Source organism: Podarcis muralis, chromosome 5 (assembly GCF_964188315.1).
Source record: "Podarcis muralis chromosome 5, rPodMur119.hap1.1, whole genome shotgun sequence".
Lineage (NCBI taxonomy): Eukaryota > Metazoa > Chordata > Lepidosauria > Squamata > Lacertidae > Podarcis > Podarcis muralis.
The window spans coordinates 39,868,114-40,352,926 of record NC_135659.1 but is presented as its reverse complement, the minus strand read 5'-3'; the positions used below and the strand labels follow the sequence as shown (position 1 = coordinate 40,352,926).

The 484,813-nt window shown below is 40.9% G+C and overlaps 4 protein-coding genes and 1 long non-coding RNA gene across 29 annotated transcripts; 4 read left to right on the top strand and 1 right to left on the bottom strand.

Moving 5' to 3' along the window:
• The first annotated feature begins 634 nt into the window (after window positions 1-634).
• On the top strand, window positions 635-59,093 carry LEPR (leptin receptor). The gene is made up of 19 exons (XM_028733181.2): window positions 635-860; window positions 17,650-17,708; window positions 19,855-20,163; window positions 20,960-21,083; window positions 28,328-28,533; window positions 32,576-32,721; window positions 33,558-33,702; window positions 38,287-38,580; window positions 38,667-38,784; window positions 45,835-46,034; window positions 48,187-48,335; window positions 49,201-49,360; window positions 49,477-49,559; window positions 50,667-50,883; window positions 51,348-51,530; window positions 52,176-52,271; window positions 52,756-52,858; window positions 53,306-53,381; window positions 54,491-59,093. The coding sequence occupies exons 2-19, from the start codon at window positions 17,669-17,671 to the stop codon at window positions 54,506-54,508; spliced, it is 2,667 nt and encodes an 888-aa protein (XP_028589014.2). The 5' UTR covers window positions 635-860; window positions 17,650-17,668; the 3' UTR covers window positions 54,509-59,093.
• Window positions 35,444-87,261, bottom strand: LOC114598886 (uncharacterized). 3 transcript variants are annotated; one of them, XR_013392901.1, is made up of 6 exons: window positions 87,122-87,261; window positions 86,255-86,322; window positions 84,524-84,632; window positions 73,732-73,899; window positions 67,437-67,478; window positions 35,444-36,114 (listed from the first exon to the last, which is right to left on the bottom strand). It is a non-coding gene; the product is annotated as an uncharacterized LOC114598886 (long non-coding RNA). The 3 variants fall into 3 exon arrangements; XR_013392903.1 differs by lacking the exon at window positions 87,122-87,261 and adding an exon at window positions 87,003-87,114; XR_013392902.1 differs by lacking the exon at window positions 35,444-36,114 and adding an exon at window positions 66,731-67,081.
• Window positions 58,242-60,271, top strand: LOC144327710 (leptin receptor-like). Its single transcript, XM_077928099.1, has 2 exons — window positions 58,242-58,277; window positions 59,107-60,271. Exons 1-2 carry the CDS (start codon window positions 58,242-58,244, stop codon window positions 59,920-59,922), a joined length of 852 nt encoding a protein of 283 aa, XP_077784225.1. The 3' UTR covers window positions 59,923-60,271.
• A 7-nt stretch (window positions 87,262-87,268) lies between the features above and the next one.
• Window positions 87,269-340,845, top strand: PDE4B (phosphodiesterase 4B). 4 transcript variants are annotated; one of them, XM_028733175.2, is made up of 17 exons: window positions 87,269-87,489; window positions 128,168-128,281; window positions 132,090-132,319; window positions 281,814-282,008; window positions 285,309-285,345; window positions 285,978-286,048; window positions 287,650-287,699; window positions 311,781-311,893; window positions 328,502-328,595; window positions 330,566-330,741; window positions 331,437-331,535; window positions 331,687-331,851; window positions 332,690-332,789; window positions 333,045-333,199; window positions 333,320-333,442; window positions 336,967-337,149; window positions 338,825-340,845. In XM_028733175.2, the coding sequence occupies exons 2-17, from the start codon at window positions 128,240-128,242 to the stop codon at window positions 339,188-339,190; spliced, it is 2,199 nt and encodes a 732-aa protein (XP_028589008.1). In that variant the 5' UTR covers window positions 87,269-87,489; window positions 128,168-128,239; the 3' UTR covers window positions 339,191-340,845. The 4 variants fall into 4 exon arrangements, with proteins under 4 accessions (XP_028589008.1, XP_028589010.1, XP_028589011.1 ...); XM_028733177.2 differs by lacking the exons at window positions 87,269-87,489; window positions 128,168-128,281; window positions 132,090-132,319 and adding an exon at window positions 162,530-163,158; XM_028733178.2 differs by lacking the exons at window positions 87,269-87,489; window positions 128,168-128,281; window positions 132,090-132,319; ... (2 more) ...; window positions 285,978-286,048; window positions 287,650-287,699 and adding an exon at window positions 297,834-298,037.
• Window positions 340,846-346,739: 5,894 nt separating this feature from the next.
• On the top strand, window positions 346,740-484,211 carry SGIP1 (SH3GL interacting endocytic adaptor 1). Of its 20 annotated transcripts, none has more exons than XM_077928612.1 (29): window positions 346,740-347,036; window positions 349,559-349,619; window positions 350,987-351,017; window positions 354,921-354,989; window positions 356,728-356,841; window positions 369,885-369,929; window positions 401,892-401,955; window positions 407,346-407,370; window positions 411,109-411,186; window positions 413,164-413,220; window positions 417,223-417,277; window positions 418,459-418,634; window positions 430,925-430,949; window positions 431,647-431,698; window positions 432,116-432,201; window positions 433,321-433,413; window positions 434,440-434,514; window positions 437,020-437,475; window positions 441,755-441,879; window positions 443,289-443,415; window positions 448,998-449,057; window positions 450,320-450,379; window positions 468,300-468,411; window positions 469,616-469,771; window positions 470,962-471,094; window positions 471,364-471,566; window positions 472,356-472,420; window positions 473,248-473,412; window positions 475,028-484,211. In XM_077928612.1, exons 6-29 carry the CDS (start codon window positions 369,920-369,922, stop codon window positions 475,048-475,050), a joined length of 2,481 nt encoding a protein of 826 aa, XP_077784738.1. In that variant the 5' UTR covers window positions 346,740-347,036; window positions 349,559-349,619; window positions 350,987-351,017; window positions 354,921-354,989; window positions 356,728-356,841; window positions 369,885-369,919; the 3' UTR covers window positions 475,051-484,211. The 20 variants fall into 20 exon arrangements, with proteins under 20 accessions (XP_077784738.1, XP_077784742.1, XP_077784741.1 ...); XM_077928615.1 differs by lacking the exon at window positions 346,740-347,036 and adding an exon at window positions 347,093-347,311; XM_077928617.1 differs by lacking the exon at window positions 346,740-347,036 and adding an exon at window positions 348,137-348,887.
• Window positions 484,212-484,813: the final 602 nt, after the last annotated feature.

The following is a 484,813-nucleotide window of genomic DNA, read 5'->3' as shown; positions in this document are numbered from 1 at the left end:
TATGTGGTGAAACCTATAGTGGACATTTGTCCTCAGTGCGAAATTTCTAAGAAATAAAATACCCAGGTCCCCCAAGAATAGAACCAAACTGCTCATGTCCATTCCTCCCTTATGCTCCTAAGTATTGTGCAATTTAACTTCGTATTATGTGTACTTAATTTATGCCCTGGAAAACGACAACAACTTTTTTGAAAGCTTAGTGCGGAGCCCTGGCTGCTCTCCACCGAATAAAACTTGGGCTGCTGTCACGAGCATATAGTGCCCAAGTGGCGGGAAAGGTCAGAGGCGTTGGGTGGCGCTGAAACCGCGCAGGTGTTGACGGCAGGTGCCAGTGGTGGGGTGGCCAAAGCCCTCCCTGGAGACGCCGAGCAAGGTTCCCACGACCAGCACCAACGGCCGAAGGAGCGCGTTATAAGTCCTGGTAGCGAGAGACCCGGGCGCCACGTGACGCTGGCCCCAGCCTCTGGCCAGCCGGCGCTTCCCGCGTCCCCAGCAGGGAGTGCTAGTAGCCGCACAGGTAGCGAGCGAGAAGCTGCAGCATTTTCCCGCCCGCTGCTTGTCCTCACCAGCGCCGCGCGCCCGCCAGCCTCAAGGCTCCTCTGCAGACGGCGCCGACGCCGAGCTGACCGGCTGGCTGGCTGGCTGGGATAAAGGCCGAAGGGGGCTGGGGGGCGGGGAGAGGGAGAGGGAGCTATGGTTCCACTGCCAGCCGGGTGAAGAGCGTGGGGCTTGAGGGGAAAGGGCGCGCGCCTCACAGGAGCAGGAGGAGCAGGAGCAGTTCCTCCTTCTTCCTCCCCCCTTCTCTCTTCCCCCCTGCGTGAGAAGAGCGGCCGAGATTCCAGCTGGTCGCCACAGCAAAGGTACGTGTTTTCCTTTTCTTCTTCTTCTTCTTCTGCCTGGCTAGCTCTGGCTGAGGGTCTTTTGGCACCGACTGCGTTGGGGAGCGCGACCGTCAGTGGGCGCCTTGGTGCGCCACACCGCTATAACCACCACAGCTCGCAGGAGCTTTAATCGTTAGTATTATTAGTAGTATTGGTATTAATATGGTGTTCCTATTTTGGTCGGGTAGGGCTACTTTCAGTTAACTTTGGGTGCCTCCTGGGTGCTTGGGACGGCAGGTTGGCCAGAGAGTAAGTCTCGTTGAAGCCAGGGAGGGCTTACTTCGGAGTAAACATGGCCAGGACTGCACTGCATAAAGGATGCTGCAGGAAGGACCTGCTGAAGTTTGCGCAGAGAGGGGAAAGCGCAGAGCGTGCGAGGTGTTGCGACTGGCTGGGAGACGATTTGCCAGGCGATAGAGGCAGGCTTGTGTTTGCGCTGCCGCGGACCAGACTGCGCATCCGCGTCAGTCTTGTTGTCCTCGTCGTCTGACAAATGGGACGTGCAACAGTTTTAGCGGAACCACCGAGGACAGGAGGAACTCGCTCGGAGTTGACATTTACAGCTGCAAGTTGTAATCGTTGTAGAGTTTCCTAGGTTATGTTTCAGATCTCTTCAGTCTATAAGTCAGTGAAGCTCCTTTTGTCCTTTGGAAAAAGAGAGGCAACGATGCTTTCAGCTCCTTGGTAGTTTGGCCACCTTAAACGAGCTATTTGTCTTGTTCTCTCAAAAGTTTTCATGACAAGGACTGCAAACAAAAACAAAAAGCCTGGGGGAAAAAATAAATCGAAGAGAAGCTTGTAATGAAAGCTGGTAAGGTTTTCTTTTGCAAATCTCACCAGAGCTGTAACCTACAACTCTCTTAGTGATCTGGCACCAATGGCATTTTTGCACATCATGTTTACCATAGTTCCTGTAATGCAGTTGGAAGACCCAACATCTACCACATTTTCATCCTAGCCTTCCTCCAAGGAACTCCTGGTGGCATAGGCAGGGCTTATTCCATTTTTATCATCACAACAAGCTACCAAGGTAGGTTGGTGTATGCGATGCCATACCCTAGGCCACTGCTGCAAGTTTGATCATGGCTGTGCAGGGATTTGCATTCATGAGTTGCTGCTCCAAGTCCAAATTCTAAAAAGCTTTTGGTACAAAGTACTGTTGATTTCAGATTGTCAATTTGGGTCAGAGCGATAGTGTGACACAGTTTGGGGAGAAACAAAGCCACAAGTGCTGGTTCCTATATCACGGTAAACCAAGGCTCATGGTTTGTTCCTCCTGGCTCCAGGGAGGGAGGAACAAAGGTAGGAGCAGTTCAGCAGTGTGCGCTAGCATGCTGCTCATTCACAGCAAGTCATGGCTTATGGCTTACCACAATGTGTCAATGTGTATTTACATCAGTTGGAATTGGTTCCAGAAATAGGTTCAAAAATGGTGGGAAATGTTAGATTTTGTACAGCCAAAATCTGCTGGTTGATACTAATAAAAGTCTTGCCCAACTGTGGGGTTTCCCCCCTTTCATTTTCTTATGAACTAACATGGACCCATTGCGCGCGCACACACACACACACCAGTTTTATTGATTTGAAACACATTCCTAACTTATCTATTCTTTTGCTTGAAATTACACAAGCAATGTGTTGTTGGCATTAACTTTGTAACAGTCATGTAAAGATGCAGTAGCTGTTAAAAGATAACATAATTAAGGGTTATGCAATGGGACTGTTTAGGACTGAAGTGTTTTCATTGGCACTTGTTTTGTTTCCTAGTGTAATAATGTTCCACTCATTTTCAACCCTTGTGGGATTTGCACGACACAGAACAGGGTGAAGAGTCATTTTATTGAGACCTTTGGTTGTTTGCTTAATAAATACAGTTTTAAATTATTTTGAAATATTAGCTGTCCTAATATTTTGGAGAGCAAATGCAAACTGCTCTGTGGCTTGTGTATAGGTGTACATAATGAGAGAGAGAGGGAACTCTTCATGTGGCTATCTGAATTTACTATTTATTATCTACACAGATGAAATCCAAGCAGCTTCCTAGAGTTTCTGCTCACCCAGTGGATTTTAAAAATCCATTTTTATAGGAGAGCTGACCCCTATGCCACATCACAAACTGCTTTTGAAAGTCCTCCTACAAAGCAAGCCCATGTAGTTTTACTCAGAATTTGCACTGTGTCCAGAACAGCTTACTCACAGTGTGCATAAAATTATGAGAGGTGCTGCTTGAAAAAAAATATCTCCAAAGACTTGCTCCATTTGTTTCACATCTTTTTGGATCCTGACTGCAGCGCCTACAAGTACAATTAAGACTAGACAAGATTTCTTCCTGTAGCAAATCTGTATAGCAGAGAGTTAATTTGTAAACATTTGAGAGAAAATAATTAATAAAAGTAGGTTAAAAATTAGGAAACAAATAACAAATAACAATAGGGTTGCCATATTTTGAAGAGCAAAAAAGAGGATGCCATGATGACTCTAATTTTAAATACCCTAAATATATGCTGGCTATAGAAGCTGTGATATATTGCTGAGGGAGGCAGAAGAAGAGAAGCAGAAAGCAAGTCTTCAGCCACTAGTTATGTCTATGTCTCATCCAGAAAGTATAGTCAGAGACATTTTGGCAAATTTTAAAAATCTGCCCATACAGAAATTTTACCCCTGAAAAAGAGGACATGTCCTGGAAAAAGAGGACACCTGGCAACCCTAAACAATAACAAATACCAGCAAATAGTGAATTCCAGATATTTGAAAGTTATGAGGGGCAGAAGCCCTGCATGGCGTGGGGAAGAATGTGTGACAGAGGCACGGGCGCATGCATTCTACCCCTAATTTGCCCTGTGCCGTGCTGAAAAGGAAGTATTTAAATAACCATGTTGGAAATATCTGCATAGTTCTAACAATGTTCAGCTGAACACAGTTATAAGGTCCCTTTCAGACATTTATGGGGAATGCTTGCACATGAGACATGGTGGCTTTCATCACACATTCACTTTGAATGCCTTGAGATCACAGCAAATAGGGCAAGAACCGACCTTGCATCAAACTAAGAGACATTGACCATAGTACCATATAACTAGTTCTGCACAGCTAAGGAACCTTTGGGCTATGTCCCCTGCCCCCTGACAACATAATCCTGTGTCACATGGTGAACTACGTTTGAAAATCAGGGTAGTTTGAAAAGTAGGGCCTTCTTGGTAGTAGCACCTACCCTGTGGAACGCCCTCCCATCAGATGTCAAGGAGCTAAGCAGCTATCTTATTTTTAAAAGACATCTGAAGGAAGCCCTGTTTAGAGAAGTTTTTAATATTTAATGCTATATGGTTTTTAACACTCGATTGGGAGCCGCCCAGAGTGGCTGGGGAAACTCAGCCAGATGGGCGGGGTATGTATGTATGTATGTATGTATGTATGTATAAATAAATAAATAAATAAATGTTGCAAGCAGTTTTCTATGGCATGGAGGTCTGCTATTCAAAGAAAAAGGTTTTTGAAAAACCTTATTCTGCATGCTAAGCCATTGGATTCTTGCCTTGAATTAAAAGAATGAGATTTAGTGTAGAGATCAATTGAATAAAGATAAAAATTGTCTTCTGCAGGAATTTTTATACAGAACTTTCAATTTTTGATTTAAGTTTATTTTGTATAAGTTTCACAAGATGATTATATCCTTCAACGATAACAAATGCAGCACCAAAAAGTATGACAGCGTGAAACAGGGCTGTGCTCTTGCCCCCAACTCTCTTTGGCAAATTCTTCTCCCCAGTGCTCTCAGCTCAACTGAAGATGGTGGGGTCTCCTTACATTCGAGGAGCGACAAGGGTCTGTTCGACCTGGTATGGTCTCTGCACCAAGACAAAAGTGCAGTGGATCCTTATCCAAGAGATGTTGTTTCCAGATAATGCAGCCTTGACAGCACACTCTGTGGAAGCTCTGCAGAGACTCATCAACTGTTTTGTCCAAGCCTGCAAGGAGTTTAGCCTTTCCATCAGCCTGATGAAGACCAACTTCCTGGGTCAGGATGTTGCCAGCACTCCAAGCATCAGCAGTGATGACTACATGCTTGAGGTGGTAGATGATTTTGTCTACCTGGGTTCCACCATAACCAGCAACCTCCTCATTGATGCTGAGCTGAACACATGTATTTATTGGCAAGGCAGCTACAGCAATGGCTCGCCTCTCCAAAAGGGTATGGGGAAATGTCCAATACCAAGCTGGAGATCTACCAGGCTTGTGTATTGTGTATCCTTTATAGAAGTGAGTCATGGGCAACTTACAACCGCCAGGAACAATGCCCCAATGCCTTCCACATGCACTGTGTCAGGAAGATTTTGGGCATCACATTGCAGGACAGAGTCTCAAACAAAGATGTGCTCTCTGAAGCCCATATTCTTAGCATGCTCACATTCTTGTCTCAGGGACAGCTACGGTGGCTTGGTCATGTCCACAGAATAAAAGATGTTAGGATCAGGTTCCCCAAGGATGTGCTCTACAGGGAACAGGCTTCAGGCACCAGGCCCTTTGACAGACTAACTCTGTGTTACAAAGATGTCTGCAAGTGTGACATGAAGGCTGGCAATATCAGTCTTGCTGTGTGGGAAATCCTTTGCAGATGACTGCAGTGCCTTGAGACAGTCAAGTCGTGCATCTGTAGCAGTGACCCTAGAAGGAATGACTGTTGGGAGGAGTGCAGAGAGAAGAAACACCCTGGTGCATCTGCAGCAGCACAACTGGATGTCTTCATCTGCCCCAGTTGCAGTAAAACATGCCTCTCCCATATCAGTCTCTACAGCTACCATCAGGCGCTGTAACTCTCCAGTAGTTTGACTTCACCCCTAAAGGCACACTCTTCCATTGTCTTCTGAGACAGATGGATGCCAACCACAAGCCGTAAAGTAATGTCCACAATTGCAAATAACAATTATGATTTAAAATTCTATGTAAAACAAATTTACTTTCAGTATAATATTGGCATCATGTTAAAAATTATCACTAAGGTCGACTATGAAGCCAATTATGTATGTCAAGAAAACTTTGATTACCTTTTGTCTGCAATCAATTGCTTCTCAGTCTTTTGACTAAGATCAAGTGTAGTGTGTTGTGTTTAATGTAAATGCAACTTAATGGTGGTGGTAGACTGACATAGTGAAGTTGTGGGTTTTTTGTACTTTGTGTATTCTCTGCTTAGTGCCAGAAGATACTTCTTAAGGAAGCAAATGACCTGAAAGTGAGGAGCTTTTTCATAGTTGTCAGACCAATTCTAGAAGCTTGCCAAAATGGAACGTTTATATGCTCCATCAACTTCTTCCCTGTAGACAGCTGGAAAACTGAAATGTCTATACAGAAAATAAATATTCAGCCAGCAGTACCTTCTTAATCTGTAGAGTTTTATAAGTGTTTTGTTTTGCAGGGTGGGAGTGGGGGAGTGACCTTGCCCTTTCTTGATTGTCTTTTTGTGTCTACAAAACCTACTCAGCTAAAAATATTTATGTCTAAATGTGATATACAGCCTGTTCCTCTGTGACTCACTGTCTTTGTTTAAAGGCATTATGATATGTGATGATCTATTAAATATATATGAAGTGCTTCTACTAGTGCAAGGATTTCTGCTCGCACAATGGAACTTCCCCTCTTTCTCCCTATGTACCTCCTGTCCCCACACGCTCTCAAAATCTGCTCTGGAGGGTTGAGGGAAACCCTAGAACAAATTGGGGTTGCAGGAAGAGGAGAAGGAGGGGAAGTTCTATTGCACAACCTTGTGTTGTCAGAACTACTTCATTGGGTATGGCCCATAGTATCAAAATAACCCGTGGTGAGACTTAATATGCTGATTATTTATACATGTATTCATGATGGCTTCACTGAAATAATTGATTCAAATCAGGATTTGAATCACTAGGAATGAAAAAAATCAGTTTGAATAAGTTATTTGAAGAATCAAATCTCTCTTTTTGTAATCTGTGTTATTTCCTGACAAGCTTGCATAGTAATTTGTTGCCATAAAGAATTAAACATATTGCAGCACAAGCCTGGATTTGCCACCAAGCAACGAACTTGGTTTAAGACTGATTTTTGTTTGTTAGGGAGAAATAAATCACAACCCTGGGTTTGGTAATCCTGGGTTTATTAATCTATTTGCTTCTCAAAGAGGGATGAGCAAAGCAAAAGTGATCAGGATACATGCACCAGAACATAACTCACAGTTTGGTTTCTTAAGCTAAGGTTTTTGTCTTACTGTTACATGCAAACATGACCATGTGGAATCCAAATCATTCCACACTTGTTGCACCCAACAAGTCATGAGCATGAACTGTGGATTGGAAAATACCTAAAAACTAGGATTGCAAATCAGAATCAAACAATGATTTCTCCTACTAGTTTGGAGGAGTCATACAAACCACAGTTTTCTGGTTTGTCTGCACCTAGTGGTAAACCACATTTTACACAAAAATGGAAATAATGGATTAAAACATAGTACAGTGGTGCCTCGCAAGACAAAATTAATTCGTTCTGCGAGTTTTGTCGTCTTGCGATTTTTTCCGTCTTGCGAAGCACAGTGTCGGGAAAGTTTTAGAAAAGCTTCAGAAATCACCAAAGTCTTTAAAAACCTCAAAAAAGGCTACCACACCGCGTTCTATGAGTTGCTCCTCGAAGTCAAGTCGCAACTGTATTAACGGTGTTAAGAAAAAGGAAACAAACTTGCAAGACGTTTCCGTCTTGCGAAGCAAGCCCATAGGGGAAATCGTCTTGCGAAGCAGCTCAAAAAACAAAAAACCCTTTCGTCTAGCGAGTTTTTTGTCTTGCGAGGCATTCGTCTTGCGAGGTACCCTCGCACCAGATGTCAAAGAGAACAACTACCAGGCTTTTAGAAGACATCTGAAGGCAGCCCTGTTTCGGGAAGCTTTTAATGTTTGATGTATTATAGTATTTTGATATTCTTTTGGAAGCCGCCCAGAGTGGCTGGGGAAGCCCAGCCAGATGGGCGGGGTATAAATAATAAATTATTATTATTATTATTATTATTATTATTATTATTATTATTATTATTATTACCACTGTATGCAGGTGGAAGAGGAAGTGCTGAAGTTTTCTCTCAGCCTGCCAACCCTGAGCACAGAGCCTGTTGATGCTAAGCCATGTTTCGATGTTAAATGTGAAGCAATCCTCCAAATTACTTTAGCATGGGGTGCTTCCAGTCTGTTGCTAATTTGTGGATGGGATTCAAGTGCATATCAGTAAGTTCAAGTTGTACATTTAAAGTGGTTATGGTGCTCTTCCGCAATGAAGCCACTTCAGAAAGGGGGGGAAATACAAGTCTTTTTTATCACAAGTGATGGGAAAATGCACTGTAAAATGTGGAATAACAATTGTTTGACCTGATGTTGCATAACATCCCCACAAACAAATAAGAACAAATGATCAATAAAGGGTGTACATCATGTAATCTCGCACAAACTTTGTGGAAACCAGTTGGGATGAATGCACACCTTATCTGGAAGCAACCATGGAAGTTTCATGGACTACTTATGTAACATGAAAATAGTTGTTTCTTGGTAAGTGGGTGGCAACTCTGTAATCATGTATGTGTGACAAACCTGTGAATCGATTACTCCAATCCCAGGGATGTGGCTCCCTTGTTTCACAGTTTACAGAATTTCTCTATCTACCTTAGTCTATCCAAGGCTGGCCTGCTATTGGTGTTGGATAATACTTATTGATAGAAGGCTGTTATGCTGAAAACTAGGGAGTAATTCCTGCTGAAAACAATGGAATATGCTTCTGAGTAAACACGTATAGCATTTTGCGGTATGTTACTCCTTCACTTTTATTGGTGCAACCCCGAGGTATCTTGAATGTATATTTGCTTTGTTTGTATTATTATTATTTTAACTTGTATGCTACTTTTCCTCCTAAACGTGGCACAACAGCAAAAATACATACCACTACATGTTCACAATAAATACTAATACCCTGCAGCAGATGATTTTTAACAAGCCCCACTCTCACTCTCGTATTCTTGTGCAGTTCTTAAAGCAACAGAATGGGGAACTCGGTGTTCTGCTGAGCTTGTAGAGAATAATTGGGGAAATTACATAGCTTTCTAAAGTTAAGGGTGCAGTCATCCATACTTGTCTTGAGTGAGTCCCATTTAATATTGTGGGATTTGTTTCCGGGGGGGGGGGGAGGATCAAGCTACAAACAGAAATCCTGCTTTGTTTTTAAGGCCTTTACTTCTTTCAGAACACTTTTTTTTGTAATATACAGCCACATTTCAAATTAAGAGAAAGCTATTTATATGGAGGACCCAATTTTTAGGAGTGTGGAGTGACTTCTAGCTCTCAAAGAAATTAATAGGAGATGCATGTAGTTAGTTATGAAAATCAGAACACATAGCCATGTGCACTATATCCATACGCATTATTAGTAGGATGTTATGCTTTGGAGGCATTTATTTAATATTCAAAACCAGCTGTTTATTTTTAAAGATAGTTTGGGTGTCCCATTTCATGTTAACTAACAGCTGTTGATGTTTTTATTTCACAAGTTTTTTGTCCTGTTAATAGATAAATTGAAGAAAACCCAGCTAGATGGGTGGGGTATAAACAAACAAACAAACAAACAAAGTTTATGATTTCACTTGCCATTTAGCGCCAGAACTACTGGATGTGTTCCCACTCTTGTATGCTTTGCATTTGATCATTGGTGACTAATTTGATGTTTGAACTATTGCTGAAAGACCCACTTATATTTTAGTGCTGTTTCTTCTATGGTGGTTCTGAAATAGAGTATAACTTCTTCACTCACCCATTGATTTCAGTGGGTCTGCTCTGAGTATGACTTAGTTGGATGCCACCCCATATCTTCAAATTCAGCATAGGAATGGACTGGATTTTGAAACATAATTAATCAAAAGTTTCCAGTTCCTGTTGATGTTAAAAAAATGCTACATACATGCTGATGTGTCATTAATGGTTGTTGGGTTGTTTTTTTTTATAAAAAAAGTTTGTTGGGAAATATCAATCAGAATATTGATAATGAAAAACAAATTAGCATACAGTATCTATGGTTCATGTCAGATCCACTGTGAAGGGATATCATCTTCTCTGTGGTGGTATCTCATCTGTGGAATGTCTTCCCTTCAGAGGTACAGTTGCTTCCATTTCCATCTCTCTATTCATTCACAGCAAACTATGGCAAGTTCTTAAAAAAATGGGAGGGCCCGATCACCTCACCTGTCTCCTGAGAAATCTCTATGTGGGATAAGAAGCTACAGTTAGAACTGGATATGGAACAATTGATTGGTTCAAAATTGGGAAAGGAGTACGACAAGGCTGTATATTGTTTCCCTGCTTATTTAACTTATATGCAGAATTCATCATGCGAAAGGCTGGGCTGAATGAAACCAAACCGGAATTAAGATTACTGGAAGAAACATCAAGAACCTCAGATATACAGATGACACAACTTTGATGGCAGAAAGTGAGGAGGAGGAATTAAAGAACCTCTTAATGAGGGTGAAAGAGGAGAGAGCAAAATACAGGTTACAAGCTAGTAAAGCACAGCAGAGCATGACAGTGCACGAGCAGACTTAGCTAAGAGGTTGATGCAGCATTTGACATGCCCCCGTGCTCCCGTTTTGAAGAGCAGGGCAGGCATAGCTATTTGTGCAGTGGATGTCCCAAGCCTCAGGTCTGGATAAATAAATGGGTAGTCCTACATCAAGGCTGGGCATGTATGGCTTGTTTGCGGTGTCACCTCCATGTCCTTGGAGATGGAAGTGATACTGATGGAGCTAACTTGCTGTCAGACTTAGCACCAGGTGCCTCCCCAGAAGGTATTTCACTGACATGGAAAGGTGCCAGTTGGCTTAGTGGCCTGTGACATTGCGCTTGGGGTGTCCTGTGTTGCAGGGGCAGGCTGTTCTCTTGCTACCTCCCTAGGCCTCTTCCTTGCTTCTGGATTTCCACCTTCCAAGCTGTTGGGACTCTCTCCTGGGCCAGAGTCCTTCTAGGGTCCCATATTTCCATCCCCCAACCAGCTAGGACCTTTCCTGAAGTCAGACTTCTCTGAGCATCTCCCACTCCTTCTTGTCACCCCAACTGCCCTCTTTAAGGCATCACCATGGAACTCATGACAGCAACTTTCTCAAGCAGACTATTGCTACCATCCTGTGATTCAGAGGGTGGGTCCTCTGCAGTACTCCTCACAGAACTCAAAAGCTACAAAATAAGGCAAGGGCTGTTTGGCTGACCAGCCAGCTGGTCATATTCTTGTAAAGAAGCTGGTAAAATGCGGACTTGACTATGCTACCACTCAGTGGATTTGTAACTGGCTGACTGACCGAACCCAAAGGGTGCTCATCAATGGTTCCTCTTCATCCGGGAGAAGAGTGACTAGTGGGGTGCCACAGGGTTCTGTCTTGGGCCCGGTCTTATTCAACATCTTTATCAATGACTTGGATGATGGACTCAAGGGCATCCTGATCAAATTTGCAGATGACACCAAACTGGGAGGGGTGGCTAACTCCCCAGAGGACAGGATCACACTTCAAAACGACCTTGACAGATTAGAGAACTGGGCCAAAACAAACAAGATGAACTTTAACAGGGAGAAATGTAAAGTATTGCACTTGGGCAAAAAAAATGAGAGGCACAAATACAAGATGGGTGACACCTGGGTTGAGAGCAGTACATGTGAAAAGGATCTAGGAGTCTTGGTTGACCACAAACTTGACATGAGCCAACAGTGTGATGCGGCAGCTAAAAAAGCCAATGCAATTCTGGGCTGCATCAATAGGAGTATAGCATCTAGATCAAGGGAAGTAATAGTGCCACTGGTCAGACCTCACCTGGAGTACTGTGTCCAGTTCTGGGCACCACAGTTCAAGAAGGACACTGATAAACTGGAACGTGTCCAGAGGAGGGCAACCAAAATGGTCAAAGGCCTGGAAACGATGCCTTATGAGGAACAGCTAAGGGAACTGGAGAAGAGGAGGTTAAGGGGTGATATGATAGCCATGTTCAAATATATAAAAGGATGTCATATAGAGGAGAGAGAAAGGTTGTTTTCTGCTGCTCCAGAGAAGCGGACACGGAGCAATGGATCCAAACTACAAGAAAGAAGATTCCACCTAAACATTAGGAAGAACTTCCTGACAGTAAGAGCTGTTCGACAGTGGAATTTGCTGCCAAGGAGTGTGGTGGAGTCTCCTTCTTTGGAGGTCTTTAAGCAGAGGCTTGACAACCATATGTCAGGAGTGCTCTGATGGTGTTTCCTGCTTGGCAGGGGGTTGGACTCGATGGCCCTTGTGGTCTATTCCAACTCTATGATTCTATGATTCCTGAAGCAGAGCTTACAGCACTTCCGGTCTGGTTAGGCTACATAACACTTTAGTTAACACTTACTCCCTGCAGTTGTAGCATCTCCTGTGGCTGGTTTAGCAGGGCCATTTAGAGCTGTCCAAGGTCCTGTCTTCTTGACTGTCTTCCCTTGTGAGTCTTCAAGCTCACATGTTGCTGGGCACATGCATTTTCTAATGCATTTTTGCTAGCTCAAAATGTATCCAAGTTTTGCAATTTTGATTCTGTCAAAAGTTCAGGGATATTGCAGAGGACCTATCTTTTCTGATTTGTTCGGGGGAGGGGGGATGCTGCATATCCCTAAAATTATGTTTCAAATTTCCTGTTTTGATCAGTCATTTAGCTAAATGCAAATTGTTCAGCACATGAACAATTGGAGAGAATGTAACAATTTTTACAGCCAGTGTCACCATATCCATGGTAACACTGCCAACAAACACCAGTTATGGTGCAGCATGGCAACAACAGCCTTATGGCTACAGCCTGTAGACAAAGTAGATTGGGGCTGAAAGAGTACAGGAAAGTGTGGATACATGGAGACAAAGTTGTTACACTGATGAAACTTTGGAAATTGAATTGTGGGGGAAAAACATCATAGCTATTACTTCATGCACAAGTGAAATAAAAACACAACTGAGAATGTGCCCAACTGTCCCTCTGGCTCGGCAATTGAGGGGGAATGTTGGTATTAGTGGATGAACTGTTTCTTTCCAGCAACTTGTTCACCATTGGTGAGCTTCCTCATTACAGAACGTTGGACAAGCAGGAAGTCTGTATGAGAGCTATTAAGAGAACATCTCATCCTCTGAATTTTAGAGATAGTATGCATGGCTATTATTTTCACTGTTCTTGCACCCTGCTTCTCTGGGTCCTCTATTTTTTATTCTAGCATTGAATGAGAAGAAGGGGGGCATCTGCTTTATTTATTCTTTCAAGACAGATGCTTGCAATATGTTTGCTTTAGACTGGGCAGTGTGCAGCGTTTGACTGCTTACTTTGTACCCCTACTGAGAATCGCAACATTTTTTGAACTGAGCACATACAATTTTGCATTCAACCTGGCTAATTAGAAGTGTGTGCTATGTAATTCAGATTATCCAAGTAGAGATTGCACATAATGCAATGTGTATTACTGCACTGAAGCTTTTGCAGACTTTACCTATTATTTCAAATTGCTTGGCTAAATCCATAAAATAGTTTGACAGATTCCATTCCTTCAAAGTAGTAAATAAAACTAAAACTGGTTTGGTAAGCAAATAACATTCCTCCAATTCAGAAAAATAACATAGCACACATCTCTTGGGCCTGTGCCTTGGCTTCCTGTTTGGTCTCTTGGTGCTAATGTCTTCAATATGTCACTGGCAGCCATGACTGATGGGACATTTGTGACTTGCCATGTCCAAGTGAAACTCTAGGGAATGGAAAAGAACAATTTTTCTTATTTTTATCTTATTTTATAAGCAATAAAATGTGTTTTCACAGTGGGCAGCCCTTTTTATTTCATTTTTAGCTTAGTTGTTGTGAATATGAATAATGAATTTCAATTTAATTTCCTGATTTAAAGTGATGGACTTCATTACACGGAGGCTGCATCACATTAAATTTGAATTCCTTCCTAAATAATGTTACAGACCTCGTAAGCAGCTCCCGTTTAAGACTGATCTTGCATTCGTTGTTGGAATGCTGTTGAAAGTGGCATTCAAGTAGTGAATGCTATACATACCACATTTAAAATTAGAAGTTCTTGCCTTGTGGATAGGAGCCCACACATTGTGAGCATCCCCACTGCCATCTGCAGCTTCCAGAGTTGGGAAATGGTTGCTGGTGGTATCGGCACGCATGCAAAATAATAGCTGCCTTCCACAGGGCAATCCTTTAACATTGCAATGGGATGGGACTATGTGTGTGTCCATATACCATTTATGAATCAAAGTCTGCAGCTGACACCTGCAATCTGCCTTTCCTATCCTCCCTCTGTCAGTGACATAATGCTAATTCAGTTTTAAATGCTTGAAAGCATCTTCCTCTTTCTGTGAGACCAGATGTGGCATGCACCAAAGCACCCAGTACTTACGGTAGCTAAAACTCCCAACTTTGATCTGCATCAGGGACAGTGGGAAATCTTCCCTGGCCAAAGTCCACCCCATCTAGATGCGATTGCTTCTGCAGGAAATTTCAAAGTCAGCTTCCACATTGACCAGAGAGTTTCCAGTATGAGGTAGGTTTTTGTGTGTGCCAGACACAGCCAGCTTGTCTTCAATTTGAAAATGCCTTGAGCAACAAATGAACTTTGGGAATCAAATAAGTTTAAAGGACCCTGTCTAGATTAATACATTGTCTGACAATGAAGTAAAGAGCTTAAGATACAGTGGATGAGATTCAGAGATGCTTTTCTGCAAATAGACCTTTTCCACAAGCAGAAGAGCATTTCCTGACCTCACACATGTGAAAAATAAACTGAGGAAATCAATGTAGCACTATGGCAATTGTCCCATCGGTGCAAGCATTTTTGCTTGCCAGATGGAACGATTCCCTACTCTTCCACCCTTGTGCTATTCTGGGGGTTCTCTTGACCTCCCCAGAGCCAATGTTGGGGGCATGCGGGACTTGCTAGTTGAATCTGGCCCTGAAAGAGCGTAGTGTGTGAGGTCTTCCACTGGCTCTTGTGCAACAGTTTACAGAACAATAGCATTGCCAGTATTTCTTCTTCTGGAATACATCTGGATCCAACTCTCTCTCTCTCTGTGTTTGTGTGTGTTTGTGATGCCAATTTTAGAAGTTCCTCCCTTCCCTTATTTTCAGTGTTGTCAAACCCTTGATTTCCCTAAATAAATTCAACATTACTATTTAGTTGTAACCATGTGGCATGGATATTTCATGCTCAGTTCACCTATGCTGGTGTTCTAGCAATATACTGCTTGGAGTTTTGGCTCTTATATAAGTATATCCAGGCATATTTAGTGCCACATTTCTTGTGGAAGCCCAGAAAAGAACTGGGGAGTTAAGCAGGATGTTAAGGAATCACTCTGCACCCCCAGTTTGCCACAGTGGCTTGCTGCCTCAACACTCACTTTCTGTGTCTTTATGGGAGCAGATATTGAGAGAGAAGTGAATGTACATGCACAGTAATTTGTGGCATGAGCATTGGAAATATTTCCGTGTTGACTGAAAACAGTGTTGCTGTTCACCCAGGCTTTTATGGGGATTGATTTGTGTGATCTGAGAGCTTATGATTTTTTGGACTGCTAAAGGATTAAAGCTCCCTATCCTATCATTGTCCAGATCTGACTTAGCACCAGTTCACTTGCTGTTTACTAAATAGAACCCACCCAACCCCCCGGACAAATTTTTAACAAATGGCCACATCTAGTTTGGACTGGTGCATATTCAGTGAATATGGAATCTTCCCTTATTTGTAACAGAGTGGGTTTGCAGAATCCATTTGGGTTACTTTAATTAATTGTTTGCTATGGATCTGAGGTAGCTAAATTTTTCATTTCCTTAGAAGGAGTATCTTCTAAGGTTATTGTAAGATGCATCATAATTATGGTTTACTAATAGTGAAAGAGAATATGAAGCAAGGATCCCTGGACGGCACTTTGAGGTCCCAACAATCAGCTGATTATCATGGCATCAAAGCACTCTTTGCAAGAAGCTTCTAAAAAGCCCTTCATGGTGTTCTGAAGCTCAGATGAGCAAGAATTGAAAGCTCTGCACAAGGCTCTTTGGAAGCCCTTTGTAAAGAGCCCTGCACTGTGCTTTGATGCACCGGGTGCACCAACCTGGCCACCTTTTTACCTGCCTACACCTGATGTCATGTATGAGGTCGAGTGATTGGTAGGTGGATGTAGCTTAGCCAAAATGGCCTGATGTGCAAAATGTGGAGGCCTTGTGGGCCTAGTTAGACCATGGGTCAGAGGTTCCCTACCCCTGATGTATGGGAAGGAGAGTCTATTAACTCTTGAAGCTGACTTTAACTGGTTGCAGCTGCTGTTGTGCTTATAACTCAAACAGTAGTTTTCCTATAAAGGTACATCACATTCTGGCTTTGGCTTTTAAGCAGACAAAGCTATTTCGGTTTAGTAAATGTTGATAATATATACTACAGGCTGCAGAAGAAATGGATACTGTTTATTTTTACAGAAGAGGTTGAGATATACAGTGGTACCTCTGGTTACAAACTTAATTTGTTCTGGCAGTCCATTATTAAGCTGAAACTGTTCTTATCCTGAGGTGCGCTTTCGCTAATGGCGCCTCCCACTGCATGCGTGCCTGCTGCTCACATCCTGGGGCAAAGTTCACAACCAGGTGCAACTACTTCCAGGTTAGCGGAACTCATAACCAAAGTGTGCGTAACCAGAAGCGTTCGTTACCGTAGGACTGGGAAAGAGCACCTTCAAATCCTACAATGGTCTGACAGAGTAGAAGGCAGCTTCCTATGTTCCTTATTCTGGTGCAAAGACAATTCTACCCATATTCTGTTTTATTTTCTTTGTTTCACGTGCCATTAAATAACTGGAGCATTATATAAAATGTAGACTTCTAATGGGGGGGGACTCTTGCACAATGTATGGTGTTTTTCATTTACTTAAATGGAAAGAGCAGATCTGTGCTTCATAAAAGAATGTGCAGATAGCTCTGCTCTCTCTCAACTGAAATGAATGGTGGGTGTCTAGTCAGTGCTGTGTGTGCGTTGGGGCTCTCAAGGCCATAGAAAAATGAATAGACAGGCTAAATGTATGTGAGTTCTGTTGACTTTTTCTAAGACGCATTGCTTGTGTTTTTCTTCTATATCATTGGCAGCATGTTATAACCACAATGGCTTCTATATTGGTGTTATTCTCAAATGCACAATAGCAGTTATAACCACTCCTTTTAAATTGCTGTAATGCTTGACCATGTAAACTTCCTTGTTGGGAGAAGAACCAAACTTGTTACAGTTCAAATACAGAACTGTTGTTATCGTAGCTGAAAGCATCAGTTCCTCTAACAAAATGCCTTTGAATTCTAGCTTTCTTTATTTTTCCACAAATGTACAGGATCTCTAAGAACTGCAATTTTAGTAACACAGAAATCCTAATTAGGCAGTGGGGGTGGGAGAATAGATAAGTGGCAAGTCAATCCATGACTTCCAAAGTGCTGCTGGTTCACTTTGGGAGGGAGGTGTATTTTATTTTTATTCATTTATTTTTTAAAAAACCCACATTTCATTGCTTTCAGTGGGAGGGGGAATTCCTATAAGTATAGGAGCTCAGAACTGGCAAGCAATGGACTTTGGATCTAGCAGATCCAAAGCTGTCCTTCTCAGTCAGCCTTAAATAGGAGTTGGTTTGCTGTGTCGTAAATATTCTTTATTCTTCTATAAATGCCAGTGTGACATTATTTCCCCCAATTGTTTTTGCCCTCAGATCTGCTATTTAGACCAAGATGAACTGGTATAATATTTTGACTGGATTTCTACAGCTGAGTAAGTTGTCGGCTACTCTTTCTAAACAACAGCATAAGAAAAAAATCTTAGAAGATGCTAGTCCGCTATTTGGTGCACTTCTTTCTTGGCCAGTGTCCCTGAATTTCTTTGTATCTTTGAGGGATTTGATGCTAGAATTAGTAACAGATTGGCAGACGAATATTATAGCTCAAATCATATCAGAGGAAACATTTTTGTGATGAAATTGTTCTAGATATTGTAATAGTATAGCAAGCCAAGCATACTGTTGCAATCAAAATTATTCAAAAAAACCCCACCCCGTTGCAAATTGGGTTTGTTACCAAAATTTAAAGGCTTTCAGCTGTTTGCAATGAGCAAATCAAACAAAAGCAATTGAAATAGCTCAACACAACAGATGCTTCAAGTAGTTTCCCCAATTAGCAACTTACACTGTAAATTTTGATAATAACCCTATTTGTTTTATAATTTGACCACATACACAGGTGCATGTTCAAAAGATAGGGAACACTATATATTATCTCAACATTAACAACATGATTCTGTTCTGTTGATTTCTTACAAAATATACATAATATATGGTCAGAATTGCCATCTTAAAGTTAATAGCCGCTAGGCTTTTATATATCGCCTTCACATGTCGAACCAATGTGTGGGGCTGTGCTGGCCAACACCACCAACAATGTTGCATGTGCTCACTAGCAGTTGTTGCTGTCATCCATACATGCCTCTGCAGCAGGGAGCATTTGTGTGTTCAGCTGTGTGGATGAAGGCTTCCACATGATCTGGAATCCTGTGAAACATGTGGTAATGATTTAGTTGTTTAATTAAAAGCATTTCTAAACTGTTCAATATTTAAAGATATCTGCGTGGTGGACAGAATTACAACATGAAAACAACAAAACAGTATCATAAAAACAGTGATACAACATAGAGAGCAGGAATTCAGTGACTGCGGGGTCCAGTCTTCTGGGGCAAGGCTTAGGCATAAAAGATATTTAGAAGATGAATGATGCTTTGTGTACTGCAAGAGGAAAGGGCACTTAACTGTGCAGGGGGTTCCAGGTCACATGGAAGGCCCCCTCCCTGCACATATTTGTGCTGTCCCCTTGAGCTCCAGGGGGAAGGGCTGCACATTGCCTGTAATGTTGTGGGTGGGGCTAATAGTTGTCTCTCCTCATACACTGATCTACTGCATGAGGCCTTTGTATGTACAGAGACATACTTTTGCATAGTAAGTACAAGTGGTTTTAGGCAGTGGGGGTGACCAGTATCAAGACAAAAAACACCAGTTGCAAAATTTAAAAACTCTACAATATAAAGCGATGTAAATAATAATAATAATAATAATAATAATTTGTACTCCTGAATTTTGTAACTAAATTTTACTAAATATAAATATGCTGTTCTATAATACATTCATTTATAATATATACCCTTCCTTGCTGAAAGATGAAGGCAATTTTGGAGTGCTTCTCAGGGGATGGAACTGTGGCTGAACTGCTTCACATCAGTGTACATAAGTTATTTTATATCCATGTGAATCTAGTTCTTGATGTTTTGTTCATGAGTAATGACAAAATAGGGACACGGGTGGTGCTGTGGGTAAAACCTCAGTGCCTAGGACTTGCCGATCGCATGGTCGGCGGTTCGAATCCCCGCGGCGGGGTGAGCTCCCGTCGTTCGGTCCCAGCTCCTGCCCACCTAGCAGTTCGAAAGCACCCTTAAGTGCAAGTAGATAAATAGGTACCGTTTTATAGCAGGAAGGTAAACGGCGTTTCCGTGTGCGGCACTGGTGCTGGCTCGCCAGTGCAGCTTCGTCACGCTGGCCACGTGACCCGGAAGTGTCTCCGGACAGCGCCGGCTCCCGGCCTCTTGAGCGAGATGAGCACGCAACCCTAGAGTCGGTCACGACTGGCCCGTACGGGCAGGGGTACCTTTAATGACAAAATAAAAGAATGGGGGTGGTGGGGAACCCGGAATTAAGCTGATGGCCAAAAAATTATTTAGGTATCAGTGAATGTATTTCTGTGATTTTATGCATGTCTTTGGAAGTGTGCGTTCAGTAATTTTGCCCAGAATTTGTTTTATCTTGTGCTAATAAATGTTCTAGCTCTCAGTTATATGAGGTATTCAGACTAATCCTTTCCCCCCCCTGTACCCTCAGATTTTCTTCGAATGGTAATTTCCTATTGCATGGTATATCAGATTCCTCCACAGAGCTTTCAGCTACCATGTGTGCCATCAGAGAAGACTTCTAACATTTCTTTGCCCACTGGAATTGCAGAGAATGGTCCTAGCATAAATGAGGAACATGGTACAATTAAAGCCAATGCCACATCACTGGTGACTGAAGATCATTTCCTATGTTGCCAGTGGAGTGATACACATATTAACTGTTTTGTATATACTTCAGAAATGGAAATCAAGGCATTTACGTACTCAGAAAGCGGTGCTTTTACATCTCAACAAATAGGTATGCTTGGGGAAGGTACAATCATTATTATTGTTGTAGAAAATCATTGTTATTATTGTTGTTGTTTTGTATACAGCCCTTCTTCCATAGATCTTCCATGGCAGTTCAAAACATAAAAATACAAGATAAAAACCACAAAATACATAATAAAAGCAAACAAACTAATAACCTCCACCCCTTCTCACAAACACATTTAAAAGGGTATAGGACAGGGGTAGGCAACCTAAGGCCCATGTGCTGGATGCGGTCTAATCACCTTCTCAATCCGGCCCACGGACTGTCCGGGAATCAGCGTGTTTTTACATGAGTAGAATGTGTCTTTTTATTTAAAATGCATCTCTGGGTTATTTGTGGGGCATAGGAATTTGTTCATCCCCCCCCCCCCAATATAGTCCGGCCCACCACATGGTCTGAGGGACGGTAGACCACCCATGGCTGAGAAAGGTTGCTGACCCCTGGTATAGGATGTTAATCAGCCAAAGGCCTAGTTGAAGAGTAACATTTTTGCCTGGCACCTGAAGGTGTGTAGGTGTGTAATTGAAGGTACCAACCCGCACCCCCCCCCCGCAAGAACATTCCACAAACAGGGAGCAACTGCAGAAAATGTAAGAGGATGTTTTGAATTTATTGGTATTGGTACCAGTAAAAGAATTAATATCACCCCATAATTTAAGAACACTTGATTTTTTATTTGGGATTGGAAACTTTCTTAGAAATGTGTTCTCTCCAGTACATGGTATTTCAGTGGTTTTGGCTTGCAATGAAGTTCTGAAAAATATGTAAATTTTCCATTTAGATTCAATATGGAATCTACAGTTTTGGTCTAAAGAAAGCACAGAGGAGTTATTTTGTCTTGTGGAATTATCTACTAAGTCACCATACCTGGATGAAGACCTTTCAGTGAATCTGTTGTACACATTGTAAGTATAATCTATGTCAAATGTGAAATTTATGTAGTTTACAATTTTCAGGATATTATTATTTTTAATTCTGCTTTACGTTTTCTAATACTAGTGGTGGTAAGGGGTTTGGGAGAAGAATATAGGAAATATAGGGAATATAGGAAATTATATAATTGTTAACATTGGGATTTCCCCCTGCCCTGCTCCATCTTTGTCCTTTTATGAAACTGCTACTAACATGAGTTTGACCAAACTGTGGGAAGCAGCGGAAGACAGGAGTGCCTGGCATGCTCTGGTCCATGGGGTCACAAAGAGTCAGACACGACTAAATGACTAAACAACAACAAAGCATTTTATTTAGATCAGAGGTCTCTTCTGTCAATATACTTATTATGCAATATTTCATGGTTTGGCCATAAAGGATGAACTTAGTCTGCCTCATCATGTTGACATCAGATACTTTATATTTCTTCAGTTACTATTGGCATGTTTTCCAGCAGTACCCTTCACGCGGCCCCTTTGGAATTTTTTATTGCTGTTCCATGTGTTCTTTTGAATAGCTAGATGTTTTGCTTACATGACCTGGTGTCCTTTATGTTAAATGCAAAATTTAGTCATAAAAGTGTATTTTTGGTTAACTTTGATGATAGCATTGATCTAAGCATGTTGCTTTTCATATGAATGGTACACATTTCTGTTAGGACTTGTAGAAGGACTATGTTCTTCTCAGCTACAAACACAACATCAGACACTCATGATACTATAGTAAATCTTTGTCTCCTATAATGTAAACCTACTGTGCAAAAACATATAACAGAGGATCCAGCATGTTTCCAGTCTTTCCCAATCTCCTATCGTAAGAATACTACAATTGTTGATATGGGCTGCCCATATTTTATGAAAGCACTGGCTTCTCTGTAAATATGTAATAGCTATTACAGCCTTGGACATTCACCTCTGTGGGGAACAGTGAGTTGAGTGTATTCTACTGAAGGCTGCAAGCCTAGACCTATTGATCTCAGTGGAACTTATTTCTGAGTTAGAATAGAACTGGCTGCAAATGTATCAGCATAGAATTAGGCTGCAAATGTATCAGCAAGTAGATTCAAACATCATATCCCACATCATATTTATAGAATACAACATGCTCTCTCAAACATTGCTATGTTAACTGCAGACAAAAATAATAATAATGTGCCCCCTTTTTAAACAGAGTGACTCTAACTTTCTTGTGCCACAACAAGGGTTCTAAAATCAGTCTGTCAAACCAAGGGGAACCAAGGATTATTTCTTGGAATTTGGTGGTGGAATTAGGCTGCATGCAGAGTGAGGAGTTCTTGTTCCGGAGTCTTTTGGGTATCTGAATGTTGACTGCAATGAGTCAAGCAGTGTAAGAATTTATTGGGATATAAATCTACTGAGAAAAATAGCTGCATTAATTTTGCTCAAACTTTTGAATAGCTGTCCATGATTTATGATATCTCTTAACAGACAGCTTAACAGACATATATAGCCAGGATGCAGTCACAAGTACCCTCATAACCACCAAATATGCAGATGCAGCCAGGCAGTTTCTAACTCTGGCCAAGAACATCTCCTTCGCTGTTCAGTAGGATGAGCTGGAATTGACCTGCATATTTCCTCCAGTGGAACAGATTCCCTAAACAACCAATTCAGATAATGAACTTTTCTTAAGAAATTTGATATCTAACTCTCACTTCTACCTTTTGGCAATATGAACATATGTCTTCTTACATTGATCTCTATGGTAGCTGAAAATAAATTACTGAAAGGCTCCCAATATACCCAGTTATTTCAAATTCTTCCTTTAAAAAAAATACTCAAAACATATTTTCCACAGATGATTTTAGAGTACAATTTCTTTTGCAAAACTCTAATATGAATAATAGGCAACAATGAAAGCTTGCCAAATGCTTTTTTTAAAACAACAACAACATTTTTCTTGAGTGCTTCAAAGAATTTTCCATCACATTACAATGCAACTGTAACATATAAAAAAGAGAGAATACAGAACAGTGGCCAATGAATACCACAGCTGGTTTCTCTTATAACTACAGAAGGAAACGGTGGCAAGTGGAACAATGCTGACTTTCCACTTTCAAGTAGTGTAGTGTAAGCTGAAGCCAAACCGTAAAGAGTATATATTTTTTCACTCTGTTTATCCGAAGTCTGGTCCAGGAAAACATTAATTTTACAACTTTAAAAATAAAGTTCTGCAGTTTCATGCCAGTTTCAAGAACTAACCTTTCATGTTGCAAAACTAAGGGAAGTATTCTTTGCTGCTGTGAGCTTTTGTCATTATCTCTTCATGTTAGTTCTTCATGGTTTGTGAACTGTAAGCACCACCCGAAAAGACCAATAAAGTTTGTGATTGTCTCATAGTAAGCTTGCAAGAAGATCAAACCTATCCATTCTTAAGGAAATCAACCCTGAGTGCTCGCTGGAAGGACAGATCCTGAAGCTGAGACTCCAATACTTCGGCCGCCTCATGAGAAGAGAAGACTCCCTGGAAAAGACCCTGATGTTGGGAAAGATGGAGGGCACAAGGAGAAGGGGACGACAGAGGATGAGATGGTTGGATAGTGTTCTTGAAGCTACCAGCATGAGTTTGACCAAACTGCGGGAGGCAGTGGAAGACAGGAGTGCCTGGCGTGCTCTGGTCCATGGGGTCATGAAGAGTCAGACACGACTAAATGACTAAACAACAACAACAAAGCTTGCATTCCCTTTCCCCAGACTGCCTTTTAGTGCTTTAGAAGAAACTATCATTTGGGGGCTCAGTGGATTATTTGGAAGGCTGGCCTTCTCTCATATTTCTGAACTTATTCGCACTGTGCACAATTGTCATTTTTTTGTTATTAACTTCCTTATCCTAATTTTAATATCCCCCCTCAAGACTGGGAGAAAAGGCAACTTGTGTCTACTGCATTCAGTATTGCAGGAACTGAAAGGATTTACCGTATTTTTCGCTCTATAAGACGCACCAGACCACAAGACACACCTAGTTTTTGGAGGAGGAAAACAAGAAAAAATATATCCTGAATCTCAGAAGCCAGAACAGCAAGAGGGATCGCTGCTCAGTGAAAGCAGCAATCCCTCTTGCTGTTCCGGCTTCTGTGATAGCTGCCCAGCCTACATTCGCTCCATAAGACGCACACACATTTCCCCTTACTTTTTAGGAGGGAAAAAGTGAGTCTTATAAAGCAAAAAATACGGTAAATTGGGAATGGTGTGAGATGCGTGAACCCAGTACTTCTGGTACATTGCTGATCTATGTGCTCATCTGTCACATAGGCTGTGCTTACTTGAGCTGTAACTAAGTTGTAAGTGTCAAACATGCAGTGTATGACTCTCCCGCAGCACATTGACACATATCTGACCAGTCTCAAAAGGGGCTGTGCATTTGTGCTACTTTTCAGCAAGCACCGAAAAGAGTACAGTGAAGGCGCCTGCTTGATCTCAACAGGCAAGGAGTTCCAAAGTGCAGATGCTGCCACAACTAAATGACCGAGCTCTTATAAATGTGGAATGGGTATGATGTGGCACCTGTCGTAGTGCCAGTTGCACTGATCAAAGTGGTCCAGTGGGCACATGGACTCAGTATTTACTTAATGGCAGTGGTGGCTGATGCATGTTGGAACTGGTAGGGTGGAAGACAAGGAGACCAACAGAAGGTAGAGCCATAACCAATAATAAAGGTAAAAGGGTAAAGGTACCCCTGCCTGTACGGGCCAGTTGTGTCCGACTCTAGGGTTGTGTGCTCATCTCGCTCTAGAGGCCGTGAGCTGGCGCCGTCCGAAGACACTTCCGGGTCACGTGGCCAGCGTGACGTAGCTCCAGCTGGCGAGCCAGCACCAGTGCCACACACGGAAACGCCGTTTACCTTCCCGCTATAAAGCGGTACCTATTTATCTACTTGCACTTGAGAGTGCTTTCGAACTGCTAGGTGGGCAGGGACCGAACGACGGGAGCTCACCCTGTCGTGGGGATTCAAACCGCCGACCATATGATTGGCAAGTCCTAGGCACTGAGGTTTTACCCACACCGCCACCCCAATGATACGTAGCATCAATGGATCCGAATTTTTGTCCCACCCTCCTCCCTGCTGAGTTCTACAAGGGCAGCTCTTGAGACTGAAGAGTATGCTGTTTGCCATTCCATCTCCTGGACTACTTCTAAGAGAGAAGGCAGGCAAGTGGGGGCTGGCTGATGCAGACAGGTTGGTGGGGCAGTGCCCCATTTGCCTCAGTGCACCATCCTCTACTGCGTGTCACTTTTTCACGAATTTCAGGATGTTCCACATTCACTTAGATTTGTGGGTCATCATCCAAAGAAGTGTTCCGCATGTGCAGAAGAAAGCAAGGCTACAGCTGGAGGCTTTGTTTCCCCCTTGACACTGGGAACATCTGTAGCAAAATAACAACAAATGACCTGGCTGCATATCTGAGTCCTGGCCGCAGAGTATCCTCAACAGTGTTTTCTGCAGATTGGGAGGTCCTTTATCTCAGTTAATAGCCATACTATCACCAAGGCTCAGCACAAGTGACAGAAGTTTAAGATAGAAAGCATAGAAACATCTATGTTTACATTTCATACGCTGATGAATTAATTTAAATTAAAAAAACCTGTGTTTCAAAATAGGGGTCATTTGGCTGGGCTGCTGTGTGTGAGGCAAGCTAAAACCACTATTTGGTGTGTGGAGTTAATTACACAGTTCTCTGGATGGTCTAATGTGAGACTGGTGCCACACTTGCATTAACTATTACAGACAATTAAATGAAGGATTGATTTTTCTGCAGCTGGTCTTTAATACACATTAAACTTACATACTTCATATTGTAGTGTTTGTGGTTTACATTTTGGATAGCTCAGTTAAATAGTACATTTTTTCAATAAGAGCTTTGCTTGAGTCTATGGGAGTTTTCCAATATATTAAAAAATGCATAAAACCAAATTTATTTGGGGAGGTCAACCAAAGATATTTTGGGCTTATTTGAGTTTTGCAGAAGGAACAAAACAGAATGCTAAAAAGCCAGAATATGAATACTTTCCATGGTTTATTCCAAAGCAATAGCAGGAGCGATTGGGTTTAAATGAGTCTCCTTCTTCTTCTTCTTCTTCTTCTTCTTCTTCTTCTTCTTCTTCTTCTTCTTCTTCATGGAATTGGACAAGCAAATTATCCAAAAACAGAACATGAACCCCCCCCTCAAATTCTGTGAAATTAACATTAGAGGATTACTTGAGGCTAATGAATTTTGAAGTATGCTTTGCGTGGAAACTATGCTATTGTCTCAATATAAACAGCTTTCAACAAATTTCTGCTGAAAACAGATGTAACACTGTAAGAGTGAGAAGGCAGTTTGATAGTGCCATTTATACCTATAATGTAAACTTATTTCCCCCCCTGACCTGATGTGTACACTGTTCAGACTTGTTTTGTGTGAGGTTCAAGCTAAACTGAGAAAACACCATTCCTCCACCCCAGAAAGGAGACAAAGGGTTGTATCCAATGTTAGTAGAGAAGACCCACTGAATTAATGGACAGGACTAGGTCTATTAATTTCAGCTGATTCTACTCTGAGTAGAATTTAGTTGGCTACAACCCAAAGGCTGTCATTTGCATCACAGCTATGGTTATCTATTGGCCAGTTTGTAACATCAGTCCCTTCAGTCTGTATCTTCCATTCTCCAGCCCCAGATTTGTTTTGAAATTATGTTTAAAAGTTTAAGACTTTTTATTGCATTTGTGTTTATTATTATTTTTAAAGTTGTTTTTTTTTTAAATTTTGCAAGTTTATCTACTTGTTCCAAGGCTTTAATCTCACAGTTTGAAAATTAATTTCTTATTGCCTTTCAAAGCATATTCCAGTGAGTAAAAATGTGTTCTTGCTTTCTGGCACTGTACTTAACATTTTAGGGTATGTTTTAAAATACGTAATGAGGCTTTTTTCTTGCACAAAGACCATCCTTTAATCCCCACAGCAGGATTTCCAACTATGTGACATTTGCTGGCATAGCCAGTTTTTAAGGCTGGATTGAGGGTAGAGCCATACCCAAACATATGTGGGAAATCACTTGGAAAATGTTAAGTTTATATGCAGTGTGTAGGTTGTTCCTAAGAAAAGACTAAATGTTGCTATATGGTTTTTTCCTTAGAATTTTGGATAAATAAAAGCTGCACAGTCAAGCTACAAATCCCCTCCACTTCCCAGTGGGGAGGAGTTGCAGTGGACCACATGGCCATCCACTTCCCTCTGGGGCCGGGGGACAAAGTCCTGTGTCACCTGGAGGTTCCTGGTCACGTCATTTGCCAACCAGCCAATCTGCTGTCTGGGGGCGTGGCCAGGCCCCATTTAAACTGAGCTGCGAGCCAGAGAGCTTCCTCTTTACTCGCTTCCTTGATCTCCTACCCTCCCTCCCTATTTTTCAGGTTTCGATTTTGGCCTTGCTATGGACCTCGGTTGGTCACCCTTGAGGGGCCTGGTAGGAATTTTTCCACTTGGCAAATTAGCATGGCCCATTTCGCTTTCACCTACCTCATAGCAGTCGTCACAACTTTGTAAGGATTGGTGGTTAGGCATTGGTTGATCTTATGATGGGGGAGGGGAGGTGTGGCCATCACCTGCCCCTCCAAGCTTAAGGGTATTCCGTTAAAGGAATCTGGGGGTGTTGATCTTGTCCAAAGCCTGGGGCTGGGCTAGGGCCATGCCACGACCCCGTTGGGAACCCAGGGGCAGCTCGAGTTGGTTTTCATCGACGGGGCTCCCCCTACCGGTGGTTGACCCTTACTGGACTCCCTGTGTGACAGGCAGGAATCAGATATAGTTGGGTCAGTTCCAATGCCTAAGCCAATACAGCTCACATTCTGTAACCAAGAAAGTTGTGGCCTAAATTTGCCCAATAACATTAACCTAATATCCGTGTCCTTGTGTCTTATTCATCAATGAGGGGGTGGTCTCAGGGTCTTGACACGCAATGGCATTAACTGCAGTACTCTTGCTTTTTTGTTTGATTAATATGACTAGGCATTGGGAAAAATTTAAACAAAATGATCACAACCTTTCTTTTGTCATTCTATGGGTAAAAGTGGCATTCTGGTATGTTCAGCCTAGTCTTTCTAGAGGGTTTTGATCTAAAATAATTAACCCATCTTAAAAACAACATCTAGTAAAATGCTTTAGACATGCTACTTCATACAAAATATTCACAATTGATGGGTTTCTTTTTCTTTTACAATACAGAACAGATGTATCATTGGGAAGTACCTCTACACGTTCCCTAAAGGACAATGTCACGGTCACTCACTGCAATGCTGTGAAAAACCAAAAATACAAATGTCAGATATCTTCAGCAAAGTTCAAGCATATTTACATTATGTGGCTCAAGATCACAGATGGAATAACATTGCTTCAGTCACCACTAATGTTAGTCAAACCTACAGATATTGGTAAGTTTCAGTTTATTGGCCAAAGTGTTAAAATCAGAATAACAATAAGAGTCTGAGGAAGCTTCCAAAATGATGATTCCAGAATATACACTGAATATACACTGTGACAGAACTTAATTCTATGGAAAACACCCTCCCTCAAAGCAACACACAAATACATAAGCTAGCGTAGAATAAAATGTTGGTATTGCAAGCCCTTTTTTGCTTTTCCCAACATTCTTTAGTTGTATAGCAAAATACAGTAAGTAAAATCAGTGGTGTAAGTCCTGAATGAATTCCCTAAGATACGTGAAATCTCATCCTATTGTAATTCCAGCAATGTTAAGCTTGTTCTTAAAGCTGCCATAATTCATAACAATAACGACATAATTCTTTTCCCACATGAAACTGATGGTGGAAACGGTTCAGGATCTTAGGGCTCATCCAGACTTCCATTTGTACCACTGCTTTCCCTTGGGAAAACTTGATTTTTATTGCTGAATCAGAGCAGATGTCAGTCAGGATTTTCATGGATTTATGTTTGCTACAACTCAGTGCTGAAGAGCGGGTTTTCCAGGGGAATGTAGCGGAGCATACAGAAAACCACTTGGACCTTATGGCTAGAAAGCATGGGACAAGTGGGAAACCTGCTTTTTCTAGGCTCGGGATAAATGTAAGCCTGGACACGCCCTTGGTATTTTCAGTTTTTATGCAGCATTTACTTTTTCTACAAAGTAAATGAAGAGCAATGTTTATTAGCTCATGGTGTCCTTAAGATTTAATCATACTGTCATTTCTGAAGTAAGAAAAATTTTGGCACAGTAACTTTGATCCCTTCGGTTCTGTTCATTGCATGGCTGGCATTGGAAGCCTGAATGAGAGGAGTTTCTAATGAATTGAAATGAATTATCCTGCACAGTTCTTAACCATACCTGCAAAATCCTTTTCATTTTATTTTTTAAAATGTGGTTGTTGTGGCACAGGGCAGAACTACGCAAGATGGTGACAAGTTCTGTGTGTATGCATATTGAACTGCCTCAGTCACACAGAAAAAGAGGGAAGTAAGGCTCCAAAAGCAAAAGTGTCATTTGGATAAATAGTGCAGAACTCTCCCTACACTGCAGCTCCTCTTATGTTGCTTCTGGTACTGGAGCTCATCTGAGGAGAAGAGTTCATGGGGGAAAGAATTCCCTAAGAGACATGTAGGGAATCTGCAGGCAGGAGGAGTGTCCTGCTTGCATTCCTCCCAGGTGAGTCTTCTCCCATTCTTATAATTGAATGGATGCTCTCCCTCTTTCTGCATGGCTGGGGCAGTGTAAACATAGAACAGCCACTGTCAAATCTAATGTGGCAATAGTTAAGATCCTAGAACCTGCTTCACAGAAACAAAAACCAGCTTTCCCCCCTAATGGTTGAAGGTGTACTGCCGGCACAAAGTTAAGAATGGGCTTTAAGTTTTGCATGGAGGAAATGTTCATAGAATCATAGAATCATAGAGTTGGAATAGACCACAAGGGCCATCGAGTCCAAACCCCTGCCAAGCATCATCTGAAAGCAGGTAAAATTGCCAAAATTACTAGCTTGAAGAAAACAGCCATTTGACATGTTTTCCATAAATAATCATTTTTGTACCCAGGACTCCTTCCTGAAATCCATGGAATTTTTAAATGCCTAACTCTGGCTGGATCGTGCATACTATGTGCAAAGAAATATTCATTTATTGGAATCGTTAAACTGTTGCATCTTCACAGCACAATGTGGATTTGAAAAAAATAAATATATATACATTAACTCAAATGAACTGCCTGGATTCTTGAGGGTGACATCGCTGTCAAAAATTGTTGGAAAATCTCATTCCAACCCCTAGAACCTTCTTCATTCCAGCTCAATGAAAAAAGACAAGAGGGAAAAAGGGTTTCTAGTACATTCAGAAGATGCTGAGACTCAATAAAGTTCTAAAGGGTTACTTATTAATGGGTGTTTTAAAATCAAGGTACAGATTCTTTTAAAATTAGAATTTTAGCATTTAAAAAGGTGAAAGCTTTGCTTCCGCTTTTTAATCAAGTCATGGGAAATGGTACAATCAGATGGCGGATGCTTTTAATGTTTTGTTGCTTTCTGGCTGAAGAAGCAGCTCCTTATGAACATTTGACCATTTATGAACTGTTTAGTGTTTTAACATTCTCACCATAATGAAAAGAACATTTCAGTAGCCTATTTTTCTTAGTATCTTTTTTGTAATTAATTGAAACCTTTTAGAATGACCATTTCATGTTGCTTACAAATTAGGTTAATGCTTTTGAAAGATGATGGGATTATAGGAATAATGCCACAGTGATTCTTTCAAATCATGTCACTGAGTGGCCTGCTACTTTAAAACTGTACTATCTAGCTTAATTATATCTAGAATTAAAAATGGCACTAGGTGGAGTTCATTTCACATCAAATCCTCTGTAAGGCCTTGAAGGAATATACTCTTGTATGTACAATCAGTCCTCTGGACCACAGCCATTGACTACATCCAGTTAAGGTTGCAACCCTGCATCCATATATAGTACCTAGGAGTAACTCCCATTGAGCTCAGGGGGACATAGTTTTAAATAAACATGTATAGGACTGTGCTTTCAGTAAATGCTTGAATTGTACTTTAAGTCCCAATAGCAACTTTTAATTGTTTTCTTAGATGTATTTATTCACTGTTTATCATTTCATAATACCCAACCAATATACAAGGCTAGAACCATAAAGAGATAAAAATCACTGAACAGAAAATACCAGTAGGTATGGCTGGAATCACTCATCTGAAAGGGACTGCCTGAACAAAACATCTTGAAGAAGTTTCAGAAGCCTAGCATTGCCAGCATTCCTCTAACATCAAAATGGAAATCCAGAGGGTTGGTGCTAGAACACTAAAGGTGACCATGGAAACAGATACAGGAGCATATGGTACCTCTACGAATGGCCCTCCTGAGGATTATAGAGACTGCACTGGTCCATGGAGGAAGTTAGACGGTCTCTCAGAAAACCAGGACCCATATTTACGGATTAGCCTGGCAGCACATTGGCAGTCAGTGCAGTGCAACATGCTGTTGGTAGGTCTCTTACCAGTGCATAGACCACTGTCCCCAAGCTATCCCTAACCAGAATGGCCATAGCTGCTGTACCAGCCAAAGTTGATAAAAGGCATTCCTAGCCACTGAGGCCACCTGTACTCGAGTAACAAAGATGGAACTAGGAGGATGCCCAGACTATGCACAGGTTTCCTTCAAAGGGAGTGCAAGTCCATCCAGCAGAGGCTACTGACCTTTCCAGGACATGGTAAACACTTGGCCACAGCACCCACCCTAAGGGTCTCTGCTTATGGAATTTTGCATTCAAGAGAGGATTGACTAAGGACCAAATGCATGTTTGCATTTAACATACGTGGCTTGCGTTTTTGTTTTTTTAAATTAACGACTGTTTGTGGATTGACAATTAAGTCCCCAACAACATCCCCTATGGCTTTTGTACAATTAAGGGAATGCTGTTAGTCACCCTGAGAATTAGAAAACATTATGTCATCCTTTTGCACTGTGGTTTTTCATCACTGAAAGAAGCTCCTCACTTTTATTGCTTCACCACTACAACTGTAGGCTGAGGTTCCTTTTCATCGTTACATCCCAGCTATGAAGCCTCTCTTCCAAGCCTTCAAATGCTGAATGATAGAGGGATTTTGAATTAATTGTTTTTTCTTCTTTTGGAAACTGAACTAGCTGCCTCCGCAGCTCTTCCAGACCACAACCGCAACTCAGGAAAGCATTTATGAATATGTTGAAATACTTTCAGTGAACTGGGGCATGAGGCAGTGGGTTATTCTTCATAGCTTAAAGCCACATAAGGTTAAAAAGCATGCTCCAGTTACTGTGTCACTTTGAAAGAGGTTTTGCATCATTGTGTGTATGCATGTTAATGTATAATATGCATATATTATGAAAAATGAATATAAAATAAAAATGGGAATATAAGTGGCTATTCAGAGTAACCAGCATGCTTAAACTACCTTGTTGATTATAATGTTTTACAGTAAAGCCTGAACCTCCATCACATCTGCATATAGATATGACAGACGAAGGACAGTTAAAGATATCTTGGTCTCGCCCAGCATCAATATCATATCCACTTCAGTATGAAATAAAATGCTTTGCAAATTCAACTGAAAATGTTTGGCAGGTGATGCTTTTCTTGTTCCTAAATTCACTCTATGAAATAAGCAAGCCAAAGAATGAAAGTTAAGTTCTGATCTAGGAAATCCTTGTCTTAATATTAATAGCCCTGAACATTTCATTTGTGAGAATTTTGTAAAAATAATAATAGAATAGAATAGAACCATAGTCTTTTTCATGTAACTAATACAAACAATGATAGCTTCATATCATGGCATGGTCCAGTAAGCATTGCTGCCAAAGTACTATTGAAATCAATTGAATTAAAGTGATCAAAGGGATTAAAACTCATGACTTGAGTTTTACTGGCTGTATGGGCACTGATGCACAAAATTATTACTGGGGTTTGGTTTTTTTATATATATAAAAAGTGAGATTAAGGCAAAATTCACCTTTAATGGGACCACATAACATTGGCCTAGCTCAAGCTACTTGTAAAAACTCACTCTCTGAATACATTTTGAACTCTCATGCTAAGCAAGCACAGTTTGGGCCAGAAACCAAACAGATGTGTGAGCAAATAGAAACCACTTCTGTGTGAACACATTAGGGTTGGCAATTCCACCTAATGATGTTCCCCATGTACATCAATCCAAAAACTACTTGGGGGGGGGTGACTTGAAAAGGAGATCTGGAAGAACCTCTAGGTGTACATGGAACTGCTACATGCAGTTCTTTGCATTGTGGCCATAATAAGCCCACATCATATCTGGATGTAAACCGCCGCCCCGCCCCCCAGAGGGGAGCTTTTCTCTAATTAATGTATGTCTTGGCTTCAAGTTAAAGTGGTGCAAGAGTGGCATTAATAGTGTTGTTCTGCTTGTTTTTGACATAATTTAATAGGTGGTTGAGAAGACCATGGAAACGTCATTGATCATAAGCAATACACTATTTGATTCTTCATATGTAGTTCAAGTCCGATGCAAAAGCCTTTATGGACCAGTCCTTTGGAGTGATTGGAGCACACCTTATAACTTGAATCTACAAGGTTTGTCCCCGGTGGAGATCTGATTTGCTAGTACTGTGGAATGCAAAGAATGGACTAGGTGACCCTTGGGGTCCTGTCCAAGCCTACAACCCTATGAATCTCAACATAGGATCATTATCTGTTTTGAAAAACATATCCCTATTTATAAGGCGTGATGTATGAATACATGTTATAGGAATAATATATGTGTGTGGACTTTCTTCACCAGGCCAGGCTGGGTGGAACGGTTCTGCATCTGGGAACCACAAAACAAGTCATACTTTCAAAGAGCAAAATGGTCAAAGAGTTCCTGGACATTTCTTATGTCCAGGAGCATGTCTTATGCCTGGAGAAGAGGAGGTTAAGGGGTGATATGATAGCCATGTTCAAATATATAAAAGGATGTCATATAGAGGAGGGAGAAAGGTTGTTTTCTGCTGCTCCAGAGAAGCGGACACGGAGCAATGGATCCAAACTACAAGAAAGCAGATTCCACCTAAACATTAGGAAGAACTTCCTGACAGTAAGAGCTGTTCGACAGTGGAATTTGCTGCCAAGGAGTGTGGTGGGGTCTCCTTCTTTGGAGGTCTTTAAGCAGAGGCTTGACAACCATATGTCAGGAGTGCTCTGATGGTGTTTCCTGCTTGGCAGGGGGTTGGACTAGATGGCCCTTGTGGTCTATTCCAACTCTATGATTCTATGATTCTATGATTCTTACTTATCCAGTCACTATGCGAAACTGCTTTATGCACATACATTCCCCCCACCTCCAAGCTCAGATTCTAGTTCTCTGAGGACAAAGCCCAGTTATAGGCACTGTGACCACTGAGTGGGAGAATGATACAAAGGATCCTTTTTTTAATGGGATATTCCCCCATGAGTTCCTTATCCCACTGAGAAGATGGGAAACTCTCCCACAAGTCTGGATGCTTCCAGGGAATCTACAGTATTATTATTATTATTAGTAGTAGTAGTATTACAGTGGTACCTCAAGTTAAGTACTTAATTCGTTCCAGAGGTCCGTGCTTAACCTGAAACTGTTCTTAACTTGAAGCACCACTTTAGCTAATAGGGCCTCCTGCTGCCGCCGCGCCGCCGAAGCATGATTTCTGTTCTCATCCTGAAGCAAAGTTCTTAACCTGAAGCACTATTTCTGGGTTAGCGGAGTCTGTAACCTGAAGCGTATGTAACCTGAAGTACCACTGTATTAATAATAATAATAATAATAATAATAATAATAATAATATAATATAATAATATATACTGCCGTATATCCACTAGTCTCAGAGCAGTCTAGCCTGGAGAAGAGGAGGTTAAGGGGTGATATGATAGCCATGTTCAAATATATAAAAGGATGTCATATAGAGGAGGGAGAAAGTTTGTTTTCTGCTGCTCCAAAGAAGCGGACACGGAGCAATGGATCCAAACTACAAGAAAGAAGATTCCACTTAAACATTAGGAAGAACTTCCTGACAGTAAGAGCTGTTCGACAGTGGAATTTGCTGCCAAGGAGTGTGGTGGAGTCTCCTTCTTTGGAGGTCTTTAAGCAGAGGCTTGACAACCATATGTCAGGAGTGCTCTGATGGTGTTTCCTGCTTGGCAGGGGGTTGGACTCGATGGCCCTTGTGGTCTATTCCAACTCTATGATTCTATGATTCTACAGAATAAAAAAAAAATATAAAACCACAAAATCCATAATTAAAATAAAAACAATAACAACCCAATAACCCCCCCCCCCATTTAAAAAGGGCATAGGAAAGAAGGAGGCCAATTTTACTTTCCCCTCTATGAGCAAATAGCCATCCATTATTATGGTGGGGGGAAAGCACTTGGAGAACACCGTTTTTTATAGAAACAGAAAGTGCTTAACTTCTCCACCGGTGAGTGGGCCAACCCCACTGACAGGCATCAGTGTGCATAGTGTGTCTGAAAGACGTGTCTCTTTCCCATTTTATAAGGAAAGGAAAACTTTTAGGGTGATGGAAGGATGGGCTGTAATTTTTTCATGCATTAGTTCTGGCATCAGGTTCAGGTGTGAGGAAGGAGAAAACACAATTCCTGTGCTTGTGAATAGGAAAGCATTTTTCAGTTTCTTTACAAGGTCTCAAGGTTATGTTCAGTTTGGATGTGCAGTCAAGGAAAAATAGTCCTGGACCCACTCCTTTGTCTGCCTCTAGCAATTGGCTTTCCGGACTCCATCCCATTTGCCAGTATATTGTAAGAAACAGTTTCTGGCAATGCACACAGAATGCATGGGAAACAATGTAGTAAAGGATTATAAGTCTCTAATGCATAAGATGAAATATTAATATTCAGCAAACATGTGCTTTACTGGTCACATACCATGTTGTGATGAGCATGACGAGAACCTTAGGAAGGGTAATATCTTCCCTGCAGGGAACTCAGATAGGGCTATTCTCTCAATGGCTAATTCTAGTGTTAAACAAATAGAAAAAGAATTAACCCATTAATGAAGTTGTGGCAGCAAAGAAGCTGTTTTGTATTCACCTCAGTGCATTAACACCAGAAGTACAAAATGCTGGAACTAAACAATTATATATTTATGTATTTAATTAGAATTATGTTCAGACCTATATTTAACACTGAAGGCTGTACTTAGTGTAAATTGGTAATGCTGCATATTGCAGAGCCTGGTTTGTGGGAACTCCCTCTGAACTGCACTGCACTGGAAGTCTATTCTTTCATTAAAGAGTTACTATGCAGGAGTCAGCAAGCTAACCCTTTATAGTGAAACACTTCATTGTAGTATTTTGCCAATTAGTGATCAAATTGGGTTACTCTGGCTGTGTTTTGTCACCCACCAAAGGATTAGGACCAGTGCTATTTTTCCACAAGAAGAGGTGCCAGAACTCACCATGAACACCTCCATCATTCGCTTAGAATGGCAATGGCACCCACCTGGGAAGTGCCAGGACTAAGTTCCAAAAAATAAACCCTGATTAGGACACTAGGGACACCTGTGCCTCATTACAATTATGTAACTGTTTTTCGGTGTGACATGCACCCTAACCTGGGAGTACTAGAATCTGAGCTTGGAGCATATGGACATTTAACATAAATGTTTCCACACTATGATCACTTATAGTGATCGCTTGTATTATGATGTCCTATATCTGCGCTGTCTTTATGTTTGTTTTGGAGTCCTCTTGAAGAATATTATGTGCATAGCTGAGGACACCAAAAGCGGCACTGAGTTGCTAAAACCTTATCTATCATCTATCTATCTATCATCTATCTATCTATCATCTATCTATCTATCTATCTATCTATCTATCTATCATCTATCATCTATCTATCTATCTATCTATCTATCTATCTATCTATCTATCTATCATCTATCTATATCTATCTATCTATCTATCTATCTATCTATCATCTATCTATCTATCTATCCATCTATCTATCATCTATCTATCTATCATCTTTCTATCTATCTATCCAGTGCTTTTTTCTGGGGGGACGCAGGGGTATGCATACCCCTAAACATTTTGTGAATCTAAGTTTGGCCTCATTGAGGGGCAGTATTTCAATAGGAGTAGGAAAATGAGAGTACCCCTAAACATTTTTAAAAGAAAACAGCGCTCTCTCTATCTATCTATTTCATGTACACCCCAACTTTTCCCCAAGGATCTCAAAGTGGTGTACATCGTTCCCTGCCTCCCCATTTTATAACAACACTGTGAGATACATTAGGTTGAGAGTGAGTGAATAGCCTCTGGTCACCCAGTGAGCTTCATGGCAGAGTGGGAATTTGAACCCAGGTTTCCTAGGTCCTAGTCTGACACCCTTGCCACTACACCACACTGGTTCTCTTAAACTGACAAAATGGTTTCTCCTTTATAGAGTGGTATACATACAGAAAAACTCTGAGCCCTTTTTTCAATGTATGACTCCTTTTCCAGCACATGTACATGCCATTTCTTGTTTGCTGTTCTCTGTATCTTATGTATGCTTTCACTGAATACTTAAATTGACTGAACCTTCCACCTGTAGCTAAACATTTTATACACACACAGTGTTTTTTTCTATAAAAAATGTTGAGGGAATACTCTCATTTTGACTCAAGAAAACAACCATTTTATAGTTCAAATCGGGGAAAGTAAATACAGTAAATGGACGAAAGGACAAAGAGTCACAAAATGTTTAGGGTATGCATCCCCCTGCATCCCCCAGAAAAAAATCACTGTATATATAGATATATTCATTTCTTTAACAAAATTTATATACGATTTGATTGTAATAAAACCTCGAAGTGGTCTACAAAATAAAACATTGAAATTATCAATAAAAGACAGTTAAAGAAAGATGATTTGACAACAAATTTCATTTCAAAAACAGATGAAAATCAACAATAAGCTAAAAACAGACTAAAATACATGTGACAGGTTGGATAAGTAATCTTAAACACTACAATTAATAAGAAAAGGGATATTCATTTTTTTCTATTGTAAATTGTCATTAGCACTCATTATATATATATTTTGAGAGTTTACTGCACTGCATACATTTTGGTATGTGATTGTTTTCTTCCAATTTATAATGTTTGTCTCTATTGTCTTTTCTCCACTTTGTTTCTTGTAATAGAAGTCATGTATTTCCCTTCAAGAATCCTAGCAAGTGTTGGAACAAATGTTTCCTTTTATTGTATTTACAAAACCAAAGATAAAGTAATCTCATCGGAGAAGATAGTCTGGTGGTTAAATTTAGCAAAAGAAATCCCTAGGCATCAGTACACACTTGTGAATGACTACATTGGCAAAGTAACACTTGTCAACTTAAATGCTATGAAGCCTGGAGGGAATTTCCTCTTTAATGCCTTATACTGTTGTAATGAAAACAAGGAATGTAATCACCGTTATGCTGAATTATATATAATAGGTAAGATTCCTGCTTATTTTTAAATTAACGTTGGTAAATCCATTTTTTCTTAGATTTTCTGTTGATTAAGTCTGTCTTTCAAATAGATGTTAATATCAGCATCACATGTGAAACATACGGCAACTTGCAAAAAATGACTTGCAGATGGTCCACCAACTCAGACCCACTGCTTTTGGAGAGCACTTTGCTTTTGAGATACTACAGGTACATGTTCATTTTAATCTGATGTTTTGTGAAAAGGTGCCACATTGGAAATGGTGGTGGATAAAAGCATGAAGCAAATAAATGCAGTTGAGCCTAGGACAGTCAAGCATCAGGTCTGAGGCCCACTTTTGGTAGACCAAAGAGGAAAGCCTGAGGTGGAAAGTCTTATAATCAGGAAGATTAGTTTGGGAATTATTTTTTTATAAGTTGTTCCCCTGTTTCCAGTCTGGTTTGATCTTAATGGCAATGTTCAGGCTAAATGTTTACCTCATATACTGAGGTCCCAGGTTTGAGATTCACTAGTAGGGTTGCCATATTTCAAAAAGTAAAAACCAGGACACCCCAAATGTTGTTGAGCTTTTTTTTTTTTAAGGAATTGACCAGTAATATCATAGAAAATCCGGACGTATGGCAGCCGTATTCACTAGAGGCTTCATTCCTGATACTGCTGAGCACGCTTACTCATTGTGAATATATTATTGGCTCTATCACATCAGACTTTGCTTGGAGGAGGGGACTAAATCCAGGCATTCCCATGCTCCATTATCACTTGCATCAAGTGATCAGCTCTCCGATAGGACATTGCTAACTCTGTGTTCAGGGGTCAGTAAAAGGATTTAATCCAGCTAAAATTATTGCTAAGTCCTATTAAAATGAGACGTAAATTAGTTGCTACTCACTCCTTCCATTGCTTATAGTAGGACTTAAGCCATTGTCTTCTGAAGATTGAGTAACTGACAATTTTCATTGTCAAGATTGCATCAGCTAGACTCCTGAAAATGTCTGACAGAAGGTCTTGAATAATATCTATTCTTTAGAAGCTAAAGTGGTTACTGATTTTGTTTTGGGGATCAGTTCAAAACAGATGGTGTTCAGTTTAAAAATCCAAAATGACCAGTGTTGAAGGAACACTTCAACCCATATACTCCCTATTGTGCCTTGAGGGGGCCTGGTTTATTATCTCCTTTTTTCAGGAGGCACATTTACAAGTAACAAGTTCTTGGGCCTTCTCTAAGTAGCATGTCACCTCTGGAATTCTCTACAAGAGTTGTGTAAGTAGTTGTCTCTAAGTCATAGTTTTAGTGTTCTGTCAAATCTGGGCCACTGTTTTTATCTCATGCGTCAATTTCACCAATGAGAACAACTTTAAACTATGCTTAGTTCAAATAAGCTAGAATCAAGCCATGGTGTATGATTCTGGCTTCTTCACTAATCATTATATCAACTAACGACAGTCATCCAAGTCCGGACATAACATGGAGCTGTGGTTAGTTTAAGACTGATCTCACAGCCGTGGCAGGATAGAAGGGGAGTAGAGCATATCTCTCTGGTAGCACATAGGCTGGTGTAGGCAATACTGAACTAGTTGCACCAATGGTACAATTTAGTATAAAGCAGTTTCATATGTTCCTATGTGCCTAAGACTCATCCATGCATGTTTAGGTAACATGAAGCCATGCTAGAATTATGCCTGAACTGGCCCATAGTTTCTAAATCACCATAATCTTGTATCACTGCAACACTGCACATAGTTCAGATAGAGACAATGTGTAGCAAACAAAGCAAATCCCTTGATCTTTACACTGATTGAAATTTTGCAGGTGGAATTCTGCAATGCTTTTCCAATGGGAGGTCAGTCATGATTCGATGTTTATTCTTCCCTTGATGCTGGTAGTTGAAATATACTTTTCATTAAAAAAAATAAAAAATCCTGTGCTAAATCTTCAGAGAGAATTGTACTGATTTAATCTGCATTTGTTTGTCTGACATTAAGAGGGAAAATACAGCTAAATATGCCACTGAGGGGCCAATTAAATAAGCAATTTCCTTTCTGGCTGCCTGCTTGAAAGGTTTATGTGCCACAGGTATGTCTGGTCATTCTAATAATATAGAATATACTTTCAGTACTTTAAAAAAACAACAACCAATCTGCCAATTTAAGACTCACCCATATACAGTGCTTCTGTCAAAGCAACTCCCTAGTTCCATTCCTCCAGGTTGAATACAATAACCACCATGCATATTTCTCCTTTTACTAACCACGGTGCTACTTATGCCCATGCATACTTGGTTGGTAGTGGGTTAAAGGTTAAGAACCAGTGGCCCAGCTCACACATCACATTAAACTATAGTTTGTTTTTAACTATGGTTTAATGTGAATGAGCACCAGGATAGTACACTTGGTCAGACAGTCTCACTCCACTCCTCTCTGCTCTTGCTCCAGGAAACAAGCCAGAGTGTAGCTTATAATGATAACTGAACCTGGGCTCATGGTTTGTTTCACCCAAGAACAAATTTTGTTTATGTAGTTGTTGACGTTCATCTGTCGCGGAAGATAATGGAAAAGTACACCTTCAGGTGTAAAGTAGAATCGTTGGAGAATTTCAGTGTTTGTGGCTGTGAAGACCAATACAGAAGAGACATATTGTATTGCAGGTGTAGTAGATGAAGATATCTAGTTTTGCTGCTACAGGTTCAACATGGCGTTTCTTCTCTCTGTGTTTCTTCCAACAGTCATTCGTCCTGTGGTCACTGTTGTGAATGTACAAAATTGTCTGTCTCCAGACACTGCAATAAGATTCCTGTATGGCGAGGTTAATGTTGCCAGCCATGTCATGTTTGCAGGCATCTTTGTAACACAGAGTTGGTCTGCTAACAGCCCTAATGTGGAAGCCAGCTGCTCTCCCTTGGGGATTGTGCCATCTTCCATTCTGTGGATATGACCAAGCCATAGTAGATGTCGCTGAGAACATGCTGGAAATGAGGTCTTAGGAGAGCACACATTTGTTTAAGACTCCACCCTACCATGTGATGCCCAAAATCTTCCTGACACAGAGATATGGAAGGCATTGAGACATTGATCCTGGTGGGTGTAAGTTGCCCACGACCCACTTCCATAAAGCAGCATGCTCAAAACGCAAGCCTGGTAGACCTTTGCCTTGCTATGTATAATTAAACCAACCAACCACAAGTTCAGGTTCAAAGGTCCCAGCAAGCCAAAGCTTGCATTGTTTCATGGCAGCAACAGGGCCAGATAACTGTTCAGTAATATGCACATTAAACCATAGTTTCTTTTTATCTATTTTTTAAATGTGACATTCAAAGCAGATGTTTGCAGAAGGATTCCAGAGACCCATATGAACTTACCTATTATGTTCCCAGTTGGACATTTTATACCACTGAGTGCCAACTCCTCTTAGTTGGAATTGTGGCCACAGTGATTTGGATTGCTAATTTTTATTTGAACAGAAGTGGGTGAGCCTGCTAGGTGGGTTGAAAACACTTGCAGGGCACAATGGACATATTTCTAACCAGAGGCAAGCAGTATGAAATAGACTAATGTTTATCAAAGCATGAGCTGGGTCATTCTAAGGGAGCACATATACTTGCTGCCAAAGTGGAGTGAGTAAGAAGGAGCTCACAAAGTGTTTTGTTTTTGAATAAGCTATGACTGTACTGAGAGGCAAAGCAGAGCCATGTGAGTGTGAGACGAAGTGGGACGTCTAGACAGCTACTCAGCTTCACTGGGTGTATGCTAAGGAACTGTGCTTTTATAATATCAAAGACCAATATGGAGCTTGTTGGGGGACAGTCATATCCAGAGATGTCTATGTGCATGTGCAAAGCACTTCACCTTGCACTGGGGTTGGTGGGGAAGATTCCTCACCCCACCCCACCCCACAACTCCATTCTCTCATGCCTCTTGGTGTGCTGCTCTGGAATAGCCTCTGACCTTTTGAGAACAGAAAAGTAATGCCACTAGAAGATGCAGAAAACCATTTGCAGTGCTTTGGATGCCTGCTTATGAGTCAATATGTTTTTAACTGTGGTACATTTGGAGACAAAGCATGGCGTTTAGCAGTGACAATCTATGGCATAGTGAGCTGGGAAGCCGCCAGGTAAACCTGCCTATCAAAATACAAACCTGACAGTGTTTACATTCCTACTTCTAAGCGTACTGTCAAAATGCAGGCCAAATGTGTCTTTATAGTAGAACCTCTACTTATGACCGCCTCTACTTGGGCTTGATCCAAGTTGCGACCGTGGCAAACTCGGAAGTAAATACTGGGTTTGCCGTGATTTGCCCATGCACAGAAGCGGCTGCCGCCATCTGCACATGCGCAGAAGTGTGCTGCCGCCAAATGCTCCTGTGCACAACAGCGCTTCTACCACTGACCCGGATCGACTTACAGACGGACCTCTGGAACTGATTACGTCCATAAGTAGAGGTTCCACTGTATATCCTAGTCATTCATTCACCGGGCATTTCTCAAATTACAGTGGTGTTCTACCCCAAAAACACATACTGTACTTGGGAAGCATGTGAGACTTGATTTAATGAAGCTATAACATCAGACTGCTAACATTTCACAAAGATCCACTGCAATTAGCATACTGTTACCATTTGTTATGAGCTGAGAATTTGTCAAATAGAACCAGTGTGGTGCAGTGCTTAGAGTATTGGGCTCATATGTGAGAAAACCCGTCCAAATCCCTTCTTATGGGAAATCTGGGCAAGCCTCTCAGCCTAACTTACTCTCAAGTTTATTCTGAGGTTGCAGACCCAGATCTGAGCATCTCCTAGAATTGAAGGGATACATATGTCATTCAGCCCAGACACAGATATCCGGCACTGACAGCCTTCTGGCTGTTCCCACACTGCAAGAAGTGAAGCTACAGGGAACCAGGCAGAGGGCCATCTCGGTAGTTGCACCCACCTCGTGGAATGCCCTCAGATGTTAAGGAAATGAATAATTATATAACATTTAGGAAACACCTGAAGGCCGCCCTGTATAGGGAAGCTTTTTAAGGTTTAATGTTTTACTGTGTTTTATATAAGCTGGAAGCCAGTCAGAGTGGTTGAGGCAACCAAGCCAGATGGGCGGAGTACAAATTAGTAGCAGCAGCAGCAGCAGCAGCAGCAGCAGCATGTCAATTCTGAGGTTTCCTGCCAGGGAAAGGAGTATTAGATTTGGCTCAAAGCTGCTGGGCTGTGGGATCTCTGGGTAGGCTCTCTCAGAACCTTAGTTCCCCACCTTCAAAATGAAATTATTATTTACCTACTTCACAGTAATTGTGAAGAAGAATAAGACAAAGGATTGTGAAGTATTCTGTGTGCGAGAAAAGCTTTATAAAAATAAATACAAGTTTTATTTAAAAATTGAGGGTAACATATAGCCCTGAATAATTTTTGTTCATGAGTGCACACACAAATGAAAATATGCTACCATTGAGTGAGAAGGAAATTATGAAACTTGTCTCTTCCCCACTTTCCACAGCTTGCAAAAAAGTGTACAAAGAGAATAGTATACTGAATCATGTTTTATAAAAAATTACTCAAGAATCTGTATTTTGAGCTATCCATCTACCTTGAGAGATTCCAGAAGATAGAATTGGTAGTTTTGATTCTTTACAGCAGGAATGGGGAACCTGGGATCCCCCAAGTATTCATGGGTTACAGCTCCCATCATTCCTGACCATTGACCATGCTGGCTCAGCTGATGGGAACTGAAGTCCAACATCATCTGGAAGGCCTCAGATTACCCACCCCTGCTTTCCAATACGCTCTTAGGCCAGTATTAGAATAATTCATTCATATTCCTAACAGGATGTACATTAGAGCCAGTTATTATTACTTTTTGTGTGGCAGGGTTCCCAGTGACTTAAATAAGCTGCAAGGCATGCTCTTTTTCTAGTGAAATTGCCAATACATTGCCCATTGTTGAATGACTAATGTGAAACTGAATAGGAGCTGGGCACATCTTAATTTCAGAAAGACTTCAAACTCTTGGCTTGGTCAAGTGGGGCAAATCACATCTGTGATGTAAAACATTAATGTAGGGAATGTTTGTACAGGCGTCTGCTTGCGAGACGGATATGGATCTGTCACAAGGTCTGTGCATTTACATCTATCTTGTAATAGGTACATTAAGAACCTTTTTTAATGATTGTTTGAGTCGCCATGACCTAAAATGGAAATGGAGAGCAGCCTTGCTTAGCCTAAAGTACAATGACCAAGGTTGCAAACTGATGTGTTCCTGCAAAATTTGCCCGGCTCAGGTTGAATGTTTTGTTTGTTAGTTCCTTAGACTACAGCCCAATAGTGCTTAATTTCTAAAATGAGAGGTACTGAGATCCAAATAGACTTACCAAAGGGATAGTCAATGTGGTACCCACCAGATGTTGTTGGACTACAGTTCCCATAATCCCCATGAGGCAGTTCAAAGTGAATGAATACACATTACCATCGGAAGAGGGGATCCCTGTAAGAGTATTAAACCTGGAGATTAAAATTACCTAAATGCACCACTGGCTTCAGGCAGTGTGGGACAAGGCAGTGATGCAGAGAACAGGTAAAAGAACATGGTAGGGATAGCAATGGCTTCAGTCTAGGCCCAAGCCTTGGAGCATGTTGATATGAGGGTGCCATTTCAATGCAAAGAATAACACACAGCTATGTCAGTATAAGCTCATTACCTTTCTGAGGTTCCATTCATTGGCCTGGAAGGCTGTAACATCCCTCCCCCCCCCCCCCGCCATGGAAAGTGGTTATAGGTAGCCAGTGGGGAGATATAAACATTCACTTGCTTCATCTATTTTGCATTCAAACTATCACAAGAATTTCCCTTGGATAAGCCCGACTTCTGTTTTGCAAGAGAATTCAGTCCCGCTTGCAAATCTAGCACCATGATACCTTTCATAAGCAAAAATATGTTGGTGAAAAAGATAATTTAACAGCAAAGAATAATTATATGTATGAGTTGTTAATCCCTTTTCAGTGTTCACAGGGATTGTTTTGGTTTTGGGAACCATTTTTAAATGACTGATTCTGAAAGAGATATTTAGTCCATTTCAGCTGAGTAGGCAGAGAGAAATTCTTAAAAACAATTTTTGTTAAATTGATGGGTAAAAAACATGGTGTTTGAGGGCTTTCTCATCTGTATTAGGTTTTTTTTACAGCATATACAAATGACAGTTTCGCATTGTTAATCTCCAGATGCATATAATCTCATAGCTAAACTGAAAACAATGTTTTCATGTCTTTTTAAGGAGTGATGTGTATTGTACAGAGTCTCCAAGTATGCGTTCTGATTCGGAGGTAAAAGAATGCACTTCACAGAGGAATAATTCTTACGAGTGCATCTTTCAGCCTTTTTATCTCCTGTCTGGATACACAATGTGGATAGAGATTAAGCACTCACTGGGGACAGTGACATCACCACCAGTGTGTATCCTTCCAAAAGAAGTAGGTAAGTGAAAAAAATTTCTGAGAATGGATCATTGATAAGTTTGGGCCTCCCAAGGTCTCCTAGCCCAGGGCCTCCAGCTGCTTAAATCTGGGCCTGCCCCGGACCTTCTGCGTGCAGGATAGATGACTTTACCCACCACTCAGCTATCGCCATCCCCCTTGGTGCTTTTGTATCTACAGGTTGCAGTATATTGCCTTTCTCAAGGGACTTGGGCATGCTATCCAATTCATTAGGAGTTTCTTTCAAATGATGTTGCCAAGGAAAAGTAGTTTATAAAGTAGCTTTTCACTTTTGTAGTATACCAATAGGTTTTAAGAGGAGGGGGGGATTCTGGACCCTAGCCACACTTTCAAGATGCATATAATATGGAAAATCCCAGCTACCCCACAGTAATTCAGACATTAATTTGCAAACTGTAAATTACAGAACTATAATATGCTTCCTCCTCGCATAAGTGCCTTTGTGCCTGCCCCCTCCAGTTCCTTATCTCCCCCACCCCATACACACACACTATGGTCTCTTCTCTAAGCAATTGTTTTTCTTATGGTATTTAAATTATCCAGTCAATGATGGTGAGCTTGTGTGATGGCCAGTGACAGCTGGTTTTATTAAAACTGAAAGAAAATTAAGTGTATGAATTACCACGACATGCAATAAGTAGGTATTTCCAACAATGGCTTTAATTTTCATTACTCTCATCTCCTTTTCCATTTTACATCACTTCCTTGTTACTTTCCCCGTGTTATAATTTGTCTCCAACTAAACATATACATTCATAGGGAGTACCATATATCCCCAAACTACACCCAGTTCATATAGATTCTCAGCTCCTTGGTGATGATATGCTTAGTATCATACCCAACGTTTCAGATGGCATGTGGAATAGAACTTAAAGAATTATGAACATTTTGAAAAGAAAAGCTGTTAATAACTATGAAGTGTTCATGGCTTTAAACTGGGGTGCTACCACCCTAGTTATGGAATATGCCCTCCACAGTGAGGCTCACTTGCTACCTATTTTAAGATATTTTTTATACCAAATGAAGACCTTTTTATTCTCCCTGTGTTTTTACATTTTAGAGTTCCGCTTCAGTAGATTTTTTTATTGAGATTGAGATTGTTTTATTGAGATTGTTTTATTGAGAGAAGACCCACTGAAATTAATGGGCCTAACTTATTTATGTCCATTAGTTTCAATGGATTTGTTCTGTGTAAAACTTAGTTGAATGCCACACAGTATATTTTAGCCCTTGAAACAATAGTTTAGTCCCATTGTATTTCTCTCTCTCTCTCTCTCTCTCTCTCTCTCTCTCTCTCTCTCTCACACACACACACACACACACACACACACACACACCCCGGCCATCCTTGTGCTTGCTTTTTTTTAAACTGGTATTGAAAAACACATCAAAATTACTGAAGTACATACAAAACAGTTCTTGCATGAAGGAGTGCCTCTCCTCATACATCAGCCATCCCTACATCAGGCTCTCTTAAGATCTTCAGAGGAGGCTCTTTTCTATGTTCCATTGCCGGTGCAAGTTATTAATGTTGTGGTGAGGAAGACAGCCTCTCTTTTGTGATGGCACCACAGCTGCGGAAAGTTCTCCTCATAGAAGCATAACTGGTGCCAGTGTTGCACTGATTCTGGCTCCTAGTTATCTATCTACCCAGGCATCTTAATGTCTTATACTTGTGATTGTTGAAGTACTCTGCTGATTTGGCTGTCCCTGTTTCTTTCTATGTTATTTGCTTTGCTGCATTATTTTGGCCTGTCCCATTTTGTTCCATGTCTCTGTATAGCAAGCTGGCATCAGAATGAGCCAACATGGTGTCCTTCAGATGTTTATGGACCACACTGACACCATCCCTGATCACAGGCCTTGCCGCCTAAGGATGATGAGAGCTGGAGTCCAACAACACTTGTAGGGCACCATTTTGGGTACCAGTGTATGGATGATGGTCAAGCTATAAATATTTTTAACAAAATGTAATAAATGAATTATTAAGAAGATAGGATATAGCTATAATGAATATAAGAAAAATACATTGCTGTAATGCCAGTTTAGTAAGGAAGAGCTGACACACAGCTTTATAGGATTCTATTAGAGACCTCATAAACCAGTCAAATTTATTTTGTTTAACTTTCTAGTGAAGCCGTTTTCTCCCTCCAGTGTCAAAGCAGAAATTACAGGGGAAGCGGGACTGCTGAATGTGAGCTGGAAAAACCCAGAACTTCCAAAGAATGATCTCCAGTTTCAGATTCGGTATGCTGTCAATGGAACAGAAATTGCCTGGGAGGTATGGCCACACTTAATCTAAATTAGCCTGTGCATCATGAGATGCAAGGGTGCAATGGTGTTTTGCTGCTAGTTTGTAAAAATGTGTGGATTCCAGCATTTGGTTTGTCTAGCAAAATAAACATTTGTGACATGCCTATCTTCAGTAGATTAACTTTTATCCATTGTGTGTGAGGGAGGGGGAAATTGGGGTGTATTTTCCATGCCAATGAGATTTCCACTATATGATGGGTTATTTTCAATTATGAACAATTACAAACAAAAACTATATTTTAAAGTAAAATGTAATGAAAATATTGTAATCTTTCTTTAAGAAAAACCCACAACTTTATTACAACTGAGAACCAATGCTAATAGTTTTGTGGGGTGTTTTTTCTAACTCCTGCTAGAAAATTGCCCTTGATTAGACAAATTATGGTTAGATAAACTTCATGACCTTGGTTAGATAAACTTCATGACCTTTCTTGACCTTCTTCTGCCTATTTGTCTATGAAAAAATGATGGGATGTTTTACTACACCAATCTGTTAACATTGGCTGGCTTAGTAAACACACACAAAAGACAAAATTCATTGCATTTCTGGTGCAGTCCCCCCTCCCCCACCAGAAGGAAAATGGAAAGTGGTAACTGGCTGAAATTTGGGCACATTTTACAGGTGACAATTTGTGACAGTGTCCAGGGAGAACTGTTCTTCAGGTCAGCTTACGTGTGACTTGCACAATGAAAAATGCACTGGGGAGTGCTTTGGCCCCTACAGATTGGATGAAGATTAAGTAGCAGTTAGCCTATTGAAGATTTAAGATCTCGGCCTGTCACTCAGAAATGATTTTGTTTGTTACTAGTTTAAACATCCTTTTTTGTTGCAGGTGCAGGAGGTTTCTGATCCATTAGTTAGCTCTGCCAGCACAAAGGTGCAGGATCCCTGCGCAGTATACGTCGTTCAGGTGCGCTGCAGTGTGATTGATGGAGTGGGCTACTGGAGTGATTGGAGCAGACCCGCCTACACAGTTGTTAAGGATATCAAAGGTCAGTCAGTGTCTTACCTGTAAGCTTTCAGTTTGTTGGGGTTGGTGTTTTTTGTTTTTTACTAGATTTATAACCAAATAGGCTGTTGTTTGCTTCTTACTGTCGTCCCCCCCCAGCTCCCTTGAGAGGACCTGAATTCTGGAGAACCATTAATGAAGATTCAATAAGGAACCAGAAAAATGTTACTCTTTTTTGGAAGGTAAATCAATGGAGGAGGGTAAATGATATATTTGAAATCTATTTCAGGTTTGTTTTTTTGTGTGATATTCATGATATATATTGTGGGTGTTGGCTGGCTTTGAAGGATACCAGACCTAAGACATTGGTAATTTCTGTTAGCAAAACTAGTGAAACATAGGTTTACAATAGAGCTCTGTGACAGATCAGAATATGATGTTTGGTGTGGGGCAGGTGGTAATGGCTTGGAGAAAATGGCCTTGCAAGCCAAATTAGGATTGTTGTCTGTCTAATTAGGCTTGTACGTCAGAGTTTACCATGAAGATCATCCCATGATGATGACCCGCCACTCAGAAAGTTTTCCATTAGGCACAGGGAAAAGATCTCTGAAAAGGAAAAGAGCCTCTTGAATCTCCAAGTGCCACCTTTTTAATAAACAGAAACATTTTCTCATGAAGAATGAGAGAATCTGTTTTTGGACATGGTCCAATCCTTGTTGGCCAAAGCTATCAGGGGCCTGGCAAGTAAGAACTATTCATAGATTATTATTCAAAAGGGGAAATTGAATTAAGTTAATAGCATTTCAAGCACCCTTACTGCGCAGCCTGCCAGGATGTCAGGCATTCCCTTAACAATTCACAGGTCACTCATTTTTGTTAACATCACTTATCAAATAGGAAGAAAGGAGGATGATTTGGTAGGTGTCTAATTCTGAATGACAAGCATTAATTCACAAAGGAAAAGGCTGTTTAAAATGAGGTTTCTTATGTAAAATTTATTTCACCAATTAAAAACCCAGATACTTCTCTTTGTGCTACACTACACTTCATACTATAAAACCTAAGTTTGATTATTTTAAACCCAACTTTGCTTGCCCGGCAAACTGTGTTAAATATTTTAATTTACATTTATTGGTATTAGAAGTAATCGAAGGTGACAGAAGTTGTGGACTGTTATAGGCAGTTATGGACAGATGCATGGTAATTATTATAAACTGTAGCTTTTAGTCTTGCTAACATAAAAACAAGATACCAACCCTCAATTGCTCCTTAAAAAAAACATACACCTCTGCCCAAACCAGCCTCAATCCACAATTGAACTGCCTAATGTATCTGAATTTTTCTTACAGCCACTGATGAAGAATCTTTCCTTATGCAGTGTGCTAGACTATGTGGTTGAGCATAATACTTCAGAAAACATTACTTGGTCTGACTATGTAGAAAATGATACTGCCTACACATTTTCATGGACGGAGGATGTACATGCCATTAAGGTTCTAGCTGTCAACTCAATTGGAACTTCCTCAGTCAATTTCATTTTAACTCTATCACAACAAATCAGCACAGGTAAGAAAAACATTTTTTGATAGCTTCAAGTATTGTTAACTCAGTAATCTAGTTTATAATAAACCGTTCTCATTTTGTAATGTGTTCGTGTTTAGAAAAGTAGTTATTTGAGTGGTGAGGCCATGTTATTGCTCTTCTACCTATTTAATCATATGAGTTTTTGCTGCCAGCAGAAAATTAGGAGGCACATGGCCACATGGTTCCTGCCACCTGGGCAGGAATTTGGGTTGGGGGTGGGGAATGCAACTTTCATCAGGTGCCTCCACATGCCTAAAAAAGAAGGGATCTTCATGGTGTGCCAGTTTCTTTCCTTGTGAGCTTTTCCAAATTTTTAACCTGCAGGCTAAAAGCAGCAGTTGAAATATACTTCATCGTTCTCTGTAGCATCTGATGAGTTCTCTCCTAATTTGTAAGGGATAATGAATGTACCTGATGACCAACATACTGTTTTCCTGTTTTGTCAGTAAACATTGTGAAGTCTCTCAGTGCCTACCCAGTGAACAGCAGTTGTGTCATTGTGTCCTGGACACTTTCGCCTGTGGCTTATATAATTACATCTTTTGTAATTGAATGGACAAACTTAAACGAAGAAGAGCAGATTAAATGGATTATGATTCCCTCAAATGTTAGGAAGTACCACATTTTTGGTGAGTTTGTACTTAAAAATCTATTACTGCTTCTCTTGTGTTTCAATATCTTCCACCAGTATTTGATTATAGATAAAGATTTACTGCAAAACTGTAGAGGCTAGCAACTATTGTACATTTAACATAAATTCCAAAAGGACTCCACAATAGCCTTTTATTTAACATTGGAGTACAGGTTTCCTTTCCCTTCCCTGTGATAAATGGTATACTTGGTTTCTTATAGTGCAATTTGCTCTGTTAGAAATGGTGTTTCCCAGCTCATCTTTGAAATTTATTGTGGATTATCCTTCTTAAGACAAGACTGATACAGTAACTGAATGGTCTCTGTGTGAGATGAACAGTTACAGAGGATTGTTATGTGTAGTGACTTTTTATTCTTTCCTAATTTCTAAAGGCTGTAAAGCAGGGATGGATAACCCATGGCCCTGCAGTTGGGTAACTGCTCCCACTATGCCTAAACAATGGACTTGCTGGATGGGAGCAACATATGAAGGAACACATTAACCCTAATGATAGAGATCAAGAGAGATGCCCATCTTTCAGCGTTGCAAGGCCCACACTGTTTGACGGATTTTATAGATTAGGAATTGTTAAGAAGATTTAGTATGCCCAAATTAAAAATGTGGTATGTTGTCTTTGTTCCAGATAATTTCATTCTTATTGAGAAATACAAATTTAGTTTGTTCCCAATAATTCCTGAAGGAGTAACAAAGCCCACAGTGACATATGGATTCTCCAAAGGTGAGCAACTGGCATTTTTAGTAGACTTTTCCTTCAAACCAAGATTTCTTACTCTAACTTTTAATGAGAAAAATATATATCACATAATACGTTGGGAATGGCATGGCACATCTCGAATCTTGATTATGCCAGGAAAATTCAATAATTTTTAAATGATCTGTAAGCAATTCCAATCTCTCTACTTAAAGCATACAAGAGCATTTCATTATTTTTACTTAATTGCATGGTTTCAAGAGAAGAGAAAGGGAAAGTCCCATTGCATGAGCAGAATGCCACTCACACAACATTGGATACAACTTTATATATCCAAGTTTCATGTAACTTTATGAAATAACAAATCAAGTTCAACTGTACGAGCTGATGCAAACAACCAAGTCTGCAATCTTAAATTCACTTAATTGGGAGTAAGGTTCATTCTGTAGGATTACATTGTGAATATTCTCTGTAATGATAGCTGTTTTAAACTGCTGGGTCTTATTTTCAGCTGGAATTGAAAAACAGAATGATGTGAACTTCTATGTGATTCTACCCCTAGTTATTTCATGCTCCGTTTTGCTGCTTGGAGGTCTCTTGATCTTGCACCAAAGGTAAACCTTTCCTGTATTGAATCTGTTCACAAGTTTAGATTGAGATGAATAATTTGAAAGGTGTTATAGATTAATCCCTGGAAAGGCAATTTCCAGTAGCAGACAGCAGGGGCGGGGGACGACGACGACGACAGTGGCGCTTACTTGACCTCCCGCAAGTGTGCCACTGCTGCTTACTGGGAAGGAGAGTGAAAGGAGCAAGGAAACAGGAATATCTGTGTTTTGCAAGAACATTAGCAGGTGTGCCATAATGGCTATGCCATTAGGTAATTTTTGAAATTAGGTAATTTTTAAATTCAGTTGTCATTTTAAAAGCATCTGTAGGTGCTATTGGTTTCAAGATGGCTTCTAAAAAGAATAAATCCTTATTTGTGAAATACGTATTCAGAGTGAAAAGTGATTATATTCTTCACTGTGCCAAATCAATATCTTATCGGCATATTTCAGAATGAAGAAATTATTCTGGGATGATGTTCCAAACCCCAAGAATTGCTCTTGGGCACAGGGAGTTAACTTCCAAAAGGTATGGGTTCCCACTTAAATACATTTCAGTGATTTGTGAGCTTTATTTGCTTTTAACTAATTTATTTACTCATCAAGTTTTTTAACAACCCTGTAAATAATGGCCATGAATAAAGAAATGAAACTTAATCATGTGCCTGCAACTCTCATGCAAACTTAAATACTAGAATGAACGGGGCTTTCTGGAAATGAAAGCCAATGCCTACTATTAAATTGATGAAATTGGGTTCTACATGGGTTCCACAGGTACACATCCAACAAAAAAAAAAAAAAATATGCCCTAATCCAGGGATCTTTTATGTGAACTGGAGACTCCAGTGTATGGAAAACTGTTCTCCTTCAAGGCTTTTACTTCATCACAGGAAGCAACCTCTAATGCTCACAGAAATATGTGCATGGCTCTCCTCTCTCCTTTGAATATAATAGGGTAGCCCATGTGAAGAGAATATTCTGCATGCAGTTGGTGCATAGGAAGCTCTTAGAATGAGTCAGACCATTTCTCTCAGTATCTAACTTCCCCCAACTTGGTTCCCTTTCAGATGTTGCTTGACTCAAATATCCCATCAGCCCCAGCCAGCATAGGCAATGGTTGGGAATGATAGGAGTTGGTTGGGAATGGTTGGGAATGATAGAAGTCCAACAACATCTAGAGGGCACTAGGTTGGGTAAGGCTAGTCTACACTAACTGGTAGGAGCTTTCCAGGGTTTTCACAGTAACCTTTCCAAATCCTACTGGGAAATGCCAGGATTCAACCTAGGACCTTCTGAATGCAAAACAGGTGCACTCCCATAGTGAATGGGTACAATCCACCAGCCATTTCTATAGGATTTTGGTGCATTTATTGGTAAACTGGACTCTGATTCTTTGGTGGCACAAACTAGTGCAGCTGCTGTAGCTTAAATGACAATGTTTACCATTAGATAATTTTACCTTGGAATCACAAATGTTATATTAAAAATTGAGGTGGGCACAAGAAATATACTAATGATTAAGGAGAATGCTTGCTTATTAGGTTTTTTCCCCATTATAAGTTATTTCAGTTTTCATTCCCAGTGAAATATTTATTTTCTCATCTTTATTGTTAATTTTATTTCATTTCATTTAAACAGAGAATGGACATTCTTTGAAGTCTAATCATGATCACTGCCCGCTGAACCAATGTGACAGCTCCCAGACTTCCTATACAGAGTTGTTAGAAGAATTATCTATTTGAATTCAGAAGACAGAATTACTTACATATCATTTCATTATTCTGCTGATTTTGTTCATACATAATAGTGTTGGAAATGATTTTGTTTAAAAGTTGCACTACTGGTAAACAATTTTGAGAACACTTTCCATATTTCAGACCAGGTAAAGGGTTTGCTGGGTTTAAAAGGAGCATACATATCAAGATAGAAGTTAGGAGGACATGCTACACTATGATTTAATAACATGGGAACAAGCCTACACTTGAGAGCAACCCTCATCCCTTTCTTTCTCTTGCTTGGCTGGGAGGAGGAATTTGGACACCTTTAGCTCAGCTTTTTGTTTATTGCAGTTTGTCATGTCATCCAGACCAGCAACTTTGGTTAACGTGGGCTAAGTTTAGTTAGAAACAAACTTACTTCAAACTGCAGTTTCTGAAGCAGGCTTGTTTAAACTAACCATAGTTAACGTTGATGACCAGTCCATAACTGAATGACATGGCAAACTCTTGCTGTTTGCTGGCATCCGTCTGGTGAAGCAAAATTGAAACTTCTGCCACACAGGAGCATATGAGCTCAAGAAGATGCTTGGCTTGTTCCTTAATAAACTGTAAGTGAGCATAATGTGTGAATGCAACCAATGTGTGCCATGCTACTCTCACTTTACTCTCCAAGACTCCTGTTAACCAGCCTTAACTGACATGAATGCATAGAGAGAACATCAGTAGTATATGGCTGACTAAATGAGGGGTGGCGTAATGGGAAGGGAACCTGATTTTGCATTTAAGCCTGATATTTCCCATCCTTGGTTTACAACAATAGCAATAGGAGTCCAGAATGCCATGGCCTTAGAAACATCAATCTTTCTGCCATATTTCCATTTATTTATAAATGGTCTTTTAAAATGCTTTGCTAGTTGAACCGACACTTCACAGTATGTGCTGCTGAGTGTGTTGACCACCTAGAACGTGATTATTCTGCGGCTTCAATAGAGCTCTACGTATGTACAGTGGTACTTCGAGTTACAAACGCCTCCGGTTACAAATGCTTCAGGTTACAAACTCCGCTAACCTGGAAGTTACCTCAAGTTGAGAACTTTGCCCCAAGATGAGAACGGAAATTGTGTTCCGGCGGCGAAGCAGCAGCAAGAGGCCCCATTAGCGAAAGCATGCCTCTAGTTAAGAACAGTTTCAGGTTAAGAACGGACCTCCGGAACGAATTAAGTTTGTAACTAGATGTACCACTGTAGCTGAGTAGCATAGTCAGTAGAGGCACAGCCCTGAACTCCTCCCAGTTACTCTAATATTTCCTATAAATTGAACAGGAAGCAAGAAGAGACTGTCATGAATAAGTAACCACATCTAAAACAGTTTTATTCAGGAAGAAACCTTCTCTCCTTAGTTTGATTAGTAAGAAAAGTACCCAATTACTCTGACATTATGGCTTTTAAACTTTTGACTGACTTTGAGGTTATCAGTTGGAATATGAAATAGGAACTTCCTTAGAAACTGAACTTCCAGTTCAAAATCCTTCAAAATAGGGCACTCTGGAGCTTTGTGTTAATGAGAAGCTATTAGATTCTATGGGTCTGTGATCTTCATTGTATGAAGAGACTTTTCTTAAAGAAAAGAGATGCCTGACAACACTATTACCGAAGTACATGTGATTTCTGTTCATGTCCATCAGAGTACTGAATGTCACACAACAAGATATATGGAAAATCCCACTTGTTTGTTTAGCTATGCACATCTACTCCACTTTAATTTCGTTTCATAGATGTATACATCTCCAAATTGCCTTTGAAATGAACATAATTCTTAAAACCTTCTTAATTCTCTGACTGGGTCCTCTGTGGTTATGCATATTACAGTTTCTAGTTAGTCTATTAAACTCATTTTTCTTTCTTTATTGTATTTACTTGACTATATCAATAGCGTATTAGCATTTTAAAAAGCAATGACAATATATGTAACAGAGGATGAGTTCTGAAAGCAACAGGATTTTCCATGCCCTCCCTCCAATTTCTGTTTACCTCAGTGCACTTGGTGTAGAAGTTCAGTTTTAGAAGAAGCTCCTAAAAATATTGAACATGTTTGAACAAAAAGTTTATTATTGGAAACACTAAGGGGGCTATACTTCCTAGTGTAAGTATAGCACTTGTGTACAGGGCATTGTCCTTTGGCTCAATGGAGGCCTTTTTCTACTTTCACCTCTTGAAATGCATGCAGAGGTGAGAACACAGGCATCACACCAGGGTATTGCAGGGGACAGGAGGTATTTGAACACCTACCATCCAGCCATTCTTAATTACTTAGGCATGGGGAACTGGGGATAGGGAGCAGGAAGAGAGGGAAGACAGAGAAATAAGGTTCTGCCCACACCAGAAAGGACGCCCTAAGAGAAATACCAAAATGTAATTGAGATTTTCTACAAAAGAAAAATGCAACATAAACAAAGGGCATGCAGTAAAAATTAAATTAGTCATCTTCATTAACCTTAGCTGGTGTACTCTTGAGTAGGACTAATGTTTCAGACAACCTCATGTCTACAGAATATTGAAAAATCATTATTTTTTGCAGCCACACTCCAATCCTTCAAAACTACCAAGTTACAGTTTCCCCAGTGAAGTCAGTGGGATCACTTTTTCATATCGTGAATACAAATAAATTGCATCTAGGACTTTAAGTGACTGTATTTTGCACTCTCTCGTTATCTTGCAGTTGAATCCAAACTAAATTTTATGACAGCTACTGAAGTTATGAATGCTCCCTTCGTGTTACTTTTCACAGGCTTAAATTGCTGTAAAAATGTTTTCCTGGCACTCCCATTTGATGCATATATCCAAGAGCAAATATTTAACAGCCAAATGCTTAAGCAATTTACTCTGCATTTAACTATTTTATCACTGTAGCATTGTGGGGTGTTTTTTCCCAGGAAACAGTACCTACAACATCTAACTCATATTAACTCATATTAATTCATATTCTAATTCATATTCATTCATGCTAACATATGGCTTATTTGATTTATGCAATCTGTGTCCTTGATTTGACTCTGTAGGTCAAGTATCAGAGCTGCATTAGAAAGCTGTAGTGGTAAACTCAAGCCCTATCACTGTGTGATCTGTGGGAGCCTGATAGGTCTCTCTGTACAGAAAATCTCTATAGCACCCAAGGGACCCCTGTGTTATACAAGCAGTCTCTCTTCTCCTATTTTAGCTACTGCAATTTTTTGTATTTTGATAGTCATATAGATTTATAAGCCACTTTTCTTTAGTTTCTTCTCTGTTGGGCTTATAAAAACTGCCTACCTGAGCAGGGTAAGAGGAGAAGCTATGCAACTGGAATGCATCGCCTTATCCCATGACTCTAGAACTAGCCCTGGGTAGCTAGTAGGTAGGAAGGAAGCAAAATGGCATTACATTTTAATCAATATCTGATTGGAGTATGGGTTTAGTACCACTGGATACAAATTTGCAGGAAATGGTTTTGATTTTTCAAGAAGCCAGAATAATTCCCCATGCAGACTTAACAGATACCAGAAAACTTCTCTTCAGAGTAGGGAGCAACTTGACCAGATATCAGGATACAGTAGCCTGTTAGGTATGGTACTTGACTAAATTCTTGAAGTTTATAAGGACTGGCTGCTCTTGATAAACACTTGTACCAATGACATGTATATCCATCATTATTTCTACCGGATTGGAGAAGTAAGGGGTGCAGATAGACCGCATCATTTCTTCCATATACTATAGGCTATAAAACTTGTGAACCTTAATTACCCAGGCTGGATGGCTTTGGGTGGACTTTAATAATTTGCAGAGACTGTAATTGTTGACCATAGCCAATTTTGCTTGTCAGCTTGTGGGTTTTAAGTGCTGCAAAACTTTGCCCTCCCCATTATTCTCATAATTCCTCCTAACTGACAAGAATGAAAAACTGGCTCAGAGCAATTGCTTTAACAAATTTTGAGGCCCTTTTCCCTGAAGTGGGTGGGTGCTCATTGTGCTAGTTGTATGAACCAGTTTGCTGCCCAAGTGCACTATAGCCCAGCCCTTCGAAGTGGAAATGGGTAGGAACTTTTTCCTACCAGTCTACTCCAAAGGCATAAATAGGGAGCAAGACTCAGGGCTTTAGCACTGCCAATGTAATGCATGCATACTTTCTCTTCATTGACAAGAATGATAATCTGGTTCAGAACAATTATTTTTCCCTTTGTTATATAAGCTCATCAGAGACTGACCTGAAATGGAACCTTCAGTATTATCCAAACTCCAATGGTATCATAAATGTAAATGTGTTACAAATTTCTGGCACTAATCTCTCTTTTGTTATAATGCTTATGCACACTACTTAAAATAAAGCATACAACTTCATGAAATGTGAATGCCATTACATTCATCAGGCTTTGAAAGTTGTGCCAAATTAAGAATAATAAAATTGAAGTGTTTAATGTATTTCCTTTCCCCCACCTTTCTTTTCTGTTCATTTCAAGTCATTAATTAATAAATGAGCATTAAAATGTATCTTGTCTTCTAGCCTGAAACCTTTGAACATCTCTTTCTCAAGCATCCTGAAGCACTGTCATTTGGTCCTCTTCTTCTGGAGTCAGAAATAGTGTTGGAAGATATCAGTATTGAGAAAGCAATGAAAGACGAAGACAAACAAGATTTACTAGCTATTGACTCTCTGTTTGCAACCACACAAGACTTGGAGCATGACTCAGCTTGCTCTAGTGGCCATTTCAATAGTGATAGTCTCTCTGAGAATGTCCATGATGCTGAAACCCGTGGCGGAATGACAGGACAATCTAATATAAAATATGCGACTATTTTAACCAACTCCATGTCAAGTGGGCTTTATGAGCCAACAAAGGATGTAAGCAGTTCTTTTGGAAGAGGTTTTCTAGGCCATGATTCCTTAGTTCCAACATCTTTCTCTGGTGGTTCTTGGGCAGTGGGAAATCAATCATTTCTGCTATTGCCTGATTGCGATGAACACCTGTCCCCTCAAAAGCTCTCTCTCTCTGTTGTTTCATCTGAGGGCTTCTCAGAACCTTCAGAGCAGGATAGAACTTTCAGTGAGGAAGACAGTCCAAAGAGAAGCATGTTCTACTTAGGAATGAGCTCACTCAAAAGTGAAAATGACATCTTTTTAACAGAAAGTTCAAATGGGGTTTGTCACTTTCACACCAATGCTTTAGTTGGAGGCATGCAGTTTCCTCAAGATATAACCAGTGATCTAAATCCCTTTATCAACAAGTGTGAAACTCCTGTTCAAGCTTTCATACCATACATGCCACAGTTCCAGACAACGGCAATTAAATTGCATGAGACAGCCAGTGGTAAAGGCTAAGCTGTCACCAATTGAAGTTTACTCTTGATGTACTCTTGATTAAGGCCTCTTTTCTCTCCTCGAGATTCGCATTTTTCCGCAATGAACAGGCCCATATTTATTTATTTTTTAACTCATAGCCCACATATTTTATTCAACGTTGCACTTCTGTTGCAAGAATATTGCATTTTCTCCAGGTACAACAACCAAACAGCATTAGGTACCTGGCAAAATGTGTTTGCTGCCCTCCCCCGGCTGATAATTCCATTGTAACTTTTATGTGAAATGTGGCTGAATCCAAATCTTTTGGATGCCATAGTGGCCTTACTAAATCCAAAAGGAACAAATCCTTTCCTCCCCTGTCCCCCATCTGCTCCATGACTGCATCATTCTGAGAACTTTCAAAACCATAAAAGAACTCTCTTGCTGTATGGAGCTACTGCAAAAACAAACAAACAAACAAACAAACAACCCTTTAAAAAACAACCTCGCTGAGCCTTGTATTATATCACCCCATATTCCCCCCACCATTTTATGAACATTTTTAAAAGACCGTTTAATGTGTGTGCTTTCCCCTATTCACATTTTTAGAAACTTGGGAGAGAAGAGCAAGCCTATCTGTTATCGGAAAGGCAGATACATGCGCTCGCACACAGCATGTGTTATGTGGGAGCATATAGTGAGCAACTGAAACTGGATGGGTGACTGGGAGCATGGGGAATAAAGTGAGGGCTGGATACTGCTTGATCTAGTGAAGAGACCCTTAAAATGTCCACCTATATTAGATATATTGATTTATACTGAGTTTAGGATGTTTTATGTATTTTTAGTACCAAACTAAGTGCTTTGCTGCATAGTAGACTCAGAACTTACCCACCCTTCTGCTTGTCCTGTGGCTAGAAAACAGCTTTTTGCTTGTCCTGTGCTTTCTAAGCATGGGTCTAAGCAGTTTTGCCTTTGCTCCACCACCTCCCCCTGGAAAACACACTCTTCAGCTATAAACTGGAACAAACAGCAATTTGTGGAAAACTCGGTTGCTATTGGCTCCAAATCAGCACTAAACCATGGGCTTTTCTGGGGAAAAGCAGCTGGGCAAATGCCGGTTGTCCTGAAACACATTATCTGCAAAGCAACTAGTAATAGCTCTCCTCCAAAGAGCACTGTTGTCAAGGGTATTTTCATACAATTTTCTAGCCAGGACTTTAATAGAAGGTGGCAGGGGCAGCCCAGACTGTTTTGCCACCTGAAGCAAAACGGGAAGGGGCCACCTCACCTGGCAGCTGCTGCCTCTGCTGCGCGTCCTCAAAGTCGGAGTCACGCGCCTTACTGTTTGGTGCGTCAGCTTCCAGCAGTGAGGAGAGGTGGTAGTGGCTTCTCCTCACTTCTATGCTGGGAGGCAACTGCGGTGGCATCAGAGGAGACGCGGCAGCAGCAGTGAGATCTGGCCAACCCAACTGCCACTGCTTCTCCAGCAGTGGGGGGGGGGGCGGGGAGCACACAGTGTCAGGGGGTGCTGCCTAAGGCATCTGCCTCCTTTTGCCTCATGGGTGGGCCAGCCTGGAACATGTGAAAAAAATGTTGAATAGGTATGGGGGGGGGTCGTGTGTGTGTGTGTGTGTGTGTGTGTGTGTGTGTGTGTGTGTGCTGTCTTAAACAACTAGATGTGGCATTGTGCAAGCATATTCCTAAAATATAATCTCTCGACACTAAAGATTAGTATAAAAGCTTGTCCTGTCTTTTGGGATCAGTGCCAATCTGTTAACATGGATATGCTTGAGCAACACCTGTAATCATGATGACTCGGACCACATTGCATGGAGGGGATGCCTGAAGAGTATATGAGTGCCAACACTTGCATATGCCCAGTCTCTGATTAAAATCTTCAAAGATATTTTTCATCCATTTACCCAGTGTAACAGGGACAGGGCTATCAAGTTCTAACATTGTTTTGTTTTTTAAGTGGATTTGTCAGTGAGTAAGACACTGTTGCCTTCAGCAATGGATCTTCAAACACCAGCATGCCTTCCTTCATAATTTGGATAGAAAATTGACAGCGCAAGCCTAAGTTTGTGTGTGCTCAAAGGTTAAGTCTCAGTGTGCCCAATGAGACTCACTCACTAGTAATGAGTTTAGAATTGGAGCTGATACAAAGGTAGCATAGGCTGTGTTCCAATTCCAATGTTGCTCTTCAGCAGAGAATTTTAGAGAAGTGATGCATCTCTGCCCACGCAAAGCAGGGTGGGAACAAATGCTCTAGGTATTGTTCTAGGTGGGCAGATAACTCATTGGAATTGGCTTAGAAGAGTCATGCTTCTTCCATGGATTTTGGTGGACTGAATTGGTCTCACAAATGTCCAGGTCTCCAATATCCCAGGTCAACAGGGGTTTTCAAAGCTTTCATTTGATTGTGGCAAGTTACAATTTTGCCACAACCACAAAAGTGTTCCCACTTTCCAAAACAGCCGAAAAACCCATTTATATGACAGCACTGTGAACAGGCATTCAAAGAGATAGCAAATTTATTGACTTTTACCATAGCTACCCCAACCAGTCATCATTTGTGTGTGTGTTTTTAAATATATATTTAATTAATTGATGCTAGCAACCCTAGTCCATTTCAAAGATTCTGGTAACAGGACCAAGCCACAGCTTTCCAAGTAAGAAAAAGCAATAATTTGTAACTATTTCACCATTCAGCTTAACTTTAGGTATCAAAAGCACTGCAGACTGAAATCTATTACATAATTTCTGAAGCTGAACCCACAGTTGCTACCTGTCTAATGAATGTACATGGAACAAAATCAGCCCTGGAGGAATTGTGTGTTGGGTTTTATCAGTGGCCTGCTGGTGTATTTGAATGTACGGGAAAACTCTTGTTGGTTTTGTAAGCAAGAAGCATTACCACAATGAGTTAGCAAGGCAAAAAACAAACAAAACAAACAAAACAAACAAACACTCAGCTCTTTCACCATAGCTCTAATCTTGATTAGCACCTTAACTTTTCTATTTGCTGTGCCTCTGAACTCTGAATGCTGTGCCTTACTGTTTGTTCATACTGCTTAGCTAATTGTCGTACTCTGAAATCCAGGTTAGGAGGATGTAGTGACCCACTTCTAAGTATACACACAATTCTAGGCAAAATCACGGGTAGTTGCTGCTCTTTAAGTAGTTATAAAAAAATAGGTTCATGTTTTTAACTGCAACTAACGAAGAGAAATTTCCCAAGTTTTCAGGAGCTTTATTCTTTGTCTTAGTTTCAGTGACATAGACAAGCAGAGTGCATATATATACTATCAAGAATTGCTATTAAAATCTCAAAATGACATTCAGTCTTGCACTCCTATAAACTCCTATAAAAGAGGCAACATCTGCATATTCTGCATCTACCATCTGCTCTGTTCTATCTATGCCCCAGCCTAATCTTTAGTAATTACTGTAGCTAACACTAATGATGCCTAGGAATAAGGCCTTCGACAGTGAAGATTAGAAGCCTGGGCAACTCTTATATAATGCTTCATTTTACGATTGCTTTTTGTGATTCTTCAATCTATGGCCTGTTTTCTCAGCATTTCCATTACTTTAGAGCACTGTAATGAGACTTGTAAAATCTCAGTGTTCAAATTGCCTGGAGAGCGGTGGAGGTGAATAACAAAATACAGCCTCACCAGTCGGAATTGCCCTGGGACATTCAAGAGGACATGAAAATAAACAGTTCCAATAAATATGAATACTTTTTACCTTCATGGACCAATATAAAAAGACAAGGAATTTGCATCATGCAAGTTTTTATCATTATCCTAGTCCACTTATTGTAGAATATCTGGAAATTCTAAGAACTAGAATGTATGTAGGTCACCAGTAAAATGTTCCTCTAGGTCCCAAGAGGGAGATACAATTAGGTAGGCAGAACCAAATTTGCTTTGGCTGATGTACATGTATTGATGCTCACAGTAAATTTGGTCAAGATGCACAGCTTTTTGCCCAAATTCTTTCCTGTTATATAAACACTGGACATATGATTAGAAGTGTTATCTGAACACGTCCTCCCTTGATATTCCCCTGTTTATCCATACAAAGATGAAAAAGACACCGGAGGGGTGGGGTTGGGGAATTTTAAGCATTATACTGATGCTATTTCTACTTTACACTGTTCTGCCAAAATATAAGGGTCTATATTATATGTTCATGTCATTGATTCATTTAGCCCAGGGCTGCCTATTCTGGCAGGCAGCACCTTTCATGGTTTTGAGCAAAAGCCTTTATTGATCTGTTACATGAAGCTGTTTTAGCCAGGCTATGCTAGGAATAGAAAACGAGGCCTTATACACAATCCCAGCACTGGTCCTTTCTCATTGTAAACAGAACATCACTGGCAGATTCTCCACAGCACTATTCCCCCTCGCCGCAACTAAGCTTAGGGAAAATGTTTGGGATCTACATAATAGGAAGAATGCAAAGATATCCATGACAAAGTCCTGTCCTGAAAAAGCAGAGGACATCCTGACCCAAAGACAATCACTTGCAGTCTTTGTATGCTACCTCCTCACCCCCCACCCCCAATACTCTCATGTTTCTGGTTACTGCTCTTGCATGCACTACATGTTGCACTCTGATGTCATAAAGACAATTGCAGGTACTCAGGCAGCCAAAATTGGCCCACTTCGTAACCACCATAGGTGAACCACTTTGCTAACCACCATAGGTGAAGCATAGTTTCCACCCAGTCCTCAGTGGAAGTGAGCTGGGGAGAAGGAGTGCCCTCACCCATAGCTAATAGCCATAGCTGGTTTGTTTTAGTCAATGACAGCTATTTCCTCATCAGGTACCTCTGCTCTGTGCATCACCCTTGCTTACTGCATACCATTGTGGATTGCTCTAGCAGCAGAGCTGGTAAGAGGACGTTTCGTACATTTTGCTGTCAAAATGATCCCAGTTGCGGTCAAAATGATCCTAGCTCCTACAACCTGCTAAATGCCACACTGTGAGCAAAGCCCATGCAGGTCTATCTATACAGGTATTATCCTTTGATTCTTACTCTTGTCATTTAAATTGGTGGAACACTGGCCCTGGAGAGCAACATATGAATAGCTTCCCAGTACTTTCAACAACAGTGTGTGTGATGCGCACATTGTGTATCAGATATGTATTAGAGGAGTGATATGTTTATATGAACGTGGAGCATAGCTTACAACACTTTTTCAGGTGATAAAGTAGCAAGCTGTATTAGCTGATTACTTATAAAACCTGAAACAGCAGGCCTGTTCATTAGCACATGGTGCTGTAGGAACAGAGGGATGTGAAGGTAAAGTCAGAAGGAGTAACATACCTTCTGTTGACAAGGAGAACCCCATCAGAATTAGTGGCTCCTGCCCACAGACTCTATAGCATAGTGCATGCTGACACATGTTATTGGGTAGTACTGTGCCCAAATTGCACATAAACCTGCACTTATAGCTTTTGTTCAGGAAGAATCCAGGACAGGTGCTAATGGTAGTTTTTAACCAACACCTTCCTATCAATATACCTCAGCCACTGCTAAGTGCAAAACAGGGTTGATTCTTACAACTTTGGTAGTATAGTTTTAAGTTTTGCTGAGTGATAAATTATTTATCCAGGTTACACTTGAATACACATCCAGGTGGAACATCCATACATCCATGAGTCATTTCTGTTAACCTTCAAGAAAATAAATCAGATTGAATTCACATATGCTATTCACTATTACGGGTCATTTGCAGCTAGATATGATTATATGATAGATAATCTAACTATATTTTTCAAATTGTGGCCTGTGAGTGGCATAAGTACCACATTGCTTTTGTATGTCTGTAGAATTATGGTTTGTTAACCTCTCACGCCATTCTGTCTGACTATCCTTGGTATTTGAGTGTAAAAATGTTATGGGTTTTTGTTCCTGCCGAAACTGTGGCTTGAATTGGGCTTTGAACCACGATTTCTTAGTTGTGGGGTATCTCTTGAGCTCATGCTTTAAAATACTTGCCAGAGTACTTTTGTATTTATTTTTGTGAATAAAATGTTTACTGTTGAGGTTGTATTTTAATAACATCCTTGTACTCTTCTGTGTGTAGAATCTTTGTTTAACTTTTGGGATGCAAAGCGTCTGGAGAGTTGCAAAATGGAGCCCAGTGAAGAAATTCAGTGACCACAATATGGGGCAAGAGCAGTGATGCCCAAGCTTGCAGCAATTAGAAGGTTTCAAGCGGCTACATATTTACGATCTTATGTAGAACATATTTACATATTTTTGCCACATGTCACTTGCCTTTCGGTGAACCCCACATCCACCAACAGCACAATGGTGACATTCCCAATACACTTATAGTAGTTGATCAGACATTTCTAAGACAGGACGCTTGCTGCATAGTATCAGATTCTAATGCTTCTGTTACCATGGGGTACCCAGTGGTAGCAGAGAGCAACAGCTATAGAATGCAACTGACTAAAGACATTGGGAGCAATCCAGAAACCATTTACCTTCTTAAATGCCACTGAAATCCTCAACTCTTTGAATTGATGGGGAACCTCAGATCTGGGTGCCAAGTTGGCCCTCTGATCCTCTCCATCTTACCTTCAGAACTCGCGCCAGGCTACATTCATTTTCATGCATCCTTTTTGGGTGTTTGTGCCTGGCTGGCATGTCGTCCATAATTCTGTTAATGCTTTACAGAGATGGGTATGTGAGTGTGTGTAGAAATTAGCCAAGCTAAAATTCACATTACTTGCTCTATCCACTTTCTCTCTCTCTCGCCCTACTCACCAGTGGCATGTGCCTGCCCCCCACCCCCGCCATATTGCCCAGAAATCAACAAAAATAGTGGCTGGAAAATGCTTTCCTATCCCTCCACTAGAGCTGTTAATTGAGTGCATAAGGCCCCTTGATTTGCGATAAATTCATATGCACCTGTTTTTCATTAGCTCTAGCCTCTTTTCCAACACCATAAGGTAAATGCAAGCTCAGAATGCATTAGGGTTAAATTCCAGCAATTATACGTGTTCTTTAATTAAAGGTGTGTTCCCAAAAAGAGAGGAACAGTTTCAGCCTCTTTCAGAGCTCGCAAAAGTCAGGCATTCATTCATCAGGTGAAGTCTTTCCTCACTCAGGCAGAGTTGTGGCATGAGAAGCTGCACACCTGAGAAATGTGAACCTCTTTTTAGTGCCCTAGTTAGAAAAACAACAACAACAGAAACAGAAAGGCTACCTCTTTTCAAACAATGTAACTTAGCAACTTAGCTTTAAAGGTTAAAATATCATCCAAATATCTGCAGAAAGAGTGGGTGGGTGGGTGGGCTCAGCCTGCCTTGACAGCAAAACTCCCACCCATGGTTCCAGCTCTCAGCTGCGAGAAAGATGATGGCAAATTTAACAATCTGAGTGCTTTTGTTTTATAGCAGCAAAGCCATTCTCTGTATAACGAATTACAAGAAAACTTCAGCACTTTTCGAATGCATGGAAAAGCAAATAGAAAGCCAAACTGAAATGGTTAATAATGATTTGAAATGGATGTTCAGATTACCTTTTGAAGAAGGCAGAGTCTTCTTTCCTTAATGCTTGAGTCCTGCGAATAATGACAAGTAGGCCTGTCAGTCAACAAAGGTACCTGTGGGATTTTCTGCCTCGGGTGCTAAAATAACATGGCTGTTGTTAGATACTGTGCCCACTGGCTTGCAGGGGAGGGATTTCCACTTGCTTTTCCTCCTTAGGTAATCACACATATATGTTTGGTGACTGCAGCGTTTAGTGGTGGGCTGGATATACTACACTACCAGCACAAATAAAACTCCACCAACAGCCCTTTGGGTGAACTCTCAGGCAGATCACTTTTCAGCAGAAGGTTCACACACATTTAGCTACTTAATGAGGAAGTGATGAGACATTTAGTGATGTACACATATCTATTAAGATCAATGTACCTGACAATATGCTAAGAGGTACTATTAAGCATTAAAATCAATATGTGTGCAACTTGTCCAGAGCCACTAATTGTTCCACTCAGTTGTGTGCAACTAGAGCTGGATGAGACTCAGGGTCTCCAAATCCTGATTTCATAAACAACTGTTTTCACCCAAATCTATATGCATAAAAATAAAGGGCAGCCAATTTTCTTTCCAGACTGATTCTTTGCATCTAATCTTCCCCCTCAAAGAAGTTTCTATTTGTGTAAAAACTATGGTTATCAGGATGAAACCTCCTGTGTGCTGCTGCCAACATGATCAACTTTTGCAGGTCGTGCTGCTATAGTTGTGCCACTAAGTAGTTCAGGGTCAGGACCTCCCTCACTGGCACACCATGTGTTTGTTGGTTTCTATTTCCCTCACTGAGCAGCAACTGCAGTCACAAGACATTGCTTTGCATTCTACAGTCAGAGTTACTGTTGGATTCCCACGGGAATGGGAGACTGGATGTGACGTACACTGGTTCCCTGTTTTTCAGTTTTCTCTCGGTGTTCTTTGTGTCGAGAGGGGGTTGCTTCTCTGCTCTCACAGAGGCAAGATGCATGTTTGCATTCTCTCAGCACAGAGTGGAAATAAAGTTAAGAATGTGGCACATACTGCTTATCCTTCTGCTGTGTGGACTACTCTGCTTGGGCTCAAGATAAGACGAGCCTGTATCAGCTTCAGATGGGCCGAAGCTGGTCAAAATCTCACAGTGTTCATGCATTTTGTCTTCCGCAGATCAAAATAGCAGAGGCCAAAAGCATTAACAGAGCCATCAGTGTTATTTATCCAAGAAATGGCTTCAAAAAGAGTGGTCTAATGTTGATTGCTTTCTGTGAAGGACATTTCAGGATTTTTATTCTGATGCTTCATTGGCACCCTTTTGGTACCTTCTCACCCACGGCTGGAAAGAGCTTATTGGGTAGAGAACATTTGTGCCCTCACCCTGGGCCATGCAAAGCTGGTAACAGGCCCAGGCCAGATGGGAAATAAAGGCCCCATTTCTGCTTTTACTTATCTATATTTTATCTTGTATTAATGTTTTATGTATCTTCTTTAAAATATTAATATGTTGTACCTTGACTCTCTTTACAATATCCTACCAGAGGGACTCAGAGTAGGCCTCCTGAAAATCATAGGCCCATGCCAATTGGCTCCCCTACCCGCTGCCTCTGTTCGGGCCTGCTCACCCCCATGCCCTTTCAAAAGGCTTGTTCATTGGGTTTTGTGTCAGGCACCATGCAAAACCTGATACTATATTTGGGGGTCAGAAACAGCGAAATCTCACCAGCTTAGTTAGATAGACTAGCTGGCATGGTTACTTCAACCACCCCCTGCTACAATATATGTTTTTAACTCTCTTTATGGTAGCTTAATGCATAATTAGTAAAACTGACAGGTGACAGAACTCAGGTTTGCTTAGTCATTACACAGTCTGTCATGTACTCACAAGAAGGAAGGTTTTCCGGTTCATTCAATAGTGAGGAAAAACAATATGAACATGAGTCTGTATTTTTCCCTCATATGTTTTGAAGCTAAGCCCTGGACATTGAAAACAATTTATGAGAATTAGCCCCTTGGCTCAAGGCTAAGCCATGTCCCCCCCCCCCCCCCCCGGTAAGACACTGAAATGAATTTACACTTGAAGTGACTCATTACATTCAAAATTGAAATGCAGTTGTTATGAAGTAGGGATGAAGTAAAAGATTAGCACCTTGATGGGAGATTCTGGTTTGGAAGTATCTTAATTTCCCGGAGCTTTGTTATGAATGCAAGGTTTTACATGAGCAGCAGGTATAAGTCTTCTATTGTTTGTCCATGTGCAAATACAGCAAGGGGCACATTTATGTGTGTGTGTGTGTGTGCACCCTCCTCCCTAACATGATGTAACATGACTACATCCCCAAAGGCGTACTCCTCCATTGTCTCCCAAGACAGACAGATGCCAACAACGACCAGGGCAAGTTTGTATGTATATTATGGACAATTCCTGTGATTGTTTCATGCCTTTCTTGAACTGGAAGGATTGCAGCAATCTATGTACATGTCTCTCCCCCACCCACCATCACAATGCACACTTAGTGGTGGTGTGGCACGTGGTTTCTCTGTCCTTGCATACACACAGACCGTGAACTGCCTTGAAGGCCTATTGACCCAGTTGGGTTGTCCTGCGATGCTAACCTCCAAGCTCATTAAAAACCTCTGGCTTCCTTACATATTTCAGGAGCAAATATATGTTTCAAAGGAGCCAAATGGGAATTGTCAGCCCCTGCCAAGATCAGTGGTTCTTGACTCTTTATCAATTCTTGGCAAAAAGAATAATAATAAAGATCTTTCAAACCATAACATAGCGGTTAGTTTTAGAGGGCAAAGTTCACAAAGACTTGCAAATGACCCAACATGGTGAAAAGGGGTGTGTGCCAAAGATAATTTGCAGACATTACAGAAGCAATGCCAGCTAGATGTGCAGTTTCTCATACACAGACCAGCAGTGCCTATTTGTAAGATCTGAAGTGAAACTTGCAGGAAGATACATGACTGCTGTAGATGTGCGTCTCCTGCCATGCCAAGAGACAAAATACCTGCACTTGAGCTTTATTGGGCTCATTTGCGCTGAATGAGATCATTTGAATGTTAGAGAAAAACACCACCCAGTTGTACCTTACATCTCCAGACACTCTTTCCAGTGATCCGCTTACATGTCAAGAGGCCACATGTGAAGACCTTACTGTGAAAGTCAGCCTCCTGCCAGATTCAGTACATTCTCTGAACCTTTTATTGAAAGATTCGGGACAGACAAATTCATGGCTTTGTTCTATCTCCATTCTCAAAGATATGCTTCTCAATACCAGTGGCTGGAAGCCTCAGGAGAGTGCTGTTGAATTCAGGTCCTGTTTCCTGGATTCCCATAGGTTGGCCACTGTGAGAACAGGATGCTGGACTAAGATGGGCCACTGGCCTTATCCAGCAGGCTCTTCTTATATTCTGAATGTCATCTGGATTTAGGGCACAGTTAAACCATGGAATTCACTGCCACAAGATGCAGTGAGGGCCACCAACTTAAATGGCTTTTAGAAGAGCTTAGATAAATTCATGGAGGATAAAGAAATCAGTGACTGCAATAGTTATACAATGTCTCTGAGGCAGTGGGCCTCTGAATACCAGTTGCAGGGAAATGCAAACAGGAGAGGGCTTTTGCATTCATGCCCTGTTTGTGGGTTTCCCATAGCCTTTCCCACTTGGCCACAACGGAAACAGAATTCTGGACTAATTGGACCTTTGTTCTGATCCAACAGGGATCCTGTAGTCTTATGTTCAACTACCTAGGCTACAAAAAGGACTTAGTTGATGGTGTGTATTTTAACCTTCTCTTCTGGCATGTGTGCTGTTCCTTTGGCCATTCCTTGCTCCCATCCCCCCCCCCCCAAAGTTCTTTAAGGAAGTGGTGACATTTCTGTAATGGCATAGCTCATACTAACAGCAGGTATTAGATACAGTGCTCAGGACAAAAAGCAAAATGTGTTTTATCTCTCAGCTGGAGCTTTACATTCTTTTTAAAAAGAATACCTTGGTCGAATGATAGAAGGCTTCCTTCCAATACAAAAGTCACTTAAGAATTTTTTTAAAATCTGAAGTAGCATTTATCTTGCCTCTGAATTTCAAACTAAAAAGCTTCTCTCCCCCTGCCCGTTAAGCTCAAAGGTTTATGCTGCAGTAGCCTGCCATCTTGTGGACTCTAAAGCAAGTTTGAATTTCTACTTGCCTTCATTTAGTAAGGAAACCCATTATATTTAGATGATAATGGAAACAACTTCAGTTTTTTAAATAAGGCACAGGAAAAAGAGAATTAATGTTTGTGTGAAACTACAGTATATGCACTGGCTGATTAAGGCTGCAATTCTGTACCCACTTACCTGGATAAGCCCCATGAACTTATTTCTGCATAGAAATGTATTGGACTGCAGTGTTGGGCATCCCTATTAGTGTGTTGCAGACTACAGCAGGGAACTTGCATATCATAATGTTCCTTCAAACACACAAATGGTATATATTTTTAAATCCCTAAACACACACATATACATACACAAAAAGAGAAAGGTTTTAGCCCAGCAGGTTTTCTATTTAAAGGATTGTTTTTGCGGGAGGTGGGGGGGGGGAATGTCCCATAGAACTGATACAGTTGAGACACAGGTTTACAACTGGGAGAAAAGGAGGCTTTAATTTTCTAAAGAACATAAATATCTTAAGGCACAATACTATGCATGTTTACTCAGAATGTTATGTGGCTTACTCCCAAAATATAGGATTATACCCTTAATAGTCTATTTTTAAGAAAATTTACCTTCCATAGAGATCACAGTTTGTCTTCCTCCCTTCGTTTTTTGTTTGTTTGTTTGTTTTGTAGACAGTATCCCTTAGGGCTATAGTGCTGAGCATTCATACTTGGAAGTAAGTAGTTTTTAAAATCATGCAGTTTGCTTAAAGAGTATGCATTGTCAGAACAGGTCTACTAGCTTGTGACGTTTCATGGAACTATTCATAACATTTTCAGGTATGCTTTTGTTCAATAAATTGTAAGCAAAACTGTTATACCATTGTTAGGTCACATACATATACAGTAAGGTATATGCCTAGCCAGCTAAAATCAGTAGGCTGGCAAGCTTGATTCGGTACTAAATGTTCATATTTAAACTTTTATTTACTCCAGTGTAAAGTTGCATACATGCACAGGGTGGCCATATGCATATCCCTCAAACGTCCAGTTTTAAGTGAGAAACCCCAGAATTACAGAAGCCATCGTGATTTCTGATTCTATCCCAGAATGCCCTCTTTTTGGTCCAACGCTCTCACTTGAGTTATCTAGCTCCTGCGAGAACTCAGGGGCAAAAAAGAAGCATCCCTATTTTGATCAGTTGGAGGGTATGTGCATGTATCACAAAAAAGGGAAAAGGAATGGAAAACACCACCCACAAAAGGTCAAAAGATGCATACATGAACAGCATAAGGGGGCACAAATAACGAGAGATTTCATCCCAGGCCTGCTTAAGCAATACGTAATATACTCTATCTGGCATTTCATATTTACGTGGTTAAGTAGAGCTCACATAAAATGTGTGCATGAATATAACAGAGAGAAGGAGACTTCAGAGGGAGGAAGAGAGCAATTATTAGAAAATGATACTTCATGTAGGTTCCCTTCGTTAAAATAGTGTTAGGATGAGATACGAAGCATGTTGCAAGTAGTTGGAGTATCAAACTTCAAACTGGGTGAACCTGGACTACCTCATCTAAATAAAAGGCGAGCAGAGAACCCTCACATAATATTCATCCATCACCATCACCTCTGCTATTATAGCTCAAAAAGTTTATTAAGAACATAGAAAATTGCCTTATACTGAGTCAGATCTATCTCATTGTTGCTGACACTGATTGGCAGCAGCTGCTCTCCAGGGTTTCAGTCAGGGGACATTTCCAGCCCACATACCAAGAAGGCGGCAGCATTTCTTGAACAACCAGCCCTGTGAAGTCTCAGCCTAGATTAGCAATTTGTTTTGTAACCCACTCATATACGCCTTAAAATGTAAGAAGGCTTAGTATCAACACTTACCCAGCCTCCTCCTCTGCATCAACTGCTGAAAGCAGCTCCTTGGGAAACCTTGATCTGCCTGACTCATTAACCTGCTTTTAATTTCCATAGGAAGACACTATTGAGAAAGACCAGCCCAGATCAAATACTCCACTATTCAGAAGGCATCAAAATGTCTTTGTGATGAGTGATACTTAGGAAGATGCTTTATGCTGAGTCATGTCACTGGTCCACCTAGCTCAGTACTGCGCCTGTTGACTAACAGGACTCTTCAGAATGGAACATACCTGGACACGATGGGGATTGAACTTAGGACTTTTTGCATGCAAAGTACATGCACTACCGCTTGAAGGCAGAAAGGCTGATGGCTCAATTTTGCTAGATGTTCATTCTTGATAGCAACCCCAGAGGTGAAGAGCCTGGTTCATCTTTCAAGTATGAAAGACAGAAGGGCTCTGTAAGAGAGAGGAGGGACAGAACAAAATTACCGGTGAATGTCTTACGTACTTGTTGCGAGAGTCAGTGTGCCTTGATGTTATGATTCATCTCAAATTATAAAGTGACTATTGCTCAGTAACACAAGGCAAGGTTCTCAGAGTGAATGGCTCTATATGGCCAGCATAGGCCACTTCTTGATACCTGCCATGAATCCGAGTGCCCATGACTCACTATGTGGAGGCACCTTAATAAAGAACACGATGTGTCTGCACAGTTCCTTGAGGGAAAGGGAGATTTACGCCCTCATTTTCCCACTGCATTGTGACGAGGGCAACTTCCACAGGGTTCAGTCTGCTTTGGCAATATTGGCAGTGGAAGTAACAAGATCAGCCATCCAACCCATGTGATTCACGGATGAGACCACATCATGTATCTGTTTGAACATAATGCTAAACCACAATTTAGTGTAGTGGTGCAGAACCTCTGGCCTAATCAGGCCTGCAAATCCATTTTTAGCAAGCCATACCCACATGATGTCAGACATGGGAAAGTTCAAGACAGGGTGGCTGTAAAAAGGAAGAATCAGAAGTATACTCTAAGGGCTCATGCAGACTTCCTTTTGCGACATGCTTTCCAGGCACAGGCCCGTGCTTTAAAGCTCCATGTCTGAGCAGTTCTTGTTTCTCGTCCTAGTGCTTTCCCTGGAAAAACCCACATTTTACCACTGAATCAGAGCAAATGGCAATCCTTGGAAAACCCGACTGCGCTTGGCTCCAATTCAATGGTAAAACACAGGCTTTCCTGGGGAAAGTGTCATGACAAAAAACAAGAAAGAAAACTCTTAGACACGGAGCTTGAAAACGTGGACCTGTGCCTAGAAACACAGCACGAAAGGAAGTCTAGATGAGCCCATAATCTTCCTTTGCAGGCAAAATCCAAATGCATCCGTTTTTTTATACCACCCTGAACAACTTGGAGAGAAACCTTGAGTCCTTCCTTCGCAGCCACAAATTGAAGTTACAACCAGATGATGCCGGATGAACTGGGAACCAAGGTACACCTTAAATCCAAATGATCCAATTCAAACCAGTTATCCAAATAGCATAATGACTTCCGATAACAATGCTAAATGTGGAGCATAATGCTATAATGGATTCAATTTGTTGCTCACCCTTCCCCTCGCCCCACTTAAAGAGCCATGGGTGCTTTGGAAGCAATTTTCCACCTTCTTTTTAATCTAAGCAGTTACATAATGGTTTAAATTGTCAACTGCTTCTTTAAAAATATGGGGGGGCCTATAAGCAATTGCTGAAGGAGAGATTTCTCCCTCCGCTAAATCCATCTTCCCATTCAGTGGTTGGCTCAGAGTTGGAGATCCCCCACAACCTACAGGGCATGAAGAGACCACTTTTGTACAAGTGCAAGACTTAAGGGTACGGTACTCTTCTCAAATAAGAAAATATTTTAAAATAAAGGAGGAAATTCAACACCGTGCTATGTTAAACGTTCCATCAGTAAGACCTTTTCAGCTTGCCAGATTGAATAATTCCTTCTCTCCTGCCCCCATGTGCTGTTCTGGAGGTTCTCCTGAACCCCCTCAAACCAATTTGGGGGGCCAGGGGATGGGAAAGGAGGGGAGGAAGTCCCACTGTGCAACAGGGAGTCCTTGCACAGGGCATCTACTGAAGTGAATCTCACCCTCAGAGTTTTTTTCAGTGCAGTACCAACTTGGACTAGCTCAGTAGCAGCTCCTCAATGTGGCCAGCAAGTTTGGAATTAAAACAAGTACAGTGGTACCTCGGGTTACATACACTTCAGGTTCCAGACTCTGCTAACCCAGAAATAGTGCTTCAGGTTAAGAACTTTGCTTTAGGATGAGAACAGAAACCCTGCTCCGGCGGCGCGGCAGGCCCCATTAGCTAAAGTGGTACCTCAGGTTAAGAACAGTTTCAGGTTAAGAACAGACCTCCAGAATGAATTAAGTACTTAACCCGAGGTACCACTGTATGGGAGAACGTGCAGTACTGTATATCCCTTCTTCCCCCTTGCTTCCCCCAACCCAGGACAAAAGGGGATTCTGGTCAGAATTCCCATCCATTCCACCCTCCCAGTAAACGCCAATAGCAGCAGAGTTCAAGAGAGTTCTATCGCCTCAATTTGTTTAGGTGCCCGAGAGAGCAGAGAATTGAATCTGCACCCCACATTAAATGTGAAGAGTTAATAGGGGTTGGTGCTGCCAGGGAGGGGGGGGGGGAATGGAGAGCTACGGATCGCCACCACAAGAGTTCGGAACAAAACGTAACACTTTTGAGGCACTGAAACAAAGATTCTAAATTGCTAATGAAGCTTCCTTAAGTAAAGAAGAGCAACACTGTCATCCCCTTTCTATTGTGCCCTACTCTGTGGTGCTGTTGAGTAATTTGTAGGCCCAGACTTTACAGCTGTCCCTGTGTTTTACTTCACTTCCATCAGAATGGGGGTTCAGTAGGCCCTGTTGCAATTGCTGTTGATTCTGCTGTGTGAGTCCCTTGACTTCTGCTCCAGAGTGCTGTCCTGACAGCACCATTGACTCAAATTACTAGCTCTTCACATTACTAGCTTGAAATGGGAGTTTGCTGCTTTCTCTCTCTCTCTCTTTCTCTTTTTTCTGCCCAAATCCGAACAGCTGGCTTTCAGTCAGAACAGTTTCCTTCCCTGCAACATTGGGCCTACCATGTGGTCACTCCCCTCCACTGCTAGAACTCTTACATGTACCACCATGGCTACACACACTACACATTTAAAGCACACAAACAGCCTACTGGAGTCCTGGGAACTGGAAATTATAGCTGGGTTATTATTATTTTTGAAAAAGGGTGAAGGATTTTGAGTGTGGATGGGGACCCTATGTGACCCCGCAGATTCCCTCGGTTTTGCACCCTCAGAAACCACGCACACCCTCTGAAGGTTACAAATATATGTAATATATCCTGCTTTGCTAGCGCAGTCTCTGACAACTAACATTTTTCAGACTTCATCAATGGCAGGAGCCTGTCTAAAAGAACATTATGAAAAACCCTTGAAGCTATCCTGGTCCAAACATCTGTTCTTGCAAGGTTGCATTAGCAGGGCCATAACTGCATTAGAGTGGAGCTACAAATTCAATACAGTTGGAGATAATGGTGGTATAAGTGTTTCTTCATAGATGATAGTCTAGTGGAGGCGAAATCCGGGAATCAACAGTTTTAAAAAACACAAAAAGCCAGGCTACTTTCAATGCCTTTAATGCACAAGGCACCAAAAGTATTGCAGAAACAATAAAAAGTCCTGTAGGACAGAACTGTTGTCCATTTGTGTTGCAGCAGAATAACATGGATGCTCTTCTGGAATTCGTTGCCATCAAAAATATTTCAATATAGGGGTGAAATGCAAGCCAGAATTTGAAGCACTTCTCAGTTTCAAATATTTGCCTTAAAAATGAAATAATTCTAATTGCAATGAAAGATTGAACAATACCTTATTTACAAGCAAGTAGCATTAACAACAGGTTTAGTGCTGTCACAGTTAGTGATGGAAGGATCGGTTGATTTTGGTTACCTCAGTTTCTACAGTCTTAAATCTAATTCTCCACATTTCTGCAGCAATTTGTGATTTATTTATTTATTAAAAAAACCTTATGAAAATTCATTGCATTTTAATGAGCTCTTCCCCTCATAAAGACATTTTCCATGCAATTTTAACCAATGTACAGATTTGTGCAGGGAATTTCTCCAATATAATGTATTTTTGTATATTATTTTGACTAATATATTTATTTTTACACACACTTCCTCCTGATATGTGCATAATTCTAAACACTGTTTGTATGAGAACTGTATCATGAAATTTGGATATGTGAATTTTGAAGGATAGCTGTGCTTTGGTTCAAATATTTCAGAAAGTGTGAATTTGATAAATTCACCTTTGAATGTGAACTGAATCAAATTTCTTCTGCATCCTTAGTTGTTTACTTATGGAGTTCAGTGGAACTTATTTTCAGGTAAATGTGTATAGGACTGAGATGTTGAAAATACTGACATTTTTCACAGGTACTTCCCATACTCCTGACTGGTTGCACTGTAATTACATCCCAGTAATATAAAATGGTGTCCTATAAATAAGAAACAAATAGATTGCAGACAAATGTGATGTCCTTAGTATCATTACAGTATCTTTGATAATTAACAGGTGATTGAATACGTATCAGTTTTTAAGAGGACAACCCAAAAATAAGGTAAATGTTTCTACATATTAATAGGAGCCCCTCAGAATGTAGTTGTATATAAGTTTGTAAAGAAATTTATCTAGAGGAACTAAACAGGGATGCCCTTTATACCCTCTGCTCTTTGCTACTGTCATTTATCCGTAAAGGTAAAGGTACCCCTGACTGTCAGGTCCAGTCACGGACGACTCTGGGGTTGCGCACTCATCTCGCTCTATAGGCCAAGGGAGCCGGAGTTTGTCCACGTACAGCTTCCAGGTCATGTGGCCAGCATGACTAAGCCGCTTCTGGCGAACCAGAGTAGCACACAGAAACGGCGTTTACCTTCCCGCTGGAGTGGTACCTATTTATTTACATGCACTTTGACGTGCTTTCGAACTGCTAGGTGGGCAGGAGCAGGGACCGAACAACGGGAGCTCACCCTGTTGCGGGGATTCAAACCGCAGACCTTCTGATCATTTAACCTTGGGCTATCGCAATAACAGAAAACATACACATTCATAGGATCCAATATGGCTCTTTGGATACTAATATAATCCCTGTGTCTCACTCCCAGAAATCTTATAAATAAGTCATAAGGTTATTATCTAGTTACAGTGAAATATCAGGCTATAAAATAAATTATAAGATAGCACAGTGGCTACGTTATAATGTTTCGAATGAAAATTTAAAAGATGTTCAAGGAATAACCAAAACACCATGGAGAAATGAACAAAGAATTAGATATTTGGGAATATGAGTTACAAATAAATGGGAAGATAGAGTAAATGATTGATTGATTAATTAATTAATTAATTAATTACCGAAAGCTATTTCATGAGTAGGAGAAAGAACTGGAATTTTGGAATTTCTTCTCTCTCTCATGGTATGGGAGAAAATCTACTGTAAAATAAATATCTTGCCCATAATTTTGTTTATTATACTCCTAAACATTCCATTAGTTACTCCATCTGAAATACTGTCAAAATGGCAGAGACTGAAAGTTTTATATGAAACAACACACACACACACACACACACGCACACACACACGAGGTAGCTGCCAAAATTCTATTAAAAACCAAGCAGCAGAAGTATGGCAGTACGTAGCATAAAGTTGTTATTAAAAAACAAAATTGGCAGGCAAGCCCCACCTACAATATACTGTCGGCCCTGGACATTGCCCAGACCTAGAGGGTACATAACTGCCCAATCACAGGCATACTAAATTCCTGGGTTTTTCTGCTGTTTTCTATAAGCAACAGCTCTAAGTCCTCTATCGCAGAGAGGAAAAAAGGTGTCTAAAATAACTAGATTTCGGAAAGCCTGTGTGAGTCTATCAGTTAATGCTATGGTTGCAAGCAGGTGAGAGAGGAACGAAATTTTCTCCTCTCTGAGGAGTCACTCAACAATTCTTAGCACCCTCCATAAACTATAGTTATCAGGATTCTTTGGGATAAAGCATGACTGTTGAAGAGTGCTCTAGATATATGGAGGAAGAGGGGAAAGAATGAATTGACCTCATGCCTCTTACAGTTTATAAGGGTATCCAGAAAGCGAATGGGAATTAGGGCTAGCAAAACAAATCCTGTGATATTTTAAAAAATTGTCCTTCTTACATTTTGGAAGTGGTGAATCTTTCATTTTTACTAGCTTATGCACTTTTAAGCAGTTATATCCTAGCACAGGGTGGTTCCATGTCAAAGCACTCTTGAAGCCCACTTGGTATGAAAAGTTGGACCACCCTACATGAGCATATGCAAGTTATACCCTGGCTGGAGAAGAGCCTTGCGAAATTCAGAGAAGTGACAATTTAGAAGAATGGCTTCAATTGGCAGAGTTTCAGAAAATGGAAATTAAGTATTTTACCATGTGTGGTGGGATTGTAGTAAAATTAAAAAAATATGGGAAATGATATACAATGAGTTGAAGAAAATGTTCCAATTAACATTTGTAAAAAAGCCTGAAGCGTTTTTGTTAGGGATTGTAGGAAAAGACCTGCCAAGGAAATTGAAAAACATCTTCATGTACGTGACAACGGTGGCAAGAGTCTTAATAGCACAAGGATGGAAGAACGAAGAAATCCTGACCAAAGAACTGTGGCAAGAGAAACTGATGGACTGTGCGGAATTGGCAAAATTGACACGCAAACTATGTGATAAGGACAACTGTGACTTTAAAGAAGAATGGGAACCTTTTACAAAGCACTTAAAGAAACAACAAAATGAACTGGACTCCTTGGCAGGTTTTGAATAAACATACACAAACTTTTTATTGGTAACATATAGATAGATCAATTAAAGATCTTTACAATTTTATAATATGCAGAGAATAACATGTGCTGAAAAACCAGAGAGAGGAGCTGAGGAAAGTCTGGGGTGGGGTGGGAAAGTTGGTTTTTTTTTTTCTTGGGGAGGGAAAAACGGGGGGGGGGGGATGAGGATGATGAGTTTTTGATAAATTGCTATGTTGAAATTCTTAATTAAAAATATTCAAAAAAGAAAAAAAGAAAATGTAAATTAAGTAGGTTTGCCTTTAAATGCATACAGAATTGAAAATTCTCCCGCATACCTACTTGCGGTAAAGCGGGATGTTTCAGGAGAGAAGAACGGAGAAGAGGAAGAACTCTTCCCATCAAGCCCATGCAAAGGGGCGGGGGGCAGCTGGGTACACTTGTCCCAGGCCTCGGAAGGCTAAGCTAATAGGGGGACCCTGCTAGAGACTGTTTGAGTTTATAACTTCATTCTAACAAGACTCCCACCCTGGGCCTCAGACAAGCTCTGCATGGGCCTGCTTCCCATCATTCTCCAGACACGTACCTTACCCCACTGTCATTCACAGGAAAACCTCTCTTCTGAAGAAGCCAGAACAGCAGGAAAGCCTCTTGCCTGAGGCCACCTGGACTCCTGAACAGCAGCACGCTGTGCATGGATTGGGGTTACACTGCAAAGATTCTGCTGTAGTACTGCAAAGATTCACTTGTACTGAAAAACAGAGCCCGTCTTAATATGCTCCTTTCAGTCATTTACTTCTAAATAAAAATCCTTTTTATTTAGACATGCATTTTGAATCACAACATCTGAGACAATCCAAGTTTTAGGTTTCTACAAACAGCATAACAAAGAAGTTCTGGGCTAGGTTTGTACTACAAAGGAATTACCATCAATAAAACTATAAATATTCAGGTCTGTTCACATTAAAGAAAATGCATTGGCAGTGAAGAGAGCACAGCCTGTGTTGCATGATTATTATTTTTTCATGTTGCCAAAATAAATAATTATAACTAGGCCTGAAATGCAACATTCAGCTTCCAGTTTTAATTTCCAGCTTCTGTAGTTGAACTTGATGTTGAATTGTGTGTGTCTATCAATTTGCAGAACAATATTTTTTTTACCCCTAAATCCTCTTTTGATCAGATTTCCTTATTTTATTTTAAACTATTTATCTGATGTAGGGCACATAGCAAAGACAATGAAAAGCCCTTCGGTCACGGCATTTTCTGTCACTTGATATGAAATTGATTTCATGTCGATATTTTAAAAACAAGTTTAAAAGGGGGAACGAGTAATAGTTCCAGAGCCCAGCACCAAAGATGAGGCCACATCCTCATAATACATTTTAAGCATGTGATGTCTCACAGTCCCACAAAGAATCTTAGTAACTGTAGTTTACTCCCCAAAGAACTCTAATTTCCAGCAACCTTAACAAACTACACAGTTCAGGATGCTTGAGGGGCCAGCCATGCGCCTAAAATGTATTGCATGGACATAGCCTAGGACTCAGACCTCTGCCAATGATACCTCTGCTTTTCTCCAAATTCAGAAGTCCTTTTTTTGTTTCTCCACCCCCTCTGCAGTTGGAGGGCCTTTTTTGGCAGTGAAGCAGCATGCCTCTTTGCAGAAGCAATTAAGATCCTTCTTCTACAAGACTGATTTTTTTCCACATGCTTAATCATTCCAGCTTTAATAACACTTCCTACCAACTCTTTGAGAATATCAGCACACATGTGGGTGGCAGAAACGCAATGGATATTACATTGATTAAAGTCACTTTACAAAAACTACTGAGTAATAGAAATTTTCTGAGCACCTGTATACCAGGATCAGTGACATTCAATTTCCCCCCATAAAAGATCCAGTAAAAGAAAAGGGTAGTAAGATATCTCCAAGTTGTTCAGAGTCAAAAATTACTTAACTATACATAGCTTGCTGTTTGTTCTTACATTCACTAAAAATACTGAATCCCACTCTAGATGTGGAGACTTCACCTTAGCATTGCTCACAGACTTTAATCTCTTCTTCGTGGCTTAAAAACTTGTTTTGTATAATTATGAAAGCTGGGATTGTCAGAATGGAGGGTTTTGCCCCTCCATTCTGTGGTGGAATATATGTACAGTCCTCCAATTCTAATGGGTGCAGTCTACTTAGGGATACACACACACACACACACACACACACACACACACACGGATAAAATCCCGTTTGCAAAAATGCTACAAAAAACTACATCAACTGAAATTCTGAGATTAGAGAGCCCATTACTTAAACAAAAAAAAAATCATCCCTAATGCCTATTTACCAATATATAAGCACATTTCCCCCATAAACAACACTAATTGACACTAACCCAAATGAGCACAAAATGCTCTCTGTAGCATGACTTCCTGGATTGTAATGATGATTCAAGCTTGTTTGTTTATTCACTAATGTGCATAATCTGAAAATCCACAGCAGGGTTCCTAATTAATATGGGAGAATTAGCAAGAGTCTGCTTTGTAGCTTCCAATTAAACTTCTGCAGAGGCAGAAGAGGTGTTTTGTGCCCTGATGACAAGTTGCTTCTGTGGCATTGCCATCACCCTACCTGCTTTGTGTTTTTTTTAATCTACGGCAGTTCACATCAACATAATTGCTTCAGTCTTCATCAGAATATTTCATGTCATATTAATTATGCATTTATTTATTTTTTAATGAACGCAGGACCTGCTACTTTAATTATTTTTCAAGCATCACTGTTCTGGCCTGTCCACCATCCTCATTCTCCAATACTGAGCAGCACTTTATTGTTGAGCATGCCCAGCCACCCAACCCTGGGTGTAAATATTTTTTTCAAAATAATAAGAGAGAGAACTCTTCCCACCGCCACCTGCTAAGCAGAGTGGGAGCAAAGTCACCAGTGTTGCAGTGGAGAAAGTAGCACCAGGAACACAGCAGGGGGGCAGAGGACACTTTGACCAGGGCCCTCTCAGACTTGGTAGCATCATCTGTCCTTTTCAGAGTGGTGTAGCCTGAGCAAACATAGGATATGATGGATGTTCCATCAGTGTGCAGAAAGGATGGTTGCTTTTTGCTCTTGCTGGCAAGTGATTGCTCTGGGAGTATCCACAGGAGCGGTGTTTTAAAATAATTTCCCAAATAACATTTTATTCTCCTTATTCAGGATACTAGCAGCCTCAAACCCAGCGTTACTCAGAATTCTAAGGTGGGGAAAATCAGTGGTTAAAGTCGGTGCAGTTTTTAAGTTTCAGTCCACCACCTTAATTCAAAATGGTGTCCAATTGTATCAAAACATAGACGAAACCCTGTTTCTTGACTTTAGGAATTGTTATGCATGGTTTCATTATGATATCTTAAGAGCTGCTGAAATGCAGAGCAAAAAAATAACAGCTTTCAAAAATTAATAGGAGATTCTCAGATCCCTCTTCATGCTAGCAATTAAGGACTTCTTTCTTATACAAGCGGCAACCATTTTGCACAGGGGTTCCATTCCTGATCCCTGTGTGTTTCAGCGAAGCGTAGTAATAATAATAATAATAATAATAATAATAATAATAATAATAATAATTTATTTATACACCGCCCATCTGGCTGGGCTTCCCCAGCCACTCTTGGGCAGCTTCCAACAAAATATTAAAATATCGTAATACATCAAACATTAAAAGTGTCCCTAAACAGGGCTGCCTTCAGATGTCTTTTAAAAGTCTGGTAGTTGTTGTTCTCTTTGACATCTGGTGGGAGGGTGTACATAAGCCTTCCCTGTTCAGCCCTGGCCCTGTTTTCGGGCAACTTCTGCATCAGCAACAAGTGTGTAACTGCGCATCAATTTTGGACGCACATAGAATGGTTGCTATTGGACTACTATTGGAAGTTAAATTTGACTTGTGTGGGGTTGGTTTGATGAGTATGAGAGGGTATATTAACTACAATTTATCTCTTCAGTCTCCCATGTGCGTAAGTTAAAGAGGGTTTTAAAATCTCATCCTGGGCAGCAAAATAGAAGCTTTGGGAATTAGGCTGCAAAACCTGCCTTTTGAGCAGGTCCAGCTAACGAAGTAAGCTGGCTTTCCCCTTCTTACCTCACTTAACAAAACAACAACAACAACAACAACAACTTGTAAAGTAAGTTTAAAATATGATTTACTTACTCAATAGTCTTGCATTGGTTCCCAGCAAAGGCAGCAGTAAAAACTATACAGGCAAAATACTTATATTTGGAGCCTGGAGCTGGAGCAAGAAGAGACATGTCTGCTTTCGCTGTTGGTTGAAGAAGAGAGCAAAGAGAGAGAGGGCAACAAGAAGGAGAAGGGTTTGTATCTCTTGCTTCTTCCTGCCATATAAATATGCTTAAAGTGGCTTACAGCAGAAATGCAAATCAATACAACATTACAATATCAAATATAAGTAAATCAATAAATAACTCAAGTTAAATAAATAACACTTAAAATCATCATAAAACAAACTGTCCTTCAGTTAAAACATATCAATTAATAACAAATATAATGATCATCCTAATGTAATCTCATGACAACAATAATATATCTAACAGCCACTGCATGGCAGTACTATACCAAATTGTACAAAAATTAACAAATTTTCATAGGGGCTAAAAGAACTGTGCTCATAGTTCCTTGAAGCTTGATCATACATTGTAAAATAAATAGCAATTAATACTACTGTGCTATAAGGTGCATAAGAACTTAAAGTGGCAAAAAATTTCATAGCATGTTTCACAGCAGTTTGATTGTATAAACTCCTAAAAACAACACCTCTTCATCAATCCTCGCTGGGAGGCACTCTTCTGTCAACAACAAACAGATGGCTTTGATCACCTTTGCTTAGGACTCTCACCACAGTTTCCCATTAAAGACATCAGATAATCCCCAATCCACAGCTCAGATAGAGAATTCTATATTTGTAATTATTCCTCTATATTCCACGGACAAGGCCCTTTAGGATTTTTTTCTGTGAATATCACTTGAAAGTTGCAATCATATTGTCTTTCAGTGAAGTAGGTCCTTGTAGAATCTCATGCCTTGCTTCACTGACATCATGGCAGGCTCAGTCCACAGACCTCGCAACATCTTTTGCCACAGTGGTTTAACAATCAATCCCTCTTCCCAGGGAATCCTGGGAATTATAACTCTCTGAGGGGACTAGGGGTGTCCAAACAACCCTCAGCACCCCTAACAAACAACAGTTCCTAGGAAGCCGTGACTATTTAAAGTGGTATGGTACTGCTTTAAATGTACACTGTGGCTGGATTCTGAGACAATGGATGAGGAAGCTGACAAACAGCTCCATCACCCAGATTTGTTGTAAGTCTGGAAGCTGGCTGAAGGTGGACTGAGGTTGGTGGGGCAGTACCCTGTTTCCCCCACTGAACCAGCCTTTATCAATGCTTACCCACCACTGTTGCTATCAGTGGCTACCAACTCTTGCTCCCACAGGCAGTGCTGCAGCCGCAGAACTGCCAGTGATTCACCCACTCACCCTGAATGAGCTTACTTGATGGCACCGGAGCTTTTGCGATGAGTGCCAAGGGCTCACTCAGCTCCAGTCTGCACCAGCCATGTTTTGGGTGATATAACATGGCATACCCTGGCCTCCACCCTCAAAACAGTATAAGGTAATCCCGTCCAGGATAGGCTGAGTAACTGGCAACTGCAGCACTACTAAGGAGCAGAACTGGTGGTGGTAGTGCCTGATGGAGGCCCAGGTCAGCATGTGTGGTGGCCACCAGTGGCCCTATGCAGAGGGCCTGCTCAAGCCTTGCCAGTTGTGCAAACAGCCCCTCTTCCTCCCTTGCGGAAATGGTTTATAAAAGTAGCATTCTTGGAGGAGTGGAAGGAGATTGGACCTATGCAGCTTTGCCTTACCTCTTTTACTGCTAGCTGGAATACATGTTCATTCAGTTTCTGTCTCATATCAGTATAAATCCTGGGAACTGTAGTCACACAAAGGGACAAAGAATATCCAGTTAAGAATTGTTGCATACTGTACAAAACTGCGGGGCTTTTGGGGCGAGATAAGGAAATCAATCTGGTTTCAAACCTTTAGTACATATGTGCATGCAAAACAATTTCTGTGTGGCAAGAAACGACTGTGCAAATGTGTGCTATGCAAAATACTGTACTATGTAAAGCAAATACAGGCTATTCCAGGTTTGGGCAAACAGAGAAACCTCCTCTCTTTCACAAGACCACCTCCTTGTGGGAAACTGCAGGTGGAAATGGGTAATGTTCAAATAATGACGGTGTGCAAATTTTATGAGAAAAACACAGGAGTGTCATGTGCCGTGAAGTATCAGTTTGGGCAAATATGGCCACAGAGAAGCACTTCTTATCTGAGAAACTTCTAAGCAGCTTGTAAGGACTGAAGTATTGAAGTCTGACAAAGCGGCGCAGACTACATTGCGATATATAACATCCCGTGTAGGCCCCATTTTATGACTTCCCTTGCCTGACGGCTAGTATGCCCCTTGCTCATTAAAGAAGGGGTGGAGGATCATTTGTGCCCCCACGGATCTCTGAAGCTAATCTTTCAGCCTCCTGCCCGAGATTTAATCTTTCTTTCCCCCACCCCTTCCTCCCAAAGCCACGCGAGCTCTCTGCCGTCCCCACTGACCAGGGCGCAACTGGTGTTTGCGTGCTTGGAGAGGGTCTGTCAGCGCCTGGAGCTGCCTGGCTGAGCAGAGCAGCCTCGACAAGTGGTGTCCCGCCCTCTCCCCTCCTTCACACACACACCAACTGTGTTACGTTGCCGTTCAGCGCGCTGCTTCGGGCAGCCTGGCAGAGCTGTAAGGCAGCCTTAGGTGCCGCTGTTGCCGCTGCTGCTCACGAAGAGGCGCCGCCGAGGAGAGACCGAGGCTGCTGCTGCTGCTGCTGCTGCTGCTGCTGCTGGGCGCTGCTGGGGGAGCATCAGGTGGAGGAGCAACAACGAGCGCTAGTCGGGAGGCGCAGAAAAGAAAGCGCCTTTTCGCCTCTCCGGCGGAAGCAGCGAGGGAGCCTCGTTTCAGGGCGCGCGGGGCGGGCAGGCGGAGAGGGAGCGCGCGCCGCCGCCGCCGCCGCCGCCGCCGCCACTGCCGCCTCCGCTAGGAAGGATAGCGGCAAAGGTAAGATACTCCCGGGCGGGGGGGGGGGGGAGGCGAGTAGCCAAGGGACGCCGAGGTGGTGCAGCAACGCTTTTGGCCCCTCAGCCCTTACCAAAAAAAACCCGTGGGAACTGGCGTGGGTTGTTTACCTAGGCGGTGCGGGGAGGTGGGCAGCACACTCGCTTTCCCGTCAGAGGGGTACCAAAAGATGACCTGGGTGGCGGTGGGGAGACGGGCGGAGGAGGAATTTAGGGGTTTTTTATATAAAAATATTATTAAAATTAGTTTAAGCCACCCAAAAGGGAGACCAAAATGCCTCCCCGCCTGCCTGCCGACGGTGTTCTGGCTTCTGGAACGTGCTGCACATATGCAAGGCTCTCTGGCTCGCGCTGGCGAGGACAAACTCCTGGCGCCTTTTCGCCGCCAGAGCACCCACAGGAAGAACAGCACCGGTGAACTTTGGGGTGCCAAGGTGCCTGTCGAGGAGACTTCTCGGGGGCGACAGGTTAAGACTAGCCTGCCTGTTCCCTGTGCTGACAGCTGAGGCGAAGCACCCGACGGTTGGAGGTTGGGGGGCGGGCGGGTGATCCTCTGAACTTGCACCAAACAATCTCTGGAACAAAAACTCTGCCCAAACCGTGAAGTGAGTGTGTGGTATCATAACGGAGGGTTAACAGTTCAGTGGAAAGCAGGGCAATTTGCACTGTTTTGCTTATAGCTGCGCTGTGATTATTTCCTTGCTTTTCTTTTTGACCTACTTTCTGGGGGGTGGCTGGGTGGGGGGATGGATAAATGGGTTGCAGAACTGTGGGAGATATTTGAACGGTTGTGACAACACTAGTTCATGCCTTCTACTTACGGTTGTATCCCTTAGTCTGCTTTTGATCTTTAATACGATGCATCAAGGAAAATTAGTTTTACCTTAGCATACTCGTTCACCAGTGATATACATACATGGTGGATGTGTTCAGGTTACACTCACATCTCTTTGGCCATAATATTTACACATTATACAGTAGATCTAATTAGGACTGCATCATTTCTGAATTTTACTGCTGCATTTATATAAGATTGAGACATGTGAAAAAATGGGTATCCTCACTAATAAGCAAAGTGTGTGTGTGCACGCTTCATCCATTTTTTTCCCTTTTGAAAAGTAATTTCAGTTATTAATCCTTAAGTTCTCAGCTCTTTCTAACCTGTTGCTATCACATTCATAAGATTTGTAATGGAATGGCAGGACACTGGCCCACACATTTTGGTATTTTTGCCTTCTATCATATATTATGTTTAGAAAAACAAAATGAATCAGTCTAAGTTTATCTCTGTTCAATGTTTTTTCTTGTAATAACAATAATTGTGTGGTCCATTTTCTTTCCTTTATTTTACATCTTTTTATATAAGTTAATGTTTTTCTTTTATGTAGTGTGATGTGGAGGGACTTGTGGGTATAGGAAGACCTTGAGAACTGTCCCTCCATTTTTGATTTACATATTGTTTGGAGGACATATTTGTGTTTTTAGGTGGTTGGTTCACAGTGAGGGTAACAGGTGACATGGAATTGATGGAGCATTGTATGTATTTCCTGAACAAGAAAAAGAGAGCAATCAATTCAGTTGCTGTGCAGGGACACTCATGGAGAGTCCCATAAAGTAACTGTCTTGAAGATTAACCATAAGATTTACAGAAAAGGCTAGAGAATCCTGAATTAGAAGGTTGTATTATTTTACGTTCATTGTCAGCAGCTGTATATATTTCAAGGTGTCATTATCTACATGGAAGAAGAAAATCCTTTTATTGGAACTATACTATTTAGGAGCCAATATACCTAATATGTTGGTTGGGTAACAGTGGGTTTTTAAAACATATACAGTATTAAGAAATCTTTTTTAATTTTTTTTTTAAAATTCCAAGATTTTTTAGAAAAATAACAACATTTCCCCATTCATCTTAACACCAAATTCATCTTGTTTGACCGCCACCCCCCGGTTTCCAATTTTTTTCATTTCTTCCCCTTGCATATAATTACTTTTCCAATTAATTTTCGCTTCTTCATATTTAACTAAAATATCAAATTAGTTCATAAATGCTACACCAATCCTGCTAATATTTTGACATATTTACAGTGGTCTTTAACATAGTCTATAATTTTTTTCCAATCTCTCTCGAATTATTTCTTGTCTTGGTGTCTGATTTTCACAGTAAGTTTTTCATTTCGGCATAGTCCATCATCTTAATTATCAATTCTTTCTTCGTTGGTACACCCTCCTCTTCCCACTTTTAAGCAAATAGCATTCTAGCAGCCATTGTAGCATACATAAATAGTCTCTTTACATTCTTTAGTATTTCTTCCCCCATTATTCCAAGCAAAAAAGGCTTCTGGTTTTTTATGAAAAGTTTTCTTAAACATCTTTTTTAATTCATTATATATCATTTCCCAGAAGTCTTTTGCCTTTTTACAGGTCCACCACATATGCAAAAACGTACCTTCATTATCTTTACATTTCCAGCATATTTTAGAGGATTTTTTTTACATTTTCGCAATCTTTACTGGGGTCACATATCTAAAGAAATCAATACTGTACTTCATATTTAAATAATGATGTTAGTTTTGGTTATACATGCAACTGAAAACAAAAAACAAAAATTTTCTCCCTTCCTCTTTCATTTTGTTACCTGCAAGATTTGTGTTATGTATATTTAGTTTGAAAGGGTAGTTAAGTATGTAGAAGCAGAAAATTACCCATTACATCTTAAGGCCAAATGTATTTGTTATTACAAGAACTTTAGTAACAGTACTTTGCTATTTACATCCAACTCCTGCAAACACACTCAAGAGTTGCGTCCAACAAAGGAAAGATAAACACAACCATCAGATAAAGTTAAAAATATTACAAATTAAAAGTTATTGCAAGCCAAAACTTTTTTATCTGAAGCTATATACTAATATTTACTTGATCAACTTTGTGCATAATATATCTGCATTACAGACCAGATACTGGGGACCAAGGTAATAATTCGAAGAATGCAAAGGAGAGAAAGAGTTCTTAGGGAGATCATGTTTTAGAAACAAAACAAAACAACACCACATACACTTGCCAATGTTGTTCTTTAAATTAAGGCTATAGAATGTTAGGATGCTCTGACTTAAGGAGTTATGTCTTGCTTCTAGTGTGACCAGTGGGGTGTCGTGACTGGATGATCTCTCAATTGGAAATATTTCTAAGTCTGAAAGGTAGTATCTACGTTGAAAATGCTTTTCTATCAGTTATTCAAGTTCTTTTGTTGTGATGGGTGACCTGCCATTTCTGAAATGGGTGCAAAATTATGTAGTCTTTCCAACACATTGCATGTGGCATTGACACCTGCCTTCTATAACATACAACGTTCTCCTGAATTTCTTGCCAGTCATTCTGCTTTTGAAAGCAACAATTTCTTCAAGATGAGCACAGGTATTTCAATGACTGGATTCACAGTGATATGACCCTGGGTTGATGGCAGACATTTGGAGACTTGTGGAATGAAAGAAGGCTTTCTGTTAGCTTTTTCAAGGTATTGTGAAGTGGCTGGCAAGGGGTTTACTTAGGAGATAGTAGATTAAAAGTATGCCACCCACGTCTTAGGGTGCTCCTTCTTAGTATCTTCTTCATCTTAACAGTAGATGGATTGTTTGGATAGACAGATGCTTTGTGGCTTTTATGGATAATGGCATATTCTGAGTACCTTCTTTTTAATATTTGTGAGCACTTGATTTGTTTTTGGATGGCAGGAATCCCAGTTTCAGCAGATATGAATATCAGTGTATAGCTATCTTGTTTTGTTTGGTGAGGAGAACCCTGATGAAAGACATGTGTGCATTTTTCAGTACAGTGGTACCTTGGTTTACAACCATAATCTGTTCTGGAGGTCCGGTTGTAAACCAAAACAGGTTGTAACCCAAGGCTCGCTTTCGCCAATGGGGCAAAACCAAAATTGGTTGTAATCCAAAAAAAAGGAACACTTCTGGGTTTGACATGGTTGTAATCCAAAACGGTTGTAATCCAAAGCGGTTGCAAACCAAGGTACCACTGTAGTGCTATTGCATAAAAAATTGATTCCTGGATAAACAGAACTGATACAGTTCCTGAATTGTCACACACTTTCCATGCCACTGGTCCGTACTGCAAATATATACTTAGTGTATCATCTTCGTTGGCAAGTTCCTTAAAGATGGCTTGTTCCAGTTTACCCATGGATAATATGGCGTTAAAAAGGAGCCAAGTGGGTAGCATAGGTGGACCTTGTATGTCTAAGTGCTGTTTATCATTGAAAGTGAAGTTGTTGCTAAAGTGGTGCACCCTTTAGGAGGTTAATTAGAAGGTCTTCTGTTTAGAAAATCTTAAATGATTTTAATTCATCTCCATTTCATCAACCACTTTATAAAGATTTTATTGTTAGCTTCACTCTGCTTGGAAGCTATTCAGCATAGTTGTTTTTATGATAATCTACACAACTAATAAAGTACACAAATGCATATTTTCTTAAAATTTTAGCGAGATAATCTCAGGGTGAGCTCAGATACGTGTTTTTCATCCCTTGATTATTTGTATAATGTTAAACAGCCGTTTCAGGTCAAAGAACATGGGTTGAAGTTTCATATTTGCTGATGTTGCCTCAAACACAATACAGTACTCTTTCAATGAGACCATTCACATATTCACCTAACACACACTGAGTGATGATGAGTATATATATTAGTCCTCAGATTTTTTAGCATGGTGAGGAAAAAAAGCTATAATGGCTGTAGGTTGTCCTGTTCAAGAATATGTTGGGTAAAATAAAACTTGTGCATAAAAATGGTAGCAGTGTGGCACACTGCTGCAAGAATTGGTTAACTGGATGAAAATATTGTGGAAAAGTTGTTTTCACTTGAAGATGATCTGAATTCTCAGGGTATATTGATTAGTACATTTTGTTATTGTATATTTTGTTCTTAAGGATTATCCACTATACTGTAATCTAAAAAGCCCTTTACTTTTATTACTAGGGCTTTGAAGCAAACTCATATGAGGTTTTGGTGGGTTTTTTTTACAAAGGGGAAAAATTAATTCTGTTTTCCTCGTGATTTCTCCTTAGAAACTCCTTAGAAACTTGCGACTGAAAATCAAGCTGTTTTCCGATGTCAGGGGTACAAATTTTTGCAGGCAAATGGAGGCAAACATGGCACTGAAATGAAACAGGGTGCATTTATGCCCTTTTAAATTCCAGCCTAAGATTACAACCCACTTTTACTTACTTGTCAATTACAGCCCAGTTAATGTAATGTTTATGAATGTGTATGCTTAGGGTTCAGGTAAAAGGCTGCATGGAAAGCATCAATTAGCTGTAGTATATAATGCAGTCAAGAACACCTAATTCTAAATGTCTTTACCTGAAAGAAATCCTCAGTGGAACATAGTATTATGTGTGTGTCCTCAAGGCTTCAACTTAGGAATTAATTCAGTCCTTTGTATACCTTTTTACCTTTATTACACAGTCTTCTACCCAACTATCCCTCAGAATGCATATGTGGGAAGCACTCATTGATTGCATCCTCAAGTCACCATCTCCATGCATGTGAAAAAGTTGTTGCTGGCATCCATGTGTCTCCAGAGACAATGGAATGTGCCTCTGGGGGTGAAGTCAAACCACCGCATTAGCAGTACCGAAATTACCTCCCCAGGGTGCAAACCTGGGAAGTGTCTATGGAGATCCTAGGCTGTCCAGATGACAAGACCTCCCTCTCAGCCTTGCAGATATGGTCCAAAGGAAAGCAGAGCAATACTTTGGTACCAGCTGGGTTGCATGAGTTGCTGCAAGGAGGCGTACAAGGTGCCATCCAACTCTCTTAGGGACTCCACTCTGTATTTGTGTAGGGTTTACTCCTTAGCCTTTTCTTTTCCTGTAGATATCCCGCAAGGCAGCAGAGGTTTAGGATCAGAATTTTCCCCCTCCTAGATGAATTAACTTTCTAGGTTGATGAGCCCCATCTCCCCCTCACTTCCCTCTACAGCACCTGCAGAAACCACCTTTTTGACCATTGGACCCACTATTGGTCTCATCCCTTCACCAGAGCCTGTCTTCGCATGCAGGGCGAAGTCCCTAACAAACCAAGGGGTTGAGATCCAGCCAGTTATCCTCACCTGGTCAGTTGAAGCCGTTTCCCAGAATGTGACCACTGTCACATGCTGACAGCTTCTAGGAGCCACAGGTGAGAGCTGAGTGCAGGGTGGGCAAACTACACCAGAAGGAGCATGGTGTGTCCCCCACCAGAGGTACTACCCCTCACTTAACATCTGAGCAAAAAGGCTCTGAGTTATGAAATCTTATGTATATTTAGGAAAAGAGCTGTTAGTACCTGTGCAACTGTTCTAAATCTGGCAATAGTCATGATGTGTAGGAGGGAGTGATATCATCCCACCATAGGCTGATTGTCACCATATTTAGAACATCTGCATAAGGCTGCTGCTTCCCCCCTGCCACTTCCTTTTTTTGCAGTTAGACTGTCAGCACTGTTGCCCATTGTCTATCTAATATTTGAAAAGTGTGCTTTGATTTTCATTCCAGCTTTTGCCATTAGTACCCTAACATTTATACATCCTGTAACGTTTTAGCGTTATAAATGTAGTTCTGAAGTGGAATCAGTTCAGATGGGGTACAAGGCCAGCCCAAGGCATTCGGGTGCTTCAGCCACATTTCCATGTTCATAAGCTGATCAGTCTGGTAGCCGAATCTCACTTCTACAGTAGCAGTGGAACAGTGTTGAAGCTAGGGTTGAACACTAGCCATGAAACAACACTTGAGGACAGGAGGCTAGTTTATTGGTCAAAAGGCAGGTTGTGCAGCATACACAGCTGTCTTCCAATCTCTCACTGCCACTCTCTGCCCCCTGCATCTGCTACCTGAGATCAGTGGCTAAGCCGCATGCTCCGCTACCGGGGTCGGAGAGCAGGCGGGGGCGTGGCTGGCGCCCCCCAGGGGTGTGACGCACATCCTGGGGGCGTGGTAGACCACCCAGGAGGGTGCCGCCCACAGGGGTGTGGCGCATGTTCTGGGGGCGTGATGTGCCGACTGTGGGGGCACGGCAACCGGGGTGTGTGTGGCAGCTGTCTGGGGGGGCTGCCACAATGGCATCCTACCAGAATAGTGGTGCCGGAGGCAGTCCGCTCCCTCCGCACCCCCGTTCCTCCACTAGTGTCTGAGATGGCTGCTTCACTTTGTCTAATGATAGGGACAGCCCTGGGTATTGTTGAACAGTTCGTTCATTCCAAGTTCCACCACTACTGTGTCCCTGTACATGTCTGTAGTACAGCCTAAAGCTGCAGTGTTGGGCTGCTATAGATCAGTTCATATATTGTGTGCTATATTTGGTGTTCAGTTCTGCGTTGAAGGACCTCCCAAATGCTTTCTAGGTTCTGTTTTGCATTTAAAGCTTGAAATGAATTGTTTCTTATTTGCGCAAACAAAATTAATGAGGCACTTTTCTCTGATGCCATCAGATCTGTGTGTTTTCAGGAGACTGTGTGTCTCTTTGAAGACAAGACAATTTGACATGAGGTAAGCCATGTTACTTTTCTGGCTAGAATACTGCAAACATCTGAATTAATTGGCTATATCTCACAATTTGGATCCTATAGGTTGATGTAAGAAAATGAGTAAAAAATCACTTTTCATGCAATATAGACATGGACCTTTAGAGGCATAGAGCATTTTCCAGAAGCAATTCAGTTAACTTAATTCATATTGGAATATATATTTTGATTTTGAAATTGGTCCTTTGCAGATAATGAACCAGGGGTAGCCAACATGCCTGTTTTTGGACTCCAACTTGTATCAGCTGCAGCCAATGGTAAAGAATAAAAGGAGTTGTAGTCCAGCAACATCTGAAGGGCATCATGTTGACTATCTCTTTAATTAACAATACCGTCCATAGAAAGACTCAGAATTGTTAGAAAACACAGGAGAGAGATGGAATCACATGTTTGTTTGCCTGTGTTGCAAATTATTGAATGGTGATAAATACAGGCAAATATGGCACCAAATGGGAGTGGATTTATAGTCTATCCAGATCTTTCACTGCTGTTAAGCAAATCTCTGATTCTGCTGCAGTAGCTGGAGTGACTTCCTTTCATAAGCAAGTTATGAAAACTACACAAGACAATGAAAGTAAGTTTCAAATAATGCACACTGGGGCAAAATAATAATTAAAAAATCCTAACGTTACAAATTCACTGATGGGACCTGAACTGATGGTGACTTACCTGGAAAGAGATCTTGGGTCAGTGGTGGAAAACTCAATGAAAGTGTTGACCCAGCAAACAACAGCTATGAGAAACTCAAATTCCATGCTGGGAATCATTAAGAAAGGCACAGAAAGGAAAAACTCACAATATTGTACTTGTCAATGCCTTTATCTGTGGTGCAGTCACACGTGGGATATTGCACACCATTCTGGCCTTGTTATCTCAAAAAGGATATTGTTGAGATCAAGAAGATGCAGAAAAGAACAGCCAACGTGATCACTGGGCTGTAGCAACTCCCTTATGAGGAAACATCCCAACTTTGGGGACTTTATAGTTTGATGTCATGCCCCTGCTGGAGGAATCCTCTTTGCAGAGTGACCTGAAGCTCCTAAAGACAAACATCATGGAGAAGCTGCCCATATCAAGGGACTTCAGAGATCTGGCAGGAAATGGTGCTCTCAAGGAACATGGCAGCCGAATCTTCTCCTCAAGGCACAGCCCCATCACAGTATCGGAGGTGGAAGCTGAGTGGACATGTGAGTCCTAGGGAGTGCAGGTTCCTGAAGGTGAAAGCTCAGTCGACCACTGGATGTTGGAGTGCCCACTTAAGGAACAAGGACTCCTCAGAAGAAAATGAGATACTCATGAATAAGGCAGTCCTGGTGAGCTGACCAAATCCTCAGGTGACTCCCATGTCCTGCAGCTGTGCTCTGGGTGGGACTCTGAAGGCTCAGGCTTAAGAGCCTTAGGTTTCAAGCACAGAATGTGAGAATTACATATGTGCAGCCCTGACAAGTCATTGGACTCCCTGTGTCTGGGCCCCCATTTCTTGTGCTGTCTCTGCGCTTTTGACTACCTTTGAAGTTGGTTCTGGTACAGTTGACACTCAGCTGCTTTTCCTGTGCAGCAGGGCATTTAAGAAAAAGTGAGTAACAGGGTGATCATAGATGTGCACAGAATTATTCATGGCAAAGTGAACTTTGACAGGAGGAGGTATTTGTCTAGACTAGAAATTGTTCAATGAAGCTGAATGCTAGAAGATTCAGGGCACACTTCTCCACACAGTACATAGTTAAACTGTGGACTTTAAAGGGGATTTGAAGATTTCATGAAGAATAAAACTATCAATGACTTTGTCACGATGGCTATGTATTGCCACCAGAATAAGAGGCCACATGCCTTTGAATACCAGAAGAACAGCAGCAGAGGACTATTGCTCTTCCCTGCCTATGGGCTTCTCGTAGGCATCTAGTTGGAAACTTCAGGAAATGGGAAGTTGGGATTAGATAGGCTTTTGGTCTAATTCAGCAGGTCTCTTTTATGTTTCTTGTAACAAACCCTATAAATAAGGAGGCAACGTCCTATTTTTTTACCACCATCCCTGAAAATGCATGCACATAGAAACAAGGTTGAGGAAAAGTTGGGTAAGTCAATTGCTTTCAGTGTTTTCGCATGGCCCTTTACTATCTAAATTTTCACTGTGGAACCCACACAAGCACGGAGGAAGATGGTGATCAATAGTATTACTGCATATACAGTTAATGTATCCCATGACAGCAGAAAAGAAAATTATCTCCCCCTCATGTCAATGGAACAAGAAGGTGAAGACACATTTCTTGGTGTCTTAATAAGTGATTACATAGTAGTCCCTTTTCTCCAGACATGAAATACATGCCTGTCTGAGGTTTGACCTGTAGTAGGTTTGGGTCCCTCTCTGGGGGGGAAATCTACGCATAAATTGTCTTCAGCCTTAATGAGCAGTAGAACCATGCTCTTTTTTTGTATTGTAGTCATTTTAGTAATGAGAAAAGTTGCGTGGAAACAGATCCTTTATTATATCTGCTGAATTGGTAATATACTTTGTAAGGTTAAAGTTTAAGTATTCAAAGGAGATGTCTCAAAAAGAACATCACAACATTTCCAAGTTTGTTTCCAAGCTGATTTAAAACAAAAGTGATTAAATGAACTGTTAGGACTATATGGAGAAGGGAGAGGGAAAGGATCTGGTATAATAATGTACAGGAATTAGAAAAGAACGGTTATCATTTAAGATAGCAAAATGTTTCTCTTTTTTTTTTTTAAAAAAAGAAGAAACTACTAAAATCAGCTACTGAGAAAAATGCTGGAAGAAATAAAAAGTGAAATGGTGAAATGGCATGTTTGTCTTTGATATGTGTGCATCTATAATCAGTGTCCCACAGGAATGGGTTGGGTGGTGAAGTGAATGGATTTAAAACAGGCCACAACATTGTTGAATAAGCTACAGCTTGTGAAACCCAGTAAAAAAACTTATTTTAAAATATTGCAATAACTAAATATTGCCAGAAGAGCCCTTATTGCCTATGTCCCTGAGGCTTGCCATGACTGCCTTGCCATTTGACCCCAGAGGCCATCTGACTTCTGAGCTGTTCCAGATTAAGCTGTCTTGCTTTTTGGTCAAGGAAGGGGGACCAGCTGGTCCACCTGTCACAGTACTTGTGCACCTGCCAGAGACAGGGCTTCTTTTGCTTGGCTTCCGCCCCCCATCTCCAAACCAGAACTCAAAACACAGCAAGAACCCCAACATAGATCCCACAAGAACTCAATATAAACAATGAAAGAGGACATGCTATCAAATGATATTTGAGGAAAATGTCTCATCCCTAGTCAGAAAGATGGATTTGAAAGAAAGAAGGAAAGGTGAATTTCATCACACCAGTAAAGTGGTTGTTCCTACGTAACTTCTTGTTGTTGTTTGGACACCCATCACCACTAAGAAACTGCATTGGCAATTTCAGAATTTGATTTAAGTGAAGCTCTCTTCTTGGCCGTAGGATATCTTGCCCACATCCCTGGCGTGCTCCCCATTTCCATGATCCTTGCCATGATCTCAAGACAAAGTCAAAGCTTCAGTATCTCAGTCATTCCCAATCACTTTTGAGAGGCAGTAAATCAATTGAGACTGAACCCAAGTCATTATTTCCCAAATTAATCACCAGTTACATAAGCAGGGGCTCAGGACTTCAAAGTGCCCATCAACTCAGGGGACAAAGAAGCCATAGCATCTCTCAGGTTCTAAACCATTTGATATGAGTCATTCTGCTAAAGTTCCAAGCAGCAATATGCCTTGTTATCCAGTGCAAGAAGTAGCTATTCTCAATGACCCACATATTTTGGGGGAAGAAGGCTGCAAAAGTAGAGAGAAAGAAAAACCCAGGCTTAGCAGCCAAAGCTACCTGCATTCCTAGCTTCCCAAGCCTGTCCAATATAGGACCAATATGTCCTTGAATGCCATCGCTACTAAATCCTATTGATACAGCCATCATGACTGCCCTTATGCAAAAAGAACAGAAAACATTACCACCACCACCAGCCAAATAGCAATCACTATAATTGCATAGAAAAGTCATAGAAAAAGTTAACTCTTCCGCACTTCTTTTACCACTGAACATCTGAACTTCCTAGTTTTCCTTAAGATGGTAAATAGCAGCTGGGAGTAGTGATTTTTTTTTTTTAAAGAATGTGACTATAAGGGAAAGGATTATAAATTTGTCTCCCAGTGCCATGGTGCCAATCCAGGCTGAACTTTTCAGAAGGCTATTTGCTAAAACTGAAAGAGACGATCTATTGTTGCATTTAATCATTGTTGCGTTTAATTTGACCCTGTACTGATGCGGGGGGTGTCTTTCCATTTGAAATATAGTTAATCGTTAGGCAGTTGATTAGTTTGGTCTGAATGCATTATGGATGTGCTTTATTGCTGTTTCGTCAGCATGGAAATCTCACATCTGAAAATGCATGGCATGTTACAAAAGAAACTGGAAGCAGCAGCATCCGTTCTCAACTGGATAACAATTTGCAAAGCACTTGTCAAGAATATGACAGACTGTACTGATAAAGAGCTATACGTGATGGCCATGTTTCTAAGGGTCCCTATAAATAGCAAAGAGCTGTGGGATATGAAAAGTATAAGTGGCAGAGCTATCCATTTCTGAACAAAATGTTTTAAGAGGCAATCTAACAAAGCAACTATGTAAAATGACACATAAACCAAGCACAGGGTGCACTGTAACAAAGACAGGTGAAGTAATTTTGCCAATTGAGGCAGAAAATTCCACAAGTCTCTCCCTGCTTCAATCCTTGGCAATAAAAATACAACATTAAATTAAATACTATAACAGCTGACTGCTCTTTCTTGATACTCAAAATCAGCTGCATTACTCTGCCTTATTTATTTTTAAAGCATTTCTAAGCTGCCTACATTTTTTAAAAAAATCTCTTTTAAGTGGTATGCACTATGTACCATATAAAACAAAACAAAAATGCAATTTGAAACAATATTAGACATCTATAAAAAACAAGTAAAACAGAGATTTGGGGGATTCAGGGACATAGATTGGGGTCCAGTCTTACGGCTCAGGGATAACTTGGACAAAAAGATCAGCTTTTAGAAGATGGTTGCCGCTTCACATGGCAGAGGGAGGGACCATGGACAAATGCCTGGTTTGGAGTCATTGGCCTATGATATTCTGTAGGATGTGATGCCATGATCGAAATGATCTTACAGGCCTATAGAGAGGCTGGCGTTCTTTTAGTTCTGATAGTAGGGCTAGTCTTTTAAGATAATCCAAATCAGTAAAGTGTTTCTATAACGCTTACTGTTAGATAATCCTTTAATCCTTAGGATGTCAACATGGCAAAAAGGCACAATTTGGGACACCCCCCCCTCCGGCAAAGCCTCTGAGCATCCCCCCCACATTCATTGTACCGTTAGGTGAGATGTAGTGAGGGTGGTTAGCTACCCCCCCCCAAATACTACAGAATTGAATGAGGAAGCTGAAAGAACAATATTTTCTCTCACAACTTTATGTGCTTTTCAAGGCTCAGATGGGCAACCTGAGCGGTTGAACAGAAAGTTGAAGGAAAGGGGAGCGATCTTGGGGGATGGGGAAGGGAAAAATGGGAAGAGAGAAAGTAAGGAGCTTCAGAGTCAGACGGGAGTGAAGAAGAAGAAGAGTTTAGATTTGATATCCCACTTTATCACTACCCGAAGGAGTCTCAAAGCGGCTAACAATCACCTTTCCCTTCCTCCCCCACAACAAACACTCTGTGAGATGAGTGGGGCTGAGAGACTTCAGAGAAGTGTGACTAGCCCAAGGTCACCCAGCAGCTGCATGTGGAGAAGCGGAGACGCAAACCCGGTTCACCAGATTACGAGACTACTACTGTTAATCACAACACCACACTGGCTTTTAACAACTACACCACACTGAGTGAAAGGAGACAGCCCACCATTGGCCATCAAGGTACAGTGGTGCCCCGCAAGACGAACGCCTCGCAAGACGGAAAACCCGCTAGACGAAAGGGTTTTCCGTTTTGGAGGTGCTTCGCAAAACGAATTTCCCTATGGGCTTCCTTCGCAAGACGAAAGCCCATAGGGAAATCTCCGGGACAGCGGGGAAACGCAGCGCGTCTTCCCCACTGTCCTCGGACCTCCTCCGAAGGCTGGCGGCGGGAGGAGGTCTCTCCGCCCCTCCGCCAGGCTTCGGAAGGCTGCTCCGAAGCCTGGCGGGGGGGGGGGCGGAGAGACCTTCTCCCGCCGCCAGGCTTCGAAAGGCTGCTCCGAAGCCTGGCGGGGGGAAGGGGCGGAGAGACCTTCTCCCGCCGCCAGGCTTCGGAAGGCTGCTCCGAAGCCTGGCGGGGGGGCGGAGAGACCTTCTCCCTCCGCCAGGCTTCGGAAGGATGCTCCGAAGCCTGGTGGGAGGGCGGAGAGACCTTCTCCCTCCGCCAGGCTTCGGAAGGATGCTCCAAAGCCTGGCGGCGGGGCGGAGAGACCTTCTCCCCGCGCCAGCCTTCGGATGGCTGTCCTGAAGACCTGGGGTGGGAGAAGGGTTTTCCTTCCCACCGCCAACATTCAGAATGCTGTTCTGAATGTTGGCGGTGGGGAGGAAAAACCCTCCTCCCACCGCAAGCCCTGGGAACAGAGGAAAAGCACTGCGCGCCTTCCCCTCTGTTCCCGTACCTGTCCTGAAGGCTTGCGGTGGGGAGAAAAGCCCTTCTCCGCACCGCCAGCCTGGCAAGCGGTTTCCATAGGAACGCATTAATTGATTTTCAATGCATTCCTATGGGAAACCGTGCTTCGCAAGATGAAAAACTCGCAAGAAGAAAAAACTTGCGGAACGAATTAATTTAGTCTTGCGAGGCACCACTGTACAGGTCACATCTGTCCCCAGTGACAGAAATAATGGCTCTTGTGCTTTTTCAGCACTGCCATTGTGCAAAAACATGGATCTAAGGCACAGATAGGGACGCGGGTGGCGCTGTGGGTAAAACCTCAGTGCCTAGGACTTGCCGATCGTATGGTTGGCGGTTCGAATCCCCGCGGCGGGGTGAGCTCCCATTTTCGGTCCCAGCTCCTGCCCACCTAGCAGTTCAAAAGCACCCTTAAGTGCAAGTAGATAAATAGGTACCGCTTTATAGCGGGAAGGTAACGGTGTTTCCACGCGCTGCGCTGGTGCTGGCTCGCCAGAGCAGCTTCGTCACGCTGGCCACGTGACCCGGAAGTGTCTTTGGACAGCGCTGGCTCCCGGCCTCTTAAGCGAGATGAGCACACAACCCCAGAGTCGGTCACGACTGGCCCATACGGGCAGGGGTACCTTTACCTTTTAAGGCACAGATCCTTAGGGACCTCAATTTTTTGTTTTGTTTTGTTAATGAGATCCCTGCAAAACCACCATCAAATCATAGGCCACCTGGATATGCTCTGTGATTTGTTGGTGGTTTCACTGACATCCTATGTAAAAAAAAACCCATGAAGATCCGTAAGGATCCATGCCTAGAAAAATGTGATTTTTTTACTGCACACTCTACCAATGTGAATATTAATTTGATATTTTTTTTTTTTTAAAGACCCTGTAAAATTGTGCAAATTAAAGAGAATCAGTTTAAATCCTACTGGATCCATCTTTGAGGCAGTGTCTATACGTGCACACTCAGATGGTTTCTGCCTGAGGGAGAAGTGACTGGGGGTTTCCACAACACCCTCTCAGAATTCCAAACGTGCTGATTGGCCCAAATAGGTTGGTGACCCCTGCAGTTTATCCTATAGCTATATGAACATAATTATTTGTGTTTTTTTAACCATGTGAACTGCCTTGGGAACCACTCCTATTCAGTTTGCATAACCGGAATACTTAAATTGTACTCTGCACAGTCTATGCTGGATTTGTTATTGAAAGCATCACTCAAAGTCTCTCTGCATTTTCTCTCTCTTGTGGCTGTGAATGGCTCAATGGAAATGTCTTATGGTAGTTCTATATTTAAGAAAGTCTTTTAGATCATAGATGTATGCTCACTTCTTTATAGACAACAGCATTTTCTCATAAAATAAAAAGAAGGCAACAACCAATTCACAATAAACAGCAATCTAAATTCAACAGAGTAAAAACAATGCTTTATGGCTCAGTGAATACTTAAGTTATATTTTTCCTGCTTGTGTCTATAGGAAAACAAATGTACAACTATGTAAATGCCTGATTTTTAAAGTACGGCAAATAAAAAGCTTTTTAGATGCCTAGTGTAAGGATAAGGTCCGTATAGTTAAAGCAACGGTTTTCCCAGTAGTGATGTATGGAAGTGAGAGCTGGACCATAAAGAAGTCTGATTGCCGAAGAATTGATGCTTTTGAATTATGGTGCTGGAGGAGACTCTTGAGAGTCCCATGGACTGCAAGAAGATCAAACGCATCCATTCTTAAGGAAATCAGACCTGAGTGCTCACTGGAAGGACAGATCGTGAAGTTGAGGCTCCAATACTTTGGCCACCTCATGAGAAGAGAAGACTCCCTGGAAAAGACCCTGATGTTGGGAAAGATGGAGGGCACAAGGAGAAGGGGACGACAGAGGATGAGATGGTTGGATAGTGTTCTCGAAGCTACAAACATGAGCCTAACCAAACTGCGGGAGGCGGTGGAAGACAGGAGTGCCTGGCGTGCTCTGGTCCATGGGGTCACGAAGAGTCGGACACGACTAAACGACTAAACAAGTGTAAGGATTTCACCCCCTTTATAGCAGGGATGGGGAACCTATGCCTTTATGGTGTTGGACCTTCCATAGCCTGAGAAAGCATAGTCAATGGTCAGGGATGATGAGAGTTGTAGTCAGGAGGGGTTTCCCACCCCTGCTTTATCTTTTCCTTGAGTTATAACTGATGCATGGAGCATAATACTATACTGGTTGAAAACTTCGTATTGCAGTGCACACACTGAGAAGGGGAGACATCCTTCCAGGACTGAGAATCTGCCTCTTTATCTATGGCCTAGCTAATACTTCATGGATTGCATGGCTTCTTCCCTGCCATCTGTCTCGCCATGTTACCTTTTCGTTTCCATAGCTATTGAGCTGTTGAGTGAGCATAGTGTTACAGCACTGTTAGGTCTGGCATTGCATGCGCTGAAACAGGGGCACTGTATGGTTAGGCTGAGTTGTCAAACAGTAGGAGTATATTATCTAAGTTCATGGCAATTTCTGTGAGTATCAGCTTGCAGCCATTAGAACTCTAAATGTGCTTGAAAGGCTGTGATACTGTATTCTACAGAGGTTCCAAGAAAACAATATGTGAGTTTGAAATTGACTGACTAAAGACACCCCACAGACAAATAATGCATTATGTTGATAGAAACTTGGATGTTTCAACTTTAAACCAACCTGGTTTACTAACCTAGTGGTTCCAAAGTATTAAAAACTTTGTTGGATCAATCCCGCCTCCTTGGAGTTTCTGAATATTTGCCTGCCATCAGGGAGGCCAGGCTAGGGCTAGTTCTTGAAGTAATTCTCAATGGCCTGAAATAATTGTTGTAGCAACCCCATCCCTCCCTCCCTGGACCTACTTAAAAAAGGCCTGTGTGCCCTGACAGAAGGCAAAAGTGAGGCTGTGTCTGGCTAGGAACCTACCACCATCCATTCCTGGTGGTTAAAATGCCATGTTCAAATAGATGTTATTACCAGATCAACATGAAACTGAAAAGTAGAAGGAGGGGTCCTGTACGCATCTGTCCCCGATGCTTGTCAACATTTTTATCAAAGCAGATAAGCTGATGTTTGCTTCATTAAATATATTAATATCATGCTAATAATCAGGCTAATAATAATAATAATAATAATAATAATTGGGACGCGGGTGGCGCTGTGGGTAAAAGCCTCAGCGCCTAGGGCTTGCCAATCGAAAGGTCGGCGGTTCGAATCCCCGCGGCGGGGTGCACTCCCGTTGTTCGGTCCCAGCGCCTGCCAACCTAGCAGTTCGAAAGCACTCCCAGGCGTTTCCGTGTGCGGCTCTGGCTCGCCAGAGCAGCGTTGTCACGATGGCCACTTGACCCGGAAGTTTCTCCAGACAGCGCTGGTCCCCGGCCTCTAGAGTGAGATGGGCGCACAACCCTAGAGTCTGTCAAGACTGGCCCGTACGGGCAGGGGTACCTTTACCTTAATAATCAGGCTACATTGGACCAGGAGAAAAGTCTTCATAGATACAGATTCCAATTTTGTGAGAAGTATTATCCATATGAAAAGAGAATAAATACACAAGTTTAAAGGGGGAAATGATCAGAACCAAGAGAAACTTAATTCACATAGGACGGAAGTACTGTAGGCTGATGGTCCATCTGCATTGGGATGAGATGTGCAGCCCATTTCTGAATGGGGCTACCCTTCAATTGAAAGGTCAGGCTTATAGTGTATGGGTGCCTTTTCATTTGTTGCTACTTTTTGGAAGATCAGCAGATGGTAGTGACTACCTTTTAACATTCTATGCCCTTCCTGGAGAAGTCAGACGTGTCATGCTCTAGTCATCTCAGTTGGTAGAGCATGAGACTCTTAATCTCAGGGTTGTGGGTTCTAGCCCCACGTTGGACAAATGCAGGGGGTTGGACTAGATGACCCTTGTGGTCCCTTCCAACTTTACAAGTCTATGAGTTTGTGATTCTACCTCCAGGCTCAACTACTGTAACACACTATATGTGAGGCTGCCCTTGAATAAGCGTCTGGGCACTGGTACCATGCCATGGTACACATGAGTGTACCATATCAGTACACTCATATTCAGTTTAGCTGGGTCAACTGTTTGTCTCTAGTATCAATTTAAGGTACTGGTTTTAATCTTAATATTGGAGGCCTTGTTCCAGGTGAGGAGCAGGGCATTTTCAATTATGGTACCAACTTTGTGGTACCAACTTTGTGGAATACCCTCCTCAGAAAGGCCTATACCTACAGTATATGGTCACTAAACTGTTTCAGATATTGGGCCAAATCCCAACTCTCTGAGTCAAATTTAAAACTGTTTGATTGTTGTTGTTGTTGTTTCAGTTCTGTTGGGTTGTTTGCTTGGATTATTATATATTGTTATTAATTTATGCTGTTTTTTAATTGCTGCTGTAGCTCTTGCTTTTCCTTTTCCCCCTCTATATATTGTTTCCCTGTTGATTTATGTCTTTCATTGTTCCAGTGATTCTATAGCGTTAGCCATTTTGGGTTGCCTTTTGACAAGATAAGGCAGGATATATTTTTTTTGAAAAAAATAGTAAAGTGGCTAGGCTATTCAGAAGGACATGGATATTTTAATGAAGCACAAATTGATCACACGTCTTCAATGACTTGCTGATGTATTAGGATAATTGTAACCTAACAAAAACATTTAATCCAGTACTTTGAAAAGAGTAGTACAGATGTGCTTGCTTCTTTTGCAATAGGTTGCGGTTTTTAATATAATTCTTAAAATTACTGAAAATGCAAGACATGTTGGAGGATGCTTGGTCTAAAGAATAAAGTGTTAAGACAATGTGATTATGGGAGTTGAATAAGGAGGTAGAACACATGATACTTGCTGCTGATGTTGAGATAAGAGATGATGTGAAAGAGATTTAAGCAAGGATAAAATTCCTAACTTTTCAGGAAGAAATTCTCTGGCAAACTGCAGAATTGGCTTCACTAGATATTTTGAAGTGGAAATGGTTAAGAAACCATCTGAAATTATTTGGTCTTGGAGATCCTACCCCCTTTCTAGTACATTTAGTTTTTTTCTGTCCATTTTTTATTAAGTGCAGTTTATTGTTAAGTCCAAATCCAGACAAACCGTGGATAAGCTTAAGTATGATTTTGGGAAATGAGTCAGGCTTGAAAACCACAATCTTACGTTGCCTTGTTTCCTTAAACCAGGGATGAGAAACTTCCTTACCTTGACAGTTTTGTTGATCTCTAATTATCATCAGCGGTAGCCATCATGGCCAGTGATCATGGGAGTTGTAGTCCAACACCATCTGGAGGCTCACAGGCTTTCTCATCCCTGCCTTATACCAGAGTTAATCACAGTTAATTTAAAATGGAAGGAAAAGTCTCTGGTTTTCTCCTAGTGGCTGTGCCAAGGGAGATGCTACATGTTCAAAGGCACAAACTAAAGACCTATCTCTGCTCATCTGCACCTGGTACAAATATAGACCAGCTTGTTTTACATTCACTTTGGAATGCAAAAGAGTTACTTTAAAATTCTTATGAAAATGACGAGGCTGATTGCATAAGGCACAATGTGGTTAAGGTTTTCATGAGCTACCTAGCCTTGCTCACAAAATTGTGCCTTAATCCTCCCTGCCTATGTTCCTCAACTGTGCTTTCCAGAGCAGGGAATGGTGATGGTTATGCGATATTATCACAGAGAATGTGGAGAATGTTCATTATGAAAAATCTTACAATAGTTTATGACGGTGCATCATTTATGAGCCACTTTTCACATTTGAACCTTTATCAGTAGAGACTAGTATGCTAACATGTTACTCCTGGTAGAAAACAGACAGATTTATTGTAGTCACACACAGCAAAAATCCGCCTACAGGAATATGTGCATGAGTGTGCAACATGCGTTAAAGGCCACATAGAGATTTCATTGAACATCTATTACTCATGCAAAATGAAATTCTTTTCTTGAATGTGACTAATCTGTACTGCAGATGACAAGCAAAATTGAGGGAGATGCTAAATGTCCAAAAATGAAAAGAGTGCTTTATTTTATTGCTGGTGAGAAAACATGGCGTTGGGGCATAAAGAGAAATTACTCACTTAAAAACAAAACCCAACACCTCTCTGAGTGGCCCTTTTGCACAACACCCCAGTTGCACACTTTTCTCTAATGCAGTAGGTCCACAACTTATGTGGGGGTTACATTCTGGGGATCATAAAAAGGTAAAGCCAAAATTGTGTACAATCAAAACCCATTGGATTCAATGGCGGATGGGATTCCCAAAGTCATTTCCCCTGGAACCCTGCCCACCTTTTAATATTTTTGTCGCATGTGCAAAAGCTAAATGCATGCAAATTGCAGGCTTACTGTACTAATAATCCAGACTTCCCTAACCTTCTGCCCTCCAAGTGTTTTGAATTACCATCATCCCCCAGGAAGTACAGCTGGTCCAATACATTTGGTGAGCACCAAGTTGGGTTGGGGCTGTTATAATGTATTGGCTTACAAATCATGGTTATCTCATTTTCTCAATGGTAATATACATAAAATTTAAAATGCTGTAAGCATATCATGGGATCCTGCTGTGCAGAATATATATCTATTACACTTTTAACATGTGCTTCCTCCAAAGAGTGGTTATATATGCTCCCTAGTCAGTTGATCATCATCCATGCAGCTTTCAGGGCCAGAGATGCTTCGTCTCATCCCTAGAAAAGTGTTGGCTGCCTTCAGACCATTTCTTGGAAACAACCTTTAAGCAATTTGACATTTTCCCAGGATAAAAATTGATACTGTGTTTCATGAACTCACACTACAATGTATATATGAACAGCAGAAGTAGTCAATAGCATTTAAAAGAGTGTATCACTTTGAAGGTCAATATGCAGAACACTTAATTTGTGTGTTTCAGGTTTGTGTCTCTAAGTAAGCAGAACTTACTTTTCTAGGAATGCTTCTGGCAGGAATACCTGGGCCAGCTTCTTTTGATGTGTGATTCCTTAATGAGTCCTACTGTGACTTATGGATTATTTAGCTGACACTGTTGCCTCACTGTAGGGTGCTGTGCATCTAAAGGTTTTTAATTCACCATAACAGAAATAATACGTAGTTTTCAATAAGCTAACCTTTAAAATCCAGCAGTTTAAAGAAAATTGTTCTGTTTGAGAAACAAAAGGTCTTGAGTTGCTATGTTTGTGTTGCAGCTATAATATAAGTTACTTTTAGATGTAGTTTCCTTGTTTAAATGTATAACTGTGTTCTGCAATATTTTTAAACAATTGCCTTGAAAGACTTCCAGAGGATATACAACCAAGGAATATCCCCAGTTCACACCAGTATCTCCAAACATTTAAACATTTAAAATTAAAAAGCGGCTTCTATATCTCAAAGCATTTTTTGTTTTGTTTTGTTCCTAAGGACAGCTTGGTATGGCTGTCATTCAGCTCTGATTAAATTCTAAGTATTTTCCATACCATCTGGTCCATTGCTGTGATGTGACTAATGCATCTGATTTAACACAGGCTCTTAACAAAAGCAGTTTATCCTAAACTGCCTCCATTATATCCGCATTGTGTTGTCCGGCAGAGTTTTTCGAGGTAGTGTGGATCCTTTTATAGTTTGGCCCCAAGACTTATAAAGCCTTAACAGCTCAGGACCTCAAGGACTGTATTTACCCATATGAACCAACCCAGACCCTGCAATCATCACCCGAGGCCCTTCTTTGTGTGCCTCCTATGGGAGAGGTCCAGGGTGTGGCGAACAGGCCTTTTCTGTGGTGGCTCCCCGTTTGTGGAATGCTCTCCCCAGGAAGACTCACCTGGTGCCTTTATTGCATATCTTTAGGAGTCAGGCAAAACCATTTTTCTAAAACCAAGCCTTTGGCCATTTAAACATTCTAGGGCCTTTTAAATGTGTTTTGTTTTATTATGTATTATGTATTCTCATTTTGTATTTTTATGTTGTGAACTGCCCTGTAATCTTTGGACAAAGGGCATGATGCAAATTTAATAAACAGTAGAAATAATAAATATCCCTTGGCTCATTTTAATAGGGAAAGGTGATCCCAAACCTGAGTTGAGTGGAGCATAGTCATTTAGGTGCAGGAGGGGGGGAGGCATAAGAGGAAGCACATTTATACTCACATCTGGTTTCACTCGTTCTGTTCTGAGTAGCTTTACATTTTCACTGTGCTTTAGAGAATGGGATATAAATGCAGGTTTTTGATGATACAATACCAACCGATGTGATTTATTGTCTGAAAGGATTTTAATAAGAGTCTTTCATGATTTTACATTGAAAGTTCCTAGAATCCCAGTAGGAGTAGCTTACCTGGTCTGAATTGTATAGCACACGTGGCAGTCTTTATCCTGCCCTGCTATTCACATAACTTCGTGGGGGGAGATCAGAGAATTCTTTATTTCTCCTCCCACTCCCAGAGCTTAAGAAGCAAATAGATTGGCACTGCAAGTTTGTCATATTTAATGCTGGTCCCTTTCTGAAGTATTTCGTGTCTTGGCTTGTGCATGATAGTTTCTGGATAACATTTCTTTGCATCTGAAATACAGTGGTGCCCCGCAAGACGAATGCCTCACAAGACGGAAAACCCGCTAGACAAAAGGGTTTTCCGTTTCTGAGTTGCTTCGCAAGACAATTTTCCCTATGGGCTTGCTTTGCAAGACGAAACGTCTTGCTAGTCTTGCGTTTCCCCCCCGCTTTCCTCCCCCTTTTTCTAAGCCGCTAAGCCGCTAATAGCCTTTTAGCAGCTTAGCTGCTAATCCTTTAATAGCCGCTAAGCCGCTAAACCGCTAATAGCGCTAAGCCGCTTAGCCGCTAATAGGGTTGCTTCGCAAGACGAAAAAACCGCTAGACGAAGAGAATCGCGGAACGGATTCTTTTCGTCTTGCGAGGCACCACTGTATTAATTGAAGATTCTGTACTGAGCTGCAATAGCTAGCTTTCTTGAGCAGCGTTTCATTCCTTGCAGTTTGAAAAACAAGATAACATTGTATACCAATTGGTAGCAGGGGGAGAATAAATTCTGGAGTGTATCCCCCCCCCCCACCAAATAAGGAAACACCCTAGAACAGGATTGGGGAATTCATGACGCCCTTGATCAGAGTTTCCCAAACTTGGGTCTCCAGCTGGTTTTGCATCATCCCTAACCACTGGTCCTGCTAGCTAGGGATGGTGGGAGTTGTAATCCAAGTTGTTTCCCAAGTTTGGGAAACCCTGCTCTAGATATGTTCAACTCCAACTCTATCCTGGCCCAGCCATCATAGCTGGTAGTCTGGGATGATGGGAATTGCAGTCCAGCAACATCTGGAGGACCAGATGTTCCCCCATCACTGTTCTAGAGACCTCTAACATCCAGAGAACCCATACTCTCATAGTAATTTGAGCGTGGCAAGCACACAGTTGGGGGCGCAGGTGTTCTTATAACATTAAACTTCTTCTCAAGCCCTGCCTGCTACAAATGTAATTGCTGCTTAAAGTATTTACATAACAAATAAACATTTATAAAGTTTTTAATGGGTTTACAGATTTTTTATTTTTTTTTTGCATGTATGTTACTATATGCAGCTCCTCTCCTGTTAAAGTCAGCATCAAAACTCCTGTTGTTCTTTCTAGATGTTCAATAATAAGATCATAATGCTCTGAACAACAGTTGCATGAATATAAGTTTTGGGGAGATTGTTTACTACGGTATTTAGTTGTTGCCAGACCATGCAGCTATTAAAGAGTTGGGGTTTTTTTGTAGGCTGTCAAGATGGTTTAGGGCTTATCTGAGGTAAAAAGATGACCGAATTATAAGGCAGAAAAATATGCTATCTGGTACTAATTTTGTAGTGGCTACATAATTATATATGGGGAATAGTTTATTGAAATAGGACTTGGTGCATGATATTGTACATGGAAGTGAAGGCAATTTGTTTGAAAAGGATTTTAGTAGAGAGTAAATTCCTCCACAACCTAAGTCTCAAAGTAATTCAAGGCTTGATCCTTGAGTAAGAGAAGATTATCTGCAAATACTAAAGAGTCTGTGATGGATTAATCTGGGACACAAACTAACTAACTTGTTGCCTGGAGCCCCTGTAAAATGTATTTGTTTATATATAGCACTTGTACACCATGCTATAACGTAAAGTTCGCTGAGAGACTTAAAATAAGTAAAAAAAAAAATAATTTAATACAAAGTAAGACATAAAATCAATATACATACAACAAAAGCAAAACTCATGGCACCTTCTAAAGTCAAAACACAGATTTTAAAAAAGAAACTCAGACTACATAAGATGTTTAAAAGACCTGATTGAACTGGGTGCCAAAATCCCATAAAGATGGCATCCGTCGAGAATTCCTTTGAAGACTGTTCCATAACTGGGGTGCTACTACTACTCCTTCATGGATCACTGCCTTGCCGTGGCGAAGGGGCTTGAATAACTCAGAGAAGCTATGAGCTATGCCGTGCAGGGCCACCCAAGATGGACAGGTCATAGTGGAGAGTTTTGACCAAACGTGATCCACCTGGAGCAGGAACTGGCAAGCCACTCCAGTATCCCTGCCAAGAAAACTCCATGGACAAAGACAACAGGCATATAAAAGTTATGACGCTGGAAGATGAGCCCCTCAGGTCGGAAGGTGTCCAACATGCTACTGGGGAAGAGCGGAGGACAAGTACAAGTAGATCCAGAGCTGATGAAGCGGCTGGGCCAAAGCCGAAAGGACGCTCAGTTGCGGATATGCATGGAAGCGAAAGGAAAGTCCAATGCTGTAAAGAAAAATATTGCATAGGAACCTGGAATGTAAGAACCATGAACCTGGGTAAGTTGGATGTGGTCAAAAATGAGATGGCAAGAATAAATATTGACATCTTGGGCATCAGTGAACTAAAATGGACGGGAATGGGCGAATTCAGTTCGGATGACTATCATATCTACTACTGTGGTCAAGAAACCCGTAAAAGAAATGGAGTGGCCTTCATAGTCAACAAAAGAGTGGTGAAAGCTGTACTGGGATGCAATCTCAAAAATGATAGAATGATCTCGATACGAATCCAAGGCAGACCTTTTAACATCACAGTAATCCAAGTTTATGCACCAACTACTGGTGCTGAAGAAACTGAAATTGACCAATTCTATGAAGACTTACAAGACCTTATAGAAATGACACCAAAGAAGGATGTTCTGCTCATAATAGGGGATTGGAATGCTAAAGTAGGGAATCAAGAGATAAAAGGAACAACTGGCAAGTTTGGCCTTGGAGTTCAAAACGAAGCAGGGCAAAGGCTAATAGAGTTCTGTCAAGAGAACAAGCTGGTCATCACAAACACGCTTTTCCAACAACACAAGAGACGACTCTACACATGGACATCACCAGATGGGCAGCATCGAAATCAGATTGATTATATTCTCTGCAGCCAAAGATGGAGAAGCTCTATACAGTCAGCAAAAACAAGACCTGGAGCTGACTGTGGCTCAGATCATCAGCTTCTTATAGCAAAATTCAAGCTTAAACTGAAGAAAGTAGGAAAAACCACTGGGCCGGTAAGATACAATCTAAGTCAAATCCCTTATGAATACACAGTGGAAGTGAGGAACAGGTTTAAGGATTTAGATTTGGTGGACAGAGTGCCTGAAGAACTATGGATGGAGGCTCGTAACATTATACAAGAGGCAGCAACTAAAACCATCCCAATGAAAAGGAAATGCAAGAAAGCAAAGTGGCTGTCCAACGAGGCCTTACAAATAGCGGGGGAGAGAAGGCAAGCAAAATGCGAGGGAGATAGTGAAAGATACAGGAAATTGAATGCAGATTTCCAAAAAATAGCAAGGAGAGACAAGAAGGCCTTCTTAAATGAGCAATGCAAAGAAATAGAGGAAAACAATAGAATGGGAAGAACCAGAGATCTGTTCAAGAAAATTGGAGATATGAAAGGAACATTTTGTACAAAGATTTCCATAATAAAAGACAAAAGTGGAAAGGACCTAACAGAAGCAGAAGACATCAAGAAGAGGTGGCAAGAATACACAGAGGAACTATACCAGAAAGAAATTGATGTCTCGTATACCCCAGGTAGTGTGGTTGCTGACCTTGAGCCAGACATCCTGGAAAGTGAAGTCAAATGGGCCTTAGAAAGCATCGCTAATAACAAGGCCAGTGGAAGTGATGATATTCCAGCTGAATTATTTAAAATTTTAAAAGATGATGCTGTTAAGGTGCTACACTCAATATGCCAGCAAATTTGGAAAACTCAGCAGTGGCCAGAAGATTGGAGAAGATCAGTCTACATCCCAATCCCAAAGAAGGGAAGTGCCAAAGAATGCTCCAACTACCGCACAATTGCACTTATTTCACACGCTAGCAAGGTTATGCTTAAAATTCTACAAGGCAGGCTTAAGCAGTATGTGGACCGAGAACTCCCAGAAGTGCAAGCTGGATTTAGAAGAGGCAGAGGAACCAGAGACCAAATTGCAAACATGCGCTGGATTATGGAGAAAGCTAGAGAGTTCCAGAAAGACATCTACTTCTGCTTCATTGACTATGCAAAAGCCTTTGACTGTGTTGACCACAGCAAACTATGGCAAGTTCTTAAAGAAATGGGAGTGCCTGATCACCTCATCTGTCTCCTGAGAAATCTCTATGTGGGACAAGAAGCTACAGTTAGAACTGGATATGGAACAACTGATTGGTTCAAAATTGGGAAAGGAGTACGACAAGGCTGTATATTGTCCCCCTGCTTATTTAACTTATATGCAGAATTCATCATGCGAAAGGCTGGGCTGGATGAATCCCAAGCCGGAATTAAGATCGCCGGAAGAAATATCAACAACCTCAGATATGCAGATGACACAACCTTGATGGCAGAAAGTGAGGAGGAATTAAAGAACCTCTTAATGAGGGTGAAAGAGGAGAGCGCAAAATATGGTCTGAAGCTCAACATCAAAAAAACGAAGATCATGGCCACTGGTCCCATCACCTCCTGGCAAATAGAAGGGGAAGAAATGGAGGCAGTGAGAGATTTTATTTTCTTGGGCTCCATGATCACTGCAGATGGTGACAGCAGTCACGAAATTAAAAGACGCCTGCTCCTTGGGAGAAAGGCGATGGCAAATCTAGACAACATCTTAAAAAGTAGAGACATCACCTTACCAACAAAGGTCCGTATAGTTAAAGCCATGGTTTTCCCAGTAGTGATGTATGGAAGTGAGAGCTGGACCATAAAGAAGGCTGATCGCCGAAGAATTGATGCTTTTGAATTATGGTGCTGGAGGAGACTCTTGAGAGTCCCATGGACTGCAAGAAGATCAAACGCATCCATTCTTAAGGAAATCAGACCTGAGTGCTCACTGGAAGGACAGATCGTGAAGTTGAGGCTCCAGTACTTTGGCCACCTCATGAGAAGAGAAGACTCCCTGGAAAAGACCCTGATGTTGGGAAAGATGGAGGGCACAAGGAGAAGGGGACAACAGAGGATGAGATGGTTGGACAGTGTTCTCGAAGCTACAAACATGAGCCTGACCAAACTGCGGGAGGCGGTGTGCCTGGAGTGCCTGGCGTGCTCTGGTCCATGGGGTCACGAAGAGTCGGACACGACTAAACGACTAAACAACAACAACAACAACTACCAAAAAGGCCTTCTCTGTGATAGCTTACCCACCTGGAGTAGGTCAAACTAATATATATATATATATTTAAATTCTATTTTGTTTTTAAAAGTTGTAACCGCACACAGGATGTCCTTGTGCTTATTTGAATGCTTGGTCTTTGAAAATTTATCTTTTCTTCGCTTCCTTAAAAAGGATATAAAGCTAGAGAAGGTTCAGAAATTTGCCTCTGCCATAAAAAAATATGCCTTGTAGAGTACAGTCATACCTCGGGTTGAATATGCTTCATTTTGAGCGTGTTTAAGTTGCGCTCCGCGGCAACCCGGAAGTAACGGAATATGTTACTGCCGGGTTTCACCACTAGTGCATGAGCAGACGCTCAAAATGACATCACGCGCATGCGCAGAAGTGGCAAAATGCAACGCGTGTGCGCGCAGACGTGCCGTTGCTAGTTACATTTGCTTCTGGATGCGAACAGGGCTCCGGAACGGATCCCATTCGCATCCCGAGGTACCACTGTAATTCAAATTCTTTTCTTGCCTCTCTCTCTCTCTCTCTCTCTCTCTCTGTGTGTGTGTGTGTTTTGGTTTGAGGAGGGTATCCTACCACCTCGGCCTTCCCAGCCTCACACCAACTACTGCCTGTGGATTGATGCCCTTGTCGCCTCTCTCCTTCTGCCTGAGGAATGTTGGAGTGGGTAGGGCTGCTGGCCATGTGATTGCCACTGGAGGCAGTCACTGGGAAAACCCCAAATGGGGCATTCCAACAATATATTTGATCCCTAGTTGGCCCTGCTGCTTTCAAGTAACGACAGCAGAGGCCCAGTCATTGCACCAGCTTCAGGCTGCCCCTCACCTTCTGCCTCATCACCATACACAACAGGCCTGTGTTGGTGGCTCCATTCAGCCTCACTGGGAGGGGATCAGGATTCCCCCACTCAAGATCAGGAAAGGGCATTGTTAGAAATATTTTTTTCTGTGGGGAAAGGCTTACAAGTCAGGTACTTTTAGTTAAGGGTGGGGGAAAGATTCTTAATGGCAGAGCATGCTGGAGTGTTGATGGAGATATAAGGGTAAGCACTGGAAATGCAAAGCCCTTGTTTTTATCTGATGCTTCTAGAATTATTTGCCCAGTTCATTGTGTGCATATTCATCGGTGCACCCATTGCTGTACTTCCCATTCCTTGCTGCAGTGTGACCTTAAGTGCTTTCCTGTACAGCCCCATTCATATGCAAAGGTGTTTTTTTATTATTATTTAAGAATATTGAATGGAAGAAATTGGAGCAGAGGTCTGCAAAAGCATATAAATAATACACCTACAAAATAACAGTGTGAAGCAGCAAGACAAAACTGATAGTTTTGTAGACAAAGGTAACTTTAGAAATGTCCTATATTTATATCACTTAAGGATGCTGCTGATTATAAGCTACCATCTGGCTTGTTTCACACGCAGTACAAGAGTAAAAGAGATGTCATGTCCAGACCTTTATTGCTATGAAGGAGCATTTGTGAGAGATCGGGATGCTATTCCTGTGCCAAACCTTTTTGGGAGGAGGGGAGAAACGGTATCCTTTGCAGATCAAACACAATAGATATCATCTATGGATATGCATAGAATTTTTGAAAACCAGAGAACTTTTCAATTGCCCGCTCGTAGACTGATCAGGACTATTACACAAAATATTGCTTCCCAGGTGTTCTGAGGATGCATGCCATGGGATGTTCTCAACATCTCCCTAATACAATATTTTTTAAAATAGTGTTCTCCCTTCTTTAAAAAACGAATATGAAGAAAACCAGCTCTTCTGAACATGGTTTTCATATCTTCCGGTGAATGTTGTGTATTCTAAGCAGACAGATAGACAGATAGATGGGTAGAGATAATTTCTGAATGCGTTCTTATATTTGCATATTTCTGGTGGGCATTTTTATTTATTTATTGGTAATAGCCTCCGATTTATTTATTTATTCTTTAATGAGCATTTCTGAAGCCGGTATTGGCAGTTTGATCTCTATATAGTTCTTCACTGGCACAGTCCCTGTTGGGGTTGTTGGCGTGTGACCTTGGGCAAGTTCCTTAATCTCTTTCTGCCCTAATTCCCCTTATCTGTAAAATGTAGATGATTTGTGCTTTGAAATCCATTAGAAGCAATGTGAGTTGGGGGTGCCTTTTTTTATAATCTGCTTGTTAAAAGTAACCAGCCAGCTTGTGTAACCAGTCTTTTGACCCGAGAGATCACACTGTAGCTGTACAAATACAAGAAGCTGTTTTATATTGTTTCAAACCACTCATCCATCTAGTTAAGTGCTGTTTGTGGCTTTACAGGATATTGGGTTAATATCCTTCGTAGAGTCTACCTGAGTTACTGGTTTTAGTGGAAATGCAAAAGATTGAACCTAGAACCTTCTGCTGCATGCAAAAAATGTGCCCTGTTGGTGAGGTTCAGAGAGTGACAACATGAGAACAGTGACAACAGTTCTCATGACAACATGGGAACAGTGATCTCCTGCTTGTGGAATGCTCTCCTCTTGATGCCATCTTTATCTAGTTTTAGGTCTGTCTCCCCTCCGCTCCCTTTGTGTGCTTTTGGTCTTCAGGTGCTAGACGAAAATGTTCACTTCGACCAGGCCTTTGGCTGATTGGCATCCGGTCCTCTTTTAAATGTGTTTTGGGAAAGGGGGTTATTGGTTTGTTGTTGTTCTTATTTTTACTATGTATTTTGTGGTTTTTATATTGCAGTTTTATGTTCTGAACCACCCTGAGATCTATGGATTTAATAACTTAATAAACAACAGCAGCAGCAGCAGCAGCAGCAACAACAACAACAATTAACAACAGTCAATACTTTCCCCTTCAGATTGCTACTGAGTGGGAAAAGAACCAACAACAATTGCAATAGGTATCTAGGGCTCCCAGTATCAGGGTAGGGTCTATGTTCAGCTTTGGAGTAGTAAATTCCTCTCAGCCACACTCCCCTAAGAAATAAAAACAAAAGCTCTGCTTTCTTGGTGCTGAATGAGACTGGTAGGGCAGAAAACAGGGAGGCCAACAGTAGATAGAACTCCATTTTCATTCTGCTCTGTCACTGAGCTAGGCTGCTGCCTGAGAAATCTAGAGGTCCCGAAGACTCCCAACTAAGTTCCGTGACTTAAAGCTGCTAATCGCTATACGTATTTGGGAGAAGTTATATTTTGTAAAGGTCACAGTTCATCTGCTGCCATCTTGTTTAAGTTGCGAACAGAAAGATGCAGCATGAGGTAGGCCTACACAGTGAAACTTTGCTGGAAAATGAGAGCTGTGTCCAGAGTGAGGCTTGAAGCTGTTTGCCAGGAAACAGCTCTCCCCACCCCTAGGAATACAGTGTCCTTTTCCGTTCAATTAACGGTGTCACACAGTCTCTAACTAGCCTGTCAAGACTCCCAGCAAGTCTATAGATCACTCACAGGGAGGAATGGTGGTTTATTTTTTTGTATAAGATACATCTGCAGGTTTTTATAGTTTTGTCAGTCCCAGCCATAGATTGCCACATTTTCTTTCTTTTCAGAAATAGCTTTGTAATTTGTTCTCATGAGTCACTTCAGTGCAGGAATGTTTAGCGCTGAGGGTTATCTGTATAAAAGAATAATTGACTTCCTGTTGGTGAATAGAAATAGCAGGTAGGTGGTGTGATGAATGGTAGCTATTTGCCACTGATTTTTTTTTGGGGGGGGGGGTATTGCTTTATCTCTGTGATTGGCTTTTTTTTTTTTTTAAGAGCGTCATCTTCATTCCTGTCCTTCATGAAACCTGAAAGTTGGCATATGGGAGTCTCTAATAACTCAATGCTATTTCAACAGTTTCCTTTACTTTGCCAATTAAAGACTCTCCTCCCTGGAAGAGAGGGGAGTGGTTGTGGGCGGGAGCCCGAGCTCCGCCCCTAGCAGGGGGCGTTAGCCCCCTGCCTCCCCCACTCACCTGGCTGGCACCCACGCCCATCGGCAGGCACCCAACCAGGTGCCTCCAAGGGGGCGTTTACAGCAGCCTACATGCTGCAGCGCCAGCCCCTCCTCGGCCTCACTCTCCGTCGTCCTGTCGCGAGTCACCCACCCTCCACTCCCTTTGAGCTCAGGGTTTTTAGTTTTCCTTGGCCTTGCTATGGACCTTAGGTTGGTCGCCCTGGTTGTCCGGGGGGCCTGGTAGGAATTTTTCCATTTGGCATTAGGCTTTTTGGTTTTTTCGCCTACCTCGTAGCAATCGTCACAACTTTCGTGGTATTGGTGGGTAGGTTAGGCATTGGAATAATGTGTTGTGGTGTGTCGAAGGGCTAGGTGTGGCCATCGCCTATGCCTTCAATTTTTGGGTATTCCGTTAAAGGAATCTGGCGGTCGTGTATTCTGTCCGATGCCTGCTTGGCGGGAGGCCATGGCACGACCCTTGGTGACATCAGGGGAGAGCCTATAGTTGGATTAGCATCAACAGGCTCCACCTACTGGTGAATAAACCCCCTTGTTTTAAACATCCAATGCCTAAGCCAATACCTTTTTCACTGCTGTAATCAATAAAGTTGTGGCCTTTTCTTGCCCATTAACCTTATATCACGTGTGTATTCATTCCACATTGCAGGGGTCGGGTCCTCAAACCACAAGTTACTCCTGCATCATGAATTTAAAGATCCATGCCTCATGAAATTGCCAAGACACAGATATAGACACTACTATGCAGTTTTGCACTGAATTCCTGGTCGATAAAGAGCAAATAGGCTCTACTATAGGCACCCTTACACTTTCCAAGCTATCATTTGTGTCGTCTTTGGAACTGGGACAGAAAGAGAAAACCTGAGAGTACCGTGGTTTGAAAAATAAGTCAAAACATTGGTTGAGAGAAGGAGAGAAAAAACTAAGGGAACTTGAGTTGGCCAGGACTGCTAAGAAAAGTCATTGCAGCAAAGAGGAGGAGAGGAAACAGTAAATAGGCTTTATTTCCTCTCAGGAGAAGAGGGGATGTGACCTAACTGAGCCTACTGAAGCACTTAAAACTCTGTTGTCCTTAATCCTTTCATATACTAACAAGCAAACATGATTTGTTATGTTTTACTGTTGAAATCTCCCACAGCGACATCCTGTTTCCTCATGTGACGTCCAGTTAGTTACACGGGCAGCACCCACAGCTTGTGTGAGTGACCATGGCAGTGTACCACGAACCATCAGCTTGTTCCCAGCAAATTGCTTTTAGTCTTAGCATATTTGCTGCTGTCATTGGTGGGGAAACTGATGTAGGGAAGTGCCCTAAATAAACATTGGGAGGTGGGTGGGAGAAAAGCAACAAATCCTCCTAAAATAGATGCTATTTCATAATTTATCCTTCTTGGCACAAATTGCTTTGTCTGTCATCATATCTGTAGCTACTAATAGGATTTGGTTGCCGGAACATCTACATGCTCCTTTTGAAATTTATTAAATGGCACTCCAGTTACCCTTTACTCAACACCCTTCACTGTAACTTGCATGTCAGAATGAGGAAAGGATATTCTGGAAATCGAAGGTAGTTTTTCTTATTTCTGTGTGATAATTGTGCAGTGTCCTGAAATGGTGACTATTAATATGCATGCACTCATTGGGACTTGGTCTTGGGGGCATGTCTGGGTATAGCAGGAAAAAGTAATGGTTTAAAAGCTGTGGAGAGCAAGCTCCAAATGTTTTATACCCAGCTTGATAGAAATTGCCAGTGCACAATGTTGGAATTTGCAATTCTTATTATTATAACCAGCAACTTTCCATTTACACATTCAGGTCCAAATGCAACAATGCTGCATCCCCCCCCCCCCCATTCCAAAGCTAGTTTTAGCAAACCATTCTTCCTTCCTTCCTTCCTATATACATGAAAATGTAAGGCTGTCATCATGTAGCCCCATTGGAGGAATTATAGCCCTGCATCGCAGCCCTGGATTTGCATGAAATCAGGGTGAGGAGAAAAAGAGAAAGCAGGCTGCACCGCAGTAGAGGAAAACAGTGGTTCTAAACAACACAGAGGTTTGAATAAAGTAGAGATGGAGCAAAACGGAGGGAAAAAATGGGCATGAATTTAGCAAATGAGAGAAATGCAAGAAGCAGAGGCTGCGGGGAAGAGGAGGAGGGAGGGAGGAAAGTTTTGACTTGACTGCCCAACATAACAGCCTGCTGCACTGCGTCCAGTTTCAGAATGACATATAATTTGGGATTGGATTATTTTCCTAATTCAGGTCATCTCATGAAATGGCACATTAGAATTTACTGTTGAAAAGAAGTGAGGCGGGTGCTGATTGAGGTGAAGTCATGTGGATCAAGGCACATAAGAGGAGCTACTAATCCACAGTATCAATGGGGTAAATGAGTCCTCAGTATCCCAACCTTCGAGTGGTTCTTTAAAGGCACATTTTAAAGTCCTTTTCCTGCAGAACGAAAGAGAAAACAATACTCCCCTCATGGTTCTCTGGGTTGAAGCCACTGGCCTTTGGCATTCTTAGAATGGAGAGCATTTAAATCGCTAATCATACACATTTCTAGTCCATAAATAACACAATACTCAAAAACTATATAGTTTGTAAAAAATACCTTTTATCTCTTAGACATGCATTTTAACTCATTGACAAGTAAATGTTTTTTAAAAAATCTCGTTGGTAGAGTTATGCTTTCATTGTCAGAATACTGAAAGAATTACTTGCACTTTCAGTTTAGCTCTGCACAAAAATTTAAACCTTGTGTCAAGAAGCAATGTAACACGTTTAAATTAGTATAGATTTTCCCATCATGTTTGGAGAAAATGAAAACCAATGGCAGTATAATTGTACCTTCTCTGACAGATCGAAAGAGTTACTGGAATTTCTAAAGGAGACTAAATATGTTATACTCATTTTTAATGATTTGATTCCGGCGGCAGGGGGGAGATTTATCTATACAGTCCTCTAACCATTGTGACATCAAAGTAGGAGACTCCCTATTGGAAGCTGATTGTGTGTGTGAGACAGAGAAAAGCCATAGATATGAAGTAGTAGTTGTAGTAGTAGTAGTAGTAGTAGTAGTAGTAGTTACCACTGTCCTTCATCCAAGGATCTCAGGGTGGTTTACAATCTAAAAACAGAAAAATGCACAACATAGTAACAAACAAAAGCAATACCCCCCCCCCCAGTTTAAAAGACCATTGTTGTTGTTGTTTAGTTGTTTAGTCGTGTCTGACTCTTCTCTTCATGACCCCATGGACCAGAGCACGCCAGACACTCCTGTCTTCCACTGCCTTCCGCAGTTTGCTCTAACGCATGTTGGTATCTTTGAGAACATTGTCCAGCCATTAAAAGGCCACAGATGGTTTAATTAGCTAAAGGCCTACAAGAGGAGGAACATTTTCACCTGGCACTGGAATAAGACCATTGTTTCCTGCAATAGCAATGCATCACATGACTTGCCTGGCTAATGAAACGGGCCTGTCGTACTATGTAGGCTTGTCAATGGTGTAAGATCTTTGTTTCCAAATGTGTTGACCTGTCCTCTTAACAATTGGGTCAGACTGAGGAAAATAAGCAAATCTGGGAGCTTTGTACTAAATTGCAACACCATGTTGGTCGTCTAGCATAATGAAATGAGGATTATGTGCTGTTTTGAGACTGTGTCCTAACTGAAACTGCCTGCTGTTGCCCCTCCCCAGTGAACAGCTACTACCCTGCAGGGAACCTATGTCTAATTCACAACTTTCCCTATTTGAGCTATTGAGCAAATTTATAATTGTTCAAACCTTTAAAACTATGAATAGAATTAAAGAAACAAGTGTTTGTTTATATAAAAAAAGTTTGAAATAACTTTGGATGTACTTTAGTTTTAAAATTTTCAGCAATTTTACATGAAGGCAGAGTTTCGGAGAACCATGATCACTGAAGAATCTGCTTCTTCCATGTGTGCAAAGCAGGTGATTTTAGATTTTCAATGAAAGTGAAACCTGGACTATACTACCCGTTTTCTTTGTTAAAAGTTGCTAGCAGATCCTAAGGTGCTGCTGATCGCTCAGGAAATTGGATGGTTTCAGTGTGATCCCAGCTGACAAGTGATATAATTACATCTGTGTGACTGGATAATCTCTTTCATCCATTTGTTGCTTCCTAAAAGCTTTTCCTCTTAATTCACTCTTAGGACTCTGCTTTTTATCCCTGAATCATCTGTTTTGGTTTGTCTGTCAGTGTTTGTTACAGTGATCAGTATCATTTCCTTCTAAAAGCATATTTTTTCTCACCATCATTTATTTTTTAAAGTTGAATGGCCTCCAAAACCCCCCAGAACTCTCTTCTCTAACCTATTGAATAGGCAGTAGTCTCCCCCTCCCCCCACCGAAAAGATAGGAATCTTTATAGGATCAGAAATACAGTTTGGTCTTTGTAATTACAAACCTGTCATCCTGTATCTGCTTCAGACAAAATCCAAACAAAACAATTATGACTGCAGTAAATTGGTCCTTCAGAACATGCTGTCCATAATTTAGAGGTGATAATAATCTTACTTTAAAACTAGGTGTGGATAATAGTCTCTCTCTGTTGGAATTAATGAAATTTGACATGTTGAAAAGGAGGTAGGTAACGAACATTGAGTCATCTTGTTCTGAGTACTGACCTCTAGCAACAGAAAACTATGATTATTATTTTTTTAACAAACACTAAAAAGACAGTGTTGCACTCTTGTTTTCATCAGCTGGTTATGTTGCTGTTTTCTAAAATCAAATTGAGTTAAGAAATTACCATACTTTCTGTTTTTAAGTGTAGACTGATCAGGTTTTTTAAAAGAGTGCTTAAATAACTAATATGAACTGTCAAATATTTTGGAGTTTCTAGATAGCATACAAGGACCCTTGTTTTATCTGAATGGCTGAAATACATTTTCTTCAATAACTGAGATTTGGGGATTTATATCCCCAAGTACACAAGATGTGGAGCATAAATTTGATGGTGATGTCACACACCAAAGATGGTGCCTTAAACCTTGAGTGCTGCTCTCTGTAAGTTGCTAGTAAGTAAGCCATGAAGAAATTATTTGGCATTAGATGTAGCTGCCAGACCTAAAAATAGGTCAGTCTTGCAATGAGAGAAATGAAAAGGTTACTCTGGATCACATGATCAGGTAGCACAATAGGAATGGTCACTGCCCATGTGGGCCCAGTCATAGAATTTGAATAATGTGAGCAATTAAGCCAAATAGGCAGTTATTACAGTTAAAATATCAGATAATGATCTCAAGCTTAATATGGAAGATTGGGAGAACTACTCATGCCATTTTAATATCTGGGCTTCATTGGTTCCTGGGGAAAACATAATGGTATGAACACAATCTCTTATGGTGACCCAGATCCCTGACTTGATGTTCCAGGTTGCTCCAGCAGAAATAGAGAGAGTACATGAGTTGCCCATCTCTCAAATGCTAAATGGATCCAGAGTTGTCTTCATATGTGCTAACTTCCAGCTAATGGAGAAAAATGCCAAATTGCCGAAGATCAGTGTGTCCATTTGCCATTGATGAAGCTCAGATCTTCATCAAGATTTCTAAGTTGTGATCTTAGATGTACCCAGGAATTTAAGTGCTTCAAGCACAATCTTTGAGAAACTGGTGTGTAATGCAACTAGGGTTTTCTTTTGAAATTTATAGTTCATAATCAATGGCAAACTTGAACAGCCTCTAATCAACAAAAAGAGCACTCTTTACTCAGCTAGACCTCAAGGCTCCAAATGCCAATGTTTGGAGCCTTGAGGTCTAGCTGAGTAAAGAGTGCTCTTTTTGTTGATTAGAGGCTGTTCAAGTAAGGGAATTCTGTGTGCACAGCAGAACTTCCTCTTCCTCTTCCTCTCCCCCTCCAGCCCCTGCATGCCCCCAGAGTCAGCTCCAGAGAGTTGGAACCCCACTGGTACAGCATTGGGTACAACCCATAAATTCTAGTTCTCAGCCACAGGAAAATGGCTGGACTATGAAAGAGACTGAAAATACAGGAAGTCACTTTCTTCAGTTAGTTAAAAGAGCGGTCTCTTCTGGATATGAAATTTACTTGCATTTAATTGGATTGCTTCTGTTTTTATACATCGTTTAAAGTCAGGGTTTCATATGTGAGGGAAGAGCACGCATGGCATTCTGCAGTGTGCTGAGAAGTGACCGTTGCTTATTCTCTGACAAGAGGACTTGATATAAGGCTATTGGTTGGTTGGTGTTCAAAATCTGATTAGTCACTGCGGTTTGTTTAAAAATTGTCTTGTAGCTTGGTTTTCCTCTTAGTGTCTCTGGAGATGCTGAGTGTCAGTGTGTTTTTTGTTTTTGTTTTTGTTTACTGAACTCTTTGTTAGAGGTGTGTATGGGGGAATCCAAAGGATGTATATTCATATCTTGAAGGAATTATGTAAGCATTGAGCTACATTGCATTGATTTGTTAGATCAGTGTTTCCCAACCTTGGGCCTCCAGCTGTTTTTGAACTACAATTCCCATCATCCCTGACCACTGGTCTTGCTAGCTAGGGATGATGGGAGTTGTAGTCCAAAAACAGCTGGAGGCCCAAGGTTGGGAAACACTGTGTTAGATCAAAGGGCCTCTGTGGAATATTGCTGTTGGGCACACATAGCCCACGTTTGCCTCAGCACAGATATCCAATAATGGGATTCATATTCATTTCTTCAATCAGTTTTATATGTTATGTGTAGAGAGTCAAGAGGGACCACACTGTTGTTTCACTGCACATTGCTTCTAGAAGAAAGAGATGTTCTGCAGGGTATTTATGGAGAAATGTATGTTCCTGCTGCACCGGTTCTCATGAGAAATGGTGTTGCAAACACCACCACAATCTTCAAGTGGTACGATATCCTAGGAGTTCCAGCACTTGCCCAGTGTTCATGTTTTCTTTTGGGAATGACGCACAGCGGAGACTGTGGTGTCTTTATGATATATGGTTTGGGTTTTTTACACATACGTACAACCTGAGCCTATGATGGAGGGGTTCATAGCATTAACACCAAAAGGGTATTGCTTCTTCCACAGCCACAGTCTTGGATTCAAAGAGAAATTGAACATTGCTCTCAGATATTGCTCTGATTCTCTCTCCAGCTTGCTGCTTTACTTCTAGATCATATCACTGCCACTCAACTCTCATTCTGGCTTCGTCCTTTTAACTAAACATGAGCTGGGGCAGGGGACCCACCCATTTGCTGTCTCCCACAGAGCCTCTTTCCTTTGTTTTCCTTAATGGCCCATCACCCAGACAATCACTTCAACAGGAAGCTAGCCCAGCTTATATTTCTGCCTACAGCCTACTTCCTCCCCGTCAAACTCATAACACTAGAAGGACTTGAGGTCTACAGATTTTCTATCTTTTAGAAAACTTTTTGACTTTCTGTTTCTTTGTACAGTTGTGAAACCCAGGAACTCTCAAAAGAGTCAACTTTATCAGTTACCAGTTTCCAAGTTCACCCCATCGTGGGGATTCGAACCGCCGACCTTCCGATCAGCAAGCCCAAGAGGCTCAGTGGTTTAGACCACAGCGCCACCTGTGCCCCAGCTCTGTCCCAGCTCCTGCCAATCGCAGTTCGAAAGCATGCCAGTGCAAGTAGATAAATAGGTACCGCTGCGGCAGGAAGGTAAATGGTGTTTTCCGTGCGCTCTGGCATTCGTCATGGTCCTCCATGTGCCAGTAGCAGTTTAGTCATGCTGGCCACATAACCCAGGAAACTGTCTGTGGACAAACGCCGGCTCCCTTGCCTAAAAGTGAGATGAGCGCCGCAACCCCATAGTCGCCTTTGACTGGACTTAACCATCCAGGGGTCCTTTACCTTTTACCTTTTTACCTGTTTTATAGTGCTCGTACAAATTGAAGGCACTATTCAGTTCCTATCCTGCAAAGAGCTGGAACTTTCAGGTGGTCCATTGATAATGAAGCTGACTTATGCTGTATCACACTATTGGTCTTTCTTACCCAGTACTGCTTGCTCTGTCAACAGGTTTCCAAGGACTCAGCAGATCTTTCCCACCACAGCTAGCTTTTAACTTGAAATGCCAGGAATTGAAACCTAGAGCCATTTGTGTGCAAGGCATGTGCCTTATTGTGGTGCTATAAGTTCTTCCTATTGTGTGAATTAATCTTTCTGTGATTGTCCTAAAATGACATGGCTTGGCATGGCTTCAGGAAATGATTAAAGTGAGAAATGGATTGTTTCTAAGCACCATCCTTCTATACAGGGGGAATCATGGTGATTGACCTGTAAAGATTATTTAGGCCCGTAGTATTTTTACAGTCACTCTAGAGAAGTGATAAATACATACATGGTTTCCTTGCTTTAGCTGAATAAATATAGATTAATGGTGTAATGATCAATTAAGAACTTATAATCCATCTGCTTCTTTTTAATCTAAAATGTACCGATGCATTCTGGAGCTGGGATGTTGGCTGGTGGTGGGGGAAGTTGTTGCTGTTGGTGTTTTTTTTTTTTTTTTTTTAGATTTTGTTGTGATTGAAGTGGAAATTGTTTAGTTTGGTTTTGTATTTTTTATGTTTTATTTATTGTTTATGAGTACTTTTGCTATGTTGTAGTTATGTATTCCTTTTCATTTTGTAAGCTGTCTTGAGCATGGCTTGAACTGTGGAAAGGTGGCATACACATAAAAGTATGTATGTATGTATATATGTATGTATGTATGAATGAATGAATGAATGTATCTTCCCAAAACTGAACTCAATTATTATTTTGCAAAATAATTATATTTATGGAGTTCTACTGTGTCCAAGTATTTTCATGACAAATCCACATATGAAGGCCGAGTCAATTGTGGAAAAAATGTGTGATTGATCCTTCAGCACGGACCGAGAATATGATTATCTTCTCTTTTGCTAGGTTTATTCGTCTGGCGGAAAACACCACTGAGAAGAGTGCTTGACATAACTGGGACAATTTTCGATCGCTATCATGAAGAAAAGCAGGAGTGTGATGACAGTCACCACAGATGGTGTAAGTGTGTGTTTTATATATGTACAGGGGGCTACCTTCACCTAGTTAATTCGCATTCCAGTTGACACAGTCGTTTTTATATTCATTACTTTGCCTCCTATTTAAAAGACTTCTTATTCACAACAGATACAGGCACTTACATTAAGGCATTTCTTTGAGAACATCAGCCAGTCACACACTTCCTGCTGCTTTAAATATATATTAGCAAGAAGTGCCAGTGTCCTTTGTGACACATGATTTATGATTTTGCAGAAAAATGGTATATTGGTCTGCATAGAGAACTGAAAGTTGGCTTGCTCATAGCTGAGATAAAGCTAGATCCATTGGGTACAGAATTTGCTCCCACTTAAGAGGAAAATGGCATTGGTACAAAGGCAGGCCCAGTAGCATCATGGAGCATCTTTGGTCTCCATGCCCATTGCTGTGTTGGCACCTTCCCTGAGTCTCCTGTGCCAGCAGGCTTGTACCTACTGTTTTAATTCCCCCCAAAGCCTCTAAGGCAAGCATAGGCAAAGTCGGCCTTCCAGATGATTTGGGACTACAACTCCCATCATCCCTGACCACTGGTCCTGTTAGCTAGGGCTGATGGGAGTTGTAGTCCCAAAAAACATCTGGAGGGCCGAGTTTGCCTATGCCTGCTTTAAGGCTATCAATGGCTACTAGCCACGATAACTATATACAGTGGTACCTCGGGTTAAGAACTTAATTCATTCTGGAGGTCTGTTCTTAATCTGAGATACCAGTTTAGCTAATGGGGCCTCCCGCTGCCGCCGCGCCACCACCGCACGATTTCTGTTCTCATCCTGAAGCAAAGTTCTTAACCTGAGGTACTATTTCTGGGTTAGCTGCGTCTGTAACCTGAAGCATCTGTAACTTGAGGTACCACTGTATTATATTTAGTATTACAGCCAGGATGCCTATGAATACCAACTTATGGGTGACATGAGAGGAAGAGTACTATTGCCCTCATGTTCTCTTTGTGGGTGTTGATCTGTTTCAGAAGAGAGCTCTTCTTATGTTCTTAGTGTCCAGTATGTCCAGTATACCTGAAGGAGCGTCTCCACCCCCATCGTTCAGCCCGGACACTGAGATCCAGCACCGAGGGCCTTCTGGCGGTTCCCTCATTGTGAGAAGTAAGGTTACAGGGAACCAGGCAGAGGGCCTTTTCGGTAGTGGCGCCTGCCCTGTGGAACACCCTCCCAGCAGATGTCAAAGCAATAAACAACTATTTTACTTTTAAAAGTCATCTGAAGGCAGCCCTCTTTAGGGAAGTTTTTAATATTTGATGCTGTACTGTTTTTAATATTCAGTTGGAAGCCGCCCAGAGTGGCTGGGGAAACCCAGCCAGATGGGCGGGGTATAAATAATAAATTATTATTATTATTATTATTATTATTATTATTATTATTATTATTATTATTATTATAGTGTTGCTCCAGAGAAGTGTGGGAACTTCAAACCACATCTCAAAGCTTTCTGGTGCTGATCGCAGTGCCGCTGCCGCCACCACCAGACTGGCAATGCTGGAGGGCCCCACCCAGGACTCTGCTGAGTTCTGTCTCAAACCTCAAACATTGAGCATATCTATTTCCTTATGAAACTAAGTTCTTCCCTGGGAGGAAATGGGGGCATGGAAGGTGAGATACCTTACCCTGCAAAAATCCTGTTTGAACCCCCCCCCCCCCCCGATATTCTTAATGTTCAAAAGGTCCACATGAATTTCTCATGCTCTGATGTGCTCTTTTTTCCACATTTGTTCTGGACTAGATTTAAAGTATGAGGGGTTGGAGAGAAAAATTATTTAACTAGGCTGCTAAATTCCCCTCTCCCCCTCTTTACTTTGGTGTAGATTGCAACCCTTTAAAAAAGGGAAGTAGCAAAGCTATATAAGGTTGTTAGCTACAAGAATGTGCCATGTTAGTGACAAGAAAGAAGTTACTACTCAATATTTTTAGTCAACTATTGACCTTTCCCCAATTGTTTAAACTATTGTGATGGAACTAAGATTGCTTTCAGAAGCCCTTGTATTACCAAATTGGCCTGAATGTAAGCCACAGTTTCCCCCCCCCAAAAAAAATTCTGCCAGGGCTTCAAGTTCAAGTGCGGCTTATATTTGTGACCTTACGCCACCAGCAAAGGTCCCCCAAACCCAGGAAGCAGCCCAGGAGAGTGGGGCAATGGCACGCAGCCTGCCTGCTGCTCCCAAGCCTCCCCCGAGTCGTTGGGGTGGGAGGCCGCCGGCAAAGTGGCACGACTCCCCCACCCAGAGAACTGCCAGGAGTGCGGGGCAATGGCGCACAGCCTGCCCGCTGCTCCCAAGCCTCCCCTGAGCCTCTGGAAAGAAGGGGGAAGGGAGGAGGAGACCACCGGCAGGAAGCAGCCCAGGGGTTTTCTTTTTTTCTCTCCTCCCCCTTCAATTTTAAAGGTGCGGCATATTTGTGGGTACGGGTTATATTTGGACCAATATGGTATTCTGGTCTGTTGTTTGGCTTCACAAATTGTGCAATTGGTCAAGCCTTTTCTTCACTAAGCACGACCTGTAACAAGGTTTGTTCTTGGTTACACCCCATGGTTAATTTGGAAAGAGCTTACGAACAAGCCTGGGTTTGGATGACACACCAAGTCAAGAGTGGGGAACTTTTCTGGCTCCATGGGCCTAGATCATTATCAGGATCAGTCTCACAGGCCATATTTAACAGGTTGATAGCCACTGACCTGTCAATTACCCGGTGGCACAATGATGTCAGGTGCTGCTGAAACGAAGGGGTTTGTTGTTTTTTAAGCAGGCTCTGTTTTGTCATTGGATGAGCAGGGGTTAAATCCTGCTGCTTTGGTTGTGCACCCCGTTCCCTTCTGGGAACAGGAGCATGCAGTTAACACAGAATTCTACCTTGCCCACCTGATAACCTCATAATTCATATCAGTTAGTGGACAGGTAGGTATGGTTTTGGGAAAACGGACTTATGGGCCAGCTTGGACCTCCTGACATGCCCAAACTGGCCCATGGACCAAAGGTTCGTCACCTCTGTACTAAGCAAAACCTTGGCTTGGTTCATGGCAACAAAGCAGCAAATAGGACCAGAGGTGTGTGGCAAAGCGACTGCATTCTGCCCTCTGGAAGCCTGCATATCTATGCGAAGTTAAACTTTGGCTTGGCACGACACATGAATCAGGCCATTATGCCCCTTTGATTTCAGGGGCATGGAAAAAGTTCAGCATGTGCTTAAGTTACCTGTTTAGGCTGATGGGTGAATTGCACCCAACGCCATTTTGAACTGACTTCTTACTCATTTACAGCTATTTTGTAATTTCACTGTTGTAGTCACAAGCTGGAAGCCAATCACACAGCTTGCCAAAATATATTAGTGCAGAATTGAATATGCTTAGTTATCTGTATTTATACATGTTATCAAAACACACACACACACTATATGTTAAAAAACTATTTTACAGTGGTACCTCAGGTTACATACGCTTCAGGTTACAGACTCCGCTAACCCAGAAATAGTACCTCGGGTTAAGAACTTTGCTTCAGGATGAGAACAGAAATCGTGCTTCGGCAGCGCAGCGGCAGCGGGAGGCCCCATTAGCTAAAGTGTTGTTTCAGGTTAAGAACAGTTTCAGGTTAAGAACGGACCTCCAGAACGAATTAAGTACTTAACCCGAGGTACCACTGTATATGTTCTTCATGTGAATGAACAGTGTACATTTCCATTTTGTATTTGTAAGCATTATTGATATTCTAATTCATGAAATGGAATCCCTGTATAAATAAAATCTCTAATTTTTTTAAACAATTTTTTTACAGAATGTGAAAGATTACTTAGAATGCGGCCTGAGCAAGTCTTATAGCGCATCTAGTAACACCCTTGGCATAGATCTCTGGAGAGGAAGAAGATGCTGCTCTGGTAATTTGCAGTTGCCACCACTGTCACAAAGGCAGAGTGAAAGAGCAAGAACACCAGATAACATTTCTAGACCCACGACTTTGCCCCTACTGAACCTTCCCAGCATTGCCATTACCACTTACCAGGATAGGTAAGTTTCTCGAAGAGAGATTACATCTGGGAAGTTTGTTATGTATTATCTTGAGTTCTTCAGGCCTTTCTTTTGTTAGAAAGACTGTTTCATAACAAGAAATGCCCGTGTTTCAAAACCAGATTTCCATGGCATGTGCATTTTATAAAAACCATTAAGAGGTGAAGTAGTTTACCACACACTCTTCTGGAATTTTAAACAAAGTTGCTATTTTAGGAAACTTTATTCCTTGATCCTTTGACCATGTTAAGTGTACACCAAGAGCCAAGGAATGCTGAAAAGATGAGGGCAAAAGAGAACTGAGGAGTAATGAGGGTGAATTGGCTTTCTAGAGCTTCTAACAGTTTACCTGTATCCCTGAACAGGAGCACTCCGGGAGGCGGATATACTGCAGTATTTTGTTGCAGGTCCTACTTGTTCAATTTAATTTGTAAAATATTTTTCTAGTATAAAGATGCAATATATATGCTTAAAAATTTAATGCTAATTTAATTACTGCATTACTGTATTTTGCCTTTATAATGTCTTCAAAAGGTTTTAAGAGTAACAGTCCATATTCTCAAGGAAACTTTATCTGCAAACTTTCCAGAGACTATTAGAATATATTTGAGGGCATGAGCAGAATGTGTATCTTTCAGCAAGAGCTACTTAATGAATTCTGTTGGATGTTAGTGATGCCTTGTTCAACAAAAATTCATGGGGGGCGTGAAGCCCTTTCTTTTCACAAATCCAAAATGAATAGCAAAGAAAAGGCATGTGTCTTTTCTTAGGATACCCAATGCATTATGTTTGAACAGCTTGTCTCCTTTAGCCTTTAATCTGTATAGCTTTCTATTACTTTAGAAAGATGAAACATTCTTTGATCTTACTACCTTTGCATACATTCATTTAAAAAACTTAAAACTTTTCCAACCTGTATATGTTGCAAGATCCCAACACTATTAATGAACAAGTTCAGTCTAAAGTATGTTGCGTGTCGAGGTCCCCAGGTCCACCCAAATAACTCACACATCACACAGAAATTTTTGTTTAAGATTTTTGGCATAATTTTGGCCACAACTTTATTAAAATACAAATTTGTGAGTGGTTGCGTAGGCATTGGTTGCGACTATCTGCCCCCACCATGGGGAACAGACTGACATTCCGCACGATGCGAAAGTCAGAATGGGGGAATACACTTGGGGGTTACGCGGAGCAGGGAACCTGCCCTCACCCCAAATGCAACCAGGAGCTCTAGGCTGCGCCCCTGCACGGGCCGGGCGAGCCCCCCTGCGGCTGGGCGCACTTCGGAGAGGCCTAGTGCCTCTGAACGTTAAGGTAAGCTACAGTGGGGGGGGGAGGGGGATAGGGGAAAATTAAAAGACTGGGGGGTGGGGTGGGAATGAAGGGTAAAAATTTTAGAAGGAGAGAGGGAAAATTAAAATAAAATTAATAATTATTACACAGAGAGGAAACTTAATCAAAGGGCAAAATTAAGAATTAAATAGAGCTAACACAATTAAAGCAGGCCAAAGACACAAGGATAATGGGTAATTAGTAGAAAAAATACAACCGTCTCCCTTCACTGTGATCAATCCGATGCACGTGCGAAAAGAGGAAGCCCTAGCCTCGTGCAAGGAGTTTTACTATTTCTGGCTGTCAATCAATAAATGGCAACATTAACTTCTTCCCAACAACAATGGAAGCCCCAATTGCATCAGTGGCCAACGATCAATTAGCCCGCCCCCCAACTTTGGAGTGTCCTGGCGGCCCCCACCGCAACACGTGCTCTCCATGAAGGAGAACACGCTTTACTTAAAGTCTTAAACGGCTCAGGACTGCAATACATCAAGGACAGCCTCTCCCCTTATGAACCAACCCAGACCCTGCAACAATCATCTGAGGCCCTTATTCATGCGCCTCCTTTATGAGAAGTTTGGAGGGTGGCAACATAAGAATGGGCTTTTTCTGCCTTGCTTGCGGGATATTCTTCCCAGGGAGGTTTGGCCGGCACCTTTAGATGCCAGGCAAAAAACACCTATCTGCTCCCAGACCTTTGACTAGTTAAACATTTATGGCCTCACTTCATTCATGGGAGTAAGAAGCATCCATCAGTAATCCTGTCACCCTGAATGATTATGTTATTGCTCTTCCTCTGAAAAAGAGAGAGAGGCCTAGAGTTGTGTTTCCCCCATCAGCTGTATGGATCACCAGCAGACTACAGTGGTATCTCAGGTTAAGTACTTAATTCATTCCAGAGGTCCGTTCTTAACCTGAAACTGTTCTTAACCTGAAGCACCACTTTAGCTAATGGGGCCTCCTGCAGCTGCCGCACCTCCGGAGCAAGATTTCTGTTCTCATCCTGAAGCAAAGTTCTTAACCTGAAGCACTATTTCTGGGTTAGCGGAGTCTGTAACCTGAAGCATATGTAACCTGAAGCGTATGTAACCCGAGGTACCACTGTATGATCATTTCAACAGTTTGATAGTGCTGTCTACTCTCTTCCCAGCTGAAAAACCTTTCCACAGCCTCATATTTGCTAACAGACTCACACCCTGCCCACAAAAATACCCCTCTCACTTTTGAACAGTTGGTCATAAATATTCCATACAAACTGAGGAGCTGAGCCAAGGGTGTTCAGGTTTTTCCTTTGGTTGCATTTATTTGATTTGAAGGGAAAGTGTATATTGACAAGACCAGTCTTGGTCTGAATATCTAGCTGATTTCTGCTTATATTTGATTTCTCATTCATCTCCTTACAGTGATAGTAAAGGACTTTTAAATGCTTATCCAAAGCTGGCTTTGGCAGCCTGAATAAGTATATAGATTGCCATGAATATGTGGTATGTGGGATTGGATGAAAGATAAAACGCAGGTGTTCTGCTCTTTCCGAATTTGTTACATGTTCTACTTAACTATTTCCATCCTTAAAATATACTATTTCCAGAAAGAGCAAGCCCCATATGGTTGTCCTTCTATGCACTTATGATTATAGATTTGGCACAGTTTTAACACTTTCTCCTTTAAAAGATGTAATAAACAGAATTCATGTACATGTGTCTTAAAAACAGGTTCTCATTTAGTTTTAGCTAAATACAACCAGAAATTACTGGTTCGTGATTAGTTTCTTTACAACACAAGAGGGCATTGCTGCACCTCTTTTCTGATACAGTATGCATTTAATAAAATATCTTCAAACTGGTTACAGCCATCATGGATGAAATACGGTATCTCCTAATTTGTGTTTTAAAAGTATTCTTGAATTAGCACTGGCTTGTTTTTTGGGGGGATTTTAAGTTTCTGATATACAGCAGTATAGGTCATGTCTGATTTAATAGGCATTGTGCAGCAGAATCCTAAACCTAAGTGTCATTACAGAATGCCTGCTGTAGTGTCACAAATACCTTTTCCAGTAAAATACTGCACAGTTACCTTGGAGCAGTGAGCCAAACCCTCTTCACTCTTCTCATTCCCAAGCGTCCGCACCTGTTTACATGATGGGTGTTGGAGATGCAATGCTTACCCCTTCATTTGTCTGTGATTACATAAGTGCACACCCCCAAGTGTTTTTTAAGTTGTTTGTGCACTGGTTGGAATGACAAGCACCTGCAAAGGATGGATGTAGTGAAGGGAAACTGCACCTGAGGAAGAGCTTGGACATTTTGAGATATGTGTGGGATAACTTACACAATTTCTTTTCGACTCCCCATGCAGATTCATAAACTCTATTTCTTGATGCCACTGCATTTTGAAAGGGAAGGCTCTTCTGTTTACCTATGCTTTAATTATGCTAAACAATGTGAAATGAAATAAAATTGGAATAGAGGCATGTGGGTACAGCTAGAAAATTGTGGCATCCTTGCCTCACAATAGACACCTCTTCATGCTGTGATGCAGTCCACTTACTCCATAGCCAAAGTGAAAAATAAGATTGGACTGCCTATGCATATCAAGACTCTTGTTGTTATTGGCACCTGTCTGTCTCAAGGGACAGTGGAGTGTACCTCTGGGGGTGAAGCCAAACTGCTGGAGAATCACAGCACCTGCCGGGGCTGCAGAGACTGGTAACTCGTAGCTGCTGCTGCCGCCTCTCACATTGTTTTTTGCCGCATTAGCAGCACCAAAGTGACCTCTTCAGGGTGCAAGCCTGGGCAGTGTGTATGGAAGTCCTGGGCTGCCCAGATTAGAAGACCCCTCTCTTGGCATGGCTGATGTGGTCCAAAGGAAAGCAGAGCAATACCTTTGGCACCAGCTAAGCTGCAGGAGTTGCTAGAAGGAAGCAGCTGTTTTAGGATTTGTGTAAGGTTTACACCTTAGCCTTTTCTTCTCCTGAAGATGTCCCTCAAGGCATTGGGTACAGATTTTTCCTCAGGGCTTACTCCCAAAGCCTATCTCATGAAATGGGTATAGCCTCAAGGCAGCGAATGTTTAGGATCAGAGCTTTTCTTCTCCTAGATGGGCTACCATCCCAGGTTGAAGAGCCCCATCTGCCCCTCATTTCCCTGTAACTATCTTCTTGACTGTTGGACCCATTGTTGGTCTTGTCCACTCAATCTGCCAGATGAAGGTTTGAGACCCATTGGCTACACTCCCCTGGTTTAACAGGCTGGTGGAAGCCATTTCCCGCGTGTGGCCACTGTCACTTGTTGACAGCTTCTAGGAGCCATAGGTGAGAGCTGAGTGTAAGGTAGGGGCCAATGTTGGACCAGCTACTCCAGAAGGAGCATGGTGTGTCCCCCACAAGAGGTGCTACCCCCTCCCTTAACACCCCCTCCCCAAATACTCAAGTATGTTGAAGGAAAGAGTGTGGAAAAGCTTTCTTGTGCATATTGTCTGCAACATTAGCATTTCTTGGAACTGACATTCACATTTTATATTGATTGGGTTTTTAAAAAGTTACATCAAAGTGACTCATTAATCATTGACATCTTCAGAAAATCTCTTGGCAATTAGTCATGTTTTTAATCATTCTGGCAAGCTTTCTGGCATGTGACATCTGATACTGCAGGTCAATTTTTATCCTGTTATGTGTTGGTATTAAAATACCTTCTAGTCACCAGTACACTTGCATGAATTTATGTATTATCATTATCAAAACATATTTTTTTACAAATTGTGCAAAACATATATACTTATTTCTCTCATGTAGACAAATTGGAGCTAACAAAATATATTTCCCTATGCTTGAATTGGTAGTCTGTGTATATTCTATGCATTGGCTATGAAAGAAAACAGTGTGAAAGGAGCAACATCTCATTCTAGATGGCTAACTTAGTTGCCGTTACTTTACATAAGAATGCATGTGCTGCTAGGTAACTCACTTTAGATGGTGTATCAAACATAATACAGGGTCCCTGCCTCTTTAAGAAGATGCTGAAGTGAGCTTCGGAGTTTCTCACCTTAACAAAATATAAGTCTATTACTCTATGAGGCTCCTCCCTCACTTTCACTCCCCCAGTTATCACTCATTAACTAGGCACCGTGGACCATACTTGCACTTCTCAATCACATCCACAACTTCTTCGTTGTGGAGTCTGCCAGGCTTCTGTCAGTTTACCTCCCCACTGTTTTCGCAAAAAAGGTTGCTTCAAAAGCAACTGTGCTGAAATTTAACTACAACTCTCTTATCAACCATTGGATAGTCTCCAGTTGATCTGCTGTATCTTCCCTCAAAAGTACAGGACAGTTTAGATACAGTTCACCCTTTGCATTCAGCTTTGAATTCTGTTTTCAGTTGAAGGTGCTGGTGCTTACCTGTAAAGTCTTAAAGGGCTTGGGGCCCAATACCTAAAGGAGTACCTCTTCCTATACCAGTCTGCCAAGGTCTTAAGATCACCAGCAGTGGCCTGCTTTAGTTACCTCTTTTGCAGATGTACATTGTTTTTCCTTAATGGAGAGGGTTGTTTCACCCCCACCCCCACCCCTACCCCGTTGAAGTCATGACTTTGGGATTCCCTTTCCAAGGAGCACATCTGGCAATGACATTACAGGCTTTTAAACACAAGGTGCTTAAAACAGGTGCTTCCTGTTTGGGAAGCTTAGATAATTTTTGGAATTCTGTCTTACTCTGCTGTCTGCTTGTTTCTTTCTGTTTTGCTTCTTCTCTTACTGTATTTGTTAAATTTATTTGCTGGTTTTAAATTGTCTTTCTATGTTGTGTGAATTAGTTTGATTCATCACCCTGGAACCTTTTGATGAATAGCAGTAGGGTATTTATTTATTTTAAAATATTTCTTACATTATGAAAGATTGAGATGATCTTCTATTGGGAAGTATGTAACTCTCTGCTAAAGGGAGTTTATAAGGGCCTAATCTGGCATTCTGGGTCAATCCAAAATTGGATGAAGTTTGGTATTTGCAATAATTTTTTTTAGTGTTGCTAAACATAAAATATTTCATTTTTAAAAATGGCATTTGCCTTTTTTGTGGGTTCATTTATTGTCATACATTGCTGTTAGGCAATAAACCGTGTTTGTCAAAATAAATAATAACAAAGGACTAGGAGGTAATTAATCCTGACTTTCAATAAAACAAGGAATCTGGTTTGGGTATATGGGGTTGTTTCAGAGAAAGCTCCAACAGGAATGAGTCCATGTGTAGGAGCTTCACCCATGCTGTTCAGTGGCCATACCTATCCTGTCTCCAGGACATCCAGGCATGAATGATAGCATTTGGAAAGATGCTATGTAGCAGAACTCAAAATGTTTGCTCCCAGTTTATGTGCTCATTTTTCATATTTTCAAGGGCCATTTATGACACGTATCAGACCCAACAAGTATCAGGTTTCATATACCCGCTGCTATGCAAAACTAACATCTAACACATGGTTGCCTGACACTGGCAGAGTGAACTGGACCACACTTATTTCTTGCACAGCAGTTACCTGTATCCAGCATGATCTGAAGGAATCCCCAAGTTTCAAGGTCATTTTGTGTACTGTTTAGAATTGAAACTGATACGATTCCAGTAAAGAAGAGTTCACATATTTGGCTTTTTAAATTAATAGAAGTGCAGTAGGGACCAAAAGTATTGTGGTAGTAACCAATTAATTTAGTCACCCAGAGTGTAAAGGGTTAGGAGCCTCTCAAAGATCCAGACAAAGGTTGCTTTGGCTTTCTAGAATTAGACTGCAAGTAAGGTTACCTGTTGCTCCTGCCTCCTGCCAGCAAGGTTCCTCGGTGGGTATTTTTTGTTAGGATTGAGCTTGTTATGATCCTCTCACTTCAAGAATCTCTGTTAAAGGTGCAGCAGTTGCCCATATAAAATCGAGGACTTCATGGGGCAGAAGTTGTTTTTATCCTTGCTTTTTCTGGTTAGCCTATGGAACATGAGGGATGAGCAGCAGCAAGCTTTGGTTAATTATTACATGTGCAAGAATTGTAGTAAGCAAACACAAGAGTTCTGGATTTAAACAGTAGTTATAGCTTCCTTCCTTACCCCAGTTCTTTGTAGAAATCGAAGAAGTTGGAACAGAATTCAGTGATGAAAAAATGTTAGGGGTGGGTTAAAATGAGCAAAATGCTGGAGTATAAAGAACAAAATATATAGAGTACAGTGGTACCTCAGGATGCGAACGGGATCCGTTCTGGAGCCCTGTTCATAACCTGAATAGAACGTAAGATGCGGCGGCGCATCTGCACGTCATGTTTTGCCGCTTCCGCTCATGCGCGTGACATCATTTTGAGCGTCTGCGCATGCGCGAGTGGCGAAACCCAGAAGTAATGCTCTCCATTACTTCTGGGTTGCCGCGGAGCGCAACCTGAAAGCGTTCAACCTGAATCACATTCAACCCGAGGTATGACTGTATGTCAGCTGCTTACCAACATTTGAACTCCTAAGAAGGCTATTAGCATTATGTTATATAAGTCAGGGGTGTGTGGAACTCATTTATATGCTGCCATATAAATATAGCATAGGTTTTTAAATACTGACAAATATTTTCCTAATACCAGTTCAGTGATATTGTCCATACAGATTAGTTAATGTTTTAGTCTTGATCTATGCTTGTTTGGTAAGGTTTAGAGAAGCCTTCCCCAACCTGGTGCCCTCCAGATGTTTGGGGCATGTGGGGTGGGGAGAGCACTGTTGTGCTCAGGTCCTGCATTTGGGCTTCCCATAGGCATCTGGTTTTGCTGCTGTGGGAACAGAATGCTGGTTTAGATGAGCCACTCATCTGATCCAGCAAGCCCTTCTCATGGACATGCTAACAAGGGCTGATGGAAGTTGTAGTCCAAAATATCTGGAGGGAACCAGATTGGGAAAAGGCTGGTTTTGGATGACAGGGAAGCTTATTTTTCATTTTGCACATATCTGCGCGCGCGCGCGCACACACACACACACACACACACACACACACCATTTTGTCCTTCAATGCCTGCCATGTTTTTCTTTAGAACAAGGTGACATTTCTTACAAAGAAAAAAATAGATCATGTGCTGTTTGTAACATCTAATGTACTCTATAGGAAAATGGTTTTTAATTACAATCTACTGTTTCTGGACAATATAAATGATAGCTTAGTTTGGAAAAGAGAATTACTATGATTATCGCAAGTTTCCTTGACAACCAAGTAGATATCGTGAATGTTGAATTGTTTTAGAGCTGGATATAGACTTGAAGACTTCATCTAGGAAAAAATATTTCGGTGTGCTTTGGGGGCTTCTTTTCTTAAAATGGAGATTATCCTGAAGCCTTGCCCCAAATAGTTAGGAATCTTATTGGTTTCAGCATAGACCTTGATAGGTGTTGAACACAATTACTCTCTCTTGTCATTTATGCCTTCTTTTTTTAAAAAAAATCTGAAAGGCATGTCCACTGAACTATGGAAATATGCCAACAAATTGGGAAAGTATTCCTTACATATTGAAGTGAAAGGTTATATGCCTTTTGGTCATGTTTAATGCTATTTAGCTTGGCATAGTTCACCGCAATAACATATTTCTATTCTATGAAAGTGTTCAGAATAAATATTTGTGATACATTTCTTGCCATGACTGTGCTTTTTGTAAAGCCAACAGACCAAAACAGGAATTATTTTCTTGGACGAGAGAGAACTTGAATTTAATAATGCCAGGCAGGAAATAAATGAGTTAGATCTAGCATCTGTGGCTCAGCCAAATATTAGGACAGGCTATTGGACACACTGCTTTGTGCTTTCTTGCAATATAAGTTTTGTTCACATTATCTATGTTGTTTTCCCATAACTGTTGGTCTTTAACTGTGAGTACCCGTGCAAAGTATGATCAAGAAAATTCAAAACCTTAAGCCACCATTTGAGCCAAGGTAAGTTAAATCAAAGGTGGGAAGGTGGGAAATAAAGATGAAAGGATGTAAAAGTCCTGCCCACAGGTGAGAGCTAATATGGTCGGTTTTCATCTGCACATTTTTGAGCACATTGCAGTTTGAAGTGGAAAAATCTGCCTGTCCACTCAGACTAGCGTCTTATTGTGATTGAAAACAATATAGAAGCTTTTATTATATCTATGATACATTTCATAGATACATCATAAACTGAATTTTGGATAGCCCATTTCTAAATTGTAAGGTTCAATAAAGAGTAGAGATGGATGAAAAATTCAGTTCAGTTTACACTTCAATGCAAAAATTTCTGATTTGCACTCCTGAATGAATATGTGAACCAAAGTGCAGTTATCCTTTAAAATTCTCATACTTTGAAATTTCCAGTGTAGTTCTCCAACCTCATAATATGTAGCAAGATGTGCATATTAGGGGAAGGTGTTCATAAAAATGCATATACTGGTGAAAATAACATACAAAACTCATTATATTAGGGAAATTTGCTTGCGAAGATACGTATATCGAGAGCAATTCGCAAAATGCTGATGAATTTTTGCGAAAATGTTTTTTTTTAAGTGCCAACTTAAATGTAGAATTGTGGAGAACTGAGAATGGAAAAATGAGAAATTGAGAGAAACTAAAGATCACAGAAAATTTTAATGGAAATCAAAAACAACTAAAGATCCTGGGAAGGGTGTCCTTTAGAAATTGACTGAAGTCCTGGTTTTCAGCCATTTTCTTTTCAGAATTTCTTAGCTGTGCTTAAATCTAGTGCATGTTGCAGGTACTGTAGCATATATCAAGAGACAAATTGCCAAAGAGTTAATTTGTGCTGTCTGTGGTTTATCAGTAAAGTCATTTTAACTGAAAATATACAGAGAAGTGTTTTGGCTGTCTATATTTAGCTTTCATCTGTTGCTGTCACAGATGAATATCTTGGATCTTTCAGCTCAGCAGGAATATTCTCTGTTTAGGGTAGCTGCATGAGTATGGTATGATTATTATGGTTTAGCGTGACGATAACCCCCTTATATAATCACATGAAAAACTTGTGGGATTATTTACTACAGGTTGTGGTTTAAAATGTGAATAGATGATTCTGTTTGTTTGGACAAAGGCAGCTATGTCTTCGTTGGCAATGAAATTTATTGTTTGGGTACGCAATAGGCTCGTTATTGCTGCGGAAAATCATTCCAAGATGCAGTGCAGGTATCTGAAAATACAGAAAGCTCTGGATACAGGTAGCTGCACAAGCAGAGGAAGAGAATATGTTTTAATGATTCTCTTACAGTAATGTACTCCCAGCAAAAGTAAAGTGGGACAGCTCGAAATGTATCTAAAACTGGGAGAGCTGTTTCAGCAGGACCAATTAGCAAAAGAATTGAGCTGCTGAAAAAAATCAGTGCTTAGATGCAGCCCACAAAATCCTAAAATAGTAATAACCATATTTAGGGGGAAATGCTTTAAAAAGAGAGGAAAAAAGAATGTGATAGAAATGAAATTTCTTGAGCTGAAATGAGGACAGTGGAAACATTTTATAACATTGCAAGTTTGAATCATGGGATAGTTTTCTAGGGAACGAACTGTTGTGAGCCTAAAACATCTGGTGCATATAACAATTTACAGAGAAGTCACTAACATGTATTTATTAACTTGTATCCTCATCCAAAAACTGGTTGAAGTGGAACATTTAAATTAAGCCATTATAGTCAAATGCAAGAAAATAGGGTTATATCTGTGTGAACCAACATACTGTGGCTTGTTTGGGTTGGGATTGTGTATTAGCCACATTAATTGGCATATATACCATCAATTTGCAATGTGTCCATGAGAAATGTTCTTCTACATATTCATACCAAAGTGTATGTGGGAAATTATCTTCTATCTTGTCATAGCTACATGACAATCTTATGTTAATGATGAGAAAAAACAGCAATTCCCACTATTTTAGAATTGGATGCTAAATTGTATGAATATGCAGTAATGGTCAAGTTAGCAAAATTACTATAAGTTTTATCACAATTGGAAATCTTTGTTTTGTTTTGTTTGTTTTTTGCAGAATAAGGCTAACACTCCTGAAATGTAAATAATTTATTTTAGTGGTTGTGACTCAAAATATGTTTACATAGATATGAGATATGCACACTTTGTACCTTTTCTAATTTTAAGTTAGAAACAAAATTACACAGATACAAAATACACGTCAGTAGTTCTCTACTCTTGAGATGTTCTGTTCCGTGGGTTCAAATACAGGCTGGGGAGAAGGATTGACTGATGCCCCAAAGAACCTAGTTGCAGGGATTCCAAAGAAAGATGCACAAAATTCTAGAGTGTTTAGTTCTAGAGCTTTATTATAGAGATCTATCAAGAGACACATAGCAATGCAGTGCGGGGTTCCTGGCCACTGCCTCAGGACGGACGCTGAAGCAGCAAGCACTATGACTTTGTCTGTGAGGGGCTAGTCATGTATGGGTTACTTATACGAAAAGCTGCAACGATAGCCCAATTAACCACTCCTGGTTTAGAGGCTCGTTCCCCACTGCCATTCCCTCTCCCAGCTTACTAAACCAGAAGCTAAGGCTTGAAAGCAAGCAGATAAGCATATAGGATCTCCTTTTACAGGTTGCACCGATGATTCCCCTGACTATCAAGATGGTGTTTATAGGCCTTCCAGGACATTTGAACCATTTGGTTCTATTCACGAGGTTGCAAACATGTGGACAGTCCTAGCATTCTGGGAGAAATCAATTAATACTAAAAAACCCAAAAAAACTTTTACACCTCATTTAAGATGTAATTATCTTGGCCTGAAGAAAAAGTCCATGAGCCCATATGCTCCCTTCTCCTTCTCTTCTTACCATTCTTCCTAGCCTGGCTTGTTAAAACCACCGCTTCCCGTGATCATAGAATTGTAGAGTTGGAAGGGACTCTGTGGATCACCCAGTCCAACCCCCTGCAATGCAGGAATATGCAGCTGTCCCATATGGGGTTCGAGCCTATGACCTTGGTATTATCAGCACCACACCCTAACCAACTGAGCTGTCTGCCGGCAGCGTAGTTTAAGCACTGCTTACAAACCAGGATATGAAACATGGACATACCACAGTTTATCAGCCCAAGATTGTTGTGTCTGAACCATGTCTTAGTCACTCACAATTGCCTTCTGCATATCAACAAATAGCATAAAGTCCTGGAGAGGCCCTAGATGCACATTTGGTCAGATAAATACAGGCTAATGACATCAATGTATTTCAACTTCTTTTGGAACTCCAGCCCTGCCTACCCCCCAGCCATAACTTGTGTCTAGCCTGGGTTTAGTCTTTTTGTATTCCTAATCTAGCAGGCACGGGACGTGGGTGGCGCTGTGGGTTAAACCACAGAGCCTAGGACTTGCCGATCAGAAGGTTGGCGGTTCGAATCCCCATGACGGGGTGAGCCCCCGTTGCTCGGTCCCTGCTCCTGCCAACCTAGCAGTTCAAAAGCACTTCAAAGTGCAAGTAGATAAATAGGTACTGCTCCGGCAGGAAGGTAAATGGCATTTCCGTGCACTGCTCTGGTTCGCCAGAAGCGGCTTAGTCATGCTGGCCACATAACCCGGAAGCTGTACGCCGGCTCCTTCGGCCAGTAAAGCGAGATGAGCGCCGCAACCCCAGAGTCGGTCACGACTGGACCTAATGGTCAGGGGTCCCTTTACCTTTACCTTAATCTAGCAGGCAGCCACCCTCAAACACTAGTTAATTATTGAGACGACTTGTCCTGTGTCTCTCCCCCCCCCCCAAATAGCTATGGCCAGAAATTTCAGCCACCATCATATGAACATCGTCAAATGCCACTGCCTTGACTGATATTTTGTTCCCACATTCTCATTTCAAAATATACTTTCAAATCTAAACACTTAAAAGAGCTTATTTTCAGTTGCGATTCATTTTATGGTCTAGTTCTAGCTTCCTTACATTGCTTTTTATTTTTAAGGCCTATGGCCCTACATGCCCTATCTATATTCCTGTTTTCAGCTTCCATCTGGATTCTGTCATTACAAGCATGTAATTCTAGTTTGAATCTTTATTTGAACCTTCTTACTGCAAACAGTCTCCAAGTGGTCCCTTTCAGCAAGTCTGTTCATGGTTCTAACAGAATTTAAAGCTTGCAGAATTTAGGAATGTAAGGCTGCGGAGGAGATGGTGATGCCTAAAAGCATTGCTGCATTGCACTACTTATGCATTTGAACTATATATAGCAGAATTTAAACAGAAAATGAAGGAACCCTGATGTGCTTCTCTTTCCAGTACATTAGGAATAGAATACTTTTGAAAAATAATGAGTCAGACAGATTTTCTAGCAGTCGTATTTGAAACAAACATTAGCCTTTCTTTCTACTTTTTAGCCCATTCCCCCAAATGAATCTGTAGGGTGCTTCTATGCCTTTTATGTAATACATGCCTGGAGGTACATAGCAGTTCTGTACTTCATCTGCTCTTCCTATAATCTGGAATTGTACAGCTGAAGATAATGCTAGACAACACTCTGTTCTACATGAAGAAGAGTTCTGCATAACTTAAGCTGCTATACCAGAAGTATTTGGTCATATATATATATATATATATATATATATATATATATATATATTCATAGTTGGAAGAGACCACAAGGGCCATCGAGTCCAACCCCCTGCCAAGCAGGAAACACCATCAGAGCACTCCTGACATATGGTTGTCAAGCCTCTGCTTAAAGACCTCCAAAGACGGAGACTCCACCACACTCCTTGGCAGCAAATTCCACTGTCGAACAGCTCTTACTGTCAGGAAGTTCTTCCTAATGTTTAGGTGGAATCTTCTTTCTTGTAGTTTGGATCCATTGCTCCGTGTCCGCTTCTCTGGAGCAGCAGAAAACAACCTTTCTCCCTCCTATATGTGACATCCTTTTATATATTTAAACATGGCTATCATACCACCCCTTAACCTCCTCTTCTCCAGGCTAAACATGCTCAGCTCCCTTAGCTGTTCCTCATAAGGCATTGTTTCCAGGCCTTTGACCATTTTGGTTGCCCTCCTCTGGACACATTCTAGTTTGTCAGTGTCCTTCTTGAACTGTGGTGCCCAGAACTGGACACAGTACTCCAGGTGAGGTCTGACCAGAGCAGAATACAGTGGCACTATTACTTCCCTTGATCTAGATGCTATACTCCTATTGATGCAGCCCAGAATTGCATTGGCTTTTTTAGCTGCCGCATCACACTGTTGGCTCATGTCAAGTTTGTGGTCAACCAAGACTCCTAGATCCTTTTCACATGTACTGCTCTCAAGCCAGGTGTCCCCCATCTTGTATTTGTGCCTCTCATTTTTTTTGCCCAAGTGCAATACTTTACATTTCTCCCTGTTAAAGTTCATCTTGTTTGTTTTGGCCCAGTTCTCTCATATATATATATATATATATATTTGCTTTCGTAGATTTTCACGGGTACAGGAATGCAGGTTTTGGTGTTCTCGGGTGTCTTCCCGTGTAAAAGTTGGGGTGTCTAGGCGACGTTTCGACGAGGTCTCACTCGTCATCTTCAGGCTGGTGCTTTCGGCTTCTTGTTACTGGAACAGAGCAGGATCTCAGTGTTTGAGTTCCTATAAATACTGTAGAGGAGGTGTGGTGTATAGCCTCCAATGTTCTGGGCAGAGAGGAAGTTCCCAGGCTAGTGTGCCTTTTCTTCTTTTGTTCCTTAATTGCTTGAGGGATATCTTGAGTGATTTCTTGAGTGATATCCTGAGTACCACTTAGGTGGGTCATTAGGTGTGGATTAGTTGCTAAAGCCTTTGTGTCTTGACCTCTTGAACTTTGTGAAGAGTTTTTCTGAGAAGATGGCTGTACTGCACCTGGTTGTGCTCTGGCTTGGCTTCGTGTATAGGGGCGAGCTGTGGTTTTGTGGCCTGTGCCAGCCAGATCTGTGTAGGGATTGCAGGGGGGTGCAGCATCCGGAGGTGCCACCATGGTTTGGCTACTGGATGGTGTCTGTAATTTCTCTGTGGGGAGGGTCTGGGTTTGGGTCTGGTGTGGTTGATTGGTGATGGCGTTCTGTGTGCCTCTGGATTTGGTGTCTGTTTTTGTGGGGAGGGCTAATTTCCAGATGTCTGGCAAGCGGGATGTGTCGTCGCGCTTGTTCATGTTGTGAGGGTGTTTCTCTATCTCGATGGCTTCCATGATTATTCTCTTGTGGTGATGTTCCATGTTAGAGAGCAATTTGGAATCTGCAAAATTAATTTCGTGTCCTGTTTCTTTCATGTGTTGGAAAAGAGAGGAAGTTTTTTCTTCTTTTTTGACGGCATTCTTGTGTTCTGCGATACGTGCATTTATTCGTCTGTTTGTTTGTCCAATGTACGTGGCTGGGCAGACTTTGCAGGGTATTTCATAGACCCCTTGGTTTTCCAACTGGATTTTATCCTTGGGGTTTCTGAACTATCCCTAATCAGGAACGAACTACACAAGAAAAGATACCTACTAAACCAAACCAACAAAGATCTGCTCACTCTTCACCTCAAACTCTGTAACAAAATCCACCCTGCACTCTGGGACAAATGCAAACAACTAGCCGTCTGGAGAGCTGAAACGGAGACCTCACATAAGACAGATACACACACCAACAAACTCCACAAACTAGAGAAACGCCAGAAGCCCAGCCACCCTCCACAACAACCCATGAAACAAACAGTACATAACATATCAGACAGGATCCTCACCTCAACTGAAACCAAAGTACTCTCCAAAGGTTTCAACTTTGCAGTCGCCCCGAGACGCATCCCCACGGAAAACATCATATGCGGAGTCGAAGCTAGCCTAACCAAAATCAACCCAGATGAAGCCAATAAAATCAGACTTGAAGTCACCAACATCCTCTGCTCCAGCAAACCACCCAGAAGCAATTTACACAAAGAAGAACAGAAAGCACTCACCAACCTGAGGAAAGACAACAACATAATCATTCTCCCAGCAGACAAAGGTAATGCCACTGTTGTGATGAACACATCGGACTACCAAGCAAAACTATCAAATCTACTCCAAGACCCTACCTACCAACCTATAAAAACAGATCCCACCACCTATCTGGAAAAAACCACCAAATCCAAAATAAAAGCCTCTCCTATCAGTGAAGAAATCCAGCTAAGAATCATCCCCAGAGAAAAATCATCCAGATGCCCCAAACTCTACGGCCTCCCCAAGATACACAAAGAAGGAACACCACTCAGACCAATAGTCAGCTCCATAGGCTCACCTCTACAAAATCTCGCTAAATTTCTCGCCAAGCAACTTCAGCCCTATGCAGAATCCATCTCTTCACACGTTCCAAACTCCTTCCAGTTCATAGAAACAATAAAGAAGCAAAACCTACATCCCAATGACCTACTTGTGAGCTTCGATGTTGTATCTCTCTTCACACAAGTGCCCATTAATGAAGCCTTGACAGCCATTCAAAACAAATACAATCCCCCCGAATACATCTTGGACCTGACCAACCACTGCCTAACCAACACGTACTTCATCCACAATGGACAAAGATACAAACAGATAGAAGGAGCACCTATGGGATCACCCCTATCACCGGTCATCGCAAACCTGTACATGGAACACTTTGAAACCAATGCTTTAGACAAGTCAGAACACAAACCCAAACTTTGGCTCAGATATGTTGACGACACCTTTGTAATTTGGCCACACGGGAAGGAAAAACTGGACAGTTTCCTCACACATCTCAACAGCCTACACCCCAAAATACAATTCACTATGGAAATAGAAGCCAACAACCAACTTCCCTTCCTTGACGTCCTAATCTACAAAAAACCTGATGGCTCCCTAGGACACACTATCTACCGGAAAAAAACACACACCAACCGCTACTTACATGCACAATCACACCACCACCCTGCACAAATAAACTCCGTAGCCAAGACTCTCATCTCCAGAACCAAACGCCTGGCTGACAAAGACCACTTGACAACTGAGTTACAGAATCTCTCAAATGTGTTAATTGCCAATGGATACCAGCAAAACAGGGTTACGAAGCTAATCCAAAAAGAAACACCCCCCAAAAACCAAGACACAGAAGAAAACAATGGCATGGCCCTCCTTCCTTATATCAAGGGCACTACAGATAAAATTAGCAAAATCCTCCATAAACACAATATCAAAACAGCCTTTTGCGCCAACCAAAAAATAGCCAATATCCTCAGAAACCCCAAGGATAAAATCCAGTTGGAAAACCAAGGGGTCTATGAAATACCCTGCAAAGTCTGCCCAGCCACGTACATTGGACAAACAAACAGACGAATAAATGCACGTATCGCAGAACACAAGAATGCCGTCAAAAAAGAAGAAAAAACTTCCTCTCTTTTCCAACACATGAAAGAAACAGGACACGAAATTAATTTTGCAGATTCCAAATTGCTCTCTAACATGGAACATCACCACAAGAGAATAATCATGGAAGCCATCGAGATAGAGAAACACCCTCACAACATGAACAAGCGCGACGACACATCCCGCTTGCCAGACATCTGGAAATTAGCCCTCCCCACAAAAACAGACACCAAATCCAGAGGCACACAGAACGCCATCACCAATCAACCACACCAGACCCAAACCCAGACCCTCCCCACAGAGAAATTACAGACACCATCCAGTAGCCAAACCATGGTGGCACCTCCGGATGCTGCACCCCCCTGCAATCCCTACACAGATCTGGCTGGCACAGGCCACAAAACCACAGCTCGCCCCTATACACGAAGCCAAGCCAGAGCACAACCAGGTGCAGTACAGCCATCTTCTCAGAAAAACTCTTCACAAAGTTCAAGAGGTCAAGACACAAAGGCTTTAGCAACTAATCCACACCTATGACCCACCTAAGTGGTACTCAGGATATCACTCAAGAAATCACTCAAGATATCCCTCAAGCAATTAAAGAACAAAAGAAGAAAAGGCACACTAGCCTGGGAACTTCCTCTCTGCCCAGAACATTGGAGGCTATACACCACACCTCCCCACAGTATTTATAGGAACTCAAACACTGAGATCCTGCTCTGTTCCAGTAACAAGAAGCCGAAAGCACCAGCCTGAAGATGACGAGTGAGACCTCGTCGAAACGTCGCCTAGACACCCCAACTTTTACACGGGAAGACACCCGAGGACACCAAAACCTGCATTCCTGTACCCGTGAAAATCTACGAAAGCATATATATATATATATATATATATATATATATATATATATATATATATTGCAGTAGGTGCCCTTTCCTCATCTGTCTGCCTTACCTGAGATGTCGGTAAAAACCCAATTAACATTTCTAAAAGCCCACGGCTGAACATTTATCCCAACAAACTCAACTACGTTACAATAGACTGTATTGGGTATTTGTGGTTCAGCTTCTTCTAGGATGTTAGTTGAAACACACATATGTGGTCATAGTGATCAGAAGCCACTAACACTTGAGAGTTGTTTAGTGGCAGGAACTATTGCACTTTAGATACGTAATGGATATGTATCTGTCAAAGTTGCTGTTTCATTTGTTTCTCATTATTGGATGACAATCACAGGAGAGTTGCTTGGAATGGTCAAGTTAAGGGATGGAAACAGCAGTCAAAATTGACACATCAATGTATGCAAACCGCTTTCTGCTTGCTCCCCGGTGCTGCATCAGAATCTCCAATTATTGAAGTGTGTCTGCATGTATATATTTTTCTCTGTGGAAAGCTTGCTTGGATTTTGAATTCATTAGTAAAAAATACATCTGTGCACTTCAGAAGAGAATCCCCAAAGCAGCCCACATCACATCCTGCCAACTGTGATTACCCATTATGAATAATAGAGCAGACGGTTAAATATTCTTTGATAAATATTCTAAACCAACTAGATTCAAACTTGCTGAGGAAGTTCTCATTGAGAGAACACCAGCTACAATTACATTAGCTCCTGCCTGCTTTATACTTCAAATAGTAATTTACATACACACACACCCCACCACCACATGCATATGTTTTTGCCATACAGAAGAATATTCTTGGTGCAATAATAGCATTTAGTATTAGTTTCTGTTCCATGGCCTGAGGTTGGTTGTTGGGGAGTGGTGTGCATGTGTACTTTGTGGCACACCATGTCAGCATGCCAGATATTTAAGCCCATTATCTTCTCCATCTTCTGCTTTTTTTAGGAAGTAAAATGAGAGGAAGCCAGGGAGAAGCCTGGACTTCTTGATATCGCTAAGGAAGCCCTCTAAGTGCAAGTGATGGGCAAGAACTACAGTGGATCCCTTTGGATAGCTACCCAGAATTTATATGTCACTTGATGAGATGTGGCTGGTTATGACAATGGCTGGCATACACAACCATAGAAGTAAAGCTAGCTATCTGAGATAACTGAGCAAGGAATATGAAACCATGTAGGAAGACTGACCGCAGGAACTAGGCCAGAGGAGGAAGGATCCAGAGTCCTTTGCTCAAGGTTTCCTGCAAGAGTTGCAGACTCCCCTCCTCCATTCTAAGGTTGCAAAGGGGAGCACTGAGGAAAGAAAAGGATACCGTTATGGGTGCACTGATTTACTTCAGATCATTCCACAAACAGGAATCCACACATGAATAATTTTTATGTCAAAACCATATTAAATTGAACACGGTGAGCGTAATTCACTGCAAACTTCTTCTACCCTTCCCTGTTTCAGCCAATGGAAATTACAGTACATGATCAACTTCCATTCAGGTCTGAATGGGAGAAGTTCTGGGGGATGGTGGAATTTCAGACGAACGTTCTCCAGTTGTCAGAAATGGCTGGGGCCAAGAAACAAGGTCTGTGTGAGTGACATGGACCCTTTAGTGCAGTTGAGGTATTATTATTCTGCAACCATTTGGAAGTGCAGTTATAACTTGGTTCCATACAGCACATAATATACTGTCATTTTTACCATTACACTCAATAAATTACATTCATATTTGCTGTTTACCTATTTATTATTTGTACTTATAACCATGGGTTGGTTTTTTAAAAATTAAAATCCCAAACAACTAATGCAAAATAACAAAACAGAATCTCAGATCCATGCTTGTCAACAACGGGAATGATGGAAGCCATTTTTTACTTAGAAGTAACTCCCTACTTTCTAGAAAGTATATTTGGAACTATTTCCTTTAATCACCAATTATCTCCCTGGTGGTTGGAGTTTAACACTCCTTATGTAGCTAAAATTGCCTTTCCTTTCCTTTTAAGCCCCTGCTCTCAGTTGTTTAAGGATTGTCAATCCCCACCATTTTTCTCATCCTCATTTATTTATTTTCATACTTTTGTAAAACCAAGTAATAAAAATTATCGCTAGCCATTGTGCCCCTGCTGTTCCCTTCCTCAGTAGCAGCAAATTGTAGCAGTTAAGGGGAGTTGGTGCCAACACTATTCATGCTTCTGGGTAGCATGGTTCAGCCCCTAAGGATTCCCAGTTTTCCTCATGTGGAACCTTGTGTATAAATGAAACTGAACATTTTGGTTTCCTCCAGCAGCTAACTGCGCAGTCCCTTTCTCTTCTACCCCTTCTTGCACTGCTCCAAGCAATGGTATGCATGTCTGTCATTTTACCTGTCCACAGTGTACAGCTGGTTTTGCAGTTGTGTTGTAGATTCTAAAAAGTCACCACAAATCAGCTCTGAAAAGACATGCAAGTATTTGACAGTGATGTGGCCTGGATATTCTGTAGAAAGGGAATCAATAAAGGATGGCAATTCTACACAAAACAAAAGGGTAAATTAAATCCAGGATTAGGGGTCAGATGGATTCTTGAGATGGGATGTGGTATGTTTTTATGTCTTGGTCATTTTGTTCCCCCTGGCCTGGAAGGACTATCAAGCTTTCCAGCTCAAGCTGAATCTTTACCACTCAGCTGTATCTGACTTGCTTCAAAACTTAATTTTTTACTTCAGTTTCCTGACTCCTCATACAGCAGCTGCCTAAGGGGCAGAGCATTGATCATTCTCATGATTCATGAAATCTAAAAGACTCATGCTTTAATTAAAAGTAACTTCAGTTTATCATAAGAAGGGAGTAGATAGAACAAATGGATTTTCTGGTTAACTACCTGATTTTGGCATGCATCTTATCAGCAACAACCTGTTCTTAGAAGATGTCCACTAAAAGAGTGATGCATCTTCATGGTTGTTAAAATAAACCTGAAGTTTTGTCCAGCCATCAGAGACACTTCAAAGACTTGAGTGGGATTAGTTATGTGGGATGGGTACTTTAATCAACTTGAAATCCCAGTTCTGTGGTGGGCTAATGTTTGCTGTGGGGAATAATAATTTGCATTCTTATGGATTGATAATTTCTCCCTTTTGAGCAATCAAACCTTGTTTTCACTGAATCATACAGTTTATAACTATTCATGTACTGCAGTTTTTGGTTAGCCCACCATCTTGGAAATGTCAAGCAAAAGATGAGGAAGGTCCTCAAAATATGTTGCCTGTTTTTAAAAGAGCTTTTCAGAGGCTGGCTTCTGGAAGCATTCAGCTGTGAAGTAGCAGATGTTGCAAACAAGCTGTGGGATGAGGAGAGTGGGAGAATTCTTTCTCACAAAATACAAGAAAATGGGTTCCGCTTGTTCTACAAATAGTCCTCCTTCACCCAAAATCTATTTGCATCAGGATAATATTGCTCATAGTCCCCCCCCCCCCCGTCCTCAGCACCAACCCCTTTTTCTTACTCTGAGTTAAACATTCTGCAGGAAATATTTCAGGTACACCAAAAAGATTTTGTGGTACAACTTTTTGTCTAATTAACAAGGCTCTCCTAGTTATTTCTATCTTCCCTGGACCCAGAGCATTGTAGCAGAGCATGGTTGACATCCTGCACATTTTAGAAAAGGGTCGATCATCATGTTTATGTGAGGTACTCATATATGACAGCACAGACACTTGCAAAGCTTTGTGAAATAATGCAGGGTGATTTACCACACTCTGCTGATTACAAAGAAATAAACGGGCTGCCAGCCAATATACATGCTTCTGTGAAGGTTGTCTCCAAAGTGTGCAGTAAGCCTTTATAACTGCAGAAGCATTTGTAGCTGCCTTACTCCTTATTCTCCTCCTGGAATTAGTACTGTTTCACTTCTGTAGTGTCAGCACACACAGTTCTGAAATTTAACTACGGCATATTTCTTTTCCTCTTGATTGCACATAATGACGCTCCAAGCTGAGAAAACCGTGTTTTTCTTCATTCACTTGGTAAATATTTTTGATATGTCCTCAATGCCAAGCAAGCCATACATGCACAGTTCTGGATTGGTAATTTCCATCTACTAATACTCCCTCTGATTTATGCTGGCATCCTTTAAGGAATAATATTGTAGCTGATGGATGCAGAGATTTCTTTGCATTTTCTTTGTTTCAAGTTTGCATTATCAGGTTTTTCCCCAACTGCTAGATTGTCACAGGTAACTGCTTATCTTCCTTTTCATCAGAAATAATAAAAGACCTTCTATATATAATTGTCTACCATGGTACCCAAGACACTCTAGTTGTCATCCCAGTGTTTGAACAAGAAACTGATTGAAGTGCAGGGCAATTTTTTATGCTGCCTTAGAAGGGACAGAATCTGATTCACTTAACCTTAATTGCATAGGCTCTGCTGGGCTAGTGAAAGTAAACAGCAGCTAAATGTAATTTTGGCTATCGCCGCAGGCAGATATTATTCCACATACTGTATACCCAGAAGAAATCTACTGAGCAGAGAGATGCTGTCGGTGGGTTCCTCCTGCCCACACAGCTAGGTAGGTTCTCCACCTATAAACATAATTATAAGTAGCATCTATTCAGAACAGATAGTGTATAAGATGGCAGTAATGATAATTATAACTCTGCAAACTGCCTCACAGTCTTTCTCATCTTCACCATAGACTTTTGAGAAGTGTAACTGGGTGTGAGCTGACTTGCTGAACACCGCCCAGATACTGGACCCAATCCGTGTAGGTTGAATTCCAGCCATATTTTCTCTCAGCGTTCATTGCAAGCAATTGCTTGTACTAAAAGCTGGCATTGCTTTGCAAAATAGAAACATCATTTGAATGGAATTTTCCAAAGTTTCCTTTCTGGTTTTGGGTGAGGTGGGGGAGCTAGTGTTATCTTATCTATAATTTGTTTGAAATCACCCCTTTTTTTAGTTGACAGGGTTAGCATTATCTTTTGGCTTTTAGAGAACATTGTGCTAAGAAGATTCCTAGCAGCTGTTATATGAAGTTTTCCTTTCTTTTGGTTTGACTCATTGTTGCTAATTCCTTTTAGATGGTACAATGACCTAAGTGACAGAAAGAGGAGCCTTGTAACTAATTTTATCCAAATAATGTGCTTTCATGGAATGTACCTTCTGGGAGAAGCACCCAATTACTCTGCCATCAGTATTGTAAAGAGTCAATGAAACCTCCCATCTTTCCCCAGCAAGGCATACAAAATGCCACACCAATATAGCATGATACTTTTGACTTATAACTATGCAGATAGTGAGAGAGCTTTTAATGTTGAGAATCTTAAGTAGAATTCATAGTTTTTGATAATTCTATGGAGATAATAACCAAAATATGAAAATCTAATTGGATCAAATTTTATTGTGAAATTTGCTGGTTGCTTTTGAAGATGTGAATCCTGTGAAATATCGAAAGGATAATTGCAGTGGTTTCCCCCCACAATGGATAGCTTGTTATAGTTTTAGGATGGATGAAAATGGACTTATTCTAGGCTATGTATACACTAATTAATTGTCAGCACAAAAAGGTAGTTTTCTTTAATTTGGCATCGTTCATTCTTGTCCTCAACATGCTTCTTTCAGTCTAGATTTATTTTATCATCCACAAGGGTTGAAGTGGATACCTGAAAAGCCTCTCATTGATTAGGTTATGCAGACTTTTTCCTTCTTCACGTGCCCTTGGTTAATGAAGAATGAGGTGGCATTGCGGACTTGGTGTATGGCCACCCACAATGTAATTAGGAAGGTGTAGATACGCATACATTTGCCATCATCAAGACTGCTTACATCCGTTTTCATCTGTTTCACAATAAGATATTGTTTTTTTGGAGTGAAACCAGTTTCTCAAGAAGCAGTTGGGGAGGGGAGAGAAATGTGCAATAGATCTAGATTGTGTGCAGACTAGGGAGGAAAAAAACAAGTCCTCCTTATCCATTGGTTCTAGGATAAAATGTTGTGTTTACACAGCTGAAGTGTTTTGCGGGCAGTCGGCCTGAAAATTGCAGACACGAGAGAGAGGTACCACTGGGCAATAGACCTGCTAAATTGTAAATAAGTAGGTCCTGAGGCTTTTGTGTGAGGCACCTTTAAAGTAGTTAGGGTGTGTGTAGGATGGGAATTTGCCTTCCATGTAAAATAATTCCTTTTGATTATAAGTTGGAGCTGTCATGTACAAAGGAGATCCTCCCTCCCTCCCTGCCACTCCTGGGATGGGGAGTGTCTTGGCATAAGCTTAGAACAGAAGTTTCACTCTTGCAGAACTCCCCCCTCATCCCAAAGCACTGGGATTGGGGAATACTGGTAAAAACGTTCCACCTGGGCTCTTCCTCTGCACCCCCTCTCCACTCTGATGTTTGCTCTCTTTTCCACCATCATCTCAGCCTGGCATCAGGGTAAGCTTACAGATGTTATTTTCCTTGCAGAAGATACTTATCTGCAGTATTGTTTTTCTTTTTGGATTACAGAGGCACTACAAACCACTTCTAGTTGTTTCTGTATCTACTTGTGCTTCCTTGTAGCGATCCCTCTGACAAACCCAAAATACAGAGGAGGGATCTCACTTCACCTTGTGATTCAGGATGAGTCCAAATCTGATTGGCATTCCTACTTTTGCCTATAATTCCATTCCATTCCACATTAATCTGCAAAATTAAATCTTCTCAAAAAATATTTCTCGGGCTGCATGTTTCCTTGATTGTTTTAAATTGCTGATACCTGCGTTGCACCATTTGGAGAAGTGAATAAGCCAGTCCTAATCCACCCTTTAATTTCGATCTATGTGGTTCATGCTATTTATAAAGGAATTTGAGAATATCATATTCCTGAAACATCTCCAAAGAGGATACCATTTTCCTGCTTCCATTATCTGAGTACTATTTAAAAACAGATTCCAGTTTCTGAGCAAGAAGAAACTATTCTGCTTTCATTGTGGAAAAAAATGTATTATGAGCTAGTTACTTGTTTTCTTTTCCTTATGGATTCTTTCATCAGTAAAATTAGGAGGTGGCATTATTAAGGCCTTACCATGGAGCCTTTCTGCTGAGTAGCATTAACAGTTGTAAACCTAATTAATTTGTTCCTTTTCAAGGCATGGCAATGCTTTCCTTATCTGCAAAACAGATAAGCCACCAACTCACACATTATGACATAGGTGTTTGTTTTCTCTCTCGATACAAGCTTTAATGCCCATTTCTGAAAAAGTAACAAGCTGGGAATATAATAGCTTTTTCAACATGATCTGAACGACTGAGGGAACTAAAAACCGTGACAGTCACCACTATATAGAGAAGCGCCAGAAAGATATGCAAAATTAGGTGTTTGCTTCTAAATTGAAACACAGCCCTGAAATGAGATTACACTGATTATAAGAGTTAAATGGATAGATCAGAAGCCTGGTGGGAATGGTATCCTAGTTCTGCTATGTCTGAGATGTAGCTCATATGTGGGAATGAAGGTCTTGTGTGTATTATAGCCTCAGCACTCTAAACACAATTAATCCCTCTCTCCTCCCTACCCTGCACTTTAAGGTAGGACTGGTGAACTGCTGGCCCTCCCAACCAAAGCTTTTGAAAAGGGCTACCCTTCTTCCTAAGAGGGACGCGGGTGGCGCTGTCGGTTAAACCACAGCCCAGGACTTGCTGATCAGAAGGTTGGCGGTTCGAAGGGTGAGCTCCCATTGTTCGGTCCCTGCTCCTGCCAACCTAGCAGTTCGAAAGCACGTCAAAGTGCAAGTAGATAAATAGGTACCGCTCCGGCGGGAAGGTAAACGGCGTTTCTGTGTGCTGCTCTGGTTTGCCAGAAGCGGCTTAGTCATGCTGGCCACATGATCTGGAAGCTGTCTGTGGACAAACGCCGGCTCCCTCGGCCTATAGAGCGAGATGAGTGCCGCAACCCCATAGTCGGCCACGACTGGACCTAATGGTCAGGGGTCCCTTTACCTTTACCCTTCTTCCTATTTTGCCAGCAGTGGTGAGTAATTGGAGAGGGCATGGTTTTCTTCAGCTGATTCTCTTACACCCTCTGAGCTTCGCAATTGTGTTCTTCTACTTCCTCCCCTGACTTCTGAGACCCTGTGACATGGTGCTTACTGCAGATCTTCCAAATTCTCCCAAAGCAATTTTTTTTTTTTTTTTTGCAATGCTGTTCTTATGTGGTTTGGGAAGAAGAGGTGAAATGTAAGGGGAGGTTGGTTGAGATAAGTATTTCCTCCCTCCCCCTGCCACATGTTTAACCCCTTATTTGCAAATCACAAATGAAAGAGGAAGCACTGCTTCCTGCTTGGTCTGGCTCAGATATATGGGAGAAAGTCAGTGTGTGTGGAATGCAGGTTGGCTGGGGTGGGTGAATGAGAGTGAGGGGCAGCATCCTGCTCAGCCCTTTAAGCTGAGCTGCCTGGAGATGAGTCCAAGAAAGGCGCTCCCTTCCTATCCTAGGACTCACCGCATGATCAATCTGCAGCCTTGGGGAATGATTTTTTTTTTATTAAAAAAATGTTTAAGTAAGGGCTGGAAGGAGAGCGATGAGCATCTCCTGTGACTCATGGATGGTTTCATTGTAATGGCCAAAGAAGGTCTCCTCGTCACTTTATCTGATTTCAAATACCACTAGTAGTGATTAGTGGTGGCATCTTTGCAAAATCCCCCATTGGAGGCAGCAGTGGGGAATTTGGGACACTGCTCCATTGTGTCTAGACTGAATGTAGAGCAGTCATGAATGTAGGCCATGCCTTAAGAATGTGGGTTAAATCACAGACCCTAGGGCTTGCCAATCAGAAGGTTGGCGGTTCAAATCCCTGTGATGGGGTGAGCTCCTATTGCTCGGTCCCAGCTCCTGCCAACCTAGCAGTTCGAAAGCACGTCAATGTGCAAGTAGGTACCGCTCTGGTGGGAAAGTAAATGGCATTTCCGTGCGCTGCTCTGGTTCGCCAGAAGCGCCTTAGTCATGGTGGCCACATGACCCGGAAGCTGTACACCGGCTCCCTTGGCCAATAACACGAGATGAGCACCGCAACCCCAGAGTCACCTAATGGTGAGGGGTCCCTTTACCTTTACCTAAGAATTTTATAGTACAGGATTTTGTCTTGGTTTGAAAATGCTATTCTTCTGTCAGATGTGTATTAGGCGTAGAACGTTAGTATTACTCTCTCTAAGTGTAATATATTTCACAATACATTAAATAACTACACCCCCCCCCCAGCTTTATTCAAATTTAGCGCATTTGTCCTTCATTGGCTATCAGTGGAGGCAGAAGGAAGAGAATAATGTAAATGTTTGTCTATTGATCCACATATGGCGTTTTCAACAAGCTAAAAAGCTACTCATTTTCCATTGGTGTAAAAAATGCATTGATAATGCAAAAGATACCCCCTGTGAGAAACCTTTTGCTGGTGAAAAGATACATGTTTTTTATTTTCTTCATTGAACTCAAATTTTGATTTTTGATGTTTATTTTACAATTTTTGTGGTTACTAATGTAGCATTATTATAATATAGGCTGAGGAGTATGGATCTCTCGTTACAAAGTATGTCATTCCCTTTTTTTTTTTGCGCAGTGTAATGTTTGGGGAGGGGAATGGAATTAGATACAGATACAGAAAAAGATGGTGCTACTCATCTTTGTCTTGGGTTGTCCTTGTGGGAGGTATTTGGAAACAGAGGAGTGGAGAACTTGTCCATCTGCGATTAGACTCCAACTCCCATCAGCCCCAACCAACATGCCCAATGGGCAGGGTTGGTGGGAATTGTAGTGTAGGAGGCCATTTCTGTCATAGAGACCAACAGCAAGAGGAAAAGTTGCTGACACCATCGAACCGACATCTAAGACACTCCCTCCAGTGACTGACTATGAGAGCTGCTCTATATTCTGTCAGGCTCTAACTGTTGTAGCATCATTTGCAGCACTGCCTAGTTTGTTTTTGTTGGGCTGTGCTTTAGGAATGAGTGAAGTCTGTATAACGCTATGTGAAGTTTGAGCAAAAACTTCATACAGTTTTTGCTTTGTTGTTGTTTAGTTATTTAGTCATGTCCGACTCTTCGTGACCCCATGGACCAGAGCATGCCAGGCACTCCTGTCTTCCACTGCCTCCAACAGTTTGGTCAAACTCATGTTAGTAGCTTTGAGAACACTGTCCAACCATCTTGTCCTCTGTCGTCCCCTTCTTCTTGTGCCCTCCATCTCTCCCAACATCAGGGTCTTTTCCAGGGAGTCTTCTCTTCTCATGAGGTGGCCAAAGTATTGGAGCCTCAGCTTCGCGATCTGTCCTTCCAGCGAGCACTCAGGGCTGATTTCCTTCAGAATGGATAGGTTTGATCTTCTTGCACTAGTAGCTGGCAACTACCAACAGCCGGATAGCGTGTTTGAAAGATAGGGTGTGACATCCATACACATACACCCACACCCACCCACATCAGGCCTTAACGGATATGGTAATATTCAGTAACGTGTCTTTCACAGTGTAGGGGGAGGGGAAACTTTCTGCGGGGTGATTAGAACACTGATTGTAATGTTGTTTTAATTAAAAAGTGTACAACAAGAAGGTGTACATCCAAGGAAAGCATTTGATGGCAAGAACAACACAAACTGCATAAAAAGTACAAAACAATGAAATAACCTGTGTGAACAGCAAGCATCCCACCCAACTGTCTGCGCCCTACGGTGCTTCTTTTGCAAGAAAATGTGCTCGCTAATAGAATCAAAGGTACAATAGAATGGGCATAGATAAGGGTCTAAACTCTAAAAGGGTCTAAAGAAGAGAATGAGGTTGACCAGGACCGTCAGCATACCACATGTGCTCCTATTGCAATAGAAATACCAGATTTAAGAAGCTGCAGAATCGGCTGGGCACTCGCCTTTCCTTTCACCTGTCTGAAGTTCTCCTCTAATAATTTTTAAAGCTATGTAGCCTTTTCAACTTACCTCTGCCAGATTTTATTTCGTTCTGTATTGCTGTATACTGCCCCAATGTTTTATGAGAGGGCAGTATTTAAATACTTCTATAAATAGATAATTTAAGAAGCAGTGGCATTAGCGCCTTCTTCCTAAACAGTTCTTAGTGACTATTTAACTCTCGTTTTTGTTTGAGGGCTCAGGTGCGATTTCACCATAAAGCAACAGTGAGCGTGATCTTACCTTGCTGCTCTTGCTTTCCACAATAGCAGTGATTGCCACTTCCCAGGAAGCTCTTAAACTTTTATAGAAAATAAGATTGAGCAAAACGCTACTTATTTAGTTGCTTTTGCTTCCCCCCACCCCATTGCGGGTTTAAAAAATGTTTTAATTTGCCGTCTATTGACTGTAGAGCCTTTGGATGGAGATCTTTATTTTTACATTCTGCTAATAATATGGTCAATTCTAGCCTTGCCTTTGTTTAGAGATCATGAGCTGGAGGCTCTTGGTGTGAGCAGAAGATATCTTCTGAAGCAGTCCGACTGATAAAGTGCCGTGGCACCCTTTATGTATAGAATAAGGAAGGGCAAACTTGCATCCACTTGTCAAAATAAGTTGAACCAATAAGCATGTTGTAGGTGGAGCAACTGCCGTGTGGGCTGTGAGCAAATAATTCTGAATGAAAACCCTTTAAAATAAAACATGCTGGATTTCAAACAGCCATCCTGTAACAAACAGGAAAATAAACTGTGTCGTTTTTCAGAAATGGGGGGAGGGAAGCAAAGTTTGTGTTGATCAGGTATTTTAAACCTAACATAATGTGGGAAAGGACTGATGGGGAGTCCTTATGCATTTTTCATGAGCTGGTATATGCAGCTGAATGAATTCAGCGAGTGTCACACCATGTAGCTTGCAGACAAACCACATCCACAAGGAGGCTACTGACACAGAAAGCACTCTGGCGCATTTTCAGAGGGAAAGCCAGGACTGATCAAGCTCTTTTCTGAAGGGATTGACTTATCTGTTCTTCGATTATGCTGCTGTTGCTTTAGGCAGCCTTTTCATTCAGACCTCAGCTGGCTGAATGACTGGCACGGAGGTTCTCGATTTATCAGCATTTGAATCTGCAGCAATGTCTCTGGGCTGTGCTATTGTTGTGTTTTCTGAATGGTGAAAGCTAACACAACATCCAAGCTATGACAGCAAAAGATTCTTCTAAGGAACTTGCTGCTCCAGAGACGGAGATTTACATAAAGACTTTCAAAGAACAAATGCATTTGGAACTCGAGCTTCCCAGAGTGCCGGGGAACAGACCCACCTCTCCAAAAATCTCCCCCCGCAGCTCTCCAAGGAACTCTCCATGCTTTTTCAGAAAGTTGCTGGTGAATAAAAGCATCCGTCAACGGCGACGTTTTACAGTGGCACATACGTGGTAAGGCTACCTTGATATTAATATCTATTTAAAAGGGTGTTTGTGGCTTTGCTTTCTACACTTTTTTTTTTTAAAAAAGGAAGCCTGTTATCTGTTTACAGTACCTGCTTCAATAGTTAAATCATGTATATTTACATTATTTCTGCAACTGTCCTTCACGTCATGTTTTTCAAAGCAAAGAATATGTTGCTCATAAGGATTTTAGTTAAGCTTTGCTAAATGTGACTTTCAAAATATATCTTTTCCAAGCAGTCTGCCCCAGTGTTGGGAATCTTATCCTGCGATGGATTGTTTTTGGAACCTTACGCTCCAATGTAAAAGACTGTGATGTGCTAGAATTTTGACATGACTGTCATTTGACTGTAGGGCAAAAATCTCCCTCTCACAAAGCATCTTCAAGAAAGGTCTAGCTGGCAGCCAGGTTTCTTAAACTGACAGTTTTTGGTTTTTCAGCCCTTTGTGTGGTGATGTAGCTGACGCTCTGATCTGGAATTTCCTATCACAGAAAATAAGTAGGAAATTGTTCTGTTGATCATGGTATAGAAAATAATAAAGGATTAGGAACCTGATTAGATTTGATTAATCTGTGCTGTGGCTTTTCTCTTCCTGACATGAACTCTGGATATGTTTCATGTATATGCACCTAGTTCCCGCATTTTTAGGTATATGTTTGATTAACATTCCCAAGTATGTTGTAACTTGATTGTGTGGTTTTTGTAAATAAAAATATATAAACCTTTCTCATGTTTATAAACATATTTGTTTATACCTAATTTATAAACTAAGGCGGGATGAGGGTTAGGTGGTGACAAAAATTGTATGTGCTATGTAAGTATGTATACATATATGAAATACACCTTTTCCCTTTGATAATTCATCTACTTACAGTGCAGGGGGGGAAATCATTTAAAATATTTTAGTTTATATTTGTGTTAGGAAAATGCTTACTGATGCATTAAAACAATAACTTTCTAAAAAGGCGGTTTCCTTCTCTTTTTGGCATTTGTTTATAGCAAATGAACAGCTGTAGCAGCTGTTTTGAACATTGACCAATGCAAGTACATTGGGAGAAGGAAGCCTGATGCCACATGACCACAGATTGAAGCCAATATATTCATAATAGACGATACTATAGGGAAAAGCAATGGGAGTGCATTTCAGGCAGCATGTTATTATAAATCAAATTATCTTGGAATGTATCCTTCTTTGGGGCTTACCATACCAAAAAGAAATGTCATAGAATTCAATTTTCTCATGGTTCGAAATTAACTGCACGAGTCAGTTCTGTATAGTTCACTGTCCTAATATCTTAGCTATCCGTTTGCCAGTGCTGCAATTGGAGTATGGTTTGTTTCACTTGGTCTGAAGACAGTATCCGGCTTAGAGACAGTACAAATGGGTTATTGGAAGGATGATGAGAAAGAGGTCAGTCAAATACGTCAGCAGATATATGGGCAGCTGGGCATTTAATAGCACTGTAGATAGATTCTGGGAAAAGATTTCCACTTGTTTTCTCTTCAGATTGTTAAACAGCGACAGAGTGATAAAAATAAAGATGGTACACTCTTCATCTCTCTGTATCTGGCAGAAGTAGCAGAGCACCTGGTAGTGTTCCTTATTTTTATTACATCTGATATATGTTGGCCGCAAAGAAGGCACAGTTGTGTTGTAATGCCAATGGGAAACAACGCTGCTTGACCAGTATTGTTGGAATCCCAGGTGACAGCTGTGCCAAGAGCACTTTTGATTGGTTCCAGCTGATTCACTGGCTATGCCTGGTGCTGGAAAATAGAGATCAGGCTGCTGTCATAAAAGTTTTGGTGGTTTCTAGGTGAGACGGTGGTAACACACTTCATGTGAAGCTGCCCTTGAAGACAGTTCAGAAACTTTAGCTAGAGCAAAATGTGCTGACCCAGCTATTTATCCAGTATAGACCAAGACTCTCACAGTGCATAATTCATAGTGCTAGTTCTTAACTTTGAAGCTCTAAAGTCCTGATTACCTCATCAGATGTCTCCTTCCATATGAGCCCATGCAGCAGTTACTCTCTGACATGACTCTTCTGAGGATTTCATCTCGTGGAATCGAAATGGCCTTCCTTCAGGGAGTGTGAGCTGTTCTGCACTAAGCAACCCTACAGAACTCTATGCAGCCCTATGGCAGTTGTGGACCTCTCTCGTCTGAAGGATGTTTGTAAAGCCCCTGTCCTGCTGGCTTTGTACGAACAAATGCAAAGTGGGTTGCATTTTCCATTTTCCATTGGTCTTTTGCATTACTTATACTCGTTCCCTACCTATGAACCAATCTTCATTCAATATGGGAGGTTGTCATGATTAGATTGTTGGGCACTGGCACCCTTGGGCCTTCAACTGCTGTGTTGTTGCAAGACCTATGAAGCCATTTCAGGTTCCTCTCCAGTTTCTGTAGTGCAGCCTCCTAAGCAGAAGAACCTCAGTAAAGGTGAAATACTTGCCTTTCTGCTGTTGCTGTGATCCCCATGCACAACCCTTTTCCTGTCCATATCCTTTGTGGGGTCCAAGCAGAGCAGCTTATGTATGCAGGCTAACAGAGGGCCAAACATCTGGACGCTTTCCGGGTGTGGCAAGCCTTCTATGGAAGCTCCATATCTGGTATAGAGTTCTATGACTGGGACAGCCATGGTATAGTTCAAGAGACTTGGTGCAGGTACTGGTTGTGTGCAGTGAGGCTTATGTGCACTGCCTTTTACACATGGGCCAGGGTAGGAAGCTGTGTTGAACCTAATATTTAATGATATGAGTTACTTTTCTTGTTCTTAAAATGTGGTCCTAACCTACTGGATAAATAAATTTGTTAATAAACTTATTTCTTATTCTGGACTGCCCAACTGTTTCCTGCTGCTTCTTTTGGCTACTTAAAGGATTTTGGTTATAGTTGATGGCATATTTTAATGTTGCATAAGCTGTAGCACTGCAATAGCTTTCACAGAAACATTTCCATTAACCTCCTGATAATTACTCAGGAGTGTGCTTATGCAGGTTTGCAGCTGCTTTATAAAGAGATGGCAGTAACTTTAAACACTTAAATGTCTTTTTTGTTTTACATGTGTTTATATTGTGAGAGGAGAATGTAAACATGTGTAAATCGTGTACTTGCAAATTACATTATCCTTGTCCCTGCTTTCAGAGGCAGACATTCGGAACATAACATAATACCTTTTAAAATGGACAAATGCTGTGTTTTTGTCTTTCATTTTGGATGGGTCTGAGTGTCTTGCTTGATGGTTAATTAGCACGGTTGCTGTATTTTGATAGTATTAGCATTCTTTGCAAGCCTAGTGAACGCTGAATTTGTATGTACACAAATGATGACATTTATTAATCTGCCAAACAATCTGTAGTACTACTTGTATTTGCAAATAAGAGAATTCTACCTACTCACCCACTTGAACAAATGGTTTGGAAGTTGTTTTGTGAAGCTTGTAGAATCACAGGAATCCAGATTTTTACATTAAATTTCAGCCTCATGGCTGCATCAGCCTCTAACATGGCTTTCAGTGTTTTATTTTTACGATGTCTTTCAGCTCTAATGATCCGAGGACAGCTAACAAAGTACTGTATAAGAGCAGAAAAGTTTTAATATGAAGTATTAAAACAATAAATTCAAGTAATCACAACAATAGTGGCAGAAACAGTGGAAGCAAAACATTAAAAATTATAGCAGTAAAGTAAAATAAAACCAGATTCAAGTCCCCGAGGTTTTAAAAGCTCTGGCAAAATAAGGTTTTAAAATACATGAGATGAGCTTCCCTGGGGAAGACATCCAACAGATGTCACCGTCAAGAAGAGCCTCTGCTTGATGATAGCCATTGTGAGCTTAAAGTATCTCCCTTGAAGAGACCCTTAAAATACAGCAGGTTCATTTGGGAGAAAGTGATCCACTAAGCGACACATACTGATGTTGCCAAAGTTCGTCATTCCCTGGCTCAGACTGCAGATTTGCCCAGCCCATAATGCTTGAATGTATTGCAAAACAAAACCACTTAGAATCATAGAGTTGGAAGAGACCACAAGGGCCATCGAGTCCAACCCCCTGCCAAGCAGGAAACACCATCAGAGCACTCCTGACATATGGTTGTCAAGCCTCTGCTTAAAGACCTCCAAAGAAGGAGACTCCACCACACTCCTTGGCAGCAAATTCCACTGTCGAACAGCTCTTACTGTCAGGAAGTTCTTCCTAATGTTTAGGTGGAATCTTCTTTCTTGTAGTTTGGATCCATCGCTCCGTGTCCGCTTCTCTGGAGCAGCAGAAAACAACCTTTCTCCCTCCTCTATGTGACATCCTTTTATATATTTGAACATGGCTATCATATCACCCCTTAACCTCCTCTTCTCCAGGCTAAACATGCCCAGCTCCCTTAGCCGTTCCTCATAAGGCATCGTTTCCAGGCCTTTGACCATTTTGGTTGCCCTCCTCTGGACACGTTCCAGTTTGTCAGTGTCCTTCTTGAACTGTGGTGCCCACTTTCCTGAGAAGTTTTTCTTTGCACAGAACTAGGATCTCCGCACTAACTAAAGGGAAGCCAAGTGAAGGTGTGAACTATTGTGAGCCAGGTTCCACTTGCACTCTCAGAAACAGCCCATCCTGCCAATAGTACATCCAACTAAAAAGCAATAGATAATACTGAGTCATCTCAGGCTTTGTCATGTAACACCGCAAGAGACAGAAGAACATCAGATGAAATGATCTGCCTACAGTCGCTTGTCATTCATTGGAATGTTGGTTGCCTTTAATCATCATGTTGCTGTTTGTGTAAGATTTCCCCCCTCCAAGGATCCCCCATTTTTATTAACAATGTAAATAATTACTTATATTGATATGCAGTGGACTCATGGCAATGTATTTATTATTTGAACCCCCTTTTTCTTTTTCTCTTTTTTTGAAATCTGGAGGAATATATGCCAGGATGTTAGTAGTTATGGGGTATGGTTGATGTGCCAATCATATATGTGCATATACCCATTAAAATATAACAATATATCATTGTTTGGGCAGCTGTGATAATACAGTGCGAGGAGGATCTACAGACCTTTGTAGATCTGTACACTTATTCCACAAAGCATCAAAATCCTTTAAGTTAGGCTGTGTTCCTTCTGCTGCTCAAATTTATATCCAGGTGTGCTACAACAATAATTGCTTTGCTTTAGTTTATTGCTTGCTGTCGTGAGTTTTATGGCAAGACAAAGTGGTCATTTTGTGTTGGTCAAAAAAATCCAAAAAACAAGCTACTAGTGCTGCTAGAACAGTGTTTCTCCAGCTTTTTTCTCTGGACAACACTTTCAGAATAAACATTTGCTCACCCCACACCTATTTTTTTTAATTGATAAGAAATTCATTGGAAAACAAAAAGAAGCAACTCTTGGCGGTGCTTAATTTATAACACAAAACACAAGTACTTTATAATACGATCGTGGGTCATCCAGAAAGTGTGAAACGATGCAGCTACATAAGAGCAGGAATCATTCCCAAAATATAGTACCGGTAATAAATGACTCTTCCATATATGTGCCTTAAATATGTATACAAGCTCAATGAGCGGCATGAGCTTGCTTTTGCCAGGTAATCTCATATATATTAGGTCTAATTTGAGACAAACAAACTCTCATCTCCTCTCATCTACAAAAATAAGCCTTTTTGTTTTCTGAACTTTCATATTTGTAAGACTTGACAGAGTTGCTTGGGCCTGTTGCTGGTCTCAAATTGAATGAGTGTTCTCCAGCATTCTGTTCTAACAGCATTTTCTGGATCGCAACTAGGACTGTCCTCAGTATCACATGAAGCTCTTGCTCTCATCTTGAAAATTTATCTATCCAAATTCTGCAAATAATAACAACAATAATAAATTGATACTACACCACACCACACCACTACACTACACTGAGATGTTTAAATGTTTCTTTGATTGTCCTTGAATATTCCCACCACACATGCCATCCTCTCCTGTTACACCAGTGTGGCACATCACACCCTTTGGAAACCACTGCTAGAAGCTAGTTTGAACATTTCACTAGTAGCGCTTAAATCATTTGTGGACCTGGTTTGACCAGGGACCATGAATGCGTTCGGAGTGGACAATGACCATTCCACTTCTCTGAAAACTGATCATCTATGCAAAGCTGCTGAGAAAAGATACTTCCAGACGGGTTGTTTTATCTTTATTCCCTACCCACCACAGTAAAGTACAGTATTCATTCAAAACTTCATGCTGCTTAGTTCTGAAGAGCAATAGTCTAAGTCAAATTACAAACAGCCTATATGCTCTCATTAGTTGCTTATGCTCAAAGTATTTAAGAAATTAGTAGGTTTAATGAAATATGGTTAGTCTTACGTTTTTCATTAGTTTTTCATTCAGCATATGACTCCCAATCAAATCCACTTGTACCTTCATTCTAATTATTCTTTTTCATGCCTGATCTCTCTTGAGACTTAAAGATGTGTTTACTGGGTCAGCTCTCTAACTCAGTGGAACTTATTGCTTGGTATAGATGTGCTTAGGATTACAGCCTAAGGCAGAATTAAGTTGGATCTCCTGCTCAGATACCAGATCCTGTTGACATGAAGCCTATAAGGATAGTTTCTTTGCAAAGGGACATGAACAAGGATAGTAGTATCCTGTTGGTTTTGGAAGCTGTGCTATACGATTTGTTTGCCTGCCTATGACAGTTATTCCAGTTAAAACGTCTAAAGAGTTTTCTCCACTATTCTTCTGCTGTCACTGAGCATGACTGGAGCTGAACACTGAAAATATGAGCATTTTTCTGAACGTTATGCCTTCCTGCTTAAAAGTGTTGCACAAAAAGTGAAGCACAAAAATCGAAGCTAGCTTTGATTTAAGAATTTAGGAGCAATCTAATGTTGTCAAAGCAAGGTTGAAGGAGAGGGGCTCCTCATCTCTGGTGCCCCAGGCGTGGAAGTCCATTCCCAAACAGCCTCACCTGAGCTTGCTCTGTTACCCTTTAGGTATCTGTCAGGTTAAGACGTTTTCGTTCTCGGGCATTTTAATGGTTTTGTATTTTAAGTATTGGAAGTATGCTGTGTTTTAAACACCAGAAATGAAGTTTTCACTCTGCTGCTTTAATGGACATTTAATTGTTGTTGTACATTTTAATTATTTTGTTTTGTATGCCTTGCTGTTTGCTGCTGTTCTGCACTATGAAGTGTCCTGGGAGAAATATTAGTGAAGGGTTGTCTATAAATGCCTTAAATAAAAATAAATAAATGCCTAAAATAAATAAATAATTCCAGCACCCTGTTTCCAACAGCTGAAAGGCAGAAGGGGCAGGGAAGTATCCAAACAGGGAGTGGAGGCAATGGACCTGTTTGTATTGCTTGTATTCAGTGTTTGACATTCAGAGGCTCATGCCTCCAAACATGGGTGCTCATAAACATGGATGCTTTCAATTTTCCTATTGTGGCTGAATTTTGCATAGCTGCATATTTATACAATTTGTCTACTGAAAGCTGTTGTATCACAGCATAATTGTGGATGCAATTAAAGGTAAGCTTAGGGCTTCAGTAAAAAGAAATCAGTTTGAAAAGTAGGTGAAGGATGTTCAGGAATAAATAGAATGTGATAGTGCTTGTCTTGAAGAGGTCTTCAACGCCTTTTCATTCAAGTATCCTTAGAGTGCTGTTATAATATTCATTTCCTAAATTTCAAAATAAATGCTGCTAAAGTGCTGCTGATCCAAAATCCATTTAATTCATCTCCAAATTACTTGCTATTTATAAAAAAATAAAATTGAAATTTAATGCTTGGACCAGTACTGTCTACAAAATGTGCATTTATAGACCATTGAGACAAGTCTCAAGCCTCCTTTACACTAGCCCTGTTCAGGCATTGTTCAGGCACAGAGAAGAAGGCCGAAGAACCATACTGCCAATCCTGCCTTCAGCCTCTTGTGTGTGCCCTGCAAGAAGTCAGAAGAAAATCAACTGGCACAGTCCCACTGCTTCCTTTTGCAGTAGAAATGTTCTGTCTATGTTCTATGTATGGGAAATGCCTGAACAGGATTACTGCTATGAGATTCATTTTCAAACTGTGGATCTTTATCCAACCAAAATGGAACCATTTAAGCACACACACGAGGGAGTCTTGGAGCAGCAGTCTTGGAGTCCCAAGAAATAGATTTTTAAAAAAACAACAATAAAAATACACTGAACTCCAAACAACTTTATTTTGTTTGGTGGGCCCAAGATGCTAACTGTTTATTCGAGTGGGAGAAAAATATGGAAATGGTCAATGAATGGAGTAGCCTGAAAAGGGGCATTCCTTCCTGGAACCCTTAACAGGAGTGATCCACACTGCAATATTTTATTGCAGACCCCACTTGTACTCAGCTTTATATCAACTGTGCACAATTGACAGCGAACAGACAGATGAATCAGAAAACCATACTGATTTCAAAGCAAGACAATAAAGTGATAAAATAGGACGTACCACCCCTGATCTCAGGATTCCAAAACTTACAACTGTCAGTTCTGAGGGAAGGCAGGCAAGCACCCGTAGCCCAGATGGGGCTTGTTAGCTTGGGGAGGGTGTGTGTGATTCCTCAGCTGGAGAAAGCTCAGGACAGGTGAAGCTCACATGACTTATCAACCCCAGCAGCTATAACAGGCCTGCGTCCTGGCCAGGCTATAGCTCTCCTGATAGATTATTTGGTGCGCAGCCACAGTGTGGAAACCAGTGATGAGATACCAAGCAATCTACTGTTCAAATTAGGCCCCAATGTTTTCATTACTCAATAATGGAGTAGTACAGAGTTCAGCTGGCTGTCACAGGAGCTAGCATGGAATCAGGAAGCCTTGATGGCTATTTACCGTGCAGGGCTGAGTGAAAGCCTGCTGGGTGAGTTGGCAAGAATGGACTCACCCAGTTCCCTGGAGGCGTTGATGCAACACCATTATCCAAGAGGCTGGGTTTTATTGGAATAAAAAAGGACGGTAAGAAACTTTTCCTTGTCTTTATACTTTCCTGGGCAACCAGTCGGGAGCGGCTGACAGCATCCTGACAAAGATCTATGCTGGGAACCAAAAGACTGTGTGCAGTCTATCATGGTTGCCTGAATGCATTTCACTTCCTGCTTTCTACTGCCGTCTCCCTGATGTCCCTGAAAAGCTGTTCACTAATGTTGAGGGACTCTTCAGACAGGAATCTATGAGGCCATGAAAATGCCATTGGAAGGGGAAACAATTAAATCCCAATGCATGCACAAAACCACAAATCATAGCATCCAATTTTTAAACACATTTAAAACAAACGTAATGTTTGAAAATGTGTTCCTAATAACCCTTACATACTTCCACCCATTAATCTTAACTCCTTGAAATGAACTTTGCATTGCCTTAGAAGATGGATAGGGAACATTTTTAAGCCTAAGGGCCATATTCCTTTTTGGGCAGCCTTTTGGGGGCCAGTGATGGGTGGGATCAGAGGCAAAAGTGGGCAGAGAAATGAATGTAAATTTGACCTTTGTATTGTAAAGTAGCTTCTACACAAACACTTCCAGACAAGCAAGAGCCATTATTAAGAGTTTAAGAGGCACATTCCACCCAGGCAAAAACAAACAAACAAAAAACAAAAAAACACCACAAAGGAGGTTGTGAAGCAAGGCCAGGGAAGGTTGTGGGTGAGTCCCGTGGGACAGAGAGGTTATATTTGTCTCCAGGCCTGAGGTTCACCTCTGTTTTAGATGATGTATAATTTCTGATTTTGGAAAATTATGAGAGGAAGACTGTGCATAGGCTTTTCCTTTACATGCCAGTCAAAAACTGTTATACAGGTTGTGTGCTTAAAGAATAGAATATATTTGTTCAGTAAGTAGTTCAGTAAGCTAATAAATTCTGTGGAAGGTATGTCATTGTGCTTAGGTTCAAAACCCTCCCATTGGTAATTTGTTGGTAGTGCTGAAGCTTCACAGAGTGCAGATAAAATGAGCAAATTGCGACCTCTTAAAATTCAGTACAAGGTAAGTGTCAGATCCTTATTTAGGCATGTGGATAAATGGGTCAGACTTACATGCTGAGTACTAGACAGCACCTAGGGATACTTTGCTGGATAATAGTCAAAGCGTCTCTATCAAACCATGCCTTGCATTCAGCTTTTCACTACAGCGTCTAAGCTCTGATGCGCATTAGTGCAGAATACATATTTAATTGCTGTAGGTGGCTCTAAAGTTGAGAATTTTTCTTGATATATTTTCAAAATCCAATCTTACAATTGCTACATGACGGAAACCAATATTGCAAGTATAACCCCATAGCAGTAATTAATTTATAAACTCTGTTTCTGGAGAATGAATGCAGATTTTTGTGTGTGTTAACTCTAAGTCTTCTGTGATGTAAACTGATTTCCTTGTAATTGTGATCCATAAACAAGTGGTGGTGGTTAATCCTTATGAACAAATTAAAATATAGCTTTAGTAATCTTCATGGACTTTGCTGATAGTGATGCAAAGTTAAAATGGCATTTCTGGCAGCAAATAATACACTGCATATATTATTTTTTATTTTCCAGAGATAATAAGCTTAGATATGTTCAGGATTTCAATAATGCTGTTCCTTCACATAGGCATTCAATCTGAAATCCTCTGGAAGCTTTCTGGAAACAGAAAAAAACCTGTATACTGGTAACTCATAAGTTACACACATTTAACTTACGTGTGTTCAGCTTTATAAACTTGGCAATTAAAAAAAACACCTGTTCAGAAGGTCCTCCAACCTTCTGGAGTAGACTTTAGGAGGATACACAGGCATACCCTCCAACATTTATCCGATGAAACTAGGGATGTCCTATTCCATAATGATGATTTTACGATTTATACCCCACACATCTTATTCGGTTGCCCCAGCCACTCTGGGCACCTTCCAACATATATAAAAACATAACAAAACATTAAACATTAAAAAAACTTCCCTATACAGGATTACCTTCAGACGGCTCAGGGATCAGATAACTCCATACCCTTCAACATTTCTCCAATGAAAATTGTGACATCCTACCACACCCTTCAACATTTCTCCAATGAAAATAGGGACGTTCTAAGGAACAATGGGACATTCTGGGATCAAATCAGAAACCGGGACAGCTTCTCTAAATCAGGGACTTCCCTGGAAAATAGGGACACTTGGAGGGTCTACACAGGGAGAGGAAGTTCTGTTTCACAAACGGGAATCTTCGCTCTAACAGAACTTATTTGGAGACTACTATGCTTAGGCGCCAGCATTGCATTGTCTTGAGTCTCTTTGGTTTGTAAAACTGTGGCATTTAGGCTAAAGCAGCGCTATGATCATATGAACCCAGCAGGAAGTTCTAGACTTCTCTGTAGACATTTTTCAGGAGCAAATGCTGTGCAGTTCACACACAGGCTTTATGTTCAGGAATATATTCCCATAAGAACTGTGCATAAACCTGATTCAGAGGAAGATCAAACACTGTTTTGATATGCTGTTCCTACACACTGTGGGGAAATTTATGCAATGAGATAAGGCCAGTGTTTGTTTTTTAAAAAGATACAAACCTGAGATCTCTTAAAAGATTCTGAATTGTGTCTTATTATGAATCTCTGGATTTGTTAGGACTAGGAACACTAAGTTTAGCAAAATGCTCCCAAGATGTATCACTGGAGAATTGCACATTGCAATTCAGCTAAGTCTATTTTTATTTATTTTGTTTAAAACATGAAGAACCCACTTAATCTTTTTTTTAAAAAAAACCTTTTATGTTGTTTTTGATAAGTAGTATATTTTCACTGCAGTATTTCCTGTCATTTGTTTAAGCTGAAAAGACTAATGAATTGCAAATCTACTCTTACTACACATTTTTATTAACACAGAACTGTATAAAATATTGAATGAAGTGCTTGCTCCTTACACAGTTGCATCATGATTGTACCATAATTAAAACCATTCCACAGCTATGCTGGCATACAAAAGAGACCCATCAAAATTCCCTAAAGGTCAGTCACCACACTTAATCATGCAAGAAGATAATAAATGAGAATAGGAGTGACTAAGCTGAAAGAGAGTAACTGAGAATAAAACCACAGTTGTTTAGTAACTGAGCGTGATAAAATACATTTGATGCATGCTGCATGAGGGAGGGTTGTGATGTGGCACAGAGCAGCCTTCCCCAACACAGTGCCCTCCTCCAACTTGGTGTTTTTGACTACAACTCCCATCAGCCACTGCCAGTGGAAGTGGTAGTCCGAAAGATCAAGGGGCAGCAGGCTGGAGAAGGCTGGAGGGTGAAGGAAAAGGGGACAGTATTGTCTTCCCTGGTTCTATCCCCCAGCCCAGCCTGTCACACTATGGCTATTGGTTATCTCTGTGTGGTGTAGTGGTTAAGAGCGATAGACTCATAATCTGGGGAACCGGGTTCGCGTCTCCGTTCCTCCACATGCAGCTGCTGGGTGACCTTGGGCTAGTCACACTTCCTTGAAGTCTCTCAGCCCCACTCACCTCACAAAGTGTTTGTTGTGGGGGAGGAAGGGAAAGGAGAATGTTAGCCGCTTTGAGACTCCTTTGGGTAGTTATAAAGCGGGATATCAAATCCAAACCACCACCACCACCTCCTCCTCCTCTTCCTATGGCCCAACTATCATTGTTTCTAAGATCAGGCCTAGATCTTTGCCTAGGTAACAGTGACAGATGGAAGAATCTGTCCGTTTCCATTCTCTCCATTTTTCATTGTTCCGATCTTAGATTCAGTTACACATATTTTGCAGCAATTTGCAGTATATTTATTTATTTTCAAAAGTCCTGGCGAGGAAACACATTTTAATATGCAGCTTTAACTAATGTGTACATTTCTGCAAGAAAAATTTTCCCTGGTAGAATGCATCTTTGTATGTTATTTGCACTACTACCCTCTATTTTCTTTTTGCATACTTCCTATTAATATATGCATTTTTGTAAACATTGTTTGGTTGGAGAACTATGTTGCAAAATTTGGATATGTGTGAATTTTGAAAGATGGTTGCATCTTGGTTCACATATTGTTTTGAAAAGTGTGAATTTGATAAGGTAAAGGTAAAGGGACCCCTGACCATTAGGTCCAGTTGTGACCGACTCTGGGGTTGTGGCGCTCATCTTGCTCTATGGGCCATGGGAGCCGGCGTTTGTCCGCAGACAGCTTCCGGGTCATGTGGCCAGCATGACTAAGCCGCTTCTGGCGAACCAGAGCAGCGCATGGAAACGCCGTTTACCTTCCCGCCGGAGCGGTACCTATTTATCTACTTGCACTTTGACATGCTTTTGAACTGCTAGGTTGGCAGGAGCTGGGACCGATTTTGATAGTCAGCTTTAAATGCGTCTCTCACCCCCTCTCCTTTTTAGAAATAAATCTCTCCCCCCCCATCCAACTCTAATAACAACTAGATTGTGTCCTTGGTGGTTCTGTTTTGTAGTTCTTGGGTTTTTTAGTCCAAGAGTTGTGTTTTTTCCTGCTCCCCTCTCCTCTTTGGATTTTGATCTGGTCCTGGGATTGACTTGCTTCCTTCTGTGATAGGTTCAGGTAGTCTCACTTCCAAAATTCTGCCTAGGTGTCTTTGGGATCTGCCTCAGCATGCCATGGTTCTCAGCTCCCAATCCATGCATCCAACTGCTTACAAGGAGCACTAACATATAACGTAAACTGCATTTTTCTGTTAAAATATTGCAAATTGCTAATCTTGTTTTCAACTGCACGTTATATACATTTTTATTGCATGTTGACTTTGCCTGAAACCTCAGTTTTGCATGATTTAAAGCTGGTTTTTCTCTTTTTACAATATAAGCACAGTCGGTAGAGCATGAGACTCTTAATCTCAGGGTCGTAGACGTGAGCCCCACGTTGCACTAGATGACCCTTGTGGTCCCTTCCAACTCTACAGCTCTACGATTCTGTGCATGTATATGTTTCCCATACCTCCCAAGATTTTTTCATCTTGTTTTTCTTTATTGTTGGCACATGTTTCCCTCCCTCCCTCCTTGAAAATCTCTAAATAACCTTTTTGTATTTCTTGCAAGCTTGTTTTTTTTTTTTTAAAAAAAAACCATTATTTCAGGTAACCCTTTGCTAAACTGCTAGAATTGAGCTGGGCAGATGGATTCGCCATGTTTGGGCTCTGTGCTGCTATTCTCAGAATCACCTGTATATACAGAGAGAGATAATCCCCTGGACATCATTGACTTTACCTCTTCTGAGGTTATACTAATGCAAGATTTCTTGGCTGAATTTTGACTCTTTCCCACTATGTGTCTTAACAAATACAGAGAAATAGTATCTCTAAACACAATACCCAAGTAGCTGGCTTTGGATTCCCTATTCTATTTTTTTTATTATTTCACAGTAGCCATTTGTGAGACTGCGCAAGAAAGAAGGTATCAAAAGTTGAATAAAATATTTCTCCCTGTCTGTCCAGGCAGCCATAGTTCCCCCTTCAACTTGACAGGTTTCTTACTTGTAGCCCAAGGTCATTGTTATGGTGTTTGTGTGAGCCTTCTGCTTCAAGAAACCAGCACTGCAGGTAATTCTACATGCTAGCCTTTGCTAAGCAAGCAGCATCATTCACAGGAAACTCACACATGGGCTGTGCCTTAACTTGCATATATGAGCCCCATTCTATGCTTAGGAATGGTAAAACAGGCAGGGGTGTGTGTGAGCATGGAATGGAATGAAAAGAGATGAATAATACTACTTTAAATAATTATATATGCACTATAGTCATACCTCGGGTTGAAGTAGCTTCGGGTTGCACATTTTTGGCTTTTGCCGCTTGCGCATGCGCAGACGCTCAAAATGATGTCACATGCATGCGTGGAAGCGGCGAATCGCGACACACGCACGCGCAGACGCGGGTTGCGTTCGCTGCAGGATGCGAACAGGGCTCCAGAATGGATCCCGTTCGCATCCAGAGGTACCACTGTATCTCATAAACCACCTGTAAGGAAAAAATATGCTTCTAATATGGCAAGGGATTTATTGCAGCAAGAATGAAATAAAAAGTCCAAGTTTTAAAATAAATCTATTGCTTTCAGTGTTATCTGACTTTTACTGTATATGTTAACTGATAAAGTTAACTGGTGGTGTTCAAGGAAGTGACCGTCCAGTGCCGGCTTGTGCTGGCCTGAGTGCGGAGGAGAAAACAATATTGTTCATTTTATTTTATTTTTTGGTCAGGTAGCTTTCCCCCTTGATACTAGGAGGCTGGAATTAACTAACTCAGGTACAAGCTTGCCATAGTTGGAAACTTGCTTTTGGGATCCCTGAGAAGAATGGAGGAGCTTTGGATTAAAGGTGAGCAGATTGTTATCAGACAGCTTTTACACACACACACACACACACACACACACACACACACATACAGCAGCAGGGGTGTGATTTCCTTCTGGTGGCAACCTCACACACCAATGAGATTCTACTGCAGTGGAGGACCACTTCGAAGCATTTGAGGGTACAGGGAAGGCTGCTACTGGGCAGGCTGTTTCTTAAAAAATATATCCATGTAAAAACAGAATACCATGCTTTATAACTCAAAATTCAGCCATTATATCTTTAAGCCTTTTCCCACACTAACTATTTCTCAGTTTTCCTTTCCTTCACACACTGATTTGCTGTGAGACAAACTGAGATAGAATCCTACTAAGAAATCCTACTGCATATTATTCACCTGTTATCATCAGTGCAATGCAAGCTATATTTTTGTTAGATTCCACTCTTTTAGTGAAAGGCATTGAGGCATTATTTTCCCCCTTCTTCATAGAAAAAGAAACAAATGCTAAATGTGTTAATTGTAAGATTTCTAATGCTTCTGAATGTGCCAGAGGTGGGGAAACAAAAGCCACAGGTATCGTCAGTTAATCCCATGTGCATTTTGAGCTGGGACTCTTTTATCAGAGGCAGAATAAAATCTGAGAAAAGCTTTCATTCATAAATAAACGCAGCCTTTTCTATTCTAGCCAAAGAAGTGCCTACTAACAGATCATAGACTAAAGATCTGGATAGATTTGGAAATTAATTATGTAGCATCTGGTTCTAATAAAATAAAGGATGTGGCTATGATAATTAGGGATAATTGTTACTTAGTTATAGAGGGGGAAACTGATAGAGAAGGGAGATTAATTTTTAACTGAGCATATGCTGTGAAGCCACAAGAGTGTACATAAAGGAAAAAATGTTCTATTGAAGAAAGAAATGCCAAAGGTCCATTTCAGACACAATTATTTTCAATTCCTCTCCTAAACATAACTAATATGTTTGGATGTGAGAATTCCATCTGCCAGGTAGGATTGAGACAGGATAGATCTAGAAAACCTTCCAAAGGCCAGGTGTTTCATGGAAAGCTGTTGTCACCTGAAGAAAATCTATACAACATTTGCAGAATCCCGACCTTCTCAGTATGCTAATAAAACTTAGTTTTGGCCATTTTCTGATTAACCTTTTAACATGCTTGACAATGTAAATACTTGCATAGTCCTAGCATCCGTCTATGTGCTCAGGTCATGCTACATGATGAGGCCACAGCTATACTGGCAACAAACAAGAGCACCATACAATTTTCACAGTTTAGCACCTATATGATATTGCAGAGTAGAGCTGAGTTGATTATCTGCTTGTGAATGAAGCTTTTAAAGAGTACAAACAAAATGGATCTGCATACCTGCTTTTGCACTTTCCTATTAAATACAAATCTCAGTCCAGATTTGCCTTGGTATTGTAAAGTAGAAGTTTTATAAAATGTCCAGGTGCTTTTGATACTGCCACTTCATGCTCAGAACTTGAACTGTTAGCTGTGTCTGTACGTTACAAAGTCAGTGCAGCCTCCCAACATTGGCCTCCAGATCTACATGTTCAAAGCAGGTAAAGCATGTCAGAGTACTAGGCTAGGCTAGGCCTAGCAAAGCCTTTGATCATTCCTCCAGCACTTCTGAAGAGCGGAGTGGGCACAGCTGCTTTGCGTGACTGTTGTCCTGAGATCTGGGACCAGGCAAACAAATAGAAACTTCTCCATAGAGGCTGGGCATTCATGATCCGCTTGTGCAAATGGCATTGTCGCCTCCACATCCTTGAAGATAGAAGTGGAGTAGACATAGCCATCTCACAATTGGTCTTCTGCACAGGTGTCTCCACTGAAGGGGGAGGATCTTCACTGACAGGTATCCGGTTGGCCATTGTAAGAACAGGATGCTTAACTAGATGGGTCATTGGCCTGTACCAGCAAGCTCTTCTTATGTTCTTACAGGCCAAGAGGGAAAGGAGATAAAATTTCTCATGGGATGTAACCCCCTAACTTCTTAATTAATTTGAGATTGGGTGGGTAGGCTTGCTGCTGGTCCTCAGTTTTACTGCTGGTGGAAGGTTCTTGACCAGATTATGCCAAAACATACATGGCATTTCACCTTGGCTCTGGTATTTGAGTTTGGAATTAACTGTTTCAGGGAGCAGCTGCCTGCTTGAGGTGAGGATTTCTCTTTGCTCTCACTTTCTCCAATGCTTCCTCAGCCCACCACAATAGCCCTCTAGACTACTCTTAGAGTAAAAGCAAAAACCGCAGATCAAGGTATGTGAAGAGTTCTAGCTGAACCAAGTTTCTTAGTATACAATAGGTTGTCAACAAATTCTGGAGTTTGGGAAAGGCAGAACTCACACTGAATATCTGAAGTGATTTACTGGAATTCACTATGACCTTCTTTTTCTCTCTCAACTTTATCAAAGTCTGAAAGAGATTAGTAAGTGTCCCCAAATTATGCCCACAATGTGTCTGTCTAATGAGGTGGGTGAGACTGCTCATCTTCAATAATTCATATTGTTTTGTTTCTAGCATCAAAGAATGCATGCCCAAAGCAAGCCAGTAAACAAAGGTTATTTTTTATTCGCACATTCCTTCTATAGATGAGTCTTGAATTATTCTTCTTTGGCAATCACTCGTAGCCGAGTAAGATTGTCTTCCATAAACACGGTTTTAACAATGAGTCCGTAAGTGACTGTGGAGGCCAATTCTGCATCCACATGTCTTTCCACAGTGGGGACATTGGTCTCAGGGTGGGAGTTGACCACAGTGTGGATTTGCCAAGTGTGCCTTCCTCTTAGCATGTTTCTCCCTTGCGTCCTGAGTTCAAGTGTCTTCAAAGCCCATGACACCTTTGGTAAAGGCTGTTCTCCAACTGGAGCGCTCACAGGCCAGTGTTTCCCAGTTGTCAGTGTTTATGCTACATTTTTTAAGATTTGCCTTGAGACAGTCCTTAAACCTCTTTTGTTGACCACCAGCATTACGCTTTCCATTTTTAAGTTCGGAATAGAATAGTTTCTTTGGAAGACGATATTCAGGCATCCGCACAACATGACCAGTCCAACGAAGTTGATGTTGAAGAATCATTGCTTCAACACTGGTGATCTATGCTTCTTCCAGTACACTTGTATTAGTTTGCCTGTCTTCCCAAGTGATGCGTAAAAATTTTCAGAGACACCATTGATGGAATCTTTTGAGGAGTTGGAGATGGAGTTTGTAAGTGGTCCATGTTTCACAAACATACTGTAAGGTTGGTAGTACAATAGCTTTGTAAACAAGCATTTTGGTTTCCCTGCGAATGTCCCAGTCCTCAAAAAACTCTGCACTTCAATCGGGAGAAAGCTGCACTTGCAGAGCTCAAGCGGTGCTGGATTTCAGCATCAGTATTGGCCCTTGTGGAAAGAACTGCCCAGGTAGGAGAAATGATCAACATTTTCCAACGTTACACCATTGAGTTGGATTTGTGGCGCTGCAGAGGGGTTATTTTGTACTTGTTTGTGCAGCACTTTGTTTTTTTGGATGTTGAGCAATAGGCCAAACTTTTCATAAGCCTCTTCAAAGATAATTAGGATGGAGGTCATCCTCTGAGCATGCATACACTACGTTGTCATCAGCATACTGAAGCTCTATGACGGAAGTTACGGTAACCTTACTCTTTGCTTTCAGCCTGCTCAGATTGAAGAGCTTTCCATCTGTTCAATATATGATTTCTACTCCGGTGGGGAGTTTCCCTTTGACAAAGTGTAGGATCATGACAATGAAAATAATGAATAGAGTTGGGGCAATAACACAAAGTCTTGAATTATGAAATGCTTCTTCATATATCATACAAAGTAAACAAGTGTTCCAGGGTCATGTGGTAAAATATTTATATCATACCTGCCCTATTCAGTGACAACATCATCAAATAAGCTGAAATTGGGGAGGAAGTGACTATAATGAGGGGAGCTTTCTATATGCAATTACTTGTAGGTCTGCTGTGTTCAAATATCGTTCTACCTTTGCCCATTTCACTAATCAACAGCCAGGAAAAGCGATAACCCATCTTTTTGTGTGTGTGCTAATGGGGTAATAAGTCAGTATGAAGTCTGGCTCCCTCTGCTTAAAATGGACTTATCAGTTGGTTGGTAATGGGCCTATGTTTTTGTTGGCTTATTAGAGGGTCTTTTTGCAATGTTCACAGTGAAAGATGGCTGCTGTTGTCGTTATACTCTAACAGGTTGTATAATGTACAGGATGCTGCTTTATGGGATGTATCTTCCTTTCTTTTTCTTGGCCACTGATGAGGAATATATAAACATTAACAGATGTAGTCTTCATTGCAACATAGACTAGAAGTTCCACAAGCCGAGTCACATAATTGACTTATTACTCAATTAAAGTTCTTAGAGATATTGCTTTCTTTTGAAGAGCCCAGCTGCTCAAACGATTCACTCTTGCTTTCAGTGTTAGCTGTGATAGTACTGAATGGGTGATTGCAGTAACATGCATTAATTCTGAAACTTGTTTATATGAAACAATCACACATAATACGAAATGTAATTAATCAATAGACTTTTACTCCCTCTCGAAAATCAGTGAAACTCTAAACCATTAACTAACATCATTGGAATCTTCTACATCTCAGTTTTGTGTATTGATATTAGCGTTTAGAGACAGAGCACTTCAGTAAAGAACAGATTTTGATGCAAGAGTTAGTTGCTTTAGTATTGAATTATTGATGTCCAACAGAATAGAGTGGATGCTTTTTGCCTGCAGCCCTGCTGGCATTTTTGTGCATATGTTTACGCATCATTGTCCTCTCTCTCTTTTTAGGAGAATAGTTGATTGGCAGTCTTGTTCCCAGAAGTAGGTAGATTCTTGGTCAGCAGTTAGATCCACTTTGAGGAATTGGTGGCCATTGTGGCCCAGGTGATGTGGGCCTTGTATAGGCTCTCCTTTATCCTTCCTATTCCTTCTTCTAGGAGGGTGGGGCCTGGGGGAGTAAACACATTGCCTAGCAATTTAATCCATGGGTAGAGCTTTGCCTAGAGCAAAAAGGAGCAGGTTGATAGCCGTAGCAGACAATGTACACATTGGTGGCTGGAAATGCAGCAAGGTTGCACCCACCCCCACCCCCTGGCTGTGTTTCAAGTTGTGTTTATATGTTTCTGTTCACACCAGGAGTGGGCAGGGGTGTCTTCACCCAGTGTCCATTACCTGATTTGGTTCCCTGCACTGATCTCTAGTGCATTGACATGTACGCACCTGATTGCAGCTTCTGTTTTCAAACGGAATGGAAGCTGTTTTGAGGGAAGGACAATCAAACAGGAGTATTGCTCAAGAAGCGACAGGATACCTATCGCAACTGGAGACTTCAAACTTGCCTCTCTGTGTGTTCTGATATCGTCATTTAATGTTCCTGTCCCTTCCTTAGAACGAGCTGTTTCTGCCACTGATCACACTCCCAGGGGCTGTGTCCCAAATCCCTCCTAATAACAAAGGGAGCCCTAGCAGACAAGCGGCTGCCGGCCATTCCTGAGGTGGTTCACTTGCCCAAACCTCCCTAGCACTTCTTTTTTCCACATTGGCATTCCAGCTCTTCTCTTGTCTGCCTTACCAGCCTGCCTCATCTTTTAGAGGCTGTGACATGCAAACGTGATAAGCTATTCTGGCCTTTCCAGCAGCAATATCTTCGCATGACAGCTTTCATCCTGCCAAGTTCCCTGAACTGATATTCCTATTCCCTTATTCTTCTTCACCTCCATCCCAACCCACCACAACTGTCAATGGCTCCCATCTACTGAGATAAGAGCTCCATAGCTTTCATTCCACTCCTTTTATGGGAACATTGACAGAGTTGCACTTCCAGGCCTAAGGGAGATTATGTGAAAGCATAATCATATTTTTTTTCAGATTGCAAAGGAATCAGGTCTGATTCATTGCATCATATTTGCTGATTCTGATCGCTTTAATTAAATCTGTACTGGATGATAATCCTTGCTTCAGAGCATCCAATTGAAGATTGCATTTAGAAGAAGCTCTATAAGAACCTGAATCTGAACCCTAACCCAATTACATCTTGGGTTTGTCTGTAGTTCCTGACTCAATGCAGCTACACTTCTATGCTGCTAGCTGGTGCTCAGTGCTCGAGTTTATATTCTTTGCCCTAATTCATTTGTGTATCTTACTCATGCACTCCAGCTGCTCCTTTGAAATGGAAAGACAGTACAGTATAGGAAACTAAAGGTTGTCATCTTGTGTGAATTTCCTATCAAGTTACAATTTTCTGCCCTAATAACATCAAGATGAATCCCATTATTATCATTACAGATGGCTAGAAATCTTTCAGACTTACAAATTGTGTTAGAACAATTTTATTTGCAGCGTGGCTTTGTTGAATTTTTGGTTCCACTGAGTTCATAATCAAACACCAGTTTATGGAAATATATCAACAACCTTATCACTTACATGAATTTTTTTTTTATCCGTCTATATCTTTGTAAAGGTATTGAATGGAATTCGTATGAAGAAATATTAAGGCTAAACTATGCTTAAATAGTCACTGACTCATTCCCAAGCATGCTGGGATGTCCAATTCTGTATGTTATACAATCTTTGTTGTAATGATTATTCCATTACAGCAAATGTAATTCTCTAGTCAGGCTTTTAAGTCCCTGTGATGATCCACTGGGACTTGGAAGTCCTTTGTTGGCACCTTGCCCTTAAGTAGGCTCCAATCCCTATCACCAAACAACAACCAGGTAATGACTTCTGAGGAGACCATACCTGATCATTGCCTGGAGGGTCCGCATGTGTGGGGTGGGGTGCTCCTCATCTACCTGATGGAATTGAAGGAATACAGATGCAGGGCATCAGCCAGATGGGGTGGGGAAACTTGGAGGCAGTAAAAAGCCCCACAGAAGGGGAAGCAGAGTAGTTGAAGTCCAGAGAATAGGCTGGATGAGAGTTCCTTCAGCTCCTTACTGCTGCATGCATCACATGAGACACCTGGGTCCACTCAGGACAGGGATGAGGCCATGCTGCAGCCCTTCCTAAATTAAACAAATTTTCAAGAGTTGATAGTGGTATAGGAAAGAGACACAACATGGGCTCCTCATGCATGGTATGAGACTTCTGATGTTACACCAATGGTGTGAGGAGTAGCATTGCTGTGGCTTTTTATTTTAAAACTGAGGCCCAGGAAAGTTGCTTAAAACTGCAATGGTATATCAATGTTACTTTAAAGTGGTCCATTGTGGCTGTTGAAATATGCTTTTAGTACAATATACCAAGGTCTGGAAAATAAAGATAATCTCAAAACAGCTGGAATTGTGGAGAGATGTTGTGATTTGATAACAACTAGCCTGAATGGACCTTATAAAGACAACTAGTTTCCTTTTTGTGGCAATGTTTTCATGCATCCGTAGATTGTGTAGAATTCCTAGCGCTTGATAAATTAATTTTGTGGTTCCAAATGTTTATCAAAATAGAAAGAGTTTTGTTAAGTTCCTTTTGTAAGTAGGGTAGGCTTGGAGAACCTACCAGTTTCAGAAAGATTTCTGAAGCTTTCAGGAGCTCTCCATTATACTGACTTATATTTAAAAAATGAATGCTGTATTTATTATGTATGTGAATTCCTCTTTTTAAAAAGCATGTGTCCACCTGCTGTCTGCAAGTGTATTCATTTATTTTGCTTTTCTTATGTTTCAAATTGCTAATTGTGGCTACAAGACTGTTACCATCAGGCTACATGAAATTTGTAAAAAAAAACCAGAACACATTCTCTTTGTTATGTTTGGCAGTGGATATTGCCTAAAAATGAGTCAGGCTATGGAAAAAGTAACTTTGCTAAGCAGATACAGATAGAATATATTTGCAGGTGCACATTGATTTAGACTGAATCCCTATTTATGTAGAACAGTGACAATAAGGCAAAAACTGGAACATGTTTCCTTAGCCTTCTTCAAGGGAGAATATCAAATCCTGTATTCCTGCAAGGGAGGAATTAGCCTTATTTTACAGATTTGGAGAGGGAATCTGTGAACAGCTCTGCTCTTCGAAATGATCCATTATATCAGTGGCAAGAAGCATGACCAATGCTTTATGCAGCAATGTTGTAACCATGACACTAATGACGTCATTCAAACCATTTGTGAAACAAAGCTAGAGCTGCTCTATTCTCTGTGCAAGGGCCCGTTGCTAAATGGCTGCTGCAGGGAAACGTATACTTTTTAGATTTAAATCGACTGCAAGCAGTTTTCTTGCCTTGGTCTTTCGTAGCTGTTTTGAATGAGCTGGACGTTTTTTAGACTGCACTTTAAAAGCCTTCCAAAATCCCAATGGTTGTTTTATTTTAGGAGAAAAGGTTCCTTTTTAGAGAAAGAGGGTGAGGTTTGGCACAATGGGCATGGGCAGGTGTTTTTTTTTTAATCGCTGCCATCTGCTTGTGCAGTTGTCTTCAGCTAAGGCTCAAGTGCAGGAGGTTGGAAATACAGAATCTTTCTTTTCAGCAGGTTTTCCTGAGAGGCAACTCTGCTGACTCATTCAGTTTTATTTATTCCTGACTCTTAACTGCAGGTGGGGGGAGACCTAATGAAAAAATGGAGCTGACTGTGGTATAACATAACAGTAGTTAATGCATTAGAGGAGCCATTAAAGTTGTTTCCATTGTCACTGTAGCAGAGAGATGGAGAAGTTGTATATAAACATAGAGGAGGAGGAAGTGACAGCCACCATAAGGCAGGCAAAAGGATGAAGTGTTGGGTAAAAGTATATGCATTTAAAAGTAGGTAAAGACGCATACCGTATATGATGGAAAGGGAAGTCTGAAAAATAACAAGTCTCGAAGTCTGCAGAGTCTATGTCGTAGCTTTCTTTCGCTATTCTTTACATTCATGTTTCTAATCTTGCCCTTTTTCGATTGGATTCTCTCGTGTTCTACAGATCTTCCCTTAGACCAGAAAATAAAAGTTTGACATCCCAGTGTAGACAAAGTAATTTCAGCCAGCTTGCCGGGCAAGGTGTCCATTGTTGGTTTAAAGATGAGGAAGGGATCAGTGATAAACCTGCTTTGATCCAATTCTCATTACTCATCAGCCTCAATCAGACCTCAAAATCTGCAGCTCTGTCACATGCATTTCCATGAACCTTTGTCGTTTGGGGCTTATCATGCTTGCATGGGAACCATGTTAGCCATCTGATCCACGTGTTTCCTATAGACAGATGAATATATATCTGTCGCCATCTGTGTGCATGGTGCTTTACAAAGCAGAGGTATGACAGGTCCCTACCTCATTGCATATGCATATAAAATAGACAGCAGGGAAGGAGGAAAATTGATTGTGGATAGGCTGGCAACAACATGCTATTTCAATTACACATACTTTGACTTAGTTACAATAAGGTATAGGGATTAGGGGAGATGATGTAAAGCAGGGGTAGGCAGCCTAAGGCCCAGGGGCCAGATGCAGCCCAATCACCTTCTCAATCTGGCCCAGGAATCAGCATGTTTTTACATGGGTAGAATGTGTCCTTTTATTTAAAATACATCTCTGGGTTATTTGTGGGGCAGAGGAATTCTTTCACCCCCCACCCCCCCAAATATAGTCTGTTAAGTTGTGGGCGAACATATCAGATGACACAGCGATTCTTCAAACAGCTCTTGTTTATTCACAGGCCAGAACTGAACTGAACTGAAGGGTTCAGCCAGCCTGCTTATATAGAGCTCCACTAGAACGCAACAGTAACCATTTTCTGTAACTATCCAATCACTGAACGTCACTTTCGATCCCTTATTTGCATATGTGGACATGAACTATCTACAGTATCCCCCTGCTGGCCCAGGGTGAGAACCTCAGTACATAACAGTCCGGCCCCCCACAAGGTCTGAGGGACAGTGGACCGGCCCCTGCTGAAAAAGGTTGCTGACCTCTGATGTAAAGGCTTCTTGGGAAATGTGAGTTTTGAGGAGGGAATGTAAGGAAATAAGAGAACAATCCTGTCCCTACCTTGTAATGATTTGAGGGAGGTGGGGCATTAGGTTTGTTCCATAAAGTGCTGCCAGTTGGGGGTTCTCACCATATTGGAGGCTCCAGTTTTCCCCAGATCGATGGAAAGCTACTGTTACCAGTTCTCACATTAGCAGCGACAAACAAAATGCCCTGACACAGGACAACTCTGGAGGGGGACCACAGGCCACTCAAAACCATATCTAGCCCAAGGCACATGCATTAGTCACCTTTGTTCTAGCAAGAACCTCCTGCGTAGGCATCTGTAGAGTACTGGAAAGCTAATAGAAAGGTCATAGAATTGTAGAATTAGAAGGGATCCCATGGGTTATCTAGTCCAACCCCCTGCAATCTCAACTGAAGCATCCAGGGCAGGTCCATGTGATCTGTCTAGCCATGTGGTTGTGTTCTTTCTCATGCAGCCAGCAGAAGTTGCAGGGGGGGGGGCAGTGTGGCTTCCCTGGCTTCCCAATGCTGAGGTTGTTGCTGATAATTGGCTCTGCTGCTGCTCCATCTTAACTTACAGAAAAATGGTTTGTTGTGTTTGCATGAATCTGAGCAGCTTTTTGGAGTAAAAGTGTAAGGTGCTTCAGCTAACTCAGAGTGGTCAATCACAAGACAGATTGGCAGTGAGTGCTAAGATTTGTTCAAGCCCCCAGCTGAGTAGTCAGCAATGTTGTGTTTTCTCTCTAGTCAACAACTATTTGCTATTCAAAAGAAAGGGAAATGTCCTACTCATTTCCTGCTTTAACTTCAGGAGATTGCCTGATACGGCGCTGTGTTTAGAAAGGGGTTCCAGAGACAGTAATTCCAGCTGTCATCTGAGTCAAATGGTGCTGCAACTTGGCACAGAAAGCCCATTCCTTCCTTTCGAATTTGTTTGCTGTTTTTATTTAAAATGACAATGTTAACCCTGCAATTTGCTTCAAAATAGTATAATAAAGTAAGGATTAAAGCAGAATGCTGATAATACTTGCTATGCAAGCAAAATAAACATTTCTTTATTTGCAATAAAGTTTGGGATAGGAGGTCATGGGCATCAGAGCATGAAAATAGTAATGTAAATAGTATGCTATAAGTAAGGCTTTTGTATACTCTAACTTGACATGATGTCTCTTGGGATTTGCAAAAGGCTGTGTAACTCTCCTCTGCTGGATATATATATATATATATATATATATATATATATATATATATATTCCTAGAGGATATACAAATGCTGGAGATAATTATGAAATGGATGAACAGGGAGATTAATTGCTACTTTGGACTTTTGAACTCCTGTTTAGAGTAACAGTTTAAATTCATGGAAAAATATTCATAGAAATGTTTCCTGTCTTTAATAAGATGTCAAATAGTGAAACTGATGTTAAGCATCTTTATGTTTTTGATGTGTGTAAAATGCTACACAAATCTGGCTTCTGGAATACCATTCAGAAGGGGGGGGGGCGGAGAATGTTGTTCCATGTACATCTTACAGATAAATGTGTACTGTATATTTGGATTTTTAATTTATTTATATCTTGCCCCTCATACGTGTTCAGAGTGGATCACAGCCATTTAAAGCACAATACAAAATGAAAACTGTGATTTAGTGTGTAATCTGTGACTGTAATAAAGATCGGATTACTTTAAAATGCAACCATCAGAAACAAACCATATTTTACAATAAAATTAGAAGATCTAAGGCATTTTTAAAAGGTGTTGAGCTGAAGGGACAATTTGGTGGTGGTTGTTTTTTTAAAAATAATAATATGAAAAGTATTGTAGCTGGGGAGAAATCAAGTATGGTGCAGTTAATATTTTTCAGTTTTGACAGCAAGCAGTAGGAAGATGATGCAGAAGCCTAAATTGCATTAAGAACCTGGAAGTTGAGGACATGAAGCATGGCGTATTGACTCAAATACACTTGGGGCACTGAAGTGCGTGGGCTTATTGAAGTTATGCCTCTTGTTCAGCAGAAATAAGTTCCTATATGGCAGCATCTAGAAAAAGTAGGTATTCTAATTGATATCTTCTGTTTATGTCACATGGCTAGCATTTTGTTGAGGGGTGAATATCCACAAAGGAAGGAAGAACAAGAGGAGAAACAGATCCATTTATGTACAGTATCATAACTATTACCTGTTATACAATGCTGCTATAATGTATTCATAACAGTAAAATCACAATGCATTTAATATTGCAGCACAGTTTTTCCCCCTTTAGCAAAGCATGAGTCATGAACCTCTCCCTTCCCTTAAATCAACTTGTGCATTCTGTTTATTCATTCATGAAATCTGCTTGGCTGCTTTTCTGAAATGTTGTATTGTAAAGAATTTAAACCCATGATCCAGGTGTATTTTTACCTTTGGCTGTTGTGATTTTGTATTGATTTAATATTTGAACTAGCTGACGTTGCGGTGTAAATGAAAACACAGATACCAAACTTGGGATTTAGAGGCAACACCTTGAGGAACATGGGAACTCAAACTCAGTTTATGCAGGCAAGTTCTTTTGACACAGATCTTGCAGGTCAACATGGAAGTTTTTGAGTTGAAACATTACAGGGTGTAATGATAACAATAAATATTGTATTTTTGGGTCTGCTGAGGTGCTGTCTCTGTTTCACCCTACTTGTACAAAGACTTTCTTCTTCCTGGGGTTATTTTATTTTCTCTATACTCATTTACCCATTATGTTATAGGTCTGCACTGGACATTTGTGTAGAAAGTTGGGACAATGAAACAATGCCCAACTCAAGCACCACAATGCTAATAATATAACACCCAAACAGCCACATTAAGCCAAATAAACAGCCTTGTTGACCCTGGGCCACTGTAGGGAAAGTGACCTGGCCTAAGCAATTAATATGTCAAAAATTCTTTCTATATCTTGTGATGCGCAGTCAGCAGTGTGTTGTGTAATATATGAAGATCAGTCACACTTGCCCAGCCAAAGCAGAGCCAGTTCTACCATTAGCCTAATTGATGCTGTACATTATGTGATTCTGTTTTCACGCATCCTTTAAAATCATCCTTACTTGAGTGTTGTACAGTTGTACTTTGGCTCCTGAACGCCTTGGGAGTCAAACGTTCCGGCTCCTGAATGATCGAAAACCGGAAGTGATTGTTCCAGTTTTCGAACGTTCTTTTGGAAGCCGAACGTCCGATGGGGCTTCCAATTGGCTGCAGGAGCTTCCTGCAGCCAATGAGAAGCCGTGTTTTGGAAGCCGAACAGGCTTCCGGCAAGGATTCTGTTCGACTTCCGAGGAACGACTATAATTTGAACCCTATGGCAGAACTAACATTCATTTTGTTCTCTCAGCAAAGTTTGTGTTGTCAATCTATAATTATTTAAATCTTGTGGGTAAGTTTATGCATCTTGTCTTTTGTAAAATGTCAGTTCCATAAAATACTTTCAAAAATTATACTCCTCCGCTAGAATTAAATATAGTATGGCACCACATTTACAGAAAACTTTTCTTTGCCTGTTTTTACTTCAAATTGAAAACCACAAAGTTCGATGTAAAATACGTGTATTATTTTGATCTTATTGTTTTAGTAGATTCATCCACTATTGCTGTACTAATTCAGTTTTACTATTGCAAATAACTAAGTTTTGCAAGTTACAGTGCTTGGCACATTATTTGGAGGGTGAGGGTGCTCTTTTTAACAGCAGTTTGAATAACCACTAACTTAATTGATAAAATTGTGTGTTTTATGGTGCGGGAATGGAACTTTTCTCTTTTTTTGTAGAAGCGTTTGGAAGGATTAATGATTGAACAGTTTAGATAGCCACTACAGGCTGAATGATCTATTCTATTATATTTAACAGTTTCATGCCATTAGAGATTATGTTTTAACTTTGTCTTAGACAAGGTAAAAAGTTATTAAAAATTAGTGTTTTCCTGTATCATAAGGTTCCCCCCCCCCATGGGTTTCCTTCCTCTGGATCAAGATTTGTTAAGGAAGAAATGACAGAATCATGCAGCGAATATTGGGGTGGGTCTAAACAAAAGGCTAGTTGAGAGTCTGAGTGGGGGGCGGTAAGAGATTTGTAGTGGGGAAAAGGTTCAACTGCCATTGAAACATTTTGACTACATATAAGTATAGTTTTCTTGAACCCAAAATTGGTAAGCTCATGCCATTCAATTGCACATTCTTCAGACACGGGAAGCCTTTACTGCTGATACCAACTTTTCTACTTGTCTGGATGAGGAATGGAGGGGCCCAAATTGTTTTAGCAACTGAGTTACTGTGTGTAGCCTCCAATAATTTAGAGCAGAGTTTTCCAAAATTTTCATGTTGGTGACAACATGGCTTTTTTTCCAGCCGGAACTTGCCAGAACTCAGTTCCGGCATCTCTCAGGTGGGCGCCATTGCATTTCTAAGAGAACAAGGGAGGCGTTCATGGTGAGTTCCGGCACCTCTTTTTCTAGAAAAATAGCACTGGGTGACACACTTCTTAGACATGCAACATTTTGCGACACAGTAATTCAGCTTTACTAGCAAACCGGAGGTAAAACCTACCCCTTCCCAGCCCGAGAGGAGTGCAGGGAGTGTTTGTGTGACACACCTACATACTGCAGCCAACACACTGCAGTGACACACAGTTTAGAAAGTTCTGATTTAGAGGATACTCCTAATTTAGATGGTGTAATCCCATTCATCAAGTCTCCTCTTAGCAAATTTTCAAGCAGTTTTGTATTTTTTCTTTTCTTAACTGGAAAGGGACAGGTTATTTTCTGTTTTTCCTACCTTTATCTTTCATAGAATTGATTGCTTTTGTCTTCCTCTTGCTGCTCAGCTTTTGATTTGAGATTTACCATATTGCAGCATGAACGCTATGAGGCTCCATTTTTCATTTGACACCTTTTAAGCTGTGCCAAAGCAGTACATTAAACGTATGTTCAATCAAACTTTGTAGTTAACAGTAATTAAGTTTAGCATGATTTATTACAAAATTCAAAATAAGAGTATAATAATTAATTTCCTTTTAATTTTGTGGAACTACATTGCTTGAAGGATTTAAACGCTGTCTAGCATCAAGTTAATCAGTAACATCCCCCCACATTAGTTCTTTCTTTTATTATAATCATTTTTAATGGATTATTATGATAATGTGAGTTTGGAAGAAATTCTGAGAATTCTACATTCAAAGTAGTTAATGGGAGAAGTAAATTAAATTAAATGTTTAACATAACAACAAAAGAAGTATGTGATATATGGAAGAGAAAGACATTAGGCCTCAAAAGCTGCACTTATGAGGTATGTAATATTCCACCACCGACCTTCAGAAATGTTCAGTAATTGAGAATAAATGGGTCTGCACAGATTAACCTGGATGTTAAGAACACAGGAAGCTACCTTACAGTGAGTAAGGCCATTGGTCTGTGGTTTAACTCAATATTGTTTTACAGCATTAGGCAGCAGCTCTCCAGGGTTTCAAACTGGTGACATTCTTATCTCTACCTGAAGATGTGAAAGATAGAGATCAGACTGGCTTCTATGCCTATGTACCGTATTTAGTGGTGACTGTTATTGTCACTCAAGCTTAGATTGTACTGGTTTGCATTTCATAGTATTTGTATGGCCTTGGCCCAGTGTGGCGAGTTGCGCAATTCTGATTGATTCCAATTCTCCTGTCCCAAATCTGCCTACTCAGAAGTAAGCCCCCCTTTAATTCAACGCAGCTTACCCTTCAAGCAAGTGGTGCATTTGTTAAAACAAACCGGTGTATTACTTTCACCATAGAGCTATCCAGAACCTTTAAAGCAGCCAGCTGATCGGGAAGGAGGGAAAGGTGATATTTTAAAAAGGATTTCTTTTCATTTTGGGGAACAAAAAAACATGCTCTGGATTCAAGAGCAGTCGGGGCTTACACAGGAGAAATGGCAGGTTGCATTCACAACCCAGTGAGCTGCAGCTCTTGCTCATTTTCTTATCATCTTCGTTCTCACCCGTAGTCAAGAATTGAACTGATCCATTCTGTATACAAAGCAGATGCTCTACCTCTGAACTGCAACCCAGCTTAACCTTGCTTCAGAATATTCCTGCCTGTTACCTCCTCCATTTCCCTTCTGTTTCTGCACCTTTACAATTTATTGCTTGGTTTTCATTCCTGATATTGTTTACATATTTTTGACCTTGGCTTATATTTATCATCATCCAACTATTGGATTTTCTGAGTCTTTCCCTTGAAACCACTGGCTTGCTTCTGATTCTATCAGAGCTAGTACATACTTCAGTGCTGCCAAGTGTTGCAAAATCTGATCCACGTTGGTTATTACTCAGATATCTTCTAGCATACAGGACTACTGCTTAGCGGCAAAGTTCCCATTGACCTCTGTGTGTTAAATTTTCACTCACCATATTTGATCCTTTGTTATTATATTTGACCTATGAAATCGTTACATCATTTGTTGCAATTTGTAATATTTTTGTATAGGCAGAACCTTATTTTGCAAGTTCATAAAATGAAATTATAGTTGCAGAGAGCTGGTATTTTGCTGGATGCCACGAGACTGACTTTTTCCAAAAAGATAACCCTCTGTTTTGATTGTCCCATGTTTCTGGTTGCCTTTCTTTGGGCCTATCTATCAAAAATTTGAATGGGGATGTCTGGAAACAGATATCACAGATATGTGCCAACTCAAGTGTTCCATATTTAGTATACATTTGCACCATTAGTTGTTGTTTATGTATTGATGTGCATGGTGCTTTACAGAATAATTACAAACACCCAGAGTCTCTGGCTGAGGAGCTTACTCTCTGAAATTCACCACAGGGGACACAGGAAATAGGGGGAGGGGAGATAAATGGAGGCAAAGTAAACAGTAGATGAATATGCTCACATACATTTTACAGGTATTTAGATGTGATTTTTGAGGAAGAATGAAGAATTAAGAGGTGACATCATGCAGATGTTATGGGACAGTTACAGGCATGGGACAATTCAACGATAAGGATTTGAGGTGGGGTGTCATGCATGGTTGAAAGTGGCACAGCTGGAGGAGTGAAGGCCACAGGCAAGGTTATATTGGGATGTAAGGGTAAAGGGGGGAATGCCATGCTCTGAATATTTGTGCTAGGCCTATAGTTGGACAGGAAACCACTGTAAGGATTTGTGGAGGGACATCTTATCATCCAAGTATGAATGATTTGGTTAGTTTGGAGGTTTTGTTTATATATATATATATATATATATATATATATATATATATATAAATATATATATATATATATACACACACACACACACACACACACACACACACACACACACACCATACAATAATGCCCAATGAAGGCAGGGCAGGGACACTGTACAGACTTTCTAAATTGATACAAAGTCAGAACTAAGAGACATATGAAATATGAAATATTCACAAACCCCTAAGGGAGCTGTATTTCACACTGTGGTAAAACTGTAGGTTCCTGGAAGTTATTTACCTCTAACCAACATTCCTGTACAGGTGGGCACTCCCAACATAAATGGAGGAACATTTATGTGCCCCATAGCCTCTTCAACAATTCTGATGGCCGAATTATTGATAAAGGTGAGAGAGCAAAGATGTGTGAATGGAAAGCCAGAGAGGAGGAAGTTACAGATAATTAAAGTGTGAATCATTTTGTCAAAAGGATTATGGAAGAAGGGTCTTATTTATTGCAACATAAGACAGGGAGAAGTGCTATGATCAGGAGTACCAATGTGAGGAAGGATAAAGTCAAGTTTTTGTGATTAACAGGTGGTATTGGTGAGTACAGAGAGTATACAAGGAGAGAGAGAGAGATGGAAAGTCAAGTGACCCTTGAAGAATGTTATCTGAGCAGAGGAATGCAGATGAAGAACTTTCTTGTTTGGAAACAGTAAGACAAGTAAGATGAATTAGCTGAGGATATTCATGGAAGCCCTAGTGCATGAAGGGGATTTTCACTGGAGAGGTTAAGGAGATTAGAACAGAGTCGACACCTGCTGATTTGGCAGTGGGGAGATCCATGGTTTGGTGATAAATAGTTTGCAAAAGTCTGACGTATTGCAGAAATTTCCCAAGAGGATCAAGCATTGAGCTAAGGAATATTGATTTTGCAGGTTCAATCTAATAATGCACCTCATAGTCAAGGTTATTAGTTTCATGGCTAACATAATTTTACATTTATAATATAATGTTACATTTCTAACTTGCTTTCAAAGGTTTGTTGTTTATTAATGCACAGACACTGCTTTTAGAAATTATATTTTGCCAGTGTGCATTCTTATAAAATAGAGTAGACATTTTCCCTGGAAACAATTACCATAAAGTATTGATTGAGCAGAATAGATTAGTAAACACAGAAGGATAGAGCTTGTTGCCATGGAAACATAGATATTTAGAGAAATGCAGTATAAGAGAATGTCTGTTGTTTCTTTTCCTCTAGTTACACAACTCAAAATAACTTCATTCCTTTCACTTGTCTGAGGATGTGTGTGTGTGTGTGTGTGTGTGTGTGTTTTACACTACAGAGAATTAGCTAATGCAATTCTTTCTTACTGTTTTCAGAAAATATGGTTATCTTCAAAATTAATATGGAAATTATTTCAAAGTAACAATTTTGGTAGCAAAAGGGAAAAAATGTGCCTATTTTTCAAATGGGTTTGCCTCAGAAATAGTGCTGCGTTGTAAATAATATGAAGATTTGCTATAGGTACCATACCAGAGTCCCATGTATGCTGTGACATGCACAGGGAGTTCTTTCAAGCTCCTTCATTCATTTCAATGGTGGGCCTGGGGGGTTTATGTATGTAAAATGATGTGTGCTCTGGCCTACTCCCTTCATGGAGATTACTTGGCATACTTTTGTGGGTGGGCAAAATTCAGTGAACCCACCAGGCAAGGAACTAATTTAGTCACACCCAGAAGTAGGGCTGCCTTCTCTTCTGTCCTCCATCTTTGAACATGAAATCCCCATGTTATGTCACAATATATCAGTCTTATCATGTGGCATCAGAGTTGCTGTGTATACCACAGGTCCATCATACTACTTGAACACACCTGCCGTGCCTTCAGGTGCACTGTAGGATTCTATTCCATTGCCAGATTAAGATTCATCTCCCAGTTCAGTCAGCTTTTGTTGGCTGGAATGGCGCCATCTTGTCTTTTGCCCAGGTAGCAAAATGAGGTGGTCCTGTGTGGCATTAGAGGACGTGCTTTTTCAGAAAAACAAGTCCAACGCTACTTTTAGTGGATGAAACTCTTCATGCAGCTCTTTGGGTCCAGATGGTAATCATGCCTCTGGATCATACAGGATAGGGAAGCAAGTAGGTGATCATGAGCAGAAAATTTGCTGACAATAAAAGGTTTCAGAACCTCTCAAAACTGCCCGCTCTTGAAATTGTCTTTCTTTCTTTCTTTCTTTCTTTCTTTCTTTCTTTCTTTCTTTCTTTCTTTCCTCCCTCCCTCCCTCCCTCCATCCCTCCCTCCCTCCCTTCCTTCCTTCTTAAAAAGGCTGCTGGACCTTTGTTATAATCATTTGGATGTAGCACTAGTCTGCTTCTAAGAAAAAGCTAAATGAAGGGGAAAGGGAGGAGGACCTATTGCTCAGCACATAAATATTAAAAAGCTGTTTACTTCATAACTTTCCCAGCATTACATATTAGGAGTATTCCATGTTTCTGTCAAACTGTCTCTATCTTGAAATGAGAGATGTGCAAAACTACTCTGAGAAACGTTGCTAACCTGGCACAAATTCTTTTTTATTTTCCTCAGTGGTTATAAAGAAATTTTGCCTCAGTCCTTCTCTTCACAACATGCACTCATCCTTCACCCACATTCGCTTCAAATTGTTTTAGGTGACATTTGGAGGCAAGTCTAAAGTTGGTGAACATCAACTTGAAAAGGAATATACTCTCTTACCCATTTCCTCCCATGAATCTAACCAGAACTGAAAAGAAAAAAAAAAGATTTTAATAGCATGAGAGGAAAGGGTAAAACTTTCTTAAGGAAAATTGACTGTTCCATAGATCTAGTTTATTTCCCTGCTCCATTAAATGCTACACAACCTCCTGCTAAAATTGTCTCTAAATGTATTTTGAAACCTGTGGTGTTAGGTAATCCCAATTTTCTCAATGTGTATTTCTTTTCTCATTTGAAATAATGTTTATTTATATGTTATACAAAGATGAAAACATATCAGAGCATGATTGACAAGATAAATAATCTATTCTTTAATTGCAAGTTGCTGAATTAATCTTGAAATAAATTCTCTTGAGGTAGCCATTTGTGGGCCATTTGCAGGCCTAAGCACAGCAGGTCAGTGACCCCGGTGGGCAGAAATGATGACAAGACAATAATCTGGGATAAAAATTGACCACAACTTTATTGAATACAGGTGTAGTAGGTTTTGGTCTAGAAACTGGATATGTCCTAAACCAACCAACCAACCCATCTGCTGATTGATTACTCCTTCAGGGTCAATTCTGGGTTTAGGGATCTGCCTATGAAAAAGATCAAAATACGGTGATCCTGCCAGGATGCCATTAGGTTTTTTATGGCCCAATGGCTCCTGTCTAGACCGTCGGACAGAGTCTTCCCTCTTGACCCCTTTACTGCCCTGAATTTTGATCCTGATAAGAGGTGACACCACTCCAGAACACAGGCTATGGATCCAACTCAATTCATTTTTCTGCTGGGTAGTCTGGTTGCCAACTGCACTGCCTGCTCAAGCACAGCTAGCATTTAAACTGGCTTTGTCCCTGCCCACCCCACCCCCCGCCATGATTGGCCATTTTGAGCAGAGCATCCTGTGAGCCCCCTATGGCCAGCTGGGGCCACTGGTGGCTGCGTGGATGATGGGCCCCCTTACTCCGCCCTCTCCCTGAGGTTGTGCAGAGCAGCAACTGCTTCTGTCCCCACAAAGGTAAGCTGAATTTATATTTCACAAGGTTGTATTGTAAGGACTGTTTCGCTTTTAGGTAACTGTAATCTTGTGTTGCTGGATTTCAAGGATACAGCATTTCCCCACACCCCTCTGCAAAGACAGTGTTATGAGTTTGTGGGCACTGATCCTAAATTTATGGACTGTAAGTGTTAGAATTTAATCAAGGCTCAGGGTGTTAAAACTCTGGGCGCAAGATTCGTGTGTATTAAGTTCCTTGAAGAGGAAATGTATATTTAACCCCACAGGACTTGCAAATGTTATTTCTTAATTTTCATTTGTGTTAATTTCTCCTGCCTTAACACACAAGCATAAGTCAGTTATTCATTATCTGAGCCACAAAATATCTCTGTATGCTTGTAATTATTCTGTAATTAGTATTCTTAGTTTATTTTACTGCATTTGACCCTCATGGGTACTTAAGCATATGTCTGAAAAAGTTTTCTATAGAAGCATAAGAATAATAAAATTGAGAAACAATATCAAGGTTCCCTGGAGCATAGAGTAGGGAGCCAAAATTCAAACAGTTCATCCCAACATGGGATTTATATTATTAACTCATAAAACAGTATGACACCCTTGCTATTGTTTTGTGATTCTACATAAAAATGTGTCTTAAAATGCTGTTTCACATAAGGTCTTGGAATATAAAGAGCGAGGAAGAGGGATGCAGAAAGTGGGATAAAGCAGCCGTACCGTGGAATAAAATTTAAGATAGAAAAGGGCTTGAAGCTGAGACCTGAAAGTGAACGTATCTACTTTTGAATACCTACACCATTTTTGTGGTTGGGATTTGGGCTGGTAATTATTTTTCTTTTTTTCTGGTTAATGTCTTTTCTCCCAGGTCTCAATACTATGATGATTCTTTGTGGCTGGATCTCTGTCCAACCCTTGAATGGTTAGGAAATAGTTATGCAAATGTCGTTATTATGCTGGTTAGAGATTTAACGCTTGAACAGAGATGAGGACCAGTTAATTGCTTCTATTCTGGGCTTTCACATGAATGACTACATTTTCCTCTTTAAAACATCCTAAGGATGTTTCAGCAGGAAAACAGCTGAAAACAGCTTTTACATAACTTCATTAAATTGTAAAAGGTAGGGGCCACCTGGATTAGAAAATAGGATTTTACCTGATTTTCAACTCATTGTTCCAGTGTAGGTGCTGATAGTTACATGCAGTCATAGATGAAGTTGTTGAAGGCCTTTCATACAAATCATGGCCAAGTTTAATACTTATATGGTGAACACTAAGCCTCCAAATGATATTCAACCTATTCACTACTTAATTATAATTATTATATTTATAATTGTGAATTGATAATACTGTAATAATAATTATTATGATTGCATTACAGTCAGAACCTTTAGTAAGCAAAATATTTTTAAAAAAATAATATAATATCCCCTCATACTGTATTGTTTGATTAGTTAATTGACAGTTTAATCAACTCTTGTAGTGATGTCTACATTACCTACAATTAAACCTAAAATGGCATCCTGTTTTGAACACAAATGTTATGAAGCCAGAAATTGTTGATCAAGCTGTTAGAAAAATCAAAATAGAAGATTCCCATTTGGCTATTAAATCTGGAGACAGTTGGTGGATGGATGGCGGCTAACAGATTGAGGTTGAATCCTGACAAGACAGAAGTACAGTTCTCTGGGGACAGGGGGCGGGCGGGTGTGGGGGACTCCCTGCTCCTGAAAGGGGTAACCATGCCCCTGAAAGACCAGGTGCACAGCCTGGGAGTCATTTTGTACTCACAGCTGTCCATGGAGGCACAAGTCAATTCTGTGTCCAGGGCAGCTGTTTACCAGCTCCAAATGGTATGCAGGCTGAGACCCTACCTGCCTGCAGACTGTCTCACCAGAGTGGTGCATGCTCTGGTTATCTCCTGCTTGGAGTATTATGACGCTCTCTAAGTGGGGCTACCTTTGAAGGTGACTCGGAAACTACAATTAATCCAGAATGTGGCAGCTACACTGGTGACTGGGAGTGGCCACCAGGACCATACAACACAGGTCCTAAAGGATCTTCACTGGCTCCCAGTACGTTTCTGACCTTTAAATCCCTAAACGACCTTGGCCCAGAATACCTGAAGGAGTGCCACCACCCCCATCGCTCAGCCCAGACACTGATATTCTCCTCTGAGGGTCTTCTGTTGGTTCCCTCACTGCGAGAGGTGAAGTAACAGGGAACAAGGCAGAGGGCCTTCTCGGTAGTAGTGCTCTTCCTGTGGAATGCCCTCCCTTCAGATGTCAAGGAAATAAACAACTATCTGACTTTTAGAAGACATATGAAGGCAGCCCTGTTTAGGGAAAGTTTTTAAAGATTGATACTTTTATTATGTTTTTAGATACGTTGTAAGCTGCCCAGAGTGGTGGGAAACCCAGCCAGATGGGCGGGGTATAAATGAGAAAAATATTCTTATTCTTAAAAGAAAAGGGATTCTAGAACACAAATAAAGGCAAAAAAGTTATATACACAAATACCATTTTGGTCCTGTTCAAACATTTCTGTTCAATACATCCCTTTCTTGTAGATGTTGGCAACAATTGCTAGGATTGGAGCTGTTTATTTCATGTTAATATCTCAAATATGGCTTAGAAACAACATTTGTTTGCTTGTTTTGCTGCTTTATTAAAGTTGCCCAAGGTTTAGAAATTCGCCGGACCAGTACTGATAAGTTTGATAGCTGTTTTAGATGCAGATAAATTAATTGCTCATCTTTCTAGCCATGAGGTATCAAACGAAAACAAGATTCCCAATGAGATCTTCAAAAAAATAACACTGACCTTGTGGGTTGCTGTCATTTGTAAGCTCTTTGATTTCGTGAATTAATTTCATTACTTCATTTGGGCTGGAATGTGAGCTTGGTAGTATCTCATTTATAAAAAAAAAAAAGGAGATAGATTGCTTCCCAGCAATCACTTCCCTTTACATTTAGTTGACATGGTTTACAAGTTACATACTATTATTACCTTCTTAAAGAAAGTAATGGGTTGCTGTGGGCAGGTTTTAGCACTGGATACTGGTCCCATCACCTCCTGGCAAATAGAAGGGGAAGAAATGGAGGCAGTGAGAGATTTTACTTTCCTGGGCTCCATGATCACTGCAGATGGTGACAGCAGCCACAAAATTAAAAGACGCCTGCTTCTTGGGAGAAAAGCAATGACAAACCTAGACAGCATCTTAAAAAGCAGAGACATCACCTTGCCAACAAAGGTCCGTATAGTAAAAGCTATGGTTTTCCCAGTAGTGATGTATGGAAGTGAAATCTGGACCATAAAGAAGGCTGATTGCCGAAGAATTGATGCTTTTGAATTATGGTGCTGGGAAAGATGGAGGGCACAAGGAGAAGGGGACGGCAGAGGACGAGATGGTTGGATAGTGTTGTCGAAGCTACCAGCATGAGTTTGACCAAACTGCGGGAGGCAGTAGAAGACAGGAGTGCCTGGCGTGCTCTGGTCCACAGGGTCACGAAGAGTCGGACACGACTAAACGACTAAACAACTAAACAACAACAACTGAACCACTGACAATACGTTTTGTCTTCTTCCTTATTGTTTTCAAATATGTGACTGTTTATAAGGAATCTCTGTTTGCTGTCATGCTGTCACCATCAACCTAAATGCCTCTTTAGCCCAGTGCAACTTCTTTTCAGTGATGTCAACCATTGAAAAAGGTCTGCTTTGAACTAATTACTGAACACCAGTTTGATTGCCATCTGTTGTTTTTACTAAAAAGTCTATTACAGATTTAGATCTTCCCCCAAATAACCTTTTAACAAAGAACTTCAGCACAAAACAGGGTTGTATCCTGGTCCCATTTTTATTCAATTATTTGAAAACCCAGAGCTATGATGGGAAAGCTTAGGGGCAAGAGCTTATTTAGAAACAGAGGGGCAATAACATTTTTCAACACAGAGCTTTTTGTCCACACAGGTATAGGTTTGCACACAGGAAATGTTTGACAAAATAATTTTCAATCAATTATTTTTTTCCTTTCACTAATTTTAAGCTTTTCCATTATTTGTAAAAATAAATATAGTTTGAATATAGTAGAAATGGAGAATAATTTTGATTAAGATTTCGATTGCAGAAACTAACTTTTGAGAGGAGGGAAGATATATTGTCCCTTTGGGAAATATAAAACAGTTGGAAAGAACAGAGGCGTTTCGTAATTAATTTATGTTCTTATTGTTACAGTCTTGGGCCTTTGCAGAGGTAATGGAAAATCTAATCTTCTGTGTTCAGTCAAATAAATGGGAAAATAAGGAAGAGGATAAAAGTGAAATTAGAGGTGGGAAAGAAGAGATGGGGTACTTTTTGTGTGTCAGCTGGGCATAAAGAACAGTTGCTCTTTTGGTAAACTTGTAATCAAAGCACTCAAAAGAAAGGCATGAATTATGGTGAGGTGTAAGGAGAACAAAGAAAAGGGCTTTGTGGGAGGTGGCAAATGGATGGGGCCCCTCCCTCAATTTGTAGATTGTGAGAACGACAAAAGCCAGAGTTGAGAGCAGAGAGTTTAGCAGTGATATGACTGAGAAGCAGAGCAGCAAACAGAGAGAGAGAGAGAGAGAGAGAGAGAGAGAGAGAGAGAGAGAGAGAGAGAGCAGAGTAGGGGGACTCCTTGTTGACTGTGTCAATTAGCCAAATAATCCTGCAAGAGTAGGATTTTCATACCTGTAAAACCGACCACTTAGATTCAATATGCTGCCTTAAAAGGTAAAGGGACCCCTGACCATTAGGTCCAGTCGTGACTGACTCTGGGGCTGCGGCGCTCATCTCGCTTTATTGGCGGAGGGAGCTGGCGTACAGCTTCTGGGTCATGTGGCCAGCATGACTAAGCCGCTTCTGGCAAACCAGAGCAGCACACGAAAACGCCATTTACCTTCCCGCCGGAGCGGCACCTATTTATCTACTTGCACTTTGACGTGCTTTCGAACTGCTAGGTTGGCAGGAGCAGGGACTGAGCAACGGGAGCTCACCCCGTCGCAGGGATTCGAACCGCTGACCTTCTGATCGGCAAGTCCTAGGCTCTGTGGTTTAACCCACAGCGCCATCCGCGTACCATTATGCTGCCTTAGTTGCTATATTAATAAAGATAAAACCGGAGTGGATATGCCCAAAAACCAACTTTTTGGTCTTGAGAATCCTACAAGTGGCACGGCTTCTGTAGCAACATGTTTCAGGACAGAGGAGGAGAAAATGAAAAAAAATGTTCCATGACACCTCTCTGGAGCCTTATTCCACTGTTTTGTATAGCATTTGAGGGCTGTGGTGCATGACTGGATGTTAGACCCAAACCTGAACATTGTATAGCTATATAATGCCAGGAAAGGGTGTCTAGAGAGTGGAACTTTCTTGTAGAGTTCAGGGAGGACCTCACAACTCAAGCTCCCTCAAGCCTAATTTATCCTTCCGGGATATTTTTATATGAAATGCATTGATTTATTTATTTTCTGTTTACATACACAGTATACATTGTGTATTTGTGGCAATACAGTAAGGTTAAAAGAAACAATAAGGATAAAATCGGTTAAAATGAACCATGAAATTGGACAACTTTCTTAAAATGCCTCCTGAAATAAAGAGGTTTTTACTAGTCATTGGAAGTTTGACATGGGGTGGTGATGGAGGCACAGTAGTAAGTGTGTGGCTTCCCAAAGACCTCAGTGGCTAGGAAGCAGTTAAAGGAGTCAGGTGGTACTTAAGGTACCCTGAACCAAAGTTGTTAAGGGCCTTGTAAAGCAAACACGTAGGCACAGTGTTATGTAGGCACAGTGTTATCGCTTGGGATGAACACCATGTGAATTACCATGTGAAAGGGAGGGGGTGTACCAGGTTTTGGGACAACATCCTAGCACTGAATGTTAGAATAAAATATCTGAGGGCTAAGAGAAGGAATAAGAAGTTGGTAAAGACTCGCTGAACAGAGTATTTTCACACAGGAAATGGAGGCATAACAACAATTTTAAAACTACTTAACTGATCTGGATTACTGTAGCAGCAGATTTTGTTTGTACACTTTTCATGTTGGACAGTAGTTGTACATCAGCATGTGAAAGCCGAACATATTGCAACATTACAGTAAACCTCACCAAATGCTTTTTAAAGGGGACGTTTGATCGTGGTGAAATGAATGGCAACAGAATGTCCTGGTTTTCTAATTAATTTCACGCAGAAAAGATGTAGTCATGTTTTTAATCAAGTATGAGACAATACTGAGAGACATTGATGAAATAAGGAAAGAAGGTCAAAAAATACCTTTCTTCAGATAGATTAGCTAATAGTCGGGAGCATGTTTTAGTCCTGGGGTTAGAAAGCAATATAAATCCTACAGATAGTTTGTCATGTAGCTGTAATTACCTCAGCCCCCATGTCTGCTTCCTAGTTTATTTAGTTGTCTTCTCAGCATAAAAGATGCCGGTACCAGAAGAAAGATCAGAAGAGCAGTCAGAGAATTGCAATTCACCATAAAAGGAAACCTCTGTATATTACTGTATGTAACCTATAACTGAGTGCCCTCTAAAATAGTCCCTCTCCACTTAGGACACTTGAAATTCAGTGGTCTCTGTGCCATGAGTGACTTAAATGTCATTTCACCTATTCTGACACATGGCTCCAGTGGCTTACTTTCAAAGAGTGTAGGATCATCTTTGTGACTTGCTCAGTCCCAAAAGTGAAAGCGCAAATTGAAGAATTCCATGAGAACTAATTTGCTTCTGTAGCTAATGACTATGCTGGTCTTTTTGCATGGCAAGGCCCCGAGAACCACCCCATTTCTTAGATAATGAAACACACGGACACCAATATTTTGGGTTAATGGGATAAATAAGGCCACAACTTTATTGGTTACAGATGTAAGTGGTATTGGCTGAGCTGACTGCAACTGAACCGACTATATCTGACTCCTGCCCGTCATGCAGGTAGTCTCATAAGGGTCAACCACCAGTAGGGGGGAGCCCTGTTGATGTACATCAACTGTGAGCTCCCCCAGGGTCCCCGATGGGGTCGTGGCATGGCCCTAGCCCATACCCGGGCTTCAGACAGGATCCACACCCCTGGATCCCTATAACGGAATACCCTTAAAGAGGAGGGGCAGGTGACGGTCACAACCTTCCCTCCCATAAACTAGGTTTACCAATGCCTAATCGCAAAACCTTACAAAGTTGTGATGATTGCTACAAGGCAGGAGAAAACCACATGGCTGGGGCCAATTTGCCAAGTGGGAAAATTCCTACTTGCAACAGGTGACCAACCGTAGTCCATAGCAAGGCCAAGATGACAAACGCATGAAAATAGGGGAGGAGATCCAATGCAGGAGGAGAAAAAGGAGAATGGGCCCTGGCCGCGCGGAGGTTTAAATCTGGTAAGCCACGCCCCACGGTTGACCTGATTTGTCGGCCGTGGCGGCGTGGCATGGCAGGGACTCCCAATGATGTGAGCGGCATCACCATGCCCCCCGCTGTACGTGGGGAGTGCTCATGGCCAGCCCACAACTCTGCCCTCCTGGGAAGGTGAGCGATTTTGTGAGAATACCCAGGGACATATTAAATAACCTCCAGATGCTCTTAACTATGTCAAGTTTAATAAAGCCCGTAGCACTAACCAACAAAAAAATGCATTACTCTAACAGAAATGATAAAGAAAATATAAATAATAACGTTTTACATTTTCATATATACTGGTACATTGGCGACAATGCAGCTAAAAATTAACTTTTTAAATCTGTTATTCAATTCTACGATTTTCTTATTCTATGTAAAACTTGAGATTTAGACATTTATCTGTATTTAGATGCTTCTCATAATCTGAGACCCTAAACCCATACTTTGTGCATAAATCTGGCACTAAGAACATCAGGTTTTTTTCATGCATTTCTGACCTTTTGTTCTCCCTCCTTCTGCTTCCTCCTTTGTGCCTAGGGCTACACAACCTGTCCCCCTGCTCACCAATTCAGGCAGCTGTTCCTTCCTAGCTACTTGCTAGACTTGATATTGTTCCCATTCACAAATTAGTGACCATAATTGCTGTCCCTGAAGATGGCTTGCATATGATTGGGTCAGCTTTGTCTTGTAATAAATAGAGTGCCTTTTCTTTTTCTTACAGCACTTTGTAAAAATCACCCTTAAATCGTAACTATGGTTTCTACATCTATAGAGTTTTCTGTTCAGTTTGGTAAGTCTTTTAAGAACAGAGAGGGTCCACTGTTTCAAGGCAAAGTCAAGCCCCACTTTCCTATAGTCAGCCATGGATATCAAGTGTGATGGTGGGGTTGGGAGAGGAAAAGCATGTAGACAGTTCCAGGTTCAGTCACTGGCATCTCCTGTTAGGGCTGAAACCCTGGAAAGCCACTGCCATTCAATGTAGGCCATACTGATCTAAATGGACCAGTACCTGGGACTCAGCATAAGGCAGATTCTTATTTTCCTATGACTTCTTATCCAGGCAAGCGACTATTATAATTTAGTTTTTCCCTTCACAGGAAATGTTGAATATGTCTGTCCTTTGCAACTGCAAGCCTCTACAGAGAGCAATTCACAGGTGCCTGGAGTTCTTACTTGATTTGTGCTATGCTCCCCATGGTCCCGATCCTGACTTAGGAAGTGTGCTATTTGTTTATGCTAATTTAATTCCACTATTTCTGTACACAGAACCATCAAGTTTTAGGTTTTTGTAATTTTATTGAAACAAAAGTATTGGCTATAACCTGCATATGTCTGCAACAAACAAGGAATCAAATGCACAAATGAAATGCGTCAATCAGGTAGAAGAGATTGTTTAATTCTTTCTCTGCCTACCACTTGTCTGTTTCTGATCATGCTCTCAAAGTGGCTCTTCCATTAGCTGCCTACAGTGGTGCCCCGCAAGACGAATGCCTCGCAAGACGAAAAACTCGCTAAAGGGTTTTCCGTTTTTTGAGTCGTTCTGCAAGACGAATTTCCCTATGGGCTTGCTTCGCAAGACGAAACATCTTGCGAGTTCTTGTGAGTTTGTTTCCTTTTTCTTAAAGCCGCTAAGCCGTTAATAGCCGCTAAGCCGCTAAGCCGTTAATAGCCATGCTTCGCAAGACGAAAAAACCGCAAGACGAAGAGACTCGTGGAACGGATTAATTTCGTCTTGCGAGGCACCACTGTATTTGCAAGGGCAAACGTGTATTTGAAATTATGGGGGATAAAAACAGCTGAAGGGGTGCAATTTTGAGTCATTAAATTGCAGGAGAGGATTCAGTGCCCCTCCTAAAGTAGCTTTTCAGTGGGGTGAGGACTGTTGAGTTTCCATTACATAGGTTAGTATATAACTGCAGTGTTGCTCTCAGTGGGTCAAAAACAAATTCTGCTTCCATGGTGTAAAGTTTCTGATTAACAATTTCTGATTCCTGTTGCAGACTAAACTGTATTTTGCAAAACGATAAGCAACTTTCTTAAAATTCCAGAGGAGCGCAAACCTTCTGCCACTTGAGTGGAGAATGTTATGCTATAAAAATGTCGAAAGAAACCAGATGAAACACATAGAAAAACTGATTGTTTAGATCCATTCATGTATGTTCACTAACCTGTATGTACAATTAATGCCAATCTCTTAATAGCAAAAATAAATATTTTTTGTAGTTCCCACCAGATTTGGGGGGATTTGAGCAGGAAGCACCCACTCACATTTAGTGCCTTATTCACACATATACAGATGCATGTACAATGAACACACGATAAGCCAGGAAGTGAACAACCTGCCTCACTCCCAGACATTCAGACACTGAACAGATATGGACACTTATTCTAGGGTTGCCATATTTCAAAAAGTGAAAAGCAGGACAGAAAAGTTGAGCTTTTTTGGGGGGGAGCAAAGTTGTTGAGGTAGGTGTCCCGTCCCCCACCCTCCGCCACTGGAATAAGAACTGTGTATTTCTGGTGCATGCATGTTGGACATATACCATATTTTTCCGTGTATGAGATGCCCCCATGTATAAGACAACCCCTATTTTTTAACTGAAAATTAAGAAATTAAGTTGTTTAGCTTGGGGGTGGGGGCGGGAGGAGGTCACTTCTTCCAATCTCTCACCCGCCTGCCAGCCACTGCCGATCTCTTGCCACAACAGCTGCCGATCGTACACTTCGCTGCAGCCGCCAATTGTCTGCCTGCTCGCCACCACCAACAGCCCAACAGCCCACTTGCCGCAGCTGCTAATCGCCTGCCTGCCTCGTCACAGCCACCAATCACCTGCCCAATTGCCGTAGCTACAGCCAATCAGCAGCAGGCCTTGCTGCAGCCACCAATCACCCGCCCAATCGCCGCTGCCATTCTTCTGCTTGCTGCTGCCATTAATCACACGTCCCCCCTCTGCATTTACTATCCGTGTATAAGAGACGAGTGGCGCTGTGGGTAAAATCCTCAGCTCCTAGGGCTTGCCGATCGAAAGGTCGGCGGTTCGAATCCCTGCGGCGGGGTGCGCTCCCGTTGTTCGGTCCCAGCGCCTGCCAACCTAGCAGTTCGAAAGCACTCCTGGGTGCAAGTAGATAAATAGGGACCGCTTACTAGCGGGAAGGTAAACGGCATTTCCGTGTGCGGCTCTGGCTCACCAGAGCAGCGATGTCACGCTGGCCACGTGACCCGGAAGTGTCTCCGGACAGCGCTGGCCCCCGGCCTCTTGAGTGAGATGAGCGCACAACCCTAGAGTCTGTCAAGACTGGCCCGTACGAGCAGGGGTACCTTTACCTTTTATAAGACAACACCCAATTTTTGCCTTTTTTTTTTTTTTTAGCAAAAACCATTGTCTTATACATGGAAAAATACGGTATATATCACATTTATGTAGAATTTCACTAAGTGGAGGTGAGAGACACCTGAAGCATGGATAATTTAGCACAATCAGCAGAACCTATACTGCATAGGAGAGGCTATCACATACCATAGGATGTTGATTATCAGTAAGAGGCTCACTAGCTTGCAATACACTGTGTGCTGGTCCAGCAACAGCAGGAAGAGACCGTTAAGGGTATTTAACTCAACTTGGAACAGCTCTTAGCTGGTGGCTGCTTTAATTCTTTAAGTCAGGTAGCTGTGCGGAGGTTATGACCTTCTATTAACAATTCAGAAAACGTTTTCTACTTCACATTTTGTGGCTTTTCTGACAGTCTTGGAACTCTCAGCAGCTGTTTGCCTCTCTAAACACACTCTGGAATTCAGCTCTTTTAAACTCAGTTGAGACTTACCGTTTAATCTCCATGTTTGCTGAAATAACTGGAACTGGATTGATTATTTATTTCTCTTCCATTGTGGCATTGAGCAACTCATGCTGAGCCATTATTCTAGAAAAATAGGCCTCCATTGCTTATGAGTAGGTTTCTCCTAAAGAGCTGACTCATTACATTACTAGCACAAACCATGAACAGATGTGAGAATCATTCATCATTCTGGTTTCCCATCAGCAATAAAATCTTAGATGATTTGACTTACAGTTGGATCAGTACACCGAAAAGCACTCTAGAGGATATGGGTCGTTCCCAAACTGTCATGCTTAGGGTATGTTTAGTCTCCCAAACCCATGTATTGAAATGAAGTGACCCTTCTCCCACTTCCAATGTTTGCAGTGTACTTGATGTAGACTGGTCCATTAGGGCAAACACCTCAGTTTACCCTCAGCCTGCCCACACCTGCCTGTCTTCTTATGTCCAGTCCAGGGGGTAATGACACTGCTTCTTGGCTTCCTCATCTTAACTCTGTGTTGCCATTGTACAAGTCAGCAGGGGAGAGGATAGAACTGCCATTGACTTTGCTCTGCCTACTGTTGTGTTCCTTATCTTCTGCCATACCTGTCCCATGAGCAACAGCTACTGGCACAAGCCAAATAGTTGCCTAAGCCTGCTATAAAAATTAGAACTCAATCCAAAGTAATCTAATCTTGATGACGGCGTTCTTTTTAATGGATTTGTGATTGTTCTGTTGGTTTCTTATGGGATACCGTAAGTCTGCAGCATTTATTTACACTTGTAGTTGAGCAAACTCAAAAAAATGAGCAAGGATTTCACATCCCATTTTCCTAAGTTTTCAAGAATCCTATTTAGTTCAGTTTCATCGTTGTTGCCAAAAGTATACTTTCCAACTTTAATGGGTGGCATCATCTGAATGGGGAAAAATATATGCAGGTGGTTTTATCTGAGAAACGTTTTTAATACAAATCTGGAAGTCACTGCTGTGGAGTCTATTTCTGTCTCTTAGGTCCATAACTCTTGAAGGCAATAGGGTGCAATTCAAATGTCGTTTTGAAAATGGAGTCCCACAGAACTTCTCATATCTCTGCCTGCCAAAAACTTCGTACCTCAGCGGTGTGTCTTTTATCTGTTTAAAGAACTCTTTAGGAAACTTTTTATGTATCCATTATGATCCAAGGATAGAAGCCATTCTAATCCAAAGGGATAGCTGATTCTGTCTTTTATAGCAAAATCAACAGGGTTCCATGTTGTCAGATGTATGGATTTGTGTCCTAAGTTGACAGTGAAGGGGAAATGGTATAAGCAGTGGCCCTGTGTAATGCAAACAGGAGCAGTAGACCCATCACATTTCAATGTAGCTCCAACTATATATAAAAATGTATTTATCATTGCACCACGGTTTTCAAACTTGTTTCTCTTCATCCCAGTGAGTAAACATGCCTGCCAACTGACAAAATGAGCTCTAGTCCACAAAAGGTTATGGCGAAATGAATGTGTTAGGCTTCAATGCGCCATGGGAATTTTTGTTGTTTAAGCCGTTCTTTGTTACCAGGTGAATACTGCACACATTTGTACTTCTTGTATTGGCATATTATTTGCTCCATGGGTTGCAATGACCCAATTGCAGCCACTTGTCTCTTTTTAGAAAATATGTGATTAATTTTAAGTCACACTGGTAGTAAGTGAAAGAGAGGCTTGCTGTGCAATATTGCATTTAATGTTACATTACTATTTATCATGGTTTTAATAACAGTAATGCTTAAACTAAAATATAGCCTTTGCATTTCTGCTTTAGTTTTCACATGTCAGGCTCTGAGCCTTCAAAAAAAAAAAAAAAAAAAAAAAAAAGCTGCATAAAATAATTCTCTGGTTCACTGGTTTGCATGGTTTCTATTTTCTATGTAATACAACAAAACCAAAACACCAAACCGGCTTACAAATATAAAGGGCAATTTTACTTAGTTCAGCAAATTAAAGTGCAACGTGCATCTCAAAGCCTGGAGATACTTATAGACATACAGTCAACTAGTGGCACATCTTCTAATAATGTATATAATAATAGTGTCATAGCACAGTTGAAACAAGCAAATCTTTCTACAGTTAGTTATCTAGTGGAAGTGCAAAGTCGTGTAAGTGGGAATGGTTGCAAGAAAGGATTCTTCACATGGCCATATGTAGAGGCAGGGGTCATACGTAAGTAGTAGTTGCAGACGAGCACCTCCTCACCGCCCCACGGCGAAAGTAGTACAATTGATCAGAAGACCTGTACTCCGGATGTTAAGCAGGTTTCATCAGTCCATAATACTATACACTCAGCACAATACACCCAGAATATAAGATCATCACAGGCATAGCAAGTGTAGGTCTTTTATGCTGAAGTAATGATCCCTGACTTAAGTGGCAAGAGCAGATCCCCAATAAGACAAATAGCACATGGCCTGAGTGTCAATACTGAGAAGGAATTTAGCAGCTATCTGCTGGCTTCCCTGGCCAGTTACAGATTGGTATTTATTGCAGTCCTTTCCCCTTTCTTGGCAAGCTCTGTTGCTTTCCCTAAAATTCCTGCTGAATTGTTTTCCTGAGGATAGAGGAGAGGACAACAAAATAATTGCAAGGGACAACACAAAACTATAGGATTTAACTACAGAGCTGCTATTCTTCTGGTGGGACAATTTGGATACTTCGAGAGGGCAAATATATTTGAAATCCTGTGGCATTGGGACCACAGGAGTCCGGGTGATTAGGAATTGGGAAATAGTGAGAAAAGAAGAAGATGAATGTTACATCTCTTCTGCGCCTTACAAAGTGGCTGTGTCACATACAGTTTGACCTAAGGAGTTAAAAGGCTTTTTGTGGTGTCTTCCTGTAGTAGATTAATACAGCTACTCTCTTGTTTAGTTATATTATTTGCTTAACATTGTTGTTCTGTTCTTAAACCAAAAAGACTCCCAGGGCAGCTTACAAAATCAATACTAGGCCACCTCTTAAAGTTAACATTCTTACCACAGCCACCTGGGATGGGAATATTTCAAGCAGCTTTATGCAATGGCTGCTTTTAGGTGACAGTTCAGGGGTGACTAAAGACAACTGGTCTCTCGGAAGAGGCATTGAAATTCTATAGTTCACCATAGAGTTGGTAACACAATGCAAAATAATATTTGGAATATGCCTTTCCTGACTATGACCTGCAAATGGGAATAAATGAAGGGGTGGATACAGGAAATTCTGTCATCTAGAGGTTGCTTCCCATGTGATTGAGCTGATGTTCATAACAAACGCCAATTGTGCTGGGGTATTTATCGTTGCTTTTACATTGTAGTTGGTCTTGGAGTGTGTGTTTTCATCTAAAAAGACATTTAAAAATAAAATAAAAATATGATGCAATTCTGATTTTGCCTGAGATATCGACTCAGTCAGTGCTAACATCCCCATTTCAGCCTTTTTTGGGGGTGCAGTATCTGGACTTACCAGGCTGCTGAAGCAATTGTAAATTGTGGATGAACTCCAGGTTGTGGAAAAAAGGGAAGGAGAACAATAAAAAAGAAAGTGGATAGCTAGGAGATAGGGTTTAGCCATTTTATTTTCATTCAAAAATCGAATTGCTTGTTGTATACTGAAGGTCGCAGCGCTGCCAGGAAATATTTCAAGCCCCTCTCTTGCATTACTGTTTGGCTATGACTGAGGCTGAACAGCAGCAGTGCAAAGGTGATTTCAAGATAGGCTTGTTCGCTTCTTGATCCTGTGCCATCTAGCTTGATGCACGCACAAATCTAGCCAGAGGCTGCATACCAGCTTTGTTCTCCTGTTACTTTATTTAGCAAGATTACAAGAGGTGGAAAGTGTGTGAGTCATTGTTTTTCTTTTTTCTCCTTGAAAACCCACTGTCTCTGTAAAATTGTTTGAAGCATTTTTTTTTTTTACACTTGCCATAGAAAAGTGGCATATTTAACTAAAAAAACAACAAATAGCCTTGTGGCACCTTAAAGATTTACACATGTATTATGGATGTAGTCCACTTCATCAGATATATGAAGTGTTATCCTGAATTTTAGGTGTGTACACACACACACACACACACACACACACACACACACACTTTTCATTGTGGGCCATGTGTGCAAAATGAGTTTGTAAATAAATAGAAATGCTGAAAAGGACAGACTGTGATAATTTTATTAACAGTAAACATCCTGGCATTGCTGAGCCAATTGACATGTGATTCAGTCCACAAGTGACAGCACTATATTCTCTGGATGATTTCATCAGCATCGTTTTGCAGACATCCTTTGAAGTTCTTTGTTCCAGTGTAGCCACCTTAAGGTCAGTTTCAGAGTGTGTTGGGAGGCTGAAATGTTTCCCCACTGTGTTTTTGATATTGCCATTTCTGATGGAAGATTTGTGTCCCTTCTTTTGTATATACAGAATGGCCTGCTTGCACTGTGTAGAATGCATAAGGGCATTGCTGGCAGATGATGGCTTGTTGTCACATTAGGGGGGGAGCAGGTGAATGGACCCCTAATGTTGTGGATGGCCTTATTAAGTCCTATAATTGCACTTACAAAGTAAACTTGGGGACAGAATTGGCACCTGTGTCTGCCACAGGTCCCTGTGCTTATATCTCTTTTATATGGCCTCTTGTTGCTGGTGAGTAGTTAACGAAAGAACCTCTTCAGAACCTTACTGTTTTATTGTTGTTAGCCGCCCTGAGCCCGGCTTCGGCTAGGGAGGGCGGGATATAAATAAAACTTATTATTATTAATTTATTATTGCCAGCATTGTACCACTGAATGTTCAAGTTAAGTGCACTGGTGTGTGTTTTTTCCAATGTGGCATTAACTATAGTCAAGAAAAACAGGAATGACAGCAGGAAAATCAGGTCTGAATATTAAATCTTCCCCATGTTAGCATACGGCTCTATCCTGATATGCAGCAAGGTGGGGGCGGGACACATCATAGAAGTTTGCTTACACTGTCAAGAAGTCATGAATATTCTATTCATTTCCAGTGACACAGTCAAGATGGCATGAGATACTGCCAGATTTTTCCATGAATTATTTTAAACTAAGAAGCACTGTTTCTCAGCCACTAGCGTTGTGTTTGAATTTCCCCAGTGCATTTATCATAACTTGATTTTCTAGCTCTGATGGCAGAAGGTGAATGTTTTTCTTTAGCGCATATTCTAAAGCTGCACCGACTTTCTTTTGGTCGTTTTAGTTACTCCTAGAAGCTAATTCAAACTGGAAAATTCTGAAATAATAAGTTTAGTGGTTATTTCCTCAGCGATACCCTTATTTGTGTTTTATGTTTTCGGCAATTTTAATTCTGTTCTGCCCCTAGATTCTGTAAGTCATGGGTGCCTAACAAATGTTCATTAGCTATAGGCAGTGTGACTTCCAAGAGAGCATCTGTATCAATAAATATCACTTTGGGAATGGTTATACCAAACTAATAGTTGGGACCTTAATCTTTTTGGAAGCTCCAACTCTCTGGAGTCCCTGTTTGTAAGCAAAATGGCTCATAACAGCAGCAGCACAGCATGTGTCAGAATGCCGTTCGTTCTTAGACTAAGTAGCCCCAGGGCTGCAGCTTTAGATACCAATCCTCAAAACACTTTATTGGTGGAGGGGTGGAAGGATAAGCTCTACTTATTTCAGTGGTGGGTGTACCAAAGAAGCAGTATAAAAGCCTGAGCAGCTTCTCTGTGAGGAGTAGAGGTTAGTAACACAGAAGCAGTAACAACAACAATTATTATTATTTTATTTTATTTTATTTTATTTTATTTTATTTTATTTTATTTATTTTATTTTATTTTATTTTATTTTATTTTATTTTATTTTATTTTTCCCAATTAAGGAAAGCTTCCAGACTGTCAACTATTTTGCAGGCATGATTCTATCCTAAACCAGCGAATTTAGGTTGCTCGGTTGAAGTGGATTAGGTGTTCTTATGCAACAAACCCACTTCTGAAACGAGCAAACAAAAAGCCAGACAAACAAATCAGGGTGATTTCTCAATGTGCAGGTCATCTGGAAGAGTGGAATCAGACTGAACTTATGACTTGATCTGGAAAATTAGCTGAAAGGGTGCACAATGTGTGGTGTCCCCTGCACCTAAAATTTCAGTCTGAGGACCTTTTCGACTTCAGAATTTATCTCAAACATGCAGGGTGGTTTGTTTTTTAAAAACTTAATGTGACAAAAAAATATCCATGTTAAGCTTTATAGAACCCGAGGAGGTCCAGTGTTATTGACTGGTAAAGGTAAGGCTGCGGCTATCTGGTCTCAAGTTCAAAACCTCAGACTGTGCAGGGCCACTGGTAGCAGGGTTGGGCCAGACCTCCAGCCACACAACCCAGGCAGCACAATGTCAGGCAGAAGAAAGGAGAGGAATCAACTCCAGGTCAGGGGTGTGGAACTTAAGGCCCAGGTGCTGAATGTGGTCCTTCAGGCCTCACTATCTTGCTCATGGGGCTTTCCCTTGGCAACACCCGCCTCCTCAGCCCTGTTCTGCACGTTCCCCAAGTGTTTCTGCCTAGTTGGAATATGTCTTTGCATTCTGATAATGCCTCTTGCTTGTCTGGATAGTGAACAAAGAGGGGAGTGTGAATGTGCATAGAAACTAGCCTATTATACCAAGGTACAATTTGCATTAATTGTTCCACCCACTTTTGCTTCTGCCCCACCCACCACTGGGAGGGTGGAAGCTTGCCCAGAAGGGAGTGCGGGCAAGAATCCTCATCTCTGCTTCAGGTGCTACAAAACAGTATCATAGAACCTGAAGAGTCTTCCTCTTTTTGCCAGTGAGAGACCTCCGCCTGATGCCCTCGACTCACCCTGTTTTGACAAATAATGTGGTTGATGGTCCACTGGAACCCCATATCTCATATCTGATTGTCCCATTCACTGCTTCTACCTGCAGTCACACATACTTGAATTAGAAGACAAAAGTTACTGCCATGATTGTGTGTTTCATTATACAGTGGTACCTCGGGTTAAGAACTTAATAAGTTCCGGAGGTCCGTTCTTAACCTGAAACTGTTCATAACCTGAGGTACCACTTTAGCTAATGGGGCCTCCCGCTGCTGCTGTGCAATTTCTGTTCTCATCCTGAAGCAAAGTTCTTAATCTGAGGTACTATTTCTGGATTAGCGGAGTCTGTAACCTGAAGCATCTGTAACCTAAAGCGTCTGTAACCCAAGGTACCACTGTACAGAGGTATGCATAACTCCTCTCTCTGCCAGCAATTGTCTGCACCACCCTTCGTCCCCTAATTATTTTGTCATCACCCCTGTTTAAATCTGTGGGCAGCAGTAGATACTTAATGCTTCCATGTAGCCTGCTGCAGCTAATTTAAAATGCAAGGCAACAAATTGTTCATTTTGTCACTTACTTGAAGGTAAACAGCATTGTTTTGCAGCAGTGGAAAAGTAACGGTTACAAAAATAGATTCTAAACAAGGAAGGCTGCATGGTTTTTTTTACTTCTCTTCTGCTGTGAAATTTCATATTTGTGTGTTGTGGGAATATTGAGAAATTGGAAACAAAAATTGCCATAGCAAATGTAAACAGTGCAAAGTACAGTAGACACTTTCTTAAAATACAGTCTTCTGCTCAGCTAATAAGGTTCGGCTCAGCTCTGCTTTAAATTGACGTGCAATTGTACGTTAATTGTGAAACACTTTATAAGCTCTTAAGTCTTCAAAGAAGTTTCTAAGTGATCAGTGATTGCTTATAGGAAAGTTTCCTAGGTAGTTTATGTCAGTTTCCTAGGTAGTTTATTTCTGTTATTTTTTCTTCCTTCCAGTCTTTCTCTGTTAATTCTTATTTTCTGTTCCCTCTTCCATGTTTATTTGGGGTTACAAGAAGTTTGGGGGGGTGGGCAATGTGCTTGGCTGCTTGTGCAGCAGGGCAGGGGGAGTTTAGAATATAGATTGTCCTGAACAGTGAGCTTCTAGTTTTCCTGCAGTTGGGATCCCGTTTAAATAATTTATGCATTGGCCTGGCTTGAGTTCGCCACTCCCAGAAAAACACTTCCAAGGTGCATGAAGAACTGGGGACCAGAGAATAAAAGGAAGGAACTTGCTGACTGGGGAGAAAAAAAACAAAGTCAGCCATTATGGAGCTTCAAGTGGAATTGTCAAGGGTTGGGAACAGAGGGCTTGAAGAGACTGCTTAGCAATTCTGAGCTGGATTCTTTGCAAAATCTCAGCTCTCTATTTCTGGAAACTGACTATCTTGGGAAACCACCCACAGGTTGCTTTCCTCTATTGATTATGGTACTGGCTGGGTGGTCTCCATCTCTGCAGTGGTTGCAAGCATCTAGCGGAGAGCCTGTCAGATTATTATAAATTGAAAAGGTAGAAACAATGAAGCTCATCACAGGATAATGCTTAGCAGGTAGGCAGCCAGCTAGTTTGCAATGTTTGCAAAGTGATTTAAGAGGGGCCTAATTCCAAGTAATTGGGCTTACATTTGGAGCATTGCAATGCAATCCTATTCAAAGTTAAACATGCCAGAATCCTTGCTAATTTAAATGATTAGGCTCTGAATAGAATTGGGCTGAAATAGTTAAAATGGAAACAGACAAACCCTGTAAGGTATTTCTCCCAAATTCTCAGCTACAAAGGTTGTTGCTCAGATCTCTTTCCTTTTGCTCTCCATGATATCCCCACGTTCTGGAACTTTCAATGCTTCAGCCATTGGAATATGTTGAAAATATGTTGTGCGCACACAGTTAAATTGCCTTGCTTTAAAGAGACAGACTCCTGCAGGTTTGAAGCACCATTGGGGAAAGGGGGACTCCCAGGGTCCCAGATCACATAGTTCACTCATCTGCAGGTTGCAAATGAAAATGAGAGCAAGCAAGAGTAACTCACTTGCATTAAGCAATCTTGGATATCAACCTTATGGGTGAAGAGGGATTATAACAAGCAGGGTTGATTTGCAGAATATGGACACTGGAGGTGTTTGGATTATTTAATGTGGGATACAAGGGTGTGTTCTTGACTGTGTTATTACACTGTGTAATTTGCTGCTGTCTTAAGATCAGCTGTATTGAGTTAGTAATTTTTTCTAAAGGCATATACAGTTGTACCTTGGAAGTCAAATGGAATCCATTCTGTAAGTCCGTTCAACTTCCAAAAAGTTCGGAAACCAAAGTGCAGCTTCTGATTGGCTGCAGGAAGCTCCTGCAGCCAATCAGACGCCACGGAAGCCCCGTCGGACATTTGACTTCCAAAAATAGTTCGCAAACCAGAACAGTCACTTCCAGGTTTGTGGCATTCGGGAGCCAAAACGTTCAAGAACTAAGCTGTTTGAAAACCAAGGTACGACTGTACACCACTTTTTTAGCCATACCATCAGCATGGTAACAGTGAGCTTTGATAGCTTGTGAAGTTTTAATTTGCTTGATCTAATCTGATTTTAGAGCTAGTATCTTTCCTTTACTCCCCATATCATTCTCACTAGCCAGTTAAAGGATGCCTGTGTGATACTGTGTAAGATTTTAACTAATGTATAAATCAAGCTTCTACTTTTTTGCTGTATGAAGGTCATATATTTAAAGCACACGTCTTTCCCCTCAAGAATCCTGGGAAATGTAGCTTACCCCCCACAGAGCTACAGTTCCCAGCACCCTTAACAAACTAAACTTTCCATAATTTGTATGCAGCCTTTAGTGTGAAACCGTTTGCAGTTAATAGTATTGGATTTCTCCCGCCAACAGTGATCCCATTTCTATATTATTATTTATTCCAAACATTTATTTATTTATTTATTTATTATGTAACTATAACCCTAGTAAGAATTTTCAGCTCTTGTAAAATGTTGTTATCTGAGGTGCATTATATTTTTATAGTTTGTTACTTATAAAGGTAAAGGGACTCCTGACCATTAGGTCCAGTTGTGACCGACTCTGGGGTTGCGGTGCTCATCTCGCTTTATTGGCCGAGGGAGCTGGCGTACAGCTTCCAGGTCATGTGGCCAGCATGACTAAGCCGCTTCTGGCAAACCAGAGCAGCGCACGGAAACACCGTTTACCTTCCTGCCGAAGCGGTGCCTATTTATCTACTTGCACTTTGATGTGCTTTTGAACTGCTAGGTTGGCAGGAGCTGGGACCGAGCAACGGGAGCTCACCCCGTCACAGGGATTTGAACTGCCGACCTTCTGATCGGCAAGTCCTAGGCTCAGTGGTTTAACCCGGAGCACCACCCACGTCCCTTACTTATTCTAAGCACGAAGTGGTACTGTAAAGGCTAAGTCTGTAGCTGTTTCATTTTATCTGCAATTTTACAGCTCAGCTAAGGAGTGAATATGTAGTGGATAGCTGCACAGAATGTCTCTGGACACTGTATTTAGTAGGTAATAGTCTGATACAGAAAAGTATTCATCTGGAATGAAGCTGCTTTTTGAAGTGCATATATATATCTGCCCTAGCTATTACTGTAATGATCACTTTAGGAAATATATTATTCCACACTATTACCAAATTGGTATTTCCTTAAGTTTGGCAGTCTACTAGCTTTTTAAAGACGAACTATATATTTGGCCTCCTTGTAGCTGGCATTGCTTATTGAAGAGTGCAAGATAGAGGGAGTTAAAGGTGCCCGTGACATTTTAGTTAAAAGACTATTATTAATCTTTAAGTCGAAGTTAAAAGTTGGCACAGGCATCAGGAACTGCTACTGAAAGCCAGAAGAAACCATTTGGAGCCAGTACCACAGGAATGGCAGAACAAAACAAGGCTATCGAGAGGATGAGACCAGAAGTTCCTTTTGTTTTAGAAGGGTTTATTGTCCCAGAAAATAATATCTTCATGTAGAGTATCCTGAGTTTCTCTCCCTATTTTTTACCCCGGTTACATGCTTTTCTTTTTCTCACCCAAGCAACTACAGTGGTACCTCAGGTTAAGTACTTAATTCGTTCCGGAGGTCCGTACTTAACCTGAAACTGTTCTTAACCTGAAGCACCACTTTAGCTAATGGGGCCTCCTGCTGCCACCGTGCTGCCGGAGCACGATTTCTGTTCTCATCCTAAAGCAAAGTTCTTAACCTGAAGCACTATTTCTGGGTTAGCGGAGTCTGTAACCTGAAACGTATGTAACCTGAAGTGTATGTAACCTGAGGTACCACTGTATGTGTTTTGAAGACACTAGTAAAATCTAGCATGCTTATCTGCTCTTCTTCCTATCCTGGAGCTTCAGCATGTAGCTGTATTTGTGGCAAAGGGAGTGTTTGACTCGTGTGCCTCATTCATGATGAGCAGAAGCATCAGGGATCTAATGAATCCTTTACTAAAGATTTATCCCTTTAACAGGTTCAAACTCTTAAAACTATCTTAAGCCTAGGTTTGGAAGTCCTTTCACAGCAACTTCAAAAGAATGTAATTTAATTATAGAGTTTATGTGCAGGCAGTGTTTTGAATACTCCAAACATTTCTTTCCTGATTACCTGTCACATCAGGACATCTTGACGTCTGTGGTTCGCTTGTCACCTCCAACAGTGAAGGTTGTCTCTCTGGTGTACTGTACTGCCTTAGGCACTTCATTAGCATTCATCAACAGACCTAGTTCAGTTCTGAAGGTACAACTAAACAGCATGGTTGCCCGAAATTTAAAATAAATTGATGCACTTCACATGACAGGCAGCTCTCCTTCATTCGCTTGTCTGAGAGCAAGCAAGGCATTGGTATATTCCCTTCTATTTGAAATTATTTCATTTGTTAAACATTGCCGTTACATGGTGCATTAATACACATAAATATTTACATGCAGTTTCCCAAAAATATATTTTTTTATGGAAAATATTGACGGTAAACTACTGAAAGAGTTAAAGTAAACAAAAAAATAATCAATTTTTTTATCTGCACATTTAACAGGGAAAATAAAGAGAAGGGGGAAATAAAATTAAAGTGGAGAAAACAAAAGATAAAAAATATACAGATAACAACAGTAAACCACAATAAGTTTACATCTCAAATACATAGGTACATGGTGTACAGAAATAGAATATCAATCATAAAGTAGTATTAAAACATAAAAACCAACAAGAATTAAAAACTTCATAAATAAAATAGACTAATGTGGGATGGCTTGAGAGAGAAGAAATGTTTTCCGCAAACCTAAAAAGCACTGCAAAATTGGGGCTGTGTTATTTTAAAAAACGTATATATATTTTTAAATTGCATAAAATTTGCAAATTCTACTTTATATGTATGGTTGCAGATTTAGACTTTCAATGTCCCAGGGGGCAAACCAACTAATTTCCCATCCAAACCATCCCAGCCTCAACTAATTGGTACTCCACTCCAGATCATCCCAAATTAGTTCCCATAAAACTCATTTTTCCAACAAATCTTGCTCCAAATCAGTTATACAGTGGTATCTTGGGTTAAGAACTTAATTCGTTCTGGAGGTCCTGAGGTACCACTTTAGCTAATGGGGCCTCCCGCTGCCGCTGCGCGATTTCTGTTCTCATCCTGAAGCAAAGTTCTTAAACCGAGGTACTATTTCTGGGTTAGCGGAGTCTGTAACCTGAAGCATCTGTAACCTGAAGCGTCTGTAACCCGAGGCACCACTGTATTCTATTTAATTATCCCTGATTAAATTGCCCTCATTAATATCTACATAGTTATCTTAAATTAGTTGATTTTCTCATATTAATATTCTACAAAATAAGCAATATCGCCTCCCTTCAATTCAATTTTCCCTGACTTCATTACCCACTCAGAAAAACTCAAGACCTGCAGAAAAGATCCCTAGCAACACACATGGGTACTGAAAGTCTTGGAAGCAGGGCAAACTACAAACCTGCTGTTTCAAAGCTCTTCAGTGCATAGATTTGAGTGACACGTTAGCAGTACTAGAGTTAAAGGCACAGCAGGTGAAAGGCTAAGCAGGATCTGAGACATTGATCCAACAAGCTGCATTCTCTGTGCCTTCTCGGTTTGAAGAGTGGGCAGGTGCAAGCCTGAATGTGGCAAATGCTCTGAGAAAGCAAATGGGCACTTCTGTGAGTGGCATGGAATGTGTGAGTGCTGGTGCTGGAATCTCCATGCCCTTGGCAGTGGACTCAGTATCCAACTTGCTCTCAGACAACTCCCCTGGGGGAGGCTCCTTACAGACAGGAGTGACTGGATGGACTGGGGATGGCCTGACTAAAGGTGTCTGAAATCACAGGGGTGGAACAGCTCTCTGACAACCCACTTGATCCTTCCCTGGGATCCAGCTCCTGCTCCCTGCTCCATCCACCAGCACTGTCATTTCCTGAGGCACCAATGCAACCTCCCTCATCCTACTCAGGCTCTCCTCCAGGTCATTTAGCTCCAATTAATTATCTTTGCCTCCACCTCTTCAGGATCCTCACTCTCTGATGATAGCTCCACAGGGTTCATAGAATAATTCACTTTTTCCCCATCTAAATATGACCTCTGTTATTAGTGACGATTAGAAAAAAAAAACCAAGGTGTTTAATCATGATTGAACATGTATCCCACTGCTCTATCATTTCACCGTGTATATTTCAACAGAACACTAAAATGCAAATAAACTATAGTCATTCAGACAAATAATATATTTGTGCTTAATTCAATGGTTTAATTGCTTTATGTGAAGATTTTGTTCATTCAATCAGCTGGGTTAAGTGGCCTTTTTGAAGTTCCAATGATAAAAATATAGCTTTGTGTTATCATTTCTTCTGGCTTAAAATAACTAAACCTTGGCCCTCATTAACGAGTTCTCTTTGGGTTAAGGTTCTGTGAAGGAAGGTGAAAGGCTTTGTTTCCAAGGAAACAAATATGCTTCAGTTTTCATTGCGGAAAATGCTGTAACAGTGTTCTATAGCCAGGCTTGAAAAAAGTTAATGAGATTTTTCAAACATTTTCTAAGTATAATTAATTTTGTATTTTCCTAAAATAACGAGTGTTTCTTAAAAAGAACCACTTGAACATTTTTAAGCATATTTCATCATACAAAATATAGTCTTTGTTGAAATACAGAGAGGTTTTTTTGTATGAAAACATGCTGTTCAATATTCTTTAGCTCTCTTAGAATTTGTCTTCGTTAACACGTAAAAAAAACCGCAACCCTCTATGAAAATCATTTTGTACGTTGCAAAAAAAGAGAAAAGAAGTAGCACTATATTATTGACCAAAATACCAAGTATTTCCTAAGACTTGCCGGGCTAGATATAGAGCTCTAGGGACACCTGAGGGGCACATGGAACTAACAGGTAAAGCTCTTCAGTTTGCTTAACTGTTAAACACACAGAGGTCTTCCTGACAGTGAAGTAAATCGCTTGAAGACTTGTTAAGGCCCAAGTGTTTGTCGGAAACTGTGGATGTGCAGTTATAGGGATGATTGGGACGAGAGGTGTTGGACTCTCCTTCCTTGGAGCAGAGATTAGATGGCCACCTGTCATGTATGATCCAGCTGAGATTCCTGCATTGCTGGGAGTTGGACTTGATGACCCTCAGGATCCCCTTTCAGTTCTATGAGTCTATGAAATCAGGCTTTTGAAACTGGGAATTAAGTGTTTGAGAACAAGCTAAGTTTATTATTGAAGGGTCCTAGAACTTAGATGGATAGGATAGTTGTTATCTTCCGTACCCCCATACGTTTTGTTTCTAATCAGCCTGTTTTTTCCCTTCCTAATCTTGCAATTCTTCCTCTACTTGCTTTTTGTTTTCCTCTTTCATTTTTATCGTCTGTGTATCCTAATAATAGCCTGTATCTCCATAGGGAGGCCCACTCACACTTGGAGAGCCATGACCCTAGGATGCTAGGATGTAGGCAATGCACAGCCAAAGCTCTGAATGAAAGTAATTCAAAGAAACCCAGTGGAAGCAGCAATATAATTGAAGTTGAACACTATCTTCAAAGCTGTTTTCCTTGCTGAATGTTGTCAGGGACCAAAATTACCTGGGCTGTAATGATTATGCCATAGATTGATTTACCATTCTGCTTCCTATATTACATATAACATGTTACTCCGACTGATAATTTATATCCCTTTATGCAGCATGCAATACAGATTTAAGTTGGGTACACTCCCATTGGGGCAAATTAAGCAAGATACACAACATGTAGCAAGCTAGACATGCCAATCTGTACAGCAAATTGTGTTGTTTTGACTGATACATTTTCGGATAGGATGCCACAATTATTATTATTATGCCACAAGACTGCTTTAAAAGTCACAATTTATGAGTATAAGCAGTTTTAACCACAATCCTGGACAGTTTTATTTTTCTCATGAAACCTCCTGGTTTCAGTTAATGTGACTGAAAGGAGGAAAAGAAGGCAGGGACAGAAAGTTCTGATTTTGTATGTGTAGATATGTCTGAAGTCAACATAAATTAAAAGTAAAATGGGATCGAGAAAAGAAGCAATGTGGTAGCCATATATGTTTACTTTCCCTTCTGGCTTCTCAGTAAATTGCTTCTTAAATAAGCATTCAGAATAACTGCCTTCTCTTTCTTTTAGTTCAAACAGCCAGTGCTGTGGTCAGATAGATGTAAAGCTGATGCTCGTGGGGACGTTAAATCCAAAATGCGCATGGCTACACTGTTCATGAATGACCGGATTCCTCTACTTCATTCTCCATCATTTTAGCATTATAAGACCCATCACTCCATCTAACAGCAAACTCAGCTGGTGAATGCTGACAGGACTGGAGCTAAAATGGGAGAACTGAGAAATGGCAGGGATGACCTGCTTGCTAAGGAGAAACTCGAGATTTGCAAAGCACCAATGCATTTGTATCTTTAAAAAACACCCCAAAAACAAACAACCCAAGGGGGCAAAGCACAATCCAGCATGGACCGAGTATGCTCAGTAGCAGTGGAGTGTTGTGTGTCAGAAAAATAAAAATGCAAGACAAGGGTGGGGATGGAATAGTCTCCTGGAGGGAGGGCATGGCTGGCTGGAATCTTGGAGTATGCAGTGCAATATTTTTTACGGGTCCCACTTGTAAAATCTGACATTAAGCTTCCAGAATTCACCCAAACCTTGCCTGTTTCAACAGTGCTGTTTTCTAAGTGATTCTTTTAAAAAGTCATCGATGAGATGAACTGGTTATTCTTGCATGTATTTCAATTCTCAGAAATGCAAGATCGTTGTTGTTATTGTCCACACTAGAGACTTGTCCTTCCTTCCTTCCTTCCTTCCTTCCTTCCTTCCTTCCTTCCTTCCTTCCTTCCTTCCTGGAATCTTGCTCACCACTTGGCCCATCAGGCTTTGCTGTTAGTGAATGTTGCAGCTTTTCCATGGAGGGGCACTGGTGAGCTGGTACAAACACGTAATGTTGCCATGGGGGAGCACCTCGTACTGGACTGTTTTAAGCCCCTCTGCCCCCTCTCTGGCATCTTCAGACTTCTTTGGCATCTACCCACCCTTCCTAAGCACATTGCAGGAATATCTGGTAGTATTTGGAGCTGAGTGGGACCTGTAACAAATTCCTTGCAGGATTTTTTGGCAAAATTGACTCAGTCAACAAGGAGTCGCCCTACTCTGCACTATCTACTCTCTCCCCTCCCCTCTAAATATCCTTTGGCTTGGATGCCTGTAAAATAGGTTGATTTGGTCACATTTTGCTGGGTATGTGCGGGAGTTCAACAGGTAGGATAGGGTTTGGTGAACATCCTAAGGCACCTTTTTGGAATGGGCTAATGGAATGGACAGTGTCTCCTTTTTCACATTCCAGGTTGGGTTTGCCTGATTGGTTATCACTTAGCACCCTGCATATCTTTTTGTAGGTTCGTTCAATAAATGTGCTCCATGTTTAACCAATTTCACCCTGCATCATGCCTCCTTATTTCCTGGCTCCAGTTGCAAACAACTGAACCTGTAGTTCTGTTACAGAGCTTTAGAGGATTCTGTAGGGAAAACCCAGGGGGTTTTGAGCTCTGTGAGTTCTTATGGTCCAATAAGCTCTTGCTTGCTATTTTGAGAGACAAAAGATGGCTCTGCTGCTGCTGCTGCTGTTTTGTTTGTTTTTTGTCCATTGTTACTTATAAGCCACTTTTCAGCAAAAGTCTCCAGAGAGATATCTATTTGCTAGCATTCGAAACTCCCGTTGCTCTAGGCGCATTTTGCGACAAGGAATTTCACGAGCGCGAGCAGTTTCTGGGTTCTGGCCACAGTACTGTGCCTTAAGATTTCAGGTTAAAACTGCAGAGTGGAAGGAAAGGAGGACCTTTTTCTACCTTACCACTTCCAGCCACTCTCTGAAGACTGGAGAAGAGACCCCCTTGAGAATATTAGGGGGGCAGGCAGGGGGAAGCATCGCTTTGTTTTTTGCAATCTTCAGATGAGGACTAGACCATGTAAAAATGAATATAAGATATTAGCTGCAGTTCATTCATTTTCAGCTTTGTATTCTTGTTATTTGCGTCCATGACCCAGGTTTAAGGTGCTATTCAGCTCCTAGCTTTCATCTTTCAGTTTCTAACACTGCTTCTTGTTGCCTGTTGTGGGATGAAGGGGGGTAAGTACAGTACAGCATGCTTGGAATAACACTGCTAGGCAGTATCCATAGGTCAGAAAAATAGTGGCAATGTTTTGCAGCCAGGAAAGGCTGTTATAGTTTGGCACTGACTTATTCTGAAATAGGATGTATAATGTTTGCAGGGGAAAGTTCACTACTGGATATTATTTGTAGTATATCATAATAATTGTTTTCCATTAATAACTAATCCATCTTCCCAAACTAATCTTACTTATTAATCCATATAGCCCTGAAATGGAAGTATACGAATGCTAGATTTCTTTTAAATTAGAATTGGAAGAAAATCATATGCCATCATTTCTTGGTAAATGTTAAAGGCAACCAGTTCTTTTCATACAGATATGTATGCAGGGTTGATAAATGTCATTTCATGTAGAAGGCAGACGTGTGGTGTGTGTGTGTGCATGTTTTCCTTTTGATTACATTTACTCATAATTTTAGCCTCTTTAAGGTATATCTCTTGAGTTACAGATCTCCGGTGGAACATCTTATATATAAACGGTTGTGAATTTTTTAAAAGCTTCAGATGTATACAAAGGGAAATGAGTAATGAACTCTTCCTTAAGGTATTTGTTAATACAAAATGTAATCCAGATGGAGATGTGTTTTAATGTGCATTTATCAGAACACATTCTTGCATTCGGTTTAAAATTGTTTGTAAAAAATTTTTTTACATATAGCTATATCTATCTATCTATCATCTATCTATCTATCTATCTACCTACAGTATCTATCTATCTATATAATGGAGATGTGTAAAAGATAGGTGTCGTTTTGTAATATATCTGCCATTCGGTGATTATTTGTGGTACATTATTTAGAGAGTTTGGATTTGATATCCCGCCTTTCACTCCCCTTCAGGAGTCTCAAAGCGGCTAACATTCTCCTTTCCCTTCCTCCCCCACAACAAACACTCTGTGAGGTGAGTGGGGCTGAGAGACTTCAAAGAAGTGTGACTGGCCCAAGGTCACCCAGCAGCTGCATGTGGAGGAGCGGAGACGCGAACCCGGTTTCCCAGATTACGAGACTACCGCTCTTAACCACTACACCACATAATTTTTTATTATTAAAAACCGCTCAATATTATTTAGTTAGAGAATACAGCTTCAGCTAGAACGTTCCCATGATAGTTTAATACAGCACCAAGTGTAGTTTGGTGTTTTACTCTTTGCCTCTTTTCAATACTTTAAAAGCAGGCGTGGCTAGTGGCCATTGGGACTTTTGGGGCGGGAGGCAGGAAAGCCAAGAGGAGAGGGAGCCAGAACCAAAAACAACTATTTCTACCTTCCTAGTCCTCCTTCACCCTGCTGAGTTCTGCAAGGTGAAAACTATGACCGAGGTTGCATGCACACCATACAATCAATCTTGGGAACAATGGTTTGTTAAGGTGCTGGGAATTGTTGTCTGTGAGGGGTAAACTACAGTTTCCCGGATTTCTTGGCTGGGGGGGGTGGCTCTTTTAAAAGTAAGGTGTTTATGCAGCCAAAGGAGGAGGAGGAAGCAGACAGTGAGGGCCACCCCTGTACTTGATACAAGTACAAAGGTGGGCAGGTTGGCTTGGAGGAATGAAGATTGTGGTGGGTGAGGCATGCCCCATTTGCCCCAACCTCCACCATTTAACAGTGTTGTTCCAATATGCCACATTAAATGCATCCCACTTGTTCAGACATGTAGCATCGGGGATTTCCCTAGAGAAATTTTTGCTTCTGATTTCTATTTCATCTTGGGTTAGGTGAGAGAATAAATGACTTTCTGACACATTAATTGGCATTATGACATCTGTAACAGCAACCCAACGACTTCTTACAACTGGATTATTTCTCGGTGTTTTTAGAAATTAGTACGGAAAAAATGGCTGCGATCAACGATCTACTTTACATGTATTTTTCCAACCAGGGACTTTCCAGATGCTTGCTGAGGATCATGGAGTTTGTAGTCCAAAACATAGGGAGAGTACCAGGTTGGGGAAAGATGCCCTACAGTACCTGCATGCCATTTTGAACTCCTCCCATCCTTTGACATGATATTCTTTATAAAACAAGGCTCTTAGTTTCAGAAGTGGTTTCTTATGCGGCATTTGAGGGGCAGGGGATAGGAAGACTGCATGAGAAACAAAAGCCCAAAGCAACCTTGGGCACACAGAACTACTTGAGACTAATATATTCTGTTCCAAGTACAGGCTTTTTAAAAAATAAAATGCAGCAATCTCTTAACACTGGTTCTTTGCAATAGGGCTGTGATGAGCATTTGGGCAGGCTCTCGTGTAAATGAGCACCCCTGATCAAACACTTGCAAGCAGAATTGAGGCAGGCACAGCTCTGCTTGCCACACTATGCTGGCCTTGATCTGTCATACTTTTCTGCATGTTCCCCATGTTCCAAGGACCAGAAACTCACCTACGGGCAGGGAAAGACAGGGGTAGAAGCAGTGGCAGTAGATACTTCAAGGGAGCTGAGCATTTACTTTCCCCATCTAGAACAAGGACTTCAAGCCCCAGAACCCCCAGTGTGAAACAGCTATTGCACATATTATTATTAGCATTGATATATTTCTAGGACCTGTAATCGCAGGCCCTGGTGAGAAAAGAAGCTTCACCTGGGCCCCTCGTAGAAGCCACCCACGCCACCACTGTAATTCTCTGCCATGGGGCAGGTTGGGTCTTGGCACTGAAGAAATGGAAGGTGGAAGATGTGGATGCGCAAGTCTTTGTATTTTGCATTGAAAACTCTTAAAGCCCTTAATTATGTCCCCCCCCCCAAGCACACAACAACATTTGATTGGAATGCTTGCAAAAGCAGTGGGGTGTTTCTGCATCCCTGATCAGCATGTTTAGACCGTGTGTAGCAGTTCTGACACTGACAACATATCGCATTATAATGAAATGTAGAACAATATACTTACAGAACTAGCACTAGCCTTAAACATTTGGCTCTTTGAGTTCGTTTTCTCCAGGAAATTTTATTTTTCTTTACTTCTTCTTGCACGAGGATTTGCTTAACTGGCAGCGTGTGATTCCAGTTTACCACTTTGCAGGGTGCAGATCACACTTACAGACATGCTATCTGTTGAAGACATGGAAATTTGAATTGCAAATCAGAGTTTCTGCAGTATTAAGCAGTATAGTCAGTAATAATGACTGAGTTGAATGGATTTGGTCTAGCTGAGTAATTTGTTGGAAGCCACAAGCAATTTCATCCTTTAAAAAATCAATCAGCGCTATTGTGCTGCATAAATTAGCCTCCGAGGGTTTGTAAATAAAAAAAGTTAAAATGAAACTCTTGAAGAGGGGGAGATATTTTTCCCAAGGGTGAATTCTCTCCCCCCTCCCCCAAGCATAGGCATAACATTGTGTAAACCTCCTCACCATATAGCTGGTGACAGGGGAGAGGACTGAGGCTGAGAAAGAGTAGAGCTTGCCTAAAACCACGTGGCAATTTCATGGCAGGTGTGAGATTCAAACTGCGTACTTTCTGATTCCTTTCTCAGCTCTGCCTCTGAGCCACTATGCTAAGTCAGGTTACTTTTTGGCATATTTGAACAACTCTAGAGTGTCTACACACATAATGATAATGTGCATTCACTGCCTGATGCAGATGTGTTTTGGGGGCACTGTACACACAGCACCAGGACCCGGCGTGTGCTGAGAGTACAGTCGTACCTTGGAAGTTGAACAAAATCCGTTCCAGAAGTCCATTTGACTTCCAAAACATTTGGAAACCAAAGCATGGCTGCTGATTGGCTGCAGGAAGCTCCTGCAGCCAATCGGAAGCTGCATCAGACATTCAGCTTCCAAAAACAGTTCGCAAACTGGAATAGTCACTGGCGGCGTTCGGGAGCCAAAACATTCGAGAACTAAGCTGTTCAAAAACCAAGGTATGACTGTAGTAGAACAGAAAGCTCAGCGGCAGAAAGCACAGATCAGCCAGCGCAGGGATGACCTAGAATAGGAGAGACGGAGAGGGTGGGACTTTACTCGGAGCACTGCCATTGTCTGAGAGTCAGCATCATCCGTCTCTCTCTGTGAATAGTGAATAAAATACCATGGTAAGAACTTCTTGTTTTCCCATTTCTGGCTGCCAGCCGTGAGGGAGGGGGACCGGATTCCCTGAAGCCTGACACTGGCTCACAGTGTGAAATGAAGTTCTGTACATTAGCTTCTAGGTGGGCATCTGTGCTAAGTGTTCTTCAGTAAGCTTACTCTCAGTGAAACCCTCATCACTTTCTGTGAACTAGCTGACCAGACCATTCAGTCAAGCAAGTTTCTGTTTGGTGTGCCCTCTCTCTTCAGGTCAATTATCTTGATTTTGTAAACATTTTAAGCAGTGATGTTCCCATCTAGCTCTAAAACATTTCCTAGTTTTTAGGTTGTGTTTGTTTTCACAGGGTTATGTGCATTTAAGTTCCACACTTTTTTTTTTTACCTTTTCCATGGTCAATACAATAGGCACATGCACAGAAGAGCATCAGCAATCATTACAAGCCAGGAGAGAACTTGCCAACATAGATGAGCTGTTTTTGGAATGCTTTCAGAGATAGCTCATAAATATTGAGCTGATTTTGAATGAAGCCAAGTATGTTTACTGAACATTGTGTGCAAGAGGAAGTTAATTTAATGGGCAGAACCATTCGGTGGCCTGCCTTTCTATTAACAGGTTCTCTCGCCTAAAGGACTTGCCAGTTTTATAGTTTAGCGTTTCAATGTTTGTTATTAAATTAGATTGTAATGTTTTGTTTATAGTCCTACAGCTATCACTGACGGGGGGCAGCCAGCCTTTCGGAATTTGGGCTCCTGTACCTTTCACAGTTAATTAGAAGTGACCACGAGGGTCATCTAGTTCAACCCCCTGCAGTTCAGGAATCTTTTGCCCAATGTGGGGCTCAAACACACAGCCCTGAGATTAAGAGTCTTGTGCTCTAATGACTGAGCTATCAGAGGCAGTAGACTTGTCAGTGCATATTACATAGCAGGGATGGGGAACATGTGGCCCTACAGGTTTCATGGCACTTCAGCCCCCAATAGTTCCAGCCAGCATGGCCAATGGTCAATGATGACTGGAGGGTAGTCCAGCAACATCTGGGCTACAGGTTCCCCAACCCTTTTATATATAAAGAGAATTGTTTTGCTGGATGCTTAACTGTTTCATAATTTAGCTGTTACATCTTCCTGTGAAGAAGCTAGTCTTCCAAAAATGTTCCACTTTACTCTGCTTCATCCAGATGATATTCCTGGAATAGAAGAGGCTCCATGGAGAAAATTCTGTCTTTTGCTAAAGTTGTACAATTCTGTGTTCATCTAATTTAGAGCCCCTGTTCTCATCCTCCCTGCCCTCTTACTTTACCTCTTACCAGTCTATGGCTTGCTTAGAGCCACTCAGCATCTCTACGCTAAAGAAACTTTCCCAGACAATCATTAAGTGATCTTTGATGTTGATTCAGATGTGTCCCAGGTCACTTCAGGCAAGTCAAATATCCATTAGAACCTGTAATTCAGATTCATTTGGAAATTAATAAAGCTTTGTTTAATGTAGGGCTCATTTTTAAAAATTGGAACTAATAATATATGCTTAGTTTTGTGTAGTTTAACAGAAACGCTAAGGGCAAATTTTGGTTGTGCCGTCCTGATGGTTTGCCCAGTTGATTAGTTGCATCATCGAAAAATCTCAGGTGTGAGATCTTTTGTTCTCTCTGACTTACTATAATTTAGGTGATATGGATAGGGGGTGAATGGTGGCTGAATTTCATGCACGCAGAGAGTGGGGCAATATTATACCTGAGTTCCTTTCAGTCCTGTGATTCTACAGTTATTGTCAGTATTTTATTGGATTAATAAATTAGCTGCCATGTCCATAAATATGTATTATGTATCAGGAGGAAATAGCAAAAATTAATAATAATGTACCCAGTATCTAGCTGGAGTGTGTGGGAGTTTCTTTCTCATGCATCTTTTTCAGACTTCTTATTTGACAGATTGCTTGAGCATAAAATATACATGCCATTTCTGGACAACAGTTATGGGTCAATACAAAGCATGTTAATATGGTCTTTTTATGCTGTGGGCCAAATTACATTATGCTGTAATTTCTAGAGCATGAAAATGGGCCAAAACTCCATTTCACTTCTAGTAGCAAAGGTAATTGAATTTTGAAAGTGATAAATTGCATCCAGAATTCTGCTACTGTTGCATGTGTGTGAGTGCATAGATTGTATCCAACATTGTTCATCATTCACTTCCACTATGCATCCTCAAAAAACTTCTCAAGGAAGTCAGGGGGCTACTGAACACCAAGGACTCTGTCTTATGATGCTGCACTCTGGGGGACATCACGTGAAAGTGAGAACCTTGCATGAGCGATGCACAATTCATATGTTATGACCATCATAACAAAAAAGCACGGTGAATAACCATAGAACCTGCAGACAGCTAATACAGCCCCCGGTAAGCTGCCTGTCACCACATGCATTGAGGAGATATCAGGAAACAAAAGAAATCCTGGGATAGGGCTCCAAGCTCTTTGTCCATAGGTAGAGAGAGATCTCTGTAGCTCTCCAAATATGTCTTCTGCCCATGAACAGAAACAGCTCAGCTGAAGACAAGAGTAAGCAGGAACTGAAGACAGGCTAAAGGCCACAACAAAATGTGGATTTAAGTCCACTAGCATCCTCTTCACTGAAACAGCTGCACCTATAAGTGAACAGCCATTTGAGGAGTGGATCAAATGAGCACATCGTGGGGAAGGGATGAGAAGAGTATATGGGCTGGAGGACAAGAGAGGGAAACAAGCACACCAGATAGATGATCCTACTGAGAGGCCGCATGCACAGGGACTATCCATTCCAACTGAAACCAGCAGAAGTCACCATTAACATGCTCTATTTCTATCTTTCCAAGCAGGCATCCATGCAAAGTTCCAGAATGCACTTTAGCCCATCTTCCTGGAGCCAAGTAGACAGCTTAGGTTTGCTGTAGGAACACTGGACTGAGAATCAAAGAGCGTCAGAAGCTCCCGTGTGATGCTGAACAACAACTTACTCAGTCTTTTTTATAACTTTTGATAAAAGCTTTCGCTGATGCTGTTGGTGCTATCCATAGTGGTTGGAAATTCAAGAACCACCCATTCATCCACGCTGCTGTGTTTACAGAGTTCTCTTTTGATCTGTTCACAACCCATTGGTATAAGCTGATCACAATGCTCTGTAGCTTGAGCTCCTAGTACTGTAGCATTGACATAGGCAAACCCACTGAGGAGGGCCAAGCAGGCCTCAATAGCCATGTTGGTGGAAACCTATACAGTGTGCGAGAAAATGGGGTATATGAAAAGGGAATGGGTACACAGAAGATACTGGAAATACAAAGCGCGGCCACAACTTTCTACAAGTCCTCTTATATGAGCACTGATTATACCATCAGTACTGTCACATGGGTAAAGTGGTTAATTTTAAATGTCAGTCAGGGCAATGAAAGAAAGCTTTCTACTTCTTCCTAGGGCGGGAAATCCACTGTAAAGGGCACGTGATGCTTCTGGCCAGCATTTTATTTTCTTTAATCCATTGAAACTTGTTTTAGTGTTTCATATGCAGCAGTGTTTCCTTTTTAAAACAAGGTTTAAACTTTCTCGCTGAAAACCACAACTAATAAAATGGCGTAAGTGCTTATTTTTCTTTTCTTTATGCCCATCACTTGAATGCACAGGCATTATTGTCCAACACTGGTTTCAAAAGTCAGGCCAATAATGATATTCTTCCAGCAGTAATGTGTGACTCATTGTTAAATGCTGCTGGCAGCTAGCGGCTAGCTGTTCAGCTGATAGCTGAGGTTGTTTCAGTGGCATTCATGCTGTTAGCCTGCTGCTAGGCTGCCTACGTTTCTTTTGTACGGTGTGATAACACATCTTTTAGAATTACCTTTGAATCTGATGAAAGCCTCCTTGTAATCAGGGGCTCCCTGCAAAAATTGTGCTTCTGTGTAATGCCTCCCCCCCTACTATTTTTAAAAACAATTAAGAACATGGAAATCCTGTACCCATTTGTATGGGGCTTCCCCTGAAAACAGCCTTTTAAAAAATACTATATATATATATTCAGTAATTAGCAAAACTGTCAGTGGTGTATGAGTCCTTTCACACCTTTTATATGTGCTTTTCCCCACCTAGTTTGTTAACGTGCCCTGACACACTCCACTTATCCACATGTGCCATTAGCCTGGCGCTTACTGTTTAGCACTTTAAAAGGACCTGGATATTCCCTGCATGAACCTGGCAACTAGCTGCGGACATCAGGACATGCCCTGCTATATGCCACTTCACTCACATGAGGTTTGGAGAACAAGGACAGAAGATTCAGCCACCTTTTCAATGTGGGTGGCACTGTGGTCTAAACCAATGAGCCTGGTCTTGCCAATCAGAAGGTCAGCGATTTGAATCCCCACAACGGAGTGAGCTTCTGTTGCTCTGTCCCATCTCCTGCCCACCTAGCAGTTCGAAAGCATACCAGTGCAAGTAGATAAATAGGTACCGCTGTGGTGGGAAGATAAACGGCATCTCCAAGCACTCTGGCTTACATCACGGTGTTCTGTTGTGCCAGAAGCGGTTTAGTCAGGCTGGCAACATAACCTGGAAAGCTGTCTGGACAAATGCCGGCTCCCTCGGCCGGAGTGGGTGTATTGAGACATCAAGTCAAAACATGCACTTTATGGCACTATCTGCTGTTTTTGATGTATTTTCCTGCAGGTTTTGTGCTGATGTGGGATTGTTTGTTAATTTACGTTTTGATACTGTATTTTTATTTTATTTTTACTGTTTTATGCCATGAGGTATCCTATTTTGATGGAAGATACAGGATACAAATATTATCTATAAATAATTAAAAATAACACCCTAAAGTATTGACAAACTTGGCCCACAGGACCCAATTTAATTATACTCTTCTAGTAATTCCAGACCAGAAGTGTCTGCGGACAGCGCTGGCTGCCGGCCTATAGAGTGAGATGGGCGCACAACCCTAGAGTCTGTCAAGACTGGCCCGTATGGGCAGGGGTACCTTTACCTTTTTAGTAATTCCAGAACATAACTTACATTCTCAGAAGCCCTGGGAACCAGCACATCCCCACCCCATCTTAAATTGCAACAGCTTCCCAATGTGAGACATGGGATTGTTGTCCACATAACTGCATTTTTTAAAGGCTTGCAGCAATAACAAAAAGTGAAGCATGGTAGGAAAACTGCTTGCTACATGGAGGCAGCTACCATGGAAAGCTGTTAAAAGTAGACCCTTCATGCTTGGCTATCACTGACTGGGCTGTTGATTTGAAAGTTAACAAGCTGAGAGACAAAATTCCTTGTGCCTCTGTTTGCGCATGTGTGCACACACACATGCTCAGAGGCTACAGACTTTAAAATCTTGTAAAATGTTCACTTGGTATCTTTAGCTGTAAGTGCTGGTGCTATAATTAGCACTTTCTTTCTGTTTTTTTTTTTTTTTTTTTTTTACTTTCAATGGCTAAGGATGAGAAATATATTTTCTAAACACTTTTCACCCTTTGCTGCTTTACCAGTGTATTATGCCACTGACGAAATTCAATTTTCTGTGTTAGGACTGCTTCCAGCTCACTCAGAAATGCTAAGCAGTGGTGAGCTAGTCAAATGAGAGGTATTGCAGCTGCAGGAGTAATGTGAAGTTCAAGAACTTGATGACGAGTAAGTGAAGTTTAAAAACATATCCACAAATTTTGGATTTCACTGTGGACTTCACTTTGAAGCTGATGTTGGACAGTGAATAAACTTCCTGCTTATCCTTCTCATTTTTGGATTTCATTATCGTTGGGGGAGGATTATATAAATGAAAACAGGAAACTGCAGTCAAGATAATTTTTGCCAAGAATAGATGTTTCTCTCTGATATAAGCAGGGAACTATGGAAGGCCACGGAAGATGTTCTGAATGCACCCTTGAATTTTGAATAGCAAATTATTTGCATTGATACATATACATATATATATATATGTATATATGTATATGTATGACATCCAAACTGAAATGCAAGCTGATACTCAATTACAAAGTATAAAAACCTTTTGGAGCGCTCTGTGTGCAAGTTAAGCAAATTATGGTGAAATTAGAAAACCAGCTTCTGGTTAAATTTAAGAACACAACAAAAAATTGGAAGATGTTAAATATTAATAATTTCTGTAGTCGCCGTCATTCATGGATATGGTAAGTTTGTTTTACCAATGAATTTACTTATGTTTGTGAAAGATAGTTATAAATATACTGAACCCACAATTGTGTTACATAAACATGCATTAGAATATACAGCAAGGCAGGAAGAAAGATAAGAGAATTTTGTGATTATTTTCATAAATGTTACTGGTGTTTTGTGGTTCATTGCATCAGCACTCCTCAAATTTGGTACAATACTCTCTTTGTGGTGTGATAGCAAAATTTGCCTTAAATGTTGTTGACAGGATTGCAGGACATGGCTGTAAATAGGCATGAACTTCCGATCCTATGGATAAAGTTCTAGTTAAGTGGATGTGTCTTGTTTACAAGGACTGCACAACAAATGAAACAACTTGAACTGATGATATAGACTGTGAACATGTAGCTTTTAATTTCAGTTTAACATTTTAAGTGTCGCATTTTCGACATAGTTTTATCAATGCAGTATCCTTTGCCGATGTTAAAATACAAACTGCTTTTTTTTTTATGCAGATGTTTATTAATGCTGTTTGAATTCAGCCATTGCAATGCAATTGGAGGTAGATTGGGGTTTCCAAAAATACATCCTCTTAGATACAATACATTTGTGAATTCTTGAATTAAAGGGTGGGGTGTTTTTTTTAATGTTGATATACAGATAGTAGTCTTACATTAGTATAAAACTGCAATTTGGGGCAGTTCCTCCTAGTAGTGGGACTAAAAGATAGTGGCTAGTTTAAGGCCACATCATTCATTCATGTCTGATGTGAAATTTGAACTGGACACTTTCAAGTTTGCATGGTTTGACCATACCACCACACATATTCTTACCAGTTCTAAGAACCTCTGCCTCCGAAGATTCTCATCCCTTAAAATATATCTGACATTGACACTGGATCTGCAAAAAAAGTGTGGCACAATGACATGGTCTCGCTGTGATGAAAGTTTAGTTAAGAGGGCCCCCGTATTTTTGTTTTTGCTACTTTAATCTTTTCCTGTGGCATAAATAATAAGTTTTTGACAATAATTCTTCTCATCCATTCAGAGTTCTGCTGAGGTACATCCTAATTTTGTTTACTGGGCTGCTCTGTAGGTTGTATCTATTGCCTGTCCTACTCAGAATAGACCCAGTGAAATCAGTGGACCTAATTTTGTTATATCCATTAATTTCAATGGGTCTACTCTGACAAAGATTAGCATTGGATACAAACCTGTACTTTCCTAAAATAGGATATTGGGGAATTGAGAGACATGGCTAACATACGCATGAGAGGATTACAGATGTTGTAGAGTCCTTTGACTTTCCACACAGTGCAAGCACATTGGGGGTGAGTTAAAAGGTTTGCTTTAGATTGCTCAGAATGAATCCTCTTGAGCCACAGAAGCTTAAATGTTCTGGAAATACTCCAGCCTGCTCTAGCATAAAGGAGGCACTGGGCAGCGGGAGCATTTGCACATAATAGTGTTGATCTAATTCCGTACCACAGAGTACCCTGGTAATATTTACAACAGTTTATAAGCCAGTGTGGTGTGATTATTACATATCACACAAAATATTATCTCCTGACTCACAAGTGCTGCTTCCAGATTATGCAAAGACTAAATCTACGATAGCAGTGAAACATTCTGCCTAGAGTAACATATATCACACACCACAGAGGCTGCTAAGTTGCAAATTTCACCTAATTCTGTCAAATAAAAAAAAAGTTAGATTTATTTCTTGATTTCCCCATAATAGTGAATGGGTAGATACAAAGCTTCAGACTTTCAGATTTTGACCCAAATCAGGCAGTCTCTTGTAGTCAGTACTCACCCCAATAGTTTTAACTTTGTGTCCAGCATTATTATCAGTCTACTATGAGTGTAACTGGAAGATCAGCAGGTTTCGGACCCTGAAAATGTAATATATAATCATGTATTATAGTTTATGTTGTGTTTGAGCAGTAGGAATGCCACTACATAAAGTCCTATGCTTTTTTCCTGCTTGAGACATGTGCAATTTTTAAATTAGGCTCAAAATATTTCAATCAACAGTTTCTGAAGTGATTGGATGTTTTAAATATTATCAAAAGCTGTCATTTCTCATGAAAGCTTATTAAGCTCTTCTTGTTGTTGTTGTTTAAATAACTGAAGCACTGTCATTTGGATTTATGAACTTTTAAAAAGAAATTTTGCTTTAAGTGTTAATGTTTTTGTCTTGTCAGATTCTGCAAATCATATGAATAATGGGGCCCTGAACTGAATCTAGGTTTAGATAGCCAAAATTGAATCTAGATTCAAATAACTAATGGGGTGAACCCTCCCCTTGCCCCCAAGATAAACTTGTAATTGGGCTTCGAAAACCAAACAGAAAATACAGCTCACGCAGCACAATTCTTACCATTTATATTCAGAAGGCTGATATCGTGAATTTTGGCAACATCACAAGCTCAAATTCCATTCATCAGCTATCCACTCATCAAGTGGCCTTGAGTAAACTGATGGTTCTTTGTTCGGTTCCCAATGTGCAATGTGGAAATAATGCAGACCTACCTCCAGGAATTGTTTTGAGGATTAATTAAATGTGGATATGCTGTTGTCAGTTGCATTGAACTTTCAAGACAGTGTAGGTGTAAAGGTAATAAATAATATTAATGGAATACCTATGCAGGCAAAGTTTGAAGGCTTAATCTGTTTCCTCCTCCACCCTAAATCATAGCTGGTTCTTAAAACTTCAGGCTGTGTTACTGATGCCGGGAAGCAGGCATATTAATTGCTTTGAATAACTTCCAATCTGTTAAGTATTACAGTGAGGCTGTTGGCCAGAATGCAGGTCCAAGTAACAATGCTTTTCTTTCCCCTTTTTTTAAGCAATTAGTCAAGAACTGTGCCTTCATGGAACCAAGTGCAAAGAAGCTTATAGAGTGACATTTTATACTGTCCAAGAAGAGGTGAAGTGTGGTCCAAATGTTTGTGTACTTGAAAAAATTAGGGAGGAACCTCCTCTACCTAGTTATTTCAGCTAGTCTGAGTACTAGTGTGGCTTCACAGTGGAAAATCCTGTATTTGAGGGCAGTCAGAAGCTGTCAGAGGGCAGTTCTCTATTTGAACATGGCCTGTATTTCAAGGGCTATCCAGTCCAAGTGTGGTTTCAAGATAAAGAACCAGAAGAAGTTAGAAATAGGGGCCTTGAAGTTCCCCAACAGCAGTTAGCACCTGAATCAGGAGGCTGCACACATGCCACCTGGTCAGTATTCTCCCCTGTGGTGAGACTGACTATTTCTATTTAAATTATAATAACTATTTCTGTATTTGCATTTATACATCTAAATTAACATGCTAAGCTTTAGATGATGCATGCCCTCTTCATTCATGGTATGCTACTTAGTACAGCCATCCAGAGCAAGATGGTGACATGGCCCCCATCCTCATACACAGTAGAAGGTGACCAGACTAACATTTAAATCTTAATTTAACATTGGTGGTGGGACTTGTTCTCTGCTACACCAGCACCTGGAAGCAGGAAGCTACCTTAAGGAGCATAGGGCAGGTAAGGTTGCCACCTTTGGCTGGGCAAAATAAAGGACAGGTCAGGGGAGAATTGGGGCGCTGAAAATTACTTTACCTGGTGCAGAAATGACTTCAAAGTTCTCCACCAAATGGGAGGGAACCGGAACCCCCTCTCTCTGACTGACCTGCCTCTCCCTGTGCAAAAACTCTTTATTTCCCAGTTCCTGCCCCCCATTCTCCACCAGGCCTATGCAAACCCTCATTCTCTGACTCCAAGTCTCTGTCTCTGACCCACCCACCTCTGCCCACACAAAAACTCCCCCCCCCCCAGTCTCCACCAGGGCCCTCTTCCCCTCAATTCTATTTCTAAACCTCTGTCTTCCTAACAGATATAGGCAACCAGTACTTTTTGCACAACCTTCAATCTCCCATCACTTTGCACTGTTGACTCATAGCTGTAATTACCAGTACATGAGGGGAGAAGGAGGAAGAGAAATGAAGGTAATGATGGAACTGAGTCGAACCAGAGCTCTGCTGCGGACGTCCTAAAACTGGGTAGCTCCCTGTTGCATTATCTCACTATAAATTTCTGATCTGAGCAAACACCATCACTTTGCCCTGCCTGCCCAAAAGCTTTGTTTATGTGATTTGTTTGTAGAGGAGTTTTTGTGTGCTCATATCTTCTGATATGGTTTCTGTGGCCCTGGCCTGCAACTAATTTTTAAAAGGAAGCATATTTTGAACTGCACTGAGAGGCTAAGTAAAGACAAATGCAGTATGCAGAACATTTCCAAAAATAATGTTAAACAAATTGCCCTGTATCAGCAATACATAATGGAACTTTGTTTATTTTGCTTTCTGTTGTTGTGTTTTGGAAATAATACTTTAAAAAACACAGATTGAAGGGGCAGTAGGACTGGCATGACCCACTACCTCACAGGCAAATAGCTCCCTCATCTGTAAAATGCAACACAGCCTCTCTAATAATTCCTCTCTCGTCCTCTTAGGTATTTTTCTCTAGTCTTGGCTGGTAAGGGGGCTGGTATGAGCATAGCTGTTCAGGTTCATAAAGGAGCTGTTCAGCTGTTCAGGTTCATAAAGGAGAACTCCATCATGCCTATGTTTTTCGCACTGAGGGAGTGTGGATTAAAGAGCCATTTGCCTGTATCTCGGGGTGAGTGGCTGAGGAGTGTACAGTAATATATGTGGATGTAATAAATAGAAGGGATGCGGGTGGCGCTGTGGGTTAAACCACAGAGCCTAGGGCTTGCCGATCAGAAGGTCGGCGGTTTGAATCCCCACGATGGGGTGAGCTCCCGTTGCTCGGTCCCTGCTCCTGCCAACCTAGCAGTTCGAAAGCACGTCAAAATGCAAATAGATAAATAGGTACAACTCCCGCGGGAAGGTTTCGCCAGAAGCGGCTTAGTCATGCTGGCCACAAGACCCGGAAGCTGTACGCCAGCTCCCTCAGCCAATAAAGCGAGATGAGTGCCGCAACCCCAGAGTCGTCCATGACTGGACCTAATAGTCAGGGGTCCCTTTACCCTTTACCTAATAAATAGAAGGCCATGCCAACAACCTGCCACTGTTCGCACTGGATGGTTAGATTGCTTTGCCTGTGTCTTTGATTCCACAGGAGTAAGGTCTGCAGTGAAGACTGAGCCTCTGTGGTGCTAGAAGCCTGTCTCTAGCATATTCAGTGGATAGGATGTTTTAGCAGGCGTAAAAGGAATTTCAGTAACTCCAATCTCTTTCCCATTAATGAACATTACAAATCCATAGGCTACTACAGGCAAAAATGGATGGTCACATTACCTTTATTGTATATACCCATATCAGGCAGTGAAGTGGGGGTGTTTGGCAATGGAAGGTGTGGTTTAATAGGAAATTTGTGACAGACCAGGAGCAGGAGATCTCAGGGTCCCTAATGCAGACTTCCACATTGCAGTCATTCTGACTTCTCATGAATAAAATTCAGCTATTGATGCTGGAGTTAAATCAGATTTTTTTAAAGCATAATACTCCATCTCCGAATGTGCTGGAACTAGCACATTGTTAATTCTTAAATTTCGGCATTAAAGGAAGCTATAATTGGTCTCCTACTCTCTCAAATTTCCTATTTAGGAGAGAGATAGCAGGAGACTGTATGCACAATGGAAAATGGGAAAGACAAATATTTTCAAATACTCAAGAAACTGCAGTCAAATAAAGACAAAGAATGCATTGTTTAACCGTAGTTTTGATTAAGAAAATTCCATGAGATGAAGCAATTGGGGGGGGGGCGTGTTTGTGGTAATAAAGCATTGTGCTTCAGTGCTTCTTCTTCTTTCTCACAGAGCTTTTTTTAATATAGGGATTGTGTGTGTTTTTACCATCCTAATAAGATGTTGGTTACATTACCCTTTCTATTGTCTTCATAGAATCATAGAATTGTGAAGTTGGAAGAGACCCTCAGGGTCATCTAGTTCAACCCCCTGCAATGCAGGAATCTCAGCTGAAGCATCCATGACAGATGGTAAAATATAGAATAAAGAATATTGGTTTGTTTTAAAAGTAGTCATTTTGGGAATGCAGTGTACGCAAAGCGTTGGGTCATGAGGTTTATCCTATATATACAATTATTGCTTCCCATTTTAATTAATTCTGGAGATCTCATTAACATGCTTCTATTTTTATCCCACTCATGACTGCTAAAAAAAAAATCTGACGTTGAGACATTAGTCCCCCCCCCTATCTTATAAGTTTTCCTTTTTTATGTAATACATTTTAAATTTCTGGTCCATCTCATGGTATCTTCATGGATGTCACATTTTCTAGTTAAATAATGTCTTATATGGGACTATATTAAATATAGACCTTGTTTGCAAATGTGCGAGATTTAGAACATAAATACAGGCATGTTTATATTCACATAATTGGAAATGTGTGTGTAGTCTATATATAATCAATTCAGGAAGCTGTTTGTGTAGTCTATATATCATCAATTCAGGAAGCTGTTTACAAAAAAAGGTTATTTGGCAAACTTCACTATCCTAGTGATTACATGTCTCTTCCTCTTTTGTATCCCAGTATTCCTTCAGCAAAAATTCCAATTGATTTCTACTGAGTGCTGGGTTTAATGAGTTAAGAATGGGACTTGCGATGCCTGGCTTTGTGCTATAATGATTGTGAAGCCTATTTCACTGTGACTGAACTGGAAAACACATCAGATCATCACAGCTTTGCTAGCACAGTAACCTTCAGCAGTCTTTCCCTATGGCCATCAATAGCTTATATGCAATTACTCACTGTGAACTGTAGGATCAGCTTCCAACTGCAAGCTTAACAGAACACAGCCCACAAGCAGCAGATGAAATATGGATTTATAATCCAATCCATAAAGAAAATCTGAGTATGCGTGCACATGCTTGAATCTAAAAGCATACTTCACGGGGCGTTCCTGATGTGATGTGGTTTAAAGTCTTCATGATCATGAGTCCCAGCTGCCAGATTCCTGAAAGTATATATAAAACTGCATCTGTGATGTTAGCAACTGTACCCTCTGATTACTAGGAAGAGGCAACTGAAGGCAATGTCTTAAACAGCAGTCCATCTGCTTCTGCCTATGCTATCAGCACTTTAAAATTTCGTAAAACTATAAGCCACCTCAGGGCCGGATTTAGGTTTGATGAGGCCCTAAGCTATAATGGGGCCCTTTGTCAACAACAAATTGCTGCTGTTTTTTGTGTTGAATATATGATATATGGTAATTTATGGACCTAATGGGTATCTAAAGCCATTTGCACAGGTTGCCATGCAACCAGTCCATGCAGAATGTAGGCACCCTATATATAGAAATGAGCAAGCCAGTGATATTTTAGGGAGCAGGCGGGGCCCATTACTTACACCATAGGCACCTACACAGCACAAAACACTGTTGCTGTATGTAGGTTTTATTTATTTTTTATCTTATATTTTGGAAATATACATCCAGGTTTTTTTCCTTTAAATTTTTTTAGGGGCCTCCAAGAGAGTGGGGCCCAAAGCTATAGCTTGTTTAGCTTATACATAAATCAGGCACTGAGCCGCTGGCAAATGCCATGTCTGCCCATAGCCCTGTTGGAAGCTTTGTTCAATAGTTCCACTTCCTGAAGGCCGTACTTCTGTATTTCTAGCTCTGGTGATTATCAAAACTGAGCACAGTTCCCTGGCATGCATAATGCTCTGTCTGCAAAACTCTCCTTTCTGCCCTGCCTTTCTGCAACTGGCACACAAAGCACAATGCAGATTAAATGAAGAGTGCCTGACCCAAAACTGATTAACTTGACTCTTTATCAGCCGTCTCCACACTCATTTCCTTAGTTTAGGAAAGTAGTAGAATTAGGAAGGTGGGTGAGCATTCTCATCATAGTTGCTCCTCACAAATTAACTTCTTTGTAACTCATCACATGCGGCTACAATTGTAAGATGCGCATGAGAGAGCATATGTTTCCCCCTAGTACCAAATCCAATCTGCAGTTGAAAGGCTTTGGAGTAGAAAATGAACCTGGGGTGAGGTTCAGGGACAAACAACATGTTACACTTACCTATATGTACCTTTTATCTTAGCTTTTTTTCTTCTTGTCACCGCACTTTGAAGCTGGCGATTTCTGCAAAAAAACTCGGGAGGGGAGAGGAGAAAAAAATGCAACTTAACACTTTGTCTGCTGATCAGTTTTTCTTTCAACTGAAAAGAGATACAGATGGCCATATTTTCCCCTCCATGCAAAAAGCCTGGTTGGGAAGAATTATGGTATGAACTGGCCAACAGGGAAGAGGTTTAAACATCCTCTTCCATGCCACTTTGCCTTGAAATTTAAAGCCTAATGTAATCCTAATGAGTTACTGTTTATCCCTCCCTTTTTAATGCACTTTTCCTGCTTCTGTCTCATTTTCTAGTTCTTGAAAACTCTATGGTTTCCCTTCCCTATTTTCATCTTTCATGTGGTGGGTTGGGCTGAAATCAGGTACCTAGATGGTATTTTCTGCAACACATTAGGTGCTGAGAGGGAATCCCATTCCCTCAATTGGCAAGTGTGAAAACTTTGCAAATAGACTTAAGCATGTCTCTTGCTGTGCAGGAGCTAAATACCAAGCATCCATTAATAATTCACTGTATAGTTAACTTAAGGTACAACGGTATAAACGTCTACTCAGAATTAAGTCTCTTTGTTTTTAATGGGTCTTACTCCCAGTAAACTGGTACAGCCTAGGCTTTGGTTTAGAGTTGGCATGGGGGACAGCCAAGTTTTCTGGGCCTTTAACAGCTGTGTCAAAGGCAAAAATTCAACAGGGTAAGCCTTTTCTAGTATGAAAATCCAATTATGGGGGAAATTTCATCTGTTCCTGTTCTGTCTGTCACGCTTTTTAATATGGGGTTTATTTTTACGTCCTCCACTCAACCTGCAAAAGGGAACACACATTTTACAAATGATACAAAGCATATGCAAATTGCATGCATGTGTCCTCTTTTGTGAGGGCCCAGTCCACATAGTGTTGACACCTCTGCCAAGGGATTGCCAACGTGCCTTCTAGGCTCCCTAGAGAGAGGACCAGAAAAGGAATGGTGCAGAAATGACCAGTTATTCTTTCCCCATAATGGCATGCCTAGTCTTCACTACCATGCCTGCCTGTGTCCATTACGGTCTGAATGGAAGCGCCCTACCCAGTTCTAGCCTTTTATGCATTTCAGAAACGTACTTGGCCAGCCTACTCAACCCAATAAGAAGAAAAAAAGAAGAGCATGCAGGTTGCCACATTAATAAACAGATCACAGTCCAGGAAGAGTTATACACTCAAAATGTATATGCATGTATTTAACCGTAGCATCAGAACAAGACGAGAAAAGCGCAAAACATAGCTTACACTTACTACAGTTCTGGTGAATGAGATAACCTGCTCCGCTACCAGTGAACCACCTATGGCTGCCCTCTCACTGTAGGCTCACCAGGGCTGTCTTACCCATAGGTGCCAGGGGTGCAAGGCACCCGGGCGCCGGGCTCTCAGGGGTGCCAGGCCAAGAGTCTGGGGGCTGAAAGTTGAGCCTGGGAAAGAACCCACCCATCGGTTGGAATGCTGCGGCGGGCTCTTCTGCTGTGGGTGGCTCTGCGCCACAAGTTTGGGGGCGATCGAGCCCGTGAGATGCTGAGGTGGCCGGCTGGCTCTGCTCTCCTGTGCACTTGGGACTGGGCAATCGGGGTGGGGGTGGGGCGCCAGGCGGATCTTTGCACCGTATATGCTTGAGGGACCCCCACCCACCCACCTGGCCAGGGGCAATCTAAGGCAGGGGGTCGGAAGCTTGGCACTCTCACAGCACTCCAAAGAGGTACAACCCAAAGGAATAATCCCATTTCTCTTTGGAGGCGGCCTACCACTGTGGGGTACCTTGGGGGTTAAATTCCTTCTACCCTGTCAATGGCTGTAGACAGGTGTCAATTTCTTTACTGAAACATGAGGCAGCGTCGGTCTCCACGCCTCCATTGCTGACTCTTTTTAGGCAGTGCAGCATTTGTTGGAAAGAAATCTGTACTAAAGCTGAGAATATTGTAAAATCAATATAAGTTAGAGTAGGCCATAAAGAAATAACCGAAGCGTTCTGGAGGGGAAAATATTTGTCTCTATATATAGGTCTATTGGTTATATTTAATAGTCAAGGGAGACTAGAATAATTGCTATGTATTACTGAACGAGAGAGAGAGAGAGAGAGAGAGAGAAATCAGGTTACTTTAGATTATGAAAGAGGTGTTACTGCTTCATCTGCTGTACTGGTTTTATAATTCCTCACTGCAGAAAAGAAAGAAAACTTTTAAGGGAAGTAAATTAAAACCTTTTAATGTGATTTCCCAGTTTTTACTACTGGGATTTCCCCCCTTAAAGGATGTTACAGATCAGTAAGCAGATTTCATACTTAATGGCTCTGCAGTTATATATGAAACCTTATGTTTTATTTGGATTATTAATAATCATGCTGGGCAATAATATTTCTAAGATGCTCTGTGCTATTCTAATTGCTGCAATTGCAAGGTTCAGAATGCTGAAACACTGCCGCTTTGGTGTTGAGCCAGGAGCGCCTGATTGATAATATCTGTCTCGGGTGTCACCATGAGAGAAAAGAATAAAGTCTCAGTAGATTCAGTGCAGTGCAGCTGTCTAGCTTAGCTCTAATTTCTCTGGCCCATTGACGTCATTGGGAGGTTTCAAACCAGTCCAAGACGCCTAGTAAACTTGCACATAAATGGAACAAAAATGCACTGATTCTATAATCCACTGCTCAGGAAAAGTTAGGGATTGCCTCTTCTCATTCTAGCTTGTTCCATTTCCCACATTAATTCTTTTCACTTTTAAAAACAAAACATTTAGTTAGCTAGGATGTGGAGAGATGCCTTTTTAAAAAGCAAGTGCAGAATGCAGATGTGGAAAGATGTAAAATGACAGAGCTTTGCTTATCTGCATCTTTCAGCCTTGAAAGATGATGAATTTGTAAATATGTATAAGGATTTGAACAAGTAAGATGCTTCGATTGTAGGAGGGTTTTTAAAAAACGAAAATGCCACCGTTGCCTCCCAACATCCCATTGTGTTCAGTATTAATCTGCTTGTGTCATATTTATAGGTTTTTTGGGGTGGGGAGAGGGGGTAAAAATAAGAAAGAATGATCTAGTTTAACTGTAATTAATTCATTTAAAGCTGTGGAATTTTTTTTTTTAAGAATGAGTAAAATAAGCAGCTGAAATAGATGCTTTTGCTTGCTAAAATACATACTAGTGAATTTTCTCTACGTGAAAGGGATTTTGTTGCTGTTGTTGTTAGCATTATTTGCACTACACTAATATCTTTACAGATTAGATGTAGCTTTTTACTGATTTAAAGTACTGAAATTACCTGCGTTAATTAGTAATGATACAAAAGGCATTAGTGTGTTAGGAGTGTGCATTATTAAAAAGGAGCAACGTTCCCCAAATAAACCATTTAGAGCTTTGCAGGCAGCTGAATGTCTGCACTGAAGGAGGGAAAAGTAATGCAAACGTTAATTCATCTTATATTTCTTAAAGTTTGTAGTTTGTACAGCCGACCTTCCAAGTGTCCCTATTTTCCAGGGACAGTCCCAGATTACAGTTTATGTTTAGATCCCAGAATGTACCACTTTTCCTGAGGACATCCCAATTTTCATTGAATAAATATTGGAGGGTATGGTAGGATGTCCCTATTTTCATCAGCCATATGTTGGAAGATACGGAGTTATCCGACCTCCAAGCCAACTGAAGGCAGCCCTGTATAGGGAAGTTTTTTTAATGTTTTATGGTGTTTTTATATATGTTGGAAGCCACCCAGAGTGGCTGGGGCAACCCAGTCAGAAGGGCGGGTATAAATAGTAAAATTATTATTCTTATTCTTATTCTTATTCTTATTATTAGGAATAGGACATCCTTTTTTCAGTGGAGAAATGTTGGAGGGCATGTGTACAGTATGATAAACAACAACAACAACAACAACAACAACAACATGTTATTGGTTATAGCATAATTTGATTCTGTGAGATAGACAACATTACAGTCTGCATGGGTATGGTATTATGCCTTAAGGTATCGGATTCTTCCCCTGTACATTTTCGCCTCATGCCCTTCTTCCCGTTTTGTGAAGGTTAAGAGAGGCGCTGTAACACCAAGTAAAACTCCTGTGTTGCACTTCAGAAGGTGTGGACCATCCTCAACTCCTCACATATGAGTCACGGGAGCACTTTCCCTGGTACCAACACATACTCATGACATGCAAATGCCTGTGGCTCTTCTGTTCCCTCACACTGCAGTGCCCTTCAGAGGCTTTCTGTTTCCTTCCCATCATTCATGCTCCCAGAATACAGAAACACAGGCAGGGCAAACAGCCACTATGGGTGCTGCGCTGTGTCTCCACAAAGGTGCCCATTCTGTTAGGATTGCCATATTTCAAAAAGTAAAAACCAGGATACCCCAAAATTTGTCGAGCTTTTTTTGGGGGGGGAGGAAGAGACCAAAAAACGGAGCTTCTTTTGAGAATGTGATTTTTCAATTGACTTGCCTAAGATCCAGGACAAAACTCTGCCTTTCAGAATTTTCCCCGGGACGTAAATTCTGCATTTAAAATCCCAGACATTATTGGGAAAATTAAATAGACTTGCATGCTGGAGGACCCTGTAAAGGGGCTTTCTCCTTCAAGTTCTTAATCTTCGTTTTCAAACATGAAATAGGCCAGTCTTACAGCATTTTGTATGAGGCTTGCCCAATCTTGAGGCTTCATTTGGCCTTCCAATTGCATGGGCTGATGTTGCATACCCTTATCTTGATTCACTGCAATTTTTCTACAAAAATAGGTGTCAGAACTCACCATGAATGCCTCCCTCTTTCTCTTAGAATGGCAGTGGCACCCACCTGAGAAGTGTCAGAACTCAACTGAGGGGTTCCAGGGGTTCCAGAACCCATCTGAGAGGTGCTGGAACTTAGTCAGTTCCCCCTGGGGAAAAAAGCCCTGCCTGTTTTGCTCATGTTGGCAGCTCACTGGGCTAAGTTTCACTCTTTGACCCTGAGATTCCCGTAATAGCTGCATATAACATTTTCTGTTGAAAAGTGGATATATCACATTTAAACTGATACCAATAATATGTAGTTCTCATCCCATTTGCTATCTAAATCCCTGTCTCTTACATAAAGCTGGGTCACAGTGTTGTATCCATACAGAATACCTGGTACACAGCCTTAATGCTCCTCTTGTGATTATATATCACAGGAAGTTGCCAGGACTGCTGCAGCACAGCGGGGAAATCACTGGAGTTTGGATTGTGGTTTGTGCAGGTGCAAAGGAAACAAGTGCTCTTATTCTGCTGATAGGACTCTGGTACATGTTTGTGTTGGTGCAGAAATCCTGTGGGATCAAGAGGCTTATTGGCTTCCAGAGCCAATAAGTCTCACATGGATTACTACTCTAGACAAGAAACCTTTAATTTTTCACTGAGCAAATATACTTGCAAATACAGCTAAAAGCACTCTCTGAAGAAAGCTGACCCATTTTGCAACAAGCCTGATAGATAATCAAGCAGAGAATGTGAGATGGCCTTCCAGAAGAAATGAAGATGCCTGTGTACCCTAAACTGGAATTTCTGCAGAAATACTTTGTGCATGTTAATTTCACATCTCTCCTTTAAAAATATGATGTAGTTGACATCAGCCACATAAAGTAGCTCTTTAGGAGTACTGGGCAAAGGAAATAAGCCTGGGGCCCAATGTCAGTTTGATTGTGCTGTCTGGTGGATCTCTGAGCAAAGGTCTATGGCAGCAGGGAAGCTCAGTTTTTTTCCAGCAGTTCAAAGGCAATTATCTTCACCTTCAAGGCTACCAACAGTGCATTTTTAGGTAACGTTTGGTAACTTAATTTTATGTAGATTATTTTATTTATTTTCACACATTTCTATCCTGCCTTTCTAATAACAGTAACAATAGTACTCAAGTTGGCCAAAAAATACATTTAGAACAAGAAAAAACCCATTATAAAATACAGTATTATTTATGATTTACTTCATCACATTGTAAAATTTAAAATGATAGTTTAAAAGATCAAGATTCACAAGCAATACATTTAAAAGCCTGCTTAATAAGAAAAGGCTGGGCTGCTTGCCATCAGTGGCTGGGCAAACATCCTTTGGCTGCATGTGCCAGTCTCTTGGCGCCTGTAGAGGAAAGGACCCTGCCTCTCGTGGGTGAAACGTGGAGGAGAAGCAAAGCAAATGGGATTAGGCACACAGGTAAAGTCAGCTCTTGAAATATCCTGGGCTCTTTCCAACTATACTGTTCCACAAGCACTTTTGGCTGTAGAACAGAACTTCATTTCCCCTCTCTTGTGCACCCCCTAAATCTGCTATAGGTTTCCTCCCACCCTTTGGAGCAGGTTTATAGAGGCTCACGAGAGGAGAGGGAGGGCATTTTAGTTGTGTAGCCAAAAGTGCTTGCACAACTGTTCAGTTGATTATTGCCAAGAAGTATTCTGATAGTTGTGTTATGGACCAATTAGTGTTTCCAAATCCTCTTCAAATGTAACTCTGCATACAGAAAATCACAATGAATCCAGCTCAAAAGCTTGTATCAAATTTTAGTCCTACTCAAAGTAAACCCATTTAAAACAATGAACTCTGGTCCATAAATTTCAGTTGGTTTACTCTAAGTTGAATAAAATTTGCATGTGTTAATTTTGTAAGTACGGGACGCGGGTGGTGCTGTGGGTTAAACCACAGAGCCTAGAGCTTGCCGATCAGAAGGTCGGCGGTTCGAATCCCCGCGACAGGGTGAGCTCCCGTTGCTCGGTCCTGGCTCCTGGAACCTAGCAGTTCGAAAGCACATCAAAGTGCAAGTAGATAAATAGGTACAGCTCCGGCGGGAAGGTAAACGGCATTTCCATGCGCTGCTCTGGTTCGCCAGAAGCGGCTTAGTCATGCTGGCCACATGACCCGGAAGCTGTACACCGGCTCCCTCGGCCAATAAAGCGAGATGAGCTCTGCAACCCCAGAGTCGGTCACGACTGGACCTAATGGTCAGGGGTCCCTTTACCCTTTACCTATCTTGTAAGTCAGGTGTGTGGGAACTCGGGGATATGCCTGAATGCCTTTCAGCAAAGGGCTGGAATCAGGCTTGTTCGAAGGTCACTAAAGCTCATCATGAAGGATCTACTGTCATATCAGGCTTATTGTCAATCTTATACTCATGCCATGGTCTACAGAGATTGACCGCATCATACGTTCAGATTCACACACACCTCTTCACACTCTGGGCTTCCAATACCTCAAGCAATCTCCTAACTACTGGTTTTCTGCTGCCACGATGTAGACCTAATATTTCTGGCTGACTTTGTCACAGCCTTGATAGCTTGGCCAAAATATGAGATGTAGTTTGAATGAACGAGTCTTTATTATTGTAGCAACAGCTGAATATAGCATGTGCTTATACGGTTTGTTTTCAAGAACAGTGCTTGGATACAGTGTTTGTGCATCGTAACTAACATGCGCTTAGAACTCTATTCCTAATGTAAGTCCTAACCCTGCCCTATTCCCCTACTCTTCAGCAGCAACACCAGCCACCCTTCCCCTTCTCGCTTCCCTCATGTGTACGCTCTTACCCTCAGCCAATCAGCACAGCACACCCCAACATTCTGTCCCTCCCTCCCTCGCACTCGCTCCTTACCTCTGTAAGGCGCATAACATTTTACCAAATATTTCTTAATATACAAACTTGTACAAGTCAGCTACAGTGACAAGCACCACTGGAGCACCCTAAATTGGGAACCTGACTTTTAAAGGATATCCGAAACGGGCCGAATATTTCCTGGAATGGAACAACTCTCAATTAATAGTACCTCTGTCTCGTCTAGAGCAAGGCTTCCAGCGGTTCATATTCCAAAAGTGGCTCCAGGCACCACTTCAAAACTTCCACCGCTTCTCTGAGTGAGATCGTTATTGTCTGAGCCTCAGACAATTCTTTGTTGGCAAATTTGCTATAATTGCTCTCCACTGACTGTAGCTTTCCAATCAAGAGGAAAATTTGTTTGGGTAAAATTTTGCTTCCAAGTTTTACTTAGCTTGCATATAAAAATTGTGCAGGAAGAAACAAACGGAAATATATCGGATATTCTACTGAAATTCTGAAGATGTGTGAGTTGATTAAAGTAGTTTTCCTGTTTGCTTTAATTTAGCTTGTTTATTAATGATGTGAACGATGAGGAGAAACAGCCTGTTAATTAATACAAGAGATGATGCTAATTTGGGAAGTGTTGAAAAAGGCAATGAGGATGGAGAATTAACATGTGGGCAGCTCCTCTCCAAAGACTGCAAATAGATTATTAGGGGTGGGAGAAGAAAGAACAGGAATATATTCCTTTTCCAAAGCTGCCTCGTGACAGGCAGTAATGTTGAAAAACAATAGAGTAAAAAGTGATAGATTTAATGTCACTTATTTTAGAATGATAAGGTCCATTTTTATCTGTAAATACAGACCTTCTAAGTATACTTTATGTCGTAATTAGTCTTTGGAAAACATCAATTTCCCATTGGTTGCAATTGCCCACTATAAAGATTCATAAATTTGCTCTTGAGTAGGAAGGAGGCAAGTAAAGCAGCCAGAGTTTATGGTTATTTGTGTATGAAGTGTAGAGGGACAATGCTGTATCTAAGAGCCGGGGACAAGCAAGGCAGAAACATGGGGGAATAAGATCTAGGCAGAGGGCCTTCTCAGTAGTGGTGCCCTCCCTGTGGAATGCCCTCCCATCAGATGTCAAGGAAACAAACAACTCTCAGACTTTTAGAAGACATCTGAAGGCAGCCTTGTTTAGGGAAGTTTTTAATGTTTGGCGTTTTATAGTGTTCTAATATTCTGTTGGGAGCCACCCAGAGTGGCTGGGAAAACCCAGCCAGATGGCCAGGGTATAAATCAGGCGTCAGCAACCTTTTTCAGCCGTGTCCCTCAGACCATGTGGTGGGCCGGACTGTATTTTTTTTTGGGGGGGGGGGGGGGAATGAACGAATTCCTATGCCCCACAAATAACCCAGAGATGCATTTTAAATAAAAGGACACATTCTACTCATGTAAAAACATGCTGATTCCCGGACTGTCTGCAGGCCAGATTGAGAAGGTGATTGGGCCGTATCCAGCCCCCGGGCCTTAGATTGCCTACCCCGGTATAAATACTATCTATCTTTCTATCTATCTGATCATGTCCGTTCCCATTCCCAGTTTAAGTTTTGAGAATTGCTTGCTTCCAGATGTTTGGTTTTCTTATAACTTTATTAGTACTTTATTAGTACAAATATTGTTGTTGGTATCCATCTGCCTTGGTAGACAATGGAGTATCCCTCCAGAGGTGAAGTCAAACTGCTGGAGAATCACAATGCCTGCTGTGGCTGCAGAGACTGGGAACTGCTGCCTACTGTGTTGTATTAGCAGTACTGAAATGACCTCTCCAAGGCACAAGTCTGGGCAGCGTGTGTGGAGGTCCTGGACTGCCCAGATGGCAGTATCCTCCATCAGCCTCACTGATGTAAAGCAGGGCAATATGTTTGGCACCAAGAGTTGCTGGAAGGAGGTGCACAAGGCACCATCCAATCATCTTTGGGGCTGCACTCTGGATTTGTGAAGAGTTTACGACTTAGGTTTAACTTCTCCCAAAAATGTCCTGTAAGGCAGTGGATACAGATTGTTCCTCGGGGTTTACTTCTAAAGCCTTTCTAATGAATGAGTCTAGCCGCAAGGCAGTAGAGGAATAGGATCAGAGCTTTTTTCTCTCCTAGATGGGCACCTTCCCAAGTTGACAAGCCCCACCTGCCCCTCACTTCCCTTTACAGCATATGCAGAAACCACGTTCTTTAGGGTTGCCATATTTTGAAGAGCAAAAAAGAGAACACATTTGCTGACTTCTACTTTTAACTATGGATTGTTATGACTACTATCATTTTACATAAGCATGAAAAAGAGGACGTGTCCTGGAAAAAGAGGACATATGGCAACCCAATTATTGGCCTTGTCCACTAATAATAATAATAATAATAATAATAATAATAATAATAATAATAATTGTATTTGTACCCCGCCCATCTGGCTGATTTTCCCCAGCCACTCTGGGCGGCTTCCACAGAAACAAAAAATACACTAAAATCACACATTAAAAACTTCCCTGAACAGGGCTGCCTTAAGATGTCTTCTGAATGTCAGGTAATTGTTGATCGCTTTGACATCTGATGGGAGGGCATTCCACAGGGTGGGCGCCACTACCGAGAAGGCCCTCTGCCTGGTTCCCTGTAGCTTTGCTTCTCGCAATGAGGGAACCGCCAGAAGGCCCTCGGCGCTGGACCTCAGCGTCCGGGCAGAACGATGGGGGTGGAGACGCTCCTTCAGGTATACTGGGCCGAGGCCGTTTAGGGCTTTAAAGGTCAGCACCAATACTTTGAATTGTGCTCAGAAACGTACTAAAAGCCACTGGAGGCTGTCTTCATATGCAGGGGAAGTCCCTAACTCACCAAGGGTTTGAGATCCATCAGCTACCCTAACCTGGTTTAGCTGGCCAGTCGAAGCCATTTCCTGGGGTGTGGGTTCTGTCGCATGCAGACAGCTTCTAGGAGCCACAGGTGGGAGCTGAGTGCAGAGTTGGGACCAAAGGTGGACAAACTGTCCCAGAAGGAGCACAAGGTGTCCCCCACCAGAGGTACTACCCCTCCCCTCACACCCCATACACTCTAGTAGAAACATACATGCATAATTATGTATGCATCATGCTGAATAGTCTGTCCAGCACTCAGGTTGCATTGTCCACTTATTCTCCATCTTCTTCAGTGGTTTCCTATCAAACTGAAAAACATATTGCTTCTGTGGATGATGTGCCTTATATGAAAATCTGTTCCTGTGGAGCTGGCTGGCAATTTTTCTCCGCTAAGAAGTTGTGATGATATAGAAATGTAAGGAAAGCTACTGCTGTAGTTCAATGCTGTGGTAAAATGTCTTATGGAGCTGTGGAAAGAAAACTGTGTCCAAAGTGCCCTCTTCATACAATACAGAATTGTGTAGCTCAGGAAATGTGATTTTCCCAACACCAATACTCAATATAAGACATGGCATTTTTCTAGTTCATAAGTTGGGTGTTCCTTCTGAAGATTTACTGCTAATGTCTACAAAAGTTAGTGGAAATTTTAGTCTGGCACAAATTTCTGGGCAGTATCTGTCACCTAGCTGTTTCTGGACTCGCTGTATTCCCTGTTCTGTGACAGAATCATTTCCACACACACACACACACACACACACACACACACACACACACACACACACACAGATTAATACATATCCAGGTAAGACATTTTTAGATAAAATATTTCTTTTGACAGTTGTATGACATGTCCCTGTGGAGCCTGCTTTCTCAGATAATAGACAAGAGAACACAAATATTGGAAATGCCCCTCAAATGTTGGCTAGGTCTGTGTTGGCTTTAACATTATTAATCTATACTCATGAAGAGAAAATACTAAAGCTGGAACTACACATTTTAGCTGGGTACAATTTAAGGGGGGAAATCAGTGCGTTAGAAGGAAGCTTCTGCAAGGGTAAACCGTGTCTCACCAATTGTTTATAGCGTTTTCTGAGAGCATCAGGAAGCATACTGGCTGACGACTCTTCCATAAGCTTAGCAATCATGGAATAAGAAGTGAGGTCCTCTTGTAGATCAGTAATGATTAAGAAACAGGAAGCAGAGTAGGAATAAATGGATAGTTCTGCCATTGGAGAGATATGGGAAGTGGAGCCACACAGGTATCAGAAAGGAGAGTTGTAGTACTTTTTATAAGTGATCTATAATTAGGGGGTGAGCAGTAAAGTAGCTAGGTTTGCTTTTGATTATTAAGATTATTAAGGGTGGATTGCAAAGAGGTCCCAAAAGGTCTCTCCAAACTGAGTGAATGGGCAGTAAAATGGGAAATGCAATTCAGCTTAAGGAAGTATAAAGTGATGCACACAAATGTGCTCCTGATGTCTGAACTGGCAGTGGCTGAGCAGGAGCACAGAGGTGTGCATGCATAGCCAAGATGTTGAAGATGTTGATCAGTGAAAAAGGTGGATGTCGTGCCAGAGATCACAGGGAAAGAGACAGACAGTTTTATTTTCAATGTCATAATGCCACTGTACAAATCTATATTGCCTTGCCTCAAAAGGGATATCGTAGATCTGGAAAAGGTTCAAAAAGGGCAGTCAAAAATGATCAAGGGGGTGAAGCAGCTCCCCTGTGAGGAAAGATTGCAACATATACATATTCTATTGTTCTGTAAGGTGCTTTGAGACATGCAGTGAAAAGAAACTACTTAAATTAAAAAAACACTATGCAGATACTAATGTTTTGAAACAATTAACGAGTGACTTAATTCAATCCTTTAAACCATGTTACGTGCTTAATAGAAACATTTAAAAAGAGCCCTTCTGTCTTTTAAAACAGGGTCCTTCCTGTCAATTCACAAAAAAATGAGTTTGCTGAAAAGTCCAGCATAGTTAATTTCTTATTTGGTGCAAAAAGAAACATGACTATTCTGGGATATAATGCCAGTAGCAGTGTTGAGTCATCGACTGCAGCAGAGGTAATGATAAGAGAATCTATTTATTACTCTTCTCTTCCAAGCACCGTGTGGTTAGCTCATCAAGAAATTGTTATTATTCCTTCTGGATGATTTTTATTTATTAGTTTGTAATTATGAAAATATTATCAGAGCATGGTTATATCTAGAAATTAAGTCTTCACAGTTAAATGGAGAACTGCAAGATTAAATCTTACTGCTTTTTTTAAAAAAAATAATAATGTCGCTTCCTTGATATTGATACATAATTCCTCGTTTCTGCAGACTCTCCAGCATGTGATACTCTATTTAAATTCCCTTCATTGGAGTGTATAAACCACTACCTGGGTTAAGACTCACGGGAGAAATAGCTCCCCCATGAAAAACAACAACACCCTGCAGTATATTGCAAGAAGTCAGTGTTGTGAATCCCCTATCTGAAAACTAATAAAAGAAACATATCATTTTCAGTTCCAGGTCTCCCAATATCTCCCCCCCCCCCACTAGATTTTGAAGCAAGTCAGAGGTATGACCCTTGGTGCTTTCTTTCTTCCACATGGTAGAATACAGGAGAATAACCTCCCTAACTGGAGCTACAGAACTGATTGCATTCCGCCCGCCCCCCGCAGCTGAGGACATAAGAGTCCTTCTGGATCAGACCAAAGGCCTGTCCCATCCAGCATCCTGCTCTCTCAGTGACCATCCAGGGCCTCGTTCAGCAACTTTCAGGAGTTAGCTGCCTTGGAACCAAACTCAACATTCAGAAAAACCAAGTGGTGCAGTCCCCTTGGGAAAACAGGGTTTCTTCTTTTGTGAGAATGGCCATGATGGTATGGAGACCCCACTTAGGGTGTCATACCTGGGTGCCCCTAAAACCTGGCAGTGCTCCTGACATTCAGTTTGGGCATAATGGTAAACCATGGCACCGAATTAGGTGAATGAGCTTTGGTGTCAGGGACTGGGCAGAGGAGGAATGGTGGAGACCGCCTCCCCATCCTGACCCTTCCAGGGAGGAGGAAGAGGAAGACAGTATAGATTTACAACAGGGGTTTGAGGGAGGTCGCAGCTCAGAGGCAGATGAGGGGAAAAGCTGGGAAATCATGGGAGATCCAGAGCAACACCTGGCTGACACATCATTTGAAAGCATTCAAGACCCTCCAGCTCCCAGAACCCAGTGAGCCTTAAAAGTAGGAGAACAAAGAGCTCAAAGACAGAGGGCACTTAGCATCACCCATAGAGGAGGTGATAAGGATGGCAAATGAGGAAGTGGGAGAGACGAGGGGTGGAGATTCACTCAGGACAACGCCACTATCCAAGAGGCTGGGTTCTATAGCCCCTCTCTTTAAAGACTGAAATCAAAAAGGACTGTAAGAAACTTTTTCTTGTATTTATACTTTCCTGGGCAACCAGTTGGGAGCCGCTGGTAGCATCCTGACACTTGGGCTCATGCTGTCGTCCCTTTCCTCTAGCAAGGCTGCAAGGAGGAGATCGGAAGCACCTGCTTCGTATTTTTTAGTGAACTAGAGTTTGTCACTAGATCTGAGAAGGACAAACTCCAGTCAGTTGAAACCTAATAGTTTCGTGAAGCTGAGGCTCCAATACTTTGGCCAGTGTGGTGTAGTGGTTAACAGTGGTAGTCTTGCAATCTGGGGAACCGGGTCCACGTCTCCGCTCCTCCACATGCAGCTGCTGGGTGACCTTGGGCCAGTCACACTTCTCTGAAGTCTCTCAGCCCCACTTACCTCACAGAGTGTTTGTTGTGGGGGAGGAAGGGAAAGGAGAATGTTAGCCGCTTTGAGACTCCTTAGGGTAGTGATAAAGCAGGATATCAAATCCAAACTCCTCCCCCTCCTCCTCCTCCTCCTCCTCCTCTTCTTCTTCTTCTTCTTCTTCTTCTTCTTCTTCTTCTTCTCATGAGAAGAGAAGACTCCCTGGAAAAGACCCTGATGTTGGGAAAGATTGAGGGCACAAGGAGAAGGGGATGACAGAGGACGAGTTGATTGGACAGTGTTCTCGAAGCTACCAGCATGAGTTTGACCAAACTGCAGGAGGCAGTGGAAGACAGGAGTGCCTGGTGTGCTCTGGTCCATGGGGTCACGAAGAGTCGGAAACGACTAAACAACAATAGTTTATACTTCTGCTCTCCTCTTAGCCTGGCCAGACTGGGCTGGCACCAGGTTTGAGGGGGCCCTGGGCAAAGTGCCCTCTCTGGTGGGTTACCCAAATACATGTGGCTCAGTGGTAGAACATCGGCTTCCTGACCTCTCCAGGTAGCGTTGGGAATTTCCCCTGTCTGAAACCCTGAAGAACCACTGCTATTTTGTGTAGAAAATACCAAGCTGGGTACTAAACTGGTGTGACTTAATGCAAAGCAGCCGCCTACATTCCTTCCCTAATGTTAACACATACCCGCATGTTGCATGCTTACAAGGGAGTGAAGGTGACAGACAGCAGTGGGCAGCAGAGTGGACAGCTCCAGCTGAAAGCTACACGGCTCCAGCTTGCTTGGCACTACTTCAGCCTGAATCTGTGAAGAGAAGCACTGATCAAAACAGCTGAAGCCACTGCTGCCGTCCTCATTACATCCGGTGTCTGTGGGCTCTCCCCCCAACATAGTACATGTTAGTACTTCTAGACATAGTGCCAGGCCATAATTATGTTTGCGTTTTTCTTTTATTAAAAGGAGGCCAGCATCAGCTGCAGTGAGCTCTCTGGGCTCATGGGCTCCTCCAGAATTCGCCTCGCCATGCCAGGTGCTGACACCAGGCCTGGCACCAAACATCAGGGGATGAGAGGGAAGGGAGTGCTCACTCCTGCTTAACCACGGCTTAATGTTGCCTCTGAACTGAGCCATCATCATAATAATCTGTATAGTAAGAAGTAGGATCAATATCCAAATAAGGGAATGATATTTATATGTGGAGCGGCATATAGTTTATTTCCTGGTTTCAGAGCTGCATTTTTTCAACACTCCACAGAGAAGCTGCTATGCTGCTTTAAATGTGGTTTAAAACTCTCTTCTGCCGTGGGAAGTACTGTAGTAAAGACACAACGCTCTAGATACATGTGCACATTTTGTTCCTTACGTTTACACCCCATCTTTGGGTGTAACTTGAGGCCCAAATTTGTCTTCTGTAGTTAAGTGCAGTAGTAGCCCCTAAGCTCTCCATAGAAGTTAAACGTGATTAAGCTCTGCAAGCGCACAGCCTGTCTAGTCCATGTTGCTTTCTTCCCCGAAAGGCTGAACTTCAGCGGGTAACTTTGAATTCCTGTTTTTAATATATATATATAATTCCCAAGGGGAGACGTTTTTGAAAGGCCAGTCTGGCACATGCTGTAGTTACACAAAGTAGCACTCAGCTGGTTGGGGCTAATGCTTCTCTATCACAATGCCCCACCAGCAGATAATGGCATGCAGTTATCCTTTCTTGGAGTTGTCATTTTGAAGTATTATTCGGAGCTACCTAGAGTGCTCCGCTCTAGCCTTTTGCACTTCATTATTTATAAAAATTCACCCTTTTGTTACATATAATGCAGAAAATGAATAAAAAAAAATTATTGGGAGAGCAACTTTTATGAGTGTGTGAAATAGTTTTGTGCGCAAAAGGCTATGCCTTTATATGCTTGTCATAAATTTTTGAAAGATTAACTGGATTTTGGTGTATTTAGACAGTACATTTTTCCTGGGAAGGAAGTGGCTGTTTCTTTTATTGCTTGCTCCATCACTGTTGTTATCTCAGTTGAGCAATCTTTTGCTGCAATCTTGCAGCCTACTTCAGTGAGACTGAAGTGCCTAACAGTGGGTGTGTGGGTGTGTGATTCCGGCCTATGCAGCACTGTATTCTCATATAAACAGTAAAGTTGGGTTGATCTAGAACAGAAGTCAATAGCCTCAATGTGTGTTTGCTTATTGGTTTATAATTAGATGTATAGGCTGCTTTTCTGCCCAAAAGGGCAACAGAAGCAGCATAAAATATACTAGCAGGCAGATTCCCCTGAGGGAAGATGCTGGTCCTGTAAATACCTCATCCAAAGTTAGGTTTTTGCTGACTTATGAACCATACATTTAAAGAACATTAGTTCCCCCTACCAAAGGATCCTGGGAACTGTAGTGTGTTAAGGGTGCTGGGAATAGTGGCTCTGTGGTGGGTAAGCTACAGTTCACAGGATTCTTAGTGGGGTTTAAATGTATGGTGTACGTACCTTAAATAACAATCTGTCCTTAAAATAAATGTTTTTAAAATAGTTGAAAGCATAGGAAATATTGCAGACACATTCAGAAAGAAGAATATGAATTAATATAGCTTGGAACATACAGCTATAAATATAATGTTCTCAAGTAAGTAACAGAAGACCTGTGTTATAAATAATGCTCAAATGTGACAGAAGTTTGGTTTTTCTAATTACATATTGTGCATTGCTCTGTGGATGATGTTCTATCAAGAAGAGGAGGTGTTTCACATGTCCACCAAAGTTAAGTTCTATTTTGAGCTGTGTTGCGAGCAAGTTAAAAGCCTAGTCAGAACAGCCTGGAGCTTTGATAAAGGGAGTAGCTATTGGTAAATCCAGTTTGTCAACAATGTTTTAGTCAGATTTAGACATTTCTCCTGGGCAAATAGCAATCCTGGGATGCTCCACTACTAACAATTGCAGCTTGGATTCTCTATCTTCATGGAGAATAGATTGGCACAGATTCTTTTAGATAGTGTAGAAGAGAAGTTTCTCTCCCTCACCCCTTACAATTCACTTTATCCTTCAAAGCTGGACAGTATGTCCAAGCTGAAGCTGGCACAATTTATTGTACAAGATCGGCTTTACCAAAGAACCCACTGGTCTGACAGGAAGAAAATAAGCAGCTATGAATATCTCTGAAGATGATCTAAGGCAGTGTTTCCCAACCTTGTGCCTCCAGCTGTTTTTGGCCTACAATTCCCATCATCCCTTGCCACTGGTCTTGCTAGTCAGGGATGATGGGAGTTGTAGGCCAAAAACATCTGGAGGCACAAGGTTGGGAAACACTGATCTAAGGAGCCTAGGGCATTGAAGTAGAATCATAGAATCATAGAGTTGGAATAGACCACAAGGGCCATCGAGTCCAACTCCCTGCCAAGCAGGAAACACTATCAGAGCACTCCTGACATATGGTTGTCAAGCCTCTGCTAAAAGACCTCCAAAGAAGTAGACTCCGCCACACTCCTTGGCAGCAAATTCCACTGTCGAACAGCTCTTACTGTCAGGAAGTTCTTCCTAATGTTTAGGTGGAATCTTCTTTCTTGTAGTTTGGATCCATTGCTCCGTGTCCGCTTCTCTGGAGCAGCAGAGTATACAGTGGTACCTCGGGTTACATACACTTCAGGTTACATGCGCTTCAGGTTACAGACTCCACTAACTCAGAAATAGTACCTTGGGTTAAGAACTTTGCTTTAGGATAAGAACAGAAATCACGTGGCGGCGGCGCAGCAACAGCAGCGGGAGGCCCCATTAGCTAAAGTGGTGCTTCAGGTTAAGAACAGTTTCAGGTTAAGAACGGACCTCCAGAACGAATTAAGTACGTAACCAGAGGTACCACAGTAGTTCCCCCCTCCCTCATCAACTCACCCATGTCCAATTCTACTCCACTTTTCAGTTATTAAGTTGTATTAAAATAGTGTTGCCTCACAACATGTGGAACTCCGTAGTAAGATTTCAGAGCAATGGCTTTCTGCAGGCTCACATAACAGGGTGAACGTAAGGACACAGGGTGAACTGTGTGAAATGATAATCTGCTTGCCAGCATAAATTTGTCAAAAAATGAATTAAACTTGCAAATATTTTACACAGTTTAATATCCTTCTGATTTCTCTCTCCAGATACTTACAAGCTCAAAGGTGCTCTTAAGAGAATGAATAGCTGTGTCAATGCTGTTTTGCCCTATCTTTTGAACATATATTTAATTAATGTTTACAATATCTAACATTGATTGTACAATTTTAGAAAAGTTTGGGTTAAGGGAAGAATTAAGGCTCTCCTAAATTCTCTCATGCTCCAAAAAGTGTGAAAATTATATCTTAAAGCTTCCCCACTTAATTTAGTAAGCCCTAAATATGTTGAATGGTCTTGCATATTGGGCGTACTTACGGGCTAGGATTCATACACACAAATTTTGCATTTCCGTCCCCATGGTCATCTTCTGCAGGTTGGGGGCAACACTGAAACTAGGCCCAGATTCAAATCTTCATTCAGCCATGAAACTTCACTGGTTGTCTTTTGACTAATGACCACCTCTCAGTTTAACTTACCATGCAAAGCAACAGAAAAAAATGCACAGAAACCTCCAAATGGAAGTTCATAAGAAAGAATTTGGAGCGCACTCTCTTTCCTTGCAGCTGCAACTTGAACCTTCCCATGCCTGACATATCCCAGTTCATTTGGGACCACTAACCCACACTTTCCCCAAAGTTTAAGTTACTACCGACTTGTACCACAGACCTTTGCTCACGCCGCCTTGTTCAAGCATGCGTCGTCCCCCCCCCCCCAGCCCTGTTTTGCATTCAGTCACAGGATTTGGTGCTTGCTTTCCTAATTTTGTGATGAAGAAAGTATGATCCTTCATGAAAACAAGTATCTTCATTGGCAGAAAGGGAACAGTCAAGGTGGACAGAGGAAAGGATTTTTGGCTTTCTGGTTGAACTTCTAAAAGTGCTTACTGATTATTAGTACGGCATACAGGTGGACTCATTTCCTGTGGGTTTGCGGTGTTTAAAGGTAAAGGGACCCCTGACCATTAGGTCCAGTCATGATCGACTCTGGGGTTGCGGCGTTCATCTCGCTTTATTGGCTGAGGGAGCCAGCGTACAGCTTCCAGGTCATGTGGCCAGCATGACTAAGCCGCTTCTGGCAAACCAGAGCAGCGCACGGAAATGCCGTTTAACTTCCCGCTGGAGCGGTACCTATTTATCTACTTGCACTTTGATGTGCTTTCAAACTGCTAGGTTGGCAGGAACAGGGACCGAGCAACAGGAGCTCACCCCGTCGCGGGGATTCGAACCGCCAACCTTCTGATCGGCAAGTCCTAGGCTCTGTGGTTTAACCCAAATGTTTGGTAGCTTCAAGAATGTTGGCGATTATTGATAGGGGACTTCTTTCCAGGTTGGGATATCCTATGGTGAGGGCATTCTTTTGAGGCAGGTGTATGTCAGGAATGTTGATGAATTTCAAAACTGTGTCCTGTGCTGGGTTACCCCATCCCACCCCAAAGACTCCTATGTTTTGTCAGGAATTCACTTTATCCAAAAGTGGATGGGGAGTTACAAAACAGCGGAAAACAAATTTCTGAGCAGAGCAGTACAAGGAAAAGGTTAAAGAGCTTCTTGACTTGAGAAATGCCAGCTGTTCCTTTGAAAGGGGAAGGCAGGGGGTACTGGTATGATGCTGCTGCTGCTGCTGCTGCGATCAGCCAAACAGTTTGATGGAGATCTCAACTCTTTCATACAGGCAGCCAGTGGAGAGGGGTCTGGTAATGCCAGGTTAGGGCACTGCAAAATTACTTAGGATATTGGCAGGCAGTGAAGAGTAGGCAGGGAGAAAGCAAGCCAAGCCTTCAGTAAACAGGCCATGGTTTGTTTGAATATCACACAGCTTAAACAAACCATGGCTTTGCATGAAATGTGAACGAGGCTAGGCATTGCTGGAGGAATAGGAGGGAATGTGTAAACATCAAATGACATATAACACACACACATCGGTTCCTTGCACATGAATCTGTGTAATTCTGATCACTCAATAAACCATATTCAGAGAACAGAAGTAAATAAAATGAAGCAAATAGAGAGAAAAAGCTCCAGAACCATCAGATTACTGTGAAATACCTGAGTTAGCTGTATTTAGATGACAGTATCTGAAAAATAAAACATTGTCTTGTGGAGTACTATATTTTTTCAATAAATTTGCAGAATGCAGCCTTACTATAATCATGTGTGAAATTTAAACATATTTCATGTCCGACTTGAGCTGGCCATCCTTTCTGTTCGGTTCAGCTGTGTAAATAGCGACTCTCTAATATTGGCCATTTTTGTTTTGTTTACCTTGCTCAAATAGTCTTTTTGGTTGATGTGGCTGATTAATAGAGTATGTCGCATGTGACCTTCATGGTGTTGCATAAAGGCAATGCCCACTAGATTTCTCTTGCTTTTTTGATCTTGCTCTTTACCAGACTTTCCCTGGGGCTGGTAGACAGATAATTCTCTTAGTCTCACGATTGATTGGTGTTTTGGACATCATCCAGCCTTAAGTGCTAAAGCACTTTTCAGAAAGGTCTTTCAGGACTGGAAATTGCTCTGTGGAGCACATGTGTGAATACCTTTATGCATACATGTAAAAATGTGCAGATGTGCAAATGCACAGTCCTCAGTTTTGGACCAATTTTACATTCGATGAGAAGCTGGTATTTAAATACATGTTAGAATGGTTGGTGATCCATGGAGGTTGTTTGTAAAGTATATTAGAATATGTGGCATAGTTCAACTGTGTGAGCAACTGGCTGCAACTCTCTAGTACCTGGCAGGGTGCACCTTGCTTCCTCTGTTAGTGGTGTGCTAATATCTGAAAGATATAGGAATGCGGGTGGCGCTGTGGTCTAAACCACGGAGCCTCTTGGGCTTGCTGATCAGAAGGTCGGTGGTTTGATTCCCCATGACACGGTTAGCTCCCGTTGCTCTGTCCTAGCTCTTGCCAACCTAGCAGTTCAAAAGCATGCCGGTGCAAGTAGATAAATAGGTACCGCTTCAGCGGGAAGGTAAACAGCGTTTCCACGCGTTCTGTTTTCCATCATGGTGTTCCGTTGCACCAGAAGAGGTTTCGCCATGCTGGCCAAATAACCCGGAAAGTTGTCTGTGGATAAACGCCGGTTCCCTCGGCCTGAAAGCAAGATCAGGGCCGCAACCCCACAGTTGCCTTTGACTGAACTTAACCCTCTAGGGGTCCTTTACCTTGACCTTTTTACCTAATATCTGAACAGACTGTGGAATATGAAAATCAAAGGATTGTGTATCTGGGCTTGTGGCTTTCACACTCTTCTGGGGAGCACTGGATTCCTTAGAAACTTTAGCAGACATTATTCAGTTAAAAGACTGCCAATGCCGGACAACTTTCCCTGAAGGACAGTTTTCCCAGCACTATTAGCCTTGCAGAATATAGCTACCAGAGAGCCTTGTATATAGTTTTGTGTGAACATTCCGTTCATGTGGGAAATAGTGAAGCCCAGAAGACCTCATTAGAGGACTACATGGGGCCTTTTTAGCCCTGTGATTATATGTTTCTCTCTCCCCCATAACAGGTGTTTGCAGGGAGGGAAGTTAAATATAGATGTATGTGTGTGTTTTAAATCCACTTCAGGTGAGTGTTGCGTAAAATGTATCAGCAGCAACAAGAATTTCTTCCTTTCTTAAGTTTGTCACCTTGGACACTCTCTAACATCTCTGCATGTGCTTTGTCTTGTCCAATAAAGACAACATCCAAACAGGTTGCGCCACGACCAGCAACTGAAGGAGGAGCATGCCTGCAAAGGAGAGTGGCTGCACATGATACGTTTCTGAACATTTCTGAGATAATGTAGAACTAGGCCATGAGGCAGGACAGTAGCATATTGTTTTAACACCCATTTGATAATCCCTTGAGATCCAGAGAAAACCAGGCTGTTGACTAGAATATTATTCTGATAATTTCCCCCTTCATCTGAATTAGTGAAACTAATTTGCAGAGCCTGGGACCTATTTTAAACCATTTCTGCTTCCCTGAGGCCTTGTGCCGTGATTTACTTTAATTTTAAATGAAACCTGAGGTTTTAAATCTTGTGGCTATCTCAGATTTGGGATTTAGAAAAGAGGCCAACTGCAATGATATTTATTGAACTGAAGAACTAATACCACTAAGGCTTAGGGGATGGGGATGGAAACATATTTGCATTCCTTTCTTTCTTTTTAAATAATTTTTTAATTTTTATTTATTTATATGTGTGTGTGTGTGTGTGTGTGTGTGTACACACACACACACACACACACACACACACACAACAAACAACAATTCAAAATCCAAATACTGAGATTACTCTGAATCTCCTGCTCCCCCCCCCCCCGATACCTTCCATGGGTCCTAATAAAAATAATTACAACTACATTTCAATATTTGCATTTCTGAACCGATATTTGGTCGAAATATAGTTCCTAGTTATCTGAACTCCTTGCTGGATCAAAATGTTTGTGACCAAAAAGTATGTGTGAAGAGCCTGGCAATCATAATTTATACCTGCTCAGCAGTCTTCCTTAGAGGAAACAGTCAGAGCTACTTACTTCCTACTGGTAAGTTGTAAGCAAGAGTCCAAGCTCTTGATTTTTGCTATAATTAGGAATTGCACAGCTCGTTCATGGTGGGGCGTATTGTAAATCAAGGTTTTATGAATATAGCCATATTTTATTTACCATACTTTTCCGTCTATAAGACGCCCCCTTGTATAAGACCCCCCCCCCCCATTTTGGGGGACTCAAATTTAAGAATATGGGGCGGGGGAGATGGCTCAGAGTTGTTTAGCTTTTGGTGGGGATTGACCTGAGTTTTACAGCTTTAGGGGGAGAAATTGCCAAAAATCGCTCACATGCAGCATCGACACTGACAATCGCCCACTTGCCACAGCAATAGCCAATCGCAAACAGACCCTTCCCCAGCAAAAAATCTCTTGCCCGACTGAGAAAAGCTGTTTGCTGGCAATCATGTGCGTCCCAGAACAGCAGCTGCTGTAGCCTTATTGGAATCCACCGATTGGGTCAGCGTTGCTCCGGGACAGGAGGAAGGAAGTCAAACGATACCTGAGGTTGATTCAAAGAAAGAGTTTATTCTGCTCTCCAGATAGCAGAAGGCACTTGTGTGATCAAGTCCACAGCAAGTCCAAAGAAATGACAAGTTTCATGCAGTATATATATCCTCCAGGCACCCTCTCCCTCCTTCCAACCACGTCAGCTTGTATACGTAGGTTGACATCACATATGTTCCTGCTCCGGCACTCTTAACCATAAAAGCGATTTCCTTCCTGCACTCCTGACCATAAAAGGATATTCCTGTTCCTACTTCTATCTTGGAGCAAGAGGTCACTACTTCCGAGAACATGCTCTGACGTTAGTCCCAGACTTGGGTCTCTGCGTCATTTGTGGTCAGGACATAAGATATGTCTGTGTCTGTTCTACTGGTAAAGTCAAGGCCAGTCTTGCCGTCAAACTGATAAGGGAGAGAGCTGTGTTCTTGTTTTGCATTTGCTCAACGGCTAAAGTTTATGCATTTTAGCTAAGGAGAAATGGGGATTTTGGTGCAGTTTAAAAACTGCCTGCACAGTCAGTTTTGGGTTTTGGAAACCCATTCCTTCACTGCCAATCGCGGCAGCGACAGCCAATCCACAGCAGTGTTTGCTGCGGAAACCAATCGCCAACCCAATTAGAGAAGCAGCAGCCAATCCAAAGCAGCCCTTCTAGCAGCCAACAATCATCACTGACCACAGCTGCAGCCAATCACCTGTCCACCCCATTCACTATCCATGTATAAGACAAGGCACATTTTTGAACATACTTTTAGAGGGGTGAAACCTCGTCTTATACATGGAAAAGTACGGTGCATACCATATTTTCCACAGGTTTGTGCTCAAAATATTTCTAAAGCTGCTGACAGTAATAGTCACAAGCAATACGTCCCCACGCCAACTTTTCTACCCATACTCAAAAGACCAGAAAACCCCTTATGGTTTTCCTGTCAGCTCTCAGGGCAAGGAGGGTGGTTTATGGCATGCAGAAGCAGTCTTCACTAATTACAAACTTAGTCTGCCTCTCTCCACTCCCTTCCAATTAATATCAAATTGATCTTCTCTTAGAAAAATAATGCTTGACGTTTTCTTTTAGCATCTCTATAGTTAAAGCTCTGCACTTTTAGCTGAGGCAAAAAATAATGTCTAGGTCTTATGTAACAGTCTAGAAAATGTGGTTTCGGGATGGGTGGGTGGGTGGGTGTGTTTAACCCACCGTATTTTTCACAGAGTTCTTTTGCACTTAATATTGGAGCAAATCAATGTGTATTTTCATCGTGTGCAATGTGCCGTGCTTTGGTATCTCCTAAAATGCATATTTCAGTGAATTAATACAGTAACACAGATCTGTAATATTTTGCTTTCACGCCTCCCTCCTACTTAGAATACTTGGTGCTGACAAGTAATGCTACAGAGCCACCTACTGCCCTGCCTTCGGTTAACATCTAGAAGGCAGTAGGAGGTGGGGAGGGAAACATTTTTTATCATGCTTTTGCTGGTTTTATAACTTCTGCTTTAGCAATAAGGAATGCAGTTTGTTCTTCTTGGATTTTTTTCAACTCCTTATTCTGCTAGCAGTGCCTCAGATACATATGCTAGCTTCCTGAATTACACGTTATGCAGCTGGATCGCCTCTCATCAATTCCCAGAAGTTTAGCAAATTAAGGCGCAGGGCAAGGGGGGAAGGAAGGGAATTAACTATTTTCACTGTGCCATTTTGCTGATTAAGTCACTTTCCTCATTTACAAAAACGTCAAACCCACCTTTTTTGTTTTTGTTTTTACTCAACATGGCAAAGCATCAGGTACAATATGGGTCAAATGGCAACTATGGGGCAGGGTTTTATTTGGGAAAATGGCAAGGTCCCAATCAGACACCATCTCCATTCCCAATAGTATGTATGTTTATCATTGTAAGCAGTCTTTGGACTGTTTGAATGGTGTCTTATAAATAATATTCCACAGTAGTAATTTGTTGTACCTGAGATCTGAGCTATCTTTCCATTCTGTCAGATGAAGATTAATATGGATCTCCAAAGACTATAGAAAGATTATTATCTTATTTTCTTTTAGGAATGTATTCTTGTATTTCAAGTTAAATAAGGTGGTTAAAGATAGGATTGCCACTAAATCTCCTAATCTGGCTAAAATGCAAGTTACTATGGCATAACAGTTACAATGCTGTACTGGTGTGATTTATAGAATAATCTACATTAATTCTAAATCTAAATTAATTAAAGGCAATGTGATAAAGAGCTCAAAGAACAAATGATGAGGTGTTGGAAATGACATTTCCTAGTGGGCATTGTTGCAGGACCCCCCCCCCCCCAATCATTCAGTTTGTACAAACACGACACACTCACACAAATCAGACATACATCGGATCTGTACCGTTCCACTTTTATTTTACACCATGAAGGAAGGACTATCAAAGGGGGGAGACTTGATACAAGGCAGCCAACATGTCCACAGCGAGCCCTACCCAGTTGGCATGCCAACCTTGATGGTCCTAGACAGAAGATCATTACACTCACAAAGGACCTGCATATGGAAGTGGATTCAGTACGGACTGAAACAAAGGACAGTGACCAGCCCTTCCCTCTGGGGGGCAGGAAACAGTGAACTCCTCTTTGTCCTCAGGAATGTAATCATGGGGAGGGGGAAAGGAGGAACCGGAAAGGTGAAAAGACACTCAGGTTACCACCACAACTCCTCCCTGAACCCCTTAGGGGTGTAGCATGGGGGATTAGTAGCTAATAAAAGTTGGGGTCTTCTTTTGTTCAGGGCTTCCATCTTGTTTCACCTGGTGGCAGGTGGGAGTCCTGTCGCAACAGTCTTCAATAAAGACCAAGCCTACTGGCTGCTGTTTTGCTCTGGTATTCCTGGCTGGTGCCCTTGTTTTTTGTCCAAGGGAGCCCTCAGATTTCTCCGTTAACAGCATCATGAACTGAAAATCTGGCAAGTTGGTGGTTAGAGCTGGTGGCATATAGGCAGCTGATAGCCAACAATATTAACAAAGGCAAGAGTCACAATCTAGTCTGATCAGTACATCTCTTTCTCCATTATTTAAACATGTTTTCTGTAGATAGTTCTACAAAGTATTGCCAACTGCACCCAGTTGCCCACCTCTGGCTTCAGATGGGTGGATTTTTTGAGTAATTATCATGGCAATGACTAGAACTACAGCTGGGATGCTGTATTCCAGTAGATGGCACTCACTGAATAGCAGCTGCTTGCTATGATTCCTAATATGGGGCTCATTAATAGTATTCAGTATTGACACCTCTACAGTATTTAGAGTTTAAATCATGATGGCATGAGTTGATTTCAGGGACTGGCTGGATGTTGAAGAATGGTGGGAAGCTCTAGCCAGAAAATGCCCTAGGGAAGCCCTAGAGGAGGAGTTTCAGAGCCAGGGAAGTGGTGGTGGGACCCTGAGGACAGGTCTGAGGATGAAGGGGAACAGAATGGTTGATGCTGAAGAAGCAACAGGCTTGATTGAGAGAGAAGAGCCAGATGCTGGAAGCCATGCAGACTCAGGACATGAAGCAGAGAGGGAGAGGCCTGAGGTTGCAGAAGCATCCATCGAGCTTGTGATCATCTCATCTTTGAGTGGTTAACTTTGAGGTCAGTTGTTACCCAAAACTGCTCCATCTTGAGAGCCTACTGCAGTGTTACATTTTGCCTCCTTAAAATAACAAGCAACAATTGTCCGTGTTACCCATGGGTAGGCAAACTAAGGCCCGGGGGCTGGATCCGGCTCAATCGCCTCCTAAATCCGGCCCGCGGATGGTCTGGGAATCAGCGTGTTTTTACATGAGTAGAATGTGTGCTTTTATTTAAAATGCATCTCTGGGTTATGTGTGGGACATAGGAATTCGTTCATCCCCCCCCCCCAAAAAAAATATAGTCCGGCCCCCCACAAGGTCTGAGGGACAGTGGACCAGCGCCCTGCTGAAAAAGTTTGCTGACCCCTGGTGTTACCTTTGGGGTGTTCTTTAAAAATGTAGTGATCTAAAGGACCCTACAGTTGTAGAAACCAACCATTGCTTTCCTTTATCAGTGAGAGAGACAAATACAGTGGTACCTTGGTTCTTGAATAAAATCCATTCCGGAAGCCTATTCGGCTTCCAAAACGTTCAAAAACTGCAGCTTCCCATTGGTTGCAAGAGCTTCTTTGCACTCAGCGGAAGCTGCGTCACACGTTCAGGTTCTGAAAAATGTTTGAAAACAGAAACATTTAGTTTCAGGTTTTTGGCATTCGAGAACCAAAACGTATGACCACGGAGGCGTTTGGGAACCGAGGTTCCACTGTAGAGCCATTTATATGTTTACAGAAATGTAAGCAAAAAGGCATTAAGGAGTGGCCACACTAGGCTATCATTCAAGTTTCCCCCCAACACTTTAATACTCTCTATGAAAGGCATGAGAATGGTCAGGGGCAGGAGCCAAATGCAGCCCACCAACCATCTCCATCTGACCCTTAAAATTATCCACAGGTTCCCTCCTTCCTCAGCCACAGCCCCTCTTCCCAGGCCTTCTTGAGTATGCTTCCCCAGCTGAAATATGTCCTTGAACTCCAATGATTTGCTTCCCTGGACAGAGGATAGAGAGAGATGCATGTAGAAACTAACCTACTGTACAAATACAACATGGGCATTCCTTGTTCCACCCACTTTTCCTCTAGCCCTTCCCAGCACAGGCATGTGGCCCCTGGAAGCCTGCCCAAGAGGGAGTTTGGCCCTCTAACGCAGAAAGGTTCCCCACTCCAGGTCTAGGAAATAGGAGGATAATACTTTCAAATACACAGTCATTATTATATTACAGTAATTGCTTGAATTCGATTTTTTTTTTTTAAGAAGGTTTTATATTTGCCTCTTTCTATACAGTGGTACCTTGGGTTAAGTACTTAATTCGTTCCGGAGGTCTGTTCTTAACCTGAAACTGTTCTTAACCTGAAGCACCATTTTAGCTAATGGGGCCTCCCACTGCCACCACACAATTTCTGTTCTCATCCTGAAGCAAAGTTCTTAACCCGAGGTAATATTTCTGGGTTGGCGGAGTCTGTAACCTGAAGCGTATGTAACCCAAGGTACCACTGTATTCAGAATTAACAAGAAAAAAAATAGTGTTGAATCCAGTTACGTCCTATTCAGAGGTGACTTACTGAAATATAGCTTACTTGGATTCAACTCATTATTTACTTTGTATCAAGCTATGGATCATATTAAATATTGCTGGCACCATGCAATCCTCTCCCTGATTACACTGAGATTTAGTTTTAATTCAAGTACAAAAAGGTGTGAATAAGAATGTGGCTGTTAACCAGAAGTTAAGGGGGAAATCATTATGTCACATCCATTTACCTTTTTATCTGTACGAAGCAGATGAGTTTCTACATGTGAAACACATTTAAAAGTGTATGGAAAACAGGAGAAATGACAGTTGAGTAACACTGACCTTTCAGATGGCCTAAATAAAGCTGTGAATGCACATGAACCATGCTATTGCCCTTATGTTGTGTGCCATACGTTGCTGAGGAGACAGGGGAATATATTTGCATGCATGGATTGATCTGGTATCTGAATCAAATGACTATTTCAAATGAAACAGATAACATTTTAATGGAATATCTAGAGACATTCTGTATGTGATTTTGTTTCTTAGTTTTGTGAATGGATGGTGAGCATAATTTATAACCTTATTCAGTCAGCGTCAACTGAGTACTCTGCTGAAAAGCTAACACTCTACCTGAAAAGCTAACATTCTGAGTGTGACTGTTTTGGCTCGCACAGACTGTGTAAGAAAAGGAGAATAAATTGTGAATCAAGCAGCTGCTGATAAACAGGTCAGAAACAAATACACATGAAATAAGTTATAACTGAAACTTCTAAGATACCTTGATTTTTCCCACAAAGGAAAGAGATATCATTATGAAGTTCTTCCAAATTGTCCTTGTACTCTCATAATATCATAAATTGCAATGGAGTAACTTTCTTGCCATGATACGATTACAAAATGAGATCTTTTGTAGATCATTAATGGTATTTGCGATGGTAAATAGGGACAATAAATGAGATATATAAGATGAAAATATTTTAAATATTGCTGACCTTCTAAAGACTGGGAAAATGAATTCTAAGAGAACTTGGGAGACATTTAAATTGGAATTCTGAGTTCCATGGAAAGAATTTCTCAAATGACACATGTGTTGCCTACATGCCATGGGCTTCTAAATGCCACCTTATTAATCTGGAGCAAATTAGGGGAATGGTTCCTGATCATTATGGTGTGCACATGTATTCGCCAGAGACAGCCACAATCTTGCTGACATGTCATGTATACTAGCTTTCTTTGCTTAGCGTATGTTGATTTTGAAAGTCTAAAAATTGCAATATTTGGAAGCTAGAATTTGTGCCACAGAGGGTGCCTGTCTTTGTTTTCTGTCTGCAGTTAATGGCAGCTTGAAAGGGGGAATGTATTGCAGCAGAGAATTGAAACGAGGAGAAAAGATTAGGTTCCCCACTGCTCTATTTTGCAGCCCCCATCCAAATCAGGCCTCCCACAGCTGCTTTTTGGAAAATAAAATTATGTGAGAAGATCCAGTTATGGATATACAAGTTCTTTGTTCTGAGTCACAAGAGTGCTAGTGCAGTCCTGCTAAACTGTTTATATATCTCTAGCTATCTAAAAAGACACACACACAGAGCTCCACAAAGTTTTGCTTGGCGTACTACCAGCGCTAATTGGCAGTCAACACTGATCCCCCTCCCTGAGGTTCTCTGCATGTGCCAGAGAACTTGTGGGAGGAAAGTTTCTCATGTATTGCTGAATGAGGAGGAGGCCTGAAAATGTTCCTGCAGTGTAGGAAGCCACTTCCGTGAAAGGCAAAATAAATGGGCCTGAAAAAATATCAACTTCAGAGTAAATGTAAAGCAAATGGGATAGCTGTAGCTAGAAGTTCTGCAGAATTTATTAGGAAACTATAGTGGCTACACTAACTCATTTTATTATTTCATTTTATTATATTATTTATTAGACTTATTTATTAGACCTGTATCATAAGATATCAGGGCGGTTCACAAAATAAAAAAAAGTACAGTGGTACCTCGGGTTAAGAACTTAATTCGTTCTGGAGGTCTGTTCTTAACCTGAAACTATTCTTAACCTGAAGCACGACTTTAGCTAATGGGGCCTCCTGCTGCGCTGCGCCGCCGCTGCACGATTTCTGTTCTCATCCTGAAGCAAAGTTCTTAACCCGAGGTAATATTTCTGGGTTAGTGGAGTCTGTAGCCTAAAGCGTATGTAACCTGAAGCGTATGTAACCCAAGGTACCACTGTATTACACGAACTTTCAGAAAGTGATGTTGGAAGTGCAGTGTGTTGCATTCAGCAAGTTTGCCAGGAGATTTTTAGACCAATTTTGAGTTTGTCCACGCATGTTTAATATCCCAGTATAGTAAACTCATCTCCCACCCTTTCCCTTAAGAGATAATAAAGAGAAAGTCTTAGTGGATGAGTTAGGAGTTCTTCTGGGTTCAAAGATTTTGCAGCTGTGAAAACATTCTCTGCTGGGCTCACATCGGAGATTCAGATCTCATCCCACACGCTCTTTGAGCAAATTAGACCCAGATGCTTGTTGTTGGTCTGTCAGGTTAGCAGTGGAATTCCTGGGGATTGATATGAAACATAGCTGAAATTCTAAAAACATTAGAATTATAGTAATTAAACATGAGTGATTGTTTGGGATTAGCCAATTTTGTAATCATTTCACACTATCAAAGCTGCATTGTGATTTGATGTTATAAAGGGAAAGCAAAGGACAGCAAACAGTTCAGTCTGGGGCAGGAAAATCTCATAATGTGGACATACATCATACCTTAGAGCGTCTTAATATACACCTGAAAATAATATGACTTGTTATCAGGGAGTCGAATCATTAAAAAAATGAGTGATCAGCATTTTGAACTTTCCAGTTTGGTTTTAATTCAGACATTACTTAAAAAGGGGGGGGGGGTTAGTAATAAGCTTTCAGATGGCATGCTGATTAATATCAGATTTATTTATTTTTACAATGGCAGTGTAATCCTATGGAATTAATTCAGGAATAAATATTTTGTTTGAGAAGAAGATATTTTTTAAAGCATAGTATTTGCATGTGCTACTAGCATTTTCTGCCGATCATATTCAACTACTGGGGAGACAGAATGAATTACAGTCACCAGAAATTCTTTGTGTATTGATTTGCATAGTGGGAACAAATTTCGAGTGCATTTGTCATTTCCTCTCTCTCAACAGCAAGCATAATCTCAGATGAATACATGGTGCAACTGCATCTGGAACACAGAGCACAGTTCTGGTTATCCAATCTCAAAGAGAATCTGGGTGAACACATACAGGCAGTTCTTCTTTGGCGATCACTCGTAGCCGAGTGGATTGTTTTCCATAAACACGGTTTTAACGATGAGTCCATAAGTGACGGTGGAAGCCAATTCTGGATCCACACATCCTTCCACAGTGGGGACATTGGTTTCCAGGCGGGAGTTGATCACTGTCTGGATTTGCCAAGCGTGCCTTGTGTAACATGTGCGGGCCATGTGGGCAAGTCTGCTTGCTTCTTAAGTGTGTGCTGAAGGCAGCAATTGAGACAAAAGTGGCAGTTTTTGAAGTTTTCCATGGTTACCAGTGTTGGCTGGTATCCAATAGTGGAAGGCAGGGGGCAACTAACAGTAGACAGAGCCGGAATTAATTAAAGCCGCTCCGCTAGACTTAAGTTGTAAGAAAGAAAGCAGGAAGTTGGGGGCTGGCTGAAGTTGGTGGAGCAGTGTCCCATTTGACCTTATTGACCAGCCTCCACTGATGGCTGCTCTATCCCTAGTTATTGACAAGTTTTATGGTGTTAAGATGTTCGTTCTACCTGTACTTTCATAGATTGCTAAAGTGCTTTACTACTACTTTCTGAGTTCTTTCTAAACAAAAAGTTGATGGTTCTGTTTTAGAAATCATAAAGTTCATACTAAATATGGTAATCTCTGCACTGGTTTCCCTCTCTATATACATGTATACAGTGGTACCTCTGGTTACGTACTTAATTCGTTCTGGAGGTCCGTTCTTAACCTGAAACTGTTCTTAACGTGGAGCACCACTTTAGCTAATAGGGCCTCCTGCTGCCGCCGTGCTGCCGCCGCACAATTTCTGTTCTCATCCTGAAGCAAAGTTCATAACCCAAGGTACTATTTCTGGGTTAGCGGAGTCTGTAATCTGAAGCATATGTAACCTGAAGCGTATGTAACCCGAGGTACCACTGTATATATAGTTTAAAGTGTTCTCTCTTTCACATGAAAAACTGCAAGGATATTGCAGTGCAGTTTCTCAATAGAGTATAAATCCTCACACACCAAAACATAATTAAAGGGGGGGGGGGGAGAGAAATCCTTCGCCACCACTTCATGGAAAGTGCAAAGGAATGTTTCATGGTGCATAAACGTACCTGGAACTGTATAACCTAAAAACTATGCAGAAAAAGAAGGTACTAGTCAGGAAACTGTATGGTACAGGAGAATACTTTTCCCATTCAATATCACCATCCATTAATATGGCACCTGTAAGTGCATCTGTTCCTACAGAGGTGTTCTTTAGTGCTTAGTTCTTTAGTGCTGACAATTGAAGTTAGGGCATGAAAGAAGCCTTCTTTAGCTGAAAGAACACTCTTCTCAAGATTAATCATGGTGCGAGGGCAGTTTCAGGGGGTTACAGCTGGGGAGGGGAGAGTTCTGCAACACGTGGTACCCACAGCAGTTTCTCTGGTTTGCAAAGGTGCCCATGGCAAACAACCAACTACATGACTAAGCAAGGAAAATTAGATGTTTTCCAACTTTCTCGTGTTCAGCTTGCTTGCTTTTAGCTATCACAAGACACAGTTCAAGTGCAGAACATGTAAACAGCTTAAGGCACTAATTGCATCTCATACTGCATGACTTTTATCTGTTCAACAGTAATTAGGGTAGGAGTATCTTGATATTGAGAAGAAAATAGGAGGATGCAGTCCTTATCAGTTCCAAAATAAGGACTTCAGAACAGCAATGTTAGACACAGTGTTTTGAAAACAAAAATGATTAACTCCCCCCCACACACACTAATGAATCAGCTGAGTTATATAGTCAACCAAGTTACTATAGTTCAAGCCGTTTATCTCCCCTATTGAGTAATAACCCAAAATAAGTTTCATGGCCTATGAAAAAGACATTGCAAGAGTTCGACAGTATAAATTCAAAGAATGAAATTAGGCATTACAAATGGCAGCATTGTGTGTGTGTGTATCTCCTCAGGGTGGATTAATGATGAGACTATTTTCTCCAGCATGAATGAACACTTTTAGCATTCCCTTGCAAATGATTCACTATATTCAATTTTTAATCAGCTCACATCTGGAAACATTCGAGACTAGTAGGCTGGCTCATATTCTAAACCGTAAACCATGAACACAAGGGCTGCTGCTCAGATCAGCCTGAGTTTGTCCTCTTTCAGTTTCACTGGAAATGTATCACAGGTCAGTTCTATTTTGTTTTGTGTGTAAAAAAAAAAACTTTTTAAAAGAACACATGAAAGGCCAGCATTTAAATTCTACACATTTTAGTACGCATTTCTCCTAAAATATTCCCCCCCTTAATATTTTCAATACATCTGCGAGGGGAAAACATGAATAGTGTTGTGTCTGTGTAAGTCTTTGCAAGAACCTCCGCTGGCAATAAAGCAGATCAGGCTGATCAGCGCAGCTCTCCTCCCATCATGCCGTGATAAAGCAGAAGGGCTTTGTGGGAGGCCTGGGCTTAATGAAGAAGTAGGAAGAGGAAAAGCTGAGAGAAGGAGAGGATTGTTGGGATGCATTCTATCCTGCTTGCAGTTTAGGGGAACAAAGTTAAGAGGTTGGTACCCTCCAAAGAGAGGTTAGAGGAGAAAGGGGATTTGGGTGAGGGAGCCCTTACACTTCTGTCATTGAGGGAACAATAAATAAAGACATTGATGTCAAGCCTATAAAAAGAGATTGGCGGGATTGATGGATAGGCTGTCTGAGCTCTTGTAGCAATGGCTCCATCCATTATACTCTTGAGTAAGGGTTGGAGCTCTGAGGATTCTGTATATAGCAGCATTCTTCAGTAAATGCTTGTTTTGTCCAGGTGTATATCTTGCAGTGCAGTTAATTTCCAGGACCTTCAGAGAAGACAAAAGAGAATATTTTTCACATAGGCCACAAACCGTTTACTGCCACATGATGTGATTATGCCTCCTGTTCTGGAAGAACCGCTGTATAAGGGAGCATTGTACAGTGGTACCTTGGTTCTCGAACAGCTTGGCTCCCAAATGCCACAAACCTGGAAGTGAGTCTTCCAGTTTGCGAACGTTTTTCAGAAGCCGAATGTCCAATGTGGCTTCCGTGGCTTCCAATTGAGTGCAGGAAGCTCCTGTAGCCAATCAGAAGCCGTGCCTTGGTTTTTGAATGGTTCCGGGGGTTGAACAGACTCCCGGAATAGATTAACTTCAACAACCAAGGTACCACTCTACCATTGAATGCCTGGTGCTTAGAATAACCACTCTTACAGACAAATCTGAAATCACCTTTGTTTGGTTGATTTTGCCTTTGTTGTTATCGATCTCATCTGGGAGATAAATTTACAGAATTGCTGTTTTACTGCAAATCTTGTGTGTTCTGCATTTTGACATCTCATTTGCTTTTCTCTGTGTCCACAGTGAGTGCTCTCAAAGGTTATTCAAAGGTGGCTTTAAGCTCACATAAAGGATGTATAGATTTCTCAGAGAGCTTTAGGGGAGACGATGCATGAAGAGAATGTTTGGGAAAGGCAGATGATGGTGTGCAGTACATGGTGGGACGATTTTAACAAGAGATGCTGTTAACAAAATGAAAACTAAATAGTAGTAAAAAGACAAAGAGAAGTACAACGGCAGCCGCCCATGGAAAATATTGTTCTGATGGCTTTGCATATCTGCATCTCCGTTTCCCTGTTGCAACATGGAGGAGTGAATGATATTGTTTGTATTTGAACACACTAAATAAATCAATGCTCTAAGGTGAAGAATATGCTATCCTGTAACAGCCATGCTTGCTTTATTGACAGCTTTGATGTGGAAAATGGCCCCTCACCAGGTCGCAGCCCACTGGACCCTCAGGCTGGCTCTTCTTCGGGACTTGTGCTCCATACCACTTTTCCAGGGCACAGCCAGCGCAGAGAGTCATTTCTTTATAGATCAGACAGTGACTATGACCTGTCACCAAAGACCATGTCCAGGAATTCCTCTCTACCAAGTGAACAGTAAGTACACATATCACAATATACTCTACTGTAGTAGGACCATGTGCCGTACCAATGCATATTAACAATTTGATGGCCTAGGTTAAGCAGTAAATTCTGATTGCCCTTGGCTACTAGTTTCTATTGAGCATGTCTTACATTAGCTATATGTGGTTGTACAGTCCTGCAGCAATGTTATTAAAACTACATGGTGTTGTAGATTTAAGGGTTTATAGGTGAAGATAAGTTTGGCTTTAGTTGGCTTTCAACAAAAACTTACCTCCTTATTCTGGAATTATCCAATGGTTCTCCTCATCTACCTTTTCCATCCTCTTTCCTTTTGCATTTAAGGTTGCAATCCTATACATACTTACTTGGGAGTAAGTCTCAAATAATTCAGTGTCGTTTACTTTTGAGTATAGAATTTCATTTTAAGTCTTTAAAAACATAAACCAGATGGTAGGGCATTATGTCTTTAGTGTGATTTATTTATAATGCTAAGTTATGATAGGGACTGTTGAAAAAAATGTTTTTTGTTTGAGATGCAAGTAAAACAACTAATGCACAAAAAGTAAAGACTATAATCTCTAATTGTATACAGTATATATAAACAGAATATCCAGAGCAATATAAACACATCAGCACAGTTGTAATATTTCTAAGTCAAAAGGATAGGGTTTTTTTAATTAATAAAATGTTTAGTGTGTATATGTTTGATTATAAATGAGAATATATATTTAATAAAAACCCCAAAGATTTTAATGCCCTTTCTACCATGCATTGTATCTACCATCCTGAAAATCCACTGCAAATCTCTGCAAATAGCATTAAAACCAATGAAACAAGTCAACAAAAGCCAGAAAATTTAAAGTTGACCTTTACTCAGATGGCTTTGCTCTTTTTCCAGCTGAGAGGGAGTGTACAGCCCTAACTTTGAATTTCCTGGCTCTTATTGCTGTGTATTGCAAGAACCGAGTGGTAGTTCCTGCTTGGATTATTTTCTTTTTATGAATATACACTATGATTGGAGAACATTAGAAGCAGCCTTGTATGGATACATAAAACAAGAGGTATAGTATAGGTGGTAAAGAGTTTCTTACTGAATATATGGTAGCATAAGCAGATAATCCTTTCATAGTATCTTTCCAGTTTATAAATAAGTTGAGGTTGGCATATATATATATATATATATATATATATATATATATATGCAATGGTAGATACAGTAAGCCCACAATGTATGTGCATTTAACTTGCGTGCATTCAGCTTTATGTGTTTGGCAATTATTTATAAAATGGGATCAGACCCTAGGAAAAAAGAACCCAATGTCTTTGGACCCCAGTGTCCTTTGGCTATATGTGATTGGGCTTTAGGTGCGATCCCCGAAGCGTAATCCCTGTGTAAATTGCAGATTTACTGTATATATGTTAATAGGAAAGTAAGTTGAGTGGTTAGGTTAATGTGCATAATAACTGGCCATTGTGCAAATTCATCAGGCCTCACGGAGAATGTACATTTATTCCTTCCATGAAGAGGGATTTGTGCACATTGTCAGTTCAGTATACACAATCTTCAACAGGCCCTGGAGAATGTGCAAATCTTGGCTGAATTTTGTACAGTTTCCAGCTATAATGCATACAGTGTTATGCAATATTATGCAATATTATGTAACAAGAAAGGGGACTTTTACAGCTTCTCTCCCCTTCTCACATTTCTGATGGAGGTTCCCCTCCTTCAGTGCTGCTATTAAGCTAATGGTTTTTTTTTATAGTAGCTGGGGCCAATCCTGATAGGAATCACAGGGGAGAGAAGATGTAACCTTATAAAAGAAAGCTGGGAGATACATCTGATCTTACATGCCGCCACCCTACACACTGGAAGGTGGATGGAAGGTGCTACTCAGCTGTCTGGGAAACAGCTGAGAGTGGTTAAAAGGGGTGCTAGATTGCAGGAAAAAGGGCTCCTTTAGAGGAAAGGTGAGATAAAAATGTAATCAATCAATTAATTAATAAGCTTTCAAGCCCCCCATTCCTGATTCTTGGGCAATCAGTGTGAGGGTATCTTGTGGACCACGTAACATTACACAGTGGGTCAGAAGCAGCCTGGGGAGTACAGATTGCAGACTTCTGAACAAGAAATAAAGAAGAGGATTTGTTTCTTGGAGACTGCACATACTAATTTGATAATGTGCATATGTCCGAAGAACATACAAAATACATTCAATAAATTGACATACCCCAAAGCCTGTTGGAGATTATGCAATGTACTATGTGCCCATTCCCCCCAATGCCCATTGGGTATTATGTATTTTGGCTGGGAAATGTGCACAATTCCCTCCTCATGGAAGGATTCCGTGCACATTCTCCATGAGGCCTGGTGAATATGCACAATGGCTAGCTATTATGCACATTAACCATTCAAGTTACATTCCCCTTAACATATACATGCACATCTGGCACTGTTTGCATGTACCACTAAGGCAAACCATGCAAATCGAAGCTTAATGCAAAAGAACAAAATTCAGGTTCCCATACAGAATATCACTGTTTCTTTGCTCTTCCTCTGGTCCTCCCATGAATAAAGCCATGGTTTAGTTTGGCTTAGCATTGCATCTGAAGCCAGATAAACCATGAGCAGTAAGTCATAGAACAGAACTTGGCTACAGTTTGTGCTTTCTTTGCAGCAAGATAAGCTATAAGATAGGGCTCAGATGTAAAGCTTAGTCCAGCCGTAGCATATCCCTGGGTAGGAGTAGGATCAGAAGATCAGAAGTAACCACCATCTTCTCTCCAGGAACCCACAGATTGGCTGACTAGTTCTCAACAGGTTTGGCTTTGTGATGCGTGCAGATGGTGTCAAAATATACTTTACAGCCTAAACATGGTCTGCAACCAACCCAAAAGGTATCTGCAACCCGCCCTCTCTTTCATAATCACTTACCTCATTTAGTGAGGTACACTAAGGAGGTAGGAAAGAGATGTGGAAAACGTCATACGTAACCAAGAGATGCAGAGATGGATGTGCGTCATAGAGACGGGAGTTAGAATGCAAGGGAGTGAGGGCCAAATCGGATGCAACACTAGGAAGGTGGTGTGTAGCAGTAAAGAAACAGAATTTCCATAGTGATTCAAAGTTGCTACATATGTGTTTCAGTGCACATCTCTACAATCTTAATCTGTATGTACAGCATGAGTATGCAACTGTAACATGGGATGTTGCCCAAAGATTTCAAACAATATGAGAATGCATCATGTTTCTTGACTATGTGGTTGTTTATTAAAATACTGCATGGGATTCTTTTTCTTTTCATTTCTTACTAGACATGGAGATGACCTGATAGTTACACCTTTTGCTCAGGTATGTTCCAAATATTGTGACACTGATTCTAGTGCTAATGGTGGCCTATCTAAGGCATTTGAGAGCCCAGAGTGAACTTATGAGTATTGTACCTTTGCTTCATAAGGATCCTGGCCCATGTGATTCCTCCTTCGTCACTTCATCTGGCCTTCTGATTTGTCAGGCTTCACAGGTCTTACTGTATAGTCAGCCATAATGTCTTGATCACAGCCTCCCATTCCGGCCCCACCCTACCCCAGGCATCCTGTTCCAAATATAATGGCATTGCTAGATTGTGATAGTTGCATTATACTTATCACTTCTTTTTCATCAGCTTCATGTGCTGTTTCCTACAAATAACTGTCCTGATTAAGGATGTATGAGATCAGCTCTGTATATTGTATAATGAAGTTGAATATTTAGCGGCTTTTTTGCTTGTTAGGCACGATCCAATCAAGTTCAATACTGTGAAATCCCATTGTTTTAAGGGGAAAGTGTCAATCATGTGCTTAGTTATCTCCCACTACTTAAATCAATGAAGCTTTAGAGTATTTAACTGTCTAAATGTTTATATGTACGTTCTGAATGCTTGCACTTGTTTTAATATTTAGTGTGGCCTTTTTTTGTTTGTTTGTTTGTTTGTTTGTTTGTAGGTCTTGGCTAGTTTGAGAAGTGTAAGGAATAACTTCACATTATTGACAAATCTGCAAGGAGCATCAAACAAGTAAGTTGTTTCCTTTTTAAAAAAAGTGCTACAAAATTCACTGAGCTCCCATCCTATGGATGCTTACTAAAGAGGAAGACCACTGAAATGAGTGGAATCTAGGTTTGACAAAATATGCACAGAAATGCACCATAAGGCATATCTTCAAACTCAGACTGATTTTTACCAATGCTGGCACCTGATTAACACTTTGTTCAGTGAGGGAGCTATAGTGAAAAAGCATGAGGCCCAATGTAATGCATGCAGCCTGTCTCATATTGAACTCATGACCAAATCCAACTGATTTTAATGAAACTGGATTTTAGTCACTAATAGTTTAAAGTGTGTCCAGGAATTTTACCTAGCCTGTTGAACTATTTGTGAGTGCAAAGCAATATGCTATAAATTGGGCACTCCTAAGCATGGCCAATAGCAAAACTGCTTAAAACATTGTATTCTATTGAGGTTTGTATGACAACAGTAATAAGACAGATATGATGTTGCTGGACGCCAGCTCCCATCAGCCCCAATCAGTATGGCCCATTATTAGACAGCAGTGTCATTACACTAATGTTGGGACGAGGACATGGCTGAGAAAAATAGTGGCTTGTGTCAAGCCACCTAACGGGTTCATGCCGAGGTGAGAGTTAAACTAAGAATTTCCAACTTCTAGTCTACTTTCTTAGCCCTCTAGATTGCAGGGGAAAGGCTGCAAACCTAACCACTGTCACCTGGGAGTAAGCCTGACTGAATTCGGTAAGACTGACTTCTGAGTAGACATTGTTAGGATTGTGCTGTAAGCTAAGAAGTGTTGAATTCAATAAAGATTGAAGTCAGACATTACATGCCCCTTCTGCGTTATACGATGTGAAACAGTGTCACATCAGATAGCTATTTCTCATATGGCTATGTCTGAAGAAAATGAAGTATTCCTTCTATAACTGCAAAACCTCCATCATCTCTTTGCTGTCATGGAGACACTTGTAACAGAATTCATTATAATTTATTCTAATTTGAAACCAGTTTAAACTGATGATTATTTGAGAGAATTGGCTTTTTCACAGGATGCCTATTTTTGTTGGTCTTGGAGAGGCTTTAAGTGGTATCAAAGCAACCTAGAATGTCACATAAAACTAGTACTCTCCCTCCCTCTCTCTCTCTCTCTCTCTCTCTCTCTCTTTCTGTCTTTAGACTTGTAAAGGCATTCCAAAGCAATAAGTACGCATGTGTTGATCTATCCATATCAAAAGCACTTATTCTTTCAGCTCATGATTTCATAGAGTGCAACCTCACTTTTCCTAAACTTGCACTCATGTGGAAGTGGCTTGCAAATGAATCTATGAGGCAGTTGCACCACGTGGCAAGTGCCACATGGATCAGGCAATATGCTGTATCCTCTATGCAAAACATTCCAGTTTGCTGCTTATGGATACATGAAGAGAAGAAAAAAACATTGCTAAAAGCTGATCCATATAAAAAGAATCTACATTCACACAATTCATGTAACCATCAATTGTTCATGTGAAATGGGGAAGAAGAAAAAAACCCTTCTGGCTGTATTAACAGGTACCTACCAGCCCTGGGAATATGAATCTCACGATGCATTATTTATACCTATACAGGAGGTCACCGGCAGCAAATCAACCACCAGTCTCCAGGGTTAACATTCAGGGTACGTATTCTGTTGAACGAACAGTGTTTAAGTGGCAATAATTTTTTATTTTAATAAACAGTTAACAGTACTATTGATTCCATTAAAACCCATTAGAGATATAATATTTCAATCATCAGGGCTAGGTACATTTACAGCATAGAGCAAATCTGTGTCATAATTGTACAGAATATAATCAGAACTGCAGTGCTTCCCCCTTGTTTCTTTGTATTTGTTCTGGTCATTCATGAGAGGTGGATAGAAAACTATTGGACAATTCTATCATTGTAACCCGAGTGGGTAATCCAGGAGAAGCACTTTTAAAAAAATATGGAATGGTTTGTGACTAAGAAGATTGTTATTGTGGAAAGGCTAGTGGCTGTCCATTGAGAAAACTGGATATAGAGAATCCAGCAGATGGCAAGATATGCATGCAACACATTAGCTGGAAGAAGGGGGAAACAGTAATAGAAAAGAAGAGATATAGGAAAAAAATTCAGTGATGTAATGTGGGGTGGCTTTACACTTGATTTGTGACAAACCTGGTTATACAACTTTTACATAGAGACTTCTGCAGCAGAGTGATGCATCTCACTGTCTTAAATTCTTTGCGCAGATATAGCAGGGGTCACTAACTTTGGGGGGCACATTTGCAAACAGAAGAAGCTCATGGGCAGCACACACATCCAGCAACTAAACACGCAGAGCAACCCATTCCATTGGCTCCAATGCTTCTTTGAAGCCTAATTTCAGCAGGGAAAATGTGGACAACATGTGGACAACAGGGAAGGCTTCTGCAGCCGTAGGTGCACCACCAGGCAACAAGTTGGTGACCCCATGTTGGCTGTACCTAACTGTTGGCAGTGTGTTCTTAAGCTGAAATACTGTATTGCATTTCATTAATCATTCATAAGTCGTCTTGGACCATGAAAAAGCCTTTTCAAAGTTCATGCAGCAAGCCTACTCATAACTGTATATGCCTTCTTGGGCCATGCAAGCGCCCTAAGCATAAGCCTTCATTCAAGAAACCCTTAGTGAGTTAGGGACTTTCGCTACATGCAAAGACAGGCTCTGGCGGATTGAGTGGACAAGACCATTAGTGGGTCCCAACAGTCAAGAAGGGAGTTTTCTGCACGTGCTGTAGTGGGAAGTGGAGGGCAGATGGGTCTCGTCAATCTGGGAAGGTAGCCCATCTAGGAGAAGGAAAACTCTGATCCTAAACCTCTGCCGCCTTGTGGGATATCTTTGGGAGTGGAGTCCCTAAGATGATTGGATGGACCTTGTATGCCTCCTTCCAGCAACTCTTGCAGCCAAGCTGGTGTCAAACATATTGCTCTGCTTTCCTTTGGGCCACATCAGTGAGGCGCGGTGGGGGGGGGGGTCTTGTCATCTGGGCAGCCCAGGACCTCTATACACACTGCCCAGGCTTGTGCCCTGGAGAAGTCACTTCACTGCTGCTAACACAGCGGTTTGACTTCAGCCCCGGAGGCATTCTCCATTGTCTCTTGATACAGATGGCTGCCAACAAGAACAACAAAAACCCTTTACTGATGACAAGTGCTGGGATACTGATGACAAGTGCTATGCCTTGCTGTCTTCTTGTGCAAGAGGCATCAGCTGGAACCAAGGATACTACTACGAAGCTCAAAGATAGCGTCTCTTAACAATTCTAGAAATTACTCATGGTTTTTGCCACTCATCCTTTTGTTCCTTGCAACTTCCCTCATAGGACACATTGTCATTGGCATAGGTCACCATCATCTCAGCTCTTTATACATGCCAGTACTCACTTCATGCTTCCACGACACAAGACTGCCAGTCCTGGCCCCAGTTCTGTTGGCTGTACAACTTTACCACTATGCTTCTAAAACCAACACTTTGTTCAGCAATTCCTCTGCATGATTGGGCTCCCATCAATACCATGCCTTGATATTTGGATAATGCATCTAATAACAACATACGTTCTTATGTTCCAATGGTACATAAGCAAATCCATACTTTTTAAAATGCTGAGTTTACTCTAAAAGGCAGGGAGAGGAAATGATGCCCGAATTTAGGAAGTGTGATTAATTTGGAAACAGATGGCCATTTAGAATCCCAGACAGCAACCATTAAACTTAATAAGAGAGTTTCTGTTCGTTTGGATAAATGTGACATATTTCTTGCCAGCTTTCAGAAAAAAGAAAGACTAGAGATCAAGAGGTTAAATACTTTTTTCAGTAGGGTCAGATATATATATATATATATTCTTCTGGCTTCTGTTTCATGCTATGGCAGAGTAAATTATTTTACCCAACAAAAGACTATCGTCTCTGTGGGGGTTCTTTTGACACTTTCAGGTTGTTTGAGAAACAAGGAGCACTGAATTTCCCATTTTCTGTTGTGATTCTCGTGCAGGGAGGCGGTGTATTGAATCATCCTCAAACTGAAACAGCAATCTTTTATCATTGAAAAATGCAGTTCAGTCCTCATCATTCATGCCTTATCAATAGTTGTATGGCATTTGACCGCTCAGGTATAACAATACTGAATATTGCTTGTGTAATCATGAGTGAAGAAGCTCCCAGTTCTTCCACACACCCCAAATGCCAACACAATGTTACTTTTTATCATTTCACAAGTATTCCTTTGAAAGACAATAATTTCACATATGGTCTTTTTTGTTTCTTTCTTTCAAAATGGAAATATCAATCAAAGGATCCCCTTAAAGATCCCTGCTACACATATCTGGTCAAAATGTTGATATTTAGTCACAGGGAGAATAAAAAAATACAAATAATAGAAACAGTTCTATGCCTAGTGAAAACAATACACACCAAGTTATAATTCCCTGGTGTGTCAACCCATGTGGCTTGTGACTATAAAAATTCAGGCTGTGATAATCATGAAAACATTCTTGGACTCTTCAAAATATTTTCCCAATTATAAGTCCTAAGATTTAATCCTAGTCAGTAGTTTAAAGAGATAATATTGATCTTTGCATACCTTTTTTTCCTGAATGCTGTCCACTGTGTTCATAGCAATTTCAGAATTTCACGTGTCCTTAACCACTAGTTCAATATATGCATTCATCTACTGTGGGGTTGTTTCCAACAAGGTCACCCCATTTGTGCAAGGACTTCCACTCTTCCCCCTGTGTGCCTCCATAATCTGTTCTGGGGGTTCTTCTGGTCCCCGGAGCACATCTGGAATGGGTATGGAGCATGAACAGAAGAGGGAGAGGAATTTGCATTGTGCAAGCAAAAAATACTTGCGCAAAAAGGAGACATCTTGGTTGGATACAACCATGTCTCTTTATATTTCTTGCACTAATTTGGTTCTCTTGGGGTTTTTTTAAGTGCAAACTACACTATAGATTACTTTGCTTTTAAGTTTTATCGTTTCGTGGAGATACATGTTTACCTTGCCCATTATCTGAAACAATATACTTATAGAGTAGGGGTGAAGAACTCCCATCAGCCCCAGAACATGGCCAGTCGTCAGGAATCATGTAGTCCAGCAACATCTGCAGGGTCACAGTTTCCCCATGCCTGTAACAAACTAGGTGCAAATTTATTTTTATTTTGTCCAAGTGTCTAAGAAATATGCACAGATATTTAAAGTATACGAGTGATGCTTCCTAGTAAAAGGTAAAGGGACCCCTGACCATTAGGTCCAGTCGTGACCGACTCTGGGGTTGCAGCGCTCATCTCGCTTTATTGGCCGAGGATGACTAAGCTGCTTCTGGTGAACCAGAGCAGCACACTTTGACGTGCTTTTGAACTGCTAGGTGGGCAGGAGCAGGGACCGAGCAACAGGAGCTCCCACCGACCTTCTGATTGGCCAGTCCTAGGCTCTGTGGTTTAACCCACAGTGCCACCCCCATCCCAGATCAATGTTATTTTCCATCGCGGGTTGCTTCTCTTGTTAACAAAGCTAGGTACTCCCTTCACATCATCATAGAAGACACACAATCAACTAACATTAGTTGAATCAGAGGAGATTGTTCTCTTTGCTTTAGAAGTGTGACTTGTATCCTGTTATGAGAAGCACAAAATGCTTAAAGCCCGCTGACAAGTGTAATGTTCCTTGGTGAAGGAGGCAGACCTCATTCAGCATTTGCACTGGAAATGAACACAACACATTTCTTGGCACTAAATAGAACTTCCAGAACTTGGCAAGCAAACGGCAATTCTTCACTCATTATGTTTTCTTAAAAGATTATACAAGGAGTTTCTTTGCCCCACAGCGGAGCATAGAATCGTAGAATTATGGAATTGTAGAGTTTGAAGGGACCACAAAGATAAATCTAGCCCAATGCCCTGCAATGCAGGAATCTTTTGCCCAATGTGAGGCTTGAACCCACGACCCCGAGAGGAAGAGTCACACGCTCTGCCGACTGAGCCATCCCTCGGACAGGACATAGTAATATTCACCACAGATATAATGTTCAGTGCATTTTTAATATTGAAAATGCCTCATGCACATCATGACAAAAAGCTTTATGGCAACCCTGTAAGGGAGGCCTTTGTTAATATCTCCATTTTGCCAGTGGGGAGCTGAAGCAGAAAAAATTCTGGCTTGCTTATGCCTACTCAGTGAGCTTGTGGCTCGGGCAGGATTTGAACTGGAGTTTTCCCAGCTCACATTCTGTTACTACACTATACTACTAATTTAATGTTCTTTTAAACAGCTGTCCAGTCTTGTCATGAGATGTTTTCCTTAGTCTTAAAGCCACAGAGAGGACGAATAACATGCATTAGGAATATACCCTGTGCTTTGTCCTAAAATCCAGCCAGATTCCCCCCCCCCTTTAATTTTGTTGTAATTACAGACCACAGGAACACACAGAACTGTTTTCACAAATTAAAAAGACTCTTAAGGGGTCAAAAAGGCAAGTATTTGACAAATAAATAAATCTAGTTTGTGGGAACATCTGTTCTGCAACTGTGTGAAAAACTTTTAGTTCAAGGCAACAGTAATATAATAGATATTGTTACTGATCCAAGTTGCTGTACCACAGCCCTTGGCAGCAAAAATATATATATGCAAAAATGTACCACTGCATTAATACAGTTACATGCTGCTTCCATGCTGTTAATGCTTCTGAGAAGTTGCAGTTCTACTATCAGCTGGAAGCAGTCTCATGCCATGTCAGCCTCAGATGCATATGGGAAAACAGTGGTACCTCAGGTTACATACACTTCAGGTTACATATGCTTCAGGTTACAGACTCCGCTAACCCAGAAATAGTACCTCAGGTTAAGAACTTTTCTTCAGGATGAGAACAGAAATCGCACGGCGGCAGCGGGAGGCCCCATTAGCTAAAGTGGTGCTTCAGGTTAAGAACAGTTTCAGGTTAAGAACGGACCTCTGGAACGAATTAAGTTCTTAACCCGAGGTACCACTGTAGATGCATGGGGCATATTCATTATAGCTGAGTGGTAGTAACATGATGTAGCATTTCTTCCATATGTTTTTTTCAGCCATTCTCCAGCAGCTAGTGAGAAAAGAAATTGTATTCAAAAAACAATCAAAGGCAAAAGAAACTTTCAATGAAATTATCATGGATGAGTTGTGGGTTTTTGTCATGCTTGCCTTACTTTTGCGGTGGCCAAGAAACAATTGTGAGTGACCTTTCATTCTTCAAATCATCTCGCCAGTGGTCTGAATTTGCTGCCTCCTGGGTGCCTGCACTTAATCAAAGCCCAGGAGAAGACTTCATTTCCAGAGGGCTTTTTCAGCGCAGGAAGTACAGCAGCCAGAGACACGCTGCAGAGTGCTGGAGAAATGTTTACTGGAAATACAAACAGATATACTATCCTTGGCCACCTTGCAGGAATAAGGTAAGCTCAAAACCCACAGAAATTCTAAGCTGCCTGGACAATGAGGTAGAAAAAATGGAAGCCTCTTTTGCATATGAAGAACGATTTCGAGAAATTGAACAGGACAGATTTCAGCACAGTACTGCTGAGCATTTTGGAATCTCTCCTTGCCTTGAAATGACCTGTCCTACACATCCTTGCCTGCCAAGAACGCTGGAACTTATAGTCAAGCTCCTTGCTTTATTTGCTGCTATGGTGCCTTTAGCTCTCCTACCCACCACCAGGCAAATACATATTTTTTTCCTCAAGTGTGGGGGCTGGCAAAGAAGCATGGGGAAGAACCATAGGTCAGTGGTTGAGCAAATGCTTTGCATGCAAAAGACTGCAGGTTTCATCCATGACACCACCTTGTATGACTAGGAAAGACCTGTATCTCAAATACTGGGAGATGCTGGACATCAATAATGAACTAGGTAAACCAAGGTATAAGGCACTTTCCTATGTTATGTTTGAAACTTAAACCATGCCATGAGTCTGGAGATATGGTGAAGCTCAGGTGAAATGGACAAGGAGTGGGGGAAAGACTTAGCATCCGTTCTTTTTAAAAAAGGAGTATGTTTACCTGTGAAAATACTATAGAAAATAAAGTCAATTTCGACCTTTCATACAAATGGACAAGCAAACTCTTTAATTATCAACATTGCTGTTGAAAGAAAAATGAAAGTTTAGGATAGTTCTAAATCCTCAATCCCGCATCACTGTCTTGTGAGTATTGGAGTGATCGTTCTGTGATATTTTGGCAGTAGACAAAGCTGTAATGTAACTTTTGAATACATGTTTATTTAAAGAAGGGGATAGTTCTAAATAAACAAATTAGGTATAAATGTCTTACTTGAACTGAAAGCTAAATTATCTTCAAGACCACCCTGAGATGAATTATTTTACAGATTAAATCGGTATCTCCAGTATGATTTCCTGTCAGTGAGCCTCACTGAATACAGTGGAGTTCTTACTTCTGAGTAGACATATATAATATTGGACTGTGCAGGTATTACTTGAGTCTGATGGGGCTGTAGCATAATTTTTAAAGGATGAAATCATTTTATTATGACAGTGAATTGTTGCAGAAACAGATTGAGGGAGGGAGAGAGAGAGACAAAAAGAGAAAGTTCCTCAAGTGTTTTCAAAAGAAAATAAATGCAGCATGATAATGAATTACATGCCCAACAGTACAAAATCTGGCTTTTATGCTTTGCAACATTAGCTTGTCGATGTGTGCAACAAATTGCATAGTTTCCCAAGGCTCTTGGGATTTAAGTATAGTAAAAGCTCTGCTGTTACGAGCAGGTGTGAAATGGTGTTTTTCCCTTATTACTGTATCAGCTGGCCTTTTCTTAAATTCCTTACATGCCTTTACATGAACAATCAAATGTACTTTTTTATATGGGTGTCTTCTTGTGCATGAAAGTCCAAAGAAAAAGATGAATGGCTAGGTTGTAAATTATCTAAAATAGCATCGTAACCAAATTGTACAACTATTTTGAGAACTTTTTATTTTAATCCATATAGATTATGGATGTGCATATAGTAAATGAGCTGTGGGAATTTGCCATCATAGCCCCAAATCTCATGACAATCTCTGAGGATTTTCTCACCCAGCTCAGGGTATGCATACTGATGCTTTGGGATATAGACGCTAATTCATGCACCTACTCAGTTATGCAGGATAAAATACTATAACTGTTTGTCATATATCACTTGCAGAGTACTTCATAGTCTTCATTGTTGTTTTCTTGCACAATAACCTTATGAGGTAGGCACAAAGGAATCATGGTAGAGCAGTGATTTCCCTAAGGCCACAGAATGAGTCTGTGTAGGATTTGAACCCAGATCTCTCAGACCCATATGCTACTCACTGTATCCTGGTAGGTCTAAACTGAAGCCATTTAAGTTGACCTTTAGTAATAGGACAGCTCTATACTAGGGATATAAAATTACTGCCTTTGTGACAAAAATACTTTAAAGATCAGAAGTTACGTTACTTCTATGAAAACCAGTTCAGGTGCAAAAAATAAAAAATAAAAATGTTAATATAGAATTTATAGTAGGGTGGTTTCATGCTAAATATCTAAATTTAACACATACTTGAAAATGGCTAGTATCACCATCACATAAGTAAGGAGGGATAGAAGCAAGCCGAGATTAATCATGTAAGTAACACAGACTTCAACAGGAAAGGGGTTTTTTTTTTTGGTTGTGTGTGTTTTTTTTTTTTTTACCAACAACCAAAACACAAACAGTGAAAACAAACAGTGAAAAACCCCAGGTGGCTGATACATTGGGTATACATAATCAATAATAACATATTCAAATCAACCATATGTACAATTCTATATACCTTAACACTCCTCCCTCCACAAGGTTTATTTAACTTTTAACATTTTAATTGCCCCAAATTGTTCAAACCTGCCCAAATAAGTCAATATTTTCTCAAACCAATCCTCCTCCTTCTCACTGACCTTAAACCCTTTCATTTTATGTATCTTCACAGTTAGATATTCTAAGATTATAATATTTTTCTATTTTTCCCTCCATTGGTTCACCCCTAGCTCTTCTGCATTTTTCCAATTACTCGCTATAACCTGTCTGGCTGCAATTACCATCAATTTTACCCATTTACATTCCTCTTTTGTTTCTAACTCAGTGCTACTCAGGCTAATAAGAACCATTAATTTAGATATTTCCACCTTCCTACCCACAATTCCCGATTCAACAGGAAAGTTAAGCATGTGCCAGTGAAATGTCTGGGCTTGCACAACAATCCTGAACATGACTACTCAGAGGTGAGTCTGTCTGATAAAGTTCAGAGGGGGTCACTTTCCAATAAATGGGTGGTAAAGATAGGAAACTGCCTTATACCAACTTAAACCATTAGTCCATCTTGCTCATTGTTGTATATGGCACCAGCTGTTCAGGGTTCCAGACAAGTCTCTGCTATTTCTTTGTGAAAATGCCAGGTTTTGAACCCAGGATCTTTTGCATGAAAAGCATGGTCTCTTCCATTGAGCTATGGTCCTTCCTCTGGCTTTAAAAGAATTTAGACTGGCTAGGTTACACTGTGTGTTTTTGAAAACATAACACAGTAGATTCCTACTGGTAGAAATCTAATTTAGGAAACTCAACAGTGCCTCTCAATTGTTTTGTTTTTAATGTGAAAGCTTTTAAAAAAATAAAAAAGCAAATTTCTAATGAAGCTTGATGTTGTTGCAGATAGCTGGGAACAGCCAACAAGATAAGCTGTCATTTTGCATTGTAAATGAAAATATTGCGATCTTTAAAATATACATAAAGTCTGCTGGAGAAAATGAAGAATAGTTCTTTTGTCAGATAATACTTAAACTCCCCCCACCCCACCCCAAATTAACTGACTAGTGTCCAATGATCCTGGCTACAATAGTGGCTTCATTTCCTGCACTGCAAGGCTAGTTCATTCCCACAGAGAATCCACTTCTCATTTTCCCATTGCTTAGAAATACACACCCCCTGAAAGTTGGAATCATGCATCTTACTAAGTATTTCAGTTATGCTATTGACGTCAATGCAGTCATTAAATAGATTGCTGGCCCTCCCAACAGTAAGCTTGTGCCAAAGACCTAGAGGCAGACACGTTTTAAAAGAAGAACATCGGGTTTTCTTTTTAGAAGTTCAGAAAAATAAGAGGCAGCATTTCTCCCTTCACGTCTCTGTGCTTCACAATCCCTCTTCCATCTTTTAGAAAATTTAGTTGTTTTTCATTGATGGTAGATTCGCTCAGGGGTTGCCATTCTGTTACTATGTACATACACAACCTTAAATGAGAGACTTAAAGAGTAGTTTCTTGTGATCAGCTCCGACTGAAAAGCAACGCTAATTTTACGTTCTTGTAGATGGACTTGCTTACATATATCATGTAACATTAAGTCAGCCAAACCTTTTTAGCCTTTGACTCCAGACGTTCTTCAAGGATTGATTTCATGGAGTCTATTAAAAAATCCTGCCATTTCTCCTCAGCGAGCCTCCTGTGGGCTCTGAAGATGTGTAAGCCAATCACGGTTCCATAGCAACCGATGTAAACTGTTCCCTGTCACCCACACCTGTGGACTCTCATGTTAGGCATTCCACACGTGCTACACCCATCATGCCCTCAGCCATTCCACCCAGTCCAACTGCCATCTATGGCAGCTGAGCAAGCAACAGTGATGTCAGTGGGACTCCCCAAGCGTAGCCAAGGAACCCTTCTGAGGTTCCAGAGGGGAGGAGGGGAGGCAAGCGCTCTTCCAAGACGAGAGTGACTGACAGATTCATTCATTATGTTAACCAGGGCAATACATACATCCTAGAGCTGCCTGCCCCATCCTCTTTAGATACACAGTGCAGGATATGCAGCTGTCCCAGACAGAATGGATCTGACAGGCAAGAGTTTTCTTTAAAAGGCCTTTTAGAGCTCCACAACGGAGGATTATATGGCACTCTTAAACATGTGGTGGACGACCTTACCTTTTGATGGAACAATCAGGTATGTTTTACAACGAAAGCACTAGAATTGTTTTCTAGCGATTTGTAGGTAATCAAGCCTCTGCTTTATTGCCATTTGCCCTTCCTTATTGCTCCCTGCTTTTTTAGTCTGTTAGGAAGATTCCTCCATCTAGCAAAGCCAAGTTCCTTTCATAATGTGCTCCAATGTAAACAGGAGGGCTCCAGCATCACTTCATACTACATTTCTTAAAAAACCCACCGAGCTGAATTCTGAGTTTTGTATACCATATGCAGACAGACTCAACCTTGAAGAAAGGAGTCTGTCTGAAAGTGAAGGCCTGGGTTAATTAAATGTGCTTTATTGAGAGTGGTGATAGCTTTTCTACAGTGATGTGTTTCCCCCCCAAAACTGACATTTCTTGTCTCAAGGTGATTTCAGGCCTCCATTTTACTTACTTACTAACTTGCATCTATACGTTTCCATGTCCAAATGAGAACTTCATTGGACTCTTGCCACCTGGGGCTGATTCAGAGCAGTGATCCTTTGAGCCATCCCAGCAACCTATCATCCTGGCCTCACAGATTGCCAGCTAGGAATGGGAAGGGTGAAATTTAGGAGCCTCAAAATCAAAGAAGGGGTGCATATCAACAGTGTGTCTGTAAGGAAGGATTTGCACATGCCAAATATTTAATAAAGCAAACTTTTAAGGTGTGTGAAATCAAATTCAAAATACTATGTGTATATAAACTTCTGAAGCTGAGTTCCAGAGAATGAGAACTACTGCTGATGACTCATTCAAGAACTGAGAAAGTAGGTGGCGATGATTAGTCAAAGTTCTTTCTTTAACCCTTGCTGTTATGGGCCATATCCCATGCCTTCAGTTTTCCTAGCTCCTTCTGATGTCAGCACCAGTCTGGAAAATCTGGGACACGGCTAGAATCCATTATTGTATGATATGATTATGAGGGCATGAAAAGTTTACTTCTGATGCTACCATTCGCTACAGAAGAAGGCTAATAGTAGTGCCTACGTGTACTACTTGAGTTGAATTATTATTTTTATTTAATTTGTTTTCAATTTTATATTTAAATTTAAATTCCATAAGGACTCCTGAGCCACTTTATGCAGTAAGTTACATTAAAACCACATCTAACAATAAAAAGCAACAATAAAGACAGCATAAGCAAAATCAATTAAGTGGGTATACCATTAGGAACAACTATATAAATGCACCAGATATTTTGCTAACACCCAGAAACTATAGATTAGGATTTTTAAGTATCTCTTGGATGACAATTCACCTTATTTTTTCAAACTTTAATTTGAAAGGCAGACTTGCGGTTTTTGCTTTACCCTGTGGAAAATATGTTCATGCCATTATCTATGCGGTTATTAATCCCTGTGAACTAAACAAATAATACAGTGGTTTAGCTAGGTAATTTGAGATGAGGGGGCTTTAGTTGGTCATGTAAATTTTTTCTTTCTCCCACTGCTATTCCATATTTTAAAAACATCTAGATTCTTGATTATCTGTGTGGGTGGCTATTTGAGAGAGAGAAAGAGAGAGAAATTTCCAATCTTTTTTTTAGCATTTTAAACTCACTTAAGTATCATTGTATAATCATGACTGCTTTGTTGATTCCAAACACATTTACTTTGGAAGAAGGACAATTTTGTTGTAGAAACAGATAATAGATTCCAAAAGTAAAAATAATAAAATGAGCATCTTTAACCATATATATATATATATATATATATATATATATATATATATGCAGGTTTTGGTGTCCTCGGGTGTCTTCCCGTGTAAAAGTTGGGGTGTCTAGGCGACGTTTCGACGAGGTCTCACTCGTCATCTTCAGGCTGGTGCTTTCGGCTTCTTGTTACTGGAACAGAGCAGGATCTCAGTGTTTGAGTTCCTATAAATACTGTTGAGGGGTGTGGTGTATAGCCTCCAATGTTCTGGGCCGAGAGGAAGTTCCCAGGCTAGTGTGCCTTTTCTTCTTTTGTTCCTTAGTTGCTTGAGGAATATCTTGAGTGATTTCTTGAGTGATATCCTGAGTACCACTTAGGTGGGTCATTAGGTGTGGATTAGTTGCTAAAGCCTTTGTGTCTTGACCTCTTGAACTTTGTGAAGAGTTTTTCTGAGAAGATGGCTGTAGTTGTGCTCTGGCTTGGCTTCGTGTATAGGGGCGAGCTGTGGTTTTGTGGCCTGTGCCAGCCAGATCTGTGTAGGGATTGCAGGGGGGTGCAGCATCCGGAGGTGCCATCATGGTTTGGCTACTGGATGGTGTCTGTAATTTATCTGTGGAGAGGGTCTGGGTTTGGGTCTGGTGTGGTTGATTGGTGATGGCGTTCTATTTATAGGAACTCAAACACTGAGATCCTGCTCTGTTCCAGTAACAAGAAGCCGAAAGCACCAGCCTGAAGATGACGAGTGAGACCTCGTCGAAACGTCGCCTAGACACCCCAACTTTTACACGGGAAGACACCCGAGGACACCAAAACCTGCATACCTATACCCGTGAAAATCTACGAAAGCATATATATATATATATATATATTAGATTGGTGTTTTATTGTGGGCATCTTCTGCAACATGTTCTTGACATAATAATAGTAGTGGATTTATTCTGCTTTAGACGTTGTTCTATGATGCTCCTCCAATGTTATCACATTTTTTATGTCTGGAGGAGCTATTGCACAAGGAAAGCAGGACAAAAATAAAGTAAAATGACTGTGGTATGAAAAAGTAGCAGGATGTGCAGTGGCTGAAAGTGAAGCAGTGTGACCACCTCAGAACTTATGTAGGTGCGAACCGAATCAAAAGCGGGATTGCACCTGACCTTCCCCAGGAGCATCAGGAGCACAAGTCATCATGGATGCACAACACAAAGGATGTTTGTGAAACAATAAACATACAGTAAGACAACTCCAGCATGGCCATGCTGGCCCAGGTGTTGATGTGGGGTGCTTTGCTAGTGCCCTCATCACCTGCCATTCTCAGAATTGTCAAGGTGGAACTGTGAGGCCCTGGACCTCAGCCTCTTGTTTGAGCCCTAACTGCACCATTGACATAATGTATGGAATACTGCACCAAGTTCATTGCTCACTAGTTAGCAAATCTTGGAAGGGTCTATGCTTAAGAATGAGTCACTCAGGCTCCCATAGTTAACAGTGCTGCCCACCACAGTCTTGGGCAGATTTACTCAGGAGCAACTTCTGCTGTATCCTGTGGGGTTTATTCTAAAGCACGTTTAGAATTGCAGCCTTACAGAGCAATCCTACAGTTGGGTGTGTTGTGGTTTTTTATTTGATCTTTAAATTGCATTATATGGCTGACATGTTGTGACTCTTAAGTAACAAATTGTCACCAAGGGTCAAGATTCCAGGGCGGGCATAAAGTTCTCATGGGCTGTTTGCTATGCGAAGAAAGTAAAGAGGTCTTAGGTAACTGGAAATGTTAAAATAACTTTAAATAAGCAATGAGAAACAAGATCCAGTATTTTTGTCTAGGTTTTTTTTTTTTAAAAAAAAAAACTTTTAAAAAAACCCCACCATTATATTACAGCATATTATTAACATTTATATGAAACTACTAGATGAAGTTGCCTATTTCTCCACTATGTGACGGTGATTGTTGGATGGGTTGAGTGTATGTACCAGCCTTAACCTGTAGAGTTTTCTGGGTTGCCACTAAGCCCAATAAGAAAGAAGGAAAAGTTAAATAACCCAGTTAAACTAATTAAAAATTAAATAAATAAAGGAGGGTTCTTCTAGTTCCTGCTCATCCCTCTTCATCTCTGTGATTTACTTAGCAATAGATTATTTTAAAACTGATTTCACCACCACAAGAGAAATTTCATTAAAAATGCATCAAAACCACAGGCATTAAACCACAGTTTTGTTAGTCAAGGGTGGTTAAATTGCTAAAAAGTGATTTTAGAAACACTCTTAGGTCTATTAGCAGACTTTTATTTTTAAGGATTTTGTTTCTGAGCTGCTGATTAAGGATTATTCCATTGTGTACAGAATTACAGTGTTTCAGCAAGCTTTCGTGCATGTAACAAACAATAATGATGAGAGAAAACTCTGAGAACATTGCCATTATTTTATCACGTGTGCGCCAGAAAATGCAGGTGTTTAACATGCAAGAAATAGATTTAGCATATGCACTCAGAAGCTTATTTTGATGCACAAAATGAACGCTTGAGGTTTCATTCTTCAGTTGATCTGCGTACAACCTATGAGTGGACTTAAATAAAGAGGTGGATTATCAATACATATTTTCATAAAAATAGAGGTCAGTGCATAAGTAGCAAGTTATTGACAACATCTCATGAACATTCATATTTGCTAATTGCCTCCAGCCTGGGACAGGGACTCAAAGTGGCTTACAGCTAAAAAAGAAACAGCTAAAAACATAGGGGGAAAGCAATCATTAAAGAAAATAAAAGTAAACATTAAAACATACACATTATTACAATAAAAAATCACAGTGCCAGCCCTTTCCTTAAAAGCGGTCAGTTCCCAAAGCCTGTTGGAACAAGAAAGTCCACTCCCACTAGTGGAAGGGCAACAAGGAAGGAGCCGGTCTAATTTTGGCTGAGAGCCCAGGAAAGACCTGTTCCCTGCCTTGCTGGCCTCCTCCTACCTGGCCTGGAGGAAAGGAGACTGCCTGCCTGCCTTCAGCTACAAAAGCTGCTGAACAGGCTCTTTGGCTGTGGTATTGTTTAGAGCTTTTGGTTGGGGTTTGTGGTTGCTGTTATTGATACTGATATTATTTTTTGTACCTTTGTTTTTTATATCCGTCATATGATTTATGTGGATATTGTTTCCATTTGGTTGTGTACTTCTTGGTGTGTTTTATTTATTTTTGTTATGTTTGTAATGATGTTAATTTTGTTGCAAGCCACTTGAGCATGGTTATAGCTATGGAAAGGCGACATACAAATAAAATGATGATGATGATGATTGATGGCAATTTCTCTAGGAAAGGAGTTCCAAAATCTGGGAGCACCTACCAAGAAGGCCTTCTCCTGCATCACTATCAAGTGTGCCTGTAAGGGGGTCAGGACTAAGAGATTCATAAAAATGAAATCAGATTCATAAAAATCAGTAGACATTTGTGGACTTTTTAACATAATTAAAATATATTTTCCCCTATTTCCATTGTTGCATATACTGCCTTAGTCAGGGAGTGTTATTTCATCTTTCCATAAGCATTTCTAAATGGATTGACAAAGGGACTTGAAACATTGTGATAAGGAAGTAAGGACGTTTTGAATTTTGCCCACAAAGTATTAATGCCTCAGCCTAGTTCTTTATCCTGGCAATAAGTTCTGCCAAGAGCCAAATGCAGGAAACAATGTACTGAGGCTGCTACAAATCAGAAAGAAAAGTGACAGCACTTGTATGGTGCCAAATGGAAGTAGCAAAATGCAGGAAACATTTTGTCAAATGTCACTTAGCAATGATATCATAAGGGGAATCAAGGAATGGGATTTGCCTGCATACTAGAAATACCGCAGTCAATGGATATGTAGAAGCAGAAATAGCCAAGAGTACAGAGAGACTTATCTTCGGACATTGAATGAAAACGAAAGATTACACAGATCTCTATCCCAGACCAAATGGATGATTCATCACATTATCATTTTACTGCCTAGGCTTAGTTCTTCAGCACCCAGCTGAATTCTTGTGTATGTTCATGAATCATGGAGGAAATGATGAATTGCTTGTCTGTCAATTCTAACAAAAAGTTAGAACATTGAGGAATAACTCTGCAGGTTAACAAGTGCATCTTTTGGGATAACATTTCAAAATGGAGTAAATTGCTTTAAATTATATAAAGAGAACAGAATTAGTGGAGGAGAGAGTAAATGGTTATTAAAGTAAAACAATATATTCGAACCAGGCTAAGTATTAATTTATTGGAACTCAAAGCTAACAGCATGGATGTTACAACATCAGACAATTGAAATAGTTGATTCCCAAGACCTCAGAGCTCTGCTGGCTCCTATTGATTCTATAAGGGTTTCGTCCTGCCTCCAGCTGTGGGTGTAGTTCTTACATCAAATTATGATGGCTGATAGTATAACTTCTTTTTGCTTGGTGGTGTCGGGTCGTTTTGCAAAGACATTGCTCTGCAGTTGGATTTTTCATAGACTTCCACTGAAGTGCCGTGTACATCAACTGAGTTATGGTCTTCCTAGATTTTCAGAGTTGTGTCATCTACTTTTGAAAAAGCTCAGAAGCATTTGTAATCCCAAGTGGCAAGATTTTGAAGAATACTTGGTTTATCCAAGGTGCTTGACAAAAAACCACTTGGAGCACTGAGGCACAGCCTTGCCTGTCTCAGATTTAATAGAAAAATGGAGCTGTGTGTTGTCGACATTCTGATGACATTGCGCCCCAGACTTCCTGATGATGGTTCCTAGTGATTTTGTATAGATGGTAAATGGGGACAAAATACTGCCCTGCATGATGAACACAAGCTGCTCCTCATTCTAACTTGTTTGTATGGAAAAGCATAAAAGATTTAATAGGCGACGCACTAGGCTGTGTAAAAACAGTTTTAGCTTACGCTGGTTGAGGAGTTTTGGAATCCCTTGTAAACCTCCTCATAAATAACTATTACATCAGCTTCTGCATCTATTTTGAAATTAAGGATTGTCCCACAAATTGCTAAGTTTACTCTCCAGAGTGGGGTGGAGTCTTTACAAAAATATGGAGCCTAAGAAAAACTAGCTGCCCGCTACCATTAGATACGCTATACATTTTGGCGACTAATTAGGCGTGAACTTTCATACGTATCAATTACACATACTCATTACTGCAGGTAAATTCCCCTACTATGTGGAAGATATTTGGCAGGAACCGCAGGGACTTCCTCTACTGGGAGTATCCTTAGCTTGAACCACTGTAGCTTCCTCTATTATTTCCTTGCAGTGTCACCATGCTTGTTGTTCAGAACAAAACCAAAACGAAATACACGATCCCAGGATTCATGCAGAGTTCCAGCTGAACCAAGCTCCTTGGGACCTTTGGGCAAACCCCTTGTAATGTTGAGCTGATGGTAGAATCTTGAGAAATGGTAGCTCCCCCCCTTTCCCCCCCTCTTTTTGCTGCAGAGTGCTATTTTAAAAGTAGCTGGATTGCTTTGGGGGACTTTCACTTCGCCTGATTTTGCAGACACGAGTGAGTTTACCCTTTTCAGAATGGCTGCTGTAACTACCCCGTAGTGTTTGTGAAGCAGAGCTTACTTTTTCAAAGTCATTCCCTATTTTTCTTTGCTCCTTATTCCGAGGTTTGCACAGCTGGTTACTTTGCCATCTTTATGGCTTTTTGAAAGGTTGAGCCCCCTATTAGCTCCGTCCTTTCAGGAAGCCCTTTGCTTCGAATTCCAAGCGCCAATCACTCTCTAAGGCACCCTTCCTTTTTATTAGCAAACTCAGCCTGTTCATACAAGGCACTGACAAATGATTGCACTAGTTCTCAAGGCTTCCGCACTCTTCGATAGAACTGGAGCCTTCTCAAAATCCAAACTCCTATTGGAAATGAAATGGGCATCCAGCCTGGGCTAGAACACTCTCCACAAAAGTAAATGATTTATATACATTGCTGGCTTCTTCCCCTATAGCATAATGATTTGCCTTTCTCCATGGAACTTTATAGCAAGGCAAAGCAAGCATGCTGCAGGATTGTTGTAGTCGAAAGCTCCTGGTGCCCTGGAATGTTTTACAGATGAAGAGCGGTATTAAAAAAAAATTGGGTGAATAAATAAAACAAGCAGATGTTCCCATTGGAACCTGCAAATCCCAAGTACTTTATCTCTAAATTTATTCTGTTGGTTAAATAAATGTAGTCATAAATAGAATTTACCATATTTTATTCTCACAAGCTGCTCTCACCTCAGTTCATGATGCCATCTGAATACGAGAAGATTCAGTAACATAAACCAGAGCAAGACAACTTTGGGGTTTCTTAGCTCATAGACTCTAGTTACCAAGTGTCATCACTCTCCTTAGTCCTGTGAAAGTGTTAGGACTATTGTCTGTCTCAAAAGTAAGAGTCTGAAATGTGCAGGCATATAGCTGTCATAGCTATGGTGTGTTCTGCATGAAGTGTTCTAAGTATAAAAGTTTTTATGTGTTCCCTGCGCTCTTTTGCCAGGAATGGCCTCTTCCCTAATTTTGGTGGTGAAGTTGATTTTCACACACAGTTCCTTTGTGCACATAATAAGCTCCATTCATTTAAATAAATGGCAGGATTTGTGTTTACTAAAATATATGGATTGTGTTGCCTATTTACAACCTTTGCTGCATGCTAAAGCGTCATGCAGATTGCAATACCTCTTTTCTAGAATAAGAATTGCCCATGCAGTTGGCCCCATCCACATGATTTTGCTATTAATAAGCATACCACAGCAGTCTCATATCTTGTCACAAGGAAGCTTCTCCCTTCCACAACTTTATAGACTCGTCTGGGTGGAGCAGAGTGTTTGGAACATTGGACACACAAATCAGTGTTTATTCGGAATCAAGCCACAAAATAAAATATTCAGCAAAGTATTTGTTAAATCAGTTTGAAAAAATATCCAAGTGAAAGAAGCAATGGCATCCTAATTAGGCATTCCAGGCAAGGACTAAGCTAGGATCCTTAGCACTTGGATTCATTCCCAACAATGTGCATTTTAGAGCTGCGGTTTATGAAGCTTTATTTCCCCCCAAATAAGAATTATTAAATCAGTGCTATCTAATATAAATGTGCATGCGTAAAGACACAGCCTCACATACGTATAAACTGTGGAAGACCACAATTTTTTGCTTGGCTATCTACTTTCTGTTATGTTTGGACATGCCTGAATGAAATGCTACTCTTTTAACTTTGAAAGTTACCGGTAAATAAAGGGTGTTCCTTGCGTTCATGTTTAATTTGGGATTAATTAACAATCAGCTGAACCCTGCCCAGATGTATGTGCAGTCAGTTGCTGTAGGTCACTATTTCTCTTTCTCAACCACATTTCTAATCTCCAACGTGACTTTCAAGCACATGGTTGTTGCTTAGTCAAATCATGCTTGGAAGTAAATAACACTTTTTTTCCCCTTCCGCTGTAGAATGTTTTCTTCTGGTAGGATTTTTGTGAAACTGAATATTTTGCTACAAGTCCATGCCTCTGGGTCCTGAACCACTACAGAAATATAAACCAGATTGTTTTAATAGCTGCCTGTTAGTTTTTATTAAAAAGTATTAACTTTAGCAACTAATTAGAAGTAGTGACATTAACAAAGTTTGCAAACAATGGGTTCATAATATGAATTTTCACTGTTTTTAATGCTAAGACATCCTATTTGTGTTGGATATTCTCATCCTTAAGCTTTTACTCCAGTCGTAGTTAATAACAAAACGTATTTCAAGTTAATGTCCCATTTCTGCCTGTTTGCGAACAGCATTTAGCAGACTAGGCTGGCAAATCCTATAGCAGCTGTGGGTTCATGTCCAGAACTCAATTACTTTAACTCTTTACTCATTCAATATTATGTGAAGCCATCCTTTCTATTTGATCACTGCATTGTAGTCCAGTCTTAGTTGTTTGTATATGTTGGGGGTGATCTCCCACTACAAACCCTGCCTCCTTCCCCTATAATTACTTACCAGCATTCGGTCTACTTCAACATGGGGAGGAGTTCTGGGGGGACAATGGGTGATATGCAACACACAACTGAAATGTGTGCCAGTTCCCTACTGCCAATGCTGCTGCTACTAAAACTGTGGATGTATCTTCCTCCTCCACATTCCTGCCTGCTATCCTCCCACACTACAGTTTCCAAGTGACAAAACAAAAATTCACATGTGCCAAACCATTGTGAGCCCATTTAGCACTTCCCCCCATTGTTCATAGAAAAAGCTTATAGGGGCCCAGATATTATTCGAGGTAAATGGTGCTTCTGCATCACTACTAGGGAAGACCCAAATCAAACTGTTACTAGAGTGCATGGATACAAAGCTGTTTACAAAATAGGTGCAGGTATTGAGATCCCCTTTCACTGTTGCCTGGTATTTGTGCCTTAAATGTGTTGCCATTACTGGAACTGCTACCACAAAGAAGCGTGTGGAGGCTTCTCAGATAAGCAGCTATTTTGTAAGAACAGGTTCTCAGTCACAGACAAGCCGACTCCACTTCCTCTTGCTCAGTGAATTATAAGAAATTGTGACACTGATGTGAAAGATAATACTTCCAAGGAACTTCCTCTCTTTCAAGTAACATCTTAACATGAAAAGCGGCCTTCCTTAAATTATTGACCCTCTTGTAAAGCTGTATATGTACATCATTTCTCCCCTTACACAGTTGTCCTTTTTCGGGAAGACTTGAGAAAACTGCTTATGCCAAACAGTATATTTCCCCCTCTGCAGACATCTCCGGGGGGAGAGGGGGGGAATGCTCTATTTGGGGATAGTGGCTTGAATCCCCACTGCTTTCTCCAAAGGAAGAAAGCAAACCACCTTGACTGCAATGTCACATATGGTGCAGGAGGTCGTGTTTTACATGGCATGACCTTGCAGCACAGATTATTTAAATCCATTGATTTCAGTGGGTCTACTCTGAGTATGACTACTATTGGATGTCACCCAGAGAAAATAGCTCTCCTGCTGTAGCCCTTCACAGCACTCGGAATAGAACTTTATGTGAAAGCACGTGGTTCCTTTTCATTGCCTTGAGTTGGAAGGGAGGGTGAGTACTCTCTACTGCTTAGAGATTTAAAGCTGCACAGATATCTATATCTATATAGCTATAGCTATACAGTGGTACCTCTGGATGCGAACAGGATCCGTTCTGGAGCCCCGTTCGCATCCTGAAGTGAATGCAACCTGCACGTGCGCAGGTCGCGATTTGCCGCTTCCATGCATGCGCGTGACATCATTTTGAGCGTCTGTGCATGCACGAGTGGCGAAACCTGAAAGTAACGTGTTCCGTTACTTCCAGGTCACCACGGAGCGCAACCCGAAAACTCTCAACCTGAAGCTACTTCAACCCGAGGTATGACTGTATCTATATCTATATCTGTGTATGTATCCTCCAACAATATGGTGCCCACCATATTGGACAACAGCTCCTTTGCTGGCTGTGACTGATAGGAGTTGTAGTCCAAACTATTTGGAAGGCATCATGTTGATGGCTGGTATATGAATAGAATAGAATAGAATAGAATAGAATAGAATAGAATAGAATAGAATAGAATAGAATAGAATTCCCAGTTGTGTTCCTTATTTATTTCTGGGTTGGCACTATTTTGGAAGACAAGAGAAATAGTTGTACCTAGAGTAGTAGTAGTAGTGGTAGTGGTAGTAGTAATAGTAGTAGTAGTAGTAGTAATAATAATAATAATAATAATAATTTATTATTTATACCCCACCCATCTGGCTGGGTTTCCCCAGCCACTCTGGACAGCTTACAGCACATAAAAAATTGTAAAATGTGCATAGCTGTTATACGCAGGTAATCTCAGTGTTTTTATATATATATAAAACTGAGATACTGCAGTGACACCCTAAATGAAGATAAATATAAATTTATTGAACAGGTGCTGAGCAGTCATGGCATCTGCTCTTTTTCTTTTCTTTTTTTCCATCTTCAGACTAATGATGCATTGTTTTGCTTCGGACTTCCTGTACCATTTCCAGCAACAATATCATGGCATTTTTGGCAGCTGGCAGCCATCATTCTACACACACACACACACACACACACACACACACACTCCTGGAATTATGCTATGTGTCAAAGCATTATACCAAGGGCATTCAAGGGAAGGGCAGAATGGTAGCCACAAGTGGCAGCCACTGAGAAAGATTCCACTGGGGCCACAGGCAGTGGCAGAAAAATACAACACTTATATTGCTTAAAGTGAAAAAGAGAAAAGCACCACTTGCCATCATAAGCATGCCACGTGAACCAAAGGATTTGGCCCAAGTCCCAAAATCAATAAAATAGCCCCTCCCTAAATTTGCAACCTGCAAATGAGGTAGCGGATTTAGCAGGGGGCTGTATAATTAGAGCTTTCACAATCCTTGCACCCGCAAACAGGTTTATGCTGGTGCATAACTTTTGAGTCAACAACTATCATGGGTTTTTAGAAGTAATTTTTATGACCAAATCAGAGGTGCTTGCTACCTGTAGTCCAGACAGTTACTAAGTACTTAGAGGTCACAAGCCTGTGTTCAAATTTACATAAACCTGCATATACTAATGTGCTTGTATTGGTGTTTCTCGGCAAATTAAGATGGCAGGTCACTGGAGCCCCAACCTCTTATAAGGAAACTACTTTTCCCCTTAAGTTTGTTTGTTTTATTATTTTGTGAAAGGGAGAGGAGATCCATGCCCTCCCTGGGCCACACCTGCCTGTGATTCTTTGTGGGTCCCTTCAGCAGAATCCTTTATTTGTTTACTCAGAAGTAAACAAATTTATCCCCATAAGTTCATTTAAGATTGCAGCTTTAGAAAAGATTTTAAATAAATGCTTGTTCCCCACATCAAATGTGCAAAGGCAGGAAAACAATGGTAGTGTACTACAGTCAAAGGGGGACACGGGTAGTGCTATGGTGTAAACCACATAGCCTAGGACTTGCCGATCAGAAGGTTGGCAGTTCGAATCCCCGCAACAGGGTGAGCTCCCGTTGCTCGGTCCCTGCTCCTGCCAACCTAGCAGTTCAAAATCACGTCAAGTGCAAGTAGATAAAGAGGTATCGCTCCGGCGGGAAGGTAAACGGCGTTTCCGTGCTCTGCTCTGGTTCGCCAGAAGCGGCTTAGTCATGCTGGCCACATGACCCGGAAAAACTGTCTGCGGACAAACATTGGCTCCCTCAGCCAGCAAAGTGAGAGTCGTTCGTGACTGTATTTAACTGTCAGGGGTCCTTTACCTTTACCTTTACCTTTACCTTACCACAGTCAAATTTTAAATCCCTCTGGAAATCCAGTTCAGAATTTCCTTGTGACTTTGGCATGAACTAAAGGGGAGTTTAAAGTTGGTTAAGAGAAGCAGGATTTCCATTTTGCCAGTTTAAATAAAAATCCAGTATTCCTGTGGTTTCCTGTTAAGAGACATTTCATTGAACACCTAACTGAATAGATACGGATTTAACAAGAAGAAAAATCCCTCCTCTTTTAATGCAAACGATCTTTCTGCGGAGAGGATTATCACAGCTGCAGAAGATCAGGGAGTTTACTTCCAGTTATTTTTTCCTGCCCGTTTGTTTTTTATCTGAAGTTAGTTTTTTTAAGGGAAAACTGAGAAATGCAGATTGATTGCCTAATCTCACTCGGTGACACTTTAAAAGTCTTATAAAAAATCTCAACGCATGATTAATGCTTGAGAGGAGACGGAAAAAACCCCTTTGCTTGCGAAGAACTTGCTTTTCCTCATCTGTTCTGTGAGTGCATAATGTACAATGCAGATGAGCCTGTCAGAGGTCCCTCCCCTTACATCCCCTACGAGAGGAAGTTTGTTGATGTAGTACTGACATTGCTTCTTCAAAGCCAGCAAGAACAAAAAGAAAAGAGAAGAAAGCCCATGAAACCACAACAGCCACTCCAAGGCGAGACGTGCATTGATTTGTTCTGCTGGAGAGTGGAACAGGAGCTCGCAGAACTCATGATGAAAGAGCACAGCAGCAGCAGCAGCAGCACCTACAGCAGCGTCGGTCCGAGCCGTGTCAGCGATTCCACCATGGAGAGCCTGCAATCACTCAAGCCTAACTACATGCCTGTGTGTTTATTTGCAGAGGAATCTTATCAAAAATTAGCAATGGAAACTTTGGAGGAATTGGACTGGTGTTTAGACCAACTTGAAACCATTCAGACCTACCGATCTGTTAGCGAAATGGCATCGAATAAGGTAAGAGGAAAATATTTATTTCCCCCCAAAATGGTTTTGAAAAATGGAATTTATTGCATATGGATTTAAACTCCCCCCCCCCCCACACACACATATACAGCTGTATCTGCAATCAGACCTGCTACTGATTTTACCAAAAACAAAGTTAAAGAAAATGGGTGAACTCTTACACACCACCTCTGCTTCTTATTAAAGCTGTTAAATATTGGTAGTTCCTATCATTACACTATGGAGGTGGAGCAGTAGACATGTGTGGTGTCAAACTTTGCAAGCTCTCAAGCAGAACACAGTTGTATCCAGAAATCAAGTTTGGTCTTTGATTTTGTTAAAGGTGTTGGGTACCTAGGTGATCTGTAAATCGGGGGTGGGGGTGGGGTGGGGGTGGATTATTGTATATATTTACATACTCGGAACAATTCCTGATTTTGTATTAATTATCCCTTAGATACATAGGAATAGCAACAATTAGGCAGTGATATCAAGTTAAAGGAGTGTTTGTAGGAATGGAATTTAAAATCCTGATGGGATTATAATTGGGACAATCAATAACTTTGGAAATAATTGTTTTTAGTAAATTGTCTGTGGTGCTGATAATTACAGTACAGTTATCTTCGCAGTTGTCATGCAGTAAATATAGTATGTATTGCTTTGATTTCAGTTACCGCATTGTACATTGTAAAAGAAAGGTGTTCTGGTTTTGTATATTAGTAGTTGCATGTGTAATGACAAGTCATATAAAGTGCTGCTATGTTAGGAGGCACATTTCTAAAAGGGATAAAAATGTGCTGTAGAAGGAAGGCATATGTCGTATGTATGCCTTCAACCAAACCACTTGGAGAGCCATGCTGATTGTATGGGTTTAACTTAGTAACTAATTGTAAAATTTCCCCATTATATCTCTAACACCTTATCCTTTTACAGTACAGTGGTACCTCAGGTTAAGTATTAAATTCGTTCCAGAGGTCCGTACTTAACCTGAAACTGTTCTTAACCTGAAGCACCACTTTAGCTAATGGGGCCTCCTGCTGCTGCCGCGCCGCCGGAGCACGATTTCTGTTCTCATCCTGAAGCAAAGTTCTTAACCTGAAGCACTATTTTTGGGTTAACGGAGTCTGTAACCTGAAGCGTATGTAACCTGAAGCATATGTAACCTGAGGTACCACTGTATAGTTAAAACCTGCCGCTTGGACTGTATTTACACCAGAGTCGCTCTTTCATTGGCTACTAGCCTGAATATTGATGGATTAAACAAAAGGCACCCCTACTTTCCTGAGGCCGTGGGCACCTTATCTGCTGTGATCCCAGGCACTGTTCAACAGAACAGTCTTTTGCACTGTTAATGCAGTCAGTTGAGCTACAGCATACATGATTCCAGAATCAGATATATAACTTTCTCCAGGTGCACTTATTAACAGTGGTACAGTGGTACTTTGGGTTACATACGCTTCATGTTGCAGATGCTTCAGGTTACAGACTCCGCTAACCCAGAAATAGTACTTTGGATTAAGAACTTTGCTTCAAGATGAGAACAGAAATTGCGCCGCGGCGGCAGGAGGCCCCATTAGCTAAAGTGGTACCCCAGGTTAAAAACTGTTTCAGGTTAACAACGGACCTCCAGAACGAATTAAGTTCTTAACCCGAGGTACCACTGTATGTGGCGTTTTATGATAAGCAAGCTATGGGGCCCAATATCTTATTCTGTTTCCTTCTGCAAAGGTATCAGTTTTCACACGCTGTTTTCAACATTTTCTTTAACAAAACCCTCCTTTTAATATCCAGCCTTCATAGACCCAGCCACAAACTACCTACTTAACCTTGCTCAGGTCGCCATCATGCACTTTGCTGCTTAATAATAATAATAATAATAATTTATTTGTACCCTGCCCAGCTGACTGGGTTGCCCTAATTTGTATTTAAATTAGGGACTAATAACCAACTTCACAACCCTGTTGTGAGCAATAATGAGATATGGATATTTTACACAAAAAAGGGCTACGTGGCAATTAAATAGGAGGCAATAAAGATAGAATAAGGTTTCAGGCAAAGGACTCCCAATGCTCCTCTCATCTTTAATTTGCAATTTTTTCACTAGATTGTGTAAAATAGGTTAGAGCATGGTGCTGATAATGCCAAGGTTGCAGGTTCAATCCCCATATGGGACAGCTGCATATTTCTGCATTGCAGAGGGTTGGACTAGATGATCCTCGGGTCCCTTCCACCGCGACGATTCTTACTATTTCACGTAAATGTGCTTTTTAAGGATTTGGATATTGGACGTGTGTCGGGCAGCTGGAACTACAGCATGATTGTAGCTTTTCAAAAGCTCTTAAGAAGCCTCTTAAAATATGTCAATTAATTAATTAATTGTCAAGTTTTCCACATCCGTGAAGTATCAGAATGATCGTCCTCTCTTCCGTCGTCTGCGCAGAGATATGGCAGTAGCAAAACAGTCTGATGCTTTGAAAACAGGATGCTTCTACCTCCCCCTTAGTAAAGAATAACGGAAAGAGCAACAGTAGAGAAAGGAAGAAAGCGTATAGACCCAGCATGAGCCCAAGTGCAAGAGCTGTATAAACAGTGACCTATCTTCCTGACCTCTGCTATTGCTAAGTTCCTGGCCCTATGCCACTGAAGCCAAACTACGTCATTTGAGAATGATAGTGGGCATGGCACAGCTGTTGTAAGTGTGACTCGAATTTCCTGTCTCCTTCCTGACAGACGTAGTTTTGAAGTACAGCGTTGCAAAAACAGTAGACAAAGAGGGGGGTGACTGGCTTCTAGTGTAGTGCACTTATTCGAAAATGTCACCAAAATGCGTTTCTTGATCATTTTGGCAATGGGAAAGAGAACCTTGGATGAATGTATCCTGTTTGTAAAATACTTGTAGTAAAAAAGAAGAAGCAAATGTTGCTGAAATGAATAATTACATTACTCAGGAATATGAGGAACTTAACCTCTGGTGTTCAACAGCGTGTGGCTCTGACATTCAGATGAAGAAGCGTAGAAAACAGTTCAGAAGGTCCCTCCCTGGAGGAGCAAACAGCAAAAAGTAGCAAAGCATTCACTGTGGCTGGGCATGTTCCCGTTTCATTAAAATGATACACAAATGTTGTGTTAATCCCATTCAGCTATAAAATACAAATTAGCATACTTCCTGCTGCTGTTGGCTCCTGGTTCATGATGTGCTTCTTGTGCAACTCTTTGTTTTGATGAAGTCTCCAATCCTATTTTTATTGGCATTACTTATTTGCATTTTAGAATCCTTTCCACACAAAAATCTTAGTGGCTGGTTATTATTAGGTGGAGCATATATGGAAGTGGTGGTTTTTAGAAATCTCATAAGGTAGCATGACATATATTGCAGGTATACAAGTGTACTTTATCGTTTTAACTAAAGTCACTCAGTGTGTAGAACTAGTGCTTGTGATGAATAAGGGTAATAATTTGAGATCTGAACGCTTCTGGATGGAACCTAAAACATTGCCTACTAAAAGGAGGAACCAAATAATGACCTGCCCAATACACTCAACCTGCTTTTCGTTATTAGAACAGACATCACTTTGTGTTTTTCCATGGCCTGTATAAAGCTGAGATAGAAATAAGTTGCACAGCATATTAAAAAAATCATAAATACTGCACTCAGTCAGGTCTTCAGGTATCCTGGGCATGCCTATAGCCAATTTGCATAGCTTGTTGAAGAAATTTAGCCTTTACCTAGATGATAATTTTGTATATCGTGTTTTGCTCATAGGCCTGGAGAACATGCATGTCTTCTTTCTACATTTACAGAATCATAATGTTTGAAGGTACTTCAGTAACTGTATAAATCAGGAGTGGGGACCTCCGGCCTGGGGTCTAGATGTGGCCCTTCAGGCCTCTCTATCTGGCTCCCAGAACTCGCCCCAGACCACACCTCTCACTGGTTCTGCTTTGCAACCGGAGTGCTTTTGTGTCGTTGGAGTGTGTCCTTCAATTCTGATAGCGCCTCTTGCTTCCCTGGATGGAGAACGGAGGTGTCTGTATGAGTGTGTGCAGAAACTACCCTCCTGTACAAAAGTAAAAAAATGTTTTTGTTCCTCCACCATCTGTGGGGGTTGCCTAGAGGGTAGGTGTCCCTTGGGCTGCAAAAGGTTCCCCATGGCAGACCTGATCTAATCCAAGCCCCTTCTGATACAGGAACTATCCCTGATAGGGAGCCATAGCTATCCCTGGAAAAAGAACTTCTAATGAAGGACAGTCTTCTCCCTTCTAAAACCACTGTCAAACTTGTCAGCTTCTCCAGAAAAACTGGGACCCTAACCCCCCCCCCCCTTTGAGAGCATGGTGGTCACTATGGGCGCTTTGCTCTCTTGTGATTTCAGGTCAAGATCTCACCCTGAAAAAGCTTTCCCCCCCAAGTTCGTGATCTTACAGGCACCCCAAAACACGCATCTTTGGGCACCTTGCCTCTAAAATGCTGTTCCCTGATCCATGATTATCTAAACAGCTCATACCATCAAGAAGCTACTCCTGATTTTTAACGGAAATCCCCGTGCTTGTCATTTGAACCCACTGGTTCAGGTTCTAGCTTCTGGAACAGCAGAGACGAGAGTCATCTATGTGACACTCTTTCAAATGGTTAGAGATGGTAACCATGTTACTCCTAACAGTAGCTTCTCAAGGCTAAACATACCCAACTCCTTGGACCTTTCCTAATAGGACTTGGGTCTCCAACCCCCCAGCCCCACCTTATGACTTCATTGCCTTTATTTATGGGCATGTGACTTGACTGAAGCGAGCCATGACCTTCACAAAGCACACCAGGATATGATCTTTCAGAATTACCTAAATGACCCCAAGGGGTATGTGTCCCTACATCACGTAGGCGCTTGCTGAAATGTTCCATTATGGCTCTATTCTGTCTTTTGTTAGCAATTTACATACTAGACTATTGTCTGTTATCTGTAAATGAAAATCTATTGGTGTAAACAAAACATTCACTGCACTATTTCAAAAGGGGTTTCAGTCACATAAAACACGCAGGGTCACGCCTCAGTTTTAGGAGGCTAAATAAACTAAACATGAGGACACTAATGTAAACTCTGGAGGTAACTGCTGGCTGCCTTCCAGCTGTCTATGTGCCTCATTGCACAATGTCCATATTGGGAAAGAAGGGGGTGTCTTATTATTAGTTTGCAAGCTCTAGATTTTGCTCACTTGGTACGTGATGGTTCCCTAAAGGTGTGTCAAACTGTTCCTGCTTTTCAGTTTACTGTAACTTCCTTTGTTTAATATACATTGCAAAATAGCCATACGCCTCCCAAAGACTGTCTAGATTAGCTGTTGGGCAGTCAGCTATAAAACCTACTCCTTTCATTCCCTTTGCTTTTTTAAAGTGGAGTTTAATAGCTGTAAATCAGGGAATTTTGCCTAGATTTATGACCTTTGGTTTGGCATTCCTTTCTCCTGATAGGCTACAGCTATTTGTCCTTGCCTAAGCAAATGGGGAAAGTTGCTACAGGAAAGAATGTTTAGACTAATCAGTCATTAGAGGTGCTCCATTATTATCAATAGTTTTCTTAAATGAATCATAACCTTATAATAAATCTCATATACCCTGGAGCAATTTAGTGATTATAAGCGTTAAACAGCTAATTCTTTCTCTAGTAGCTTAAGTTATTATTACTAAACTCTTTGTGAGAGTTTATGGAGGTATTGAGGAACATTCCACCTGATAATAACTGAATTGGCTTACTTTGTTTTCAGTCAGGTTCTTCTAGCACAGAGGAAAGCAAACAGATTATTTTCTATAGCAAGAAGTGAGTTGTGCAAATATTAGTTTTTTGTTCCTATTTAGGATGCACTGCCAAATTAGGGAGTTGCTGTTGGCATTGCTAAACATTTGTATAGCGCTAAAATAGACTAAATACTTAAAAAAAACTTATGTAAAATAAATAAATATAAATAATAGGACATAATAAGCTTTGTATCCAAAACTAGTCCTACTCAGCGTAGACCCATTGGAATTAATAAACAGAAGTTAGCCATGACCATTAGCTCTTGTGGGCAAACTTCAAGAACTCACTGGGGTTTATTTACCTTTAATATCCTACCTAGAACTTGAGAAATTGCAGAATACCCAACTCTGATTTAGGGAGATGATGCTTGCCGTAACAGAATACAGATGCAGCCTATGGCGTGCTAGCTGGTTTTTTGGGCTTAGTTAGCACTGAGGAACAGAGTTTTGGCTATTTTCCCTTGCAAATTTGGAAACTGAGCAGTTCCATTTCATATCCTTAACACTGGGTGACTTTGATTAATTGAAATCAACAATTAATAAAGGATTTTAGTGTGCCATAACATTGTCTCAGGTATGCCAATGATCTTGCAAATGATCTTGCAAAACTGGCTCAATAAGCAATTGACTTGAAACCAAAATTTGTATAAGAAAGCTTGTAGGAGAGGAGTTAATGTGTTTATTTTGGACTGTCCTTCCTCTTTGTCCCCCACCCTTTTTTAAAAAAAGAAAATGTAACACTGCTGTGAGATAAATGGAAATTGATAATGAGGTTGATCATGAGGGAAATGTACATTTATTTATTTTTTATATTTTTGTTCTTCAGCCAAGATTCAAAACTAAATCTCTCTGTGATGTGCAGACATGTATCCTCTCACCTTTTCTAAATTGATGTTGATATCCTGTTTGGAACTGTATACAACTCATGTCCTTTGTTTGAGTTTGAGCATGGTGCCAAATAAAGAATTTAGTGGGATTAGCAAGAGTCTCTTTCCACAAACATGGCACCAGACAATGCCAACTTCTCCCATGTTATCACTGATTGTGTTTCTTCCTCATGTGGAACTTCTGCACCAGATTTGTTTTTTAAAAGCAAGACATGCATTTAAAGGCAGTTGCTAAAATAACAGAGGTTGTGTGTAGTTTTGCTTACTGTGAAACAAGAAGAGGGGGAAAAACTTTGACAAGATTCTCGATAAACCCTCATAATGTGAACTAAGCTGAAACACTGCTTAAAGGTTCCATCTGAATGCATTGCTATATCAAAGAGGGAAGAATAAAGTTTCCAAGGAGGACTTTGTTGTTTAGTCGTGTCCGACTCTTCGTGACCCCATTGACCAGAGCACGCCAGGCACTCCTGTCTTCCACTGCCTCCTGCAGTTTGGTCAGACTCATGTTGGCAGCTTCGAGAACACTGTCCAACCATCTTGTCCTCTGTCGTCCCCTTCTCCTTGTGCCCTCAATCTTTCCCAACGTCAGGGTCTTTTCCAGGGAGTCTTCTCTTCTCATGAGGTGGCCAAAGTATTGGAGCCTCAGCTTCACGATATGTCCTTCCAGTGAGCACTCAGGGCTGATTTCCTTCAAAATGGATAGGTTTGATCTTCTTGCAGTCCATGGGACTCTCAAGAGTCTCCTCCAGCACCATAATTCAAAAGCATCAATTCTTGGGCGATCAGCCTTCCTTATGGTCTAGCTCTCACTTCCATACATCACTACTGGGAAAACCATAGCTTTAACTATACGGACGTTTGTCGGCAAGGTGATGTCTCTGCTTTTTAAGATGCTGTCTAGGTTTGTCATTGCTTTTCTCCCAAGAAGCAGGCATCTTTTCATTTCATGACTGCTGTGCTGCTAGCCACTCCAGTATCCCTGCCAAGAAAACTCCATGGACAAAAACAAGGAGGACTACAGGAACATTAAACAAAGTCGTAGGTTTGTCAATCCATCTGTCGGACTCATCTCCTAACTCTTTCTGCTGCCATATCCCTTAATGCTTAACATATTCAGAGTAAGGAAATTTGTGCCTGCATCTTTGTTGAATACAGATTTCACTTTTGATTTCGTCTGAATACCTTACAACTTGAATTAATCTAAAAATCCTATGCAGTTCTTTCCCATTCAAGCACTTCCATGCTTTCCCATGGAAAGAAGTATGAAGAAAAGTAAAAAAGGTTGTAATTTATCATGGAATTGACCGAAAGGGGTTAATTGAACATTCCATGTGTCCAGCATTGGTCCAGCATGCTGAAAGTCCTCATTCTTGGCACTGGCACTTATTTTAGAAAATTACAGGACTCGAAAGCATGAGGGAAAATCATCAAGTTCATCTACTGCCTTGAGACAGGTGGATTATGCCCAGTGTACTCTATATTAAATAGACCAAGAACTAGTTGCTGAGGTAATTATGTGGGATGTGAGCTCAGTAGCAAGAACTTTGTCAGTTCTAATAGTAAGTTCATGCAGTTGATGTGAGAGACATTGATAAACAAATTTACCCAGGATTATTAATAATATTTATTTATTTATTTATTTATACCCCGCCCATCTAACTGGGTTTCCCCAGCCGCTCTGGGTGGCTTCCAACAGAATTAAAAGCACAACAGAACATCAAACATTAAAAACTTCCCTAAACAGGGTTGCCTTGAGATGTCTTCTAAAAGCCAGATAGTTGTTTATTTTCTTGACATCTGGTGGGAGGGCATTCCACAGGGCAGGGACCACCAGCAAGAAGGCCCTCTGCCTGGTTCCCTGCAGCTTCACTTCTCGCATGGAGGGAACTGCCAGAAGGCCCTCGGCGCTGGACCTCAGTCTTTCAAGGGATAGTCAGTGGATATAGTTGGCTCACTGGTCAAATTGCCATCTGTCTTTTGAGTAAAGAGAAGGAGATCATAGAATCATAGAATCATAGAGTTGGAATAGACCACAAGGGCCATCGAGTCCAACCCCCTGCCAAGCAGGAAACACCATCAGAGCACTCCTGACATATGGTTGTCAAGCCTCTGCTTAAAGACCTCCAAAGAAGGAGACTCCACCACACTCCTTGGCAGCAAATTCCACTGTCGAACAGCTCTTACTGTCAGGAAGTTCTTCCTAATGTTTAGGTGGAATCTTCTTTCTTGTAGTTTGGATCCATTGCTCCGTGTCTGCTTCTCTGGAGCAGCAGAAAACAACCTTTCTCCCTCCTCTCTATGACATCCTTTTATATATTTGAACATGGCTATCATATCACCCCTTAACCTCCTCTTCTCCAGGCTAAACATGCCCAGCTCCCTTAGCCGTTCCTCATAAGGCATCGTTTCCAGGCCTTTGACCATTTTGGCTGCCCTCCTCTGGACACGTTCCAGTTTGTCAGTGTCCTTCTTGAACCTTGGTGCCCAGAACTGGACACAGTACTCCAGGTGAGGTCTGACCAGAGCAGAATACAGTGGCACTATTACTTCCCTTGATCTAGATGCTATACTCCTATTGATGCAGCCCAGAATTTGATGACTAATTTATTACTGTAAATGTAAAACATCTACATTAATGCAAATCTGAAGTAGTACTTCCCAAAGCCTTTTAAAGAATTGTAAGTGCCGTGTTTTTAAAAACAACAAGAAAAGCAGGGGCACCATCATACTTAGCAATTCTTACAATAGGCAAACCTATTAACTGAAGAATGACTCAATGTCTGGCACAGTTAATTAGCTCATAATTGTTTTTACAGTAGCCTGAAAACATGCATAACAGGAAAACTTCACAATCCGGATCTATTTTTCACAGCTTTACATTTGCATTGACCATTGTTAAAAGATAATGATAGAATAGGTTTTAAGCTTAATCATCTATTCAGATGTTCACAAAGTGTGATCTTGTAACTGATTATGTGTATGCAGTATCTTTATTTCACTGTCTTAATTAAAATAATACAATTTAATCTCACTCTACATGCAGGGGGGAAATTATGAATGCAAATTAAGTTGTGAAAGCTCACTGAAATATACAAACTGCTGCATTCATTCAACTTACCTAACCCAAAGTAGTTATAATTTTCTCTTGTTTATATGCAGTAGTTATTTTACATGTCACTTTTAGTAATTTAGATTTTAAAAAAATAATATTTACAGAGGGCTACACTAGTATTCACGGATTTATTCAGGGAAATCAGTATTTTCTTACCCTGCAGGCACAATTGTGTTTCTATGCAGCATCTGACATCAGCCAGTGCTCCATATAAATGTTATAAAGGCTTGTTTGTATGGTGCATACTCAATGTGAATAAAACTCCATCTGAATTTGCTGACCAAGCAAGCAATTTATCTATATACCAGTTGCTTCAAAATGTCACTGGATTACATTTTGTTAAGCAGAGTCATAACTTATCAATGCCCTGTACGTTCCTCTCCGCCTTTCTCACGGAAATTCCACTGAGTGGCACAACATTTGGGCATGGCAAAAACCAAGAGAAAGTTAAGCAGCATATCTGAATGCAACTGACATCAGTGGACCCCTGTTCTGAATTCAGCACTTGCTCAATTGATCCAAATTAGATTCGGGCATGCCTAACCTCCAGTAGCATCCAATTAAACTGGTGCTTCTTCAGATAGGCTTGTGGGCTTTCTATAGGCATTTGGTTGGCCATTCTGAGGGTTTTTCCACACTTTTCTTCCCAGGCAGATGTCTGTGCTTTAATGCTCCATGTCTGAGCAGTTGTTGGTGAGGTTTTTTGTTTTTTGTCCCCCTGAGCTTTAAAGAGCAAAAACCCGCTCTTTAAAGCTAAATCAGAGCAGTAAATTTGGGTTTGCCGCAAAGGGATGTTTGCTCCATTTAAATCGCAAGTCGTGCCTGAAAAAAGCAGAGGAAAGTTAAGTTAGCATAAACCCTGAAAACAGAATGCTGAGCTAGTTTGGTCTATGTTCTTGTCATGTTCATGATGACGGTTCTTGTCATGTTATTTGCACACGCACTTACCTCCCATTGAACCTAATAGAGCTTACCTTTGAATAGACATACAAAGGATTTCACTGTTAATTGTACACTTCCATCTGAAAGGAAGTGTATTGTGAGTGAAGGAAGTTTGGACAATGAGTATGAGAGGAACTCTCTTAGACCCATGCAGTCTTCAGCCTGCTCTCATATAGGCCCTATTTAATTTATAGATGGCTGGCCTCTTCAAATGTCAGCAGAAAGGCAATTCTCCCCTGTAGACTGCTGGTCAGATTATATATATTATTTCCCCAAGTGTAAGCAAATTTAAGAAAACCACTTCCTGTTCAAACTTCTTTATTAATATTGCAGAGCCATACCTTTGTGTTCAGTATAAAATTAAATGTCTTGGATTATATTGATTTGGTTCTCTGAATAAAATCTTCCTTAACTGAAAGCCTGACGTTCTTTCGCTTTTGACTAAGTTGTTGGCGCACCAGTCCATTGATCTGAGTCCTAAATGAGATTCATGAGCTTGAAAGTCATTCCCCTGCGCCTATGTGGCTGGGATTCCTGACCTTCACAGGGAGCATCATTCACACCTTCTCTTGCCCATATCTTATGACATATTCCTGAGCAAACCCATCATGAGCCGGTCGGAGAGTGACGCACACCAGAAGCTGCCTCTGTCCATGTGACGCTTCTCCCAGAGCACCCACTTGGAAGCACACAATGCTGGCAGGCAATTTAAAAGACTTCTTTTCACAGTCTGTAAAGGAAACGGTTCAGATGCGTTGTAGCTTATATTTAATTTCAGAGTTTCATAACTCTTTGTTGTTTGTACATAAACACGAGGATTGTGAGTTTTCTCTTCTAGCATTTCAGATTTTGGCTCCAAAATCAAAAGTATTCAATAACATATTTGCCATTCAAACCCAAACTGTAGAAAGTGAGGGCAGCTGAGTACTGTAGGAGTAGTAATAAGCCGGAGTAGCTAAAAGCTCTGAACATTCTTTGACGGCCGATTCTCAGATTTGTTTTTTACTTGGACAAAACATGTATAGGTAGTTTTGGCTGTGTGTTCTTCCTGCAATCTAAAAGACACAACATAGGCTGCTGTTAGCAAGGTTCATGTTGCCATTGAACTGGTTATACAACCTGTTCAGTTTTCCTGTTACTGCGTATATAGCCCACTTGGGAAAATAAACTAAGCAGTCGCATAGAGGACTGAAGAGTATGTGTCTAACAGATGTTGTTCTGCTGCTGCTAGTTTTCAGTCTTAAGTTGACTATTTTGTTCTGGGGTCAAAATTATTCATGGCTTCTGAACGAATCCCTTAGTGCTTTCCATCACAACTTGGAGCTATTTCATTTTCACAGCAATCACTTCAGATCTGTGAACATCATAGAGTATTCTGGTGTGTGGAGGGGTGGGGGAATTCTGTTATGGTTATGGTTTATCGATCAGCTGGTGTGTGGTGAGTTCAAACCTGTAGGACCGGCTGTGCAACTGATTTCCCATGGGGAAGCCGATAGCATAGCTGATCCTTGCAGAAATCCACTGTGCTGTCCCAATGCTTGGGAAGCACTGAGAACAAGGCTGAGAAGAAAGGACATTGTGTGGTGCTTCCAAAATGCCCCAAAGCCAGCTGGCTCTCAGGCATTTGGGAAGCACTGCACAATGTGTTTTGCAAGCCCTGTGCTTAGCATCAGCCATAGGGTCGACAAAGCCCCTTGTGCTGCAGTTCCCAAGCACTCAACAACCAGGTGGCTGTGTAAAGCATTTTGGGAATCAGTGCGTGAAGCAGTTAGCAAGCCCACAATGATGTCAAATGATTGATATGTGGGATGTCTCATCTACCAGTCAAAGGTGGCCCTCAGGGTGGGGGCAGATAAGAATAAGGTTCATAAATGGTTTATTGGAAACTAATCTTGTTTCTACCTGTTAGGATGGAGAAAATCCCGTGCAACTTCTGTTTAGCAGTGGTGATTGGTCAGTCAATTCCAATGAATTGGTCAAGCTTTTTTAGTCCTGCAGAGTAGAGTTAGCAGAGGTCTGTACTTCTTGACAGCACGTTTATGTAGCTTGAATTCCAACACTAATCTTACCTTGTTGCAAGCAAACAAGGAGTTCTAAGAAATTATTTACATAATATCTGGGCATGGTGTGCAATTTAAATTACTGGGCAGGCTGGTTCTTCATATGTGGTAAAGACCAAACAAGCAATTTATCTAAAGAATAGCTAAACACACCTGTATACTATTTTAAACATTTGATTTTTTTTTTAAATCAAAAATCAAAACATGATCTATTGCCTGAAAGGAGAGTAAATAATATGTTTCTCTACCCAATAAGCTCCTTTCCAAGCCATTATTAGGATAAAAGGTTGATCCTAGGATCAGCATGGGGAGATGCTATTAAAATATTTGGATTGCCAAAACTTCCTATTTCAAAAGGATATCTCTTATTCCAAGCCATAAGAGATGCGGGAAATTGAATGGAATATCTATAGAACAGTCAACTTGGAACCAAGTGGGTCTCTTAATTTTGAAACTGTAATATGGCACTTATTGCTAAGCTACACTGCAATTTGCCAATATAGTCGTACCTTGGAAGTTGAATGGAATCCGTTCTGGACGTCCATTTGACTTCCAAAACATTCAAAAGCCAAATTGTGGCTTCTGATTGGCAGCAGGAAGCTCCTGCAGCCAATCGGAAGCTCCGTTGGATGTTCAGGTTCCAAAAGAACGTTCGCAAACTGGAACAATCACTTCCGGATTTGCGGCGTTTGGGAGCCAAAACATTCAAGGTCCAGGGTGTTCGGGATCCAAGGTATGACTGTACAGGGAATGGGATCGTAAATCTCTTGCATTGCCACAAGGAGTTAAAATAAGCAAGGAAAAGGAATAGACCTAGCTCTGCCCCACAGTTGCGAAATGCGTTTAGCTTGCTTCCAGGCCTTCATCCTGATTTGTTGACAGGGAAGTTATACCACATTGCATCAATCACAGCACTTTATGGTGGAGGTGTGGGGAGGGGTTTGTTGTGCAAGGGCTCAAAACCCACTTTAATTTTGCAACCTGAATTTGCCAGTGTGCCATTGAATGCCACCCACAAAACTGCAACAATCTGGAAGCACCCACTGTTACTATATAACCACTCAACTTCTCTTATGCATTAGCTCCACTAACATGGGAATAAATAAAAGGGGAAGAGCTTGAAGTGAGAAGCAGCACTGATTGTGGGAACAGGGGCTCATCTGTGGCTACACTTAAAAACCAGTTTAAAGAACTATTTATGTGAATTTATGGAGCAGTGCCAACCTAGCAGTTTGAAAGCATGTCAAAGTGCAAGTAGATAAATAGGTACCACTCTGGCGAGAAGGTAAACGGCGTTTCCGTGCACTGCTCTGGTTCGCCAGAAGCAGCTTAGTCATGCTGGCCACATGACCCGGAAGCTGTACACTGGCTCCCTCGGCCAATAAAGCGAGATGAGCGCTGCAACCCCAGAGTCGGCCACAACTGGACCTATGGTCAGGGGTCCCTTTACCTTTAAAAGAAACAAATGTTACTGTTTTCTGTTGCTAAAGGTCGTATTGAATAAATCACTTTGTGACTGAAGAAAGAATAATACTTCTAATGCAACTTCCATATAACAGACTATTCTTTATAGTTCATATGTATTCTATCATGATATAGATCATGACGTCATGATTCGGGTACCAAAAATGCTTAACAGCTTTTAAGAAGTAGATAAAAATATTTTTCTGGTCAAAGCTTTTGTAGCTTAGGTTTGAACCAATAAATAGCAGGATTTCTTTTGTCCAAAGGGACGGAGATTCTATATTACTAGACTTGCTTTACACACACACACACACACACACACACACACACACACACACACACACTTTAGATCTCAGGAATTAGCTTCCAATTTGCTTAAAGCACTCTTGGAATTCCTGTAGCAGGCCATGAGGGCTGCATGACAGTAATCTGAAGGGAAGCCTGTCTGTAACGGAGGGTGGCTGTCATGTGGTGCTGTTGCCATAGTACCATGGTATTCTTTTGACCAGCTGTATATGAACTCTTGAAGAAAGGAATGAGATATGTGGGGTGGGGGTGGGGAAGAAAGCAGCTTTACATTATAAACCTACACTGGCTGCTAATTAAAAACAGAAATAATATGAAGCTCACCTTTATTTTTAGACTATCCCTGTTTCCTAAAGTGGTCGGGGGAAGAGACAAAAGCGGTGCAAATGTGCTTTAAATGACAACAAACATTCAGTCTGATTTATTTCACTTTACTGGGTGCTTTTAGTGTGGATTCATATACTGACATAAGAAGAGGCAGCGTTTGCATGCAGGGGTTCCTTTGCAGCCTGGGTTTGTAAAGGAAAACATGCAGCACCCGGCATCACATTGGGCTTCTGAATAACTTCTTTTAGGGAACAGGCTATGGAAATATCTTACATTTTGCTCTGCAGATATAACATAGCTTTCTATGTTTGCTAAGAATTTCAGAAGTGAAAGCCGTCTGGTTTTCTTTGCAAGCATATGTATCTTCTCTGTATATGTAAAGCAATACGAAATCATATTGGAATAGGTAGGGAAGAAAACAATTATAATTTTAAATCAGTGTCCTAAAGCTGTGTTTAAAAATCTCTGTGAGTGAAAGGGGATTTCCCATAATGGCAATGCAGTGATCTGGAGGAGGAGGAAGAAGAGGAGGAGGGGGGCTGCTCGCCTTATTTTTCCTTGTTTAGATATGCACGGGGCTTCCTCCATTTTAATCTTTCTTTTGAAAAGATGGCTGTATAGCTAAATCCAGCAATGCCTACAAAAGCAGCCGTCCGTTCTTTTTCGCTCAGTTCAGCAAAGGAACACTAATTTGGAAACCCCCCTTCAGACAACTAAGCAACCAGGACTATTCATAATTCATAAGTGCTTTAAGGCAGCTTGCTGGAAACAGTTGGATTAGCTCTCCCTCCTCTGCGCAGCCCTTTTACATCATTTTTGTGTGTGTGTTTTGCCGACAAAGCCTCCAACAATACATTCTTTTCTGCAAAACTGGAATACAAACCTTGGTGTTGTCTTGGAGTAGCAAGTAGCCATTATTACAGGAATTGTTGACTTTTACCAATATTAATCTCACTGACCGGGAAATCCTTCTTCCTGAGGAGTTCCTCCCTCTGATCTGCAAATTCTTCATAAGAGATTTCTCTCTTTTGGCGTGCAAAGTCTTCCAAAAATGCCTGAGGCAAACTATTTGTTATCTGTATCTTGGGGTTATATCAAGGTGGGTTTAAAATAAAAAAAGCAAATAATAATGTCCAGTTGTGTTATTTATATGTAAAGTATATATCAGAATCATATTTATTGCTATATAGCCTTAAACATGTTAGATACTTGTACAGTAAGGTGTAATATTGCCATACAAACAGAATGTCATGAAAAATAGGAGCATCATTTTATGATCATTTACACAAAGTATATTTAAGTTGTATGCAACTTGATAATCCAGCCAAATGCCATATTAACATTTCATTTTTCCCCTGGCAAAAATTTCTATAAATTGATGTTGCTTTTGTATTGTATGTGGGACATTGCTAAATCGCTCATGATCAAGATTTAGAACAGGTTTATAACTTGTGAGACCAAAAACTGCTCTAAAATCGACATAGCTTTCCAGAATTAGGTAAAATGTATCTGCCTTTTTAAAGCGATATTTTTAAAAACTGACAGCACCATAACCTTAAATCGCACCATGTTGTCTAAAAATATTTCTTATATGTTTATAGTTTATCTATAAAGGCATTGCTGAATGATGCCATCTTTAAGTTAGTTAATAATGTCCCATTTTATTTACTGTGCATGTATCGCTCAAAAAAACTGATGGTTTGGGTTTTCTTTTCTTCTAATTACCAATAGTTCAAGAGAATGTTGAACCGAGAACTGACACACCTTTCGGAAATGAGCCGATCGGGGAACCAAGTATCTGAATATATTTCAAACACTTTCCTGGGTAAGTTATTTAGCACCAAACCCATTCCGTTCTGTGTGTAAGTTAGGTTTTAACAAGCATGGTCAGGCTCTGATGTGCATGCGGGGCTGTTCTTACAGGTGCAGTGATGCTTCAGTGGTGTAGCTGCACTTAGTTAAACTATGGAACTCACTCCCACAAGAGGCAGTGATGGTTACCAATCAAGTTGGCTTTGAAAGAGAATTAGACAAATTCACAGAGGAGAGGACTATGGAGGCAGTAACGCTACTGAACACCAGTTCCTGGAAACTATACAGGATGAGAAGGGTCCTCTTGTCCTCGAATACTGCTTGCAACTTTCCCACAGGCATCTGGTTGGACAATGAGAGAACAGGGTGCTGGACTAGGTGGGCCAGTGGCCTCATCCAGCGGGCTCTTTTTATGTTTACAACCCCACCCCTTCCTTTCCAATCCCAAACCCACTGCGCCGCCCAACAACCCATTTTAAGAACCTAGTGGACTTCTACTTTGAGTATAGTCATTTGTTTCTCTCATTGAAAGGTTTTTTTTAGTGGACTCTAGGAATCAGTCTCCAATGCAATGAAAGGAGCTGTGGTCAGGCAGGGCGATTGTAGAAGCCCCAGTGCTGTGTAGGGATGAGCTTGAGCAAAGAAACTGGACAAAGTGCTGTGGGGTGCACATTTCATGACATGTCTTGGGCAGCAGATGAAACCGCGGCGTATGAAGGGAACGTGATTTATTCCGCTACGCCACCTTTAAACAGAAGAAAAACCTAATTAGTAAAATCTAGAAGTATAAGAGCATACAGGTGCTATCGAGGGCAGAAGTTAATGTGGCAGGCCGTTGCTTAGCAACCATCCATACTCCCCAGGCTTGAAGTAGTGGGGCTGAGAATGGTGCTTGCTTGTGTTACCCTTCTGGGGTGTTTGCTTGCCTGGGGCTATTCATCATGGTGCATTATAAAGCTGAAAAGTTAGAGCAGCCATGTCAGCCTCACTCTGTGGTTGGGCCTGAAGTGGTTGGCCCATTACACCAGGACAGCCCTACTTACCTGCTTTTATATGCTCTTCATCTGATTTCTGCTTTGACTATAGCCATTCTTTTTTCTTAATGAAAGATTTTTAGTGATTTTTTCCTTCATTATATGGAGCAGTGACAAAGTATTTAAATACTAGTACCCTTCCACAACCAATACTCCCCCCCCCCCCAAAAAAAAAACTTCCAGGCTTCTCTCCCTTTGCCCAAATGCATCCAGTTTAAACTGGCCCATAATATGTAAGATCTGTTGCAGTTTTGTTTTGTGTGGTAGTGTTTAATAGTGACAATTTTTGTGTGTGGGTATTTGTTTCCCCCATTTTAATCATGCCAGCAAACTTTCAGCGATAGTGTTAACCTATGGTTTTTCCAAAATAATGTTGGTAAATAGGCATTTTGACGCACGCACACACACAAAATTAATCTGAAAGTCCACATTTCACTTAGGATTGTGAACACACACACACACAAATTATGACATTTTTAATGTTTTTACTCTTGTTTTACCACCAAGTAAAAATAACTCGATTGTCTTCAGTGGATATTCTTAGGTGAACACTTTGACCCGCACAGTGAACACTTTGATCCACAATCTTTATCCAAGCACTGATAAAATGCACAAAATATCTATTGAACAAACAATGATGATATCACTCTGTTAAAATTGTCAGTGATATTGGTCCCTTTTTAAGGGCCTCTGCCGTTAATGGCTCCTGTTGACTTCATCCATCACATAGCTCCACCTTTGGTTATTAATCATTAAAAATAATCTTGGCAATAGTAGTAGTTTTTTTCTTTATTTGTAACAGTATCCAAACATTAGATTTATAAATCCATTAAATTGTTTAAACTATTTTGAATAAGCAAGCAGTATAATATAAACATTGTACACAAGTGATATTAAAACAGATTGCTTCATAAACTTTGTAATTCATTTCTCTATATGTTCTTCACAGACAAACAGAATGATGTAGAGATTCCCTCTCCCACACAGAAGGATAGAGAGAAAAAGAAAAAGCAGCTCATGACACAGATCAGTGGTGTGAAAAAGCTAATGCATAGTTCAAGCTTGAATAATACTAGCATTTCAAGATTTGGTGTGAAAACAGAAAAGGAAGACCATCTAGCCAAGGTGAGTGCAGTTATCGTTATTTTAGTCTTTTGGTGTAAGATACCACTTGCTACCAATGGAGAGAGAGATTTTGATCAGCTGCTTAATATAGTATATAACACCAGTATTCAAACGTGTATTCTGATTATATCAGAAAAGTATTCTCTTATGTAGTTTAAGAATTCACCATTACAGGGTCTAGTTTTGACTCACTACTCCCTAGCACATAATTGGTGCTGGCATGGTAGCAAAAAATAGTTAAATACAGTCATACCTTGGAAGTCAAACAGAATCTGTTCCAGAAGTCCGTTCAACTGCCAAAACGTTCAGAAATCAAAGCACGGCTTCTGATTGGAAGCCACAGAAGCCCCGTTAGATCTTCGGCTTCCAAAAACAGCTCGCAAACTGGAACGATCACTTCTGGGTTTGCGGCGTTTGGGAGCTAAAACGTTCGAGAACTAAGCTGTTCGAAAATCAAGGTTCGACTTTATGTTCAAATATGTAGCTGCAATTTAGGAAGAGATGTTCTTCCTTGTTCCTTTTACATGATATATAATGTTCTTTCGATAACTATCTTATTAGTGTTTGAGAGAGAGAGAGAGAGAGTTTTGAGTTTATAAATATAGCTATAGACTACTTACAGGCTTCCCTTCATTACATTCGTGTTGTATATCCATTATTTTTTGTTTAATATTGATTGTTTTCTCCCCCTCTAGGAGCTGGAGGATCTGAATAAATGGGGTCTGAACATATTTAACGTTGCAAGATATTCACACAGTAGACCTCTCACCTGCATTATGTACGCTATTTTTCAGGTTCGTAATTTCACTGGTTATATATTGCTTCAGATGGTTGCATTTAAAGGCAGCAACAACAAACAGTCCCATCCCATCCACCCCCATGATGAAGCACTTTTAGGTTTGCATCACCTTATAACCTTCTGCAATTTAAATTACCTTGAAACAGGAGAGAGATCTGCTAAAGACATTCAAGATCTCATCAGATACCTTCATAGCTTACATGATGACTTTGGAAGACCACTACCATTCCGATGTGGCCTATCACAACAGTCTCCATGCGGCTGATGTAGCCCAGTCAACACATGTCCTCCTGTCCACCCCAGCCTTGGATGTGAGTAGCTCCCCACCTGCAGTGAGAAATACTCATGTTGCAATAGTGAATTTGTTTCGCAGGTTAATTAATTATTTACAACAGTTCTTTGTTTTATTTTAATTCCTGTTTCTTTGTAGTTGCTTTCACCCTTCTGGGATTCTACAGCTGTTCCCATATGCTCCGGCATTCTTGGTAGTTGCACAATTAAGCTGATTTCCATACCACTAATGGAGAACCTGTGGCACTCCAGATGTTGGGGTTCACCTTCCATCACCCCAGTCAGCATGACCACTTGCCAGTGATGGTTGGGAATTGTAGTCCAGCAACATCTGGAGGGCTTGGGTATATAGTTAGTAAGATTAATTTAGACCAGGCTTCCTCAACCTCAGCCCTCCAGGTGTTTTGGCCTACAACTCCCATGATCCCTAGCTAGCAGGACCAGTGGTCAGGGATGATGGGAATTGTAGTCTCAAAACATCTGGAGGACCGAGGTTGAAGAAGCCTGATTTAGACCTAGATTTCTAAGATGTAACTTCTCAGCAATACTCTGATATCAAATTTGTATTTTTTACATGGAGAAACTTAATACTGAATGCAGTAGATTTATATCTGTGCAGTTAACATTACCTGTAGTAGGTATACAGGGTCTATTGTGCCCAGAAGAATGTGTCAGAATGAAGGGAAAGTAGCAAGTGGTCCTAAAAGTTTTAAACTGTTTGTGTCATTTTAATAATGTGTGACTAAAACAGTCTAGTCCTACTTTAAGAAATGCCTATGATTTGGTTTCTGTTGATGTCTGTGTGCGTGGTTAATGAGTTCAAAATTATGATCTATCTATTGCTCATTTTTGCCTTAGGCTGTCTTCACTGATCTGGAAATTCTTGCAGCCATTTTTGCAGCAGCAATTCATGATGTGGATCACCCTGGTGTCTCCAACCAGTTTCTTATTAATACAAGTGAGTCCTATGTTTATTACACACACACACACACACACACACACACACACACACACACACAAAATATCACCAATTTGGGCAGTTATACTTCATGAAACTTATTTACTAATTAGATCTTTTTTTTAAAAAACAACCAATCATGTAATAAATATAATACATTCATTTTAAATCATGAAGCCTTGAATATACTGAAAATGAATTTCCTTAGGAAATAATGAGTTACATTATCTGTTTTTTGTGGTTTTTTTTGGTCAGATTCTGAGCTTGCTCTGATGTACAATGATGAGTCAGTCTTGGAAAATCACCACCTTGCTGTGGGTTTTAAGCTGCTACAAGAAGAACATTGTGACATCTTCCAGAACTTGACCAAGAAGCAACGTCAAACTCTCAGGAAAATGGTGATAGACATGGTAAGGATTTGGTATCCCACCCCCTGAAATCTTCCTACTGCTCATTTTTCTAATGTATGCAACCGAAATTCAGGTTTCTACTTCCTTGCATTTACAACAATTATTTTTCTTTTCATATAGGTCTTGGCCACAGATATGTCCAAACACATGTCCCTACTGGCAGACCTAAAGACTATGGTGGAAACTAAAAAAGTGACAAGTTCCGGAGTTTTGCTTCTAGATAACTACACAGACAGAATACAGGTGTGTACAGGAGCTTCTGTTTTCTCTTTTAAAAAGGCATACCGCTTACTGTGACTTCCTTTAGGGATCAAAACAGAAAACATAACAAGTTATATTCTTGGCTTACTGTGGAGAAGGTGTGTCCAGAACCTGATAGTTCGCTCTGCTGTGCATTAAAGGATTTCTAGCACAAGGCATTGCACTGTTGTTCTGGTGGAAAAAGCCAGCCTATTTTCAGGTAGTTGGGCAGGGGGCGGGGCGGGGGGTGGATAACTTTCTAAGGCGAGGCTATAAGGCCACCTGCAGCTTTAGCATGGCATAGTAATGGCTATGGAAGTGACTTGCACCAAAGGTGGTAGTAAGAGGAAACCTGGTGGGACAAACATTGACTATATGCTACTGTAGATGTTGCAACGCAAAATTTCCCCTGTGCTTGCAACTGCAGTTGGAAACATGACTGAGCTGATAAGCACACTGACATTTGCGCACGTAAACTATATAATCATACAAACCTCTCCACAAGATAGGAATTTGGTGGTTTGTGGTTTCCTACATTCTTCAAACCCACTTGGAGAAGACAGGATCCCACAGTCATAAGGAGTATAATCAGTTCAGTAATCATTTGGTCATTTACCAAGTGTTGTGCAATCTGAAAGTTCCTTCTTCACATGCTTATGGCTTCCAAGGATTAAGACTTGTCATGGGTGGCTAAGAATACTGAAAGAAGAAGTTGATTCCAAAAAAGACAGGGACTCTATCCTAATAGTATACCTGCTTTTTCCACTTTGATGATGATACACCTAGAAACATCCATTTTAGAATATTCCTAGAAATTTCTGTGATGTGAAAAAAATATGAGGGTACTTATTTAGATGAGGGTACTTATTTAACCCTTATCTTGGTGAAATATTTGTCCTACAGTTCCTCAGTGCTTCAGACAGATTATCTGTCACAACAGATACGCCAGAAGGGTAACTAGCTTTGTGGCAATGCACAGTGCCCCATGGCAAACCCATTGTTCTTCAGTTCTAAGTTTCTCCCAGTTGGCACAGAATTCCCATTTCTAAATAAGCATTACATAAATATGAAAGAAAAATATCCCTTCACAGAATCTCCTACATTAAACCTGTGGCCCTCCTGATGTCACTAGATTCCCAGTCACCATCATCCACCACTATTGGTCATGCTAACCTGGACTGGTGGGACCTGGACTCTGACAGCATTGTGGGAGGGGGACAGGTTCCCCATTCCTTCTGTAAAAATTCCCTTTCATGCAGACTAGAGCTCAGCCTCCATAGCTCAGAGTATTACCTTTAAGAATTTTGCACCAGCATGGGTGATCAACCTGTGCTAAGATTTTCAAGTTGTCCTCCGTTGCTGCTAAGTTCTTTTCACACTAGCAACTGAGAGCTACAACAGTTATATAACATATTCCAGCTTCTAGGAAGTAAGTAGGGTGGAAAGAAACATGACTAGACAGACATTCGGATATCTATAATGCTTGGAAAAACAAAGGGCCAGCTAGATGCCAGTCTTGGCAGGCACTGTCTGTGAACCTGCATAAATCAGGGTCACAAATTCTGAACCAGACTCACGAGTTTGACAGCTCAGGTGCTACAAAACCATTTTCATTTGATTTATTTCCTCCAAGGAGCTCAAGCTGGTAAATGTAGTTTTGTCTTCCATTTTATCCTCACAGCAACTATGTGAGGTAGATTATATGGCATGCCATATTACGTCTTCTATAAAGGTCAGGGGCGGGGGAATGAAGTGACACTTTTTAGACTAACTGAGGGAGGTTAGGCTGAGAGATAGTTCATCCCATGGCTGAGACAGAATTTGAAATTGGGTACCTCAGTCTCACTACCATACTAACACTCTGTAGGATTTGCTGACACCCAGATGAACCAGGGACCTTTAGATCTTCAGTCTAACTCTCTCCCAACTAATCTTGAATCAGATTCAAGACACAAGGGTCTGGACATATTTCTTTCTTCCACACTTGTATCTTTAAGGCACAAGCAGCGTAAAGTAATGTGGAATGCAACTCTAAGCTAAAGGGTAGGATGGAGGTTTCCTGTGAAGTAACACATAATAATAATAATAATAATAATAATAATAATAATAATAATAATAATAAAATTTATTTGTACCCTGCGCTCCCCTGCCGGAGCTGGGCTCAGAGCAGCTAACATCATATAAAACACAATATACATAAAAACAAACAAACAAACAATCGATTAAAATGCATTCCAAAATTAATTCAAATAAATTAAAATTAGACTGGACAAATGGCCATCCTCAAGCTAAAATTGAAAGCGGTTAATACTCACCAGGACCAGTTATTTCCACTGATACTATAAGGACCTGTGAGCGGGCTGGGAAACCTCCTTCGTACTTGTTCATACAAAGAGAAAAAGAGTCAGACTGAACCCTGGCCAAAGGCTTGGCGGAACAGTTCTGTCTTGCAGGCCCTGCAAAAAGATGTCAAATCTCGCAGGGCCCTGGTCTCTTCTGAGAGAGTGTTCCACCAGGCTGGGGCCACGACCAAAAAGGCCCTGGCTGTGGTCGAGGTCAGTCTAATCTCCCTGGGGCTCGGGATCTTCAGGGGTCTTGTTATTTGTAGACCGTAAGGTCCTCCGTGGGGCATACCAGGAGAGGCGGTCCAGTAGATACAAGGGTCCTAGGTCGTATAGGGCTTTAAAGGTTCAAACCAGCACTTTAAACCTGATCCTGTGCTCCACCAGGAGCCAGTGCAGCTGGTATAAGCAGATGTTTGTCCTGCTCTATGGTATGGTGAGCCAAGGCCCAACCAGGATCTAAGAAAAGGAAGAGGAGAGAAAAAAGAAAAAGGAGAGGTTCAGGCAAGACACAAGGCAGAGCTCTGAAGTCACTCCAGCAAGGAATAAAATGAGCCCTTATATAGCAGCAGCAACTAAAGCCTTATTGGTAGCCCTGCCTGCACTGCAAGGGGCTGCTTTACTTATAAGAACCAAGCCTTCCCCAGTACTGCAGTGGAGCAGAGAAGCCTCAGGTCATCTGCTGTAAAGTCCTCCACGTCCAAGAATGGCAGTGCCGCACCCTTGGGTTGGAGAGGCAATGGTCCCACGGCACTTTGCATTCCCCATCCCTTCAGGTTTGGAATTCTTGCCTCCATGACCCATGAAACAGGACTCCTAGTCCCTGATTGAGTCCCACTTCTGGGGTTTAGGCTTAGTTTTAGTTTAGCTTTGCACTTGTGTATTCAGGAGAGTGTTAGTGCAGCTTGCACAGACCGAAATTATTGCTCATCATGCATATCCACAGTTAATTAGGGTGATATAACATGACCTCTCACCAAATAATCCACATCTTGACTTAGTAAAAATTTATTTGAATGTTCTCTTTTTATAAAATACTCCAAAATAAGGGCATTTTTTGTGATCAAAATGTTCTTCTTTTAATGTGAAATTGTACAGGATGTGCCAGCAAGTAGAGAATGAAATGTTTTTCTATTCTGCCTGATTATGTGAACCTTCATATTAATGCAGGTTATGCAATTACAGGTTCTCCGAAATATGGTCCATTGTGCTGATTTAAGTAATCCCACAAAATCCCTTGAACTCTATCGACAGTGGACAGACAGAATCATGGAGGAATTTTTCCAGCAGGGGGACAAAGAACGGGAGAGAGGAATGGAAATCAGCCCAATGTGTGACAAGCACACAGCTTCTGTAGAGAAGTCACAGGTATTTGACTTTACTTTACCTCCCCACCACACACATTTTCAGTTGGGGTTTTGCCATGAGTGTGAGCGTTTTTTAAGGTGGGGTGGATGTCCCCACCACCACCAATTCTGTGTTATTTGCATTTACTGGTAATTCCAGAAGGTTTCTTTTTGTATCTGGTGCTGAACACAGATTGATTCCAAATATCTAGATGTCTCTGAAACCTTTGCGGACTTAGCAAAAAAATCTTCTACTGTCAGCTATGAATGTCTCCATTGTGTGAGGGATATAATCATTCTTTTTTATATTCCCAATTCTAGTTGCAAATGCTTGAGAACCATTTTGGGGTAATGACTATATCGGGGTAGCCAATACAGTGTTCTCCGTATGTTGTTAGGCTGAAATTCCCATCAGTCCCAGCCAGCATGACCAATGGTCAGAAAAGATGGGAGCGGTAATTAAACAACAATTGAAGGGCACCACATTGGCTATGCCTGGGCTTGAGCAGTGGAACTTAAACTGTAGGGACTGAGTGCTCACTAGGTTATCTTTGGCTGGTCTATCTCACTGTCACTGGCTAACCTACCTCACAGGATAAAAATAGCAGAAATTGTGAGGATAAAATGGATGGGAAGTTGTATGCTGCCCTTAATTCCTTGGGAGAAAATCAAGTTGGAAAAAACCTAATAATAATAATAATAATAATAATGGAAAAGATAGCACAAAAAGATTAAACAATATCCTTTACAATCCCAAAACAGTAAAACAAAGTCTATGCATTTTCCTGGTTCAAGTTGCCTGCTAAGAGAATAAACTTTCAACTTAGTGTTAAAAAAGTTGAAACATTTCTAGTGGCGTTTCTTTATGGCTATGAAATGCCGAAGAACCCCACCTTCTAATAACCAGGCAAAGCTATTTAACTTAAAGGTCTCTCCTGAGCATACTCTGCAGGAAGTTTTCGTCACCTTTTGGCTTAAGCTGTCTCAATGGTTACAATGGAATTATAACGGCTCATTTAACATCCTGTTGTGTCTGAAGAAGGCAAATGTGATTTCCAAACCAAACATCCTAGGACTGCGATGGGCTCCTTGGAGAGCTGTTTTCCTGCTCTGTAAAGTTGCCGTCCAGCAGCTTTTGGAATTAAGTGACAAACTTTGGCCAGGCGGAAGACGATAGCTTTTATGGCCATTCAGTTTTCTCTCTTCTGCACTTCCTGTTGTCAAGCAACTTAGAACTAGCTCAGTTCAGAGCTTACTCATCAGACAAAACGTGAAGGCATCATTCTTTCCCCACAATGACACACCATTTCCCCAGAACATTACTGTATCCCCACACTGAGTGCAAGGGGCTGGGTGTAAGAGCAGTTGTCTCCTTTCTCTTTCCTGGTGGAGGAGAATATAAATATTAAAGGGAAACATCATCCACCCCTCTGTTTCTGTCCAAAGATACAGTGCATTGTGAAAAGTATGTTAACAGTTATAAACTGTTACAAAACTTCACGTCAGAGGTAGGGATGGAAGGACATGTCAATTTCAGCTCTCAGTTTCTCTCTTCTTTTTTCCCAAGCTTAAATGCAGTTCACCACATTTTGCACCCATTATAGTGGCAGCTTTTCATGTTGTGTATTTTCTTACAGTTCTTTCTTTGGTTCTTAACAAATTTGGACCCATGATAACGTCTTTCTATTGCTTTGCAGGTTGGCTTCATTGATTACATTGTCCACCCACTTTGGGAGACATGGGCAGACCTAGTACAGCCGGATGCCCAAGATATCCTGGATACTCTAGAAGATAACAGGAATTGGTACCAGAGCATGATCCCTCAGAGCCCTTCTCCTCCCCTTGATGAACGCAACAGAGACTGTCAGGGCCTGATGGAGAAGTTCCAGTTTGAGCTTACGCTTGAAGAAGAGGACTCTGATGGGCCTGAGAAAGAAAGTGATGGTATCAGCTACTTCAGCAGTACAAAGACACTCTGTGTGATTGACCCAGGAAGAAGGGGTTCCCAAAGTGAAGCTAATATAGAAATTGTGACAGAAGATACATCACCTATCGATACCTAATATATTGTTATCTGTAAGGGTGAATTTAAATACTTCATGCACATGCAGGTTGTCTTGCTAACTAGCCTGAAATCGAGGTCTTAGGCCAGCACCTACCATTGGCTAAAAGACCTTTCCAGCTACTTGAGATTGGAGTCAGGGTTAAAGAGCGTGTAGTGATTGCTCAGGAAATTAACAGGTGATTTATATTGCAGCTTAAGCTTTGTCAGCCAAAAAAACAAAATCTGGAACCAGTGTGAGTTGCAACTGAACAAGCCTGATCGTGAACAACACTCGGCTGAAATATTTTCTATTCTTAAGAGATTTTGAAATCTAGACAGGTCTGGCATGTAGAACTACTGATTTGTAACTCTGCATTTAAAACTTGTCCACCTGTCTGCAGACCCGTGTGCCTTTTTTATAAAAAAAACCTTCCACGTCTTTTCAAGAAACCTACTAAGTACACAACAAAACATGTTTGATATTGATGTATAATTTTTTAAAAAATATTCCTGTTTTAACGAAATAGGTCTTCCTTTGTAGGGGCAATACTTGTTTCTTTATTGCAGTTTAATCACGTTGACTTGCTAAATAAAGCAGGGTGCCCTCCTCTTTGCATTACTGCACCATTGGTCACTTTATCAACCCTGCAAAACCTGTGTTGTTATCTACTGAAAAATGTCCCCCCCCCACCCGCCCCCGGTTAATTGTTTTTGACCTTTCTTTTGCACAGGATAAAGTGTAGCTTTCTGTTCCTTAGCACAATACAGCACATGTAAAAGTCAACATACTGAGGTAATGTGATGTACATTCTCCTCCCCTTATTTTTTTAAAAAGAACACTGGGTGGAAGTTGCACGCTTGGTCCTTTGTGTTTTCTCTTCCCCACTGTTCATGTCCCCTTTTCTCTCTTGCACTTGCCTTGAGCTCTAACATGTCCAGTACTGTTTATAACAGTGTATTTATTACTTAATGTATATAATGTAATGTTTTGTAAGTATTAATTTATATAAATTAACATTGCCTGTCAGTGGTGATGTTACTTGTGTAGAATACTCTGCATAAGAGTTGCCTTTCTTGTAACCTTTTGTATTGCATAAAGTAGAAAAACCTGAACATAGCTTAAAAGAGACATATTGAACCCAGAGAGGGCATTCAGGTAGCATTGGCTCACGGGGGTTTCATTTTCACTGGCATTTGGGGAATCATCACAGTTGGTGGGTGATGGAGAAATATTTAGAATCATCTGTTCAGATGATGTGAAACTACTGAAACTTTGAAAGAGAAACCTACAGTAAAATGCCACAAAATGTTAAGTGTCAGTTTCCAATTAATGAACAACCCAATGTGAATTTCTATGACAAAATGTGAACTGGTGTTATAATTGTGCTGTGAAACTTCTTCCAACAAAGCTTGTTAGGCATGTATACAGTGCCAATCTCAGTTTGTAAAACTATGTTCCAAGCTTTCAGTCCAACTTGTGACTAACTAGTTGATGAAATAGCACAGTTGTGCATGATCAATGGGTTTGTATGTCTGTTGAACACTGCATTGTTCCAGGTGGTTATTTTGTTTCAAAGTTTCACACAATGTATGTTGTTATAGTATTATATATTGTGTTCAGATGCATTCTTAAGAGATTTTTATATGAAGTGAATAAATTAAAGCATGACTTAGGTTGGGCTTCCCTAGATGTTCTTTTTAGTTATCTACTGTGCTTCAGTTGCATGTTTAATGCAGAATTTTTAGACGTCACCATTGGTGGTAGTGAGCAAGGTATGAATCGCTCAACACAGACACATACTAGTCACTGGTGGAGACATGATACTGAATTAAGCAAATCTCTTACTGATTAATAAATACATAAGAACACAAAGGGTGAAACAGATTTTCTACCTTAAGAGTCTCATACCCTGGAGCAAGTTATGGCAGTGTTATACCCCATTAATTTCTATAAAACTCAGCAGGTTTTTAAAAACTTATAAGCTGCCCCATGGAAAATATTTCTGAAACGTGGGGTATAAATGTTATAAATAGGGAACTAAACACATAAATTTATTTCATGGGCTTAATAATTTTCCTTAGCCTCCATCTCAACACCAATTGGTATTAAATGACAAACCAGCATACACCAATATCTTAAACCAGTTCCCCACAAATGAAACACCCATTTTATCAGCATTGCAGAGAGCAGTAAAATGTAAGCAAAACTGTCTGGGTACCTGAAAATTAACATAGAAGAGCCATGTGCCTCCTGGTGGTGGCTGGAAAGCAGAAGCTACTGAAGTTTGTAAAATGTCTATGCAGTAGTGGTCTTAATTCTATATTTTAACTAATAAACACATAGTTTTTCATGCGTTGGAGAACTTCCCAAGAGTGGCTGCACAAATCACTAAAAACAAAATGTGATGTGACTGAAGCCATTCACTATAGGTAAGTCATTCTCAGTTCCTAATCCCAACTCTTCTTTGTGCCGGTGATACAGGAACAAACATCATAGGTAAATATGGTCTCAGGTTATCTTCGATAACCTCTTAAATAACCTTTTTGTCTGCTAATCTATGAATAGGTCAGGTGGAGCACATTCAAATGCCACTTCCACTGGTTTGTCACCTAGATTGCTACGGGTATGATGTGAAAGTACCTGCAGTTCTAAATTTTGGATTGCCAAGGAAATATGATTAAATTATATCATTCTTTACTGCAGAATATTTGCATGAAGTGGTTAAACATAGAAGAAGCTGGAGAAGTAATGAAGACAGATCTTTTGCTGTCAACCCCCCCCCCCCACTATGACACTCTTTAGGGGAGAAGGTGGCGCTGTGACCATGCCTCTTGGGCTTGCTGATCAGAAGGTCAGTGGTTCAAATCCCCGCAACAGGGTGAGCTCCTGTTGTTCTGGCCCAGCTCCTGCCAACCTCAGCCAAATACTGAACAATCTCTAAGAACTGTTGCAAACCCTTTTTATAATCCAGTGGAGGCATTTCATTAATGGCATCCACTTTGCTGTCACCTGGCTTCAGTCCACGACTTGAGAATAATAATAATAATAATAATAATAATAATAATAATAATTTATTACTTTTACCCCACACATCTGGCTGGGTCTCCTACCCATTGCCAGTAGTCATATTTTTCATTGAGGATGGCAAAGGGTTTCTTCCTTGCCAAGTTTCTCTGGACATCAATATCTGTGTGAATGTAAAATTGTCTCCTGACAGCCTTCTTGAAGTTCTAGGGTCAGGACACAGCCTAAGCGACCCATTCTTCTTTTGTATAATACTTCAGCTACTCACCCATGCTATAGGCTATCATTAACTGGCAGGATGATGGGGAAGGAAGTACTCAGAGGGTGACAGGGGATGGATGCACAGGAACCAGAGCAGCAGGACCCATCACCAGAGCCAGAGGGGCTCTTGTCCCCATGAACACAGTGGGCTCTGAGATGTAGGGAGCAGAGGAAGGGGTGTTCTAGGAGGCTGGGACAGACAATAGCCCACAGCCCAGCTCCCTAGCTGGCCAGGTGGGGCTCGTTAGCTCTGGGAGAAGGCGTGTGATTCCTCAGCTAGAGTAGGCTCAGAACAGGTGAAGGTCACAAGCCTCATCAAGCCCAGATGCTGCAATCAGCAAGCAAAGAGGGAAGCAGAGCTGAGGTGCTGTCTGCTCAACTGCCCCTGTTGATAGACTTTGGCTTGAATGCTCCTGGAGTCTGCTTTGGGTTTGACTCTGGACTGCATTCTGACTGCTGCACTTCAGATTTGGCTACTTGGATTGACTGTGGACTGCATTTCCTGAGCTTTGGACTTTGGTCTTGTGGCTTGACCCTGGACTTTGGATTTGCTGCCAGGTAAGCAAGGGGTTCAGGACATAGACTTAGTCACTTTAGAGATGACCCAATGAACTTGAGGTACTGTGGGGCTGGTTGCAGTTGGTCCTCTATGGTGTTGGAGATATTCCTGCATCCATAAACAACTAGGGACACAACTTAGTCTACATAAATGTCATGCACACCTGGAAAGTGTCTCAGACCAGCAAAAATATATAGGAGGGTGCTGTAAGGAGCTATGTCTTTAGCAGTGGTCAAGTGGCATGATCTTCATTCACACACCTGATGAGTTGCATAGTCTCACATGCTGCATGGCCCACCTCAAAACACCTTTCTTGCAAAAGGCTACGAATGTTCCTCTTGGTGTCATTCTTGTCCCTTCAAATGCAGTCAGGGTGACACTTGCTGGGATTGATTTCACCTTCTTGTGCAATAATTGGGCCACATTCTCTGCACCAGGGTCCAGTTAGAAATAAAGAGGCTTGCCAGCAACAATAGCTGGAACACCAGGGAGCAGGGGATCCCTTTTGCACAGCATCCACAAAGGATTATGGTCCTTGTCCAGGAGCTGATTAACAAATGTCTACACAGCACAAGTTAGGATTTAAATAAAGGTTTCTTAGCAACCTAGCCCTCAGCCTGCCTGAGCATGCTCGACAAACAGCATGGTTATTTAATGAGGAAGACAAGCAATTCTCCAAACCCACAAGTTTGTGCAAGCATCTTTAAATCAGTGACATAGTGATTAGTGCTTTCCCCTTCCATCTGAATTCATGTGAAGAACTTGTTTCTGTCAAGTCATTCTTTTTAGGAGTGCGGTAGGCCTCAGATTTGCTGGTAACAAATGACGTATTTTGCTTATCTATTTGGTGAACTGAAAGATATTGAAAACCTTCCTAGCCTCTTCCCCAGGCACATGCAGAGATAGGACAGTTTTTGATTCACCATCCTTTATAACTGCATCGCAAACAATGCTGTATACTTCAGATTCCTGCTTCCACTTTCTCCAGTTGCTGGCCACATTGCCCTGAAGTTACCAGCTTCCCTGGAAACTCATATTTGTGCCATAACCACCATGCTGAGATGTCTATGGGGAACAGGCCCAGCTCTGACACCATGCAATATGGTTCAGTGGATCCTTTGTGTATCTACTCACATGGTTGCACACCTTCCTGTTAACCCTACACCACAGCAGACACCAAAAAAAGCAGTTGCTGAACTACAGAGGAAAAACAAATAGCTCTGAGGCTGGCTTGCACCAGACTGAATTGGTATAGGGCTGACACCCACTGAGGAGCAATTGTGTAACAGTCAATCTCATTTTATAATAATAATAATAATAATAATAATAATAATTTATTATTTATACCCCGCCCATCTGGCTGAGTTTCCCCAGCCACTCTGGGCGGCTCCCAATCAGTGTTAAAAACAGTACAGCATTACATATTAAAAACTTCCCTGAACATTTTAACCCTTTGCATGCCATATTATCACAGGGCACGTCTTTTCCACAGATTTTTGCATTTAGTGTTAATATGCTGTTACCTCATTTTTTATTTTGAGTTATATCTTCCTATATAGATAACAATGTAAGGCTGTCATTGTGCAGTCCCACTAGAGGATATGTAAGTGCCTCATCACAATCCTGGATTTGTGTAAACTCAGGGCTTGGCAGGAGAGCAAAAGAAAAGGCAGTTTTTTTAATGGCAGTTTCAAATAACAGAAGAGGTTTGAATAGAGCAGGGAACAGAGGAGTTGTGAGGGTATGATGGGGTTTTATTTATCTATTTATTAAATTTATATACCACCCTTCATCAAACGATCTCAGGGCAGTTTGCAAAATAAGGGGTTTAAAGAGCTATGAGGATATGGGAGTGGTTTGAAAAAGCTAGAAAACATGCACCTCCTTCCCAAAGCCAGCTTTGTGAAGGGTATGTGAGGGCTGGGGGGGGGGTGTCGTTGTCCAATTTTGGGCTTGCTTCTCCCGTCCTGCATTATGAGGCTATGTGTGGCCCATGGGTTCTGCATCAAAGCACTCTTGCAGCCCACTTGATATAAGTTGGGTTGCCCTGAGCTAAGAGGTTATTGTGAGGGTGGCAGGGGAGACGGCAATAGGAATGATCAGGGGCACAGCCCCATGTGTTTTCAAGTGTTCAATACATTATTCTGTTATAATCCTCACAGCATCCTTGTAAAGCACACAGAATTACCCACATGGGGAAGGGAACAAAATGAGGGGTGGGGCTTAACTGAAGTCATCTAGTTGAGTTCCTGATAGTGCTGATTCATAGCTAAGCTTCTTAGTCATTATGCTAAACTACACCAGATCTCAAGTTATTTGGCCACTGATAATTCTTGTGTTATATTCTGAATTTCGTATCAGTGATGTTGCTCAAGCATGGTGATTTTCTACCACTTTGTTCATCCTTCCCTAACATGAACTGGAAAAGACTAACTTCTGATATTTGTGCATTCAATCATAAATCAACAGCACCATCTGGTGGAGAAAGGGATAATAATCAAATCGCCATGCACCAAATCATTCTACCTACCTGTCTGGTCTTCTTCCTCCTTCCCTGACCCCTGGTCCTCCTCCTTCTGTTCCTGTTCCTGCTCCTTCCTGACTCCACCAACCACTCCAACTCACAATTAGCCCTCTTCTCACCAGCACCTGGATATATATATATATATATATATATACACACACACACTTCTTCTGGAACGTCAAGTCCTGCCCCACCCAATCACACAGTCCAACTGAAAATTCAAAACTCGAACGCACCAATCAAAACAAGCATATTCTTATGCATAACGAGAATTCTAACACCAAGCAATATTTTACTGGGCCAGATAAAAAAACTCCCCACAGCGAATCCATTACAATGTAACATTACCCTACAAATGTCAGAGCACATTACGCAATGCCCGTTAACACTTCATTTGAATAAACAAGATTCCTTCACAGAAGCACAGCCAGGTTCACTTGGTGCCTTCATTATACACCAGGGGTCAGCAACCTTTTTCAGCCGTGGGCCAGTCCACCGTCTCTCAGACCATGTGGGGGGGGGGCTATATTTTTTGGGGGGGGGGGGGAAATGAACGAATTCCTATGCCCCACAAATAACCCAGAGATGCATTTTAAATAAAAGGACACATTCTACTCATGTAAAAACAACAGGCAGGCCCCACAAATAACCCAGAGATGCATTTTAAATAAAAGGACACATTCTACTCATGTAAAAACACGCTGATTCCAGAACCGTCCGCGGGCCAAATTGAGAAGGCAATTGGGCTGCATCCGGCCCACAGACCTTAGGTTGCCTACCCCTGTTATACACCTTTAGGTGCTAGGCAAAAACATTTCTCTTCAGCCAGGCTTTTGGCTAACACCCTATATCCTTTTAAAGGTGTCTATGGGAGGGGGTGGAAGAAGCTGGTTTATTGTTTTGCTTTGTTCCTGTTATGTATTTTGTGTTCTTATTTTGTATTTTCATGCTCTGAGGTGTACGGATGAAGGGTAGTATACAAATTTAATAACAAACAAATAAAAAGCTGCCTTATGCTCAGTGCTATTTTTTCTAGAAAAAGAGGTGCTGGAACTGAGTTCTGGATGAAAAAAGTCCTGCTTTTACAGAGTCAGACCATTGGTCCACCTATTTTACTAGCTGGCAGTGGCAGCTCTTTGGGGTTTCAGTTAGGGATTTCCCCCCTGGGACCTTTGGCATGCAAAACAGGTGCTCTACCACATGCTCCACCCCATTCCCCGTTGTAAGGTGGAGGGTGGGTCGGGAGAGGGTTAAATACCCTCCCCCCCATACACCCCATTATAATTTCCCTGCCCCTCTGCAATTTGTGTCTGTGAGAGGGGAGGGGGAATGATATACTTTAGCAATGGAAGGTTTAAAGTAATAGAGTTGGTTCCTAGAGGGGAGAGACAGACTGCACTGAAGAAAATGGCTGAACAACATATACAGGCCTTAACCCAACCATAAGAGCAACACAATGCATTATCTACATCTAGGGAAACTGAGCAACTATTACAGTATGTTAAAAAAAAGTAGGCTTTTCTGAGCTACAGAAAAATAATCTTGACAGGGAAGACTTGGGAGGGAGAGATGTTCATGACACTCTGCAGAAACACAGTAAAAAGTAAACAAGAAGTGGCTATTCCACAGTAATTACCCTCATACACACCCCACAACCTGTGATATAGGGAGGGGTGTTTTCCCCCCAGGAAGAACTCACAGGAACTCAGTTCCAGCACCTCTCTGGTGGGCACCATTGAACAACAACAACAGAACAGGGGAGGTGTTCATGGTGAGTTTCAGCACCTAGAAAAATAGCACTGGATATGGGGATAACTTGGCATGGCAATGGCCTGATAGCAGGTGAGAAGGTGCAAGCACTATAATAATCAGAGATATCGAGATCTCAGGAAGTTATATGAGGATAAGTACCAATAAACCTAATGGGGCTTATTTCTAATATGATTTAGGCCTCTGGTTTTTAGTAGACTGCATATAACAACGGGCACTGGATCCCAAAACATGGAAAAGAACCTAAGTATTTGTCCCTTGTGAATAACTACTGTACATACCTGCTATATCGCTTCGTCTGGCTATAAACATGCGTCTGATGGACAGAAACAGAAGCTTAAAGAACTGAACGGGAACAATTGTTTTAGATTTAAGCTATGTTGCAATATCTGTATATGGTTCAGAGAAGTGTATATGGAAATACTGTGGATGGGAAAACCACACAATTATACATATTGTGGGTTTTTGTTTTGTTTTCATGGTGCATTCAAGACGTAGTTTCTATGACAAAATTTATACAACTACTATTAAAAAATGTGGGGTGGGGGAAGAGGAGGAGTAAGGTTACAATCCGATACCCACCTAGCTGGAAATAAGCTTAACTTAAGTCAGTGGGTCCTACTTCTGAATTTACATGTATAGGTTTGTGCTGTAAATTGTTTTGCAAGCTCTTCACACAAACTAGATAAATGCAGATTTATAGCAGCATAAGGACAAGTAGGTGGAATAGACAGAAATAACTGCTGCATAATGCTCTATATACTTAAGTGTGGTGTGTTTCATAATGGACCATATCCTTTTAGTGTTTGTTTTTTATTTGCTAGAGGCAGATTTCGCTTGGTGTCTATAAACTATTCCTCAGAAACCACAGCAATATCAGCTGTAGGGGGGAATTTCACTTTCCTTTTTAAAAAGAAGCTGTCATGTGACAACTGTTTCCTTCAGCAAAATAAAGCTTTGAAGTAACCAAAAGCAACTAACGTTCCATTTTCACTGGAAACTAAAATGCTTTTCTCCCTGAAACAATTTTAGATGCTATACAATTGAACATGATGAACTAGGACAGAGAATAAGAATAATTGAAGTGCTCAGACGATTGATGCCCACAAAGCTGTCCTTAACATTTAAAGTATGGCAGGGGAGGAATCAGCATCCCAAATCATATACAGAGACTTGAGTACAACATAACTCCTAATCCAGACTTGTAACCTTGCACATTTTGTGTTGGTCTGCTATGGAAATGCTGGCTTTTAGCTTCTTAGCAATGTACTAAATAACTGCATTGTACCAAGAGGACAGGTGGAAGCAGAATGGAGTGATTTGTTCATCCTCTGCCAGCTCTCTGTGTTTCCATGCTCGTTGTGCAGGAATAAACTGTGCTTCCTTTGTAGCTGGTGCAGAAATCTAGTAGGCTGGATGGAGCGATCCACCACCCCTCTGCCAACTGGAATTGATGGCTGGTCCACTTAAGAATTCAACCTAACAGTGCTGGGCAATTTTTCATTCACCAGGACACAGGCCAGTGGCACTCAAGGGCCTTTAAGGGTTACTTCTGCTCATCATAGCAGCTACCACTGGTAATTTTTGAATATGTTGTAGGATGGAAGTGTGTATGGATCCTCAGGCACAGCATTGTGCACTGGGAAGGAAAACATGTGAGGTTGACACAGTGGTCAAGTCAACTACATCCATGGGTGCATGTTTCCTGGATCTCCAGGTAGGGATAAAGTGGAATAAGTTGTGTTCCCTGGTGGAGAAGAAGCAAATCCAGCACCAAGGCCCTCCCAATCTGTTGGTTATTTGCCTGGGTGAGAATTATCTGTGCTCACGCAGGGGCATAGACTTTGTATGTCCATTGCCTAGGCCTCACGGCTGCAGTGCTGAGCTCCTAGCCTGGCTTAAACCCCTCCCTGGATGCCCAGTGGGATCCTGGTTTCTTGGCTTGTGTCACACCAGGATCCAGCATGTGGGAGATTGAAGTCAAATACAACTAACAGTCATAGGGCTAGTTAGTGCATGAAGTACCACAGAATTGTATTGCTAGATAGACTCAGCTAGGACACGCCCCTTCCTTCCTTCCTTCCTTCCTCTCTCTCTCTCTCTCTCTCTCTCTCTCTCTCTCTCTCTCTCTCTCTCTCTCTCTCCCCCCCCCTCTCCCTGCAACATGTAATGAGATGGAGGTGTGTAAACTTGCTTCAGAGCTTACAGCATGTGTTTGGAACTATATTCTGTACTTTCTACCCAATAGAATTTTGCCTGTATTATCTTTGCTGCTGCATGGAACAATGCATGACTGAGACCTTGAATCTGTAAGTAAAGTATTTTAAACTTATTTAACAGTGTGTGGTCTGCTCTAGGGGCAGAAAGAGGTCAACTGTTATGCACCACTGAATGGGATAAAAATGGTTTAACAATCTATATCTCCAAGACTACATTGCTGCTTATTGTTGTGAGTTTAATATTCTGCTTCTGGAGCTTGCTGTGTGCTAGCCCCATGTTTTGAATCTAGGCACCCATCCATTTTCTTTTTGTTGTTCACCTACACGTGTGGGTCCATATATTAATTCTTTATACAGCAGTAGTCAATTCACAAGGTTGCAATGGGTGCATCACAGCCATAGTGCTGAATACTATTCCAGTAGCAAGGACTGCTTGGAATGATGACCTGATCCTTTCCTTACTTCTCTGCCAACCCCACTCAGCTGCTGTAAAATCAAAGCTGTGGCCTGATGGGAATTGTAGTCCAGCAGCACCTGGAAGCAAGAGGTTCCACACTTCCAATTTAAAGAACTAAGGGTTTAAATTAGAGTATTGAGAGCTTAAATTAGTATGCAGGTGATGGGTGGCCTCTCCTCTTTCAAAGGTGTATAGCACCTTGAAGATGTGCACAGATGGCAGCTGATGCAAGACTTGATGCCTGGTGCTTTATTTATTTAAATATTTTTTATAAAAAAATCTGCCCTTCAGCAAAATGATCAGCCATCTGTAGATGAAAAATCACAGTTAAAACAGATTAAGTCTGCAGTTTTAAGCACACTAATTAGGAAGGAAGCCCCATTGAATCCAGGGGGATTTACCTTTGAGTAAAGATGCATAAGATTGCACTTGAAATTAGAGCTGCAGTGCATATGTTCAAACGTTGCATCTTCTACCATGGTTCTAATCAAATCAGCCAGTTTTAGGAGATGTTCAACTGTATTTTGAAATATGGTGCATGGAAAAAGCCACAAAGAAGGACATTGGTTTGCCCCTAAATTAAAACAAATCCTTTAAAATAAACAGTATTTGCATCTTTCATATAACTATTGTAGCAAAAAAAAAGCTATAATTATGATATGTACTGTCAAAAGCAAAAATAAATAAGCAAAACAAAATCTAGATTTGTATTTTGCATCAGTTGAAATATTAGCTCAGCCTGACATATGCATTTGCATGCAGCAGCAATCCTAACCATTAGATGTCAGTAGTGTGCACAGTACAAGGCTGATATTTAGCTGCCAAATCACCAGCTCAGATAGTCACCATGATAAACACTTCATTTCCAGTTCCAAGAGGCAGTCATTAACCCTTTAATGGTGTAAAATGTTCAAGGGCGTGGGGTTTTTGAGCTCTTAAACTTTCAGCAGTAGGTTACTGTAATGTTAATGGAATCTGGTCTTTGTTTTATATTTTCCAGTACACCAGAGTCTGGAGTAGTTCCAGTCCAGGTAATGTTACCCCTTTCCACATAACAAACTACTTCTGAAAGTCTTCTCCATTTCAAAAGGGCTGTGTTGCATTTTGAATGGGAAGCTGGTTCAAGAGACATGGCCTAAAAAGCCCTCCAGCTACATGGAGCACGTTGTACAATTATTTGGATTCTAGCCAATGTCTGCGTCCATACAAGGAGAGAGATAAAGGAATTTACTACACTGTAAATTCACTCTTCTGTCTAGAGTGTAGCCTTTATATCTGAAATAGCACCACCTCTTGGTCCTCTAAATCAGGAGAGGTTATGAAAGCTCTGGATCGGTGTTTGAATGCAGTGGTGGCCAATAAACTGAATCCTGGGAAGACGGGAGGTGCTTTGCGTCATTCCCATGTTTGGGAAATTAGCAAGTTGCCAACTACAGTCATACCTCGGGTTACAGCTGCTTCAGGTTGTGTTTTTTTGGGATGCGGACCACCAAAACCCGGAAGTACCAGAACTGGTTACTTCTGGGTTTCGGTGGTCGTGCATGTGCAGAAGCACTGAATCACAACCCATGCGTGCAGAGACGCGGGTTGCAAACACTGCAGGTTGTGAACGTGCATCCTGCACGGATCACGTTCGTAACCCGAGCGTCCACTGTATGGCTATTCCTGGATAGGGATAGCCTGATCACTGTAGTCCATGTGTTGGTAACCTCAAGGCTGGATTACTGTAATGTGCTCTATGTGGGGCTGCCCTTGGTCTGGCTTGGAAACTCCTGCTGGTGGGGGCATCTGGTCAAGAACATGTGATGTCAAGGTTAAAACAGCTGCCTTGGCTGACCATCCACAGATGTGCCATGTTCAAGGTTCTTGCATTAATTTATAAACTCCTGAACAACTTAGGTCCAGGGTACCTCAGGGATCACCTGAACCCTTATATTCCAACTAGATCACTGAGGTCATCTGCTGGAGTATCTTTTTTTTTTTGCAAAACTTTTATTAGTTTTTACAATATCAACGACAAAGAAAAACACAAAACAAACAAAACATAACAAACATAAATCATACCCTTATTGAAAATAACAGTTATTTACTTTGTAAAACGACTTCCTCGTTTCCCCTTAGTTGAATTTCATTGCACATCCTTATAACGGTTTTCCAAATCCCAATTTTGATACCCTTTAAATTAAACATTAACATCTTTAAATCTTCTCCTTCTTGTATTAAACATATTATTTTATCAGACATAAATACAATCCTAAGCCCATTAAGTATCTGGACGCTATTTCCAGTTATTTTAGCTTAACAAATTTAGCTAAATAATAATTAAATTTCTTCCATTCTTCGTGGTATTCCTCCTCCTCCTGGTCGCAGACTCTTCTGGTTAGATCGGCTAGCTCCATAAAATCCATCATCTTCATCTGCCATTCTTTTACTATTGGTAATTCTTGAGTTTTCCACTTTTTAGCTAACAAAATACGAGCCGCAGTTGTGGCATACAAAAATAGATTAACATCTTTCTTGGGCAATTCCGAACCTGTTATTCCAAGAAGAAGGGCCTCTGGTTTCTTTATAAATGTATATTTCAACATTTTTTTCAATTCATTATAAATCTTTTCCCAGAAGTCTTTCACCTTGGGGCAGGTCCACCACATATGAAAGAATGTTCCTTCCTTTTCTTTACATTTCCAACATGTATTATCACAATTATGATACATCTTTGCTAGTTTTACAGGAGTCAAATACCATCTATACATCATCTTCATAATATTTTCCTTTAACAAAGTACATGCGGTGAACTTAACCCCTTTCTTCCAGAATCTTTCCCAGTCCTCAAACATTATATTATGTCCTAAATCTCTTGCCCAATCTATCATCACATCTACTGGAGTATCACTGACCATTCTATGAGTTGGTGTAGGTCATTTGACAACCACTTTTGTATCATTGGTCCATTCCTTATGGAATACTCTGTGAATAGAGATTCGGCAGGTAGCTTCAGTGCCAACTTTCAAATGCCTGCTGAAACTTTTTCTATTCTACCAGGCCTGAGCAGGCAATTCAGAATACATCTTTCCTCAATGGTTATTTTATGTCTGTTTTTAACCTTTTTATATGTTTTTAATTGCATGCTTTATGTGTCATTGCTGTAATCTGTTTTGATATTTTTTATGATATAGTGGCATATAAATACTTTTATAAATGAATAAATAAAAGGCAAAGTCAATCTGCTAACTTTATAAAGGGTAAGGGCTCTCTACTTCCCCAGACTAGAACTGAAAGTGGTGGAAAACTCTTGCCCTGCTTGCTTAGCCTTAATTAACATGAGTATATAACTGAAGGGCAACTGGCAGTTAGTTCAAATTTCATTGTGGAAACTACTGTGCCTTTAACATTTGATAGAGCTTGTGCGCATTTAATGGTTTCATTGCCAACATAAATTAAGCAGGGAAAGCTTTCCATAACCAGAAGATCCACTGATGGGAAAAGCTATTACCTGCTGTATTTTTGCTTGTCATAATCAGATTTTTAAAATAATAATAATGCAGGAACACTGCCAGGAAAACTCTATAATGCATGAGCAAGAAAACACCAGTTTTAATATTTGCATTAAAATAGTATATCTGAATGCTGTGGATCTTAGTCTCACTTGTGCTTGAACTGGGTAGCTGTCTTTCCTAAACTAAATGAAAATGATAAACTAATCTATTGAGCATAGCTATGCAAAGGTTGTGGACTGTATGTAATAAGCTACTTCAATTTCTTGTGTAGTCCTGACACTAACATACCTTCCTCTCACCAGCCAAGTAGCTCTGAATAGATTTTGGAGTGTGCCCGTTTGGTTAAATCAATATTACTAGATTAAGCATTTTAAAGAGAGCAACCACATTTTATGTTTACTACATATTCAGAGTTCTGTTGTGTGTTTTTTCAGCTAACCATCTGTGTTTCTGTCAGTCAGTGGCTGAGAAAAATTGGATGAGGTCCCAGTCCTTCCGGGTCATAGTCTTTTGCACTGGCATAGTTTCCTAGACCACATGGGGAACCTGATGCCCTTCAGATGTTGCTGGATTGCAGCTCCCATCAGCCATTTCCAAAATGGCTGATGGCCAAGGCTGATGGGCATTGTAGTCCAACATCAGAAGGACATCAGGTTGGGGAACGCTGCATTAAAATGTGCCTTATAATGTATAGAACAGTAGTTTAAAATGTCATCGCGAATGAATGAAGACATTTTTCAATGCCTCTTTTGAGGGTATTTTGCATTTTTGTAATCAAATTTAGATGAGACAGGGCAATTCATAAAGGTTTCAGATATATTATTTGAAGGAAGTGTTGTTTTTAAGCTTGCCAAGCAACACCTAAATATGAAAAGAAAATCTAAATACAGTGTCCTTAAGAGTATTTGCTGACTTATTTAATAAACCAAAATATGAGTGTGCCTAAGAAGACCTGCTGCAGGCAAGAACAGAGCTCATATGCCTTTAATTTGTGCAACAAGGGAATCCCACCAGGTGCAGCTGGTTATTAAATAGAGTGGTAAGGCAGAGAAAAGCTGCACCTTCAGCCACACAACTGTTCAAAGAGTCAGGGAGCCGTGTCCTTGTGTCTAGTGGTATGCCTGAATTTTAAAGGAGTTCCTTCAAACAGTGTAAAGAAACCATCATTACAGATAATGCCTGCCCTTCTTAAAAACAGCCATGTCCCATCTCAATTGGTGTGCTTTAGTTGAACGATCTTTGATAATGTGAAATACATTTCAGAAGGTTTTGCGATGGCACTATCTATATTAGTCATCCTGCTACTTTTTTTTGTACATATCAGTTAATTAAATCTGCATGCCTGAGAATCACAGATAGTGATACTGTGTTTAGTGGAAAGAAACTAGTTCTCATGACTTCAGTTGCATTAGCTGATTCCTGTCCTTGTTTATTCAGGAGTAAATGGATTACAGTGGAATGGACTTGCTCCCAAAGAAGTACCAAGGATTGCAGCCTGATTTTCAGGTAAGCTTTATTAGTAGGGTTTGCTTATAAGTAAATTTGGTGACAGTCGCATTGGAAGTATTTATGCAACTTTGGTGAAATATGTGGGGAATGATTTGTGTGTAATTTCTTGCAATATATAGAGATGTGAAATTCCCTTACATTGAAGCTAGGCTTACAAATATCCCTGGTTTGAGCTTCAAACCAGCCCAAGCAGCTGGCCTCTAACTTACTATTATCCTTGTAATTAGACTTAATTTTGTTATTATTATTTATTTACTGATACAGTGCAAAAGTTGGGAAGTGCAGAAAATATTGGTGAGCTTTGGTTTCTTACATTGAAAGATCGAAGCGCTATGTACTAAGGAGGTGATACTGCCTCTCTTATCAGACTGCAGCAGACTGTTCTGTCCAAAAAGATCTGCCTCTTGACAGTTGCCCATTTTAAAAAGCTCTGGATAAGGGGAAATATTAGCTGTCAGGTGAGTCCTAAGGATTCTTGGAGAGTGCTGCTAGACAGTAATTCCTGCATGTGACTGGGAGAGACGATGCTTCCCCACCTGTGTGTTTAACTATATTAAGATGGCTTTGCAGACTGGATAAGCTATGCAAGGCAGGATAGTGGAAAATGGTGTAACAGAGGGACAGAGATGTTATCCTCTGCATTTTGTTTTGTTTTTAAAGTGTAACTCTGTAGCTTTGAGTAGGTTTTTATTTCCTGTTTTGCCTTTGTTCTATCTCCATAGTATTATAGAAGTGTCTTTTCCCTGAGATAAATAAAATAATGTTTGTAGAAGTGCTTCCTTCCATGGAGGAGGAAAAGGCTGAATGGACATTGCATGTCACTTTAGTATGTCCAAAGATGGGAAGCCTTTCTGTAGAGCTGAAATGGCCGTGGAAAGGAGTAATTTTGGTAAATCTACCCATGGTTGACTTATGAAAAGCAAAGCAAAAGGGCTTGAATTTGGGGTTTTGTTTTGCCAGCCATATAGTTAGACCACTAGGGGTACCCTAAATGATGTAATGAAACACTTACCTCCTAAATTTATTTAATGTAAATCAATCGTTTTAAGTATAAACTTGTTTTACATGGATTGAGCAGGAGTTGCTGGTTAAAGTATGTAAAATAGAACAATTATTGCTAAATCCTGCTTCTTACTGAAATGGTAAGCCTATGTTTGGCTGCCCACACAACTCCGATGTATGTGAGGAGTGTGTCACATCAGAAACTAAGTTCCTAAATAATGAAAGCTAGGTATTTGGGAGAAGAGTTATAACTTTGCTACTCTCCCTGACATGCTAGTTTTCTGTGTGAAGGAATTTTGTACTATATGGCTTTTGTATAGAGAGGAACTTTCAGTTCCATGAAGCCCCCACCTGCAATTTATAGTGGCACAGTTCAGGCATGTGTTTTCTATCTCTCCCAGAACTAGGCCCATATAAGAGACCATCTTAACAAATGCCATGGCTTTTGTTTATGGGTTTTTATTGGTTTATGGGGTTATATTTCTGTAAAAGTGGAAATACTGTATTGAGCTGTGTGTTTAAAAAGGAGACCCGGGAAGTAAAATGCTGCCTTTGAATCCCTGTGTATGACCTGAACTGCTCTGTGTACCCAAAGGCGTAGGTTAATTGTCTCTACTTACACGGCAGGGCGGGGGGTATTGAGTGAGGCAGGTTGTGCTGTAGCTGATTAAATTTCTCCTTGAGTGTACACTGTACACCACTCTTACAAAACCTATAAATTTTGTATTGACAGACTGACTGTGAATTTATCAGTAGATCTCTAGTTTCTGGGCAACAAATGAAGAGGCAGCCAAAAGTTTCCTAGTTATTTATAGATGCACCAAACTCAAAGCGAGTCACCAGCTAGGTACAAATTGGACTGAGATCCTGTACTTCTGGTTATGTATAGTTTTTTGGCAGGATTCTTATGAATAGGAATGAAAATATCTACCTTCTGAAATTTCCCCTTCTACAACACTATTAAAGGTACCAGAATCATGTCCTTCCATTATTTGCTATTACCTTTTGCTCAATTGAGTTTTGTGTAGGAGTCTCATGTAAAAGACTGTGGGTTTAAAGTTTCATAGTGTAGCCAATGACTTCAGAATGTGTTATTAAATAAATGCTCTCTTTTCCTTACCAGATTATAAAGAGTGGCGTGTACAGTGCCTAAAAGAATAAAGCTCTCTATTGCACAGGAGTAAACTTTGCATAAGGGATGCGGGTGGCGCTGTGGTCTAAACCACACAGCCTAGGGCTTGCCGATCAGAACGTCAGCTGTTCGAATCCCCACAATGGGGTGAGCTCCCATTGCTTGGTCCCTGCTCCTGCCAACCTAGCAGTTCGAAAGCACGTCAAAGCGCAAGTAAATAAATAGGTACTGCTCCGGCCAGGAAGGTAAACGGTGTTTCCGTGCGCTGCTCTGGTTCGTCAGAAGCGGCTTAGTCATGCTGGCCACATGACCCGGAAGCTGTCTGCGGACAAACGCCGGCTCCCTTGGCTAATAAAGCGAGATGAGTGCCGCAACCCCAGAGTCACTGGACTTAACAGTCAGGCATCCCTTTATCTTTACCTTTAAACTTTGCATGTTTAGATCAGACTGGCTAGACTCAGCAATGAGATTATCACTGAAGGAGGAAGAAGGGAGGATGACAGCACAAGTGGTAATAAGATTATGTAATTACACAGGCCTCTAATAACTGCCAAAAGAGTAGCCTGGGTTTTTAAAGGTGTTTTTTCCCCAGTTTGCAGCATCTATTCTTTGTAACCTTTCACAATATTTTCAGTAGAAAAAGAATCTCTTTCATTCAGGCTGCAATCTTTTACATGTGAGTAAGATTCATTGAAGTCAATGGGACTTACTTCTGAACATCTAATGAACAGGAAGCATTAAAACGGGGGTTGCCAATCTTTTTCGGATCAATGGACACCTTGAATTTTCAGAGTGCTGTAGGTGCCAGCAACAACATGGTTGTTAAGGGGGCAGGACATAGCACAAAATCAGACAGTACAGTTATGGTGAAGATAAGTTCCATTGAATTCAAGAGAACCAACTCCTAGGTTAGTACATCTAGGACTGCAGCCTAAGGATCACATAGAGGGCAAGGCAGATGGCTCAAACCTAGAGCACACAATTCACTCAGAAGTTTCCCTGCACAAGGCCCACTGAAATGAATAAGAGCTGTGCTAAGCCATATTTCCTACTCATTCTGCTTAGGCTTCTAAAAATAATTTCCTGGTGGATTGTGCCACTGGATTTTCCATGTAGGGAGCCAAAAATATCTTGCACAACCCTAACTTGGTAGCAGATTTTGGCTGCAATTTAGATCCAAAGTGTCTTACTGTGATTGAGTCAAAATATTGTAGAAAACCTCAGATGAGTTGCAGGGGAGTTTGTTTTTTTAAAAACCAAAATATAGAGAGCCTTGTGATTGTATATCCGTACCCCACACATGCACTTCACTTTATAAAATCAGGAGTGGTTTTAGCCTTCAATCAGTTCTGCAGGTGTTAATGCTCAGAGTGTGAGTTGGTACATTTTTTTCACTTCACAGTTGATTTTAAAGCAGGTTGCCTCTTCAGAAGAAAAATATGGCATGTAGCTTAAATTAGAATCTAATATCCATGTGGTCTGTGTGGAAGTCAATTAGTCTGCACTAATTGCTATACAGGGATGAACTACAGGCATTGTCAACTGGTATCTGTCAGATTTGATTTTCGTAGGCTCTTAAAAGAAAGCCCAGCATCCAACTTCTATGTTCATATATGAGAGCAATTAAAATGTACACACAGTGAAATACGAACTCTGTTTCAGACCCAGAATGCTTGAAAAGGTCAAACCCATCAAATACAAACACAAGTTAAATGGGCTTGCGCAGATAACTAGATTGAAGTTTTATTACCTTTCTTGTGTTCTATTGAAACACGTTTTAAAAGGGCTGTACATATTTTATTGCAAAGAAAAATGATGTGTTTCGTTCTTTGACTAATCAACTGCTGTTGAGCTGTCAAGTCTGAATGAATGAATGAATATTCATATATGCTGATAGTTTTATAAAGTACAATAGTAAAGTTATTAGTAATATTTCTTTTTTTTTTTTTGCATATTAAATTTTTATTCAAGGTTTGAAAAAAAACCCAGTCAAATACATACTAATACATACTTACACATATTTACACATATTATTCTCCCTTCCCCATAGTATACAAACACAAACTATAACCTAGAACTCATAATAAAGAAAATAATAAGAAAGTTATTAGTAATATTTCTATCACCTTTAGAGACTTGCTATTGCCCCTTCTCAGCAGCTGCTACTGAGACAAGTCTGGCAGTTCGCGGCCATTCATTTAGCTGACACAAGCTAGGGACTGAAAGTCTCACCCATCTTCGCCACCACCCTTGTCTGGGATCAGCTGAAAGTATGGAGCTCAAGGATGAGAGGAAACTGATTAGTACATAACTCCTCTCTTATCTCAGCCCAACATGTGGAGCAGTGTTGTCCACTTGGTAAATGCTCCTTTATTGTGGCAAATTCCATTTGTAAACTACTTTGCAAACAAGGATGCAGCCTCAAAGTCAACCAAGACAAGTTATTCACCTCTCCCTATTTATTTTTAAAAAGTGAAATAGTCATGAGGGAGTAGGAGATTTGGTTGGAGCAGCTGTGTGTAAGAGGGCCTAATCCTTTCCTCCAGGACCATTTTTCTGATCACACTCCCCAGCCACTTTCCTGTCCATGGTGTGGGAGTTATGGGGAAGCAAGGGCTAAGGCTGAGGAAGTGATTTGCCCAAGGCCAGCCAATGAGATCTGCCCTGTCCTCGCTGGAGTTCTCAGTGGCGCTCTGCATGTACTAATACAGCTTTCTATTATTTGCTCTTTTGAGATGGCAGGAGACAGTTGTTTACAGTGGAAGAAAGGTTGACATTTGCTATGGATCAGTTAAGTGGCCATAAAGCCATGCAGGCGAATATGTGAAACAAAAAATGTGTGGCTACCGTGTATTATTTCGATTTATGCTTTGTTATTTACTGTCACGGTATTCCATCTAGGGATGAAGCTGGCGGATTTAAGCTTTATTTAGCAAATCCCTTGCCATCAGAACCTAAAGCTCCTTGCGCTCGGCAAGCACTGTCCAGAAGGCACCTTGTCTAGCAAGGCATATGGGGCATGCTACTTGGAGCTAATAGCTAGGAACCAAGGAATACAGCTGCTCCAGCAGGACCTTGTCTCGTGTAATAAAGCATGACTTCACTTTTGGCTATGACTAATTCATCTTATTTTTAATGTTTCTGCATGGAAACTGAGGCTGTTCTTAATTTCTGAATGTAGGTTGCAAAAACAAAACCTTCCTTAAAGGTTCAGATTAAAATCCAAGGGATTTCACTAAGCTGCCTCTTCACATGTCAGGACTGTTTAAATTGCTGTGAAAATCCTGATTTGTTCATGACAGTTGATAGCCCTAAGAACTGCCATTGCTCAGTGGTTGAGCACATTCAAGATTTCTGCCCTGCTTTTTTCTAGATAGAGTAGTAATCAGTGTGATTCACCAAAGTCCAAAAGGGGAACAACAGATAAAAATGGGAGTTGAAATATTCTAAAGTAAATGAAGCAGTATGTAAAAGTAGCAGTTCTCAGTAAAAGCCATTTATGGAGCACAATACCCTGGAAATCCATGCAGGAATACTTTTCACTGCCCGTTTGAAAGTGAGCAGTGTTGGTAGGATCACCAGTTACATATTGCCAAAAAAAAAAAAAAAAAAAAAAACAAGGAAAAAAAAAGAGGAGATGCATTACTGAAAGGTAACACAGGTATGCATAAAAATTCCATGTGCTAATATATATGAGGTAGAATCCAGATAAGGATTCTGGAATTAGATGGGTCTAAGGCAGTGGTCAGCTTTGCTCCTGGTGTATTCCTCATCCAGATCTACACCTCCCACACCAATGCTTTACCTTTTAAGAGCTATTCATGCAATGTCTGAGCAATGTCTTGCCACATTTGTCCCGAGAGAATCTTGGAGAAACTCTCTGGCTACCTGGAGCTTCTCTTAGGGATTTTTTTTTTTTAATGTTTCTGATATATTTCCATGACCTGTTATCAGCAAGGCATTGGATGGCCTTAAGCAAGTCCCAGTCAATTCCAAGTCTTTATGTCCAGTCCGGTAGTAACAATATTGTATGTGTAGGACTGTATCTCCCTTTGTGTCTCCAAAGCAAGAATAAATTAGCTGATACCAAGACCCTAGCCTACTGTGAGTTTAGGCAAGGGTGTTCTTTTGGCTTTAAATCTCTTGGAAGTGTAATCTAACCCTGGTCTCCAATTTTCAAAATTAAAGCATAAGAGAGTTTCTAGCCCACCCTTTATAATATGATTCCAGGGTGGGTTCAAGTGGAATAAAACAATTCAGCCTAATGTTATAGAAGCAGGCACAAATACAGCATCTTTTTGTCTTTTTGAGAAACGGTCAGGGAGTCATGATCTCAGCTCCTCATTTGCAGTGGGAATGGTGGAATTTCCAACCCCCTCCCCTGAAAAACCCTGGACAAACAGACAAATTTCACCTGGTGCCAAAGAAGAACAGTATTGGCACTAGCTGTGCCCCTACACCAAGCTGGTACCGTACCCTTCAGAAGTTGTGGGTAACAACTACCACCAGCCCCAGCCAACTTGGTGAAAGCTCCCTTAGAGGGAGGGCATTCTGCAGGCTGTTCATTTCGCAAATGAGAAAGTCATCCAGATAAAGCAGGGGCCAAAGGCTGCAAAAGTTGGCATGAGTGGCCTCCTTCACTTGTAAGAAGGGATACTCTGCAACTCTGCTGGAGAGAGGTGGCTATCAATTCTGCTTAGAAGTCAATCCATTATGATGCTTTCTTTTCCCTTCGTCAGAGATAGGAAGTCCAAAAGTGGGATACCGCTGATGAGAACTTTGTTTTAAAATTCTAATACTGTTCTGTGAGGTGGCTTATTTTGCTTAAAATGGCAGATAATTATCTCAGGAATTGCTGAGGCTGTTAAGGTAAGCTGAGGACCCACTGAGATTCTTGACTGTTTCTTTCATTTTGAGAATCTGCTGTTGATGGCCCCTTCCAAACGCTGGGTAGTGTGTCTTAAATAAACTACTGCGCTCTCTTTTTAAAGCTAAAGTTGATATAATAAAACACCACAGTGTTCATGGGCATTGCTATAACTTTCAGAAATGATAGCTTCTAACTAATGTGTTCAGCTCCCTTCTTTGTTCTTGCTATGCTAAAGAGAATTTATTGCACTATTACCCAGCAAGGGAGACAAGTTGGTGGGTTTTATATATTGCAAGGAATGTAAATTTTTGTAGATGACACAGTGGAATTTTATTTATTTTCAGATTATACTTGATCCATTGAAAACAATATAGTAACGTAAACCTATTGATTTCAGTATGTCTACTCTGAGTATGACTTAATTGGTTATCACCTACAGTGGTACCTCGCAAGACGAATGCCTCGCAAGACAAAAAACTCGCTAGACAAAAGGGAAGGGTTTTTTGTTTTTTGAGCTGCTTCGCAAGACGATTTTCCCTATGGGCTTGCTTCGCAAGACGGAAACGTCTTGCAAGTTTGTTTCCTTTTTCTTAACAATGTTAATACAGTTGTGACTTGACTTCGAGGATCAACTCATAGAACGCGGTGTGGTAGCCTTTTTTGAGGTTTTTAAAGACTTTGGTGATTTTTGAAGCTTTTCCAAAACTTTCCCGACACCGTGCTTCGCAAGACGACAAAACTCGCGGAACGAATTAATTTCGTCTTGCGAGGCACCACTGTACTGTGTGTATTTCAGAAGTGCATTATATTGTTTAAAAATATTAATGTTGATGTGTAACCTACCCACCCCAATACTTGTTGCTTTTTCCTTATCTCCCTCTGTATCTGTGTTGGTGTGTCTGTGTAGAATATTCCTCCATTGCTTACTAATTTTCAGGAACCTTCCAATATCTTTCCTATTATTTAATAGAAAAGGCCTCAGCCCTCCATGCAGAATTTTGTGAGGCTTACCTGTAGTTGCCATTATATGGTGAATTTAACCATAGTTGGCTTTTATAAGTGGAAATGGATTTTGGACATATATGAAAGCATCCAGGATTTTGAAGAATTCTTGTTCAGCCCATTTTTTTCTCTCAGAATATAGTTAGGTGTGTAAGGAAAGAAGAAATACAATTACCGTATTTTTCGTCTTATAGGGAGCACCGGCCCATAGGACGTACCTCGTTTTTTTGGGGGGGGGAAATGAATAAAAAAAATTATTCCCCCTCCCAGCCGCGGGGCTGGGGCGGGGGAAGCCCGAGCTTCCCCCGACCCCAGCCCCCAGAACAGGCTGCCGCCTGCAAGCCTTGCGCGCCCGGCGGCAACTCCTGCCGGGCGCGCAAGGCTTGCGGATAGCTTCCTGAAGCCTGGAGAGAGAGAGGGGTCGGTGCGCACTGACGCCTCTCGCTCTCCAGGCTTCAGCGAAAGCCTGCATCCGCCCCATAGGACACACACACATTTACCCTTCATTTTTGGAGGGGGAAATGTGCGTCTTATAGGGCCAAAAATACGGTAATCAGCACATTGCACTAGAATTTTCTTTGTATTGTTTAATACTAACTCCCTTCTCTTGCAGGGGCCCAATTAGTGCCAGTACCTTCCCTTAAGGGTTTGGGTGTAATCCTTGACGCCTCCCTTTCCATGGAGGCGCAGGTTACAGCAACAGCCAAGGCGACATTTTCCCACCTTCGCCGCATTAAAGAGTTGGTCCTTACCTTTCCCACCCCGATCTAGCCACAGTGATCCATGCAATGGTCACCTCCAGGCTTGACTACTGTGATTCACTCTACGCGGGGCTGCCCTTGAAGCTGTCCCAGAAACTCCAGCGGGTGCAGAATGCTGCAGTGAGGCTCCTCACGGGGTCCCTGCCATGGGAGCATATTCACCCAGTGCTTTACCAGTTACACTGGCTCCCGGTGGAGTATCGGGTCAGGTTTAAGGTCCTGGTTTTGACCTTTAAAGCCCTTTGTGGCTTAGGGCCCTCATATTTACAGGACCGCCTCTCCTGGTATGCTCTGCAGAGGACCTTAAGGTCCCTGAATAATCACAGTTTAGAGGTCCCGGGCCCTAAGGAAGTCAGATTATCCTCCACCAGGGGCAGGGCCTCCTCAGTGATGGCTCCAACCTGGTGGAATGCTCTGTCCCATGAGACCAGGGCCCTGCAGGATTTAACTTCCTTCCACAAGGCCTGTAAGACAGAGCTATTCCGCCTGGCTTTCAATTTGAACTTAGCCTGATCTTTTATTCCTCTTCCTTCCCTCCCCCTCCCCTTTCTATGAATATTACCCATCTGCGATCCCACAGCTAATTCTCCCCTGGTCTCCTCGCTGGCCCAAATAGGATTAATTTAGCCAGCTAGCCCTGGTGATCATCTAATGTTTATTGGATGGATTTCCCCCTAAATTGATTTTTGAATTCTGAATTTATTGTTATTCACGTTTTATACTGTATTTTATGCTTTCTTTTTTTTTTTTTGTTGCATCAAGTGTTTTAAATTTGTTGTTAGCCGCCCTGAGCCCGGTTTTCTGAACCGGGAAGGGCGGGGTATAAATGAATTATTATTATTATTATTATTATTATTATTATTATTATTATTATTAGGCAATGGAATGTAGATTGCAGGACATTATAGTGTGGTAGTATTGTGCCTGGGTTGCTCATTCCTTCATATTTAATTGTTTTATAAATATTGTTCCTCAAATATCCCTACATAATTTAGTAGATATATTATGTTCTAAGAAAGTTAGAACAAAGTTTCATTACACTTGCTGAAGAAATAATGTAAATTTGTAAAGCAACTATTACAAAGTCAACTTAAATTAAAACATAAGGAGACAAATGGTTGTGACTCCTCTAAAATTTTCTCCATCCACCCACAACTGCTAAAAATTAAAAATCTCCTGACATTGGGCTGTATCCAGTTTTTTCAGAGTAGACCCATTAAATTTAGTTGTCCTGAATAACGTTGCAATCAACAAAATAGTGAGTAGCAACACATTCATGGTAACATCTAGCTTGACCATAAATTACAATTATTCAATTTACCCATTGCTGTCTTTTTTATTTGTATATTTTATTTGCTTTTTATGTTTTATGTTGCTATGGCCATTGGCTAATGCGAATAAAGTTTATCTTATCTTACAATTACTGTACTCAAGTGTGCCCCCCCATAGGGTGCAGTATAAGCAAAGCACATTGTTCACGTGGAAACTTTCCAGTGTTTTCCTTTTATAAGTCAAGGAGCAGCAGTAAAGGTTGGCAGTGCATAGGACAGTACCATTCACAGTTTCTCAGAGCTACTTTGCTTTTGCTGTCTGTCTAGACTTCATCATGTGTGTCTCTTACCCCACACTAAAGTGCTTTCTTGTTCAATAATTCATTTGAATGAAGAGCCTTAAGTTAACCTCCCCACCCCCCACCTCATTTCTATAACAGGCTATCTTGGGAGCCTTTAGTAAATCAAAGGGCTGAAGTAAAATGGGTGTGTAATTACAGTGGTACCTCGAGTTACAAACGCTTCAGGTTACAAACGCTTCAGGTTACAAACTCGGCTAACCTGGAAGAGTTACCTTGAGTTGAGAACTTTGCCCCAGGATGAGAACGGAAATTGTGTGCCGGTGGCGCAGTGGCAGCAAGAGGCCCCATTAGCGAAAGCACGCCTCTAGTTAAGAACAGTTTTAGGTTAAGAACGGACCTCCGGAACAAATTAAGTTCGTAACTAGAGATACCACTGTATAATTATGCACTAAAAATGTTAACACATATGATGCCATGCTACAGCTGGTACACATGTGGTATTTATTCTGTGACCGATTCTGTAATCAAGATGACCAGTTGTGTGTGTATGTATCCAATAGTTCTCTGCACTTGTATGCACACCTTGCATAGGAGCCAACTCCTAGGGGCTGTGGGGGTTTCGGTCCCCACAATAAAATATTTGAGGTGGTCAGGCCCCCGCAAAGTTCATGGACATTCCCATTCAAATGGTGTGTGCACTCCGTCATGTGACTGATGATGTGGGATGGGGCTTACCCAGGCCCCCCACAATATTTTATTCAGATTGGCACCGCTGACATCTTGTATTCCTTCCAGGCCTGTACAGAGGAGGGTGGGAACCAGGTACACTTGCTCCGAATTTGGAGAGCTAAGGTGGTTAGGGCCCCCGCCAGGGATCAGCTGCTTTTTTGTTTGAGTTTATTTCTTTATTCTAACAAAACTCCTGCCCTGGGCTTCAGACAAGCTCTGCACCAGCATGATTCCTTCTCAACTCAACGGAGAAGCATTGAAGAGATGGCCATAGGTAGTTATTGAGGCCCAGTACTGCCCAGTGTAAACAATTTGCATTGGAGTGGCCCAATCTTCCAGCTGTTTTGTGGGGTATGAGAAACTGGCTGTGCAGGGGTGGGCTGTCACCACAGCATTATCTGCTTTTTAGTCCCGGTCAGGTCTCAACTTGGAAAGAAATAGTATCTCTTTATGCACTTTGAAGTTAGAGTTTTTGTCTTGTTTTCAAGAGAAAGCGTGAATTAGCCTTTATGTCTTTTTAAAGTGTCTTTGATATTCTGTAACAAACCACAATATTAATAAACATCCATGTTCGTGCCAATGGTAGGTTCACACAACCTCTAAACTGGAATTTGTATGTATAGGGTGATATTAAATTCTAGTTCTACTCAGAATAGACCCATTGATGATTTTTGGAGGGTGGCAACATGAAAACAAGCCTCTTCTGCGGTGACTCCCTGCTCTTCCCCAGGGAGACTTGCCTGGCACCTTCGTTGCATATCTTTAGGCACCAGGCAAAAGCATTTCTCTTCTCCCAGGCCTTGGTTTAATTATTTAAACCCAGTCTATGGCTTTTTAAACTATTGGAAGGGGTATTGTTTTTGTTATTATGGTATTTTTCTGTTATTATTATATTATATTATATTATATTATATTATATTATATTATAAACTGATCTTCGGATGAAGGGCAGTATATAAATTAAATAAATCAATAAATGATAAAATTACTTAGTTTCACTAATTTCAATGGGTCTGTTCTGATTGGGTTATAGTTGAATACAACTACAGGAGGTACTCTTTACATGTACAGTGTAAAATTGGATCCATGGTGCACATGAACATCAGACACCATCACTCTTTCCAATGGGAAAGCTCTAACTGCAGGTGAAAGCATATATGTACAATGTGCTTACGTAACACATTGCATTGTATGTTCATAGGCATACATTCAGGCTCATGGTGCCATTGCACATATGACATTTCCAAATTACAGATTATTTGAGCTGGTCCCAAATTAATTTCTAGTTAGGATTAAAACAGCAACTATGAAGGAGATTGTCATCTGGGCAGCCCAGGACCTCCATACACACTGCCCAGGCTTGTGTCCCGGGCAGGTCACTTCACTGCTGCTAACGCAGTGGCTTGACTTCACCCCCAGAGGTGCACTCCATTGTCTCTTGAGACAGACGGATGCCAACAAGTCTCAAAGCAGCGGAATGTATGTACTGATTGGAAGAGAGCAAAGAAACAATAAGAGCAGTTGGCAGTCCTGCAGGCTCCATTATTATGACTCAACCTTCATACCAAGATCATGTGAATTTCCAGTTGGTCAGTCAAGACTGTGCAAACTCCTTCCTCTCTAATCCCCTAAAGCCATTATTTCACTGACCAGGACTGTGCGCTAGTGCTGCTGCATCTAAGTTGTATTTCTGCAAAGAAGACAAATTTTGAGCTGAGGTGTCTAAAAGACTGGGAGTGGTGGGTCCATTGGGCAATATTCCATTATAGCCTCCATGTCATATGGCTTCAAGGGCATATCCCTATATCAAGGTTCAAACCAAGGCAAGTGTTCTAGAAAGTTTGCCAAGAACATTGAATTATTAGATTTAGAGGACTTTGTCCTTTCTTGAAAATCTTAATGCAAAATTCATACTAAGAAATCAAATCATGCCCCTTGTAAGTCAGCTGTTAACCATGTGTACCTGTTTGAACTCTTATAGCTACCCCTTATACCATAAATGAGGCGGAGGAGACCTTTGGCCCTCCAGATGTTGATGGACTGCAATTCCTATCAGCCCCGGCCAACATCACCAATTGTCAGAGATGACGGGAACTGTAGTTCAGCAGCATCTGTAGAGCCAAAGGTTCCTCACAGATGGATAAATCTGTTACTTAAAAATTCTCCAGCATGTATAGCACAGGTCACTGGAAAATCCTGCAGCAGGGATTTGAGAGAGCAGATCCTTTGAGAAAACACAGCATGTTTAAATGGAAAAAATGTTAACTTCACCAAGTTCCCTTAATCCTGGTACTATGTGAAAAAGTAAATAATTATTTTTCCAGAACTTTAAAGAATACCTTAAGACTGTTGCAGAGATAGATAACTCTTATCTAAGTCTCCTTTAGCAGTCACTGAGACAAATTTTATTTGCTTCCACTGTGAGTATTGGCTGTGGCAAAAATGCTCTCTTCCTTTACCCACTTCACATATTTACTTCAGTAGTAAATATGTTTAGCAAGACCAATGGCTACAGAGGAATTACTAGGATACGATTAAATACGCCTGCTATGGAAGGAGAAGACAGACGAATTACAGGGAGTAGTCAGCAACACTCTAGGTTTTCTCACCCCATCGTTTAGCCTTGTATATACAGTTTGTTACTGCATTGCAAGGTAACAAGTGAGAGATGCCAGTGCTAACTCTGCTGGTTCGTGTCTGTTTTACCGTTGTGTTTCCTGAAAAGCTGCAGCCTGGTCCCACAGCTTTTTATTTCTTCTCTCCTGACGTTCTTGCGCATTTCCGAGCCTGCTGGTTTTGAAAGTCCCCCGTGTCTGTATCCCTTTTGTTTCCTCTGGTTTTCTAATGGCAGTTCCCTGCCCCTTGATGCGGATGTTCTCCAAGCGAAATTAATTCCAGTGCACTCTTGGAAGGTGGTCTGGGTGAAATTCCTTCTGCATCCTCCTCCTGAGGATAATTGTTTATGATGTGACGTCAGGCCAATTGATTTTTCTCTTGAATGGTTGGTGGGGGGCAGGGAAGGAGGGACTGGCAGGGAGGAGAGGGGAAGGGGGGGGGGAGGAATCAGCCGACACAAATGTGAAGCCAGGCTTACAGTTTCTCTGTGTTATGAGATCTATAGAAGCTGACATCCTGGATACATGGGCATTATCAGAAGGCAGCTGCGCAGTTCCATTTCTACAGTACCATGCCAGCAGAATTTATTTTTAATTTGTGTTTTTTTTAAATAAAAAAAGAATATAATTAAATCAATTTTGCCCAAACCCTGTTTACATGCAGATTTCACAGCAAACCTCTCTGCTAATCTGACAGTGCTTGATAATTAATCTTGTTCACCCAGATGCTGCCACAAGATTATAGAGGGGGGAAGTACATCACAAGGCACAGAAGCTGAGGGCGTGTGTGTGTGTGTGTGTGTGTGTGTTGTGAAACCGAGGGGGAGAAAGGGGGGAAAATAGGTTCCTGTGTTCTCCAGGGGTATTGTGTCAGGAGATGCAAGCAAGCTACCATGTGACGAGATAGAAAGCTAGAGGGATTGGCTGAGATACTAGCAGGCGTGTGAGCTAAGCCAGCTCCCTCCACCCCTCCCTTTCTCTCTCTCTCTCTCTCTCTCTCTCTCAGCATCCTTCTGTGAGCCTGTAGGTGATACAGCTACAGCAGCATCCATGGCCTATCTTTTGCCTTAGCACACTCTCATTCTGTTTTTTCCTCCGCATTTTATTTTCTTCTGGCTGCTGCACCAATCATGTATCTAAGACACTGGTTTTAAGAGCTTACATTAAGCATCTGATAACTGGAACCGTAATTTCCTGTATTTTTTCAGGCTCTGTGGAAACTGAGGAATGCAATTCTGCCACCATGATGGAAGGTAGGTTCTGCTCTGATTATGCCTTAACATTTTTAGTGCTGTGTGTTACAGCAGTGCTTGGAGGGCAAAACTGTTGATGCCTTAGATGAGTATCATCTATAGAACATTCTGGGTGCAGGATTAAAAATATTAAAAGCCGAACTTCCGTGGTACAAATAACTGACTTGCCAGATACCATCTCTAGTGATCAAATTCTCGGTTCTGTTGATGCAGTTGTGGTTGTGGACATTTTTTTTATTCATGCAGATCTTCTCAGGCTAGAAGAAAATCCAGCAGTTAGTGACACATTGAAATATTCTGTGCAAATAAAGAGAATGGGAGAAACATTTGCATAGCAAATATGGAAGATGGGAGTATTTTATTGTATCTCATTAAGAATGGTGCGTTGAATACTCTGTAGAAAAATCACTGACACTTTTTTGTGCATGTTTGGGGGGTGGGGGAGAAAAGGGTTGCATAAAACATTTTCAGGTTAGATTCACTTGATCTTTTATTGGAGAAGGAATCTATTTTGTTCTGTAGTTATTACTTTTTTAGACATACATCTGAAATAATTAGAAGGATGCAGATATATTCAGGCATAAGAAAAGAAGGATACTTTTGGGTTTTCCCATTAGTGTAGTATTTGTGTTTGGAGGCCATAACATAGCAATCCTCCAGCCCTTTAATTTGCAGCAGTTGTGGCCATAGAATGTTAGGCTCTTCTAGCTTAGAGCTTTGCTATAGGGAAATGTATGTGACTTTATGTAAAACAACATGGCCCACTAAGTACCATAGGGCTCATGCTGGTATAGTGAATCATGTACATATAAGCATGTATGGTTGAAATATGGAACATAATTCAGTTTGACAGGTCTCTTGCAAGAGGGCTTTATCTTTCTGAGGTGGAAATATTGCAAACCTCTAGAATACTATTTTTTGCTTCACAAATTCTGAGCTCTTGAGGGAAAGGAATCCACCCTGGGATGTTGAACTAAGATAAAATTCTTAATTTCACTACGGTTTCTGAGATGATGACAAAATTAGTAATGAGGTTAAAGGCATTCTGGTATACTGAGACTGCATTTTTGTGGCTTTCATACCACAACATGCTGCAGAGATACTAGCTTTTGTAAAAATGATCCATCCAGTTTTATGTCCAATACATATATAATAGTCTGAAAAAGTAGGCAGCTCAAAGGCAGCTGCATTTATCCTGCATATTCAGTAAAGATTGATGATTTCACAGCTAAACGTTTATTTGCCTGCCATTTCCCCTACCATCACTGTAAGGTGTCTAACTATGGATGTCATTCCATATCACAGCCTTTTCTTGACTATGACAAATTTCATGAAGCCTTTTCTGTAGCAAGAAATGCAGTCTATATAGCTGAAGAACCAGTATAAATTTAAATTGCAGTTTGTGGCCTATGTGTTTCTTTAAAAATAATAATAAATTACTGTACCTAAATTGCAATATGAATTAATACAGTCAAATAGAAACCAAACTCAGTTTTTAGTCTGTTGAGATTTTTTAACAATTTAAGCATGCTGTTTGAAGATCATATCACAGTAAGACACAGCTTTGATTCCCTGCCTCCCTCTTTCCTGCTATATATTGCACTGTCACGTGTTGAGTTCAGTGCATATTATTAAGCTTTATGAAAGTTCTGTTTAATTTAAATATGAATTAAACAAACATACGTACAGTGAGTTTATTGCCTATAATATAAATTTGTAGGTACCCATGAGACACATTGCAGGCATTTCTTGGAGATGTCAAAATAATACCATTTTAGGTTTTTTGCAATGAGAGGAAGCTACACATAGAGAGAGATAGCATACTTGTTGGAGTGGCCTAAGTCAACTAGTTACTAGCCTTTTTAATTAGCATAATGCTTTCAGGAGCTGTAAACAAATGAGAACTGAAAGGTAAAATCATTCTTTTATTAGCATAATTATGAAATTCCTGAATTTTCAAATGCTGTTAAGCTGATATTTGGACTGGAGAATAGTGAACTCCTGTTGAAGCAAATCAAAACAATTTAAATCTTTCCCAAAGTTTCTTTTTCAGATAAGCATCCAAATCGTGTGAACAGACATGAGGGTCCTTTTTTAATGTTTGTTATATTTGAATTTTTTTTAAAAAAATACCATTTGTTATTTAATCTGTTCCACAAATTATGTTTAAAATGTGCAAGACAATGTGTGCTGTTTCAAAGGACCGGTAACACACACACACACACAGAGGAACATACACGTGGAACCAATGGTATTGAGACCGAGAAATTAACCTGCTCATTCTTTAACCTATTTCACAGAGGAATATATTGGATCATAACGGGGGGCGGGGTCAAAGAAGAGAAAGATGCTGATGGAACCAACTTAATTATGACTTACAGCACAATCCTATGCATGTTGACTTAAAAAGTTGGCTCCCTTTAGTTCAATGTGCATAGGATTGCTGTGGAACTCCCTTCCCTGGGAGTGTATATGCATCAGCGTTTGGTCTCCAGCCTCCTAGAAAGCTTCAAGCCTTCTCTACTCCCATACTTCTCTCTTCTGCTTAGGTATATTTCTCTGAAGGCCTGTTTACCATAGGAGTTTGATGATATTTTTAAAAAATCTAATGTTTTGTGGTGGTTATGTTCTGGGGCTTGTATCCTAACTAGGTTGCTCTGAATGGAAGGGCTCCTTCCATGTTGGATTAGGATCTGGGAGACCAGGTAAAATTGGAAGGAAGGAAGGTAAAATGGAAGGGAAGGCTAGGTCTGTGGAGCATGGCCAACAGTTGTTGAGCTGAGATGTAATATATTGGCTGAAATAAATAACTAATTGAAATAAATAACAAATTGGCTGCAAGGCATGAGGCCACCTCTTTCCACCCATGTGCCAAAATTTAAAGACAAAATAATTGTCTTACTGTGTTTTATATGCATATTGTATTTCAAACAACTTTGACCAGATCTGAAAATTATCACATTAAAAACAGACTGTTGATCCATCTTGTGCCTAAACATGAGCTGGATTTCTTTTCTGCTATTCTAACGTCAGCAGATCTGTTTTATAATCACACCAGCAAACAGTAATTCTTATTCCCAAGAGCAGTAGTATATGGTGCCTCTTTTGAGCTGGCTAGGAGAAACCTGTACTGTTGGAAAATCATTTGGGCTAATGCACACTCCCAATACTGGATTTGTTTGGGCTTTGGGGAAAATGCAGTATGAATGAAGAAAGAGGAAATGTATGACTAGGCTAAAGGCCTAAGAAAGCTCAGCAAAAGTTGGAAATTCCATTATCATAGAAACTGATATTTGCAGACATTTTAAAACAAAGCTGATTCAAGTTGAAGCTGCATGCAGATACCATATAGACAGATGCTCTTTGCTTTATTGTGTATAGATTGTGCAGTCTGGGCCTACATGCATTGATCACTAAGCACATGCATTCCCATGTAAACAGTGTCCAGTGTGTGGACTGCAGGTGCATGTGTGGGGTGTTGGAATAGCCAGCCCAATCCTAAATGTCTGCCGTGTATTTAATATTCTTTATTTAAATATTTCCACTGCCCTTCAGCAGAGCTTCTAGGGCAAACTGATACAATTCAAATAAAGCATAAACAACAAACTTTTTAAAAAAAACCCATTAATATTGTTAAAAGACTGGGAAAATGAAAACATTGTTGCGTGGCACCTGGTGATAAGAGAGGCGTAGTCTAAAGCATTTGTGAATGAACAGCTTCCGTGGTCAAATAACTGGAAACTTTAATTTTATGGAAGCTGAATATAAATGGACACCCACACTCATTAAGGATAATTAGAGGTTCAAACAGAATTTTTGTCTGAGTCTGTACTTGTTTGGTAGAATAAATCTACTTTCGAGTTAACTCCTTTTTATTTATTTTGACAGTTTAAATTTTTAAAGATGGCAAAAATCTTATGTTTCCATCAAGCCTAAAATGACTACTGTATCTTAGGCAACTGTAATGCATCAGTAACAATTGTTTGTCCTTCAGGCAAGATAGCATTGTGCAAATGTAAAGCTTGGAGCATTGCAGCTTGACAGCATACATTCCAAATAGGCAGCATACTTTCTTGTGCTATATTCTGTGCTACATACAAATGGCAGAACTATTCTACCACCTTTTCTAATTCCTCTGCTTTTAATTGAGTGCTAAATCTTGTTAAAAATTGAAATATTGGTAGATATCCCCCTTTTTAGTGGTTTTCTTGGATTCTTGACGTTGAAAGTTGATAGATATTGTTTGCACTTAGCATTTACAGCACTTTTAAACATGTTCATTACATTACAGTCATTCTCCAATTTCTCTTCACAACAATCCTGTGGGCTAGGCCACATGTATTCCCTGCGGCTGATCAGGAACTAAAACTGTAAAACTGCAATTTGCCTAAAGCCAGGCACTAAGTCCATGGCTGAGTGGGATTCAAGGTCTCCCATGGCACCCAAACATAGAACACAAGAAGAGCCCTGCTAAATGAGACCAAAGGCCCATCTAGTTCTGCCTCCTCTTCACCCTGGACAACCACATGCCTTTGGGAAGATGGCCAGGAGGGCTTGAATGCAACAACAAACTTCCCACTTGTGCTTTCTGGTGAATACTGGTATTCAGTAGCATACAGCCTCCAAAACATGAGATATCATACAGTCATCATGGCTAGCAGCCTTTGATAGTCTTCCCCACCATGAATTAGTCTTAAACCTTTTTAAAGTCATTCAGATTGGTGGCTATTCCTACATCTTGTGGTAGTGAATTCCATACTTTAACTAAGCACTGTGGGAAGGAGTGCTTCCTTTTTTTCTGCCCTAAATCTCCAACATTCATTTTCCTTGAATAACCCTCAGGCTGAGTATTTTGAGAGAGGGAGGGGGGAAAGTATTTATCTATTTTCTCCACACCGTGCATAATCCTGTACACCTCAATCATGTCCCCTGCTTATTTGTCTTTTTCCACCCCCCCAAAGGCCTCAAATGCTGTTCTTCCAGCCACACAAACATTTTGGTTGCCCTTTTCTGTACTTTTTTCCAGGTCTATAATATCATTTTTGAGATGAGGCGATCAGAACTGTAGGCAGTATTCAAAGTGCAATTACACCATAGATTTGTATAACATGGTTATGTGATCGAGAGTTTTCTTTTCAGTCCCTTCTTTAGAGATCCATATAATGGAATTTGACTTTTTCACAGCTACCATGCACCAGTTCAATAGTTATATTGATCACATCTACTTCCTGGTCAGCTGCCACCTGTTCAGACCCCTTAAGCGCATATTTGAAGTTAGGCTGTCTTACCCCAATGTGCATCACTGTACCATACTGTTCTTCATCGTTTTGCTGCAGTGGCCTAAAATTGGCTCAGACGTTTTTATATTCTGTTCATGGGCTACTAAAATGAATCCATGAGTATTATAGCTTGAAGATTGTTGTTGTTTAGTCATTTAGTCGTGTCGTGACCCCATGGACCAGAGCACACCAGGCACTCCTGTCTTCCACTGCCTCCCGCAGTTTGGTCAAACTCATGCTGTTAGCTTCGAGAACACTGTCCAACCATCTTGTCCTCTGTCGTCCCCTTCTCCTTGTGCCCTCAATCTTTCCCAACGTCAGGGTCTTTTCCAGGGAGTCTTCTCTTCTCATGAGGTGGCCAAAGTATTGGAGCCTCAGCTTCACGATATGTCCTTCCAGTGAGCACTCAGGGCTGATTTCCTTAAGAATTGATAGGTTTGATCTTCTTGCTGTCCATGGGACTCTCAAGAGTCTCCTCCAGCGCCATAATTCAAAAGCATCAATTTTTTGGCGATCAGCCTTCTTTATGGTCCAGCTCTCACTTCCATACATCACTACTGGGAAAACCATAGCTTTAACTATATTAATAGCAGTAATTTTTCATATAATTTGTCTTACCAGAAAACAGGCAAAGGGGTATTCGTTGCAAAGCATCTTTATACAACATATTATAGAGCCAGTCAACACTATTTCCCCTTCCTCACCTTTCAGCGCAGCATTTTGAGATATGCAAGAACTAGAAATACTGTTCTAGGGCCACCTGCAGCATCATTGACTCTTGTGCACTCAACAATCGGTGCCTTGCATAGTGTTCCTCTTTTGTTTTGACCTATCCAGGTGAGTCAATCTCTCATAGATGCTTCCAAAATCTACACAAGCAAACACAGCATAATGAGTGACCAATCAGCACCTAGCTGCCTTAACTTTGTGTTTTGAATATGCAGGACTTAAAAAAACAATCCCACAGGAAGTGAAAAGGTGAGGAACAACCTTCCATTTCATTTCAATAGTCAAAGACTTTTGGACTTAGTTTGAATTATATTGCTTTTTCATAGTATTTAGCAAGACTATCCACCTCTGTGATGGCTTATTCTAAGCTGTATTTATTGTTTGCTCAGAGCTAGTCTTTTAGTCTGTGGGGAAAACCTATGTGTCTTGTCCAGCTGTATATGGCACATAGCCAAACTTGTGTTCAGTCAAATACATGTGGGGGGGGGGGAATAGACTTCCAGACGTTAATCAGTTTGAGCTAATGTGGTTCTTGTATAATTTTTAGAAGTGTTTTAATTTTTATGAATCCCTGTTTACTATTGTGTACTTGGAACTAAAATTTTGATATTATCACCCACCCACCCTCCAATCATGTGTGCGCTAAATTATTTTCTATTTAATATACCTTACCTCATAACCTCTTGTTTCTTATTTGGGTGTTCAGTACTAATATGCTGTATTCTGGTGCTCCCCTGTTTAGAACTTCCCCGCAAAGTGTGAAACCCTGGAATGGCAGGGCAATGGGAGTGGGTTTCCACTCTCCCCATACTGTGTTAGTTGTGTATGGGGCTAATACCTGCATACAGCTATAGTGTTTGTTGTATTCCTGCTGGAAATAATGAGAGCAGTCCAACTAAAGTTGAGCACCTATACATCCCATTTATTTTGGTGAGAGAATCAAGCCTATGGATAAGCATCTTCAGTTAATACTAGTTTGATTTAACTGCTTTGGCTAAGCTGAGTCAATAGTTCTAGTATTTCACTACAATTATCTTAGTTCTTGAGAGTGCACATTATATAGGAGATTAATGGTTTGCTGGTGAGCAGTACACCAGAGGTGGGGAACCTGTGACCTAGGTACTGTTAGACCGCAGCTCAAATCAGCCCCAACCAGCTTGGCCGACTGTCATAGATGATGGGAACTGTAGTCCAGAAACATCTGGAAGGCCAAAGGTTCTCCACACCTGCAAAAAACCAAATATCCACAGTCAAATACAGAAGTGATGCTTCTTGCATTTACTCAGTACACACTTGTAGTGGTGCGTGAAAGAGTTGAGTGTCCCTTTACCAGCTTATCCTGTATTTATTCCAACATTCTTCACCCAAGATATTATTTAGTATTATTTATTAAATTTATATACCACCCATTTCACTGGCTAACTCTTCTGTGTTATAAAACCAGGCACAGTGAATTGAACTTTTAAAATAACCTTCTGGTTATTTAACATAGTTAATAAGGGTTTTTTTTTCCTTTCATACTGAGTTGTACATATTCACCTGAACAACTCTAAGCAAAGCTCAAGTATTTAAAGGGGGGGGGGCAGGGAACAACCTGCCTATGTCTTGATGTCCAGGAAGACTGGGATGCAAACCCATTGCTGTGAGAGGGAAAATGAGGTTAAATTATAGGTCATGCGTGAAGATGTTTATGCAAATCTGTTTTCTTGTATCTATATAAGGAGTCCAGGAGACAGTTAAAACTGCAACTAGGCCAAAGTGTTTCTGCTGCTGTGAAGGAGTGGGTGGAATTCAATCCATTGCAGCTAGCGTACTTACCTATATGTCATGACACAGCAGCATTCCAGTGGGCATTGTAGGAAACAAAAAAAAGATGGCTGACCCCACTCACATGTTTAATTATGCTTCACAGTGTACAGAAAAAGAGCCAGATTACAAAGTGAAGTTTTAAGAACCATTATCATGCCGAGCGGGTGGCGCTGTGGGTTAAAGCCTCAGCACCTAGGACTTGCCGATCGAAAGGTCGGCGGTTTGAATCCCCGTGGCGGGGTGCGCTCCCATCGTTCGGTCCCAGCGCCTGCCAACCTAGCAGTTCGAAAGCACCCCCGGGTGCAAGTAGATAAATAGGGACCGCTTACTGGCGGGAAGGTAAACGGCGTTCCGTGTGCTGCGCTGGCTCGCCAGATGCAGCTTGTCACGCTGGCCACGTGACCCGGAAGTGTCTGCGGACAGCGCTGGCTCCTGGCCTATAGAGTGAGATGAGTGCACAACCCCAGAGTCTGTCAAGACTGGCCCGTACGGGCAGGGGTACCTTTACCTTTTACCTATCATGCCGAGCCTCATCTGGATTGGGACCATGGTACGTGGGTAGAGGGGTGAGGGTTCGTCCTGCTGTCAGAGTCCCAACAAAAACCATACTCCTGCTTTGCAATTTGTCTTGGGAGAAAAATATTCTGTTTGCACTAAGTGTGGCAGAAATAGTTGCTTCATACTGCGCAGGGATATAAGGAGCCTTTGGTCATCCATATGTTGTTGGATTTAGATTTGGTGGACAGAGTGCCTGAAGAACTATGGATGGAGGCGCATAACATATGGTTACCAGATTTTTTTTTAATGAATCTGGGAACACTTTATTTATTTATTTTTTATTTTTTTGAAGCTGAGTAGCAACAGGGAGTCAGTAGTGGGGATGGTGAGGCAAAAGACCCTGGGCCCCCAAGCACACAAGCATATTGTATAAAGGTGCAAAGACCTTCTTTTGCACCCTGTGAAACATAAATGCGCAGAGGTTTTTTAAAAAAACTGGGCAACAGCACGCCGCCTGCCCATGACTCCCAAGCCTTCCCCGATCTCCTTCCCCCTTCCCCCTTTGTTTTGACAGATCAGGGGAGGCTCAGGGGTCACAGGCGGGCGGCCGTTGCCCAGGAGGGGCCAGCCTAGTAGTGTAGTTGGCTCTGGCTAGCTTCAGGAGCTTCTTGCTGCTCAATGCTGTGGCGCAGGAAAAATGGTGGGTGCCACAGCAGAGAGCAGCTCCTGAAACCAGCCAGAGCCAACTGCTAAGACTGCCGCTGCCATGTTTCCCGGGGACAGATTTGCAAATCCGGGGACTGTCCCTGGAAACCGGGGACGTCTGGTAACCCTATTGTAACATTATACAGGAGGTAGCAACGAAAACCATCCCAATGAAAAGGAAATGCAAGAAAGCAAAGTGGCTGTCCAACGAGGCCTTACAAATAGCGGGGGGGAGAAGGCAAGCAAAATGTGAGGGAGATAGTGAAAGATACAGGAAATTGAATGCAGATTTCCAAAAAATAGCAAGGAGAGACAAGAAGGCCTTCTTAAACGAGCAATGCAAAGAAATAGAGGAAAACAACAGAATGGGAAAAACTAGAGATCTGTTCAAGAAAATTAGAGATATGAAAGGAACATTTCGTACAAAGATTACCATAATAAAGGACAAAAGTGGTAAGGACCTAACAGAAGCAGAAGATCTCAAGAAGAGGTGGCAAGAATACACAGAGGAATTATACCGGAAAGATATGGAGGTCTCGTACACCCCAGGTACTGTGGTTGCTGACCTTGAGCCAGACATTTTGGAGAGTGAAGTCAAATGGGCCTTAGAAAGCACTGCTAATAACAAAGCCAGTGGAAGTGATGATATTCCAGCTGAACTATTTAAAATTTTAAAAGATGATGTTGTTAAGGTGCTACACTCAGTATGCCAGCAAGTTTGGAAAACTCAGCAGCGGCCAGAGGATTGGAGAAGGTCAGTCTACATCCCAATCCCAAAGAAGGGCAGTGCCAAAGAATGCTCCAACTACCGCACAATTGCACTCATTTCACACGCTAGCAAGGTTATGCAGGCGTCTTTTAATTTCGTTGCTCCTGCCAACCTAGCAGTTTGAAAGCATGTCAAAGTGCAAGTAGATAAATAGGTACCGTTCCAGCGGGAAGGTAAACTGCCTTTCCATGCGCTGCTCTGGTTAGCCAGAAGCGGCTTAGTCATGCTGGCCACATGACCCGGAAGCTGTACACCTGCTCCCTCGGCCAATAAAGCGAGATGAGCGCCGCAAACCCAGAGTCGGCCATGACTCGACCTAATGGTCAGGGGTCCCTTTACCTTTACCTAATCCTCCCTCAGTTACTTTGATTCCTGGTAGCTCCCCCCAAACTAGTTTCAGAGTGCCTGCTCTCTCGCTCTCTCTTCCCCCACCCACTACTTCCCTCCTTTCAGATCTCTTCCCTGGAGCCTTTGGCTGAACCCCCTTAGTCCTCCAATACTGTCTCTATTTCCCCTTCTCTGTCTTCAGCTAACTCCCCATCTGGGGATACTGTAAAGCAACATGTACATTGCTAGTGCTATAGAAATTAATTACCGTATTTTTCGCCCTATAGGACGCACTTTTCCCCCTCCAAAAATGAAGGGGAAATCTGTGTGCATCCTATGGGGCGAATGCAGGCTTTCGCTGAAGCTTGGAGAGCGAGAGGGGTCGGTGCGCACCGACCCCTCTCACTCTCCAGGCTTCAGGAAGCTATCAGCAAGCCTGGGGAGCCCACGGGAGTTCCCGCAGGGCTCCCTAGGCTGCGGATAGCAGCCTGCTGCACGGAGCGTGGGGCGCGCTGAAGCAGAGCGCCCCGCGCTTCGGGCACACATCGGGCAGCCCCACAAGCTTGGGGGACAGCGGGGAGGCGCAGCGCCGCCATCCCGCTCTTCCCCAACCTGGTTTGGATTCCCCGAACTGGTTTTTGGGGGGAAATAAAGGGGAAATTTTTTCCCTTTATTTCCCCCCAAAAAAACTAACGGGCCGGTGCGTCCTATGGGACGAAAAATACGGTAATTAAAGTAGGTCTGTAGATATTTCTGTTCTTTTACCTGATATGCTGTTGAGTAAGCTGATTTGTGGTTTATCTCCCTGTGTTCTGGTGTTGTGCTGCATTGAGCAGGAAATATGTGCCCTCATTCGTTCATTTATTTTGGTTGTTTACTGCAGATTCTTGGAGCAATTCACATTTTATCTCTTGAATGATCATTTTGGCATGTTTTATCATTAAGAAGTCTCCTGCCTGTATTGGCCTCTGGGGTCATGAGAAGTGCACATGGTAAGGTGAATGCTGGAAGTGTTTTCCAGCCACGGTTGCTTGTATTGGCAGCCAGTAAAATGGAATCTGCTCTGCTTCTCCAGTGGACCATGGTGAGACTTGATTCTGCGCATTCTATTACTAAGCAAGTATCTAACTGGGCCTCAGAAGATAGGCAAATCTAGAGCAGAGGTCAATATTTTCCTACTTTCTAAGGCCAAACTAGAATTACTTGCTCAGAGGATGTTTGGAATCAAGCTTCTCTTTGTCTGTAATCCTTGTTGGCTCCAGGTTTAGGAGAGCCCTTGGGCAAGAACTCCCATAGTCCTTTCAACACCATGAGTCTCTTTCTCACTGCAGCAGCTCCAGGGAGCTCTTATCAGGTCCCTTGTGGGGGGTGACCCCCTTGACACATGCCTATGCCATACCCGCCAACATTTCTCTGATGAAAATAGGGATGTCTCATTCCATAATGATAATTTTACCATTTACCGGTATACCCCCACACATCTTACTGGGTTGCCCCAGCCACTCTGGGCAGCTTCCAGCATATATAAAAACATAATAAATCATTAAACATTTTTTTAAAAAACTCCTTATACAGGATTGTCTTCAGACGTCTCGGGGGTTTGATAACTCCATGCCCCCAACATTTCTCCAATGAAAATAGGGATATCCTAAGGAAAAGCTGGACATTCCAGGATCAAATCAGAAACTGGGGCAGATTCTCTAAATCAGGGACATCCCTGGAAATTAGGGACACTGCTGTGCTGACCCTTGATGGCTGACCCTGCCTGGTTCCCCGGAAGAGCAGGCTCTTACTGGCTTCCAAAGCAAGCCAAATGAGGAAGCTTTACTTGTGTGTTTGTTGATTGGTGTCAAACCCAGCCGGTCATAATGGACTTCTCAAGCATCACTTCCTACAACATGGTTGCTATGGTGTTGCTTAGAGAGGCGTTTAGTGTCATGGATCAAGAAGGGAGGACCTTCTTATCATGCTTCCAGGAAAGTAGTGGAAGATGGGTAAGGACTTAAAATCGTTCCCTTACTCTCTGAAACTCTAGCTTAAGTCAATGGCCCATGCTATATGTACCCTGTATACAAAGGCTGTGGTGCAGGAATTGGATGATGATACACCACACACAGTCAAGATAGCTGCACTTCAGGGTAATGAGGAAAGGAAAGAAGATATTTGTTCACCCTCTAATAGGAATGAGCGTAAGTTGTGTATTTGAGGGGGTTGATGGTCAGAGTGTTGCTGCCTAAGGCAAAAGACAAAATGGCAGTTCCCCTCCCCATTCCACTTAAGAGAAGCAATGGAATCTCAGTTCATCACTAATGATGGGATGGTGTACTCCACAACAACTGAGGTAGCATGCTAGTTTAGGGGGTGCAAGGACATGCTGTACAGCATATACAGCTCTGTCCTCCAACAAAAGAGAATGGCCGGGGGGCTCAGAAGGAACAGCCAAGGGGCTGCTTCCACCACCACCTGCCACCTGAGGTAGTCACCTCACTTTGCCTAATGGTAGGGCCAGCCCTGGTTGTGTTTGATATTTTATTTATTTTCCTGCTCTGTGGTGTCCATATCCCAAAGATTAACCTAGTGTCCGTGGCTATGGAAACACTGATATTCCTGTAGCAGAAGCAGGAAAAACCCATCTTACTGACAGCAGTGTGAAGAAAGATAAAATAAGCAACAAACGAACTGTTGCCAATGGTTTTCAGACTCACCCGACTGTCCCCTTTACAGTTTACATACGGCACAAGTAGCCTGAGAACTCAGCTGGGCTTACTCCCAGGCAAGAATTTATAGGACTGAAGTTTTAGAGACACTTCTGGCTTTTCTGGTGGTCTTTTAAAACTACAAACTGAGCATTATAGATGAAGCTCTCATCTAACTTCTTTCCAAGATTTCTCAGGCCTTTTTCTTTTACAGTTCACACTGCTACAAGCTATAGTCAGTAACTGCCAGTTCCTATTATCTTCAGGAAGATAGCTCCTTACACTTGAGATAAAGCCTTTAGTCTGTGGTGATTTATCTGGAAAAGACTATGTAAGAATAATAAAAAAGAGCAACGATAATTATGATTAGGCCCATGGTGACTGTAAAAAATCATTATTTGTAAACTAACACTACTTAATGGCAGATAATATTATTTTTAGAAACAAAGAAAATATCCATTTAGAAACAACAAGAAGCATAAAAGCTACTTCAGATTACTTTTTCTGCTACTCATTATCAGTTGCTGGTGTTTTCCATATTATTTTTTAAAAAACCCTATAAAGGCAAAATATAAAGATTCAGATTCACAATATTATGTGAATGATATAAGGATATTGACTTTTAAGCAAACTCCAGTCCTAACCCTGGATCTGCTAGCTGGCCTGGGGAGCAGCTTGGGATGAATTGGAGGCACCTCTCTCCATGCATGGAAGAGCTTCACTGGTGAATGAGCACATCTGCTGCTTAATAATAATAATAATAATAATAATAATAATAATAATATGACTGTGAGCATAGATCTGTTGCTGGTGGGTTTTTGACCAGCCATCAGTAGGCCCTAACACTGGGCCCGATTCTGGGGGTGGGGGCATGATAGTGGTGGCTTTGGATACACTGGATCTAAGCCCCTTCGTTCCTCAGAGAAGCCCCAGAATAGACTCCCTCTTCATATGCTTGTGTAACTAATTCTACCCCCTATCTAAGGGGAGGAATACATTTAGTCCTCTCCTGCCCTGGCCAGCAGAAATTGGCAGAGCTTTGGAAGAGGCAGTTAATCCACCAGTTCCACCCCATCCCACATAAAATTATGTTGTAAATCCGTTCCGCCTCCCCAGTTGTTTGTCAGATATAGTTATGGCAAATGCCACACTAATTTCTGAGCATCACATGCCACAAAGCCCTGGTCCAGTGCCACTGCATGATGCCCAGAACCACAGAGTTGGTCTACTCTAAATAAAACATATCTGATTAGCACATATAAAGACGACCCCCTTTCACATTTTAAAATGGTTTTAAACTCACAATTCTGGGTGCGGTATTCACTGAGGGGAAGAGTTGCATTAATTATTTTTATCTTGCCATCTGTGAGTGTCTGATGCAAGAGGGCGCCAGGGTCACGATGACTGTGCAGAAATTCATTGTCAACCAACATGGATGCCTTCTAGTGCTGGGAAGGATGCCCCTAGGCCCTGATGGGCGCTAAGCAATATCTGCATTCCTGTATCCAGGCCTTTTTGTGTAAAAATAGTTTGACATTTTTTCTAATGGCCCCCACTGTGATGAAGATTGTGGATTGCAACACCTATGCATGCCTGGGTGCAGCTTGCTGGTTCAAGGCTGGCCCATGGCATCCAGAAACAGCCTAAGGTTTCCCTAGTTCAGGTTGGGGTTATAAAGGGGTGGGGGCAGCACTACATGGCAGGGTTTGTTTTTAGTCTGGTTATTCAACTTCCTATTGCAACTGAGGAGGTTGTCACCCTGGATTTGGGTATGTCAGTTTGGTGGATTTATTGGGGTGTTGAGTATTCACCCTCCCTATGTTATCACTCCTTTCTTTTCATTGCCTATTGCCTAGAAGGAGCATTTCTAACTCTGTGGTAATAATATCGGGAGGAAGATCCTTTCTATCTTAATAAAAGCAACCCCAAGCACTCTGGCATGCAGTGGATTTCCATTTTTTGCTAAACCTGGAAGAAAAGAGCACTTTAAGGACAGTATCTTTCTTGTTCAGAAAGGTGCTTAATAACGCTTGCATGGAACAAGTTCATATTAACCTCCTTGCCGACAAGACCTTTCCCTGATGGATGAAATGAAGCATTGTGCAATGGCAGCTGCCAGTCTTGTTATCTCTCCCCTACCATCGCCCCCCCCCCTCCGCATAGTTTTCCTAGCCTTTAAAACCAGGACAGGGAGAAGAGTGGATGGCAATTCAACATAGCACAGCACTGTCTGTTCCCAGCTAGTCAGTGCAATGTTAGCCTTGTTTCATGTGATCAGGGAAGACGTAGCCATGGTGCTGCCTCTGGAAAAACAAATGACTAGGCTGATCTGATATTTGCGATGTAGTAAAGCTTTTAAAAAGAAAGCAAGAAAGGGAGCCAAAATGTCGATTAATCAGAGTCTGCAGTGCTGGATGTAAGTGAACTGCCATAGGTACTTCTTAAACCAAGGCAGTGACGTGGGAGATCCTCTTGGCTGTGACTATTGGATGGCTTCAAAGTGCTGGTTGCAGCCCTTTCCCAAACATCTTGGGCCCTGCAGACATTACAGAATGTCTTCGCTATATCACCACTTCCCTCTGATTGTGGGATTGAAGTCTCTTTCATATGCCATCTTTCCCTAAAGTGAGAACAGTTTGGGCACAGAGAAGAGCTTCATCAGTAGAACCCTTTGCCTGGAGAGACTTACCAGCCCATTTCCCTTTTTCCCTTCCTCCTTTGAAAATACAGTATTTACATTCTCAAAGGATTTTCCTAGTGTCTGAATTGTTGGACATTTAATCATTTTGGTTGCTGTTTCTTTTCCTTTTTGTTAGGATTGTTTACACACACACACACACCACCCTCCAGGTATTTTACCTGTTTTAATTGTGGTAGGAAGCACAATTTTGTAACTTGCTTCATGTACTACTTATTGGAACAGGAAAACACCTAACAAATAAATGCATGCAAATTATGGAGTGGCCACTTAGGATTTCATGGGGTGGCAGCTGCATCCTTGTGGGGAACTAGCCCTCTCTGGTGAGCAGCCATGCAGCAAAGCTGACTTTATTGCTCCTTTTTCCATCCACACATTTCCATGTACTGTAGTTGCCATGCATGGTCAGACTAGTTTTCATCACAAGGCTACTCATGCTGAACTAGGCTACCCAATCAACTGGAAGGGAGGGGGCACATGCCTACCTGGCCTCTGGTCCAGTTGCCAGAATTTGATGCCAGAAATGGTTGTTAAAATGCAAGAGAGAAAGGAGAAATCAGATTTAAATAATGTCCTGAAGTGAGGCATCATTATTTTCATTCAGTGTTCATGATGAACATGAGAAGAGTCCTTAGATCAGACCAAAGGCCTACATAGTCCAGCATCTTAGAGCTGAGCAAATGCCTCTTCCCATAGATAGAGGTGCCATGCACCAAGATGGCAACCTCTCAGCACTAGGACAGAATTGCTAGATCTTGGAGAGAATGTCAAATCAATAAGAAAGGGGTCAGTTCCAGAGCTCTGTTGTTAAAACATTAGTGATCAGAGAATACAAATAGGCTGTTTATGTGAATTTAAAAAAAGATAATCATGAGAAGCAGCCTCTGCAGTGGCAAGCAAAATAAGAACCCATCACCAATCTTTGGCTATCTGCCAAGAATTATTATAATTATTATATATTAAATTTGTATACCGCCCTTCATTTGAAGATCACAGGGCGGTTCACAACATAAAGAAGTGCCAAAGTTGCTTGTAAAGGCTGTTTCTCAAAAGAAGCACGACCTACAAAATCATAGCTCAGCTGCTGCTTGTGTCTACTCCCATTCACACTGTGTGAAACCCAGTTTTTCGAATGTGCAGTTGAATTGTGAATTCAAGAAGGCAGATTTGCCTTCTCTAATTTTTCAAAGGGGACTTTTTTTTTAATTGCCCTTGCTTTTGCTGCTATTGACTGATGTTCTGAGGAAGAAAGGGGGGAAGCAATGCCAGTCGTTGTCCTTCTCTGCTTTTCATTCACCCCCATCCCATCTTTTCTGGGCTGGCCTGAGAGTTTTGGGAAGATGCTGGACTTCTTTGCCATGACCATCCTCTCCATGCTGGTGCAGCCTCTCAGGAATGCCATTTGGCTACCAGTAGATCAGGTCAACTTTGTAGCATGCCAACTCTTTGCCTTGCTTGCTGCTACTTGGTTTTGAACTTACCTTCATTCAAGCAAACCTAGTCCATTTATAAGGCTGCTTGTTGCAACCCTTTGGGCTCCTTAATTTTGTAATTTGTTACACAAAGTGGAATTTCCTACTATATTATGATCAGTATAGGAGTGGAAAATATGCACAAAACACAATGTATAGGCAGTATCTAATACCGAGAAGACAAACTATGATAGCCCAATGGTAGATGCTGGAGGTGCAGATTACAGAATGCAGACTTCTGCCACTGACAGTTATCTGCATAAAAGATAGCTAAGTTGACAGGATGTGGTGTTCTTAAGGAGGTTCTGCTAGAAATAAAGCATGTGTCCCTATGCTCTAGTTTGGGCAACTTTTTTTGTTCACCTTGGCACTTGGTGGCTCATGATGACAGCCATTGTTAACTCAGATCTCAGGAGAAGCTCCGTTCCATATTCTATTGCTCACACAAGTAAAATCGGAAACTGCAAGGAGTCTAGCTTTTTCCATCACTACCCCAATACTGTGGAATGTCCTTTTTGAGGAGATCCACCTGACTACTTCCTTGATGTCATTCCACTAACAAATAATAACTTCCTTGTTACTCCTAGTGACTGAGCAGAATTCATGCTGCCACTCAAGTTACTGTTTGGGAGTATTATAATTTATAGCGGTTATCATTAATTTCAGTTAATTTTAAAATTACTCCACTAAGAGCTGTTTTTAAAACTTATCCTGTGAAAGGCTCCAGGCAGAGAGTGTGATTTATAGATAGACTTATTTTATAGTGCCAGATGCCCACCCAAAAATATGCTGTGCTTGCATTCATAAAAAGGGTGCAGGCCGATATGCTGCAAAGTTTTATTTTCTTCTAGCAACAAAGCTACATTGGAGAGGGTAGCAGGAGTGTTTGCTTGGCTCTGTTCTATAGCCGTGCCCAAGATAACTCTGTTTCTTCCCAGGTGTTATAGATGGCTGCTGCCTCTGCCTGTTTTGTTGCCCCTGTGATACAACTGCCCACCAGAAATCTAGCTAGACAAGATTCTGTATTCAGGATCAGGAAGATCAGGAACACATGTGAATAGGTGCTGAATGAAGGAGGAACAGTTAGTTAATCAATTCATTAATTTCATAAAATGTATATATATACTAGTTGAGGAAAATATTCCTTGTCTTTAATAAATTATTGAAAACTGCTTTTTTATCTCTTGCACTTCCCTTTTGATGTTAATATTTACACACACACACACACACACACACACACACACACACAATTTGGTACTTTCATCCTTAGGTAGATTACTTCATTGATTTTTTAACTTTTTGCCCTCCTTTCTCCCTTTCCCAGTTGCAGGCAGAGTCCTGATGTTTTTATTTCTGTAGCGTGCCAAACATATACAGTGGTACCTCGGGATACATATGCTTCAGGTTACATACGCTTCAGGTTACAGACTCTACTAACCCAGAAATAGTGCTTCAGGTTAAGAACTTTGCTTCAGGATGAGAACAGAAATCGTGCTCTGGCAGCGCGGCAGCAGCAGGAGGCCCCATTAGCTAAAGTGGTGCTTCAGGTTAAGTACAGTTTCAGGTTAAGTACGGACCTCCGGAACAAATTAAGTACTTAAACCGAGGTACCACTGTACTAGGCATTTTATAAATGAAAATAATTGTGATAAGCAATTTTGATATCTCAAAGCACCATCTGAATGCTAAATACTAAAGTTGTTTTCTGGGTACCTGCTGTCTCCTTTTTCTACATTTCTGTGTTTCAGCTCAAAAGCAGGAATGATCAAGAGAAAGAACTCAAAATACGAACTCCCCTGTTTTAGAACAAGGCAGTCCCCATTTAAGTTAGGCAAATCCCCTTTCAGTCTTGTCTAACTCAAGGTCAAACTCTTTCTGTGGAGCTGTGCCCATGAAATGACATATCCATGGCTAAAGAGAGGTTGCCCATAAATCCAAGTGGATGGGGACTTTCCTGAGCTATAAGTTCAGGTCTGCCTAAATGTAGAGAATGTGAATTCTTTGTGCTCTGCAACCAGTTTTGACTTCATTCTACTCTTTCTATGCATTCTGATCCTAAGCAAATTTCTTAAATAGCATATATTCTTTGACTGTTATAGTTTGCAAATTCAGGAGTTTTCCTTCCCATGGGCCTAGCCATATGCCCATGCCTGGAAGCCGATGGGATAAGCGGAAATTGCTTTTCAACAACAATGATAGTGGGAGCATATTACCTTGCCCATAGATCTCCTCAAATTTCTTTCATAAGGATTTGGCAGCAGTAAATACCAATAAAAGGGAGCAGGGGAATTAGGATTGGGTCAAAGTTTATTCTTCACACCTCCATAAGATTTCCCCTTATTCCTTGCAGAGTTTTCTTATTCCTCTTAAATGAAAGTTTTGATTTGCAGTTTTTACAGAACTATGGGACCATTACAGGGAAGAGCTGCAGAAGGAGGCTCTAGAAAATAAAATTAGACAGAAAAAAGAAGGGATGTGATATATTATTGTGGGATGGGGAGGAATGGAATATAATCTTCTCAAGTAGAAGCAAGACTGTATTTCATGTTCTATATTTCTAATTCAGACATGAGTGAGCAGGCAGTTTTAGGGTAGAAATTTGCCCTGCTGTTTCCTCCATGAATAATAACTTTGTTCTTGCTTCCTGATTAGATGTTCCAGATAAATAATAATGGCAGCTATTATACCTATGAATATCTGACAGTATTATATTTCTCAAAATGTCAAATAAGGAGGCAAGAACAAAGTTATACTTCAGTGGAAAATTCACAGTATGAACCTGTTCAGACCTAGGAGGGACTGAGTGATTCTTTTTAAACAACAAAAGAAGTGGAATTCTTAAAATGCATCTTTTTCTGCATTCCAACAGAGAATGAAATATGAGGGCAATATTCTGCTTATGTCATGTTATGTGGGGCATTTTCATTCAACCACATGGAATAGAAAAAATATTCAATGAATGTACATAAATTGAAAATGTTATTTTGAGCTCAGATTTTTATTAGAAGCAAGCATCCACGATTCAGCTGAATGATAGAAAATAATAAAAAATAAGAGAGCTTTTAAAGAACAAGAACATACTTATGAGTGATATAAATAGCAGTTCTATGAATGAAATCCAAATGGTGCCTTTGTGCTTTTGACCTGGCAGGTGTTGTTGCTAACAGAAGAATGGAGGAATTTTATGCAAGTTTTGCCTTCAACCCCCAGCATCCTGGGCTTCAGTGCCTAGCAGACAGGAGTGAAGCCCACAGGCTCAGTCCAGTCTACCCGCAGAGTAACCTGCCCACGTTTGGCCAGTTTGTGGGCAGACTACAATTTGTGGGCAGGCTGGGAGGAAAAGGAGGGATCCCAGGTGAGAGCTGGGAGGGACTACTATCCTCCGTAGGTGGTGGGGGCTGAGTATTGTTATTATTATCATTATCTGGATGGGAAGCTAGGACTACAGATCAATGTCAATTTACTTGAAGTAATTTTTAGTGAATTATGAGACTAAATTCCAAATGAATATGCATAGGATTTGGCTGTGTGGCTTAGATCTTACGTCCACTATAGCCTTACTAGGTAGTGTACAAACAAGTGGCTTTTTCCTAAGCTTCCATTACCTGACCAGTAACCAAAGGGGTTTGGTATACATAGTCAGGTGTATTACATTTCTCTGTTGCACACAAAATCCAAATGGAGTGAATGTGACTCACCCCCAAATGGAAGCCACTGGTGTTAAACTAGCAGAGCAATGAGAATCATATGACACCAAAAGTGGGACAGTTGAATTTTGTAGTGAGAGAGCCACCTCCAGTGCTTGCGGAGTTCTAGAGTTTCAAATATCCTAATGAATTCCAACTCATCAGTTTCTTGCTGAAGACTAAGCTAGTAGCACCTATCTATAGCAAAAGGCAGAGATTCAAATCTGACTTATATGCTGATTTTTCTTCATTGCCAACATTAACAAAATGTGATTTTAGTCTTAATTTTTCTTTGGGAAGGTATGGAAAAGTGATTGGGCATCAGATACAACATTTCTACAAGGTGATTTGTTTGGTAGATGAACGAATGAAAATTGCTTGTTCCTGGTTGATATGTAGAGTAACTTTTAAAATACAGAGGGACACAAAGTTTTTTTTTGGGGGGGACCCTGGAAGTAGTAAGATGTTTCAACAGTGGGAGCTTTCCCATTGTTCATTATTGCAGAATAGCAAAAATGGGGAATGTGTTGCACTCCAGATTTTGTTGGAAACCAACCCTCTCCAGCCCCAACCAGCATGGCCAGTGTTCAGGTATGGTAGGAGCTGTTGTAGTCCAGCAACACCTGGAGTTCACAGCTTCTGTGTCTCTGCAGTATAGTTTTGTCTGAACATTTACCAACTTTACAGTCTAGGATCAATTGCACCTGTCTAGGATCAATATGCCACTTTTTAGCCTCTCTTATACGTACGGGTGTTAATGAATGTTGGTTTGCTTATTTAGTTACTTATCTTGTATCTTACCCATCTTCCAAAATGGAGCACAGAGTGCAGCAACAATTATAAAAGGCCATAAAATAAAATACCAAAAACTGACAAGGTAAGAAACTGCTGAGGGTGGGGTGGGCAGGCTGGTAATGTTGAAAAGCGAGTCTACATACCATACATGCATATAGTCACAGGCCACTGTAGGCTAGCATATGGGGTAGGCAAGAGAATAAATATTGTCAGATGCAATTCCATTTGAAGCAGGAAAAACACAACTTGCAAACTGTGGCAGTGCATATAAACCAGAATGGAGAAAGTCCTAATAAAGCACTTTAAAATGTCAGCTTTCACCAACCTGGTGCCCTCCAGATGTTTTGGGCTACCATGCTGGGGCTGATGGGAGTTGTGATACAAAACATCTGGAGGGTATCAGCCTGGCAATGGCTGGGAAATGCGATCTTGGTCTAAGGTACATTTTGCTAAGGAGGTATCACAATACACGATAAACAGTTCCAGAGTTTGGATAAATGACAGCATTAATTACCTTGATAGATGCTGAGCCGGAGGGATTTGAGAGGGGAGAATACCGCAGCAGGAAATCCTAGGCTGCCTTACTTAACAGCATCCACATTACAAGCAAACAGTAGACTCGGTTCAAGCAAAGACTTTTAAGTCTCATTTCAGTGAGATACATTTAAATGCAACCAACTTTCCCATTTAAATGAGACTTGCAGCATAATCTTATACATGTGCACTCTGATGCGATTCCTATGGAATCGTGTCTCTTTGCTTATTACTACAGTTTCCCCCTAAAAGCTTCACCTATGCTGTATCTTGCATGCTGTAAGGCTTACAATAACTGAATAATAGACTGCTGCTAGTTATTATTATACTTGTATTTCAGATGGAGGAGGTGGGTAGAGTCTGGGATATGCCCATGTTCCTTCAATGAGTTCCTAGCTAACCACAGATTTGAACTGGAGTCTTTGCAGTTCACACCAAATGTCCTTTAATGCTTCTGCAGCTATTACTCAGCTGCCTCGTCAAATCTATGCCTAAGTAAACCAATGTGACATTCCCTGGTATTGTGGAAGCCCTTATAGTATATAGCATGCAGACATGAGCTGAAGTGGCATTTATTTTACATGATTTTCTGTGTCCATTTTGCAAGTGGAAAACCTCTTATTACTTGATCAGATAAAGGTACAGCTTCATTCACAGCAGAAACAGTGGCATCAAACTGTAGTGTTGCATCAATTACAGTATTTATAACAAATGTGTGTACTTACTGGGACAGGTATCGTGTACAGTACATTAAAATGAAATCTATGAAATAATAAAGCAAGTTGAATTTAGATTATTTTTATTAAATTGGTATACCACCCTTCATCCGAAGATCACAGGGCACTTCATAACAGAAAAATACAAAACAAGAACACAAAAAACAAAACAAAAAACAAATCAATAACCCCCTTCTCACAAACACCTTTAAAAGGCCATAGAATGTTTAATCAGCCAAAAGCCTGATTATAGAGAAACTTTTTGCTTGGTGCCTAAAGATATGTAGGGAAGCTGCCAGGCAAGCCTCCCTGGGGTGAACATTCTACAAATGGGGAGCCACTGTGGAAAAGGCCTGTTCTTGTGTTGCTACCCTCTAGGCTTCTCATGGATGGGACATACAAAGAAGGGCCTCAGATGATGATCACAGGATCCAGGTTGGTTTAGAAACAGAGTGGTGGGCCTTGAGATATTGTCCTTGAAATCCCCAAAGAGCTAACGCGCAATTCATTGACATGGAAGATAATACATGGTTTATAACATACACACACCACAAAAACACACACACTGTGGGTGAAAATACAGTGCAAATTGCGGTATGTATTTTCCATTAAGATCTGGATGATGGCATTTTATAACAGAACAGGCATTGTGGATTCTTAGAACTGGATTACTTTCAAAGTGTCTCCCTAGTAATACAATACTATTAGCAGTACAACAATAGTACAGATACTTTTTTCATGCTCTTTTCTTGAATAGCATGAGGTTGGCATAGGTAAAGGTAAAGGGACCCCTGACCATTAGGTCCAGTCGTGGCCGACTCTGGGGTTGTGGCACTCATCTCGCTTTATTGGCCGAGGGAGCCGGCGTACAGCTTCCGGGTCATGTGGCCAGCATGACTAAGCCGCTTCTGGCGAGCCAGAGCAGCGCACGGAAACGCCGTTTACCTACCTTTACCTATTTATCTACTTGCACTCTGACGTGCTTTCGAACTGCTAGGTTGGCAGGAGCAGGGACCAAGCAACGGGAGCTCACCCTGTCGCGAGGATTCGAACCACCACCCACAAAACACAACCAAGTACCAACAGAATGGAGGGACCATTTACATGGCATGGTTTTATTTAATAACTTTGCAGTAAATACCTGCTTTTGTATTATATGTTCTTGTATCTCAAAAGCCAGTGGAAAGACAAATAGCTTTGGCCCTTAAGAGGGGATGTCTCAAATTTAATAATATAATTTATGTAGTATTTAAACAGCAAGGATAGCATGTCATGTCATATTTCTTTTGATTTATTCATTTTTTTGGGGGGGGAGTGCTATAAAACTTACAATACTCTTTGATTATATACAGTAATAGAGTGGGTGGGTGAACCAGAGACTACAACATTCAGGCTGTCCTATCACTGAGTGTAGTAAAAATATCACCCTCTAATAATTAGTGAGGCATATAAAATAAAATAAATAAATAAATGGTAAGAGGAAAGGAGCTTCCAGATATGGATCACTGTTGACACCTTGACCCTCTGGGTGCTGTGTCAATAGCCTCACAGTGCACCAACAAGGTTCTTTCCATCCTTATGTAGGACACAAATTATTTTGCTCTTTGCCTAACAGCTTAGTAGCTTCCCCTCATCATATCTTATTAAATTATTGTGTCTCTGTTTGGTTTCAAAATTGCTTTGTTGTTTTAGTGGATGGTGCCAGATATTTTCAAAAGAATGATCTAGTGATTTTTGTCTGAAATGCTTCTCAGTCCAGTGATATTCCATAAACAAACTATAGACTATTCATTATGAACTTTCAAATCAGAGTTGATATTTATAAAATTGATGCCTTATGGGTGGTATATATTTGGAGTGTGGTAACCTCACAGGAACTGTCTGATGTGTCTTTGTTCTGTTCTGTATGATCAGTTACATTGCATCTGTATTGCGTGTAGCTATAATTCTGAGATCTCTATATCTGTGAGTCTTGATATCCAACCTGGTTAGCCTTCCATTGACCTCTGTTTCCAGATAACTCTGTTCTGATCTATATTTCTGAGCCATGGGTCTGTTAAAGCAGTGCGATAGCAAGGCCATTGTCTCACTCCAGCACTTCTAAGCATTTTTCCTTTCGTCCCCACTGTGTGACATCTGCAATTCTACTTGTAAATGAGTTCTATAAAATATTAATGAACATATCAGATTGTCATGCCAGACATTCAACTTCTATTTGCAGTATTCTGCAAAGCAGCTTTGTAAAAAATGAAATGGGGCACAAATTCTCTTTCTCTCCCTCTCTCTATATATACATGATAGAACTACAATTGTCTATGGTGCACATTCATTTTTTCTGTCCTGCTGTCATTTCTTATGAATTTTATTTCGGAAGTGTTATAGTATTCTTGGACTTCATATATTAATGGGTTGGGTTTGTGAACCAAAGACCCGGATTATAGAACTAACTCCCAAATGACATTTGGTTATCTTCTGCGTTGTCCTCATTTAGATGCAAAGTGAAAATCCCTGTTCCTGGGTTAGAGGGAGCGGCCTCTGGGTGCACATTGCAGTTCCCTTCTCCTCCTCCAACAATTAAATATATTTAAGAGGTCAGTAAAGTATGGTCTTACTTAACTGTATACTTAATCTAAATTGAGGCACTTCCATGCCATTTGAGAAAGGAGAAAATTAAAATTCAGCAAATGTCAGAAGATGCCAGTGTTACAATTTATAATTCATACATTACATCTTATTGAAGCTTCTAAACAAGGTTAACACTTCTCTGGTTAAAAATTAGCCTTTTTGACATGTTACACATTTCTTATGTTGCCTTAAGGACAGAAAGAAATGTGCAGGGGGCAAACTTTGGTCTTCCATATTTCAGTGACACCCTGTGTGAGACGAACCCCCCCCCCCCCGCCTCTTGCCTTCCATTCTGCTTAATTCACAGTTGTGGTACCCTGCAGCGCCCCCTAGGTTTGACACCCAGTGCGATGGAACTGATCACACTGTCCTGTGATCTGTCTCTGAAATACGTGTCTCTATGATAGCAGCTCCTAGTAGCAAGCTTCTTTTTAATTATTTTTCTGGTTGTGTAAGGAGCAAATAGGCTGAATGGAAAATAGTCTAAAAGAAAATCTAGCCAATAATTAATAATTAATAGAAGTATGGTAATTCTTTTCATTATAGCTAACAATATATTCTTTCCTCATATTCAAAAAGTTAATCCTGTATTCTCTGCAGATCATTTATGCAAAATAGTGTTGACAATGCAAAGTGATGTTTTTCTTTCTGTCAAGGTTTGGTGCTAAAAATAATTAAATTACTACTTACCCCCTTTCCTACCCTTTGGTTTAAAAAAATCAAAATTTTAAAAATGCACAACATCTTGACTTATTTCTTTGGGCTAATGTAACAGAAGTTTCAATCACTTATTTTAAGAAATTTTGGTAACTTGATTAAATGCTAGAGGAAGCTTCTGGTATCAAGTCAAATCCTCTCCTGCTAAAAACATCAATGCAACAAATTTCCCAGCATGAGAGCCAGCATGGTGTAGTGGTTAAGAGCGGCAGACTTGTAATCTGGTGAACCGGGTTCGCATCTCCTCTCCTCCACATGCAGCTGCTGGGTGACCTTGGGCCAGTCACACTTCTTTGAAGTCTCTCAGCCCCACTCATCTCACAGAGTGTTTGTTGTGGTGGAGGAAGGGAAAGGAGAATGTTAGCCGCTTTGAGACTCCTTCGGGTAGTGATAAGGCAGGATATCAAATCCAAACTCCTCCTCCTCCTCCTCTTCTTCTTCTTCTTCTTCTTCTTCTTCTTCCTCCTCTTCTTCTTCTTCTTCTTCTTCTTCTTCTTCTTCTTCTTCTTCTTCTTCTTCTTCCCAGTTAATTAATTAATATTGCAGGAATTGCATGTCTCTCAACTAAAAGTGAATTAAAGCTAGTCAGTTTGAAAGAGAGCTGTAAGTGAACAGAGGTAGAAACACATGACTTTTGCTCTAGTCAAAATGGTTTTGCAGGTTTTTGAAACTAAACACCTAAAAGTTAGATGAGCAGAGCTCCCTCTTTTAAAATGCTCAAGCTCCTGAGAAAAACAAATTATTATTGGTCTTGGAGCCTAACTACTCTGATCTTATATTATGTGGTTAATTTCTGTTTCCTGTTTATAGTTCACTGTGGGTATTCCATCGTAATAACTATAATCAGTGTGTTTACAGAATCGTATGACTCTTTTGGTGTTTAGTTTCCAAAGGAATAGCCGGATTAGAAATGAAATGTATGAAATATAAATAGTTACAATTCAATTAGAGCCAGAATGTATGCAAAATAAGTAGTGTGATCCTTTACCATGGCAGTGATAGGTGATAAAATAATGGACTTGGAAATGCTGAGTTAATTAACATCTGCAGTTGGAAAGGAAACCACTGGCTGTATTCAGGCCCAAAGGAATAGAGTTGAACTTCTTGATGAATGGAAACTGAGCTGACAGGCTGCTGGTAGCAGACAAAAGCTTTTATTTAATATTAATGAAAGTTAATGGCATATAATCACTATTATCTTAGTGAGTTTTTTATCATCCTTAGTATGTGAGTATGGGACTTCGTTTGTATAGAACTAACGTTGTAATTATTTTTGCAATTATTTTAATATCCAAGGAAGCAACTGCTTTCCATGCAGTTGCTAGTATGTACTTCACTGGCTTACCTTGGTGTCTGAATTCCCAAAGGTGATTATTCTCTTGAGTTAAATGTCAATTCATATTCTTGAACAACCTCTTAAGTGTCTTTTGTATTTGGAGGCAGTTGCAAGAATACAGAGTCCAGAGTCTCTGTAGCATATTAGTGGTGCTGCAAATGTTTTCAGACACAATTTGCCTCTCTTAGAAAATTGTACTGTCATTAGCAGTTGGGTAAAAGTGCAGTTTGACCTCTTCAAGACTGAACCTTTAATGTGAATTGCAGCATTGTCTGTTTCTAGGCTAAGAGATTTGTGTTCTTTCTGCCGTATCTCCAGAGCACACTAGTGCAATAGGCTAGTGTGGAGACACCAGCTTGGCCAAGATCATTCAGGGACATCCAAAGCAAGTGCTTTGTCGACTGTAGTATTGTGGTCTCTCTTTCATTTCTGAAAACTACTTGGGCAATTGATTAAATTGCATAGGAAAATTATGAAATTGTCCTAGACTGAAAAACTGTTCTCTCAGTCAGTGTCCAGCCATCATTTCTTGGAAGCTGGTCCAAACCTATACAATCTTGTATGTTATGAAAGGAAACATCGAGTTTTATTTGAGAAATAACATAAAGAGACCATAGTACTTGCATTTGGCAGTTTATCTAGCTATTCATTTAGTTCTTCAAACAGTGCTGTAACTGAGGCAGATTGTGGAAAGACCATGTCTCTTCTGGAAAAGCTTCTTTCAGTTCCATTTATTGAAGCTCCTTGTGTTTCTTGATGCCTAATTGGTATTTGTAGCCGGGCATTGCTGTATCACATATAGTTGTGTTATTTATTTAAAATATTTTAATTTTATGTTTCTGTTAAAATATCCAAAGCAGTTCATAAAGGCAATGTATCAGAGAAAAAACAGTGTAGTACAATTTGAAACAGCAGCACCAGCAAAGGAAACAGTTGAAAATCAGAGTGCGCTGACAAATGCCCTTTAAACATTGTTCCCTGTCCCTGATATCCAGTTTCAGTTCTTCAGATAAAATGCAGCGGTGGGAGGGTGGTGGCTGTACCCTACCACATGGGATGTTACTGTTCCTTCCCTAATGATCAGAGTTGCAGTCCAACAACATCTGGAGTGCTACAAGGGACCCTTCTTTGGCATGCCAAATATCTGCAAAGACTAAGCAGTTATTGGACTGGCAGTTCTTTAAAGAGTACGTATATCACATAGACATGTATCTTCAGACCTTTAGAAGTGGGGCAAGTGAATATGGTGTGGGGTATTTTGATAATATGATAATATGAAATGTGAAAAAACAAGACAAAAATACATTTTCATGGCATTTGCATATGAAATGATGTCTGAGTTTAGGGATATGCCACCTGGGCATAAAAAAACTTCACTGTTCATTACCTTATAACTTAGCTGCACATTATCTTACCTCAAATAAACAGGTGGGCTCATTTCTTCTGAGTCAAATGTTGATGGATGTGTTCTGATAACATGGCCAGTTTGGGTAGTTTCATGTGGTTCCCCAACTATGAAATACCTACCCTGATGAGGTTTACCAACATGGTTTGTTTTTAGTTACCAGACTAAAAAATTCCTGTTTGTTTTTATCTTTTTTTTCCTTCAACATGTTTGCTGATGTTTTCTTTGGATGTTGCATTTTAATTTTTGTCCTGATATCCTTATACAGAACTGGATTGATGTGTTTGTATTTTTTGTATAAAAATACTTACATAAGGGTTAGGCTAAAGCTTTATCTGTGGTTTCCTTTTTGTAAATGGTTTGGTTGGTCATTCTATGCCAGCCTTCCCCAAACTGGTGCCCTTACATTAAATATAATATTTTATTTCATATTGTTGCATGCCATCCCTATCTCTGAGCAGTGCAAGATTCCAGGCACTTACCCAGGGTCCAGTTTCATCCGAATGAGGGACAGCAGAGACTGTAGTGTCTTTAGGATAAATGGTTTATTCAAATATATATGGAACCTGAGCCTACGGTGGGGGAGCTCATAGCATTAGCACCCCAGAAGGTCTTGCTTCTCTCATAGTCACAGCCTTGGATTCAAGCAGAAATCAAGCATGTCTCCCATTCTCAGGCTTCTGCCTGCTTCTAACCCAGCTCTCTCTCTCATCTGCCCTGGACTTTGTTCTTCTCACTACCAGCCAGCAGAGGAAGCCCCCCCCCCATTGCCTCCCCCCCACTTACTAATGACGCATACTTATACTAAAGGTCAGTTACCAAGAAGCTGGCTTGGCTAATTCAACAATGGAGTCCTCCATTAGATTGTAACCCTTGCTGGATTGAGGAATTAGAAGGGACTCAGACATACAGCCCTAACCCTTCCCCTCCAACTCACAACACTATGTATTATATTTTTAGATATACATATGGAATGTTTTATTCCCCCATCTGAAAGCCAGAATAGGCTGTTGCTGCCTATGGCAAACCTGGATTTGTAATATATGAAATAGCTCATCGTCGGATGAGGATGACTGCTCAATGTATTTTTTCCCCCAATAGTCATGACTAAGCACCCTTTTTATAGGCAGTGCTTATGACATCAGATTACTTTGCTCTCCCTCACCTCTCAATCCTCCAGAATCACTTGTGCTGATGACACGCTTTTCCCAAGCAACATGACAGAATTTCACAGGCTCTACTCTCTCTAAAGATACTAGCAGGAAATGTGGGAGTGTTGTTGCAGCAAGGTGATTATTAGCTTGGCCTCTGGAGCTTAAATGAGCAGGTATCACTGTAGCAACGAGTTTGGAGGTATAAAGTAGCCATTCCATTCTGACTTACATAATGCTCACATAGAAATGCTTAAGAGTTTCCTTGGTGGACATTTCTCTCTCATATCTAAGGATAGACTAGTGGTCTAGATATTTGCAGCACAGGAATATTTTATGGAATAGGAGGCAGGCCTAAACGCTAGTGAAGAGGAAGTATTGGATGAAGCAGGGACTGGATAAGAGCAGCTACAAACCACTTTAGTTTCAGAGTGCTATTCCCCGCCCCCCCAGTATCGCAGACCTGTAGGATATTATTGCTTTATTAAAGTATAGAGAACAGTTGCAGACCCTCCAAGTGTTCCTCTTTTCCAGGGACGTCCCTGAGTTCTGATTTGATCCCACAATGTCCCACTTATCCTTAGAATGTCTCTGTTTTCATTGGAGAAATATTAGAGGGTATGGAGTTATCTGACTCCTGAGTCATCTAAAGGCAATCCTGTATAGGGAAGGTTTTTTTAATGTTTAATGTCTAATTATGTTATTATATATATTGGAAGCTGCCCAGAGTGGCTGGGGCAACCCAGTAAGATTTGTGGGGTATAAGTAGTAAGATTATTATTGTGGAATGGAATGTCTCTATTTTCATTGGAGAAATGTTGGAGGGTATGCAGTTGTAATCCAACAACTGGAGGACCACAGGTGAAATGCGCTGAAAAAATGCAATTATTTCTGCTAGAGAAATTATGTTATTAGAACATAATTGTAATTGTGGAAGAAAATAATGTAGCTTCTCCAGAGACTGAGCTGTGTATTGCTGCGACTGGGGCATAGAGCCCATTTAATAGACTTTCATATCAGCAGACAAAAACGATTGGATGTTGCTGTATAGGGAGCCAATGGTTACAAAGAATGTCAATGGTCCAAAAACGCTCTTGGTTTTATGCTTTTGGGGGGGTATGTTTCTAAATCAGGGGTAGGAACTTCAGGCCCACCAGCTGATCCATCGTTTCCCTGAAACCACACACAGGTGTTAGGTGATGTCACTCCAATGAGTGGGTGATGTCAGCTGTGATGGGTGGGGCAAACTGATCCCTGCAGAAAGCAGGCTTGAGCCACCTGCTCATCAGCTAATAGGTGGTGCTTTTAATCCCACCAGGTTTGGCTGTGTGTGCTAGTTCCCTGCATTCACACAATCAACACCTGCAGACAGCAGGAGTGACCTCCATGTACAACAGCTGATGCATGGAGAAGTCAACCCTGCCCACTTTGACCACAGGAGGTTCCAAGTGCCCAACAGCCAGCTAGCTGTGGATCATTTGGGAACCACTATGCAATGTGTTTTCACAGGTAGCAATACATAGTGTATGTCATAAAGATATGTCGTTCTCAAGTGATTTCCCTGCTCACCTATCAAAGTTAGCCCATGCAGTGTGGAGAACAAAAATATTCCCCACCCCTGTTCTACATAAACACAACTGGAAAATGCCACATGTTCCCTAAGCAGCTTACGAAACATGGCAAAAATATGCATTTCTCATGCCTTGAAATATTTGGCATTTATTTTCTTCTATCAATTACTGTGTCACTTGTAATATTGCCTTAACTTAGGTTACTTGAAAGTATGTTGCACTGATTTAGGATTGGAAAGAAATATGCTTTTATGTGGTTTTTTTAACTGCAACTTTGTAATTTACAGAGCCGTAAATAGCATTTTATTCATTATGCCATAATATTTTTAAAAATTATTTTTAAAGTTTCTGTTAAATCTTCCAGCCTAACTAACTCAGGCAGGCTTATAACAAATTTAAAGCTACCTAATTTGTTCAATTTATATTTTCCTTTTGTCTCCACAGGATTGAAAAAACGTACAAGGAAGGCCTTTGGAATACGGAAGAAAGAAAAGGACACTGATTCCACGTAAGTATTATTTATGTTTAAAGAAGTACTGGTATTTCTGTATTGCCATATGAAATATATCAAGGCGAAATAGATTATGGAGTATAGCACATCATGTAAAATTAAAAATAAAATATGAATTCTGTAAGTATTAATTTGTATTAATTTATAGAAGAATTTCTATACCACCATATCATAAAATATATCAATGCAGTGTACACTAGAAAACATCATTTAAAGTTAAATAATAAAATAAGGATAATTAGTTCAGGTGACTGACTCATCAAAAATTAAACAACTGCAAAGGCCTGTCAGCACAAAAAAATATTCAAGAGATGCATGGAAGTCAAAACCAAGGAAACCTGCTGAATCTCAGCTGGGGGAGTGTTTCACAGCATGGCTGTGGTGATTCTAAATGCCTGACCTAGTTGAAGCCAATCCTGACTGTGCAGCATGAGGGACAACTAACAGTGATCCTCTTGAAGATCTCAGTGATTGGACTGGAATAAAAAGGCTCAGGTGGTCCTTAGGTTTATAGAGTGGAAGAGCAAGGGGGCTAATGCTGAATGGTTAACAAGATTACACCATTAACTCATGAAATCTGCATTTTGACATGCACAATGGAAAACCAGCAAAGCAGTATCCAGTAATGCATACTTTAAAATACATAGCAACCTTACACCTGCATGAGTGAGACAGCTGTCTGATATTGTGAGAATGACAGACAATTTTGTGTGTTTCAAGTCATGGATATTTTATAGGTGGTCTGTATTTTGCCCCTTTAAAAAAGTCTTAGTGGCTATGCTTCATTCCTCAGAAACATAGTTCTCTGACAGCCTAGGAGTAGGCTGAAACTTTCTTGTTCTAATTGCATAGTATATCTAAACATGAGCCTTGACAGTAGGCAAAGGACATCTCTTGGAAAGAGAAAACATTCTGACACTTTTTGTCTATGCAGAATTGTCCTGGCTTTTCAGCTATACTTCAGTGTCATGGTGATTGTTCACCAGCTGAGGTTTAGAACATAATGGGATTGGTGAATAGCTTTTGATGTTAAGCTGTTTTGTAACATGCGATGCTTAACCTTTCTGGATGATTGGGGGTGGGTTTGAACTACCGTATTTTAAGTGTTTTCCTGCCCTCTATTTCTATAGCACTTTTAGGGGGCGGGAGGTACAAATTGAACTATCCCCGCCCCTGAAAACAGAGTGGAAAGGGTGTGTTCCGGCTCCCAGTTGCTCAAGAACTGGAAAGAGGATTCTTTCCAAAAGCTTTAATGTTTAGATTGCTGTATACATATGCAAATCTTCAGCTTAAGCCATAATAGGCAATACACACTATTATTCCTAGGTACAGTTACACAAAAGGTTTGGACAGTTGATCTGACATTAACACACCCCCTTGCTATCTTTTATATAGGATTGGGACATGCTCAACTTAGTGCAGCAAAAAATTCTGCTCTTCAGCAATCAATCTCTCACTACACCCAGTAGGCAGAATAATCGGTTCCTACTCCTTTAGCTGGGACGCGGGTAGCGCTGTGGGTAAAAGCCTCAGCGCCTAGGGCTTGCCGATCGAAAGGTTGGCGGTTCAAATCCCCGCTGCGGGGTGCGCTCCCGTTGTTCGGTCCCAGCGCCTGCCAACCTAGCAGTTCGAAAGCACTCCCGGGTGCAAGTAGATAAATAGGGACCGCTTACTGGCGGGAAGGTAAATGGCGTTTCCGTGTGCGGCTCTGGCTCGCCAGATGCAGCTTGTCACGCTGGCCATGTGACCCGGAAGTGTCTCCGGACAGCGCTGGCCCCCGGCCTCTTGAGTGAGATGGGCGCACAACCCTAGAGTCTGTCAAGACTGGCCCGTATGGGCAGGGGTACCTTTACCTTTACCTTACTCCTTTAGCTCCTCCTGGAGGACAGGGGAGGTGTCTTTGCCTCCCCCCACCCTGAGAGCTGGGTGGGGCTGGCAGAGGCAAGGGTACTCCTCATGTCTGAAAGCACCAGTTTAGGTGGAGCAATAGGCACCGTGAAAGTTTCAGGGCAAGGCTCTGATGGCTATGGAGAGGGAAGCATGGCTTGTGGATCTTGTTGTGGAAATGGGTGAGGCAAGAGAGCAGGTTAAATTCCCTATCCCACTTGAGCCTTTCCTGGTTCCTTGGCAAACCATCCATCTGTATTGTTCTGACTCAGCCAGCCCATGATGAGGGTGGCGAGAGAGAGAGAGAGTGGTCATACTGTTTTTGTCCCTGTGATTATTGCAGGTCAATTTGTGATTATTGTAGGTCAATTATTGCTGTGATTATTGCAGGTCTATTTGTCAGTTTCTTGGGTGGTTTGGGGATTTGTTTTTGCCAAATTCTTTTGGTGACCTGGGTGAAAGTGAGCACCAATGTTAGTTCCCGATAACATATTTACAATCTGCCCCAAGTGTAGGGAGAAACAGTCATTTCCTCATCTTTAAAGGTGTGTGCCTTTACTGCAGCCCTAGCCTGTGAATGGGTTGCTTAGCAACAGGTAAAGGAGGTTGCTGCAACTATAGATTCATTTAAGCTGACAGAGAATCCACCTTCAGTGCCTGAAGTTGATCAGTGCTACAGCTCCATTTCGGGAACATGTGATAAAATAAGGATAATTGTTCTCCTCAACAAGGGACAGATTCCTCACCACTAACTAAAACTAGCCTTTGTCCCATCTGAGATTAGAATCTTTGACTTTCTCAGCAGGTTTGAGTTCTGGCACTTCTCTGATTAAACATATGCCTTATTTACCTAAAAAATGTAATGCGTGTGCACAACAAACTCTTTGCAAGCATGGATGATACCCAGTGTTCGTCATTCTCAAACTAGACTCACTGAAAACCAACAGGCCTAAGAGACTTGTGCATTGATTTTCAGTGGGCCTAAGCCTGAGAATTATGAACATTGGATATCACTTTATAAGTTCAACTCCACCACTGTATGTCTATGCAGTAACAATTATTGTTTGCTGCCATGTAATAGCGATCATTGCAAAAAATGCAAGGCAAATTGATTATTTTTTTATTACATTTTGAAAATTAAATGTTTGGATTTGTGTTCTTCTAAGCAGAGTTAACTTGAGCTACTCTCCCTAAACCGTAAGAGAGAATTATTTATATTTCCACTATAAGTGGAATGTTTGTTGTTCATGTGAAACATTAGGTGAAAGGGGAGCAGGACCAACTGAACAAAGAACATCAAGAAGGGAGCAGGCAAAATTGTGTGTTTTGAATTATTATTCACTAATGTGTCTGTCTAACAACAAAGCTCATACCAGCTCATACTTAAGAACCGCCGCCCCCCCTGCAAACTTCAGTGTTGATAGCTTGCAACAATGGCATAGAGACAACAAAAACTGTTTTAAATATTTTTCTATTTTTCTCTAGAGGAAATTGTTGAGATAACAACTAACCTTCTACATTGCATCAAGCTGAATGCCCGACATAATCTTTAATAATTTAAGTTTCCCTTTTTATGGGCACTCTGGGAGCACTAATGGTATAGCTTGATAGTATCATAAAGTGGAAGTGTGTAATTATAATGGGCTGGTTGAAAATACAATTTTGAAACACGTAAGTTAGCAGAGACATTAACTGCTGAAGACCCTTGTGCTGTTTTCCTGTTCAGGCATTCTGGGTTTTTCTTTATGTTGCAATATGGATCTCCAACTATGCAGACTTACAGAAGTGAAATGAGCCTTTTCTAAACCTCTGTTGTTAAGAAACTGTAGGGGTCTTGTGTTGTCAGCTCTATTCCGGTACTACTACTCTTCATATATGTCACACAATCTTCATTGTGTTCAGCCTGACAAATAGCCTTCTGCCGGCAAGCTGTTATTTATTTCATAGATAGAAATTTGAGGAAAAGGGAGAAGCATTCTTTGGGTTGCATCTTAAGAGTATGTGGAGAGGATTTGTTGTTGCTTATACCAGCCCCTACGCCTTATATACCTGACCCTGGCTCCTCCATTTCTGACTTTTGTAAGTTTATTGCGAAGATCAGAAGGGAGGTCATAAACACATTCAGCAGAACATGCTCATAATCCACCCCAGAACAGGAACTCTGAAGGTCAGAAGTGGAGCTGACAAGGGCAGGGTTCCATGTTCAGTGACAGAAGATTCATTATTTATTAAAGTATTTTTACTCTACTCTTCAGTCGACCAGGCTTCCAAAGATAAATTAAAACCAGTGATAAAACATTTAAAAAGTAAAAATTATGCATGTGGTCTTTAAGTGAGCTGTTCAAGAAAAGTGACTATATAATAGCAGTTTGCTTCATTAACTGATACTTCTTTACTTCTTTCCTCACAGGAAACCCAGCCAGATGGGCGGGGTATAAATAAATTATTATTATTATTATTATTCATCACAGGGCAGTTTCTTGAGGTGATCTCTGTGAGGGGAAGAAAGGGCCTAGAACAGCTGGTGAGGCAGCAGGTAGACATAGCTGTGGTGATAATTTGCCTCATTGGCTGCCTCTTCTTCTGTTCAAAGTCAACTAATCGATGTCGATTTGATTAAAAAACAGTCCCGCATTGTGTCTCAACTCAAGTCCCCTTTATGTGTGAATTGCATAACTGAGCATGATAGGATGAATGGAGCAGTGGCGCTGCCTCACTGTCCCAACCCTCAGGTGATGCAGCTCCTTCGCTCTTTCTGTATGTTAAGGTAAAGGTAAAGGTACCCCTGCCCGTACAGGCCAGTCTTGACAGACTCTGGGGTTGTGCGCCCATCTCACTCAAGAGGCCGGGGGCCAGCGCTGTCCAGAGACACTTCCGGGTCACGTGGCCAGCGTGACATCGCTGCTCTGGCGAGCCAGAGCCGCACACGGAAACGCCGTTTACCTTCCCGCTAGTAAGCGGTCCCTATTTATCTACTTGCACCCAGGGGTGCTTTCGAACTGCTAGGTTGGCAGGCGCTGGGACCGAACAACGGGAGCACACCCCGCCGCGGGGATTCGAACCGCCGACCTTTCGATCGGCAACCCTAGGCGCTGAGGCTTTTACCCACAGCGCCACCCGCGTCCCCCATTTCTGTATGTTAGGTGTGGACATATTCAGGAGAGACCTTATGTGCAAAAACTTTCCATATGTTATGGGACCCCAGTCACGTAGGGTTTCGGAACACGTGGGAGGTTTGTGCATGAAGATGTCTAGAGGGACCGAGGCACAGAAGGCTTGAAGAGCAGCATAGTGTCGAGGTGGAGGATAGTGACATGGCCCTGCAGCCCCTTTCTATGCCCCTTTTATATGATTCATGTGTGAAAGAGTCAATATTGGCTGATTGTTTTGCAGTGCAGAACTCCAACCTTTAAAAATAATGAGGAGAAAGTATTTCCAAAAATTTAATGCAGGAGGTTTGATGTTTTGTAGTCATGGTACATATTTTTGCTTTCTTACAGAGGATCACCAGACAGGGATGGAACTGTAAGTATTTAAAGGAATTTATATATTGAATTAGTCTTAACTTTAAATTAGATGTGTCTAATGGAAAATGCTTCCCCCATCCTGTGAATCGTCATAAGCAATTTTGAACCCTTTGCCCTATTTCTATTTTAATATAGTTAATAATATTAAAATGATCAATGTTGATACACTGTCTGATGTGCATTGGCTTATATCCAGTGTCTAAGGCCCTTCTCTCAAAACTTTTTTGGTCAAAGGATTATCAAGTGAGATAAATTTTCTAATAATAGTCATAAATACAATGAATAAAACAAACAATTACATGAAAGATGAAGAAACATTTAATACCTGCAAATATTTTAAATTGGTTAAAAATAACAATTCAGGAAGCCTTCCTGTAGAGAATAGAAATAGGAGAAGGGTTGCTGTTGAGTTACTGTTGCTTTTATTTATGGTTTTAGGTTTTCTGTCTCTGCTAGAACTGGACTTTAGAAGGAAATGTACCACATCAGCTATTAGGCTTTAAGTTTGCAATGAAGAATGTTGGGCTCAGATATGGATTTTACTTGACTTTTTATTGATTCCTGACTTTAAAACTCCCATTTAAATTTATCTTGTGAAGACTCTAAGGAAAATTGAAGCATTTGTTAGTCTTCACCAGATTTTCAGCAGTGGAATGGAAACACTACCAGCCATAAACAATGTCATTTCTCTCCTAAAATTAAAGGAATTGGAGTAGTAAGGGCCTTTCCAGATGATCATTATTTTGCGTAATAAATGAGCTGCTGTTTCATTGGTTTGATTCAGATGTCTTCCTTAAAGAAAATGCATCTGTGTCTGGAATATCGCATTGTCCAAGCATGTACTATGTCAGTGGGGAAATTGGGTTCTTCCCTACTTAGCATGTCCCTTGCTATTTCGCGAGTGCTTTGCAAGGATGCATTGCATGAGTGCCACGACCACAGATAGAGCCATTAGTGATGAGTGCTGACTTCCCTGCCTGTGATCATGTTTCTTCATATTTCTGGTGTTGGAGCATTTATCTTCACAAACAGTGGCAAAACAAACCAAGGCTGCTTTTTCTTTTCTTCCTCCTGCAGCAATGCTCTATTGCAAATCCCCTTTTCCATTTATTTAGTTCTTAGAAGGCTATGCCATTCCTTCTCCAATACAGGAGTGCACATCTCCTGTAGGTTTTTATTTTTATTTTTTAAGGGCTGAGCATCTGTCCCCTGTGCAGCAGAAATGTATAGGGGGGAAAGAATGGGGGCGAGAGAACTATACAACTTTAAATGGGGTGAAATATCATACTAGTGGTGCTGGATAGAGGCTAGCCCAATCGTATCTTGATAAATAACTTCAAGGGGTTGGTGGGGCTTTGTCTTCTGGAAAGGCCCTAATAATTTTTTCTTTCTTTCAACTTCTGTCTATTTAAACTTCTGACCCAAGATCCTTAATCCTAAACATATTTACTTGCAAGTAAATATTAATGATTTCAGAAGAATTGAACGTCCAAGTAGATGTGCTTAGGGTCACAGCTGTAGATTGAAAAAAGCCTGCATCCACACATCCTTCTGCATCCCCATTGTGTTTTGTCAAGCGCTTTTAGCTTAAAGATTCAAAAAGCAGACCACATTTGGAACTCTATACTGTTTTTAATGGTTCAGCCAAGGCTCTGTTCAGCAGAAGAAAAACAACGCTGTTCACTTTCCCAACTTGCACGTTGATTCAACCTGCAGTCCCCATCTGTGTTACACGCTTAAAGAAGTAACTGGTGCACTGCCCCTTCAGGCACTTCGTGTACCCGAGATCATGTAGAGAGTCCCCACATGCTCCTCCGTTGTCTTGTCTCATGCTGGTCCTCCCCAACACCTTCAACGTGTTTGAGGGAATTCTGAAGGGGAGAAGTCTTCCTAATGCCCCCATGAGCTGGAATTCCTGAGCACGCCGGGTTCCAGCTCATAGAAACAGCCTGCACACATTCAGCCGTCTTTCTCCTTCATTCCTGTCCCCAACAGATCACCAATGTGGGACTGGAAGATGGATGATATGATATGGAGGGAAATACTTGGTCTCAAAAGGGAGGAAGGAAACACAGAAACCTGGTGTGAGAAACAATCTCCTCACTTGTTCACCACCACCCAGTTAAATTTAACACCAAAGTGATGAACAGAAGGCAGAGGAGGACTGGCTTCTTTTTCTTTTTTCTTTTTTTCAGATATGGGCCACATTTACACTATACATTTAAAGCAGTATCATACCACTTTAAACGGTCAAGAATCCTGTGAACTGTGGTTTGGAAAGGGTGCTGAGTTGTTAGTAGAATCCTATTCCCCTCACAGAACTACAGTTCCCAGGGAGGAATCCAGTGTAGTGCTATGGCTATCATTCCAGCTTGCCAGATAGCACAACCCCCCTCTCCCTAGCTCTGTATGCTATTCTAGGGGTTCTCCTGACACACACACCTGAGTCTGTTTGGAAACACACAGGAGGAGAAGAGGGGGAAATCCCCATTGCACTAGTGGAAGTCCTTGTGTGGGCTTCCATTAGCAGGACTAGTTACTTGAATCCTGCCTGTGAAGTGGCTTAACAATCCCTCTTCCCATAGAACTCTGGGACTGTAGCTCTCTGAGGGATGCTGGGGTCTCCTAGTAACTCTCATCCTCTGTGAGGCAAGCTGAGAAGCAATGAGCTGCTGAGCAACTTTTTTTTCTTGGTGTTGACCACGAATGACATGCTGGTTCATGCACCGTCACCATCTCGGTGTGTTCATTGTGACACACTAGTGCTTTCCCAAGATGTTTCATTTAAGGCCTTCACTTCTACGTTTGTTGATGATGTTCCTCATGTGGCATTTTGCTTTTCGGAGGCTATGAGAACGATGCTAACTTCATTTCTCATTTAGTACAAAAAAATTGCATTCTCTTTAAAATTGTACACAATCCCTTCTCACGTTAAGATTAAGAGAAGGTGCTTACTTTGTGAAACATGAACCTGAATAATTTATTCTGCTATATTTAGTATAATGTAGCCTTATTTTTATGCTGACTTGGAATTATGTGCTTGCAATTTTTAATCAGATTAATAACGAAGAAGAAGCTAAATGACCAGAATTTTAAAGTATGCTTGAAAACTGTTCATGTTATTGGCCTGTTTTTTATTTACTTTGTAGACTAGAGGTCATAAAAGACAGTAGGTGATGATCAATAGCAAAAGAGCTGGCACTTAGAGAAGGATCATATTCCCTAGAACTCTTCAAGACTTACTTAATAGCAAAATGTTGCTAACCTTTTTCTTGCACAAAACCAGGATGAAAACATTCACTGAGTCACTTCTTGTAGGTATGTGCTCAGTTACAAAAGAAATGCTGAGTTATATTACAAGACTCTAAAGGCCCACTGCAATGGCTGCTACATTAAATAAAGCATGTTCTGCAGAATTGTATGAGGACATAGTTCTGAAATGCATGAAAACGTTATGTCTTGTAAACATCTTACTCAAAGGAAATAAGGGGGAAACATTTAGCATTGGAGATAATTGTCCATGCCACTCAGTTATAAGAGAACCAGTTTCTGCTGAATAGAGCCCTATCATACGTTCCAAAATAGTCTGCTGACAGCAGCATTTACATTTGGCAAGTAATGCCTTTGAAAAGTGCATTCTGAGCTTGCTTACTCCATGTAGATTCATGTGTTTAAAAAAAACCGAACCACCCAATACTTTAACCCTTTTTCTATAAAAAAACAAAATCCATTCCAGCCACCCAGCCCTCATCCTCATGATCCACCCTCCAATAACAAAGCAGAGTGTGCACAGGAAGGAGGAAAATCAGTTTCGGTAAGGACATGAATATTGGTTTAAAGCTTCCCGGGGGTTGGTTGGAAGAATGTGTAAGCCTGGCCAAAAAAAAGTTTGCATGTACAAATGTATGTTTGGCATTGTTTGTGCATCACTTACTTCCATGTATTTTTTTACTCCAGGTGCTCTGCATAGGATGCCCAGCCACATATGTTTTTGCCCCTGTGATTCTGATGTGTTTCTGTGTGTCCATAGATGTCTAATTATGTTTAGGTACTCAGTATGGTTTCCTAATATTCAGTAGGATTTGTGATGGATACAGGTAACTAGAAACAGAAATGGATTACCTCGTGTGCCAGGCTCACCTTGAAAACTACATTCATAAGATAAATAACACAGGACTGCGTTCATGATATGCATTAGGAAGTAGATAATTTCATAGATAATTTCACACGTTTCATGCAAAAATGGAATATTTTATAGGACATTCCTTGAATGTTGACGGTAACAGCTGGTTGAAATGAAATATTTGATTGATATCTGAACAACTATATGATTATTTTGTGGCTTTCCTCCTCCTCATTAGTCTGCTATGTATTGTATACTTCTCCAGGTTTTGTAAATGGCTCAAGACTATGGGAAGAATTCAGCATTGCTCTAAGGAGATCATTCCATCACTACAAGCATTTCAGCTTGCCAGACAGAACAATCACCCTCTTCTCTCCCCACAGCCCTGTACACTGTTTTGAGGGGTTCCCTGATGCCCCCCACCACCAATTTGGGATTGCACGGAGAGGGAGGAGTGGGATCATGGAAGACCTTCTGCTCATTTCCACTAGCAGGACTCATTAGTTGAATCTGGCCCACTATTTGATCACCTGACCGCTTTGGTTTCGAAGGCTTCAGAAATGAAGTACAGCATATTAAATTAATACTTATTTAAAGTTAGGAGAGCTTAATTAACTCATCACTTCCGTTCAAATGTAACATAGGGGGCTACCATATACCAGATCATATTATTAATTTCCATTTAATAATAATAATAATAATAATAATTTATTATTTGTACCCTGCCCATCTGGCTGGGTTTCCCCAGCCACTCTGGGCGGCTTCCAACAAAGATGAACGATACACTAAAATGTCACATATTAAAAACTTCCCTGAACAGATGTCTTCTGAATGTCAGGTAGATGTTTATCGCTTTGACATCTGATGGGAGGGCATTCCACAGGGCGGGCGCCACTACCGAGAAGGCCCTCTGCCTTGTTCCCTGTAACTTGGCCTCTCGCAGTGAGGGAACCGCCAGAAGGCCCTCGGAGCTGGACCTCAGTGTCCGGGCAGAATGATGGAGGAGGAGACGCTCCTTCAGGTGTACTGGACTGAGGCTGTTTAGGGCTTTAAAGGTCAGCACCAACACTTTGAATTGTGCTCGGAAACATACTGGGAGCCAATGTAGGTCTTTCAAGACCGGTGTTATATGGTCTCGGCGGCGGCTCCCAGTCACCAGTCTAGCTGCTGCATTTTGGATTAGTTGTAGTTTCCGGGTCACCTTCAAAGGTAGCCCCACGTAGAGTGCATCCAGCATTGTATAATCTGACTAGTAGCTGCTGTCCAGGTTCTCAGGTCTTGCTACCTGACCAATGCCAGAGGTTGAACCTGAGACCTTCTGCATGCAAATCACATGCTCTACCACCAAGTTGTAGCTCTATCCTCATTTGTCTTGCCCATAAGCCGTAATATCTTGCAGCATGGTCTTTCCTTGCAATTCCTGCTCCTGGCTTATCAGGTTTGAAAAATTCAAGAGTTCAAACACTGGAAATTACTTTCTCAAAGAAGATTGAGAGGCTGGCATTCTCTTTCTAGAGACTGATTAGTAGGGAGCCAGAGCCCACTTTAGTTAAGTGACCATCCCAAATTGAAAACTCATGACTTTGTCATCTCGTCTAAGAAACTAGTGCATGTTGCTGTTCTCCCCTTTTTAATATAAAACTTATCATTTTTAACTGTGTATTACAGAAGAGAACCAATGGTGCTCCAAATGGGTTTTATTCAGAGATTGACTGGGAAAGATATGTAAGTAAGAGTAATCACCTGGCATTCATACCTTCCCAAGAACATTCCTTATTACAAGAATTTTCTGAGAACTTGCCTCTCTGTTTTGTGTGTGTGTGTTCACTGTGTTTCTTGATTACTTCTTTCACACTTTAGTACATCTCATAATCACAGCACAAAGCGGATAACAATATTTGAATATTCAGGATTTCACTGACATGTCCAGCTGCCCAGCTATCCAATTGGGATCTTAAATTTGGCCCACGTAGAAATATATTGTTCTCACAGTTTATTTATGACCTTCAAACTGCTGAGCAAGTGAGAGTTCACCTTTCTTCTAAGCCCTCCAGCACATGCATAGAATTTAGAAGAGAGGTAGAGTCTTTCCTCACTTGTGCATAGCTTTAGATTGCCAGGAAACATTCTCACTATCTTATTCAAACTAGGCAGGCATGAAACATCAGTTTTACTACACACACACCCGTCACCTGCGCCTGTCAGAAGACTAAAGGAAGAGGTGGTGCCTTTTCTTACACAGCAGTTTGGAGAAGTTTAGAAATACCAGTTGTTCTCTTGCTGTTTCTTACCTTCTTCAAACTTGTATGCAAGTGAGCTAAGACTCTGCCTCTGACAAACAGATGGAACATGAAAAAATACGTAGTTTCCCCTCCGTAGTGATGTAGTTTGCACAAAAGAGAAAACTACAGCTTCTTTCTTTTTCTAGATTACCATGCAGATTGCCATCAAATTTGGAGCCCATAGCAAAATTGAAAGTTGTATCACACCTGTTTCAGGTTTAAGTCTCTGCTGGTTTTGGGAATTGCAACTAGATCTAGAAAAGGATATGATCTTGGAGTAATTTTAATGAATTAAACCAGCAACAATTTAAATTATTTAAGGAAAATAGTGCATTCATATAGATGTGGATGTGAGTTTACACTTTACAGAGATACATAAACAACCCTGTGTTCAGCTCAAAGGTTTTTGCTTCCTTTTAGTACTCATAAAAGCTTGAGGACTTTTGCACAAACTAAACATAAAAATGTTTGTCAGCCATTGTCTGAACTGCAGTGTCTTTCAATATACCTACTTGAAATCAGCAGAAATACGGTCTCCATGATTTTAACCAGGTGGATGTAAAGATGTTTCATCTCTGAAAACACCATGCGTGGGGCAGAAAGCAAACCTGCTTCTGAAAGGCCCTTGGGGCATGAGGATTATCAGCAACAGCTTTGGTTTTTGTCCTGCAACAACCATTCTTGAAGTTCTAGGTCAGGCTTCCTCAACCTCGGCCCTCCAGATGTTTTGAGACTACAATTCCCATCATCCCTGACCACTGGTCCTGCTAGCTAGGGATCATGGGAGTTATAAGCAGTCAGCCCCACACAGCCTTATGGAAAGGGGGACTAGCCTGGACGGGGGGAGTGGAGGGTGAGCAGAACAGACCGCTTTGGTTCTCCTCGCAGTCATTTGAGAAGGAGTGTTTGCATATTTGAGCACCCTTGCTTCAAAGGGATGCCCTAGCCCTACTTTGGAATATCTTCTAATCTTTTCGTGTTAATTAGATTGTGCAAAATTGCCTTGGAAGAATGGGAAAGAGCCAATAAAATGTTAAAAACCAATTATGCTAATAAGGTGGGCGCCATTTCAGACAGATTTCGTGCTGTTAGTATGGAAGGTGTCCAAGTTAATTAGAAGAAATTAAAATTTCTTTTGGAATAGTTTTTGCTTGCTTTAGCTGAAAAGAATTTAAAAGTTCAAGTGTGCTCCTGTTTACAGTGATCACCTTTAAAATCACACAACTTGATCTGGTAATATAACAAAATTACTGTAGTCCCTAACTGTGTGTGTGTGTGTGTGTGTGTGTGTGTGTGTGTGTGTGTGTGTGAAGTTCTTTCTCTTCACTTTGTATACCAAGTATATATAATATATATATGCATATATATATATAATCAAAATATTACTATTATTTTTAGTACAGTTACTATGCCCAGTTTGAGGAGACTGGGTGTTTGGGTTGAAGCATTATTTGGCATGATTAATATCTATAAATAGAGTGGCATGCTACAATATTTTTTTTAACACATGTGTCATGCATTCTTTCCAGACATTGTTTTTTGGAAAATGCTTCAATAAATGAGATTTGATATAGAGACAGTATAGTTCAAATAAACTGCTCTTTCTGGTACTACCTTTTTGGCTTTATCAACCAGCTGTGTCTCACTGTAACTGCATTCTCTTGTCATGGTCAGATCCCCTCCTGTCGAGATTTAGATTGTCAATTACTTTTCTCTTCTGCAGAGACGGGGGCCTATTAGAATGGTCTGCCGTCGAAGACTGATGGAACCAATTGGCTTCCAGGAGACTCTGGGGTATTTTTTCTGCTGAGAGGTTTGGCAATCCTGTTGAGGTCCTGGTCTATCTTTGCAATTTAGGATTTGCCCTATGTTCACCCCTAAGGGTTTTGCCTGAGCCCAAGTAGTACCATGGTATACCCTGGAGTTGAGAGCAATAAAGCAGGTTAGAATATGATTATAATGCAAGTAGAGGAAGAATTGGAATGAATGCAGTTGAAAGCAAGTGTGTGCTCATTGTAAAGCCTATTTTGTGCTGGTGAAGGCAGTAAAAAATTACTTCTCTGCCTCCATCATCCTTGGTGTCTCATCCACCAGAGCTTTATAGGATGCTTTTACATATTGGCCTGAAGGATATGGTGGAACTCTCAATGCCCTGCTGTGAATTATTTGTAAGGCATGTTGAAGATATGATTGCTTGTATCCATGGAGACCTAGATTTCACTATTATAGCAGGCCAGTTTCTAAGAGTATCCAGAACACTATTTTGTCAGATGTTCATGGATGAGTATCAATCAATAAGGCTTGAGAATGTGGATGATGTGCTTGGAAGGGTGTAGGTGTTCTTGCTCCCGTACATGCTATGACTGATAACATCCAGTAGGGAGGGGATGGCCAACTAGCCCAAGAAGATAATTAATGCCTCTCTGAGAGAGGGAGTAGTCCCACGAAAGAGCCAGCAGCAAGACTACTCATTCATAATTTTCATTAGACCCAAATGTTATGTATAACTATGCAAATGTCCCTTTGCTGAGCCCGGTTCTTGAGTCGGTGGGCACCAACCAGCTCTAGTCTCCAGGCACTCTTGGATGAAGCTGATTTTCTAGATCTACTTCATTCTGTGTTTAGGCCTGGTTTAGGCAATGAGGCCATCCTGTATTATACCTTGTGTCAGCAGAGAGATGGGGGAATGTGTCCCCATTGATTGTCCTTGATCGCTTGACAACTTTCCATACCATGGTCCATGATGTTCTTCTTGGGGGCACCAGTGACAGGATGCTTGTATTCTGATTATGTTTTTATATGATTATGCGTTTTATTACTGTATTTTAATTTTAGTTATTAATCACTTTGGAGCTTTTTGAAGAAGGAAGCAACATGGGAATTTTGTAAACCATCAGAAAAGAAGCAGCTGGTTCTGTTGTAAATGTTATCATGGCCATGTAAACCAAGGTGGAAGCTAGATTTTATTTAATAAATGAGAGCCAACTTGATCTCTGATACAGGGACATCACTTTTAAAGAGTAGCAACCAGAAGGCAAAGGTGCAAAAAGAAAATTCTATCAGGCACTGGAAATGAGCCCTTCTTTAGCAAGAGGTCTCATGCAAATATTTGCATAGATAATGCTTTGATGTCTTCCATATTTCCAAGCCACCATTTTCTTATATTAGACATATTCCTTATCTATTTAATATTTTCACCCCACGTTCCCCCTACTGCACAGAGATCAGAGCAGTTAGCACAACTGTTTGACTGCCTGGCTGAGAAAACAGGTTCCTGGGTAGACTCTTCATTCTTAGTTAAGCGTAGAGAGCATTGCATATACCAATAGTTTATTGGACAAGTGCTTCTTATTAATATGCAATTGGTGTGAGAGAGGGGAAAGAAAGAGTGATTACTTAATGTTTTGCAAGTACTCTAATTGCTTCACTATGTTTGCTGCACCAGAATTCACCTGAGCTTGATGAAGAAGGATACAGCATCAGACCAGACGAACCAGGCTATATCCTTCATGGTCAGTTTTACAACTCAGTTTGCAAACTCTGAAACAAGTGTGGGTTCAAGTGTGGCCACCTGCTGCCATCCTCCATACTGCTGGATGCCCCCGAAACATCAGTATCTCAAGTTTATTTTATTTTATATATTTATCAAATGTATATCCCGCCCCTCCTCCCAAAGGAGCCTAAAATGTTCAAGAGGCTTTATGAATGAAAAGATAGTGGCCATAAGTAAAATTTAATTTTAAGAAATCATTATAAAAAGAAAAAAGGAGCCAACACTCATGCCTAGTGTTGGAGGCAGTGATGGTCTGGGTGGGGAGCAAGAAACTGAAATTGATCCTGATGGAGGTATTGTGGATGGACCGATCTTGTGTCCAGGAATTAGGTGGATGACCTGTTCTGAAAGGGTTTCACTTACTCTGAAGGTACAGGATCGTAGTCTGGGAGAACTTGATGATCCAGAATCTATTGTAGGCTACTCTCAACTTACGCAGGGGTTATGTTCTGGTGATCAAGTGTAAATCCAAAATTGCATATAGTCAAAACACATTGGGTTCTGTGGCGGATGGGATTGCCAAAATCATTTTTCCTGGAACCCCGCTTCCTTTCCACCCCTTTTATTTTATTTTATTTTGTTTTGTTTTATTTTAGCCAAATGTGAAAAGCTGAATGCACACAAGTTAAATGTGTGCAGGTTGGAAGTTGCCTGTGTTAGTCTCCAGTGGCCCCTATGGCCTCTAGAAGTGCTAATGGCCAGCTTAGGCTGGTCCACAAGCTGTGGTTATTCCTGGACAAGAACAGCTTGGGCTAAGCATGCTGTACTGATCTCCCATTTGGACTACTGCAACCTGCTGTGTGCAGGGCTGCACTTGGAGACAGTTGGAAGTTGCAGCAACTGGTAGGGTTCTGGTTATGAAAATGCTGCACTGCTTGGCAGTGAGCTGCTAGGCCCGATTCAAGATGTTAATACTAGTGTACAAAATCCTAAATGGCTTGGGCCCAATAGCAATATAGTTTGCCTTCCGCAATACATATTAACCACCTCATATCTTACGGTGCTGCTGCTGGTTGCTGTTACTCTCTGGAATTTGTAAATCTGTTTTTATCATTGTTGGCCCTTGCCAATCAGTTCCAAAAGTTACATTTTGTGATTCAACAACATTTCTCTTTAACTGTGATCTACCTACCAAAGGAAAGCACTTTTATTCCTCAAGTGAATCTGAAGAAGAAGAGGAGGCACACAAGAAATTCAACATTAAGATTAAGCCCTTGCAGTCTAAAGATGTTCTTAAGAGTGCGGCAACCGTTGATGAACTGAAAGCCTCTATAGGCAACATTGCACTTTCACCATCTCTAGTGGTAAGCAAAACTCTTTTTTTAATATGGTGATTGATTAGATTTTCAAAAATTAATTTTGCTTAGCTTTCTTGTTATATTTGTTCCTTGTATTAGCATTTTTATTATAACAAATCTTGGTTTTATCACACAATGGCAAGGCTTTTCAGAAACTATTTTTGGTTCGGGATGTGTTGAAAAATGTGTTCTGCATGTCAACAGGTTGCTTTTTTAAGTATATTGCTGAACTGCACTAGCAACTTTCTGTGCATGCCAAGTACATTTCAGTAAGCCTAATGTTTCTCATATCAGTGAATGGCACGGCTATTTTGATCCATGCCAAAAGAAAAAACATTTGCAGCACTATAACAAAAAATAAGACATTACTAATTACAGATGACTTTACTTGTTAAAAATAGGGTCACATTTTTGTAGGTACACGCCCACAAGCCAGATAGCCATATATTGATTCTGTGAGCTCAGGAGAGGTCCTTGATCTTTTTTTAGGGGAAGTAGGACCCCCCCCCCCTATGCTTTATGCTGAGCCACCCTCTGAGACTTGAAAGCCAGCCATTAGGTATGCTTAAAGGTGTAAAGCTGTAATTTGGCAACGTAAGATTCCATGTAAAGTCAGAATCGAATTTATTGGAAATAGTCTGGATTGTTATGTCATAAGGGGCAGCAGAGAATGAATGAAGATGGTATTGTTTTGCCCCTTGGAGAAGGAGAAGACATGGCAAGTAGTTCTGTGATACGATCTGGAGGATTCCCCCACCCCCAACAGAATACAAGGCTGCAATTTGAAAGGAAAGACTGGCACAGAGGGAGAGGTACTTTTTAAGCACTTTCCCCACATGCTATTTCCATCTGAAAATTTTGCACACAAGCAGGACTTGCACTCCTGTAACACTTTCCGGGGAGAAAGCCCCACGGAACACAGGGAGACCTCATTAAGCATGCATAGGATTACACTGTAAAATGTTTTAAATGTATAAGTGTAGATATGAAGTGTGAACACAACGAAAGTGTTTGTGATAAAGAGAACAGAGCCGTGGTAAGCTACTAGTCCTTGTGTATCCAATGACAGCAAGTAAGAAAAAATGTGTTTTGAATAATTTATTGAAGTGAAATAAAAAAGAGGTTGCCAGCCATGAGAGAGAGCCTGGAGATAAAGGCTTTGGAGGACCTTCTCCCTTGTGGAAATTACTTGTACAGTATCCATTTCCCACTGGAGATTCCAGAACTCATAGGAAAGCAAAGGAGCAGGGATGGCGACTGAACCCTTTCAGGGCAAGCGGCAGTTTATATATTCAGTGTGGGCTTTATCTCTTCAAAGTCTTATCTGACTTGTCTTTGCCTTGAAGCTTTGCAAAAAAATCTTACTCACTCAAACTGCTCAGATTTGGGGGGGGGGGGGTTGTAGGCTCCCTTGTTAAGGAGGTTAGGCAACAATGCCTTTTAAAAAATGTGTTATGTGTGGGGCCATAGTCCAGTAGTATTGCTTGTGAGTTTTGAGGACTGTGGAATAAAAAAATGTGAAAGTAAAATCTCAGAAGTCGCTGTTTTGTGTGCTTGTACATGAAACCATACGCTTTCTCTAAAATTTTACTCTAAATCCAAAGTAGCCAATGTGTTATTGGACTACGATTCCCATCTGCCCCATAGCCAATGGTCAGGAATGATGGGAGCTCTATTCTAACAACATCTAGAGGATGTCAGATTAGCTACCTCTGCTTCTATCATCTGGAAATTTTAATCTAAAGTGAGGACAAGCATATATGACAGCTGAATCAAATCTATATAATTTTGTTCAATTTAGAGAGCATGTTTGGGGGGGAGGGGAAGAGGATGGATTATCTTTTCCTGCTAAAACAGGTTTTCTTATTTTGATAAATGATTTTGCATTTAGGGCCAGGGGCCTGGCATTGTTGAGTAAAACAGACTTATCACATACACAAGCTGATAAATACATTGCAATACTTTCTCTCAAAGCTTTTGTATAACCTTGTCACTGGAGGCGCTGCTGAACACACAGCACCTGCGGAAGGCTGAATTTTGTAGCTTGCTAGGGAAAACCCACTTAGGTTGAGAGTGCTGCAAAGATCAACTTATTTTTGGAAAATGGGATGCTGCTTTAGTGACAAGAAATGCTAGAGAATACCCTTGGATCACTTCTAACTCCTTAGTTTTGTTTTCTATCCAGTCTACCACTGTTCTAAAAATCAAGGGTAGACTGCTGACAGAGGGGCACACAAACAAAACGTAAATGTAAGACTTACTTACATGCTACTAATTCATACCTAAATTGCAAATATCTCATTTTCCCCCTTGCAAGGAACCCAGGGTTTTATAGTTATGTGAGGTGAACAGTGCTTCAGGACTTTTCAGTACCCTCACAGAAGTACTAATCCTGACATTCTTGGGAGAAAGCCATGACAGAATATATCCTGGCAACAGAAAAACTGTAGAACGCCCCTAACTGATCCCTAGTCACAGCTAAGACTAACTTATATCTATAATTAATTGCTGTTCTAAGTAATAGTGTTCTGTGGGTACATAATTGCTTAAAAGCTTTTCAGTTTACAATAGAACAAAATGAATTATCATTAGCTGTTTTTAATTTGCAATCAAATAAAGTTTTCCAATGTTGATTGACTTTTAGCAATTGCATTTTCATCTGATACTTAAGTTTTAATAATATGGAACTAGCTACATAATAGGAAATAGGTGTCAATGTCAACTTTTGTTTATTTATTTGTTGGTCTCTACCCTGTAAACCAAAGCAAAAAAACCCTGAAGTTGTACTAAATTAAACTACATAACGTGTTTTAACAATACTGCTGGGATCACATTTATGTTGTTTTTAAATTTGCTATTGCATTCTGTTTTTTGCTTATGTGCTGTGGCGGTTGGTCTTTATTCTAGCAAGTGAGCTTTGCAGTCATTATGCAGTCACCAGGCTGTTGCAGCTGGGCTTGGAGGCAAGACAACAGTGCATTATATTGTTGTATATGGAAGCCAGGTTCAAGAGTTGATTTGTGACACTCATTTCCTGGGCTGTGGAAGATGTGGGAACAGTAAATCAGAATGATGGCTTTGTTGCACTGCAGAAAATGCAGCTTCCTGATCTACTGATGCTGTACGTCTTAAGGAAGCTTGGCATGTAAAGCAGTAATGCTCTTTAGGGAGAGCAGGATGCTAATAAGAATAACTGAACTAAATTGCTCTATAACTACACTCTTTGAATAAGGACAGAATATATACCAAGCAAATTGCATTGCTTTACATTCTTTTCTAAGACAGCAGCACTTCATGCTGTTATATTTGAAAGCAGTAAATTAAGTAAGATATTTGGGGTGTTTAATTCAAAAGACTGTACTCTGTTTCATCAATAGAAGTGATGCCTTGTTTTCTAACACAACACTTTTTCCACTATAGTTGGATTCCATCTAATGTGTGAAAGCATTGTATATTTGTTTTCCACATCCTATTATTGGCTAAACGGTAAATGCCAGCATCCTCATAAAGTCTTTATATTTCATCCATAAGGCACCTAGGGTGGTATATAGAGGACATGGCCTTTAAGCTTTTATAAGAGGCGGAGGACTGTGTGCTTGAGGATTTCCATTAGCTAAGAAGAGATGAGGTAGGAGCAAAGACGATGATGTGGGGCAGTTACTTTAGTTACTCAATTATTGTACCTGATAAGGATGAAGTAGGGTTTCACTGTCCCTCTTGCACCCTCTTTTGGTTTCCTTTCTTCCAATCTATCCTGTCATCCTGTTCTCTAGGCCTAGAATACCTTCTGTTTGACATTTTTATTCAGCGAAGCCAAGTTAGCCTGGCCTTACATTCATTCCACCTGATTCTCCTTAGCCTAGATCCTCAGAGGTATTCTAACAAGGCAGAACAAGCATGGTGGGGGCATCATCATGGCAGACTCTACCCCAACTTTCACATGTTCATTTAGAGGTACTAAAGTGAGCCTGGTGCACATGGCATTTGTGCATGTGTACGGACCTCTTTATATGACCGGGAATCCTTCAAAGGCCGGGTTTCGGATTGTGTAGAGACATCAGTAAGCACATAAACTTACTTCAGATGTTGAAACATGTTAGAGGTGGAGACTCCCAGCACAGTGTTGGCATCTCCCACTCCCAGATAAATTGCACTATTCAATTATATGTGACGGTAGCACCTATGTTCTTTTCATGGCACATGAAAAGAACATAGGTGCTAGGTAATGGGAAGTAAAGCTAGGGATGGGATGGTCTTTCCCTGTAACTTACATCTCCGCAGTTAATTTCTCTTGGCACTTTGTCTGCTCCTGAGTCACTTCTAGCATTGGAGCCAGGAAAGAAGAAAAGTGGATGGAGCAGTGAGGCACAAGACAAGCAGCAGGGAGGGTTCACCTTCACCGATAGGGCTTTTCTTTTTCTCTTCTTTTTTAGTGTGTTTCTTTTTTTCTTTTCTTTTTTTGATATATCGTTACTTCTTCCTCCATGTCAATTAAGCTAATAGACTTAGCAGTGCTTTGCTCTGCCCTGTAACCTGCTTTAGCCAATGGCCATCTGCTCAAACACCGAAGCATAAAACAGGATTGAGGCACTTGGGAGCGAGTAGCATTTGCTGGATATTGCAGTGTCTCAAAATAAATAGAATAAGGAGGACAACCAGGAGTCCAGATAAGAGACAAATGAGAAGTTGTTATCAGAAATAAACCAAACCTCTTTTGGAATACGAATTGCATATTCTTTAGAGGATCCCATAAGGTGTTAAGTACCTTCAGGGAGGCACCTGCTGTAGAGCTGGAAAGCAGAATTTATTTCCTTATATAGGAGGGACTTCTGTGCACTTAACAGACTGGCTTTACCTGCCAAGCCTCCAGGTGGTGCTTGGTTGGAGCTCCTAAGAGCCGAAATGGTTCCTGCTTCCTTTGGGGTGGGAGGTGGTAGAAATCCCTTTATTCCTTTGGTTGCTGCCTCCAGGTATCCCCTCCCCCTTCCTACTAACACATCCTAGGCTTGGCAGTTGGGTTGTGGCTCCAAGGGTGAGGGCAGCAATCTGAGTTGGGTAGGTGTGTACCAGAATCTCTTGATGCTGATGGATGATGGGCAGAAGGAGGCTGGGTGCTCCACATGATCTACCATGGGGCACTGCTTCTGCATCCCTGACCCATAAGGTATGTGGCTGTGTGTGGAACCCATCACAGAACTCTTTCTCATAGAACTTTCTTGCATGGCCATAGCAAGCATGCATGCTTAATGGAGCAGCACATTGGAGGATTGAGGTAGCAAAGAGAATACTTCCTGAGGTCTATGGCACGGGGTGGAAGGGCAGGTCCCAGGGTCAGTCTTAGGACAAGAGGAAATAGGAGCTTCAGGGACCACTCTGGTTCCTCCTCTAGAAGCTCTTCCAGGGCTTCTTGTACTTCCCACAAGCCTGCATCCATGGGTTCCAAAGAGGCACCTCCTCTCTTTGGTGGGGGAGGGATGACAACCCCCAAAAGAAGCAAGCCAACACATTCCCCTCATTGGCTATGATACTGCCACTGCACAAAGCTAAGCCAGCATGTTCCCATTGACCCTGGGTTTCATTCCTAGCCAGGCCACACAGCTATATGAGGCCGGGTCTGAATCCCCAAATACAGGAAGTGGCAGAGGGGGGAAGACTTTTGGAGTAAGACAGAAAGCAGCCTACCCTGCTGTTTCCTTTGGAAGTTTTCCTGGTGCTTTTGGTGAATGCCACAGAAGCCACCCAGAAGGGAGCAAGACTCGCCTTCCCACAGGGTCCTCCATGGGCGTAGTCAGGATTTATGTTAGCAGGGGCAGGCTTCATGCTGGGGGGTGTGTGTGTGTGCAGAACCTCAGTTAAGTATTTTTATTGATTTACTTGATCTAGAGGGGTAGCTGTCCCCCTTAGCCACGCCCATGGGGTCCTCCTTAGGCATTGCACCTGCCTGAGGCTTTGAAGACAGAGTGGGTAAACCCAACTAAGGGCAAGCTTAGGCTGGCAAACAAGCTGCATTTCCTCCCCAAGAAAGCAGTGGAGCTGTTGTATGTGCCTGTTCATTTATTATGTCAGCTCCTAAACTGGGGAACGCCCAGACGAGGAGGCTTTTCTTATGTGACCTTTTCCCAGGTCAGGATGGTCCAGGTAAAGGAGGTTTTTGAGGAATATTTCTTTGTTTATTCAGCTCCCCAATCACTTCCAGTCTTGTTCTGGGGAGTATGGAAAGGCCATAATTTTGCTCTGTTTGCTAGCTGCAGAGGAGGTGCCCAGCCTCCCAAATAACCTTCAGCATCCTCTGAGAACAGCAGTCCACAGTAAGAACTTGTTTTTTCACAACAAGAACCTGTCTTGTGAATCTTGCTTTATTCCATTCCTTAAGTAGATGGCAAACAAATAGTTTTTGATTGAAACTGAGGCTTAGGGAGAGGTTTCTTCTGTAGTGTTTGATGGAAGAACTACTCAGAGCCTTCTGTTGAGTTGTAATTGGTCTCTTATTGGATTACAAAAGGAAGCTCATTATTCTAAATGTATAACCCACAAGTTTTCTACTCATTTAAATAGGGTGGGGGTGATAGTACTAGCCTGCTTAGGCAGAAGAGAATGCATGTATCTTCAGTTACTTAGTGGATCACATCTATCATCCCTATTTTCTGGAAATGGTTTATTTTATTATCCTTATTAGCAAAGTAAATCTGATAATGGAAGCCAGGATAATGATTGGCATTTTCCTGACTACTTCTGTTCTCAAGATAACTGCCAGAATGATGTCTCAAATAACTGCCAGAAGAATGTAGCAGTATTTGGCTGTATACAAAGCACCTGTAACATCACCATCATAACAGTAATATAACATTGAAAGTTTGTTTTCAAGTCAAATAGCTTTTCACGAAAGTAAGAAGCAAAAATTGTTGCAAATGCCTATTGTGGAGAAAATAAAAACAAGTCCACACTTTTTGGAAGGGTACAGCTTTTAAAGTCCATCAGGATACTCAGTTTACTGCCGTATACATATTTTAATGGAAAATTGATTGTGGGGTATGAAAATATCGTTTCTCTTTATTTGGTGTACCAGCAATGTGTAACTGGGCATTTACAATGTAAGACTGCAATTGTATGCACTCTTATTTGGGGGGTAAATGTCATTTATCTCAGTGGAACATATTTCTGAGTGAGTATGCATAAGCTGGGATCAGACTGCACTTACATTACTGATTTACACTTCTATATGAGTATTTACTCTATTTTGTATATGATAACCTTTTAGGCATTTCAGAATTTGTTAGTTTGCTTGTAATGCAATCCTAAGCATACTTCCCATTTTACTACTGAGCAGACCTGCTTGGACAGGAGACTGGGATATGCCATTTCATAGAGAGTGATATTCTATGCATAAATGCTTATGTTTTTAGAAAATGCTTATTTTCCCTCCCTTTTCTCCATTTGTTAATGCATTCTATAGAGGAAAAGTCCGGTAAGAAATTATCTATCCCGTTTTCTTTCTTTGTATCTATCATTTTAATGGATTATTTGCATTAGCAATATTCACTTTATTTATCTTTTTTAAAAAACAGTCTATAAAACCAAGAATATAAAATGCAAAATCTTATTATTTACAGGTACTGGTAATTTTCCATTTGGCTTTCTTTATGAGTGGTGGCTTATCCCATTCAATTCATACTGCACATAAATATATGTAATGGTATGAAGCTTTAAATCTTAACAATGCTGGAATAAATGGGGACTTTGCAAATTTCCACAAGTAAAGTATGAACCTCTGTAACTCTACTTCTGGTTTCTTGACTGTTCATAAAATCATTCAGCCATAGTATTTTGTGACCTATTATCATCACCATTATTATTTATTAAATTTGTATACTACTCTTCAGCTGAAGATCCAGTGCTGGATTTCACTGCATTAATTTCTCCAAGTTTTTTAGACAACATAAAGACTGCTGTACAGTCTGGTTCAACCAGACATCCAGGACTTTGCTATATTGATATGCTAATTTGACTCCTTCCCTAAATTATGGAGACATAAAAAGGGGGTTAGCACTTCCACCACTAAATTCATGTGTAAGCTTTTATATCCACAGTAGTTTTCTTTCACTTTCATTGGGCTTATGACATCTGTACCCATCCTGCCAAGGAATACATGTTGCATATTTATGAGAATTAGACCTATTTGGTTTACTCTGCTTTGTGGTGGAAGTTAGAGCAAAAGCACAAATGCAGCAACAACCTGCACTGGCATGAAGAGAATAGCATGACAGGCACTTTCATCTTATCTGTAGACTCATCATGACGGAACTATTTCCTGCAATAATGTGCACACTTTCCGCAGTTCAACTAGCTACTACACGCATGTGTAAACAGGTTTTCACTTAGCTACCCCTTCCCGATACAACAGTTGCAGCTGAGGGCATGTAGCCCTCTTTAAAAAGCTGAAATCTGCTGATAGGCTGTTTGGCAGTAAGAACAGAATTCAGTCCCCTTGGCCAGCAGCTGATCAGTGAATCTTAGCTTTGTTTAAAAGGCTATGTGTGCACGGTCTCAGCTGCTTCATGTGATGTTCTGTAGGATCAGATCAGGGCTGGCCCACCCATGAGGAGACTCCCTCATGGGCGCCCCACTAGCAGAGAACCAGCAGTGGCAGTTTCTGGCTAGATCTCATGTGCTTTACAAGATCCTGCCAGAGCTCGCCACTGCTTCTCAGGTGCTGCCACCTGAGAGGATTTTGTGGGGTGGCAGGTGGGTGGCATGGCATGACTCTTTTGTCTCAGGCAGTGAAGTGGGGCCTCTCTGCCCCTGGATCAGATCCATGATCTGCTTTTGTACAAATATAAAGTCAGGAAAATTGTGTCTGTTTGGTGGGCTGAGACCAAACTTTGAAAAAGAAATGTTGATGAAATGTGAGGCTAAATTAGTGGCATACTAGATATTTGCAGATTCCTTTCCCCAGCCTTAAATGTCACAGATAAGTAGAAGTGGCAAGCAGTTGCTTACTGGAAAGAATGAAAGGAAAATATGTATTGACAAATTCTTGGCTAGTGTGTATTGGCATTGTTCCACTGAAGTTACTGAAACTGTGTGAGATCATGAGCACAGTAGTATCCAAGCTATAGCCAAAAATAGCTCAACTCTCTCCAGAGAGCACTGCTGCTTCAGTTATATTTATTTATTTTAGAGGTTTACATACCACCAGTAAACAAAGTATCTAAGCGCTGAAGACAAAACACCCATAAAAGAGCATAAATGCTATCAATTACTTGGCATTTCCTGGTTAGTTTGATTTGCATTGCAGTATGATTCCAAACTGATCCTTGTGCATCTTCAGCTCTGTTGTTTTTATAATCTCATCTAAATCTATAACCAAGAGCATTTATGCACTCATGTTCAACAAGTGTCTCACCTATATTCCTTTATTTGGACAGTCATAAATACATTATTACCCATTTTGGTACGGGGGAACTAAGAAGGATGGCTTGCCTAATCTCTCTTTGCATCTTGTGTACTTTTGTATGCCACAGCATTTCCTGTTTTTATAAGAATTAATGTGATCATTCTTCGGAAAACTCATGACGTGTGTGCCTGTTTGTCTGTATTTCTCTACTAATTTCTTGCTGCAAATAAGCCAATACAGTAGAACTCTAATTTGCCCATTTATTTTTTAACAAGGATTTACTAGAGAGATATGAGAAAGGGACCTTGAGGGCAGATTAAAATTTGCTAGGTTTCTTAACAATCGATGTCTCACCCTTCCATACCTATGGCATGTCTTCCTTTAGTTAGGTTTATGGGGTATCAATGGGTCGAACTACAAACGACAAGGTAGATCTGTGATTGGATAATCTTTTTTGTTTTAAAAACTTAAGAGCAGTGACAAAGAGCCCCTCAGCAGCTCTGAGTTGAGGGAGTATTTAACCCTTTCCTCCTGGTCAGTTCCAGAATTTGGAGTGCTGTGTGCAGGCTGCCATTCTAGGTTCCATCCTATCAGAGTATCTAAGCGGGGCAGCCCCTTTGGTATTGCTGCAATAGGCCTCAAGGAGCCTCAAAGTTAACCATTTGTTTCCAAAATTTCTGCAGACATCTACAGTATATAGCTTACTCATTAAAAGGACATCAGATAGGGTCGGGGTCTTCATGAGACAGGGGGAATCTGGGGAAATTGTTTTCTTAATGTGTGAAGCTAGAGGAAGATCTCAACATCCAAAGTCCTTTTTTTATTATTGATCTGTCACTCTCTGACTAGGTACCTTTCTCTCTTCTTTTTTGCTGATAACAGAGGCGCAGCCCGGTAAGACGACTTTTCGCATTAAATCAGTAGCAGGAACGACTGGGAGTGTTTGTCATCTGGGTTTAATTTAAATTAGTTTTGTGAACTGCAAGTACAGCAAATTGATCTAACTTAAAAGTAATTGGGTGAAAATTACTGTTCTTTCAGGGGTGTGTGGCTATCTGTAGCAGCCTTTTTCTGTTATAGAAATACTGAATGGAACCATACTGGCACTGCTACAGATTCCACGTAATACCTGTTCCACATTTGTAAAAAAAAATCCATTGTTTTGTGTGGCAGCACCTCCTCTTTGGAACTCCCTGCCTATTGCGATCAAGCAAGTGCCTTCACTGTACTCTTTTCAGTGCCTGCTAAAAACATTCCTGTTTAGACAAACCTACTCCTAGATACTTAGAAAGCTGAGGTAATTTTAATCTGTTTTAGTATTTAAACTTGTGTATATTTTAAAGTAGGGTTGTGAATTTTCTTGATTTTATTGTTTATCTTTTTTTTAAAAAAAACAGTCAAGCAATTTCTAAATTTTATTAAATAAATCAAATATTGCTTAGGAATTCTTTAATGTCTTTAAAGAGTAGTGCCACTCTTGAAACTGTCCTACACAGAAACTGTCCTTCTTGGAGTAATGGATAATTTTTGGATTACTTCATTTTGAATAAAGCAGTCTGCCAACTCTCATGATTGTTCAGAAAATTTTCAAACCAATTTCCGCATAGAACAAGGAAGCAACCATGCTAACTGAATTGAACTATTGCCAAGATGAACTTCCCTGGTTGATTTTCTTTTTCTTTTGTTTTTGAGGTTCTGACCAGATTTTTTTCACACTTGCTATTCCAGAATACGAATACATCCATATACGTCCTGCAATGTATTCTATTGATGTGATATGACACCTATTTAACAAAAATGTGCAAAAAAATAGCTTGGTCTTACAGCTTACTATTGGCTTCAAAAGAGAGAATTTGATGGAACATTATTTGTTTAATTGGCACATGTTAACATCAGATATCTCATAGGCCGATAATATGCCTAGCATATCCATTAGAATATGTTTCTGAGGACTGACTACAGAATGGAAATCTTGGCAAGAATCAGCTAGTGACATGTTTGGCTAGGATCCAATTCTCTCTCACCAGACTTCTGCCTACAGTGCTAACAATAATTTTGTTGTCCTTAATAACTCACTTCCTTGAACTTTGGTGTTACTGTCTCTTCCTGTAGCATAGAAGTATTCTTAGTGGAGATATTATTACAAAGCGTGATTTGAAAGGAAAAGTTTTTGCAAGAATTTGCCTTGAAAAACTGTTTTCTTTGACAATACATGCATTTTGCAGAAACATTGTGCGAGTGAAGGATGGATGATGGTGGCAGAGATATGAGGATTAGTGACTGACTGACATTAAATTTGCCATATCTTCCCTGTTGCTATGGCAAATACTGTTGTCAGCTGTTCTGATACCTTTTGCATATTCAGACATTGTTTCCCACCTGCCTCCTACTTTCTGAAGTTTTATCTCCTTCCCCCTGTCCCCACCAATTGTTTCTTTATATCTTCTGGAATATTAAAGCCTGCTTGGAAACATGTTTGATTTCAGTCCAAAGCCAGTGATCAAGTGTGTGAGACTTAAGTATGAGTGCATTAACAGTAAATAAATTACTTGTCAAGCTCTCTGGATTTGTTTGGCACATCGTTGCAATTCCAAAATGTATGATCACTTTTTGTTTGTTTGTCTTGATTCAAACACCTGAAATTCTCAGGCAGTGCATTTGTAACAGCTAATCAAATATTCTATTTGCCTATATCTGGTATATGTGTGTGAATGAATCTGCACTGGGGTACAAACGTACAAAACGAAGAATGTGAATCCAAGTTAATGTATATTTTATTTTAGCAGTGTTAATGCCTAATTCTGTTTTCTTTCTTTTCAACTAAGGCAAGCTGCCATTTATTGTACATGTCTAAAAGTATAATCCTATAGTCCTAAACTGTAGTTTTTGCTTTTAATTGTAGGGTTCAATTAAAAGGAATTTATCTAGTAAGTATATCTATTTATTGAATTTTGTTGGGACACAATATATCTCAGGAAGTTGGATATATTTAGAATCATCAAGATTACATAATTTTACATCTTAATTTTCAAACTCTAGAATCATTGCAACAACTAATTTTTAAGAGACTAAAGTCTATATATTGTTAATGGGATAGTCCTCAAAATGGAGTATTTGCAATTGGCTGAATGCACAAACCAGTTCAACAGGGCCTAAAATTACAAGATGTTCGTAATCTGGAATAGTGAAGGGTATGGCTGAAATGGGATTTTCTAAAGCTTTTCCATAAAATTTGGCCTCATTAAAATAGGTTAATGGCAAGTCATGGAGTCAGTTTATTATCTCACAACAAATGCATTATATGTTTTTAAGGTAGCAAATGAATAATATTTTTAGCAAGTTATGTTCTGTTAAGAGACACCCACCATGGGTAATGTGAGGGGAGCAATTTGAAGCTGGAAGGGCATGCAGGGTCACGTTGACATGAATTATGAAAACTGGTTCAAATTATTCTGGAGAGGGACAACATAGTTAAGCTAGTACTATATAAGTACTAAAACTAGTGAGAAATGGACTAGCAGAAGGAACGCCGTGATGGTGCTGACATTATCAAATAGTTATGTGAACAAGTTTTCTAGAAGACACTATGAGAAAATTACCTTAAAATGGTGTCTTATGTGCCAGGTGAAGAGATAGCAAGGCCCAGGCGTTCAACACCTACTCCAGAGCTTCTAAGGTTAGTATAAATGTTAAACTACATTTAAAAAAAACCTCATTCAAGTCATGGATGGTGTGGAATCCTTGTACCCAAATGATGTACGTGCTCTTGTTCTGGCTTACCAAGTCCTATCTGTCAAGTCTGTGCACACCTCATTATAGGAAAAGGCAGTCCCTTTTTCCCTCTGCATGGAATGTAGCCTACTGAACAAAGATAAGTCACATCAATTGCTCCACCCACTTTTTGCCTCTGGCCCTGCCCACCGCTGCAATGCGGCCCTCAACTGCTTTCCTTTGAGGAAACGCTGCCTTGAACTGAAAATGGTTCCCCACCCCTACTGTAAAAAAAAAAATCAAAATCAACTCTGCCTGTCACCTCTGCTGAATAAAAGATCCTTTCGCGTAATTATCATTCAGCATCTGTGTTGTGCTGCAGCAAAAAAGCCCCGGAAGATCCTGCAGTACTAGCGCCACTATTTGGTCCACCTCTGGAGTCTGCATTTGAAGAAGAGAAGTTAGAAGGTAGGTGTTGCCAGTTAACTTTATCAATGTACCTTTATATGTCTGACATGACGTTTTGTTTAATTCGTTTTACATCTTTATTTCATATGCCCGGGTTCTCTGAAGAGGGGTGGGCTACAAACTCAGTGAATCACATAAATAAATATAAACTGTTGTTGAACGCAAATGAGTCTGTGAGTATGTATGTGTGCACTTGGTGAAATCTGCCATAAGTTAAAAAGGAGAAAGAAGTGTTTAGCAATTTCTAGGCAACCACATGATGTTAATTCCTAGACAAGAAGCAACTAATATTTGTCCAGTGTTTGCTTTTCTGCCCTGTGGGGTAGTTGGTGCTAAGGGGATCTTGTCCCAAGTCTAAGTGTAGGGTTCAGCTAACACCCCTTACAGTCCACTTGTTACTTTCCACCAGTGCTTCCTAGCCTTTCCCAATCCTGGCCTTAGTCAAGAGCAAGCTGGGTTGCTGATTCCTATTATATGTGACCCAGAAAAAACATGGGATCAGGCCATCCGAGGTGAGAATGTGGCCGAATACTTCCTTTCCTCACTCATGAATCTGAATGAAAATCTCTTGTGTTGATTCTAACTCAGCACGGAATTAGGGGAATGCTTGTGGTAATTTAGGTGTCACTGTAAAGCTTTTGTGTTTTGCATATGACAGCTCCAACCATGTTGCTTTTATTGGGAGAAATCCTGATACCAGAAAAGCAGTTAACTTCCTCATTGGCTAGAGGCACCAGGAGGCCATTGATCTCTGTATCTCTCTCTCTCTCTCTCTCTCTCTCTCTCTCTCTCTCTCTCTCTGCGCGTGCGTGCGTGCGTGCGTGCATCCAGGGCAGAAAGACGCTCAGAATGGTATTCACTGATTTGGTGGTATATGCATTTCCCAGCACTGAAATTCATTTGTGGGTTTTGAAAAATGGTTATTAACAATTTATTTCCAAAAAAATCATATTCTCGTTACATTCTCTTCTCATTTTCCTCCTGCCATAATCTATCAAGTAGCTCCTACAGTTCAGTGTTTGATTCAACTGATGCTGCTAAAGAGAAGCTCTGTTTGGAATTAAGTTCTCGTGTTACTTCTAGATTTGTATGCATCATGTTATATGTCTGTGACTTCAGCTCCCATAGATCACTCTGAGGTCTGGGGTTCTGTGCAGCCAGCAAGTCCAAGTGTAGAATCACCGAATTCATCACGACCTTTTCCATCTGGAAGTAAGTTGAGGCATCTCCTATTTGAAAAATTGTTGGGGTTTTTCATTTTGTTTTTCACTACAAAACACTGAAACGTGAGATGGAAGTGGCAATGTTGAGGGTTATTGCTCATTATACTGTCATGGAAGCAAAGAGATATTAGTTGAATTATGCATTGGAAACGCAGCTTTCAGAAAAGGCAAAGAGACGATTCGGAGTCCCTGGGGAGAAAAGCCTCTGTGATCTCAATTTGCAAAGCTAAACCTGACTCCTTCCTATCCAAAAGACAAGTCACCTAGCAACCGGTGCCGCATGCCATAAATACACAAGCTCCTAATAAGAACCAAAAATTGGATTTGTGGATGTGGAAAAGCAGAATAAAAGTTAACAACGTTTATTTTAAAACATATAGTTCACTCTGGAGACTGGAAACAAAAAATTTGTCATCTCATAAAATATCAACCACAACAAAAGGCAGGTGATTCCTGGTGCTTAGACCTGGTGCTGCCATATCATAATGGTGATGGGGGGAGAAGAGGGATTTATTTATTTTTACCTATCTTCTTCTGCAGGGATGAGAAACCCTTTTTGCTCTCAAAAGCCACCTGCAGCAATAGGTAGAACCTGGGGGTGGGGAAGTACACATGCACCCTTACACACAGTCGTGTGAAGTTTACTTGACTTTACCTCCCCAACACAACTGTGCTTCCCAACCCTGTGACTGTAGCGGATACAGAGAAACGCAAACAGAATTCCACTCACACAAGGGGTCTTTGTCCTTCCATTGCAGTCAGACCAGAGGGCTGCTTCTGATGGTTCAGGGACCCTCCTGGACAGCATGGAATGAAATGTGGTGGCTGCAGCTAGAGAAGGGAATTGGCAAAAATTAGGGGACTTGCCCAAGCAGAAGTGGCTTCCACTTGCGGAACAGACTTTGGATCTCAGCCATCCTTTGGTTGAATCTCTAGATACGACTGTGAGTTTATATTTATTAATTTGACGAATGTTGTCTATTCTTAACTTAAAATTCTTCCATTTGGCTCACAGCACCTCCACCTCTTCCACCTAAGAATATTCCAGCTACACCTCCCCGCACTGGTTCTCCTTTAACAGTTGGAGTAGGTAAGTATGTTTAGCATAAATGACTTTTAGATGTGTAAGATCTCTGCTTTACTGCAAAGTAACTGTGTTTCTATTCAGTGCAAATTATAATTTGTAATGTGAACAGAATATGAAACCTTGTAATCATTTCTTAATAACGACCATCTAATTAGATGCATTTTATGCATATATGATATCTAGGCATTTAATATTTTCATCTGCCTTCAGATACCATGGCAGATTTTCTTTCTTCAGCAAAAAAAGAAGTACAAGCCTAAGTAGTGCATAATCTTTTTTTCTAAACCCCTTGAGATTTTAAAATGATTTCTGATGTCTGTATTGTATTCAGATATTGAACATGTTTCCCACTGAAGTATAGCTATAGTAGTAACATTTTGTATGAACAATTTGACAATAACTCTGTCAGCAAACTAATAATTTGTGTTATACCTGGTTTGGGTAAAAAGAAAAGTTGGAGGAACTTTAGTGAGCCTGTCATGAATCTTAACACACTTAGGCCTAGATGTAATTCAGAATAATAAAGGTTATATCTTGGCAGTATGGTCTTCATACAGAACTATGAGTTAATGTAGTTAAAATGATATAGGAATGTTTCTTGAAGCCATGTTTCTTCATGACTTGGGTCCTAAGTTGTTTCTCTGTTCGTGCAAGGTGAGATAAATCCACTCCTACCTTTGCACGAACAGATAAACAACTTAGGTTCCAAGTCGTGCAAGGGCAGGAATGGTTTATCTCACCTCCCCCTCCATCAGCAGCCCACGAGGTTCTCATACCTCCTCCATTCTCCAGGATTATATTTTTGGGACACAGGAGACTGCAGAGGGAAGTGAGAGGTGGAAAACCCTGTTCTCTGAATGTGAACTCTTGAAAGGATCCTCAGGATCCAAGTGATTGTGTTACTCAGAGACAAGAAATAAGGAGCTTACCAGCATATAATTCATGTTGCAAGTGAACATCATTAGCTGTATGAACCGACTTGTAAATTTGAGCATGAATTGCTTTGCTTAAATGAGAAAACACAAAGATGGCTTCTAAAAAGATTAGCATACTATGCAACATAAATGTACAACAATACTTGCAGACTTGATGTTTTAAGGGTATTTCTCTTCAACTGTCAATAACTTTTGAATTACAAATTGTGTCCTCTGCAATTCCCAACTTCCAACCCTGTATCTATGCTGGGTGAATATAACGCAAATGAAATGCACATCCATGTGTGATCATTTATTCCCCATGTTAACTTACTGTGCATTTTATGTGAATCACGAACAGAGCCAAAAAGAAAATAGGATTTCCCCCCCCTTCCCACAAACCTTACATTAATTGGTAAAATAAAGTTTTCTACATGACAATATGACATGAAATGTAATTTTCCCATACTCCTTTTAGATTGAATTTACAGATAAAGGTTCAACATACAGTTTTGCAGAATCAAAGCAGCATGCAGCATTTGTGGACCAAAGAGATGACTGGACAGTCATATGCATAGACATGACAACCTGCTCATTCAGTGGTTCTAGGACAATGGAAAGAATGGGTATTCTATGGGGAAAATGCATCTCTATGTTCACACAAGCATTCTCATTATGTGTGCATAGTATGGGGTTAGAATGGCAAAACTGTGAAAAAAATCATTCTGAAATGCCTGCTGACTTCAGTGGGCCTTTAGTTCACTTAACTTTTTTTTAATAGGATCCAGTGAGCACCTAATCACAGGACAGAATGCGTACTTTAAGCATAGAAGAGAAGTGGAAGTTTCGAGATCATACCTAGTGCTTTTAGAACAAGAGTGGTAATTTTCAGATGCTCCAAAATGCAACAGAGCTTATAATACACTCTTTATATATCCTTCATATAGCTTTTTTTTTTTTTTTTTGGTCTACAAATTGCCTTCCAGCCATGGAGGAGAGGGGAAAATGCCAAATCGGTTTCCTTTCCATTAAGAAGGCACTCCATTTGCCCAGAAATTACAGATAATAATGATTGTTCAACTCAAGAATAGAGCCCGTTGATCATCAGCCCTTTGATATTCTCATTGGTCATGCTAAAATAATCCCACAGTGTATACTGCACAGCACAAATATACTTATCTACATGCACGTCATCATGCTTGAATTTCAAATTATGTGCTTTACCATTTTGTTACTAACAAAGGCACTCTGTTGGCTTTTCCCTAGCAAGCAGTTTTCCTAGATAGCAATAGCTCCATTTGGGTATATTGGTATGAACGAGATACGTAGTAGACAGCATATTTACATGCAGGTCAACATGGAACGCACCTTAATATTTGTGTGTGTGTGTTTGTGTATTTATATATCACACCCTCTTATGTAGATATTTGTGCACATGAATTATGTTCCTAGTAGCACCTTAAAATGCGTTATGAAAATGTCTGTGCTAGAATGTAGCTGATTTTAAAAGCCCCATACTTACGTAGAACATTAGTACAACTTAGCTGCTGTACAAGTTGATGTTAAAGTTTAAAATCAACTACTTTGACCACAGGAAATGACCAGACAGCAACAGAGGTCAAAAGTGACAAACTACCATCAATCAATGACTTGGATACCATTTTTGGCCCAGTATTATCCCCCAAGTCTGTTGCTGCTGACGCGGAGGATAAGTGGATCAGTTTTTCTGATCAGTCCCCGGAAAACGTAACTCCAGAGGTGACTTCACGGGAGAAGGTGGTGTCCCCACCTGTGGCATCAGAAACCCCAGATGAGCCTCCAGAGGCTGAAACCTCTCGCAGTGTTCCATCTCCACTCAATTTAGAAGAGGTTCAGAAGAAAGTTTCTGAGCAGACCCACGTTAAAGATGATAACTTAGCACCAGCAGCATCTCCTAAAGATTTTGGGGTGGGACAGAGAGCAACGCCACCTCCCCCTCCACCGCCTACCTACAGAACAGTGGTGTCATCACCCGGACCCAGCTCTGGCGGTGGCACAGGAAGCACCAGTGGTATGTCTAAACAGCTTTGAGTGTGCTTCAATGTGGCCATGAATGCTGCCGTGTGAACACAAAACCTTTTTAGCTACTCTTAGTTGGTTGGCTTTTAAGCATCAGTCATTGTTTGATTGTACTGTGCCCCGTGGCTTCTTTATTTTCTTTTTATTCTGTGCTCTCGTGGTCCAATTTAACCTTGAACCCTTGATACTGTGTGTTCTTTCCCTGCCATTGCTGAATGTCTGGTGTTTACAGGAGAGCGTTATGTCTTTAATACCAGACATAGTTGGAAAAGCTATTGCCTTAAGAGCTTAAGGTGAATTTATAAAACTTCCTAAGCTACAAAGCTACTAGTTAAAACTCTGTCTTCTCCCATTGTACAACCATGCTTAGCTTCTGCCCGTCAAGGAAAGGGCAGCTCCTCGTTTTTCTCCAAGAGGAAGTGATGATCAAAGATACTCCTTTTGCTAAGGAACTTCAGAATCTTCTTGACCTTCCTCAGAAAACCAGTGAAGCTTTTAATAGGCTTTCTTCTTACCCTTCCAATTTAGAGCTGGGTGCAATCTATGAACAATATGATGGAAATACTGTACCACAACTAGGAAAGATCTCGTGCTTGCCTAGCAAACATTTATTCTGCCAATTCATGGAGCTATCTACAGCTATTGGCCATGATATCTATATTCGGCCTCCACTGTTGGAGGCAGGATGCATCTGAAAACTAGTTGTTTAGGAACACAAGTCAGAAGAGTGCTGATGCACTCAGGTCCTGGGTTTAGGATTGGACTAGATGGGCCTTAGGCCTGATCCACCAGTCTCTTCTCCTGTTCTTCGCTACAGATTAAAAACCATGAAGTTAATCTGGAATTTTCCATCAAAGAAATGTTAAAGCATCTCAACAGCAAATTCAGTGTTTTGTAAAGGTTGTATCCACACAATACAATTAATGCAGATTCAAGGCACATGGATTCCTCCAAAGAATCCTGGGAACTATAGTTTGTTATGGGCGTTATGTCTTCCCCCATTGCAGGTAGGAAAAAAGATTTCATAGTGACAGGAAGAAGTAGAGGTTAAGGGTTCTATTTTTCCCCTTCCTACCACAAAGGTTTAGAGGATATGACATCATGGAATCCCCTGTCTGTGACTATCTAGCAAACATGCTGCACATCCTCCCACACACCTTAGGGCTGCAGCCCTCTATACAAATTTACCTGAAAGTAAATGCCATTGTACTTGAGATGATTTACTTCTGGGGAGATATGAATAGACTTGCATAATAAGTAACTCAGCTTTAAATGTGAGTGTGGGTGATGAATTAGCAGGAAAAAATGCAGCAGTAATTGTTTCATGACATCTTGGGTTGCAAGATATGCAAGTGTGAAAGAGAGTCTTTGCATTGTCTACTGTGCATGCAGCTCTCTGAGAGCCACTGGGGGCAGCAGAGGTAATTTGGTAGTCCTTAGGCAGAGAACTTTTCATAAATCCACTTAAGGAGAAAAGGATACCTAGAATGATCTAGGCAGCATGCATAAATACACCATTTCTTTCCCAGGGCTCATTCCCTACCTAACTTAAAAACCTACATGATGTAGTTCTGGTTTGGAGGAGTTTCAGTGGGTGCATATACTTCTTAAGATAGGCACTCAAACAAGTTGCTGAAAGTGGGAGAGCTTTCTCTGTCTGTCCTCTCACTAGAGCTGGTCTGTATATGGAAGATTATTTCCAAGTGTGGACAGCTGTCTTTAATATTCTGCATATTTTAGGCAGATGCAAGGCCCGCTAAGAATAATGAGACCCAATACTGGGCAAGTATGAAGATTTATGCAACTTGTTTTCTTAACTCTTTAGCAGAGCTCCAACAGGAAGCTGATCAGATTCGCTTAATAACTCATAAGAAAGGTTTTAATTATCACCAAAAATACTACTTGATTAGACTTTAGTTTCAAAACAGAGTCTTTTCCATGGCTAAGAGATTCAAGATTAGCAAACTAAATGAATTTTAATTGAATTTATTCTTGCTATGAAATGCCATGGATGTAGAAACATTGAAACCTACCTAGGTCTGATGCTGAAATGGAAGAAGATTACTTTTAGCATAGCTGCAATTGCAGCAAGATAATGAAATCATACTTGTTTTAACTATAGTGATTTCTATCTGAGAAGATAGATAGATGATAGATAGATAGATAGATAGATAGATAGATAGATAGATAGATAGATATAGATATAGATATCTGCTGATTTTGTTACAAGGTGTTGTAAAGGTTTCATTTTTTAACATCTAGATGTAAAACTCTAATGTTGTTCCTGTAGTAAGAGGTCCTCTTTTAGTTGATCACTGAGGTGACAGATGGGTTCTTACAAAACTTCCATCTGTTTCACTGAAGTTTCATCGGACACAAATCTGGTAGCTCTATGAGACCTGGATCACACATGCTGCCATAATTTGTTTTTCAGTAATCTGGGATTAATATATGTGTAGTGCATGTTTTGCATAATTGGGGTTTTATGTTGTTTTAATGAGGAAGGGAAATAGTGGTTTGAGTGCACAGAACTTGGTACTTGGCACTATGGAGTTTTACACGCACCAATAAATACAAAATATTTTAAACGACCAAGGCTTTTCCAAGAATTTACCTTAAGCAAGGAAGCGTTTTGGGCATGCTTAGCAAATGCAGCATCATTACATAATCATCTAGCCTTATATTTTTAAAGCTCCATCAATCATCTTCTGATAGCTGTGTGTTTTGTGTGCGTGTTCCATTGACTGCATGAAGCATGTAATGCAGTCAGTGCTTACGATCAACACTGTAATGCTGATATGATAAAACCAACCCATACACAACTTGGATGTAAAATATCTTGTTTCACTTTTAAAGGACTGACTGACTTAGGAATTGGTGGTCTGTTGAATGTGGAATATAGTCCCCTTCCTTTTTCTATTTGGAATACGGCTTTGCCTTTTACAGTTCACAAATACCTGCCATTTTAACCTTGGGAGGAAGGAGGGACATGTACAAAATGTCACACACCAGAATGGCCCAATAAAGAAGGGGTGTTAACGGGGAGTAGGTTTGCTACCTTTAGCAGCATGAGAGCCACTGCAGCATAGCTCCTTCCTGTGTCACTCAATAACATCTGTCATATGTTCACAGTATGTACAAGGAGTCCGTGCTGTGAGTCCTTCCCATGCTACTATTATTCCAACTTCCAGGAAGAATAATGCTAGAATGGGAAGAAGACACAGCAGGAATTCCTCCTGTGACAGCAGACTTTTGATGTTTCCAAGTAGGTGCAAAGGAGCAGCACTGTTGTAGCTTAGATGCCACTGAAGGTAACCTGGGCTCTTATTCAGTCATTTTCTATTGTTATCTCCTACTCTTAAGTTTAGAAAACATTTATCCTATTTTGGCATAGTAAATTATATAAGTTGCTATGGAATTGCTGGACTGTGTTTTGATACGTATCAATAACTATTAAACTGCCATTTAAATAATCTTCCCTTTTGTAGTTTAACCTCCTTTTTTGTTCAATAGTCATCAATGATGATATGAAAAACCCATTATACACTTTGGAAGAGAGATTATTTTTCAATTTCTTAAATATCTGCATTTTATTCCAAGTCGTTGTAACATCAGTCTTTTCACCATTCTAGTGTTCTTAGCTATTCTCTTATTTGCTAGCATCTTACAGTTACAATCACATGAAAATAATTGTGCAAGGCTTGTCTCTTTGTACACCATTGTTCCCTAAGAATAAATGGGTATTCCATTGTTACATCATTGCGTTCTGTTGCAGCACCACTTACGTTTGCATAACAAGAACACATTATGCTTTTATTGCAAGAGCATAATAAGGAATGGGTAAGTTTCAGGAATACCCCCAAAAAACTTCACTATTTTGGTATTTTTAGACATCACTTTTTCATCTAAAGTGGGTTCACTTCTCCAAGTGCTGCTTCCTCATTTAAGTTAAAGAAGTTTATGTAGGAGCAGTGTGTTAACTGTAGTCACAATATTGCCATTGCCAAGAGCATGTGAAACTTCCATTGGCATTATAGCAGGAAAATAAGCTTTTCTGTTTTTATTTTGACTTAGCAACTTTCTGATCTTATCGAATTCCCATCTACACATATGAATTGTCTTGTTATGCAATAGCTGCCAGCCTAAGTCAAAAACTGTTTGGGCAACTGTTTGCTTGATGGTCTGCTCTGTGTTGGGGTTTTTGATAAAGGTGGGTAAGAATTGCAGTAAGGACAGCTCAACACCATATTTATAGTGTGCATTTATTTCAGGTTCATCATCTCCTGCTCGACCTGCAACCCCGTTGGCATCCTGCAGCAGCCCTACTCCCCCGCCTCCTCCACCTAGACCCCCATCTCGTCCAAAATTACCTCCCGGGAAGCCTGGAGTTGATGTGGTAGGTTTAGCTTCTTCAAAATTACTAATTAAATTGAGACAACATATCTTCAGCTCACCGTGGTACAGACAAATAGACATGAAGAATTCTTAATAAACAAATGACTTCTGCCGTGTCCCTAACCTAGTGTCTGATTTCCTCCATTATTTTAAACCATACAGAGAAGAATCTCTGTTGATGACGGTAAATAGGCAGATTGTTATGGAAAGTCCGCATTTGAAATTGCAGGCTAGTTTTGTCGGTTTTGTTGGTCATTCCAGAAACAAGTCAGAATTATTACACCTGTGTAGGAATATGCATTTGCTTTAGCAAGAACATCTCTAAAAGGTCAAGAAAGGTCAAGAAAGCTGCGATGCCCCAGTTAAATTGAAATTGTCTGACACTAGTGATGACATGTATCTTTTCACATTTTCTGAAACACTTGGACTTGTACATACACAAGCACACCAAAGGGATGCTTCAGTTTTTACTATTCTGACATGAAAAGCACTTCTTTGTCAGAAAAAGTGTACATATTTGTTCCTGTCATGTGATAGATGTGCATATACTTTCCACTATGTATAAACACAATCTTGGGAAGTCACAGCCAACCATGGATTCCAAGTACACATTCACAAAGTGAAAGAAACTCATTTACCATTACCATCATTGACTATCCACATGCTCTTTTCATATCTGCTCCTATGTAGCCATCCTTGCTATATAAGAAAAAGTGTAATGTTTGGAAAAACTCTTCATGAAAAGTAATCCATCATTGTGGATTCCAATAGTGAAACAACCCAGTGATTTTATTTTGGACCATTGCTTAATTTTGCACCTGTGAACTGTTTTTTGTGCACCATAGTTTGCAGTTTCAGTTGCATCCCCCAAACGTTACATTCTGCAGCATATTTCTCATCTGCGCTACAAATACTGTATTTTTTGCTCTATAAGACTCACTTTTTTCCTCCTAAAAAGTAAGGGGAAATGTGTGTGCGTCTTATGGAGCGAATGCAGGCTGCACAGCTATCCCAGAAGCCAGAACAGCAAGAGGGATTGCTGCTTTCACTGCGCAGCGATCCCTCTTGCTGTTCTGGCTTCTGAGATTCAGAATATTTTTTTTCTTGTTTTCCTCCTCCAAAAACTAGGTGCGTCTTGTGGTCTGGTGCGTCTTATAGAGTGAAAAATACGGTATAGATCGCGTGCATTAGAGAACTCAGTAAAACTTTTGGCTACACAATTGGGCTAGTAATCAATAATCGGGAGCTGAGAAATCAATAGATCTGTAAATCCACTCCGTGTGAATGGATTAATTCTGGGTGTTCCAGGGGCCTTAGAAGATAGTGTGTGCAGTTATAAATATTCTTGCTTGAGTTCATGTTCAGAAATGCACTGTGTGTATCTTTAATCTTGTTTGTGTTTGTCTACAGTCCAGACCTTTTAGCCCTCCGGTTCACTCATCCAGCCCTCCTCCAATAGCACCTTTAGCACGTGCTGAAAGCACCTCTTCCATATCGTCCACCAATTCCTTGAGTGCAGCTACTACTCCAACAATTGGTAACGAAAAGCTTTTCTTTGTTTGAAGAATAGTTTCCATGAGTGGAATGGCTTGAATATTTTACTTTCTGAAACCCTTTATTTGGTTTATATTTTCCTTTGTTTTCGTTGTCATGGTCATGTTATGTTAAAGCACTTTTTAATGTAAATGAGAATTGCACTCTTGATTAACTGTAGACTGCTGCAACTGCAATGTATATTTGTGTATAAAATAGCAGGGACCTGAAGGGATGCATAGGCTCCCTTTATTCCCTAAACTGTGCCTTCCCCCAATAATTTCCTAAATTCCGCTAAGATCAAGATGCAGTTTTCATTGGGCATAGGAGACTTTCCAAGGGGAGATCAGGAAAGTGGAAAGAATGGAGCTCTTCTGGCAGGTTTTCTATGCTGAAAGTTATTCTGCCTACAAACCAAACTGCTTTTTGAATTGGAGGAGGGAAACTCTAACAGTAGTTTAGGATTCAATGCAGCATTTCCTGGAAGTCTCTTAGAAGCCAGTGGAGATGTCGAACAGTCATGCTTCCCTTTGAATTCTGACCACTATAGATACAAAATGTTTTACAGTACTGTGTCACTCCTGTGGCTGCAAAGCAGGACGAATAGTCTCGCAATTTGGCAATCATATAAATCATTGTTAGATTAGTTAGCTGTAGCAAAACTAGATAAATGCAATAAAAATGAATAAAGTTTAACACAAAGTTAATCTTAGTATGGAGAAATAGGAAAGGATAGCAGGAGCAGAAAGTATACTCTACAACCAGATATTATTAAAAAGTAATGTTACAAACCAATTGTGTTTGCTTCTTGGATTGCAGAAACGGTACACATGAAAAATTTCAAAAAGTTCTAAACTTTTTCAAATCCAGTTTCTTAGAAATTTGAAAATATGGAAAGTTGTACTGAAAACATGTTTTTTTCTTCTTAAGCTGAGGTTAGATTACACTTGTCAAAAGTGAGAAATGTTTTGTGGCTGGCAATGCCTGGATGTTGATGCTCTTCATTTTTTGCTTCATTCTCCCTTTCTGCTCCCTGCTCCACTTCCTTCTCAGACAAACATATATTTGAATTCTCTTTGTCATTCTTTATTTCATTTACAATACTCTTCATCTTCTTTACACCTTAAAACCACCTTCTTCTCTCTGATATAGTTCTTTTGTGCTGCAGACTCCTGGTTTTCCTTTTTGACCTGCGTCTCTTTTCATCAACGCTTCTGCTCCTCTACAGACCATCTCTGTCACCTTCAGTTCTCATTGTATGCCAGGTTGTTTTCTTTTATTGGTTTTCCCTTCTTTTACATCCCTTTGGACCCGTTCTGCTATTAGTCTAAACTTTCCTGCTGTGTGCCTCTTAACCTCAATTTTTTTATCAAGCATTTTCTAATCTGTGTAGACGAGAACGGGCACTTGAGCTGCTGTTCAAATTGTCTTTCTGACTATTCTGAATGAACTCAGAATGGCAACAAATTGGATATTCCAAGAAAGGGAAAAAAACAAAATTCTGAATGAGCTGAAATGGATATGTTTTGTCTTCATTTGAGTAATAGCCATTGAGCATACTACTGACTTCCCATACTAGTGGTGTTTAGTCTTCACTCAGTCATAGTAATTCACAGATACTTGTTTTGCTTATTAGAAAATGAAGATGCTGTCAACTGGGGCATATATTCAAGCCTCCAGTGATAATTTGTTAAATGCCCAACCTGGTTTGAAGTGCTTTCAGCTTTAGTTTGTCTTTTTGAAAAACCGTTCACTCTTGTTTCTTTCTGCCTATTGTGTGTGAAATGGAAGTGTGTGGGGAGAGTGCTTAATGCAATTTTCAGACTTCATGTTTCCCTTTTTGTACCTATGTCCTTTGTTTCTGCTTGCTGTTGGTCAGTGCAATGACCAGGGTGATATAAATGCATATCAGTCAAAGTACTGAATAGCATTTCAAATACCTAACTAACAATATCGTATTATCAACTAAGAGGCTGTGTCATCAGTGGCTCAACTCCTTGTATGTGAAGTATTATGTTCCATGGGGTGGTGTAAATTGTCTGAAACTGATGTTGATCAGTAGTTTTTATGACACACTGTTGTGTGTTCTTATCAGTAACTGCGTTTCAGAACATAAGGTTCCAATGGAATCAAGCCCAACTGATTTGTGAAAAGGGCTACTTTTAAGTTGAAACATTAGCCTAGGTTTTGTGCAGGTAAAACAGGTGATGGGGAGGAAAACACAATTTTCTGTTGAAATAATAATTTCCCCCCTATATAAGCATGAACATGATGACTCTGTCACTATGGACATTTTCATTAATGGAAGTAAAGTTCCTCTAGATACATTTCGTTGCTTTTAAAAGAAATAACCAATGATACATAGAGACCATTGCTGGTTTCTGTTTGATTTTAGGATAACAATTGTGAAAGTCAAGTGAATTAGAGTCAGGATTATTCTGTTGTTATTCAACATGATTCCACAAATCTAGATAGCCTTCAGATTGATATTCATAGATGAGGTAACTACAAAAAATGTCAGAACATTTATTTATTTTAAAACATAATATTTATATTATGCCTAAAGTTACATGACTTTTCTAAAGCTATCAGTACATCCAACTTGTAAATGCAATATTGGAAAAATCTGATGACAGTTCAAATATAAGCAACCATTAAAATAGCCATCAAATCAGTATCAAACAAGGTTTGCCTGAAAAGAAAGGCTTTATATAATCTTTCTAAAAGCCTGTGCTTATGAGCTTCAGCAGATATTCTTTAATTTTTTTTTCAGTGGATGGAAGGAACCAGTTAATCAATAGCCAAGGACACTCTTTCAAACACAACCGTTTAAAAGTGCTATAGATTGCCCCCAAAGCCTTATATTTAACCTAAACTTTAGAAACAATGTGAATGTGCAGTTGTGATAGGGTAGTACATAGTCCAGGTTTTAGGTGGTAGCACACTTAAAACATTACAAGCTTTGAAGGCCACATGCTTTTGACTAACCATTCAAGAAGACGAGTAGGCCTTTGATTCATAGTCTTGACATGAACATGATTCATTCACCATATATGATTTTTAGAGGAATTGCTGTTACATTAAAGTTGAGTAATCAGGCATTTTATTAAAATTATCTAAGTGGCCTTTTTTACAGATGGCCTTGGAGATTTCACCACCCTTGTTGGGGTAAAGAGAAGCTTTAATACAAAACGATTGAGAAAACAGCTGAAATGGCTAATAAGGAGTTCCTGGTTTGTATTTGTACATCCCAGCTATTTTTAGTTATTGTGTATTTGTTCATAGTGACTAGCCTGAGCATTCTTTATGCTGGCAATATGAAGTTCTTGACATGAGCACTATAGTTAGACTTCCCACTGACTGGCCTGATTTGCTTGTCAGGCTAAGCTAAACCAAGGCTTAGTGTGAGTACATGGGTTCCCAGAGAGGAGCTTGCAGCTGCTTTGGTGTCCCTGAGTTCTTTTTGCTGCCATGTAACCCTGATCTAAGCCAAAGCTTAGCACATTGTTCCAACCTGGGCGTCATGGTTATGGTCCCTAGACTAACCACAACTAACCCTTGGTTACAGCTCATAGCTGGTCTGGAGACAGCCTGATCTTAAGTCCAGGTGCAGAAGACATGCTAAGCTTAAACTTGGTTTAGCTCAGCATGGCACATTAGCAAAAAAGTCCAGGGAGCAGCAAAGCAGCTGCAAGCTCCTTTCTGGGAGCTCACACATTCATGCTAAGCCATGGTTTGGTTTAATGCTATGTGCAAGCCTGTTCACTTTCACAGCTTATAAAAAGGGGCTGCTTGGTTTATGCATCCCTTTTTTTTAGAAATCTGAAATTAGGATTCACTTCTAGAGATAGCCAAGGAAATAGTCACACTCTTAGACAAGACGAACTATTTCTGGAGTGTTTTCTTGAATGTGTTAAACACAGGCACAATTTTACATTAATATTAGATCAACTTGTTTTGTCCTTTGATATTGTTGGGTGTCTGTGTCTCTGTGGGGAGAATTGTATTCACTGTAGTAAAATAAAAGGAAATCTTTGTTAAATGCTCAAATTCTGTGTTCTCCTCAATGCTCTCCCTGAGCAGGGACGGAGGGAAGGACCGTATTCCCCACAGGTACCTTAATTTTAAAAATCTCCCTATAGTTTTCCATAATGTGAGAATACGTATATAGGTAGCTTCCAGAATTTATTGACTTCTGGAACAAAATAATGAGAATTTTTTCATCTACTCCTTGAAAATAGGAATGCATGTTTATTGGCAACAGAGAAAGCTCCACCTGTCCCAAATAGGCAAGTGGTATTGTCAGATCATGTGTTGGATGAGACTGGATTGTGCCAATCTGCTCTTGTGGCCCATGACAACTAATGCAGTAAATTATGCTTAATATGCTGAATGGCTTGGCATGTAAAAAGCTTCCAGCTCAAGGCAAAAGCATGGCAGGCGTTTACCGTGGAGAGGGAATAGCAATTCCTGTGGGGCACACAGAGCTCAAGTTCTAATGCAATTTCGGACCTATTGAGCCAGGGCTAGTTTGAGTCCTTGGTTTGTATCCTAAACCATAGGATTCAAAAATTGTGCTAAAGATCTGGCCTTTGTATTTTCCCCTGTTTCAGAGAACAATGATTATGGGTTACAGTCATACTATTAGGCTTGAATGGGTTAGCAGAGTAAAAAAAAATATGGGAGGGCATTAGCAAGAAGCAATGGGTCCCAGTTATAGCAAACGCCGTTTGAGTTCAGCATTGGGAAATACCTCTTGATTGTAGGAGTGCTTGGACAGTGGAATATGATTGCCTTTTTGGGAGGATTTTAGCAAGAGTAAACGAACCTTTGCCAGGTATGCTTTGAGTGTGGGGAACTTTTCCTTGTTGCAGTAACCCCTTTTAAATTCTATGGATCTAAGACAAGAGTAGTCAACATGGTGCCCTCCAGATGTTGCTGGACTCCAGCTCCCATCAGCCCTAGCCAGCATGGTCAACAGTCAGAAATGGTGGAAGTTGTAGTCCAGCAACATCCAGAGAACACAGGTCCTCCATCCCTGGGTTACAGTCACACTTCAGCAGGTAGAGTTTCTTCAGCACTCCTAAACTGACTACCCCTGATTTAAGACATGGAAGGGTTTGGACACTCATTATAAAATTCTACATGAAGAGTAAGATTATGATACACATCTACTTAGAAGTAAGCTTTATTGAGTTCAATATGACTTACTCCCAGTAAGTGTCCCTACAATTATGGCCTAAGTAGCTCATAAGAAGCACAATTTCTCAGCCTTTGTGGCTTCCCTGTGTGTAACTCTTCCAGTCTCTAAAGGTTATCCCATATATGGAGAGTTTGTCTGAGGAAATATGACACAAAATTATTTCATTTACTGTTTGTCTTTTTTTGTATTTGTTTTTGGGTTCTTGTGGTGGTTGTTGCATATGATTTTGATAATAAAAAGAGATGTGTCCACCATTTCTATGTCTATGATCTTTTTTTCATTGTAATGTTTGTGGTTTGGTTGATAAACAGCTACTTGATTTTCATTTGGAATTTGTGTTTTCATTGTTTTTCTTTTACATTTCTTTTGCTCATGGGTTTCAGAAGATGATGCTTATGTTGACAAACTGCTCACGTTTGAAAGGCATTGTGAAACTCCTGCAGGTACTGTACTAGCAGAGTGGTTTCAAGAAATCTGGATTTTAAATCCTAGCCATTGTCATCTGAATGCTTCCTTCACTGCCACCCTCACCACCATGAGTGTCAAGTGCATACAAATATATACTTATATGTAAAAGAGAGGAACTCATGCCAAACTCAGAAATGCAGCATATAGCATGCCAGTTTCCCAATGGCAAGAGTTTTGGAGAAGTGATAGATTTTTGACTTGTGGTTCTTTTTATGTAAGGTATACTGCTACTACTCAAGAGCAGGTCTTTCCCAGATGTATATTCTGTCTACCCAGCTCTTCCTTCATTTTACAGAACTAGGCTTCCAAGGAAGCTTACAACGCCAGATGTGCTTAGCTTCAGCAGTAGTATTTCCTTAGGTGTTTTTAGTTTGTTTTACATGTACCCTGGACTCTTTAATATATTGTGAGTCAAAGTAACTGGTAATTTTTGACTAGGAGAGAGAGAGAAGGGTAGCTTTAAATGTTAATTTATTGGTTCAGTTTGGAATTTTATCAAATAATATGGTTCAATAAAATCATGCACTTAACCAACATTCCAGAAATCCTGCCCAGTAGTTAGTTAAACCAAATTTAGCACCTTTAGGGGAAACTGTCAAACCAGAGATTAATGCCGCCTTTGGAAGCCCACCCATACAGAAGATCCATGCAACATACTTTCAGAATTATAATGCATGCTTATCTCAGGAGCATGTGAGTGCCAGAATCATTGCCATGTTTTCCCCTTACCAGCCTTTTTCTTCAAGACAGGTTCATGTAATAAAGTTTAGTGCTACATTTTCAGATGTTGTTTTCATACCCAGAGGCATCTTCCAACATTACAGCAGCATCTTTAAAATGGAGACAAGGCCTTGTGTGACAAATTCCGCCCAAAGCTAGTACAGCAAAAAAACCCCAACATACTACTATTCTGTTGCAGCAACAGAACACTTCTCACACCCTCCACGCACAAACACGTAGGCAGCAATCCAGTGGGCAAAAATTATCTCCATTTAGGATTCCATAGCTTGCCATTTTTTTACTTTTTTTTTTTTTTTTTTTTGCTTTCTGTTTCCCAAAATAAAACAAGAAAATTGTTTTAAACTCCCTTCTACTCCCCCTTGCACGTTAACAGCTCACAGCGCCTCTTCCTCCCCTGTAGTGAGATTAATAACCTGCTTCTGTGACTTACACTTATGTCCTTCTCTCTCCCTTCTCCTTAACCTTTCCCATCCCGCTTCAACTCCTGGCCATACAGAGAATGAACAGCCTTCCCTCGTCTGGTTTGACAGAGGAAAGTTTTATTTGACTTTTGAAGGTAAGTAGTGCATAGCATACTGGGTTGGAACTTTAAGCCCCCACTTTGCTCTTATTATTTAATAGAAGCCCTTTGGTTTCCTACAAACAAACAAACAAACCCATTCTACCTTTCTGTATGGTAATGCTATGGCTACTTAGATGACATGACGAGTTCAATCAGAATCATTTTAAAATTTGATTTGTACAACTGTGTCCCTTCAATTGTTATAATTTAAAGGGGAATGGGGAAATAATTGTTGTTGATTTTTTTTAAAAAAAATCTTCTTCAGGAGTTACTGATTATCAAAGAACTTGACTCTGTCAACCAGGGCTTCTTTGTATACACTTTGCAAGCAGTTTTTACACCTTATAGCAGCTACACATTATAAATATAGGTAGAATGTTCTATTATCCTGTTATCCATTTCTAGAGCTTTCCTTGCCATCATATTCTTAACCATGACAATCTCCCATTCCCTTAATAAATAGAGTATTTCAGAGAAATATGAAAAATACATTCGTATTTAGTGCTTGGATCATGTATCAAGACCGTTTGACGGGGGTGGTGGTGGATAAAAATAGTATTACAATCTGAATGTTGGTCAATTAATAAAAGTCCATTATCCATTTGATACTTCAGTGTTGTCATTTTAACATTTATGTAACCTTTTTCCAGCTTGGCTATACAGGAGAGTTAAAGCTTTCCTATATTAAATGTTTGATTTCATGAACCTATTTTATTCTGTGGCAAATATCCTCTGGAGTAAGAATTGGTTGGCACAACTCAAGTTGTTTTTAGTACCCCAAAAAAGTGCATTGTTGAACCTCCTGAACCATGGGAAGGTACTGCAGAGAAGTGGAGCAGAATCATCAAAATCACCTCCCTCTACCTTTCCTTTGCAGAAACTCTACACTAGATTATCAATCCCTTCCCTCACAGAAGGGGCTCTTCCCTGAATGGAAGGATAGTTTCTTAACCTTTTTCTGTGGAATTGCTCCACATATCTTGTTACCTCTAATTCACCTCTGGGGATAAATTTATAAGAAAAAGAAAGTGTACTGGAATGACTGAGTTTCATATGAGCATGAAATGTTGTGGTCTGAAATGGAATATGTAAGTCAGTTAGCCAACAAGGTGCCCTCCAGATGTTCTGGACTACAACTCCCATTATCCCCAGTCATTGGCCATGCTGACTAGGGCCGATAAAGTTATAGGTCAAAATGTTTGAAGGGCACCTGATGAAGATTGAGAAAGCTAAGTTTGATGCCTCTGGAAATAGTTTTCTGTTATAAACTAGGTAAAGCGAATGCATCTTTCCTTCCTGTTAAGTCAGCCTCTGCCTAATCTTAACCAGTTACTGATAGGTCTTTGCGATTTGAAAATACTGATACGATCCTTTTAGTTTTCTAAGTTAAAGGAATACCCCCTAATGGTTTATGTACCTTAAATATACTTCACAGAACTAACATCATAGTACAGTACAACTATTCTGCTATCTGTAAAAGTTGTTGCCCATCTGCAAACAGTTGTTTTTTTAATCAGTCTTGGGAAATTGTCCATATTTGGTGACAGTAAACTTTAATTTTGTAGGAAAACAGCAATGGGGGGCAGCTTTAATTGACTACATGTTTCTCTCAGCAGTTAATTGTTTGGGCCTATACTCAAGCTGGGCTTGAGAGTCCTGTCAAAAGTAGCACTGGAGCTCTAGAAGTTTTTGCACCTGGTTCCCTCCGTGCTTGTTTTTGGTGCCATGATGCCAAGGCACTGCTCTTTTAAGCAAGTGGCTGACCCAATCTTCTTTTGTGGTTATTGTTTTTGACCTGTGCCTCTGCTAATTTAGTTTTGTGTGTTTTGTTACCTTTTATTTTTTGTGAACCACCTCAAATTCCTTCAGTAGACAGAACGGCAAGATAAAAATATTTTGAATAAATAAAACAATATTGCCTAAACATGTGTAGAACCAACCCAGGGAATCCCTGTGGATTTGGCTCTGTGGATAAAGAACCTATCAGCACATTGGGGAAAGGCAGCATTCACACATGCACACTCCCAAGCAGACATTGATCCAGCACACTTTTAGTGCATTTGAATAGGGCTTTCATTTCTGCCATTCCAGCCTGCCTTTAAAAAGCAAATATGGACAGTGGTTTGACTTCTTGTATTCACAAAGCCTATGATTTCCTGCTAGTGATTTCATGATTTATAATGGTTTTCTTGAAGCACTTGCATTGTTAAGTAAACAATTTCTGTCTGTAGGTAAGAATTATCTACTTTTTTTTGTTTAAATTTGATCAGTTTCCATATATTTTTAAATCTTGCATAATCAGCTCATAAAAATACAGACAAATCTCTCAAAATAGCAAATTTTGGCTTGAGAATTTTAAAAATGGCCAAAATGCTAAGTCTTGTCACTAGGGCAAAATCAACCACAGGTTAGTTCTAACCCTTCTTACATTGACTCACTGGTTGAATCTGAAAGTCCTAGACTATAAAATATAGTTTTTGAAAGGTTTTCATCAGGTGCCAAAGAGGCATCACATAAACAAACAAACAACAACAACCACCACGTCAATAAAGCCTGTTCAATAAAGCAATTTCAATAACCTGTAAACAAACCCAGTAGAAAAACAACAAAAACTTCAGCAGCAAGTACAATAAGAGCAGATGGTGCAAATTACCAAAAAGCTGGATTGATTTCTTAGTTTCTAATTGGATTTCTTTGACAAAGACTCCATTCAGCATTGACAGAATAAGTTTATTCAAGGCAAGGGGAATAAGCCACAAAGTGTTGGGTATTTTCCTGCAATTGCCCGTTTGTGGGAGGAGGAGTGGAAGAAAGGGAGTGATGAGAAGTAGGTGGTAAAGAGGAAGCCTGAGGAACTAAGTGAGGAGGACAGGATCCTGCAGATTCTGAAAAAGTTTACCCCAGCCCTCCCCCCCCAAAAAGATGGTGCTGAAATCCCATCCCAGCAACTGCATCTGTGTCACTATCAGAAGCTGATGAATATCTATGGCAAAGCAGGATGTTTCTTTGGATTTCTGCAAAGCTCAAGTTTATAATACATTTGAAGCCAATTTGCATCCTAAATAGAAGTTGTTCTTAAGGTAGAAGCCTGGTAGTTGGTGCTGCTAGACTTTCTTGTAGGGTAGGGTCACCAGATGTTCCCGGGGACAGTCCCCGGATTCAGCAATCTGTCCCCGGACAAAATCTGTCCCCGGGGACAGCAGAAAATTTTAAGTGTGGGAGAACCTAAGGCAAAGGAAATCATTGTACTGGTGTCTAGGCCCAGCAGAGGGAGGAGTCAGCCTGCATTCACGTGGGATCTGCAAGATGGGATGGGATGCCCTTTTGTACTAACTCTGCAATTGCTTATGAAGGCACAGTTGTTGCTCAGGTGCCAGATGCAAACTGAGCATCATTGGGCAGCCTGCACTATGACCATAAGTTTGGTGCTACATGAAGCTCTCAAAACAGGAGCATAGGAAGTTGCTTTATACCAAATTAGTTTGTTGGTTTATCTAGCTGTGATTTGGAATGGCTCTCCAGCATATCAAACAGGGCCCTTCCTATTTGGTAATTGTAGTTCATAGTGTTTAATGTTTACATTAAACCACTGCCATTGTGCTGATGGCACCGTTGCTGTCTGTTGAAAACAAGCCAATGTCGTGTGGTGGACCCTCTTGGTTGCAGTTTTAGAAACTTGACAGATTCACTCTGTTTGGATAAAGCAGTGTAATACAGATAGTGAGACAGGTGATGTTCAGTTTACAGAAAAAGAGAGTCCCAAGCAATCAGCAGTAGAGTTTGATCTCCCATCCTCTTCTTTAAACTACTGCCTAAAAAAATCTGCTTCCTTTGCAAACCTAAGTAATTATCAATCTCCAACGTTATTGTACTGTAATGTAGTTCCTAGTCAAGCCTTAAAGTGTAGCCCCTCTGAGTCTATCATCTGCTGCTGAGTTTTGTATGACACGTAACAAACTGATGCTTAATAAATACTAATACTTTTTACCCCAAGGAGCATATTTGACAGAAAAGTAATCTCTCATCTACAGATACATTTTGTGATACTTTATTTTCCCAGCTTTTATGTCTCCACTAAAGTAATCCATGCCTCTGAAACGCTTTGGTTTGTCATGATTGTAAATCACACTACTTGCAAATATCACATATGAAAGTTACATTAAAATTGCTGCTTCTGCAAATTTATCTCTTCACTTGTTGGGTAACATTTTAGAAAAGCTGTTTTCCATTTAGTGTGAATGTATTTCATAATCTCCAGTAGTAACAATAGTTGGGTTTTTGTTGGGTCCAAAATATTGGTTCCCTACTTTTTCTTTCTTCCCTGAACTTAATTTAATTTTGTCTAGTTAGAAAACATATTCTCAAATCAACTGCTTTGTGAATAAGAAGACTGGTGTATCAGTTTATGCTTATTGGGTCTTCAAATCCTATTTAAAATGAAGAAGGGTACATAAGTCTATGGGACAGTAACTATATCCATCTGAAGTGTGCTGCCTAGCCTCTGCTTGACAATTTCAAAGCAAAAAGAGGTATGAGAAAACTGGCATCTATGGCAACTCATGGGGCTGGCAGGTCAACTCTGAGTAAGACCTCCCTCATCCACAATTTGAGGTTGATCTGGTTTGTATCACTGAGACTTGGGTGGATGAGCAGGTTGGAGTTGGTCTCATCTGGGTACTCAGGTTAGCATCAGGCCAGACTTGAGGGAGGAAGCGGGGAAGTTGCTGTGTTCTACAGAAATTCCCTCCCTCTCCCTCTCCTTGCTACAGTTGGGGGATCTAAAGTGTGTGTTCCTGGCATTGGGCAATCAGGACAAATTAGAGATTCTGCTGTCTTGCTTCCTGCCTCCCTGCTCAGCTTTCTCCTTGCCTAAGCTTACACAGCTGGGCTCAGAGGTGGTGTTGAGGACTCCCAGACTGCTGGTTTTGGGGGACTAACATCCATGCTGAAGCGAGTGGCTCTGGGGTGGCTCAGGACTTCATGGCTGTCATGACACCCATGGGGCTGTCTCAACATGCCACCGGTCCAACACATGTGGCAGGCCACACTCTGGACCTTGTTTTCTCAACTGCGCTGGAAGAGGGTGATCTGAAAGTAGGGAGCATTGAAATCAGTCTCTGGTCATGCTCAGATCACTTCCTGTTGAGATTTTTTAGGCTTTCAGCATCTTTCCCCCTCTGCATGAGGATGGTTTGCCCTTGGAGGCTGATGGATTGAGTGGGCTTCCAGGCGGCTCTGGGGGATTTTCTGGCTAATATGACTTGTGCTCCTGTCAAAGTCCTGCCTGACCTGAACAAAGGCATCCTTGGTTACCTCCACTGCATCCTCACTATGCCGCCTGGCATAGCTTTTCTGGGTAATGCAGGCCTTTTAAAGTCTGGCCTTAGGCAGTTGACAGAATGGCAGTAGCTTGCTGTGACTTGTTTGCAAAGCATTTTTAGGACAGAATAGCTTGCATCTGTTACAGCACATGAATCCTGAGTTGTGTCCAGAGAACTGTCTAGTCTGATTATGTTGGATAAGTTTCAGTTAACAAGGCTCAAGAATGTGGGAAGGGTGCTTGGATAGGGTTGCCATATTCCAAACAGTGAAAATCCAAACATCAAATTTGACACTGCCAACATGGATTTTATGCTGATGGATGCAATATTCCAGATATGCCCAGGAAATTCAACATGTATGGCAGCCCAATGCTTGGATCAGTCAGGGCGACCACTTGCACTCTCTACCCTTGCCCCTTTGGGCTGATAAAAACTAGCAGAGAGGGGACAGCTGTCTGTTTGATAAGCAATTGCAACATAGAGAAGATAGGATTACCTGGCGGGCACTATAGCAGATCTCCACGGTGTGCCCATGGGCTTCAGACTTGAAGGAAAATTTCATCCTCTCTCTTTTTAACCTGCTCTGCACATGTTGAAATAACCATTGTTTTTCCTGTACATAGCTCACGGTTCTGACCAAAAATGAAATTTCAGGTTTAAATTCCCTCTTCTTGTTTGTATATAAATATCACAGCTTATACAATTCACAACACTGATATTAAATATAACACCATGTAACCACTCACATTCATTCAACAACTAAACAGGCAATTTTATGTTAATTGATACTGTTATTTCCATGATGATTGCTTCATAATTGGTACACACTTGAACCAATTAATTTTACTTAGCCATGTAATTTTATCTTGACTATTTTGAATTGATTTATTCACAGTGTACTCTGAAATTTTGCTGGTTCTGTCTATCTCTATTTGTCCCTAAGCAATAAAAGCATAACAGTATAAAATAATAAAATTTCAAGGTTACAGAACCCCAGTGCCTTAACCGTACTTCTCATTTTAACAAACTTTGATGTGCTGAATGTTGTTGTGATAAATGAACCTGTCATATAAGCATCAAAATACATTTCAACGTCCGAGTTTATTTTCATATTTTGTGTAGTATTTTGAGTTGTATAATTGTGATATTAACAATGAGCTTTTCATTCTTAGCTCTTCTTTATTAATACTCTTCATATTCACAGCACAATTTGTAGAAGGACATTTTGTACTATTAAAGCTATAATAGATGTACTTTGTACCTGTCTAAAAGGGATGGCATGAATAGGCTACAAGACAGAATTTACGCAAGAAGCTTTTATTACTTGCCTAAGGGCCAAACTACACATGATGGGCAATTCTCTAATTTTTCTTCCTTGTTGAGCAGCTAGGAAGCCAAAGCTTTGAGCAGAGAACCAGAATAGGGAGGGGCTGAAGAATGATTTCCTTTTCTACTGCTTGCTTGCTCAGAATCTCCCCCTGGCAGGGAAAGCCCAGGTTAAAAGAGCAATTTTCAGCAAATGGCAAGAATGGTTAGGATTAAGCAGCCTCTCCTTTTCATTTTCCATTTCAGCTTCCCATGGCTGCTTCTTATTCAGGAAGAAGGTGGGAGGGAGAAGCATGGAACTTGCTATATATCCATAACAATGATTTGCTTACATACATGTTAGTTCTCCCTACATGAGAATTACAGCCTTGTGGTTTTGATCCATTTGTTCATGCTACACACAGCAGTGGCAAAGGTTGCTTAAAAACACAAGGCGGACATGCCCCTGTGAATGGTGTTTTGAACTATTTGCACCTGCTATGAACTGCAATTCTGTAATCCTTTTTGTTTGTTGTTGTGCTATGAATCTGGATGTGAAAGAGAGGGGAGGCGTGAATGCCTATGGTCTGTTTAAGACCACTTGTGCATTAATTACCTAAGAGTGACTAAATATGACCCGACTTTAACTGTTCTTTAATTGTTCCTCCAGGTCAAGTGTCAATTCCAAGCCAGGGTGATAACCTGGATAAATATTGCTTTTGGGTGTTAGATTGCTCAGCAGTGAAAATGGTCCTGTAGTCTAGGTTTCAACTCTACATCTGTAAGATGTGAATCAGAGTTATCTATCTTACTGAATAGCTGTGAGGATGATTAAGGATTGCAAATCACTTTATGCAAGGAGAATATTCTGCATGATGACTAAAAAAGCAAATGCAGGCTACATAGACAGAAGCATAGCTTCCAGGTCACAAGAAGTAATAGTTCTACCCTATTTTTCTGCTGGTCAGCCAGCATTTGAATAACAGTCTTCAAATATCTTCAGGGCCCTCATGCAGAAGATGGGATGAACTTGTTCTCTTTTGTTCCAGAGAGTAGAACTAGAACAAAGGGGTGGAAATTGCAAGGGAGCAGATTTTGGCTAAACATTGGGAGAGGCCACCTAATGGCAAGAACTGTTCTAGACTGTTAGAACAGTAAGGACTGGAACAAATACTGCCTTGGGAGGATGTGGCTATCCATTGGGGACACAATAAATGCTTCGTGCATTACGCAGCCTGCATTGTGTAGGGGGTTGGACTAGATAAACGCTGTGGTCCCTTACAACTCTGTAATTCTATAGTGTAAATAAAGCATAAAATAAAAGTTTAGCAAAAAATTACACTTGCCTAAATCTATCAAGAAAAATAGCTATGGAGAAACAACTTCTATCCTTTATAATTTATTTGATAGATCTAAAACTACCTGGACAAATTGCATAGGAATGCACATTCAGAACCACATGGGCAGATTGCTGAGGGATTCACATTCAAATATACTTTAGCATTATATGTATGGATGTAAGGCAATGTACAGCAATGCAGGTGGGCAACTTCACTTTCCAAAGTATTTGTCTAATCCTATAGGAGTTTCTTGCATGAGATTATAAGTCGATCAGGGCCACTTGATTACTGTTCTGTACATCTATTGGATTTTAAATATGTACTATAAATAAGAATTTAGACCAAGATGTGGGTTAAACCACAGAGCCTAGGACTTGCCGATCAGAAGGTCGGCGGTTTGAATCCCCGTGATGGAGTGAGCTCCCATTGCTCGGTCCCTGCTCCTGCCAACCTAGCAGTTCGAAAGCACGTCAAACTGCAAATAGATAAATAGGTACGCTCTGGTGGGAAGGTAAACGGCGTTTCCGTGCGCTGCTCTGGCTCACCAGAAGCGGCTTAGTCATGCTGGCCACATGACCCGGAAGCTGTACGCCGGTTCCCTCGGCCAATAAAGTGAGATGAGCGCCGCAACCCCAGAGTCGGTCACGACTGGACCTAATGGTCAGGGGTCCCTTTACCTTTACGGATTAAATATAAGGTTGGATAATTTGACACGTTGCTATCATAACTGGAAATGACCTATTTATTGAGGGCAGCTAGCTTAATTTGATTTACAAAGGTCATGCCACATCTGTCCTGCTGAAACATTTACCTTTTGCACTTGGAGAAGTGACACTTAAAAATGTATTACAGTGGTAACAGCTGAATTTATAACATGGGCAATAAGCAGTGACAACCCAAGCACCACTGAGATGATGAAACTAAATTACACCTTGATGGTTAATGTGACAAAATAAATTCTTGGGACGTTGGGAGACAGAAAAAGAGACAGAACCAAATAGTTTTTAACAACTGCTTACCACACATCATACAATTAAAGTATGTGACTTACCCCAGTGAAACAAAAAGGGATTGGGAAGTGCTCCAAAACGATCTCTCCAATATGTACGAATGGGCAAATGCAGTTCAATGGAAATAAGGATAAAGTGATGAACGTCAGGGCGAAAAAAAATCTTAATTTCACATATATGCTCATGGTGTCAGTTTCTCACCAGGAACGAGACATTAGGGTTATCGTGCATAGTTGGATGAAGACATTGGGCCTGTGTATAGCAACTGTAAAGAAGGCAAATTCTATGCCAGGAAATCAGAATTTAATTGGAAAAAACCCTGAGAAGAAGCCTGGTATAATACAGGTAGCAGCTTATAATAGAGAACAATTTAGTCTAAGGAAACTCCACAGAAGTACTGCAGCTATCAACATTAGCTTCTTTAAAGTGAATGGTTAGTCTTAATTATAAAAATAATTCTTCCGTCCCACAACAATCCAGATTCTGGAGTTCATGAAAGATTTGTCACAAAACTTCATAAAATTCCTGACAATGCCTCATGTTGGTTCAGTTCAAACTGTGTGTGTACAACCATCACACATATGCAAAGGGATGCATAGTGCTAAATTATCATATTTTGCTGTTATCGGGATGTAGATTTATATACCTATCCTGTGTTTTTCCCCATTTCATTTGCATCAATGGGCAAGGCCAAATGTGATGCTTCTATTCTTCTACACATCCATTCCATCTAGTGCATACCAGTTATCCTGTTCCTGTGTGGTTAAAGGTAAAGGTAAAGGTACCTCTGCCCGTACGGGCCAGTCGTGTCCGACTCTAGGGTTGCGTGCTCATCTCGCTCAAGAGGCCAGGAGCCAGTGCTGTCCGAAGACACTTCCGGGTCATGTGGCCAGCGTGACGAAGCTGCAGCTGGCGAGCCAGCACCAGCGCCGCACACGGAAACGCCGTTTACCTTCCCGCTATAAAGCGGTACCTATTTATCTACTTGCACTTAAGAGTGCTTTCGAACTGCTATGTGGGCAGGAGCTGGGACCGAACGACGGGAGCTCACCCCGCCGTGGGGATTCGAACCGCTGACCATACGATCAGCAAGTCCTAGGCACTGAGGTTTTACCCACAGCGCCACCGCGTCCCTTCCTGTGTGGTTACTTTTATTGAATTTTACATTTCAAGGTGCAAGCACAAAATGGTTTCTAGCGAGTCTGCAGTGTTGCATAGTTGCAGAATACTTGTGGAAGCAGGTGCTGTGTCTCTTGAATACCACTGCAAAACGTAAACTGTGGCACCCCTACCAAATGACTTGCCACAGCCAGTAAGTAGGAACCATCTCATAATTGTAAATATGCTACCTAGAGTTCATCTATATTGCTTCTTCATAAGCATCTAAAAGTGTGCTGGTTACTGCATCTTTGAAAAGTAAGGGTCCATTCACACAACTGTACATCCAGCTAGGGATGTAGATCAAATGTTTCAGGACTGGCTGGGGCTCATAGTGAAATTGCCATCTCATTGATTCAGTTTACATCCTGCACACACTTCATCTATATTTTCTGGGATGCTATCAATTCACAATTGAAGGCCTAGGGACTGAAATATAAACAAAGTCCATAATTAAGCCAGCTGCTTCATCAGTTGTCCAGCTCAACCTATTCTGTCTACATTCCTAACAAACTAAAGGAGGAATGGAGGACCTGTGGCCCTCAGATCTGGACTAAAACTTTGATCATCCCTGACCTTTGGCCATGCTGGCTTATTAGAAGTGGAGTCCAGCAATATCTGGAGTGCCATTGGTTCCCCGTGCCTGACTATATGAAATCACCCTTAGACTGTATGTGAAAGCTACATAGAATCATGCAGGACAATCTTCTGGGTACCATACCACTTCAGGGTGCTAGTGGAGAATCACATAATTGGATACTTCCCCACATTTATTTTTTTAAAACACAACTGATCGCTGCACATGGAAATCTGTTATAGCAAGAAGGAAGCTAGGTTAGAACCATTTCCCCATTAGGCCTGCTTTCCACAGGCAAGGAGGTTTTGATCTGGGAGCAGACTCTGAATTGGTGCTGTTTAAGGATGATAGCTTAACTACTTGGAATTATATATCTATATCTATTTGAATCTATATATCTATGTCCATCCATCCATTATTACTTGCATTTTGAACCTTCATAGCGAGCTATTATCTGCTAGAGCACCTAAGAATTCATGAGGATATTGGTCCATGTCAGTAGTGTCATTAGGTACAGTATTGCATAGATACATGTGGGACTATTATAACTGTAGACTCTATTGTTCAGCCTCATTTTGAGAGGTTGGGCTGAATTTCCAACAGACCCATCAAAATTTACCTCCTTGTGATGTATTCTTTGATCTTTTCCTCTTTGAAAACCAGGAAACTGTTCCCTTTGGACTTTGGGCATGAAAATAAATAGTTGCAAAATAATAGCTCCAAGCCTGTATAACCCTCTTGGGACCAATATTCCCTAAAATTAAATCGTTCTTTGTTCTTTCACTGCTGAAAATATGAACCTTGTGACTCAGAGATTTCTCAGAGGATGAATGGAGGTGCAAGAAGGGTTGCAAGCAATTTAATAGTGCATAAAAATGTAATAATAAAAAGAGGGAAAGTAATTAATAGAATTGGCTTTGTGGTGGGAATGAGCCAAAATATAGCTCTCTTTCCCCATGGAAAGCCTTCTCCTGCATCCATGTTGATGTTCTTTTAGGGGAAAATGTCTCTCTGTGTGTGTACTTAACCTCAGTGGATTACAGTCCACTCTATCTCTTTCCAAGGCTGGGACAAGATCAAGATTCAGTTATGTTGTGGTTCAGATCACTTTGTTAAAGTGACAGTTGCAGCATCAGTTTAAGCAAAAATGATCAGCAAAGATATGCACAGTTCGGCAAGATCCCTCCCTTCCTTTTGCAACTTCATTGACAGGGAGTTGAGGGATAGCAGCTTTCCAACAAAGGACCTGGTTTTTTTCCTAGAGGAGCGTAGCTCTTTCAGAGTGAACGTCACACTCCCTGAAATTTCACCTTTTGCAGGAAAATACAAGCCCTTAGACATTTTCAGCTTAACCCTGCTGTGTGGATTTCCTTATTAAGTTGAAATGAGTCCTAAAGCTTTTTTCATAGCATTCAAAGCTGTGTGCAATGAGCATATGAAGGGGAAGAGTGTCATGTCCACTGTCCTCCCTCTTGGCTTATGTGCATTCGTCATGTGTCTGTGCACACACAAGTCAGGACCCGTAAACAGTGGGCATGATCCGTCCCATCCTTCTGCATGGCCATTGTACATGGTCTCTCCTCTGTGCTGTGCCTCTTTTCACATCCCCATTAATGTTACTGGAACTTCCAGACACAGGCAGCAACCAATTTGCGGGGGTTATGTTCTGGACCCCTGCACATGTTGGCAGAACCCGCGCAAGCATGTCCTGCTCCACTCTTTTTTGGGTCATTTTTGGGTCCGTTCTGGGTTCAGCATGCTGTCTGTGTGTGGTCATGCGTGTATCGGATGCACCTAAAAGGATTGCTGCCAGTAAGTCAATCTAAGGCTTGCATTCTATATGCCTACTGCAATATATAGCTGATATACTGCTGTAGCCCCTCTCTGAAAATTTCCTTCCTTGATCAGCTATTTAAACAGCTGCAGTAGAAAGAAATGTGATATTGTGAAGTGTTCTCCATTAGCCCGGCTAGGACACATATGCATTTGGCTTCGCCCCTCCTTGTATTGCTTCCTGTAATGGTCCCTCCGCCTCATCATTATGTAACTTCATTATGTAATAATATGGAAGTCTGTAGCTGGATATGTTTAATTTCCTCTTCCCATTCCTTTCTATCCTCTCTCTTAGTTTGTAAGTCATTGTTATAGCCTGTAAACCACCTTGAGTGCTTTGGCCAGAACAGTAGTAACTAGACATAAGCTAAATTGCAACCTCTTCCTTTGAAGACTACTCTAAACGGCTGTGTTTTAAATAGACTTTTATGGCGTGAAAGTGCCCTTAGGATGTTCTGCTATTATATGCATGGCCCTTTTATACATCATGGCAGGGACAGTTTCCACATATCACACAGTGCTGCTGTTGGAGGTGGAATCACAAAGGCCAGTCATCATCTGTCCTCTAGCAGAAGAGTGCTAGAGAAGAGACCTGCAAGCCTCACACAGAAGCAACATTGGAGCCTTCCGTGTGAAGCGTAATATCTGCATGTTAAATTTCATGGTGGTTGAATCTTCATCGAACCAAGTTCTGTGTATCCCGGCGGGGGAAAATATATTCCCCATATCCTCTCTTTGTTTCAAATCAGAAGCACTTTTGATAGTTTAAATATTTGACCAGAATAAGGACAATTTTCAACAATACAATGATAGAAAATATAATGTAAAACACACTAGAAAATGAACTTTCTTTTTGTAATTGTCATATTTATCCCTAGTATATCATAAGGGTGTGTGGTTGAGAATGACTGAAGAGAACATGACTATGCAGAGGTGTTCATCTACAGATGGATGTTCTTTTTCAAGCGTGTTGGGAAAACATTTTCCCAGGTTTTGTTAGTCACATTAAGAGATTTTAAATTAAGCAGACTCTCCTCAGACTAATATGCAATACTGATCATGACACCGTGTGAACTGCTTGGGGGGGAAAGGTGTCTGACTGCAACATCATGATGGTAATTGTTTTTCTTGCTGGCCTCCTAACTCCTGCCAGAGTTATTTTCCAGATATTTTGCATAAGTGGTAAACAGATAACCCACAACCTGCTGCATACGGAATTATTACAACAGTAGCACTGTATCGCAGGGTAAAAGAAAATAGTAAAGCTTGCATATATATTACAAAGCATTTAGTTCTACTTTTTCTAGCTAAATAGACAACCAGAATTTTAAAAAATCTCTTTTGAAATGCACTCTGTATTGCAATTCTATATGTATTCATATCCTCTGGAAAGCTAATCTTTTCCCCATGAGGTATGTTTCTGTGGGTTTTGGTGAGAAACGCAACAGAGACCAGGAAGTGTAATCTGATTTACATGGTAGATTTATTCATATTATAATTTCTACTCAGAAGGACCTTCAGGGGGTTCCCCCTCCTCATCTTTTGAAGAAGAAGGAGAAAAAATGTCCCGATCATTTATGGAAGTAGCTTATTTAGAAAGTTGTTTTGGTGCTACTGCAGACAAACGGGCTGAATGCCATTTTAAGCTCCTGGTTGTGAATTGGCATGATTTGTGAGAATTGGTCTTGCAGCCCAAATTGGGACTTAATTTGCCGCACCAGCTAGAAGCCCCTCGCCGCTGCCCTAGAAGGGGAAGCAGGGAGTTTCATTGTGATCTTCCCCCCTCAGACAATTCTTGTCCAGCTCAACAACAACTATATTTTACTTAAGTATTATTTCAGCATGTGGCATTGTACTGGTTGTATGATTCACTTAAATTTACCACATTCTTTGGCACAATCCTTTGAAACTCGTTGGTGTGGGGGAAACTTTTAAAAATAGTTTTATTTTGCTGTTTGTTTAGACCCCGTAATCTGACATTCCTTTGGTCTTGATGGATGTCTTGAAGAAACCTCTCTCTCTTTTCATCATTAAGCTCCAGAATAGACTTGGAACCTAGTTGGAATTAATAGACTAGTCCTTTCTTCCATATTTATATAGTCATGGTGGGAATAGATATAAAAAAGGCACTTCAGAGGAAGAAGCAGTGGAGGCATGTCCATTACAGTGAATGGAGCACTACCCCACGAACCTCAGCCAGCCCCTCTTACAGACTCTGTCATTGACTCCAGCTCCATCTATTGTATATCTCCCTGCTTTCTGCCCTACCAGTCCTGAAGGCCAGAAGCCACCACCAGAGGGAAGTCTAAAATATGCTTCATGGAGTTCATTTACTTGCTCCTCTTTATATTTCAACCTTTCCGTCTTAATGAGAGATAACTTAACCCTACCAGCCTATGTGGAGATTAGTTGTGTTCCAGTGAGAAATGAAAACCGTATTTATAGGTTTTTGCACAATTTTTCTATTCTTCATTCTGGAATACCTGTTGAAATAAAGGGAGAATTGCATTGGATTTTTGCTTTCTTGAGCGACTAACTATATTGTTAATCCTCTGGAGACTTGCTGTATTTTTCCATCTATAAGACACCCCCATATATAAGACGCCCCTTATTTTGGGGGACTCAGATTTAAGAAAACGGGGGGAGATGGCCCGTGTATAAGATGCCCCCTCATTTTTGACATTATTTTTTAGGGGGAAAACCTAGTCTTATACACAGAAAAATACAGTACTTACCGGAATGGCAAAACCATGGGGTTGTGATATCCGAAGACACATATCTACTCTGCACATGACTTAGTCAGATAACACCAATGGTATTGATCACGTCTGCTCACAGTGGGAGAATACATGCAATTATTTTTTGTTCTTTTGTCATTGCAATCGCTGTTTCTTTTGAGCCAGACCCAGATAAAGCATCACATCTTCAGCAGCTAGCTTTTGGTTTAGCATGACTTTCTGTTGAGCATCTGCTGAGCATATTTCAGTGGAAATAGGGGTTCAGTACACATAAATAAAAATAATTTTCCCTTGTGCCTAGGCTGCTGCTTTTTCCCTCTTACGTCAGTGTGAGATTTGAGAGTTAAAATGTGTGCAGGCTTCCAGAATGACCACACTAATGCTTATTTTATCAAAATGTTCGGGATATTTTTGGAAGAGACTCTTAATTCATACAATTTTAAACTATTGTAATACCCATTGAGCAACTTGCTATATCTTTGCCAAACATTAATTGAAGGCATAAGGCAATTGTTGCCAAATATGTTCCTCTGTGATTCCATTCTGAGTAAACAAGGCATTTCATCTACTCTTCAATTGAATACGTGAAATTCTTGGTTTTTCCCTGCAGTCATTTACTCCTCAAAAGGCCAAACTAGGTGTGATGAGGCTGCCATATGTATGTTATCCATATGTCTGCCCTGTTCACCTATAAATCATGGTTAGGAGACAATATGTGAAAAGGAGTGCATGAGGGAGAAGAGCAAAAGTTGGCTCTCCTCCACTTTATATCTCTGTACTCCAGAGCTTTCATTTTCTTCCAGGTTGGCTTAGTTCCAGTAGTAGAACTAGACAGAGAAAACAACTTAAAGCAAAGGAGTCCAGCAACATCAAGTGGAAGAGAATGTAGGTTTTCCTTTCCTTTCCTGTGTCCCTTTTCTTCAGCACCCCCTTTGAGGGTTGCCATATGTCAGGAACCTCCCGAACATAACCGGAATACTGCAGTCAGAAGCAGTGTCCAGGCAGAAATTGTTAAAATGTCCGGGAAAATCCGGACGCATGTTGATCCATGTCAGCAGTGTTGTTTTTGCCAATGTTCCTGAAAAATAGCTCAAAAATGACATTTTTGTGGGGGAATTTTGCCAAAGAAAGCTCAACAACTTTGATGTCTGGATTTTTACTTTTTGAAATAGGGCAACCCAACCCCTGCCCCTCTTTATATGTGAATGGGACAGACATTTGGGCAGCTTGCCCAACATACCTAGTTTGGCCTTACTGCTGAAAGAGCAGTTTTATACAGGGCCTCTTTGGGACTTAATGGGATTCTTATTTAACTGCCCAAAGAGGAATAGGTGAGACCCTGCATTCACCCACAACTGCCCCTGCTTTGTTGTTTTTTCCTTCCTTGAACCTCAGTAATTGTGTCCATGGGAAAGATCTATCTCTGGATAGGCAATTGAAATCAGATGGATATCAGCTTTCGAAGAAAAGTCCAAGCACTGAAATATTGCAAGTCACCAAACCGAATGAAGTAATGAATTAGAAGGTTTCTACTGCATTAAATAAACCCAGACAATTATCCACATTCTCAAGTAGCCATTTTAAGTGTTCAAAAAACAAGAACCAACCACGACGATCACCAGGATACTCCACCCAAATGGCTCCCCTTTTCAACAAACAAATAATTAACGTTCCTGATGAACTCTGCCTTTTCAGTGCAGGACTGCACATGTACCCTGTTTTAAATGAAGATGTGGTCTTCCTGCAAGTTAGCTATTACCCCATACAGTCAAAGGTACATCTTTTACCCCCCTCCCATGGTGGGGGCAAAGTTAGTGTGAGACAAGGGGCACCTCCAGACATCCTCTTTATTAAGCTTCCCCCCCACCCCGATTTTTGTGTGTGAAGGTTATACAACACCCACTGTTTATTGAACTTTCATCCTGATTTTTTGTGCAGGTTATACAACTTCCTGTCAATTATTATCATACACTTTCTAATGCATTTTCCCCTTCACTTTTCTTACATGAAAAGACTGCTTGTTGTTTTTATTTTTTAAAAGTGGGTTTGTTGCACAAGTGTGCTTTAATCCACCTGAATTGCACAGATCTCAATTTTCCAGTGTGTAATTGAACCCCTCCAGCAAAATAGTGACAGTCTGGGAGAAAACTAACACTACACTAGCACCAGTGCTAAAAACATTTTTAAGCCGTCTTACTAACTGCACTGCATCGCCTGCGCTTCTTGTCTCTTGCGTTCTGCCTTGATGGATTCACTGGTTTCAGCTGATTTTTCTTCCCAGGAGTTTCCTTTCAACAAAATTACATTGATTATTCTCTTATTCACTGTGGATTGCTCTGGTGCTGAAGTTCGAAACTGTGCCTGGCTTGCATTAAACACACACACATATACACACTGCTACTAACAGTGATTAAAAGCTTTGGTTTTGATTTTTGCTTAGAGAAAAACGTAAGTATTTTTTTAGACCAGAAACAAAGTTGACGTAACTTGCCGGTAGAGTGCTTGATTTACAAAATGACTGTTTTTTTGCCTTCTCTTTGCATTTCTCTGCATTTCCCTTGATGGCATTGACTTGATGCAATCGAAAAGGTTTCTGTGTGCATAAAAAGTGACTATTTTTCATTGGTTGCAGGCTCTTCTAGAGGACCCAGCCCCTTAACCATGGGTGCGCAAGACACTCTTCCCGTAGCTGCAGCTTTCACTGAAACAGTTAATGCATACTTCAAAGGAGCAGATCCTAACAAGTAGGTATCAAATTGTTTGCCCCCCCCCCCATCTCTTCCCCATACAATAATAGACAGTTCAGGGTTGGTCTTACACAGTTAGAGTATGTTCACCTTTACCACTTACTCTGCATCCTGTGTACTCCCACTGCTAGTCCTCCCCCCCCCCCCCCCGAAGCCAAATTCAGAACCCGACCTTAGCCTCAACCCATATTGGTGCTGTAGCTTCCTGACAAATACTGTTGTCTGATGCATTTCCCTCTCTCAATTGAACTTCAGTCCAGCTGCATTCACTTAGTACTTTAAGAATGGCATGTACGATTGAGAAGGCAGGGAAACAAAAAAAGGCTGCACTCCTTGGCTGAATGCATTACCCCTCTCTAGTATGAACAGCACTGTGCAAATGTGGTTTCAAATGCAGCAGTGGGAAACAACCTCACTGAATTTTAAGCTGCTGATGTGAACATCCCTTTATTTGCCTGTAGGTGGGCGGCACGTTAGGGACTGGTGATGTAAAACCAGCAACAAAGTTGGAGAAAATATTCTTTGGCAGCTGACAAATATTTCAGTAAACAAGTACAGTTGTACCTCGGGTTGCATACGCTTCAGGTTACAGACTCCGCTAACCCAGAAATAGTGCTTCAGGTTAAGAACTTTGCTTCAGGATGAGAACAGAAATTGCGCGGCGGCAGCACAGCAGCAGCGGGAGGCCCCTTTAGCTAAAGTGGTGCTTCAGGTTAAGAACAGTTTCAGGTTAAGAACGGACCTCCGGAATGAATTAATTACATAACCAGAGGTACCACTGTACTGAGTGGGGAGAGGACACAGGGATCAGTTATTTTGCAAAAAGGGGACCCTAGCATGATGCAATCAGAGTTCTGTTGAATGCTTTCATAAATTAGGGAATGCTGATATTACTATGGCAAGAGGAAAAAACCAAATGCTCCAGTTTCTCAATCTTCAGCGTGGTTGGGGTATTTAAATATCATCTGATCTTCAGTGAAGTATGACTGTAATCTGGTATATTGGTTTGCTGTTTTTATTTCATTTCACAACTCTGTATTACTTTTCTTTTTCTCTGTTACTTACCTGTTTTTTCGGTGCCTACACATTTTTGTATGCAACAAAAAATCAAATAAAAAGTTTTCTTTCCTCCAAGTATAGGGAAATGTACCTGAATGAATTGTTCTCTTTCTCTTTCTGTACGTTTCTTTTGATATTAAAGATGCATAGTGAAGATTACTGGAGAGATGGTGCTGTCGTTTCCTGCAGGAATTACTAGACATTTTGCCAATAATCCCGCCCCTGCTGTTCTAACATTCCGTGTAACAAATTACAACAGGTTAGAACACGTCTTGCCAAACCCCCAACTGCTTTGCTGGTAAATATCTTTCTATATTAACTCTTATAGATTTATAGGAGGAAGTTGCTTTTGTAACTTTCGCACAAAAAACTTTGCATAGATCATAAATGAGATCAATAGCATTCTTAATTTATAAATATCTAAAACCTTTCAGTATATTTTTGTATGTAAAAAACATACAAAAGTACCTGTGGAGTTTATACTCTGTTGTTGAAACGGTAACTCTCACAATGTTTTATTTTATTGTTGTATAGTGATTTCACAGATGAGCAGCATGCTCATTTGTCAAGCTATTATCAGAAAGCAAACACAAAATGTTCATGTTGATCACCATCAGCTTGAGCATGGGTCATTCTAATAAATGACTATTTCGCTTTCCAGTTTTTGGCAATGCCAAATTCAGCACTTCTAGAAGAAAATGGGACTGTTAACAATATAGCTAGAAACCTTCTTGCCATTCTTCAGCTTCTCACTGTGAATCATCTGATCGTTCAGCTATGTTTGCTAGCGGCCAGTGCTGCTGAAGACTCTGAATCAGTCTCTTGTCTCTCATTCTTTGCATTCAAATTTTGCCCCAGTAAGACCATTACAATTTGACATCATTTCTTAACACAATGAACATGCTACAAATATAACACACATCAGAAGGATGTGTGGTATTTCATCCCTGATCACTGGACATTACAGTTGGGTTGGGGCTTGGGAGTTGTAATCCAATACCTAGCTGAGCCCCAGGTTCCCCAACCCTGCTCTTCGTGTTATTAAGGTAAAGGTAAAGGTACCCCTGTCCGTACGGGCCAGTCTTGACAGACTCTAGGGTTGTGCGCCCATCTCACTCAAGAGGCCGGGGGCCAGCGCTGTCCGGAGACACTTCTGGGTCACGTGGCCAGCGTGACAAGCTGCATCTGGTGAGCCAGAGCCACACACAGAAGCGCCGTTTACCTTCCCGCTAGTAAGCGGTCCCTATTTATCTACTTGCACCCGGGGGTGCTTTCGAACTGCTAGGTTGGCAGGCGCTGGGACCGAACAACGGGAGCGCACCCCACCGCGGGGATTCGAACCGCCGACCTTTCGATCGGCAAGCCCTAGGTGCTGAGGCTTTTACCCACAGCGCCACCCGCGTCCCCTCTTCGTGTTATTACTTGTTGACAAAAGTTTTCCATTTACAAAATTAACATTTTCTCTCTTTTTTTCCTAAATGGATGCAGTGACAGTACACAAGCTGATGCCAACGCAAAGGAATTCTGGGTAAACATGCCAAATTTGATGACGCATTTAAAGAAAGTATCTGAACAGAAACCACAAGCAACGTATTATAATGTGGATATGCTTAAATATCAGGTAATACCTTTTACAGCATATAATCTGGTGAAATGTTCAATGTGCATAAGGGCTGGATAAATATAGTTCCGTTTTGTTAGTCATTGCTGATTTCAGTATCTCCCCCCCCCCCAAAAAAAACCCAACTTTTTATGAATGGACATGCTGAATTGTACTAGAGGAAAAGTAAAAACAATGCAAAGTATATTCCAGGCCAAAAGAACCTCTTTAATCTGAAAGTTTATAACTACACTTTGCCTATGAAAACTTCCCTTTCTCTTTCTTATAAGGTATCAGCCCAGGGTATTCAGTCTACTCCATTGAACCTTGCAGTGAACTGGCGGTGTGAGCCTACAAGCACCGATCTACGCATTGACTACAAATATAATCTAGAGGCAATGACTACACCAGTAGCTTTAAACAATGTGCAGTTCCTTGTTCCCATAGATGGAGGAGTGACAAAACTTCAAGCTGTGCTTCCACCTGCTATTTGGTATGAATCTGAATTGGTCTTTGATCCTTCCCAGTGCTCACTCCAGAGATGCACTGTTCTTAATGGCTGGAGGTGGTTCCATTTGGACAACCTGAAACTGTTTTTGATCAGCCCTTGTCATTATGTGATTAAAACTTTTCCACAGTTCTGTCTGAATAACTGTAGCATTTAGAACGTTTGTATGCAAATGAGAAAGAAACTTAATGCGACAACTTATCCACGCTTACCCTTCCTCTGCTCTTTCCAGGCATGGTCTGAGATTTAAAGCTCTGTGTCCAAGCACCCTTTTTTTTATTCCAGAGCTTTCCCTGAGAAAACCCGTTCTGTAAAGCTCAATTGGAGCAAACATCAATCTGCACAAAACCCAAACGGAAGTTTGCTCCGATTCAGCTTTAAAGAGCAGGTTTTCTCAGGGAAACCTCTGACCAAAAATCAAACAAACACGGGTGCCCTTCAGATGGTGTTGGGCTGCATCATCCCTGACCTTTGCTTGGCCATGGTGGCTGGGGCTGATGGGAAACTGTAGTACAACAGTGTATAATGGGCACCAAGTTGGCTGCCCCAAGGTAGTGGGGATGCTAGCTTTACACAAGGCAAATAGTTATGGGAACTTCCTGTTCAGCACTGTAACAATAAACTGGAATGGTTCCTGAACTACACTGTTCTGTGCTGACGTTCTATGCTGAATGATGCTAATTTCAGATTGCCTGCTTCCTGTAGTGCTTAATTTGCTTGCTACGTGTCCCGTCATTCCAAAACTCATATGAACAAGCTTTCTTTCATTTTTAGGAATGCTGAACAGCAAAAGATATTGTGGAGGATTCCTGATATTTCACAGAAATCAGAGAATGGAGGTAATAAGGCAAGCTTACATGCTCCTCTGAAAAATCAGCCTCTTCGGCCTTACGTTTTCTCCCTCTACTCATACTAACATGTGTCTTCTCACTCCTGTCTCACTGTGTGGAGTGAGGAGACTCATTGAACAGTGCAGCCATGGATAGTTTTTACATGAAACTGAAAACAATACAATAAAGCCAGGAGTTCCTGGGCTGCGCACTTATTTTAACATGTTATTGGGGTGAGTTAATTACTGAAATGCCATTGCTATTTACGTATTACGTTTATGAATTTATTTTGAATTTTTTAAAAATATGTACTGTTTCATTATTGCTGTGTACTGGTTGGTTACAAAATTATTACAAACAATAAGCATACGAATAAACTGGTGAGACTGGTATGTGCAGTGTGATTATGCATGTTATCTCAGAAATAAATTCCATCAGGCGAGCCAACTTGAATAAAATATGAGGTGGGCAGGTAAGCATAATCAGTCATAAGATGCTGTGCACACACAGTATTTGAATGCCAGTGTCCATCAACTGGGGGGGCAGCCCCCTCAAATATTTTATTGGGGGGTTAAAGGGACCTTGGCCCCTAGGAGTTGGCTCCTAGGAGTCCCACTATGTTCAATGGTGTTTACTTACTCCCAGGTAAGTGTGCATAGGATTGCTGCTTAAAAACACCAGTTGCTCAGGAGGAGGAAGGGGAAGTGGTGTGATCTGACTTTAACAATTAGCAAGATGAAAGCTTATCCCCCTGCCAGTGAGTCTCCTATATGCACATAGGTTTTCTCACTGTGTTACATTTTTGTAACATACTTGCTGTATTTTCTACCTTAAAGGTGTGGGCTCTTTGCTGGCACGATTCCAGTTATCCGAGGGACCAAGCAAACCTTCCCCCCTGGTTGTGCAATTCACCAGCGAAGGGACCACTCTGTCCAGTTGCGATATTGAACTTGTTGGAGCCGGGTATCGTTTTTCACTTATTAAAAAGAGGTTTGCAGCAGGTAAATTTTTTGTTTGTTTGTTTCTATAGAGGCGCCTTAAATTTTCTTCTTCTAAGTGGGGGTAGGGGTGTATCAGCAAAATGAGCTGGGTGGCTAGGTCTGGAAAGGTCAGTGTCCAAGGTTATTTAGTCTGGGTACCTACATCCCATCATGCCATCTGTTAAAAAATGCATGCTTCCCACTGTAATTAAGGATTTGGGGATGGGATGCTGGTCGCATCTTTTAGGTTTCATCCTATAAAACCAAGCTGTTGCCTGATGTATTGCTCAAAATCTATTGAGCTGTGAGCACACATGGGTGCATGCATACATATGGGACCACCTTTTCCTTTTTACCATCATGGAGAATTCCTTTGGATCTCCTGCTTCAAGATAAGAAGTTTCTTGCTTCTTGATAAGAAGTTGCTTCTTGATAAGAAGTTATGGCGCAGATGGTGTGATGGGGTGGAGTCATGAAGCTGCCCTCCCAACAGCAGCATCACTGCAGTTTCCTTAGAGAGGGGTGGGGTGGGGCAGAGCAGAGCAGAGCAGTGGTGAGGTTGGGATGGCACAGATGCACCACTGTGGGTGCCGGACTGGCTTTGCCAGGGCATCTGTGTAGACCTGCCCAGGTCAGCTGCAGTGACTCTGGTGTTGGGAGGGCAGCTCCTCCCCACCACCCTGGCCACTAGTGTCCTATGGGGATGCAACACACATATTTGGATTTCCTGTGCCTTGTCTAAGGAATAGCTCCAATATGAATAAGATATGAAAAGTTGTTTGATCTCTTCCCCTTCTTGTGCCCCACTGCGAGATCTCAACCGGTCTGAGGCACCTGGACCTAAAGAAGTAATTCACAATCTTTCTGAAAAGGAAAAGAACATGCAAGCTTGATTTAGCTATCATTCAGTATATTTCTCAGGTTGTTATTAGAAGAACCTTCCTGTAAACAGTAACTTGAAGACTATGTACTTTCTTTTTGTTTTGTATTTTCTTTTGTTGTAAATATGTATGTTTTCTAATTTGTACTTAATAGAAATATATATTTAAAAAATTAAAAAAGAAAAGTAACTTGAAGACTATTGCCAGGTGAAAGATTTGAAGAATTTGTATTATTAGGTGAAGTCAAGAATCTAGTTTTGTTTCAACTGCAGTAGAGGGACAGACCTGAAAGTCCACATTTCATGATAATGTCATCAACCACCTAGGCCGCACCTTCACTTAAGTAATTTAATTGATAGGCCAATTTGCATGTAATGACAAGCCATGGTTAATGGCTTATTGGGACTGAACAATAAGTGGTGAAGACTTGGCTTATCAATAGGTCTGAACTTGGGGTTGTGGCTTGTTTTGCCCTAATAAGTCATTATCAACAAGTCATGCCTTCATTTGTTAGAGAGAAACAATCCACTGGGCTTTGCTTCAACAAGCCAAGTCTTCATGACTTGTTGGTCCCAGTCACTCCAAGGGAGAAGCAGGTGGGAGTGATTCGTTAGCGTGGAAAAGCATGCTGCTCAGTCCTGGTAAGCCATGAACAGTGGCTTATTGTAAATTGCCATGTTTATAAAAATAAATACAAGCTTTATTAATTTTATGAAATTTTTATTTTAACATACCTTTTACCACTTTCCTTGCAGGAAAATACCTGGCAGATAACTAACAGAAGTTTATGCAAGTATGTGGAAAATCCATATAGCTGAGGACTGCTGTGGGTGAACGGGTTTTATACGCTGTTTGAGGAAAAACTAAATCCTGTACTTGGGACATTTCTGTTGGAAGTGTCAGCAACTTTCAACATTTTCCCTCAGAAAATGCCATGTTGACCAGTCCTACAGTATTTACTTCTAGATGTAATATTGTTAATGTTTTAAATTGTAATTATTGTATTTGTAAATTGTACTCATTCCAGTAAGGCTGTATTTTGGCAGTTAGACACTTGAGTTTTAGCATTTTACCATTCATGAAATGGGTGTAATTTAAACTGTGGTATATAAATTTAATAGTAGTACTGTTGAATGGCGCAATGCTTTCAGAGGTAGATAACATTTTGTCAATATATACAATCTGAATACCATGCTAATTGCTGTGAGAAAGGGGGTGCCTCAAAAAAGAAAGTTTAACTAAAGACCTGCAAATTCACTCCGTTTTTTCTTTAGCCCTTAGTATGTCATATAAATAGTTATATGAATGAACAGGTCTATCTTCCTAGTATTTGATTGATTTCACTCCAGAACATTTTTAGTAAATGTGGTGGTGGTTATAGCATACTTCCCCCAACTACAGAAATGTATCTCCACCCACCCACCCACCCACCCACCCACTTTTTCATTGTAAAAACAAGTTGATTTTTTTAAAAGGTCTGGATATAAGTTATTGGATACACTTCCATTATGATGAAGCATGTGTTGGAAAAGCTTTCAGTTCCTTCCCCTTTGTCTGACATGATCAGATGTGGCGGTAGGGGTCCGTCCACTAGAAACCTATGCAAGCCCTATTGAATTGAATGAAAGCACAGCCAGGCAGCAAAGCAGTTCCAGTTATTTTCACTAAGTCTTGCACAGGAGAACCTTCTGGTGGGTTGGGCTCAAAATAAGCAGTTTAAAACACAAATGTGATAACTTTTGACAAATACATCTTTATGTGGGTATAAAAGAAAGAGACTGTGTTTTATTTCAGCAACAGTTTTTCTTCCAGTTTGGTAGGCATGCTTGTCTATTTTTACAATACCATATGCATGCAGATTCCTTGCTAAGAAAACTTCCTTTTCCTAGTCAGATTCTAACGTACAAGTGAAGGGAGAAAGAGCTCGAAAGTAATGTATTCATGTGTGTTTTAATCTGTAAAGGTTTGTGTTGTGGCCTCATAGTGAGAAACCGTAGCTGCACTAAGTTTGTGTGGCAGAATTGGTAGCACAATCATTAATCGTACTGGATTCTCAGTTGCCCTGCAGATATTTAACTGCCAGCATATTCTGCTTTCTTCAAACAGATGTTTGGGTTTCAAGCTTCTAATCAGTTTTGAGGTATTTTTTAACATCCATCGCAAAGGAGAGTGTAGCACTTTTTAAAGAACAAAACTGTCCGGTTCTCTCACGTTACTGAAATGCTTGCTAGATATTTATAGTGTTTTAGTTCTGCTGCATTTGTTCATTTGGCAGCTAAGCTTGCAGCCAGTACAGCAGGAGCTAATGAGAGGGCTCACTGGAGTTGTGCAGAGGGTCATGAGCCTAGTGGATAGTATCCATGCTGCTTTTTTTTGTACACACAACTAGTATTTTTTTACATTGAGGTCTAAGTAGGTTGGCATCCAACTGTCTCATTTGCATGCGAAAATGGCTGTGCTTGAGGAACAGCTGTGTCTGCATTAAAGCAAGCAAACAAAATCAGAGGCTGTCCTGGTAGGAAATCCGGTCATAAATTATATATCCCTTTGGAAACAAGCATGGGAAGTATATATCTTAAAGTGGTAGAAGCTGAAATTTCATATATCATCAGAAGGGAGAAAATAACAGAGAATTTCTTTTAATATGAATCTTGGATGAGAAACCTGAGGAGCTAATTTTGAGGAAAATACAACACATGGTATAAAAAATATAACTACTTTTCTTTGGCCCCACTGGTTTCTCTGTAGCACTGATGTTGATTTTGTGAATTGCTAGAACTCTGTGTGGCTTGAGGTGGAAAACAGTCTTATATTGTACTTTGTGTTCCTAAAAGTTGCCATATTAGACATGTGTCTGATCTTTCAATGTGAAAGTAAATGTGGCTTCTGGTGACATCATCATGATGCTTATTACAAAAGCTGGAGTGAGAGAAAGCAAGTTTTTGCCTTGCTCTAATGGATGGAGAACTTTGCTACACTAATTTTCTTTTCTTCCAATATGTACAAGTTACCAGGCAGTCACATAATTGTGAGCTTAAAAAAACAACACTATAGCTAATGTCATTACTGTCCACAAAAAGTTCACTAATTCTGATTTGAATTAAAAAGCTTTTTTTCATGCAAATAGCACATGATGTGCATTTGAAAATATGTGCAAATTCATTTTCAGTGCTGGAAAGAAATTCACCTTAAAAAAAATATCTAAAAGCAAACTAGGGATTTTAAAACTGAGCAGACAGGTAAATGGAGAGAAATATGTTCAACGCAATTGTATTTGATATGTATCCAACATAAATATAGCTTATCCCAATCTTAGAAAAAATTCTGCAAATGTTCAAAAACAAATAATTTATAAATAGAAGAAAATATCTTTTTTTTAAAAAGTTTCTCCAATTTGCCTTATTTAGCACTTAATGTAGCAGTATTCACATCTTCCCCCAAAAAGGTCCAACTAATGGCCAACATGCCCTAACTCTTAATATGGTTATTTCTTCCAGCACTTTCTGCCACAGGGTGTGCAATATCAACTGCTGGCAACCATGGAGTGCCATCCATATTCCTCCCTGTAACAACTCAAAAGTCCTGATCCACCAATGATGCTGAAAAAGGGAATGAAAACATGTCCTGTCATTTTTTAAAAAACACAATTATTCGCCAAGTTTTTGTAGTAAAAGAAGTTCTTGTGCAAGCTTTATTTGCATTTCTGTGCAGCACCCACAGGCTTTATCAAAAGCTTTTTACTGACTACTGATTCTAGAAGTACATTTTCAATGATTAAAAATGCAGCCTATGCATGACGGCTGTGTTGCACACATTGTTTGTCTTATCAGCCCCAAGCACACACTTGTGCAAAGAAAGTTCTAGTGTACCTCTGAAACAGCTTCACCTACAGGGTCATCTTCAAGTAGTAAGCATAGCTAAGAGACACAAGGAATTGAGTGTCATTATGGAGGTTACCCAGTTCAGAAAAGAACTAAAATCTAACTCCTTCATCTTAGCTTTTCTTGGGTGAAGAAAGAATTGGGGACTATCTGAGCCAGTTGTGATAAGTACAAGTCATCAGCAGGGAGAGTGAAGAGGATTCATGTATCTGTAGTAACTGCTAATGGATTACACTTTCTCATGCAAGGCATATTCAGAAAGGCCTACTGTTTCATAAAATAAAACAAGCAGAATGAAAACACAGCATGCCTTCCAAGCAAGCTATTCAAATGGAAACAGCTTTCTATATTGCATGCAAAATCTCTGGAAGGGAAACAATAGGTTTTAAAGGTATAAGTAGGGCTGAAATCTTATGCACACTTACTCAGGAGCAAGTCCCATTGAAATATGTGGAACTGAACTTGCTGTAAATATGCATAGGTTCAGGCTGTAGAGGTTTTCTAAAACTATATTAGAAAGTAAAGCATTATTTCTATACAAAGTTGAGATTACATTTCTACCAAGTCCAAGTTTATAAAGCATTAACCTAGTATCTAGTACTTCAACAGGATTAATGAAGCACATGAGGTGTGTGGTGGTTTTTGTTTTAATTTGGTACAATATGCAATATTCAGTAAGCCAACTAAACTTCAATGGGCCACCTCTTTCTAGATTTGTTTTGAATCAATTTATTTGAATGTAAATTTTTTAAAAAAATAAATATAGAATTCAAACAAGGTTTTACTTTTATGGCCTAATGCATGAATAGGCACTCTTAACAGTGCAATCCAATACACATCTACTTAGGCCCTCGGTGAGGCTTACTTGCAGGTAGGGGAGTATAAAATTACAGCCTAATTCATTCTTCTTCGTGGCTTCTATACTATATTTGAAAATGTCCCTTTATTTTTAAGCAAAGTGGAAAACATTCCTGTTAATTTATATATGCCACACAGTTAACATCTATGGTTAACTCATAGTTTATGCTATTACCAAATTGCAGAGCATTCTTGCCATTCCACATTTCGGTTGTTGAGGATGATCTTAGTGGCTGTAAACTTTCTCCAGTGCTCATACTATGTATTAAAGCATGTGTCACACCTTTTAAAAATCGTTCCTTGACCCCCAGTTTGCCTTTGGCATGAAAACATCTGATGGAAAGGGATTTGTGTTTTAAGTTTCTGCAGTCTAGGTTTAAAGAAAAAGTCAGTGCTGTTTTTTACTTAGTTACTTGATCCTGATTGACATGAAGGCTTGAGAATGAGGATTGATCCTATCCCTGCTTCCCGCCCCCATACGTAGAATACTACATGCTGCATGAAGTGTGCATTTGTAGAGCCATACATATGTATGACATACCAATAGTATGGGGCACATGTGACCCTGAGCCTTGCTCTTGTCAGGGACTTAAGTGAACTGGTTCTTAGAATTGTACTTAGGACAATCATAATATTTTAGGTGTGTTTTTAAGACCCTAGGCGCAGCAGATCTGTTGTTTGGTTCTGAATTATTTAACTGAGCTGAATACTGTTTTACAGGTAAGCCAAATCAAGCATCATTAGCTAAGGTATAGACATTTTAAAGGTGAATGATGCTACCAAGTGCTTGGAAGTTGAACTCTTACCTGCTCAGATATTTATTTATTCATATCATTCATAAGCCACTTTCCCAATAATTGGTCCAAAGTTGCATACATAGTTAAAACTATGTAACAGGCAAAGTTCTAATTGACTTCACTGGCAGAATACACTTAGTTCCATCGAAGTGGTCAGCTACTAGTTATAGAAATGATATCTCAGATGAAATATATAAAATCGTAACAAAAATACAACCTAGTTGTCTTTTCTCTCTTTTTATACTTAAAATTACCATCCTTAGAATGCAGTACTGGACATGTCTGCTCAGAAGTAAGTCATATTACGTTCAGTGCGGCATGCTGCTAGGTAAGTAGGCATCGGATTGCAGCCTAAAAAAATATTTAGCAGGCCACTGTAGAATAAACATTTTGAGTAATACTCAGGTGCACCAACATATCCAACAGTTGGGCATCCAAGTTGCATCTCTGATTGTTGTTGTTTAGTCGTGTCCGACTCTTCGTGACCCCATGGACCAGAGCACGCCAGGCACTCCTGTCTTCCACTGCCTCCCGCAGTTTGGTCAAACTCATGCTGGTAGCTTTGAAAACACTGTCCAACCATCTCGTCCTCTGTCGTCCCCTTCTCCTTGTGCCCTCCATCTTTCCCAACATCAGGGTCTTTTCCAGGGAGTCTTCTCTTCTCGTGAGGTGGCCAAAGTACTGGAGCCTCAGCTTCACAATCTGTCCTTCCAGTGAGCACTCAGGGCTGACTTCCTTAAGAATGGAGAGGTTTGTTCTTCTTGCAGTCCATGGGAGTCTCGAGTCTCCTCCAGCACCGTAATTCAAAAGCATCAATTCTTCGGCAATCAGCCTTCTTTATGGTCCAGCTCTCACTTCCATACATCACTACTGGGGAAACCATAGCTTTAACTAGACGGACCTTTGTTGGCAAGGCGATGTCTCTGCTTTTTAGGATGCTGTCTAGGTTTGTCATTGCTTTTCTCCCAAGAAGCAGGCATCTTTTAATTTCATGACTGCTGTCATCATCTGCAGTGATCATGGAGCCCAAGAAAGTAAAATCTCTCACTGCCTCCATTTCTTCCCCTTCTATTTGCCAGGAGGTGATGGGACCAGTGGCCATGATCAGCTTGAATATCATCACTTCCACTGGCCTTGTTATTAGCAGTGCTTTCTAAGGCCCATTTGACTTCACTCTCCAGGATGTCTGGCTCAAGGTCAGCAACCACACTACCTGGGGTGTACGAGACATCCATATCTTTCTGGTATAATTCCTCTGTGTATTCTTGCCACCTCTTCTTGATGTCTTCTGCTTCTGTTAGGTCATTACTACTTTTGTCCTTTATTATGGTAATCTTTGTACGAAATGTTCCTTTCATGTCTCCAATTTTCTTGAACAGATCTCTGGTTCTTCCCATTCTGTTGTTTTCCTCTATTTCTTTGCATTGCTCGTTTAAGAAGGCCTTCTTGTCTCTCCTTGCTATTTTTTTGGAAATCTGCATTCCATTTCCTGTATCTTTCACTATTTCCCTCGCATTTTGCTAGCCTTTCCCCCGCTATTTGTAAGGCCACTTTGCTTTCTTGCATTTCCTTTTCATTGGGATGGTTTTCATTGCTGCCTCCTGTATAATGTTACGAGCCTCCATCCATAGTTCTTCAGGCACTCTGTCCACCAAATCTAAATCCTTAAACCTCACTTCCACTGTGTATTCATAAGGGATTTGATTTAGATTGTATCTTACCAGCCCAGTGGTTTTTCCTACTTTCTTCAGTTTAAGCTTGAATTTTGCTATAAGAAAATTCTGCTATAAGAAAAGCTTGAATTTTGCTATAAGAAAATCTTGATGATCTGAGCCACAGTCAGCTCCAGGTCTTGTTTTTGCTGACTGTATAGAGCATCTCTGATACTCCTCCTCTATTTACCTTCTACTGTATGTGATAAAGAAAAATCAGACCTGAAACTGTTAAAATGGGAAAGAACCATTGTGCTTAGATGTTTGTTTGAACATATGAAAGCCATTGCAACAATGGGTTGTATTCAGTGCTGCCATTCCACGTGTGTAAGACTTCTACTTGCACAACAGAACATACCACCACCACAGCCCCACCACCACCCAGCTGCCTCTACGCCCTCAAAATCTGCTCGAATGTTGGGTACTCCAAAGCAGATTTGGGAGGCATGCAGGGAGAGAAGAGGGAAGTCCTGTTGTGTGAGCAGAACTCCACTCACACAATGACCGCAGTCTAAATCATGGCATGGACTTCTAAACTTACCTTTGGGAAGCTGCTCTTACATGGCCCTAAGTAAGCTACTCTTGAAGCCTAGGAAGACCCTTCCTAAGTGGGACTCCCAAGCATTCTGCTGGTAACAGCAAAAATCCTAAAGAAAAGCTGATGTAAACACACTAACTCTTGCATGTAGCTAACAGGGTTCTTTTGATATGGATCAATCAACCCTATTGTTAATCGTCAACAAGCTGCAAACAAAGAAAGCCACTCTTGACTGACCCTAGTGCAAGTGTACTGATGGTGCTTTCGGAGCTTCTTCTGGTTGCAAGAGGTAACATGAACAATCACTACTTTATCTTTTATAGGAGTAATTTTGAAATGGCTGAATCATGTTGAAAGGGATCAATATTTTTAAAGAGCCTGACAAGAAAATTGAAATCATTCTTTTACTTAAAGATTTAGAGTAATTATAGTGACAGCTCTTCTGTCCTCTAATTCTTGTTCTTCAATTTTTTACCTTTACCATAGCTTAAGAGGAAAGACTCCTCTCTGTGTACAACTTCATTAGGTTACAGGGTACCTCTGCATATATAGAGCACTCTGGAAAAAGTTGTACATTGTTGTTTTTTAACTAAACAAGTAATGTTATCTCATTCATGTCTGACATCTACTTAGGTACCGAGTCAGTTCAGTATCACTGCAGTGTAGATGTATTTGTTTTGGTTTTTTTAAAAAAATAGGCATTTTTAACAAGCTTTTCTTGTTAAATTTTTAATTTGGAAGGTTACCATGATAACCAAATCACTTCAAATGCAATATGATAATGAATACCTTTTCCCATGGGAAAATCCCAATCTTGGGTCTACACCAGAGCTGGAATTTCTTTCTTGAAAGTTTATGTAAGTGGTGTTTCTAGTGATAATGGACATCTTATGCTCGTCAACGTTTTGCTCCATCAGACGTGGTTAGAAATTTACAACATCACAAAGCAATTGACCTCTTTTGACCTTCAAGAAAGGATTACTGTTGCTGCTACTGAACTCTTACCTTTGATTTCAAGGATTAGTGTGATGATGATGTTCAAAGGGTTTACCCATGAGCAGGAATTTCACTATAGGCCAAGCAGTACGTGAAAGTCTAGAATCTGTCTTTTAGTGACCTTAACAATGTTTAACATTAATAAATTGTATTTCAAATTAGTATGAATATGGAATACAGCTGTTTTAGCTGTTACCTCCAGTAAATTGGGATTATAAAACTACTACATCATTTCTCAACTAGACACTTAAGAATGCCACTTATGCTAGTGTCTTAGAAGAGGAGATGGATTTTCAAAATGAAGGAATTGTAGGCACACACTTTTTTCTTCTTCATTTAACTGGCTCAATCAAACTCAAATGCTAAACTCCAATCCTGCCAAACTGTTGTACACATGTTTTCAAAGGCACTATTGACTTGCATGCAATTAAGCATGTGTATAAGCACTTGCAGGCCTTGGGTCTTAATTCTTAGCTGTGATTTCAACCCTAAAGGAATTTTGAAACCTGAATTAGATTCCCTGGTGTTTTATCAGATATCGAACTATATCATTTTATAATAAAAAAAACCTTGTGTATAAACTGTTTATAGATATTTGTGGACTTAAAATACACATGTATATTTTTAAACATTTTTGTTTAAAAGTCTGGACTTCTCAGCCTACGTGTGCAATGAAATATACTATCCTTTTAGTCTAGTTGGCCCTGTTTACTGCTTAGTCTGTTATGAAAGCTTTGCTGCTAACCTGATGGTCTCAGAGAAAAATTGTAAACTATATAGGTTTGTTGCATCAGAAACACTGCAGCAAAGCTTTATATCTGACCACTGGTAATATGAATGTGTCGTATTGACTTGTTGAAGATAATCATAAAACCACATATTTTCAGTGTTTCTTTCCTTATAGATTAGAATACAAATGTCTATTTTTTTTGTAAATAATGATTTTTATAAATGTCTTTCCATCATGATTTCCCCCTAATCATCCATTTCACAAAATCCTGAATATGCAATTATTTATCATACATGATATTATACAAGAAATAGGGTCCCCGTTTCAGAACAAAGTTTATTAAATTCTATACATAAGAACAAATTTAAATAAGTTGTACTTGAAATGTGATTTCCCCCCTTGAAAATAAATGACAAATCTAAAAATGTTTTATGTTTGTGCTGAATTATTTTCTCCTAGAAGTCATTTACAATATTTACAGTGCCATTCTATACATGTCTACTAAGAAACAATTATAGTATTCCATGGAAATTACTCCCAAGTATGTGTGTATAGGATTTGGTTGCCGTACACTGAACAACTAACTACCCAGACTCTCTTCCCACAGTCTGTTATTTAAAGCAGATCTGAAATGAGGAGATGGGTATTGGAGGAAACTGAAAAATGGGAATTTAGGGTTACGGTATTATAGCCCAGAAGTCTGCACCAACCTTTCCCAACCTTGTGCTCTCCATATTTTGGGGGGTGTACCGTTCACTCTCATAATCTGGAGGCCCACAGGTTTGCACTAGATTATTCTTTTGTTAGCTCATCATTTTATACACAATAACACTTAAAGGAGCGGGGAGAGCATTTTTATTGCGTAGGAAATCTGGCATATTCATCATCGGCTTTCTACACCTTATACTGTACAGGGGCTGCCACGTGGCATAAACGCTTATATTGTAAAACTAATACGAGGCTACGACTTTTAATTAGAGCGCTCTCTATTCCTACACCAAAGTGGATAATCGGGAGTTGGCCTGAAAG

Excerpts from the sequence above, each read along its gene's own strand:
- LEPR (XM_028733181.2), top strand. The coding sequence starts at position 17,669 with ATGAACTGGTATAATATTTTGACTGGATTTCTACAGCTGA. Across the intron at positions 38,581-38,666 it reads TGCTGAATTATATATAATAG|ATGTTAATATCAGCATCACA; the intron begins GTAAGATTCCTG and ends TCTTTCAAATAG. Across the intron at positions 48,336-49,200 it reads GAACAGAAATTGCCTGGGAG|GTGCAGGAGGTTTCTGATCC; the intron begins GTATGGCCACAC and ends TTTTTGTTGCAG.
- LOC144327710 (XM_077928099.1), top strand. The coding sequence starts at position 58,242 with ATGTATATCCATCATTATTTCTACCGGATTGGAGAA. Across the intron at positions 58,278-59,106 it reads ATTTCTACCGGATTGGAGAA|CCTGAAACCTTTGAACATCT; the intron begins GTAAGGGGTGCA and ends CTTGTCTTCTAG.
- PDE4B (XM_028733175.2), top strand. The coding sequence starts at position 128,240 with ATGAAGAAAAGCAGGAGTGTGATGACAGTCACCACAGATGGT. Across the intron at positions 282,009-285,308 it reads TCCTCTCTACCAAGTGAACA|ACATGGAGATGACCTGATAG; the intron begins GTAAGTACACAT and ends ATTTCTTACTAG. Across the intron at positions 331,852-332,689 it reads TGTCCACCCCAGCCTTGGAT|GCTGTCTTCACTGATCTGGA; the intron begins GTGAGTAGCTCC and ends TTTTTGCCTTAG.
- SGIP1 (XM_077928616.1), top strand. Across the intron at positions 407,371-411,108 it reads CACCAGACAGGGATGGAACT|CCACCCAGCCCTCATCCTCA; the intron begins GTAAGTATTTAA and ends AATCCATTCCAG. Across the intron at positions 418,635-430,924 it reads CACTTTCACCATCTCTAGTG|GGTTCAATTAAAAGGAATTT; the intron begins GTAAGCAAAACT and ends TTTTAATTGTAG.